The 576,716-nt window shown below is 37.7% G+C and overlaps 2 protein-coding genes, 1 long non-coding RNA gene, 1 other non-coding gene and 1 pseudogene across 17 annotated transcripts; 2 read left to right on the top strand and 3 right to left on the bottom strand.

Annotated features, from left to right (window-relative positions):
- Window positions 1-18,491: 18,491 nt before the first annotated feature.
- Window positions 18,492-88,611, bottom strand: AEBP2 (AE binding protein 2). 3 transcript variants are annotated; one of them, XM_055318604.1, is made up of 9 exons: window positions 87,824-88,611; window positions 63,621-63,828; window positions 55,322-55,429; window positions 39,437-39,623; window positions 35,136-35,260; window positions 30,248-30,315; window positions 27,747-27,860; window positions 25,393-25,419; window positions 18,492-19,507 (listed from the first exon to the last, which is right to left on the bottom strand). In XM_055318604.1, the coding sequence occupies exons 1-9, from the start codon at window positions 88,516-88,518 to the stop codon at window positions 19,462-19,464; spliced, it is 1,578 nt and encodes a 525-aa protein (XP_055174579.1). In that variant the 5' UTR covers window positions 88,519-88,611; the 3' UTR covers window positions 18,492-19,461. The 3 variants fall into 3 exon arrangements, with proteins under 3 accessions (XP_055174579.1, XP_055174576.1, XP_055174578.1); XM_055318601.1 differs by lacking the exon at window positions 18,492-19,507 and adding an exon at window positions 19,527-21,192; XM_055318603.1 differs by lacking the exon at window positions 18,492-19,507 and adding an exon at window positions 23,267-24,847 and having other exon boundaries at window positions 87,824-88,610.
- A 50,627-nt stretch (window positions 88,612-139,238) lies between these two features.
- On the bottom strand, window positions 139,239-139,427 carry LOC129505728 (U2 spliceosomal RNA). Its single transcript, XR_008663583.1, has one exon. It is a non-coding gene; the product is annotated as a U2 spliceosomal RNA (small nuclear RNA).
- Window positions 139,428-142,205: 2,778 nt separating this feature from the next.
- Window positions 142,206-383,233, bottom strand: PLEKHA5 (pleckstrin homology domain containing A5). 12 transcript variants are annotated; one of them, XM_055318819.1, is made up of 31 exons: window positions 382,934-383,233; window positions 382,705-382,784; window positions 380,391-380,448; window positions 245,704-245,787; window positions 244,865-244,985; window positions 241,208-241,312; window positions 238,843-238,915; window positions 232,146-232,246; window positions 228,028-228,143; window positions 223,966-224,433; window positions 217,886-218,351; window positions 214,432-214,515; window positions 211,757-211,876; window positions 210,876-210,929; window positions 194,731-194,811; window positions 189,867-189,902; window positions 189,301-189,363; window positions 188,026-188,106; window positions 187,742-187,891; window positions 178,056-178,157; window positions 174,474-174,585; window positions 173,139-173,185; window positions 172,198-172,386; window positions 171,280-171,397; window positions 159,404-159,522; window positions 155,400-155,609; window positions 154,123-154,263; window positions 153,571-153,695; window positions 148,664-148,809; window positions 145,277-145,382; window positions 142,206-143,006 (listed from the first exon to the last, which is right to left on the bottom strand). In XM_055318819.1, the coding sequence occupies exons 1-30, from the start codon at window positions 383,023-383,025 to the stop codon at window positions 145,288-145,290; spliced, it is 3,837 nt and encodes a 1,278-aa protein (XP_055174794.1). In that variant the 5' UTR covers window positions 383,026-383,233; the 3' UTR covers window positions 142,206-143,006; window positions 145,277-145,287. The 12 variants fall into 12 exon arrangements, with proteins under 12 accessions (XP_055174794.1, XP_055174782.1, XP_055174783.1 ...); XM_055318807.1 differs by lacking the exons at window positions 189,867-189,902; window positions 194,731-194,811; window positions 210,876-210,929; window positions 211,757-211,876; XM_055318808.1 differs by lacking the exons at window positions 145,277-145,382; window positions 189,867-189,902; window positions 194,731-194,811; window positions 210,876-210,929; window positions 211,757-211,876.
- LOC129505643 (uncharacterized) lies at window positions 382,235-397,442 on the top strand. The gene is made up of 3 exons (XR_008663574.1): window positions 382,235-382,311; window positions 392,949-393,191; window positions 396,274-397,442. It is a non-coding gene; the product is annotated as an uncharacterized LOC129505643 (long non-coding RNA).
- Window positions 397,443-472,807: 75,365 nt separating this feature from the next.
- Window positions 472,808-472,972, top strand: LOC129505718 (U4 spliceosomal RNA; annotated as a pseudogene).
- The last annotated feature ends 103,744 nt before the right edge of the window (window positions 472,973-576,716 follow it).

Genomic DNA, 576,716 nt, shown 5'->3' with positions numbered 1-576,716 from the left:
TCTTTAAAAATAAATAAACAAAAATAAAGAGCCATAACAAGTAAATGTACTGCTTGCTTCTTGGTTGGGTCCTTCTTTTATAATAGCTATAAATGTCCCTAGGACAACTGAGGGAAATTGAACAGGATTAGATAATATTGTTGCACTAATATTAAATTTCTTGAATGTAATTAATTTATCTTCTTAGGAGATACAGTCTGAAATATTTAGGGGTGATGCCTACAAATAGCACTCAAATAGCTCAGCAAAATTTATGTATATGAAACCAGGGTAGAACAGAGAAGCAAGTGGGACAAAATGAAAAAAAAAAAAAGTGAAGAAAAAAACAAAACTTCATTGTGAGAAACAAAAGAACATTTAAATAAATGAAAAAGATACAACATGTCCCTGGGTAGGAAAATTCACTATTGTCAAGATGTGAATCCTGCACAAATTAATATATTTATTTCAGTTCCAATTAAAATACTAATGGGGGATGCTTGGATGGCTCAGTGGGTAATCCTTCAGGATGTGATCCAGGGGTCCTGAGATCGAGTCACGCAACAGGCTCCCCACGGGGAGCCCACTTCTCCCTTTGCCTATGTCTCTGCCTCTCTCTCTGTGTCTCTCATGAATAAATAAATAAAATCTTTAATTAAAAAAACCAATGGATTTTTTCATAGTAAAAATACTGTATTTTTCTATTAATTTGAAATGTCACTTTTCTTATATAATACTTTCTATATGATAAAACTGGCACTTCAATGAAGAATTTAAGTTTATAATTTAAATAGTACTGGTTAACTGTCAAAAGCAGGGGACAAGAGATGGACCCCAGCTTCAAAATATATATTTAAAAATATCAATTGCATTACAGAGTGAAAAAAAATTTTTTAGAGTTTATTTATTTATTTATTTATTTATTTATTTATTTATTTATTTATTTATGTATTTTAGAGCACACCAGCAGGAGGAAAAGCAGATGGGGAGGAAGAGGGAGAGAGAATCTGAAGCAGAGTCCACACTGAGCACAGAACCCATCTCGAGGCTCAATGCCAAAACCAAGAATCAGACGCTTACCTGACTGAGCTACCAGGTGCCTCCAGAGTCAAAAAATTTTAAAGCCATTTCTTCAACAAAAAATAAGGGGAGGAAGGAAACAGAAGATATGGAGGGCAAATCTACAGATTAAAAGAAACTTTAATTTGTAACAAACAAAAGCAATGTATGGATCTTACTAGATTCCTAATTTCAAACTTTTGAAAATAATTATAATTAAATGACACTGAATGATGGATATTACGATTCTTTACCTAAATTCTTTACTTGTGATAATGGTCTTGTGGTTAGGTGTTAAAAAAATGAAACCCTTATGGGCAGCCCAGGTGGCTCAGAGGTTTAGCACCACCTTCAGCCCAGGGCCTGATCCTGGAGACCTGGGACTGAGTCCCACATCGGGCTCCCTGTGTGGAGCCTGCTTCTCCCTCTGCCTGTGTCTCTGCCTCTCTCTCTCTCTCTCTCTCTCTCTCTTTCTGGGTCTCTCCTGAATAAATAAAATCTTAAAAAAAAAAAAAAAGAAAGAAACCCTTATCTTTTAGAGATACATCCCTAAATATCAACAGATTAAATGATATTCAGATTCTGAAATTTGCTTCAAAATGTCCCAAGAGGGTCTGGAAGCAGACATATATAGAATAAAATTGGCCACATATTGATATATACTAAAGCTGAGTGATGGGTACCACAGATTCACTATGCTTCTCTCCGTACTCTTAAATATGCTTGAAATTTTACATAATTTTTTTTCAAAATGAAACCAAGAAATAACCTGTAGTAAACAACTCACTGATATCGGATGGGAAAGCACTTTCTACATATTAACAAGAAAAGACCCATGATGAAAAAAGATTGAGATTTGATTTAAAATCTGCATAAAAATAACAAAAGTTAGATAAACATTTCCTGCAGCATACAAGAGAAAAGGATGAATATTCTTACATAGATGAATAATAAAATAAGAATTACAACTGGTCAATAAGCACAATAATATACCCAAGCTTTATTGAAGTAAAATAAATATAAATTAAAGCAATGAGCTGCCCTTTATACTTATTTTTTTTTATTTTAATGATAATATTCAGGATGGGAAGGGTATTTAAAAAACAATGCTACATACCATTTCTAGAATGCAAATAACAAAAAACACCAAAACTAAAATATGTTATCTACTCTTTGAGAAAATAATTCCCATTATAAGAATTTAATTTAGGGAAGTAACCAAATACACACTCCAAGTTTTCAGTTCAAAGATGTTTCATGGAAGTAGTATTTATACTGGTGAGACACTGAAACTAAAATAACAACAGGGGACCTGGACACACTAACAGTGGATTATCACATCAATACTAAGAGCTCATTGATGTGAAGGTGCTCAACAGATCCGTGATCCTTTATTAACCTAATGTGGAAAAATAAAATCTGTGTAGATACATCTAAACATCCTCTTAAATTGATATCTAATATATTAACAAAACATGATTAGGGGGTGCCTGGGTGGCCCAGTCGGTTAAGCATCCGACTCTTGATTTCAGCTCAGGTCATGATCTCAGGGTCCTTAGATTGAGCCCCGTGTTGCACTCTATGTGGAGCATGGAGTTTGCTTAAGATTCTCTCCCTTAAAAAAATAAATAAATAATAAAATAAATAAATAAATAAATAAATAAATAAATAAATAAATAAATAAATAAAAAGATTCTCTCTCTGTCCCTCTTTTTTAAATTTAATTTTTAGCCATGATTAGATTATAAGTTTTTGCTTATTTTTGTCTGTATTTCCTAAATTCTCTACATTGAATATGTTACTTTCATATTTAGAAATTTTCAAGAAAATTACTTCATACTTTGGAAAATGTACTTGATTGGCTAGGAATTATTCTAGTTTTTTGTTCTTTTACCAAGGGGCTCAAATAAAAAGAAATATAGGGCAGCCCCAGTGGCTCCATGGTTTTGGCGCCACTTTCAGTCCAGGGTATGATCCTAGAGACCCGGGATCGAGTCCCACGTTGGGCTCCCTGCATGGAGCCTGCTTCTCCCTCTGCCTGTGTCTCTGCTTGTGTCTCTGCCTCTCTCTCTCTCTCTCTCTCTCTCTCTCATGAATGAATAAATAAAATTTAAAAAAGAAGAAATATAAATGAACACTACTGAAAATGAAGTCACCATTTTTCCTTGTTATTTTAAGTAAAAATTTAACTATTTGGAGTGTTACCATTTTTCTGAAATGTGGGCCTGTTTTCTCCCCTCAAAGTATAGCCTACACAACTTAATTTCAGATTTGATATTTATTTCCTCTTTATGAATTAGATAATCCTATAAACCAAGAAGGAAATCCTTCACACATGATATACTGTCTCCTATTGGGTCAATCAGCCTGGCTGGGTCATGTCCCTGAAACGATCATTGATTAAGGACCAAAACCTTCCTCTTCAATACTCTGTACATATGAGACTGCAAATAACTTAAGAGGTCTCCACCAAATTTCCAAATCTTATCCTAAGTTTTCTTCTTACTTTCCTCTGCCTTACCTGGGTGAAAAACACAAGCTATCCTAATTTCTCCCCCTAATCATGGCCAACAGAACATTTCTCAGCTAGTTGTACGGCACCTAGCAAAAATTAGTTTAGGTGTTTCTCATTAGATAAAAAAAGGAAATCTACAAACACAAAATCGAAGCAGTTTGCACAAACTGTGGCTATATAGGAAGTTGTTTAAGCCAAGGAGGCAAGTAAGATTTGTCAAAAATAATAGCCTTCCAAAGCCAGCTGTACTCTAGTGCTTTCTCACAGTTGAATTGTCTCCATTCTTGATCACTAACGCCCTTAACGGTTTCTTAGATTTGTAAATTTTAAAAGAACTCTAGAGATAAAGTCTAACATTATCACAGCACCATCATTCACTTAACAAATACTTCTGAGCATTTGCTATGGGCCACACACTATCAGGAGAAAGAGTACTTGTAGACAAAGGATTTTTTTTTCTTGCTGCCCCTTCTAAATATTCTATAAACTCAATATACCTCTGTATATACTCTAGGCCTTGACTTATTCTTGAATTGATTTTTTTATGGAAATAAATAGATACCACTACATTTTTAATGAAAAGTGAGCATCATGATTTAGAGGATACTCCTGGGGGATCCCTGGGTGGCTCAGCGGTTTAGCGCCTGCCTTTGGCCCAGGGCGCGATCCTGGAGTCCCAGGATCGGGTCCCGCGTCGGGCTCCCTGCAAGGAGCCTCCTTCTCTCTCTGCCTGTGTCTCTGCCTCTCTCTCCCCCTATGTCTATCATGAATAAATAAATAAATAGCCTTAAAAAAATAGAGGATACTCCTTTACACATTACCTTTTAGGAATTACTTAAAAAAAAAAAAACAAGAAATACCTATGTCAGACTATGAAATTCTTCAAAGAGGAAAGATCAAATTGCAAACCTTACCAGAAATGAATTCATTTTCCTGCCTCCTTCTGACCCAGCTGAGTTTTAAATAAGCCTGATAATATCTTACTTTAAATAGACTTCAGCTGGGGCACCTGGGTGGCTCAGTTAAGCATCCGAATTGATTTCAGCTCAGACCATGATCACAGGGTTATGAGATGGAGTCCTCCCTCAGGCTCAGTGCTGAGCATGGAGTCTGCTTAAGATTTTCTTTCCCTCTGCCCCTCCTGTCCTGCTCACACTCTCTCTCTTTCTCAAAAAAAAAATAAAAAGAAAAAGAAAAAAAAAGAAAAGAAAAAGAAAAAATATGTATATACTTTAGTTATAACACACATTAGTTGTTCAGTATTACAGATTACAAAATTATTTTTCTTAAAGATTTTATTTATTTATTCATGATTCATGATAGACACAGAGAGAGAGAGGCAGAGACACAGGCAGAGGGAGAAGCAGGCTCCATGCAGGGAGCCTGATGTGGGACTCGACCCCAGGGCCCCGGGATCACTCCTTGAGCTGAAGGCAGACACTTAACCAATGAGCCACTCAGGTGCCCCAGATTACAAAATTCTTATTAACAGAAAGAAAGACTCCCACCACATGCACACATGTGCTCTCTCTCTCTCTCTGAAATATATAAATCTTTTAAAAAATTAGTAATGCCTCATACTTTACGCAAAATATGCAGAATAACAACCACTATTTTCAATTTTCACCATGAATTTACATAAAGGGCAAAAAATTGCTTCTTAAAAAGTTGATTTGAGGAAGTTTTCTATGCTCCTTCAATAACAATTTATTAAACATCTTTTAAAATATAAAACATTATGCTAGAAACTGAAAAAGACTGATAAATATAACACAAGTCAGCAATAATAACATTAGCATATTAGCATATTTATGACTTTGGCCTTCTGACTTTGTTGACAATTTTATGACTGTGTCACTGAAGAATGTTCTGGATCAATGGATTCATTAAACTCCCACATGAAGAGGGCCACCTGGATGGCTCATTGGTTGAGCATCTGCCTTCTGCCCAGAGTGTAATCCTGGAAGTCCCAGGATCAAGTCCTGCATTGGGCTCCCTGCTTAGAGCCTGCTTCTCCCTCTGCTTATGTCTCTGCCTCTCTCTGTGTGTCTCTCATGAATAAATAAATAAAATCTTTTTTTTATTTTTTATTTTATTTATGACAGGCACACAGTGAGAGAGAGAGAGGCAGAGACACAGGCAGAGGGAGAAGCAGGCTCCATGCACTGGGAGCCCGATGTGGGATTCGATCCCGGGTCTCCAGGATCGCGCCCCGGGCCAAAGGCAGGCGCCAAACCGCTGTGCCACCCAGGGATCCCAAATAAATAAAATCTTATTAAAAAAAAAAAAAAGAACCTCAGGCATAAAGTGAGTAATGCTCAAAGACAATCACTGCACCAGAAGGAAACTTCCATTCTTTCCCTTCCTAGCCCCTTATGTACTATCGTGCTAGTCACTGACCCATCAGGACAAACAGAAGGAGACAGACACCAGAGGGGTTAACTGATGGCGCTAAGTCACAAAGCTGACAGGAATTAGCAGTTACAACTATCTTCTGGCTCACTCCCCATCATTCACATTGACTGAAGGGTCTGCACTTGCCTCAAAGCGTAGTCTTGATCTCCACTACTCTTCATGATCATTCTGATTCCAAAGTGCATGTAAGGGATTAGTGGCACACTCTAGCCTCTCAGTTACCCAACTTTCTCACATCCAGGGATCACATCTTCACTCTCACCTCAATCACCCACTCTCAGAGTGATTGGTTGGATATTTAATGTAGCAATTGATGGATCGGGAGCAAGGTCTTAATTTCAAGCATCCCTCTGACAAAACTCCTGCCTTTCCAGTTCGTTTCCACTAGAGGCAATGAGTCCAATAGTTCTTCAACCTCACCAAAACCTATGATCTCTGGATTTTTCACTCCCTACTCAAACTGGATTCCATAGACTACATATTTTCCTAGGAATCTCTTCCTCCATCCTACCTGCGTAATAAACTCCAAGTTCAAGTTAAAACCAACCCTCCACTATATATACCTGTACCCACATAGCTCTCCATGGCTGGAAAATGTACACAATAATGGGATCTGCTCTCACTTCAAAATTAGGATGACAAACCCCATGTTATTTCAGTGCTATCTAGCATTTCTATTACATTTCCTTATTTCATTCACTCTTCCAGATAATTTTCAGACCTTGACTTCTCTTCCTGGAAGAGAGAAGAATGGAAAACATCCAACTGCCTACTCACTACTGGCACTTAGATGTCTAACAAAGTTAACCAAACTCAATTTCTCCACCGAAACTCATTCTTGTTAAGTCTTCCCCAACTGTTTACTCAGTTGCTCAAATAGCCTTAGAGTCACCCCTACACACACACACACACACACTCTCTCTCTCTCTCTCATCTCATGCCCCTTCTTGCCAACCTCTGTTGAAGCCATCATTTCTTTCCTCAACTCATACAAAACCCCCAGTAGCTCTCCCTGCTTCCACTCTTGTGTGAATAATACACTTTGGGGACACCTGGGTGGCTCCGCGGTTTAGCACCTGCCTTCAGCCCAGGACGTGATCCTGGAGTCCTGGGATGGAGTCCCACATCGGGCTCCCTACATGGAGCCTGCTTCTCCCTCTGCCTATGTCTCTGCCTCTCTACCTCTCTCTATGTCTCTCATAAATAAATAAAAATCTTTAAACACACACACACACACACTTTGTTTCCCACGAAGCAACCAGTAATCCTTTTAAGCTTAAGTCCTATCACTTTATTCGCCTCCTCAACACCCTCCAGTGACTCTGGTCATATTGAGAATAAAACTCACAGCACTCTCTAATGGTTTATGAGGCCCTAAATTAACAGCAAACTAGGGTCAATGTGAAAAATCTGGCCGATGGCATGTTTTTGTTAAAAAAAAAAAAAGACTTTTCTGGAATACACCCAGGCCCATTTGTGTATGTAACACCTTTGGCTGCTTTTCTGCTACAAGGTCAAATATTAGCAGCTATGACAGAGACCTGAAAGCACCCAAATATCTTTAAGAAAGAAGTCTGATGTGCCTCTGGCCTCCCCTCACTCGCTATGTCCCTGCCACACTGGCCGGCTCTCCCCACACAGCTGGCCAAGCCCACTCTCACTACAGCCCTGGGTACATACAGCCTCTGCCCAGAACATGCTTCTCCCACATGTGCCATGTTAGGCCTCTCTGCTCAAACATCACTGCTGTAAAGAGAACTCCCCTGACAGTGCTAATGAAAACAGCGCCCTACCTTTCTAGCTCCTCCTTCAGCTTTACTTCTCTTCATGGCCCTCATCATTGGCCTCATATATGTTATAGTCTTATACCTTACTTCCCCAAAGAATATTAAGTTCCATGAGGGCAGATTTTCTCTTCTATTCATTCCGGTATCCCCAGAACACTGCACATAGTAGGAATTCAGTAAGTACTGAACAACTGGATTTTCTTGATCCTCATTTGATCCTTCCTTTTTGCTCATTTGATTCTCTATTCTTTGAGTTCCTCTACTTTGACTAGATTGTAGAAGAAAAAGAAAACTCATTAAAAAAATCATAAAATCATAAAAATGAGACTACTGTACTTTAATTTTGCCCAAGAATGCTTAATGTAAAAGGATATAATTTACATAACACACAAACTGAAAATATACCCCTGACCCTTCTATATACTTAACTCTCTTGTACGGTAATGATGCCAAAGCAATGGATAAATCGATAGCAGATTACTATTTATTTCTAACTATTTGAACTTCTGGTTTCTATTCTGGCATGTAAGGAGTTTGGAAGTCATCACTCTGTCCTAACAAATAAAAAAGCTGAATTGTAAATCAACAACTCTTCTTAGATCCATCAGAGAAGTGAGATCACAGAAGCCACTGCTCCCAAAAATGTAGAGACAGACCTGTAGACAGAGAGAATCACAACTTAGGTGGAGCAGAAACCTCCAAGGGAACCAGTACTGGGGTAGAAAAATCTAAACCATAATTGGCAAATTGCTAAGGCTCAGCGTGGACAAGTCTGAGAGATAAAAACTCCAAGGGGACCCAGTCTTAGGGAAGCCCCTCCCACAGTTTTCTAAGTTTTACCTCCAGGAGTTCTAACAGATTCTCAGAGTGAAAACAGAGAAAAGTCCTCTCCTGCTGTTGGCAGGAGGAGGGGGAAAGTAGGCATTTTGAAATATACCCAAAGCATTTTTCAATTCTTCTATTTATTTTTTTTAAGATTTTTATTTATTTATTCATGAGAGACACAGAGAGAGAGAGGCAGAGACACAGGCAGAGGAAGAAGCAGGTTCCATGCAGGGAGCCCGACGTGGGACTTGATCCATCTCCAGGATCAGGCTGTGGGCTGAAGGCAGCGCTAAACCACTGAACCACCTGGGCTGTCCTCAATTCTTCTTTTAAAAGAAAAATATTAAAAAAAAAAAGAAAAAATTTTTTTATTTGAGAAAGAGACAGCAGAGCAGTGGAGGGTTAGAGGGAGAAGCAGACCCCCTGTGGAGCAGGGAGCCCAAAATAGAGCACGATCCTAGGCCCTAAGATCGTAACCTGAGCCAAAGGCAGACACTTTACCGACTGAACCACTCAGGCACCCCAGCAGTGTTCAATTCTTAACAAGACCTGTCCTCAAGGGAAATTATTTTACCAGAACTGAAACCTACAAAGTTTTACAAGAACCTAACTGATCTGGGAGACGTCTTCCAGGTAGGATAAGGTCAATACCCAACTCCAGCCTCCTCCAGCCTTCCTGCCCCACCTGAGGAAGGAGAAACACGAAGTACTTGTGAAGGTCATAGACTAGGGCACATGTCACCTAAGCGTTTGGTCTATAACACACTTCCCTCTTCCCTGCATACCTCACTACCATGTTGCTGATGCCTATTCACCACAGTTCTTTGTACCAGGCACATCATGCCCAGCTTTCAACAATTAAATGGACACTAAAAGGCAAAAAGCACATCTTAAAGAGACAGAACAAGCATCAGAACCAGACTCATCAGATACAGAAAGCATGTTGGAATTATTTGATTGGGACATCTAAAAAAGTAATACATATTAATATGCTAATGAAAAAAGTAGACAACATTCAAGAAGACACGGGTAATGTAAGAGGAGATGGAAATTAACAGAATCAAAAAGAAATGCTAGAAATCAAAAACACTATAAAAGAAATGCTGAGAGACTTTGATGGGCTCATTAGCAGACTGGACACAGTTGAGGAAAGCATCTGTGAGCTTGGGGATATATCAATAGAAATTTCCAAAAGTGAAATGTAAAGGAAAAAAGAAAAGATAAAGGGAATAGAATTTCCAAGGACTGTGAGACAACTACAAAGGCATAGTATACATGTAATGGGAATACAAGAAGAGAGAGAAAAAAACAGAAGAAATATGTGAGGCAATGGAGACTGAGAATTTCCTAACATTAATGTCAGACAGCAAAGCGCAGATACAGGCAACTCAAAGGACAAGTAGGATAAATGCCCAAAAAATTTATAACCAGGCATATCATCATATTCAAACTGTGGAAAATCGAAGATAAAGGAATGTTCTGGAGAGAAGCCAGGTACAAAAGAATACCTTCACTATAGAGGAGCAAGGATAAGAGTAACATTAGACATTTCCTCAGAAGCCACACAATTAAGGAAAGTAGAATGAAATATTTAAAGTGTTGAGAGGAAAAAAAATAATATTAAAAGTATTGGGGGAAAAAAAAGCTAGAATTCTATATAATCTCAAATTATCCTTCAAAAGTGAAGGAGAAAAAAAAAAAACAAAAGTGAAGGAGACAAATACCATATGATTTCACTTGAGATGTGAAATCTAAAACACAAAATAAATGAACAAAATAAAAACAGACTCCTAGACACAGAGAACAATCTGGTTGCCAGAAGGGAAGGTGGGGTGGGATGGGCAAAATAGAGGGAAGGGATTAAGAAGTACAAACTTCGGGATCCCTGGGTGGCGCAGCGGTTTGGCGCCTGCCTTTGGCCCAGGGCGCGATCCTGGAGACCCGGGATCGAATCCCACGTCGGGCTCCCGGTGCATGGAGCCTGCTTCTCCCTCTGCCTGTGTCTCTGCCTCTCTCTCTCTCTCTCTCTCTCTGTGACTATCATAAGTAAAAAAAAAAAAGTACAAACTTCTAGTTATAAAGTAAGTGACAGGGGTGCAACATCCAGCAAAGAGAATGCAGTTTAACAATATGGTAAGAATTTTGTGTGGTGACATACAGTGGCTAGATTTATCATGGTGATCACTTCATAATGTATACATTTATGTTGAAGCACTGTGTCATATACCTGATACTAATATAATATAATATAATATGTCAACTACACTTCAATTTAAAAAAAAAAAAAAAAAAACAGGGGCCCTGAGTGGCTCAGGGGCTGAGCATCTTGCCTTTGGCTCAGGTCATGATCCTGGGGTCCTGGGATCAAGTCCTACATCAGGTTCCACACAGGAAGCCTGCTTCTCCCTCTGCCTGTGTCTCTGCCTCTCTCTGTGTGTCTCTCACAAATAAATGAAATCTTTTAAAAAAATAAAGTTGAAATGCCTTCTCAGGCAAACAAAACTTGAGTGAATTTGTGGGCAGTAATGTGCTTTGCAAGAAATATTAAAAGTTATTCAAGGGGCACCTGGCTGGCTCAGGTGACTGAGTGTGTGACTCTTGATCTTGGGGTTGTGAGTTTGAGCTGCACAGTGGGTGCAGAGCTTAACGTAAAAATAAATAACATATTAGGAAAAAAAAGTTCTTCAGAGAAAAAGAAATGATATAAATCAGAAACTCAGATCTGCATAAAGGAAAAACATTAGAGAAGAAATAAGTGAAGAAAAAATACTTCCACTGTTTTTTTTTAACCATTTTTAGCTTGTTATATATCATGAATTAAAAGTAACTTCCAAAAAATGTTTTTAAGTAATTTCAATCCTTAGGCGATCAGAGTTGCATTAGTAAGTGGAAATAGTTTAGAAGCAGACAAGAAGACGAGGAAAACTTGGTTAAGATTTCCTTGACACCAATTTTTTTTTTCTGAGATGCTTATTTAAGGCTTTTAATAGAGCTTTGACAAATACACTCAAATAATTAACCACTTATCAAAAAGGCATAGTAATGGGGCACCTGGGTGGCTCAGTCAGTTAAGTGCCCAACTCTTGATTTCAGCTCCGGTCATGATCTCAGGGTCATGAGACTGCATGTCAGGCTCCATGCTGAGCATGGAACCTGCTTAAGAGTCTCTCTCTCGAGACATCTGGGTGGCTCAATGGTTGAGCATCTGCCTTTGGCTCAGGGTGTGATCCCGGACTCCTGGGATCGAGGCCCACGTTGGGCTCCCTGCATGGAGCCTGCTTTTCCCTCTGCCTGTGTCTCTGCCTCTCTCTCTCTGTGTGTCTCATGAATAAATAAATACAATTTTTACAAAAAAAAAAAAAAAAAAAAGGATAGGGCAGCACCTGGGTGGCTCAGTCAGTTAGGCAGTTGACCCTTGACTCTTGATTTTGGCTCAGGTCATGATCTCTTGGTTTCAAAATGGAGCCCCAAGTCAGGCTCAGAGCTGGGCTTGGAGCCTGCATAAGATTCTCTCTCCCTCTCCTCCCACCCCGCCTCCCCCCACCCGCCACCTCCCCTGCCGCTCACACACAAGCTCACCAACTCTCTCTCTCTAAAAATAAATAAATAGATAGTAAGTAAAACATTAGGGGAACTAAAAGGGTAAAGAACAAATGATTAGTTTTCTATTTTCTCCAAGGGATGGATGAAATGATCCTAGAAGTGCATTTTATTTTATTTTTTTTAAAGATTTTATTTATTTATTCATGAGAATACACAGAGAGGAGAGAGAGAGAGAGAGAGTGAGAGAGAGAGGCAGAGAGAGAAGCAGGATCCATGCAGGGAGCCCGACATGGGCCGACGTGGGACTCAATCCCGTGGGACTCGATCCCGTGGGACTCGATCCCGTGGGACTCAATCCCTGGTCTCCAGGATCACGCCCTGGGCTGAAGGCAGCGCTAAACCGCTGAGCCACCGGGGCAGCCCCTAGAAGTGCATTTTAAAAGTACTTCAACCTCCAATCTTCATAATATGGCATCTAGGTTGACTCACTGGCCCATATTCCCAGTCACAGGAAATGCCTACTACACATATCTTTGTTGCTCACTATGATTCACTTCTGTATTTTCCTTTTCCCATTTTTTTTTCCTAGCAAAGATGATAAAATTTGAACTGATATTAACTAAATTTCCTTTGAATTTCTGACTCATGTTCAAATTTCCTTATAAACTATAAATATCAACTACCTTCTCTGTACTAAATATTGTCCTCTATTTTACGAAATATCCTCTATGTTGCTAAATTCCTAAGTGATTTGCACAATGTCAAAAATAAGTCATAATGCTGAAGGCAAGAAACAATTTTTGGCTCTGTCCCATGGTAATGAGGCTATATTTTTCCCTATTTGGAAATACAACTAGGTAGGACTTTTCTGCCTATGGACATACCATAAGGAAAAGACCACTTAAAAAAATGTAATTTGTTTTAGAGAGAGAGAGTATGCACAGGGATGGAGATGAGCACAGGAGAGAGAGAATCTCAAGCAGACTCCCCACTGAGCATGAAGCCCAATAAGGGGCTCAATCTCACAATCTGAGATCACAACTTGAGCCTAAGTCAAGAGTCGGACATTCAACCAACTGAGCCACTCTGCCTTCCCCAAGGCAAGGCCACTTTTAAGTGCTTTAAGGACATTTTTGATGTTTTACCTCTCACATGGATAAAATGAGCAATGTACTGTACTGTATTACTATATTATTTTTTACATCCCATTTTAAAATGATAAATGACCAGCTTTTCATGTGTCTGTCTGTTGGTCATGTGTGTGTGTGTGTGTGTGTGTGTGTGTGTGTGTGTGTCTTTGGAAAATTTTCAAATTTTTGAATTTGAAATGGAATGTTATAATCAGATTATCAACTTGAAATTCAAAAATTCAATTTGAAATTCAAAAATTTCAAATGTTTGAATTTGAAATGGAACGTTATAATCAGGTCATCACAGAGCTAAAAAGGATACTTGTTCTAGCCCCTTACCTCACTCCAAAACAAGTCTGAATTTACAACCTGATATTAACTTTCCCAGTAATGAATTCTATTATTTTCAAATGTTGGAAAATTAATTTTCAGTAAAATTTAAACATCTCTGAAAATTATTTACTCCTTTTCTCATTTTCCACTCTGGAAAAGAAGGCAGAGCAGCAGCCTTTGGACTAGTCTTCCCATCGCCACTCCACCAGGCCCAGCCTCTCACTGACTACTAAGCATGGTGGCCAAATCTTAGGTTGTCTTCCTACAACCTTAAATTGCTCCCATCAATCTTTCACATAAAGCCCAAACTGTGACACATGGAGATAAGGTCCTCACCAGGAGATCCTCCCTACCTCTGCAGACTTCCCACCCACCACCCCCGACTCTCGACACCAGGCTGTTCCTTGCTGTGGCACATGCAGATCCTCCGCTGTTACACCACTCCATCTCCCCCTCCATTCTCCGACAGTAAGTCAGTCATAATTTTTAAAAGGTAACTCTGAATGCTCCTCTGAGGGGAGCCAGCTCTGATGCTCCAGGACTGGCCAAATGCTCTCTGTGCTTCCACAACACTCCTGGCATAGCTCCAACACGGCACTTCATACCATACAGAAATTAGGTTACTGCCATCTTCCCACTCTCAAGTCTTCAAAATATAAATAGAAAATATTAACTTTTGTTCAAAGTAGTATGTGTTGGATACTATTTACACAATTATACTAAACTCTTTATCCCCTTTGAACATGTCATTTCCTCTGGCAAATTTCAAATTTTTCTAAGTTCAGTTTGAAAGTCATTTCCTCTGGGATAGAGTTCACAAATTTTTCAAGAAATTTCTCCAAATATTTACTATCTATGGGATCTTGGAAACCTCTTTTAACCTCTCTGCACCTGTTTCCTCCACCATAAAATGGAGTAATACCAACTTTACAGAGTTATTGTAAGGATTAAAGGAATTAGGGCAGCCTGGGTGGCTCAGCGGTTTAGCGCCGCCTTCAGCCCAGGGCCTGATCCTGGAGACCTGGGATCGAGTCCCACGTCAGGCTCCCTGCATGGAGCCTGCTTCTCCCTCTGCTTGTGTCTCTGCTGTGCTCTCATTAATAAAATTAAAAAAAAAAGGATTAAAGGAGTTAATGTATCTGAAGAACTCAGTACAGAGTCTGGGACTTGGTGTTTGAGAAATGTTCACTATTCCTATTACTCCAAGTGGTAGTGTTAATGCCTACTTAACCCATATTATTAAGTAAAAGATTTAAGATGATTCGCTAAACTGCAAATGATATAAGGGGTTAATATCCAAAATTTATAAAAATCTCATACAACTACAAAAATAATAATCCAATTTAAAAATGGCAGATGGGAGCACCTGGGTGGCTCAGTTGGTTAAGCATCTGCCTTCAGCTCAGGTCATTATCCTTGGTCCCTGGATTGAGCACTGCATTGGGCTCCCTGTTCAGTAGGGGGTCTACTTCTTCCTCTCCTTCTGCCCCTCTCCCTACTCGTGCTCTCACTTGCTCACTCTCTCAAATAGATATTAAATATATATATATATATATATATATATATATATATATATATATATATAAAATGAATGGCAGAGGACCTGAATAGAAGTTTTTCCAAAGACACACACACATGACCAACAGCCATATGAAAAGCTGCTCATTTATCACTAATCATCAGGGAAATGCACATCAAAACCATCATGCGGTATACCACCTCTCATCAGTTGCAATGCCTACTATCAAAAAGATAGTAACAAGTTTGGTGAAGATTTGGAGAAAAGGGAACTGTTGTGCATTGTTGGTGGGAATGCAAACTGGTGCAGCTACTGTGGAAAACGGTATGGAGGTTCCTCAAAAAATTAAAAATAGAAATACCATATGACCCAGTAATTCCATTGCTAGGTATTTAAATCAAGGAAAACAAAACCACTAACTCAAAAAGATATATGCATCTCTATGTTTATTGTTTATTTACAATAGCCAAGATATAGAAACAACTTAAGTGTCCATCAGTAGAAAAATGAAGCTGTGGTGTGTATGGGCACATATCTTTAGTATATATATATATACTTATACGTAAAAATATGGAATATTACTCAGCCATCCATGTTGTTGGACCAAGGGACTTTATTACACTAAGTGAAATAAGTTAGAGAAAGACAAAAGTCACAGGGATGAAAAAGTACAACATAGAGCATATAGCATTATATAATGTACAGAATTGCTGAACCATTATGTTGTGTACCTAAAACCAGTGTAACATTGTATGTCAACTAAAAATTGAAATTTTTTGAAAAATCTCTGGCTGAAATGCAAAATAAAAAATAAAACATCCCGGAGCACATCTGTGGCTCTATCAGTTGAGCGTCCAACTATTGACTTCAGTTCAGGTCGTGATTTTGGGGTGGTGGGATCAAGCCCCGAAGTCTAGCTCCACACTCAGTGGGGAGTCTGCTTCTCTCCCCCCTCTAAAATAAATAGATAAATCTTTAGAAAAATAAAAATAAAAATAAAATAGGGGCACCTGGGCAGCTCAGTGAGCTTAGTGTCTGCCTTCGGCTCAGGTTGTGATCCTGGAGTCCTGGAATCCAAGCCCTGATTCGGGCTCAGTGGGGCGTTTGCTTCTCCTTCTCCCTCTGCCTGTCCCCCCCCAACTTGTGTTCACTCTCTCTAAATAAATAAGTAAAATCATAAAAAAAATAAAGGAGCACCTGGGTGGCTCAGTGTTTGAGCCTCTGCCTTTGGCTCAGGTCATGATCCTGGAGTCCTGGGATTGAGTCCCACATCGGGCTCCCTGCAGAAGTCTGCTTCTCCCTCTGCCTGTGTCTCTGCCTCTCTCAGTGTCTCTCTCATGTATAAATAAATAAAACATTTAAAAATAAAATGAACCATTCCCATGTTGGTTTTTTTAAAAAGGACTCATTTGTTTGGTACATAGGATGTAAAAGATAAGCAAGCAGTTGTTTTACTATACCTAAATTTCTTTTTTTTTTTTAAGATTATTTATTTATTTATTCATGATAGTCACACAGAGAGAGACAGAGAGGCAGAGACACAGGCAGAGGGAGAAGCAGGCTCCATGCAGGGAGCCTGACGTGGGATTCGACCCCGGGTCTCCAGGATCGCGCCCCGGGCCAAAGGCAGGCGCCAAACCGCTGCGCCACCCAGGGATCCCTATACCTAAATTTCTTACCACAAGCAACTTGAGCCATTGATCATTCTTTTACCACCATCTGGCAGCTGAAAAGCATATCAAATAGTATGTTTCTACTAGGTCTTAGGTTGAATCACTGTAGCCTGATGCTTGCTCAAAAGTGTCCAGGGTCCTGCTCTTGCTCAAGCCCAGACTCTCAAGGAATTGATAAACTCTTTATTGGATGTGTGTTACTTCACCTAGATTTCAAAGAAAGTATGTAAATTGCATTCACTGGTCTTCTACCTTAAATCATTTCCACTATAAATTTCTCTAACTCGGGGCACCTGGGTGGCTCAGTTGGTAAAGCGTCCCACTCTTGGTTTCAGCTCAGGTCATGATCTCAGGGTCCTGAGATAGAGCCCTGTGTCAGGCTCATCACTCAGTATGGAGTCTGCTTGTCCTTCTCCCTCTACTCCAACCCCTGCATGCTCCCTCTCTCATAAATAAGATCTTTTTCAAAAAATAGCAAAATAATAAATTCCTCTAACTCCTAACACCTCTGCTTTGGATATCTAATAAGCACCCCAATATAAGCCATTCAAAGCTTAACTCAACTCTCCCCACACCCTGTTCATATTGCAGTCTTTCCCATGGCTACTGAGATTGGTAGTTCTATCTGACCAGTATTTCACACCAAAAAAAACTTGGGAGTCATTCTTAACTACATCTGAACTCTCGGGAAATCTACCTTCAGATGAATTTCCAAGTTCTGACTTCTTACTACCATGCATTCTGGCTGCAGATTGTATATATGGTCTTTATTTTAAATGCTCTTCCAGCCTCTGCCTTTGCTTTTAGTCAGTTCTTCGGTCATTAGAATGACCCTTCAAAAACAATTCAGAACATAACTTTTCTCTGCTTTCATCGCTCCAATGGCTTCCCATGTCCTCAAAGATAAAATTACTTTTACATGTTTTGTTAAATGCGGCAACACCAATACCTGGAATCATGCTAGGACAATGTAAGAAACTAACGTCTATGGAAATACGTGATCTTGACTCAAGGGTTTTCATACTTGCTGTTCTCTGCCAGGAATGCTCATCTCTCTGATACCTGTGTGACTTCCCACTCAGCTCCCTCCAGGCTTTGTCACCTATCGCTTCTCGATCTTATTAACTACTCTACTTAAATTGCATCACAAATTCTCTATCCCTCCCTCCATTTTATTTCCCTTCACAGAACTCAACCTCACCCTCTCTGTATTACTCATTTAAATATTGCCTGTAATCTCCCATTCATACACTTTTAAGTTCCATGAGATCAAGAATATTTTGTATATTGCTGAATCCCTAGGATCCAGGGCAGTGCCTTGCACTTTGCAGATGCTCTACGATTCTGCATTCCATTAATATTTTATTAAAATTGAAAGCTAACAGTTAACTTCAGGACATCCTAAGTACAACAAATTTCTTTGCTAGAAATACTTCCTCTAACATCTCCAGTATAATTACCTAAAAGACTTCCATCTTAAGTCACATAACTACCTTAAAAACTGACAATAAACTGATTAAAGATAACGGATTTTTAAAAACTGCCTTAAAAATATCTCTACACTGCCTAATCACATCCCAGAAGTCTTTTGTATTTAATAAATCTGAAGTAATGATCAGAAATAATCATCCGATGTCAGAAGAGTTCAGATAATTTTGTGCCCCCACTTACCTACTTACAATACAAATAGAAAAGAGAAAGAAATGTTATCAGTAGAGGCAGAAAATGTGTATATATTTATTGTTCCATTTCAAAACCATTATGCCGAGTGAAAGCCAAACACAGTAGAGTACATTCTGTATGATTCTATTTATTTAAATTTTAGAAAATGCAAACCGATCTACATTAAGAAATTATAGCTCAGTGGGTGCCTGGGCTGGGCTGTCGACAAGGACATTCTACAGACAAGAATGAGGAAGCTTATGGGCGGCAACGGAGGTGTTCTGTGTCTTAATTGCTGTTGATTTCATGGTGATGTGCATCTGTCAAAACTCACCTAATTGTACAATTAAAATTAGGGGCGCCTGGCTGGCTCAGTGGATTAAACGTCTGCCTTTGACTCAGGTCATGATCCTGGGTTCCTGGCAGGGAGTCTGCTTCTCCCTCTCCCTGCCTGCTCCCCCCCCTGCTTGTGCTCTCAAATATAAATGAATGAAGGAAGGAAGGAATGAATGAATGAATGAATGGGAAGATAAAATACTTAATATGATGAAAATGAAAATATTATTTTTGTGAATACACATACTGGAGAGCTCTTTATTCCCCAAGAATAATCAGAAAGACGAAAGAACGTACACGGAGATTTCTTTCAATGACAAGAAAAGATCCTATCTAGAGTGGCTTTAAAGGGATATGTAGATATATGGGTGTCTAGGTGGGTTAGTTGGTTAAGCCTCGGACTCTTATTTCAGCTCAAGGTCATGATCTCAGGGTCCTAGGATCTCAAGCCCCATGCCAGGCATCATGCTCAGCAGGGAGTCAATTTGTATCCCTCTCTCTTTGCCCCTCCTGCCACTCGTTTGCCCGCTCTAAAATAAAATCTTTATATAAAAAAAGTTTTATTTATTTATTCATGATACACACACAGAGAGGCAGAGACACAGGCAGAGGGAGAAGTAGGCTCCCTGCAGGGAGCCCAACGTAGGACTCATCCCAGATCCCGGGATCACGCCCTGAGCTGAAGTCAGACGCTCAACTGCTGGGCCATCCAGGTGTCCCTAAAACAAAATCTTTAAAAGGGGGGGGGGGGGGGGGATAAGAAGATACAAAGATTAAGACTACTTTCAAACCATGCTCATCAAAACAAGGACTATACAAATCCTATCAAGTAACAGCAGCATGCCATTTACAAACAAAAAAACAGGCACAAGTTCAACAGGTTCAATTTCCCCAAAACCACAAAATCAGTTTTCACTTGAAAGAAGAATCAAACCCAGGCAATTCTTTTAACTCACTTTTCCATCTTTGACTAAAATGTAAATGATAATATCTTGTATTGATATTATCTAAGTATTGATAATATCTAAATATTGGAATAAGTGCAGGGAAAAAAGCATTCACATCCAATTGATGGGAGTTTATGTTGGAAAACATTTTGCAATACCAAAACTTTAAAATAGACACAACTCACAAGGTCAGCTGACAGTCCCTCCCAGGAGACTACAGTATAGAAATCTTCCCAACTAGTTTTTTTTTTTTTAAAGATTTTATTTATTTATCCATGAGACACAGGCAGAGGGAGAAGCAGGCTCCATGCAGGGAGCCTGATGTGGGACTCAATCCTGGGTCTCCAGGATCACACCCTGGGCGGAAGGCAGAAACCAAACTGCTGAACCCTCCAGGGATCCTATTATGAGGTTTTTAAAAGTTATTCAAGTATTAAGATAATCAATTAGGCTCTAATTTATGAAATTCAACAAGATACAACCTAGGAATCTTCTGACCTACTCCTCCTCTGCAATGCTTGATGATGTTTATACTAAACTATCTACACTGGCCCAGCTATCAAGAGTAACTACTCATGTTTTACGATTATTTCCTTGCTTCATACTCTCCAAAAAATTTTTTTGTTTTTCTAAAAGGTAAAGGCCCAAAATGTAATAATCTTATGCAAGACCTATTAGGAATAAATGAATTCCTGAAATGGTTTTAATAGGAACATATAAATCCTTGGCAGTTTCTTAATAAATTCATAAGATTTGTAAACACATAGGTTTTCCTCTAGCAGAGGTATATAAATATTGAAAAGGAAAATAGGTCCTTTGGGGGACAATGCCCTGGGACCTTGACAAAATAGATAAGAAATCAAATACTGGGTAACTCCTTCAAAATAGTGTTACTATTTAAAAATGTTACTCATATCATAAATATGATTGAGGTCTCAAAAAAAAAAAAAAAGGTAGTCCTACCAAAAACTAAATTGAGCCTCTTTTTAATAAAATTCAATAAACCAGAAATGGTTACAACTGAATATGTAAAAATATAACATCAATAATCCATTACAATGAAAACATTTAGACAAACTACAGTTCCTTTTGTAGGTTCGTAAAATAAAGGTAAACATTATCACAGTGTGGTGTAAAGCAAAGTTGCTTCAACCCTACTAGTATTTTATGGACTTAACTCTCCAAAATATATTCCTGTAACAAGTACTCACCTATAATGGTCTTTCAACAAATAGACTATTTTGCAGACTATTTTGTGCCATATGTCATGCTAGGGATTTGGCTATAGCAGAAACGCTGAAAACAACTTTACAGTGGTATTACAATATACATTTATTTCCTCTCTCACATTGTTTGGTATGGTGAAAATAATACTGACCTAGAAAAAAATGTGGGTTGCAATTCCTGCTGTAGCCACTTACAACTCCTTTTTAATTTTCAGAGTAAGAGAACCATAATACCATGCAAATCTGATTAAGAAAACAAATTGGACTAATGTAAATATTTTAAATTTTTTAATTAAAAATACAGCATTTCTTTACATTTTTAAGGCTCTGAGGCTCATAAGCATTAGAAATTACAAAATACTCTAGCCTAAAAAGAACTCTGTAGACCCTTATTTTGTAAAGCTTTTGGGATGCCTGGTTGGCTCTGTCAGTTAAGTGTCCAACTCTTGGTTTCAGCTCAGGTCGTGATCAGAGTCATGAGATCAAGCCCCATAGAGCCTATTTCAGACTCTCTCTTCTGCCTCCTACCCCTACCCTCCTCAAATAAATAAGTAAATCTTAAAAATAATAATTAATGACAATACACCTGTAGTGCTGGAATTATAAAATCCTCCACCAGGTCACAAATTCTTTAAGAATTAAAAAAAGAAAAATATGTATGGAATTTTCTAACAGATTTTATACTTTTAAGAAATAGTCTTTACATTCTGTACAAGAGTATCTTTTTCATTTTCAAAACATACTGTTAGCTCTCCCAAAAAATTGAAAACATTCAGGATGCCTGGCTAGCTCAGTTAGTGGAGCATGAAACCCTCGATCACACGACTGTGAGTTCAAGCTCCACACTGGGTATAGAGATTACTTAAAAAATATGTTTTTCAAACTGAGAATCTGCTGTAACTAGGAATTTGTGTTTGCCTTTTAAAGAATAATGTGAAGGTATTAAATACTTAAAAAAAATTAAGTATATAGGAAGTCCCCACTATTTTACAGACTTCAACCACATTTACCCATTTTAAATTTTATCTGAATATCTATTTCTGTTACTCATATATTATTGAATCAAGAATTCACATAGCAAACAATAAAAAATGTTTTAAATAATTATGGCAAATTCTATCCTTTTAAAAGGACATGTATATTTAAAACATTTTATTAAGGTGTGAAAGGGAAAAAAGTTTCACAGGCAAAAATTTACTGACATGATTATCAATGCTTTTAATCAGAGTAAAACAAATCTTAAAATATGCTTTAAGAGTTACTGTTCCTCTTAATTTCTTTTCATCTGAAATTCAGAAGTAATGTGTGTTCACTTTAGGGAAGATTTAGATAGGAAAAAATTTATTAGAAAAATAAACACCTTTAAGTTTTACAGTATTTTCCACTTCCAAAATTCTTTTATATAGAGCAGATGTGCCTTATGGTTTAAACATAATCTTATTTACAAAATCCCATTTAGTCCTAAGGATACATAAACACAAATGGTGAAATGTTGGTAACTATTAAATAGTTCAATGTAAAAAATTTTTTCAAACCACCATTTGTTGCAGATACCTAATATGACAATATGTACTGAAAAGTATAAATGATTTTCACTGAAATTTACTGTACTGGCTTATTGTCAAAATTCAACACTATCAGATTAAAATGTACGTTAAAATTTGTGTAACCTAGGTTTATTTTTCCAAAACTTTTATCAACTATATTAGGAACTGGCAAATTTTCTTCCTTAAAAGGTCAGAGAGTAAATATTTTAAGTTTGCAGGCCTTAAGATCTTACTACACAACCATGCCACTACAGGGAGAAAGCAGTCCCAGACAACGCATACATGAATGGATACTCCTGTGGGCTGCAGTTTGCCTGCTGTTGAACTACACCATGGATGCTGAATAAGAGACTGATAAATTCAGGTGCCATATTACAAAAAAAGCCATATACAGAGGTTAGGAGGAACCGTATAAATGGTAAACATCACTATATGAACTATTTTTAGTTAGAATTTTCACACTTATTTCCCAATTTTAATTGCATGTGTATACATGTATATATACAAGTTATAAAACTATTTCATCTCAATTCCATATACTTTTTGGTGTGTTAATATAATATCAGACCAAAGTCAGATAAGCAGCAAAGTACCACAAGTGACGGAGCACTCAGAAGCTAGTTAATCAATAACCATGAAGTTTGGTTTTGACATCTAAATACTTCCAAACAATGAAAACACTAATTTATTTGCTGTGCCCTTAAAGAAAATATGAGATGTATATTTCAGAAGTCGTTTAAAATTTAATTGAATTGTTACAATTTTGAAGCTAAATGTGATTTGCTTTGTTTTATTAGAAAAAATACTCAGGCAAGGTCTACAATCATCGGTCAATTAAGAATGACTTACAAGAACATGAGGCAATAAAATAAAAAATACAGGTACAAACTATATATCTGAAACACTTCTATTTGGCAATTTTATAACAAATCAAAATTTTAAAAGAACAAAGGAGATCGCAGATTACTTCGTAGATACAGAATAAAGCAATTGATGAAGTGCTTAAGCAAAAGAAAACAAAAAAAAAGTAAAAACACACTGCTTTTCTTTTCTTTTTAAAAATAAAATCACATTTGCTACAGATCAAATGGATAATACCCTTATTAAACAACCATTCCAGAATGTCTTATAGTAGCAGTGCTTTTATTTGCACTTCATTTAATTTTATATGACTCATTTCATGTATATAGCTCTTTACCCCACTGTTAACGAATAAAGTCTCCCATAATTTTTATTATTTTAAAAATTTTTTAAAGTAAATGAGAAATGATTTATGTATCATGGAACCTTTCCCATTTTGGAACCAAAGGCTTAATTCTATATTTTTGTCTATTCTTTTCTTTAAAAAATTTAGTGTAAAAACTGCTGGTTTTTATATCACTGTAGTAAAGTGAAAACTCCTCAATCAGGAGTATTTTCTGCAGTTTGACTGCATATAACCACATATACTTTACAATATGTCCTTCCAACAGTAAGGAAATAATTGATTTCACGGTCACTGTCAGAAATGAGTGCCATAATTCTATTATGGGTATAGGTCCTCCCTCAAAGACTTTCTGGAAGGATGTTCAATGTGTTTTGTTCTTATAGATATTAACAGTAGTACATAGTCCCTTAAGTCTGCAAAGACATTTATTGTTAAAGAAGGTGCTTTATTAACAATTCCTCTGGCAGCACTAGTGAATTACAATATCCTTCAATATTATTTCTACCCATAATATATACATTTAACTTTCATGCCTCTAGAAAAACATCTACAGTACATTTCATAATATAAAAATATATTACAAATCTGCTGAATTATTTACAAGCAATGTTCTATTATCTCTATGCAACATTTGTTTAATACAATACTAACAAGTTACACATATTTCCATTTCTGTAAGTTAAAAAAAATCCATATGGCTTCTTGCTTACCAAGCAAGAAAGTGATTTATTTTCCTTTTCAAAACCAACTTTGGTGCATAAAGGATTCAGTTTGAAGATATTTAAAAAAAAAAAAAAGTACAATTTTTCTTACGTTAAGAAAAAACAACTCAGAAACCAAATGCTTTCCTCAGGAAAAAAAAAAATTAGAGGCTTATATAGGTTAAAATGAAAATATGAGGATTATTCAAATAATTTGAAATAGAGGTTTTTCAAAAACCGTTAACAGATTAGTTATATAGGTAAATATTAACATACTGTACTCCATGAGAAAACCCTAGTCCTGAAAAGGGAGCCACCAGACATACTGCAACACTCTTTAACAGAAATTTTCAGCCCTAATTCGATAGACGAATTTTTAGTTGATTGCAAATGTCGTTCACTGTTTGCTTAAATACAAATTGAACACTTTTCTTATCAGAGTTCTGCAAAAGAACACAAATGGCAACCAATCACATCTATTTATCATAATTGAAAGGTAAATTATCTCTTGATAATTTTCATTGTCTAAATATTTCCTAATATGACTTCAAATCAATAGACACTGTCAAGACAAATATCCTTACAGTGCTTTAGGTATTTTTAAGGGCACATGTTGTAATTGTTTTCTTTCCAATATAAACTACTATAATCACTAAAGGGGGGAAAAAAGCAGCTTAAAGCAGCAAGCATGCAAAGCCTTTAAGAAGCTGTTTCACTAAGTTGCCAGAAGAGTGTTTGCTCAGTCTCCCACAGTACCATTCCATGAAAATGTGGATATACAGTAATATATTAATATATTCCACAGAAGAGCCTACTTCATTCACAGAATGTTTACACTAAGCATAAATATTATTCTAAATACTGGATTTAAGAAAAAAAAAGGAAGGGGGTTGACTCTAATGTGCAACTTTTACTAAACCCATTGTCAGTGACTAAGACTGCAGGTGTCCCCGCTTGTTTGCTTTTTATGTATTTATTTATTTTTTACCTCTTCAACCTCTTCTGCGGCATTGTTCTAGAAAAAGAGAAAAAGGAATATTCTTTTATTCAAATGAATAAAAAACACATTATTTCAAGAGACATTAAAGCATTAATAAGATATAGGCAATGTAATAATCATTGATCACTAAAATTTATTTCCAAGGCATTCCTACTTTAATGGATACAAATTCAGTTACATAATGCAGGTTTTTAATAAATTCTTTTTATGTAGCCTAATGTGATTCTAAAAGAGAATCTCATGCCTAACACATGCATTACAACTAACTAGGACTTTAAAACTGATGTTTAAATCTTGAATAAATACATTCTAAATTTTAGTTTCATTTAATATATTTTTTGGAAGCTCTGTCATGCTTTCATCATTTTGATATGTATATAAGCCACAAAATGTTTCTCTAAAACAAGTTAGAATAATTGCTTTTATACTTAATTTCACAAGTTTTCCAAATCAAAACCCAGGCCTCGCTATCATGTTACACCACAGCAAATGTACCAGTTCTATTAATCTGTACCATTTAGGAAAGACTCAATTCTAATTTCCAGAGCAGTAGAAGCATCAAAGTTTAGACTCAAAATTACAGGTTAAGACCAAGGTGGGAGTGGGGGAGGTGAAATACAGTTAAAGAAAATTAATTCCACAGATGCATTTAATATGTCTTAAGAACAAACATGTTCATTACCCAAGACTGAAATCAGTAAGAACTGTAGACGTACACTATTGAAAACATGCAATGCAATTGCTCTTTTGGACAGTACTTCTGCACCTCAATGGTTTTTTTTTAAGTCACTTTTGCTATAAATTTGCTTCCTAAATACACAAGATTTACAAAAATAAGCTGGTGTGTGAAAAAGGAAGACTCTTAGGGGGAAACAGAACACAGGGCAGAAACAACAGAAGTTAGTCTGAATCTTATAATTAGGATTCATGCCCCTTTGTCAACTCTCTGCCTAAGGGATGTTTACAACCAGTTCTAATAGCAGGGTGACTTTCCCAAAATACCACTCTTTTAGAATGCTAATTTTAATTACTCCCTTCAAAGGGTAAGCAGAAATAAACCCTAAATTAAGTAACAGTAAATAAAGAATATTCATTTATTTTTCTTATAAAGAAAAAGGTAAACTGTGACTTTCTCATATTTTTGGTGGATTTCCCTAAATCTTCTCCTTTAAGGTAATTTCACTGTTTACTATGCTACTTAATTTCTTGATAACGTAGCTTATTCCACCACAAAAAAAACAAGTTTTTATGGTAATTATTAGCACTTTCACCAAAAGATATTTAAAATAAATTTGGGGGGAGGAGGGTCAACTCAAGAGTCTCGGTGTTTCCACGAGGCAAGTCCCATTATGTTTGAATTTCATTCTCAGAAGGTATCTTCAATTATAAGAAATCCTATTATACCGAATAACATTCCAAAAAGTTGAATCATAGAATGAACAGAACCTTCAAAGTGTTTAACTGCTTCAGAATTTGGCATAGGACACACTCTCTTGATGATAGCTAAAATTCACATTTGGTATTATTAATGATTATATGTTATCTTATTCAACCTATTCCTACGCAAAATACATATCAAATTAAAATTGATTTTAAAAACATAGAAAGTTTGCTGATGAAGAGTGCCTTTTAAGCATTTTCACCACTTTTTTAATCACCCTAATATATGTCATTTGGATGAGGCAGTACTGTCACATACTATCTGTGTAACCTTGGGCAAGCTATTTCAACTCTTGCTTCAGTTTTCCAATCTGTAAAAACAGAGATAGTAACACCTACTCCACATGCTGCTGTGAGGATGTAAAGCACCTAGCAAAGTGACTCAGCATATAGTCAGAAATGTTGGTATCTTCTCTTTCCCCCCCATACCTTCATAAGCACAGCACACTAAAACAAAGGTCAGATCAGAAAATTATTAGCATTGTGAACACTGAGCTACCTCTTAAACACAATATTTAAACTACTATTCTAAAAATGTTTGGGTAGATTATAAGTTCAAAAATTCAACCATTTTTGGGGGGCATTTTAGGGCATATGTGATATATTCCTAGACCCACAAAAGTCTGATATTATAAACATAAGGCACTTATTTTCCAAATACTATATACATTACAATTTAAGCTACATAAGATAAATCTGGAATTAAATTGGCATATAAACTTTACCAAAACATTATCTTTCTGGATCCTAAGAAACCTTTATGATGGAATCTCCACATACAAAGCTCCAGAAAGCAAGCTATGCTTGGTACTGAAATTCAATACTTAAAAAGAAGTCCTAACCTTATATCCAAAATTTAGGGAGATTTAAGATTACAATCATCAAATCAAGAATTAAATTACCTGTATATGTTTGGATCCAAAAGCAAGGCAGTATCTTTGGGTAGCTTTGATAAATGAACTACTTTAGTTTTTAATTGATGTCGTTCACTTTCATTCACCCACACGTCAGGCAGACTATGAGTTTAAAAAAAAAGTCATAAATGAAATAACATCTATCTTAAACTTATTCACATACTTCAAATTACACAGACTTTTCTGCTGGTGTGACTGAGCCACCTAGGTTAACAAGCTTTTCAGAAGCAAAGGAACAGCAATGGGATGCAGAGTCCCAGCCAAAAATGGCACTGAAATTTCAGGCATGAATTTGGGAATTAATTAGGAATTATTTTGGTGGCAAAGCCACTTAGAAACACACATTATACAAACACTCCCTGTCTTTTAGTTCATGGAGTAAAATTCATACTCGAGCCTGACTTGGAAATTTGACAATGAATTTATTTTTATTTTTTTATTGAAGTGTAATTGATTTCCAATGTTATATTTGTTTCAGGTGTACTACATAGTAATTCAACAATTCTAGACATTACTCTGTCACTCTATCATATTATTATAGTACGACTGACTATATTCCTTATGCTGACACCAAGTTTTTTTTCTTTTTTTTTTTGACACCAAGTTTTTTAATGAAGGAATAAGTAAACACCCCACTAGATAAAGCCCCACTTAAAAAAAAAATGCACGTGTCACCAACTCCTGAATTCAAAGAAATCTAATCCTACTGGGAATTTCAAATAAAAGCATTTTGATATCTGGACTGATCAATTTCCAAAACACTAAGAGTATACATATATTTCAACATCTTAAAGGAACTATGTTTAAAACCTCAATATATAAAAAGAGCTCTTACAGTATGAAACAGGTGAATGCTCACTGAAGAAAAAGGGATAGGAGAGACAAAGGACGCAAACCAACAGTTTACAGAGAGTGTAAACTCTCTCTGTGTCTCTCATGAATAAATAAAATCTTTTTTAAAAATTAAAATTAAAAAAACTAACATTCTGCAGTTTGTGTATTGATTTTAACAGCTATTAATAGTAGAGAAAAATGGCAACTTTAATGTTTCAGCAAAAAAGGAGCTCATTAAATTTTACACAGCCATTTCAAAATACTTCATAGCATTATAAATATATATGTATTTGCAGCAGCATTTCCACAAAACCTGGATGCGGAGGGGAAAGTGATGGAAAATATGTTCTATGTTAATGGCAATTTGATAGTCACAGGATTAAAAGATAGATTTCTTTACCAATATGCTAAGCATATATTGTAAACTCTCAATCTATTTAACAACTCTTAATTCATGGGGCACCTGTGACACCCAACAAGGAACCTGCTTAAGATTCTCTCTCTTCCCATCTCTTAAAAAAAAAAAAAAAAAGACTCTTACATTAACATCTCACAATGAGAAATAATATTACAGAAAAATATTTAATAACAAAGACAAATGTTAAGCACATACTATTAATTTATGAAAATTCAAGTATACCCAATGAGATTCCATCCACTTAAGTTTATTCTGTTCTTGGCATTTTTAAATTCTGTCTGAAATTTCTATGATCTTTATTACCTTTACTAACAAGAAGGAACATTTTAATTAAAAGATAAAAGGAAAATTAAACATGAAATGTTTAATTAAGGAGCATCTGGGTCAGAAAAACATAATGGTGCTAGAAAACCAGCCAACTCAAAAAAAAAAAAAAAAAAAAAAGAAAGAAAGAAAAAGAAAAAGAAAACCAGCCAACTGATTTTTTAATTTATTTATTCATGAGAGACACAGAGACAGGCAGAGACACAGGCAGAGGAAGAAGCAAGCTCCCCAAGGGGAGGTCCAATCCCAGGACCCCGGGATCATGACCTGAGCGAAAGGCAGATGCTCAACCACTGACTGAGCCACCCAGTGCCCCGCCAACTGATTTTTCTATAAAATATCATTGTGGCTAGAAAATGTTTAGAAATTTTTTAAATGATTCAAACAAAGGCACAACTAAGGTTGCTTGCGTATTACCTAAGGGTCTTTTAAAGTCCTAAAAATAATCACATCCTAAAAAAAATTAAAAATTGCTGTAACAAGTTTTATTAAAAATAAGCAAGTTTTAAAGCTTATACCTTGAGCCAGGTACTATACAAGCTTTCAGAGATTATCCTTTTAATCCTGACAAGTCAAAATGTTTTGCAGCCTAATTTTTGTAATTCTTTTCTAACATTCAAATCCAATTACTTAAGTAATTTTTGAGTATAAAATTTTTAGTAGGAATCCCTGGGTGGCGCAGCGGTTTGGCGCCTGCCTTTGGCCCAGGGCGCGATCCTGGAGACCCGGGATCGAATCCCACATCGGGCTCCCGGTGCATGGAGCCTGCTTCTCCCTCTGCCTGTGTCTCTGCCTCCCTCTCTCTCTCTCTCTCTCTGTGACTATCATAAATAAATAAAAATTTAAAAAAAAAATTAAAATTTTTAGTAAAAATAAGAGTCTATTAATTATACATATCATTCCAAATACTTACATGTCTTCAGGCATCCAATGAAGCAAAAGTTTTATCTTTCCAGAATCTTCTTTTCTCTTAGCTATTACCTAGTGATGAAATAAGAGATCATAAAAATGAATCACAGAACATTATTTTAATATATCAATAAAAAGCACTTTTGATCCTAATCCAGAATTTTTAAATGTTCATATCCCAGACATTACCACAGTATTTTGTTCTGACCAGCTTTGTAGCAGCTTTATCTTTGAGCATGTATTTTCACAAAAAAAAAAAGAAAGAAAGAAAAGAAAAGAAAAGAAAAACCACAACAGAAAAAAGAAGTTGAAGAAGTTTTGCAAAGCCAAATACTAATACGATACTAACTTTATTAAGGGCCTGAAAATGTTACTTATTTTACTACCAAAGTCTGAAAATTCACTAAATTGCCAACAAAAAATCCATATTGGTTGGAATATTTTTAAAGAATAAAACAGTAAGGAAAAGAAGTAACAGCCGAGATCTCTATTTTATGACTAAGATATTTATGTTTGCTTGGATGTTTTTGTTTGCTGGTTGGTTTCTGTTATTTTAAATGAAACATTAGCCAATGAGTGTTTAGGTTCAGTTATAAGGAGTCTACAGATCTAAGTTAAAAGGTGGATCAACCTGAATAAAAAGACCAACCTAAAATGTAAAAAAGGCAATATGCTTGTCATTCGTTACCAGATTCTGAAAACTAAGGAAATGCTTATATAACTGACCAAAATTGCATTTTGTATCTCTTACAACTTCCATATTAACAAAATTTGCACTTTAGTGTTCTCATAACCTAAATCTCAGTATTTTTACCTAGTTTAAGCTGCAAACAGCCACCTCAAAATATGTTAGAACTAAGTAAAAACAGCACTTTATATAAAAATAAAATATTTTCTATTCTCATTACATAAAAACCAGTAGTTCTTTAATTCTAGACTTGGCAAAATAAAATACATTCTATTCTCTTTATGTAAAAAAACCAATAGTTCTCTAATTCTAGACTTGGCAATGTGATTAATTTAAAAGCCCAAAGACAGATATGAAGGTGCTGAAACAAAATACCACTCCAAAAAAAGTAAGACATAAAAACAATGCAAACCAACCAAGCAGAGCTAACCAACTGACTGGTAACTAGGATTCTGCTGACCTCTTCTGGAGAAGGCTCGAAAGAAAATGTTTCAATTAAAGACAAATTAGGCCAACTGCATAGTATGTACATCACACATATATTTTTCTGCAAACTGTTTCGTTACCAGTATGGTTATTGACTGTAACTGCTTACTTGATTTCTAGGAAACCTAAATTTGCAGTTTGTATTGGATAGTCTGATTACTAAAAGAACTGATTCTCTTTAACACATACCACACCTCCATCCAAACCTAGTCATGGAACTTGGGAGGTCTACCTAACTCCTTTTTTTTCTATTGTGTCCAATGAAGTAAGTACCTTTTCTCATATTTGATGTCTCTTCCTTCCACTTTCCTCAGGAAAAAGCACTACTCAGATTACACTCTACCTCTGTGGCTCTTTCTCAGTCAAGGTACTCCTGCCCCTCTGATGTCACTTGGGGGTGCAAATCACTAATGACACTAAGGAGTCATTAGTTTCTTAGTGTACGGCAAACAAAGTATCATGTTCTTAAAACTTGTCAGATGTTTTCTACAGCTAAAAACTTATCTTATTTTCATCTTTATACATGATTTTAAGAGTGAATTAAAAAAAATTTTCCAGACTCCTAATATCACCACTATTTTTAGTTCCTTCATTTTTTGATCAGATCTATTCCTCCCATGGTGAACCTAAGCACTTCATCACAAGGAGCTGCTCTAATGAAAGCATGTGAACACTGGTGCTTCATTTTTTAAACTACAACCATATTTATCATCATCACCACTATTCCCTAAGATGTAGAGATACCTGCTCATTACTAAGCCATTACTTCATCAGGTTTTTTGCCCTGTAAATTCAGTGATTAGTCTCCAAACCTCACTCCTTATACTTCTCTATTTATGCTTATTTCCTAGGTATAAATCCAATCTGATTCCTTTAAATACCTTTAAGTATGCTGATAATATCTCTGTATCTATAGCCATACCTCTCCTCTAGGCTCAAACTCTTCCATCCAAGTAAATGAGGCAATACATTGTGTATTGAATATGTCAAAAATTACAGCTCTTGACACTCAACTCTCCCCCAATCTAATCTCCCCAAATCCTCTATTAAATGGTAACTCCATTCTTTTGCCCAGTTGCCCAGACCAAAAACACCAGAGTCATCCTTTACTTTCATTATCAAACCAGACATGTGATCCATCCATAATTCTGGTCAGTACTACTTTCAAAAGATATCCAGAATATAACACTTCTTAGCATCTCCACTGTAACTATTATAGCCTCTTCTCACCTCAGATACCAAAAAGACTGATCCTCTTTTCCCCATCCTGACCTACATTCTGTTCTCAACACAGAAACCTAAGTGAGCATATTAAAATCCACAAGAGAAAATAGATCAGTGAATTCTCTAGGACAGGGGATGCGGGCAGAGATGAACTACAAAATTACACTAGAAAACTTCTGAGTGATGGGAATATTATATATCTTATCTGTGGTGGCGGTGGTGGTTTCATAGGTGAATACAACTGTTAAAACTCATAAAATTGTATACTTTAAATGGATGCAGTTTATATTTATTATCTCAATAAAAATTATTATGAAAAGAAAATCACATTAGACCATGGCTACTCAAACTTCTTCAATGGCTTCCCATCAGACAAAGAATAAAAACCAAAGCCTTAAGTTCAACAAAGTTCTCCCTCATTACCTTTCTGAATTAACTCCTACTCTCTCTGCCTTCTTGCATACTTGGTATATTTTCAAACATATGTGGCATATTCCCACTTGGTCATTTTATATTTGATTTTCCCTCTAGCTATGATGTTCATCCCTCTAATATCTGAATGGCTCATAACCTCACTTCTTGTAAGTTTTTACAATTCTACTATTTCATCTTGTTTATCATGTCTCTTCCACTAGCCACAGTTTGTGGTTTTAATGGTTTTGTTCACTGTTGCATCATGCTCAGTATTTAAGCGAATGAACGAATGAGTACTAATGCCACACTCTGGGTCTAGTGACCACATCTCACTTATTGATCTTTGAAAAAAAGAACAATTATAGACCTACCAAATCATAAACCTATGTTATCAAATGTCAAAGAAGGACTTCAACCATCACTGCTGAACAAGACCCTAATCTTGCTGAATCCAAAAAGAATTCCCAGTACAGTCATTTTAACTTTGTCTTCACAAACTTTAATTTTCCTTTCAACTCTTTCATTCTTATTTAGATAACTATATTTCCAATGTTTTTTTTCTTAAATCCAATGTTCTTTAAAAGCAAATAAATTATGGTGCACCTTTCCTCAAACCCAAAGTTGCATCATGTGCTCCAATCTCAGAAAAGGTTTCCTTGCTTTCTGTCTAATCTTCTACCTTTCTTGCTTTCAATTCTGGCAATCACAAACAAAATTGGGAATTTTTCACCGGAAATGTACATAAAAGAAAAAGTAAAAATGCAATGCAATAAATAAAACCTCAATGTTATAGGAGATAGAAAAAATAGATATTCAAACCAGTAGAGAAACTGGTATCAATATTGATCTTTTGTATTTAATTCTCATGCATTCTGATGGACATAAAAAATAAAACCTAAATTTAGTATATTTTATATTTATATTTATATATATAGTATATATTTATATTTATATTTATAAACCTAAATTTAGTATATTTATATTTATATTTAGTATATTTATATTTATATTTATAGTATATTTTATATCTCTTTCTCTAGGGATTCAAATCACCAAGGTGTGGTCTAAAATTTACCTCTATTCATTTACCTATACCAAAATATACCAATTTAAGGATGACTGGATAATAAAATGGCAAGGAGCATGGGAACAAAGAATAACTCTGTTACCTCCTAACCAAAAATGAAATATTTATTGCTTCTTAAAATTTGATACTATAGTCACTCATCCAACAAATACACTGTCTATTATGTATCAGGCACAATTACAGAAATTTGGGATACTTCAGTAGAATAAACAAATAAAAACTCCCTCCTTCACAAATCTTTAATTTAATGGCCATTATCCTATTTAATCCTGTTTAATACCAACGTTAGATGTGTTTTGGGAGTGAGGGACGAGCATGTAAGCACTTAGTGGCAGGGAGTTAAAAAGAATTTAATATTCTCATTCTATTAAAGAGAAAACCAGAAAAGATACCTAGTTTAAGGTTACAGCTTGATCCTCAAATGCCTACAAGCCCAAACATCACCCCGAAATTCCTAAATAGCTCAAAATAAAAGCTGAAATATTCAATCATCAAAATGTTGAACTGTGAGAAATATAGTTGACTCTTGAACAATGTAGAGATTAGGGCTGCCAATCACCTACACTGTCACAAATCCACATTTAACTCCCCAAAAACTTTTCAATAGCCTACTGATGATCAGAAGCCTTACTGATAACATAAACAATTAACACTTATTTTATACTTTATATGTATTGTAAACCATATTCTTACAATAAAATAAACTAGAAGAAAATATTAAGAAAATTTTAAGGAAGAAAAATATATTTACAGTGATTTATCGAACAAATTAAGTGGACCTGTGCAGTTCAAGTTCATATTGAGTTAACTGTATTTGTTTTATAACCAACAATACATGTAATTTTAAAATACTGATAAAGCAGAACTTGTGATCTTGTTAAAATATATTTTCATAGACTTTGAACAGTTTAGAAATAGGATTGTGAAAGTCAAAATACACGTTCTTGTAAACCTACACAAGTCATTTGAAAAAAACCAATAACAAATACTTACAGTACTATGAAAAACAACACTGTGTCCCTTCCCTAAACTTTCTATATGAGCTGAGAGGTTAAAGCATATGGCTCGATGTCTTATCGCATCCAGTGTTTGTGCATCGAAGAAATCATGTGGTCGTGCTAAAAGTCAATATAAAAGAGGTAAAGAATATTTAGAAAAATGTAACAATCTGCCAAGTAGCCAGTCTATTTTCTACAAAAATACATAATAAGAAGGATCTTGAAACAATTAACATAAGTTTCTATCTGGTGTTTAAACAAAAAATTTTAGTTTGCTTTTAGAACATGGGGTTTAGCTGGCAAGGATACGCAAAAGCAGACTTCCAGCTAATGAGTGAATGAGGAGCCTAACTGTGCCTGTTGGTGTGTACGGTTCTAATCTTCAACCTCATGATTCCACACTGCAACTACTATCTTTTCCATATAATTTCCTATTTTACTCCAGCATCTCTCCTGAGCACGAGTCCTGTATTTTCAACAATCTGATGAGTATCTCCCCTATTGCTACGAGGAGATTTAATTCACCACACCCAAACATATAAACTATATGCCATGAATATTCTATATTAACATGGAATCAAAAATTTTCCAGATTTGGGGCATCTGACTGGCTCAACTGGAGGAGCATGTGACTCTTGATCTCAGGACAGTGATTTCAAGACCCATGTTGAGTATTTACTTAAATAAATTTTTAAAAAATTATTTTTCCAAATTTGACAAACCTGTAATATTATTTTAGAGTTTTAACAAGTATTTTCTTAATTATAAATAACTCTTCTAGGGCGCCTAGGTGGTGTCCAACTTGGTTTCAGCTCAGGTCCTGATCTCAGAGCCCTGAGACCTATTTCTGCATGAGCTCCACACTTAGCAGGGAGTCTGCTTGGGATTTGCTCTCCTCCTCTGCCCCTTCCCCTTCTGCTCTCTCTTTCAAATAAAATCTTTAAAGAAAAAAAAATAACTCTAACAACAATCTAAGAAAATTATAAATACACTTTTCCCTTTTTTTTTTTTTTAAAGATTTTATCTATTTATTCATGAGAGACACAGAGAGAGAAAGAGGCAGAGACACAGGCAGAGAGGGAGAAGCAGGCTCCATGCAGGGGGCCTGATGTGGGACTCAGTCCCAGGTCTCCAGAATCATGCCCTGGGCCAAAGGTGGCGCGCTAAACCTCTGAGTCACCCAGGGATCCCCTAAATACACTTTTCAGTGCCAATGAGTCTTTACTCCCAACTCCCCCAGTTATTAGCTGTGTTGACTTTAGGCAAACTCCTTAATCTACTTAGCCTGTTTCCTTATTTGTGAAATGGAAATACAATGGCTATTAAGTATAACAAATGTATATAAAAATGCCTTTAAGTCACAAAGCAGTCTGTATTATTAAGCTTACATTATTTTGAAATAAACTTACAAACCTGGAGTAAGTGATCTTTTAGTGTAATCACAACAAAACTATACACTGAAGATTTAATTTGATAAGAACATTTTTTAAAATTTCTATTTTCATCCCACTAGTATTATTATAAATTGTGCTGTTTTTTATTCCTAATTAGAATGTTACTCAAGGAAAATGAATTTCTTATTTTACAATTGTGGAGCTTACTAATACATGAAATTTTTCAGTATCATCTATAATTAAGAATTAAATTTTATTGACAATAAATCAAATGGCTTGATTTCCTGGTACAGCATATCCTGAATTACATGTATGCCGATTCACCACACAATTCATATCTTAATACTATGTGAAATGAATTTTCCTCTACTAATCATGGAGTCCTCAGAACATCTACACAAATCCACCAGAGCTTTTGTGGAGAAATGTTTTCACCAGTTGGCACAGACAATAAAACAACCTAAATAGCTATTTTTTTCATTGGACTTTTCTTCAAAGGAAAATAAATAAAACAACATCAAGTAATAAACTAACAGAACCCACAGGACTAGGAATGCAAAGGGAAATCAGAAAAAAATTTTTTGATGTTTACAGGAGAAAAAAGTAAAAAGGAAAAACAAATCCCATTCCCATTAGATTTGTGGCTATGGGGGAGGGGGGTTACTCTACTGTGTCCATGCTCTCCAAATATGCTTTCTCCTCAGCAGGATAAGCACTTAGAGAAAAGAGAAACTAGAATAATAATCTCTAAAGTAGGTCTGTGTCATGATCCATTAGGGTAAGGAAAGAAAATACTATCACTATTTTCATTTTTCATCAATGTTTTTCAATATATCTTTCTTGGTTAACAGTTTTATAATGTGCACCAGCACTGTGTGTATTATATAAGCACACATGTTGAGAATGGGTGCCCAAGCGTTTTTTTATTTAACTGATGAGCTACATAATCAAAAATCTTTGGAGACCACAAAAATTGAGACTCTACTTTCCTGTGGCTCAAAATTATACATATTATCTGATATCTTTTTGCCCTTTTAGTATGGTATTATGGGTATATCCCCAAGAATGGTATTATGGCCTTGTAAAATAATATCTTTATTCTTAGGAGATGCATTCTTAGAGTATATTGGAATCAGGACCAAAAGAGTATATACGTATGGAGATAAAGTAAATGTAGCATATTCTTTAAATGAAGGGCATACAAGTATTTATTATACTATTCTTTCCACTTTATTTTCAAAAATATCAAAATAGAAAAGCTTTAAAATAAATTTTAAAAATTCTAACAAAAAATGACTTAAGCTGCAGTTCTGCCATTTATTAATGTACTTTTCACCTAGTTAAGTGAAAACAACCTCTCTGAATTAAATGAGGAAGGTACTAGAGCAAAGAGATCATTTAGTGCACTGCTTTAAACATGTCTATTTTTAAGGAAAGAATGAACTACAATGGCAGCAGCTCTGCCATTCAAATCACGGCACTTAACAGTAGCTGCTCACAGTGAAAGAGCTTAGATTTTTTTAAAGTTCATATACTCAGGATTATCCTCATCCTCTTCCCTTCAAAGAGGAAAGAAAAAGATTTTTTTTTTCACCCACTACACAACCTCCCTCCCCACCACTCTCCCTACATACCCCATTTTACTATATACTGGAAAAAACATTCTCAAAAGAAGCCTTGACTTAATCAGACACCAGTCCCTCCATTTCTAAGCAAGGCCTGGATATTTAACTGAACCATTCTCTTTAAGAGAACAAGCACACTGTATAGACACTACACCAAGCAAATAATGTAAAAAAAAGTCAGAAGTTTAAATGATTACTATATATAAACTGAGAAGAAAATAATGAGGCTATTAAGTGGAATGGGTAGGAAAGTTATTCTCAGTTTTGAATACCAAAATATATATTTAGCAATTTTCTGTGTGTGATTGCAAGCTACCCAAGATCATCAGTCAAGTAAAAAAAAAAAACTGATGTCATTTCTGTTTTTATAAATGGAGTCAAAAGGAAAATGGATCCATAATCTAAATGCAATAGCCAACTTTGAAAAATGCATGTTTATTTCAACAATAAGAAGCCTAAGAGTTTAGAAAAGTTTGTCACCTATGATTTGTTCCTTTGTCTGTTGTAGCTTTGTGAAAACAAAAATTTTAACATTTTAGAGACAAGTTTTCCAATCTGGATTAGTGTTTGGAGTCTCTTCTGCACTCTAATCAAATCCCAAGGGAAAGGGTATAGTGATCTCCTTTTTTCTTTCTAGTTCAACCCGTGTATTGGACTCCGTTTCAATGACAGCTACAGTCAATCATATTTCTTCACTTGGGATATATTTAATTAGCCAGCTGACACCAAGACCAGGGCCAGTGCTAGGCTCTGGAGTTTCTAAGTCAAGTCCTGCTCCCCACATTTATAAACCTTATCGTCCGTGTTCTATCCTAAATATTGAGGATATACTTCAAAATCTGGTAATTTGGCATATATAACATGTATTTCAATAGAATTAAGGACTGAGACACTGTAAACAGTTTTACTATTCACATATACTACCACTTTGGTTACTTTTACTTCATTATTACCTTTAACATGTTCAAATTTTCTAAAATATCAACATTGCCACATTTTAAATCTTATTTTAGAACAGAATCAAAGGAGCCCTCAAAATGTTATTTCTATACAGATTTCATATTCTAGGGCCACATATACTTACCCTCCCTTAACTACTAATTAGGATAAAATATACATTAATGAACTCTTACACTGACACCCAAGAGATCCTATCTGTTTATTACTGTTAACAAAAATACACAGAGTTAAAGAACAGTAAAATCTGAATTTGCATGAAAACCCAAGATATAAACAAAAGCTATCTAATACATACAGATTTTTAGTGAAACACTTACGTAATGAACGTCGTCTTTTGTTCTTTAATTTTCTCCTTTTGTTCATCCCAGCTTTAGAAGGAGATTCTTCTTTGGCCTTTGGCTGGCTAGAAACTTTTGAGGAGTTCTGCTGACTGAAGTGTGTGGGTACATGGCGAGCTAGCCCTCCCTGAGAAGCAAAGCTGGCATTGCAGCCACCAACAACACACTAAATAAAAATAAAAAGGATGTCAGGGATGCCATGTAGGGCACAATAATATGAATGAGTGAATATTTTATATTTTTGGAAGTAAATCAGTAACACTATGGAACTATCCCAGATAGAAATTGTGAGACTACTACACCCCTTCTTGTTATAAATTGCCCAAAATATTACACATTAGGCAGTGGCAGAGATGAAAAATAAAACTCTATAGTTTCACAACTCTCCAGTTTACTGCTCTTCCCACTATATGCAAGGGAAAAATAGTGAGATCTTCTTCCCAGAAAACTTGGGTTTTGAATTTAACACCTTCTTAAGAAAAACAGTAACTTGTTTTTAAATCAAAGAATCAGATATCATCCTAGGGTGCCTGTGTGGCTCAGTTGGTTGAGTGTCATGACTGGCTCAGGTCATGATCTCATAGGTAGTGGCTCATGATCTTATGTCAGCTCAGATCATGATCTAATGGGTAGTGGGATCAAACCCCATGTCCGCTCAGCAAGGAATCTGCTTGGGATTCCCTCTCCCTCAGCTTCTGCCCTTCCTGCCAAACACGTGCTCTTTCTCTCTAAAATAAATAAAGCTTAAAGAAAAATTAAATATCCTTAACAATTACTTAGGACTCCTAGATTTTTTAAATTATTTTTATTGTAACAATATATACTGCTTCAAGACTATCAGTAGCCTCCCTACTTTCTATGCTGTTAGAACAAATAGAGAAGATATACAGTGATACTGACTTTTAATTATTAGATCCAGTTGCTTAGAGAAGACTTATGTTCAGGGTTGATCTTACACAACTCTATAAATTCCACTAAGTACTGCTTCTTTAGCCTTCTGGACTTGCCAGATTGAGAAAATGAAAGGTTAACTACCCAAGTGACCTGGAAGATCTGCTACTCCAACAGTGAACGCAGAATGTTTGGATATTACTAAAATTATAATACAAAAATTAGCTATAGTACAAGTGTGTGACTTTTTTAAAAAATTTATTCATGATAGACACGGAGACTGAGAGAGGCAGAGACACAGGTAGAGGGAGAAGGAGGCTCCATGCAGGGAGCCTGATATGGTCCTCAATCCTGGGTCTCCAGGATCACGCTGAAGGTGGTGCTAAACCGCTGAGCCACTGGGGTTGCCCAGGTGTGTGACTTCTAACAAATCAATGTTACTAATTGAAACAAACACCATTTTCAAAATGATCCCCAAACAGCAAAATCTACAGCTGAATTTCCAGTGGCTTCTCTAGTAGTAACTTATCCAATATACTTAGTTTCTGACTTGACAACCAAACTCCAAGCATAGAAATCTGTCATGTTGAATACCAAATAAATCATCACCTTAGTCCTAGGTGGTTCAACTTAGAGTTTATCTAGATAATACCACAAAAAAATTTAAATTTTCAGGCTCTTTCTTTTAATCCAGGGACCTTTATCATTTTAAACTTCTAAAAACACAATACAAGTCTGTTAGTAGAGATCGCAACTTGGTTTACAAAGTTCCTCTAAATATATGCAAATTTTTAAAAACTAATCTTCTGGGACACCTGGGTGGCTCAGCGGTTAAGTGTCTGCCTTTGTCTGCCTTTGGCTCAGGGTGTGATCCTGGGGTACCAGGATCGAGTCCCACAACGAGCTCCCTGCAGTAAGTCTGCTTCTCCTCCCTCTCTGCCTGTGTCTCTGCCTCTCTCTGTATCTCTCATGAATAAATAAAAATCTTAAAAAAACAAACTAATCCTCCAAACTAATTAATCTTCCTTTAAGGATATCCTGACACTTTCACTGCTTATTTAGATACTTATCCCAATTCATCCTTTCCCTATATATACTGAATAACATACTTTTATGAATATATACACACATACATGCATGCATGTATATATATCCAGAAGCACCTTACAAATCATAGCTATTTCTAAATATACCTGAAAACTAAACTACTTACAGATTCTAATAAAAGTGATGCTGGCTGAAACATTTTACAGCAATCTCCTTATACAGTGCCATTCATAATCTATTTGTTTTGATACAAAAGAGACTTTTTTATGGGCTCTAATGGTACTCAGCATTACTAATAAAAATCTTTGCCCATTTTAAGGTGTACATTAAGAGGCAGAGGAATGATCCAAGGTTTTAGTTCAAATATTTATATATTCAAAGTACTATGTAAGATGCTAAAAGCATAAGGATGAATGCTTATACTTAAGTATAATTTACACTTAATTATACTTAATTTCCCACCCTTAAAGAGCTTACATGTAGTCAGGAGACATATAAAATGACAACTTCAAAGTTGGCAGTAAGGGACAAAATGCTATGGGAACCCTGAAAAGGAGCAATCAGCCATATCCAGTGCTTTAAAATTAATATTTAATTATTAAAATGACCTTATCAATAGTGTGGTCCTCAGAGTGCCTGCATCAAATATTCAGCTATATATTATGACAATGACAGGTTTAGCATCTAATGGTTACTGAATTCTCAGAATTTAAAAATTTACTAGGTAGATTTTGAGTGCCAAGAAAAAAATAATGCTTTTTAGAAGTTTCCATCTCTTGGGGTGCCTGGGTGGTTCAAATGGTTGAGCATCTGTCTTTGGCTCAAGTCGCAGTCCCAGGGTCTTGGGGTTGAGCCTGGGGTGGGGGTAGAGGGGTGGTCCTTGCTCAGCAGGGGGTCTGCTTCTCCCTCTACCCCACATAACCCCACTCATGCTTTCTCTTTCTCAAATAAATTAAATCTTGAAAGAAATAATGAAAGTTTTATGTCCTATGGATTGCCAATAGAATACTATCCACTACAAAATCCATTATTAACAATTAAAGACTACTGTAACCAAGAAACAAACTTTAATTTTATTTAATTTTTATTAATTGAGGTGAAATTCATATAACATGCCATTTTATTTTATTTTATTTTTTTATGATAGTCAGAGAGAGAGAGAGAGAGAGAGAGAGAGAGGCAGAGACACAGGCAGAGGGAGAAGCAGGCTCCATGCACCGGGAGCCCGATGTGGGATTCGATCCCGGGTCTCCAGGATCGCGCCCTGGGCCAAAGGCAGGCGCCAAACCGCTTCGCCACCCAGGAATCCCATCATGCCATTTTAAAGTATACAATTCAGTGGTCTTTAGTGCATTCACAATGTTGTATAATCATTAGCTAGCTCCATATCCTTGCCAACATTTGTTATTTTCAGTTTATTTTATTAAAATCATCCTAGTATGAAGTAGTACCTCATTGTGGCTTTTATTAGTATTTCCTTAACTGCCATCTACATTTTTTTAAAAAAGGTAATGTCTTTTACTATAATACTATACTACTATAGTATAGTCATGTCTAATGTCTATAATGTCTAATACTATAATACTATAAAACTAGCCCTTCCATTTTAATTTTCAGTTAATTATCTGATACTTAATTTCACTACTAAAAAACTTTTAGTATCTAAAATAGCTTGGTAGGTGGAATCTACCTCTCCAATTGCTAATTTTGTGAAATCTAAATAAAGATCAAAGGTTTAGCATCTGAACTGAGAGTGCTTAAGTAGAATCACCCTAATGGATTAGTTTTACACTGTCCAATACATTTTAGGCATCAGACACATATAGTTACTGAGCACCTAAAATGTGACTATTCCAAACTGAAAAGACTTCTAAGTATAAAATACATACTGGGGGCGCCTAGGTGACTAAGTAGGTTAAGTGTTTGCTTTCGGCTCAAGTCATGATCCTGGGGTCCTGGGACTGAGCCTCAGGTCCATCAGGGTCCCTGCTCAGCTGAATTGGCTTCTCCTTCTCCTTCTTCCTCTGCCCCTCCCCCTCACTTGTGCGCTCTCTCTCAAAATAAAATATTTAAGAAAAGTAAATAAAATACATACTGAATTTTGAAGATTCAGTACCCAAAAAAGCAAAAAATTTCATTAATTTTGTATACCGCTAAGATGTTGAAATAATAATATACGTCAAAGATGTTTAAATTATTTTCATCTGTTTCAATTATTTTAATGAAGCACTGGAGAATTTAAAATGATCTATTTGGTTCATGTATATTTCTATTACACAGTACTGCCATGGAATAAAGCCATATGGTATTTATTTTCCTTACTTTTCAATTTTAGAAGATATTACTCCTATATTTCCTAATATCTACTTTAAAAACATACATTGTCTTTTGCAGCCCTTGTGTCAAGGACTTTAAGGAATACAATAAACTATTTGTCTTTGGGACACCTGGGTGTCTCAGTGGTTGAGCATCTGCTTTTGGCTAGGGTCATGATCCTGGGATCCAGGGATAAAGTCCCACACTGGGCTCCCTGCAAGGAGCCTGCTTCTCCCTCTGCCTGTGTCTCTGCCTCTCTCTGTGTGTCTCTCATGAATAAATAAAATATTTAAAAAAAAAAAAAAAAGATGTCTTTGCCTCGGAATTCCCGTTTTGTTTTTTTTAAGATTTTATTTATTTATTCATGAGACACAGAGACACAGGCAGAGGGAGAAGCAGGCTCCATGTAGGGAGCCTGATGTGGGACTCAATCCCAGGACTCCAGGATCACACCCTGGGCCAAAGGTGGCGCTAAACCACTGAGCCACCCAGGGATCTCCAGGAATTCCCAGTTTAATATAGGTTATTCAAACAAATTTGTTGAAAAACTCTGTATTTCAAATTTTAAAAAAGCTACTTGACTACAATTAAGGTAGAGATGACTTTAACAGTTCGGATCCAAGCCCTCGGGTTTAAATTCAGAAGGACTTTATGATAGAACTCCACCTAGGATTACCCTTAATTATAAGAATCCTAGTAGGCTAGCAGATTCATTTTGTCCTAGAACCCTTCAAGACTTCAACAAATAGGCCCTGACATCATCTAAAACTGAGTAAATTTCACAAGTGTATTTTAATGAGCAATGCTTCAATGTTCTGAACATAAATAATGAGAATTCTAATAGAAAACAGTTTTATCTTGGATTTTGATCATTTATCCACCAAGAATCATAAACAAATCTAAAAAAGAAAGCCCAAAAGTACAATGAGAATTTAGAATGAGAAATTACTTTAAAAAAAAGAAACAGGGCAGCCCGGGTGGCTCAGTGGTTTAGCACCGCCTTTGGTCTAGGGCGTGATCCTGGAGACCCAGGATCAAGCCCCATGTCAGGCTCCCAGCATGGTGAGGCGCGGGGAATGCCCAGGTGCTTCAGCTAAGCATTTCTGCCTTCAGCTCAGGTCATGATCACAGGGTTCTGGGATCGAGGCCTGCATCAGTCTCCCTGCTCAGCTTGGAGTCTTTTTCCTCTGCCTATTTCTCCTCTGCCTGCTTCTCCCTCTGCCTGCCGCTTCCCTTGCTTGTGCTCTCTTTCTCTGTCAAATGAATACATAACATCTTTAAAAAAAGAAAAAAAGATGATGATGATAAATCGAAGATAAAAGAGTAGAAAGAGAAGCAGTAGTCATATTCAAAATATACCGAGGGTCAGATTGAGAGGATTTGCTAAGGCATTTATGGAAGTACAGAAGGGGCAGCCCCGGTGGCACAGCGGTTTAGCGCCATCTGCAGCCTGGGGTGTGATCCTGGAGACCTGGGATGGAGTCCCACACCGGGCTTCCTGCATGGAGCCTGCTTCTCCCTCTGCCTGTGTCTCTGCCTCTCTCTTCGCTCTCTCTGAATGAATAAATAAATAAATCTTTAAAAATATATAATAATAATAATAATAATAATAATAAGGAAGTATAGGAGAAGTTAAGAGAGGAATCAAGAATGATGCAGGGTTCTTAAAGTGAGAGCCTTCGACAATCTTACTATTTACTGAGTCTAAAGTAGAACCACATTTGAAATAAAAAACCTTAAGATTTTCTACATATTAAGTTCAAAATACTCTAATTAGACATCAAAGCGAAATATTCCATTCTAGAATACAAGAGGGAATATTGGTAGGGCTAGAGATAAACAACTGAGAGTAATCGGAATATACAGTATTTTATCGTATTTAAAACCAAAGGACACCTAGGGTAAGACCTTCAAGAGAGCACTTTCCAACACCTAGAAGTCAGGTAGAGCAGAGGCCAGCAAAGGTGACTAGAGAGAGCAGCCAATGAGTTCGGAAATAGGAGTGGGAAGGATGAAGAACAGGCAAGTGTGGTATCAAGGAAGCCTAGAAAAGAAAGTTTATATCAACAAAAACAAGATCCAAAATGCAACAAGCACACAGTACACAGCATAGCTCTTTTTCTCCTCTTTTATTTTATCCTTTGCAAAGACCACTGAACTGATAGTCACATTTATCAAAGAAATGCTATTTAGTATAGGGTACCCCATAAGAGAAATACCTTGTAGAACAATGGTTCTTAAGCCTAGATGCACATCCAAGTCACCCAATTTTTTAAAATTATAGCAAAATGCCTGGCTGCATGCCCCAATTCTAATTTAATTGGTCATAGTTGCAACTCAAGCACCAGGATTTGGACACCCAGTGGCACAATTCATATCATAAAGGAAGAACTACTTGATTCTTACCAGTTTCCAAATAATAAGATCCCTATCATCCTCTTATGGTGACCAATTAGTTTTCTTTGGGGGAAGAAAGGGAATCATTTTTTGGTCTTTTAGTATCATGATGATCATTGTAGTTATTATCCTTATGTATAGTCAAACATTATGTGTTAGGTCAGCAGGAGCATCCTAAACACTGGCTGCCGAGGCTAAGGAACATGAGAGCTTTCAAATACACACAGACACACTAAATATCAAATTAAAGATAACAGAACAAGGTATTTAATGCTTTGTGTTACTACAGAGAACGTCTACTGAAAAGATACTTACAAAAAAAAAAGATGTATATATGAGGTGATTGATGGGTTCATTAACTAGATGGAGAAAATCCTTTCACAACTATATACACATACCAAATCATCATTACGTATAATTTAATTAAATATTTTAAATTTTTATTTTTCAATTATACCTCAAAAAGTTGGGGGTTGGGATGCCTGGCTGGCTGGGGGCAGGGACACCTGGGTGGCTCAGCAGCTGAATGTCTGTCTTTGGCTCAGGGCGTGATCCCAGATTCCTGGGATCAAGTCCCATCAGTCTCCTTGCATGGAGCCTGCTTCTCCTCCCTCTGCCTGTGTGTTTCTGCCTCTCTTTCTGTGTCTCTCATGAATAAATAAAATCTTAAAAAAAAAAAAAAAAAAGTTGGGGGGGACTGTGACTCAGCAGTTTGGGGCCTGCCTTTGGCCCAGGGCATGATCCTGGAGTCCTGGGACCAAGTCCCACATCAGGCTCCCTGCATGAAGCCTGCTTCTCCCCATGCCTGTGTCTCTGCCTCTCTATCTCTCATGAATAAATAAAATCTTTATTAAAAAAAAAAAAAAAGTTGGGGTTAAAAAGCAAATGATATAAAAATTATCAGCTGGCAGGGTGGGCCGGGGCTCAGGCAGTATGTATGTATGTATGAATGAATAAATAAATAAAATTATCAGCCTCAACTACCATTACAAAATAAGTCATAAAGGAGAAGAAAATTATTTCATCATCCATCACAGTGAATGATGCAATAATGGTATCATTCACTATGTAACAAATTACCAGAATTTGCCTGTATGTACAACTATAAGGATATCATAGCTTGGTTTGACAAAATTTCTTTTTTCTTTATCAACAATTTAGGATGGGGTCTTGATTCCAAAACACCTAAAAAGATAGGCTATTTTATGTACCAGCCCCAGAAGAAGTTTTGAGTTATTCAAACACTACTCTAATACAATGAGAAGTTATTCACGTATGTCAATATTGTGAATGGAGTCGATCATGCTGAGCTATAGGTGACTAGTTGCTGAAAAAAAGTTACAATAAATAAATTAACCCAAAACAAGTAAATGACTATACTATGCTTAAAGTAAACGAATACTGGAGTAGGAGAGAAATGTGTGTGCAAAGTAAAAGCACCTATTACTAATAAGCTTATCTGATAGGGACGCCTGGGTGGCTCAGTGGTTGAGCATCTGGCCATTGGCTCAGGTCATGATTGCAGAGTCCTGGAATCGAGTCCCATGGGGAGCCTGCTTCTCCCTCTGCCTGTGTCTCTACCTCTATGTCTCTCATGAAAAAATAAAATATTAAAAGAAAAATAAGCTTAGCCAATAAAAAGTACAACTACATAATTTTTAACACATACGTATCTATCAAGACAAACCACTGCCTCATCAGCAGTAAAGTAAGCAAATCTAAACAATCACCACTCTATATCTAACTACTTTTTCTTTTTTTCAGTTAAGTAATATATATATTTCTAAGCATGGTAGGATTAAGCCACTTAACTATCATAAAACATAAATCATAAATACCAGATAATTAACAAGAATCAAAATTAAAATTGAAAAGGAAAAATAAAACTAAAAGTAGTTTAAAATATTACCACATCCTACTACTGTAAACACATGTAATTTTTTTTCTTTTAAGTAATCTCTACACCCAATGTGGGACCTGAACTTACAACCTGAAGATCAAGAGTCCCACCCCCTCTACCAACTGAGCCAGGCAGGCATCCCCCAAAACATGGAATGTTTTACAAACCCTTGACAATGTTTCACTACATGTATTAGCAGAACAGCAGCAGCAACTCCACCTTCCCACAAATCTTCGATGTATAAGGCAGATATATATACATGACAAAGTGAAGAGTGGAGGCACAATGTTATCTAGTAATGATCTCTGCACTTTAATTATCAAAGATAAATATTATAAAAAAAAAAACCTTGGTGCCTCGGTGGTTAAGCATCTACCTCCAGCTTAGGTCATGACCCCATGGTCCTGGGATAGTGTCTCAAATTGGCTGCCCTGCTTAGCAAGGAGTCTGGTTCTCCCTCTCCCTCTGCCCCACTTCCCTGCTCATGCTCTCTCTCTAAAATGAAACAAAACAAAATAAAATAAAATAAATAATAAATTTTAATTAATTGATTAATTAATTAATTAATAAAACAGACCCTTGGCAAAGAAAATGTATTTACATTTTAGGGATATGCTGATTTTACAAAACTAAAATTTCATAATAAGCTAACATGATCAATTATTTTCATATGATACATATGAAGGCAAATTCCACCTTCATCAAGTGATCTAGGTAACATCATCTATGACAAACAAATTGTCATCAGGTATCCCTTAACATGATACAGTGAGAATTTTATTCTATTTTCTCCAAAAATGCATAAACCAAATCTGATCATCACAAAAACACCAAACAACCCCAAAATGGGGAATATACAAAATAAAAGATTTATACTCTTCAAAAATATCAGCGACATGAAAGATAAAAAAATGTTGAGGAAACGTTAAGATTAAAGGAGTCACAAAACTAAAAGCAATGCATGATCCCCAACTGGATTCTAAGTAAAGAAAAAAACTGCTATGAAGGACATTATTGGGACAATTAGTACAACTTCAATACTTAATAGTATCAATATTAAATTTCTGGGTCTTGATAATTATTCTAAAGTTATGAATACCCTTGTTCTTAGGAAATGCACACAGTGAAGTATCTAGGGATTCTGCTAGAATTTTCAAAAAATGTGTGTAGGTGGTAGGGAAGAAGAAAGAGGGAGAGATGGGAGTAGGAAAGACGACAGAGATAGATGATGGATGGACAGATGGATATAGAACAAATGTAGCACAAAGATAATTAGTGAATCCAGGTTAGGGAATTTATACATTCATGTGTGACAGAGAAAGGGTATAGGAATTTTCCATCTTCTCTATTAGTTGAAGTTATTCCAAAATTAAGTTTAAAAACTCTGCCTTTTGGGGAAAAAAGTAAAGAAAAACATAAAAATGGAGAAAATATTGAACTCCTATCACAGCAAGGAAATGATGTTTTTCCTACTTGATAAAGATGAGTAGATTAACAAAATTTCCATCCTCTAAATACAAAATTTGGGGCACCTCTGTGGCTAAGTCACTCAAGCATCTGACTCTTGATTTTGGCTCAGATGATGATCCTATGAGATAGAGCCCCACAGTGCGCTCCAAGCTCAGCATGGAGTCAGCTTGAAATTCTCTCTCTTTCTCCCTCTGCCCTTCCCCCTGGCTCACATTCTATAAATAAATAAATAAATAAATAAATAAATAAATAAATAAATAAATAAATAAATAAATCTTTTAAAGATAAATATACAAAAATATAGGAAAAGGGTAATGCCAATATATAAAAAATATATTTACATTGTGTTTACACTGCATATGTCTACATGTATATATGTAGAAATTATGGGAATATCAATACAGAGAAACTTCTTGATAGAACAAACAGAAGTTTATGGGGCAACCCGGGTGGCTCAGCGATTTAGTGCCGCCTTCAGGCCAGGGCCTGATCCTGGAGACCCGGGATCGAGTCCCACGTCAGGCTCCCTGCGTGGAGCCTGCTTCTCCCTCTGCCTGTGTCTCTGCCTGTGTCTCTGCCTCTCTCTCTTTCTCTCTCTCTCTCTCTCTGTCTCTGTGTCTCCCATGAATGAATAAAATCTTAAAAAAAAAAAACAAGTTTATGAGAAATGACAAAGTATCTGTTACATGCAGAAAATATGTACATTTAATTTAAAGTTATATAAATAAGAAAAAATTCAATAGAAGGGCAAAGTAACCAAATAATCAATTTAGAGGAAAAAATAACCAATAGCCAGAACATTAGAGATATTCAAATCTTGCTAGTAATAAAAAAAAAATGTGTTTGACAAAGATAAAACAATGCCAATTATTGTCAATTATTGCCAAGCTTCAAGGAGACTGGGAAAACAGCACTATATTATATATAGGTTGGACTATGAATTGTTACAGTTTTCCAGAGGGGGGTTTAATAATACCTATAAAAAGCAAACCTAAATATCTACTCTTTGAACTAGTAAAATAGCTTCTAGGAATTTATATTAGCTCCCAAAAGCAGTTTATAAAAATATGTTCATTGATTACATTGTTCTTTATGTTGGGGATAATCGGACCAAAAAAGATACATCAAGAAAGCACTAGTTAAGGGCACCTGAGTGGCTCAGTTAAGTCTCAGACTCTTAATTTCACCTCAGGTCATGATCTCAGGGCCATGAGATCAATGCCCACATTGGGCACCTTGGTCGGTGGGGAATCTGCTTCAGATTCTTTCTCTCTCCTTCTCCCATCTGCCCCTCCCCCCAACTTTCTGACAAATCTTAAAAAAAAAAGGACTGATTAAATAAGATAAACTATCACATAAGAATAATAAACAACCAGTAGTGCCTGGGTGGTTCAGTCAGTTAAGCATCTGCCTTCAAGCTCAGGTCATGATCCAAAGGTCCTGAGAGTGAGCCCCACATCAGGCTTCCTGCTCAGCAGGGAGTATGCTTCTCCCTTTGTTCCTCATCCTGCTCATGCTTGCTCTTGCTAGCTCATACTCTCTCTCAAATAAATTTTTTTTAAAAGGAAGAGTGGGGGGATCCTTGGGTGGCTCAGTGGTTTAGCGCCTGTCTTTGGCCCGGGACGTGATCCTGGAGTCCTGGGATTGAGTCCCTCGTCAGGCTCCCAGCATGGAGCCTGCTTCTCCCTCTGCCTTGTGCCTCTGCCCGCCCCCCTCTCTCAGTCTATCATGAATAAATAAGTAAAATCTTTTTTAAAAAAGTTTAAAATTTTAAAAAAAGGAATAGTGTAGAACCATTAAGAAGTAATAAACTTATTGACCTGAAACACTGCCCAATATAGAACTGAAAAAGCTACATTTAGGTGCAAAATGATTGAATTTATTTTGTACTTATGTTAAGAAATCCAATATGTACAGAAGAATAACGATTTTCTGAAGGTGTTATAGTTCCATTATCTTCTTGAAGCTTTTTAGTTTCAAATTCTTAAAATAGTAGCGGGTATTACATTTCTAACATACTTATTTCCATGTGACCAAGTGGAGGAAGATCAAGACCCTACTAGAATTTTTTTTTTAATTTTTAATTTTTTATTTATTTATGATAGTCACAGAGAGAGAGAGAGAGAGAGAGAGAGAGAGAGAGAGAGAGAGAGAGATAGAGGCAGAGACATAGGCAGAGGGAGAAGCAGGCTCCATGCACCGGGAGCCCGATGTGGGATTCGATCCCGGGTCTCCAGGATCGCGCCCTGGGCTAAAGGCAGGCGCCAAACCGCTGCGCCACCCAGGGATCCCCCTACTAGAAATTAAGAAAAAACTTTGTTGGCTGTGAAATTTCAAAGTCTGTCATAATTAGGCAACATTAGGTGCTATACTAAGCCCTTCCTTTCCCTCTTCTCAATCCCTCTTCTTTATTCATATTTCATCCTGAAGAATTAACTTCAAATATTTTCAGTAAAGACAGTGCACATTTTAGGAAATTCATCAAGATGATTTTATCAATTATCCACACAAAGACCAACAATAGAGCAGCCACGTTGATATTTTTTTAAGGTATGAATAAAACTGAACTCTTTATGAATGTTTGAAGAATATTATAAAAAAAAATGAAAAAGGCCAAAAAACACAATGCAAACTCCATAGCATAATCAAATTGCAGGCTAACATATAGTAAGAGATAATAACGGTAATCTAAACACAATATACAATATACATATTGCACAGGGGCTGTTCTACATTATAAATTATCAAGAGGCACCAGAGCACAAGTGGTTAAGGACAAAGACTGAATTTATACCACCTCTGAAGCCTTCCATCTGCCACTCACTGCCCATAACCTTAGAAAATATTTAATCTCTTCTTACCTCAGTCTCCTCATATCTAAACTGAGAGCAACAACAGTAATTACTTCAAAGAACTTTTTTAAGAATTAAATTAGTTGGGATCCCTGGGTGGCGCAGTGGTTTAGCACCTGCCTTTGGCCCAGGGCCCGATCCTGGAGACCCGGGATCGAATCCCACGTCAGGCTCCCTGCAAGGAGCCTGCTTCTCTCTCTGCCTCTCTGTGTCACTCATGAATAAATAAAATCTTTAATGATTAAATAAAACTTTCACAGTATGAATGAATGAATGAATGAATGAATGAATGAAGAGGGAGACCTAGCTGACTCAGTCAGTATAGCATGCAAATCTTGATCTCAGGGTTGTGAGTTCAAGGCTCACATTGGGCACAGAGCTGGCTTAATATAAATAAGTAATTTTTTAAAAATAAAAAATAGGGCAGCCCCAGTGGCGCAGCGGTTTAGTGCCACCTGCAGCCCAGGGTATGATCCTGGAGACCCGGGATCGAGTCCCACATCAGGCTCCTTGCATGGAGCCTGCTTCTCCCTCTGCCTGTGTCTCTGCCTCTCTCTCTCTCTCTCTCTCTCTCTCTCTCTCTCTCTCTCTCTCTCTGTCTCTCATGAATAAATAAATAAAATATTTTTTAAAAATAAAATAAAAATAAAAAATAGAATTTAAAACAAAGAAAAACCCGAATAGTTAAGCATATGAAAAGATGCAAAAAGAAAAGCAAACTAAAACACAGTAGGATACAACTCATCTATTAGATTAGCAAAAATTCAAAAGTTTGTTAACACCTTCTCAGCAAGGCTACTGAGAAGGCAGATGCTCTAACAATGATGATGAAGACACAACCCCTATGGAGGGCAATTTGGCAATATTTATCGAAATTACCAATACTTAGGCATCTGGATGGCCACTCAGTTAAGCGGCTACCTTCGGCTCAGGTCATGATCCCAGGGTCCTGGGATAGAGTCCCACATCAGGTCCCTTGCTCAGTGGGGAAAGTGCTTCTCCCTCTACCCTCCCCCTTTCCCCCACTCATGGTCTCTGTCACGCTTACACTCTCTCTCAAATAAAAATATTTTAAAAACAAAAAACAAAACACAAAATCACCAATACTTCTATTATATAGCCTTTGATCTACCCTCTCATATGATTTTTGGGAATTTTTCCTACAAATATAATTATGCATGTACAAAATGACATTTTGTTCAAAGATTTATCACTGCAGTACAATTTAAAATAGCCAAAGACTAGAAATAACCCAAGTATCTATACAAGCTTGGTTAAATAAACTAAAAGAATATTCTTATGGTCAAATATAGAAGATCTTTAGCATAAAGGGAGTTTAAAAAGCAAGGTACACAAACATGCAACAAAGATGTCAACAGGGGGAAAAATTTGGTATAGGGTGTAAGGGAACCCTCTATAATCTTTCTAATATTATTGTAAATCTAAAACTGCTCTAAAATAAAAAGCTCAGGGCACCTGGGTGGCGTCAGTTAGGCATCTGCCTTTGGCTTGTGACCCTGGGGTCCTGAGATCAAGCCCTGAGTCGGGTTCCCTGTTCAGCAGGGAGTCTGCTTCTCCTTCTCCCTCTGTCCCTCCCCAACACTCATGCTAATATAAGTAAATAAAATCTTAAAAAGCTCATTTAAAAAATAAGGCATTGAGAGTATATAGTTTACTGAATTATGTGTAAGAAAGGTGAATGAAACTACAGATCTACTTGCTTATACTTTCATAAATACTAGAAGAATTCACTAGAAACTATTAATAATAGTGGGACGCCTGGTTGGCTCAGCGGTTGAGCGTCTGCCTTTGGCTCAGGGGATGATCCCGGATTCCCAGGATTTGAGTCCCACATCGGGCTCCTTGCATGGAGCCTGCTTCTCCCTCTACCTGTGTCTTTGCCCCCCCTCTCTGTGTGTCTCTCATGAATAAATAAATAAAATCTTAAAAAAAAAAAGACACTAATAATAGTGATTACGTATTTGGAGAAGGAACAAGGAAAGAAAAAAAGGAGCAAGATATCTATATCTCAATGTAAAAATTTTTTTAACTTGTTAAAGATGGTCTTTTCAAAAAACTGGGTAATTTTTAAAAAGCAGCTCCACAAGAATTATCTCCTTCTCTAATGAAACCCAAGGGAAGTTTCTGGCACAGTATTTACATACCAGAAGATTATGGGTTTAACTACTATTAAACCTCCAAACACAAATTTTAACCTCTATGGTATGTGCTTTCCATAATTAAAAACCAAAATATTTTAATTTTTAATGAAGATAAATAGAAAAATAGCTTTTATAGACACTTGTTCTTTATACAATTTTTCAGAACACATTATTTGACATAATTTACCAAAGCTCAGTAATATGACCTCAAAACTGAGTGAAAACAATCAAACCCCTCAATATTGTACAATTTCACTTTTTTGTATAATAATCAGAGTTATTTGCTAATAAGAAGGCTGAAAACTATGGCAGTGAGAAAAAAAAAGCACAAGGTATTAAAAGCCACCAATTTTAAAGACATGTATGTATTCATATCAGTCTGTTCATTAGCTATTTTCAAGACCCTACACCTCAGTAGTTTTCTTTCTGTTCTCCAAATATTAAAAATTGGGTATTATTTTCATCTCCATCTATTTTTTTAAATTCCATGCATCCACCGGAATGCTAAAACAAGTTTTTTTTAAAAAAACTATTTTTAGAAGTGGGGGGGGCACCTGGGTGGTTGAGTCAGTTAAGCATCTGCCTTCAGCTGGGGTCATGATTCCAGGGTCCCGGGAAGAGCCCTGCATCTGGTTCCTTGCTCAGCAGGGAATCAGCTTCTCCCTCTTTCTCTCTCTCTCTCTGCTCCTCCCCCAACTCATGCTCCTGCTCTCTCTCTCACCTTCGAATAAATAAAATCTTAAAATAAAAAAAATTTTTAGAAGGGCAAAAGTATGCCCATTAAGAAATATACAACCAAAAGTCAAATAACGCACATATGCTTACTTACCTTGAAAGGTTTGTCTCCACTATGTGTCAGCATATGCCTCTGTAACCAACTCTGACTGGTTGACGGAGTGTTATATACTTTACAACCTTTCCATAAGCAAACAAATACCTGTTAAAAGAAGAGCCATAATAATTTTCATCACTTATTTCAACAGTTTTATTCCTTGTAAGTTCAAATGAACATGTTGCATTAGAACCATTAATGCATGAATCAATCAAAAAGGCTTAATAGTTAAACTTTCTGAACTTCCGGTATGAGAGATATGGTTTTAAACCCTTTCCCTGTAAGGCCACTGTCCAATTCCTTCAATGAGAACGACAAACCAATCCCAAGATGTCATTCAGAAGGAAATATACAAAATATTAACAACATATCCCTAAGAGCTATGACTATACACAATTATTTTTAGAACAAGCATTATTAATTAGAAATACCAGGAAAATATAAGGGTATAAAGAAACAATGAAAATAAATCAAAATAATCAAATATTAATTGAAGATGGAACTTCAAAAAATGAGTAAAGCTATTAAATTACCAAATTAAATTTTTCTGCTCTTGATTCCTTATTCTCACATGCATACTAATACTTATTTTTACATTGTTCTATTCATTAAAAATTATTTCCACTTATCTTCATTATAAAGCAAAATCTAATACAAAATGTTAAATTAAACAAATGCAAAAGCAAATGGGCATAAACTGCTCCATAATCATGAAAGACCGACATACTTGGATTCACATAATTGAGTATGATTGGGATTAGAAAGTACTAATCTAACAACTAACAATCTAATCTTTATCATCTTACTAATAAAATATCAATTTTCTAACATATTTCCATCAAACTGAACATTGAAAACTGTACCCCAACATCAGTAAAAGTATGAATCCATTGTAATCATAATCTTCAAAGAATCATTAATAGGCTCTGCTCTTTTCTAAGGAAGAGCCATTATAAATAGAGCCACACTTTGAAGACTACACATCTAATAGAATGAACTTGGAGACAGGACTGAAAAACAATCATTAAAGAGTTTAAAATACACTTTTTTTTTTTTTTTGGAGGGGGGAGAGGAGTGCCTGGGTAGTTCAGTGACTAAGCATCTGCCTTCAGCTCAGGGCATGATCCCAGGGTCCAGGGATTGAGTCCCGCATTGGGCTCCCCAGGGGGAGCCTGCTTCTCCCTCTGCCTGTGTCTCTGCCTGTTTCTCAAATAAATAAATAAAATCTTTAAAAAAAAAAAAAAAATATATATATATATATATATATATATATATATATTGGGGGGAAGGGCTGCCTGGGTGGCTTAGCGATTTAGCGCCGCCTTCAGCCCAGCGCAGGATCCTAGGGACCTGGGATTGAGTCCCTAGTCAGGCTCCCTGCATGGGGCCTGCTTCTCCCTCTGCCTGTGTCTCTGCCTCTCTCTCTCTCTCTCTGTCTCTCATGAATAAATAAATAAAATCTTTAAAAGAAAAAGAGAAAAAGAAAAAAAAATCTTTTAAAAATAAACTTTTTTTAAAAGTCTAGAAAAATCAGCTATCTTAAAAATAACTGAGTTTTTAGTGATAACTAAAACCATTTTATATCAGGTCTAACAAGGCAATACTGTTATTGCTGTTTGACACGACTATTTAGAGTTATCACATATCCTGATTTTTGTAAAGACTAGCTCATTTCTTTTAGTAAGCAGATACAGAAATCATAACCTTTCCTCCTTCACACTTCAAATCCCTGAGCCTAATGTATGTTTACAAAACAATTCCTCAAGTTACCAGAATTAAAAGCTATTTTTAAAATAAATGCAAAAAAAAAAGAAGAAAAAGAAAGAGAAAGAAAGAAAGAAAGAAAGAAAGAAAGAAAGAAAGAAAGAAAGAAAGAAAGAAAGAAAGAAAGGAAGAAAGTTCTTAAAACTACTCATGTTATGTTGTGGAAATTAGTTCAGTAATGTTTAAAAATCACATACAAATGATTAGTGCTATCTATTTCCTGACTCAAGACTACTTGGGATCCCCGGGTGGCTCAGCGGTTTAGCGCCTGCCTTTGGCCCAGGGCGCGATCCTGGAGTCCTGGCATGGAGCCTGCTTCTCCCTCCTCCTGTGTCTCTGCCTCTCTCTCTCTCTCTCTCTCTCTCTCTTTGTGTGTGTGTGTGTCTATCATGAATAAATAAATAAATCTTAAAAAAAAAAAAAGACTACTAGACTCTGAGTCTTAAATATTCAATTCTCGGGAATCAGAGGTTGATTTAAAATTTCCTCAACAAGCCATACCACATTAAAAAAAAAAAAGCCTTAAAAAGTAACTGGAAACAAAATTAACGTCATTCATGTAATAATTTCTATAACAGTGAAGAGTTCTGCTGTCTTAACTCTTAAATAACATCTGTGCTCAATTATTCTCAAAGAAACAATTAAGGTAAATACTCAAACACTGCCCCTACGTAACATTAGCCAACTATTGTATTTGAGAGAAAACAACAATCTCTGACTTTTAATTTTTTTCCGAGGAATAAATATGAATATGGAGATATGGCACACTGTAATTTCACTGGATAATAGCCTTCACTATGAGTAGGTACGGTCTAGACTCTAGCTGGAATAATGTCTAGTAACACTATTAGAGCAACACCTTCAGGTTCAAAGAAAAACCGTAACTTTCAACCTAATGAATTTTATAGGAAATGAAGTAAGTGTAAAGAGACTGAGGCTAACTATGTTCAGCTATAATGGAGTGAAATATTTGGAAAATAATTCCCAAGGGCAGGGGAAGAGGAAGCACTAACCTTGCACAAGGACAAAAGAGGCACCAGAACTCCACACCAAGGATCCACAAAAACCACAAAACTGTTTAAAAGCTGAATTTCTTTTCCTAATCTATGTTAAAAAGACACTTTGATAAAAAAAAGAGTTCAAACTCTGGCAAAAGGATCATCTTCAAACTTGAGAGTTTTTAGAGGCACAATATGTGAAAAATTGTTTTCATACCCAATTTTTAGAAACTGTCTCATTATAAAAATTAACCCTGAAAACTGACCAAACACCACTGGAATCCAATCCAAATGTGAAAGGAATTATTCAAGAATAAAATCTGTTGGGACGTCTGTGTAGCTCAGCAATTTAGCACTGCCTTTGGCCAGGGTGTGATCCCAGAGTTCTGAGCTCGAGTCCCACATCCAGCTCCCTGCAAGGAGCCTGCTTCTCCCTCTGCCTGTGTCTCTGCCTCTGTGTCACTCATGAAAAAATATTTTTTAAAAAATAAAATCTGTCATTCCTCTATATTATCTTAAAATGAATTAAGCTTTAGCAATACTAATCAGAATGCTGAGGCACAGAGGTTCATAGTGTACCCTGTCATGATAGATTTATATTAGGTTTGTAATTAGAGGTAACAAAATTAGGGGTGCCTGGGTGGCTTAGTCAGTTAAGTGTCTGTTCATGACCTCAGGGTGCTGAGATCGAGTCTGGGGGTCGGGCTCTGTGCAGAATCTATTTGAGAGATTCTCACTTTCCCTCTCCATCCTCCCTCCTCCTCCTGCTTATGTGCTCTCTCATAAATAAATAAAATCTTAAAAAAAAATGTATAGAAATAGCACGAAAGTAAATGATCTGAACTCTAACCCAGAGCTTTCACACTTTGCAGTGATGTAATCATGGAAGATACTTATCTAAGCCTTTATTTCCTTTTTCATCAAACACTGTGAGCACACATTTGCTAACTCCAAAATATGATGAAATGCAAGATGATATATTCTTTCAGTAGGACTATTTAACAGAAAAATTGGGTTTATGTTAATTGGAGGTCCCTTCTCAAAATTAACTGCCACCAAATTTTTCTGCCCGTCTGTCTTAAAGAAAAGAGAGAGGAGAGAAGATGTAGTTATTAAAAGAATCTTTAAATGTGTAACAATCTAACTTATAAAGATGTAGCGGTCTAAATTTCAATGTACAAGGAAGTTTGGGCTTTCAATCGAGAAGCCCTATAGAAAACCTTTCTCATTACTGTCAGAATAGGTCAATTTTACTTTAAGGGAAGTCCTTCAAAATGCCCCAAATGAAAAAGACTGATACAACCCTGGGAACCAAGGCCAGTGTAAGTCTCCCTATCTAGTTACTAACATCTCACTCTTGGAAGTATAAAAATGAATCCAACAAAATTTTAAGTAAATTGTAAAATCTACTGCAAACTTGACAAAATCTAAGTATGTATAAGGAAAATTCAGTTAGTAGTAAGGTAAATTAAAATCACCAAGTATATTCTAAGTAGAGCTGGTAGGCAACATAATTTACAAGTAGGCAAGAGGAGAGGGGCTGGTTTTACCAAAGAATTTTTGTATGAATTAAAATCATACAAAAGGATTTTATATAAAGCAAGAGATACACCATCTAAATTCAAGGTGTTGAATGATCCCTTAAGCTTTAATATTTCTTAGGAAAAAAAAAACCATCTCACTCTTTTACAAAATGTTTGAACAAAATATTTTAATATGTAATTATTTTGTCTCAAATCAGTTTGCTCTTCTAAGACCTAAAATGACAGTTATAATTCTGTATCCTACTATTCTGAGTCACATTGAGTATTTTCAATTTTCTGTTAAAGCATATTTACTAAGACAGAGAACAAAAATATTTAATAGAACACTCAAATTACATGAATTAAGCATTTCTCCTTTATTACAAAATATATGACCAATTTCATGTTGTGTTCAGGAGATACCAGATAGGCAATCAAAACTCAATGTAAGGGGCACCTGGGTGGCTCAGTGAGTTAAGTGTCTGCCTTTGGCTCAGGTCATAATCCTGGAGTCCTGGGACCAAGCCCTGTATCAGATTCCCTGCTCAGCTGGGAGTCTGCTTCTGCCTCTACTCCTCACCCCACTCATGCTAAGAGATTAATAAAATCTTAAAAACCAAAACAAAACAGCCTCAGTGTGACCTCCTAAGACTGATTTCACTTTCTAGTAACATTCCAATTTAACCCTGAGTGTCTACAAATGTCATTTTATATGGCATATAAAAGTAAGTGACTTCATTCAAGTCTTTGAATATCAGCCCTCTCCCCAAATCTTCCTTGGGCCCTCTGCCCTCAAACACCAAAGAATATATATAAAAATGAACTTAATAAAATGACATGTGCAAAATAATTCCTGCATCAAGAAACACATTTTTTTCTGACAACTGTTTTTAAAGTGAGAAATAGTTAAAACAGAAAGAACAGAACACTAATGGATTGTTACTGAACCACTGAAATCCTACAAGACGAAGTTTCCTGCCTACCAAGTCTTCAGTGTAAATTAAGAGGACACGGGGATTTGAGATTTGATTAGTAAAATAGCTCAGCCTAGGTTTTGAAATCCAGTCATGCATGCAAGTATGGACCCAAGAACACAATTCTACTATACCTAACAAAAAAGGTTAAAAAATTTGTTTTGCTTCTTTCTCCTTATATTTTTAAATAGTAGAAAACACTTTCAGGAGTCTTCTTTAAAAAGGTACATTCAGGGGTACCTAGGTGGCATAGTCGGTTAAAAGTGTCTGACTCCTGGTATTGGCTCAGGTCATGATCTCAGGGTGGTGAGATCAAGGCCCTCATCAGGCTCTGTGCTCAGCACGGAGTCAGCTTGAGACTCTCTTCCTCTTCCTGTGCCCCTTCCCCCCAAAATAAATCTTTAAAAAAGTAAAAGTTACATTCACAATTGGTATTTATATAGTTAGTTTAACTTTTGAAATAGAAGATTCTACCCATTTTAATACATAAAAAGGTCAGAAAAGGCTAACCTATCCAATTTCAGCCTCTAAATGTAATTATAGTCCATGTGACATGGCAACATAAAAAGCTTAAAGAGGGGGAAAGAAGTTTTCTAAGCTGTTACATGATGGTTTTGTTTTCCCACAGTGACTATCATAGTGGGATGAGAACAAGAACAGGAATTAATATAGTATTTAGATCTTACTAACTTACTGCTCCAATAAAACTGTCATCTTTTAATAATATGCTTTAAGAAGCATAAAATCCTCTAGAGGTACCAATATTTTCCTCATTTGTTTCTGTTCCATCAAGACAGTTTAACACTTGGGGTAGAAGTAATAAGAAGAATTTTTTTTTTTTAAGAAGAAATCTTAAGAAGAGATCAAAGAAATCTTAAAAAAATTGTCTTGAAATTAGCTGTTTTCCACATATATGAGATATCTACAGCAGTCAAAGTTACGAAAACAGAAAGTAGAATAGTGGTTACTAGGTGCTGGGGAGAATTAGGAAGTTATTGTTGAATGGGTAGATTTCAGTTTTGAGATATTGAAAAAATTCTAGAGATGGACACAGATGATAGCTGTACGACAATGTGAATGTATTTAATGCCACTGAACTGCACACTTAAAAACATTTACAATTTTTTTTAATTTTCTTTAAAGAGGCCATTAAAAAAAAATGTCCAAACAACACCCACTCTATTTTAAGCACAAAACCAGATCAAGATTTCCTGTTACATAGCTGTGTATAGTTTTCAGAGTTTCATTCATACTTTCGTTCTGAAAGCTTAGTCTATATACCAATGACTGGTATGTAAAAAAAATCTGAATGTATTTTCTCCATTCCTCTGATTCTTTAACATTTGTAGTTCAGCAACTAATGTCCTTCAAAGATCAGGCCTTCTTTCTGTGGTCAAAACAGCATTAATCTTAAAATTAGCTAGACAATCTTACTATTCATAATAAAATAATTTTATGAATAAGTATAAAGCAGGGGGACAGGTTCATTTCAGCAAGTTTACACTTATTGTAAAAATACCAAGACTTCATGCCTAGCTCTTTGATATCTATAAGGTAAACATAGCAGCAGTGATTACAGGATACATTCAGTCTGCACCTCCATTTTTTTCTACAGATCCTTAAAGGGCTGAAAACATTCTCATAAGGCTGTGTACTCAACACGTAGGATCCAACGCTTAGAAATATGAAGTTCTCTAATGCCTACCAGAGATGCCCAATAATCTATATAGTTCATGACCCTATATACAGCTAAATCAAGTGACTAAAAAAGCATCATGCCATGGCTCAAAAGGCTATCTTAGTGATACATACCAAGTGACATCAAGCACTGCCTCACAAAAGGCAACTCTGTGATAACTAGGAAACCGACTTGGTTAAGATAGTTCACACAAAATCTGATACATGTGGTAAGGGAAAAGACTATTACAAAAGTAACCTAACCATTGAGCAGGGCTGGGTTAGGAGGTAAAAATAACATATGATGGGCAAAGTTCATTAATGCACAATCTGTCATCAAAATCAAATCTAGTAAGTCAAATCTTACCAAATTTAAGTAATCAAAAGATTGCTGACACATTACAACATATTGTGACAATGGCAAAGTTTTCTTAAAAGAAATTTCAATGCGCAAGTAACACTAGTTAAAATATTAGAGGTGCTTATATGGCTGCGTGTTTTGTTTTTTTTTTTAAAGAAGATCAATAATGCAACCTAAATATCAACGCAACCTTGGAAATAGTTACCCACTCACTTAAACCATAATGATCTTAACCATTTTAGTATCAGTTTATCTCAATAGTGGTGGCAGGCTGATAGGAAATATGTGGCCTAAGAATTATGTGTACTTACAATGTGACATTAATTTCTGGAAAATGCACTAACGTGGTAACTATTCAAGACAAACCTAGTGAAGTCGAAAAAAATTATAACCTTATAATACTTTGATCCATTACACTGACTCACCTAATCTACTTAGCTCTTAATTCACTATCCAATAAAAATTATATAAACTGACACATTTAAATGTATTCCCAAAAGGATATAGGTCAATACTCACTAATCATAACTTTCTGTCTAAGCCAGCTCTGTTAAGACCTGGGAAAAGGTGATCAATTCACTTTCACAAATAATGAGTACAAGCTGTAATTTCACAGAACTGTATATATTAATCCTGGTACCAACAATCTCTCCAGTTAATTTCACCATCAGGGATAATTTAAGACCACTCTATCAAGAGAAATCCTAGCTGTCCTCAACTCAAAACATCACAAACTTGGAATAGGCTGTATTCATTTATTATATTCCCACTATATTTTAGGAAGTCTAATTTCTTCTAAAAGCAAATTAAACTCCAACACACAATATGTTCTATTTGATTCAATCAAGTATGTGGGAAATAAATACAAAAGCTTTTTAAAAAATAGAGCCTGTGTAAAAACAATCCCAAATTACTTTGAGAAAGAAAGCCTAACTAGCATGAATAAATTAATAAAACTAATGAAAACAGGGAGTGAAAAAAAGAAATGACAAAACCAACCCCTCCTCGCTGACCATCTACATGTATGGAACGGATGTGATCGGCCAGGTCTGGGCTAGAGTTGAAGCAAGCCTGGCACTGGTCCCAACAACAATTATAGGCAATATTTTTGCTTGAAGAAGTAGTGCTTCCTTGTCCATTCATCATTGCTGGAGTTGAACGCCCACTGGAAATTGTGCTGTCTACATCCATTATAGTACTGCTTATGCTACAAAAGAAGAAAAAAGGCTGTGTTATTCCTAGAAATTCACTAACATGAATATGATCTTATAAATACTCAATTAAGATTACTACTTGACATTATGCTCCATATAAAGCATACTGACCATATTTTCTATTAGAAAACAACATGGTTTTGAGATGATTGTTGGCAATAAAGTGCAAATCAAGGGAAAAGCCTCAAAACAGGGAAGAGATAATTTAAGCAACTTTGGCAGACACGAACTCCCCAATGCTACAATCTACAGAAAACAAACCAAACACAAACACACACACACAGCTCAACACATTTCATCCCTTCCATAGTTCTAAGCAGCACAATAAACCAACAGAGTAACAGTTTCCAGCTATAAATAATTCAGAATCAAGAGTACCTTTACAGTATAAATCACTTGTTAATCCAAATCTTTTCTTCTATTCACTAATCTGAGGCTACAACTTCTTGTCTTATCCTACCTCTTTCTACCTCAAGTAAGTTTGGGAAATTGTGTATTTTCCCTTCTAAATAAAAAAACAGAACAGACAAAACAGTACAATAAAGTTTTCCTGATTTTGCTAAGTCCAAATAAAATATCTTTTTCTGGCCCTCAACTTTTTTAAACTCACAATCCACAAAAGAGGTCTGAAAAGCCAATCAATCAATTCTTTTTATTTTTTTTTATTTACTAAAAGTATTACATATTAGTTATCCTTTTAATAAGAAAATTATATATTAGTAGAAATAGAAGTAATTCTGAATGCTCAAAATTTCAAATCTTAGTAAAATGTAACACACTTTTCCTTTTCAAAGTAATTCATTTAGGGGCACCTTGCTGGCTCAGTTAGTAGAGTATGTGACTTGACCTCCCGGTTGTAGGTTCCAGCCCCACACTGGGTGTAGAGATTACTTAAAAATAAAATCTTTAGAGGTGTCTGGTTGGCTCAATTGGTTAAGTGTCCAACTTAGCTCAGGTCATCCTAATTTTTTTTAATCAAAAACAATTCATTAAAAAAATTATTTTCAGTATCTTCCCAATACAGAAATTACAGGGAAGTAGCTTCAACCACGGAGGGGTCAACAGTCAACAACAAGAATGTTTGCAGGCTAAATGAATCAAAAGCAATGTACCTGTTTACAATTTAAGTAATTTTTGAAAACTGTATTAACTTTTAAGAAATATGCTTCCCTACTCCCAAGCTTTTATTACAGAAAGCTTAACAATTTACATTTTGTCCTATTTGTTTTAATTTGTTTTTCTCAATTATCTGCAAATTGCAAACATGATACTTCAACCACAATTATTTCAGCATATACCTTCTAAAAATAAGAACATTTACCTCTAACCACAACCTTATTTGCTCATACATAAAAGCCAAAATAAATTTTAACTTATTGGGGTGTCTGGGTGGCTCAGTCAGTTAAGCATTTGCTTTGGGCTCAGGTCATGATCCCAAGGTTCTGGGATCGAGCTCCACATTGGGTTTTCTGCTCCACGGGGAGTCTGCTTCTCCCTCTCCCTCTGCCACTCCTCCTGCTTGTGCTCTCATGCTCTCTAACAAATAAAATCTTTTAAAAAAATTTTTTAACTTACTGTTTTGTTTTTCCTTCCCCCACTTATTAAGTATGCTTAATAATGATGAGTTCTAACATCCAAAGCACATATTTTAAAAAACTAGCAAAAATGTTTTCATATGATATTTTAGACATAAAAAATGTCTAAGATTTTCCTTTAAAGAATATCCACATAAGTTTATCTGGCTACCAGTCAATATGTAAGTTCTAAATTTAAACTCTGTGGGGCAGCCCGGGTGACTCAGTGGGTTAGCACCGCCTTCAGCCCAGGGCATGATCCTGGAGACCCAGGATCGAGTCCCACGTCGGGCTCCCTGCATGAAGCCTGCTTCTCCCTCTGCCCGTGTCTCTGCCTCTCTGTGTCTCTCATGAATAAATAAATAAAATCTAAATAAATGAATGAATGAATGAATAAATAAATAAATAAATAAATAGATAGATAGATAAATAAATAAATAAATAAATGAATGAATGAATAAATTTAAACTCTAAAACTTAGGGCAGCCCAGGTGGCTCAGCAGTTTAGCACCTGCCTTCGCCCCAGGGCCTGATCCTGGAGACCCCGGATCGAGTCCCACGTCAGGCTCCCTGCATGGAGCCTGCTTCTCCCTCTGCCTGTGTCTCTGCCCCTCCTCCCCATGTCTCCCATGAATAAATAAAATCTTTAAAAAAAAATAACTCTAAAACTTTGGAGCAACTGGGTGACTCATTGGTTGAGCATCTGCTTTTGGCTCAGGTCATGATCCTGGGGTCCTGGGATTGAGTCCCATATCAGGCTCCCTTTGGGAAGCGTGCCTCTCTCCCTCTGCCTATGTCTCTGATGAATAAATAAATCTTTCAAAAGTAAAAAATAAAATAAACTAAAACTTTGTAAACTTGGGGCACCTGGTTGGCTCATTCAGTAGAGCATGAAATTCCTTTAAAAAAAAAAAGATTTATTTATTCAGAGAGAGAAAGAGAGACAGAAACACAGGCAGAGGCAGAAGCAGGCTTCATGCAGGAAGCCTGACGTGGGACTTGATCCCGGGTCTCCAGGATCACATCCTGGGCTGCAAGCGGCGCTAAACCACTGTGCCACCGGGACTGCCCAAATTCCTTTTTTTTTTTTTCTTAAAGATTTTATTTATTCATGAGAGACAGAGAGACACAAAGAGAGGCAGAGACACAGGCAAAGGGAGAAGCAGGCTCCATGCAGAGAGCCCGATGTGGGACTCCATCCCAGGTCTCGAGGATCACACCCCAGGCTGAAGGCAGCACTAAACCGCTGAGCCTGCCTGGGCATGAAATTCTTGATCTCAGGGTTGTTACTTCAAGCCCTACACTGGATGTAGACATTTTTTTTTCTTTTGTAATTTCCATTGAACTCTCAAATGCAAATCAGCTCTTGAATCGCTGAATATTTATTGATATTTATTTTGGCAGGAATAAATTGTGAGTATGGCAGTTTTTCTATACTGAAATGCATATTTTCATTTGAGCCTTAGAAATTCCAAGTTTCATGAGACCCTTAACCATGAAATGGTTGGTTATCTATTTTCCTTATCCCTTGTTTCATATATTTTAAAACATTTTAACAATAAATCTCATACTTTTGTAAACCATACCAATTAACTCTAAAGGCAAATAAAATTTTAAGTTTTAAGTGAACAACCAACCACATTCAAATTATAAACAATCTTAGGGGATGCCTGGGTGTCTCAGTGGTTGAGCATGTGCTTTCGGCTCGGGGCATGATTCCAGGGTCCCCAGATCTTAGGAAAAGAGAGAAATCTCAATGACCTATTGTGATACAATCTCTAAGGTACAGCAAAGTATTAAAAAAAAAAAACATATACACACACAAATGCAGGGTAGTAATGCTCCAATTTCCATACCTAGATCAGGGAGAGAGACAATATAGACACAACTATAGTCTAAAGAAAAAACTTCTTTTGAAAGATACACAAAACACTGTCCATGTTTTTTTGGATGGGGGAACAGAGGGTCAGTAGGAGAGAAACTTTCACTATATACATCTTTCATTTAATTTTTAATAGGATACCTGTATTGCTACAGGTAGTAAGTCCAAAATTAGTTGAAAATGAAACTAATTTTCTCCTTAGACAAAGTAAAGGTCAAGAGACTTCTACTTGTAATAGATCCAACTAGCAATATACACAACTGTATATAAACTAGCAATTGGGGATCCCTGGGTGGCACAGCGGTTTGGCGCCTGCCTTTGGCCCAGGGCGCGATCCTGGAGACCTGGGATCGAATCCCTCGTCTGGCTCCCGGTGCATGGAGCCTGCTTCTCCCTCTGCCTATGTCTCTGCCTCTCTCTCTCTCTCTTTCTGTGTGACTATCATAAATAAATAAAAATTTAAAAAAAAATTAAAAAATAAAAAATAAACTAGCAATTGGGGGCAGCCCAGGTGGCTCAGCGGTTTAGCATCGCCTTCAGCCCAGGGCCTGATCCTGGAGACCCGAGATCGAGTCCCACATCGGGCTCCCTGCATGGAGCCTGCCTCTCCCTCTCTGTCTCTCATGAATAAATAAATAAAATCTTTAAAAAAATAAAAAATAATCTAGCAATTGTTATACACAATGCTTAATGTACTTTTGCTTATTAATTTTACCACAGAAGGGGAACCTTGTAAGTCCAAATATCCATAAACACATTAATAAGCACACTTGAAACACAGTACTTCAGGTAAATACAGATCCTCATAAAAAGATAGCATAATGCTGATATTAAGAACATGAATTGTCGATCACTGGCAACTAAGCTGCAAATATGGTGAAAGAAGACTAAGGCACTGGTCCCATGACCTAGAAGACTCAAGAGACCTTTGCAGATGTGTGTATCCAAAGAGCCTCCCATTCCCTAGCAGGGCCAACTGGAGCCCTGTCACATATAGACCCTCTTAGGTTCCTCCAACTTCTAAAAAGTGCCCAAATCCTACATCCCCAGGCTCCCTCTGGCCCCAGACACATTTGTAATCCATGGTTCCTTCCATTCCTAAGACTGATAAAGACAAAAGACAACAGTTCTGATGCAGAAGAGCACAGGAGACAAGTTGTAGCTAATTTTTATTTTGACAGGACACTGAGCTAGCTATAGATCTCGGAAGAAAGCAGTGCCCTCCTCCTTCTTCCTATAACAGGAAGATAACAAGATGATCTGAACTAGAAAAGGACATTCCACTTGACCCTGTAATATTCCTAGGATCATACGTGTTAAAATTTTTCACTCAATTAGGTCTTCCCAGTGAACACCTATTGATTCTATAAAATGTGAACAAAAGCAGCCTAGTATTTGGACAAAAACAGAAGCCAGAAAAAGCACTCTTACTATTCAGATAACTACAATAATGTAAGCAGTACTTCTCAATGTTATATGAATCACCTGGAATCTTACTAAGTGCAGATACTGATTTGGGAGATTCGGGGTAGGGGGTAGGACCTGAGATACTTTATTTTTTAAAAAAAAACACCTACTTGTTGATACTACTGCTACAATGATGTTAGCAGCAAGACTCTAAAAAGATCTTTTATTACCCAAGTAAGACTGATTAGGCTATCTAAGAAGTATCTCATATCGCAAAATGATAAACTAAAAGCACACACACAAAACACATTCATAGACACACACGCACACTCCCAGTGACAACAGAAAATTCTTAAATTTATTATTTTTTTTGAAAATTCTTAAATTTAAAAAAAATACATGTTGTTAGAAATTCAAATGCAATATTTAGGAGAGTACAGGAGACATTTTCAACATTCCATTTTCCCTCTTTTCCATGGGTCATTTTCCTCTTAAGAAACTACCTGACACACCAGTCCCAACATCTAAATTACATAGATTTTATGAAAATGACTTCCTCTTAAGAATTCAAGGGCCAACTCACTCATACATATAAGAACAGAACCTTCTTTGAGAACTCAGATTACTGTCAAGCAAAACATCTGTGTGGTGGATGTGACAAGAGCCGACAGGGTTGCCAACACTGAAAAGTAAAGAGCAGCTTGCTAAATGACAAGATACAGGAAAAGAGGAAGCAATCCATGGATGCTGTATTATCATCATAGAGGACAAGACCATGATCTTCATGTAACAGAATAAGAAAAGTTCACTGATACGGTTTAGATTGCACATTGCAAACACTATTTAAAAAACTATTCTTTGTCAAGTTTGGGTATTATTATCAAATAGTTACACAATTAACCTAAAAAGGCTATTAAAATACTCCTTTTTCTGGGATGCCTGCGTGGCTCAGCAGTTGAGCATCTGCCTTCAGCTCAGGGAATGATCCTGGGGTCCCAGGATCGAGTCCCACATGGGGCTCCCTGCATGAAGCCTGCTTCTCCCTCTGCCTATGTCTCTGCCTTTCTCTCTCTCTCATGAATAAATAAATGAAAACTTAAAAAAAATAAAACACTCCTTTTTCCAACTAAGTATCTGTATGAGGCCAGATAGTCTTCACATGGTTCAACCAAACAATTCATTGCAACAGACTGCAGAAGTAGAAATGAAAAACTAGCTGTTAAGACAGGTATTAAAGACATTAGGGCAGCCCGGGTGGCTCAGCGGTTCAGCGCTGCCTTCGGCCCAGGGTGTGACCCTGAAGATCGGAGATCGAGTCCCACATCGGGCTCCCTGCATGGAGCCTGCTTCTCCCTCTGCCTGTGACTCTGCCTCTCTCTCTCTCTCTCTCATGAAAAAATAAATAAAATCTTTAAAAAAAAATCTTTAAAGACATTAAATATAAAACATCACTTTTCAATTTTTTTTAACTGGAAATGTTATTCTACATTAAGAAAAATCCTGTTTAGGGATCCCTGGGTGGCGCAGCGGTTTAGCGCCTGCCTTTGGCCCAGGGCGCGATCCTGGAGACCCGGGATCGAATCCCACGTCGGGCTCCCGGTGCATGGAGCCTGCTTCTCCCTCTGCCTGTGTCTCTGCCTCTCTCTCTCTCTCTCTCTCACTGTGCCTATCATAAATAAATAAATAGATAGATAGATAGATAGATAAATAAATAAATAAGAAAAATCCTGTTTAGAGGTGCCTGGCTGGCTCAGGTGTACCAAGCATGTGACCCTTAATCTCAGGGTCATGGGCACTGGAGCCTACTTAAAAAAAAAAAAAAAAAAAGACAGAAAATAGTGTTACATATAATTGGCTTATTTGTAAATTAATACTTCTAAAGTCTTGGTCTTAATTTCCATTCCTAGAATAGTGATAAATATAACTCACATAAACTTAACAGCTTTACTGAGATCTAAGTTATATTCAATATTTAAGAAAGCAAAGGAGTTTTTAAAAGCAAAATGTAGGATGCCTGGGTGGCTCGGTGGTTGAGCATCTGCCTTTGGCTCAGGTCGTGATCTCAGGCTCCCCACCCCACCCCACCCCGCAGCATGGAGCCTGCTTCTCCCTCTGCCTGTCTCTGCCTCTCATGAATAAATAAACAAAATACTTTAAAAATAAAAATAAAAAATAAAACAATTTAGAAAGAGTATGTTTCTGAGCTGGAACATTTTTTATTTTATTTGAAATGTATTGCTGAATTTGACATTGAATCTGAGGTCCAATGAACAGAAGCCTTATCAGGAATCTTCTTTTCAGTTACTTACAAGGAAATTCATTTGTACTGTGGATTTTCCTTGGTAGCTATGGATACTTTTCTTCTCCCTCCTAATTTCTAGGTTACTGAAATATCTAACTTTATTTTTTTTAAGATTTTATTTATTTATTCATGAGAGACACACAGAGAGGGAGGCAGAGACAGAGGCAGAGGGAGAAGCAGGCTCCATGCAGGGAGCACAATGTGGGACTCAGTCCCGGGACCACGGGATCACGCCCTGAGCTGAAGGCAGATGCTCAACTGCTGAGCCATCCAGGTGCCCAAAATGTCTAACTGTAAATGAGCACTGAGAATAGGGGCCTGAAGGTATATGTGTATATAATCTGAATTCAAGTTTAATTTATACTCTTGTCACTCACAAAATTTTATTTTTTTTAAGAAATTTTTTTTAATTTTATTTATTTATTCTTGAGAGACACAGAGAAAGAGGCAGAGACACAGGCAGAGGGGGAAGCAGGTCCCACACAGGGAGCCTGATGTGGGACTCCAGGATCACGCCCTGAGCCAAAAGCAGGCACTTAACCACCGAGCCACCCAGGCATCCCTAAAAAATTTTAAATATCAGAATTTCCTATGTCACTGATTAGCAAAGTTGCAGAATCTGATTTAGGCCTCCACGTGTCTATTTATATAAAATTAGATCTGCAAGGGATGCCTGAGTGGCTCGGCAGATGAGTGTCTGCCTTTGGCTCAGGGCATGATCCCACAGAGTCCCAGGATCGAGTCCCACATCGGGCTCCCTACATGGAGTCCGCTTGTCCCTCTGCCTGTGTTTCTGCCTCTCTCTCTCTCTCTCCATGTCTCTCATGAATAAATAAAATCTTTTAATTAATTAATTAATTAAAATTAGATCTGCAAAACACACCCTCCCTTATGCTTTACCCAATTAAACACCTTTCAAGACTTGCAGTTACTTGCTACATGCTCTCCTCTCCTAGGGCGCTGATAACAAATTATAGGGCTAACATAAAACAATACTAAGAGGGCACCTGGGTGGTTCAGTGGTTGAGCGTCTGCCTTTGGTTCAGGTCATGATCCCAGGGTCCAGGGATCAAGTTTCACATCAAGCTCCCTGCAGGGAGCCTACTTCTCCTTCTGCCTATTTTTCTCTGCTTCTCTGTGTCTCCTATGATTAAATAAATAAAACCTTTAAAAAAAAAAAGTTTTACTGCTTAAGTTTGAGGTTCTAGTGACAAATGCACACATTTGTGATATAAACACAATTAAGATCTTTAAGTATCATTGGTATTTTTCAAACAAATTTCCATACTAGTAATCCTCTTTCATAGCTCTCAATCAGGAGAACAAAATGTAGTCTATGAAGACTGAAAAACAAGGTGCCCATATCTGCAAGTCAAATTTTCAAGACTAAGCTGCCAAAATAGAACAAGGAAATTTTGTTTGAATACTAAAACTGACATAAACTGGGCGCCTGAGTGGCTCAGTCGGTTGAGCATCTGCCTTTGGCTCAGGTCATGATCGCAAGGTCCCAGGACTGAGTCTGGCATTGGGCTCCTTGCTCAGCAGGGAGTCTGCTTCACCCTCTCCCTATGCCCCATCCCCCCACTTGGGCTCTTCTCTTTCTCAAATAAATGAAATTTTTAGAGAAGGAAAAAAAAAAAAACTTGTTCACAAATCCTACTTCAAATTTATTCTTTTTTTAAAGATTTTGTTTATTTATTCATGAGAGACAGAGAGAGAGGGAGAGAAACAGGCAGAGGGAGAAGCAGGCTCCAGGCAAGAAGCCCAGCGTGGGACTTGATCCCAAGTCTCCAGGATCAGGCCCTGGGCTGAAGGCGGCGCTAAACTGCTGGGCCATCCAGGCTGCCCCCTACTTCAAATTTAAATTCACTTAAAAGTTTTACTGTTCTGATTCAATTTATAAATTAATGTAAAATTTTTGAACTTATAAAAAGTAAGTACTAATAAAATATCATTTTAATATGTCTTAGGGACTGGGGTTCTGCACAAAAATTCATTTGGGGAAAAAAATGAAAATTGTTTTTAGATTCTTTATTTTCTCAAAAACAGACCTCAAAATTATTAAACTACTAGCTGTGAAATGGAGAGTAGTTTTACATTAAAAAGTTAGAAACAAACCAAAAAAAAGTTAGAAAACATGGAGCTGTATTATGAAGTAAGTGACAGAAAGGATAAAAAGTGCCATAAACTTAAAGATGTAGTTGGGGGACGCATGGATGGCTCAGTAGTTGAGCATCTGCCTTCCGCCCAGCATGTGATCCTGGAGTCCCAGGATCAAGTCCTGCATCGGACTCCCTGCATGAAGCCTGCTTCTCTCTTCCTCTGTGTCTCTCGTGAATAAATAAAATCTTAAAAAAAAAAAAAAAACAATGTAGTTGGAAGGGGCGCCTGACTGGTTCAGTCCCTGGATCATGCAACTCTTGACCTGGAGATGCAAATTCAAGCTCCACCTTGAGTGCAGAGATTACTCAAAAATAAAATCTTAAAAATGAAAAGAATATAGTAGGAAAAAGAGGATGATCTAACCACTTCCTTCAGGATTTGGAAGTTACTGATTGAGGTTCCACAAAAGAACCTCCTTAATCTCTGAAGAATCCAAGATGTTTGATTTTTTTCCTTCAATGAAAACCATATCATCTTTATAAAGTCTTAGGTTCAGAAGCTTCTATCTGGCTTACTATAAAACAAATATTCTATAATTCTTATTTTTAAAGAATGGAACATGGTCCTCCACATGTACTGAAGAAAGTGGTATGAGACAAAAGCAAACAAAAATTCTACTCATTTGGGATCCCTGGGTGGCGCAGCGGTTTGGCGCCTGCCTTTGGCCCAGGGCGCGATCCTGGAGACCCAGGATCGAATCCCACATCGGGCTTCCGGTGCATGGAGCCTGCTTCTCCCTCTGCCTGTGTCTCTGCCTCTCTCTCTCTCTCTGTGACTATCATAAATAAATAAAAATTTTAAAAAAAAATTCCCTTTAAAAAAAAATTCTACTCATTTATGTTACATTTAACAGGGTCAGAGCAAGCATTATACACTTAGCTTATTAACTCTGTAACTGGTAATAGCTTTTCACAGAAATAAGTATACTGCACTTAGTTTCAAAGTATTTATCAAATTGTAGGTAAACAACATTATACCTGCACATCATCAGGGATTCCTAATCTAATCACAAAACAGGTAAGTTGTTATTTGGTTAACAGGTGATATTCTTATCCCTGAAATTGACACTACTAGAATGATTACTCTATGTCTCTCCCATACTTATAATCAAAATTATAATAAGGCTAAAACTCAAAAGAGTGCCAAGCATTTCAGACAAGCCTGTATTCTTGAAAAGTGTGAAGCTGTATATCTGATATTATATGGATAATATACGACTTTAAGAGTGAAACTCAAAAAAAAAAAAAAAAGAGTGAAACTCTACTGTTCCTAACCTCCATCTGCTGGACTGGACTATAATTTTGTGCCCTGCTCCTTATTTTAGACATTGACAATGGGACTGAAAGCCAAAACTAAACCAGTTAAAAGAAACAGGCACTTCAAGAAAATTATAAACTGCCTACCTGTTATATTTTATGGCTTTCTCTCAAGGAAAAAAATAAAAGTATCATGTAACTTAAAATTTGCATCACAAAAGTAAGGTACTCTAAACCTCAGCTCCTATTTTTTATCATAACAGCTAACACTTACTGAATGTATTTCCCAAAATAGCTACACCATATACACTGTCCCACATCTTTTTCTTACAAGAGGGCATCAAGGTGCTGTAGGGTCATTATTACTATCCCCTTGAATCTCAACAAGCCTGAAACTACTGCAAAAGTGATACTGCTAGATTTACAAGACGAGGTCATAAAAGGCAATAGCACAGCTTCAACCTAACTTTGGGACACACAGCTTGGGAGACCAGAACTACCAAGGAAAAACCAGATACCACAGCTTCAGAAACTTCCCTAGCTACCATGCAGAAAAGATCTTGTGAAAAGTACACAGAGCTAGAGAAAGATGCCAGGGAGTCTTAGCTGTAGCAGTTTTCATAGTCCAGGCACCACGCATGGGACAGACCTGTGAGTGGTTAAGGGAGTTTTCTGGTGATGAGAGTCCCTAACCTTTTCTAAACTGTTCACTTGTAGTTCTAAACTAACACTAAATGGAGCAAGAATGACCTACCCCTACCCAGCCCTGCTCAGATCTTAGATCTGTAAGCAAAATAATTGTTTAAAACCATTAATGTTGGAGTTGGTTGTCATGCAGCCATAGTAACTGAAAGCATGCTTGACATGTATTAACTCATTTAATGTTTACAACAACTACATGAGGTAGGTACTATCAGTACCCTCATCTTAACAGATAAAAGAGACTGAAATAATAGAAATTATATGACTTGCCCAAAGTCACACAAATACAAAACACAAATGCCAAACAACTCAGCAGTCACATTTATACAAAGGAAGTATTTGAGCAAATCAGATTTGAGAAATACTGAAATACAGCCTGTATCACAAGTAACTGACAGGTTCACTTGGTGTGCACATACAAAAAGTTGTTTCTTTGCTTTTGTACATCTATAACATTCATAACACAAAAGATATTTAACATTCAGATATAATTTGATTAATTTAGGCAGACAGAATCACTTCTCAGCCTTTTGGCTAAGATCAAGTGTTTTTAGGCAGATAGATAGTTTTGCTAACAAGTTTCCTGGGGTGCCTGGGTGGCTCTGTTAAGTGTCCCACTCTTGATTTCAGCTCAGGTTACAATCTAAGGCTTGTGAGATCAAGCTTGGCATCTGGTTCCATGCTGGATATGGAGCTTAAGATTCTCCCTCTCCCGTTCCCTCTGCCCCTCCTCTTTCTTTAAAAAAAAAAAAAAATTCCTACAAGCCAATTAGCTTTATAAAAAAATTAATTCAAGGTCACAGAAAGTAACACTATCCTCAAGTAGAACTTGTCCCAAATTTAGAACTTAAGCCACTAAAACAGATAGGAGCCTACAATGTCAACATAAAATCCAACTCCAAATATTCATTTGTCTAGGGATAAAGGGACAGAGACTTTGGCTTTTCTTTATCAAGAACAAATAGTAAATGATGAAACTGATTTTAAATGGGATTAAAGAATTTAGATCACATCAGATTTCAGTAAGGCCACCTGGTTTTGCCTTCCAAACTGCTATAGTATTGCAGGCTTTTAGGTCTTTAAACTCAGAAGCAATTAGAAAAAAACAAGTAAAAAAGAGAAAAAAAGTAAAAGTCCTTATTTTATTTTTTTTTAAGATTTTATTTATTTATTCATGAGAGACAGAGACAGAGAGAGAGAGAGAGAGGCAGAGACGCAGGCAGAGGGAGAAGCAGGCTCCATGCAGGGAGCCTGATGTGGGACTCGATCCCCGGTCTCCAGGATCACACCCCGGGCTGAAGGCGGCACTAAACTGCGGAGCCACCCAGGCTGCCCAAAGTGCTTGTTTGATTACATGCATTATATATCTCAAGTCACATATTCTTAAGGCCTTCCCTACTCATCTAAGGTAGAAAGAATTCTGCTTCCTTCTGATCTGATTGATTGTACTATGAATCACCTATAAGCCTCTCATTTAGAGTAAACTCCTAAACCTAAGCAGTATAGTGCCTTGCACACAGTAAATGCTCACAACTTTTAGTGACAAATTTAAGTAGCATTTTTAAGGCAAGTAAAATATATGGCTTTGTCATACTGAAATAATCATAAAAATTAATTGGAGGCACACTAAAAATCATTAGCCAAAACCAAGATATTATTATTACTATTGTTACTGTAATTACAAGCTATTATCACTGTAATTTAAAAAGCTAAAATGGGTTTTTCTAATCAAGAAAAAGACTACTTTCCATCCCTACAATTATTTCTCTGAATAAAAACAAAAGATTTTTTCCCCAAGACCCAGCAGCATTCACTAAATTGGTCAAAGGGGACTTTATGCAACAATGATGAAATATAGTCTATGGAAAACAAGTAGGCTGCATTCTTACATGCACATCATTTGAAATTTGCTTCTCATTTCTAGTCTATTGCTCTTTAAGATTACTCCACCCACATTTTTCTCGCAGTTTAAGACCAGCTCAGCAAGCAATTACGTTCAAAAAGACTGTAATACTAAAAACATTCTATTTCAATGTAATTACATTATATAAGGAGTTAGCTTTTACTTTTTTTTTAATCTTTTACCTTCAAAAAGATTTCCAGGAAAATGCCTATATGCCAAGACAGTATGTAAAAAAAAATATGCTATGAAGAATAACACTCATTTTATACAGAAGCAATCACATTTGTTTTTTTTAACTTGGTGTAAAAGCATAAAAATGATTTTATCAGATGATTTCATACACACATTTCTGGCAAAAATGCCTACAGGACTCCTCAACACCTCAAAAGACATGTTCAAATGACTGTCAACATAAATGTAAAGCACTAAAAAATCTACTGCTGACTCATCCATTCTTGGTACTTTGACAAATACTTATAAAAAGTAATGACAAAAATTTTATAATTTAGAAATAAAATAGTAGGGACGCCTGGGTGGCTCAGCGATGGAGTATCTGCCTTTGGCTCAGGGCGTGATCCTGGAGTCCTGGGATAGAGTCCCACAGCGGGCTCCCTGCATGGAGCCTGCTTCTCCCTCTGCCTATGTCTCTGCCTCTGTCTCTCTCATGAATAAAAAAATCTTTAAAGAAAAAAAAAAAAAAAGAAATTAAATGCTACTAAAGACTCTATTCCCCGGAATACTGAGTAACTACAACACTTAAAAATCAACTTTTATACTTCATAGCCTTCAAAGGAATCTAGGCTATATTATAATTACCAATGAAAATCAGGCCCAGAAATGTAAACGAATTCAAGCTCCTAAGTTATTCTTTGTAAGAGAGGCTGAAATTTAAACTAGCCACTGACTTAATACTATTTTAATTAAACTCCCCTAGTCAAGGCTGGTTACAAGAGTCATACAGGCAGCATAAGAGCTTAAAGCACATCCGCCAGGACTGCCTACATTCTCAAGGAGCTATGCAACTCTGGGTAAGTTCTAATGTCTGCTTTCCTCGCTTCATCAGTTGTTTGTGAGGATGCAATGAATTGAACTTCATAAAATCCTCCCAATAAGCTCATGAGTCTCAGATTCATAAGCAAAGCACACACAATAGTTTTCACCTAAAATAGTATGTAAATTTATTTCTTTGTTCGGAAACAAAATATTAGTTGGGGATGTCTGCTTTTTAAATTACTCAAAAACCACAACTTTTTTCAAATACTGTTTCTAACTATTCTGTTAAAAAGAATTGGGGGAAGGGGTACCCAGTGGCTCTGTTACAAGAACACAAGACTCTTGATCCTGGAGGTTGTGAGTCTGAGCCCCACACTGGGTATAGAGATTACTTAAATGAGTAAATACACGAAAAAAAAAAAAGAAGAAGAAGAATTGAGGGAATGTATGAGGCACAGAATGGTTCTCCTTGTTTCATACAGTCACGATAGTGAGAAAGAAGAAATATGTATCAGGTACATCCACATTCAGCTGAATTCAACAAATTATTGAATTCTGAACATAGGCAGTGCAATAGGTGCATACAGCTGGTAAGCAATGCAAGTATAAAAAATAAATGGAGGGCAGCCCAGGTGGCTCAGCAGTTTGGTGCCACCTTTGGCCCAGGGCGTGATCCTGGAGACCCGGGATCGAGTCCGGATCAGGCTCCCTGCATAGAGCCTGCTTCTCCCTCTGCCTGTGTCTCTACCTCTCTGCCTCTCATGAATAAATAAATAAAATATTTAAGTAAATAAATAAATAAAACCAGATTTTAATCCTTACAAATGTTATAGCCTAGAAAAAACAAACACAAACGGGTATTTTAATACAATACCATAAATTATGGTGATTTTTGAAAGCAGAAGAACCTATCTAAACTATGTTTGAGATCCTGGCTATAACAAAGCCATGCTTGCAATACTCTGGGTTTGTCGAAAGGATAAAATCGAAAGGATAAAATCGAAAGGATAAAATAGAAAGCATTTGCCAAGTCTACTTCAGAATCATCACATTTGAGCTCCAAATTATATCATTTAAATTCTCACTTTTAAGAAAAAAAAAACTAATCTGAAGTTCAGAGAAATAAAATGATTTGCAAGCCATCTCAAGTAAAGCCAGTACTACAATATCATTCATTCTCACCCAAGTTTTCTTTCCACATCTATATGCATGAGAATGGAAGCATAAATGACTCTATGAATTAAAGATAGCCCTGGGGGGAGCCTGGGAGGCTTAGCAGGTTAAGCGTCTGCCTTCAGCTCAGGTCATATCTCAAGGGTTCAGGATCAGCCCAACACTGGGCTCCCTGCTCAGCAGGAAGCCTGCTTCTCCCTCTCCCTCTGCCATTCCCCCAATTTGTGCTCTCTGACTCTATCTCTATCAAATAAATAAAAAAAATATTTTTAAATAAATAAATACAAACCTAGGCCCTTTACATATTCCATCTCATTTAATCACAAGACTAAAATATCCTTATTTTACAGGCAAGGAAGCAACTTTTGAGAAGTAAATTTTAACTCCTAAGTTAAGGTTCATGCTCCTTCACTACCCAACTTTTCCTTGAGTTATTTCAGTGATGGATGTGTCTGGAAAAATAAGCTATTGTTCCAATGAAATCCTCAAGAAAGAAAAACATTTTACTCAAAAATAATAACATAATATTTTTCTTATAAGCTACTCCGGAAATTAGTTTTTCTTTCCTTTGATTTAGTTTCCCAAGCATGACTTTTTCCCCAACTTCTACCCTAGCTCAAGTCTCTTCATTTCACACCTGTACTATTCCTACCACTTCCTAATTGGTCTCGCAGCTCCCATAATTTCCTCTCTACCTTTGCCATGTTTTCCTATAACACAGGAGATTCATCATTCATCCAAAATACATTTAAGAATACCTAAGGGGTGCCTGGTTGGCTCTGTAGGTAGAGAATGCAATCTTGATCTTGGGGTTGTAAATCTGAAACCCACACTGGGTGTAGAGATTACTGAAAAATAAAATGTTAAAAGAAAAAAGAATCCCTAAAATAAGTATCAAGCACTGTGCCAGGTGCTGTGGATAGAACAATGATCAAAAGAGACAGGATTCCTATTCTCAAGGAGCATATATTCTAGCAGGAAAGAGAAACAGTAAATACTCAAACTGTAACAAGGGCAACAAAAAACTTGGGAGTGCTAGCAATGTGCCTCAACAAAGAATCAGGAATAGTTAGCCCGAGAAAATGTTTGATAAAACCTGAACGTGATTAGGAGTTACAAAGACAGAAGTTGGGGAGCAGCAAAAGAATCTGATTCACAAATCCACACTGACAAAATGCCTACATTTGTGTTGGCATAAGAAATCCCACTTTAGCCATTCTTATTTCCCAGTTCCAATGTGAATCCTCTGACCTAGAAAGAAGTCTCCTGAATATGGTAGGCTCTTTCCTATGCTTCATTTAGACTTTTTAAAAATTTCTCATCACTCACCTAACTCTAAAATCCAGTACCCTCCCACCAAAATTTTAACCACTGACTACAATATTTGCCAGTTTTTATTTTAATGTAATGTACTGTTTCACAAACACTTTACAGAAAAACTAGAAAACAACGGAACCATCTTTTTTTTAGTCTTGTCATTAAAAACGAAGTATCTGAGGGCACGTGGCTGGCTCAGTCTGTAGAGCATGCAACTCTTCATCTCACGGTAGTGAGTTCAAGCCCCACATTGGGCATGGAGCCTACTTTAAAAAATAAAAACTGAGGAGGCATCATCACATTTCTTTCTTATCAGTAGAAAGAGCACCAAATTAAGCATCAGAGTAAATGCTCAAAATGTGATTTTTTTAAACATCCATACATCCCTCTGATCTCCTCTGATGCCCAAAATTGTCCATTTAGTTCCAAGACCAACATAACTGTGATTTGCACAAATGCATGCTAACAGTCTTAAAAATGAACTCGACATGTGAGTAGATCACTGCAAGTCCATTACCAGTACTAGAAAATAAACTCCGAAGAGTTTTACTAATAGGTCAGTAGCTCACTTACATATTAAAAACTATTACGTGACCTTTTAGGTCGACCACTGAATAGATTATATATGTTAAAGGAAAGCTGATTAAAATGTAGATTTTGCAATGAAATATTTGGCCTGGCATATCCTTTTGCAAGTCTCTGTGGCACTCATTTACAGATACTTGCCACACAATTACCAGTTGGTCTAGTACTTGTTGGCATTCAGATCTGATACTGCTCCATTACAACAAAAGATCATTACCGGCTACTTCTAGCTCATTTGTGCAATTTGTCTCCCCAACTCGTGAGGTCAGGGGGCTTTGTTTTACTCACTACTCTGTACCCTGTACCTAGAATACCACCTGGCACATAATGGAGGGATTCTATGTATACCCGAGGGCTAAATACCTATCACACAGTAAACATTTAAAATAGACTGTGTGCCAAATACTCTACATGTAATCCCCTTAACAATCTTACAGGATAGTTAACTATTATTGCCCCTTTTTTACAGATGAGAAACCTGAACAGTAAGATGGTAAATAAATAACTGTCCCATAGTCACCCAGTTTAAGTGAAAACCAGAATTCAAACCACACATTCTGACTCAAATCAGTCTTAAACCACTGTTCTCCCTATACCTTCTCCCTCAACTTCAAAATTTCCATTTAACTTTGATAAAATGTTATGCATTTTTATACAGTAAATGCTTCTTAACAATTATTTAGGGGGAAAAAAAAACCTCTGGTGACTATCCATTTCAGACTTTCCATACTCACACTCATTTAAAAAATGTTTTTTACAGACATTAACAATTTCGGAATTGTCCTATCATTTTTGTTGGTAGAATTGTCCACAATCAGTTAGTTAATAAACAATTATTATGTATCTCTGGATCTCCTCTAAATTGGTAGATTTTGTTTTATTCTAAGATTTTACTTATTCATTTATATGAGAGAGAAGAGGGCACACGTGCGCAAGCCACGGGAGGGACAGAGAAGGAGAGAGAGAATATCATGCAGACTCCATACTTAGTGCTGAGCCCCATACAGGGCTCAATGCCACAACCCTGAAATCATGACCTGAGGGGAAACCAAGTCAGACTTTTAACCAACTGAGCCAACCAGGTGCCCCTTGTTCTTTTTGTTTTTTAAGGTAAACTCTACTCCTAACATGAGGCTTGAACTCATGACCCTGAGATCAAAAATCATATACTCTACCAACTGACCAGCCAGGTGCCCCCAAACTAGTAGCTCTTAGACCAAATTCCTTTGAAAATCTGCTAGAAGTTGTCAACATCTTCTCAGAGAAATCACATAAAATTTTGCATAGGATCTCACTGGCTTTACTGGAGTACACTGACCCAAAGACTAAACTTAGCAATATCAAATACAATGATCCAACCAAAGGCACTAAATCCTGGCCTTCAGTTTATAGTTCCCTTTATTTATATAAATTATATTGTTATTTCAATTTAATGCTAATAATTAACTACTCACCATATCCAAGGTACTGTATTTAGACATTATAAAGATCTAAATGAGCTAAAACTGTTTCTGCTCTCACAAACACCACTGTACAACAAAAAGGATAAAGCAAGCATTCAAATAACATGGATTCTTCAGAAAGTTCACAGGACTCTACCAGAAATTCTTTTGCACTTTAGAACACCTTCATGGTAAAATCTAACCTTTTTACGTAGTTAAGGAACCAAGGCTCAAAGATATTACTTAAAATCATAATACAGGTAGCAAGACCAAGATCTAAATTGTGACCTTTGACTCAGATACACACTCTTTATACAAGCATTCTATTTTTTTTTTATACAAGCATTCTATATCCCACCACCTAGAATAGAGCCATAAGCAGGAAGGAAAAAAAAAAATACATCTATAGGAATTAAATGGAAAAAGAAATTAAAGCCAGAATTCGTTGTGGCATTTTGATGGGCCTTAAGTGAACAAAATCTGAAGTAATTATTGTGTAACAGGGAATAAATGAAAAAAAAAAATAGGAAAAACTTACCTGCTACATGAAAACATAGGAAGAATAAAAAATAAGTATATTTAGATCATAAAAAGACTTTGTGGCTTCTTCTGCCACTTGCTCTGAGGGGAAATAGCTACTATGTCATGAGGATACACAGATTCTGACTTGGTGAGTAACTGAAGCATCCTGCCAAGAGCTACAATAAGCAAGCCATCTTGGAAACACCTATCTAGCCCCAGTCAAATCTTCAGATGACTGCAGCGGCCAACCTTTTCACTACAATCTCATGAAACCCGAAGCCAGAACCACCCAGCTAAGCCTATCCACTTCTAACTCTCAGAAACCACTGTGTAATAACAAATGTCTGTTCCTTTAAAAGTTGCTAAATTTGAAAGAAATTTGCTACACAGCAATAAAAAATAGCTAATACAACTGGCAAGGTGTAAAATTTGACTCTGTTTATATAAGACTCAATAAAGTCTTGTGCTAGGAACTAGGGCAAAACATACACCTTGGAATTAAAAGTCTCACAGCAATACGCAAGATGGATGAAGCGGAAAGCATTTTTCTCTTCCCGTCTTCCACAATATTCAATAAAGAGTCCTGCACATAGTAAATACCTGTTTGGTTAGCAAATCAACTTACAGGATTCTCTGACTCAACATAGTAGCCTTAACTTTTCTTAAAAGTAAAATGACCCCCTAGAATCTCTCCATAAATTCAGTCCTGAAGTCTGTAGTTTTTTCGTGATTTGTTTCATGCACAGAACCATGCCTTAAACTGGGAGTTACAGGTTATCAAAGAAAACTGAGACCTACTAAAAGCTCTTTTCCCTAAACTTAATCAAAATAAAAGGTCATTTAAAAGAATGACTTTAGAGACTATGGACAGCTGCTTCAGAGTTGAAGAGGTAAATACTGAAAGGAGTTAATCATAAAGTATGAGCAAAAATTACATAAAAGTATTGTATTGCCTCAACCATACAGATCCTTAATAAATCTTGATGATAACTTCAGCAAGCAGCCTTCTGGTATGAACAGGACTTAAAAATTTAGACTCCAAATTGGAAGATCTTCCCAGTCATACCACTGAGAAATTGGGCAATATAAGCCCGTTTTCCCAGCATCAGAGCAGTATCAGTTACACCTCAAAGTTTGCAACCCCCTAAGATTGGGATTACAAATCTTGATCCACAAAATGATAAGGGCCTGTGGCCTTTCCTGATCACTAAGTTTCATACTTATATGCCTTTCCCTATTACCCCCATCCTTACACATGCACTTTTCACTTGGCATGGATTTACCCAGAAAGGCAGATAAAAGTGGCTGATAGTGGTCTTGGCTTTTCAAAACAAGTCATGGCTTCTATTCTATCTAGTTGGAGGGGGAAGGGGGAACACACATATACATATATGTGTGTGTGTGTGTGTGTGTGTGTATATAATACATTGTTATATGTCTGTATATATATGTATATATTATATATATAAATTATATATAATTTCTTTTGTAGTTGTTTCATTTCATACATATACATGTATGTTTACATGTATACATATATATATGAATGAAACTACAAAAGAAATCATCAATTCACTTACACAGAAAAGGTAAGAATACTTCCAGTGTATAATTTGATTCAATAGCTAGAATTTGTGAACTTAAAAAATTTCAGAAGTATTTTAAATTCTAAAATTCTATTTAAAAGTTAGTCTCTGAAATTAACTTAAAAGACGGTAATTATTTTTTTAAAGTGGTAATTTTTAAAAAATACTTAAGCTTAGGTTTGAAGTAAAAGAAAAAGTAGTTCACAGTGGTCTCAAACAGCTAAATATTCCCCTAAAGAAAATAAATTTGATATCAACATTAAGGTTTTCTAACTTTACCAAAATAAACACACTAATATGCTTATTCTGGTTTTGAATAACTTTCTCATGGGGAAAATAATCAATGTTTTTGTAGCAATTGTCATTTATTCATTTTATAAATCAGTCATTTTTCACCACACAACATTTCCACTAGATGTTTATAAACTGACACCTTGGATCTGAGCTTTAAATATCTAAGTCTTTATATCTAAATGTTTCTTAAAAAGAAGCACTTACAATTAAAAACACTTAAGATAGTTCAACAAATTCCAAGGTATGTTAAACTCAAAAGTATGATCTAATTTCAAAGTAAGAGAAAAACTGAACAGGTATTAGAAGAAACAGTAAATTTTAATAATAAAATTATTTTTATAGGAATGCCCAAATTTTTTAAAAGCACTAAAATCACGATATCCTTACATCAGTTACAAAAGTAATTACGGCCTCCTACCATGAAATCAATTTATAAAATCTACATAGATTAATGTAATCTGCAGAACAGTTACTAAGAACTGTGAATCCTTTCCAAATTTAAAAGGACCCTTAAGGGCAGCCCGGGTAGCTCGGCGGTTTAGCGCCGCCTTCGGCCCAGGGCATGATCCTGGAGACCGGGTATCGAGTCCCACATCGGGCTCCCAGCGTGGAGCCTGCTTCTCCCTCTGCCTGTGTCTCTGCCTCTCTGTGACTCTCATGAAAAAATAAGTAAAAATCTTTAAAAAAAAAAAAGGGACCCTTAAGGAAAAAAAAAACTTAAAGGCAACAAGGGGGCATTTAAGAATGAAGATTAAGACTACCATATCCAGTTTCACTAGCAAAACTTTTTCATACAAGTGATAATCTTTCACTCTGAAACAGTAAAAAGATTACAATATTTTGCACTCTCTAATGTTTAAGCATTAAGAAAAGCAAGTATGTTTGATTATCAAGCTTTAACCTTATTTGGACTAGTGGCACTAATATCTTAGTCCTTACTCTGAAATATGATGTAAAAATTAGATATTCCAGTGATTATCTTATAAATATGAAATGAAGCCAAAACTCCACTTCCTGAAATATTACTTGACCAATAATAGTTCATCTCCTAAATGGATGTAGCAAATAGTAACTTAAAAAAAAAAAAAAATCCTGGCACATACAGCTTGTTATTTGAGTTGAGTATTCTAACTCTTGTGAAGTGGAAGTAGGAGGCTTGAGAACCTTTGTTCGGATCCAGCTCTTCCACTCCATACTTAGTTTTTGAGTAAGACAATTTGCTTCACCTGTTAAATGGAAGTCAAAGTAATTCCTATCTTGCACCAGAGTTGTGAGAATGAATAGAGACATTTAAATTGTGCAGTGCTAAAGCTGGATAAATGGAAGAACTGTGCTAGATGTTAACTGTATAAACTGATGTCAACTTTCAAATATCTGCTGGTACCAATGGACGAGGATATAACAAAATGATAAATAACATATGCTTCATTGTGTGGGTCACATCAATTTTTAATCATCTTGAAGATTCTCCTTCCTGCCATACCTACATAGTTCAGCACAGTCTCTCTAGGGTTTGTACAGTCTACTTTACTCCATCCATCCAAGGTATTTTCTTCTCTAGATATCAAAGTAAATGTCGAACTGAATCTAGTGCTATATTTTCATGTTATTTAGAGTTTTGTATCCCTTGCAACATTAACTATAAACCAAAGTGTTCGTTTTATTAGTTACCAATCCGAATTCCTAAAACCTCAGAATACTTAAACTTTTAAAGACAAATCAAAACCGATGGTTAAAAATTCTACTGTTCACCAAAACATTAATAGGTGGTCAAAATAAAGGCCAGGAGCAGTATAATAGGCATGACATGGTTGTCTCTGTGTTCTAAAAAAAAAAAAAAAAAAAAAAAAAAAAAAAGTACATTAAAAACCAATTAGTTAAAATAGGAAGTTTTCCAAAGGGATGAGAAGTAGTAACTGAAACACACTAATGCAATAAATCTTAATGTCTCCAAAAAATGAAGCGCATTTTCGACTGTATCCATGTTATTTCTAACAAGCTTTAGAAAAAGGCTACTTATTTCTTCAGAGATCTCTCCGATCCAGGACTTTAATGTTACCGTCTAAAAAATCATGACATTCCTGTTAAAGACTACAAACCACATGCCAATATGGTGTGCCTTCCGGGCTGCACCTCATTACGATTCCCAATTCTTTGATCCCTTAAAGTCATCTTAAAGGACATCAATCCATTCATTATTCTCGTCCACAATTCCTACAAGTGTTTTTGAACTTTCTCCCCACGTTTAGTCACAAAGCAAAATACAAGTCAGCAAAATCACTTTGGAGGGCGTATTTAACGACTACACGCGAGAAATTTCAGAAGCCCTGACCAAATTACAAAAGGCCAGTCGTCGTTTTCCTTCTAAGCGGCGAAAAGTGATAGTCGGGGGGGGGGGGGGTCTCCTCCCTGAACAAGGAAGTTCTGTTAAATCCAGGCGAGACCAGCCATGTTGGAAAACACTTGTCAGTCACAGTTCTGACAAGGGTTCGCGAACACGGTCGGACCGGGCGAACCCTGTGTACCGGCGTGTGCACCTCAAGGCCCTCGGTAGCTCCGCCAGGGGATCGGGGCCTACTTTGAGGGCTGTTTCGGACTTGGAGCTGTCCGTAGGTCCGTCCGGAGCGCAGAGCCGCGGGGGGAAAGAGGGCGGGGAAAAGGGGACCTGGGGGGGGGGGGCTGGCCGCAGAGTTGCGGGCGGCCTTCCGCGGCGAGAGGGGCGCGGCGGGCAGGGGAGATTTCCGAGTTGGGAGCCGGGGGGAGGGGCCGCGGATTTGGGGCGCAGGGGATCTCAGTAAAAAAAAAAAAAAAGTCCCCTCGTGCCCCCCTCTGAGAGGCGCACGAGCGCAGAAAGGAGAAGGGAAGGGGACACCCTGCGGGCACTGACCTGTCCTCCGAGTCCATGCGGCTCAGGGGCTCCCCGTCCGACGACATCTCCAGGCTGCCTCGCCGGCCCCCGGAGGTCGCGCTGCTTCCGCCGCCCCCGGTCCCGTAACCCTCGTCGCCGCCGCTGGAGACGACGCTGCTGCTGCTGCTGCTGCTGCCGCCCCCGCCGCCGCCCTGGCTGCCCCGGGGTCCCTTGGGCTCCTCCAGGCCCTCCTTGCCGTCCCCATCCCCGCTGCTGCTGCTGGCGGCGCCGGGGCTCAGCGAGCGCGTCTCGTCGCTGCTGCTCCCGCCGCTGCTGCTGCCCACCAGGCTCTCGGCGCTACTCTCCTCCTCGCCCCCGCCGCTGCTGCTGCTCTCGTCCTCCTCCTCCTCGTCCTCCTCCTCGTCCTCGTCCTCGCCGGCCTGGCTGGCGCTCTCGGGGCTCGGCTCCGACATCGTCTCCGCCTCGCCGCCCCCCACTCCGCCGCCGCCGCCGCCGCCGCCGCCGCCGCCGCCGCCGCCGCCGTTCAGCAGCAGCGCTGCCACCGCCTCGGCCTCGGCCTCGGCCTCCGCCTCCTCCTCCTCCTCCTCCTCTTCCTCCTCCTCCTCGGGGGGCTCAGCCCGGCCCCGCGCCGCCGGGCCGGGGCTGCCGGGGGGCAGAGGGCTCAGGCGAGAGAGCTCCTCCAGGTCGGCCATGTCGGTGATAGCGGCGGCCATGGCGGCGCCTGCTCCTCCTCCTCCTCCTCCCCGCCGCCGCCTCCCTCTCCTGACTCTAGCTCCCTCGCTCGCCCCCTCCCAAACGCCCGAAACTCCGCCGCCGCCGCCGCCGCCGCCGCCGCCGCCGCCACCGCCGCCGCAGAGCAGGAGGAGGGCCCGCGAGCTGCGTCAGCCTGCACACGCGCTACGGAGCCCGCGCGGGGACAGGCGCGCCGCCGCGCGCACTCACGCGGAGACGGCTGCGCGCCTGCGCGGCGGCCCGAGGTGGCGCCTCCCCCGGCCGCGGCGCCCGCGCCCCCGCCCCGCCCCGCCCCGCCCCCGCCCGCGCCCCGCCCCCCCGCCGAGGGCTCAGACTTTCCTCGGGGTCTTCCCACGCCCGCTCCGGGCCTCGCGGCCGCCGGCGGAACACGCAGAACGAAAGCTTGAGCGCTGGCCGGGGATTTTAACAGCCTTGCGAGTTCTCACGATAAAGTCATTCATTCCGGGGATGTCTGGGGAGTCCCCCCGCCCGTGTGCAGGCGACGAGCCAGGAGTCAAACAAGTCCCCGCTCCTCCGAGAGCTTGCAGCCCACGAGGGGAGGTGCTGGCGACGGGTGAAGACAAGTAACACGACGCGAGCTGCTAAACCCACGCGCGCGGCCTGGAGCCACAGGTCTCGGGCCACCCATGGTTTCAACGCCCCCCAGGAACCGGTTCGATGAGCCGCCCTGCCAGCAGGTCTCCTGTTCGGATCTTCCAACTCTTCAGCTAACGAGTCCCCTGGATTCCGTACATCCTTACACAGTTTAAAAAGACGTCTGCACTTTTTTGCCCCCAACTGGTTGTGAATATTTTATCATTGTCACACTTTTAAATATAGCCAGCCAACTCCAAATATTGCAGTTCTGAGACCCACCAAATCCACTTTTTAAAATACGGTTTCTTTGATACTTGGGCAATTGCCATCTTTCCTTTATCTTCCGTGTTTACATTCCACATCCCTCCAGAATTTTCATCCTAATAATAGGTTTTTATGCCTCTTTTATTAATCATCTACTAGTCCCTTGTAATAAAATGAAATAAATTGAAATTGAGGATCGTTTTTGAGTTTCTTGTGACCACAAAATTTGAAGCTTTATTATTTCGAATGATCAAAGCACGTTTTTTGGATATTTATGTAAGAGGGGCGCTTGGGTGGCTGGCTATGTCCGTTAAGCCTTGACTTTTGGTTTCAGCTCAAGTCAGGATTTCAGTCCTCAGATTGAGGCCTAGGTAGGGCTCCTCACTCAGCTAGGAATCTCTCTTTCTTTCTCCCTCCCTTCTGCCCCTCAGCGCTCCTGCCCGTACTCTCTCTCTCTTTCTAAAATAATAAATAAATCTTTAAATACTTACATAAGTATTAAACACAGGAGTAAAATGTTGTTGGAAATGCATCTTACAGAGATAGAACTGCTGGTTCCCACTACTTTTTTGTTTGTTTTTCAAGTAGGCTCCACACTCAGCATGGAGACCAAGGTAGGACTTGAACTCAAGACCCTGAGATCAAGACGTGAGTTGAGATCAAGAGTTGGACCTTTAACCAACTGAGCCACCCAAATGCCCCCAACTAGTTTATTTTATTGATGGATGAGTATCACTAGAATGAGAACAAGTTCAACATCAATTCTATTTCAAGTTTTCGGTTCCATGGATGTACTCAATGAGGAAACTTGTTCGCATAAATAAGTAGATGAAAATGAATGGAGTTTTTAGTAACTTGATTCTTTGAACTCCTTCCAAATTATATGCCAAAAGAATCACAGAAAGATCTAACAAAAAATATATATATTTTTTTAATGATCCATCAGCTGACAACCCTGATTAGGTTCTCTTTCAATTGTTGAAAGCAAGTTGTTGAAAACCATCTGACTTCTAAGGTTGTGTTATCCATTCTCATTCACCAGTTGTTCCTTTTTTGACATCCTGGAGATTTTTGTTTCACCCCTGGGGTATTGCACTTTGGTAGGATTTGGGGTGGAGAAGAATTATGCTTTTCTTTTGTAAAGTAGGGAAGGGGCAACTGGGATAAGGAAGGGTGGAAAGAACTTTACACTCTGACACCAGAGGTGTATCTTCAGGCAGATCACTTTTAGGGACAGCCACCTAAGGGAAGTGCCCATCTGAGAACTGATTGCATTAAAACAGTCTCCTGTTAGGGGGCGCCTGGGTGGGTCAGTGGGTTAAACATCTGCCTTCAGCGCAGGTCATGATCCTAGGGGCCTGGGATAGAAGATCCTGGGATTGAGCCCTGTGTGGGACTCCCTGCTCCGTGGGGAGCTGCTTGTCCTCTCTCAGCTCATGCTCATGTACACTCACACCCTCTCTCTCTTTCTCTCTCTCAAATAGATAAATAAAATCTTTATAAAACAAAAACAGAGTCTCCTGCTTCATAGATTATGAGTACCCAAGTATTATGCCCACTACCTTAGGCCTTTGGACAGCTGTTATATGTCCCATATGTTCCTCAAGGGAAAGCAAAAATTGAAAAAATAATAGTATGGGGCATTTGGGATGCCTGGGTGGCTCAGTGGTTGAGCGTCTGCCTTTGACTCAGGGCCTGATCCTGGGGTCCTGCGACGGAGTTCCACATTGGGCTCCTCACAGAAGCCTATAGTCTTCTCCCTCTGCCTATGTCTCTGCCTCTCTGTGTCTCTCATAAATAAATAAATAAAAATCTTTTAAAAAAAATAGTATGGGGCATTATGGTTTACAGTTAACTTTCCACGCACATATAATGCAAAATATTCCCCTCACACATTTCAACCTCAAAGCCACTATTTGAGATAGACCAGAAGTGTGTTATCCTGTATTGTAAAGTAAGTGCTTTCAGAGAGTTTAACTGAAAAGTGTATGTGCCAAGCACTGTATTAAACCTTGAAAATTAGGGTTAACATTTAGCTGAGCTAATCAAGGAAAATTTCATGAAGAATGTAGGATTTGAACAAATTTATACAATAAAATATATAACTGTGTGAGTTTGACTTGAGCTGAATCTTGAAGAGTGAACAGAATTCTGCTTACGGGGGAATTCTAGGACTGAGAAGAAATAACATGGAAAGGCATAAAAATTTATTCATAAAAAAATAAATAAAATAAAAAATAAAAATTTATTCATGATAGTGTCAATCAGGTACGAGAAAGCAATCTGGAAAACTAAGAAAGAGTTAAAGATCAGATCGCATAAAATCTTGAATAAAAAATTTGATTTTGAAAGACAACTAGCGTGTACTGAGATATTTTCCAAAAGGTGTGATGAGGGGCACCTGGGCGGCTCAGTGGTTGAGCATCTGCCTTTGGCTTGGGTTATGATCCTGGGGTCTTTCATGGGGCTCACTGCAAGGAGCCTACTTCTCCCTCTGCCTATGTCTCTGCCTCTCTGTGTCTCTCATAAATAAATAAAAATCTTTAAAAAAAAAAAAGGTATGATGATACGATTAAAGTTATTTGTAATGGTATGTAATGTATAGGACCTAGAAGAAAAATGTGAAGAGAGTGAAAGTGAATGGGGATTAAACGTGTAGAAGTGGCAAATATCAAAACCCAGAAGTTCTCTCCCTCCTCTCCAACCCCTCCCTCTCCCCTGTCCCTTCCTCTCCCTCTCTTCTAACTCCACCTCTACCCACCCTCTCTCTGTCTGTCTGTCTCCGGGCCTGGATTCAAGCGCAGAGGTCATTACTCTGCATGTATCTCCTTAGAACAAGGCCACTCTCCTACGTAACCACTCACTGAAGTGTGTGACTAGAGGACAGACTTGTGGATGATGGAACTCCTTCAGATGGCCTCGGTGAGAGGTAGGATGAAAACATGAATCGCAAGAAGCAGTGCCTACCAACCAGTGCACATGCATGAACACCCCCATAAACTGTTACCTGCCTGTAGCTAGACAAGTACTGAAATTAGCTTATGGAAACTTTTATAACACATTGACAGAATAATTTTATGCCTACTGAATCTAAGAATAAACAATTGGGGCTCATATTTTGATGTCAGTTTTTTCTATTATTCTGGTAATTTACCTTTATAGTATTTTTTTTTTTTTAGATTTTATTTATTTATTCATGAGACACACAGAGAGAGGCAGAGATATAGGCAGAGGGAGAAGCAGGCTCCCTGCAGGGAGCACAATGCAGGCCTCAAAACCAGGACCCCAGAATCACAACCTGAGCAGAAGGCTGATGCTCAACCACTGAGCCACCCAGGCATCCCTACCTTTACTGTATTTAGCAAAAAGTATCAGTCCAGTGGAAGTTTTCTAAAAAGAAAATACTGGTCCTTTACAGATTAAAAATCACTGTTGCAGAGTTCCCTGCTTCCCTGCACTAGGAGAGTGCACGATTCTATGCTTCATATCACATCACTGCCTAAGAACTATTTGATTAGAAATAGTATTCAAACTCATCGACCACAGTACTAATGGGGTCAGATTAGCAATAATGACTTGAATTTCCCCTGTTTTTCTGCCTACCAGGCCTACTAAGGAAATGAGGACACCTCTAGCTTTCCGGGAGCCTCTGGGATGTGAGAGCTCTAGTACACTCACTCCTGGTTGCCCCCGTCCCCTGCCCTGCTCTCCTAGGTGCTGTAGGCTCCTTCCCAGAATCTGTGATACAAGCAAAACAGCCACAGCCATGGGGTAGCCTGCAGAAATGGAGATCACGGTGTTGACCTCCTTTAGGGGAACCCCGAGGCAGATTGCTTGTGCCCGCTATCATGGAAGGTTCAGTGAAACAGCTCTTTATGTTTTTACTCAGAGCTCTTTTTCTCTTAGAAACCCAGACATGCTTTCATGGGCCTAGCTAGATTGGCGACAAATTTGAGTAACAGCTACCCCAAGCTGTATTTATTACTCCCCATCCAATGACTAAGTCTTTCTTATAGAGCTTCTCTGTCTAATTCTCTTCCACTAAAATGAATTCTATTCTAGGAAGCAGTCTCAGCCCCCATGTCAGCAGGTTTCTTTCAGGCCTGCCTCACCAGTTTGTCAGACATGCCCAGACATGCTTGAACCCAGCAACAGACCCAGTTTAGAATCAAGCTGAGATTCCTGCTACACCATATGCAAGAGACTCCTGAACACAACGTCTCTAAAACCTGAAGCCATCGCACATTTTCCTCCTTTAGTGCAGGTTCCTCATTCTGCGCGTTGATACAGTCACAGTGAACAAGATCACTCAGCAGCACAGTGACCTCATTCTCTGGTGGACTTGGAGTCTAAAGAAGGTATCATACAGAAAGACAGAACATCATACAGAAAGATTGTAAAGCTGGAAAGAACTACAAATCTGATGAAGCTTCCCCCTACCTGTGGATTGTAATCCAACCAAAACACAACCAAATAATGATTATAGTTTGGGGTATAGTTTCATAGTTATATATACACATACAGATTACAGTTAAAATTTGTATTTGTCAGTGTATCCATTTTGAGACATAGCTGCTTTTGGCTGGCAACTTCCCACAATAAGGAGATCATATACGTGTCTGATAAATGTCTGGATAGTTCTTCATTTTGAATATAGTAAAAATGCTTCCCTATAAGCTATCAGTCAATGGGTAGGCAAAATGTGAAATAAACACCACATTTTTTTGTCCTTTCAGGTATTTTACATCTGACTTGCTAACCAAATAACTTTTGTCAATGTTCAAAATGCTCTCGATTATTACATTTGAGTTTGCTGGATTAGTTACTGTAGCATACAGGTTACAGTACCAGTTAGTACTTTATCCATCAAATTTCTACGAAGCCAGGGGAAAATCTAAACAAAATATGTAATGGGTGAAATATTTAAAGAAGCAAATCAGCAGTTTGGATAAATCACCTTGACTTCAAGCCAAAAACAGGCATATCCACACCCTTCTTTTCCTGAAGAACGTATGGCATCTATTTTGACCACTAACCTTACTCATTCACTTTTTTCCCCATTTCTTTCTTTCTCTCTTATTTTATTACTTGTTTTATATCTACTTTGTGGCTGTTTACACATCTTGGTAAATTATCTCAATTTTTTTTTTTTTAATTCAACTCCACCCTCAACGTGAGGCTTGAACTCAGGACTCCAAGATCAAGAGTTGCATATTCAGGGGATCCCTGGGTGGCGCAGCAGTTTGGGGCCTGCCTTTGGCCCAGGGCGTGATCCTGGAGACCCGGAATCAAATCCCACGTCGGTCTCCCGGTGCATGGAGCCTGCTTCTCTCTCTGCCTGTGTCTCTGCCTCTCTCTCTCTCTCTCTCTCTCTCTCTCTCTCTCTGTGACTATCATAAATAAATAAAAATTAAAAAAAAAAAGAGTTGCATATTCAGGTGGGGGGGGTGCTCAGCGGTTTGGCGCCTGTCTTCAGGCCAAGGTGTGATCCTGGAGACCCAGGATTGAGTCCTGGGTCGGGTTCCCTGCATGGAGCCCGCTTCTCCCTCTGCCCATGTCTCTGCCTCTCTTTCTCTCAGTGTCTCTTATGAATAAATAAATAAAATCTTAAAAAAAAAAAGTTGCATTTTCACTGACTGAGCCAGCCAGGCACCCCCCCCCCCAAATTAATTTTTAAAGCGAGGTTAGTCGGATTATTGTGTTTTTGTTTTTGCAGAACCTGCTAATCCTTCTCACCCTTCTTCCCACTGTGGGTATCTAGACCTCCCAGCATCACTTATAACCTGATCTGGCCATGTGACTAAGTTCTGACCAATGAGCATTGAGCAGAGGAATCACATCCTCCTAAGGAAAGCTGGTGGCCCTCCCTCCTCTCACTCTTCCTGTGTCTTGTTCTTGGGCTGGGGCAGAGACTTGAATGTGGGGGTGATTCATGGATACAACTATGCATACCAGAACCACACCCTAGGATAACAGAGCCACAGGGAGAAGAGACCTATGTCTCCAGATGAGGATGAAGGAATCAAGGTCTCATTTTACAAGGCCGCCCACTCCCTTGGACTAATAACTTGGATTTTTTGTACTGAGAAAGAAATCTTTTATGTAGTTTGTGTGTTCTAAACCAGCCAGATCAATATCCTAATTAATGCAGCTTAAATTAACAAATAGACAGTATTCTGAAGCATTTCCAGTTTCCAGTTTGGTGCTGCCTGACAAGAATCAATTTTGCTCAAATAAACTCTCAATTAAATTTTTGTTTGTTTTAGAGAGAGGGAAGGGTCAGAGGGAAAGAGAGAGAGAGAATCTTAAGCAGGCCCCATGCCCATTGTAGAGCCAAGGACTGTCCACGAGTCAGAGGCAGGCCAGAGTGGAGGTTGCCAATGACTATGGCCGGAGGCTATGATCCACAGACACGAAACTGAGTTCACAAACATCTCTACAAGGGAGAGATTCGAGCTGCTGCTTCTTTTTTTATTTTTTTTAAAATTTATTTATTTATTTTAGAGAGAGAGAGAATATGTGCAAGTGGTACGGAGAAGGGCAGAGGGAGAGAGAATCTCAAGCAGATTTTTCACTGAGCATGGAGCCTGACACGGGGCTCCATCTCACAACCCTGAGATCATGACCTTAGCTGAAACCAAGAGCCAGCCCAGCGGCTTACCTGACTGAGCCAGGCACCCCCATGATCAAGTTTTTCCATTCTTACAAACCAAGTATGTCTTTCTTTTTCATTCAAATTCTAAAAATACTAACTATACTTTCTTGTTCCACTTTCTTACCTTCCATATACTGCCTTTCCATTACAAAATGATATCCATCCCCACATTTTTTAAGATGACTTTCAGTAAAACCATTAACTAAATCTGGAGGGTACTCCTCAGTTCTGCATTTACAAACTTGCTATCACATTACAATGAAAATAAGTCTCCGGCCAAATTCTGCATTGTGCACTTTGCTGCATTTTCTCCTCTGCTCCATCCTCTTTTCCTCTCTTATTTCTACAACACCACACCTTCTAGATTGCTGATATCTTTCATGGTTTCTTCTTGATCTCTCTGTTTTTGAAATATTGGTTCCCAAGTCTACATCCTTGGCCCATTCCCTTTTTGTTCTACAAAGTCTGCCTGGCAAATAACACCTGTCCTGCTAATTCTGATCTCAGACGAGCGCCTTCTGGATTCATCCTCCATACAGTTGGACAGCATTTATTCTGTCATGAGGTAGAAAACCCTTGATTTCTACTGGCACCAATATACAAAATGGTATGTGCTTCTGTCTCAGTTTTCCCTGTGTATTGCAAATTGACTTCAGTCCATTTGGCCTTTCAGCAACTGTCAGTTTCTCTTAGTAAATGTCAACAGCATCCATTGTTTGGACTAGCTGCAACCTAGATGTGCCCTCCTCCCAACATTAATATCAGAGGGTAGATTACAAGGAAAGACTTCATCCTAATTCTTCCAATGTATAAACTTTTATTGGCAAGTGGGCAAAAAAGTCACATAACATGTTGATATAAGGATCATGGAATCCTCACTCTTTGTCCTCAGGCTTGCCCAGAAGCATCTTGTATGAGAGGTTCACCGTGAGGTAGTGGCAGCAATATCCAAACAGAGAATCAGCCAGCCTTCTATTCAGGGCTGTCAGAAGATAACTCCAAAAATTGAATAGAAGAAATAGAAGGGAGAGGTGGATAACACTGAATCAAATAAAACTTAGACCAAGAAGGTAATAGATTGCTAGGCTTCCTACCAACTTGTTCACCATGTGTTGAATATATTGAGTGTCTATTATGTGTCTGGCATTGTTCTCAGCATTGGGTGTGTAGCTACGAATAAAGCCAATAAAATCCCTGCTCCTGTGAAACTTATACTCTGGTCAGGTGTGTTCTTGGTTTATTTGTTTGTTTGTTTTGTTTTGTTTTGTTTTTTGGTCAGGCATCTTCTTATATCTCATTCACAGGAGTGACAGGGCTGAGAAATCTTTCTAGCCAGCCATATAGCTGGGCCATCATTTATTTCACCAATGAAAATATATTTCTAACATCCCTTTAGCTAATTAATGAAACTTCTGATATAAATTTCAATAAAGATCCTTGAAATGCTTAAGTAGCCACCTAGGGACTATGGATCCCTGATTAGGGCACTTCAGATTATAACTAACTTCCCCTAGAGTGTGAATTCCTAATAGGGTAACTCTAATGATAACTAACCTTCCCTAGAGTGTAGATGAAAGCTCATTTACACACTAGGACATTATACTGTTTATAAGAAAGTGTTTTAAAGTAAATTATAACAGAAATAATATAATAACATGGCAAGAAGCATGGTTGTACAGAGCTCTCAAGTGTCACACACAGGTTTTAAAATACTGAAAGACACCACCATCTCCTTTAGGACCTCTGGGTTTTCCTCATGATCCAGCAACTATAAGAACAACACATGGTATATCAGGGGCTTCCAGACAATTGTAGGGTAACGTGGTATACAGTCATGATTGTAAACTATCACTCTGAATGGCCACAGCCCATACCATTCTAACCATTGAGTATGTTCAATAACACTCTTGCTCAAATTGTTACGCATGAAGAAATGGACAAGACTCTGAATTTCAACTCCAAATACTTCAAGGAAGAAATCATAACTGCCTTAGTTTGGGTCTGAGATTCATGCCAAAATTGATTGGGATTGGTAAGGCTATAGGATCTTTACATTTTTCTTCAGTGGGATGATGGAGATGCTTGGAGAAATTCTTAGGAATTGATGACAAGCGTATTGTATTGTTCTAGTATCAGGGTTTTGCCAGGAAAATAGATTAAAGGGCAAGGAAACAAAAGAGTTAAAGATATAAGCAGGAGACTGAACAAGGAAATTTAAGTTGGGTAGAAAAAGAAGTAAAGGGGATCCCTGGGTGGCTTAGCAGTTTGGCACCTGCCTTCAGCCCAGGGCGTATTCCTGGAGACCCAGGATCGAGTCCTGCATCGGGCTCCCAGCGGAGAGCCTGCTTCTCCCACTGCCTGTGTCTCTGCATCTCTCTCTCTCTCTCTCTTTCTCTCTCTCTCTCATGAGTAAATAAATAAAATCTTTAAAAAAAAAAAAAAGAAAAGGAAGTAAAAACAGACTTTGTGATGGTGCCTGGTGGGCTCAATTGATAGTGTGTAACTCTTGATTTCAGGGTTGTGAATTCAAATCCCATGTAGGGTATAGAGATTATTTGAGGAAAAAAACAGGACTTTATTAAATAACTTGTAGTCGAGAATATTATTTATATCAAAAGAGGTATCAATGTATACTTGAAATGCTATGTGCTCTGGTCCAGATATATAGATATATATAGTTCCACAGATGATTGGTAATATTAATAACTGCTACTTTAAAGCAATGACATTTTCCATATCTTATTATGATATAATAAGAAATATATATTCTGGTGTTCATCCCTGACTCCTGGCCAAGAGGTCCGAAAACCTTTATAATTTCCTAAGAAATAGGGGCACCCGGGTGGCACGGTGGCTGAGCCTTTGGCTCAGGTCATGATCCTAGGGTCCTGGGATCGAGTCCCACATCAGGCTTCCTGTGGGGAGTCTGCTTCTCCCTCTGCCTATGTGTCTCTCCTTCTCTGTGTCTCTCATGAATAAATAAATAAACTCTTCAAAAAATTTTTTCCTAGGAAATAAAGGTGCTAAACCATCTTTTGTTCTAAAATTTGGTCTTTAACCCCAGTTCCTGAACCAGAGTTCCTAAATCACTTGGCATTTCCTGGGTGATACAAGCATATTTTTTCTAATGAAGCAATGCTTGGTGGGCTCCATAAATTCAGGATGGGGCTTGGTCACCAAAGACCAAGCCATGATTAGAAGCCTGGAGCCTCCGGCCTCTGTCCCATCCTCTGGGGAGAAAAGAGGAAGTAGATATTGAGTTAGTAATTTATCATGCCTAGGTGATGAAGTCTCCATAAAAATGCCTGAACTATGGGTTGGTAAATACATCCATGTGCCAGAAGGATGGTGTACCCCAACTCTGCAGGGACAGATGCTCCAGCATTTGGGACCCTTCTGGACTTTGCCTTAGATGCTTCTTCATCTGGATGTTCTTCAATATCTTTTTTTTTTTTTTTTTAAGATTTTATCTTTAAGGGTAGCCCGGGTGGCTCAGCAGTTTAGTGCCGCCTTGGGCCCAGGGCGTGATCCTGGAGACCTGGTATTGAGTCCCACGTCGGGCTCCTGCATGGAGCCTGCTTCTCCCTCTGCCTGTGTCTCTGCCTCTCTCTCTCTCTCTCTCTCTCTCTGTGGCTCTCATGAATAAATAAATATTTTTTAAAAAGATTTTATCTTTAAGTAATCTCTACATCCAATGTGGGTCTTGAACTCACAACTCCAAGATCAAGAGTTGCACACTCCACTGACTGAACCAGCCAGCCAGCTCTTATCAGCACCTTTTACCATATAATAAACTGGTAAATATAAGCTTATTTTCCTGAGCTGTTCTAGTTAATTACTGAACCTGATAGGGGGTTATGGGAACACCAGTTTGTAGTCAGTAGACCATAAGAACAGGTGACAGGCTGAAACTTGTGATTGACATCTGAGGTAGGGATAGTCTTATAGGACTGAGCCCTTAACTTATGGGATCTGAAGCTAACTTCAGGAAGATAGTGTCAGACCTGAATCAAATTGTAGGACACCCAGCTGATGTCAGAGAGCTGATTCACACATCTGGTGTCAAAAGTATGGTGAGTATGACAGTAAAGAAATCCAGAGTGTGATTTTCCTGGTCACTTATATGACAAGAGAAGTGAAACATGCATCCATCCTTGACATCAGCCTATGAGGAAAATAGGTGATCAAGGACATCATGGGTTCATTAGTGTTTTCATTATGTCCAAAACTTCTTTTCAAAGAAAGTAAAGTTGTATATGGGGTAAGTTTAGAAGATTTAGCTAATAGCTGAATAATCGTTTTAGCTGGAGTATATGAAGTGAAAAAGACTAGTGGGGTATTGTTTTGAAAATACAGCTAAGGATGGGATGCCTGGGTGGCTCAGTGGTTGGGCATCTGCCTCTGGCTCAGGGTGTGATCCCAGAGTCCCGGGATTGAGTCCTGCATCACGCTCCCGTCAGGGAGCCTACTTCTCCCTCTACCTATGTCTCTGTCTATCTCTCAAAAATAAATGAATAAAATCTTAAAAAAGAAATAAAAATAAAGAAAATATAGCTAAGGAGACAGCATGTTTCTCAGAATATTTAAAATAGTGAAAAGTAGGGGTACCTGATTAGCTCAGTTGGTAAAGCATGGGACTCTTAATCTTGGGGTTGTACGTGTAGAGATTATTTAAAAATAAAAACCAAATGAAAAAGATAGTCTTAAAAAAAAAAGTTCAAGGTGCCTGGCTGGTTCAGTTGGTGGAGCATGTGACTCTTGATCTTGGGGTCATGCGTTTGAGCCCTGCATTGGGCATAGAGTTTACTTAAAATAATTTTTTTAAAAAGAGTGAAATGTTCAAAATTAGGAAATGGAAGCAATGAGCAAATTTTGGAAACCCATTATGTGCAAGTCCTGTTCTTACAAATCAATCTGAGCCAATTAGGGTATGCACAACTTTCAGATTCTTTTTGGTAGAAACAAGTAGCCAAAAGGACTTCTCAAGTAAAAGCCAAGATTCCAGAGGGAAAATTGAGTCAGGTACCCAGAATCCTCCAACGTTTTGACCAGAGACCGACCCCTTGAAGGATTTAGCATAGGGTATCATTGCTAAGGATACAGACTACAAGCCTCCTGGGATTTGAACACCCTACTTATGCTAGGGCAGGGAGAGTCTCTGGAATATTTTTAGATAATCATGTATCTTGAATATCTTTTGTTTTCCCATAAAAACCCCTTCTTTTCCAGCATACATCATGTTGGTCAATAAGTCACTAGTTTTACCGGTAAAACCCATTTCTCACATTTCGTAGGCAAATTGTGAAGAATCCTTGTTTTATCGAGATTTAACAGAAGCATTTGTAAAAGCTAGCTCTGAATGCTAGAAAACTACCGTCCTGCACTGTGAATTCCTTTTTCTCCCCTTTTAGCTTTTCAGTATTAACATTTTTATACATATGAAAAGTAGAGAGAATAATATAATGAACACCCAAACACTCATCACCTGGATTTAATAATTCTTATAATTTCCTCATATTTGCTCAAGTATTATATGGTTAATTATAGACATCATGACATTTCACCCTTAATTACTTTAGTATGTACTTCTAACAACCTAAATACATTTCCCCATGATCACACTTAATAAAATTAACAGTAATCCCCTAATATCCTCTAATGTCAGTCTGTACTCAGATTTCCACATTTGTCCCCAAAGTGTCTTTTACAGTTGATTTTTAAATACCACATCCAACAAGAGTCTTGCCTTGCATTTGGTTGTTAATGATTGTACCTTCTGGATTAGAGTCCTAGCAGCCTCTGGGTTATGGTTTAAGCCAAAGGGCACACCCATAGCAACACAATTTATATGCTAAAATATTTTGAGAAAAAAAAAAAAGAAAAAAAAGAAAAGAAAATATTTTGAAGATAATGACAGATCTCACAATGACTTTACTAGGTATTTTCACCAACATTATCTTATCTATTTCTTCATATATACATATGAAGAAAGAATATATATATATATATATCTTAAATTTTTTTTTTTTTTTTTTTTTTTTTTTTTTTTTTTTTTTAGATAATGTCTATACCCAGCATGGAGCTCAAATTCATGAGCCCGGGATCAAGAGAATCAGGCTCTGCTGACTGAGCCAGCCAGGCACTCTCTTACCTTTTCTTCCCCTAAGAGGAAGGTGTCCGGAGAACTCAGCCAGACTAACATGTATTCTCTATAGAAAAGACTTTTCTAATCAGTTTGGGAATTCTGAAGTTAAAAGCACAGATGAGGTTGCTTGGGTGGTTCAGTCGGTTAACTGTCCGCCTTCAGCTCAGGCCCTGATATCAGGGTTCAGGGATGAAACCCCAAGTTGGGCTCCCTACTCAGCAGGGAGTCTGTTCTCCCTCCCCCTCTCCCCCTCCCCCATCTCGTGCTCCCTCTCTCTCAAATAAATAAAATCTTTAAAAAAGAATAAATAAAAGCACAGATGATTCCAACACCACACTTTAAGAAACTGACCCACGGTATAACATGCAAGCTCTCAGGAATGACTGTAAAAGCACTCTAGGATTTGGCCTCAAACCCCTTTTCTACTCTTTTGTACCCTCCTAGGTCCCTTGTGCTCTTCCGTGTTTACTGACAAGGCCAGGGTTAGAGTGAGGACAGGTGCCTAGGACTAGAGAATGGAAGGAGGCAGTACTTTCATGTGCTAAGCACCCCCTTACCTGACCCCAAGAGTAACATTTGAGATGATACTAGTAATAATATTTATTAAGTCTTTACCTCTCCCGGGTACTGTTCTAAGAACTTTACATGGAGTAACTCATTTAATGCTCCCAGCTCCATAAGGTCAGAATTTGCAAAATCCTGGGTTACAGATGCACAAGGGCCCTCACCAGAGCCCTGGGAATCCTTTGGCTTTGCAAGAGTGAAGAATTGCAAGCAGTTGAGGAATTTTTTTCTTAAAGCGGTCATCTTTTTTTTTTTTTTCCAGGTGTCTAAATCTTTTTTTTTTTTTTTTTAATTGGAGTTCAATTTCTTCTCTAGTCCAGGTGGCTCTCCAGGCAGGCTGACTCTCCTTGGTGTAGTGCATCAGTCAGGTCATACACACTGCCTGCCCACAGAGCTGCCGTGCTGAGATGGTGAGCTATGTCCTCTCCTTTGGCTGATCTCTAATACTATGAATTCTCAGGTAAGCTGGGTAGTTCTTATGAGGCTCAAGGTAACAATGAGCACCAGGTCGTAAGATGATTTCTTTTATCTTTATTTATTTATTTTTTTAAGATTTATTTATTTATTCATGAGAGACACAGGCAGAGGGAGAAGCAGACTACATGCAGGGAGCCAGAGACGGGACCTGATCCCGGGACTCCAGGATCACGCCCTGGCCAAAGGCATGCGCTAAACCGCTGAGGCACCCAGGGATCCCTCTATTTAAAAAAAAAAAAAAAAAAAAAATTAAGGATTTTATTTAATTATTCATGAAAGACACACAGAGAAAGGCAGAGACACAGGCAGAGGGAGAAGCAGGCTCCATGCAGGGAGCCCGTTGTGGACCTCGATCATGTACTTGCATTTGGTTCATGCCCCGAGCTGAAGGCAGACACTCAACTGCTGAGCCACCCAGGCATCCCTGATTTCCTTTATTTTACAAAATATGAGGATAGGTTGGTTTGTCTGTTTAGTGAACTTGAATACTTTCAGAATATCCAGTCCCAAACCTGAAAGACCAAGCTCCCACACCCAGACTTTTAATACTTTTGTTGACAGCTTTGCCAGTTCTTCAGTTTATCCGCCAGGTAAATGGGTGTGTTTCACACCTGACCTCCTAGAGAGCTTCCAGGGAACCTACTCCTCGCTGCTGCCACCGTCGACTTCTTCTCTGCCATTGATATGGGAGTTAACTCTAGTTTAAGTAACAAAAGGTAGTTTACCCAAAACAAACTGAATCTTAGCACTTGTAAACCAAGGTAAGCCTTCCCTCCACTGCCTGAAATGCAGCTATTCACCGATTTTAGCATATCACTGACAGTTCTCTTCAAGCTCCCAGCAATGAGGCACCTTTCAAATGCTTTCAGCCCCCGAATTCTTAGCTATCCAGATCCACCTGGGCAGAAACAGTCCTGATCTTTAGCAGCAGTCTGGCAAACAGGTCCCATATATGACAATAAGGTTATTTTTCTTTATTCAACAAATATGTCCTGAACACCTACTATGTGCCAGGATTTGTAAGGTCTCTGGCCAAGAACACGGAGCTCTTGTTTTGGTTGGCAAATGGGGTGGATAAAGCCTAGAGGCAGGAGAGCCCCAATGCTACAGGCACCAAGAGGCTTTGCAGAGAGCGAGGCATTCGCATTGGCTCTCTCGGCTGGAGAAAACGTCTGTAAAGGACCAGACACAAAGCAGGTTCTGTCTCAAATATTTGAATCTATTCCATCTACACCATTTGGCTGGCAGGAAGTCCCTGCTCTCTGTGGATTTACTAATGGGAGACACAAACCTCTGACATAATGAAGTGGCAGGAGGTGTGTTTTACGCCAGTTTCCCTTGAAGAGCAAGAATAGCGGCAAAGGTTTCTCCGGTTAATCCCAGGGCGCACATTTCCGTGTGGGTGCGCGGGCTGGTGTGCAATCGTCTGTTAAATACAACAGGCTTCAGCCCTCCAAGAGAGAGTAAACTAGTTCGTTTAGATTTTCGATCAATAAAAAAAAAAGGGGGGGGGGGTTTAGCAGTGAAGTTGGGACACTGGGCCCTTTTTTATTTTTACTCTATTTTGGGGGGTGAGGCCCTAGTTTAGAAGGAGACAGTCTGATCCCTTAGAAGGGGGGCTGCTTTCTTGCTTTCTGTTGTATTGCCCCGTGGGCCTTCGTTCTTGCCCCTATCTGACAAGGACAAAATCAAGCTACAGGCTGAAATCGGTTCCCTGGAGCATCCTGAGCCACCTATGAATCCAGGCGGTACTCTAGATTTTAGAAGGGTGACTCAGACAATGATTCAGAAAGTTTGCTTTTAAAGAGAGGGAATAGAACTATTGCTCAGAAGAAAATTTTAACGCACCCCAAAGATAATTAGCTGCAAAACCTGAATTAGATGCGGTACTTGCTAAATCGACTTTCTGTAACTGAGAAAAAAAGATTCCAAAGTAAAGCATACAATGTTATAATGAAAAAAGCCATGTACTAAGCCCACTCTGATTGACTTGGTCAAATGGTATATAAATTAAATCCATCTGAAGAATCTGATCTCCAAATGGGATTTTCATTTCCATAAGACTACAGTTTAAAAATGTACGTGAAGTAAGAAAGTAAGAGTAAAATCATTTCCCCCCACGGCTGGTGAACTTGGCAGCCCACGTGGAAAATGAGCCAGCTCTTCCCCTGCTGAACAAATCCATTCAAAATGATTTCATAGTTTTCCTTCCTCATCCTTCGGAATGTGGAAGCCATTTACCAAAGTTTTTTTTTTTTTTTTTTTAATTCTGCATTTAACCCTTTGAAAGAAGATATTTATTTTCTTTTTGGTTTTTGTTTATCCAAGGGTTATGGAGAATAATGTAATGGGAATTTTTTTTTTCCACAATGCTATAGGCAGGAAGTTGACTCCATCTTATTTAATTAGAACCCAAGGGAAATAGTTGTGCCTAATATAATGCAAAGTTCTGAAACTGAACTAATGTGATTTTGTAGCCACCTGCCAGGGAAATACCAATGCAGGTAGATTAAATGATACAGGAAAAAAAATTTTTGCTTTGGCATTGCAAAATTAAATAAGCTAGTTAAAAATCAGTAGTTGAAGACTGCTAGCTTTTGTAGTCAGGTTGGATTTGTTTTGGGGTGTCTTTCTTCCCTGGCCTAATTTCCTCATATCTTATGCCAAACTTGATTCCAGGCAAAAAAAAAGATATTCACATATTTGCTTATATATGCATAAAACTTATCTTTTAGAAGAGAAACACACAGAAAACTTTACTTTTTGCATTTTTTAATATTTTCTTCTTTTTTGTATTGATAAACTTAATTCACATATCGAGACCCACAAAATGGAGTCTGTGCCAGTGGTTCAGACCATGTCACAAATCTCAGACTAAGTCAGCCTGCACTTACAGGAAACACTTGTCAAGGAACCCTAACATACACCACTCTCAATCTTTAACTCTGCTTTATCTAGCTTACCTTACTCTAGAAAATAGGAAATCCCAGACCTCCTAGGCAATCGTACCCTGTTTCCGGGTTGCCTCATCTAATGCTTTATAAAATTCGTTCTTGCCCAAAATTCCTCAGGAAGAATGCTTGACTACTTGTGAGGCACTGTACTCTCCCAATCCATAGATTATCTTCCCTTGAATAAAGTATATCAGATTTGTTACTAAATTGGTTTTTTTTTTTAAGATTTTATTTATTTATTTGAGAGAGAGAGAGAGAGCGAGCACACAAACAGGGGCAGAGACAGAGAGGGAAGACTCCTCCCTGAACAGGGAGCCTGATGTGGGCTTGATCCCTTGATCATGACTTGAGTTGAAAGCAGACACTTAACCAATTGAGCCACCCAGGTGCCCCAATAAACTGTGTTTTTTCCTTTTTAAAGATTTACTTATTTGAGAGAGAGAGCACAAGCGCCTCAGTGTGGTGGCGGGGGCGGGGGGGGCACAGGGAAAGGGAGAAAGAATTTCCCTTCAGCGGACAAGAGTTGAAACTAAGAGTTGGATACTTAACTGACTATGCCACCCCAGCACCCCTACTAAACTTTTTGTTTAAGTTTTGTCATTTGGCAGTACATATTCATTCACATTAATCCAAATTGAGAATGGGTTTACAGTGTTGGGGAGCAAGAATATCCTGTCCCCTGCAAGATCCTTCTAACTGGACTAAGAATCAAATTGACATGAGACAGATGAAGAACAAAAGAAAATCAAATTCAATAGCATACACATGGAGAATCCACATAGACGTTGAAATCCAAAAACAGCCAGGCCAAATGAGTTATATATGCCATTCTGAACTAAGGAAAAGGGGGTAGGGGTCTGGGACTTCCAAGGGAAGGAACGTAATTCCCAGGGCAATAAGAAGACCTGATGTTTGGTAATTAGATGTTTGCCCTGCCAGGGAGATGGGTTACTCAGAAAAAATTTCTCTTTGGTAATAACCCTAATTCTGGGAAAGACTCCCAATTTAGATTCTTCTATGTAGTTAAGGGAGGGGGAAATTTTCTTTTGAGCCCACAGGGTCTTGATTGTCTTCAGCTAGAACAATCTTTATGCCAAAGTGCCCATCTTGGGGCAGCAACAGGAAAAGTCTATCCAACTCTACATCTTAGTTGCTCAATTTTCTTTTTTAAAACAACCAATGTTATAAGTTTGTTTTGGCTTTGTTTTTGTTACAGTGAGGAGTATAACTCTAAGACTTTTTTTTTTTTAAGATTTATTTATTTATTTATTTATTTATTTATTTATTTATTTATTTATGATAGACACAGAGAGAGAGACTGAGACAGAAAGAGAGAGAGAGGCAGAGACACAAGCAGAGGGAGAAGCAGGCTCCATGCCGGGAGCCCAATGGGAGACTCCATCCTGGGACTCTAGGATCATGCCCTGGGCCAAAGGCAGGTGCCAAACCGCTGAGCTGCCCAGGGATCCCCAACTCTAAGACATTTCATGGACATTTAAGTAACTACATATGTTTTTCCTAAACTCCAATCTTTATTTTCATACCAAGGCTAACATAGCAAACTTTTAACCTGCATCCTTTTTTTAACCCCCAAAATACATTCAACAAAGGAGCAAAATCTGAAACAACTGGATATCCACATCCCAAACACGAATTTGGGTGGCTCAGTGGTTGAGTGGCTACATTTGGCTCAGGTTGTGATCCCGGGGTCCTGGGATCAAGTTCCGCATCAGGCCCCCTGGAGGGAGTCTGCTTCTCCCTTTGCCTATGTCTCTACCTCTCTCTCTCTGTCTCTCATGAATAAATAAATAAAATCTAAAAAAAAAAAAAAAAGAATTTAGATACAGACCTTAGACCTTTCACAAAAATTAATTCAAAATGGATCATAGACCTAAATGTAAAATGCAAAAATATTACACTCTTAGAACAGAACAGAACATAGGAGAAAACCTAGATGATCTTGGATTTGATGATGACCTTTTGGATACAACACCAAAGGCCAATTCATGAAAGAAATAATTAATAAGCTAGATTTCATTAAAATTAAAAACTCTGTTCCATGAAATACACTGCCAAAAGGATAAAAAGACAAACCACTGACTGAAGAAAATATTTGCAAAAACATATCTGATAAAGGACTGTTATCCAAAATATACAAAGAACTCCTGAAACATGACAAGTGGGTATAACAACATACAACCTCTAAAATTCTTGGAATTTCCAAGAGTTTTAGTGACAAGAGTATCTTGTTATTCATAACTAGCCAATTTCCACCAGTTCTGAGTTTATGCTACTGGGGTGAGTCAGAGTAGGGGTGCTAAGAGAGCTATGACCCAGTGATTAGAGGGTTGGAACATTCAGCTCCACCCATAACCTGGAGGAGGAAAGGGAGGTTAGGGATTGAGCTCTATCACAAACCTCGACAAAGAGATTGGAAGAATTTCTGAGTTGGTAAACACATTAAAATGCTAAGAGGAAAAAAAAAAAAGCTAGGAGGGTGTGTGTCCAGAGTGGGTGTGAGAGTTCCACACCCGTCCCATCCCTATAGATTGCCCTAAGCATCTCTCCATTTGTCTGTTCCTGAGCTGTAACCTTTGTAAGAAATGAGTAAACACAATGGAAGTGTTTTCCTGGGTTCTGTGAGCTATTCTAGCAAATTACTAAATGCAAACGGGGTTCATGAGAACCCCTGAATTTGTAGTGGTTAGGCAAAAGTGTGGGTAGCCTGAGCAACTCATTTGCAGTTGGCATCTGAAGTAAGGGCAGACTTTTGAGTCTGAGCCTTTTTTATCTGTGGCATCTGATACTAACTGTAGGTAGATCATGCCAGAATTTAATCAAGTTGTTGGACACCCAGTTGGTCGTGGAGAACTAGAGAATTGGAGAATTGATTGCTGTTGGAAAAGACACCATATATCTGGTTTCAGGACAAAAAAAACAACCCTCACAATAAGAAAACAAACAACTTTCTCCCTGTGGAAGAAAGCAAGAAAGAAAGGAAGAAAGAAAGAAGAAAGAAAGAAAGAAAGAAAGAAAGAAAGAAAGAAAGAAAGAAAGAAAAGGATAAGAAAGAAAGAAAGAAAAAGAAGAAAGAAAGAAAGAAGAAAAAGAAAAAGAAAGAAGAAGAAGAAAGAAAGAAAGAAAGAAAGAAAGAAAGAAAGAAAGAAAAACAACCAATTTTAAAACACACAAAAGACTTGAATAGGCACCTCACCAGAAAAAAATATACAGAGGGCAGGCAAGCACATGCAAAGATGCTCAACATCATATGTCATTATGGAATTACAAATTAAAACAACAATGAGATACATTAAATACCTATTATAATGACTAAAATCCCAAACTGACAATACCAAATCCTGGCAAAGATGAGGAAGAGGGAAAACTCTCATTTACTGCTTATAGAAATAACAAAATGGTACAATTACTTTGGAAGACAGTTTGGCAGTTTCTTACAAAACTAAACCTATTCTTACCATATAACCCAGTAAACATGCTCCTGGAAATTTACCCAAATGTGGGGCCACCTGGGTGGCTCAGTGATTGAGTGTCTACCTTTGGCTCAGGTTGGGATCCTGGGGACCTGGGATTGAGTCTCTCATCAGGCTCCCCGTGGGGAGCCTGCTTCTCCCTCTGCCTCTGCCTTTTTCTCTGTGTCTCTCATGAATAAATGGGTAAAATCTTAAAAAGAAAATTTACTCAAATGTGTTGAAAATTTATGTTAACACAAAAAGCTGTAGCCACATGTTTATAGCAATTTATTCATAATTGCCCAAATTTGAAAACAACCAAGATATCCAGTAGGTGGATGGGTAGACTGTGGTACATCCAAAGCAATAGCATATTATTCATCCCTAAAAAGAAATGAGCTATTAAGCCATGAAAAGGCATGGAGGAAAATGAAGTGCATATTACTAGGTAAAAGACGCCAATCTGAAAAGGCTACGTAGGGATCCCTGGGTGGCGCAGCGGTTTAGCGCCTGCCTTTGGCCCAGGGCGTGATCCTGGAGACCCGGGATCGAATCCCACGTCGGGCTCCCAGTGCATGGAGCCTGCTTCTCCCTCTGCCTGTGTCTCTGCCTCTCTCTCTCTGTCTGTGACTATCATAAATAAATAAAAATTTAAAAAAAAATTAAAAAAAAAGAAAAGGGTACGTACTATATGGTTTCGACTATAAGACAGCCTGGAAAAGGCAAAACTAGAGATACTGTAAAAATATCAGTAGTTCCCAGGTGTTGAACCTGCAGAGCACAGAGGATTTTAGGGCAGTGAAACTATTCTGTATGTTATAAGGGTGGATACATCTTGCATATTCGTCCAAATCCACAGAATGTCCAACACCAAGAGTGAACCCCAATGTAAACTATGGACTTTGGGGAACCGTGTGTCAATATGGTTTTATCAATTATTAACAAATGTACCACCTTAGTGTCAGATAGTGGGGGAGGCTGTCTGTGTGTTAGAGTAGGGAGTATATGGGAATACATTTTCCTCTCAGTTTGGCTGTTGAAACTGAAACTGCTCTAGAAAGTGAAGTCTAGGGGCATCCGGGTGGCTCAGTTGGTTGGGCTTCTGACTCTTGGTTTTGGCTCAGGTAGTGATCTTAGGGTCCTGAGATCGAGCCCCATTGTTGGGCTCCACACTCAATGTAGAGTCTGCATGCCCCTTTCTCTCTCCTCCTCCTCCAGCCCTCTCTATCTCTCATAAATAAGTACAATCTTTTAAAAAAGAAAAAAAGAAAAAAACGAAGTCTAGTTTTTTTTTTTTTAATAATAACCAAGAAAGTAATAGATACATATCTTGGAGACATTTCTATATTGGTATTTTGAGTTTTTTCAGTTTATTTGACAGTTTTATGGTATGGGTGTACTAGAGTTTCCTACCAACGGCCTTTTCAGTGTTTTCTAAACTTTTGCAGTTTTTACAAACCACAGTGTTGTAGTATCTGTCATTTCACATGTGTACATTTGTATTTTTAGGATAAATAGGCATTTGTAATTTCTATAGGTGCCACCAAATCACCTCTATAGAGATTGTATCAATTTATATTCTCTCTTTTTTAAAGATTTTATTTTTAAGCAATCTCCACACCCAATATGGGGCTCAAACTTACAACATTGAGATCAAGACACAAGCTCTACCTACTGAGTCAGCCAGGCACCCCTCAATTTATATTCTTACCCACAAAATATGAATTTCTGTGTCTGTTTCTCACAACCTCACAACAGAATGTCTTAGCAAATATTTGGATCTTTGCCAATCTGACAGGCTTAAAAAATGTTATTCCAGGTCGTTTTTTAAAAAACTTTTTCTTTTTTTTTTTTAATTATTTATTTATGATAGTCACACACAGAGAGAGAGAGAGAGCGAGAGAGAGAGAGAGAGGCAAAGGGAGAAGCAGGCTCCATGCACCGGGAGCCCGATGTGGGATTCAATCCCGGGTCTCCAGGATCGCGCCCTGGGCCAAAGGCAGATGCCAAACCGCTGCGCCACCCAGGGATCCCCTTAAAAAACTTTTTCTTATGAGTAAGTTATATTTTCTGCTTTTTTAAATATAGATTTTAATTTTTAGAAGATTAATCCATCTGGAGCAGTGTGAGGAAGATTACTATTTTTCCTTCAATATGATACAATAGGGAGATACTGTCTAGTCTTTATTTATTTGAAAGGCTCCCTCTTTCTGGATGCTGTTCTTTTTTGTAGCTGTATTTTTTTATGCCCAATACCAATTTCTTTTTTTTTAATATTTATTTATTTATGATAGACATAGAGAGAGAGAGAGGCAGAGACACAGGAGGAGGGAGAAGGAGGCTCCATGCCGGGAGCCCAATGCAGGACTCAATCCCGGGACTCCAGGATTGCGCCCTGGGCCAAAGGCAGGCGCCAAACCGCTGAGCCACCCAGGGATCCCCCCAGTACCAATTTCTTAATGGTTTTAACAACTCTGGCACCAGACTATGCTTCAGTATCTAACAGGGCAAGACTTTACTTACTAATCTTCCTTTTCTAAAATTGTTTTTCTATTCCTTGTCATTTATTCTACCAAATGAATTAAAGAATCAGTCTGTCAATGTATATAATGAAATCTCTATAAGAAATGATGAGGATTTATACTGAATTTGTAGGGTGATTTCATGGGATGACTGTATTTCAATTTAGGAATGTGATTTGTCTTTCCACTTCAGCCTTCTTTTCCTTCCTTCACTAATGTTTTCTATTTCTTGTTAAGTTTATTCCTAAAGCACTCTAGCACCTCTTCTACATTTCTATGCCTCTCAATTTGCAAGCCCTAAGGCACTCTAGGGACTCTGTTGCTATCCTGACTCAGATCTTTTTTTTTTTTTTTAAATTAATCTCTATACCCAACTTGGTGCTAGAACTTACAACCCTAAGATCAAGAGTCACATGTTGTACTGACAGAGCCAGCCAGGTCCCCCTCAGATCTTTTTTTATTACATTTTTTCCGAACTTTTGCATGGTTATTCCTATTGTGTAGCATAACCCTTTTTTCTTTAAATTGTCTTTAATTTTATTTATTTTTTTAAAAAGATTATGTATTTATTTATTCATGACAGACACACAGAGAGAGGCAGAGACACAGGCAGAAGGAGAAGCAGGCTCCATGTAGGGAGCCCGATGTGGGACTTGACCCCGGGACCCCAGGATCGCGCCCTGGGCTCAAGGCAGGCACTAAACCGCTGAGCCACCCAGGGATCCCTGATTTCTATTTTTGTAATGAGATGTATTTTATATCTGGTGACTCTCAAAATGATTTGTATTATTTTTCCTAAATTGGCACAAGATTTTGAACAGGAATGAAACCTAAAAAAAAATTTTTTTTAAGATTATTTATTCATGAGAAACCCCCAGAGAGAGGCAGAGGCATAGGCAGAGGAAGAAGCAGGCTCCCTGCAGGGAGCCCAATGCGGACAGGATCTTGGATCCAGGATCACGACCTGAGCTGAAGGCAGGCGCCCAACCGCTGAGCAACCCAGGCATCCTGAAACCTAAAATTTATTATGCAAGAAGAAATACTGTTTGCTGAGTACCTACTACTACTAACAATAGCTAATACTCATTTAGCACAACTATAAGCCACTATTTCAAGTGTTTTACATACTTTAATTCCTTTTTTTAAAAGATTTTAGGGCAGCCTGGGTGGCTCAGCGGTTTAAGCGAGCCTTCAGCGCAGGGCCTGATCCTGGAGACCCAGGATCCAGTCCCACATCAGGCTCCCTGCATGGAGCCTGCTTCTCCCTCTGCCTCTCTCTCTCTCTCTCTCTGTCTCTCATAAATAAATAAATAAATAAATAAATAAATAAATAAATAAATCTTAAGTAAAATAAAATAAAAAAATAAAGATTTTATTTTTATTTATTCATGAGAGACACACAGAGAGAGGCAGAGACACAGGCAGAGGGAGAAGCAGGCTCCCTTTGGGGAGCCTGATGTGGGACATGATCCCAGGGGATCATGACCTGAGCCAAAGGCAGATGCTCAACTACTGAGCCACCCAGGTGCCCCCATGCTTTAATTCCTGACAACAGGGATCCCTGGGTGGCGCAGCGGTTTGGCGCCTGCCTTTGGCCCAGAGCACGATTCTGGAGACCCCGGATCGAATCCCACGTCGGGCTCCCAGTGCATGGGGCCTGCTTCTCCCTCTGCCTATGTCTCTGCCTCTTTCTCTCCCTCTCCCTTCTCTCTCTCTCTCTCTCTCTCTCTGTGACTATCATAAAATAGATGAAAAAAAAAATAAAAAATTCCTGACAACAGTCCTGTAAGGCAGTTTGTATTATTTTTATTTTATAGATGTATAAGCTAAGTCACAGAGAAGTAACCTGCTCGAAGTCACACAGCTAGAGAGTAGAAGAGCTAGGAGTGATAAACAATTTGGCTCCAGAGGCCTTCTTCTTAACCATTAGGCCATATTCACTACTAGTTGCCAAATCCTGAATTTTATTTATTTATTTTTTAAGATTTATTTATTTATTTGAAAAAGAGAGAGAGCATGAGGAAGGGGAGGAGCAGAGGCAGAGGGAAAAGCAGACTCCCTGCTGAACAGGGAGCCTAACACGGGGCTGGATCCCAGGACCCCAAGATCATGACCTGAGTAGAAATCATATGCTTAACCGACTGAGCCACCCAAGTGCCCCAAAATATTGAATTTTAAATGTATCATTTCATTTTTAAAAAGACTTTCTTTGAGAGAAAGAGTGCATGAGTGGAGGCGGGGAGAAGGGCAGAGGAGAGGGAGAAGCAGACTCCCTGCTGAGCGGGGAGCCTGAGGTGGGACTCCATTCCAGGACTCTGAGATCGATCACGACCTGAGCTGAAGGCAGACACTTCAGTGGCTGAGTGACCCAGGTCCCCATATTATTTAATTTTTAATCTTTTTTTTTCATTTTTAATCTATATAGCTCCATCAGATTAAAAACTATTAAACTCATTTTATATATGAGGAAATTTAGACTAAGAGAAATTAAGGAACACGCCCACAGTCACACTCCAGTCCGGGAGTTACTGGTATTCCGAAGTCAACCTGCTTTTCTTTGCTCTTTGGTACATCTCATTTTGTCTACAAAACTATCTTTTTATGTAGCCATTAATTTGTTCTTTAGTCAAAGGTTAATAAATCTTGCAATCACAGCTTCAGTGGAGGATGGGGTAATCAGAGATAACATACTGACACCTACCCTTTCAGTCAAAGCAAATGACCTGATATTTTATTTACTCCATGAGGCTCTTTAATAGGGAAATGTATTATTTTCCTTGTACTTCTAGAAAATGGCACAGAGGCCCTTTTTTTCATTTCAGCATCTGGAAGGGCAGAGCTCACACTCTCACATAAAATAACTAGCAGGCTTTTCTTTTCAGTATACTATTAAATGCTATTAATTTAATATTTCTCACTCATTTGTAATAGAACAGGCACTATGCTAAGAGCTGGGCTAGAATGGTGAACAGAACAGACATGGTCTCTACCCTTAGGGGAGCTTCTGTTCTAATGGGGAGGCATATATTAAGAAATAAATTATGAAGTGTGATCGTTGTTCTGATGAGAAATACAAAGTGATTTGAGAGTGTGTACCAGAGAACAGGTCCAGTCTTGGTGTGTGTTGAAGAGGGTATGAAAGACAAGTTCTTCAGGAAGCAAAATTTGAGCCAAGATATGCAGAAAAGGTGATCAAAGAGGTCTGCTCAAGGGACTGAGAGGACTCCAAAAAGCCCAAAGAATTGGTGAGAGAGGAGAACATCACATATGAACAGGAAGAAGCAAGTGTGACCCAGAGAGCATGCAGGGCTCTGTGGCCCTTCAAGGCATTTTGTTCTTTGGCCCCAAACTAATAGGAATCTTTTGAAGAGTTTCAGCAGTTTCTATTCATAACACTTTTGACAACAATGGAGTTTTTTTCATCCTGCCACCAAATACATGGTGTCTTCTAATACCATTTCTTCAACAATCTGACACCAACTGGATGTGCAACAATTCATTTCATCGCTGACATTGTCTACCTGGAATTAGCATCAGCTCCCACTAATTAAAGGACTTCGTCCCCAGAAGTCTGCTTCCACCACAGACAAGATTACAAGTCTGGGTCACTCTTCTGACTGACTGACCAGCTATGAATGGAAGGTTCCCACAACCTCCTCTTCAGGTTTGATAATTAGCTAGAATGACTCACAGAGCTCAGGAAAAGGGCTTTGCTTACTTATTGGCTTCTTATAAAAGTTAGAACTCAGGGGTCCCTGGCTGGCTCGGTTGGTGGAGCATGCAACCTTTGATCTTGGGGTTGTTGGACATTACTTTAACATTTAACCCTGGGTGGCTCAGCGGTTTAGTGCCTGCCTTGAGCCCAGGGCGCGATCCTGGAGACCGGGGATTGAATCCCACGTCGGGCTCCCGGTGCATGGAGCCTGCTTCTCCCTCTGCCTATGTCTCTGCCTCTCTCTCTCTGTGTGTGTGACTATCATAAATAAAGAAAAATTAAAAAAAAAAAAAAGGGTGCCTGGGTGGCTCAGTTGGTTAAGCATCTGACCTCACCTTAGGTCTTGATCTCTCATGAGTTCAAGCCTTGAGTTGGGCTTCAAAAAAAAAAAGCCCTTTTTTTATTACTAAAAAAATAAATAAATAAACTTTAGGGGTGCCTGGGTAGCTCAGTTGGAAAAGCACGTGACTCTCAACCTCAAGGTCATGAGTTCAAGCCCCTCTTTGGGTATAGAGATTACTAAAAAAAGTTAGAACTCAGAGCTAGCCAAATGGAAGAGATGCACAGGGCAAAGTGTAGGGGAGGACCTTGGCGGTTCCATGCCCTCGGTTGGAAATGCTCAACGACCCAGAGGTTCTCTTAGAGGTTTCACTGTGCAGGCATAATTGATGAAATCACCCAGCATGGGTGACTGAACTCACTCTCTGGCCCATCTCCCCTCCCTAGAGCTTGAGAGGGGAGCTGGAAGATCCAACTCTTTAACCACAGGTCTTTCTGGTAAGCAGCCACCATCCTGAGTATCTAGGACCTCCTGGCCTCCAGTCACCTCGACAGCATATGAAACACACTGTCATCACTCCAGAGATTGCAAGGGTTTTACGAGCTGTATACTAGGAACTGGAGACAAAGACTAAATATTTATTTTTCATAGCACCTTGGGTTTTCAGTGGAAAGATATGCTCAGGTTTTTGTTTTTGAAAATAGCCCTGGAAAATGGTATGGAAAATGGATTGGGGGGGGGGATAAATCAATGTGAGTGTTGATGGAAGCTCAATTCAGGGGATGGAGGAAGAGAGAGAGAAGAGCATACACAAGGGATATGAAAGTACAATAAATAGCAGGATGGGGGTGTGTCTTGGATGTGGAAGGTGAAGCAGGAAGAGGCATGTCAGGGATAGCTCCTTGGGGTCTGTCTGTGCAGCTGGAAGAATAGGGATGAACGAATCATGAGGTAAGAACTGGAGGAGGAGTAGGGCTAGAGTGAAAGTGTGTGAATTCAGCGTGCAGCACGTTCTATTAAAGGTGATTTTGAGACATTCAAGTGGAGATGTCAAATAAGCAGCTGGAGATATTCATTCACAGCAACGATATGCTTCCAGATAGCTCTGGCTACAGATATTCATAAGATCACCCAGGGACATAATACAAAGTGAGAAAAGCCAGACACTGAAGCACAGGCTGATTACCTAGTTCAGGAATTTGACCAAATTGTCCTCTCTTCCAGTCTTATCATTTGGTCCCTAATAGATACTGTATAAATGTTTTAAGAATAACATTTATTTTTATTTATTTATTTATTTTTTAAGAATAACATTTAAAAAATATTTTGGGGGCCCCTGGGTGATTCAGTCAGTTAAGCATCTGCCTTTGCCTCAGGTCATGATCCTGGGGTCCTGGGATTGAGCCCCATTTGGTCTCCCTGCTTGGGAGGGAGCCTGCTTCTCCTCACTGTCTCTTGCTTGTGTTCTCTCTATCTCTCTTAGATAAATAAATGAAATCTTAAAAAATAAATTAATTAAATAAAAATATTTGCAATGATTATTGGGACGTCATCCTGGGCTGTCATAAGAGCAAGTAAATTATCACTTGTATACCTATCTCTCTTATTCCCTCTCAGTTCTACCATTTTAGGGAGTAGAAAAGTGATAATGCCAGGAATTGTGGTGTTTTTTTGGTTTTCGGTTATAGCACAGTAGAAGAGAATCCTGACCAATATCAGACCACTAAGTTCCACTGCCATTTCCTCTGGGAAAACCTTTCCTTGGGGACGCTTGGGTGGCTCAGAGGTTGAGCATGTGCCTTCAGCTCAGGGCGTGATCCTGGGGTTCTGGGATCGAAGTCCCACATCGGGCTCCCTTGCATGGAGCCTGCTTCTCCCTCTGTCTATGTTTCTACCTCTCTCTCTGTGTCTCTCATGAATAAATAAATAAAATCTTAGAAAGAAAGAAAGAAAGAAAGAAAGAAAGAAAGAAAAGAAAGAAAGAAAGAAAGAAAGAAAGAAAGAAAGAAAGAAAGAAGGAAAACCTTTCTCTGTCCTTCCCAACTCTTTTATGATTTGTAGACTCGGTTTCAAATGTGCATATGTGTGTGTGTGCATGTGTGTGCGTGTGTGTGTGGCGCGCCCCACCACCCCCACCACCAAGCAGTTTTGGGACCGCACCAGGGTATCCAAGAATTCAGTTTAATTCTGACTCTATCTACCTAGAAGTTGCTTCAGTCTCTGCAGGTTAATGGTTTGCTCCTACAGGGAGCAGCTGGCTGGCTATTAGGTAGGCGTGTGACTCTTGATCTTGGGACTTTACGTTCTAAGCCCCACAATGGGTATAGAGATTACCTAAAAAGGAAATCTTAAAAAAAAAAAGCGTTCAGTCCTACCAGACTTCACCCCCACTTCAGACGCCAGTCCCAAACCCTAGGCTGTTACCTATGCTTCAGAGCAACCAGCTATAGATTGGAGGTTACAACTACCTCCTCCTTATGTTCCATTAATTTGCTAGAGCAGCTCATAGAACTCAGAGAAACACATACCTATATTTATCAGTTTATTAAAAGGAGATAATAGGGGCGCCTGAGTGCCTTAGTCGGTTAAGCATCTACCTTCAGCTCAGTGATCCTGGGATGGAGCCCCACATTGAGATCCCTGCTTAGCGGGGAGTTTGCTCCTCCCTGTCCCTGCGTGCTGCTCCCCCTGGTTGTGCTCTTCAAATAAGTAAAGAAAAAAAAAATCCAATTTCTTTCATATCTTTTCATGGCTTGATTGCTCACTTCTTTTTAGCATTAAATAATATTCCATTGTTTAGATGTACCACTGTTGACTTATCCACCCACCTACTGAAGAACATCTTGGTTACTTACGAGTTTTGGCAATCATGAATAAAGCCACCATAAATATCCATATGTGGCTTTTTTATATGGACATAAAATTTCAATTTATTTGGGTAAATGTCAAACAGTGTGAGTGTTGGATTGCATGGTAAGAGTATGTTTAGTTTTGTAAGAAACTGCCAAACTATTTTCCAAAGTGACGGTACCATTTTGCATTCCCACCAGGAAGGAATGAGAGCTCCTGTTGCTCCACATGCTTGCCAGCTCCACTACGTACTATTTGAGTGGCAAAAATACCTTAAATTTTTTTTCTACATAAATAGATTTATTGGTAAAGTGATGTAAAGCGGTTCAGAGGTAAATTATTTGGGAGTTTCCTTTGTAAGTGAGCTACAAACTTGAATTTCCAAAACTTTGTGAAAATTAGATTTATTTTTTTAAAGATTTTATTTATTCATGAGAGATACAGAGAGAGAGGCAGAGGGAGAAGCAGGCTCCATGCAGGGAGCCTGAGGCGGGACTCAATCCCAGGACCCCGGGATCACAACGTGAGCCAAAGGCAGACACTCAACCACTGAGCCACCAGGCGTCCCGAAAATTAGATTTAGAAATAAAATGTAGTTTAATTGATTTGGCTCCAACTAGTATGTGAAAATACTTTTTATTCTTATAACAAACATAATGTTGACAGATTAAGAAGGACCAGAAAGAACTAGGTTTTGAGTATACCTGTAGATGGAATAATGAAACATTTAAAGGAACATTTTGGGAAGTTTATTAGTCATTGTGGATTAAATGACAATGATTTGTTGCTCTACATCATTTGGGAAAAAATAGGACATTAGGTCGCTAATGTTTGTCTATTTGTAAGATGAGCCCAAGTCATAAGTTATGTCTACAATGCTGTCCTTACTCACTTGAAATGCCCTTTAATATCCTAGCAGGAAAGCTCCTATTCAATTACTTAAGAACACTTAAACTTCATAAATTATGAGCTGTTTGAACAGGTTGATTCAATTAAGCATATAAAAAAACCCCATATAGCTATTGTCATAAAATTCCTTAAGATTATGTAAAAGCCACATGATCTTCCTGAGGTAGGACTGAAACACAAGCAGAGCTGTTTTCTTTCTACTGTGTGTTATTAAGTTTAATTGCTTCATTCTCGTGATTGCTTTTGAAAGAGAAGGAATCAATCAAGCTTTCACCAAAAGCGGATGCCATTGCATTATGTATGAGGTTGGCAAGGGAAGAGAGACCTGTGACCTAGAAGGAAATCAGGATCTAAAGCACTTACAAATGAGAGGCTCTCATGTGTCCACGTCTCCTTTGTCAAGGGCCATGCTGCCTTTGAACATGAACTTCAACATTATTCACTTCATATAAGTTTCTTGAGTTTTTTCTCTAAGACAGGGCAGTCCCTTGAATGTGAAGATGATGCTACTGATACATGACAAAAATATAAAGACACACTTTCCCCAAGAGTGCTGAAAAGACCCTGTCTACACCGCCTCCTCATAGTCGCTTGGGAATTCACAGCATTCCTTTTTGAGATAGCAAAGCAGGATTAAGAGTTGATGATAGAAGAAACTTATCCTCTGTTTGAAACTCCTAACTCCTGGGGGCAGGCTCTTAGTCTCATTCGTACTGGCACCCAACAAGCTGAGTGAATTGGCCTAGATTCTTTTTTTTTTTTTTTTCAGCTTGTTTGTTTTTAAATATTCTCTACACCCAATGTGGGGCTCAAACTCACAGCTCCAAGATCAAGTGTTACATGCTCTACCGACTAAGCCAGCCAGGTGCCCCTGCCATTGATGGAGTTTTAAAACCATGTTATAACTCATCTTACCTCCAGCATAGTCCAGAGCTGTTTCTTACCTTGAAATCCATCCCATTCAACCTGCCAGCAAGACAGGATACATTAATGTGTCATTTGTCATCTTTGCAGGCACAGTTCAGCAGCCAGCAGAAACTTCAGCTGGGAAAGGCAGGATATCTTAGGTGGAGGTGAATCTCTGGAGGAAAAATAAAGAATTTGGTAGAAAAATCATCTTTTATTTTTTTAAAAGATTTATTTATTTAAGTGCGCACACGCACGCAAGAAGAGAGAAAGAGAGGAAGAGAATCTAAAGCAGACTCCCTGCTGAGCGCAGAGCTCCACACAGGGCTCAATGCCCTGACTCTGAGATCATGACGTGAGCAGAAACCAAGAGCAGAAATCAAAGTTGGAGGCCTCACCGACTGAGCCATCCAGGTATTCTGAGAAAGCATTTTTTAATGGAAATTTCTCTAGAGGAATCACATAGTCTACTGACTTGACCGAGATCTGACTCTAATCTTTACACTTCCATGGAAGCCACATGTCACTAACAAACAACTGAAAATGCATTTTTGTATAAAAGAGGCATCTTTGAAAAAAAAAAAAAGAGGCATCTTTGGCGGGGGGGGGGGGCGCGGGGGGAGGGGGCACGGGGGGAGGGGGCGGGCACCTGGGTGGCTCAGTGGTTGAGCATCTGCCTTTGGCAAGATCCCAGAGTCCTGGGATTGAGTCCCACATCGGGCTCCCCACAGGGAGTCTGCTTCTACCTCTGCCTTTGTCTCTGCCTTTCTCTATCTCTCATGAATAAATAAATAAAATCTTAAAAAAAAGGGATTTTTTTTCTTAAGTGTCTAGTTCCATACCCCCCCTTTTTTTAAATATTTATTTGAGAGAGAGAGAGAGAGTGCATGGAAGAGGCCGAGGGAGAAGTAGAGCAGGGAGCCTGATGTGGGACCTGATTGCAGAATCGACTGAACCACCCAGGTACACACCCCCCTCCATTAATATTTAAAGCATGTGTTTAATGTCAGCTGTCACCAGTGCTTTAACAGATTTTGGTCATCATTTGAGTCCACTTTTTTATGCCAGGTAAGCATGTTGCTAGAACAGAAGGATAGGAGCAAGTGCTGGGTGGGGAGCTCCTCCTGCAATTCCGCTGAAAAATCTATTATTAATATCACATTAACAGCTCAGCATTTGGTTAATCTCTTAATTAGAAGGCACTAGGCATTAAAGACAAGCTGACCCAAATAAGGTTGGCTGTCAGGTGCTGAATTATCTGCATCCACGTGCTACAGAATTTCCCAGTGGTTGCCTCTGCTGGCTCGCGGGGTCTCTGCCAGTAAAGCGAGAAAGGCTTGTATGCTTCTGGTGCCACTCAGAAGGCAAGGGCAAGTGGAAGAATCTGTGGAGTGTGAGAGACTTCAGCAGTGCTGCGGGAGGGCAGTAAGGTTCCAAACAGATACCCTGCCTCTGGGGTCAGATGTCTTACTTGTTTTCTGAAGTCAGTAGAAGCATCAAAACTTGGGAACATGCCCTTTCTCTCTGTCCCATTTTTAGGAAGATGTGGAGGAGGACCTTTGTTTTTTTATTTTTATTTTTTTTTAAGATTTTATTTATATATTCATTAGAGACAGAGAGGCAGAGACACAGGCAGAGGGAGAAGCAGTCTCCATGCAGGAAGCCTGATGTGGGACTCGATCCCGGGACCCCAGGATCACACCCAAGCCAAAGGCAGATGTGCAGCCACCCAGCCAGCCAGGCGCCCCTAGAGGAAGACGTTTAGAAAGGATTCATTCTCCTTCTCTCTCTCTTTTAAAAGATTTTATTTATTTATTTTAGGTGAGGGGAGGAGCAGAGGGAGAGGGACTAGCAGACTCTGTTGAATGCGGAGCCAGATGCAGGGCTCGACCTCACAACCCTGAGATCATGACCTGAGCCAAAACCGTGAAGAGAGTCGGATGCTCAAACAACTGAGCCACCCGGGGGCCCCGCAAGTGTTCTCTTTTGCATGATTTTATATTGAACTGAATAAGTAAACTGAGCAACCAAGTTCCCCACAAAAACTTGCATGCTACAGTTGGGAGTCTTGTGTTACCATCACTTGTAACGAATGATCATGGACCAAGTGGTTGCCAGGCATCCATTTGTCAGCCACAGTTCTCTAGGTCAGAAGTCCTGGGAGGCTTCAGGCCCAAATCAAGGGATCGGCCGGGCTGTGCTCTGATCTGGAGGCCCCAAGGAAGATTCTCTTTCCAGCTCTCTCAGATTGTTCGCAGAATTCAGGTCCTTGCAGTTGTGGGACAAAGGACCCCACTTCCTTGCTGGCTGTCAGCCAGGGGCTATACCAGTCTTGGAGGCCCTCTCTCCCTTCAAACCAGCAACCTGTGGCATCCATTCCTTGAGTTGTTGATCCCCCTGCCTTCTCCTGCTTCCTGATGGAGACATCTCTGTGATTTTAAAGGGCCCATTAGGGGGATTAGGTGCATCTGGATAATCCCCTGTTTCCATTTAATGTAATCTGATCACAGGAGGGATGGCTCATCCCAGTCAGAACTCCAACCCGTACTCAGAGGGGAGGGGGTGATCCCGGGGCGAGGTTCATGGCTGGTCCTAGAATTCTCCCTCCCCTAAGTGTCAAAATCTATTCTCTCTCAAAGGATGGTAAAGAGAAGAGACCAGTCAGGCACACCTTGCAGGGCATCAGTCCAGTACCTCCTTTTCAATCTTCTTGCTGTGAGGACTGGAAAAGGTGAGATGGATTATCTTGCTGCCCTAGGTGAAATACTCTACCTGGGGCTGAAGAGGCTGGTGGGTCTCATCTTCCCACTTGCTTGTGTTCCTCTCTCTCTCTCTCTCTCTCTCTCTCTTTTTTTTTTTTATTGTGTTCCTCTCTTAAAGCCAGGTCAGACTTTCAGAAAGTGAATGTATTTCCTGTTATTCTCTTTCCCCATCTGTGAGATACCGCATTCCCGCATGTCCCTTGGGGGACAGGGAGAGAATAAAAATTTTTTTAAAGATTTTATTTATTTATTCATTAGACAGAGAGAGAGAGAGAGAGAGAGAGAGAGAGGCAGAGACACAGGCAGAGGGAGAAGCAGGCTCCACGCAGGGAGCCCGACGCAGGACTCGATCCTGGGACTCCAGGATCACACCCTGGGCCGAAGGCAGGCGCTCAACTGCTGAGCCACCCAGGCATCCGAAGAATAAAATTTGATTATTAAAAACCAGCAAACATTTATTACATACTTACTCATTCAGGGAAGCTTTACTATGTGCGAAGCACTCTGAGAAGTGCTGGGGATCGAGTGGTGACACATGCAGCCACTGACCTCCCGAGAGTACTAAACACAGTGATAGGGAGAAGCTAAAGCTGTGAGGGACATAAAAGAGGAATGTGTCATCCCCAGAGGGATGATGCAATCACAATATTCTTCTAGAGGTAGTGAGGTCTAGGGTGATGCAAGGGTAAGTGGGAATTTCTTAGATGAAGGCAAGTGTGTGTGAGTGAGTGCTCGGGTGCCCACAGGGAGATTGTCGCCAGTAGAGGGAACAGCATGGCTTTGTGGTCAGCTTGGATCCCCATAGCCCATGAAGCATGAGCAAACCTAAGATTTGAGGTGACAAGCCGACCTGAGCCGTATCAAAAGGCAGCTGCTTAATTGACTGAGCCATTCAAGCATCACCTTCTGTCTTTTTGAAAAGTTGTGTTAAAATGCATGTGACAAAAAAATTACCATTTTAGTTATTTAGAAGTGTTCAATTCAGGACCCTGGGTGGCTCAGCAGTTTGGTGCTGCCTTCAGCCCAGGGCGTGATCCTGGAGTCCAGGGATCGAGTCCCAAATCAGGCTCCCTGCATGGAGCCTGCTTCTCCTTCTACCTGTGTCTACCTCTCTCTCTGTGTGTCTCTCATAAATAAATAAATAAAATCTTAAAAATAAAGGTGTTCAATTCAGTGGCATTAAATACATCTGCAACTACTTAGTGTGCAAACAACACCACCATTGTTACAAACTTTTTCATCACCCAGATGGAAATCCCTGACCAATTAAGTAGTCACTTCTTATCTCCCCCTCTCCCCAGCCTATGGCAACTGCTTATCTGCATTCTATTTCTGTGGATTTGCCTATTGTGGACATTTCTTATCAACGGAATCATACAGTACATGGCCTTTTGTGTCTGCCTTTTTTCACATCACTTAATTTTTTTAATGAATTAACTTTTTAAGTAATCTCTACATCCAGAGGGAGAGGGGGGCTCAAACTCACAACCCCGAGATCAAGAGTTGTACACTTCACTGACTGAGCCACCAGGTGCCCCACCTCACACAATTGTTTAAGGTTCATCTGTGATGTAGCACTATTCCATTCCATTTTATGGCTGAATAATATTCCATCGTATGATATATCACAAATTGTTTATCCATTCACCCACAGATGGGTGAATCCAATGATTGTTTCCATCTTTTGGCTTTGTGAATAGTGCTGCCGTAAACATTTGTGTACAGGTCCCCCCCCCCCCCCCCGGGACATCTGTTTTCAAATTTTTTTTTTTTTTAGGATTTTATTTATTTAATCCATGAGACACACACAGAGAGAGAGAGAGAGACAGAGAGACAGAGAGAGACAGAGACAGAAACACAGGCAGAGGCAGAGGGAGAAGAAGGCTCCATGCAGGAAGCCTGAGCCAAAGGCAGACGCTCAACTGCTAAGCCACCCAGGCGTCCCTGTTCTCAATTCTTTTGGGTATATACCTAGGAATAGAATTATTAGGGGCATGTTTCACTTCTTGACGAATCACCAAACTTTTGCCACAGCGACAGCACCGTTTTACATTCCCACCAATACCCGAGGGTTCCAATTGCTCCACAACCCTGTCTTTTTTTTTTTTTTTTAACCCTGTCTTTTTTGACCCTGGCTATACCACCCACAGTTATTAAACCTTGGCAAGTCCTCAACTTCTCTGTACCTCAGTTCTTTCATCTGTAAAAGGATGAAAACCATGGTGCGTCCTTTGCCAGGTTGTTATGAGGACTTTTTTAAAAAAAGATTTTATTTATTTATTTACTCGTGAGAGACACAGAGAAAGAGGCAGAGACATAGGGAGAGAGAGAAGCAGGTTCCCTGCAGGGAGCCCCATGCGGGACTCGATGCTAAGACCCCAGGATCACAACCTGAGCCAAAGGCAGATGCTCAACTACTGAGCCACCCAGGTGCTCCTGCTGTGAGGATTACACTTAGTCAATATGTATACATTTTGTTAATATATATAGAGGTCAGGGTTTGGCATGAATTGGTTGAACCATGTGAAATTGCCAATTGGCTGCTAATTGGTGTAGAGAAAAGGTAATTTTACATGACTTAAGCTAATAGCAAGTAGTGTATGGCAGTTTGTTTTAATTAAGTAAGGTCCGGGGAAACATAGTTCATCTTTTGCTTAAGACTAACAGGGCCCGGGATCCCTGGGTGGCGCAGCGGTTTGGCGCCTGCCTTTGGCCCGGGGCGTGATCCTGGAGACCCGGGATCGAATCCCACGTCGGGCTCCCGGTGCATGGGGCCTGCTTCTCCCTCTGCCTGTGTCTCTGCCTCTCTCTCTCTCTCTCTCTCTATCAAAAATGAATAAAAAAATTAAAAAAAAAGACTCACAGGGCCCTCATTAAAGGGTTTCAAATAGGGCAGTAGCATGATGACACACAGCAAATAGATTGAAAGGTTGGTGGGGGAAAATTGGGGGGAAAAAGGAAGTGAAGGTAACTGCATGCAGTCAGTGTGGAGATTGGTGCAGGAATCTGGGTGAGCTGTAACAGTGAAACTAAGTAGATATGATCAAGAGAGCTTTAGAAGGTAAAATGGACAGGAGGGTATACTGATCAGATGTGAGCGTATACTGACTGCCTCTGTGGACTTTATTTCTGAAATGCAAATACTCTTACTCAAACATCGTTAGTTCGCTCCATCTCCCTTATCATGTCAGCAGTCCAAAGTACCATCATCTCTCAAGCAGCCTGCTGTAATGATCTCCTAATCAATTTTCCATATCGATTATTATTTGCATTCCCAGGGTTCTCTCCATTTTTTCCCAATCCAATTTCCATCTTGCAAAGTGTTATTAAGAAAGTACCCAAGGGGGCACTGGGTGGCTCAGGCAGTTGAGCATCTGCCTTTGGCTCAGGTCGTGATCTCAGGGTCCTGGGATTGAGCCCCTGCATCGGTCTCCCTGCTCAGGAGGTTGTCTGCTTCTCCCTCTCCTTCTGTCACTCTTCTTACCTGTGTGCTCTCTCTCAAATAAATAAACAAAATATTAAAAAAGAAAAAAGAAAGTACATTGGGGTGCCTGAGCGGCTCAGTCGGTTGGGTGTCCTACTCTTGATTTTGGTGGGGCTCCCGATCTCAGGATGCTGGGATCAAGCCCTGCATTGGGTTCCATGCTCAGCATGAAGTCTGCTTGTCCCTCTCCCTCTGCTCCTCCCCCTACTCATGCTCTGTCTCACTCTCTAAAATAAATAATAACAATTTTAAAAAAGTACTTCAGATATACAGGAAAGAAAAAGAATGTTGTACATTCATGTATCTAGCTCATATATTAAAACTTAAAAATCCATATGTCTATGTCCCTCTTGTAACCCTCCCCAGACATAGTCTTTTCTCCCCATTCCATCTGTAATTAAATGTTACAGAGAGGTAACTACCACCCTGATTTTGGTATTTGTCATTTTCTCACACCTGAATGCTTTTACATTTACATGTGTCCATATGTGTTTGCATATATATTTTCTTGAATATTTTATTGCTTCAGGTAGAAGAAATCACATCGTGTGTATTCTTTTGTCACCGTCCCCCACCCCCACCCCACTTACACCCAAATCAGTGTGAAGTCTTCATGCTGAAACATGTTGTCCTACTGCATTGATTTTCAGCGCAGAGAAATCTTAATTGTATGAGTCTACAGAAATGACAGTTATCTCTTCAAAAGGCAAATCCAATCATGTCAATCTCCTGCTTAAAATACCTCAGCAATTTTCTACTGCTCTGAGGCTGAAGACTACAATCAGGCCTGGCTTGATTTCAAGCTCCTTCTAGAGCCAGTGCCTCATCTTAAGCCTCTTGTTTTCCCCTTCTATTTACTGACTCCACTCGTTCTTCACATCTCAGCTCAAATTTCCTTCCTTGAGAAAGTCTGCCCCACCACCTCCACCACACCTATAGGTCACTTCTCTTGTATGCTTTCATAACACAGCAATCTTTCTCAGGACGCCTGCATGGCTCAGTCAGTTGAGCGTCTGCTTCTTTTTTTTTTTTTTTAATTTTTATTTATTTATGATAGTCACACACAGAGAGACAGAGAGAGAGAGAGAGAGAGAGAGAGAGAGAGAGAGGCAGAGACATAGGCAGAGGGAGAAGAAGGCTCCATGCACCCGGAGCCCGACATGGGATTCGATCCCGGGTCTCCAGGATTGCGCCCTGGGCCAAAGGCAGGCGCCAAACCGCTGTGCCACCCAGGGATCCCCGAGCGTCTGCTTCTTGATTTAGGCTCAGGTCATGATCTCAGGGTCATGGGATGGAGCCCCATGTCAGGTTTCCTGCTCAGTGGGGAGTCTGCTTGAGACTCTCTCTCCCTCTCCATCTGTCCCTGCCTCTGCTCTCTCTGAATAAATAATTCTTTAAAAAAGAAAACAAAACACAGTAATCTTTTCTTTATAGAACCTACCAGAACAAATAATCATGATTTAATTAATATTAGTCTCTTCCACACCAAACTTCAAACTCATGGAAGCCATACCTATTTTTGCCCATAATTGCATCTCCAAGAGCCATGCAGAGTGCTTGGCACTTAGTAAGAGTTCAATAAAATTTGGCTAAATGAATGAAAAGAGAAATAGGTACTGGAAGTCTTTTCCTGCCTAGTAGGTATATTCTCCCATTTAATTCTACTGAATTAAAACTTATTAAATACTGCCAAAAGAAAAATTTCCATGATTTGCTAATCTAGTAGGTTTTCACTCAGTGATGCACGAATTTGGGCAGCATCCAATCTAGCAGATAGAAAGGAGCTCTGAAGAGCCATAGAAGGTGAGAGATTTTTATAGACCAAAGCAGAAAAGAACAGGAAATTATACTAGGCCCTTGCTGATTGGTTAAAGCAAGACTACTTTGGGGGTGCCCAGCTGGCTCAGTTGGTGTGGTGGCACATGTGACTCTTGATCTCAGAGTTGTTAGTTCAAGACTCACTTTAGGTGTAGAGATTACTTAAAATAAAACCTTCGGAAAAAAAGAAGCAGGATAATTTTCCTTACATGGAATAAAGGGAACTTTAGCACTGGGCTAGGTAACTGCTGAGCAGCTGAGTGCTCCTTGGTTGACCTGGGCCCTCTCCTCCTGCAGAGCTGAGCATAGAAACTTACTAAGTTTCGCTTTGTCGCTAGAGGGCTTAGCATGAGCAACTCCATCTTGGACCTACTTTGCATTATTTTAACTACACATATTCCAGAATTTAATTTTAGACCATGACGGGGTAGCTGGAACTAGACACACCCTCCCTCTGTGAACAACTAGAAAACTGGACAAATTATTTAAAACAACTCTTTCTGACATTGAACAAACACTGCAGGACGGATCCCTGAGGGCAGGAAAACAAATGAAGTGAGTCCTACTCTGCCCCAGGGGGTATTTTTCTGGCTGATGGTGCCAGGAGGGAGATCCTAAGGCAGAGATGGCCCTGGACTCAGAAGGAAAAAGAAAAAAGGTCCAAAGAACAGATAAGACAATAGTAAACAAACAGTAAGATGGTGGATTTAAACCATATTGATAATCACATTTAAATGCTGACCATCAGGGATGCCTGGGTGGCTCAGTGGTTGAGCATCTATCTGCCTTTGGCTCAGGGCATGATCCTGGGGTCCTCAGATCGAGTCCTGCATCAGGCTCCTCACAGGGAGCCTGATTCTCCTTCTGCCTATGTCTCTGCCTCTCTCTCTGTGTCTCTCATGAATAAATAAATAAAAGCATTAAAAAAAAGATTTTATTTATTTGATACAGAGAGAGAGAGAGAGAGAGAGAGAGCGCACAAGCAGAGGAGCAGCAGGAGAAGGAGAGGGAGAAGCAGGCTACCTGTCCAGCAGAGAGTCCGATGTGGGGCTCCAACCCAGGGCCCTGGGATTATGACCTGAGCAGAAGGCAGGTTTTTTTTTTTTCCTCTACAATAGAATTAAATTAGAAATTAATTACAAAAGTTATCCTGAAAACCCCTAAATATCTGATAATTAAACAACATTCTTTTTCTTTTTTTAAATAGGGTCCACACCCAATGTGGGGCTCAAACTCAGGACCCCAAGATCAAGAGTTGCAGGCTCTACCAACTGAGCCAGCCAGACGTTCCAACAGCACACTGTTTCATAAAAGTCAGAGAGGAAGTTGCAAAGGCAATGAGAGAATATTTAGAAATGAAACACAGTATATCAAACATAATCAACTAAATGGATAAACCTGTAATCAGACTGATTAAAAAAGAGGGACTATACAAATTACCAACATCAGGTATAAAAGAGGGTCATCTCTGAACATTCCTGGAGGGCTAATAAGGAAGTAGTATGAACAATTTTATGCCAATCAATGAAATGAGTAAATCTGTTGAGGACATAAGTTACCAAAATTATCTCAAAAAGAAACGGAAAATTTGAAGAGTCTTATATCTATTAATTGCTCATTTTTAAAATATTTTTTATTTATTCATTTGAGAGAGAGCATGAGCAAGAGCATGAGCAGGAGGGAGGGCCCAGAAGGGGTGGGAGAAGCTGCTCCCTATTGAGCAGGGAGCATGATGCAGGGCTCCATCCCAGGACCCCTGGGATCATGACCTGAGCTGAAGGCAGATGCTTAGCTGACTGAGCCACCCAGGTACCCCTTCTATCTATTAATTAAATGGAATTTATATGTACATATTTTTCCATAAAGTGAACTTCAGTCTTATATGGATTCACTGGTGAATCCCATCAAACATTTAAGGAAGAAATGATATACCAATTCTTTCAGAAAATAGAGGAAAGAACCCTTCCAACTCATTTTATGAAATCATTATCCACCAATAATGATAAAGTCATTATAGGAAAAGATTAATGTTGCTCATGAAGGATGGACACAAAAATCCTTAACATTAGCCAATCGAACCCTGAAACAGAAATGCAAAGGACACAGACTAGCCAAAACAAACTTGAAAATAAGGAACAAAGATGAGAGGTCTGCACTGATTTGAAGACAGTTATCCAGGCAACATGGGACTCGAGAATCTATATGAAAACAAAAACAAAACCCCCAAAATGATTCTGTTAATCAGCTAAGTTCAAGAAATACGGTTTAGGCAACATGGATAGTCAAGCACATTTTAAGGGTTTTCTTTATTTTTACAATATTTTTAGTAATCTCTATACCCAACATGGGCTTGAACTCACCATCCTGAGATCAAGAGGCTTGTGTTCTTCCAACTGAGCCAGCCAGGTGCCTGAGGCACATTTTAAAATTTGATTTTAACCAGTATATTCTTTGGGTTTCTCGGACATTTTACAAAGCTGCTAAGTGAACTCTGTCCTTGAGTGCCCTTGACCTTCATTATTATTTTAGCCTTCACACTGATCCACCTTCCGGTCCTTGCTCCCTTCTGCCTCCAATCCTCATATTTATATTCTTATTATTGTTTCCAGAGTTTTACCTTCTTTACTTCCCTTTTCTTTTGGATTTCTTCTACTTCTGTAAAAGGAGGTAAAGGGACCAGAGTTCCTACATTGTTTCCACAAAGTGTATGTGTTGATACTCCTTTTGGTTCACAGTAATCTTATGAGAATGGATTACTGTCACTTGGAAAGCAACCACAGACCTGTAAGTTTTCTGGAACGCTGGCCCAGATACTTAAGGTCGAAGCCTAGAGCCTCTTCAGACCTGAGGATTTGGGAGCAAGATAGATTCGTGCTATTATCTTTTAAAAATTTGGTTAGTGTTGATTTAAAAATAGAACTCTGCACAATGTCTATACTATGTCTTAAGAGGAGTCCCATCAGCAATCAAATAAACCAAATCACAGGAAACTCCAAGGAGGGGATCCCTGGGTGGCGCAGCAGTTTGGCGCCTGCCTTTGGCCCAGGGCGCGATCCTGGAGACCCGTGATCGAATCCCACGTCGGGCTCCCGGTGCATGGGGCCTGCTTCTCCCTCTGCCTCTCTCTCTCTTTCTCTCTCTGTGACTATCATAAATAAATAAAAATTTAAATAAAATTAAAAAAAAAAAAAAGAAACTCCCAGGAGAACTTACGCTGTATGTTGCTGTTCCTGAGATTTCCTTGGAGATGATACACTGACTGTCAAAACCCACTGGACCAATTTACAAATAACTTTCTACTTAGTGTCCTCAGGCATGACTTCTTTTTGGCACACTGATTAGCTTTCCTCTGAATCAGGTTCCTCACGATTTTGATCTGAGCCTGTCCCTGTAGTAATTACCACCTGGCTTCACTGACTAAGCTTTGGTCAGGCAACGGAGGGTGTGCTGGAGTTTGTCCTCTTAGAAGTAAAGTGAAACGTAACAGACCGCAAGTAACAGTATTTTCCAAAATGATTTATTTATGGTTCTTTATACTTGGCTTTGAGTCAATCTTGAGAACGTTTTATGGCTAAGACTTGGAGGTCACTTGGGGGCAGGAGGCCTCCTCAAGGTGCTCTTAATAGACTAGTTTATCTCCTGTTTCAGGTCCAATGAGAACTCAAAAATGGAAATTTATGTTCTGTTCTTTATTCTAAAACTAAGATGTGATTACCTGCCAAAGAAATTTCAGAGAATGTAGAATCCTTAAAGAATTTCCAGAATTAACATTACCATGCATATCGGGTTTTTCTGTGAGTATATAGGATCCTTATCTTTTTAGCAGAATGGGATCTTGTGAAACACATCATACTCTTTTTACTAAATATACAGTGAACAGGATTACCGCGCGATAAGTGGCTGCATAGGAGGGGTCTTCTCTATTTTATTTAATCAATTCCGTAACAATAACAAACAACAATAACAACAAATCAATTTCGTACAGGTGGACGTGTAGGTCGTGGAGTATTTTTTGCAACTTGGCTCATTTATTTAACATTCACTTCAACTCCCTTTCACTGACTGCCCTGCTCTATTTTAAAAACAGGAAAGATAAACACATGCTTTCCCAGACACCCTTACGGGTTGGGTGGCCATATCATTTGGTTCTGGCCAATGAGATAGAAATGGAAGAGGCTGATACCACCTTCTGGGCTTCCTGCTTTGGACGTGGCCCACTTGAGGTAGTCACTACTCATGGCAGGGCAGGAAGAGAGGAATTGGACTCCCTCACTGCCCTCCTGCCATGGGCTCCCTGCTGTCTGGTTGCTTATGGCATGAGATAAATTATTGAAAGCATTTATGAAACAAACGTTCAAGTGCCTCTGGATGCTCACTAGACTAGATTATTTCTCTAAAATATTCTCCCAGAAGTAGCACTGCTGGGTCAAAGAGTATGTGTCTTTAATGCTTCGTGTGAAAGCCTTTATCAACTGACACTCTCAACAACCCTATGTGAGTATATCATTTTCCCCCACCCTGCTAACTGTGGATATTATCACTTTTTAAAAAGAAGCACAGCTTCATTGAGGTATCACTGATATACAAAGAAGTGAGTGTATTTAATAGGCATAGTTTGATGAGTTTGGACATATGAACACCTGTGAAACCATCATCAATCAAAGTAATAAAGATACCTAATACCTCCCAGTGTCCTTGTGTCCTTGTTTTTTGTGTTTTGCTTTTTTTAGATTTTGTCTAGAGAGGGAGAGAGAGAGAGAGAGAGAGAGAGAGAGAGAGCAAGCGCACACACAGCGAGGGGAGCAGGAGAGGGAGAAGCATGCTCCTCACTAAGCAGGGAGCCCGACAAGGAGCTCGATCTCAGGACTCCAGGATCATGACCTGAGCCAAAGGTGGACATTTTACCAACTGAGTCATCCAGGCGCCCCACATCATGCTTTTTTTGTGTGTGCATGGTAGGAACACCTAACATGAGGTCTACCCTCAAACTTTTTTCCAGCTTTATAGAGATATAATTGACATAAAACACTGTAAGTTTATCTTCTAAATTTTGAAGTGAATAATATCATATTGCATTATCATTTTTTGGGACATGATTTCTGAACTATTGAGTAAAAAAGGATTTTTCATTGTTTTAATTTGTATGTCTTTTATTATCACTTTTAAGGAGCATCTGTCCATGTTTTTTTTTTTTTAATTTTTATTTATTTATGATAGTCACACACAGAGAGAGAGAGAGAGAGGCAGAGACACAGGCAGAGGGAGAAGCAGGCCCCATGCACCGGGAGCCCGACGTGGGATTCGATCCCGGGTCTCCAGGATTGCGCCCTGGGCCAAAGGCAGGAGCCAAACAGCTGCGCCACCCAGGGATCCCTCTGTGCATGTTTATTGGGTGCTTGTGTCTCTTTTATAAATTTCAAGACACATCAGGGCCTTCCTAGAAGACTTTGCTTCCCTTCTCCTTGTTCTTGGACAATTTCAGGGGATATGGCTAGGGGCCAATTTGTCTGAAATGCCAGCAACTCCCATTAAGTCCCTGTCACTTTCCAGTAGGGTTTTATAGGCACGAGCTCTGTCTCAGGCCTGCTCTTCCAGTTTGCAGATGCCTCTATAACCCCAACACAAGGATCTAGGTGAGATATATTACTTCTTTATTTTAAATTTAAAAAAATATTTATTTATTTATTTATTTGAGAGAGAGAGAGAGGGAGGGAGAGAGAAAGAGAGACAGCAAGGGCTAGGATGGACAGAGAATCTGAAGTAGACTCTCCACTGAGAACGGTGCCTAACACAGGGCTCAATCTCATGACCCTGAGATCAGGACCTGAGCTGAAATCAAGAGTGATGCTTTACTGACTGAGCCACCCAGATGCACTAATACATTGCTTCTTAAGAAAAAAGAACTCTGCAGATCTTTGAGCATCAGCTTAGGGCACATATCTAGCAAGTTTCTGGACAGCTTTAGTTGCTACTAAAAATACAAAGGAATGAAATCATTCATTTTCCTGTTAGGTAGAAGTGAACAGACTAAGAGGCAGATAGTAATAATTATAGCCTAATGGCAATTTCTTAAAAGTAATACAAATGTCTGTATATAAATCACACATTTTAAGTAATGTGGAAAATATCATGAATTTTTTCGTGGGTGCTCTTCACTGTGACATGGAATAACATGTCTTTGTTTACCCTTTTTAAAAAAAAAAGATTTTATTTTTAAGTAATCTCTATAGCCAATGTAGGGCTGTAAACCACAACCCTGAGATCAAGAGTCACATGCTCTACCATATGAGCCAGCCCAGTGACCCCAATATCCTTTTTATTTATTTAAAAAATTTTATTTTATTTATTCATGAGAGGCAGAGAGAGAGGGGGGGTGGGCAGAGACACAGGCAGAGGGAGAAGCAGGCTCCAAGCAGGGAGCCTGAAGCAGGGCTCAATCCCCGGTCTCCATGATCATGCCCTGGGCTGAAGGTGGCACTAAACTGGTGGGCCACTGGGGCTGCCCCAATATCCTTTTTTTTTTTTTTTTTTAAAGATTTTATTTATTTATTCATGAGAGACACACAGAGGAGAGAGAGAGGCAGAGATACAGAGGGAGAAGCAGGCCCCATGCAGGGAGCCTGATGTGGGACTTGATTCCGGGACTCCAGGATCACACCCTGGGCCAAAGGCAGGTGCTAAACTGCTGCCAATATCCTTTTTAAATAAAAAGCATTGCTTTCCAGTTTTGTAACTGTCCTCAATATCTGGATTAACAGAAGACAGCTGGATTTTCACATCTTCTTCTTCACTCAATCAGTTGAAATATCATAGGTCAGACAGCCTTTGGGAAACTCTACTGTTCACTAATGAGAGAATAAAAGTGAAAAAGGCAAATAACATCTTAATGTTATCAATACAGTTTTGAATTTAAGGATCCCCTGGAAAGGTCTTGAAAAACTCACCTGTATGCATTCCCAGCTACACCCAGAACAACTCTTGTGACCTCTGAATCTTCTGGGTTCAGCCAATGGGAGCCCAAGAGAGAACTGAGTGATAAGACAGTGAGTGCATTAGGACATTGACCTCTATAGGGTTTGCCTACATTGAGGCTGGCTTTGACTCTTGAAAAAGAGAGTAAGAGCTTCACGAAGTTAACTCTCTTCTGTGGATTCTAGTTACTTCTCCCCTCATCTCTTTGGGCCTTTGTGTGAAACATCTGAGTTACTGAGGGATCTTAGTTCTTCTGTTCACCTGTGTAAATAACTTCTTAATTTATCCTAATACTCTGTACCACATATAAATGAAACGAAAATTCAAAATAACACAGAGCCTCATTATATGTCAGGGGTTTCTAAGGGGGGGGGGTCCCTGGAACATCAGGATTTGCATGATCTGGGAACTTGTTAGAATTAGAATTCACATTTTTGGGCCACATTCAGGAGTGACTAAATTAGAAATTCTAGGGATGGGCCCCAGGAATCTGTTTTTTAACAAGCCTCTCAGGTGATTTTAATGTATGCTAAATTGAGACCCGATCTGAAAACACTGCTTAAATAAGGTAGTTAGTAGTGCTCTGGTAAATTTAGAAGCTGTAGTCAGATAAAGTTAGCCCTTAGTTAATAAAAGCTAATGGTAGCAAGCTTTATACGTGGTGCCAGGCAATGTTCTAAACATGTGACATATGTCTTTGTAAAGACATATTTAGTCTTTACAACAATTCTAGTGTAATAACTGTTAGACCAACTTTGGATTTGTGGAAAAAAGCTAGGCTTAGAGAGTGTAAAGTACTTTGGCAAAGGACATGTAGTAAGTGGCAGAGCAAGGTTCCAATCCAGACAATCTAGTGCCGGAGTGTGAGCTCCTAACTGCTACACAGTGAGGCCCCACAGTCATATCAAGGGGCTGGAGGGATTTGGGTTTCCTAGCAACAGAGTTGGTGGAAGGTCCCTTTAGCCATCCTGCTAACCTAGGATGATTGCTTGCACGTTTCCCAGCACTGGAGCAACGGAGATGAGCCCTTTCTAGGAAAGAGCTAGAATGAGCGAGTCTTCCCTCAAGTAGACTGGATAGGCTTTTCTGAATATAACTAACAGAGGATGTAAGGGACTTTCCAGCAACTTTGTGAGGCACTAAGCTTATGAGAAACAGGGCTCTGGGGTTCTATCCTGTACTTACATGTGTTCCCAGGCATGGATTACATGAAAATAGTTCTGCTGTATTCCCTCCCGCTTCTGACCCAGTCTTTCACCTTATGTTTTAGGTTGACGTTTCATTGTCATTTTATTTATTTTTTTAAAAGATTTTTATTTATTCAGGAGGGAGAGAGAGAGAGAGAGAGGCAGAGACATAGGCAGAGGGAGAAGCAGGCTCCCTGCAGGGAGCCCAATGTGGGACTCGATCCCCAGACCCGGGATCACGCCCTGAGCTGAAGGCAGACAACGGCTGAGCCACCCAGGCATCCCTCATTGTCATTTTAAAATAAAAAAAAATAATGTTAAAAGTTCCATTTCAAAATTTAAAGTTTCTGCTTTTATTTTTAAGATTTTATTTATTCATTGATGAGACACACAGAGAGAGGGGCAAAGACACAGGCAGAGGGAGAAGCAGGCTCCATGCAGGGAGCCCGATGTGGGACTCGATCCCGGGTCTCCAGGATCACGCCCTGGGCTGCAGGCGGCGCTAAACCGCTGAGCCACCTGGGCTGCCTTAAAGTTTCTGCTTTTATAATACAAACCAAACACTTCAGAGATTTATTTTTAACCTATGGATGACGGATGTAATCTGTTTTTCTGGAATAATTCTGGGAAAACTTTCCACATTACCATAATAAAAAAGTTGTTTCTGCGTTCAGTTTATTCTCATACATAGTTCGAAATTGTTCAATAGTGAGTTTCTCTGCCATGCACTAAATCTATATAGAACCTTTCCATTTTTTTTAAGATTTATTTATTCATGAGAGACAGAGAGAGAGAGAGAGAGAGAGAGAGAGAGAGAGAAGCAGGCTCCATGCAGGGAGCCCAACATGGGACTTGACCCCGGGTCTGCAGGATCATGCCCTGGGCTAAAGGCAGCGCTAAACCACTGGGCCACCGGGGCTGCCCTATATAAAACCTTTCTGTGGCTAAAGTGACTAGGTATAGAGATGCCTGGGTGGCTCAGCGGTTGAGCGTCTGCCTTAGGTTCAGGGTGTGATCCCAGGATCTGGGATCGAGTCCTGCATCAGGCTCTGTGCGAGGAGCCTGCTTCTCCCTCTGTCTGTGTGTCTCTGCCTCTCTGTGTCTTTCATGAATAAATAGATCTTAAAAAAAAAAGTGACTAGGTGTGTATAAATCAATACACTTATAAATATTTTAATGGCCAAATAGTCTAGGACAGCATTCTTCAAATTAATACACAGAAACATTTCAAGGGTATGTGGGCAAGGACGACTTCAGTGGACTTGGTATCCAGAACTTTACCTTCCACACAAATTCCTGCCTAAAACATATCATCTCCTTGCCTCCTGAGATCAAGGCTCTTTTTTCACATGAGCTCCTTTCTCCTTCATACATGAAAATCCCACTTCGCTGAATCTTACTCTTATACTCTGAGTGTAAAATCCTCCAGGGTGGTGAAAAAGTGAGTAACTACAATGGCTGAGTAACAAGATCTCACAGAAATGAATGGGATTAGAAATAATTAAAATAATTAAATTTTATGCATCATAATTTGTGATCAAGTATCATCAGGTAAGTAAAATGGAAATATAAGTTCAAGGAGAAAAAGGAATGATGTAAACTTTCCTATTTAAAAAAAAAAGCTTGAAAGGATCCCTGGGTGGCGCAGCGGTTTGGTGCCTGCCTTTGGTCCAGGGCGCGATCCTGGAGACCCGGGATCGAGTCCCATGTCAGGCTCCTGGTGCATGTAGCCTGCTTCTCCCTCTGCCTGTGTCTCTGCCTCTCTCTCTCTCTGTGTGACTATCATAAATAAATTAAAAAAAAAAAAAAAAAGCTTGTAGGGCACTAGGCTGGCTCTGTGGGTAGAGTATGAGACTTTTGATCTTGGGGTGATGAGTTTGAGCCACACATTGGACATTGAGATTACATATAAAGAAAAAATATTTATTTTATTATTTTTTAAAGGTTTTATTTATTTATGAGAGAGAGAGAGAGAGGCAGATACAAAGGCAAGGCAGAAGCAGGCTCCTCATGGGTGCCCCATGTGGGACTCAATCCCAGGACCCTGGGATACCACCTGAGCCGAAGGTAGATGCTCAATCACTGAGCCACCTAGGTGTCCCAGAAAAAAAATATTTAAAAAAAAGTTGTTTGCATCTTTTAGTTTTTTGAATCTTTGTTTTAGCCCTAGGGGGGTTGCACTGTTTCTGGAGGTACTGCAGTATCAGGAGGTCAATGCATCAAGTGGACAGAACAAGCTCCTGTTTCCATCTCCCTGTTTCCGAAATCCACTTTATATGTTGTCCTTGGGTAGAGGACATATCAGATATTCTGGTGATAACAGAAACTATACTTGATCTTAGCCAAAAGGCCAGGATCTACACTCAATGTGGGGCTTAAAGTCACAAGCTCTATAGACTAAGCCAGTGGGGTGCCCTGGTTTGCATTTAAAAAAAGAAAAGGATAATGAAACAATCAAAACGGTAGTTTCTGTTAGATACAGGAAAAAAAATGATTTAACAGTTTTATCTTACAAAGTCAAATTGACAGTATGCTAAAAATTGCATCATTTCAACTATCTCAATTTTTGAAAAGCTATAGATGTCAAATTTAAAATATGCAAAGGGAAACATAATTTTTAAAAATACTTTTGTGCATATGCAAAGATGTTTGCAGATTGCTTGTATATGATTAGATGTAATCTTTGACCACCAGGGGAATAGGACTGTCTACTTTCTGTAAGTTGGGGGCAGGTGCACATGGGGGACTTGCACATGGTGTCTGAGTAACCAGCCCAACAGGGTACACATTAAACTTTGGGGCTTGCTTCTGTGCTGGAGGGTGGCATCCATAACCCTTCACCCACACCTCCACTGCCTACTTGTTAGCCACCCTCCTTACTTCCTGCTCTCCACACACCTCTCCAGTAGGATAGCAGGAGCTGAGAAAGGTGAGCTTCAGGTGAGACTGAGAATAGTGATCTTGTTCTTATTTTCGTAGAATAGTCCCCTTTGCTACATCCTGTAACAAGTACCTGTGCTGATCTACTTTTTTTTAAGATTTTATTTATTCATGAGAGACACACACACACACACACACACAGAGAGAGAGAGAGAGAGAGAGAGAGAGAGAGAGAGAGAGAGAGAGGCAGAGACACAGGCAGAGGGAGAAGCAGGCTCCATGCAGGGAGCCTGACATGGGACTTGATCCCGGGTCTCCAGGATCATGCCCTGGGCTGAAGGCGGCGCTAAACCACTGGGCCACCTGGGCTGCCCTGACCTATTGTTCAGAGAGAGAACAATAGGCTCTCTGAAATGTTGACAAGAGTTATAACTACTCTACAGTGTTTCTCCCAAATCCCCAGGCTTTCAGGTATTCTAGTATGGGACATTTTTCCTTCTTGAAATAGTTCACAAAATGTTCAAACACATACCACAGACAAAAACCCTCATCAAAAAATCCCAAGGGGGAAAAAAAAATCCCAAGAAATAACCAAAGAATAACAGTAAATTTCCCTCCCACACACTGATGGAAGATCTGTGACAATAACTGTATGGTGATTAGAGGTAAATGATGATCTGTAGCCTATTTCCTTTGGAAGACTTCGCAGTGATATCTTTAGTATATGTGCTGCCGAAGCAAGCACCCGCAGTGGTATCTTTAAAGGCAGTATGTGTGGGGATCTCTGGGTGGCTCAGTGGTTTAGTGCCTGCCTTCGGCCCAGGGTGTGATCCTGGAGTTCCAGGATTGAGTCCCACATCAGGCTCCCTGCATGGAGCCTGCTTCTCCCTCTGCCTGTGTCTCTGCCTCTCTCTCTGTGTCTCTCATGAATAAATAAAATCTTAAAAAAAAAAAATAAAACAAAGGCAATATGTGTAAACATGTTTACATGGATACAGAGAGTTAAACACTCTGCTTCCATCTTAACTTCTCTTCTCCTTCCCCTCCTACAATATAGACTGTATCTATTTGCATTTCATTTTGTGTGTTTCTGCTTGGAGCAGACGAATTTTTATACATCTGCATTTTGAATTAAATTTAAATCCTCTTTACTATAGCATGGGAAAAGAAAAAAAAAAAGACTGACCAGTGCCAATTTAGTTTCAGCCATTTCATATAGGAATCCAAAAGCATCAAATTTCCTTGTACTCTGGGAACAATATATAGCACGAACAAAAGGTTATAGCGGGAAGAAATGTAATTGATTCTGAAGAGCGTGAACATCTGCAAAGAATGTATTGTAAGAGAAAATGATCTCTGAGGGTCCTACTTCTGATGATGAAACGGTTTCTAGTTCCCCATGTCAGAGAAATAACCCTCTGCTCCACACACCCCTCCTTCAAGCCCAATCCACTGAGCAGAGACAGCAGATGTTTGCAGCTAGTTTCCACAACACAGAAACAAATAGAAATAAGTGCAAGGAGACTTCACACAACTAAACCTGCCCGGTGGTGTTGAGTTTTTCCTCAGAGGAAAAGTGGAACAAACTATATTCCAGTCCAAATTTTGTCATTAAACATAATGGGATTGTGGCCCAGTCAATTTATCTTCCCAGGCCTCATGTTTCTTGAGCTCTCACATGGGAGAGTCGGGCTGGATGGCAGAAAAAGTCTTTTCATGGTGTTGTCTATAGTGGAAAGATTAACAGACTATTGTTTTGTTGAGAAATTCCTTATGTCTTAGACTTTCTATTTAATTTAATTAATGTATCTGAAGATTTATTTTTCTCAAGTAATCTCTACACCCAGTGTGGGGCTCGAACTCACAACTCACAACTCTGAGATCAAGAGTTATATGTTCTACCCACTGAGCCAGCCAGGTACCCCACAGACTTTCCATTTTATTTTATTTATTTATTTTTTAAACAATGTTTATTTATTTTTTATTTATTTATGATAGTCACACAGAATGAGAGAGAGGGGCAGAGACACAGGCAGAGGGAGAAGCAGGCTCCATGCACCGGGAGCCCGACGTGGGACTCGATCCCGGGTCTCCAGGATCGCGCCCTGGGCCAAAGGCAGGCGCTAAACCGCTGCGCCACCCAGGGATCCCAGACTTTCCATTTAGATGGGAAGAGCAAACATTGTAACACAAGTGATTTAAGAACATCAACATTTATTTAACATGATAAAAAAGAAATGAGATATGAACATTTGCATTTAAACAAGAGTAAGTAGCCTTTAATACTTACATGTGCTCATTGTATAATATATACACAATGAACATAATTACATTTGTACACAAACTAAGTACTGGATTTGAAAACCTGCTTATTGCTGTACACAACTATCCCAATTGAAGTATAAGCCCAGTACTTCAAAATACCTACATTTTAAGTTGTATTTTTAAGAAAAAGTAAGCGGTAACATTTGTGTTTAAGCTGACAAGAGTGTGGCAGTAACTGCTGACATTGCAATCTGACTGAGAAATAATTATAGCAGAAAACAGGACATACTTCACTTAGCAATAATAAAATGGCACATCTTAAATATATATATAAAATTTTTACAAATCAAGTGTGAAACAAAGCATTGCAGTAGCCAAAATGGGAAGAAAAAAAAAAGGAAAACAAGCTTCATTGGAAATAACTAAATTTATGTACTGAAAAAGCAAAAAGAAATATAAATCCACCTAAACTTTAGAAACATCAAAATCTAGAAATCAGCAACTAAGTAAGCTCTGGCTGTAGACCGCACATTAAAAAAGCACCTTTACTTATGTGCTCTGAAATCATAGCAGCAAGCTGGTGTCAGAACAACCTTGAGATTACGGAGTGTACATATGAGCCATTAAAGCTATTTGGAATAAACATTTTCCAGAAGTGATAAAATGATGCTCTGTGGCCAAAAGCATCAGAACTATGAATTTCATAGATTTAAAATATACTGTACAATATCTTCTCACATTGCTGAAGGTCCATGTCCTTAGCTTTGAATGGTTTCAACAGAAGTTAGTATAGCTGAAAAATAAAGACAGGGAAAATTACTTTTGACACCTGAAAAGTTAATGAGTAGCCATTTCCTAAAGTAACTGAGGGTGTCCTTCTATAACAACAGAACTGACAAGCATAGTCACGAAAATCCTAAGACATAATATAACGGAAGGATAATTTCTTGTCATTTCACAGGTTTAATTCACAAAGCAAAAAATGCAATTAAATAATTCAGAATTAAAAAAAGGTAGCCGAATTTGTGGCTTAATCCAAAAGATCAACAAAATGAGTGAAGATTTGCATAATTTTGCTAAAATATGTAATAATATACTAAGCCGCCTACACAGCAGCATCAGTTATGAATCTTTCCAAAGTTCTGCCAAAACTACTAAGTCATCAAGATAACATACACAGAGTGAGAAGACATAAAAATAATAACGGGTTGAGTGCCACTAGTTATTCATGGTGGCTGCATGCCAGGAGACTAAAAAATACCCGGTAATAACCGGACACCATTCTAGTATATAATGCCATTGACTCTGAGTGAAAGTAAAACGAAACAAAATCCAATAATAACAATTTAAGGAACCTTTAAATGTACTTGGGTTTTAACTGTAAATACTCTTTATTGTCAAACAACATTCTTTATTATCATTGGTCTGTGTACAAAGAATTGTAACCTGTTTTTGAGCCAAAAGATAATGAGACTAGATTTTAATATATACTGCTCCACTAAGATAGGAAGAGGCCATCTACCAATTCTTTGCACAAGAGGAATTAAATAAGTATGAATTAAATACTATGCTGGTATTATTCTGTCACTAGTGGCAACTGTCACTTCAAACCACAGTAAGTTAAAAGTTTAAATGCATGAGTGACAGAGGCAAGACATAGGTAGACTATAATAAACCGGTGGTTTATAACTTCAGAAAGGATGTCAATCCTGCATAAACACCAGCTGACAACAGAGCCTCTTCCAGGCTCTATGTAGACATGATATCTCTATCTTTTTAAAAGATTTTATTTATTTATTCATGAAAGACACAGAAAGAGAGGCAGAGACACAGGCAGAGGGAGGAGAAGCAGGCGCCATGCAAGGAGCCCAATGCAGGACTCAATCCTGGGAACTCCAGGATCATGCCCTGAGCCAAAGGCAGATGGTCAGCCACTGAGCCACTCAGGCGTCCCGTCCCGCTATGTAGACATAATCTCAAATAAAAGTTACAAATATGACAAGACAGACATAAATGCTTCAGGGCGAACAAAAGGACACAGGTTATAGTTGCTACAAAAAAGGTATGAATGGAAGAAGATTTAAGAATATAAGCATTACTGGATACTAAGTATTTGTACTATTTTGAGAATCTAAAAGTCAAAGAATATGTTAGCAATAATGTTTGTAGTATCTCTATGTGTTTTCACTGTTTATAATAGTTTAAAAGAAACTGGTGGTAACTCTAAAGTACACAATATTACTGTATCTGGTAGATGGTAAGAGAAACAATGCAGAAAAAGGCATAAATAGCTCTATCTCACAGTTAAAAAAAGAGTTTAAAAAAAGTATATATCTACAAGTAGAAAAAGGCAAATAAAACTTAGCAACTGTCTATAAAATTGTTAAAAGTAAGATTTTAGGAGATTATTCTCAGTTCTTAAACTTTGGTTGAAGGAACAGTGTTCAAGCAAGGTTTCCTCATTCCCCATTCCCCCACCCACAGCTTTTTTTAGTAGTGACCTCCTTTACTTAAAAAAAAATTTAGTTATTTAGAAATAATTCTGATAGATCTCAACAATTTAATATTCCATGTAGTTGGCTGTACCACAAACACTCCTTTGTCCTTTAAAATAATTAAACTCCCAATGCGGTAGATACGTTGCACGAACTGTAAAAGACATTACTTGATCAACATGTAATAGCTTCAACAGAATTCTCAGATCCGACTATGGAAAGGAATGCTAAGTGGGAGCACAGCTGCAAAACACCGTGAGGCTTGTCTTGGCAAAGGCCATACCCTCTTAGTTTTGTTGTTTTTACAGATGATGAAATAAGAGACATTTTCTCTAAAATAAGAGCATTTTCTCTAAAATGCTGTCACATAGCAAATCACTGCAAGGGCTAATGCTGGAGATCTGAGTTATTGCCCATGGCTCAAATACACAGCCTTCTTGCTCTGCCAACGATTCCTAATGTACAGTCGACAATTAATCTCAGTTTTTGTTCACCAAACCAACACATGAATAAAAATCAAGTCAAAAACTCTAAAGTTAAAGCACAAATGCAAAGGGAACTGACGTACTTTTTCTGAGACTACACACACATGAAATGGGATCCTTCTGTGAGCTGCGGCTGAGTGGCTGGAACTGGTGATGCCGAGGACTCAGGAGATGGGGACAGACTTTTCACTAAAACACACCAAGAGAATGTGAGAAGATAAAAATCTTTAGGACACATCTGGAGAAGGAAATCCTGATGCTGTGATCCCATAAAATAGGAACATATTTCAGGAAGGATTTAATAGTTTTTTTTTTCTTTTTTAAGGATTTAATAGTTGTATCTGGGTTCTGTTATTTTCTAAATTGACAACTGATTATTTAGCATGAAATGTCTCTTGAAGACTGTTAAAAAATTCTTCTTCGGATACCATGAGCTTAAACATTGCGTACGTTATATGTCAATTATACCTCAACACAATTGGAAAATTCTTCACCATTTTTTTTAAGATTTTATTTATTCATGTGAGACACAGAGACAGAGAGAGGCAGAGACAAAGGCAGAGGGAGAAGCAGGCTCCATGCAGGGAGCCTGACGTGGGACTCGATCCTGGGTCTCCAGGATCACACCTTGGGCCAAAGGCGGCGCTAAACCGCTGAGCCACCCAGGCTGCCCCACTATTTTTTATTTTTATTTTTTATTTTTGCCGTTGAGGTTAATTTTTAGGTGTCTATCTACAAATCACTCCCGTTGGATCTCATTTTTATTTACTTATTAAAAAAAAATTTTTTTTTAAAGTAAGCTCTGACCAACATGGGGCTTGAACTCACAACCCCAAGCGCAAGAATGCTCTACCGACTGAGCCAACAGGCACTCCTAGGTCTTACTTTTAAAAGCCTTTCTAGTTCCATGCAGCTAAATACCATCAACAGGGATCCCTGGGTGGCTTAGTGGTTGAGCATCTGCCTTTAGCTAGGTGATCCTGAGTTCAGGGGTTGAGTCCTGCACAGGGCTCCCTGTATGGAGCTTGCTTCTCCCTCTGTCTGTGTCTCTGTCTCTCTCATGAATAAATAAATAAAATCTTAAAATAAATAAATAAAATCAACAGTTTAAATGTTGTGATTTTATTATTATTTTATTTTTTTTACAGTATTTTTTTTAAATTTATTTATGATAGGCACACAGTGAGAGAGAGAGAGAGGCAGAGACACAGGCAGAGGAAGAAGCAGGCTCCATGCACCGGGAGCCCGACGTGGGATTCGATCCCGGGTCTCCAGGATCGCGCCCTGGGCCAAAGGCAGGCGCTAAACCGCTGCGCCACCCAGGGATCCCTATTATTATTATTTTAAAGATTTTATTTATTTATTCATGAGAGAGGCAGAGACATAGGCAGGCTCCATGCAGGGAGCCCAATGTGGGACTCAATTCTGGGTCTCCAGGATCACGCCCTGGGCTGAAGGTGGGTGCCCAACCGCCAAGCTGCCCAGGTGACCCTAAATGTTGTGATTTTAATATACCCACACACTTTATGCAGACATGCCAAAACAGAAACAGAAAGTGGTCAGTGACAATTAAAAAAAAGGTAAGAATTCCTGTGCATGATGCCTTATAAATGATAGAGGCAAAAGAAAAGACAGTGCTTAATATGTCACAAGGAAACATGACTAATCACATAGATTTGCATGCTAGGTGTGTATAAGATCTAGAAAATGCTCTGCTGGAATCCTGTGTTCTTCCTAAGAAAAACAGTCTCAGATAATTGAATTGCATTGTATTTGCCCTTCTATAAAATGATGGAGAGGAGGATGAAAGGAGGGAGGACTATTTTTGTAAAGATTTTATTTATTTGAGAGAAGGAGTGTGTGCACACACACGAGGAAGGGGAGGGTTAGAGGGAGAGAGAAACAGATCCCTCCTGAGCAGGGAGCTTGACCCCAGGACCTTGGATCATGATCTTGGTTGAAGGCAGACCCTTAACCCACTGAGTCACCCAGGTGCCCCAGGAGGGTGGATTATTAATGGTTTTTTGCTTATGGACTATGAAAACCAATGTTAATAATAAGTATTATTATTAACTAGTGGTATGACTAGTGGTATGATCCCCCTCATCCCCACCCCTTGCCAAATATCATAAAGAAAAAGAGAAAATTAAATCTGTGAAGATTCCAAAAACAAACAAATGAACAAAACAAAACAAACAGGAGGAGTGCCTGGATGGCTCAGTTGGTGAGGCATCTGCTTTCAGGTCATGAAAGCATCTGGCTTTCAGATCCCGGGGTCCTGGGATCAAGCCTTACAAAGGCCTCAGTGCTCAGTGGGGAGCCTGCTTCTCCCTCTCCATGCTGCTTCCCCTGCTTGTGGCTTCTCTCTCTCTCAAATAAATAAATAAAATATTTGAAAAACAAAAAAGAAAGTAGCATAGACATTTTTTAAAATTATTTTTTATTTTATTTTATTTTTTTTTATTTACGATAGTAACACACACAGAGAGAGAGGGAGGCAGAGACACAGGGAGAGGGAGAAGCAGGTTCCATGCACTGGGAGCCCGACGTGGGATTCGATCCTGAGTCTCCAGGATCGTGCCCTGAGCCAAAGGCAGGCGCCAAACCACTGCGCCACCCAGGGATCCCTAGCACAGACATTTTTAATATTATTTTTAATTAAAATTTTTTAGAGAGTGAGAGATGGGGGAGCAGAGAGAGGGGAAGAATCTTAAGCAGACTTCACGCTCAGCATAGAGCCCAACATGAGGCTCCATCTCACAACCCTAAGATCAATGACCTGAGTCAGACTCAAGAGTCAGATGCTTAACTGACCAAGCCACCCAGGAGCCCCTATCTTTTGACACACTATAGATCATGATCTTCTTTTTTTTTAAATTAATTTTTTTAAAAAAATATTTTATTTATTTATTCACAACCTAGAGAAAGAGGCAGAGACATAGGCAGAGTGGGGAGAAGCAGGCTCCATGCAGAGAGCCTGATGTGGGACTCCATCTTGGAACTCCAGGATCAAGCCCTGAGTTGAAGGCAAATGCTCAATCACTGAGCCACCCGATCATGCCCCGGATCATGATCTTCTATCAAAGAAAAACCCAGATGTGGATTATACCAGGGGCTACAGTAAACAAACCCATTCTACTTAGTTTAGGTATTAAATCTTCTATAGTTCCCAGGTGGTAGGTTTGTGAAGACTGAGAATCCAGCCTCAGGGAAACAGGTGCATTTTCCAAGTTCTGGAATATTTTATTAGAAAAAATTTATGGTATATGTGTTAAGGTTCAGACGAAAAAGAGAGAGAGAAAGAAGTCACCCCCGAGTCGGGAGAGATGTGGTGGATCAAGATAGATGCCCCCCCTTTCCAGATGGGGGCAGTGGCAATCTTCCTGAAGGTGCATGTGGGAAGGCAAACTATAAATGCAGAAGTTCAGAGGACACTCCACTGAGAAAAGTATGAAATGTGAAATATCTACCTGCCATTGTTTGACTTTCTCTAGAAGCTTCAGGAGTTTGTTCATAAGGAACAATCGTTTCTTCCTGCTCATGAATACTGTCCTTTATATTTTCTTCAGGGTGGCTTTCTGCTTTATGATTTATGATCTGTGTCTCATCCTGTGGGCTAATGAAAATAGATTGATGTTTTAAAACTTGTTATTACAGAATACAATAATTTTTTTCTTCCAATTTATCATTACGAAAATTTACCATACACAAAAATGCCACCATCTATATTTAGTAACTGCTAACATTTTGTTTTTAATTAATCTCTTTTCTTCTCCTCCCCCCAAAGAAGTTTTTAAACACAAAAAAATTAGAGCAAATCATACATGAAACCTGTACACTCAGGCGATCAACGTTGTAGCAATTTTGTTTCATTTAAACTCCCAGTCTCCTACTTTCCATTCTATTTTAAAGCAGATTTCAGACATAACATTCAATCTGTAAAAACTTCAGTTTGTACTTATAATATCTTAATGTCATCAAATATCCAGTCAGTGCTCAGATTTTCTTGATTGGCTCATTATATCATTTTAGAATTACAAGTTTCAAGAAGATCCAAAGTCGATGTATTATGTATTGTATTTGACTGACAAGTCTCTTAAAGTTAACTTTAATCCAAAATACCCTATCCCACACAACACATCCTTTTTATTTTTTATTCTTTTATTTTATAAATTTATTTTTAATTGGTGTTCAATTTGCCAACATATAGAATAACACCCAATGCTCATCCCATCAATTGCCCACTTCAGTGCCCGTCACCCAGTCATCCCCACCCCCCACCCACTTCCCCTTTATTTTTTAACACTATGTTTTACCCATCCTACATAGTTTACCACATTCTGTATTTTGATGATTATATTGCTCTTATTTTTAATAAAAATGATAGGACTTTGAGGCTTGATTGGATATAGGTTTTGTGGGGAAAGGGGCAGATAATATCAAGTGGGGTTCATGCACTACTGCATTAACAGGTTGTTTCTTTTCGTTATGTTAAAAAAGATCAGTGAGTTCAACGGTTTCTTTCTTTTTTTTTTTTTCTAAAGATTTTATTTATTTATTTATGAGAGATACAGAGAGAGAGAGGCAGAGACACAGGCAGAGGGAGAAGCAGGCTCCATGCAGGGAGCCCGATGCGGGACTCAATCCCGGGTTTTCAGGATCACGCCCTGGGCTGAAGGCGGTGCTAAACCACTGAGCCACTCGAGCTGCCTAGTTCAAGGGTTTCTTGAACCATTCAAAAAGTTCCCTGACAGATTTTCAGCTAACAGCTTTTCCAGCCATTGAGCAATATTATTCAATTCCATTAGCATTGTCCAAAATGGCCAACAAATTGTTTTTTGCAGTTGTTGGATCATTAAACTCATAGATTTTTAATATACTAGATGTGTTCTAATCTATGGCTGTTAACAAAACAGCAGGTTTTTTTTTTTCTTATCAGCTATTGCCAAAAGTTTTTCAAATTCAATCTTGCTATTCATTGACGAAATAAAGGCATTCTAAGTAACATAAAATCATAGCATTTCTCTTTTCCAGCTCTGGTGATTTTTCTAATGAAGCGTGAGATTGAGGATATACACATAAGAAGGCCAGTCAAGAAATACAGCTATAGGGCAGCCCCGGTGGCTCGGCAGTTTAGCGCTGCCTTCAGCTCAGGGCCTGATCCTGGAGATCCAGGATCGAGTCCCATGTCAGGCTCCCTGCATGGAGCCTGCTTCTCCCTCTGCCTGTGTCTCTGCCTCTCTTTCTCTCTCTATGTCTCTCAGGCATAAATAAATAAAATCTTAAAAAAAAAAAAAAGAAATACAGCTATAAAGAAGAAACAATACCTATTCTACTAAAGCTGTTCCAAAAGATAGAAAGGGATGGAATACTTCCAAACTTGTTCTATGAGGCCAGCATCACCCTAATTCCAAAAGCAGACACAGACCCCACCAAAAAGGAGAATTATAGACCAATATCCCTGATGAACAAGGATGCAAAAAATTCTCTACAAGATACTAGCCAATAGGATCCAACAGTACATTAAGAAGATGATTCACCATGACCAAGTAGGATTTATCCCCGGGACGCAAGGCTGGTTCAACACTCGTAAAACAATCAATGTGATTCATCTTATCAGCAAGAGAAAAACCAAGAACCATAGGATCCTCTCAATAGATGCAGAGAAAGCATTTGACAAAATACAGCATCCATTCCTGATCAAAACTCTTCAGAGCGTAGGGATAGAGGGAACATTCCTCAGCATCTTAAAAGCCATCTATTAAAAGCCCACAGCAAACATCATTCTCAATGGGGAAACACTGGGAGCCTTTCCCCTAAAATCAGGAACACGACAGGGATGTCCACTCTCACCACTGCTATTCAACATAGTACTAGAAGTCCTAGCCTCAGCAATCAGGCAACAAAAAGAAATAAAAGGCATTCAAATTGGCAAAGAAGAAGTCAAACTCTCCCTCTTTGCAGATGACATGATACTGTACATAGAAAACCCAAAGGACTCCACCCCAAGATTGCTAGAACTCACATAGCAATTCGGCAGTGTGGCAGGATACAAAATCAATGCCCAGAAGTCAGTGGCATTTCTATACACTAACAATGAGATTGAAGAAAGAGAAATTAAGGAGTTAATCCCATTTACAATTGCACCTAAAAGCATAAGATACCTAGGAATAAACCTAACCAAAGAGGTTAAAGATCTATACTCTAAAAACTACAGAACACTTCTGAAAGAAACTGAAGACACAAAGAGATGGAAAAATATTCCATGCTCATGGATTGCAAGAATTAATATTGTGAAAATGTCAATGCTACCAAGGGCAATTTACACATTTAATGCAATCCCTATCAAAATACCATGGACTTTCTTCAGAGAGTTGGAACAAATCATCTTAAGATTTGTGTGGAATCAGAGAAGACCCTGAATAGCCAGGGGAATATTGAAAAAGAAAACCAGAGCCGGGGGCATCACAATGCCAGATTTCAGGTTGTACTACAAAGCAGTGATCATCAAACAGTGTGGTACTGGCACAAAAACAGACACATAGATCAATGGAACAGAATAGAGACCCCAGAAATGGACCCTCAACTCTATGGTCAACTAATATTTGACAAAGCAGGAAAGACTATCCACTGCAAAAAGGACAGTCTCTTCAATAAGTGGCACTGGGAAAATTGGACATCCACATGCAGAAAAATGAAACTAGACCACTCTCTTGCACCATACACAAAGATAAACTCAAAATGGATGAAAGATCTAAATGTGAGACAAGAATCCATCAAAATCCTAGAGGAGAACACAGGCAACACCCTTTTTGAATTTGGCCACAGCAACTTCTTGCAAGATACATCTATGAAGGCAAGGGAAAACAAAAGCAAAAATGAACTACTGGGACTTCATCAAGATCAAAAGCTTCTGCACAGCAAAAGAAGCAGTTAACAAAACTCAAAGACAACCTACAGAATGGGAGAAGAGATTTGCAAATGACATATCAGATAAAGGGCTAGTATCCAAGATCTATAAAGAACTTATTAAACTCAACAATGAAGAAACAAACAATCCAATCATGAAATGGGCAAAAGACATGAACAAAAATCTCACAGAGGAAGACATAGACATGGCCAGCAAGCACATGAGAAAATGCTCCGCATCACTTGCCATCAGGGAAATACAAATCAAAACCACAATGAGATACCACCTCACACCAGTAAGAATGGGGAAAATTAACAAGGCAGGAAACCACAAATATTGGAGAGGATGTGGAGAAAGGGGAGCCCTATTGTACTGTTGGTGGGAATGTGAACTGGTACAGCCACTCTGGAAAACTGTGTGGAGGTTCCTCAGAGTTAAAAATAGATCTGCCCTATGACCTAGCGCCATTGCACTGTGGGGATTTACCCCAAAGATACAGATGCAGTGAAACGGCAGGACACCTGCACGCCAATGTTTATATCAGCAATGTCCACAATAGCCAAACTGTGGAAGGAGCCTCGGTGCCCATCGAAAGATGAATGGATAAAGAAGATGTGATCTAGGTATACAATGGAATATTACTCAGCCATTAGAAATGACAAATACCCACCATTTGCTTCGACGTGGATGGAACTGGAGGGTATTATGCTGAGTGAAGTAAGTCAATCGGAGAAGGACAAACATTATATGGTCTCATTCATTTGGGGAATACAAAAAACAGTGAAAGGGATTAAAGGGGAAAGGAGAGAAAATGAGTGGGAAATATCAGTGAGGGAGACAGAACATGAGAGACTCCTAACTCTGGGAAACGAACAAGGGGTAATGGAAGAGGAGGTGGGCAGGGGGATGGGGTGACTGGGTGATGGGCACTGAGTGGGGTACTTGATGGGATGAGCACTGGGTGTTATACTATATGTTGGCAAATTGAACTCCAATAAAAAATATATACAAAAAAAAAAAAGAAAAGAAATATAGCTTAAAAATAAATAGCAAATCATTATAACTTTTGGAACACATCAGATACCTTGGATTTCTGATCAGTGTCTATCATTACTGATCTATTATACTGGCAATGCTGAGACAATGTTACAGCTTATGTAACTTTTGCCACTCTTTTAAAGGTCTTTATTGAATTTCTAGGTGCTAGTAAGTGTTAAATGCAATACCTGTGCTTTCTTACTTAATCATTGCAACACATTTGTGAGACAGGTACTATTATCCCCATTTTTACAAGTAAGGAACCTGCAGTTTAGGGAGGTTATGTAAATTGCTCAAGATCCTAAATAACTCTTAAATAGCCAAGTTGGGACAGGAATCCAAGACTTTTTGAATCAGGAGTTCACCATAATTAAGTAGTTATATAGTTTTGGGAGTGATTCCTTTTTTGCTTTCCCTAATTATTATTACCTGCATGAAACATCTTCGGGCATTTTCTCTTGGTTTCCCTCTTTATCTATCATTTCTTCTGAACTTACTCCATTTGGTTCAGATTTGAAGAGTGCTTTGGAAAAAATGTCCTCAGTTTTTTTTAACTATAGAAGAAGAAGAAAAATGATTAAAAAATAAAAGTTCGTCATTAAATGATACCCTGTCAAATAGTAACTGAAATACATATTGAGATTCAAGTATATGAGAAATATTAACATTCTTCACAACTAGATATAAAGAATTATTTGCCTAGAGGGATAATGCATATTGCTAATAGCTAGCAGTTCTGGGATATGAGATTCTTTAATTGAGGTTAACAGTAATTTATTCTAACCTTGATTATGTTTTAACTGTTCAATTAACCCATTTTTCTGATGTGCTGAATACGTCTCTCAGGTTAAACAAAATTGATCATTTCACTTAGACTTATGGTCTCTCCAATGAAATGAAACATAATTATTTTCAGCCTTACCACTTGATCTAATATTCAAAAAACTACCCCTTTGGAATATCTGTTCTACGATAATCTACCTCTTTGCTGAAATCTGTATTTTGAGGTTCAGCTTCTTTTAGTCGAACAATTTCTGCTGCAGGAGTTTCGTGGTTCGGCTTTACATCATTTTCTCTAACGACGGTATCCAATTCCTTAATGTTATCATCCCTTCTTCGAGGCTGTCCAAAAAATACACAGCAGAGATTCATACTATAAAGCCATGTAAAGTTTTTTTTCTCAAAATATTTTATTTATTTATTTATAAGCGACAGAGAGAGAGAGGCAGAGGCATAGGCAGCAGGAGAAGCAGGCTCCATGCAGGGAGCCTGATGTGGGACTCGATACCGGAACTCCAGGATCATGCCCTGGGTTGAAGGCAGCCGCTCAACCACTGAGCCACCCAGGGATCCCAGCCATGTAAAGTTTTTAGATAGTACCCGTTAATTTTGAAAAAAGGCTGATCTTCACTTACAAGGTTTCCTTCTAAAACCAACAGAGGAAAAAAAACCTATCTATCATCTATCTATCTATCTATCTATCTATCTATCTATCTATCTATCTATCATCTCAGTATTCCACACTTTTTTTCTCATCTCTTTTATTTTTCCATTTTGTAATTTGTAGAATGTGCAATTATTCAATTGCTAATCTGCTAAATCTTTAGTAGCAATGCCTGCAAGCTCTTGATTAGATAGAAGAGGGATTTCTAGGAAGACAGAGCAACACTTTGATACATGTTTACTAATAGGGAAAAATCCAGGCAGAAGCTACTGAGCAAGGCTTGCTAGTCTGTTAACCTGTCTTCATAAATTGGGGTAACAAACAAATAATAAGAAATGGAATGGTTATCACTTCACAAGGCTGAGGTTGGAATGTGATGAATAGTAGGACTTAGAAGCTCTCTCCTGCTATAATTTAGGTCATAGTTAAATTAGGACAGAGTAATACACATTTTATTGGAGGGGGAATTGGGGACTATCTTGGTAACCTGTGTAGCATTTCCTATTTGCTGAAAGCACTTTTATCTTCTTAGTAACTCTGTGAAGTACATTGGATGGGCTGTATCATCATCTAACTTACAGTAGAGAAGATTAAGTCCACAACTGGTACAAGGACATCCAACAAATAATATAGCTCTGATTTTTTTAACTCAGGCTATTTCCACTCTACTACCTTATTATTATGGGAATTAAATAATATAAAATAACTATCCACACTGCAGACATTTGAAAACCCATCAATTTTGTAACTCCATGATCCTGATTCAAGCGATACTAGATTTACACAGAAGAATGATTAAATGCAATTGATGTACCTGGGTAGTCCTGAATGGATTATCCCTTAAACCTGAAGGGCTTTGTAAGGGTGACTGGTCTAAAGCACCAATAACATTTAACCCTTTTTTCTTTTCCCTCAAGCATGCTTGTTGATGTCTCCTTATTCTTTCCATTTGCTCTTCCACAGTCATCCTAGGCCGGGTACTTTCAGCCAAACAAAGCTGGTCCACTGCACTTCTTGGTCTTTCCTTTAAATTAAAAATAGACATATGAACACAAAGATGCAGAATAACTTCTGAAAAGTATGTTGGAAGAAAAAATGTTCTAAAGTGCATTTATTGGGGCGCTTGGGTAGCTCAGTCAGTTAAGCGTCTGCCTTCAGCTTAGGTCATAACCTCCGCGGGTCCTGGGATCGAGCCCTACATCTCTCCCTCCCTCCCCTTCACCCTGCTTTTGCTCTCTCTCTGTCAAACAAACAAACAAACAAACAAACAAACAAAAAATAAATTGTTAAAAAAAAAGTGCATTTATTTTTTTTCTCAAAGTCAAAAATGGAGGTCTGTTAACACCAGAAAGGCAAACTGTTTTATCCTTCACTAGTAATTGGTGATACATGGTCACTGAAACAGGAAATTGTATAAAACTCAAACTAAGGAAAAATGGGGGGCACAGCTTCTAAATATATGAGATTTATTTTTTATAATTCCCCCCCCCCCCAGATTTTATCTTTAAGTAATCTCTATACCCAACATGGGCCTTGAACTTATAACCCCGAGATCAAGAGTAGCATGATCTACTAACTGAGCCAGCCAGGCACCTCAGAGATTTATTTTAATGAAAATGTAATGTTTTAAGTCACACATTTACTGAGAGATGGCTTGTAGAGAAAAATCCTTCGTTTATGATCAATAAAAGAACTACAGAAATACTATGTTCCATAAATCAGATGGTTTTATTTGAAAACTATATATATACATGTGTTTATGGCTCATTTTTATGACTTACTGAAGGGTTTAAAAATATTTGTCACATAAATAACCAAATCTCACTTCTTTACTTATTAAAGATATAAAACAATATTGGTATAAAATGCAAAATAAGAACTTCAATAGTCATAAGTAAAATTTAGCTTATTTTATATACTAGAACATTTAAATATTAATCATATAGTAGAATCTATGGCATAGAGTCCATAGGTTTCTTCTTTATGTCTCTTGTCTGAGTTGGTGGGGACTGAGACATTGGTGAAGTTGCTTGCTTTCAAAAGAACCCAGGGCAGAGATAAGCATTTCTGTGACAAAGCAGTGTGTCAGGCAAACCCTCTAAGATCTTTTCTCTCTCTTGCAATCTGAAAAATGCCGGTAGGGCAGGAGCTATAGCTCTAGAGCCATATTCAATTGTATAGAATAATATCTTTAAAAGCTCAAGTAAAAACTAAAAGGAAGAGGAAAAATGAAAAGCCTTAATGTGCACAAGTGATGATGATTCTCCATTATATGTACAATAAAACACGTTCACTTTGGAAAACAAAATACCAAACAAACCGAAAAATCATAAAAAAAAAGTAAATTCTAGCTACAGATAGGTAACTAGCTCCTATAGCATCCCTTTCCTTTTATTTTTGTCTTGCATTTTATTAAGTTTCTTATTTAACCTTTTATTTTTAGCTACAAATGTAGTCTTCCCGGCTTTTCTACGTTTATACAAAATGTCACACTGCAACTTCTTCTAAGTTGTCATATTATTAAAGATCTATTGTTTTTAAATGCCAGATATTGTTAATTTTTAGATTTTTTTTCTCCAATGATAACTGGAAACGGTCTCTTTGCAGTTTTAGTTAGCATTTTAAAAATTATTATGGGGTTGAAAAATTATCATATATTTGTGAATTACTTACATATTTTCCATAAAGAAACTCTTAAAAATAACTGGTCTATATTCACTCCTCATCTCTTTTTTTTTTAATTTTTTAATTTATTTATGATAGAGAGAGAGAGAGAGAGAGAGAGAGAGAGAGAGAGAGAGAGGCAGAGACACAGGCAGAGGGAGAAGCAGGCTCCATGCACCGGGAGCCCGACATGGGTTTCGATCCCGGGTCTCCAGGATCACACCCTGGGCCAAAGGCAGGCGCTAAACCGCTGCGCCACCCAGGGATCCCCTCACTCCTCATCTCTTAAGGAACTTGTCTGTTATGCTCCAAGTATTTTATTCTGGTATTGAGTTTGGTTATAAATGCCTTCCCTGTACCGATATTTTAGAACTGTAGACTTCCATACTATTTCTTAAATAGAAGATATCTACTATTTAAGATAGTTATGTACTAAAAATAGTTATAGAATATAAATCTACTAAATATGTTTCTTTTTCATTTCAACACATATTTTAACTTTTTTTTAATGTAAGCTCTACTATACCCAATGTGGGGCTTGAACTCATGACTACAAGATCAAGAGTTGCATGTTCTACTGAATGAACCAGCCAGGCATCCCTCAACATGCATTTTTATCTTAAATTTTATTTTAAATTCTTAAAGATTTTATTTTCAAGTAATCTCTACAAGCAACATGGGGCTTGAACTCACAACCTTGAGACGAAGAGTCATATGCTCTTTCAGTGGAGCCAGCTGAGTACCCCTCAACACGCATTTTTAAAACCCTTTTCTGTTGATTTATTTTCATATTATAATTTCCAAAAAATTACTCTTTCAATCTTTTTTTTCTTTCAATCTTTAAAAGAAAAAGCCTAACTATGAAAAAAACATGCTATTATAAAACCATGACCACTAATGTTAATATGGATATATAGTTGTTCATTAATTTTTATTCCATAGTAATTATCTTCCTAGATCTTTACAATTTTGTACTAATTAAAAAATATTTCTTGTATATAAACTTGTCAGGTGTTTTTTTTTTTTGTTTTTTTTTTAATGATAGTCACACAGAGAGAGAGAGAGAGAGAGAGAGAGAGGCAGAGACACAGGCAGAGGGAGAAGCAGGCTCCAGGCACCAGGAGCCCGACGTGGGACTCGATCCTGGGTCCCCAGGATCGCGCCCTAGGCGAAAGGCAGGTGCCAAACCGCTGCGCCACCCAGGGATCCCCTTGTCAGGTGTTTTACACACATACTTTGTAGCTGTATTTTAATACCTTTCAAGAATAACCATAAATCTTATCATTTGTAGTATTTTTCATTCTTCTAGCTTAAAATTATCAAATTGCCTCATACCAAATAAGTAGAGAGTTTATAAAGATGAAAAGTAAAAATTCTTGGGTGCCTAGGTGGCTCAGTCTGTTAGGTATCTATCTTCGGCTCGGGTCATGATCCTGGGTCCTAGGATGAAGCTCTGCATCAGACTTCCTGCTCAGAGAGGAGTGTGCTCCTCCTCCTCTTTTTGCCCTCCCCCTCCCACCACTTGTGCTCTCTTGCTCTCTTAAAAAAAAAAAAAAATCTTAAAAAACCCACATTCTTTGCACCCAAATTTCTGAGACTACCTGGTGAAAGGAGTTAAGTATCCTGACAATGTTCCCAAAATAACCAAGCTTATACTGGTTTACAGCAGGCTGAATTAAATGGATCTCAGGTGAATATGTGAAATACAGAATTTATTTCCCAATCTCAGTTCACATTTTTCAGGGTCACCAGAGGACTGGCAAACTCCAAATCTACCATAGCTAAAAGCCCTCTAAACTCAGGTAAGCTTGGAAATCCATTACCTTAGTTGACCACAGGATATGTCTATCACTTTCATCAAAGAAATTCTTAGAGAGGTGTCAGGAGATGTAACATAGGGCAGCTATATGAGAATAGATTCTATAAATTGTGGACCCTCTGGATCAAAACAAACCTAGAGTAGGTATTGAGTAGGTCTGTCCCCTACGTGCTAATTTCCCGAATGTAATTTAAAAAAAATTAAGATTACTAAATTTTTCTTGAATATGTAAAAAATTTTTTGGTGAAACACTAAAAAAAAGGGGGGAATTATGTATGAGAAAGCAATATAGAGGCTTAAGAATCCTTCTAGAAATTAACTTCTAAGTTAAATACCGTTCTTGAATCCATCATCTTCTTAGTTTTCCTTAAGGTTACATAGGAGGCTATTGTTGAAGATTCAGGTGTTGGTGATTTTGTTCTGGGAGGGACTACTCCAACAGGAAAGTGGGAACCTAAAAATTAAAAGAGTAGTAAGTTCTACAAAACATCTTTCACACAACATTGCTTTCTTTTGACATACTCAATTTCTGAGGCTTTTATTTTATTTAATTTTATTTTTAAGTAGGCTCCATGCTGGGCATAAGCTCCCAACCCTGAGATCAAGATCCGAGCAGAGATCAAGAGTCTGATGCTTACCTGACTGAGCCATCCAGGTTCCCCTCTGAGTTTTTTTTTTTTTTTTTAAAGATTTTATTTATTTATTCATGAGAGACAGAGAGAGAGAGAGAGAGGCAGAGACATAGGCAGAGAGAGAAGCAGGCTCTATGTAGGGAGCCCGATGTGGGACTTGATTCCAGGACTCCAGGATCATGCTCTGGTCCAAAGGGAGACGCCTGAACCACTGAACCACCCAGGAGTCCCCCACTCTGACACTTTTAAAATCAAAAGGCAAATTTATTGGGAGTGCCTGAGTGGTTCAGTTGGTTAAGTGTCTGACTCCTGATTTCTGCTTGGGTCATGATCTCAGCATTGTGAACTCTGCACTACCTAAGATTCTTTCTCCCTCTTCCTCTGCACCCCCTTCCCTCATTAGCATGTACTCTCTCTCTCTCTCAAAAAAAAGGGGGGGGCAAGTTAATTTTTGTTTACTTTTTTAAAGATTCTCTTTTTAAGTAATCTCTATACCCAGTGGAGCTTCAATTTACGACCCCGAGATTAAGAGTCTGCATGCTCTACTGACAAGCCAGCAAGGCGCTCTAAAAGGCAGATTTATCTTTTGAAAAGAAACAGGGAAAATGTAGTAGTCTAATGTACTTGACCTAAAGTTCTACAGTAATAGACAACATCAAAAAAATTAATTATAAAATTAGTAATAACCAATGGATCTTATATATCCTCACAAGAATCTTAAGAAAAAAAGATGAATGAAGTGCAATATCTACCTGCATTAATTTACTTCCTCAAGTCCATATAGCTCAGCAACAGCATGGCTGGAGCTTCTACTTTAGCCTTCTTTCCATTCACAACATTTTCAGAGATTGAAAGTACTTTAATCCTCTCACATATCAAAGATCAGGAAAGGCATGACCCAAAGAGGTTAAGTAATTTACCTACATGTCTTTAATTTCCATTTGCTCTCTTTCCAGTCACACTGTACTATTATTTTAATAAAGAGCCCACTAACAACATTAACAAGTCACCCTATAGGGAATCACTATAACAAGTCACTTTCTGTGTTTTTAAAATTTATTTATTTATTATTTTTATTTATTTATGATAGTCAGAGAGAGAGAGAGAGAGAGAGAGAGAGAGAGAGAGAGAGAGAGAGGCAGAGACACAGGCAGAGGGAGAAGCAGGCTCCATGCACCGGGAGCCTGACGTGGGACTCGATCCCGGGACTCCAGGATCGCACCCCGGGCCAAAGGCAGGCGCTAAACCGCTGCGCCACCCAGGGATCCCCGTTTTTAAAAATTTCTAAATGAACATACACCATAGAACACAACATCATTAATACAATAACAATAAAAACTAAAAGTAAGTTAACATATAAAATGTATACATTTATATTGTGGTCATCTTGTGTACTATTATCCATGGAGGATACTGGTAAAAGAAAAAATTGTTAAAATTTCAATGGTTTTCTTAAAAAAAAAAAAGGAAAAAGAAAAACATCGTTCTCTTTGGGTTTACTTACAGTTACATCAACTAACGGAAAAAGTTAAAAGGAAGTCTAATTTCTTCCCCAAAGACAGATGGTAGGTCAATCATTTAGAACTCCTTTCAATTATACACCAATTGGTAGCTCAGGTTTTATTTTTTTATTTTTTTTATTTTTATAAATTAATTTTTATTGGTGTTCAATTTACCAACATACAGAATAACACCCAGTGCTCATCCCATCAAGTGTCCCCCTCAGTGCCCGTCACCCATTCACCCCCACCCCCCGCCCTCCTCCCCCTCCACCACCCCTAGTTCATTTCCCAGAGTTAGAAGTCTTTATGTTCTGTCTCCCTTTCTGATATTTCTCACACATTTCTTCTCCCTTCCCTTATATTCCCTTTCGCTATTATTCATATTCCCCAAATGAATGAGAACATACACTGTTTGTCCTTCTCCGGTTACTGTGGCCAAGTTCAAAAAGGGTGTTGCCTGAGTTCTTCTCTGGGATTTTGATGGAATCTTGTCTCACATTTAGATCTTTCATCTATTTTGAGTTTATCTTTGTGGTAGCTCAGGTTTTAATATTGTTTAAGAACTCTATTAGTAGGGATCCTTGGGTGGTGCAGCGGTTTGGCACCTGCCTTTGGCCCAGGGCGCGATCCTGGAGACCTGGGATCGAATCCCACGTCGGGCTTCCGGTGCATGGAGCCTGCATCTCCCTCTGCCTGTGTCTCTGCCTCTCTCTCTCTCTCTGTGTGACTATCATAAATAAATAAAAAATTAAAAAAAATCATATTAAAAAAACCCCTATTAGTATTATAAGGTTGTATATTTAAGAATGTGAAGAGTTGAGTTGATACACAACATAGGTAATTTTGCAGTTCAAACAAAGAGAAAGCTTCTATTATCCCAGCTAGTGATCCATTTTTAAAAGCCTCACTTTAGGTCACGTGGCACAAATTATGGCATAATTGATCTGCATACTTCAGACAATTTATTCAGAAGAGAGCTTATGACTGTAAGTCAAAAAACAAACAACTCCAACACCTATGGGTTCATAGTTGGCTTAGTTGGGAAAGTATGCAACTCTTAATCTCAGGGTTCTTGAGTATGAGCCCCATGTTGGGTGTAGAGATTACAAAAAAAAAAAAAAAAGAAAGAAAGAAAAAAGAAAAAGGGATGCCTGGGTGGCTCAGTGGTTGAGAGCCTCCCTTTGGCCCAGGGCGTGATCCTGGAGTCCTGGAATCGAGTCCCACATTGGGCTCCCTGCATGGAGACTGCTTCTCTCTCTGCCTATGTCTCTGCCTCTCTCTCTCTGTGTCTCTCATGAATAAATAAAATCTTAAAAAAAAATAAAGAAAAAAAGAAAAACACCTAAATTTTAAGAGGTAAACTTCGAGGAAGAATCCAAACCCTATAGAGAACATACATCAGTCAAGGTATATTTTAATAGTAAAGACATGCATTGATGGAACAAATTATCAACTTCTTTACTTTTTTCCAATTCAAAAAATTTCTACTGATGAGTTAAAGTCATTTATTAAATAGTTGCTAAATCTTATAAACTTGACTGGTCATATTTATCTAATACAGATCATGCGGCATTAGGACTATGTAGAAACCAGAAAAAAAGAAGGGAATAAAATATGCACAAATAGAATAGTGTAGTCCTTATTCTACTTATGTACTAAATGCTTTGCCCATAGGGATTAAAAATGTTACACAAGTGATACACAGCAACTTTCCTCCCCAAAACCTATCTGAAGGGGATAGAAACTACTCAGGTCCAGGAAAGCAAGTGCTATTGAAACAGGCATTCTCGCTAGGTTCACTGAGTTTTTTAGGTGGGGTTCAAATTTACAATCCTGAGATTGAGAGTTGTATGCTCTACCAACTGAGCCAGCCAAATGCCCCTAGCTCTATTGAGATTGATTGATTGATGGTTTTATTTATTTATTCATGAGAGACACAGAGACAGAGAGGCAGAGACACAGGCAGAGGGAGAAGCAGGCTCCATGCAGAGAGCCCGATGTGGGACTCAATCCCGGGACTGTGGGATCATACCCTGAGCCAAAGGCAGACGCTCAACTGCTGAGCACCCAGGTGTCCTGTCTATTGTCTATTGAGTTTTAAAGAAGAGCTACAAAGTCCCCATTTTTTAAAGTAGGCTCCATGCCCAGCATGAAGCCCAACGTGGAGCTCAATCTCACGACCCTGAGGTCAAGCCTTGAGCTGAGATCAAGAGTTAGGTGCTTAACTGATTGAGCCACATAGGTGCCCCTACAAAGTCCCAAGTTTTAAATGTTGGCAACCAACAGGGCATCCGGGTGGCTCAATCAGTTAAGCATCTGACTTCAGCTTGGGTCATGAGATCAAGCCCTGCATTAGGCTCTGCGCTCATCGGGGAGGTTGCTTCTTCCTCTCCCTCTGCCCCTTCCCCTGCTTGTGTGCTCTCTCTCTCAAATAAAGTTAATAAAATGTTAGCAACCAACACTTTTTTTTTTTGGCTAAGAATCCTGCCACCTATATTCATAGACACTACTACTTAAAACTATTAATGCAAAAATATGAAATAAATCATTATCAAATAGAATCTAGTAACACATTAAAGGAAAAATATACTATAAATGAGGTTTATATTAGGAATGCAAAAGGATGGTTTTTAACATTTTTAAATATCTACTTATTTATTTATTTAGGTAGGCTCCATGCCCAGTGTGGAGCCCAATGTGGGGTTTGAACTCAGAACCCTGAGATCAAGACCTGCATTGAAGAGTCAGACCCCCCCTTTTTTTGTTTTTTTTAAGATTTTATTTATTTATTCATGAGAGACAGAGGGGGAGAGAGAGAGAGAGACAGGCAGAGGGAGAAGCAGGCTCCATGCAGGGAGCCCGACATGGGACTTGATCCCGGGCCTCTAGGATCACGCTCTGGGCTGAAGGTGGCGCTAAACCGCTGAGCCACCCAGGCTGCCCAAGAGTCAGACCCTTAACTGACTGAGCCACCCAGGTGCCTTGCAAATGGATGGTTTAATTCAGAAAATTTAGTACCTGTGACTCAATATATTAATATATAAAGAGAAAAATATGATTGCTAGCAATGCATCTAATTAAACTCAATATCCTTTCATGAGAAAGGAAACCTTGGGGTACCTGGGTGGCTCAGTCAATAGAGCATCTATCTTTGGCTCAGGTCAAGATCTCAGGGTCCTGGGATCGAGCCCTGTGTTGGGCTCCCTGCAAGGAGTCTGCTTCTCCCTCTGCTTCTGCTTCCCTCCCCACCCTAGCCTGTGTTCTCTCTCTTTCAAGGGACTAAATAAAATCTTTAAAAGGAAAAAAAAAAAAACTTACTGAAACGAGAACAAATAGATACTTTCATAATATGATCAATGTACATATCCCACAACAAACCCAGTAGCACAATTAATGGGAAAAATTTTAAAGCATTTCCACTGAAGTCAACTATAGAGTTAGGATATCCACTAACTTCTCTATTAATATTATTGTGCAACTACTGGCTCCAGAGAAAGAATAGGTATAAAATTAGGAAAGGGAAAAAGGAAAACTATAATTATGATATCACTGTATATCTGGAAAGTCTCAACAAAACAACTGAACTACTACTAAAAACATTTAGATACTTTAAAAAGGTAATGCCAGTCTTAACCTTGGTCAATGTGGTAATGTGGCAATGTGGCCTGTAAGTGGAATCTCACTGTGGTCTTCAACTGCAGTTCTCTGTAACTAAAAACGCTGCACTTCTTTTCATACACTTTTTTGCTATGTAAATATACTCTATTGTAAAGTGTCAGCTCAGGTGTTGTATAAACCCTGATTTTTTAAAAAATATTTTATTTATTTATTCATGAGAGATACAGAGAGAGAGAGAGGCAGAGACATAGGCAGAGGGAGAGGCAGGCTCCATGCAGGGAGCCCGATGTGGGACTCGGTCCCGGGACCTGGGGTCACGCCCTGGGCCGAAGGCAGGCGCTTAACCGCTGAGCCACCCAGGGATCCCTACACGCTGATTTTTAAAAAATCTTGGCTGTGTATTGTGTATTCATCAAAAAGGAGAACAAAGATCTGGTTTGTAGGTGGTTGGTTGTGAACCTGTGCTTTAAAAGTTTCTCCAAATCGTGGCTATATGCCTGATATTTCATTAACTTATACACTACCTACATTTTTACTTAGCACTTACTACAAAATTATTGGTTGGATAAATGAAAGAGACTTCTCTTTATTGCTTTTATTAAACAGAGCAGATACAAAGGAAGAAGTATAAAATATGTGCAAGCATAAAGAATTATCTACCCATTTAGTCATCACACAGTTAAAGAAATATCATCATTACCTTTAATAGCCTTTTTTCAACATTCCCTAATCCCTTCTTCTTTCCTGTCTCTCCTAAGATGTAATTAACTGTTGGATTATGCATTTATTTTCCCATTTTTCTTTATAGTTCTCTAATATTTGAATTCCTAAAAAAAAAATCTACTTCAGTATTGCATATTTTTAACATACACATACGTGGAGCTATATGTTATGTAGCTTTCTACAACTTGATATTTTCACACAATAATATTAGGTTCAAGTTTCTTGTTGCCTTAAGTTTTAGATGTTTTTATAAACATGATACAGCTATACTTCAAATTTAAATCCAATTTGACAATACTCTTCTTTCAAGAGAAGCATTTAGTCTAATTATATTGTTATAATTACTCATATTTAGGCTTATTTCTGTCATCCTATTTTTTGCTTTACATTTCCCCTACTTCCTGTTTTTTCTTTTGGATTCTTGTTCAGTTTGTTTACAGTCTATTTCTTAACTTTATCTTACCCTTAAGCATGCACAATTAACTTTTGAAGTATAAAGTTAATCATGATCATTACCATCCTCTGAAACAATACAAGGACTTTAACACATATGAATACCAACAAATTTTCTCCTGTTTTATATGCTATTGCTATCAAATATTTTAGTTCTCTGCTTTAGACTTTCCATATGTGCCCACTTTCCTTCTCTCTGAAGTGTTGTGGAACTCTTTCAAACTACAGGAAGCGGTAAAGTCTCTGGTTGTTGTCTTTACTGTTCCTTCCTAGTTTTACTGAGGCAGAATGTGTAACTAAAATGCATAGATCTTAAATGCACAAATGGTGAGGTTTGATAAATGTATTCTTCTCCCTAGCTGCACCTGCATACACCTTTGTAATTATTTCAATCAAGATAAAGACCATCTTCATCACTGAACAAGATTCTCTTCCAGTCAATCCTACCCTACTGCCAAAGGCAACCACTTCTTTGTTGTCTATCACCAATAGGTTAGTTTGCCTATTCTCAAACTTAATACGAGGGAATCATACACTACCATGTCTCCATTATGTTTGACTTGTTTCACTTAATTTTTTTATATTTATACATGTTGCTAAGAGTAACACATGTACATCTATCAGTAGTGTTTTTTAATTGCTGAGGACTATCCCACTATATGAAGATATCACGATTTATCCGCACTCTTGTTTACAGACATGAGTTGCCCCCAATTTTTGATATTATGAATTAAAACTGCTGTGAAAATCCTTGTGTAAGTTTTTTTGAGGAATGATGTTTCCATTTTTCTTAGGCAAATATATATAATTCCTAGATATGATAATTGCATATTTAATTTTAATTTTGTAAGAAACTGTCAAACTGTTGTTCTATCCTTTACCACCACCAAAAATGTATGTGAGTTCCAACGGTCCCATGTCCTAACAAACACGTGGTAGTAAGTCTTAATTTTAGCTATTCCGGAAGGTGTGAAGTGTGATTTTATTTGCATCAAACCTGCATTTATGATCGATCAGTTGTAAACTTTTTCATATGCTCCTATACCTTATTTGTTAAGTTTTAAAGTCTTTTGCCTACCTTTATTGGGTTGTCTTTATATTGATTTGCAAGAGTTGTTTATACATTCTGAATACAAAGTCTTTGTCAGATACATATACACTGATATTTTCTCCCATTCTAATAAGGCAGAAGTTTTACATTTTGATGAAATCTAATTGGTTTTTACTGAGAGTATGGCCCTCACAGGTTCCAGGTTTACTTGAGGGGGTGTCCTATCAGACTCCTAATTTGTTCAGGTTCTGAGCTTTGTCCTGTCATGAGGCATTTTAGTGTTCCACTTTAACTTATTGGATCCCTCTTGTTATAAACTGAATTATGTCTTTCTAAAATTCTTTTTATTCCCCCCAGAATTTTAAACATACCTTTTAATTTGGTCCTGGGGCTATGAGGTAGGAAGGGTACTAAGACAGAGTCTGGGATTAGAAGAATTAGCAAAATGGGGCTAAGGCAAGCAGTTGGGTCAGGGGAGGCAGTCACCTGCTAGGGAGGGTCAGCCTCAAAATATCGATCCAACATGGCCTCCACCTGGCCCTCTTCATAGTCCAATGTCTGGAACCATCTGCTGCTCCCCGGATTATGGCTGAAAGCACTGGGCCAGACTTCCCTAGCCATGTTCTTCAGCATGGCAGCTTCCTGTTTCTGTCTTTCTAAAATTCATGCTGAGGTCCTAACCCCTGGTGTGACTTTATTTGGAGACAGAGTTTATAAGGAGGTTATAAGGTTATAATTAACCTTAAATGAGGTCATAAAGGTGGGACCCTGATCCGACAGGATTAGTAACCTTATAAAAAGAGACATCAGAGAGCTTACATATGCTTTCTCTTTCCTTGTACTCAGAAAAAGGCCATGTGAGGGTATAGCAAAAGGCAGACATCTGCCAGCCAGGAAGAGAATCCTCATCTGAAACTGAACCCTGCTAGACTTTTATCTTGGACTTCTAGCCTCTAGAACGTAAATATAAATTTGTTTTTTTTTTCTTAAATATTTAATTTATTTATTCAAGAGAGACACACAAAGAGAGGCAGAGACATAGGCAGAGAGAAAAACAGGCTCCTTGTGGGGAGCTCGATGAGGGACTTGATCCCTGTACCCCGACCGAGATCACGCTCTGAGCAGAAGGCAGACACTCAACTGCTTAGCCACCCGGGCGTCCCAAATTTCTGTTGTTTAAGCCACTCAGTCTATGAAATTTTGCTATGGCAGCCCAAGCAAACTAAGGCACGCCCTGCACATAAAGTGAGCATTCCTTTCTTTACTTTTCCTCAACTTGGTGAAGCTTCTCAATAAATTTAAAATGATATCAACCAGAAATTAGAATCACTTTCTGTAAGAGAAATGGCCAGGGTATAGTCAGTTATACTGCCAAAACATTTGTTTGCAATCTAATGTTTCCTGTGTTATTTATAATAATATGATATGGCTAAGACTATGAGACTGTTTAACATATCTGTGTATGAAAAGGTAAAACTAATAAAGACTTTCAGTAAGGAGAAGTAATGATTTTCATGAGAGTAAGAAAGGTGTATAAATATTGGCATATGTTTTCAACATGGCAAATTTTTTTTTAAGGAAAAAACAAGAATACCCTCAAAACCTGAAAATGGAAGACAAAAAAATATTATAATTATGGGAAAAGCTAAGTGTTACCACTTAGTGTTTTTCAAACTTTATATATATATATATGTATATTTTAAAGATTTTATTTATTTATTCATGAGAGACCCAGAGAGGGAGAGAGAGGGAGAGAGAGAGAGAGAGAGAGAGAGAGAGAAAGAGACAGAGGCAGAGACATAGGTAGGTTCCATGCAGGAAGCCCGATGCGGGACTTGATCCAGGACTCCAGGATCACACCCTGGGTTGAAAGCAGGCGCTAAATTAATGAGCCACCCAGGCGTCCCTCAAACATTTTTTTATTTTTTTTTTTTGGTCCCTAAAACTTCGTGATCCTTTAGCAGATTCTAAAAAAATCAGTCTGGTGGGTAATGATCAATAATTATTTTTCTAAAAAATTACATTTTGCCATATTCACTTTATCTCTTGTAAGTACAGTTGACCTTTAAACAACATAGGAGTTATTGACATTGACCTCTTCATGTAGTTGGAAATCTGCATGTAAGTTTTTTTTTTGTTAGGTAGACTATACACCCAACATGGGGCTTCAATTCATGACCCCAAGATCAAGAATCCACACGCTCTTCAAAGTGAACAAGCCAGGTGTCCTTGTATATAACTTTTGATCCATCAAAAAATTAACTACTAATACACTACTGTTGACCGGTAACTACTAACACATTATTTTGTATGTTATATACTGTATTCTTTTTTTTTTAATTTTTTATTTATTTATTTATTTATGATAGGCACACAGTGAGAGAGAGAGAGGCAGAGACACAGGCAGAGGGAGAAGCAGGCTCCATGCACTGGGAGCCCGATGTGGGATTCGATTCAGGGTCTCCAGGATCGCGCCCTGGGCCAAAGGCAGGCGCCAAACCGCTGCGCCACCCAGGGATCCCATATACTGTATTCTTATGCCGAAGTAAGCTAGACAAAAGAAAATCCTATTAAGAAAACCATATGGGGAAAAAAAAAAAGAAAGAAAACCATATGGGAAATACATTTTAGTGCTATACAGTATTTATTGAAAAAAATCTGCATTTAAGTGGACCCTCATATTTCAAAACTATGTTGTTCAAATCAACTGTATGTGAATACACACATACCCTCTTTTTGGTGAACCATTTACACATTCTCCTATATACTCACAATATTATTTACTGTTGATCTCTAGAACATATTTACATTTCCCTAACTGTCCCAAGAATATCTTTAGAAAAAATTGTACTCATTTAAAAAAAAAAAAAAACCTCAAAAAAAAAAAAATCTCTTCACTTAATGTAGGGCTTGAACTCATGACTCACAGATCAAGAGCCACATGCTCCATTAACTGAGCCAATCAGATGCTCCTAGAGATTTTTTAAAAACCAAAATCCAAACAAGGTTGAAGCACTGTACTATATCTGGTCTTTTCTAGCTTTCCAATCTTTTTTTTTTTTTTTTTAAGATTTTATTTATTTATTCATGAGAGACACAGAGAGAGAGGCAGAGACACAGGCAGAGACACATGCAAGGAGCCCAAAGGGGGACTCGATCCCAGGACTCCAGGATCATGCCCTGGGCCGAAGGCAGGCGCTAAACTGCTGAGCCACCTGGGCTGCCCCTATCTTTCCTAACTTGAATAGGGCCCCATCTGTTCTTTTTTCTTTACAACTCTGAAGAATGATCAGTATTTTAAAAAGTATCAGAGGTGCCTGCCTGGCTCATTCGGAAGAGTCAACAAGTCTTTTTTATTTTTTTTAAGGATTTATTTATTTATTCATGACAGAGAGATAATCAGAGATACAGGCAGAGGGAGAAGCAGGCTCCCTGCAGAGAGCCCAATGTTGGGACTGGATCCCAGTATCTGGGATCACGCCCTGAGCCAAGGCAGATGCTCAACCAATGAGCCACCCGTGCATCCTGAATCTGTAAGTCTTGATCTTGGGGTTGAACTCATCACCCCCACATTGGGTGTAGAGACCACAAAATAAATAAATAAATAAACTTAAGAAAAAAGAAATAAAAATAAGGAGTTTCTGTTAAAAAATAAAATAAAAAAAGTCAGAGTACACCCAGTAAGAGTATTATTTTCATGGGATCTGTTAATTTACTTATTTGGTTAAGCAAACTCTACACCCATTGTGGGACTCCAACTCATGACCTCAAGATCAAGAGTCATTTGCTCTCCGAATGAGCCAGCTGGGGAGTCTCTCAACTCTTAATCTTTCGTGTACAATTCTGAAACTGAAGAAAGCCTAAACCTCCCTACCCCAAAATTTCACGAAATGGAAAACTTTCCAAAGTTTGGCACACACTTATTTCTCAGTAAAACTTACCGTGGACTGATACGAAGCTTTTTAGTCTTTATCCCACTTAGGATGAATATTCCAGAAATACTAATTAATTTCAAAAGGGGAGGTGCACTCATGCCTAGTCAAGATGACATATAATGTGTGCTTTATGTTATTTTCCTAATACCTGAAACTTCTAAGTTTAGAAGCTCATTGGATTCCAAAGATTTCAGAACAGGAATTGTAGATCTGTATATGTACTGGGCCAACATGTAAACTGAGTTTATTGCTAATATGTCTGAAAAACATAGGAGATAAAACATTCCAAATGCTGACCTTTAACGGAAGTTTCTATTTCTGAAACAGGTTCTGATTTTTCTTCTCCATTAGATTCATCAACTTCTGCCACTGTTGTTAACTCTGGTTCACTCTTGTAGAGTCTATAATCTGGACCCTTGAAAGGAAGACGTGCATTTAAAAAAAAAAAATTGCTACAAGTTTCTTTTAAAATGTTTGCCTCTAAAGACTCAGATCAAAACCTGAAAATTAAAAGCCTCAGTCAGCTATCTTGCATATAGGTACAACTCTGAAATACTTTTAATCTGTAAAAGTTTTGGTTTTCAAATTAAGAATATTCCTCTTAGGGACAAAGTCATCAGAATATTTTTTATTACAGTAAAACTGAGGCCTGAAAATAATTATTTTAATTCAATTAGTTCTTTCCTTATCCCCTTATCTTTTAGTTTATCACATTTTACACTTATTTGTTTTAATCCCAAACCTCTTATTTCCAGCTTCCATGGGTAACGTCGATCCTTGGCCATGTTCATATTCTCTAATAGTTCCTAGAGGGAACTGCCCATATCCCAACCCTTTTATTATCCCTAGTAGCAATATTTTTCGTCCTCCCTTCTGTCTGATCCAAGGATATTTTGTCTCTAATATCCTGAAATGGTATATATAAACATATGACTTCTCAGGCCAATGCAAAGTAATCACTTTACAAAAACATTTATTAAAAATATGAAATTATGAAGTATTAAAACTGTAAAAAATATTAAAAAATGAGAATGGTAAAACCAAAACAAGAAAAAACACAAATGGTAACATTATATATAAACAAACAAACAGAAAAACATTGGCTAAAAAGTGGGGTTATGATAAATAAAAAGTTTGAGTGTAAAATAAATTAACTTTCAAAAATGAGGGAGCAGGTACAGGATTGATTATTCTGTGGCTACTGAAGCCACTTACACAGTGAGATCCATTTCTTGGGTATCCTTGAACTTGATGAATCTTCTTTTCTTCAGGCAGATGGACTGGGCCCCTGCTATAACAGAGCAAGGAGCTGCTATCACTGGGCAGAGGGGGGATAATGGGAGGCTGCTCTGTAAAGTCATAGGACCGAGGAAGTGGAGGACGAGGTGGGGCTACTTCCTCTTCCTAAAGATTGTAGAATAGTCACCTTATTTAGATAAGCATACTGAGTTAAGTATATAGAAATTCTTTGCAATGGTAAGTTAACTTAAATTCACTTTAATATAATTAAAGGGACACTGCCAAGCCAAAAGTTTCATATTGAAAAGTAAAATAAAAATGTTTATGATAGCCAGTAATTCGGTCTTGATACGGTTTTATCTAATTTTTAGGTTAGCTTTCATTTGAAGCTCAACATCAAAACACATGTATGAAACTACCATACTTCACTTTGAAAATGAAGAAAATCATTTAAATATCTTACTGCTTATTTTTTTTTGCAATTTTGAGAAAAAAATAAATATTTCTTTTTGATTGGTTTTAAAACAAAATTCAAGACCACAGATGCTTTCAATTAGGTTGACAGTATCTCTTTGTAGTTGTAATTTCTTTAATGGTATGCATGACACATGGCTAACTTATCTATCAATCATCCTACAAATTTTACCAAGAAAAAGAAACAATGATAAATATTCAAATTACTTATATCAGAAAAAGTATGACAATGTTAAAGTTCTAACATAGATGAAAAGTAGTGATTTAATTTTTTTTTTGCATTAAGGGAAGAAAAATCTGTTAGAAGTATCAAATTACTCAATCAGTGAAATTTCAAGATTAAAAAACAGTCTTAAATATATTTGTTATGAAAAGAAGACACTTAAATTCTAATTCATGTTTTACGCATTTAAAAAATTTAGAGATAAACAATCCAAACTTACCTCATTTTTGTACTTAACAGTTGAGAAAGGCATTGACCCTGCCATACCTATTAAAAAAATAAAAAAACATAACTATTTATACAAAACATATTCTTTAAATCTACATAAAAAAGGAACAATTTCATTTCACTTATTTTTAAAGAGTTTATTTTTCAAGTAATCTTTACACGCAAAGTGGGGCTTGAATTTACAACCTCAAGATTAAGAGTTGCATGCTCTACTGACTGTGCCAGACAGGCATCCCTATTTCATTTATTTTAAATGAGGCCTTCAGTTTCTAATCCCTTGTTTATTAATATTTGCAGAATTTGAAACCAATTACATTAAAAATACAAATTAAGATATCTAGTTTAAATAAGAGTATAGGGAAATGGGTTTTCTGAAGCAGTAATAATGTAAATGTAATTTTTTCTTTTTTTTTTTGTAAATGTAATTCAGTATAATTTTTTAGGAGGGTAATTTACCTGTGCCTATCAAAATGGAAGATGTACTCATTTCCTACTTCTTGTAATCCACAGGTACTAGCATGTGTGTTTAGTTATATGTACAATAACACACACACACACATACACACACACACAGAGTAATATATACAATTATATATAGCATGGATTATGACAGGAAAAAAACAAACAAACAAACCCCAAACCTGGAAACAACCTCCATGTCCAACAACACAGACAGAGATACATTACAGTTCACCTATACAATGGATTCTTACACAGTTATTATTGCATTGTACTGTTAAGGAGAAAAAAAACCAAATCGTTGAAAATAAGTATACATTGATTCCACTTTTTGTGGGGAAAAATTCATAAAAGCAAAACAATATATATGTGTATAATTATACACAAAAAACAGCAATTTATTTTTGTTGTGGGTGAGGCTGGCAGAACTTGTGCTTACTTTATAGAGTTACGTACTGATTCAATGTCACAAAAGTGCCTGTTTCTGATGTCAAAAATCCACTAATATAACAAAAGAAAGCCAATTTACAGGTCATTCAATTAATTAATTAATCAAAAAGTCTATTTATTTATTGCAAAGTAATCTCTACGCCCAATGTGGGGCTCAAATTCATGACCCCGAGATCAAGAGTTGCATCCTCTTCTGCCTGAGCCAGCCAGGCGCCCTGTGTCATTCCAGTTAGATGTAGTATTACGGTCAATTACCACAGAAAAGCTAATTTACCTGTTTCTTACTTCTCTACTTTTTTTAAAGATTTTATTTATTTGACAGAACAACTAGGTGGTACGGCAGGCAGAGGGAGAGGGAGAAGCAGGCTCCCTGCTAAGTAGAGAGCCCAACTGAGCCACCCAGGTGCTCCTAATTTACCTGTTTCTGTAGTGCCTCTTTGCTGTTTGTGTTTACTCAGTCCTTCCATGACATCTTGAATTCTCCAAAGCTCTTTCTGAATCTGTGCACGCTGTATTCCTGCTGATTCAGTCTATCAGTAAAAAGAGCCCACATACAGAAAAAACAATAAAGCTGTAAATTCCACTAATTATATATTTTAAAAAAATAAGAATTGCAGTGGATTAAGTTTTGAGAATATTTAATATGATCTATGTGACTCTCCTGTTTTTGCAACTTCTCTGGCCGATAAAGCAGAGAAAGAAAAAAATTCAATTTTCAGACTTAAGTGCACTATTTCTCATATCTTCAATAAATTTTGCCCTACATTAGTGCTGACCACAAGGGACTAAAAAATTGGAACACAAAACCAAAAAGAAAACAGAACAAAATAAACACTCACAAAACTAAAAAAGAAATTTTAAGGGAGTAGAAAAAAATGGGAGGTATACTAATTTCTTAAGTTCTGGAAAATAAGATCATATTGGTTTTCAGTAAGATTCTAATAGAACTTTATGACTCTTATTGATACTTTGGATAACAAGAAATACCATTTTTTAGAATGTAAATTTATTATTTTTTTAAAGGGCAATGAAGTACAAAATTGTCACAGTAACCAAAAAATTTTTTTCCACTGAGTATCAGTTTTAGATATTAAAAATAGTCAATGCAGCTAAAAAGCCCTCCAAGGGGTGAAAGTATTCTTTCGAAGTTTACAAACATAAAGACTATGTACTATGCTGCTTCAAAAAGGCACTACAGAACCTTAGTTATCTAGTTTTCCAAGCCACAGGGTTGGAAGTATCAACGTAAAAGAAAGTAGTATTCACACAAGACCCAAAAACAATGACAACCCATAGATGTGAATACTGATAGACTTCTAGGGAGTGAATTTCAATTATAGAAATCAGATATGTGTACATGTTCCATATAGACTATATACTATTTTTTTAATAATTAAAAAATATATAGTTTTACCTATCTGAAAGGTGTACAATGAATCTTATTTTTTTTTTACTTTGCATTTCTCTGATTACTGGAGACTTTGAACAATATTCAAACATTTATTAGTGATCTGAATTTACTTTCTATAGATTAACTAGTCACATTCTCTGTCCATTCTTCTAATGTATCACTTCTCCAAATCAGAAAAAAATTTCTTATAGCTCTAAATAGAAACTCTTGTTGAATTTTAGTGGTCTACAATACTCCTCCCCAGTATGAAGTCGTCGTCTTCTTTTTCTTTTTTCTTTTTTTTTTTTAAGATTTTATTTATTTGAGAGAAAGAGAACACACAGTGTGGGTGGGGAAAGTCAGAGGGACAAGGAGAAGCAGACTACCCACTGAACAGGGAACCTGACTTAGGGCTCGATCCCAGGACCCTGAGACATTGATCTGAGCCAAAGGCAGACGCTTAACCAACTGAGCCACCCAGGCACCCCCCCATGCTATCTTTTAAATTTATGTTGCCTTCATTGTTTGTTTATTATTATTTTTAAAGTAAGCTCTATGCTGAATGTGGGGCCTGAATTCACAATCTCAAGACCAAGAGTCACCTGCTTTACCAGCTGAGCCAGCCAGGTGCCCCATTTACTTATTTATTTAATAAATACTTATACAGTATGTTTTATATGCCTGATACTATTCTAAGTGCTTCAAAAAATCAACACAGTCATTATAATAATCAATATATACAGTCAATATATAAATAATAGAGGTAGGCACTATTATTTTTATTTTACTTCAGTTGTGAAAACTGGAGTGCAGAGCTGTTGTGTAACTGGTCTATGTGCAATGCTTTTTTTTTTTTTAAGATTTTATTTATTTATTCATGAGAAACACAGAGAGGAAAGAGAGAGAGAGAGAGAGAGAGAGAGAGAGAGAGAGAGAGAGGCAGAGACACAGGCAGAGGGAGATCCATGCAGGAAGCCCGATGTGGGACTCAATTCTGGGTCCCCAGGATCACAGCCTGGGCTGAAGGCGGCGCTAAGCCGCTGAGCCACCCAGGCTACCCATATGTGCAATGTCATATCTCTTAGTAGGTGCCTTCTAGTTCTTTAATTTTTCAAAATAGTAACTACTGTGGCCTCCATTATACCATTTTTTCTTTTCATAAATTTATTTTTTATTGGTGTTCAATTTGCCAACATATGGAATAACATCCAGTGCTCATCCTGTCAAGTGTCCATTATACCTTTAAGATATTAGAACCATTTTGTTAATTTTTTCAAAGACTTTTTTTTCAAAGAATTTTCATTGAAAGAATATTAAATCGGGCCATCCATGAACATGGTATACCATATCCATGTCTCTATTTATTCAAGTCTTATATCCTATAATACATAATGTTTTCACGATGAACATTTTTTGTTAAGTTAAATCAGGTAAAGTTTGGCTTGAAAGCTAAAAATGAATTTTCACATGTTTCAGGGATTATAAAAACACTAAAACTGCCCAAGGTTACATATATCTACAACACCTAAAACAGTCTAGGATCTGTTCTTTTACAGGAAAAGTCTGCTGAACACTGTGTTATTTCTTAGATATTTCAGTTTTTTTTCCCTACTATAGTTAGTATTAACTCCACTGTTCAAAATAAATGTTACAACCACATGTAGTTACTTAAATTCAGATAACTAAAATGAAATACAATTAAAAATTCAGTTTCTCAGTGACACTGGTAATATTGCAAGTGTCCAACAATGGCAGGTGGCTAGTGGCTACTATACTGGACAACACCAATAGAAGAGAGTTGGTTTTCTTCAGGTCAACCTTATTAACTTTTATTCTTTGTACTGACTTGTCTTTTGAGTCCACAGGGTTTCCAATGCAGATGACCAAAGTTATATAAGGAAGGTCACAAGCATGAAGTGACTTTTATTATCTCCCTTTGTCAGAGCAACACTTATTATTGTTTCTATTTTACAAACAAGAAAATTAACACTTGGAACTTGATTCCAGATCTGACTGTTTACAAAACTGGATTCTTTACCCAATAGGGGAAGATACAACTAAGCACTGCTGTATCTCTTCCCTTATTCAATAACAGCAAAAGTCAATAGGCTAAAATAGTTTGATATAAGAGGCATTTATATAGAATGGATTAGAATACATTTTTATTTTTTTATTTTTAAGTAATCTTTATACCCTAATGGGGCTTGAATTCACAACCCCAAGACCAAGAGCTGCACACTGTACTGACTACGGCAGCCAGGTGCTCTGGATCAGGATAAATTTTATAAAAAGATAAATTATCCTTTATTTGAATAATCCATTTAATTCAACACTTCAATACTAACTTCAGTATAGTTAGCTAGGAGCCCAAAACATGAAAGGTATCATACCATGTTCCCAATAGCATAAAGAACACTTTTAAACAATGAGAGATGGGCTACTTTGTGGGATAGTAGGATTCCTATCATTGGAAGTATTTAAACCCAGGTCTTAAGTGGCTAGTAATGTAAAAACTATTAAGGGTATGCACAAATCTAACAAGGTGGGTTGTACAGCATCAGTCAAAGCCAGTTGAGACAATGCAAAAAAAAAAAAAATTCATTTCTGTACCTGAACTTCACCAAGGCGGTCTAGCTGTTCTTGCATCTGGTTCCTGGTAACAGTTACATCATATTCTAACTTATCATATTCTCTCCATGCTCGTTCCAGTTCCTAAAATCAAAGAGTGTTAATTACTTTAATGGGGAAAATGTGCCTTTACATTGCTATTACTGTAATGACAAACTTTTTAGGTTTTAGAAAATTGTGTATTTTATATTGGGCAAAATAAAAACTTTTGTAATTCATTTTTCCTTTTCTTTACTGTATAAAGCATTTTCTTATCTGTCATGATTAAAATTTCTCCATAAATAAAAAAACACTAAATAGGTTGTGTTTTAGCATGTTGGATTTTCAGTAACACCAGAAGCCTGACATATCTCTACTTGGAATTTACAGTAATGTAATAAACCTAATTCAGCTACACAAGTCGGTGAAACCCTCCTCATAAAGACTCAACATAGATGCAATTTTTCTCCTTTGGAAAAAAATCACCCCCTCACCCTAAAATCACAGAGGAAATTTTCACATTGGTCTTTAACCACCTGCCATCTATTGAATATGGAATGATTCTATATATGGTCAAAAATACCATCTCACTGTTTCAGGATACTATCTACGGTAGTGTAGGTACTCTTCTATGGGTCGTAATTACTCTTCATACATTTCAGAGTTCTATGAAGTCAACAAATTGATAAAGTAAGGCACAGGCTCTGATTAGTTTTATCACTAGTATCTAGTGTGGTACTGCACAGGTAGCATAAACAACAAATACTGAACACTGTTGTAAAATGAATTAGTAACTCTTATCTAAGAACCTTCCATGACCAAAGATTTCATGCCCTGAACTGTGATGAATGAAGCCTGCCCTGGGAAATGTCAGTTTAAGAGCAACAGTCTTGGGATAAGGAAAGAGGGAACTGAGAATGGAGGAAAATTACTTTAAGTAATTAATATCACTTAAAATAATCTAAACATTTTTTAAAATTGAAGAATAGTTGATACAATGTTACATAATAATCTTAACAGTTTGGTCCTAAGGGTTGTCCTTTTATTTTTTTTTATTTTTAAAGATTTTATTTATTTATTCATGAGACACACACACACACAGAGAGAGAGAGAGAGAGAGAGAGAGAGAGAGAGAGAGAGAGAGAGAGAGAGGGCAGAGACACAGGCAGAGGGCAAAGCAGGCTCCTTGCAGGGAGCCCGAAGCGAGACTCGATCCCCGGTCTCCAAGATCACACCCTGGGCTGAAGTCAGCGCTAAACCGCTGAGCCACCCGGGCTGTCTTTTTTTTTTTTTTTTTTTTTTTTAAAGATCTACTTATTTATTTATTCATGAGAAAGAGAAAGAGAAGAGAGAGAGAGAGAGAGAGAGGCAGAGACAGACACAGGCAAAGGGAGAAGCAGGTTCCATGCAGGAAGCCGACGTGGGACTCGATCCTGGGACTCCAGGATCACACCCTGGGGCAAGGCAAGCACAAAACCGCTGAGCCACCCAGGGATCCCCCACCACTGGAGATTTTTTATCATCTCTATATTATATAGGTAATTGAGGGGGTCTACTTAACTGATTTCACAATGAATAACATTTTTAAAAGGTAAAAGTGAAAAAGGACTAAAGATTTTTATCTCATCAATATTGTGTAAATATTAGTCTTCTTACTTGGCTTCAGCAAACTATTTTTACCTGAATAAATAAGGTTGGTTGGTTGGTTGGCTGGTATTTATTTATTTATTTATTTATTTATTTATTTATTTATTTATTTATTTATTTTTCTCCAGACCCAATGGCAGCCCAGCAATTAAGTAGGATGGCATTGCCAGTCTAACACCTAGCCTCTTTTGTAGAAAAGCCAGGTTTAGGGTGGGTCTAAAGGGTATAGAGGCATCCAAATGTAAGAACATTTTAGGAAGGAAAGAATCCTTGTCTTTCTTATCCTAAAAGTATAGAAACATACTTTCCAGAGTCAGAGACCGAGGGCTAGAAATTATTTTAAAGGCGAAGAAACAATATACTTTTTTTTTTAAGATTTTATTTATTTATTCATGAGAGACAGAGAGAGAGAGAGAGGCAGGCAGAGGGAGAAGAAGGTTCCATGCAAGGAGCCCGATGTGGGACTTGATCCCAGGTCTCCAGGATCACACCCTGGGCTTCAGGTGGCACTAAACCGCTGCGGCACCGGGGCTGCCCCACAATATACTTTCAAGTTTTCTAGCCTGCAAAGTCCTGCCACTGCACGGTAACATTTGGCCTGAGTCCCATTATCCTACTGAGCTTACCTGTTTCTGCCTTTACTTCTGGGCTCCTCAAACATGATTATGGGTGGGCAGAACACAAATCAACAGAGGACACCAAGAAAAGGGGCAGCACTGGCATAACATCAGTTTCTCCCAATACCTGGCTGAGCATTTCTTTTTTTTTTAAATTTCTTATTTAAATTCAATTTGCCAACATATAGTATAACATCCAGTGCTTATCCCATCATGTGCTCTCCTCAGTGCCCATCACCCAGTTACCCCATCCCTCCAACCTCCTCCCCCTGGCTGAGCATTTCATTAAAGAATTCATGGATCACACAAGTACCGTGTTGAAAATCTTTAAATACAGCCTTACTGTTTCTTTTTGTCAAGAAGATAATATACAGGTACAATAAGGCAGTTAAAAGGGGTAATGACTTTTAAACATACAATTATTGTAAAGTCACAGGTATTAAGTCAGGAAATAGTGTTTTTGATAAAAAATGTGGAGAGTTTCATGTTATATACAGTTAGGAGAATAAATGAAATCTTGCAATCTACAACCACATGGATGACTCTCACAATGTTGAAAGAAGCCAGAGTATATACTACATGATTAACCTTTTATAAAGTTCAAAAATAAGCAAAAAGCTAACATATAGTTGAAAAATCAGGTAGTGGTGTTCTAGGGAAGCAGTCACCGGAAGGGGAGTTTCTGGCATGCTAGTAAAAATTCAGTGTCTTGATATGGATGTCAGCCACATCTGTGCACTTAAATTGTGCACTTTTCTGAGAATATGTTATACTTTAACAAAGGTTAAAAAAAAAGTATGTGCATGTTTAAGATTGTTATAGGGATGGCAGAAAACTTCAAAAATTTGACTTAGTCTAACTTTAGGATGTGGAACAAGTAAAATGAGGATTTTAATACCTAACAATGGAGACCAGAATGAACACAGATTATGATCTTTCTTAAGAAAGTATTAGGACTAATGATTCATCTCCAAGTTTTTTTTTTCCCATCTCCAAGTTTTTAATGTAATAAGACCTTTCCTTTCCTTCCCCCCTCCCTTTTTTTAAAAAGATTTTATTTTTATTTTTTTTAATTTTTTATTTATTTATGATAGAGAGAGAGAGAGAGAGAGAGAGAGAGGCAGAGACATAGGCAGAGGGAGAAGCAGGCTCCATGCACCGGGAGCCCGATGTGGGATTTGATCCCGGGTCTCCAGGATCACGCCCTGGGCCAAAGGCAGGCGCCAAACCGCTGGCGCCACCCAGGGATCCCAAAAAGATTTTATTTTTAAGTAATTTTTATACAGCCAACGGTGGGGCTCGGATTTACTATCCCGAGATCAAGAGCTGGACGCTCTAATGACTGAGCCAGCCAGGTACTCCTCCTTTTCTCATCCAATATCAATGGCAATTTACAACCAAATCCACCCATGGGGACAGCAACACAATGTGCTACATACTTATAAATGTGTAATCTTTATTTATAATCTTTAACTTGTATCTGTAGTTTCTAATATCTTTGAAATAAAACTATTTTCCATTTCAAACAAAGTGGTTATTGTTTATTATGCAAGTTTAAATAAATTTGTACAATTATAAATGTAGAAAAACTAGAATACAGGGAAAGAAAAAGAAAAGATACATATTATTGTAATACGCTTTTGTTAGCACTTTTGTGGATTTTCTTTTAATCTTTCTCAGGCATACACAATGGAAATTTCCAAATATACACAAAAGCCAAGACCCACTCCAAATTCAACAGTGCAGATATGTGGCCAGTCTGTTTTCATCTACAGTACTCATACTCTATCTTTGCGGGATTATTTTAAGGCAAACACAAAACATCATATCATTTCATTCATAAGTACTTCAGTATGTATTTCTTATTTATTTATTAAATTTCAAAATTTTTATTTATTTATTTGAGAGAGAGAGAGACTGAGAGAGAACATAAGCCAGGGGGAGAAGCAGAGGGATAGAGAAGCAGACTCCCCACTGAGCAGAGAGCCTGAGGTGGGGTTTGACCCCAGGACCCTGAGATCATGACCTGAACTGAAGGCAAGATGCTTAACAGACTAAGCCACCTAGGCACCCCTTTTATTTTATTTTTTAAAGATTTTATTTATTTACTTGGGAGAGAGAGAGAGTACCAGCAGGGGGTGAAGGGGAGAGGGGCAGAAGGGCAGAGAGAGAGAAAGAGAGAAAGAGAGAGAGAGGCAAGCAGACCCCTTCTTGAGCAGGAAGCCAAACATGAGGCTTGATCCCAGGATCCAGGATCATGGTAGAGGCTTAACCAAAGGAGCCACTCAGGCGCCCCTTAGAATGTATTTCTAAGGAAAAGAAACCAAAATGAAAAAATAACATGGAAATTCTTGCTTTAAAAATCCTTAACATATATCCCTTAAAAATAATTCTTTTTAAGGATTCTATTTGTTTATTTGAGAGAGTGTGTGAACGCACAAGCAGTGAGAGAGATAGAGGGAAAGAAACAAGTAGATTCCCCAGTGAGCTGGGAGCCCAATGTGGGTGGGGCTTAATCCCAGAACCTCAAGATCATGACCTGAGCCGAAGTCAGATACTTAACTGACTGAGCCATCCAGGTGCCCTCTCCTTAAGATTTTTTAAAAGAAAATTACAACAATTTCCCTGATCCTCTTCTTTATTCCCTTGCTACTCATAAGGGAATGAGATTGGGTCACTTGCTCTTCAGAATTTTTCCTGTTCTACATTTTGCTAGTTGAATTCCTGTGGTATTCCTTACATGCTCTTCTGTTTCCCTTTATTTCCTACAAATTCGCAGTTACATACTGCAGCTTGTTGAGATTCAGATTTGACTTTTTGGTAAAAATACCTCACAACTAAAAAACAAAAACAAAAAAACCTCACAACTACCATTGGGTGCTTTCTACTGCAGCACATCAGGAGGCATATCACATCTGACTATCTCTTTTTGGGGGGTGGGGATGTTGTATTGTAATTATAAAATAACCAGGTATTTAAAAATTATCTTGAGGGTGCCTGGGTTTAGATGGTTAGGTGTCTACCTTTAGCTCAGGTCTCAGGATCCTGGGATAGAGCTCTGTGTCAGGCTTCCTCCTCAGTGGGTGTTTGCTTCTCCCTCTCCCTCTGCTTCTCCCCTGCTGCCTATGCTGTCTCTCAAATAAATAAAAATCTTAAAAAAAAAAATTATCTTGGGGCACCTGGGTGGCCCAGTTGGTTGAGCGTCTGACTTTTGGTTTTAGCTCAGGTCATGATTTCATGGGTCATTAGATCTAGCCTTGTGCAGGCTCCGCACTCAGTGGGGAGTCTGGTTGAAGATTCTCTCCCACTATCCCTCCCTCCACTCATGCATGTGCTCATTCTAATAAAGAAATAAACCTTTAAAAAAATAAAAATCTTTCAAAACAGATTCCATGCCAATTCATGGATTTTGATGAACTACTATAAAAAATAACACTTTACTATAGCCATGTTTCTCAGAAACTCTTTATTACACTGAGAATGAATGAGTATATGAAACTATTTAATGTGCAAGCTTCTCCCCAAGGCAGTTAAGTTCTGCTTCTGTGTCCCTGTAAATTTATAATCCTAAACTCTAGTATAACCGCTGGAGTCTAAAAATCTGTTTACTTACGGTTCTCTTAGCCAGAATCCAACTAAGAACACAAACCAGTTTAATGGGGGGTCTATATACATCCTGCTTATTCACTGTAATCCTGGGTAATCTCTCTCAGTTTTCCATTTTTAACCACTGCAATAACAGTACCCATCCCAAGGCGTTATGAGGATTATTATGCACATAAAGTACTTAGAATCTAGCACCCAATAACTGCTCCAAGAAATATTCCTGATTACTCTTATTACTTCATATATTGGTATTATGTTACAGCGGATAAATGCAAAGCACTAGTACATGATTCAAGATGAATGGGAGGCCTTTACATCTGCTCTGTGATGTCTGAAATTCCAGTTTTGGATTTTTGAGTAAGATAATTTAAATTTGATTCCAAGTTCCAGAAAATACAGGTTATGTGACTACATAAATAGTGAAATGGAGTAGAAAGTAGAAAAGCCTTGGAATTAAAAAGTCCTTGGTTTTGGTGTTGATTCTGTTCCTTATTAATTATGATTCCTGGAATCGTCCCCAAATAAGCCATCTTAACCCAGTTCCTCATCTTGGGCTTTGCTTTCAGAAAAGACCCCAAACTAAGACAGTGACACACTGAAAAATTTTAAGCATAACTGATTATTATTACAACCTTTCTCACTAATCAGGCTTAGGTAAGAAGAAGTAGAAGCAAAGTGAGAACACAGAGGCATTATGTGCTTAAAGTATGTAAATTTGTTGGATGGGGCTAATAGAGGGAAGATAGAATACCAAAATAAAGAAAACATAATGGGGAGACTGTTTTACATGTCTGCTTTGTGTTAATCCCAGTTTTATGTACCTAAATGGACAACCAGGTGAGGAGAAGATATTCTCAGAATCAAAGCTTTGATCTATAGAACCATTAATGTTAAACCTCTTGTATACTTTATACTTTTTATACTTCATGACTTGGATTTGAACCAATGACCTCAATCAACTGTGAAAGAATCCAGAGGAATCCTCTGGGATTCTGCCAGAAGAAATGTAATTCAATTTTAAATCTAATCAACATCCACTGAGTATCAGCCATATGCTGTTAAGCATCATTTGTAGCCTTGAGCTACAAATATGAACAAGTTTACAATGGCAAAAGTTATATTCTATGTAGTAAGACATGTCTCAGAAAAATGAATTGAGGATTATAATGACCACTGAATAACACAGAAGCCAAAGAAAAAGAAAACTGGAAAGTGATCGTATGGGTAACAACCAGAAAATGGGACATTTAAACAATTAATTCCTACTAAAACATTTTTTAAAAAAGATTTTATTTATTTATTTGACATACAGAGAGTGAGCATGCATGCACAAGCAGGGGGAGCAGCAGAGGGAGAGGGAGAAGCAGGCTCCTCACTTAGGGAGCCTGATGTAGGGCTAGATCCCAGGACCCTGGGATCATGACCTGAGCCAAAGTCAGACACTTAACTGACAGAGCCACTCAGGCACCCCCTACTGAAACATTTTTAAACCTACTGATCAAATTTAAGTTACTAAACTCATTTGGTAAGGGAAAAAATAACAGTTCAATTGAACATTGTATATCCTCAGAATTTTCTAAAACAGATACCAAATCATAAAATGGCTCCCAACTACATTTTTTTAAAATAAAGATTTTATTATTTATTCATGAGAGACAGAGAGAGAGGGGCAGAGACACAGGCAGAGGGAGAAGCAGGCTCCATGTGCAGGGAGCCAGACATGGGACTCGATCCCCGGTCTCCAGGATCACACCCTGGGCTGAAGGCAGGCGCTAAACTGCTGAGCCATGAGCCACCCAGGGTGCCCCAACTACATTTTGATTTGACGCAGGCTGCCATAGGGATACTGAGTTTTTCATTACCTTGGCATTGACAGTTTAGCACCATTTCCCCTTTCTAATGTCATATTCCTAATCCTCTATTCCAGACAGTTACTTTTATTTCTTATTTCTCCAAACATATCTCCCACATTCTCATCTCTGTGTTGTGGTTCAAGGCATTTTGTCACTCTTTACTGCTCCTTTGTATCCAAATCCTACATCCCATTGGTTAACTAAGTGACTACTTCTTTGTAGACATTGCAGGTGCTTTTATTTCCTTTGTGACTCTATTATGAAAACCTATGTAGATTAAAATCTTCAGGATTAAGCTTGCAAGACCTGGGTTTGAATTCTAGGCATAGCATTCATTAGCTTTTAACACTGGGTAAGTCATTCGGTGCAGTCATCAACATTTTTTTAAAAAGCAGGCACCACACTGAGCATGGAGCCCAACACGGCTCTTAAACTCACGACCCTGAGATCAAGACCTGAACTGAGATCAAGAGTCAGATACTTAAAAGACTGAGTTACCCTAGTGCCCCTCAATCATCAAATTTTTAATGCACATCCCACTGGGGTACATTGAGCTGGAGCTAAAAGTACAAAGATGAACAAGACAGAGTTCTGATTTCAAGGAGATCACAACTAAAAGGATATTAAATTCTTTAAAAAAATCTATGAATACCACAGTACAATTAAGAGAATCAATGAAATGATGGAAATAACAGTATTTAAAAATAAGAATAGGTATTTTAAAAATAGGGTATTAAGAAGCACAAAACCATGTGCTGATTTATTTGCAAACATATATATATATTCCTTTTAAAAACTGCTCACATTTAGGAAATTGATTCAGTGTTTAGAACTGAAAGAAGCCATGTGGAGATTCTGCTAGCTTGGAAGACCTCTCTTAGTTATGCTGTAATTGTCTGTGGACCTTCTTAAAAGGTAGCTGCTGCCTACCTGAAGTTATAGACAAGGGTATATTAGCAGTTTTCCCTTTTTAACAGGTGGCTTTTGCTAGGATTTTTCTTTCAAAGGGCTGCTTGGGTAGGAGCTCTTACTAGGTTTAGAGATAACGGGGTCACAAGACCTAAAGCAGACTGTTTAAATAGTCAATTTATAAACTCTGACGAAGACTTTTAGATTTGGTAATCCCAAGTGATATAAAGCATCAGGAGTATAAGTTAAAAGATTCTAATTATGTTTCTTATTCAAACTTACCTAAACTGAGATCACACAGTAGCTATGAAATGATAATATCAATGGCTTCTTAAAAGCATTTCACAGGTGTCTTTTATTGAAATGGTTGATTAAATGAATTCAATTACCACTTTCCCAAAATTATTCTATCTCCCGAAAATCCATGAAATATTTTTTTTTTGTAAAAAAAAATATTTTATTTTCAAGTTATCTCTACATCCAATATGTGGCTCACACTCACAACCCTGATATCAAGAGTTGTATGCTTTACCAACTGAGCTAGCCAAGTGTCTCAAAATACTTACTCTCTTAATGTAATAAATGTCAACACATTTAAGAAGTGTTTATTTGGGGGTGCCTGGTTGGCTCAGTTGGTTAAGTGTCTGCTTTCGGCTCAGGTCATGATCCCAGGGTCCTGGGATCAAGCCCTCCATCAGGCTCCCTACTCAGCAGAAGGTCTGCTTCTCCCTCTCTCTCCGCCCCTGCTCATGCTTTCTGTCTCTCTCTCTCAAATAAATAAAGTTAAAAAAAAAAGTTTTCCTTTGAATAATCCGTAAGTGGAGTATTTATCTCCCTTGTAAAAGTACTTCACAAAGAAAAGAATGCTTATAAGAGAAATAATATTTATTTTACACCAGAAAAAAAATCACCCCTTAATTTTTATTATTAATAACAAATTAATTTCTTGCTATAGTGTAGAATAATCCTAAAGACAGTCACATTACATAGCAACAAATAGTAGGAAAGAACCACATAATATTTCAGGGACTCTTACTGAAAAAAATCTGCTACTTACGGCAGTGGCTCGAGAGAGTTCTCTACATGTACTAAGCAGTCCATTTTGTAAATCGTCCCTCTGTAACACCACGGTCTGAATGGCTGCTGGGTTATCTGCATTCATTTCTATCTCTTGGCTGGCTGATAGCAAAGCTTGCTCAAGCGTGTACTATTATAATAAAAATAATTACACTTAATGTTCTGCATCATTGAATTAATTCTTTTTACTTTAGTTTTATCAGTGTCTTGATAATAAGCATAAAAAGTAACATCAATTGTAGATAATAAACATAATTGTCCTACTTTCTCCTTGTGGAGTTGCTGAAGTTTCTCTTCCAGAGCATGTACCACTTTATCTTGTTCACATAACCGGCTTAACTTGGCCTAGGTTTTAAGAGAAGATCTGTTGTTAGCAATTTTTTATTTTTCATCTAATTGGAGGTAGATAGTCCTATAACTGAAGGTAAGTGTAACAAGAAAACACATTTAAAATAGCCAAAGAATACCTAATTAGGTCAATATTTATTTTAGTCAGTAAAATAAAAAATAGCTTTTAAAGATACAATGCTTAACATGCATATAAAGTGAAAAAGCATTTCAACTACACTATTTCACCTAAATAATTCGAGATATTCTTAGTAATGGAACAGTCTCATATAAGTTTAAGTCATTTCAATGTGGTTAATACTTTTTCCCCTACCAACTACTAGATAGGTTAAATGATATATACAGTACTTAATGAAAATATCAACTAGATTCTGTTTTTATATTTTAAAAATTATGCGCTTATGTTTAGAAATAATATAAACAAAAGATTGCTTCTAACTGCTACAGTACAAAAAATTTGCTAAATGGAGGAAAAATATCATTTTCAATAGTTTAAAGGTTTGAAATTCTTAGTAAACCCCAATTTTTAAATTATGAAAATATCAGAGGGTACTCCATGAAAATTTCAATGCTATAGTAAACTAGTTTTTCAGATGTTTGAAAATAAAAACCCTGGATAAGCTATAAATATGCCCCAACTTGACTGCATAATGACAAGTATGCAAGAAACTGGAGATTTCACTTTGTTTGCCATTCTTTGCCATTTATCTATTAAAGTATTTGTCAGACAAAAAAACTTAACCTATACCAAATGGAATATACTGAAAGGAGAAGGTATAACTCAATAGAATAAAACTAAGAGGAATGAGACACCATATAAAGAAGAATGCATGGTAAGGCAGCCAATCTAAAATACAATGAAAAAAGAAAAAAAGATTAAATTTTAAAAGGAAGTCAGAGGCTAACACTTTCTCTAGAAGACAGACAATTTTACTTTGTCTCCAGTCCTACATACTTTTTTTGATCAGCAGTGCTTTCTACTTTCCTTTAAGTGATTCTCAGTATGATCAACTGCTAATTACAGATGGGGAGTTGATGATTTAATTTAACCTAATTGTAAAAGAAGAAAAGGCTACTTTATTTGGTGTCATTTTGGAGAGCAAGGGAGGAAGAGGAAGCTTTTTGTTATGCTTAATGTTTTGGCAGAGAATATAACAGAATACTGACAATATATAGCATACTAACACTTACATCAATATCCACTTCTTCAGGTCTGTATTTGTATAATGTGCCTCTACATTCATCTTGTGACAACTATGGGAAAAAATGTTAGGTAGCAAGTTTAAAGATAATATTTAAAAAATATATTTAGCCTATAACTAACATTTTAGATTTAGATAACAATAACAAAATGGGATTTTAAGGATTCTTATACTTTAAGAAGTTTAATTCAAACACAGATTATTACAAAAGTAGAAAAAATTTAACAGTGATACAATATGCAAGATACATAAAAATGATGTTAACTTAAGCTTGTCAAATAAAATAATAAGTTGGTCAAACAAATTATACAGCACCTTACATTTTCCATTTGTAAGACACACATTATTTTACTGAAAAATTGACAAATACAATCATAGCAACTATACTGAATCAAATATTCGAACCAGGCATAAGTCAAAACCATCTTTCACGGTATACACATAATCACACAACTGTGTATGTGTACACTCAAATGTCAACACATCTTAGTACAACTTTATTAACAAAACCTGTAACATACTGCATACATATACATAATATATAAACACACATACACAATATAAACTTATCTTGTTCTTCTGTCTTAAGAACTAAAAGATAATGGGGGAAAAGGATGGGTTTAATTGAAAAGAGGAAACTCATTCAAAACCTCTTAAAACTGAAAGCCTATGTTGTAAACTATGGATAGTCAAATCACATAGAAAGTTTATATGGGCTCATTGACACCATTTGTCTTATGATACTATAAGAAATTACTGTTCCGTGCATTTAAACATCCTTTCTTCAGCTTCTTCCCAATACCTTTTGGTCAAACAAACCTTCATTTATGCTTGTGTTTATCAAGATTTCAAAAGCCATCCCCGTCAGTTATACCACAGATAACATCATAGCCTCTGCAGGCAATATTTGACGCTCTCTTATCTTTCGACTTTATATTGACTGCTAAGACAGTAACAGAAACATAGCAGGAAAAATTTACTTGGGCTCATTGCATTTTACTAAGCGGCACACTTTTTCTCAAAGTGGGGATGGGAATAATGTATTGCCACTACATTCTAGATTGTAAAATTAAACTTCATATAAACACATATAAATGCATAAAATTATGAAAATGTGTCAGTTATAACTATATATGCCCGCTCTGTAAAAAAAATTGCCAGTTACATTTTTAGAAGGAGGCAAAATTTAAACAGCAGATAACTTTGAGTGGATCTAGAAATGTGGGTATCAAGCTAAAAATGTAAGCATTACAAACATACAATAAAAAATCCTGGATTTACGTGTTTCATTTCAAGACATTACTTTCACGTCCTCATGCAAATGAATCTGTGACCAGTTAAGGGTATGCAGTGATTAAACAAAACTTTCGTAGAAATGAATTATCACATGAAAAATGAATTTAATGACAAAAGTCAGAATAAAGATTATTGAATATGTCCTAAGAAGCGTCAATTGGTCATTCTAAATTAAAGCACCTAGATCCAAGAAAATAATTTGTACTCTTATCTGAAAAAGTAATGAAAAGTTTTAAAAATGCTTAGATCCATGATAAAAAGATAATGCCAAAATTAAATTTTCTCATTTATAAGGTATCAGAGATGTAAATAAAGCCTTTAGCTACTAAATGCCCAAATACACTTTACTTAATAATATTTAAAGTTAAATGCAAAACAGCTTTACTAAACCAGAGACTGTAAGTCTGAATGTAGTTGTGGAAAGTGCTACATCTAGATTAAAATATGAATTGTATCCTATATCCTAGGGTCAAGAGAAAAAAGACTAGTATTTTATTTATTTTTTAAAAGATTTTATTTATTTATTTATTTATTTATTTATTTATTTATTTGAGAGAGAGAAAGAGAGAGACAGAGACACAGGCAGAGGAAGAAGCAGGCTCTATGCAGGGAGCCTGATGTGGGACTCGATCCCAGGACTCCAGTATCACACCCTGAGCCAAAGACAGGCACTAAACCACTGAGCCACCCAGGCATCCCAAGACTGGTATTTTAAAAGTAAAATTTAGCAATCTGTAATACAAATTTAGGGTACTGGAATACTGTTTTTATTTAGGGAATCCACCGTATATTCATTTTCACACAAGTTGGCTAGTTAATAAAGAATGTGTACTGTGTTGCTGTAATTTAAGATCCTTATAGCCATAAAATAAAATATATTGCACAGTAAGTTAGATTTATTTCATTGTTTCTTTATTTTTAATACTACTGAAAAATTTATTTAAACTCTGTATCATTATTCAATAAAAATATTTATTAGATGCCAACGAAATCTTAAAATAATCAGCCTTCCACTATATATTGCTTTTACTCATCAGAAGAAAAGAAGAAAACAAGATTATTCTTTAAATAATTAACTTTGAAGCATGACCTATTTTCCATTACTGATAATAACTACTGAGGCTTTTCATAAGAAAAGATGAATATAATCTATTTTTAAAACTTCCATCTAGAATTGAAGAAGTTTGCTACTTAGTCCTCATTGTGAAAATCCTACTAATAAGAAAAAAGTAATTTCATGAATATTCCCATTAACAAGTTCTGCATAAAATCATGTTTCCTGGCAATACTTTTTTTAAATCATTTTTCAAATTCATCTTTAGCAAAAGAAAAAAGTTCTGGGTTGAATACCTTCTTTTGAAGTGCCTCAGCAATACTAGAAAAGCAAATGAAAATGGTTTATGTAGAATTATGTAAGGTTGAGCAGTGCTCAAGTTTCAATTTGAGAAGTACATTATACAGACTTTACAGACATACATGCATACGTATAAGGATATGTGCTTTATTCAGAAATAACTTTTTCATAATAAAATATCTAAGAATATTTAAAACACTGGGTTGGCATTAAGTTAAAAAAATTACTTTTGTTAGTCAAAATTTACCTTTCTACAGTATTCTATCCATTTTAAATATGTGACTATATATATTTTTTAAAGTTTATAAATGTAAATAGACCCTAAAAAAGATTTTGGGGGAAATATTTTATAAAATTAGATATTTTATGAGGACTCAAAAATGCTCACAGACTTAGGTATTTGCTAATATTAGTCTGTACCTTTAAAAACAATTATTTGTCAAGTGATTAGTTTCACTGATATTTTGTAAAAATGTAATTGTGAAAGATGTTAGAATGATTAATAAATGTAGAGGGATTTTCAACACGATGTGCACTGATTTAGCATCGGTTTTGATTCAGTTTTAGGTCCTTTTTATATTACCAATTCTAAGAAAATTCCTCTATAGGTGATTTTTCAGGTGTGCTCTGTTTTCTAAGAATATGTAAACATAAAGGTTCTCATGCGAGAAAACCCAATGGCTATGATTCAGAATAATAGGTCATAAACATTATATTAATATTATATTATAATATTAAATATTATATTGCCACTATATTTTCAGTTGTATTTCAGGAACCTATTAACATGGGACTGTAATGCAATGTCAGAGAAGCAAACTGTAAGAGTGTACAATATAAACTTCCATGAAGATTTCCTTTGGATAATGCCATTGTAAGGGAAATCTGGAGGAAAAAAAATAAGATCTAATTTCAGTTTATGCAAGTTAATAAAATTTAGGAAGTGTGTCTGAAGGTCACTGTTATCCACCAGTGGTGCCCTCTAACAATTAAGTACTTTATTAATGGATGATTTTAAAAAAAGGACTGACTGATGACAACCTCACCTTGATGGGACCGAGAGTCAACACTGATTACCTGGTCATCAGTTGCTTATCTCATGCCCAGGAATGGCTGCTGATACTAGCCATTCAGATCTTCCTGTTTTGTACAATTTTAGTTTTTTTTCTTTCAAGTACTCATATATTTAATAAGAAAATATAATAATGAAGAAATATATTTCTATAAATAAACCTATTGCTCTGGTCAGTGATGCTACTATATAGGACCACTCTCAGATATCGCTACACATTTGGAAAACTCCAATCAGAACTTTTTGTGCAATGGAATAATTTCAATCAGCAATGACTTCTGCATCATCAACCCTGACTACTGATCAATCTAAAAAAGAAAATCCAAACCAAAGCAAATTGAAAACCCAGGCTATCACTCTTCCTGAAAATATGCAAAAATGAAAAGTGAAAGTACAACCTATTACAACAAAATGCCTTTGATCTCGTCAATTTATCATATAAAGTGATAAAGTGACAGCTTCAGACACTGAAAAAGGTATAATTCCAGAACAAGGGCCAAAGGTACTCAGCAGTGGCATTTTGGAATGGAATGTTAAGATTATATAATCTGGTTACTTTAAAAATACAGAGGTTTCATTTACTTTTGAAAAGTAAAGCTGTTTAACTTTAAATATTTAATACTTCGTTTCTTTATTGGAGAAAACTTTGCTCAAACACATTACATTGTTTTGAAAACTGTGCTCCTAAGAGTCACCTTACTTACCTTCCTACCTAGAGTTTTAATCTCCCAGATAGGAAGCCCATCCATGATGCTGATTCTGAGATGACTAAAGCAAACCAGTGGCTTGTAAAAGCCAGGGAGTTCAAGGTGCTCCTTTTCACTAGGTGCTTTTACATATTTTAATTCAAATACATTCATTTTTCATGTTAGTTATTTTTCTTCCTCTATATGAATTTTAAAGTATTATAACAGGTCAGAGGCCACAGTAATTTGAAGGTGTTGAAGTGGAAGAAGCTGATGTTGCAAAACACAGAGCTAAGAACATTTAGACCATGAAATATAAAAAAATTGGGATAGAAATGTATAAAATGACTTCTTTTGCAGATCTGCAGATTACCAAGGTCCTAAATTAAAGCCAACCAGCTCCATGGCACATGTTTTGAGTTAGGGAAAAGAATGAGGTAAGATGATGCATATGATGGCATAAGAATGATAAGAATACTGGGAGAAGATATTCCAGTATGTTACGAAATGGCTATCTTCAGGTCTTACTATATACCACAGTACAGAAACTAGATTTAAACAACTCCCATACAAATATTATCTATTCCTAAGACAGTGGAGTAGGGTAGAGTGTTATGGGGCTGCCCCTAAAAGGAAAAAAAGATTTTTTAAAAAAGTTTTCCCTAGAAATCAGTTCTAATGCTTTTAGAATTAATCAAAATTAATGGCAATCTAGTAAAAAAATTTGCAAATGTACTGCAGACCTCCAAGTACATATCAATCAAATACTCTGCACAAAAACTTCAGGAAAATGGCACACTTAATTCAACGGCAAAATGTTCAGCAAAGCCATGCTAAGAATACTGCAGCATTTTAAAAAGCATGGATGAATTGCATTTTTCCAAAGAGACATAAACAAAAAATGAAATAAGAAAACACTAATGTTATGAGTAACTCTGAGGATAAACCAAAACTGTCACTGAGGGATTTTGCAGATGATAAAGCAGTATCATTCACTGTCCAAGACCTTACTTGCTGGTACAGTTGGGGTCTTAGCGCCGAGTTCTCAATCATTGTGTGAACCATGGTGATAATAGGTTCATTTTCTTTCATCTATTTCAAATCAGGAGGAGCATACAGCAAACATCAGTTTACAGCATAGCTAGATTTGAAAGACGACACTGTAAATATAGCCTCTACTTTAATATCTTCCTAATAGTGCAGTTGTTTACATTTTACCCCAAGGTTGTACAGATTTTATAAACCATTCCAAGCAAATATTAAATGCTGTGAAATACTTCCCAGGTTATAAAAAAAAGTTTACTAATTGCAATATTGCTGCAACTGCGTTTTACTTTCTAAATATAATCAATATAGCCAATGAATATCCTCATATACACTAAAAGAGATGATAAATCATCATGACTTATTCAAAGAATAAACTACAGAGTAACAACCTACTTAAAAGGAGAAATTGGCATCATTTAATTATTTAGTAAAAAAAAGCTTAAAACAATATTCAGTTCTTTGTAGTATTGATCAGAAAAATACTAGTTCTTATATAATATTAAAAAATATTAAAATTGTATAATATAATACTCAGTATATCTTGTCATTTAGATAATCATATATTTCATTAAAGTTAATTTTGATAGACATCCATAAACATTCTATTTTGGATTTTCTCATAGTATAACACAACATGTAGAATTATTTCAAGACATGCAAACTGAAATTTATTTAGCAAAGACTTGATATATTTCCCTAGTTCCTAAAAAGGCTGAAACCATGTTTCACATTTCCAGCTATGTTGTACTTAATTACTGCCTCTAGAAAAATATTTGTTTTAGTAGGCTCTGGACTCAAGAGCTAAAGCATTCAAAAGAGAATCATCATGCTATATAGAGTAAAAGGCCAATGAAGTTGTACCATTTCTAAGCAGACAAGTCTGTTTTTAATGGCACTTTGTAACATACACTTTACATAATTTTCATCCTACATATTAGAGAAAATAAGCATTTTTAATATGGTTAGCAAATGCTATTTTACTGACTCCATTAAATCTACAATAAAAGTTTACTAATCTCTAGGTTAATAAATGCATAATGTAATCAAAAGATAAATCCTGAAAAATGCATTATCTAGACAATTTTATTTTCAGCCTAGTTACTAATGTTACATGTCAATAAAATGTTTTGATTGTCAAATTTAAACTGGTTCAAAATTTAAGTTTTATTCAAGCTAAATACTTTATTTTTAAAAAGTAATTTATTTTGAAATCTCAACACTTGCATATCAATCATACTCAAATGTCGTTTTCTTCCCTGCAATCCTGGCCAGTAAGCAATTAAGACATTTATCAGTGACATTTCATGTACACAGGAAAATAGATGTGTTGATATGCAGTTTAAGGCAAAATTTTTTTTTTTTACAGTGGTAGAAAGTAACGTATAAATAGACAACTAGAGATATAAATTTTTCTTTAGGAGAAAAAATTTTTATCATGGAAATTTAAGATCTCTTTATATTTTCAAGTGCCCTCTATGTTTTAAGGGAATGTTAGTTACCTTAACCAAATGTGGACCTTGGAACAGAGTGTAACTGTTTTTTGTTTTGGCTTATTCCTTTGACTGTATTGATGTAACAGAAGTAAGCTTAAGTCTCTATCCACTTTATTTTTTTTTTAATTTTTTTATTTATTTATGATAGTCACAGAGAGAGAGGCAGAGACATAGGCAGAGGGAGAAGCAGGTTCCATGCACCGGGAGCCCAACGTGGGATTCGATCCCGGGTCTCCAGGATCACGCCCCGGGCCAAAGGCAGGCGCTAAACCGCTGCGCCACCCAGGGATCCCTCTCTATCCACTTTAAATTTTAATTTTCAAAGCAATCTCATGATTACTATCTTTCAATAGTATACCATGGAAATTAGTCAAAAGAATACTGGGCTCAGATTTTTTTGTGTTGGGTGGAGGTCAGGCGCATGCATGCTTTAAAAAATGGAGATCAGAGAGTATCCAAATATAACAATACTCAAGATCAAAATGAAATAGCCCACTAAGTCTCAGAAATGTGGCACTACAAATGGGCCTATGTGTCAAATGGCTAGGTCAGTATGGCTCACACCTCTCAGTGGAACTTCAATATAGTACAGATTGAGGACAAATGTTCATTCTCTCAGCCGGGCAAATTTACTTGAAGGGACAATATGGTTTCTGTAGAAGAGTATCAAGCCTGACTTATTTGGTGGACTACTTTGAGAGGGCAAATATGCATGTGTATCAAGGAATGCCATATCTGTGATTGTAAAATGTCTTTATTTAATTTATGTGTCAAAGCTTATTAAATACTTGAGTCACCGAGAAAGGTTATTTTCAAGAAGAAACTAACTTAGGAATAGAAAAACTAAAAAGCGAAAATAGTATTTAAATTATACAAACTGCAGAGTGTTTCAGAGATCATTTCTGAAATTGACTATTTCTCTGTATGAGACATTTCATACATATCAAATCCCAGAGTATTAAAATTAGAAGTCATCTCTAGAAACTGACAATTTAGTACAACAAAGGAACAAAAATGTTAGCAGCAATTATTTTGAATTGTGGGACTGCAGATTATTTTTTCCTTTCTCTATACTTTTCTGCATTTCTCAAGTTCTCCCCAGAGTAGACAGTGCTTTTCTAATAAAAAAAAAAAAGGTATTAAAGAGTCAAGGATAAAAATATATAAACATGAAATAAAATTAACGGAACAACCATATCTTTTGGCAAATACTCTTTGGTGATGCAAAGAAGCCAAGACAAATTTGAGAACCATGTGTTCCTATCATGTTCAAGGCTAAGAATTAAGGTGGAAGAAACCTATCAGAATTGACTGGTGTAGTAAGGTCCTGATCTAGAAAACTGTTCTTATAAACTTTTATTCTGTTTTACAAATCTGTATCCACATTAGAAATTTATTAGGAAAACTGTTAACTATTAAAAAAAGAAACTAACCTACAGATTTGTAAATACATGTAACTATCTTACAATATCTTCCGCCCTTTTTAAAATTATTACTTCAGAAATCAATATTCAAGTTTAGACCAGGGGTCCTTAACCCACACCCACACCACTTGAGGAACCTGAAAAGACACCGTTATTCCCAGATCATTCTAATGAGCAACTTGAGAAATCTTCGATGTCATTAAAATACCAAGGTGACAGGTTGGTCTAAAGATTCCTTTGGCAGAAGTAACTATGATGTTCTCATAGTGTTAAAGTAAAATATAATTTGATAACAGTGCATACTCTTCAGCTCACACTCTTCTTGAGATTCCATTTTACTACTAATAATCCATAATTACTCAAGAGATGGAGTAATGGAAAGGCAGAAGCAGCAGGATCATTTCAGAATTCCCTAGGGCAACACACCTAGCTAACCAAGAGCTGTTAGCACGAATGAGTAGTGGGCTGTTAAGAATGATTCAAAAGTGTCCTGTATGTGGTGGCTCTCTCTTTAAGGCATGAGATATGCAACAGCTCAAGACACCTGCATGCAATTACCATGAGAGCTTGGTCCCTCTTAAGCGATTTCAATGATCTGACAGAACTTTCACTCTTTCCAGATTTATAGAATTAGAAAGACTAGATCTGCTTTATCTCCTAATATATTCTAGAAGTAGGCTAGCAGTTCCTTTCACTTAAAACACCTCTCAAATATTCTATATTTTAATACTTAGAAACTAACTTTGTTTCTGTAATTTAATGAAACATATTCTATCTGGCTTTGGCTATGTAAACTTTAAGATAGCTTTTCAGTTTAAGAAGTAAACAACTGGGATGCCTGGGTGGCTGAGCGGTTGAGCATTGCCATGATCCTGGAAACCCGGGATTGAGTCCCACGTCAGGCTCCCTGCATGGAGGCTGCTTCTTCCTCTGCCTGTGTCTCTGCCTCTCTCTCTCTCTCTCTCTCTTTCTGGGTCTCTCATAAATGAATAAATAAAATCTTAAAAAAAATAAAGTAGTAAACAATGACATAAAAAATACATAGTGCTTCAATGGAGCATTCCATTAGAATTTCATGCTCAAGTTCTTAAAAAAAAAAAAATCCAACAATTCTCTTCTGATTTGAAGAGAATCCTAAACACTATTATGATAGTGGTGTTAACAGCAAATGTATTTTGTTTTCGGGAATGAGAGCCAGAGAAAGACTATTAGTATGTGGAAGATGTTTAATGATTCACTTGGAAATGAGTTAAATGCTTTACTTCCAAATACTTTAATTCCATGTTTGACCTAACAGCTAATGTAAGTTTAGGTTTCAAGTTAACTGATAAATTATATAGCTATTAATAATAAGATTCACTATTTTATAATAATAAAATGAGAATGTATGATCCAGGCATTACACTATTTTTATAACTAACTTAAGCAATAAAAAAGAAAATATAAGTGGAAATAACTTGGAAATACACTTAGGTAATGTCAATGTATTTGTTTACCAGAAAAACACTTATTTTCACTTGAAACTTTAAGTCCAAATGTTTAGAAAAACTACCTAAGAAGTCTGATACTTAATTCCAGCCTCTTTCTCAGTTCTGAGGTATGCTGGGCTAATGTGAACAAACAGTTCTTTTTTTTTTTTTTAAAGATTTTATTTATTCATGAGAGACACAGAGACAGAAAGAGAGAGAGAGAGAGATAGAGAGAGAGAGAGAGAGAGAGAGGCAGAGACACAGGCAGAGAAGCAGGCTCCATGTAGGGAGCCCGACATGGGACTCAATCCCAGGTCTCCAGGATCATGCCCTGGGCCGAAGGCGGCGCTAAACGGCTGAACCACCTGGGCTGCCCCAAACAGTATCTTCTGATATTACTATCAGAAATATCTTGACTTAAAAACTCGTCACCAAAACAACTTTTCAACATAATCATATGTAACTATGTCACACTTAGTAGGATCTTGAGCAGAACTTCCCAACTGACACCTGTAGGCTGGGAATGGATTACAGGTGTGTGGAGATAGGGACCACCTCAGTCCTCAGTGGACCTACCATGTTGCTGATAGCACCTTCTTCAGTTCCCACCAAGGTACTGTACAAATATCGTTACTTTCTACATGTGCCACACATGAAAAGGTTAGAAAGCACTAAGATAGTGTTTATTTCAGAAAACTGGACTTTCCTGTCTTTGGTGTTTCTTGTGATAATTTATCTCAATAGTTCTCAAACATGACTAAAAAAAAAATATCACCTGGATATTTAAAAACATATACAGGCTGGGTTCTGGCAATTCTGCCAGGGACTAGGGGAAAGAGGGCCCTAAGTATTGTACTTTTTCTGAAAAATCCACTGATGGTTCTGACAGGAAATCAGGCTGACAACCATGGTCCCATCTTGGCACTAACTCAAATAATTGAGGACTAATTTCAAGTGTCCTCAATAAAGAATTTTTCAAGGTCCTGATGAGTTGGTACTAAAGGTTAATCAAGCTATCTGCACAAATATCAAGATGAAAAAATTCCTAATTGTCTAAATGCAAATATTCCATCTACATTAAAACATTATCTTTGTATGAGATAAAACATTAAGATATTAAATCCCCTTAAAAAGTCAGCTGAATTTCATTATTAATATTATTGGTGGACTTTGCAGAATCATAGGGGATCTGGGGTGCCAGGAATCTAACTGCCAGCTATTCCATTTGTCTAGCAACTACTAAATATCAGTTTCAAAGTCTCTATCTTAGAAATTAGGCCAGCTACTAATGCAGAAGGAACAGGATATTCCAACTCATGACAAAAATACTTCTGAATAATTTTGGGGTAAATGGTAGGAAAGAGAAAGATCAGCAGTAACCAGAGACAAGATGGCCATTCATATAATTTACCCTTGGAAAAGATTAGTTCCTGAATCTTCCTTTAAGAGGTGGTTAAGTAGGGATCCCTGGGTGGCTCAGTGGTTTAGCGCCTGCCTTTGGCTCAGGGCGCTATCCTGGAGTCCCAGGATCGAGTGCCGCATCGGGCTCTCTGCATGGAGCCTGCTTCTCCCTCTGCCTGTGTCTCTGCCTCTCTAATAAAATCTTAAAAAAAAAAAAAGTGGTTAAGTAGTGGCTTAATTGGTCTTTAGAAAGTTTATATAATAAATCATCTAGAATAGTGTTGGCCAATATAACCTTCTGTGATGATGAAAATGTCTATATGCTGTAGTCCAATACAGTGGCCATGTCGCTTCCTCTGCCCTTTAAATGTGACGAGTGTCACTGAGAAAAAGAATTTTACATTTATAAAAATGTAACTAACTAAAATGTAAATTTAAATAGTTACATATGGTTAGTGGCTATCATATTAGTAGGCTTAGATATTCTATACAAGTAAATTTAGTATAATTTTTTTCCCCTGATCTAGATCTTATTCCCAGAAGGGGAAAACATTTGTTCAAGCTCGGTCTTGTAATTGAGTTTGAGTTTGAATGCTGTGCTAATAGCTCCCTCCTTTTTTTGGAGCAAGCAGTCTGGATGACTCCTATCTATCTACCCCACAGAGCTTTTGTCCTGATAACCAATGAGAAGACCCATTTCTGTGCTGTCATTTTCTATTTAAATGGAAAATGGACTTTTCCTGAGTTCTTAATGACTTCTTAGGAAAAGAATATTTAAGTTGAGAATCTGTCTTAACAATAGCAAAAACCCCTGATGGCCTAATCACTGAAGAATTCATTTCTCAAGAATGTCCTCCTGCGTCTAGATCAATAAACTCTTAAGAAGTGTGGCAAGACTAAAACGCTAAAGAATTTGACATGCTTAGGGTGAAGCTCTGAGGAATGCGGGGGCCTTTATAAACAGGTCATTTAGATAATGACAATGTAAATGCCTTCCACTCTCACTCTAGGAACATCTGAAAGTCCAAGAACCTGAGATTGAAGGGTATGACTACCTATTCAAACTACTCATTGTTTAACAGGGAGCAGGAAAATTTGAAGTGACTTTTTAAATAGAGGAATGTAAATAAGTCTCTTTATAACCGGTGGGGCAAAGTACTGAGGTCTATTACTGTGAACATTTTAAAGCATTATGAATAAAATGTCCATGCTACAGATGTTTTCTAAAAGTAAAACTTTGGGAAAATATTACTATTGCTATATATTCAGGGGAATCAATGGTACCTTAAGAGATGCAGCTAGACAATATAAGATTTTCTCTTTCTCTCCAAGGGAAAAAGATGGATTAAAAAAAGGAACAACAAATTGGGATACTAATATAGGGGTCAAACATATCTGACATTCCCTTAAAAGAAAAAGCAGAAGCATTTCTAAACTGGCTGATGCAATAAGTACTGGCTTTAGGATCGCCAATTATAAGGCCCACTTATTGCGAAACATTATAAAAATACCCTGAAGCCAGTAGGAAAAATGGAGGGTAATCTCTATACTCAAAACCTCACTTAAATTGCTGAATTTCTAAAACCCCCATTTTGAGATATATACACCTTTGGTATATTTTGAAGAAAACTCTGATGGTCTCAGGTAATTTCTTTCTAAATTATTTACTTACATAATTTATTCACAGTGACTGTCACCTCTTTTTACCTAGGGTCTATTAAACTTTTTTTTTTTTTTAATTAAAATCCTTTTGGTTACAGGATACACTTTACAGATCTGATTTTTACTTCAGCGGCTTAAACTATTTTCCTTGTTTAATGACTCATTTTTTTTTTCATATTCAATGAACCAAGGTGATGTTTTAATGATGTATAAAAAAGCAAAGTTACATATCAAATATCCACTACAGTAAGAGGATTTAATGATTCATTCTTTTTTTTTAAAATTTTTATTTATTTATGATAGTCACACACACACACACACACAGAGAGAGGCAGAGACATAGGCAGAAGGAGAAGCAGGCTCCATGCACCGGGAGCCCGACGTGGGATTCGATCCGGGGTCTCCAGGATCACGCCCTGGGCCAAAGGCAGGCGCTAAACCGCTGCGCCACCCAGGGATCCCTTAATGATTCATTCTTGACCACTGTTCCTTTAGCTTCAAGGAATAAATTATTATCTGATGGTACCATTTTTTTTCAATCACAGGCAACTAGAAATATTAAAAGAACTCAAAATCTATTTTGCGAAAATGTTTTATTGTGGATATGATAATTGATATGGTTATAATTTTCCCTTCTTTGCATGTATTTTAATGATACCATTTTAAAGGGACAAACATTCCAAGAGTAAAAATCTGGTATCTCTGTTAGTAAAAAAAAAAAAATATGATTACCTCTGTTATTTGTTTTGGCTTTGGGTAAATCTGCTCTAAAATATACTTTAACTTTAAATCAAAGTTAGAATATCTTCTAGATACAAGGACCTGGGTTTTATTAACAGCAATTGTATTCTGAGTTACAATTGGCACTGAATAACAGACTTCCTATAATTAATTTAAAGATTTATCAATTTATGTTTTAACTACATAATCACACTCTTAAGACAATCTTAAAAATTTTGGCATTTATGCTCAACTTTATTTCCTTCCTGGGCTTTGAAAATTATTAAAGAATTCTACTTTGTAAGCAGTAACTTCCTGTCTTACACACTGAGCTCCATAAATCTTTGCTGAATGAATGTTGTGAAAAAAATTAATAAAGATAAGATAGAAGCAAAAGCTACAGTCCCTGGGCTACAAAAATATTTGCTTTTGTAAATACAAAATAAAACTGTATAATTATTATGCATTTAGGAGGGGTGGGGAAATTGTTTTCATTTTCCCATCTTATTAGATGGAAAATATAAGAATAACTCCAATACTTTTAAAGGAAGTCAAATAGATTTAGGAAAAAAGGAAAGAAAAATCATTAATACAATGTATTCATCTTAGCTTGTGATTTTGGGCAAGGCATTAACTTAGAGGCCTAACTTACAGGGACAAATCTAACTGACCCACATGCTACAGAGGGTATATATAGGAAGCCAAGTGGAATACTGTATGTGCTCTGGAAACTGTAAAGTGTTAAACTGTTAGAATGAACAGGTACTGGACAGATCCACAGTGTGGAGAATCAGATGCTTTTATTTTGTTTTCTTAAAGATTTCACTTATTTACCTGAGAGAGAGATCACAAGGGGTTGGGATAAAGGGAGAAGCAGACTCCCCAATGAGCAGGGAGCCCTACTTCACCTTCAACTTTGCCTTCCTGGAACTTGATAATGGGATTGCTTTTAAAGTAGCATTGGGAAACAGTGAGTTGCTGGCTGGAGAAAAGGGGTTTTGGGTAAGAAGTGTTTCACAGGTTGGGGTGGTGGTGGTAGAGGAGTGAGGGTCTGAGTGACAAACCAAAAAGAGACCTTATTTTGTAGCAAAAAGTTTGTGAAATTCCTGAAGTTAGCTGAAAGACATAATGTGGCAGGTGTTTTTAACATTGCCAAGATTTTGTGACTGAATGGTAATGAGGAGCTTAGCACCTATAAGATGTTATGATGGCCTCTCTTACCCTGACTCAACACCATGCAGATATTACGTATTCAGCTAAAATAATCTGTTCAGATAGTTTTACAGTATCTCATGATTTTCCCGTTTTCAGTAAAACTGTCCTTAAAGTACTTTAAATGCAGGCTTCAAGATATTTTAAACTTTAATATATGGTCATGTTGGGCAGATGAAATATTAGGAGAACATATTCTAACTCCAGGAAGCTGTCTGACCTCATTCTTCCATTTTTTAAAAAGATTTATTTATTTATTCATGAGAGACACAAAGAGAGAGGCAGAGACACAGGCAGAGGGAGAAGCAGGCTCCCTGCAGTGAGCCTGGTGTGGGACTTGATCCCTGGACTGGGATCATGTCCTGAGCAGAAGGCAGACACACAACCGCTGAGCCACCCAGGCATCCCTCATTCTTCCATTTTTATAAATTTGTGTAATTTCTACTCTTAGAGGGGCAGAACAACAGAACTGTCACAGCTTGGATCTTTCTAGGTAGGCTGCCATTGGTTTTTCTTTTCACCCACTAGGCAATCAGACTATCCAAGACTGGTGTCAGATTCTCCTAGCCATGGCTGGAGGAGGAGACTAGGTCTCACTTTTTTCTTTTCCTTTGAGGGCTTAAACCACTTTGAGTTTTGTCTAAGAAAATAGCTAAAATTAAGGTCTTGACCTTTCTCAAAGCCCAGTGAGCTCTCCTCCAAGGATGATGAGCTCAATAAATGTTACACCAATGATGTTAAAGGTGAACAATATTTTGAAACCATTTTTGCTTTTAGTTTTTTGGTAAGGGAACTGAGGGTAAGATGACAATCCAAATTTTGGACACACTGGGGTTGGAAGGTAGAACACCCAAGTGCAGATTTCTATAAGCAACTAGAAACACACAGCTGGAACTGCAGCGGGGGATATTTTAGATACCTTTGTGCCCTTCTCCACATCCTGCTAGCTCATCTTTTATTTCAGCTCTTGCTGAGCCAATAACCACTTTGTGCATGGGAACCCAGGGGTTCACATGTATGAATAACCTCAATATGCTGGAGAGTTAGTCTCAAGGGGCAACTCTTGGTCAAAGGAGGATGGGAGCCAGTATAAATGCTCCTCCTTCTGTTGTTCAGTGGGCAATTCTGCACTGCTTTTTTCGTCAATAAGTATCAGTCAGATGAAGCCCAAGTTGCCAAGGCAGTTGATAATATATTCTCTCCTTCCCTGCTCACTCTCCTTACTTCTGTACCTGGGTAGTAAATAAACTTCCTGAGAACAAGCCCACACCAAGGACACCCACATCACAGGCTCTGCTTCCTGGGAGAAACCCAGGGGCTAGATATGTGAAGAATAACTAAGAGACAACTAGTAAAATGATGTGCAGATGAATGCTCAGGTGTTCTCTCACCTGAAAGAACCCAGAGAACCCAGAATTTGTAAAACCCAGAGAACTTCTGGGGTGCCTCAGTGGCTCAGTTGGTTAAGCGTCTGACTCTTGATCTCAGCTCGGGTCTTGATCTCAGTTGTGAGCTCAAGTCCATGTTGGGCTTGCTTAAAAAACAAAAATAAAACCAGAGAACATCCCCAGTTTAAGGCTGAGATGAGTGAAAACAGTTAACAAAACAAAAAGGGATAGATTAATTACCATAAGAAATTAGGGAAACCATCCTAATACTGTGTAGGCAGTGGACAGGCCAAGAGATCAGAATTAACACAGAGAATTTTCAATTCTAATCTACCCACTGCCTGTTAATTTAATCTTAAGAGTTCTGCTCTGACAATGTCATACACTGCTTAAGAATTTTCTGGGTATTATCCTCCTCTCCCCACTACTTCTGTGATCAAATATGCAGAGGTGGGGAGAGACAAAGAAGAAAAAAGAAAAAGAATAAATGACGTGTAAGGGAGAGACAGAAAGAATTGCTCTTAATAGCAAAGCATAAGAAAATACAGATACTCTGTGCCATGTAACTAGTAGGGTTAATGTTAAATAACACACTTTCATTTTTCCCAGTTTCCTGTTTGCTTTTGCCAAATGCCTATTCTATATTGCCTAGAAACATTATCTCTCAATCATCCCTAAAAATAGAAGCTCGAAGATCCCTTGAAATATTAGAGAAAATGGGATCCTGCTTAATAGCTCAACAGAATGAGGTTGCTGAATTGACAGGAACAATGAAAGCCATCAAGAATCTTTTCAATCATCTTGTTAGCATTTCTTCCCTTACAGGGAAGCTGTCTTTCATGAACACAAAGAACAAAATGCAAAAAAGTACTCTTGGATTTTTACCTTGAATGGTTTCAGCACCAATTACATACATTCCATTAATTGTTCCTTTTTACATTTCTCTTGGCACAAGTATGTTTAAAAGTGGTCAGAGTTTATGTCTACATAGAGTTTTTTTCATTATACTTTCTTAACAGATTATCTCAATGCTACTACACAACTTTTGCAAATGAGAAAGTCTTGCTTACTCTTCAAGATGTTTTAATAGTATTAAATCAAAATGAATTTATCTTCCCCATAAGCAGTTGATACTTAAAAAAATGTACCGATAAAAAGAAAGATTTAGCTATTGATTTTTACAAATCCCAAAACATTTTTATACAACAGAGAACACCATAGGTAAGTGTGGGCTATATTTTTCTTTTATTGTACTATGGCAAACTGGTTTGTCAGCAGAAATTTCCAGTTTTTCTATGAGAATTTGAGGATAGTAAGATCCTTTGGCCATCTGATGTTAAAGAATATACTCTTTGATGCTATATTTAGAAATGACTTAAGTATGTTCTGGCAGTGGGGAGACAGCTCCAGTTGGGTAGAGGTAAACCAATTTTATTAATTACTGGAACAAAGGCATATTCTTTTCACAAAGAACTTTTGAGCGCACGGGGAAGAGGTGTTCCCCAACACAAGCATGGTTGATTGAGGTAGGTCTCTTCCTTTCCGGTTCTCAAGCAAATGTTTCTGGTGCATTTAACTATGATGACTCTTGAAGGGAGAGGGGTAAAGGCAGAATGTCGTAATTTTAAGGGCAATTTGTAAAAGCACATTCAACATTATGATACAATTTTATATTTAAAAGATGAAAAAAATACCTGCCGCAGTACCAGTGCAAGTAAAGCTCAGATCTGTAGAACTCAAACTCCATTTACTGTAGCAAGTATTCTTAAAGGAGAAGGTTGGCTACTGGAGTGCTACAATAAAATCAGAGTGGGGTGAGGGGTGATGGTGGTGGAGAAGGTTGGTACATGTTTAGTTTACCCACAAGGGGGCAGCATGCTGACAAAACACTTGTGAAGTCGGGCTCCAAGTTCGTTCTTTGATCCTTCTGCCCACTCCTACCACCCCATTTCCTGGTCTCAGTTCCTAGCATCTCATTTTTTGTTATCACTGCCTACATGGAAAACTAGCAGGAAGGTTTTAGGAAGAAGGGAAAGGGAACATCATCTAAATTTTCTCACGGCTCCTTTATGCACTAATAGGGAGAGTCAGAAAAAGCATGTGAGGAAGAAAGAAACAAACGCAGGGAGTAGCTAAAATCGGGGTAAGGAAAATGAAGAAAGGGGATGGAAACGTTTTCACTTCCCATTCCTATTTATCCTCCCTTCAAAACTGACCAAAAAAGTCATATACTCACTCATTTTCTAAATAGAATCTGGATGAGGTATGTGAAGTACATCCAGTTAGGATTATTGTATCTTAAAATTCACAAAAGTGATAAATAAACCTAGGCTGCTCTTGATAAATGTAGACTGTTGAAGAGCCTACTGACTGAGCTGTAAAAGCACAAGCAAATGAAAATAGTATACTTAGAAATGAAACAAACAGCAAAGGAAATTCTATGATTAGCACAGCTTTTCTTATCATCAAAAACATTTCTGTACAGGACTCATCTTCAGAATGGTGGTTAATTAGAAGCCAAATTATATTGTTCAAGCTATAGGGACGAGAGGTCAAGATTTCTGGATTGACTGTGTAACATGTAGATGTTCAGGATTTCGGATAAGGCATTTTTATTTTTTATTTGTGATAAGCATTCTGGAAATATCAGAAATGATTTTACCTCTGAAGCAACTCAGAAACTATACTTGGCTAAGAGAGTTTCAATCAATAACAAACCTTCTTTTGACCATTTCACAAGGGGCAAGAGAAAGCTGCATTTTGTGGCTGGCCTTAGGTTATTGCAATGATTTGAGCTACAAGAATTAAGTGTTGAAAAGTGAGTACTAACTAGTACATATTCATTTGGTATGATATATAGTATAAAATGTGACCAGAGCCTTTTCCTCTTTCAGATTTTAAAATCTACTTTCCAATTTGTAGTTATATAAAAACTGGTGAATCAGTTTACAAATTAGGCAATAATGCCAATAATGCCTAAAAAACCCAACAGATTTGGTCATCTAAAATCGGTTACTGGCAGTAACAAGATTAAAAGCTGGAAATGTTTTTTTTTTTTTTTTTTTAAAGAGCTGAATGAAAAATTATCGTAATTCAAAATTAAGAATTCTTTTATATAACTTTATAACCTCACTGTTGATAGAAAATGTAGAACAGTTCAAAAGTATTTCATTTACACTAAATGTAATTATCTAAAACCATAAAAAATGTTTTGGTTTATTTAAAGAGAGATTTTTCTGTAGGAAAACCTTATATATTTAGGCATATCTGAGTTTCTGGGCAAAGCCACCTTTTTTCTACATATTGTCTAATTATTGTCTAAAAATGGCTCATTTTTTCCCCATCACAAACTGTTTTGATTGTGCAAATAAGCATTCAAACTCTTGTGAAGTATATCCAGTTAGGATTATTGTATCTTAAAATTCTGTAACTCTTCTTATTATCCTAAAATTTTAAAATTGGACTAAAATAACTATTTCACAATCTAACATAAGAAAAAGGCGAATTACTGGAAAACTTCTGACATGTAGCAGGAGTGGAGAGGATCAATGAAAAGTTGAGATTTTTGGAGACCACCTATAGGATCACTAGTGTGGTCCTTTCCAGTAGCACAGGCTTAGTGGAGTGTCCTTAGAGAGGACAAGGGAAATAGAAACCTCAATCGGATCTGGGTCACTTGGGCAAAGGGAAGGAAACAGAGATCTGTCTGGGAAACGGAGTTGAGGAGAAGCATCTTAGCAAATGGTGGTATTTTTGATGTATTTAGCTGAACTTTCCTATGATTTTTTAAAAAAGTTTATTTAATTATTCAAGTAATCTCTGTGCCCAACTTGGGGCTCAAATTCGTGACTGGGTGAGATCAAGAGTCGCATGCACAGACCGGGCCAGCTAGGAGCCTCCGGTGATTTTCTAAAGAGCTGTGTTTGCAATTCCAGTTATGTTTTATTGGGCCAGTAATAAATTACAGTGACCTACTAGGTTTATTTCCAGAGATACTATATAACTTCAGATTCATATTTATATTCTTGTTTTTCAAACCTAATTTTTGTAGTATCCCATCATTTTTCAGAACTATCTCTATTTATAGGCAAAAGCTTTTATGAATGTTATTAACCATGCATCTTAGAGCCTTTCTGGCAGTGTGGCATTTTGAGGGAAGACTTATTTTACTATTTCATTGGCTAATGTGTCTTTATTAGATTGCTTCCAAAGTGTACAATGTACACCGTGGTTAAATTTCAACAGTACACTCACTCTTTGGAGTGGTTTGGAATTTGGAGTCACAAAATACTGACTTCTAAAGCATTCCCATAGGCAAAATCATGATGAAAAGGTGGGAAAATAAAAACTATACATTAAGAGAAGTGTATTTCATTTAAATTTTTTTTTAAAAAAACGACTGAACTTCTTTTAAAGGGTTATCCTAATGTAAAATCCCTCTTTAAATAGAACTAAAGCAGTACACTATTATTTTGCTTTAAGTAGGCAAATATAAATAAATATGTAAACAACTGTCTTATAACCTTTCTCACAGTAACTTCTTTCATTTGGTAAAATGTTCAAGTTTGAACATTTTAAAACAAACTAAAACAAGTTATAGCTTAATTTATATAGCTAAAAATGCATTTATTAGAAGAAATTTTATGTTTAAGAACATATCAAAAATTCTCATAAAATTAAAATTAAATATTAAAGATAATTTCATAAAAACTGAAATATGGAAGTGTCAGTCCCTGTTCATGAAATGCCATTCACCCTAATCATCCACATCCATTGCTACCACTAAGGTAATTCGAGGAACTGTAGGCTACTATAAAACTGTCTCTACATAGCAAAGACCAAACACCGGGAGGAGATGGCAAAAAGGACCAAAGTTATACGATTAAAAATGACCATCACACTTTCACCCATATGGAATACATAGCATGTCCCCTCCCCATGCCCTGGTCTTCCAACAAGGCATTCCCAGCTTGGTATCTATTTCTTTAATTAGGTCAGCTCCAAGCAGAGATAAGCTTCAATGAGTATATGAGTCTTTTTGGGATAAGAAAAGGGAAATCTGGAGAATTCAGTCACTCAATTTTCCAGTAACCAGCATCTGTATGGCCCCTAACATTCACACCTGTCCTTTCTACTTGGTTGTTTTTTTTTGTGTGTGTGTGTGTGTGTGTGTGTTTGTTTTTCTGGTATTTCTGAATTCACTGTTACGAATCTTATTCTGTCACTTGTAAAAGTCATGCTATCAGCTCTAAATGCCTGAAATATTTGAGTAGCCTGGAAAACTGTACATTTCAAGAGTTGTATTAGGTATCATAAGCAAAAAAATTCTACAAATCCCACCTGATGATCCAAATACATGGTGTTCCTTTGAAGATGATGTGAAAGAATTTCATTCTAGTAGGCATCAATCAAGAAACAAAGGGATAGAGAAAGAGGGTGTAGAGTTCATGAAAAGTCAATTTCGAGATAAGAAAAACAGGTAGTTTACCACAACCTACTATGTCACAGTATACAACTTTCACATACATGCTCCCCTGTAAACTGTACAGATGATACACTAAATTATTATAAAATTATACCTAGTTTCATAAGAGATTAAATAGACATGCATAGAAGCTAAAATATTAAGCAGAAAAATCCTTCAAATGGCTTTAGCAGACTCGATGTTACAAGTTTTACATGTTTATACTTTTCCATGACATAGGACTACTTCTTTGGATGTTTCTCCTATAACCAGAGGCTATTAAACCCTTTGAGAAAGGTTTACAAATGTGTTCATTCTTTTAATCAAGAACAAAAGTATCTTATACTTCATCTCTGACATTTAAAAGGTAGTATTACTATAATATATAATTGATTTTCAACTTATTACTTTCTAGGAAATCATAGGACTTTTCAATATCTGTTTTATCAGATGTGGAAGCTTCAGTATACAGCAAATGACAATACTGTTTTGAAGTCTGTATGCATTTCCTTCCTCACGGCCAAAAATTGGTGGGTGAATGGGTTGGAAGGCTAAGAAGAAATTCATCCTACCCATATATCCCTTTAATAAAGTATAAATAAGCGAATTCTCAAAGGGTCAATAGGAGATCATAATGTTGCTTCAATGACTGTATGGGCTCATGCTCGACACTAATGACACCAATCAAACTGATTAATGAGTGGCTCAAAATAAGTGGTAATGGCAGATGACACATACAAAACTCTTCATAGCTGACCTTTGGGCTGTGGGCCTCAAGTTTCAGCTGCATGAGCTGTGCTAACGTGTGCTCCCGGACACTACTCAGTTCGGCCTGCTGCCGTCTCAGCTTTATGAGCAGCAGCGTAAGCTCCTCTGGCTGAAGGAGTACAATTTAAGAATCCAAACAGTGGAAAACAGATTAATTGTTGTCTTAAGTGACAGATATTAAACCAAGATTTCTTGGCAAGTTTCCTCTTATGGTTGACATCAAACATAGTGCCTAGGCACTATGATGATAGGTCCTACATAAATGCATAGATATCTAGAGAAATAGAAGGAACAGTGTTACTTTAAAAGATACAGCAAAACAACAGTATATTAAGGCAGTTTCTCAGAACTCATGAGAGAATATTTAAATATTAGGTATAAAAAAGCACAATACCAGAAAACCATTATAAAGGTTTGAACATAAGAGCTATTAAAAATGATTATTAAAAGATATTTTAAAATGACCCCTAAGACTTTTACAGCAATACAACAATATCTATATATGCAACACTCTATTTTAGAGAACAGAAGGTAAATAAAAAGATTTAAAATTCATACAAAACTTGGAACAGTATCTTCATATCATTAAACTCAGTACCTGGGATCTATTAATTGCTTCCCAGTTATATTTTTAAATGTCACTGTTAGTGCGTTCACAAGATATTTTAAATGACCAAAAGATCAATTTTTATTTTTTAAGGGAAAAAAAAAGATAGTATTTAATACAAATGGAAAGGTTCCATGACTTCATAAACCTTCCTCCCACACTCTGGGGAAGGCAGAGAAACTTCTGGTTCCTGATTGGCTACTATGATCCGTAAAGGGAATAAATTTTCAAAGGTAGATAAAATTCCTTAACGGATCAAGCTGATATATTTTTCTTTGTTAGAAATGCAATAAAGTATGGTCATTGGCAGTCTTATAGGTCATAAAATATTTGGTGGTTTGTTATGATTAAAAACTGCAGATGGGCCAGAGGGGAGACTTTCATCCCGTCAGGGCTTCAGGGTGCTTTAAAAACTTCGAGGCCAAAAAGTGATCCTGAGATTGATTTGTCTTGCCTGCACTACAGTGTTAACACTAGTTATCTTCTGTTCTGTTCATTTGCTGTTGCTGTTTGTTTTCTATGCAACTTTTTTAAGGGACAGAAATAATTTTTAATTGTTACCTAAAATTACATTAATTTTAGATGAAAAAAAATGTCAGAAGTAAACCATAGTTACTATGGGATTCTTGAGATAAAGCCATCTACACAGATGAGACAACAGTCTTTTATATTAAAGAGTCAAAGAACTTGTATGTGTGTGACTTAAGAAATTTCATAACAAGGAAAGAATAGCTGCTTTTGCCCTGATGCCAACCACATCTGGTGACCTTGTGACTATGGGACAGTCTGTCTTATGACTACCATATCAAGCTCTTGTACCACCATTATCAAGGGTGGTAATAAGGGATTTAGTTATTCTAAAATTCAGGGTGATATTTGAAAGAAATATCAAAAGCAATCTTGAGAGACTCTGGTTTATTATTTCCTGAGTTAAAAAGAAAGAGATTTTCAAAAGGACAAAAGGTTCCAGTAAGTTTCCTATATACTTAACTTTTGAGGCAAAATAAAAACAGGCACATTTTGACCCACACAAAAGGAGGCGATAAGTGAATTTTATCCTAAATATCCACTAGAGGGAGCAAGGCAGAAGATTAAAAATTCATGACACTTAGCATTATTTTATGATATAGGTCTGTTTCTTTGAGATCAATAATATTTAAAAATTACAACACTTAAAAGTTTTTAGTTTTAATCAAGCAATATTTATAACCTTTAATAAATAAGCTTCCAGTAGTTTAAAGCCAGACTATCTTCTTCAGGTCTAAGCATGTAAAAGATAAAAGATGAAATAAAAAAATGTCTGCAAAATACATACGACATGAATTTGTTTTGATTCCTTCAGGAAGAGAATTTTAAATGAGGAACAACCATCTAGGTCCTCAAATTACATCTTCATAGGACCTGAGACTATCTACTAGTATTAACCACAGATAAAAGAATTCCATTAAAATAAAATGAAGTAATGAAAAGTCATCTTTTCTCTTTAATGTGAAGAGTAATAGTGTCCTGGTGATATAACTCCTTCCCAATTTGAACATCATACCGATGATGAAACGATGACGGTAGGTACTTGCTAACACCTAGTGTATTATTATAGTTTCTCTCTGCATAAATAATATAAATCAGATTTTTTCCCCCTTGAAGTAGTAATCTTTACAAAACTTCATGGGAGAAACTTAATGGGCCTGTAGTGTGAATACACATGGTTGATTGCTTGCTGGGTTTGTTCCACTAATCAACTTCTCCAACTTCTGTTTTAAGAAAGGGGAATTAACATCCAGTGAAGTAAAGAAACCCACCGAGGTTATACAGCAAACTTTGAAAATATAATCTTATATTTAGGAATTCAGACATTTAGGGAGACATATCCAGTTAGACAATGAAATGGTTACACGAACCCAAATTCTTCTGATGAGCATCTCTTCCACAAAAGCAGCATGGTTTTTCTTTGGGAGGAACCTCTCTCAAAAATTCAAACTCAAAAGCTCTGTCAGATATGTGCTATCATGTAGCACATATATAAAACATGATATGATAAATAAAAATACTGAACTCACCGTTTTGCCTTGGAGGCTCTGGGGACTAATAGACTGTAAAGTTAGGCCAGCTGGCATCGACCTCCTGTCAGGCACATAGACATGCTAGGAAAATAAAGGTACAATATAAATTCTGTGGTCCATGTCAACGATGAGAAATCTTAGGGCTTCATTATAAAATATCATTAAAATTTGTTATTATTGCTTATGACAGTAGATATTAAAAGTTGCTTGCGAAGTGGTATCTGAAACTGTATCAATGAACTTTTTATACTCTGTTACATTAACACCTATTGGTTTATAGACATCCCTGGGAGATATTGTGAGTTCAGTTTCTGACTACTACAATTAAGTGAATATTACAATAAAACAAGCCAAATGAAATTTCTGGTTTCCCAGTGCATGTTAAAGTTATTTATACTATGCTGCTGTCTATTAAGTATGAAATAGATTATGTCTAAAAAATGTGTATGCCTTAATTTAAAGATACTTTATTGCAAAAAATGCTAACCATCATCTGAGCTTTCCATGATTGTAATCACTGATCACATATCACCACAACAAATAGTAATAAAATGGTTTGAAATATTGTGAGAATTGCTAAAATGTGACACAAACATGAAGCGAGCAAATGCTGTGGGAAAAATGGTACTGATAGACCTGCTCAACCCAGGGTCGTACAAACCTTCAATTTGTAAACAAAACAAAACAAAACAACAACAACAAAAAACGGTATCTGCAAAGTGCAACAGAACAAGGTATGCTTGTGTTTATGCTTTAAATGGATTTTTTACTCATTTTTTTCTGTAATATCAAACCCTGGTCATGTGGAAAATACTGGTTCATTGAGATGTTGACACATATCAATATACAATATCAGTAACACACAATTGTTAATACCATCACTGATCTTGAAGCACTGGAAAGCTGTCAAGCTCACAGTGGCAGATACAAGATTTCCAAAATTCTAATTTTTACTTGAAAGCTCAAAGTTGTCATCAGTGACAAATACTGTTAGTTGTTTTCTTGGAAGTGACAGGATAACAGGTCACTTTGAGAAGTGTCTGCCAAATACCATGTCTGAACAACTGTAGTTTGTCTGTCATTCGTTCTTTCAAATAAAAATAGTGTTTCGTGAAAAAAGGAGCTAGTTCAGCTTGCAACTCAATCACACAAATCTTTTTTCTGTGAGTCAACCCTAATATTAGTTAGCAGTTTGGTATGTAAGAGAAATGCTTTAAGCATATTTCCCATTTCATCACATAGAATATTAAAAGGATATATAATGAAAGGTCAAGATTGAATAAAATTATCTTTTACTGCTTCATCAAAGGGATTTTTAAGTGAAACTGCTACTTTTATTTTTATTGCAAGTCTGTGGCACAGGAGCATACAATGACGGCCACCTTAGTTTGGAGCCACTCCCTTGATATATACTAAGGTGCCAATACCCACCATTGCTTTGGTGCTATTAGAAAATGGTAACACAGGGGATTGGATTCCTAGGTGACTCAGCAGTTTACTGCCTGCTTTCGGCCCAGGGCATGATCCTGGAGTCCCAGGATCGAGTCCCAGGATCGAGTCCTGCATCAGGCTCCCTGAATGGAGCCTGCTTCTCTTTCTGCCGGTGTCTCTGCCTCTCTCTCTCTCTCTGTCTCTCTCATGAATAAATAAATAAAATCTTAAAAAAAAAATGGTAACACAATGAACAATACCTTATTATTGCTATTATAAAAATAGTTTTGAGCTCATTTACAGACTTTCTGAAAGGGAATGGGAACCCTGAGGGATCCACGGACTTTGGAAATAACTAACCTCATCAAGGACAATGACAGGATAGTTTGAAAGAAAATTTTGGTAATGTTTAAGAAGTTTTTTGGGAAAAGAAGCAGCAGACAATTAGCTGACTGGGAACTAGAGTACACATTCGTTTTATATTTGTTGTTGAAACAGATGCTAAATTTTGGCCAAGAATATGAAAAATAGGAGAACACTTCAATTACACACTAATAAATTGTATTAGAGATTAGTCATGAATATTTTTACTATTTATTTTACTCTATGTATTTGAGAGAGAGAGAGAGAAAGGGAAGGAGGGAGAGAGTGCGAGTGCATGTGCACACACAGGGGGAGAGCCAAGCAGACTCCCTGCTGAGCATGGAGCCACACACAACACTCAATCTCCCCACCCTGGGATCGGTGACCTAAGCTGAAATCAAGATTCAGATGCTTAACCAACTGAGCTAGCCAGGCGCGCTAGTGTAATGATTTTTTAACGAACATGATTTAGCCTTTGGATGTACAAAGTGACAAAACACTGAACTTTGTTACCATGGAGTTCAAAGTGAGCCTTTTTTGGGCAAGCCAACCCAAAGCTTCCTTCAAAAAAAAAAGACAACCAACTCAATTGACTTATTCATTTCTAACTAATGCTTATTTATGGAAAGTCAAACACATATAGCTTTATGCAATGTTATAATTAAAGGATTCAGTCTGTCACAAGAATAAGAAAAGGTACATTTTAAAATGGTATAATGCAAAAAATTCTTTAGAATTAAAAAGAAAATGACAGAAAAATTCCTTTCATTTTAGGTTAGACATTAAAGAACTGGCTGCATATAGGGTGACTGATCAAAACAACTGCTTTAGTTTTATAAAAAGCTAACTAACACAAAGCACCTGAATTCACTCCAAATAATCTACTAAGCAATGCTTAAACCAATTGCATGTACGAATTAAAACATAATCTCTATGTATATCTTAATTTTTAAAAAGTATGTAGACCAGTAAACATTGTTATTCTAATATTAAACTGGGCATCTAAGGAGATATTTCAATAAGCCATATATGCAGCTGCTCAGAAGACGAGGTTAGCATTTTTATCTTAGCAAAGAGCAGGATGAGCCTGATACAAGAATACAGATATGCTGGAAGACAGCAGGTGTAGAATTTAAGTGTGTGAAGAGCCAATAAAAATGCAAGTGGTCTTAACCTACACAGAAAGCTGATCTATCCAGCATAGAAGGCATAAAGCATCTGCTCAAAATCACTATTTCTGTGCTCCTGAAGGACCATGCATTGCAAGGTGAGGTTTTTATATGTGAGATTCTGACACTGCAGATTATTCTTCCTTTTTATTTTACTTTATTTTTTAAAGATTTTATTTATTTATTCATGAGAGAGAGAGAGAGGCAGAGACACAGACAGAGGGAGAAGCAGGCTCCACGCAGGGAGCCCAGATGCCAGACTTGATCCCGGGACTCCAGGATCACGCCCTGCCCCAAAGGCAGGTGCTAAACCGCTGAACCACCTAGGGATCCCCTCTTCCTTAATTTTTAAAACAAAACAGCTGCCTTGCTTAACCTCCTCCCTATGTTCTTATCTTCTATATTTAAAGAAGGAATAGTACAGACAGAAATGAAACACAGCACCCATAGAGAGGTGGTTACCACAAGGTTGGCAGAACTTATCTTACCTTAGGGTGATGGGCCCTGTGCCTGCGGTCTATCGTCACATCTCCTCTCTGAATTGGTGAAGATACCTCTGATCTGTATGTCCGCTGAGGGGAATATCCCTGATAAGCAGCTATTGACCCGTGGGAAGGTGATGTGGGAATAGAGTGCATTGTCTGATCAGAAATATTAACCATTGTTTTAGGACTGGTCAAAGTACTGTGGCGAGGGAGGGTGCTCTGCTTATTATAAAACTGACGCTGCTGCCACTCGTAGAGCTGCCACATCGTGTCATCTCTCATTGATCTCCGTTTCTCTTCTGCTCCAGTTCCTAATGTTTTGTCATGAGTGGAAGGGGTTACACTGCAGATACTTTCAGGCCTGGTCTTGCTGTTTCTTGGGAGTGTTCTATAACCTTCTGGATAGCGAGCCATAACCTGGGCTCTGTGGCTTGGCATATTTCTCGGTAATGTTTGGTAAGAAATTACTCTAAAATAAAAAAAAATAATAATTGAAATGTAAAAATGAAGAAGTTGTTTTCCAGATTTTAAATAGAGTACATTCTGGTAAGTAAAATATATACTGGGACTTTTAAAAAGTTGATCAAAATATTACACAGGATATAAAATACTAATGATCAGATTTTAACCTTTTAATGAAATTCAGTTTGATGAATTTACTACATTAAGTAAAAAACATCTTTGTTATTTACATAAAAGACTATTAATTCCATGAAATGTACAGTTTGGTTAAAAAAAGGAAAATTACTTATTAGTAAGAATGTTCAAGATCTAATCTCAAGTCTCCATATCTTGCTTTGATATAAACAGACCCCTAGAATCTTTTCATACATCTCACCAGAGCAGCTAAGTGAGATTTCTGTGTAGGGATGGAATACTGAGGAGTCTGACTTGTGCATGAAGACAGTAAGTAAACTATTGCAGGTGTGCGTGACTCTCTATTGTGATGTTTCCTTCAGAAAGCATGACTATTTCTAGGAAGAAGCACATCAGTACACTTGTGGTTGGATGAGAAAATTCCCCTTGATAAGTTTTCTTTTTTTTTTTTTTGATAAGTTTTCTTAATTTGGAAAATAAATAAGACTTGAAGTTAAAGCTCAAAATTGAACCATTTAAAGACAAAATACTTAAACATGACAATATTTAGATGTACAACTGCAAATCTTGGGAATTTTACATGTTTCTAGCATAGAAATGAATATTCCACCTTCGTATAAACATTTGTGGGAGGCTTTTTAAAGCAATCTAAAAGTTCCTCATGTATATTAAGCATCTAAAATAAAGTTCCTTTAAAATGCTGTATTTTTGGATATGGATACATATGGCATATTACTAAGCACATATTATTTCAGTTTCCTAAAATGAAAGAATAAAATAGAATTTTAGTTTACATTTTTTTTTTAAAAAAGACACTGTGATAAAAACACTGCTTTAAATTTATCAAAATGATCCTTTAGATAACCTCATGCTTGGCCAGATACATTATATAAAAAGGATTTTCAAAAAAGTCAATTAAAAATTCTAAATAAAGTTAGAATTTGTGTAGCTTGTGTCCCCCATCTTCAGAAATTGGCAAAAGGTATAACTACAATTCAAATTATAAATGCAAACATAACCCTTTAAATAGTGATCACAATAAAATCGACTTTAAGAACTCATGATCCTGCGATCAAGAGTTGCAGGCTCTACTGACTGAGCCAGAAATTTCTCATATTCTCTTATTTTTTTTTTTAAGATTTTATTTATTTATTCATGCGAGACACACAGAGAGAGTCAGAGACACAGGCAGAGGGAGAAGCAGACTCTCCACAGGAAGCCTGATGCATGACTCGATCCCAGGACCTCAGGATCACGACCTGAGCCAAAGGCAGATGCTCAACCACTGAGCCACCAGGCATCCCTCCTCATATCATTTTAATATCTGGGTTAAAAGAAGGGTCAGTAAGTCTACTAGAAGTAGAATGAAGTCTTTCACTTCCTTAAGTAGCATTCTTTTCATTAGGTCAATGATTCCCAGACTTTTGCAATTAATGAAAAAGGAAAATAATCCTTCTATTCGAAAAAATTTCCCCCAAACCAAAACAATTATTAAAAAAAACCTTTTCATCTGTAATGATTTAATTAAAAATAAAATATATTCCCCAAATTAGGAAGGGAATAATCTTAAATGTGCTACTAGAGCCCTTCACATGCTACCCATATATGGCAAAGTGAAATTATTGGAGATTTGGGTTTTCTCATCTTTGATTTTTTTTTTTTTTGAGAGAGAGAGAGAGAGAGATTGAGAGAGAGAATGAGCACGGTGGGGAGGAGCAGAGGGAGAAGGAGAAGCAGGTTCCCCACTGAGCAGGGAGCCCGATGCTGGGCTAGATCCCAGGACCTTGGGATCATGACCTGAGCCAAAGGCAGAGAGGCTTTGCCACCCAGGTGCCCCTATGATTTGATCACAAAGCTATATTAAGGTTCTAAACCCCGTGTCTTATTTTGTATTTGAAATATTTCCAATTCCTTCAACCATTCCTGCTACACTAAATTTCCTTCATCGTGCTGGTTGTTATTCAGTTTTGCAAAATCTTCACCTATAACAGACTTGCTCAAAACTGAACACCATGCCATACTCCACCCCTACCTACAATCCCCATAAGAACTGCTGCAGCAAGGCTAACCAATGGATGCCTTTGGGCCTGGGGTGAAGGAGAAATTTACCTGGTACTCTGATATAATCAGTATAAAGGTTCACTCCTTTGCTGCTTTCTCACCACAAATATCACCCCCCCCCCCTTTTTCCCTCTGCTTGGTCTTCCTTCTTATCCCCACCTTCTCTACTAACACTAGAGCTAGAAACTGGAAAAAGTCCAGAGTTGGTAACCCCATGGCTATCTGCTTAGGAAGCACGTCAATCACAGAAATAGATTCCATCCTAGAAATTCTGTCCTATTTCTAACGTCATTTACCCCAATATACCTTGATTTGGTCATTCACAAATTCAAGAACTATTATAGAAAGCTTAATATGCAAAAGGCTCTGTACTAAGTACTGAACATCATCACAGAAGCATATATGCTGATATTAACTTTATATCCAGTTTGGAAATAAGAAAAAGATTATTTATAAACATATAAGCAAGGGAGCAAGGGACATACATTGTTAATCTAAAACACAATAAAAACTGCCTAATAACTAATGTTTAAATTCCATTTCAGAAAAATCTATAGCACCAAACACCTCCATCAGTGAGTGCCCTGAAGCATTCACAATATGTGAGCTGGGCCCTCTTGTAGAGACGTATATGGAACTTGAGCCGTTAACATATCATATGATCATTAACAGTAGGCTAATTAAGGATTACAAAGTTAAAAAGGCGCGTCTGCCATTTTGAAACCGCTTTTAAAGATTTTTAATAGAAAGTTAGGTTGTTATCAACTAAAGTTCTTTTTTAGCCCATATACTTTCTAGCATTTTGAAACCTGTTTTTCAAAAACTAGTTTCCTTCAGCGGTTTGCCCCAAAGAAATTCAAATTAAGCAACGTGTGATTTACTTTTAAGTGAGAGCTTAAGAAATGAACACTGTGAGCTCCTTCATCAGGTTTGGTGCTCCATTCACCAGCACCTGCCTGTCAAACACCATGAAAACCCTGTCCCTGTGATTCTGCCACACAGAACAATGGCTTAAGGCACCCTGCATCCTAACAGTGCCTGCCACTCACAAAGAAGCTTTAAAGCGCTGTTCACAGATGCAGATCTACTATTTGACTAAATATTAAATGTCCTTTCTTCTATCAGAACTTTAATAATAAAAGCAAGCCTTTCATAAAGTTTTACAAAATGAATTATACTATGAATAACCTTTCTGCTGCTTTCCACCAATAAAAATGATTTCATTATAAAACATCACAACTACTTTTTAAGTATGAAGTTCATATAATAGTGTAGATGATGTGTCTCCAATGATCCAAAGTAGACTCCGGCCAGTGAATCCAAAGTAGAAGGGGAGAAAAACACAGAGAGAATCTTAGCTCAAAATAACCTTCAGAAGCTATAGGTCTGCATTCAAAAGAAAAAACTCACACAGAAAGCCTTTATATATGTTAATTATACCCAGTAAAAGACCGGAAAGTTCTTGGAAACTAATACTTATGCTCAACAATTTAAAAAAACCTACATTCCAGACATCTGTTGAACCTCTAACTATACAGTTTCAACTGTAAGAAAGTATGAAATCATTGAGGAAAGTGATTTCACTAAGAAGTGAGATCTAATTTGCTGGGTAGAGATTCAGCACGTATTATGGCTGGAATTTTTATTACGGTTTCCCTGAAAAATGGTTACCTTAAGTACTATGGAACATCCGTTCGTTCACTCCCTACCCGTCCCCCTCCCAGAATGAACTCTGGCTTCTCTTCGGCCAGAAATAGCAAATCTGTCTCACAATTCTCCCTTTGGAAAATCAGAAAAGTGAGTGCTGAGGATGGAGAAGAAGAAAATGAAAGTGAGCAACACATTGCGGGTGTGTTTTTGCAGTGTTGGTTGAGATAACAAAAGATGAGGCCAGGGGATCCCTGGGTGGCGCAGCGGTTTGGCGCCTGCCTTTGGCCCAGGGCGCGATCCTGGAGACCCGGGATCAAATCCCACGTCGGGTTCCCGGTGCATAGAGCCTGCTTCTCCCTCTGCCTGCATTGCCTCTCTCTCTCTCTCCTCTCTGTGCATTCTCATGAATAAATAAATAAAATCTTAAAAACAAAACAAAACAAAAAAAACAAAAGATGAGGCCAAGTGCACCCCGGCCTTTGAGCTGCTCCTGAAAGGAGACTTTGGCTGACAGCTGCATATGTCAGCCACGCCAACTGAGCAAAGGAAGAATGTTCCTATACCTCAGAAGTTTCACTGTTAAGTTCATCTTCGTTTAACTGAAACACAGTAGTGTCATTGTTTTGTGGTTTACTACTACTGAGAGGTAAGAGTCACAAAATAACTCTTAAGGTAATTCTTCCATCTGCAAGTACATTAAAGTATTTTTAAAATTTGCAGCACCAAATTCCTGCCTAAGGACAGAACCCTGTTTCTTAACGGTGTGTGCCTGCTTTTTCTCCATCTCCTCCGGCCTTTATTTTTCATCTCCTTTGCAGGCCACCCCAACTCTGTTTTTCTCTTAAATGTAAACATCCTTTCAGGTTTACCTTTAAATTCTTTATTTTATCCAGCCTCCAGATGAATGAATTTGTCTACTCTTATGAATTTACTTTTGATATAATGATGGTGCCCCAAACCTTATTCAAAGTCCAGTCATTTATCATCTTCCCTTTTCCCAATCTTCTTTAAATGGTTAAAGGCACCAGACAACCTTTGATGACCAGGCCTAAAGGCAGTATGTCATTCTTGATTTTCCCCTCTCACTCAAACTAGACTGAGACTAGTTTGCAATCAAGCACATCCAAGCTCTCAACTAACCTTGTCAATCCTCCTTAAATACATCCCCTTCCTCTCCTCATTTTACTTTAACAGCTTTTGAACTTTCTCTAATTCATTCTCCAGAATCTGCAGCTGGAGTGACCTTTCTGAACCACCAATATGAACACATCTCTTCTGGCTTATCTCTTCAGCCTTGTTTCTCCTGCATTATTACAGCCAATGTACCTAAGCAATACTGGATTTCTCTGGATTCCTTTTCCTCTCCATATCAACTCTGCAGTTTTGCTTATCTAAACCAAGATAAGCATGCCACCCTTTATATTTCAGCTTGTATTTCACTTCCTGCAGAATGATTTTCCTGGGCCTATAGGTTGTGTTGGTTGTCCCTATTCTTGTTCGCATCATGTTCTTCCTTCATTTTGCACAGTATACTGCACTTATTTAACTTTCTCCTCTACTGGGTAAGGACATCTTTGAGAAATCTGGACAGAACAAAGGGAGACAGAGAAAAAACACTCAGGTCTGGTTACCATGAAGAAGAGAGAAAGGAAGCTACAATCTCTAAAAGCACAGTTTAATATTTTTCAATAGGTGTCTCAGAAACCAATCTCCACTGACATAGTGTGAAAGAAATCTGGGTCTGGGTTCAGAGCACAAAACAAAAAGACACTTACCCCCTGGTTTCTTCTTCGTGACCCCTCCCCTTCTGGATTTTAATCCACTGTTCCAACTGTTGCATTGAATTTGTCCTTTGAATGACTCGATCAGCCTCTGCATGTAAGGGCCCTGTATTTGGGTGATTTCCACCTCTAAGATCTGCCAGGCTAACATTGACTATTTTGTTCTCTGAACTATTCACATTGACTGGCCTATAGTGTCCAGCCTGAGCTGGGCATGTTGACCCACTCTCATATTCAGATGGCAGAGAATTCAACTTTACACTATTAATTTTTGTTAAAGGTCTATCTTGACCATCCTTCTGAAATCCATATTTTTCAGCTTCTAATGCCTTTTTTTCTTCAGTTTTGCTTATTTCCTTGTTTTTCTGGTTATTCTGGACCTCTGGTTTAATTAGCACTCTATGGTTGGGAAAGTTATTGATTTCTTTAGTTGGTGCATTTTCAGATGTAATCTTGTCCACTCTGGAATCAGAAAGGAAAATCATAGTAAAAAAGATGAAATAATGCACATACTATTACTTGGATTCAATCTAGGAAAAATGTAAAATTACCCTCGACTTTACAAATAAATTGAAAGAGTCACAGAGGACAAGCCTGTATAAATCCCTAATGTGGTGATAGGAAAATTCAAGCACAACATCAGAATGCATAAATAGGAGGGGGAGAAGGGGAGAAAACATAAAATATACGGGGTATAAAGCACTGGAAGATAAAAAGTAAGGAGTGTCCCCATTAGAAATCTGGAAATAAAGCAAATTAGGACTGCCCTTTAACAGTAAAAATCACAAAATCCACACTTAAAGGACCACCGCAACTAGTCATTTCAAATAAACAATGTGGCTTCCAGGCAGAAGGGTTAATTCATCTTGAGACAAGCATGAGTCTGGTGGTGGAAATAGCCATGTGATCACTGTCTAAGATCTGAACCATATGACTAACTAGCATGTTTGTATTCAAGAGGATCTGACTTGGGCTCTTGCAGCCAGACTTTCTGTGTTCAGCCTGCAGCTCTACGTCTTACCAGCTGTGTCTTTGGACAAGGTGTGGAAATTTATTGTGCCTCAATCTCCTCTTCGGTAGATGGGGATAAGTGTAGCACCAGGGTTATAGGATTGTGTGAGGATCAGAAGAGTATAACAATGGCTGCCCAAGACTTTATTACAATTATCATTCTATCGTATTAAGCAATTTTGGATTAGAATCTGGCATTTCGCACCCATCTCCCCGCTGGAAGAATGTGCTTCTTTACAGTACGTGTTTGGGCCACCAGACAGTTTTATTGCTCACCATTCCAGTTGTTATATCTAGGTCTTTTTGATGAGAATCAGCTTCTCTGAGACCAATCACTTCCAGACTCTGACAAGACCAAGCTGAGTAACTGAACCTGCATGAAATTGCCTCATGCCTTGTAGGGAGGCCTTTTAGGAACTAGCCAATCTTCCACATTTCAATATATAATGATGCTCCAACTGGATCCTCATATGGTACTGCTGCCAGTGTTAGTGATGAGCAAGAAATACATAACCCACACATATACAGCTATAGATAGACTTCTGTCCCCAATTTTTTTCTTTGCCCAAAATTTTTAAACTTAGTTACCTCTAGTTAATCTAGAGCTATTATTTTAAATTAGAACAGCATTGCTCTTTCATCTTCATTTTTCCAAAGACTTATTTAAGAAATGAAATAAAATTTAAAAAAAAAGACATATATACTGACTTTTCAAATGGGAATAAATGAATTTAGGAGAAACGAACTATCAAGTTAAAACCTATATGCTTTATCTTGTAGGTGATATGCCCTGATAAATATATGTAAGTATTCTGGCTATACAGGGAAGAGTATTTGCTTAAAACTAAGTTTTAAGAGTGTTTAAGAGTGTTTGCTTAAAACTAAGCAAATAAAACCTCCCTATATATAAAATATTATAATAATTAAGTTCCTTCAGTCTGAAATATTAAGTGAGGCCAAAAATGCCAACAGCAAGAAGTAGAAGAAAAGACAATTTCTACAGGATAATTGTGACTGACATCAAGCTGGGCACATGGGTGGTCTTCAATAATTTTTGGCTGAGTAATCATATCAACAAAACCTGCTAAAAATTGTTACAGGCACATACTCAACTAATAGGCTGTCAGAAATCCAACCAAAATACTATTATTTTTATCACTCGAAATGATGAGTAATTATCAGTTTTTAGAGTGAAAAATATAAGTAAAAATAAAACTTAAAATTCTCAGAATTTCAGTTAAGAACATACAATATGAGATTATCTCAAAATCAAATATTTAAATTATGATACTGATTTCTTTATTCTAAAGAGTTTCTTGAAAATTTTTCTCTAAGGTTAAAATTATCTTAAGATTTTTAATTAACTGTTTTCACCCACACATTTTCCCTACCTATAAGTGCTAATCGTTTTGTCTTTATGTCCATTTGGGTAATTTTTTTTAAAAAGTAAACTCTACACCCATACATGGGGCTCAAACTCATGACCCTGAGATCAAGATTCCAATGCTCTGCTGACTCAGCCAGCCAGGGAACCCCAACTTGGGTAATCTTCACACATGAAATTCCAAAAGCAAATAAGCTTTCAACTTGGAATATGCAAAGGGTTGAGGTCTGCCTGTCTTTCTCTCTTTCTTTCTTTCTTTCTTTCTTTCTTTCTTTCTTTCTTTCTTTCTTTCTTTTCTTTCTTTCTTTCTTCTTTTCTCTCTTTCTTTTTTAAATAGGTGTCCTAGTGTTTAATCTGGGTCTTTCTTTCTTTTCTCTCCTTGCTTTTTCCTAGCTGTAATGACTAGTGATGGGTTAAGTGGATTTGGATTTGATACTGAAAAAAATTAAACACAAATATATTTACATAGCATCAACTTCAGTCTTTTAACCAACAAATCAAGACTTAATAGGTACAGTAATCGACCAAAACTAAAGATTTATATTGTAACAGTCCCCTAATTCCCTGAGAGGAGAGAAAAAAACTACCAGACCTGCAAGCAAGCATCTTCCTTGTATAAAATGTATGCTCAACTGCTGCTGACTGGAAAAGAACTTAAGTGGGTCACAAATCTTTCTTCAAATTACAGGAATACAATTCTTTACTTTTTTTTTTTAAAGATTTTATTTATTTATTCACGAGAGACACAGAGAGACAGAGTGCGGCAGAGATACAGGCAGAGGGAGAAGCACAGGCTCCATGCAGAGAGCCTGATGTGGGACTCTTGCCCTGAGCCAGAGGCAGACGCTTAACTGCTGAGCCACCCACGCATGCCAGAATATAATCTTTTTAAAGCACATTATTCAGCTGCTATTTAAGTAGTTTTATAAACAGATTTCCTCTCACTAGTTCCTAATATAGTTGATTATTAAAATGATTCAGATGTTCAAGCCGAGAAAAAGAAATCACAGATCAATTTTAATATCACATTATCAAGGAATCGGAGTACTGAAGTTTCAGAAGAAAGAAAGTAGAATTCATCAAGTCATAGACATATTTAGAAATAATCTAAATGCCTGATGAGTTATTTTCTGGAGACATTCACTGTAAAACCATCAGAATTAACCAGGAGATGCTGAAGAAATGAAACCCATCAAATTTTTTTATTTCTATTTATTATACTCCAAAAACATACAACATAATATAAAAGCACAATAAAACTAACTTCATGAATATAAATTCTCTTCTAAGGTTTATGCCTTAAAACACGACCTTGTGTAGGTTTAAGAAACAATTAAAAATGTACTTACCGGAAATTAAAGGTAATTCTGTAAGAAGAAAGAATATTCAGTTTGAATGTTAGGATTCTGGATTCACCTCAGTACACTGATAGGTGAAAATGAATAAAGAGGAAATGTGGAATAAAAATGCAAGTGGTATCTCAAATTAACTAAAGGTGTATTAATTTATACAGAACACGAATTAATCCTTGCTTTCTGAGGAAGAAATGATTTCATATCATGACTAATAAAATGATATGTACTATGATAACGATATACACTTGCAGGCCATGGAATAAAATGTAAGTGGAAATCACCATTATTTTCCCTACAAGCCTTTACCTTTTCACAGGTTCTGTCTGTACTAGGGCAGCATCTAACATGGCTTTCATCCACAATTCCATCTCCTTTCCTGTATCAGTGCAGAAATAATAGGTCCTCATGTTTGGATGAGCTGCCTGATTGAAAACAACAGGATCATTGTAAACAGACACACACAGGATCTGTAAAAGAAAAAGAAAGACAGTTAAGTGGTTCCCTACATAGATCATTACTATCAACTTTCAGAAGAAAACTGACTTGTCTTATATACAGTTACAGAAGTGAGTGACTTAAAATATAATTCAATCTTGAAAAAATAGAAATATTAAAATGTCCTCCCAACATTGCCGTTTCCCTTTAAAAATTAAAAGGAGGAAGAAAAAACATATATAGGAAGGAAAGGAGGTAAGAAATGAAGTACCTTGTCATGCTTCCTCACCACACTTCCACGTACACATCCCTAGCAATTTCCATTTGCTACAATTCACACTTCTTTATTCAAGAATGATCCATAAAAACAGAACTATCACACAAGTCAGCAAATCATCCACTTCTTATTCAAAGAAGAAAACACCAATTCAAAGAGACATATGCATAGGTGGCTCAGTCAGTTAAGTATCGGACTATTGGTTTTGGCTTGGGTTGTGATCTCAGGGTCATGGGATCGAGCCTTGTGTTTAGCACCGTGCTGGGTATGGAGCCTGCTTGGGATTTTTTCTCTTCCTCTTCCCTATGCCCCTGCTTGTATATGTGTGCACACACACTCTCTCAAACAGATAAATAGTTAAAGACAAAACAAAGCAAAACAAAAAACAAAGAGATATATGCACCCCCATTGCAGCATTATTTATCATAGCCAAGATATGGAAGCAACCTAAGTGTCCACTGATAGATGAGTGGATGAAGCAGATATGTGGTAGACACACACATTGGAATATTACTCAGTCATAAATATATACAATCTTGCAATGACGGGGGAAGACCTGGAGGGTAGTATGCCAAGTGTTAGAAGTCTGACAGAGAAAGACAAATACTGTATGGCTATACTTTTATGTGGAACCTAAAAAACAAAACAAATGAACAAACTAAATAAAACAGGAATAAACTCAAAGATACAGGGAACAAACTTTTTATTATAAGGTGCGGAGGAATTGGAGGGTAGGCAAAAAAGGTAAAGAGGATTAAAAGGTACAAACTTTCAGTTATAACATAACTAAATCATAGTTACTAAATCATATTATACAGCATAGGGAATATAGTCAATAATATTGTAATAACTTTATAGTTATTACAGATAACTAGACTTATTGTGCAGATCATTTCATAATATATAAAGACATCAAATCACTATGATATACACTTGACACTAACTGTATGTCAACTATACTTCAATAAAAAAAAGAATGTTCCACAGCAACCAGTGACGAAATTAATAGAACTGTACATGTCAGACATTTTCCCTTTGTGTTAACAATTTCTTTAGTCTTCAAAAGGTGTTGCTGTTACAGCATTTTATTTAATCCTCATAGACATACACACAGAAATAAAAGATTAATAAATGGCCCAAAATGGTATTTTCCCTTAGCTTTTCTTTTTTTTTAAAAGATTTAATTTATTTATTCATAAGACACACACACACACACACACACACACACACACACACACGTACAGGCAGAGACAGAGACAGAGACACAGTCAGAGGGAGCAGGCTCCATGCAGGGAACCCGATGTGGGAATCGATCCCGGGACTCCAGGATCACACTCTGTGCCAAAGGCAGGCGCTAAACCGCTGAGCCACCCAGGGATCTCCTTCTCTTAGCTTTTCATCTTAAGTTTCAGAGTTAAAATGTAAATATTCTGGGTTTGAATAAGGCCTATGTGAGTGGTAAATGGGTTTTTATCCTTATAATAGTTCAATCTGCTTCTGTTCTTGAGGAAAGGAAGAAAAATGAAATAAAGGCGCCACTGAGGGACTGCTCTCCAATGTGTGAGCACCAAGAGCTCAGCTTAACGAGTGGGCTGACAGGGCAAAGGAGAACAGCAGTAGGAGCTACATCAAAGTAGAAAAAAAGGCCAAGGTAGAGAATTCTGTGGAGGATACATTAATTTCCACATAAAAATGCTGGTGACAGTTTCCTATCATGCACTAAAAGACAAGGAAAAACAAAGGCTATTTTGGCATACAATGAGGTAAAGGAAAGAGTAAATCTGCTAAATATAAAAAGAAGAGAGGAATAAATTTGGAGTCACACACTCTACTCTGAAATCTTGACTATCTGCTTTATTTACAATGTCAAATTAGCTTTTTCAAATTTTTTTTCAGAAAGAATCAAGACAGAAGTCAATTCAGTGAACACTGTGATCTAAATAACTACATAACCAGACCTTGCTAGAGATATAAAACTATCCATGGAAACACTTTAGAAGAAACGGCTCAAATGCTATATGTTGTTAAAATGATTAAAGCCACCAGAGTGTCCCTGGACTGCCTGAATCAGGTTTTGGAGAAATGAATGAAAAGACCACTGTCCATATTTGTGATTAAGGAAGGAACATGGGTCTAAGTCCTAAGAAGATCAAGGTACAGCCATGAGTCCTTTGCTAACAAGGCACAACCATGCTTGCTAGCTGTCAAATGGAAATACTAGATGATGATCAAGTCTGCTACCTAACTTTAGGTTTACAATCATCCATGAAGTTTCTACTCACCATTGTATAAGCAGTAGCCTCAAATGTCAAAAGCAGCTCATAAATTTGGAGGAAACATTGCAAAAGAGAAAATTTGAGAGAGAAATTACTATTCTTACTATACATAAAATAAAATTAGCATCAAGCCAAATAATTACAGAGAAAATATGCCCAACATGCATGATCACTGTTATTGTGACTTCAACACTCTAATATTTAAAAGTCTAAGAACCCAGCAAAATGTCCTATGAAGAGCACAAATTCAATAAACTTTTGCCAAATTAATGAGTAGACAGACAAAAAAATTGAAATCATGATCAAATAACAGTATCATATAGTTTTACATGTGAAAGTAATTTTTATCAAGTTATTGTTTTAAGTTATCAGTATTAAATTCTGTTATAGCATCTTAAAATGCTTAATTCTGTTTCTCTTGTTCACACTGTTAATAAAACCTGTTGAAATTCCATGCCATTCCCTTATCCACAGTGTCTGTTCAGACATCACCTTCTCATTGAGGCCATCCATCACTCCCACCACCACTATAACTGCTGCTTTCTTCTCCATAACTAATAATGCAACTTGTTAATTAGCAAAAGTTGTAAATCAGCTGCAGTCCTGAGTATTTTTTTAAAAAGTGGAAGGGAATTAAAAGCAGAGTCAATTTTATAGTGGTGTAAACATTTTCACTGTTAAATTACAGCATGTGTTACCCTTACTTTCCCTTCAAACAAAATTTTACACCAACCCCTTCGGAGTTCTTAATTTAAAACTAACTTAAAAAATAGGTAACCTCTGAAATTTATTTTAGCCACAGTCATAAAGCAAAGAATGCAGTAAGGTTTTTGAAAACAAAAATAACCAAGTTATCATCAAAGTAGCCTTTCACCAGTGTAACAGAAGCAGGTGGGTATTGTTAGTCGGGGGGGGGAGGGGGCCCTCAGGTCTGCTTGGATTTAATAACAGTTTTAACGTCTTAATGTCAATATTATCTCAAAAATACCTGATATTCATGATGTACTTAGACCCAAGAACATCTCTGCAAATATTCTCTACGATCGTTAAGTGTGCATGTTAAAAACCACAGTTGTTGTCTCTTACAGTACTCTTCCTTCAAATTTATTGTGAAAAAATTCAAACCTGCATAATAATCTTTAAAGAATTGTACAGTAATCACCAGAACACCCATGCTACATTTACCAGTTATTAGCATTTTCACATATTTGCTTTATTTGAAGTACAGACATAAAGACATTTGGCCTTTAGATGTTTCCTAATTAAATGGGATATTCTTCTATTCAATCTTAAGACTATTAACTAATATATATTAAATATAAATATGCCCACTGATAAATAAGTTTTTATAATAATCTATGTATGGGTCAATATCCATTTTTTACATTAATGCAAGATTCAAATACAGAATTAAAAAAATATGACTATTTCCTTACCTTAAAAGCATATTTGCGATTTATGTGATCTTCAGAGGTAAGCATAGCTATCTGAAAACTAGGTAATAGTATGCTTCCCAGGATACCCTCTTCTTTCTCATCTAAGAGATAATTGAACATCTGATTAGAATTCTAAATGTTGTCATGAAGCAGAATAAATTTTCTCAAAATGTATTTTGACCAAATCAAAAGTTTCTTCTCATATAAAGAACTGTACTCATGTGTTGTTTAGATAGTTCTTTACAAGGTTTTAATGGAAATACTAAATAGCACCAGCATATATATTTCTTCATTTTCAATAAGCTTCTCTATCCTTTGCAAATCAGATATGGTTCTCTCACACATCAGAAAAATGTCAATTAGACATAAAAACAGCTTATATTTGTTTGGCATACATACCACACTCTACAAAACCCTGACATGTGATTCACTGAAAATATATTAGCATATAAGTAACAACATAGAAACCTTACAAAATCAATCCACTCACATTTCTAGTAGGAGTTAAATGCCCAACCATTTCAGGCCAAGACAAATGCTTAGTTCACTTGCTCACGCCCTCTAGTCTGCTTCAAATGTCTCATTTTATAAAGCCTACCTTAACCTCTGTATTTTTAACTGCTTCCCATCCTAACCCATCACAGAGCCCTCATTTCTCTTCTTTTGGAACTTTACTGCCCCCTCAATACCTCTGACATATATGCTATAGTTTTATTATTTATCAACTCTCTCCCCTGCTAGACTGTCAATTCTATGAAGACATTTAGAATGAGAGTAGTAGATGCTAAAAAAACATTTGAATAAACATACGTTTTAAACTGCTCTGTAAAACTTATATGATTAAACATTTTTAATTTTTTTTAAAGATTTTGTTTAGTTATTCATGAGAGACACACATAAAGAGGCAGAGACAGACAGAGGGAGAAGCAGGCTCCCCGCAGTGAGCCTGAGGCAGGACTTGAACCCTGGGATCAAGACCTGAACCAGAGGCAGATGCTCAACCACTGAGCTACCAAGGTGCCCCAAATTATATGATTTTTAAAACACATAATCACAGTTACCTTTTACCAGTCATTCTGATACATAACAAAGTTATGGGAAAAAAAATTACAGGCCTACAAGGCAAGCAGATAAAATACACCCAGGAAAATGACAAAACATCCATCTTGGCACACTACAGATTCACATTATTAACTTGCTGCTTGGGGACAGATGTTTATGAAACTCGAAATACATAGTTCATTGTTAGAAACCCATAAGACAAGTTAATAAAGCTGTGCATTAGGCTGATGAACTCAGCAATGAGAAAAATCATAAATGAGAAATAATTCTTTTATTATGCTTGCTATTTTTAAAATTTTTTATCATAAACTTGTTAAATATATTTATTTTCCCCTCATTTCTAAAATATATAGTGAAACTATCAAAAGAAAGTAAGTTGCATTAGATAGAGGTTATTTCTAGAAGTTTTTCTCATTATGCAACAAAATTCTGCTCCTACTATATACTGTGCTCATAGTTCACTAATACAAGTTAGAATGAACACAAGTGCAGATTTTGTCTAAAAGATTAAAAAAAGTAGAAGTAGTCATCAGTTATAGAGTATATGACAATTTTTTTTTTAAGATTTTATTTATTTATTCATGAGAGACACAGAGAGAAAGGCAGAGACACAGGCAGAAGGTGAAGCAGGTTCCCCACAGGGAGCCCGATGTGGGACTCAATCCCCAGACTCGGGATCATGTCCTGAGCTGAAGGCAGATGCTCAACCGCTGAGCCATCCAGGTGTCCCAGAATATGACAATTTAAAAGGAGTCACATTCTAATTTTAAATCCAACTTTGTTTATATAAAGCATATAATCAGAAACAGCTCATGAAATCCTATTTATTAAAAAATCATTTTCATCAAATAATACATTCTCTTACATTGCATTATTGGAAATGGTGACTTTTCTTGAAGTTATTTTAGAAAATGCACAGGTACACGCTGGCATAGGGTGATTTCACTGGATCACCCTGAATGGTTTCCCAGACAGACACTAAGCAGCTATGAGACCTTGGCAAGTCATCGATCCTGAGTACCTGTTCCATCAACTATAAAACTGAGGAAAACAGGACTTACTGCAAAGGATTGTGATGAGGGTTAAAAGAGCTAACAGATATAAGGACCTCAATAATTCACTAAGCCCATTTGAAGCGTTCGATAAATACTGCTCTTATTATATAAAACTAAGGGGACTGCATATACAAAATTCTTCATCTTCTGTCAAATGAAGAGTTTGAGTTCTAAGAGTTCTTCACTAGATTCTTCAAATGTTTCTAATCACGACATTCTTCTGTTTAGTTTGTCAAGCCTTACCTAAGTAACTGTCTTTCACCCAAAGGGTTTTATACACTGACAAGCAAAAGGTGGGTACTGATTATGTGCAGAATGAATGAACTCTCCAGGGGGGTCAGCTGGGCCTTTTCTTAGACTGGACGGCAGTCCAACTCCATCTGTCCCAACCTAGCTCCTTCCTTTCCCTGCCACAGGCAACGGTCCCACAAACACTCCGCAATAAGCCTCTTGCTTATTAATTTCCATCACAGAGCTCCCATCCTGGGGAACACAATCTGGGACAAGAACCCTAAGAATCTCAGTATCGACTGGATTCAAGTAACACTTTAGACTCCCCATTTCTACTTCAGCTTTAAAGACGTTTGGGCAAAAGACATAAACACATATAATTCCAGCTGGGTACATAACTTACAGACTGGAATATTATCACTAATTATCATTACCCAGAATACTTCAATACTTTGTTAATTGGTCCCCTGGTTTCTAGTTCAAGAGTTAGGGTGATTTTTCTAAAATGTGCATTTGATCCTAACATTATTTTTACATTTAAGACAGAGGTAAAACTCATTAGGATGGAAACAAATGTCTTTTGTGCCTCAATCTACTTTTTATAGCCTTTACTCCTGATATGTCTGCAGACATAACCTTCATTCTAGGAACATAAGCCTCACGTGTAACTTTACAAATATGCCATGCTCACTCATGCTTTGAGCATACTAAGTCCATTGTCTAGATCATCCTTCTTTCCTAAATCTTTTCTTGTACACTTGGTCAACACTCATTCAACATAACTGAATACTAACTATGACATTCTTTCTTAGAGTCCTTTAGCTAATCTGTGAGTTCCATGAAGAGAAGAGTTTATATTGTTCATTACTGTATCCTACTCTACTACCTAATAATACATCCGGTGCATCAAAAGTGCTCACTGCTATCTACCACCTAGTCTGAGCCATCCTCATTTCTATCTAATAACTCCTAACTAGTCTCTGCTTCCTTCCTTCCCTCCTCATAATTCATTTTCCAAGAGCAGCAGGAGTGAGCTTTCCACAATGTAAATCAAAGCAAATCATTCTTATACTGGAAAACATCCAATTTTCACCTTACAGTATTTTCAGTAAAACCGAAATTCTATAGAGTCTGACATTGGTGCAATCTTCATTCCTGCCACCTCTGTCCCTACTGCTAGCCCTCCAGCAGAGTGCACTGGTTTCCTTCTGCTCTTCCAAATGTTCCACTTTCCTACCTTAGAGCCTTTGCACTATTGCTCCCCCTGCCTACAGTACTATACTCACTCTGACTCTTCATCATTTAGATCTTGCTATCTAAAACATCTGCTCAGAGAACTGATCCAAAGATGTCTTTTCTCTTATGTCTGTCTTTCATATGATGACCTTTTTTTTCCCCGTAAGAGCACTTATCATAGTATTGTTTATTTATTTGAATTTATTTACTGTCTGACTTCTCTAGAATGTAAGCTTCATGAGAGTTTTCTTTCACTGTTTTGACAGTACCTGGAATGAAGCAGGTCCTGCTCAATAAATATCTGTTGAATAAATTAAGTCCCATGATAAGTTTTGTCAGTAGACTAAGAAATAGAGCAATCTAAAGTGTTCTGTCATAATATGCCTACTCCTTTGCAAAGAACAGTGGGAACTTGAGCTTCCATCTGGTATTGGCTGCTAACCTATTGTAAAAAATAGCAAATCACTTATTTTCTGTCTTTCCATATCTGTGAATTGTGGACTGATTTTTCAAAAACTTCTGACAGTGCACTGTGTATGTCAGTATAATAGACACTTGGAAAGATACAGAAGAAATGAATGGTGCTCCCGTATTCAGCATATAGGAGAAGAGATCTGTATAAGGAGAAAGGCCTGTGGTTAAGAGAAGTGCCTAGGTATAAATAAATTCCTGGCTCTGACACTTGCTAGTTGTGAGACTTCACGCAAGCAATATGACCTCACTGTCTTGTATGAACAGATTTCCTACCTTGTCAAGTGGCTATAAGGAAGAGATGAAATAGATCTTCTATGTTACATGCTCATCGTATAGTAAATGCTCAAAAAATTGCCAAGTATTATGATTAACTCACTAAAATCTTGTAGTTTTTATTTCAAATCTGGCATTTCCTGCGGATAATATAGTGAAAGTGTATAGTATCATACACTCATTTCCAACCATTTGAAGTACAGAAGTGAGTTAAATTATATTTCTTTACTTTTTATATTTTCTTCTTTTTTTTTTACATTGCTCCTGTCTGGTAAACTATACTAAAATAAATAAAGATATGATGTGTAAAAAGGATACGGTTAATAATAAAATGGAACCTCATATTCAACATGGCTTCTGAACTCAATATTTACATTTTAAAAATTAGGTTAAAAGTTTTTCTATTTTAATAAAGGTGGTAAGCAGCACCTTTCCATGAGTGACAACAGAAAATTACAAGGAATTCAGTGTTCTTTTTATTGTAAATTAACATTAAGGAATTTTACATGAGAAGTAGTAATAAACATTTTCTTGTTCTCATTTAAAGCTCTAAATAGGGGCAGCCCAGGTGGCTCAGTGGTTTAGCGCCACCTTCAGCCCAGGGTGTGATCCTGGAGACCCGGGATCAAGTCCCACATCTGGCTCCCTGCATGGAGCCTGCTTCTCCCTCTGCCTGTGTCTCTGTCTCTCTCTCTCCTCTCTCTGTATTCTCATGAATAAATAAGTAAAATCTTTAAAAAGAAAAAAAAAAGAAGCTCTAAATAGGGGGGAATCCCTGGGCAGTTTAGTGTTTTAGCACCTGCCTTCGGCCCAGGGTGTGATCCTGGGGTCCCAGGATTGAGTCCTACATCGGGCTCCCTGAATGGAGCCTGCTTCTCCCTCTGCCTGTGTCTCTGCCTCTCTCTCTCTCTCTCTCTCTGTGTCTGTCATGAATAAATAAAATCTTTTTTTTTAAAAAAATAAAGCTCTAAACAGACTATAAATAGACTACAAAAGAGGGAAGTACAAACTATAAGCTTAGAAATAAATAATGCCTGAGTTATATATAACTCCTGACATTCTGAAAGAGTGGGAAAATCTTTAAGGAAAATTGTAGAGTATAGCTGGCACTTAAACTAAAGATAATACCACAATTGCTGCCTGGTCAATATTTCTATGACAAAATGAAATTTTATAGATTTGGTTAATTCTCACTCAGCAATGCTTGTCAACCACAGTTTGCAGTGAGGGAAAAATAGACGATTACAATTCTAGTAACTTCAAATTTGAAGGTTAATATGAATTATATTGCTTTGATAGATGACCACAGAACTTCATTATATATTTTTTTTGTATAATCACAAAGTAAATTTTAAAATTGTTAATCGGTTCTAAAATCCTGTTATATCTTGTGATATACTTATCTAGAAGAGTTATAAATTATTAAACATGCTTTGACAATCTAATTCTTTAGTGACTGTTTCCAACTGGACTTTAAAGTAGGAAAGAGCTACTGTCCAGATTCATGATTTTATATTACAGTCAATGCAGATTTCTATGGAGAGCACAGCCTATGAAGACTTTTCTTTGTTAGCTACCAACTGTGTAATAGCTAACAGCTCCATATAGCACAGAGGAGAGACTTCCCTGGACTTTGTTTTAAAATTGTATTAATCAAGAACTTACTAACAAGAAAACATATTTAAAAAAGGAGTTTATGGTATCTATATAGGAGAAATGAAGATTATTACTCCATACCTAAGATAGTACCTTTATTTCCTCTCTACCAACATTAACAGCCTGGTATACCTGCCTTCGATAACTTTCTCCATGTATCAGGGAGGTTGTCATTGTTTAAAAAAAAGGGAGGGGGTGGCCAGGGAAGGTGGGGAATCATATTAAGTACATTTCTTCAGACTTTTTGCCAATACATCAGAGTCGTCTCTGATACTCTCAAGACATTTGCTGTGTGTTCAATGAATCAATAGCTGGATTTATTAACAAAGCTGACACATAAAAAGAATCTCATCAAACTAGTGACTTTTATCTACTAGGCGCTATTTCAAGGATAACATTACAGAGTGAAGATTCATATGCTTTTTTATACAACAAATAAAATTTACACAACCAAACTATAAAAATTGGACCAAACTCAGACTAATCTGCTTGAAGCACCATTGTACTGTCTTCAGACATACCTCACTTGCTCAGTATTACATATCGATGCAAAGAAGGTTTTTTGATACTGTTTATTGATAATAAAATAGCCAAAAGAATTGTAATGTGTATTTGTTTAAAGAAAGTATCTACTAAAAAAAAAAGTATCTACTAACATATTCTGTTGCAATTATGAAATAACACATTAAGACAGTTTATGGTAAACTCACCTCTATAATAAAAGAGACAAAGGTCAGAAAGCACGAACCAGCGTTTCTTCCATAGCTTCATGCCAGTACTGTCCTACATTAAATCAACACATTAAAGGATTTTTTTTCATTTCAGAAAATTCAAATTAATTTCTGATGCATTTCTTTAAAATAAGCTTTTAAGACAAGATATATTTCATATATTCTATAGAGAATACCTAACTAAAAAGCCAAAATATGGAGGCAGTTTTCTAGAACTTATGTAACATTAACATTAAGATATTTCCAACTATACAGGTCTCTGAAGAATAATACTGTCATGTAAGAAACACTGTTGAAGCGATCTGATTCAGTTTCAAATTTGTAAGCAATTTGGAATTTACTCTTCTGAACACACGTCTGCTAACATGAGGATAACGTAACCATGCAGCAAGCATTGTGCGTATTCTGGTAAGCCAAATTTAAGAAATATGTTAACCTTCAACAAGAATAATATGTGATTTGAAATTATCCCATAGGTACTGTGATTCAAAATGACTGTAAATAAAGGAAACTGAGCATACAAATACATTTCACAAACATTTTTTTCTTCTTACATATACGGTTTGGGTTCTGCTCACCTTGAAAAAGAGTGCCTCTTTGGCAGCTTTTTCTAAGTAATTCAGTTAATAAAAACACCAAGCTCAATCAAAATTACAATTTTAATAAAAATTACCTTCCCACATGCAATAAAGCAAAATTGTAAGAGAAAAGGAAACACACAAAGGCAAAAAAGAGGCCAGTATGGATGTGCATTAATAGTTCTTATTTATTTCTAGTTGTAACCATCTAAATACGATTTTAGAACTTACATAGGTAAAAATCTTAAAAAGAGCTGTCCTTGAAGTTGACAATTACACCATGGATTGAAAAAGATCTTTTTATTGGCATATGGTATTTTCAGTTTCCCAATAATATTCTTTAATGTAGATAATTTAAAACTTTAGACTTTTAAGTGACTGCAAATAAACTCTGTGAAAATCACACAGGTGTTAGAATATAAACACTCATGGTAGAGAAACTGGTTATACTCTTCCAATACAAATTAATCAAGGGAATCAAGAAACAAGAACAAAAGTCATTTTAAGGAAGTCCCATATCCTCTATTAGGCTCAATATTACATTAAGCTATTTGAACATACATAATTGGACTTATCAGAAAGACTAGTTAAAAAAATATTTCAGCTTGGAGAAGTTTAAATGTCAGTCAAAATACAGATGATTTTAAAATAAAAATTAAAAGTTGTATTCAAGTTATATACTCAAATCAACTCAGTGCACGCTGGCCAAACTAATCTGCTTCAATGATTGGGAATTCTCTGGATTTTAAGAGGGCCCTCTTTCAATATGTGTTTAGTTGTCACCCCAACTTTCAGATGGAACAATGTTTAATTAATCTTTCATAACAATTTCATTATGAACTTTAAGGACTATAATTATTAGGTATCTGAAAGCAATTAACAATATTTGAACAATCAGCACCATCAGCGACCTAATATTTAACTCACTTTGTGTCATCTATATATGTGTAGAATCAGAGACAGAACTAAGATAGAGGTCTTGAATTCTGAGTATATCGTCTCAGTTATCTAGTGGTCATTAAACTTGGAAATCCAGGTGCAAACCAGAAAGTAAAAAAGAAACAGCGTCTGAGGAGGAAAAATGGATGTCAAAAAGTCCAATGAACACACATCCTTACTAATTCCCAATGTACTGGTAAGGCTCCAATAAGTTTAGTTGTCAGGTTTTCCAAACAATAGAACAATATACACCCCAACTTCTTATTGGGGTGTCTGAGATTGATCCGTACTTAAGCAAATAGCAGATGAGTTAAGAAAAAGAAACAGCACACTTAGGACAGTAGTCTTGAGAGCCTAAAAGTAAAAATCTGAAAAAAATCTAAAAAATTTCAACGATGATCAGATTTATCTGTACTTTAAACAAAGAAGTATATAATTGTATATTTAATGATTTTTATAGGAATACAAAAATGAAAAAAAAAGGAATACAAAAATGAACAAGACCTATGCATGATTTTTCCCCCCACTTAAAGAGTATTTCTGCCTGGATAATTTTAGCATATTATTGCTAACATTTTCACATAGCATATATTTAATTTCAAATCTAGAAATACCTAGATTTATACAAACATACACAATCTCCGTTCTAAGTAATCATTACCTTTTCTTTCTTTACTGTTCCCCTAACAGTCCTCAGTGGTAATAAAAAGAATAGATGACTATAACACCTTCCTCATTTTATATAATTGTCCTAGGTACATTCAGCTGAAAAGGTCTCTTTTTATTCCATCTTTCTTTCACATTGAATAGAAAATAAACAAAAATACCTGTTTATAAAGCCAACCTCGTCTGACCACAGGTGCATTAGGATTCCTTTTAATTGAATTAGATCTCTTTCCAAAATTGTGAACTTTTTTTGAAGCCCGTGAAGTCTAAATAGAAAAAAGCAAAACAGAAAATTTATTATTAATAGGTGTTTATATTTCATCTTCATAATTTTATCTCTTCAGATTTCTCTGAAACTTGTAAGACTTAATCTTTTCAGGTGAATTACACCAATTCTACTGCCTTTTAGTACTTAATTCTTTCAAGTGTAAGAATTCTGCACAAAGAATTTTTTCCCCCAGGATATTACAAAGAATCACAAATTTTACAATCTGTCCTTTAAAATTGGGACATATAATTTTTTTTTGAGAGAGAGAGCGAGCATGCACCAGCCTGTGCACATGAGTTCAGAGGAGCTAAGAGAGGCGGTGGGGGTGGGGGGAGGCAGGGAGAGGAAAGAGAGAAAAAGAGACACCATGCCCAGCACAGAGCCCAGCATGGCTCAATTCCTTGACCCTGAGAACCTAATATGAGCTGAAACCAAGAGCCAGTCATTTAGGTGTCTGACTTTTGATTTCAGCTCAGGTCATGTTCTCAGGGTCCTTGGATCGAGCCCTGCATCAGGCTCCCTGCTCAGTGAGGAGTCTGCTTGAGGATTCTCTCCCTCCCTCCCTCTGGCCCCACCCCTGTTCTCTCTCTCTCTAAATAAATAAATAAATAAATAATAAATAAATAAATAAACAAACAAACAAATAAATAAATAAATCTCTAAAAATAAAACAGCACAATGTGTGGCAGTACTTTGTCCTACCTGCTATATAAATTGAATAAACCTTGGGTAAAAATGAACAAATCTTTAAGAATAAATGAAATGTAGGATTTTTTTCCTTGGTATCTGCATTTAATAGTGTTGTTTTACTTAGGGAAAGTAAACAGTGTCAAGTCAGGTGTCAAGAAAAATACTCAGATATAAAATACAGAACATATCACATCAAGTCTACAGGACCAAAAGGATGTGTTTAATATTATGTAGCATTTTCTCCTTTATGGGACCTCTGAACTTAGATGATACCAGACGGATGGTGTTTACTGTATTCTTAAAAGTATACATAAGGATACATAATCTTTTGAAATACTATTATGTTTAGCATGAAATTTATTTTGGCAGGAGTGGTAGTGGTAACCAACAAAAACAAAGAAGCTGAATTTGAGTTCTCTATAAAGGTAAGTGATATCAAAATATTTCTAATTTTTGACTTATCTAGAATCCAGCATATTTCACTAGAATTCTGTTTTTTGAAGTTTGTATTAGTATATAATAGAATGTTAAGAACCAATATGAACCACATTTTCCCCTAAGCATGTTTTGTTGATAAATTTTAACTTACTTTTGAACAGATACATGCTTCAACAGGATATAAAACTCAAATGGTATACCAGGACCTGTCTATTTCTCACCCCTGGGCTCCAGCACCCAAACAATCTCGTGAGGCAACCAACATCAACTGTGTGTATGTGTATATCTATTCATCTAAAATAATATGTCACAGGTCATTTTCTTTGTCAATAACTACAAGTACATTCCACTACTTCTGTTCCACTATTTCTTGGAGCTTATTACTATTTACAGGGTAGTCAATATACTATGCAAGAAAACTTTTTAACTTTTCAAAATCAGATATGAGAAAAATGGTGTCCTTTTTAAATTTTAATTAGCATTTTTCATATTATGAATGAGTTTGAACATCGTTTTCATATATATTTTTTTTAATTTTTATTTTTTTTTTTCGTTTTCATATATTTAACAGTAAAATTTTATTTTCTTTTCTGGGAAGTGATTTTACATAATTTTCCCATTTAAAAACTACACTATAATAAGCCTTTTCCTTAATGATTCATAGAAGTTCTTTAATTATAAAGGTATTATTGTTTGTTATATGAAATGTGGATACCATGCATGCATGATAATTATGTATGATTCAATCTCTTATTATTTTCTACTTTGATTTGTGGGTTTTATGTCTTATTTAGAAAGCCCATCTGCATTCTAAGTTTGTTTTTAAAAAGTCTTCCATTGTTTTTTGTAGTGCTTTTATAGTTTTGCTTTTAACATTTAAACACCAGGAAAGCATGGGTGGCTCAGTCAGCTAAGCATCTACTGCCTTTGGCTCAGGTCATGATCCTGGGGTCCTGGGATTGAGCTCCGTGTCCACCTGGGCTCCCTGCTCAGCGGGGAGCCTGCTTCTCCCTCTTCCTCCGCTGCTCCCCAACTTGTGCTCTCTCATTCTCTAATAAATAAATGAAATCTTAAAAAAAAAAAATGCCAGAAGACATTTCAATACCTGATCCATTTGGAAAATTTTTAGTGTAAAGTCTGAGGCACAGATCCAACTTTCCTTCCAGACAATGACTTACTAGCCAGCCTCAACTTATCTTTCATTTCTCTAGGTTTTGATTAAAATATATTAGTGAAGCACTCTAATGCTCAGTTATCCTACTAGCATTTTATGTTATGTAAGAATTAGAAATTATTTACAGTATTTGGAAATTTACATTAACTTGTAATCTACAAAATTTCATTTTAAAAACATTAAAACAAAAATTAAAAAAATGTTAAAATGAGCATTTAAAATAGATAACTGTCTATTATTCATTTCTTTACGATAACCATAATTTACTGTAATTGTTCTATTGTATCATTTTTTATTAAATAGAGATTATTCTTTTATTATCCCTTGATTCTCTCGCTATCCATTAATTTAGGAACTGAGAAGCAACTTTAAGGCAACTGTTTATTCAGATTTAGTAATCTATTTTCCAAGAGTGATATAATTTTCATATTAAAATTCTAAATTTAAAATATTAACACTGTGGCTTAAAGTATAAGAAGGAATATCTATGGATTTTTATAGACACAAAAATCTAATCTAGGACACATATATTAAACAATTAATATTTTTCTTTCTGATTATAAAGGAAAACCACCCACCTTTATTTCCATATGACTATGGCACTTACATAATGGATTCTAAATATGTCAGAGTCATCAAGCACACTGGCATATGGTTTCCCTTTGGCAGTAAGGGATTTTACGTTTATTTTTTTAAAAGACTGTCTGCTCAGGGGTGTCTGGGTGATTCAATTAAGTCTGACTTTTGATTTTAGCTCTAGTCATGATCTTGTGGTTATCTGGCTCCAAGCTCGGTGCAGAGTCTGCTTGAGATCCTCTCTCTCTCTGCCCCTATCTACCCTCCCTCTCTCTAAAATAAATGAATCTTAAAAAAAAAAAAAAGTCTGTCTGTTCAACCTAGGCATATGTAACAGTCAAAAAGAGGGATTTTTATGTCATTATATTAAACTGCATTAAAACTTCAGTTGATACAATAAATTGCCATTTTCCCACACAAATAGCCATTATATTTGTAAAATTATTCAAAATCTGAACTCTACAATATTTTTAAAAAGTCATTAAATTACTAAAATATAATATTAGTTTATATTCTATGCCATTGTTTAAGCTAATTACCTCAAATGTAATTAGGTTCATGTAGTAAAAATGAAATGATTATTCTATAATTCTAAGTCCATTAAAAGTAACAGTAATAGCTACTATCAATTATGCCAGTTATCAATAATTAACAGTAAGCAAAACAACTTACTCTGCCTACAGGGCTCATTGGATGCACTGCATAATCTGAAGTCATGTTATAGTTAGAAGCTTCATTTATCATGCTTATAGGTCGTTCCTTCTTTTCTTCAGATGTCATAGTTGCCACAGTCCTGAAAATATGTCAATGTTAAAACTTGCCATATATGCTAACTGCTTTACAATGAAACTTCCCTAGAGTTAACAATGCTGGTGTCTCACTTTTTCATTTGGATAGTTGGAGCTTAATAAGCTCTAGAGTCAGAATTTAACATGTTTAACTACTTTAAATAAAATTAACATTCGTGTTTATTTTAATAAGCACTATTACAGATATTCTACTTGGTCATCAAACTGGAAAACTGAAACTTCAGTTGTAAGATTAGCTATTCTAATACTGAAAAAAATAATGATATCAAGAACCATTTTTTTGTGAACAGATTTATAGCACAGAAAATATTTTCACACATATTTTATTTGATAGTTACAACAATCCTGAGAAAGGATAATTACCACTATCTGATTTAAGGATGAGAAAACTGAGTTCAAATTAGTTTCCTAATTTGACCAAGTTTATAGTTTCTCTGACCTTACATTTCAGACTCTTGAGCTTACTATATCTGTGCTTTAACTGTTGTAAAAACAGCTTCTAAGATTACATTCTTCATGAAAGAAAGCTTTATGTTATGTTCCTATGCCACCCACACTAAATAGATGGCTTTCTCTTACACTGGACTACAAATATCCAGATAAGAAAACTGTTAAATCGTACTATATTAAAAATATGGATAAGAGCAATCTTAACGCTAACACCATTTAAAATGAAGGCATTCCATGAAATTCTTTACTTACTGTTCATTCACTACAAAAATACAATTGTCCTGTGATGGCTGTCCGGTGACTGGATGTTTACAGGTCACTTTCCTTTCATTATGGCTAAAAGAAAAGAGAAAAAGAGAAAATGTATGTACTTCCATATCACAAATGTTTTTCTAATAGTCTGGTAGCAAAACAGTGCTTTCTTTACTGCAACGTTTGTGAATAAAAGAGATGAAATTCAAATCTTCAGGTGTTGAAATATCCAAATATAATACCCTTTCTACTATCTACCATGTATACACGTGTGTGAATGCTACTACAGTATTATCATACAGTTAAAGGCACCTTCTACCGCCCAAGCCTGACTTCAGTTCTTTCTTCTCATATTTTATAAATAAAGGGAAGTTGATTTTGCCATATGATCATTCATTTTACATCTGCAATAGGTGGGTCACAAAGAATAAGTATTTATCTACCTCCACTATTTTGTATCCTAATCTAGGCACATTATAGAGAACTCATAGCAAATTCATATATGGAAAAAATTAACAGTATTGCTATATGGGTACTAATAAAAAATAGTACCACAGGAAGAGTGATATTTTATGGTGTTGTTTTATTGAAGAATCTTCTTTTATTTCAAAGATTTTATTTATTTATTCATGAGAGACACACAGAGAGAGGCAGAAACATAGGCAGAGGGAGAAGTCGGCTTCCCACAGGGAGCCCAATGTGGGACTTGATCCCAGAACTCAGGGATCATACCCTGAGCCAAAGGCAGATAGATGCTCAACCACTGAGCCAACCAGGTGCCCCTATTAAAGAATCTTTACATAACTGAATAAACATTTAAGAAGACTTGTTTATTTTATGATACAGTTATACATATGCAGTGGGAAAGGTTATATCTTTCATTTAAAAACATTATGGTCATAGCTTGTTTTATTGCACCTCTCCATATTGTGCTTCGCAGATAATATGTTTTTTACAAATTGAAGGTTTGTGGTAATCCTGCATTGAGTTAATCTATTGGCACTGTTTTTCCAACAGCAGTTGCCTACTTCATGTCTATCACATTTTGGGAATTCTCACAATACTTCAAACTTTTTCGTTATTATTACATTTGTTATGATGATCTGTGATTAGTGATTGTGACTCACTAAAAGTCCAGATGATGGTTAGCATTTTTTAGCAATAAAACATTTTAAATTAAGGTATGTACATTATTTTTTCAGACATAATGTTATTGCAAACTTAATAGTGTAAACATAACTTTTATATGCACCAGGAAACCAAAAAATTCATTTCTCATCTTATTGCAATATTCGCCTTATGGCAGTGACAAACCAAACCTGCAATATCTCTAAAATATGCCTGTAGAAGAGTTTCATATTAGTGTCCTTGTAGATTTTACATTAATTTTATGTCAATATAATAATATCAACAGATAAAAGAAGATATATTGGATACTTTGAAGAAATACATTGAAGAACATAAATATATTCATATTTCATATGGATTTTAGTCATTGGTCTTCTAAAATCGAACACTAAGAGTTATATATAGTTTTACTTTGAGACATTGTGTTCTGAAAAGTGCTTGGACAATAAAAACATCAATTTAACTGAAAATAGCATCCACTTTAGGAAAAAGAATGTGCTCTTTTTAAACCATTCATTATTAAATATCTCCATCCCTTTAAATCCTTATCTAATGGGTACCCGTATCTATGTAGTGGTCAGGATATCGGAGTGGTCTCCTAGCCAGGTAACCATTGTGGGGCCATATTACTATAATTTAGAGCTTCCAGATATTAGGATTAGCATCTACTGTGTTCCTCCTAGGCAGCATGACAGAGCATAGGGAAATAATGCAATATACACAGGTTTATTTACTTTCTTTTTGCAATACTGGTTTTTATTGAAAGAATTTGTATACTTCTGTTCTATCTATCCCGCAACCAACACTGACTTTTTAATACTCGCAAGGAGAAACTTTAAGGAAAAAAAGATGCTATCCTTCATTTTTTATCATTATGGTATCCTAATTCCTATGCCAGGCTACTTTACCCCCTTTTGCCCCTCCGAATGTTCACTTTGACATAAACTGACATATATTTTTCAAGGCAAAGTGTATCTGCAGTATTTTTGTGTTTCTTAACCATTTAACGGTAAAACTATGCAACCGCTTTTATTAGTTCCCTATCTTTATTTTTATTTTTTTTGAAAGTTTTTTTGTGTTTATTTTTTTTAAGATTTTATTTATTTATTCATAGAGACACACAGAGAGAGAGAGAGAAAGGCAGAGACACAGGCAGAGGAAGAAGGAGGCTCCATGTAGGGAGCCTGACGTGGGACTCGATCCCAGGTTTCCAGGATCACACTCCAGGCTGCAGGCGGTGCTAAACCGCTGTGCCACTGGGGCTGCCCATCTATCTTTATTTTTACATGCCACTAACAAAGTTTCTGAGTGATCTTCTAATAAAGTCATTATCTACAAAACCCCCCTGCTTTTCATTGCTGGATTTTGTACAGTGAGGTATTTTTAGGAACATACGTGTTGTGTCATAACAAAACTGACTGTACACGTTACAAACTATTTCTATGCTGCTAAAAGTACATTTGAAAAAAAAATAGAAGTACATTTGAAACTTTAATAGAAAAGGTGCCATTTAAAAAAATCCTTGCCAGAAATTTTATGCTTTTCATGAACAAGAAGGAAAAACTGGAAAGGTATGATGATACACAAATTTGTGTTTCTAGAGGAATCCTTATTTATAAGGATTATAAATTTTATCTCTTTAGAAGAGATAAAATTCAGGTCTAGATATAAAACATGCTTATAGTCATAGAACAACTAACTAATCCCCATCTTGTCTTTGAGCTCTCTGTGGATTTTTAAGTCCTAACCTAAAAAACACGACACCCAGTATTCACCTACTCTTACTTCCTGACTACTGTGATGTTTTAAGATCTTATTTTTAGGTGATCTCTACATCCAGTGGGGGACTAACCTACAACTCTGATATCAAGAGTCGCATGCTCCACCCACTGAGCCAGCCAGGCACCCCTATCTGTGATGTTTTAATGTTCTAAAGTCTAGACCAGTGGATTTCAACTGGGAGTGATTTTATTTCCCAGGGGACATTTGGAAATGTCTAGTAATATTTTTGAATGTCACAACTGGGACTGGTATCTGGTGGGTAGTGGCCAGGATGCCAATAATGTCTTAAAACGCACAGGAAAGCTTTCCACAGGAAGAAAGTATGAAGCCTAAAATGTCAATAGTGTGAGGTTAAGTTAAGCCTAACTTAGACCATCATAGCCTTCTAACAATGAACTCCGCTGAATGAGCCACATTTATTATTTCTTTGTGTTCCTGTCTTTCTCTAGGGACAACAGAGGCAGCAGGAAATAATGGCAGTTGAGAGCACAGGTTCTGTTATCAGACCACCCAATCCTGAATCCAAGCTCTGGCCTCTCACTGTTAGGTATCTAAATTACCTTTCTACACCTTAGTTTCCTCATTTTAGTACTAATAGCTGGGTCACAGGTTGTTAGTTTATTTTTTTCACAACTGCTCTAGCAGTGAACAGAACATAAAAATCTTTCCCTTCATGAAACTTACTTTATAGTGGAGATGTTTATGAGGATAAAAAGGGTGAGCAGTATAAATAACAGCCCGAGATAGAATAAGTCATTGATAAGTCATTGATAATTGTTACTTTAATTGTGAACTAAGGACTTTCAGCATGTCATTGTCATGAGATTACTGTTCCGTCAACTATTTACATTTAAACAGTTTAAATTAGTACTCACCCAGTAAGTCATCTTCATCCATCATTTTTTGCTTTCTACATTTTTATCCACAGGTCAACTGCAGTGATGATCCTTCTGACCTATCCCCCAGAAAGTCACTGGTAGCCTAATGCTCTGTCACAATACCGGTGTCATTCACCTCACTTCATCTTATCATATAGGCATCTAATGAACTTACATCATCAAAAGAACAAGGGTGAGTACAGTACAAAATATTTTGAGAGAGGCCATACTCACATAACTTCTGTTAGCGTAGATGGTTTTAACTGCTCTACTTTATTATTAGTTATTTTTGTTAATCTCTTACTGTGCCTAATTTATAAACTAAACTCTACCATAGGTATGTATGTACAGGAAAAAACATATAGTATGTATAGGGTTTGGTACTATCTGTGTTCTTAGGCATCCTCTAGGGGCCTTAGACTGTATTCCCTGCAGAGTATGAAGGGGCTACTAAACTCAGTATTTATCGTAAAAGAATAAAGTTGTAATCTCTTTTGGTTTTCATGCTTCTGGTAAATGTTTCTGCCCCTAATATGTCAAAAAGACAGATGAGAAAAGTAATTCTAATATAAAAGTTCCAAAGAAAGATTAGCTGTGTTTTTATGGTAGCAAACGCAGTATGTGAGAAGGTTCTTAAATTGTTACAAACAACACTTAAAAAAAGATGGACCCAAATATTCCAGAGAGTTCAGGGCCGAAGGAAATAGGTCATATTCATTAGCTCAATCTGAGGATCATGCACTATCAAAAGTTCTGATAAAAGGGTTGAATCAATGCCATTTTTAAAAAGATATCAAGAAATTGACAAATAGCAATACAAATTGCTTGTTCTTTGGCATTATGCCTTCTTCAATATTACCAGATATGTAATTTAGTAAACTAGAAGATCAAATGCACGACCTGCTTATTTAAAACCTCCATGGAACTACTTCACTCAATAATAATTTAGTTTTAAAAGATCTTAAGATGAATAAATTAGTATGTGAATAAAATGGTATAATAAAATTATATCAGATGATATAAATAAATTAAAAATGACATTGTCTGCTGGAGATAGAATATCCTACCTTATTCCTTTTCAAATCTTGTGTTAGTGAATCAAATAATACATCATGTAGGTAACTGTACTGGAAAATCTGGATGAGGCTGAGCCATTTTAAACAATACTGAAATTTCTAGCAGCCTACATAAAAAGGGAAAGCTGATAAACTACATTGCACCTATAGACGTGTTATGGGAACAGAGCAATTTACTGGTTTGAGTCAACTCTTAGTGGCAGGTGCTTTTATACGAAGAGTAAGTTAAACTCTATGGTAGCACCCTAAAGGTAGTTGGTATTTGTGTCCCTTTCCAGGGTCACTGGAGCAAGACATTTTTTTGTTCAGTCCACATTGCTAGTTTTCCTTCGGCAGGAGACTTCTAAGGGAAGATGCCAATGACATCACTAAGGCAATACTCCCTTCTGCACACTAAGTAGATGCATAAAATGCACAAAATGGCACATTTCATATAGAAACCTCAATAAAATTATGGGTTTAGAAAGAGGAAAAAAGATTTTTAAAATCGGATTGTGTGTGCTGCACTGAGTTGTAGGAGTTCTTCATATATTTTGGGGATTAACCTTATCAAATATATGATTTGCAAATATTTCCTCACTTGGTTGGTTGCCTTTTCATTTTGTTGTACAGAAACTTTTTAGTTTGTTAGTCCCACTACTTACGCTTCTGTAGCTTTTGCTTTTGGCATCAGAAAAAAAATTATTATTTTGGCCAACTAATAGCAATGTTCTGGATACTTCTTAATATTGTTAATTTTCTCCTCCAGGAATACTTTGTTTGCCTGTGTGTGTGTGTTTGTGTGTGTGTGTGTGTTAACACCTTTGTTTCATGGCTAATTTCAATAACTGCTTTAATACAAAATCCATTCTTTTTTTAAATTTAAGAAACATCAAAATTGCTATTAACATTGTCAATAACAACCAATATAATTCTTCCAACTAATGCATTTGACAAAGCACAGTTTAGCAGTGTTTTATATGTGTAGCTGTGGTGATAACATTGACATTTATCCACTGTGCACAACATTTATGTAGTTTTAGAAAACTGTCTCTTACTAAACTCAGATGCAAACCCATTTGTATGATTTTTTTTGTATGATTTTTTCTGAATCATATGTTTTCCTTATGGGGAAGAAAGGATTCAATTTAGTATAAGAATATAGGATATCGTAGTGGTTTGGCAGTTCTTCTGGCAACTCTGGCAATGAAGCTACTATCATGACTTATACTTTTACAAGGACTCAACCCATAAAAAGTGCCACACATTCACAATGCTGTTAGATGGGAGCAAAGAAGAAGAGATGTGGGAACTACGGATGCTATTTAATTCTTAAATTAGTCTGAAAACTATAGACCAAACAGCTCAAATGTGTACTTATAACTTTTATTTTTAGTATCCTTCTACTTAAAACAAAAAGGAATACTGTACATTCTCAATTTACCCTTGGCTTCAGTACACTTTCAGATAAAAACACTCTCCAGCTTGTTTTAAAATTGAAGAGCTTTTATCACTAGAACCCATATAGCCTTATCACTTTGAGACAGTTTCATATTAGGTTTTAAAAACATGTTTGTAGCAGTGAGTTAGTTATTAAATCAACTGGTTCTAAGGTAGTTCACAGTAATTTTTAAAATATTGTTAAATGTTAAGTTTGTTAATGTTTTATAGAGATAACTACTTTGTTTTTCTTTTAATAAAAAGGAGAAAATGTTATGTTGAAATCTGACTGCCACAATGACTATGTCTGCAATTTATTTTTAAACTGAAAATATGCTGGCATGGGAAACTGTGCCTACAGTTAAAGGCAATGTTTTAAGAACAAAAGAAAAACACTACAAGTGCCTTGCTTTTCTTGAGAGGCTCAGTTCTTAAACCTTAGTTATGTGAAGAAATAACCACTGAGTTAGCAATCTACAAGGCTGTAATTTTTTTTTTTTTGCAAAACATGAAAAGTATATATTTCCTTTTCTCGCATTTCGTTCTAAATACCATTTGCCTTTAACTTAGAACTAACTGCTTCCAGACATCCTGCCCAAACTTCAGTGATTCATTTACCCACCATCTCCTTAAGGTCTTAACTCTTTATCTTCTGCTCTCCTCTCTCCTCTCAGCATTTAGAAAAATGGGTCATCTCCAATTTGGGGAGGGGGTTAAAAAAGAAAGGATTTCTCAGCTGTGAGTACCTCGCTCATCCTCATTCCCAGCAGTTAGAATTAAAATCATTACCTTAACGATCGCTATATTTTAAGCATGACAGTGAGTGTGGCTCACACACTCAGTTGTCACACCTGTACTTATGATCCTCACAGAGACCCTTGGGAGGTATAACTATCTTCACTTTACCAACGAATAAACGGAGGCTCATAGCATTTATAAAATTGACAAAGTCACACTGCTCGCAACAAGGTCATAAGGAAGAAGCAGCCCTGAGGCCTGGACCTAAGCTGTGTCCTTTCAGATCCCCACCTTTCAAACCTGCCCCTGTCTTGACTCTTCTCTGGGCCAATGCGACTTTTCAGTTCTGCCCTACATCTTCTGTTTCTGCTCAATGGTACTAAAATGAAACACTATACCTTCCTTAGAGGTCCTTCCCCTCTTCTGCAGACCAGGGACACACCTTCTCCCTCACCGCTTCTCGTCTTGCCTCCTTCCACCTCACTGCCTAGCATCACCCCAAGACCAAGTCTATCTGAAGCACTGTAATCAAACTTTTCTCAATTCCATCTTAATTTTAGATTTCCCATTTCTCTTCTATCTTCCTATTCTCTAAGGCTATACAATCATTTCCCACTCTTAGATGCTCAGACAAAATTATCACAACATAAACATAAACGTGGTCACACACTTCTCAATTATAACAGGTACCAAAGAATTTAAGTACAGATAGCAGCAACTGTAAAGCCTGGGTTTTACAAAAGCATCCCAAAGGAACTGAAAATTTTGCTTTTCCCAGTGGGAAAATATGAATGTGATGTAATGCTGCAAGTACAGAGATGAAAGCATTATTACAGAGTAAGAACAATAAAGAATTAAAAATATAAGGGCTCACATACAAATTCAACTGTTTTAGTTTTGGGTTGCTTATAATTTCTAAATCACCTTTTAAACAAAACCTCAAATAAAACCAACATACTCATTTACAATCTATAAACACTTTTTAGTAGATTTTAAATAATTTTGGAAGTAATGCAAGAATAATTCAATCAACCCCATGCTAGCTATAAACAAAATTTACCTATCACAGTAATGACTACTACATATTCTGAATGTTATGGCAAGGTTACATTTTAGATCACTTGATAAATTACATTATAAGCAAAAAAAACTCTAAACAATTGAGATAATTCTTTCACTCCTAGGTCATTTGAGTGACTCTACGAAGCTTTTAAATGGGAAGGTTAAATGGCATTTAATGGTTAAAATAAATATGATTCTTAGAATAAACACACTAACCCACAAAAGTAATTTCTTGCCAAGTATTCAAGAAAGTCACAATTCTGGTTGCTACCCAGAAATCACCCTATGAGAATATACAACTAAAGACATCTATCTCTATCACTGTCCTAGTTCAGGCTCTTATGTCCCAAAGACTCTTTAACAGCTTTCAAATTCACATTTTAAGTAGGTTCTCTTCTATTTAGACCATCCTCCTCATTGAACCTTAATTTTTTTTTTTTTTTTTTTTGGTAAAATGGGAACCAAAAGCCAAACAACAATAACAAATCCTACCCCAAAGGACTTTTGCAAGAATCAAGTACTTGGTAGCACAAGGCTGTATTACCTGGACTTAACAAAGTACTCACTAAATATTAGCTAAATTTGAATGTGCTAGGAGAGATTTCTTGAAAAGTTAAAATGTTATTTCCTTGCTTTACAAAGTTGCTGGCTCTCTGCTCTGTCTTAAATGTGAAGTACACTGGTTGGCATAGGACTATAATTTAATGAATGAGAAACCTGATAATTTGATCTAAAGTTAAAGTCTACCAGTTAAATAATCTATGCAAAAATGCATTTGTAAAGCCACCTAAGGGAACAAAAATGATCACAGGGGATATTATAGTGGTTTAAAAGAATACTTATTTAAAAAGTTACAGTCACTTTTATAAAAAAGCTTTATTTGCAAAAGTCTAATGGAGTTTTTAAGTAAATCTAAGCGGAACTCCAACTCAGAAGCTTGTCAGTAGTTAGAATATTCATCTTAGCATTTAAAAGCAGTAACGTGGTATTCAAAAATATATAACCTGGAATTGCATTAATTCAGGCAATTCTTTTTTTTTTTTTTAAGATTTATTTATTCATTCAGAGAGAGCGAAGAAAGAGGCAGAGACACAGGCAGAGGGAGAAGCAGGCTCCCTGCAGGAAGCCCGATGTGGGACTCGATCCTGGGTCTCCAGGATCACACCCGGGCTGCAGGCGGCGCTAAACCGTTGCGCCACTGGGGCTGCCCAATTCAGGCAATTCTAGTACACCCTAATGAACCCCAATTGCTAATGCTTTATTATAACATGCATTAAATAGAAGTTTACTATATCACTGGTAAGGAAGCAAACAACAAACTAGAAAAGGTTGAATTTAAGCACTATCTCTTCTGTATGTGGTCATATAACACCTTTAAAAAGTTAACCAAATTCTAACCTACACATAAAGAACCACATAATTTCCAGATCCAGTTATTTTATTGTAAATGAAACATTCTTTCCAATCATCAAATTGACAGGATAGCTCAATTCAAACGGAAAAAAAAATCAGTAATCACTGAATTTTACATTTACATTTTATCATTGAATAGTATTTAGTCATTTTGATATTACATGAGTTTTATCTGAACAATCACTTCAAGAACAAAAAGGTTACTAATAAGTCAAACAATACCTGTATGAAACAAAGATTTTGTAAACAAACAATAAAAGGGTAGCTTTTCTTTCAAAATGGTTATATTTTTGTGTAACTTAAATACTTCATTCAATATGAGACAGGCACTGGTGACACAGCCTTAGTAACATTATAAACAAACAAACAGAGTCATAGAACCATAATCAAAATACAAGAAGGGGAAGCAATTAGGGACTGATCTTGCTTATTAGCAAGGGGAAGAGGAGGGAAGATGTCACAGAAGTGGCTGCCATTTGAATTGAGCCTCAAGATCAGGAGTGGCCAGTCAGATGTGGCTAGAATTTAGCACAGATTGAAAGGAGGGGGTATAGAAATGGGGCAGAAAATCTACGCTTTGAGTAACAACATACTTACATATAAGACATTTACTATTTAAGTTTTGTAGCAATGTATCTGCTTCATTCTTCAGAGCAAATATATTTTTTATAACTCTGAAAAGGTTCAATGCACTTATGTGATGCACATAGCACTTAATTAAGATTCTATTTAGTGAATAAATCACTATCCCTGAGTACTGAGAAATTTCTCACTTACAGATTGAGGCGGGAGTGGGACAGAAATCTGACCCAGAATGGCAGGGTAAAGCCCACTTCTTAGAGTAGAGCAACCAATGAAATCAGTGGTCACTGCTGGCCATGGTGATGGCAGTACTGTACTCTAGAGACACATTTTCTTCTAAAAGAGTACCATGCTATATTGGTTTGAGAACTAGTAGGTTTTCATAATCATAGTGAAAATGAAATCCCTCTAATACAAGGATCAAGGAACTCTCCTCATTCATTTAACTTGCTTAATCAATGCACAAAGTTTTGTACCACACACCACTGGAAACAAATATACGTTCAGAACCATTAGTAGCTTAAAGAATACAATTTCATCTGAGTTTTACTGAGCTAAATTTCAAAAAAGAAAAGCACAATTATACTTTTCCATCAGGCTTCAGTATTGATGGAAAGAGGTCCTTAAAGCATACCTTATTCATCAGAAAACAGACAAGTTCTTTATTCTCTGCTGCTTTAGACTTCAGTAAAACTTTTATGTCAATTTCAGGTTATTTTCCTGCTGCAGTTCTGCTCATCACCACCACCCCACCCCCCAGCTTTTTGGCCAGATTTAATTTCCTGTTCATACAAAGAAGTTTAAGTAATTTCCCGTCACTTGAACTTCAGTAGCATTTAAGCCAATGACCTCTGATGTCATAGTGCCTCAAAAACATCTTTGTTTAAAATGTATACTGAATATATTCCAATTCATCGTTACTATAGTAACTTTCTGATTAAGTTTAAAATACAGGCTATTTTAAAACCATGTTAAAATATTTTAAGATAAATTTTTAAAGGGAATACAAATATTCATGAGTTCTCCATATACTTAAATTTTCTGGCTTTGGGCAGAATTTTCAGCTTCCAGTTGAAAATTTTGCAACTCAAGGGAAAAACCGGGCATCTTAAATTAAGGCTGTCAAGTCAAATAAAGTGAACTTGAGACCCTACTTCTCTTATTTCTATGCTTCCAAATGCAGAAGTATAATGTGTACTAGGAATCATATATGAGGTAGTGATTGCAAATTCCTTAAATTTGATGTTTTGTACATTCACATAGAAAAAGAGGACTTAGATAATTTCCTTTCAATACTTAATCATGTAATTCACACAAAAAATATAGAAGGCATCTTATTCATTCAGAAAATTGATGTGAAAATATTTAAAATATTAAGAATTTCCATATTGCCCTTTCCTTAACTAGACTTAAAAAAGTAGAAAGTGCCTATTCTTTAAGAGAAAACTTTGAAAATTCTTCTAAAGAACCTTGAAATCACAAGGCTGGTACTGAATCCACATTAAAAGAATTACACCAGAAATGCCAAAATATAAAGGACTTTAAAGGCTTCAGTTTATACCATACAAAGAGTATGAAATTAAAATAATACCATTTATCTCCTCAAAATGGAGAAGAAAGTTAAAAGCAAAATAGCCACAAAAAATTTTCCCAACCTAACCACTCCTTAAATTAATGCCTTCAAAACAACTAAATCAATATACAGAGTGAAACTCAAAGAAACCTGAATATTATTAACAAATATAAATCTTTTAAGGCATACTGCCCAGCTTTTATAACCAATGGCAGTACTAACTTTATATAATAATCTCCTACCATTATATTGCTTTCAAATTTTAAGTTAATGAGGATTCCTATATTGAATCACATTACTGCAACAGTCCAAATAGTTAACTTAAATAAATAGCAGCTTCGACCAATTGTTAAACTAGTATTAATATACATTTTAGTAAAAACATTATGTAATGAAAACTGTTAACATCTCCACAGGAATATCTGAGAATTATCCATTTAGTTCTCTTTAAGGACAAAAAAAAAAAAAAAAAAAAGGCCCAAAGCACAAGCTTCTCTTTGAGTAAGCTAAAAAATAAACAGGATAAATGTAAAAAACTTTCATTAAAATCTTTAGGCTTTAAAGCAATATGCAGCTACTATGCATTTATGTAGCTTAAAGTTAAGGAAGAGACTAAAAAGAATAATACATTTTAAAATGCCCACATCATTTGAAAACCTAATGATGTACAGTATTTATATTTTTACAGAAATACAATAGTTCGGTTATAGAAACATTTATGTCAATTTTGTACACTAGGAACTATGCCTGGCACCAGGGCTACAAGGACTACCTCCCACAGGATCATTATCTGAGAAAAAAGTCCTAATGCTCATGTAGCCATGATTTATTTATTATTAATACATAAATATATAAAAGTAACAAGAATTACTCACCAGCCTTCATCAAAATAATTTTTGTGAACAGACATTCAACTATTGGCAAAAAAGACACCGGAATAAAAACCAGACTCAACTCCTTTGTCTCTGAGCTGCTCCCAAATGAGCACTGTGGGGACTAAGCACTAAGAAAATGCACTGTGGCTGTCAGGCCAGCCTGCCACTCTGCAAGTCTGACGCCGGGATGACATCACGCACCAACATGTCACTGCAGCCGCATATTCAGGCAGCTTCTCCAGGAAGAATTTGTTGTGATTATGCATGCCTTCCAGCCATAAGAGTGAAATATGCTTTCAATTCTCTCTAAAGTTGGCATATGGCAGAGGGTAAAATATCAGCATCTATGGTTGCAAACAACTCTTGAAGAAAACATCCCATTAGTAGTTTTAAAAAACCTTAGCTCAAAATAAATAGACATTTCCTATATCTAGCAGATCAATTTAAATGACTCCTCTAAAAATATTTTTGTTGTTATTATTTCCAAAGTTGATACATACTTATTTCAAAAATTCAACCAACAGGGATGCCTAGGTGGCTCAGTGGTTGAGTGTCTGCCTTCAGCTCAGGGCGTGATCCCGGGGTCCTGGGGTTGAGTCCCGCACATCAGGCTCCCTGCGTGGAAGCCTGCTTCACCTCCCTCTGCCTAGGTCTCTGCCTCTCTCTGTGTCTCTCATGAATAAATAAATAAAATCTTAAAAAAAAAATTCAACCAATAAAAGTATAAAGTTAAAATTGCCTGGTGTTCAACCACCCAGAAATGACAATGGCGGCTTAGATTTTTTTTTAAAGATTTATTTTTATTTATTTATGATAGACATAGAGAGAGAGAGAGGCAGAGACACAGGAGGAGGGAGAAGCAGGCTCCATGCCGGGAGCCTGACATGGGACTCGATCCCGGGACTCCAGGATCATGCCCTGGACCTAAGGCAGGTGCTAAACCGCTGAGCCACCCAGGGATCCCGCGGCTTAGATTTATTGATCACTTACTATGTCAATCACTTTACAAACTTACTGAGCCTCAAAACCCAATAACAGAAGTTCTTTATTTTACTGAAGAAACAAGACAGAGTAGGTATGGAACAACGCTAGTACATGACTGAGCAGGATTCAAACCCAGAGTGTCTCTACTATCTATATATTTGATCACTAAATTATACTATCTAGCAGTAAAGATACCAGTTGTTTACATTCTGGTAGACCAGAGTTTGCATATATAAACCTATTTGAATATAAGGAAATCAAACTATAAATGTTGTCTGCAACCTGCTCTTTTCATTTAACAATATGCCACGGACATTTTCCCATGTCAATAAATATAACTCTTCCTTTTTTGATGGCTACCCATCACAATTATTTAAACCGATTCCTACTAATCACTTTATTATTATTTTTTTATTATTAGACAATACTTAATGTATATGACTGTCCAGGTATCTTTGTGCTTTCCTGCTTAGCTGTGTTGGTAACACTTACATGCTTTATCCTCCAAAAAGAGGTAACAATTTGTATTTGTATCTCAATGCATTAGATTTTTTCTTTCCCTACAAACTGGGTATCAACAATTACTTTTTTTCTTTACAAATCTGATAGAAAACACACGCCATCACACAGTTCTAATTGCGTGTGTTTGTGTTTTAACCACAAGTGACGTTATGCCTTTCTTCATACGCCCATTCACAGAGGCTGTCCAGCTTCATGGTCACAAGCACCTGGCTCTGGAGTCAGAGATAGGAGTCAAGCTCTTTTTCTCAATAGTACTCTGGGCACAGGCAAGTTACTTTGCTTCTCCACACCTCTATTTCTTTATATAGAAAATAAAGATAACAATTTAATCCTCACAGGATTTTTGTGAGAATTGTACGCGAAAAATTACACAAGCAGGTTTAACAGTGCCTACCACTTAACAAGTGCTTAATTAAATGTTATCTCATATTTAATGACCAATCGTATTTCTTCTGTTATTTCATGCCCTTCGCCCAAAATGGTGATTCTTAAATGAGTACATGAACAAACCATTTTACAAAACATATTGTAAATATCTTGTAGGAATGCTAATGTCATAAAAACATTCAGTAACCTCAGTGTAAGTTGTCTTACAACTAAATCTAGCATGTAACATAAAACTGGCGCTAAAACACTCCTTTCATATGAAACTGCTATAGCAAAAATTAAAAATAGCATCTCAAGTTGAGAAAACAAAATTGTTTCATCATGTAGTTTGAAATACAGACAAGCAAGCCAACACAGTTTGTTATAACCAGAGGGTTTGCATATGTTTTAGAAAAGTAGTGATTCATGATCTTTTCCAGTTTTTCAAAGTGAAGGTTTTGCTATAGTCTCAATTATGTTCAATTTAAATTTCTTATACAAAGAAAGAAAACAAAACCCATTCTCGAAAACATCAAAGTCAACAATTTTCCCCACAGTTCTTAAAATCCCATAGCCCCCTTTATATGACACAAATCCTAACAACCTATAAACAGAATATATGGAGATTAAAATGTATTAAGTTTATCATAGCCTTACCCCCAAACCAAACCAACTTTCTATTATATAATAAAGTCTTCAACTGTTCTCATAATCAAGTTAGTTGTAACAAAACATCGCTAAAAATAGTAAGAAGGAAGTTTTATATTATTCTAGCAGATCTGGTTTAGGTGTATCCATTGTTGTATATGCTATAAAATTATCCTATGCAAAGGCAGACACTTCTGTAATATGTTTGTAGAATCACAGTGACATAGTGGTTCTGTATATGGCTGCCAGGAGAAAAACAATAATAATGAAGCAGTAGAAATCTGTCAAGATTCTGGAAGATTAACAGGAATACTGAGAACTAACAAGTTGACTAAATATTTGTCTTATGAAGTTACCAGCACCTTGCACTATTTCTCTAGAACCTGAGAGGCTCAGGCCCCCTCATCACTCACCTACAGCTTACAAGGACTTCCACAGGGAAAAAGAGGGAATGAGAGAAGGTCCTTCCTCTCAAGGCTAGAGTATCTTGGAACTGACAGTTTAATAGGGAAAAGAGAGCTGTAAACAGATCATTATAGCATAACCTAATTTGCAGAGCACTGAAGAGGAAGTAGCTAAATGCCTGGGGGAATCTGGAAAAGGCTTATTAACAAAGTAAATGACAGGTGGCCTAACTATTTCAAGAAGCGATTTCAGTTAGAGGTAGTAGTTGTAAAAGTACAAATTTAAGATGCAATCTAAATTTTACACCTATAAAAAGGTGCTCAATTAACTGAGAAAACTATTCATTTAAGGAGAAAAAATATATACCAAAAAGGCAATTCTCCCAAATGCCTTATAAGATTCTGTTCTGCTTTTCCTAAATGTCAGCAATAGCTAGGTTAGCTTTCTCAATTCTGCCCAAACCACATTTTAGAAAAGGAAGCTGAGGCAGATCTGTAGATGTATGCCCCACTACTGTATCAGAGCTAGTAAACTTCTTTAAATCAGTAGGAAATCTTAAATCTAAATTAATCTTGATTCCCTTTTCTGGTAGCTCTATGCTACAGGGGATGCTTCATTAAAAAGCCACAGAAGAAAAGCCCAATGAGGGATCCCTGGGTGGCGCAGCGGTTTGGCGCCTGCCTTTGGCCCGGGGCGCTATCCTGGAGACCCGGGATCGAATCCCACATCGGGCTCCCGGTGCATGGAGCCTGCTTCTCCCTCTGCCTGTGTCTCTGCCTCTCTCTCTCTCTCTCTCTGTGACTATCATAAAAAAAAAAAAAAAATTAAAAAAAAAAAAAAAAAGCCCAATGAGGGCCTCATGAAGGCCTCCAAAATATTTGCCACCAAAAAATGTGTTTCAGTGTATTCTTTGTGAATATTTGTGATAATGACTAAGAATTCAGTTCTGATGACTATCATTTTTCATTTCTTTTAGCTTCACTTCTCAGTGGCATTTTATTTTTTTAATTTTAATTTTAATTTTAATTTTTTTTCTCAGTGGCATTTTAAACTCTTGACTACTCACTTCTTAGAAATGCTACCCTTAAAAAAAAAAAAAAAAAAAAAAAAAAAAAAAGAAAGAAAGAAATGCTACCCTTGGGCAGCCCGGGTAGCTCAGTGGTTTAGCGCCATCTTCAGCCCAGGGCCTGATCCTGGGGACCCAAGATCAAGTCCCACGTCGGGCTCCCTGCCTGAAGCCTGCTTCTGCCTCTGCCTGTGTCTCTGCCTTTCTCTCTCTGTTTCTCTCATGAATAAATAAATAAAATCTTAAAAAAAAAAAAAAAAAGAAATGCTACCCTTGATCTTAACTTATGTAACCTGGTTACCAGCCTTCACTCTGCAAAACAAGCTTACGTACCAAACAACCTGATCAAGCACACAACTGTCTCCATAATTTGGTGCCAACTTACTCATCACTAACACTCAAAGGAGAAGTCCTCTTAATGGGTGAGAAACATCTACCAATCTCTTTTCCATATACTAACAGTGCTAGATAAGAGAAAGCACTCAAAGGTTCCATCAGTTGATTACTGATTTTATCTCCTAGGTCAATAATTCAAATCTTTCAAATCAGAAAAACACTAGTATAATGAGAAGACCACTAATGCATGTTTCTGATGCATATTTTTTGCAACACCACCAAGCATTTTACTCAATTCTGACACCATATACCTGGAGATGTGTCAGAACCCAGAGGTTAAGTAAGGGCTCTGTCCCACAGAGCCTCTACTTATTAGATAACAATCTTAAATCCAGGTTGTTACTGTGCTTCTGATCCACTGGGTATAAACTGGAGGTTCCCATGACCCCCTTCTCAGCTTTGATTAATTTGCTGGAGTGGTTCACAGAACTCACAGAAACATTTACTCATGTTTAAAATTTCTTATAGAAGATATTATAAAGGCTACAGTTGAACAGCCAGAAGAAGAGGTACAAAGAGGAGGGCTTAGAAGGGTCCTGAGCACAGGAGCTTCTGTCCCTATGGAACTGGGGTATACTACTCTCCCCAGTAAGTACATGTGCTGACCAACCTGGAAGCTCATCAAATCTTACTGTTCAAAATTTTCTATGGAGCTTAATCTGCAGTACAGAGTCCCCCAATTTCCCTCTCCCTGATGTCAGTAGGTGGGGCTGAAAGTTCTAATCATTTGGTCTTTCTGGTGACCAGACCCATCCTGAGGCTGTCTAGGGTCCCCACTCTTAATCACTTCATTAGTATAAACTCAAAAAGGGTTCCTTATGATGACAAAAGGAACTTTTATTACTCAGGAAATTCCATGGGTTTTGAGGAGCTTTGTGCCAGGAACCAGGAACAAAAACCAAATACATTTCTTACACATATCACAATACAATAGTGAAACACAAAGTCACACAAATGTAAAGTAAGAATACCAACAGCTTCCTTTTCCTTTTTCCCAAATTTTCAAATTAATTTATCTTGGCATCATACTCTATTTCATGACTTCAAGAGAAAACCAAAGTAGCACTAATTATAAAAGTACATTGAAAGTAATTACAAAACAGTGTGTGTGTGTGTCTCTCTCTCACATATCCTCCTTATCTTCTGTTAAAAGGTGGTAACCAGGGAGACCCACAAAAAAAAAAAACTCACACCCATTGGTAGCCTGAGAGGGATCCCCAATGTCCCACGAATTCACTGCATAGGTAAACACCCACCACACAGGTAAAAACAAATTCTGTACCACCAAGACAATCAATAGGCACACTGGGCCAACTTCTAAACACTAAGTTGGTTATCAACATTGGACACTGTGAAAATCAGTAATGGAATCCTCACTAAAATGGAGCTAGGAGGTCCTGGCACCAGAAACACTTATCCCCTACTGTTACTAAATAATCTATCACGGTCACTAACTCAGGAATTGAATGGGTAAGATCTGGTACACTGTGTGGCCAACTGCTCTGTTCCATGGAATCCTGAGGAAGCTGGACAAATTGAAAAGCATAGCTCCTGGCTAGGTTTGCCAAAACTGTTGCTGAACAAACTCGGACAAACCCATTGCAAGAGAAGCCAGTAACTCAAAAGACCAGTGTTTGGAAAAAGAGAAAATGGAGACATTTATTTCAGATGCTGGTACCCAGGGAAGGTGGCAGGCTCAAACCTTAACAATCAACCTCTGCTGGCAAGATGGGCCATAGCTCAAGACCCTGTGATCATAAAATGAGCTGAAACCAAGAGTCGGCTGCTTAGTGGACTGAGCCATCCAGGCGCCCTGGCACCTAGAGTTTTGTAAGGGGTGGAGGTATGTGGAAGAGAGCAAGCAGGGAGGCTGTGATCATGGGTGGGGTGGGGTGTGTTCAGCCCAAGGTTATGGGCAGGGAAGGGGACATGCTGGGTGAGTATGGTCTTCTAGGCATTCTGTTGCTATCAGAGCTTTTCTGATCTCTGGTAGCTCTAATGTTCTGGTCATTGCAAAACATCTTCATCAATTACTCAAGAAAGTGTGACAATAGGAACAGAACAATAAAGAAGTAAGAATGATGGGTTTCAGTTAGAGCATAAGTGGTCTTGTCTATTTCTGGTTTTTAACTGTGAGGATCTACAGTTTGAACAAGAGGGCTCACTGACGCTACCATTCCTGGTCCACTACAGACCCAACAGGAACTTAGACCTTGGACAGATGGACTTTATCTTGCAACCAGTTTGGGTGGGGAGGCTTTCTCCCCCTACCCCACCCAAACTAATAACCCCAACAGTTCAGCCAATGAGAAGCCACCATACTTCCAACTCCCAAGTTGCTCCAATGGGCTTTTAGTTTATAATATCCTTCCCAACAAAGCATATTCCTCCTTTGTTGCTGGTTTTCTCCACAGCTTGTTTTTGTCTTGGATTGCAATTTTCTTTTCCTCCCAAAAAACCTCATTTTTTGTTGGTAAAATAACTGGCAGATTTTATTTTTAAGGTTAACAACACTGACATTAACAGTTCAGACATTCTCAATTTACTACCCAAGAAATGTTCAAGGGCTGTTCTGTATTATCACCTCGGTTTTCTATTAGAACTAAAATTTCACAACACAGCAATCTCCTGGAAAAAAACTGGAAGAGTTGAATGATTTAAGAATCAAATTAATCCATAAACACCTGCTTTGGAAGGGACCAATTATAATGAAAGTCCTTCATGCCACTAGAATCTTCCTCCCCAGGAAGCAGTAGCTACTAAAATATACTTGCTTGCTAACAGAACTCAGAGCCTTCTTATTTGAAAATATCCAGTTCTCAGGTCATCAGTGAACAATTTTGGCTCTTGAAGGCCAGCTTAGCAAGATGATGATTTAGCCCTTTTATACTCCCTTTATTTTTTCTAATCCTTTCTATATTTTGTCCACTTTTTGTATGAGATTACTAGCCACAAATTCCTCCAGCTGAAGTGTCATAACCTGTGTATATCATCAATTTATAGGATTTAGGTCAAGCTCAGATGTTAAGTCATCAGAGAGATTTCCTTCAATCTCCCTGACTTTCATAGTTTCAGTACAAGAACAATTAGCATAACTGACAAAATATGCAGTCATGCCTACTTCCATCTCAAAGAATCTGCCAATAGAGACATATATAAACTAATTTGCACAATAAACAAGATACATACCCATGGAGACTGGACTAATTCTAGTAAATTCATTTATGTAAGTAAATACAAAGAAAGATACAATCTGTTGCCATTAAAACAGATCAATCTTTCTTCCCTTCTATTATCATATGACATGAGCTATAGGTGAGATGTCTGGTTATATTTATAGCTCCTTTGAATATTTGAACTCATCTCAGCATGCTTGAAGACAATTTCACTTGATAGGAATAAACTGGATTTTGAGTGGTGAATTTTTTAATGGGCTCTAGAATCTTTACATTTTTACCTTAACTATTACAATTCTAGAAAAATTCCAAGTCAAAGTATATGTGTGCAACCAATGTACAACACAAACTTTAAATTTACTAATTTTGTACTTAAATGTGTAATGGTAACTAATAGGAAACTGGATTTGGAAGTACTTGTGTTTATGAAAGATAATCTAAATTTCTGGCACAATAAAGAAATTCAGACTCAAGAACATGTTGATGAATATGATATAATAAATCAACAAACAAGTTATAGGACTGAGAAAACAAATACAAATTTAGCTAAGCTTTAGTTCCTTGCCTAGGTCCTAACTTCAACTCTGGATGAGTATACTTTTTTTTTTTTTAAGATTTTATTTATTTATTTATTCACGAGAGACACAGAAAGAGAGGCAGAGACACAGGCAGAGGGAGAAGTAGGCTCCATGCCGGGAGCCCGACGCGGGACTCGTTCCCGCGACTCCAGGATCACACCCTGGGCCGAAGGCAGGTGCCAAACCGCTGAGCCACCCAGGGATCCCAGGTATAGGTGTTTTTTGTTTTGTTTTGTTTTGTTTTTGTTGTTTTTCCAGGTATATGTTTTTCAATGATAGTTTGTGGCATATATTCTACCTGCTACCTATTGATTTTCACTCTGAAAGAAATAATAAAATCCAAGTGGTTTTCTCAGAGTCTGATTTACTAACAAAGCATATATTATCCAAGGACTAAGTCAATTCTACACTTGTACCATCTGCCTGGAAGATACATAGTCTGTTTTTGGTGCAGGAATAAAATCAAACATATATCAGTGTTACCAGTTTCATTATCATCAAAAAATGGCCTCAAAAAAACTATTACAATGGTTTTGTGAACATAAACAGAGGAAATCTCATTTAAAACGGAGTCAGGAAGCCCGGAAGGGGGTGTTCTCATGCACTACCACTCACATCCCAAATAGGAGGAAGCTTACTTTACATACCTCAGGCAGGAGGAAGAATTTCTTCTTGTCCAGCAACAGCCCAGCCAATGAGAAACTGCCACACTCAGCAGGTGAGAAGCTGTCACCACCCTGAACTCTGTATAACAGCTCCTCCCAGCAGTGTCCTTTCTTTAATGAAAGCAAGCCCTTCTCTTCTATTTTCCACACTTGCCTATGGCTTACCATAGTCTGCTGGTCCTGGTTTGCAATCCTCCGCTACTCCCAAACAAACTCATTTTGCTGGTAAAATAGCAGGCTCTTTTGTGTTTTTGTTTTTTAACAGTGAACAGCTGCTTTGTGTGTCGGCTTAAGTTACTCAATAAGAGAGTCTTGAAAGGAGACAAGAAAACATGCATTTTTCTAAAAATTTTTTAAAGATTATTTATTTATTCATGAGAGACACAGAGAGAGGGGCAGAGATATAGGCAGAGGGAGAAGCAGGCTCCCTGCAAGGAGCCCAATGGGAGTCACGCCCTGAGCTGAAGGCAGACTTTGCCACTGAGCCACCCTGGTGTCCAAAAAACATGCATTTTTAAAAAGATGTTATTTATTTGAGAGAGAGAAAGGAAGCGGGGATGGGGTGTACATGGGGGAGGGAAAAGAAGGGGGGAATCTCATGCAGGCTCTGTACTGAGCACAAGCCCTAGCCCTAGCAGCGCTCGATCTCATGACCCTGAGATCATGAACTGAGTCGAAACCCAGACTGAGATGCTTAACAGGCTGATCTACCCAGGCACCCTGAAAACATACATGTTTTTAAAAGTTTTACTACTAGGGAGCAGGACAGAATACGTTATAGAGACTCAAGCGTTGGGCCTAATAGATACTTTGATATCTACAACTGACTTGATGAAAGCCAATTGACTTCCCAAGTTGTTGCTTTCTCATCATGAGATTACACTGAAAAAGGACTTTACCTCCATTTTGACCTTAGTCTGTATTTTCTAACTGATTAAGTTCTTCCTTCTGGTGTATATTTTAACTCAGGCAAAAGACCTGATAGTCAAAGCATCCTGTGATGGGAACTGAAACAACCCCCTCAAGCAATAACAACTGCTCTGACAGCCAACAAGACCCCAAATGACTGACCCCCAGACAATGATGACCTGATCTTTACTGCCCAACTGTATATACCCACTAACCTTTGTCTCATATTTTCCTTACATAAGCCTAGAAGTATTTTCAGCATTCAGAAACAGTCTTTGAGACATTAGTCTGCTATCTTCCTGGTGTTGGCTCACTGAAATAAATTTGTTTCATCACATATCTCTTTGCTTTCGGATTTTGTCAGTGGCAAATGGCTGAACCTGTTGTATCTGGATCCCTAGGGCCAGGTGCTCTTCTTGCACCCTTGAGCCCCAGCTATAACAAACACATCAGGTGTTCTTATGGCAATAACTCCAATCAAGATCATTTGTTTCGCAAAGCCAAGTTTTATTAAGTATGAGCATCCTTCCTTAAAACCAAAAACAAAACTGGTTTTAACTTGCATTTCTGGCACAGGAGGGATAATTTCTTTGTTTCTTTTCTTTGTTCATCTTAAGAAAGGGAAGGGGAAGAGAATCCTAAGCAGGCTCCATGCCCAGCAAGAGCTGGACCGTGGGCTTGATCTCACAACCCTGAGATCATGATCCAAGCCAAAATCAAGACTGGGTCACTCAACTGACTGAGCACCCAGGTGCCCTATCTTTGTCTGTTTTTATATCTCATTTGTACAAATTCCTTGACCCCTAAGTTTTTTCTTTTAAATGAAAACACCATATTTTGGAAGTTTATTGGAAATGTTATTCATGCTACTATACAGTATTAAAAAGAAAAATCAAACAAACTTGAGTTGAGATTTAATTTTCTTGACTACTGTTAACAGATTTTTAAATTCTGTCAGTAAATATTTATTGAGGATATTGTTTCTTTTGTTGAAGAAACATCTGCTAGATCCTGCTAGAGAAATTAAAAGAAAAAGAAATGTTCAAACTAGTTGTGGGTAAATAAGTATATAAGTAAAATATAAGTAAGAATATGAGATGAAATAGCATAGATGGATTCTGGAACCAGAAAGTGTAAGTCAGAATCTTGGATTAGGCCTTAGGAAAATGACTATACCTCTCTGTGCCTCAGTTATCTCTAAAATGGGTATAATAATAGTATCTACTTCATATAATTTTTTAAGAAGATTAATTAATTTATTTATTCGTGAGACACACAGAGAGGCAGAGACATAGGCAGAGGGAGAAGCAGGCTCCATCCAGGGAGACCGATATGGGACTCAATCTGAGGACCCCAGGATCACAACCTGAGCCAAAGGGAGATGCTCAACCACTGAGCCACCCGGTGCCCCTTCCTCAAAGAATTTTTATAAGGATTAAATGAACACATACATTAAAGGCCTCACAACAGTATTTGACACATTAGATACATTAGAGCTCATTAAGGAACTATTATGGTTCTGAAACAAACAAAAAGCAGAGGTAAGTACAAATGGCCTATCAGCATGAACCATAAAGGATGGGCAGGATCTGGAGAGAATTAAGGAATGAAAAAATATTGTAGTAAGAATGAGATAATTAGTTTAGCTTGGTTATAATGCAATGTTTTATTTTTTTTATTTTTTTATTTTTTTTTAATGCAATGTTTTAGAGAAAGGTAGGTCTAGAGAAGGGCTGAAGGCTGAGAACATCACAGGGGCCTGAGTATCACCTGACAGGCCATGGAGAACTACTAAAAAGAGAAGAGTGTTTTGAGGGCTAGTGGGTTTTTACAGATGTCCTTGAGAAACTAGATTTTCCTATAAAGCAGTTTTGCTTACTAACATCATCATCTCTACAAATAAAAGCACTAAGCTGGAATCTAAGTGGGCCTCCGCTCTCTAGAGATAGATTATTGAGTTAACAAATGAATATGAAAGAAAGTGAGACTTGACACTAACTTGAAAACTGGTTTGACCCAGTTCATATTACTGTTTAGATTTTGAGTGAAAACTTGCCAGTGAACTCTCAATATGGCCAACCTTTGACCGCTGCTAATGTGAGATGACTGTCTCTGCCACCCACTGCTCACCACCCCCACTTTCTTGCTCGGTGCTTCACTAAGGGTAGCAACACACCCAACTAAAGTACTCTGTTTTCAGACTTCTCTTGCAACTAGGTAAGGCAATGTTAATGAGCTGTACTATATGAGATATAAATTAAGAGTGTCTTGTGGGACTCCTGGAAAGAAGCTGACTCAGCTAGGAAATAAATGCTTTTGCTCCTCTGATCTTATTCCTTTTGGACATAAGGATGGCTACGTTGTTCCATGAAGTCATCCTGACAAAGGAAGTTTCATGTTAGGATGGAGAAACAGGAAGATGGAAAGATCTAGGGCCCTGATTCCAATCCTAGAAGGACTATCTCTGAGACTGCTCTACTTGAGAAGATGAACTACTCTGTGTTTAAGCCACTCTCAGTCCAGTCACTCTTAGAGCCTAACAGATTTCCCAACTTACAGTGCTGGTTACTACCTGTTGTTAGTACAACGAAGTTAGTATAACCACAATGTCCCTAAATTCAGGAATGTATGTAGCTCAGCCATATCCATTAGACTATCAGAATTCTCAGATGTCCAGGTTCCTTGTATTTCCAGTACCGGTCACAGCGCCTGTTACAAAGCAGTCATTCAAGAGAGATCCCCCAGGGTGATGAAACTGTGGGGATGGGGTCTGTGACCTGCTAGCAGCCACTGTTGTATCTCTGGGGTGGAATCAGTTCTGAGATAATGAGGCCAATCAGCAGTGAGAAGCAGCAAACATCCTGCGAAGAGTCACCGCTTCTAAACCTTACTGCCACTCCCCAGCCCAGCTGCACCCATGCCGTCTATAGAGTTCGGGTATATAAGATGTTTAATTTCTCTTTTTGCCTATAAGTTTGAGTTTGGTTTCTGTAACAAGAATCCTGTGTAAGACAATATATTTAGGGAAAAGCAGATTAGGTACACAAAATAGAAAAAAAATCCTTTTCTCAAATTATAAAATATTTGCCCTAGCTACCTACATAAAGCTGCTAAATAAATAGTGCAGAGAAAACAAAGAACAAATTCCAAAACAGTACTTTCACATATATTGTGTATCCTTAACAGTCAATGTTTTAGTATTAATTTAGCTCCTGAAATGTGAAATTCAAATACTTTCTTATTGCCAGGAAAAAAAACGTAGCAGTATTTAGAGTTCCAAACCATTGAGAAATTTAGACATTTGCCCTATAGTCAGTGGTTCCTAAATTCAAAAACTAGTCGTCTCAGAATCATGGGAGAACTGGTTTGAAATACTCATCACTAAGCCAAACCTCAAGAGATTCTGATTCAGCAGGTTTGGTTTGGGCATTATATTCTAAGCCACTAAACTACTTTCAGGCAAAAACAGGCTTGAGTAGCTAGCTGATAGGTATAAGTGGACAAACTAGTGAATATTTCAATTTGTTTCTTCCTTCAGGTAAACCCCACCTTTATTTATAATTTATATGATAGACAAGGTAACTATAGTTATCTCAATTGTAAATGTAAAGAGTTTAAATTAAATGTCTTTCTTTTTCTTACCTATAAAATTCTTGAGTTTCACATGTGAGAATGGTAAAGTATATTATCAATTTTTTCCCATTTTAACAAAATACTAAATACTTCTCATCTTTCCTTTGGTATGAGTTAGGATGCTGTCAGTAACAGAATGCCCAATTAAAAAATGGTTCAAATGATGAAGAATTTAGTATCTCACATAGCAAGAGGAGGCAGTACAGTCTCTGGTCAAATTCAGAGGCTCAGTAATGCTTCTGTGATTCTTTTAATTTTCTCTTATTGTTTCCACAACTGCTACTGCAGCTCCAACTATCATGTTTTTCTAGTAAAGAAGGACAAATTTGTAATTGTAGGTACTTCTTTTTTTTTTTTTTTTAAGAAATGAAGAAAACTTTCATGGAAGTTCTTCAGCTTAAACCTATCACTGTCATAGAGGATAGGATTAACTGCCTAAGAATAATTATTATTAAGGGTTCCTGGATGGCTCAGTTGGTTAAGTGTCTGCCTTCAGCTCAGGTCATGATCCCAGGATCCCAGGATCCCAGGATGGAGAGCCCCAGGTTAAGCTCTCTGCTCAGCTGGGAGTCTGCTTCTCCGCTGCTCCTGCCCCTGCTCTTGCGCGCACAAATACATACACGCGTGCTCTCTAAATAAATAAATAAATAAATAAATAAATAAATAAATAAATCGATCTTTAAAAGAAAGAAGAGTAATTTTATTTATACCCAAAGTCTTGGGAGGCTAACCTTTCCAAAGCACATGGAAGAAAAAACCATTAGAACAAAATCTGGACTCTTTCCAATAGGAATAAAGTTGGAGGGAAGCATGGAGAGCAATAGCAGTTTGTGAGGCACTGACAGTGGTCCACCGCGCTCAGTAAAAACGAAGAAACCATATTTAAAACAATTTAAAAATGCAATTTAGCATGGAGAAACCAGTTCAGTGCATTAAATGACTGGAAAACATGATTAAGCTGCTAAAACTTTAAATCCTGCACCACCAGAAAAAGAAACAAAAGATGTACCCAACTGGAAACTTGGAAGGATATAACCCACATACTTATGCAGTAAAATTCCTGTCAGTCAAATAAAAAACATCTTGAAAATTACTACTCAGGAATGTTCTACTCTAAACAATCTATGTATCAATTACTCTCTGATTTCTAAGTCTGCTCAATATTTCAAAAGCATTACATATTAGATATAAAAGACGAAACAAGAAGAGAATAGGTATTTTAATTTAAATAACAGCAAGTTCAGTTTTAAAGCACTGTTCTTAAAAATTCTGTTCAGATGCCAGAGGATCAATGGCATAACAAATTATAGAAACTCAAACACAAACTTTAGACCATGGACCACTTTCATAGGTTTCCTTTGAAAATCTTCATGAAACAGTATACACTAGTATTACCCAAAAATAAAAAGTCCTGATTGTTGAGAATTTAATCTGGAAACCCCAGAGTCAGTTCAGGATCCCAGGATAAATATTTAGTGTTGGCAGTAATGTAAGATAGCACAGTCGCTATGGAAAACAGTTTAGAGATTCCTTAAAAAGTTAAACACAGAATTACCACATGACTTAGCAATTAAATTCTTAGGTATACAGCCCAAAGAAATGAAAATAGGTATTCGAACAAGTATTTGCAGGCAAATATTCCTAGTAGCACTATCTGCAATAGCCAAAGGTGGAAACAACCCAACAGTCCACCAATGAGTGAATGAGTAAACAAAATGTAGCACATACATACAATTAATTCAGCCACTAAAAAAAAAAAAAAAAAAGTAGATGCTATCAACATGCATGAACCTCAAAACCATTATGCTAAGTGGAAGAAGATAGACATAAAAAGTCACTATATGACTCCTTTTATAAGAAATACTTGGAACCGGTAAATCCACAGACAGAAAGTAGATTAATGGTTGCCAGGGGCTGAGGGGAAAGGGGAAATGGGGAGTGAGAGCTTAATGGGCACCAGGTTTACTTCCAGGGTGAAGGAACTATTTTGGATCTACATAAAGGTAATGATTGCCCACCACTGTGAACATACTAAATGCTACTTACTGTACATCTTAAAATGGCTAATTTTATGCTATATGAGCTTTATAGCAATTAAAAAATAACTGATGTAGCTATAATATGGATTATGTACAGATGTGCAGGAAGATGTGCATTGGAATTGAATCAATCCTGGTCAACAGTATTTCAACTTGCTTTAATATAGTATGATTTTACAATTCTTCTGACTTAATATAATCTGAGATTTTCTTAATTTCACCCAGCATTCTAAGATTTACAATGTGAGTCTACATACTGAAACACAGATTAGCTCCCACACTACAAATGGAAATGCCCACACAGCTAGTAGTTCAGGAGGATAAGTCAAAGAGCTTTCTGATCTAAATCATGAATGAAAGAGACCTTAGTTGTTTACTGTTATGAAGATCCTTGGGGAGGTTTCTTAGTACTTTATAGGTGAGGACCTTCTGATATCACCTTATGAGGCTGTTTTACTACTCATGAGAAGGATGGGGTAAACAAATTGTTGTTGCTTTAAAGCAAGGTTCTGCAAGATCAATCAGGGTGGTCCTTCCCAGAAGGCAGACCATAGAGCATAATGTAACAAGAGAAAAGAACAAGCAACACTTGTAATTTTTAAAACCCCACATATTCTATTATTAAAACTTCATCTTTACCTAGAAATTTTGCTTGCAAATATTACAGATGTGATAAGCAAGTTCTGCACTGGTCCAGAATTTCTGTCCTGCGCAAAGTAATGAGAAGAGTCACACACTCTTGTGGGAACTGACTGGGGCTTTGGGGAAGGCAGGAAGCACCCCCTCTATCATGTCTCCTCAAAGATGGAGCAAATACTTGTAGTTCTGCATTTCTCACCCTTATGGAAGCAAACTGGAATTGGTAGTAAACCCAATTGCCAGGTACTAGCGTGGCATTTCCCATCATGTGAAATAAAGGGATTTGCAAAAACTCTTTTCAATGGTTCCTTTACTGTCTTAAAACTGCTGTGCCATTGTGGCTGAAAGAGAAGAAACCGCAATTTTGACAGATCCTAATACATTTATAAAATAGAAAAGCATACATATTTCACAAGTTAATGACATAAATTTTACTCTTAGAAAGTATTATATATATATATATATTTTAGAGCTACATACTTCTGAAGGTTTATCATATTAACTCTAGTTTATTAGAATACTGATAATTATGAAAATGCTTTAAGTGGAGGGCAGCCTGGGTGGATCGGCCGTTTAGCGCCACCTTCAGCCCAGGGTGTGATCCTGGAGACCAGGGATAGAGTCCCACGTCGGGCTCCCTGCATGGAGCTTACTTCTCACTCTGCCTGTGTCTCTGCCTCTCTGTCTCTCTCATGAATAAATAAATAAAATCTTTAAAAAAAAGAAAAAGAAAAAGAAAATGCTTTAAGTGGAAATAGTCACTGAGGTAAACTGTCTACAATTCCATAAATTAGTCATATTTACTTAGGAATATTTTATAGGGCAGCCCCCGTGGTGCAGCGGTTTAGTGCCGCCTGCAGCCTGAGGTGTGATCCTGGAGACCCAGGATCGAGTCTCGCGTCGGGGTTCCCTGCATGGAGTCTGCTTCTCCCTCTGCCTATGTCTCTGCCTCTCTCTCTGTGTGTCTCTATGAATAAATAAATAAAATCTTAAAAAAAAAGGAATATTTTATAAAACTCTAAATCTGAAGAGCATTTAAGTTAAATTTTTGCAACAAATTCTTTTTTAAAGATTTCCTATGGACACTATTTCATTATAAAGATAGGTAGAGGGGATCCCCCCTGGGTGGCTCAGTGGTTTGGCGCCTGCCTTCGCCCAGGCATGATCCTGGAGTCCCGGGATCAAGTCCCACATCAGGCTCCCTGCATGGAGCCTGCTTCTCCCTCTGCCTATGTTTCTGCCTATCTCTCTCTCTCATGAATAAATAAGTAAAATCTTAAAAAAAAAAAGATAGGTAGAAGTAGGTATTTTCTTTGGGATGATATCTTACCAAGAAATTAGTCCAAATGTAGACGACTGGCTTATTTACCAAATAAGAGCATCATCATCCACTGACAATATGGGCAAGTAAGAAAAGGGAGTTATAATAAAATTTTGTCCAGAGACACTAGTAAACCAGAGTTCTGTCTACTTCTGCCCTATCAGAATATCACGTGTGCTATTAGCAGTATTTAGTTTACATTTAAAAAGCAACTTACGAAGCTTCATCCTAAGCAGTATCTGCAAAATTGCAAGTTTTATCCACTAGCCATATTTTCCAACATGCAACATATATCAAAATGCAAAACTTTCATTCACGTGTTACTTTGTTATTTTGTAATTAACTTTAAAACTCTTTAATACAGGGACGCCTGGGTGGCTCAGAGATTAAGCATCTGCCTTTGGCTCAGGGCATGATCCCGGAGTCCCAGGATAGAGTCCCACACCGGGCTTCCTGCACTGAGCCTGCTTCTCCCTCTATCTGTGTTTCTGCCTCTCTCTGTGCCTCTCATGAATAAATAAAATCTTAAAAAAAAAAAAGATAAAAAGCTTTTTAAAAAATAAAATAAAATTCTTTAATACAAAGGACGGAGGGAGACAGTATCTTAATACCTTATCAGGTATCCACATTCAAGGCAAACAAGGCCATCACACAAATACTTCAAATACCACTATCTAAACTGTATCAAATGGTTTATTAGCATAAGGGAAGTTGGAACTATTTTTTCATGGTGAATTACTCACTCATGGTGAAATGAGTGATATTCAAAGTATGTGGATGGCTAGAAGGTCCTTGCATAAATAGGAAACAAGAATTTGGCTAGCCCAGCAGCCAAACACTTTCGAGTAGTTCCCCATTATAAAGTTTCATTTGGCTCTTTGTTCCTCTCCGTGAAGGGTTCTGCTGGCTGAATTCATTAAGTTAGCTGATCCTTCTGACAGAATGTTGTCTTATTTGGAGTAAATCTTTCACATTAGGGTGTTTTTTGGGAATGCTTAAAAAGGGCACAGAGTAGGGACTTTACTGTTCTTATAGGAATAGGTTAAGTGACTGTTTCTGTACCTACTGGTTAATAGTGTGTGTGTGGCAGCATTCAGCCTAGGACTTGTATTCATGCAGTAACATGCCTGGGAGCAAGGCTGTGGGGAGGAAACATATATGGGTCACATCTACCTGCAGCTGTCAGAGTCTATAAGTACTTACCAAAAGAATTAACAAAAATGAATGCCCAGATTGGCTTATCTCACCTCCCAACATGCCTAAAAATTATTTTCTATACTACGAATGACATGGAACTAGACTTTGAGAAATATAAAGTTAAACCTTTTGTAAAAAAATGAGGAATTAAATCTAACAAAACCAACCGTCATGACTGTAGATTGAGAGTTTCAGATTTCCTAGATGATTTGCTAATGTTCAAAAGTATTAGCACACCATCTCACAGTAAGAACTATAATACAAGTATACTTGGAATACACCTACTTAAGAAGCACTTTAAAAAATCTTTTTAATAGTTTTGAAATTGGGAAACTTCTCACATCTCATGGCATTTCAGGATCACTGTCCACTAGGCAACAGTTGTGATAGTCTCATTACCTGTAAGCTCAAATGTCAGCAGAGTGTGTATCAACACCTTGGAATAAAATCCAAGAGACAAGTAGCAGAGCACACTGTTACCCTAGGACCCAGTAGTTGTGGGGTGGAGGCACTTCAGAACATTTTGGATCCAGGAATCAAAATTAGGCTTGGACTACCTAATTGCAAAGCTATCGGATGGCATCAGATTTGATATACTAATTGAAAGAAAAAATTTAAAAACTTCACTCTATCTATTGTTTTCCCAGTAAAACAAATATTTATCTAATGACATCTTTTGATATGAGCTGATCTACTGAACAAAACTTTAGGTCAAAGCAAACGGGCAGCTACCTCCCTGAAGCATGGTGTTTGATAAAGTAAATGGCATTGGTAGGTCAAGCAAAGGCTCCATCACTCTCTACTATATTACAGTTGACCCAACTGTTCATATTTATAGTATCTCATAGGCATTGAGCTTGTCATTCCTAGAATTAAAGAGTTACTAAAAGAAAACTTGATGTGCTTATATTTCAAAAATATTTACAAATACTTCTGGGTCTGAATCAAACATGTATTTTTTCTAGAACTTATTTTCCACCTCCTTTATTTCTATACTAGTAATTTATTGTCCTTTTGTTACAAGCTATTTCAAATCCTTCATGGGAAGAGGTTAGTTATGAATAAATGAAAATTTCTAGGACCGGAGCCAGTTCTTCCTTCATTTACTATTTTAATCAATAATTACTGAGTGTACCTAGCAAGCAATAGGGGTAGTACGTGTGTCACGTGCACTATATAATTACTACAGCCAAGAATAAAATCATTAAATCAGGTACCACTTTCATTTTCAAAAGATATTTCTATCAAGATTTTCACAAAGTATAAAAATATTTGGTGTATATAACAGACAAACTATAGCCACTAGTTAGGAAATGGACACAAACATGTCTAAACCCAGTTCATCTATAACTCTGAGGATAAAAAAATACAGCTTTGTTTGAGCATGTTTGCACATTATAATCTCAAGAGCTAGACAGTTAAAAAAAAAAACTTTTTACTAATTAAAGTCCACAGCTTATTGAGGTTCTTTAGCTTTTACCCAATGTCCTTTTTCTGTTTCAGGATCTCAACCAGGGTACCATGTTCTCTTTAGTCATCTTGTCCTTAGGCTCCTCTTGGCTGTGACAGTTTTTTTAGAGTTTCCCTATTTTTGATGACTTTACTAGAATAAAGTATTTATGCATAGTCCTTTGGCTTTAGTCTTACAGACTCCACTTATTTTCAAAGTTACTTAAGTCAGCATCTTTGTGCCCCATCCCCTCTTAGTAAGGTTGTGTCATACGTACGCATTCTTTTGTCACAGCCTGCATTCTATTACAGGTCCCTTGATCTCTTAAATTTGCATATAGTCTGGTGTCACTTGTGCTGTAAAGTTCAGTGGGTTCTGACAAATGTATGGTGTCACACAACCACAATTACAGTATCATACAGAATCGCTCCATCACCCTAAAAATCCCCCATGCCTCTTCTATTCAACTCTTCTTTTCCCCCAAGCCCCTCATCTTTATATTATCTCTGGTAGTTTTACCTTTTCCAGAAGGTTTATGGGAATCTTATGCTAGGTAGAATTTTTAGATTGCCTTCTTTCAGTTAGCAACAGGCACTTAAGATTCACCTATGTCTTTTTGTGGCTTGACCATTTCTTTTTACTCCTGAATAACAGTCCTATTATATGGATATACTACAGTTTGTTTAACATTCACCTATTGAAGGATATCATCTTAGCTTCTTTCAGTTTTGGCAATTATGAATAAAGGTGCTATACACATTCATGTGTCATTTATTGTGTGGACATAAGATTTCAACTTATTTGGGTAAATACCAAGAAGCATGACTACAGGATCATATGGTAACACTATGTTTAGCTAATTTATAATAGATGGCCAAATTATCTTCCAATTTTACATTCCTATAGGCAATGAATGAAAGTTCCTGTTGCTCCCTATCAGTGCCAGCAAATGGTATTGTCAGTTATTTGGATTTTAGTTATTCTAGTAAGTATGTCGTAGTATCTCACTGTTAATTTAATTTGCAATTCCCCAATGACAAATGTGTTGAGCATCTTTTCAAATGCTTATCAGCCATCTGCATATTTTCTTTGGCAAGGTGTCTGTTCAGATCTTTTGCTCTTATTTTAATTAGGTTGTTTTCTTGTTGGTAAAGACATTTTAAATGAAGGAATTATGTTTTTGTTCAGATTTACATAATTTACTAGAGAATAGGTTATAAATCAAATGCATCATTTCATCTAGGTCAGCAAAAGTGGAACCAATAGCAAACTACTTGAGTCTTTGATTTTCTTTTTAAAAGCAACACAATAATGAATAACCCCAAATGTCTCAATCTCAAACGGAAAAATTATTAAAGAAATTAAGGCACATTCACAGAAACGGTAAATAATGAAACTAAAAAGCTTCTAACATGATTATAAATTCTGACCACATTTCGGCTTTATAAAAGATTTAGAGTTGTACTGCTTAAAATATGAGCCATGTCAATGACACAGTGTGTCCACTATCAGGGCCTTGGCAAACATCTATGTTTCATTTTCATGCTTTAGTCAAGCTTAATGACACAGACTGCAAGTCAGTCAACTGGTAACTTTCCTCAAGTAGCATTGGGTGGGCATTTTATTTGAGATGTGATTAATAACAGCTTAACAGAAATTAATCTCTTATTTTCTGTAGAAATTGTAACTGTATTCAATGCATCAATGTGATGGAAACATTCAACTAAAAGTTAAAAAAAAAAAACACAAACTGGAGAGTTTCTTTGACTTTTTCTTTGTGTGAATTTAGTTTTTAAGGAAAAAAAAAAAAACCCACAAACTTTGGCAACCGTATGCATTAACCGCTATTTTAGTGTGTCTGACCCAAAGAAAAGCTTCTACTGTTCCTACATTTTTAATGCTCCCCCTTTCATACTCACCAAAACCAAATACATACAGTCTTGTACCAAACATCTTTCCTCCTGAAAAATCCATAGGAAAGTCTAAGAATAACTGTATTTTTAAAATAAAGGGATATGTAAAATGTTATAGTAGTAACCAGTAACAAATATTTAGCTTTTTAAATGATAGGTAACCATATCTAGATAGATAGATTAGATAGATAGATAGATAGATAGATAGATAGATAGATAGATAGATATAGTAAATTGGCTTTTCCAGCTAAATTATGATTACCAATTCATGGCAGAAAATTTTAAAAAAGAGAGAAACCAAAGTAATCTGGAACAGCACATATCCAAATGATTCACAAATCTTTTATAGTTGTTTCTAAAAACAAAACAAAGCAGAGAGCACACACCCCTTCACTCCCAATCAAACAACAAACAGAAGTAAAAATAAATGCAGCCCTAATAGATCAAAAACAAAAGTATAATCAACAGATTTGTTATTAAGAGAAGTGACTGGCTTAAGTTTGAAAATACGATTATAAAGTGTTCTGCCTTATATCTCACTATACATACACTAGTTTCTTTTAGAATGAGTATTTATCAGTGCTTTTTTTTTTTTTAAATACAGAGACATATCGAAGAAAATGGAATAAAATAGGTCAATGATCCCAGTGCTCAGGATAACTGACATACAAAAATAAGAAAATTTGATAGTTCAAAAGCTCATTTAGGAAGACTATGAAAAGTGAAATGCACTAAAAGCCCTATCTGCCCAGGGAGGCCTGTGTGCCTCAGTTGGTTAAGCATCTGCCTTTCAGCTCAGGTCATGATCCCAGGGTCCTGGCTTGGACGCATCAGGGAGCCTGCTTCTTCCTCTCCCCGCTGCAGGTGTGCATGCGTGCATGCACGTGTTCTCGCTCTCTCAAATAAATAAAATCTTAAAAAACAAAAAACAAACAAAAAACCCCAACCCTACTAGTCTCAAGTGTGTCAACAAGTCTCAGCAAATAGTCTTTCTCATATACTGAGAAAACTGAAGATAACCAGTTACCTGACATGTGTCCTTTCAATTACTACACTTACTCCCTGTGGTAGTGAGTCTCCCAAAATGGCACCCAGTGGTTCCAACCAGAACCATCCAGCTGACCTACAGAAAATTCCTATTCCACAAAAATGTTTGTTATTGCTTTTTTTTTGTTATTGCTTTAAGCACCACAGTTTGCTCTGATTTGTTATGCAGCAATAGGTTAAGTTAATATAATCCATTTAATTTTCCTATTAGCTGGCAAATATGAAGTTTCCGCAGACATCATTTAAGTTTTTCTCCAATGTAAAAGCACTTTTCCTTCAGTTCTTTCATCCTTCTCCTTCAGCCAAACTTTTCCAGAAAGTCCAACACCTCAATCATGCTACTAAAACTGCTTTCTCAAAGGTCAATCAATACTCTCATAATTGCTACATCAATGGTCGGTTTCTTTCTCATCCCTTTGGTGTCTGTGCAGTTTTGGACAATTAAAAATCTTTATATCTTTGGTTTCCACAACACTGAATTCGTAGTTCTGACCCAGGCTCTGTGCACTAATTTTCTGACTTTCTTCATGCACTGTATTTTTATTCATTTTTCTGACTTTCTTCATGTGCTAAATTTTTATTCATGCCCTTTAAACACAGGCATTTCTCCAAAATTCTGATTTCAGTGCCTATACCTTTGCTCAAAATAGATATAACAGTACCACCAGCAATAACCAGCACAACTAAAATTTACTGAACGTTAATGTGCTAGGCCCTATGATAACCTCTTTACGTATCTTATACATCATTCCATATATGTTTAGCCTTTCCATTATAACCGTGGTGCCTAAATATATTCTATAGTTTGGGTAATCTATCACATTAGTCAAGCATTCTTTCCTTTTCCAGGATTAAACTGCATTCCAAAAGGCTTATTCTCTAGTTTACCATCATCTCCCCAACGTTTAGAACAGTGTTTGATATTCTAGTAGTTGTTTATGGAGCACATGATATTTGTTGCATTAATGACTGGAAAACTCACACATATCCCACCTCTTTTTGAGGCAGGATGGGCTGCAACAGAAAATAAGACTACTGGCTTACAGCTATAATCACATGATAATAAGTAATTCATCACCTTGCTTGTTGCATTCCTAAAACATGTATCTCATTCAACGTGTATTATAAACTACCAACATTTCAAAAGTTTCCAAGACTTCCACATAGAACACTATAAAATACTACTGAATAAGTTTTAAAATTTCTTTAAAAATGGAGAAATAAACCAAGGCATATAATGAACACTCAATATTGTAAAGATGTCATTTATCTCCAGATCAATCTACAGATTTACTTCAACTCCAATCAAACTTCCAGCAAGACCTCTTGTGGAAACTAAAACTAAAACAACAGCTTATATGGTAAGGCAAAGAACCAAGAAAGAATGATAATCTTTAAAATGATGATCCAATACCGCTGCCCTGGAGGATACAGAACAATGAGAAATTTCTCACATGCTTTTAGAAATTGATACAATCACTCAGAAACCATGTCTGGCAGTTATCCTCTTTTTTTTTTTTTTCCTGGTAATATCTTCTGAAGTTGAACATACACCTATCTTGTGATTCAGCAATTCTATTCTTGAAAATAAATTCAAAGTAAGGTATAAGGATGAGGACTAAAAAACATGCAAGACTGTTAACAGCACATCATCTTAACAGTCTTAAACTGGAAGTAATCTGAGCATCCCTCTACAGGAGAATGGATAAAATAAACAGTGACATATTTATACAATGGAACATTACACAGCAATGAAAATGAAGAAACTCCTGCTACATGCAACACAGATCCATTTCAAAAGATGCTAATGAGTAAAACAAGCCAGATATAAGACAGCACTGTAACACATTTCATAATACTTTTTTTTTTTTTTCCAAAAACAGATACAACTAGGGCAGCCCGGGTGGCTCAGCGGTTTAGCGCCCTCTGTGGTTTAGCGCTGCCTTCAGCCCAGGGCATGATCCTGGAGACCCAGGATCAAGTCTCGCAGCCCAGGGCATGATCCTGGAGACCCGGGATCAAGTCTCGCAGCCCAGAGCATGATCCTGGAGACCCGGGATCAAGTCTCGTGTCAGGCTCCCGGCATGGAGCCTGCTTCTCCCTCTGCCTGTGTCTCTGCCTCTCTCTCTCTCTGTGTCTCTCATGGATAAATAAATAAAACCTTAAAAACAAAAAAACAGATACAACTATACCTTTGGCATTAGAAGTTAAAATAGTGGTACTTTTAAGGCAAAGGAGTGACAAGTATGGATTGGGTGTAGGCATCCAGTGGTCTTTTGGGATAAAAGCAATATTGCATTTCTTGAGTAGTGGTGCATAAGTATGTTCACTTTGTGATGCTTTATCAAGTTATACATTATACACTTAAGATATGTGCACTTTAATGTTTATTATATTTCAAAGCAATTGAAGCACTTGAAGGAAGCAATATTCAGGGAAGATGATGTAAACCTGTGGTCCTTGATCAGTTTTTAAAATAGCAATCATAATACTGAAGATGTAGGATTCTTGAGAGAAACCACACCTACTTTTTAATTCTCACAATCCTTCTCTCTATATATACTGACTATATTAAATTTAAAAATCATAATAACACTGCCATAATAACACTGCCATTTTTGTAGGTCAAAAGCAGGCAAAGATTGGCAACTGTTGTTAATTTAGTTAATATTGTTGTAAGATGCTTTCACTGTTTTTCTATAAAACACAATCAAAATAATCTCACTAGTAGGTACATATAATAATAGTATTGAGAAAAGAAGTCTTGGAGGACACTTTCTGTACTGGAAAGGGAAGAGGGACTATAAACATTGGTAAGACTCCAAGTTATAATGATTAATATTTTAAATGGTAATAGTTGCTGTAGACAACTGGTGGAGGATCTAGAAAATAGCAGTTCTAACTGCAGGCAAATCGGCTATGTCCCACTTTCATGCCCTCCCTGTTCTAGAAGGGGGCCTGGGACCATAGCCACCTAGTCAGTGAAACCTTTATGTAGTCTAGGCTCTGTCCTTCTAGTTTGTGCCCTCTAAGAATCCTCTCTATTTAAAGGTGTTTAGGGGTGCCTGGGTGGCTCAGGTGGTTAAGCCGCTGCTTTTGGCTCAGGTCACAGTCTCAGGGTTCTGGGATTGAGCCCCGCATTGGGCTCCCTGCTCTGCAGACAGTCTGCTTCTTCGACTCTGCTGCTCCCCCTGCTTGTACTCTGTCAAATAAATAAAATCTTAAAAAAAAAAAAATGAGTCCGATGTTACTACCTTAGCTTTTTTCAAAGGCAGCTGTAATGAAAAGCTATAGGATGCCTGCCTGTTCAACTACAAAAATTTTGTACAATGATTGCCTATTATACCACTAAATGTTCCTAAATAAAAACTCACAAGAGAAATCCTTTTCAAGGGAAAATATCTTCTGGATGAACTGATATGCATCTTCTTTCTGACAGTAAGGTAACATATTTCCCTTTTATACCAAGAAACAAAGTCCAACTGGAGCAATTCTACTGATTGATGAGCAAATTTGCATTTTATTATTTTCTTTGTTTTATCGATCTCATTGTCCCACCTTTTGTTGCATGTTTCCTAGAAAATAAACAATATAAATAAATCTAGTTCATGCCAAACTCAGTATTATACAACTTTTTCTAATATTCTTATTGATAAGTGGGAGCTAATTGTTGAATTAACATTTTACCTTTGAAGTGACAAATTTAATAAAAACAACAACAACAAAAAAACAACTCCCCCCCCCCAAACTCAGCACCTCCCTGAGCTACAGTGAACTCAGCTCTTTTTTTTTTTTTAAAGATTTATTTATTTATTCATTCAGAGAGAGCGAAGAGAGAGGCAGACACACAGGCAGAGGGAGGGAGAAGCAGGCTCCATGCAGGAAGCCCGATGTGGGACTCGATCCTGGGTCTCTGGGATCACATCCCGGGCTGCAGGCAGCGCTAAACCGCTGCGCCACCGGGGCTGCCCGTGAACTCAGCTCTTGAGCACCAACTGGTTAAAACGGATTTCTTTAGATTTGCTAAATAATGAGATTTCTTTAAAAGTCTAAGTAAGTTTTTAAAAGAGGTCTCAGGAACTAGTATTGAGTCCTTTATATGGTTTATTATGACATTTTTCAGAAAGATATGAATATATGGTTTCAAAAACAAAAATGCTTTTAAAAAGTTTTAAATATAACTTGCAGAGGGGTGTGTGTGTAGATATGGTTATCCAAACTACCTATCTGTACCCCCTTTTCCCTGGTGAAAATCTCAGCTATTAACATGTCAGGGTGCATATACCCCCGCCATCTCTGCATGCTAGAGAGCACTAAACACTCAATAAATCATTATTCAATGTCTGGATTCTGTTATCACTTCTGTATTATTTATAACATATTTCTGTATTTCACATTAAAAAAATGTTTGGCTAACCTAAACAAACTTAAACTGACAGGGGTTCTAAGTACTATAAAAGAAGGAATAGTTTTCAGCAAGCAAATAAATTCTGGAGGGAGAAAAAAGGAAAGAAATATGTTTGCTTTCAAATGAAAGCCAGCATTTACCCATATGGATTGATGTGATGAACAATTCCTGCTTGCCAGCTTCAGAGGAGTTCTTAATACTACCTGGCAGCAACTTTTTAATTTACTTCCATTCTCCCTTTAGCAGCTATCCTCAAATTTTTCTCTTTAAATCTAATCCCTCTCTGATGTCCCCCAAATAAACTTCACTTCTGTTACCTTACACCTCATATCTTAACTGTAGTTATGCCCATTCCTACTGCTTCCTTCAAGTCTTCAAAAGATGAGCTTACCACCCTCTGTTCTGTATCCCTGATCAGTTTTCTTCCCAGCTCCCCTAGGACCTTGTTCCAACACCTCGTTCTTCTCTTTCCTGCATCTTCAATCTCCTCTCTGCTGGCTGCTTACTTGCCAGCTGAAAAACATACTCTGATCATTCCCGTTCTTTGATGCATCCTGTCAGTGAACTCCCCATTTCTTTCCTGGACAAAAGACTAATTCACACTGGCTGTCAGCCCTCCCTCCTGCCCTGTCATTTTGCCTATATCCTGCCTCCTCCCTCGGTGAAGGTGGCTGATGTCTTCCTACTGGACCAAGGATGCTCCCTACTCCTTAGTTCATGGGACTAACGTGTAGCACTTGACACGGTTAACATTCCTCCTGTTTTTCCTCATTTCACTCTTCTGGTTCTCTCATGCTAACCATTTCTTCTAGGTCTCCTCTCCCCATCACCCAACCATTTGGTTTCCTTTAAGGTTCTATCATCAGTCCTCTTTCATTTATACCCTTCATCCTATAGCAATTTAATCCACTCTTCATTTAATGAGTGGGTGGCTCAGCGGTTTAGTGCCGCCTTCAGCTCAGGTCGTGATCCTGGGGTCCTGGGATCGAGTCCTGCATCAGGCTCCCTGCATGGAGCCTCCCTCTGACTGTGTCTCTGCCTCTCTCTGTCTCATGAATAAATAAATAAAACTTAAAAAAAAATGACTTCTGTTACTTCTCAACAACCATATTGGTGTTTTAATTAAACTTGTACATTCTAACCTACATCTATTGTCCTGTTTTCTTGCTCCGCAGGACCCTGTATCTAATTTCTGCTCTCTGAACAAAAGGGATATCCTACCCACATTTCAAACTCAAAATGTCCAAACCTTTTTATTCCCAGTTAAACTGATTTTTCTTCTAAATTTCTTATCTCAAGGTATAATCGAAATGCTGGTGTGGTCCTTCCCCTCTCATTTGCTAACCCCTATCCCAGCTTATCAAACTGAAGATTCTGCCTCTTAAATTCCATAGCATCTCTCGTCTCCCTGTGCTGCCATAGTTTAAAATCTTTGTCCCATTTTCAATCATATCACTTCAAACATTAAGGATTCCATGCACGATCTCCTCCACCTTTAATTTAACCTTCACATTGCTGTAGGTTTATCTTTCTAATACACAGATTTGCCTTATTCTGCTCCTCTTCTTAAACCCTTAAAATGGCCCACCAATGCCTACGGGATTGTCTATGCTCTTTGGCAAGCTCAGATACTACTCTGATCTACCTTCCTCTTTGCTTGAGCTTCCTGCCCCCAGGTATCTCACAACCAATAACTCTAATAGCACTGAGTAGGTATTTGTTCCTTGAAGAGATCTGTAAGATTTTGGTCTTGTTCTCTTTCAAGTGCTTCCCCTACTCCTCCACCTCCACTTTTCTGCTTAGTAAATTCTTAATCATCCTTCTTCAAAACCCAATACAGATGTAATCTGTTCTGGGAAACTACCCACACTCTCATACCATTGGGCAGGAGTAATCACTTCCTTCTCTGTGCCACCTCAAACTGTGCACATATCTCCTACCATCCTCAGCACTTGCCTCAGAGGGATCAGTCATCTGTCTTTGGAGATTTAGGTCACCTATGTCTAGAATGTGTAGATGTTCTTCTGTGTTTATTTATTTGACAGGAATTATCTCTTTTTAGGCCTTATTTCCCCTCTGCTAGATGGGTTAGGAGCTGTCTGAGGCTTACAAGAATCTAGCAGAGGAACTGGAATATCAAAAACACAGAGAATTCTTCAGTTTAGAGATAAAAACAAATTTTGGAATTATGTAAATCTGGGTTTAAGTCCTGGCTCTGCTACTGACAAGTTCTATGAATGTGAAACAGACATTCTCAACATGTCTTCCTATTTCTGAAACAGAGATAATAATACATTTCCCAAAGACAGTTGTGAGCATTATATCAGAAAATGGGCACTCAATAACTACGTTAACATAGTACATGTAATGTTTGGCGAACTTATGAATGCATTGGTGAGGTAACGTTTCCAGTGTCAGAAATATTTAAGATTAAAACTAGGCACGTGAGCACAGATTTTTTAAAACCTACTTCTCAATACATTTACTTAAACATAGTATTTTAACAGATATTTCACATTTTTATTAAAACCAAACTTGAATTTTTTCTTTTGACTTTGGTTGATGGCTGCTTCATGCTTACATCTTTATAATCCTTGTAATACAAAGAAGCATGAAATCACTAATTTAATCTCCTTCCTCAAACTCAAGATGACTGGGTTTCAATTACTTCTACCTCACTATTGAGTAACTCGGGTACTTCAAACTAAAATAAAAAGGTGACTGAAAGACACACTAAGTTAATGGACATTAGAAAAAAAGAGAAGAAAATGTCACTTGAAGTCAAGACACCTATTACTCAGTAGCATCAGGTTAAAGCTGAGAACATAACAATGAAGAGGCACAAACATCAGTATTGAAAGAGTAGGGTCATGAATAATTTTTTTGTCCCTTTTACCTACTCATGTTCTGTAAATCTACTCATGTTCTGTAATATTTTCTACAATAAGCATGTTTCACTTTTTACAGTAAAAATATTTCAGAAAATCTTTTTGAAAATGCTCAAAATAAACTGTCAGGTGAAAATGTAGAATTATAACACTGTATATTCCGTATGCTCTCAATTACAGAAGAAAACATATATGCATAGAATATACATACCGCGGGAGAAAAATGAGAAGGAAATAGGCAAAAAACATTTGGTTTTCTGGTGAAATTATCAGTAGTTTTTAAGGCCTTACTTATAAGTTTTCAGTATTTTCCTATTTCTTTATAATAACCTAGTATTTTTCTTAAAAATAACTGCTTTTTTGATTCACATACCATAAAACTCAGCTATTTAAAGTATGTAATTCAATTGTTTGTGGTATATTCAGGAGATTGTAAAACCATCCCCACAATCAATTTTTTTAAATGAATTTATTTATTTATTTGAGAGAGGGAGAAAGAGAGAGTGCACGCACAGAGGGAGAGGGAGAAGCAGACTCCTTGATCAGCAGGAAGCCCAATGAGGGCTGGATCCCAGGACCCCGAGATCATGACCTGAGCTGAAGGCAGATGCTGAACCGATTGAGCCACCTAGGCAGCCCCCCATAATTGACTTTAAAACGTTTTCATCACCCAAAAGTAAACCTATACCCAGCATCAGGCACTCCTCATTACCTCCCTTCCCTAGTCCCTAGCCACCTCCATTGTTATTTTCTGTCACTATGGATTTGCCTATTCTGAATATTTCATATAAGTGAAACCATATAATATGTGGTCCTTTGTGAATGGTTTCTTTGACTCAGCACAATGTTTTTAAGGTTCATTCACATTGTAGTACATATCAGCACTTTAGTTCTTTTTTGTCACCAAGCAGTATCCCATTGTATGGATAGAATGCATTTTACTTCTCCATTTGTGAGTTGTCTCTGAGTTGTCATTTGAGTTGTATCTGCTTTTTTGGCTATACTGAAAAATATGCTGCTATGAATGTTCACATACAAGTCTTACACGTACTTATGTCTGCAAATCTGTTGAGTAGATACACAGGAGTGGAACTGCCTGGTCATTTGATAACTCTATGTTTAACTTTAAGGAACCTGACAGACTGTTTTCCAAAGCAGCTGCATCATTTTACATTCCTAGCAGCAATGTAGGAGAGCTGCAATTTTTCCATATCATTGCCAACATGTGCTATTGCCCGTCTTTTTGATTACAGCTATCCTAGTGTGTTTGAAGTGATAGATCATTATGGATTTGATTTGTATTTCTCTGATGGCTAATGATGTTTAGCATCTTTCAAGTACTTCTTCTTTGGCAAAGTGTTTATTCAAATCTTTTGTCCACTTTTAAATTGGGTTATTTGTCTTTTTATTATTGATTTATAGGAGTTTTCAAAATATATTCTAGTCACAAGTCTCTTATCAGATATATGATTTGCAAAATGTTTTGTATTGCATTTATCAAGACAAAAAAAAGAACTCCAACTCTTCTGGGAATTCAATTAGCAAACACTGTGGTCAGGGGGTACAACATGGCAATGACAATTATAAAACAACTTAAAATGTGAGCAGCACTTAATACTTTTCTACTTAATACTCACACAGATGCATAATACTAGGCCTGGTTCTCAGATCAAGAATTTTTTTTTTAATTTTTATTTATTTATGATAGTCAGAGAGAGAGAGAGAGAGGCAGAGATACAGGCAGAGGGAGAAGCAGGCTCCATGCACCAGGAGCCCGACATGGGATTCGAACCCGGGTCTCCAGGATCACTCCCTGAGCCAAAGGCAGGCACCAAATCGCTGCGCCACCCAGGGATCCCTCAGATCAAGAATTGAAAGTCTGTAGAGGTAAGCTGATTTATTCGAAGTCTCTCCCGACTTCATTATTTTTCTATTACTATTTTTCTGTGATTCATCTTTCTTACTTGTTTTATTTAAATTAATTGTTCACCCTCTGTGTGGTTTTCAAATTTATAAGCAAACTGTCTTAAATGAGTTTTAGAACAAAGCAGGTCTGTTCCCAATACTCTGGGTATCTGGTACAGATCTTTCTCTGCTGAGATTATTCACACACTCTGAGTATGATAGGTCTGACCGAAGGAATTGTGAAGCCTGACAGAGACTCATGAGGACTGACACAACAAATGTAGAAGGTTGGTTGATCCCAATGAACCCAGCTCTGTGGGGTTCTATTAGTTTCCTATGACTACTGTAATAAATCACCACAGCCTCGGTTCTTAAAACAACAAAAATTTATTCTTCAACAGTTCCATGGGACCTCTGGGTGGCTCAGTGGTTAAGCGTCTGTCTTTGGCTCAAGTTGTGATCCTGGGGTCCTAGGATCGAGTCCTGTATTGGGCTCCCCACAGGGAGTCTGCTTCTCCCTCTGCCTATGTCTCTGCCTCTTTCTCTGTGTCTCTCATGAGTAAATAAATAAAATCTTTAAAACAAAAACAAAACCCCGTCAAGATGGTTCCAGAAGCCAGAGATTCAGGCTGTAATCACTTTAAACAGATCAAAATCAAGGTGTTGGTAGGGCTACAATTCCTCAAGAGGCTCTAGAGGAGAATCAGTTCCTTGCCTCTTCTAGCATCTGATGGCTGCTGGCATTTCTTGGCTTATGGTCCCATCATTCCATTTCTGCCTCTAGAGTCATAGTGCCTTTTCTTCTTGTGGCTGAAGTCTCCCCTTGCCACTGTTACCTACCATTAAGGACACTTGTAATTGTACTTAGTCCTCTCCCCACAAACCAGGACAATCTCCCTATCTCAAGGCCCTTAACTTAATGATATCTGTGAAGTCTTTGCCACATAAGGTAACCTTCCAGGTTCCAGGGAATACATAGGACATTATCAGTACACACTGGGGGTGTATGTGTGTTTGGGGGCGGGGGGGGGGGGGAGTCCTTACAAGATCCAAGAACAAAGAGCCAAGAGGCACTCTCACGATCTTATCTTTATATTCATAGTCTACTTGATTTAGGTACAAAAACTGCTCCCAACAGCTGTATCCTCTCCTAGCCCTGACACTCTCCCCAAATACTGCTAAAAGTTGATCTTGTAACTTGATCAAGATCATGTAGCTTCAATTACTCTTTTAACATTTTCATACAGAAGAAAACACAACCTAGGTTCAAATTTGTTTTAACAAAATAGTTGTAGGAGGAAAAGAGAGAAACTGCATTGCTCTCTCTTAAAATTATTTACAAATATATGCTATAAATCTAACATTAAAAAACTAAAAATAAATAATAAAAATTAAAAAAAATAAAAAATATAACATTAAGGAGGAATTAGATATTTAATATTATATCACTCCTCAGCTACCTGAATGTAATCAAAATGTGCAATACAGTAATAAATGGTTGACATACAAGTTTTGAAATGCATTGGCAATCTCTTTTTCTTATACTGGACAGTGAGTATATGGGCATTCTTAATATCCTTTTTACCTCTGTAATATTTTTACAATATTATTTTACAATTTTAAGTATTAAAAAAGAAAAAAAGGATACAATGTGGTCTCCCTGAGTCCTAGAAAGTATCCCATGTGCTAAGCTTCATGTTTCCGTCTAGAATTACATCAGTAACTCTATCAAATGCCATTGTCAAAATCTACAAACAGGTCAACTCTTTGGTTATGAAAAAAGTCTTGCTTCCTTATTAGCTCCTTAGGGAAGTAGAGAAGAGGTAGTGAAAATGAGAATGTCTCTAACCAGGAAACAGATATGCTGATAAGTTGCCCATCTCCACATGTTCTGCCCTATAATTTCTACTTGTTTATACAGAAAGATTTTTGTGCTATTTACTAAGAGTAAGTTACCGTCTCCCAGATGGATTTTGCCGGCTAGATGTTAACTGCTGCAATTCTCCTTTTCTTGCCACAAGCAACTTGTCCTCAAAGGAAAGATATGTTTCTGAAATACTTATAAAATTGCTTTTAGTAGACAAATCATACTTTCTCATTGACTTAAGCTGTAATTTCAGAGATTTATTCTTAAGGAAAAAATACAGCTCCAAGGAAAATTTATGCTTATATCCAAAACATTCTTTCTGACAGGAAAAAAAAATTCCATCATAGTTCATCTCAATTGGAAAGAAAAGAACAAAACCAAAGATTTGTCTGCTAGGCAGCAGACAAGCTATGTACCAGACATTAAGGAGACTAGAAGGCCCTGGTTCCTAATCCTAAACCTCTTCCATTGGAAACTGTCCATGCAAAATGATGGCTAAGGAAGAAGTTCCATCTGCATTAAATATGTCATAGATCCTGTTCTCTAGACTTGTGGTTTGAGGTTTTCTATCTTTACAAAGTAGATTTTAGACTTACACTTCAAAATTTAATAAAAATCACAGAATATTTGTAGGATTTTATTAACATGTATTTTTCATGAAAGACTCTCTATATTCAATGCATATTCAATGTCTAGTCCTTTACACTAAATATGGCTTACTAAACCATCAAAATACTGATTCTACATTAAAGCTTCATAAGAAACTTGGTCTATCTCTATTCTCAGAGACAAAACAAGACTGATACTGAATCTGCAAAGGATTCTGGGGGCAAGCAACCAGCCTATCTGAAGTTCTTAAGTAGCTTAGGGTAGGAGTCCTTGCTCCCATATCTGTTAATATGTGTACCCTCCCTTCTAAGAATAAATGAGGATCTGAGAACATGTGTACTCTTTAGGTTACAGCAAGAAAAACCACAAGTTAATCAGGTTTCATATTTAATAGAAGTGCCAGAAAAAGAGCCTCTAAGCTGATAACTAATCAAACTATTCATTTTTCAAAATAAAATCAAAACAAAAAAATCTTTAAAGTAAGTGGGTGGGCCAGGGGCACAGCCAACAGATATTTTACTTTCATATGGGTCTAACATGTTTCAGGGAAAAAGCAGAAGACTCGAGACTCCAGTAGGCTAAGGTAATGATGGCGATTCTTTAACCTTCTGGGCAGCATTCAGGATAATGCGGAAGAAATAACACACCCCGAGGGAAGAGAAAAAGTTACCTAATCCATTTCAGGGCCAGTGAGCTGAGGAGTTGCTGAGGAAAAATCATTCTGAAGTTATTATAGTAAACTGTAATTCAAACTGTTTTAAGGCTTAACCCCTGTAAAGGAATTTGCGACAATTTGGCAATAAGAGCCTGCCAACAGTTAGTCACTCAAAGGAAACAAAGGCATTCTAAGAACTGCAGCACCCAAGGGGGCTTGTTTGCATTCTAATATTGAGTTTAACAGGGGTGGGAGTAAATGATGTAAAGTTACTGTCACTGTTATTATTTTAACTTTTATTCTGACCTGTGATCCGTTTTATTATTCAGGCACAGGACACCTGCTGAAATCTAGGTTACAGGAAACTGAAAATGTTTCTTTTTTAAAAAGATTTTGAGAGAGAGAGAATACGCGTGCGCGCGCATGTGTGCACAAGCAGGGGGAGGGGCAAAGGGAGAAGGAGAAGTGGACTCCCTCTTGAGCAGGAGCCCCAACACAGGGCTTTCTTTATTCTAGGGCCCTGAGGTCAAGACCTGAGCCTCAGGCAGATGTTTAACTGACTGAGCCAACCAGATGCCCCCAAGAAACCGAAAATGTTTAGAATGAGTTGGGCAGGATTGAACCTGTGCATTTGTCTTACTGAAAGGACCTTTCTGGGATAGGTTCTGACAAAGATCTGGATGTGTGAGTCCAGGAATAATGTGGAGAAATAGCAAAACAAACTAAAGAACAGAAACTCCAAACCCTGATTCCTAGACTAAATGTTTGAGCTATAAATGCAAGAGAGGACTTGATAAAAGGTTGCTGAGAAGAATCTAGAGGAGAAAAGAGCCAGTAAGTCTGGAGTGACAACTAACAGATTGTGGAAGCAAGTTCAAGACAATCTGAAATCAAGTGGGAATCTGGGCACCATCAACAAAACACCGAGGAAATTACAGACAGAGGTTAAACTCACATAAACTTGCTTAGTGTTTGTTTAGTGGCCATCTATTAATGGCCTAAAGAGCTAAGTTATGTCAAGTTAAGGTAAGTAATGGTCATCGTATATATATACTTTTGCTATACCTATCTTAAATCATGGATAACCCTGAGATCTCATTAAAATAGTTTTATATCAAGCCATCTAGTTGACCTTGAATTTGTCAAAAAGCCATTGTTAGAAGAAATGCATTAGAGAGAATCTAATGTACGACTGCGATGGCCCCAATGACACACTATTAGAGGTATCTTTCCAACACCAAACTATGCAGTCAATCTCTAAACGCTGAACAATCTTGCTACATAAGGGCTACAATTCACCAGATAGGCCAGATTTCACCAAATTTTCAATGGATGAGCCAGAGTGCCAGAGTTCTGGGGTATAAGTAATTATAAAATTCTATCAAGGGGCACCTGGGTGGCTCAGTGGTTGAGCATCTGCCTTTGAGTCCCACAGGGAGCCTGCTTCTCCCTCTGCCTATGTCTCTGCCTCTCTCTGTGTCTCTCACGAAAAGATAAAATCTCTAATAAAAAAAAATTCTATCAGGATCAGCAAAGAATTATTTACAGTTTAAAAGAAGAAAAGTCCCTGTTGTAATTCATATTATCAGTTCATTTATGAAGATTATGGTATGGGGTCTAATAATCTTAATGTATTTCTTAAACAATAATAGTATGAAAGGGTTTTGTTTTTAAAAGAACAGCAACATCACAGAAACAGGACACAGAAACAGAAAATATAAGCTCTAAAATAGTGGAATTGATATGGGTTGAAAAACATGAAAAAATTTAATTCAATATACATTTAGGGAGTTCCAATTCTGTGTCAGGCACTGCTGGGTTTCCACTAATTTAAGAGTTTGTATTTCACTAAATGTGATTTTATTTATAATAACATGTTTTGTATAGTAATAAGAACAAATTTGAGGTATTTCTTTAGACTAAATATTCATCACTTTGTCTACCAGGCCAAACACAGCTGAAACAAATGGGTATTTAGCAATTACTCTTATAAAAGTGGGTTAAGCAAATAAGACTTTTTCAACATTTTATCATGTATACATTGTTTTTATTGATTGATTGGTTTAGAGCACAGAGTAGGGGGCAGCGGACAGAGAGAATCCTAAGCAGAGCTCCCCACACAGAGCTAGATCTCATGACCCCGAGATAATGAGCTGAGCTGAAACCAAGAGTCGGATGCTTAACCCACAGAGCCATCCAGGTGCCCCTACATTCTGGTTTTAAAAACAAGTTACAGAGGTGCCTGGGTGGCTTGGTGGGTTAAATGTCCAACTCTTGATCTCAGGGTTGTGAGCTGAAGCCCACATTGGCTCCACGCTAGGCATGGCGTCAACTAAAAAAAGAAGAAAAAAGTTATATAAAGAGATTCCAAGTATATTATAATTTATAAATATTATATTTATAAGGTATATTTCTGCGAGGTTAGTATTTAAAATAGGATAAGTAATATTTTGGAAAAATTTTAATACAGAAAAAACTTAATTGTTTCAAAGGGAAATTAAGGAGACAAACATTTATTGAACACTGTGAGTGACATAATGCTAGGTTCTTTTTTTTTTTTAATGCTAGGTTCTTTATGTAAAGTTAAATACTCAATCTAAAAGAAAAACATTGATGTTTCTGTTTACTATTGAAAACACAGAATGGAAAAAAGAAGGTACTTGCCTACAGTCACAAGTGGCAAAACTAGATTAGAACCCAGGCCACGGGATTACAAATACTACTTATTTCCCATTACGAACTATATTTTAAAAATTTAATTGGTCTCTCTATAGGAGTAACTTTAAGAAAATGGATGAAAACTTATGTAATTTTAGCTTATGTCTCTAGTACTATCCCCAAGTCTAATCATACCTCTTATATTCCATTTACACTGTATTTCTAAGATTGTCCTTCTAAATGTAAAATGAGAAAAGAACTGAGGTAATATTCTGGAAGACCTAAGGAAACCCATAATTCTTTCACTTATCCATGTATTTCAAAGATAATGGTTCATACTCAGAATTATTTAAATGTGTGCTAAATGTTCATATACTGTTTTTTCATATCATATATTGTTTTTTCTTTTCAAAATTTAACCATATTTCAGAGAAAATTAAGTTCTCTGAATAAAGTTCTGAACAAGAATTAAAGGCAAGAAGTTCTGCTATAAACAAGCACTCATGGTCCATCATTCCTCAAACTTAACTTGACCACAGAACTCATTTTCAGTTAAAACCACTTGGGATCTTTAAGCACTACTGAACTTCATAAATGTTAGGGAACTAAATTATCCTTAATTGGTAAATGTTAAGTTAAATGAGTAGACGAACTTAATGATTTAGAAATGAACAAAATATACAGGTATGTGCTTCATCTTCAAAACCTGGCAAAGAAATCCTTGTAGTCAAATCATTCCTTTCATATTTCCCTCCTTTCACTTTCCTAGTATTTCTCCATATTTTTCTTTCTTTTTTAAAAAAGATTTTTATTTATTTATTTGAGAGAGGTAGTGAGAGAATATGAGTAGGAAGGAAAGGGAGGAGCAGGCTTCATACTGAGAAGAGACTGATGTGGGGCTCGATCCCAGGACCCTGGGATCATGACCTGATCCAAAGGCAGACACTTAACCAACTGAATCACCCAGGCACCCTTCTCCATATTTTTCTTTAACAGACTTCAATTGATTATCGATTTATTATTTTTTTCGATTTATTTTTTATTGAAGATCTATGAAGGTCTATGATTAGAGGCAAATGGGACTAAATATGTAAGAGAAAATAGTATAAAGTATAATTCTACCATGAAAATTTCATGGTTATTCACAGACTAAATAGGTATTAGCAAATTAGTTTCAGAGACCACAGAGAACTTCTACATTTTTATTTTTATACACTCAAAATATTTTTTTTAAGATATTTATTATTTTGAAGTAGTCTTTACACCTAACATGGGGCTCGAACTTAAAAACCTGAGATCAAGAGCTGCATGCTCCACTGACTGATCCAGCCAGGCATCCCCGAGATATTTTTAATTAAAAAAGAAAACACTTGATAGGATTCTGTAAAAGCAACACTTGTTTGTTTTTTTTATCACAGTAACTATCTGTAAATGACTTACAGCCCTTATGCATCTTTGCAATAGTCCAGGAAATAATCTTATTACATTAGAAATCTTAAATGAAACTCCTATTATTACCACGGTTAAGTACTATACTAAAAATAAGTGGAAATAACTGTGTGCATGCTGCCCAAGGTCACACAAGTGAGTCAGTATGTATAAGTGGAACAGATTTCTTGAGTATTATCACTTAGTCCTCATCTCTAACTGCTAACCCTCCCTTTTCACGAATATACAACCTTAAGTATACACCCACCTCCTTCACATGTGCCAATCCTGGAAAATGGCATAGTGGGGGCAGTTCACAAAATAAAGCTATTTCAGGAAAGCATCACATAATTGCTTGGCATTTGAAGGCACTAAGCCTTTAGTATTCTCTTCCTATTCCTCCTACCCCACCACATTGTTTTTCTAGAACTCTTTAAAACACCTTCTATACCTCAAATTCCCTACTTCACTGACATTTACTAATAAATATGATCTTCCCCCAAGGAAATAAATTTGGTAATTTTATGCCTTTTCTTCAAATCTTTATGAACTACAATGATTTCTCTCATGTAGAGTATGCAATTTTAATTTCCAGAATACCCTGAAGGTTTGGCTGCCAAGTTTATCAACAATAAATATAAATCAAAATCATGTTCATTATGAAATAATAATTTATAGATTTCAAATATTATTTGATATTATAAGAACATAATATGGAAAAATGCACAAAACTTCCCTCTTTAATTTCATGGTAGAACATGAACATTTGGATAACAAAAACAACCACAGAACATTTCCTAGCAATCACCATAAAATGAGCTCAAGAGAAGTAAGAGCCTAAAACGGCTAAATTATTATTATACTACAAACACTTCCATAGCTACTTCAATAACTAAAAACAGAACGGATTCTAAATATGAATATTGAGTAACTGCAGCATATTTCACAAAGTGTTGTCAATTTCATTCTATTTTCGAGTACTGTAAATGACCAATTATAAAGTCAACTGATTTTTGAATCATCTATATAACAATATGTACATATAGTGTAACATATCCTCTCATTTTTTCAAGAATTCTTGCTTTTTTATGCTAAATGAGTCTTACCACTACTTTTTAAGATGAAGTGTAAAAATATGAAAGCAAAAATTATAATTTCATAAAAATACAAGAACAAAATGCTAAACTGTTCAAACAGACAAATCCTGAGCTCCCTTAGCACACAATTCTGCCAGCATTATTCAGCACCAGTAAGCGAATGAAATTTGTGGAGAACACGAAGGAGTATCATCATAGCAATTTATGAACTTGTCACCTCAGAAATGTACTGAAAATATTTCATAGGAGTGAGATTTGGATGGCAGAAACAAATTTCTCCTAATCTCAGCTAAGTTACTTGCTACATAAAGCTTCAGCTTACTACAAAATAAGCAGCAGCTAGAAGAAACAGCCTTGCTAGGAATTATAAAATAGAATAAAACAGCTACTTAACTCACCAAATAGTCTTTTGCTAAAAGCCTGCATTCTTCTTTTTGTCTCAGGTTCCTGGTTTCCAAAGACAAAATTACATGCCCTCTGACAGAATCATGACAAAGGGCACACAGTGGTGAGCTCTTTCCTGCTCTTCCCACTAGAAGAAAACTGAACCTCACTGCAGTCTCCAAGAGTAAGTACTTCATATGAGCATGCTCGGTATCTAATTTAAATGACTTGGTATTTCATCTCAGCATGTGATGGCCTACTTCCAAATAAACTCAGAGAGCTGCAAATTCAATAGAAGATCATTAACTGCAATAAACTAAACAGAACCACCAAATGATAATTGATTTTGTTTCTGACTTCATGATTTTTGTGGTTCATTTAACTTGATGTACCTGGAAATAATTATTTTTATACTTAAAAAAATTCTTAGGTTTCAATATTTCACTATGTCAACATAGGTATTTCCCCAAAATACTGGAAATATCAAGGCATGCAGGGATGACCCCCCCAAAAAAGTAAATGTGACCACTGATAAATTAGGCAAACATTTCACATTTTACTTTTTAACCTTTTATTCTGTATCTCTGCTACTCAACAAATAAAACAATCTACAAACTATTAGTATTTTAACTTTTCCTTTGGAAATATTAGTAAGCATCAATAAACTAAAATGTTCAGTATCTTTATTAAATATGTCTGCTTTCTTGAAAATATAGCAGTAAGGATTTTTCTCATCTATAGATTATACGTTATATAATAGATTATATGCTTATATAATAACAGACCTCAGCAAAATTTTGATAAAGATATAAAAAGGATTAATAATTGTTTCTGCATTTTCAAGAACTTTTACAAAATGCTACACACACACAATCAATAAAATGGTTTACATATGAATGCTTATGCAATCAAATAGCTAATTTGCCTGGTATGCTGAGTAAGCTGCTGCAAAGGCATATATAGTTTTGCATGATGGAAATATGGTCAAGAAGCTCCCGATGCCCATTTAAATCTTTCAGGGAAAAAAAAATCTAGCACAGCAGATACAGCCCCACCAAAAGCCAGCAGACAATTCTTATGAATCCACTTCCATTTTCACCTTGGGCAAAAATTGGAAGTGTTCATACAGTTAACACACCAAGCCTAGGATAGCAAACCACAGGCAGAGTGGGGCTACACCATCTTTAACTGGGTCCATATACTAATTTATGATTGTCCTTTCTTCACAACCATTCTTGGTTACTTCTACACTTCCCCATCATTAAATACCTAACTACCCCACACACAAATGTCTCATTTTATGAACAGTAGCCTTGCTTCCCCTTCCCTCTTGACCCCAAATTAATCTGGAAGACCTGGGAAAATAAGAAGGCATAAGAAACAGACAAATTCAATGGGAGTAGCTAACATAAGGCCCCTCATAGATGTAAGACAAGATCATTAAGAGGTTTAGAGAAGTCGTAAAAAATAAAATGTTAAAAAAGAACATGAGAACTGTTTATGGAACCACACCTACCTAATTCCAACACCTTTAAAAAAAAAGTGTAAAGTTCAAAGAAAGCTACCAATACATCATTTTCTTTAGCATTCTATCAAAGCAACTCATCTATTGCCAGTGAGCGTTAGGTAGGTTTAATTGCAAGGTCTGTGGGCAATGTATGGTACATAAGCACTCTCTCCCTAAAGAAAAAGCCCAGGAAAAGCAGCAGCACAGAATAAAAGCAAATACCAAGATTCATACAATATATCAAACAAAAAGTGTCAAAATGCATATGTTTTATGTACTGCTAAGTCTAATAAATTCTGTGTACAGTATGTGGCAGGGTAAGGATTCTGTTAAAAAGAGTTTCTAGAAAACTATGACCTCTGAAGGAGAAAGGAAAGTTCTTCACTGAAAACAAACAAATCTACTTCTGATCTGTAAATATTTATTGAGTACATGTTATATATGAGACATGGTGCAAGGCAATGCACAGAGGAAACAAAAACAAGGAGGGCTATCTCTGTTTTCAAAAGAGTTTATAGATGATAAGGCAAGAGGAGTACATGTCGCTAATCCAAGATGATCACAGCAAAAGAGAGATAGATGTTTTGCTGCGCTGGGGGGTTTAGAGGGATGAGAGAAAGCGTTCTGATGAGGAAAATTTAAAGAAGATTCTGGGAGAGGGTGACCTTTTTGAAATGCTGTAAATGAACACTGAGGATCGGGACCAGAAAGAAGAAACAGGGAAGAGGAAAACAGCAGAGAAATAGGGCATGAGAGGACTAAGAAGTGGCGTGGGGACTGGAGAACTTGTGGTAATGTGTGAATCACAGGAAGAAGTGTAGGCTGTCCAAACTGGGAAGAGAGAAAAGAGAAAACGCAAGATAATATTCAGGGAGCACAGAATCTGGAAGCAGACGGCAAGAAGTGCTTTACACCCTGGATAATGGAGGAGCCAGGGTCATGCGCTAAACAGCTGAATGAAGGAGATAACTTTGGAATGACAGGCAGATACAAAAATAGGTAAAAGAGACATTAATTCCAGCACACTGGCACAGCATGCCCAGTTTTTAACTCACGTTTTGAATGCTTCCATATCACTTAATAGGTCTTTAACGTGAATTTCCTCTCTCTTCTACATTCGACTTTAGCATTCTGATTTAAAATTGAGGTCATCTTGTAATTACATTTACCTTTGATCTTAATTAGAGGTCCTATTTTTTTTAAATCTTTATCTCCTGCCACTCATTCTTTAATTTACTTGCTTACCCTTTCTCTACCTACAACATTTGATAAAATGTTTCCCCCAAAGGCTACTCTGATAAGAATGAATGAATTTGTAAAAATTTGACAAAAGATAGAATCCATTTCTATTGACAAGTGAGTAACCTCTGAAGACTGTACACAGTTCTGGTGCATTGTACTGCACACAGACACAGGAGGATGGATGGATCTCGCCATGACTAAACATACTTGCCATTCACTGGATCCTGAACCACAAGAGAGGGAACGGGAGGAGGGAGAACGGAAGTGTACACGAGCCTTTGACTGCAATTTGCCGTCATTTTGGATTTTTACCAGAGTTCACAACAGAATCACCTGTGTGGCTGAGAAACAACTTAGGCACACACATTCAGAGTCCAGAAATCTTTCAATCTGACCAAGGTGGGGCCAGTCATTATGAAGAAGCTCTCTATTCGATTGTGCAGTTCCTCTGGGAAAGAGCCACTCATTGATACACAGAGAGAGACAGACACAGAATAATGAAGTACTGACACTATACAACTCGTTGGTAAAAGATTCCTATTTATAGTTTCCTGCTTTCTCAGAGATCTTGTTATGGTATTTAAAAAAGTGGAAACATTTTCCTTTTTAAAAATATTCCATCTTAATATAATGAAATTAGGAATTCTTTTCAAATATATATAGCAAGAAAATGAGTCCCAGGAAGTGTACAATGACAAAGAAAAAATAACTGAAAGAGTCCCTACAAAATCTGGAGCATATATTTGCAAGAATCTTGGGCAGCGACGCCTGGGTGGTCCAGTGGTTAAGCGTCTGCCTTCAGTGCAGGGTGTGACTCTGAAGCCCTGGGATCGGGTCTCAAATCGGGCTCCCTGTATGGAGCCTGCTTCTCTCTCTCGAATAAATAAATAAAATCTTAAAAAAGAAAAAAAAAGAATCTTGGGCAAAGGCATACATTTTCCATAATAATTTATCTTAAAAAAACCATAAATTTTAAAACATATTTCGTAAAATAAACTTAAATATCCTTGTGACTTTTACTGCAGTGATAAGCCCTTAGCACCTACTTTGCATGTGGCCAGATAATGTACAGACCTAATTATACATGATTTTGGCATTTAAATGGTCTCTTGCTATAGACAATGCTTAGACTATAAGACAATCTTTCGTGCTTTACTAGAAAAACAAAAGCAAACACAAAACAACTTTGCTTCTGAATAAAGACATAAGAGTATTTTTAAAATATCACACTGTGTACATGAAAAGAGAAAATGAGGGTGGGGCAGGACTATTTCCTGTTTTCTATTAAGAGATAAAGCAGCATTTCTTTTTTTTTTTTTTTTAAGATTCTTAGCTCCATGCAGGGAGCCCAACGTGGGACTCGATCCCAGGTCTCCAGGATCATGCCCTGGGCTGAAGGCGGTGCCAAACTGCTGAGCCACCAGGGCTGCCCCAGAGCAACATTTCTTAATGCTCCTTCCCCAACATCAGAATAGTCCTATTTTTCCCATTCTACTTGAGGATATTCTTAATCGGTTAGTTAAAATACAATCATAATTATAACAGAAATTTATAACATAAAAACAATTTGTTCCTTTTATTTACTCATTCAGCCCACAAATATTTATCAAGTATTAACTTTAACAGACATTGTGGTACATATTAATTAGGGATATGGGTGTACAAAGGTACAAGCCTCTCACAGAGCTTACATTCTCATGAGGGAGTAGATTTAGCGAACAATATGTAAGATGGTGGAAAACGGCTGAGTGACAGGGTGAATAGTCCAGTCAGGAGAAGTCCTGAAGATGCAGCATTGAAGCGCCAGCTTGAACAATGGCTGTTAGTCTAATAAGGGCTTTACTGGCAGCATATCTGAAGAAAAGGAAGGCTTCTGTGAGCACAGTGTGGTGCGGTGAGGGGAAAACAATTAAGAGATGAGGTCTGAGAGGCAGCAGGTCAACTAGTGTTCGATTTATAAACCAGAAAAGGGACTTTGGAAAATATTCTAAATGCTACAGAAAGCCACTGGAAGGCTGTGTGTATGATCTCTTTTGCAGCTTTACATTTTAAGAAGATGCCTCTGGCTACCATACCAATGGATTGAAATGGGTCACGTAGCTGCTGCTACTGTCTGGATGAGGGAGGACAGAGGCACAGATGCATTTGGGATACTTTTTGCAAAGAAGACGAGTCAACCGGGCCTACTAAGAGATTGGAGAGGAAGGAGGAAGGGTGAAGAGAGTAATTAAGGATGCCTGGAAGGTTTTTTGTTTTTCTGATTATGTCTATGCAGAGAGATCAGTGAGTACAGACTTGGAAAAAGGTCTAGGTGTGAGATGTAGATTTATGGAAGACTGGTATGTGGTGTGCAAAGAGCCTTGGAAGTCAGTGAGGTGACCTAGAAGATAACACAGGATAGATGCTATGCTTTCATCAATCAACCATGCCTACTATGTGTAGTAGGGCCTTATGCTAGGTGTTTGGTGGATCTGAGGGGGGAAAAAAAAGAAAAAAACATGGCAAACACAAAATCCAGATCCTTGCCCTCATGGAGCTTATACTCTATCAGAGATGATAAACATAATAAATGAGTAATCCATGTAGCATGACAAAAGGGGTAAATACTATGGAAAAAAAGAAAAAAGTCAGAGATGTGGCTATGATAATGTGGGTTACAGTAAGCCTCAATCAAAAGATGAGATGTGAGCAAAAAGCCAGGCAGAGGGAATGGTCAGTGTCAAGGCCCTGAGGCAGTAATAAGTAAGATCTTCCAAAGTAAATTTCACTGGCATATTTGAAGAATGGAAGAGAGACCAGAATGGCTACAGCAAAAGAAAAAGAGCTTGTAAAAGAGTAGCAGAAAAGCAGTAAGAAACCCAGAAGTACATGATGGCATAGAAGCCAAGTGGGAAAAGGTGTTAAGGAGTAACTATACTGAAATGTTGCCAAGAAGGTAAGATCGGAATGAAGAGGTTCTTAATGTTGAAAAGAGCAACAGTAGAGAAGAGGACCATCTCTGCAGAAGGGCAGGGAAGGAGGTACATTTGGCAAGGGGTATATTCATTTCTAAAGATAATAAGACAAGATGGCTCTCAGAACTTTACTAAATTCTTGATTGATTGCAGCCAACAAAAGAGGATTTAAAATTTTTCAGTCAATATCAAACAATTCTGGCATCCAAAAAGCCCATTCTGCTTATTTTCTCACTCCATTAATTATAAACCAACCCAAAATCACTACTCCATGATTTTCTAAAAATAAAGAAAAAAAAAGAAAAGAAAATCACAGACAGAACGGAAGCTAAAAACTCCTAAGCCAGAATAGCAGCTTCCGCAGAAACATGACACCAACCACCATTTGTTGAGAACCATTCCAGGTATTGTGATATTATACGACTGATCTTTTGTTTGCACAAGAACAGTCAGATAGGTTTTACTATACACAGTATATATAAGGACAGGTGAACACGACAGAAACTATCCAGGGTTGTGCTGCTTGGAAACTGAATGAAAGAATCCACATTCTTTCTACTCTGCTCTATCTACTCTGCCACACAGTGTCTCCCTTCTATTCATACTCATCTAAAACCAGAGGGCAAACAGGGGTAGGTTTTCTTCTTGCTTTGTTAAACACTCTTGCTAGCTAGATAAGGTAACGTTCATTCTTTACAGTTCTATAACCATTAACACTGCTGCACTAACAAATAGACAACTTCCTCAATTTTTTGTCTCCTTCCTCTCTCCTATCCATCTATCCATCCATCCCTTCCTTTATTTCATAAATACTACTATATACAAGTAGATACTCTGTACTAAGGCATTTTAAAAAAGTTAGTTTTCCAAAATAATAATGCCTTCCAAAATAAGCATCGCTGCTGTATGAAAAGCATAATTTGCCAATACATCAACAACGATCATAGAATTGTGTGCTTTATTCAAATAAGTTACAAAAATGACACCAGGAATTAGGTTAGATATCTTAATGTTCTTTTGGAAAAACTACTTTTTGATAATTCACGGTCCAAATTTTTTTACTACACATTTATAACCATATATAAGATTTACAGTCTAATGACCTATGAAGAATCAACTTAAGTCATTTATTATGTGGTAATTTAAAAATTTTGATTGAGGGGATCCCTGGGTGGTGCAGCGGTTTAGCGCCTGCCTTTGGCCCAGGGCGCGATCCTGGAGACCCGGGATCTAATCCCACGTCGGGCTCCCGGTGCATGAAGCCTGCTTCTCCCTCTGCCTATGTCTCTGCCTCTCTCTCTCTCTCTCTCTCACTGTGTGCCTATCATAAATAAATAAAATTTAAAAATAAAATAAAATAAAATAAAATAAAATAAAATAAAATAAAATAAAATAAAATAAAATAAAATAAAATAAAATAAAATAAAAATTTTGATTGAGATAGCTCATCCCTAAAATTTTTTAAATGATCACTGACATATAAATTATAATCTGCTGAAAACTAAGAAAAGAAAAAGAATTCTTAAATTGTTTAAGAAAGGGTCACAAGCTCTCATGATACAAACAAAATCCCATTCAAGAAACTAGCCTCAAAACATCATTAAAGTCGTGGGAAGAACATAACCACTGCTTTTAAAAAATTATCTAAATTGATAAACTTCAGTCATCTCAATTAGTGTATGCAAGGCAAACACCAGATGCTCATTAGGCCAAGTTATATAAACAGCAACAAAGAGAAAACAAGATGCCAAAAGTCAAGAGAATAATCAATAGGAATGGCTGCATAAATTAATTTCTGTACTGTGGAACATGTCGTGCAGCTGGTAAAAATAGTAAGGCATAAAGAACGGTGTGTCCTGTCATGGAAAATATCTATGATATATGCATATTATCTTGGGTAAAGGAAGCAGGTAGGAGAATAGTAAATGTTAACGGTATGGATAAAGGCTACTTTCATTTTTTTACTTTATACCATTTTGTGCAAAACTGTTTTAGTACTATGTATTAGTTATGTAATTAACAGTTAAAAAAAAAAGAAAGGAAATGGAAAAGGGAAGAAGGGGTGGGAAGGAGGGAAAAGAAAATGGGAGGAAAATAATAGGAGCTGAGAACAAGATGACAGATTTATGGGCTGGCAGTGTGATATGGAGACATCTGGAGTGAGATGTCCCCAGATTCAAGTCCTAGTCCTCCTGTTACTGAATTTGGGCAAGTTAAACTCTCCAACATTCAGTTTACTCATGTGGTGAGTGAGGATAAAACACTATTTTTTACCCTATGGACTTACTGAGAGCATTAAATGAGCCAATTTTTGAAATGCGCCTAGCACAAAGCCTGAAATAGTGTGAGTGTCCAATCAATGGTAGCTACCGCTATTTTCTAAAATTAAAATGCAAAAAAAAAAAAACTTCACTTCTAAATCTTTTCCTCTCGATACTGTATCTTATAATCTTTTTTTTTTTTTTAAAGATTTTACTTATTTATTCAGGAAAGACCCAAAGGGAGAAAGGAAGAGACGTAAGCAGATGGAGAACCAGGCTCCAGGCAGGAAGCCTTATCTGGGACTTGATCCTGAGACCAAGGATCATGCCCTGAGCCAGGGGCAGGTGCTCATCCGCTGAGCCACCCAGGCGTCCCGTCTTATATCTTAACCATAATATTATACTCTGGTATAAATTCTGCTCACTCATTTAGAAAAGTAGGTTTTAACAATGAGCACAAACTCAACCCGGTAGGACAACATATGCTGGTGGTACTATTAGAAACATATTTCACCTAGGATTTCCTTGTCAACCTGCACAGGAGTGCCTACTTCCTTGTTCTTCCTCATATAGCCCTGAGCCCTAAACCTTGTGCTAATTATTTGGAAATTTCACTTTTCAATTTGTCTGCAGCATATCATTAAGGCTGGCAAGTGCCTTTATCTCTTCAAGTCAATCCACAGTAGAAGGATAGGAAATGAAATTACTCATGGGCATTTTCTCAAGACTGTACTTCCATGTTAAAAAAAAAAAAAGGTGGGGGGCAAAACTCTAATCATAAACCATAACAGATTTCAAAGTAAATAAAAAAATCCCTAACTTCTAATTTGAAGTCAGAAATATATTAAAATGTTTAAATTGGTTTTTCACAATAACCTAATTCAGTCAACATAATGTTCACATTTGCTTTTCAAATGCTGGCTTCACCTGTTCTCACATGGGCCCTATTCAAAGCTCATGAATTTTCTTAATAAGCAAAGTCTTGCTTAATGAAGCATTATTCTTGTGAATTATAGAATAGTCTGTGCCTCCCTCTTCTAGTTAATAAGACTTTTCTTCTAAAAAAAATATTAAAAACACTGTTAACACTGCACCCTCTTTTATGTTTAAAAGTTCACTTACATGCTATTGTCCTTAGATTTATGCATCTGAATCAACACTCCAAAATCTAATCTTGTATTTAAGTTTAAAATTTAGAGCAGGGGTCAATAAACTTATCCTTCAGAGGACAGTAAGTATTTTAGGCTTTGAGCACAGTCTTTGTCACAAAACTATTGCTTCTGCTATCACAATAGAAAGCAGTCACAGAAATATGGAAACAGATGAATGTGGCTGTGTTCTAATAAAATTTCATTTATAAAACCAGACAGCATGATGGATTTGGTCCACAGGCCCCTGTTGCCAAATCCTAATCTAAAGTAAGTGGAATGTTATGACAATCTTCTATGTATCTACTCTTTAAAGGTGTAGTAACACATGTCTCTGCCCAATTGGGTCTAAAAGGTTATTTTACTTGTTAATGATTAGTATTCTCCAATTTTACTGAGAGCAAATTATTTTCTATTCTTAATAATTTCATCTAGGGTCTTCCCAGTATTTAACTAATTTTTCATAATTCTGTACTTCGCTAACTGAACAGAACTTGCTTAATCATTCAGTATTTCATCAAGAATCTCATTTTCTGAAATTTATCATTTTTATACCTTTAAATTCTCTCCAAAATTCCTGTGAGAAGTAGAAATGTCAATACTTCTCTACAAATGCTTTACAAAATTCAAAAATAAAACAAGGGCAGTCCCAGTGGTGCAGCGGTTTAGCGCCGCCTGCAGCCCAGGGCCTGATCCTGGAGACCCAGTATTGAGTCCCACGTCAGGTTCCCTGCATGGAGCCTGCTTCTCCTCTGCCTGTGTCTCTATCTTTCGCTCTCGCTCTGTGTCTCTGATGAATAAATAAAATAAAATCTTAAAAAATAAAAAAATAAAACAAGTATTTACATGTTTACTTTTTCCTTCGTTAAAAATTCAAGGCAATTATTAATAAAGATACCTGTTTATGTTATGGTAGCTAGTTTCTAAGATATCCCCCAAGGATCCTCATCTCCTGGTATTCAACACCCTCGCAGTACCCTTCACTGCTGCTTCTGTCTTGGTTTCCGGGACAAAGCCAGGTGCCAGGTCATGAGGGCACGGAACCCTGTGGAGAGGCCCACATGGAGAGAAACCAATAGGCAGCCCCATCTTGCCGGCCATGTGATCTTCCAGCTGAACCTTTCAAACTTTCAGAGACTGAACTCCAGCCAATTTGGAACTAAAACCATATAAGACACCCTAAGCCAGAACTGCCCAACCAAGCAGCTCCAGAATTCTTGTGCCACAGCAAACATGAATAATAAGAAATGATTACTGTAGTATGTTTGGGAAGATTTGAGGACACAGTGGATCCTTACTGGATTAGATTACAGTTTAGCTTATTTTGTATCACTTAATGAATATTATGGTTCATGGCAGCTGCAGTTGATAAACAAATATGTCCTGTCTTGCAATAAGATGAGTTCAGGGGACAAGACTGATATTACCAAGAAGCAATTAGGCTGCATAGCAGTGATGACTGCTTGCTGTTTGTTCAAAAGCATTCAGTGTTAGCTCAATGCTTGCTGTGTGGAAAGCTTTGTGCCAGGATATAAAGATAGTTTAATTTCTCCATAGATGCACATGACTCATAATAACAGTTATAAGCAAAAAAACAATCCTGACTTCACCACATCAGTGCCCATGTAAATCTCACTATTGCACAGGGCAATATTTGTAAACTCTGGTCTAATCCATTAGAGGCTAATGACATGCAGTTAATGGGATGCTTTCTACCAGCACTTCAAATCATGAAACAGAAGAGGAGATAGAAGTAGTATGGGGAAAGTATTTTTTCATTTCAATTTTATATAAAAAAAGTATTTGTATGTGAACAATACATCATGAAATAATAGGTATTTCTTACTGTGGATCATGGTCAAAAAAGTTGAAAATCAGTGACATTAAAGCAATGGTAACATCCTTAGCAATTACGGATGAGTCACCACGTTCCCAGTTCTTACCCATCCCTTTCTTCTGACTTCTCTTCTGCCTGCCTGCTAAACACCTGGGCTTCGCAGCTCATTTTGTTTTCACAATGAGATTTTTAAATCTCTGTGGAAATAGGCTCTGACCTAGTTGGTTTTTTTCCTAATCTCAGTCCTGCCCATTTTGAAAATAGGAAAGTCTCTTCTCCTTGGGGATACCTCTTTTAAAACACAGTTAGTGGTTGACTCAAGAGTGAGGCAAGTAATAAAAGGAAGATCATATGGAGAACTTGAAATAACACTCAGATTACTGAAATTTCTTTTTTTTTTTAATTTTTTTTTTAAATTTATTTACGATAGTCACACACACACACACACACACACACACAGAGAGAGAGAGAGGCAGAGACACAGGCAGAGGGAGAAGCAGGCTCCATGCACCGGGAGCCCGACGTGGGATTCGATCCCAGGTCTCCAGGATCGCACCCTGAGCCAAAGGCAGGCGCCAAACCGCTGCGCCACCCAGGGATCCCCGATTACTGAAATTTCTAACTAAAAATCATATTCACTTCTCCAACATGTTGGAAATAATTAGATACACTGGGCTTATAGGGTTGGTACTCTATAATGCTCAGAAACAATATATTTTCCACTAGGTGGACTCTCAGATTGTTGTGATTTATACGCAGTAAAGTTCAATGGTTTTATGACAAAGCCTGTAGAAACAGGAAGTATCCTGAGTCCAACAATTACCTCCCAGTTCTCGCTTTTGTAGTGTCTAGCACAGGCTTTACATTAAACTGATAAATGTAAAAATATATTTTTTAAAGATCTTATTTATTTATGTAAGAGAAAGAGAGAGCAAGCAGGGGGAGGGGCAGAGGGAGAGGGACAAGCAGACTCCCTGCCAAGCAAGGAGGCCAATGACTCAGGGCTTGATCCCAGGACCCCGAGGTCATGACCTGAGCCACTCAGGTGCCCGATGAACAAATATTTTTAAAAAGATTTTGGAAAATTAAACAAAAATTATCCAATCAAGTGATAATTAATTTACTTATTTATAATGCTTTAAGAGAAAGGCATTGTTAACTGTAAGGAAGTTTTCCTAGCTTTAAACCAGTATTTCTACCACTGAAAATATAATACTAATAAATAGAGCTAAACATTTCTTTGAACTGTCTAAATAAGATGTCGGGATTACTCCAAAATGAGTCAGGATAAGCAAAAATGGTCAGGGTAATGATTCTATTGTGCACTGACAGTCTTCTTTCTACCAAAAAGGCACAATGAAGCTTAAGAGAAGCTATGGGAAAAATGATACTAAGACTCAGCTGATTAATAACTTCTAAAAAACAAGCTACAAAGAGGAAAATGGGGAATCAACATGCTGTAACCAGACCTCAACATTTAATAAGGAAATGGATTGATGTCTTTTGAGAAGCAGAGAAAAGCAAGTAATCAAATTCCTCTAGAATGAGATCAAGCAAAGGAGAAGGGTATTAAATCACAAAAAGTCTAATGAAAAAAAGTTCTGGCATTTTCCAAAGTTCTTCCAAGCAACATTCCGATTTTAATTATTCAAAAAGCAGTTGTTTTTAGGTCAATAAAATTTTAGCACAGTTATGTCATCCTCATCCTATCATTGGTCTAAACAAGACCTAAGAACTTGCACTCCAGTCTGTTCATTGGCCTAAATTGCAGAAAATGTTGGCATTTGCCAAATTTATTTTTCTAGCCCACTCTGAGTTCCAGACTAGTATACTCAACTGGGTGCCTGAAATCTCTCTACTTGGATTTTCCCACAACCATTTCAAACTTCCCCTACTAAGAAACGAATCTCTTGACCTTTCCATCCTTCAATCCACAACTCTTCCTCACTCCCCCCACCTTACCCCACCCTCCAAAAAGAATAAACCATTTTTCTCATTTCAAAATATGGAACTTCCAAACCAGCTGCCAAAGTCACAAAGCTGGAAATTATTCTTCCCCTATAATCCAACAAATCCTGTATGTGTGGATCTCCAAAATCTCTCTCCAATTAGTCTACTTTCCTGTATCTCTGCTGACAATTCCTGTAATTCATGCAACACCTTTTCTCATTTGGATAAATGCAATAGCTATTTAACTATTCTCCTTTTTCTATTCTAAGTCTTGCATCATTTAATTCTCCACTCAGCAGAGTAATATACAAAATGTCACTCTCCTATTTAAAACTTTCAGTTTCTGAAATAAAGTGCTAAGACCTTAATCGGGCTGTAAGTCCTTGCAGTGTGGTCCCTGGACCTGTCTCCAGATGCAGATGGGGAGGCTCCCAATGTCCCTTACTCCTCTAGGGAATCCAGCTGCCTTCAGATCCTGTGAATCTTTATTGACTTTTTTAAAAAAAGATTTTATTTATTTATTAATGAGAGAGAGAGAGAGAGAGAGGCAGAGACACAGGCAGAAAGAGAGAAGCAGGCTCCATGCAGGGAGCCCGACATGGGACTCGATCCCGGGTCTTCAGGATCACGCCCTGGGCCAAAGGCAGGCGCCAAACTGCTGAGCCACCCAGGGATCCCAGATCCTGTGAATCTTTATAACTTATAAGGTTTCCTCCCAGCAAACTAACTCCCACTACTTATCTGTCAGGTCTCAGCTTAAGTACTTAAAAATATTATTTACCTCTGTGGTTATTAGTCTATTGTCCATCTCTCTCTCTTCTGTGCTTACAGCTTCAAAAATTCAGTGACAGCGACTATTTCGTGCAACACTAACCCCAGAAGCCACAAGAAGCTTTGGTATATAATAGAAGCCCAATAAATATTTGTTCAGGGAAAGGACTTTCTTTTAAATTTATCTCACCACTAATATTACATCATGCCTTGATATATAAATTATAAATGTAAACAAATAATCACAAGATAAAATATGAAATGAATAAACTTACAAGAAAATATAATCAATGAAATATGTTCTAAAGAAAATAATCTCAACATATATCATAAACCTATCCATTTGCCTTTCGGGATTACAAACTTATAAATATATTAATTTTGTAAGTCAAATTAGCAAAATAAGACCCTGAAGATAAACAAGCATTACAGGCTATTAGATAGTTATTCCATTGAAACATTTACTCTAGGTTGGCTATTACCGGAAGCATCAATGAAACTGCAGAGCCAGGAACATCATTTCTAATATGGTTTGTCCCTAAAATAGTACTGAAATGATTAGATGAAAAACAGATGTACAATTTTAATATTTTAAATTGTTTATATTCTTCTTATACATTCACAATACTGAAAGTATCATTATTATATTTTTAAGTGAACATACTAACCCAAAAACAGATGTTATTTATGAAAAAATGTATTAAGACAGAAAAAAGAACAGGAAAATAACTTGGGGGGAAGGCAGCAGGGACGAGTAACAACTTTAATTTTCCGGACTAATTTTACTTCAAAGTCCTTATGTTCTTAATACTAAAATTCTGGTTTAAACAGTTCTCAAGTTCTGTTCATTTCTGATCTTAATGACCTAGCAATGATTAAGCCTGCATATCATGAAGTGGCCACATTCTCATCACCCAATTGACTGTATTATTCTCATTTTTCATCATGACATTGATGAGACTAGCAGAGTTCTGACAGGCTGTAGACCCAGAATGGTGTGCTGCTGCTCAAATTAAAATATGCGAGTAATTTGGCAAAGAAATCTTTGAAAAACAAGCATTAGTTTCTATGAAACTTGGTCAGCCATCACTAAGCATTCTCTTTGCAGAAATACTTCTCACTACTGAATGGCACAGAAATATAAATTGAAATAGATCACATTAAAAAAAAATTGAAATGTTCCAGTCTCACGTTGATATAAGTATGTTCTCATAAAACTCATTTGTTACCACTCTTTCCCTGTATTCCTAAGTGCTCCATTTAAAAGTATCAGCATGGGAACACTGAGAACTTAGCAACATTCTCCCAGGAGAATGAAGTATGAAAATTGAAGTGACAATGAGCTGGTCTGATTTTTCAACCCCATATTTCACTCTAAAATACTTCCATTTGAAGATTTACTTGTATCTTCTCCATGCAGGCCTCAAGTCATTGACTACAGGGCTACAAGATGTGGTGGCCCCAGGTGATTCTCACCTCTTGGTACTCCGGCCCTTACATAGAAAGAAATACACCTGATTGTTATATACAACAGGATATTGCAGAAATGACAAAAGCTTGACTTCTAAGGATAGGCCACCGAAAACACTGAGGCTTCCCTCTTGCTCTCTTCAATCAAATCACTGGGTAAAGCCAACCAGGTCCTTCAGATCCTCCAGCCCCAGTGAAACCTTCAGATGACTAAAACCCTGACCAACATCCTGACTGAAATCTCTTAAAAGACTCTGAGCCCACCCAGCTAAATTACTTCCGTAATTCCTGACTCACTGAAACTCTGATATTAAATGTTTGTTGTAAGCTGCTAGGTTTTGAGGTAAACTGTTAGGGAGCAAGAGAACTAAAACACAACACTTCATCATTTCTAATCCACCCCATGTACAACCAATCTGAGGCTCAGTAGGCCTAGAAATGTTACATGTAGATAAGAAAACACTTCATAATCTAAGCACAAAAACCCAAAAGTCAGATTTAGACATACTGAAAGCATGCTTTTTGGAATTCCATTTGTAAGACCTCAACTATGTTAACTATTGCTACCACAGGCCACGATGTTACCACACCAAGACCTGATGAAGCCTGTCATAAAGAAGATGCCCATTACCTGCTTGATAAATCAGTAAACCAATATATGATGTGGAAATAAAAGAAACAAATGTTACCAGGGCTGGTAAGATTCATAGCACACAGCTTTATCACTTGCGTGCAATGTTTCTTTCAACCACCAGAGGGCAGGAATGGCACACTGTTCTTTGGCCTACTAGTACTTAACGATGCCTAAGCATTTAGTAGGAATAAAATAAAAATTCTGCACAAATGGAGGAAGAGAGAAAGGGATGATGCTTGTCAATAGTAGGAAGAGATTAAGTGTAAACTGAGTTAGCATACAGGACTTCATAGGCTAATGTCAATTAGAACTAATTCTTGTATTTCATGATTCAATGCTGATTCATTAATGGTATTCTGGAAAGGGAATAAAGCAAAAAGTCACAGAGGCTAAGAACATCAGGCCAATTTCGAAGAACACATGACTAGAACATGGGGAATATGGACTGGGACTCAAGTGCAAGCAATTTTTTCACTCTTGCCTGTTTGTTCTACCTACCTCATCAGAAATTAGTTGGTATTTCTCTTTTCTGAAATGTCTGTTTCTATAGGAAACAGTAAATTTAGTATATTAAATTCAGGCACATTCTCACACTATCCACAGGTGATTAAAACTCAACTTTCTTGTTCTGTATAAGCAAAACAAGCATCATTATGTACCTAGGAGGAGCTATATCCAACGCAGGTGCAGTGCCCAGAAAGAAATAATCACCTTCTCTGTGGCCAGACTCATTAACTCATACCTATTAAGTCACCACAGATGTCACAATGCTTCCTGAAATCTTATTATCATAGCAAGTATTTTCCAACTGCCCCATTATTTTTAATGTTGCCTTGCAGCAAATAGTTTTTACTGAATATATTTTTAAATATCCATCATTTTCTATTGACTCAGAAGCTTACTCCTAATAACAAAATTAACAGAATCATTTTCCCTTTTCTTCAAATTGCTTAAGTTAGCTAGAGTCAGGGATGACTTCATATTTGTGAAGGCCTTTATGAGGCCTTTGGCAAATTATGTTGCTTTTATGGTTTATGGTCTGATTCCTAGATCTAAGAATTATGGTTGGCAAAAATATTTATTAGAAGACAGAGACATAATGAATAAAATGGAATCCCAACATTTCACAAAGGATAACCCTGGTGAAAGAAGCTAAAGGAGATAAATGGGTTAACTCTTGATTAATCTAAAAGGTGTTAATAAAAAATACCCTATCCCCTCAACTACAATAAATGGCAAGATGTTATATGTATGTTTATAATAAAGATCAAATTATCCCAAGGACACCCACTAATTAGTTAATGATAACAATACTGGATTTGGATTTATGGGGAAAATCTTGTTGACAGTAATGTTGGAAGAATAAAGCAGGAGCATTTAATTTGGCTCAGATGGCTTCTGTAGATCTGTAAACCCCAGATCCTTTGCATACTTTAAAATACAGAGGCACATAAGGCATTCTTTACCTAAATGAGACTCTTTCACCCTCAAATGACAGAAAATCAAATTCAAAATAGCTTAAGCTGGGCAGCCTGGGTGGCTCAGCAGTTTAGCGCCACCTTCAGCCCAGGGCATGATCCTGGAGACCCAAAAGGAATCCTACATCAGGCTCCCTGCTTGGGGCCTGCTTCTCTCTCTGCCTCTCTCTCTGTGTCTCTCATTAATAAATAAATAAAATCTTTAAAAAAAAAAATAGCTTAAGCTAAAGAAGGGAATTCACTGGCTCAAATAATTGAAAAATGCAGAAGTAGATCCAGTGACTCAATTCATATGGTAAAGGTGTGTCTCTGTCTCAGCTCCTTTCCTCCCTCCCTCCTTCCCTCTCCGTCCCCACCCTCCCTCTCTCACCTTTCAGGTCTCATAGATGCAAATCTCAGGAGGGCAGCTAGAGGCTTACACCTTTCCTGCTTCAATCCAACAGAAGAGATTCTCTTTCTCCAGAGCTTAAGGAAAGTCCCAGGATCACGTCTCACCGGCCCAGTTACATCTTTGTGTGAGACCCCTGAGGTCAGGTCTGTAACAAAAACCCCTAAGACCAGGCAGGCCTGACAGTGAGGAAGGAGTTACTATTCAAGGAAAATATGGATTAGATTCTCAGAAGAAAGAAAGAATAATGGGCAGGGTACAAAATAAATTTAAGTCATCTATGAATATCCAGTTTCACAGGGATCCGGGAATCCCCTTCTTCATAGTTAAGAACCAGCATAAAAGGGGTTTCAAGAAGAATAGGTGCATTGCTAACATGTTACCTTAAACCTAACACTGTACCACATTGCTCATAGTTAAGTAACTAATATCCTAATCAAATCCAATGCCTAACTTGGCTTCTTCAATTTAGAAGCACATCATGTCCCTCCCCTGACTTTGTAATTAACTCTTCTTGAAGTTTTTCTTCCTAAATTTTATTTATTTATTTATTTATTCGAGAGAGAGAGAGAGAGAGAGAGAGAGAGAGAGAGAGAGAGAGAGAGAGAGAGAAGCAGAGACACAGGCAGAGGGAGAAGCAGGCTCCATGCAGGGAGCCCGACCTGGGACTTGATCCGGCGTCTCTAGGATCACGCCCTGGGCTGAAGGCAGCGCTAGACTGCAGAGCCACCTGAGCTGCCCTCTTCCTCTTTTTCTATCTCATTCTATCACTTTCTATCTTATCTGCCACTTTACTTCAAATGACACTCAAGTATTCATCTCCAGACAAAAAATCCTTTAAAACAATTCTATTTCCACATTTCTAAAAACCAAATATATTACCTCAAAGCCTAGGTGCCACACCCTAAATATTCAAAACAAACCTCTTCTCTTTAACAAAACCAGCCCTTTATCCCTTTCAGTTATCTGAGAAATAATCCTATCACTTCAGGATTCAACTCAGATACGGTATCTTCCACGAAGCCTTCCTTCTTCTCTCCTCCCCAGCCTGAGCTATGTGCTCTCACAGCACCCTGCCCAATGCCCACTGTCGCAGCATTTATGCCACTTCAGGTAACAAACGGTTCACTTCCTGAGTTCTTACACTAGACTATATACTCAATAGCAAGACACAGCCAAGTCTTACTTCTATATCCAATGTGCCAAGCAGAGTGGCTGGCACATAAGAAGCTCCCAATGAATGTTTCGTGGAAAAAGGGAAAAAAACCTAATTCTTATTAAAGATCTGTAAGTTTAATTTACTACTTGCTAAAAAGGACTGTCAGGAAAAAGATTTGTTTAATTTACCATTTATTATTATTTTTTAAAGATTTAATTTATTTATTTGAGAGAGAACACAAGAAGGGAAGAAGGGTAGAGGGAAGAGCAGTCTCCTTACTAAGCAGGGAGCCCCATGCAATGCGGGGCTCAATCCCAGGACCCCAGAGGTCATGACCTGAGCCAAAGGAAGATGCTTAACCAATTGAGCCACCCAGGCGCTCCTTGAACCACCATTTGAACAGATATTGGTAAGGTCTAAGCAACAAGACTGCTACCAAAATGTGTAAAATAAAAACCAGAATTAAAGTGAAAAATCGCCACTTTCCTCTTTCCTTTTTCTTGGTAAGCCCCTGGGTTTAAAAAAAAAAAAAATGGTAGACATGGAACGCTAAGAAGCTTCTCTTTCTCTCCAAGGGACTAATAACAACTCTCCATCAACAGACACCAGATGTCCTCGTCATTGAGGCCTTAAACCTTTCCTTACAGGGATCGAGCACCCCAGATGCTATCCCTTGACACAAGAGATGGCTTTTTGAGACAGAGCTGCCTGGGAATGAGTCAATTCTTCATGATACTCTTCTTTGTGATATTCCTCACTTTAAAGTGTCTTTAATCCTTATGACCTTAATTTTGGCCTGAGAATTCATGATTTACCCGTTTCTATGACACTGACCACATTACTTACTGTCTCCATTAAGAGATTAGTGATCTAACTAATCTGAATGTCTTGATTTCCACATCTTTAAAATGGGAATAATAGCAGCCGCCCCAAGGGTTGTTAACAAAAGTCAAGCAGCAGAAAAAGCCTCTGAAGCACAGGTGGGGCTCATAAAGGAGGTAACGATGACAGTGTTAACAGCTACTCCCTGGTATTCATAAGGGACATTCAGGTTTGCTGGCTTCCCTAACATGGCACGTCTGCCAGAGTCACTTGAGAGCAGCTTTCTTTAACCTACTCCAGGGTGGCATTATTCATACTCATCTTGTGGTACATATATTTTAAAAATAATTCATTCCTTCTCATGACTCCCAAAATTTAGTGTAAAATTTTACACATACTATGAACTCTTTCTGCCCTTTGAATTTCCTTTAAGCCAATCAAGTAGTGATAACATTTTCATTAGTGTTTGTTTAGACTTTAATAAGCAAAAATTGGTTCTCTTTTTCATTGCTATGCACAAACTCAACTTATAAACCTCAACATTAATTGTTTTTGGTTTTCTCTTTAGATTATTCACATTGACACCAAGCAGCTGTGCTCTGTACTGTTTTTAGTACCATGACACATAACATTGGAAACTGTCCTCCTCAACCTAGTCCTTCACCAGCAATCACTACAAATAAAAAATTAAACATACCATATTTCTGATATTTTATTTATAAGTATTGAATTGTAGCCCATTTTTTAATATTTATGGAGGGAGGAGTTAGCTTGAAGACAAAAATATTTCTGGTATTTCCTTTCCATACTTCTGAATGATTTTAGTGGAGACGCAGTGACACTGATTCGATATCAAGGAGGCATTAGAAATTTGATGAGGAGTCTAGTCTGTGTCACCTCATCTTGCTTATGAACAGATGGAGAGTACTAAAATTAGATTAAAAGTAAATTTCAAAAAAAAAGTAAACTTCAACTTCTATTATTATAAGCAAAACCACAAAAGACATGTACATTTGTTTTCTTAAAAATACCTAGTTCCACACAAATTTTGTCATTTAAGTTTCCATATATAAAAGCTTTGCAAGAAACTGAGGCTTTTCCTTTTGGGGAAAGATCAATCTATAAGAATAAACACAATCAAAACATTAAAAATGTCAAAACTATTTCTCTCACTGGCAATAACAACAGAAAGCAAGTAACAGCTTGGATGAGGAAAAACAAATCTGCTTCACAGTTCAAACTCCAGAAATGTAAAGAAAAAGTGCCCTCATCTGGCCAAACAAAAAACTTAACATCCTAGTCGCACATACTAACTTGCTCAAGTATAATTTTCAGGGTTTTAATTGATATAGAAATAAATCTGAAGGTTTAAAAAAATAAGTAGCAAATCCAGCAGTATAAACTTTTTTGCTGTTTTTTACATATATAACTATTTGGTGTTAAAAAACAACTATCTAACCATAAAATAAAAAGCAAATTATACAATACAGTCTCTCCCCAACCAGATATATTAGAAACATAGTAGGAAGAAAATACATTGTTACCAATCCTCTAACTTGAAAGTCATTAATTATAAAAAGGCATAAATATAAAATAACTTTATATCCTAATGACAAAGCTGATTTATGACCATCTTATGCTATTATCTGATTTTCAGCAGTACTGACACTAATGTTACAACTGAAGTGCTATAGATGAGTAATCCTACCATTAACAGTAATGATGATGAGACAATACTAATATAGAAATCGCTCAAATGTTAGCTAGTTGCCAGGCCCTGTAGGAGGTAGGCAGAATGCCAGCCCCACCCCCAAGTCCGTGGCCTAAACCCCAGAACCTGTGATTAGGTTACCTTACTACCTCATGTGGCAAAAAGGCCCTGCAGATGTGGTTAAAATTGAGGGAGAAAAGATGGAGACTTGTCTGCATTATCTGGGTGGCCCAATGCAATCACAAGGGCCCTTCAAAGTAGAAGGGGGAGGCAGGAGAGTCAGAGGGAGGTATGACTATGGAAGAAGGGTTGGTGATGCAACACTGCTGGCTTTGAAGATGGAGAACAGAGATGATGAATCAAGGATATGAGCAGCCTCTAGAAGCTGCAAAAGCAAGCAAATGGATTCTACCAACACCTTGACTTGAGCCCAGTGAGTCCTGGGTCAGGCACCTGACCTACAGAACTGCAAGGTAATGAATCTGTGTTGTTTTAAGCCACAGACTTTGTGGCAACTTAACAACAGCAACAGAAAACTAATACACTGTGCTAAGCCCCATTACTCCTCATACTAGTGAGATAGGTACTATTATTAATCCTACTTTATTTTTTTTAAATTTATTTACTGGAAAGAGGGAGAGGGAATCTGAAGCAGACTCCATGCTAAGTGTGGAGCCCAATATGGTGCTCAATCCCAGCAACCCTGAGATCATGACCTGAGGTGAAACCAAGATTCACATGTCTAATCAACTGCATCACCCAGGCTCCCCATTAATCCTACTTTAGAAAAAGGAAGGTGATCCTTAAAAAAAGAGAGGGGTGCCTGCGTGGCTCAGTCAGTTAAGTGTCCAACTCTTGATCTTAGCTCAAGTTTTGATCTCAGGGTTGTGAGTTCAGGCCCTACGTTGAGCTTCACATTGAGTGTGGAATCTACTTAAAGGGGGGGAAAAAGGGTTGGGGGAGAGATTAGGTTGACTTGCCTGAGGTTGCACAGCTAAATAAACTTTGACTTGGACATGTCCATCTGCTATCAGTGTCATGTAAGGATGGTGCCCACCTTCTAGATCACTCACTGCCTTCAACCTGTAAACATGACACCACTGAGCTCTGGTGCTGAAAGTGTTCCACTAACTTCTCCTACCCTCACACCCAATGAGATCTTCCAGTTACTGCTATTTGAAACTATTCACATTACATCTCTCCTTGTTCAACCAACCTTTGGATCATTAGATCTTCTATGTATTTTTACTTTCCACATCCGCTGGCCCATGCTAAAGTAGAGCAGATCACTTGTATAAAAATACTATTCAAACTCACTCCCTATTACCAGTTCCAGTCATGTAAGGTCTCCTTCTAAAGCTTTCGATAGCTCTTCAGTATACAATCAAGTAAAACCTGAGTTCTTTTAGGAATCTGACTTCAGGAATCTTTGAGGGATCTCAAAAGGATCTAATCTTTCCATCTTCCATTACTGCTTCGCACATACTATGAGATACAATCAAATGTAGTCCTCAGGCCCATATTCTGGCAATGTCTCACTTCGACATCCTTTGTTGTGCTATACTTACCTAGAATGTGTTCTTTCAAAAACCATACCTGGCCCTTAAAAAGAGCACACCAGCCACAAAGACCTACAGAATTTTGCTTATACCACTCAGCCCCATTTGGCTTCAGACGCTAAGGAACCAGTTAGGCTAAAGGAGATGGTATACCATTGTCATCTTTAGGTTGGACATCCTGGGTCCAAATCCAAGCTCTACCACTTTCTAGCTCTGTGATCTAGGACAATTATTTCACTTCACTGGTTTAGGTTCCCTTATCTGAAAAGTGGGGAAAATAATAGTACCTTTCTCGTATGGTTTTTTCAAGAATTAAATGGATTACCACACGTAGCTGACAGGGATTCTTGATTTTTACTACAATTCCCCCTAAAGAAGTACCTTCTCCCTTCAATCTCAGTCTACTTTGCTGATACACAAATGATGTACTAACTCATGACCCCAAGATCAAGAGTCACCTGCCTTCCCAACTGAGCCAGCCAGGCACTCCACAAATGATATATCTAATCATTACCTTCCCTATTCCCAAAAAATTTGATCTTGTGATCCATCCCACACTGTCAAGCTATGCCTCTACTTTGACCACATGGATTCCAATTCCAAATCCCTCATATTATAATATGGAAATCACCATGATTTAGTACCTCCATTCACCTTTTCCCTCCTGACCAATCCCTCACTCCCAGATCAGACACTTAATACATTTTCTTAATCACAGATTTACTAATCAGCTTAGATACCGTGACTTTAATAACTGCCACAATCATGATGAGCTCTGCAGATGAGTTAGTCCCTACAGGACTGGCTTCTCCAGCAAACCCCTTTTCCTAATATTGCATCAATGGAAAAGGTCAACATACTGTTATTGTTGTTATTGGCATATGTCTTATTCACCTACACAATTATAGGTTTCTTGAGAGCAAGGATCATGGAATAATCATCTTTGAATTTACCAGATCTAAACACATTTTTATTTTTGATTCAGCTGACAGATGAAATGAGTCACATGTGACTCACAGTTGAGTACCAATCAGCAAAAATAGCTTTTTGTTTATCATCCCTTCCCCAACTACTGGTAATAAAATACACACACACACACAAATTTATCCTTGCTTATAATTATAATAAGCTTTAAAATGAATGACACCACTATAGTTTCCTCAGGTTTTCAGTGACCTATCTTGACATTACTTTAATTATCTTAGATTGATATATTAAAACCTGTTTCACACAAAGCTTTTAAAAATTATTTTGAAATATCATAATAATAATCAATATAGTCACATTAATGTTTTCACTATCACCTTTCATTATACTAAGTTAGTGTACCTTAAGTTTTCAGAGTCTATACTTCAATACTACGAAGTTATTGTGCTGCATTCAACAAGGGACTTCAAATATCTTCAAAAACAACAGAGTACTGGGGTGCCTGGGTGGCTCAGTCTGTTGAGTGACAGACTCTTGATTTCAGCTTGGGTCATGATCTCCGGGGTCATGGTATCGAGCCCAGTGTATGGCTCCATAGGCAATGGGGAGTCTGCTTGGGATTCTCTCTTCTTGCTCTCCCTCTTGCCCCTCCCAAGCTTTCTCATGTGTACTCTCCCTCTAAAATAAATGGACAAATCTTAAGAAAAGGAGGGGGGGGGGACAAAGTATTACAGTTCTGCTTCATTTACTCATATGCTTCTCTTTTAACCTTAGCTTAGTGCTAAACTTGACTTGCTTTAAGTCAAATTCAAGTCTAACTCATGCCAATATTGGTCTGCAGCTATCAAATATTCTATTACCTTCTTCTATTTTATTATGTTCAGTTCAGGCCATCTCAAGTAAACAACAAAATTTTCTTAGAGAGGGAAGTGTTCATTTTAATCCAACATTATCTACAAGATTAAAGAAGTAAAACTGGGGCAGCTGGGTGGCTCAGTTGGTCAAGCCTCCAACTTCTGGTTTCAATTCAGATCCTTATCTGCTTCAGATTATCTCTCCCTCTCCTGCCCCTCCTGCTCATGTGCATGCTCTCTCTCTCAAATAAATAAATCTTTAAAAAAGGAACTAATAAAACTCATTTGTTTCTTTTTACAATTACTCCACCATAACTACAAGATTTCTTTCAACTACCTTTCCATGTGAAACATACAAAACTTTGGAACAATAGCTCAGAACTCTGTACACATTATAATCATCTATGTAAATCTTTAAAACTAGATCCCCAGGCCCTATGATAGAGGGGTCTGATTTGGTTGGTCTCTGGTCAGTCCAAGTTTAAAATGTTGTTGCTGATGACTATATAGGAGCCACAGTGAATAAGAAGCACAGCCTGAGGAATCTTTCCTTTCTTTGAAAGAAAATATTGTATGTCAAAGATCTATATAAGACATATGTAGATATATATTTAAAATATGTGTCATCTCTAATCAGTCATCTAATTGAAAATAACTTATGGAACAAACATACTTTAAATCATCATTGTACCACGTCTTTGAAAATATAATTGCAATAATCGCTGTCAAATTTTCCCCCCAAATGCTCCGTCTTCACACTGATGACTTTCTAAAATAAACTTCCAGGTATAAATTTTTTGCACATCAAAAGTAATAACACAACATATATTCTAAATACCTTTAATCCTCAGTATCTGGCCAAATCGCTCCCTATCCGCTTGTTGCCAATTTAAAATTCACTTTCTGGATTAGTCTACAAAACAAATCCCCCTGTGTTTTATTATTTTTTTGCATGTGGAGCACCCCAGATTTAGTATACCTTAGCCCTGAGAATGACTCCCAGACTCCACCTTGGGCTGATGGAGGAGTTTTCTGCTGGGCCTGCAAAATAGTCTTGAGAATGAAAATGCCCTTGATGACTGTCAAATGAGCTAGTCTTTCAGAGTAAAATTTAAATCCCAATGGTGATTTAAAGTCTATATTCAGCTGTTAAGCCCTTTTGGACTCAAATAGCAGACACACACAATAAATCTCAAAGCTGACAGTTTGAGATTTGCTTACTACCTCTGGCACTTCTAAGCTAGAAAAAAATCATTCTGATACAAAGCATAAAACCAGTATAACACCAACTATGGGGATGGGGGGAAGCTCTGAAAGGTCTTTGCTTAAATAAATGCCACACTTTCATATATATTTGTCAAGATCCATTCTACATTTGATTTTTTTTCTACATTTGATTTTTTTTCATCTCTCTCTCTCTCACACACACACACACACACACCACTATTCTGTTACAAGAGGCTGAATTTCATCTCCCCTGAAATTAGCTTGCCTGTTAACTACTTTAACAATTCCATCTCTCTCCCATAATGCCAGGGAAAAACCTGTATCCTAAAATTCTATATTTAACTAACACTTTGTTTGCAGTTCCAATTGGTTTTCAGGTTTCCTTCCAGTCGTTAGCATTATGCATGAATTTACAAAATTGTGATCACAGTTGTGTATCCATAATCATTTCTTCTGTTTCAATATAAATATTGTTAAGCAGAGGCTCTTAACAATAATGCATAAGATATTTTTTAAAAAGGAAAAGCATTCAAGAATAGCTATATAAAAAAGTAAATTTCACATTTACAAAAAATTTTATCAAAAAACTGGTTTCCCAGTGCCAAGGAATTAAATGTCTTCCTTTAAAATGTAATGTAATCATCAGAGTCATAAGGGTTTCTGAAGCAGGCAATATGTGTCTGTAATTAAAATTTTTTCCTTTCTATCCCAATCAAAATAAACTGAGTAAGATATGCATGGCATACATAAACTTCTGGATTTCAACTAGATTAACATATACCACCAATCACTATAAATAATTTTACTTCTCCTTTAAAAAAAAAAAAAGCAATTAACGGACATCGCCACATTTTAAATCCTCCCTCCACAAAGATGAAGAAACTGACACCCAGTAGGGCAGATGCTAGTGGTGCTGCAGTACAAGGCAGGAAAGCAGAGTCCTACCACTTTCTGCCCAGGACAGATCTACATCAACCTGAAAATCCCAGTAACTATCTCCCCCCCAAAAGTGAACAGCCTCTAAAAGCTAACAATTATTATCATATTACCTTCGTACATCATCACAATGTATTTCATTACATGGATTTTGTAACTTCAATCATGAAAACTAAGAATAAAATTAACAACCTACTTGGAAAATGTGCTCAAGCATTCTACCGCATGTCCCACTTCATGTAAACCACACCGAGGCAATCTGTCTTTCCAGATCTTGATTTCCTTGTTTTTCCATAAGTTGAGAATGCTGGCCTAGCTTTTAATCATCCCCATGTACGCTACTGTCTTCAATTAAGGATGGGATCAGTTTGACGTTTTAGCTCTTTCTGCTGCGCTGACTTGGAATAATGACTTCTGAACAAAATACAATTTTCAAGTAAAAAAGTCAAACCAATCTCTGATAAACTTTTATAAATATCTGTTTGCTGGCAGTGTGTCTGCAATTCTCATGTCACAGGCACACAAAGTAAATGATGGTTCTTGGGCAGGACACTAGTGACTGCCAGAGATGGGTGGGTGGGGGTGCTCAATGGCTCCTGAAACCTGATGGTGGCACACCAGCTGTGGACACTGTGCCCAGTATGAGATGATGACGACACTATCACAGACTCAACACACCCATCATGAATGACTTGTTCATCTTCAAAGCCAGAACCTGTATTTCTAGAGTTAACTCACAAAGCTATACAATCAGTCACACACACACTCATCACCAGCACTGGCTAAATCACCAAAAATTAACAACCGCAACAAAATACTCCTACTACCAAAAAGAGAAATCAAGCATTTTTGGGTAGGGGAAACTATTATTAATTATTCTTAGAATCACAAATATGCCTATAAATTATAGACATGCGTGAATGTGATAGCACAGGTCTGATTATTCTAAATCACAAACTGGAAATGAGATATGGAAGGAATCACTACTTGGGCATCCCAGAGTTCAAACAGACTCTAGGTTCAACTCCTGGTATGCTTTAAAATCATTACTGTGGATTATATAAATTACTGCCAAAAGATGAGGCAGCAGTTCTTCCTGAGAAACAGCACAGAGCTATGAGCGTGGGCAGCCTGGGTGGCTCAGCGGTTTAGTGCAGCCTTTGGCCCTGGGCATGATCCTGGAGACCCAGGATCCAGGTCCACGTCGGGCTCCCTGCTTGGAGCCTGCTTCTCCCTCTGCCTGTGTCTCTGCCTCTCTCTGTCTCTTTGTGTCTCTCATGAATAAATAAATAAAATCTTTTTTTTTTTAAAGAGCTGTGAGCATACAGATGGGCTGGAGTGGGAGATGAAGGCCTTTGACACTGGGATTTCAAAACAAAGCTCATCTTTGTAGACATGACAATTGTCTAACTCCTCTCACCCTCAGTTTCCTTTTCTATCAAATAGAGTCAACATCAGCTTTCCTAACGGGTTTCTCTGAGGATTAGAGATAATATAGGAAACCTGGTTTCTACCAAGTATATCTGGTACTCAAAAAGCATTATTGTAGCCACTGGTAGTATTTTGTGTGCATTACTGTGTGTGTGTGTGTATATATATATGCATATATATATACACACACACACACATATTTTTATATATACATACACACACACACATATATTTTTTAAGATTTATCTTAGAGGAAAGAGAGAAAGCATTAAACAGGAGGGGCAGAGAAAGAAAGAATCTCAAGCGGACTCTGCACCCAGAGCAGAGCCCAATGCGGAGCTTGGTCTCACAATCCTGAGATCATGACCTGAGTTGAAACCAAGAGTCGGAGGCTTAACATACTGAGCTGTGTAAGCGCCTATGTGTTCAATACTTTTAAAGACCACATAATACTCTATCTTGTTATCTCATGGTTTAGTCAACAAGAGTCAATTGCTGGACATTTGTATTATACTTATTTTCTACTATTATGAAAACATTTTATTTCCTTAGCATCTAGACCCAGAAATGGAACTACAGAGTCAAAGAATATGATTACCTCTATGACCTGGTAAACGTATTTCTTAGATATCTATCTTCCTAAATGAAGACTGAGGTGTATGGTTCAAGTTGGGTAGAATATTTTGCTAGTTGAATTTCAATCACTTTAATTGAATCCTAGAAATAAACAAGATCTTTTTAAAAATATGTATTCATTTGAGAAAGAGACAGTGCACATGCACATGTGTGCAAGCAGGAGGAAGGGCAGGCAGGACAGAATCTTCAAGCAGACTCTCTGGTGAGCCAAGCCTAGAGTCTGATATGGGGCTTGATCCCAACCCACAAGATCATGACCGGAGCTGAAACCAAGAGTCAGATGCTCAACCGACAGAGTCACGCAGACGCCCCTCAACATGCTTTTTTTTTTTTTTAAATTTATTTTATTTTATTTTATTTATTTATTTATGATAGTCACAGAGAGAGAGAGAGAGAGAGAGAGAGAGAGAGAGAGAGAGAGAGAGGCAGAGACACAGGCAGAGGGAGAAGCCGGCTCCATGCACCGGGAGCCCGATATGGGATTCGATCCCGGGTCTCCAGGATCGCGCCCTGAGCCAAAGGCAGGCGCCAAATCGCTGCACCACCCAGGGATCCCAACATGCTTTTTTTTAATAGAGAAATTTAATTATAAAGAAATCGAGAACGTTTTTCAAAAATATTTCGAAATAAGGAATGACTTCCTCAATCACAGTTGCAAAGCAAAATCATTTTCATAATGTACATAACTTAAGATTTATTTGAGACAGAGCACAAGTCAGGTGAAGGGACAGAGGCAGGGAGGGAGAAGCAGACTCCTCACTGAGCTGGGAGCCTGAAGCCAGGCTCAATCCCAGCAGCCTGGGATCATGACCCTAAACCAAGGCAGGGGCTCAACTGACACAGCCATGGAAGGCACCCTGATTTAAAATGTTTAAACAAAAGCAACATATGTGCACAGAATGTGTGTGTGTGTGTGCATATATACACATTCTTTTTCACAAAATACAGAAGGATTTAAAGTGAAAAGGAAAGTGCCCTCTGCTCTTGATATATCTCATCAAAACTCAATAAAACCCAAAAGTTGTTAACATTTTCATTTGTATCCTACTTGAATCCTTAAATAGAAAAAGCAGAAATATATATATTTTTATTAGTATACAAAATGCTCTGATACTTGATTTTTTTTTCCTCTTCATAAATCTTGGATTTTGGCACATTCAGATCTATTGCTACATGTATTCTATTCTTTTCCACTGTTCTAATTTATACACTAGTTCATTATTAAATGATACTTCAGCAATTACCATTTTTACTGTTTTTGTGTGCGTATAAAAACAAAATTCAGCAACTATATTGTACATTATAAAATAGATGAAAACTCAATCTCATATTAATATTATGATATTTGTAGGACAAAGTTGCAGTTATAGAATTGATTAATCAAAGTGTATGAGCACTTTATATTTCACTATTTTCACCAGTTTACATTCCTACTCATAGTAAAGAGACTATTTCCCTCTGCCTTCACTAATGCGAGGTATTACCACTTAAAACTGCCAATCAGGTAAGTGAATAAGATATCTCTTTCTAACTGGCTTTTCTTTTAGAGTGTCTTTCTACATTTTCGTTAATGTGAGAGAATTTTCCTTGCTCCCATCTTTTATCCATTTTCTACTAGCTTACTAGTATTTCCTTACTGGGAATCAAATGTTTTTTACTTAATTTATTTATTTAAAAATTTTTGAATTTCATTAATAGTTGATCCAGCTTAACTTACATAACTTTAAAAGCAGTTGGGAATTTTTACATTAGCCCCAATATATTCTGTGTCTATGATCCTGGCACATCTTTTCAATTATTCTCCCCCACACACACACATTCTTTGCGTTTTTTAATTTTTTTTTTAAGATTTTTAAAATTTATTCATGAGAGACATGAGAGAGAGAGGCAGAGACACAGGCTGAGGGAGAAGCAGGCTCCATGCAGAGAGCCCGATATGGGACTGGATTCCGGGACTCCAGGATCACGCCCTGAGCAAAGGCAGATGCTCAACTGCTGAGCCACCCAGGCGTCCCTTTCCCTAAATTTTTTAAGATTTGAACTTCAGGTGTATAACATAATGATTCAACATTTCTGTACATTACGTTATCCTTACCACAAGTGTAACTACCATCTGTCAACATTTAACACTATTACAATATCATTAATTATAGGGAATCAAATATTTTTAAATGCTTCATATTCAACATCATGTAATAAAATTTCTCTCATTGCAGAAATAAATCTGAAAATTGGCTATAGTTTCCTTGTGTTATTTGTTTTTTTTTCCCCTTGTGTTATTTGAATTAAGGATTCATTCACTCCCTCTTGTCCAACAGAGATGACTGCATGTAGATTTGTTTTCATATGCATAAATCTATTGTAAAGATCAACAGATGCGGAAAGGGCAAACAAGGATACAGCATCATGGATGGTCAAGAGGCCAGCATCCATCTAATTTTGGTCTCTGCCACAATAACTTGAATAATCCATAGGTGTCACTTCAGCCTCAAAATATTAACTCCTCAACCAATAAAATGAAAAGTTGGGCAGAATGATTCCTAAGATTGCTTCCAGGTATAAATCCTGTGACTCTTAGGAGGTTTCAACATTTTTCTTAGGACCATGAAACACCTGCAGTAGAACATAGTAACTTAATTATTATAATATAAAAAGTAAATAATCAAAAAGAATATTTTTAAAAAATAAAACTAAATGGTAATATAACAAGATTATCAACATAGTAATATCCAAGTTTCTTAAGACATTTGATTTTTCTTTTTTAAAGATTTCATTTATTTATGGGGGGGGGGGGCAGAGACACAGGCAGAGGGAAAAGCAGGCTCTATGCAGGGACCCTGATGTGGGACTCCCGGGACTCTGGGATCACGCCCTGAGCCGAAGGCAGACGCTCAACCGCTGAGCCACCCAGGCATCCCCAAAACATTTGATTTATCTAAGTCCTCAATATATTAGTAACTTGGGAATATATAATGCATGTACTGAAAGCATTAACCTATCACCTTCACTATGATTTTCTGGTAATCATTTTATGAGTAGCTCAGCAGGAATAAAATATAAACCTACTTAAGAGTCCACTGCTGTTAAAAGCTTCTTGTTGCTGGAATAATACCATGCCACTTACTGGCATTTATGCTATTTTAATTTTTCAACTCTTGCTTTAAATGAGATATATTTATAAATCAAATGGGACTTGTATTTGAGTTTACACCGAAGAGTTCCCACCTATGAAATCAACTGAGAGAATTGTGATCAAGACTTCATGTTTACATTGATGAAATTATTAAAAACAAATCCCCTTTCTCCCATTTGAAGAACTATTTCAGGGCCATGATGCCTACGCTTATTCATTTTATACTTTTAAAAACCATGTTTAAGAAAAAATTGTCTCAGACACAAATTTTATGTAGGCGAAAAATCATTGCTATAGCAACAGTAGCTTTAGTTTATGAGACTGAAAAGTGAAAAATTCATATTTCCAACACTTGAAATTTAACTGTTTGATTTTTTTTTTTTTAACTGTTTGATTTTTGATGGCTGAGGGGATACGGTGGTAGCTCCTGACCTTTTGTCATTACTATCATCAACTGGATCCCAATGAGACTTGGCGAAACCCCAGGCCTTAAAAGATAAAAACAAAACATATAATGCTTTCTTCAATGATAAGGTTAATTATTTATAAATCAAACGTAACACTCTAGGCCATCCCCCACAGGCTGCTTTGCTCCTTTGCCTCATGTTCCAAGAAGCCAAAGGAGTTAGTGAGATAGTGACAGCCTTGAATGGTTGAGTGATGTGTATATCTCTTGCTCAAACAAAAGCAAAAACAAAAAAACAAAACACCAGCACGATGCCATTGCTTTGTTTGGAGAAAACAAAGCACTGTTCCCAGCTAGCACTGACATCCCTGCCCTTAACTGTGACTGGCTCCAAGAAGCAATATATCTTTTTTCTGAGGATCATTTCCTTACTATTCTGATGGGCAGAAGTTAAAAGTTAGCAACAAAAGGAAATTAAAACATTTTTTCATAAACAGATGGAAAAATGTGAAGGTATGAGGAAATCAGGAGCAACTGTAAAATATTTTCCCCCATTTTAATGTCTACTGTAAAACATATACTCTTGGCACAAGGGGAATGATCATTACTACTAACTTAACCCAAAGCACATGATTCACCAAATATGGTAGAGTAATACAGTGTTCATGTAATTCTGTAATAATATTTTCCTGGTTCTGCCCTTTACTAGCTGTGTGACTATGGACAATTTATCTAAGCCTCAGATCTGTTATCTGAAAATATAGATAATGATAGTGCTCACAGTTTGTTACAAAGATCAAATGGATTAATATACGTAAAGCATGGAGAACTGTTAGTAGCACCTGGTAAACAAACACTTAATGAAAGGAATACATACCTTCATTGCTCTGTTTTGAGTCATTCTAATAGGGATGCAGTGGACCTAATTATGGTTTTAATTTGCATTTCCCTAAAGTCTATTGATGTTAAGCATCTTTTCATGTATTTATTTGTAATCTGCCTTTCTTGGTGAAGTGACTTTTCAAACCCTTTGCCTACTGGATGGTTTGTCTTCTTAATGTTAAGTTTCTACAGTTCTTTATATTATTTGGATACAATTTATTTGTCAGATACATGATTTCCAAATATTTTCTCCCATTCAGTTGCTTGTGTTTTCTTTCCATTAATAGTTTTTCACAAAGGAAAAAGTTTTTTAACTTTGACAAAGTTCAATTTATCAATTTTGTTTCTCTTTGTGGCTTATACTTTTGGTGTCATTTCTAAGACATCTCTAACTCAAGATCACAGAGAGCACTTCTATGTTTTCTTCTAGAAGACTTATAGTTTGAAAATTTAGGTCTATGATCCATTTTTAGAGCTTTTGGAGTTTTCTTCTTAAGTAAGCTCTTTGCCCAATGTGGGGTCTGAACTCACAATCCCAAGATCAAGAGTTGCACGTTCTACTGACTGAGCCAGCCAGGTGCCCCTTTAGTAGATCTTTTTTTTTTTTTTTTTGAGTTTTGTATAAAGTATAAAATGGGTCAAAGTTCTCTTTTTTTTTGCATAGAAATGTCCAACTGTCCAGAAGTACTTGTTAAAAAGGCTAAGTTCCCTCCATTTCAGTATATTTTCACCTATGCATTAAAAACAAACAATTGACCATGTATGGGCCTATTTCCAGATTCTATTTGTTATACTGTTTTTGTGGTTTTTTTTCTGTCTATCCTTTCTCTAATGCCACACTGTCTTTGATTACTGTCGTTTTGTAATGATTCTTGAAATCTGGCAGTATGAGTCTTCCTACTTTGTTCTTTTTAAAAATAGCCTGGCTATATAAATATAAAATTCACATAAATTTTAGGAATAGCTAATCAAGCTTTCTTAAGCAGGGTAAATTTATACTACAAGTAGCTATGGAATTCAGAGTTAAACAGAGTGTCTCTTCATCCCTATATTAGAAGAAACACTAAAATCTTCCCAGAGGTAGATGAAGGAACTGATAATCTTCACATTTCCCAAATTTTTAATCAAAGTCTTATGACTTTAAATGCTCATTTAAATTCTTATTCCCGGGTGGCTCAGGGGTTGAGCTTCTGCCTTTGGCTCATAGTGTGATCCTGGGATCCAGGTTCGAGTCCCATATCGGGCTCCTTGCGGGCTCCTTGCCTGCTTCTCCTTCTGCCTGTGTCTCTGTCTCTGTGTGTGTGTGTCATAAATAAATAAAAATCCCTTAAAAAAAATTCTTATTCCCTAAGTCGATTTCTTCTTAACAATCTCAATCCTTTCAGGAATAATGTGACATCACAGTCCTCAGCTGTCAATGAAACTATTTTTCTCTACCATGTTCCCCTTTAAGTCAAGCCAGGCTGTTTGGGGTTTCTCCCTGGGGTGGGTTAAAGGGAAAGGCTGGGAAAAATATCTCTGTTCTAGTTACTATTCTCATTTTACATGTCAAACTGCAAAAAAATTTTCACTTAAGATTTTATGAACTTCTTGCAACTGTCTTGTTAGACAAACACCAAAGACATCAGAAATCAGCAAAGCGTAACAGACTCTCACTATAAATGAGGGTTTTACAGCTGTGGTTTTGCATAGTGTATGGGCTGCGGTACAGTCATCCACCCAAGTAATTCAACTACCTTCCCAGTGAGCTAGGGTGCTCACTTTAAACTCAAGTATGTAAGGAAAAACAACCAAGTTCCAAACAATTATGTAGACAGAAAGAACTGATGATAAATTATTTATAAAATCGTTACAGGGAGATTTCAATTGTATTTCATGCATAAAGTTACCCATCTGCTTTCACTGGATTTAAAGGCAATATCCCCCTTTACAGTTTGTTTACGGCAGGAAAAGGTTCTCTACAACCATACAACTGAAAAATCAAAACCTAAAACACAAAAGAAAGCCATTAAATTACTCATCAAAATCTTTAAGGCCAAGCTTAGATTAACCCCTTATAAATACAAATCATGTCACCTATGACAGGTCAGACAGGTTAGCCATCTTCCCATATTCCACTTCAGAGGTTAAGAACAAACCTTAACAATGATTATTCATATTTCTGACCTGATTTTCCCACAATTTAATTAAGCTAAAGCCAATGACAAAGAGAAAAATGTCACTAGAATATTCTGATTTGCTACCTCACAAGTCTCTTTCATACAATTAAAAAGTTTTTATTTCACTCATTCCTAGGCTTTCAACGCTTATTATTTAGAAATAAAATACTTGCAGAAACTTCAATACCCAAGTATGGGTATGGTACAGGGTTTGTTTTTTAATTTAAGGAGGAAAAAAGAAACATTCCAGATTAGCCAGTCACAAGGAAATTTTTTGGTCATATAGGGAAGATCACACACTTGAATTTTACCAATAAATTAAACGGGGCAAGAGAGGGAGTTTACAACACTGGGATCAGGGTTTCCACTTGATCTTATTTCGTAGTACTTTAATGCAGGGTCAATACATCAGCCACCTTCTAAAATGGTTGGTTCACTGAGGGCTAGAGGTTGCTGGAGAGTTCCATAACAGAACACACACAATTATAAATGCAGAGTAAATAATGACAAAGTATTACTTCTACATATTGCCTTTCTTTACATCCAGTGCTGAACATTCATTTCTGACCTCATACCACTGAGTAAGGAATGAGAAGATTGTAAGAAAGTTTACAAAAAGAACCGACTTTATTGGGGGATGTTGAAAATGGGAGATGCTATGCATGAGTAGGGGCAAAGGGTATATGGAAAACTTCTGTATCTTTCTCTTAATTTTGCTGTGAACCTAAAATTAAGAAAATAAAGTCTTAAAGAGAGAGAGAGAGAGAGAGAGAGAGAGAGAGAGAGAGAGAGGAGAAAGAGTTATACAACAAAAGAAAAAGAAGTACAAGTTATCAGTAATGGCCCAGAAAGATAGATGCTCAGTCCAAGCTCTGTCTAAGAGACTGTGCCCTAATTAAATCTTGACCTGATTTTTACCCAGGCACTTTCTCAGGAGCCACTGAGGGCTCTGTAGGAATCAGAAGACAAGAGGTAGGAAGACCTTAAATTTATCAACACATATAAGGTCACCAAAAACTCACTAATGAGTTCTTCAATTTATGTCTTTCCTGAATTTATACATTTTAACATTTTAATGTTTGTGAAACTGGATTCATCTTAGATTCAATGTGTGCATTTTATGTAGTAGTTTGCTTTTACCCTACAAAAGTCTGTAGTTAAAACCACTGGCAGATCTTTCAATCAAAGTATCTCAGAAGGCAATGTGAAACTCCAGTCTACCACTGGTAGTCAGAGGCGGCCAATTTAGCACTCTCAGCTGGATGGGTAAAGGTCAGACAGAAGATGCTAGAGGCCCTCCCAGGACTGGACAGAGAAGGGAGGCTCCAATTCCCTTCAATGTAGTATCAGCGGAAACTAAGTAGTGAAACAACACTAACTTCATTCATCTGTGGTAGCTTTAGTTTACAATCACCCCCCTTTTCTTTTCTTTTTACACTAGATAATCTTTAAATAGACCTTTACTTAGGTCCAAAGATAAAACTGAAAACTAGTTTAAGTCAGCCTCCTGGGTCTAAAGTAGCTGTACGACATCAGCAAAGTCGCCACACCAAACCCATTATTGGTAACTCAATTTTCTTTAAGGGTAAAAACAAGAGAAAGAGAATACATGCTTTCCAGGACAACTACCAGAATAAAATAAATGAAGCAATTTGTTTTATCTTTGATAAACTAATTCAAAATAATGATTGCACCTTATTATTCACATATCTACTATGTGCCAGTAACTCAAAGTATATTACATTAATCCTGTATACTTTACAGAAAAAGAAACAGAAACTCAAAGAAGTTACATGGCTAGAATAAGGTGTTGGATTCAAAGCCAAGTCGGGATGATTCCAAAGTCTAGCTCTTTCCGGCTCCCCAAGTTGTCTCCAGGATGCTTACTTACTATTTTACAATCATTTACCTTTAACTGAGTTTCTGTTTAGAACACATTCTTACAAGAAATCTCAAAATTCGATCTGATCCACTACTAATATACTCTTTCCCTCATTTGAGAAGCTCCTTCTTACTGTTGTTGTTATATGTAATACAGCATGAAAATCAGAATGTGTGTATATACATGGGCTTGCAGGTATGTGTAGGGGGGAAAGGGAACACATGGGGAGATGAAGAATTTTAAGTAAATTTAATATTAAAATAACAAAAAGTGATATCAAATTTTTATATCTCTCACCCAAAAGAAATTGTTTAACAGTTATTTCTTTGTAAATCAATGAAACGAACTGCCTTCAATTCAGAGTTTTGGGGTTTCCACAAATATACTTGCCACAGATGATTTGTTTCATCTATGGCATAAATAAGGTATAGCTCACTTTGGTTGTACAAACTCTGAAGTTTATTTTGTATGAGAATATCCCATTTACACATATAAAGAGAATTTTTTTTTTTCTAACAACAGGATCCAAATACATGATTTCAGTGAAAAGTTAAGTCTCAAAAAACATTACATCAGCCAGAATACTGAAGCAAAATGATGGCCAGGAGATGGTTCTTTCTGTTTATCTACAACAGCTTATATGCTGAAACCAACCTGAAGGTTATCTCCATTCAAAACACACAACTCTAATGGACTGACACTATGGTTCAAAGTAATCAAGAACTTCAATGGTTGGGTGGGGTAGAGACAATTAATAGAAACTTTCAACTAGAAAGAACTAGTATGAAGCAGTGGTCTCCCCACTAGTTAACTGTGCCATACTTTTAGACCAGAAGAGTATACAGTGAAATGTGGAATTATTAATGACCACACATAGAACCCATACTACCACAGATGCCTTACAGAAAAATAATGACTAGGAAAATCTCCAGCTACCCAATGAAAGGGAAGGGCCATCTCAAGAGTTGTGTCATTTTCCCCAACAGTATTTAGCTTCCCTGTATAGGGAAGCTGATCTAGGGTTGGAGTTTTCCTGGGGGTTTGTATATGAAGAAATCAAGATCTATGGAGTGGAGAAGATCAAAGGTACATGTAGTAGACATTAGTTGGGAAGGCTCACCATCTTACGATTCTCCTGACACTTAGAAGAGCCGCTCAAAACCTGTCTGTGCTATTAAGTTGAAAGAGAAACTGCATTTTCTGAGATAAAAACAGTCCAACTAGCAAATTAATATGATTCAATCTACTACAGATGGCTCTATCTTTCCATCCATCAAACAAATCAGATTCTCTCTTGGGAATTTGACAATTGTGTGACAATATGGTCACAGCTGTGTCACCCTGATGAAAGCACTCAAGGGAGGGGTCAGAAGCTCCCAATGCTTAAGGTCCTAGATTCTTGCTCTGTGCAAAATTTAGCTGAGCAGCAATTCCTTCAAGACTGCAAACTCCACAAGAGTCCTTTCAGTTTGAGTTAGCTTCTGTTTTTGCAACCAAAGGAAACTTAACAAACATGGTGAGCCTGGGAGGTTAGATGGGTGGTTCCACTAGGAACTTGAGTTATCCGTCCAACACCTAACTTTTTTCTTTCGTTGTTCACAAAGTCTGAGCATGATTGCTAACTAAGCAAAATACATCAAGTAAGGAAGAAAGGTTTCTTTTTTCAGAAGACTTAAAATTGTTGCACACATACAGACTTGTTCAAGGCCACATTATGTAAACCAAGAGAGAAAATTATGTTAATACAATGTCTATCAGGATTCAAGGACTTTGGTTATTTTCAATAACTTTAATAATCACACATGTTAAATAAATTAAACTGACATAACGTTTTCACTGAAAAAAAAAAACAAAACAAAAACCATAACAACCAGTACTCAAACTTATCATGATCTCAATTCTCACTAAAAAGAATCACTTTTAGGTTCAACCAGCGTTTAGCTGGGCAGGTATACTGACTTCCCCCGGAAGCAATATGAGAGAGCACAAAAAGCACAGGAAATAAGAGTCAAATGCAGCCCCATGTAAATCAGATGGTAAACCTATAACTGGGGGCCAGCTAGGACAACGGAGAGGATTTTTCAAATGTAAAAGCATATCTATCACATTTTCTGAGCCAACAGAAGGGACTTACTTCACCTTTTCCATGATATGTTTAATGCTTAGTGATGCCACCTTTTGTCTGAAGCAATGTGGCTCTCACTGCTTCAAATGGCTCAGAGAACTGACACTTTCCACCTTACTCCAACCTAATCACTATTAAAGATATATTAAAACACGTGGTAAGACTTTCATATATATTCACACAATTCTATATATTGGACAACATCAGAACAACAAATAATGCTATTGGGACAATTAGCCAACAATTTGACAAATAGTAAGACAGGTTCTATGTAAAAACTATTACTCGAGTGCCTGGGCGGCTCAGCAGTTGAGCGTCTGCCTTTGGCTCAGGTCATGATCCCAGAGTCCTGGGATCGAGTTCCACATCAAGCTCCCTGCAGGGAGCCTACTTCTCCCTCTACCTATGTATTTGCCTCTTTCTCTGTGCATCTCTTATGAAAAAATAAAGCATTGCTTGGTGGATTAGAAATATAAATTCCAAGAATAAAAATATAAACCTACAGAAGGCAATATAGCTATTTTTATAATCTAAGAGTAACTCCAAATAGGACACCAAATGCAGAAATCAAAAAAGAAACAGACTGATCGATTTTACAATAAAACAAAAATGTCTTTGGAAATAAACAAAAATGACTGTCAAAATACAAATGAAAATCTTACTTAAAAACAATAAAAATGATGAATACACCAAATAAGAATGAACACTGACGGCAATTAATCTGTAGACCAATATGTATATCAAAACCTTAAAAATGGGGTTACTTTTTGAGCCATCAAATTCTATTGTTAATAATACTACCCTACAAAAACCAATCTTCTTATCAAGTATATTCACTTTACCATGGTTAGTAATAGTCAAAAACCTGAAAGAAACAAACCACCAATATTAGCATGTTAAATTATAATTCACCCCATCCATTCAAAGAGGTGATTTACTGCCATTAAAAAACAGAAAGAGGGACAGCCCCGGTGGCGCAGCGGTTTAGCGCCGCCTGCAGCCCGGGGTGTGATCCTGGAGACCCAGGATCGAGTCCCACATCGGGCTTCCTGCAGGGAGCCTGCTTCTCCCTCTGCCTGTGTCTCTGCCTCTCTCTTTGCTCTCTCTAAATGAATAAATAAATAAATATTTAAAAAAAATAAAAAATAATAAAAAACAGAAAGAGATCCACATTCACGGACATGAAAAGAGAGTTACCATGTACTAGTATGCTGGGAGGAGGGAAAAAAAATCACAAAACAGCAGAAATAATATGCACAACAATGTATACTGACTATCAAAGTATGTTCTTCCTGGGCACAAAAGCAGACAATATTTCCATCTCTTATCCTTACTCCTAACACTCACTCTTTGGTGTGCCTTGTGATGATGGTCTCTGCAACAGAATATAGGCAGAGGTACAACACTGGTGCTACATGTTGAAGATGTCAGACACAACCCTGGCTCAAGTTCCTGAAAGAATGCAAGGAGTGGTAAGAGGCCCGCACCCAAATCCCAACCTGAACATCGACCCTGGACTATTGTGTGTGAATGAAAAATAAACTCTATTGTGTTTGTGCCATTATATTTGGGGCCTGTATTCACAGTAGCTTGGCCTATTATAGAGGAGAAAACCAGCAGTTTCCCTTCTGAAATGAATCTATATGCACACATATTTTTAAAGGTCTGGAAAGACATACATCCAAACTTATCTTTATGATATTCAACTGATATTTAATCCTACTGTTGCATGCAGCTGTCAATTATTCTTGTTTGCTATACAGTATTTCATTAGATGAGCATGTCACAACTTATCTACCTACTACCGATGGGCACTTGGGTAGTTACTAGTTTTTTGCTATTATTTATTATACACACATCCCATGAATGGTCTTGTATACGTCTTTTGGTGAATATATATTCAAATTCCTGTTGAGTACTTAAGAGAGGAACTGAGTCATAGGATATGCACGTGTTCAGTCTTAGTAAATACTAACAAACAGAATTACAAAGTGATGGCACTAATTTGCACTCCTACCAGCAGTACAGGAGAGTTCTAGCTGCTGTATATACTCATCAACACTTTGTATCTTTTCATTGTCCTCATTATGGTGGTAGTCTCATACACTTTTAATTATTCTCAACATAAAACACCTTATTACCTAAAATTAAAGAAGTTTAAATACAGTATACATCTATGGAACAATGCAATTTCAAGACTATAAGTAAAATGTGTTCTTAATGATTTATGATGTCTAGAAAACACTAGAAGAAAATGGGTTGCCACTCTGTAAAAATAGTTACAGACATTTGAAATTTGACCTTCCTCGACTTTTTTTTTTTAAAGATTTTATTTATTTATTCATGAGATACACAGAGAGAGGGAGGTAGAGGCAGAGACACAGGCAGAGGGAGAAGCAGGCTCCATGCAGGGAGCCCGACACGGGACTCGATCCCGGGTCTCCAGGATCACACCCTGGACCAAAGGCGGCGCTAAACCGCTGAGCCACCCGGGCCACCCGACCTTCCTCGACTTAAAGAAAACTATTCTCCTGATGGCTGTAATTCCCCTGGAAACATTGCAGGGGCTCTGAAGTCAGAGTGCTTGGGCTGGGGTCCTGCTTCCCTGACATATTATGCAGTCTGACCTTTGAGAGGGCTCTAACCTCTCTAACCTGCCACGTATGACCTTTGACTTAGAGGAATGGTTTTAAGAGCTTGGATACTGAAAGTAAACTATCTGAGTTCATACCCTGCTCTACAATTTCATAAATCTCTCTGGGCTTTATCCTCATCTCTAAGAAGAGAACACAGAAGTTCCAACAGCTCATGAGACTGAATGAGAAATAAATGGATGGATACATGCAGAACACCCAGAACAGTGCCTGATACGTATGTATTTGCTACTATCACTGTTGCTGCTGCTACGGTCACCACCACCACGACCGCAAGTTTCATATCTAATAGACAAAAAATAAGAAACCAATCAAATTATGATAAGTCTGACCTCAATTCATCCCAGCTTATTCTCTGAGACTAACAGTTGATTATCTGAGACAAAACAGCCACAGAGCTAGAGTAGCAAGTAACCTTCACTTTCACTTACTTCCAGGTAGACTCAGGGGCCTTTGCAAGGCAAACAGAGAGACAAGCTTCCACCATGAAAATTCCAAATACAAAGCACAAAGATGGTGAAACACAGGTACCATTTTATAACTTAGAATTCATTAAAATGACATAAGCAATAGCTTAATGGGTTTTTCTACACTCATGCAAGCCTCTCTAATCTCTTCTCACAGGATGAGCTTTTTGAGACAGAAATGGGATCTTAGAACCCTTCTGCTCTGAGGATAAACAAAAAGGTCTTGAACATGGCCTTCATGGTACTCCTTGGAATGATCCTGTAACCTACTTTTCCCACCTCTGCTTTAGACTTCTGTCTATACACTCCAGATACACAGGCTTTCCTTAAGTTCTACAAACCCACCATGCTTCTTCCTCTCTCCATGTGGCTTTTTCGCAACTATTTCCTATGTCTGCAATGACCTACCTGCCTTTCCCTCTCTGCCTGGGTAATTTCCATTTACCCTGTAGATCTCGATTCAGTCAACTCCCCACAGACAACTCTTATGACACTGCATCTCTCTTCACTAAGCTTATCACTAAGCTTTACAGTGATTTGTGGGACAACTGATTTAAGTACTGTCTCCCTCATTAAAATGAAGACTCCATGAGGACATCTGTGTTTGCTCAACCACAGCAACCTCAATGAAGGACACACTACCTAGTGCAAAGTACAAGCCGAATAAACATCTCTTGGTTGACGGAATGAATAAAATGAATGGAAGAAATGAAATAAAAAAAACTGTGGAATAACACAGGTCAAACCAATAGATAGGATTTCAAAACCTGAAAAGTGTCAGCAAACTAAGAACCACAAAAAAATTATCTCAGCATCAAGACTCAATGTGTCCAGTAGACATGTTTCCAAAGCAAAATAGGCCTTGCTGAATCTTATGTAAGCATGAAGCCAACACCAAAATCAAAACTACTTTCTGCAGTTTCCTAAATCAAATAAGGTATTGCATCTGTTACCACTTTTATCCATTTCATAAGTGAGCTATATTCAGTTCATCCCTTTTGAAAGACACATTCTTTTTTAGCTCTCCTTGGTTCCCAGAAGAATCTGAGATCAAATTATTGTTTCAGGGTTACCCTGAAGAATGCTTTCATCACTGATCTATATGCAAAGTATGGACTGCAAAATGGGAAACAATCCTAAACAGATATAACAATTGGGTGACCAATGAGGTGGGAAAGGTAGTGTTGGTGTGTGAATAGTACCATCTTATTAATGAATACAAAGTAGGTATTATTTGCCTGTATGAATATATGCTAGCAACTTCTTTTACTTTTTATTTTTTGGTAATGGAAAGATAATATACAGAAGAGAAATTTTAAATCCAATGGCTTATTTGATAAATGTTAATTTCATTTAAACACAGTATAAGGTGGACCATATATTAACAGACAAGAATCACAAAAGGTGACAAATCAAAGGGCAATGGCCCACAAAATTAGAGAAAACTAAAATTATGTTGTTGTGGTCACTACTACTCTCAAAAAGAAGCAAAGAAAGAAAAGTGAAATACATAGGTGCTTTTTTTTACACAGGTGCTTTTTAAAAAAACATTTAGTTTATCATTATTTATATTCATAATAGCTATCAACATGGAAGCCTGATACTATTAAAATCGCAGAGGCTACAGAAATCATGATCTGGAACTTCTCCTGGACAGCTGACAGCCTGTGTATAGGCAAAGAGTGTCAAGCTCCTGGATCACAGCCACTACTCAGCTGAGGTATAAAAGGACAAATGTGGGAGGTGGCAAACCATTTTAGGGGTGATAATTAATAATGCATGAAAGTAGAGTACAAACACAAGGATCCTACCCAGGAAAAGATAGCCAAGACACTGAAATGAAAAAGAGGCAAAAGCAGAGACAATGACATAACACTGATCTTTTGCCATTTGGGAATAAAACGTTAGGTACAAGACATTTAGTACTATGATGTGTTTGTGTAACTGCAATAGGTTTCAGTGAGGTCAATAACACAAGGAGTAAGCTAGATAAAATTAAGTTCGTTGTTAAATTTAGGTTAAACTTTCTTCAACCCTGCTCTAATTTGGGAATTTTTTTCCTTTTATGTTTTAGCATTAGAAAAGAACTGTTACTAAAAAAAAAAAAGAAAAGAAAAGAAAAAGAACTGTTACTATTTTTTTTGAGCCCACACATACTTTACTTTAGAAAAAAGAACATTAGGAGAGATTGTATAGTGTTGCATTGAGAATAAGGACTTTGGAACCAGACCTCAACTCTATCACATTTGTGTGACCTTCAGGCAAATCACTGATCTCTTTGTGTCTCAGTTTCCTTCTATAAATTGTCAAAAACAATCGTATCTACTTCATAATTACAAGGATTAAGTGAATTAATATAATTTATAAAAGTGTAAAGACCTAAAGCATGTTATGCCTTTCATACGTATGTTAAGTAACTATTGTAATTAGGTTAAGTAGTCTTCTAAAATCCTGTGTCTTAAAATACAGGAAAGAGTTTGTTTTATCCCCATTTGACAGTTGAGGAAACAGATTCAGAGGTTCAATGACTTGCCCAAAGACATAGCTAATCACGTTAAAGCTGCAACTGAAATCCAAGTCTTTCTGATCCCAAAATTTGCCTTTAAAAAATAAAATTTTTATTAAAAAATTCAATTATTAACATATAATATATTGGTTTCAGAGGTAGAAGTCAGTGATTCATCAATCTTATACAATAATACCCAGTGCTGATTACATCACACACTCTCCTTAAGGACATTAAGGATATCACTCAGTTACTCTGTCCCCCCAACCCATTCCCCTCCAGTGACCCTCTGTTTGCTATGATTAAGAGGGTCTTATGGTTTGTCACCCTCTCCAAAGTCTGTCTTCTTAATCACAAAGTATCTTGTTTCTAAAAATAGCCTTCTTATCTACTGAGTTCAGTGGTCCTTAAATACTCAGCTTAGACATACGAAGACTTTAAAAAGCTAGATCATCTTAATAAAAACTAGGTTTCCAGACGCCTGGGTGGCTCAGCAATTGAGCATCTGCCTTGGGCTCAGGGTGTGATCCTGGAGTCCAGGGATAGAGTCCCATGCTGGACTCCTTGCATGGAGCCTGCTTCTCCTGTCTCTGCCTCTCTCTCTCTCTCTCTCTCTCTCTCTCTCTCTCTCTCTCTCTCTCTCTCTCCCCTCTCTGCCTCTCTCTGTGTCTCTCATGAATAAGTAAGTAAAATCTTTAAAAACAAAAAACAAAAAACTAGGTTTCTAAATAGTAGGTATCATAGAGCTTCTGATGTGCACATAGTAGTTTCATATCCCATAAGTACTTCCAAAATCAAATTCACCAACTGAAAAAACAAAAAAAAAATCACTGCACTAACAAATATCATAACACTAAGTTGGAAATGCTGGGTACCAAAATTTCAGAATACTATTTCTGAAAAGGGTAGAAAGGAATTCTTTTATTTACTTACTTTTTAATTTTACTGGGGGAAGGAGAGATGCTGAGACTTGGGACATAAGACATGTGTCCATATGTGATAAATTTCAAATCCCCAGATGCCTGTGGAACCTCTAGGCTCACTTCTCCTTACGAAAAGCCAGAGCTGTTGCACCCTCATTTGCTTCAAGATCATGCAAAAGCCTCACCTTGCACAACAGAAAGATAAGCAGGGCCCCCTAACTGGTTTCCTCTAAGTAATTGAGGAGGAGCCCTTTTGTCCTGGCCAGATACTTATTTAGCTGGTGTCAATATAAAGCAACAAGTTGAGAGTTAAAAATTAATAATATTTGAATCACATTTTTATGTTCAAACGGACCACTTGTGAAAGTGAAATGTGCAAGTAATTAAAATGGGGACATTAATTCCCAATACTCCATTCCTTTTTAAAGTAAGTAAGGAAGAGACAGGAAGAGCAATGCAAAAGACAGTAAGTCTCTGGTATCCAGAGCATGAAAAATCTCTGGTATTTTGGTGAACAATGGGGCAGCCAGGGTTGGATTTACACTAGATCATCCTGGTTACCCACTTGTTCAGGATGAAATCAAGTTTCTTAGTTACATCTAATTTTCTAGTCTGTAAAATCACCTAACACACGCATGTACCAAAGTTGTATTTTTCCTAGGATTCTCTCAGAGTGCCTCCAAAAAGCTAACCTTCAACAAATCTTTGCTACTGAAAAGTTACTTAATCTTCCACACTTCTAAATATTTTACAAATTGAAACCACAGTTAAATAATGGTACTTGGGACAATACTAATTAGTTTGCCTTTTGTGAACCCTTTTTATTTATTTTTTATTTTTTTTATTTATTTTTTTAAAATTTTTTTATTATTTATGATAGTCACAGAGAGAGAGAGAGAGAGAGAGAGAGAGAGAGAGAGAGAGGCAGAGACACAGGCATAGGAAGAAGCAGGCTTCATGCACCGGAAGCCCGACGTGGGACTCGATCCCGGGTCTCCAGGATCACGCCCTGGGCCAAAGGCAGGCACCAAACCGCTGCGCCACCCAGGGATCCCTATGAACCCTTTTTAAAATGGCTCACAGTGTAACTCGATATAACTTCACTTCCTAAAGTGGTTCGAATAGTAAAGTGTCTGAAGAAGAGTTAGACCAAAACACAAAAGTTTTAGAAAATAAAAGACATTACAAGCCACTAGGTGTAGAACTTCCCCAAAGAGGATCCTGCAGAGAATCTGCCCAGTCTTGGTTATAACACAGGCTAAACAGGTATTACAGGTTTCTGGTTTGAACTCTTTTCTATACTCTATACGTCAGACCTCATCTCTGAATATCAAAGATTCTATCGCAAGCAATTTAACACTGATTAAGGATGTGGGTGAATTAAAACACTGTTCAAAGATCTAGAAAAATGATGTCTAGGTTGCTAACAATAAAAGATTCTTATCCAGAATAAATTTTTCTGATCCAAGATTTACTCTAGATATTGAAAGGAAACTAGAGTTTTATAAAAAAAGAAATGGAGCGGGGATCCCTGGGTGGCTCAGTGGTCTGGTGCCTGCATTTGGCCTAGGGCGCAATCCTGGAGTCCTGGGATCGAGTCCCGTGTCAGGCTCCCAGGATCGAGTCCCACAACGGGCTCCCGGCATGGAGCCTGCTTCTTCTCCCTCTGCCTGTGTTTCTGCCTCTCTCTCTCTCTGGCTATCATGAATAAATAAATAAAATCTTAAAAAAAAAAAAAAGAAAGAAAGAAGTGGAGCACTCATATGCTCAGTTTCTAATTAAAACCACCAATGTTTCCAGAGCATCAGGCATGGGCCATAATGCATGCATGTAACTTTGACTTAAATGTAGGTCAGATGCAGTGTAAGTTTCTTATAAAGCAACTAACATGATACTAAATAAGAAAACCAAACTTTACATGATACTTCTTAGAAGATCTGCAACCCATCCATCTGTGGGAACATTATCTTCACCCCGTCAAGAGAAGAATTTTCAGCAATTCCAAAATTGTCTTCAGGAAGCACAGAACAAGGTGATATGAGTTGCAGTTTGTTTTTTTTTTTTTTGGGGGGGGGTGTTTGTATGGGGGATGGTTGGTTGTTATTTTTGAGGAGAAAAATAAAGGGGAAAATTGGGAGAAGGGGTCACAGTAGAGTGACAGGAGAACGTGTTTATTTGGGAATACTTCAATTTATGTCACCCACAGGTAAAAACAGAAAAATGGGTTTAAATGGTGGAGAGAAAGATGGCTGGAGATAAAAACTTAGTTATCACTAGTGGCTAAAGATTAACATGAAAAAACAAGATCACTCAGGGAAAGTGACTGTATCAAGAAGACATATGAAGGATGTGAGCAACAGAGGCTACCAGTATTTATGCTTGAAAATGTACCTTCTCAGCAGACTGAGAAGTTGTACTTGAGAATCCTAGGGATGGTAATAAAACCTACTGAGCTAGGTAAATCAGGGGATTTTAGATAGTGGGAAGTGGCATCAAGGAAGAAAGACAGCATAATAGCCACAATGCAAAGGCACCAATGAATCTGGCTACTGAAAATAATGAGAGAAGAAAAGGAAGAAATATCAAGAATAGGACGAAGATAAGTGATGCCTTTTCAGAAAGGTGGAGGCTTGAAAAAAAAGTTTTCTCATGTGAAGAAATGAAACAAAAGGTAAAAAGAGTGATCTTTAAGCAACATCTTAAAGCAACTTTGAGGTGGTTGGGGGATCAACAGCAGAGGTGTAAGAAGAGTTCCTTTCAGATGAAAATAACAGTCACTCCTTTAAAACAGGGAGAATGGAAGTAAAGTCAGGATAAACTTTTATCTTAGGGGGCACCTAGGTGGCTCAGTAATTGAGCATCTGCCTTCCACTCAGGTCGTAATGCTGGGGTCCTGGGATAGAGTCCAGCATCGGGCTCCCCATAGGAAGCCTGCTTCTCCCTCTGCCTATGTCTCTGCCCCTCTCTCTCTCTGTCTCTCATGAATAAATAAATAAAATCTTTAAAAACTCAAAACTGTATCTTGCTTTGGGTGATGGAAGAAAAAAGTTGGAAAAAGAAAGTTCTTAACAGGGAGCCTCACTTTATTCTCTCGAGAATGGGAACAGGATTGGTTGGCTAACCTCTGCAGAGGTGATTAGTGACCTTAAGGGTCACTGGGTATACTAAGAACTCAGATGAGACTTGAAAAACTGGAAATCTGTAAAGGCCCCAAATGGCAGAGTTATTTTATTTTTCCCAAGAGGGCAGAATAGAACAGTTAAGTGGGTAGCCCATAATGAATACATTTAGAATAGAAAACATAAACAAAAAGTCAACCACAGTTTTCCAGGACACTGAAACTCAACTAGCAAAAACCAGCAGAGATAACATTTATAGCACAGAGCCTCTATCTACCTCAGACAGTAGAGTAGAAAGATCAAATTCAAATTCTGGGTCCTGGTTAACTAGCTATGATATTGGTCATGCTACTTTTTTATGTCTTCATTTTCTCACCTGTTCACAAAGGGGGTGGGGGTGGTGTGAAGTGTTAATACCTAGCTTTATAAAGTTATTCTGAGTACTAAAGAAGGTAATATATGAAAAGATCCAGCACCGTTTCTGACACATCACAAGCACTAAATAAATATTAGAGTTTTTTCTTTTCCTGCACAAAATGAAGACATTAGACCAGATTAGAGTCCCACCCCACTGTACAACTATATCTTAGATTTAGTTGTGTTGGTAACACTACACTCTGAATTTTGTGAGTTACTTTTCATCACTAACACCAAAACCAATAACAATACCATCTTATATTAGTAAGGTGCTCGGCAGTTTAAGAGTGTTTACTTTCAATTATCTCATTCATTTCTCCTGACAACAACTCTCTGAGGTACACAGAATAGTTAACTGGCATCGATTTGTGTAGAGGAAAGTTGAGAGACAGGGAGATGAAATGATCTGTCCCTAGGTCAGTCTAATGTTCATTTAGTTATCTTTGTTTTGTAAAGTTGCTGACATTCATTAAAAACAAAAACAACCTGTTCCTGTATAGAAAATAAGCTTCCTTTTTTATTTTTATAAAACTCACTCACTGCTGATTTCATTTACATCTTATTTTGCATTGTGCTTTAATTTGCCAATCATTTCACATGTCTTTCTAAAAAGGCACAAGTTAAATGCCACCCATAAGTAAGAGAAATATCTAAAATCAAATATAGTATGTAAAAGTACTAGATCAGTGTCTGCTATGGCCTGCATGTCTAAGATTTCCCTACATTCTATTTGTACAGGTATAATTTATTTCATTACAGAGGGACTATAATTTTTAAATGAAGACAGTCTCTAATCTGCTTTGTTCTTGCTAAACAAATAGTATCCCAAGGAATAGGAGGGAATACAGGGACCTGGGGATGGAACTCAGAAAATGCATTAAGTTAGATGGGAGAGATACTACTCTCTATCTTCAATGACCTCTCACGGAAACTTAGCCTTTTCTTCAATTATAAATGCAGACAAGTCACACATCAGGAACACTTCGCATTTTTATCATCAGTAGAATTCAGATATTTTTTGTCATAGTATAGTCACTGAAGATATCCTGAAATATCATTTATACATCAACACTTCAAAAAACTTAGACTCACTTCTAGACTTTATATGATAATAAAGAAGCAGATATTAAAGTATCAAAAAATTTGTTTTAAAATGATCATCTATTTCAATTTAATTGGTTGCTTTGCAATCACAAACATGTATGTGTGTTTATATATAACATAAATAAAAAAGGTTAAGAACTGCTTCAAAGGACGTTTAAGACTGCAAAAATTCCCTCCTGGTGCTCTCCTTCAAAGAGATTTCCTCCTTATTTCCTCTTCCCCAGTTCAACCTTCCTTATCCACCTCTTCCACCCTGCCTGGCTTCAAGTACAAGGAACCTAGAAAGAGAGAGAGGTTTGCAAAGAGTACAACAGCTAAATGTATGGCTAATTCTGTATCCCTTTTCTCCTCCTCCTCAAATACAGGCACAATAATGTTTATATTTATAGCCCCTAAATTCATTTTCTTTCCCAAACTCTGAAATGCCCTTTGTTGGCTCTTTGCTCCCTAAATCCTAACACCCAACATTGGTGCTAAGATGTCTAGGATAGTCAGTGCCCCTATGAAATAGCTTTTGAATATTCAAAAATGTATAACCTTTATGGCTATAAAACTGATGGAACATGATCTATCAAAAAAAGAGAAAACAGCCTGGATAGGGTGGGGGGGGGTGACTGCAGAAGGGAAGTGACTATAGAAAGAGCTTTCATTTCTCATCTTCCTAGCAATTGGAAAGAAAGAAGGAATGAATAAGGAAAACACGTACACATACATTCACACCCGTAGAATCCACCACATGGGCTGTGAAATTGCTTTTGGGAAAGCAGAAGAAAGAAGTGAGACCGTGTCCCTACTGGAAGTGGGCCAGGAAGAAAAGATGCACTGGCTAAGTTGAGAGAACAGTGAAAAGAAGGAGACATGTTGGTTAGTTCTTAGTAGTAGAAGAGTCAGCCAAGTCCTGAGGTCAAGACTAAGAGGTATCCATAGAAGCAGCTCAGATTTGTTCACATTTATATATAAGGTCTTCTCCCCAGCTTCCACATACACAGAACAAAACTTCCACTAGAGGTGCCACAGCAAGCCACAGGAGGTATCTACAGAAGTTAAGAAGAGAGGTCTCCATCACATTTGCTTAAGAAGTAAAAGGGAAAGCAAACAAGAATCTTTACAAGATTATAATAGAGGGATGTATCTGTCCAAAGTATTGCAAATAAATTACAGTTTTCTAATACTATCGGTACAATACATCATGAGTTGGCTAGTTTGAGGAAAGATTTACTTCCACGATATTGTTTCTATGGGAAAACGTACTACAAGTTCTAAACAACTGATTTATATAAAGTCTGAGTGCAACTCATGACTAAGAACTAGTGTTATTAATTATCCTCCAAAGTACCAGATAAATGACAAATATAACAGAAAATGAAAAAGTAAAAGTTTAAGAAATGATGAAAACATTGAGACAGTGGTAAATATCTTTAAAAAAATACTTTATATTCGACACAAATTTTAGTTATTTCAATTAATTAAATGTTTAATTTATTTAAATTATTTAAAATTTTAAATTATTAAACCTAGGATACACACAGCCTAAGTCAAGCTTGAATTCAGTGTATTAACAAATTTTTTAAAACACACAAATGAGTTATTTTTATATTCTATTTCCTTATAAAACATTTTTCAACGAAATGCTCTTTTCCTTTTTCATAAACAAAGCACATTCTCACTGAATCAGAAGATCAATACAATAATATCTACATGACATAATAAAATGTTATTCTTTTAAAAGACAAAGCAAAAATTGTATAGTTATAAGACATAGAAAAATAAAGCTAGAATTTTCTTGTCTCTGATTGATTAGTAAAATCAGCTTAGAAAAAACACTTTTATTCTAGCAATTAATGTTCAAATAAGAATATTTAAAGCTCAAGTTAATGTAGTAATATCCTAATGCTCCTTTAAATACTAGGATGAAATGACACATCAAGACTATAAACACTTGAAGAAAATGAAAAAGGGCTATTGCATTTTTCCAAGGTAATTGTGAATGCTGACCCTTCTATACTTACTAAATTGAAACTCGTCTAATTACACTAATTTTTACTTCCCCTATAATTTCAAGTATTATTTCATCATAACCTTGCTAATGTAATACCTGGAATGAATTTCTCTCTCAATTTGTTCATAAGGTCCACATTCTTACAAGATGATATATTCAAGTGCTTTGCTCTTTAGCTAAAGTCACAAAGCAATCTGACAAGGAAGATATTAATATCCTAAAACTGAATGGCTGGACTAGAAAGTGGAGAAAGACTTCCTTTTAATTTTGGTTCCTTTAAATATTAAAACATTACAGAAAAAAAAAGTGTCTTCAAGGAAATAAGTTCAAGGGATGAATTATATCCTGCAATTTCAGGATTAAGAAAAATCAATTTTACCCATAAATAACCTGTTTTCTTTGCCCACTTGCCTCAACAGAAACATTTCCCCTACAAATGTTCAGTATAATACTCTTATATGGAAGAAGGGTTAAAATTAAGTATAAACCCATTTCCTATGAAAGAATAATGCAGGGGCACCTGGGTGGCTCAGTGGTTCAGAGTCTGCCTTCTGCTCAAGTTGTGACTCCAGAGTCCTGGGATCGAGTCTTACATCAGGTTCCCCTGGAGGGACCCTGCTTCTCCCTCTGCTATGTCTCTGCTTTTCTCTGTGTCTCTCATGAATAAATAAATAAAAATCTTTTTTAAAAATGCAGTAAACTAGGGTAACCATTTTATTTTTTTTAAGATTTTACTTATTTATTCATGAAAGACACACAGAGAGAGAGACAGGCAGAGACACAGGCAGAGGGAGAAGCAGGCTCCATGCAAGGAGCCTGATGTGGGACTTGATCCTGGATCTCCAGGATCACACCCCGGGCTGCAGGCGGCGCTAAACCACTGCGCCACCGGGGCTGCCCTAGGGTAACCATTTTAAAATCACCTAACAAAATGCCAACAGAAAGAAATATCAGAGCTTGCCTAACACATAGTGGGAACTTGGTAATTTGTTGAGTAAAGGAATTTAATGTTGAGAACTTTCCAGTAGGAATAAAATGAAAGCTAGAATTGCAACTCTAAGTTCTGTAGTAAGGAAAAATATTAAACTAAGGCAAATGTATAATAATTCCATTTTATATTAAAATAAACTTGTATTTCAACATAAATACAAAGCAATTGCTAAAGCAATAAACCTAATTGTGAACTTCCTTCATTTCCCCCAAAACGATTGCATCACAGTACAATTGCTTTTCAGAAGTTAAATGATTTCTGATTCACATTAGATGACTAATAATTTTTTTTTGGCCATTCACTTAAATGAGTGTGTGCAAATCTATATTATGGGAACAAAGTAAGACTACTTTATGGCTCCAGAAAAATCTACTCATTCTGTTTTGAAAACGGGTATCTAATTTGAATAATTGAGATTATACTTCTTTCCTTTGCCCTGAAGGAAAGAACATTCTCAGTTCCATTTTGAAGCTGGCACCCACATACTCAATCTTGGTTAATTTCCAAAAGCACATATGTTATAGTAAATCCTCTTATTTCAATGCCAAAAAGTTTTTGCTCCTAGAAATTGTTTTACGGGCATATTCTCAGCATATCACTATCTCAATACCTGCTAATCCTGGAGAAGCAAAAGTAGTCAGCACACTTTAGAAAGTAAAGGCTCCATTTTAAATCTATAGAAGGCTGAACTGCTACTTTGAGCCAAGATCCTATCTGCAAAATCTGAGAGTTTAAAATAGTAGTAGTTCTCAATCTTTGGTGCACATGAGTGAGACGGGGTACTGACAATATGTTTTAATAGGTAGCTAACTATTAAACCTATTAGCTTTCAATACATAAAAGATTTCCTTACAAATGAAGTAACACTTTGGTCTTCAGAAAGACACAAAAACATATTTTAGTCAAATCAGATGCAAGTTTTCTGACATTCGCTTAAGCGTTTTTTCCAGTAGAAACAAAACAAAAACAAAAAACAGTAATTGATTCAAAATGAGTTGTGAGAGAATCTGCTTCTCCTTGAAAAATACAGGGATACAGCTCAAGAGTAAAGGAAAATATTGCATAAAAATACTTTCAGTTATCCTACTCTTTTTTGTTAGGGAATGTTCTGAACATTTCTAATATAAAACATTAACATATTCATGCTAAGAAAGGACATGAACTTCTAAAAACTTAAATAGTTGTTTTTTTTTTTTTTTGAAGAGTATTTATTCACAAGAGACACAGAGAGAGGCATAGGCAGAGGGAGCAGCAGACTCCCTCTGGGGAGCCTGATAAAGACTTGATCCCAGAGCCCTGGGATCACGATCTGAGCTAAAGGCAGAGGATCAACCACTGAGTTACCCAGGTGTTCCTAAAAACTTAAATAGTTAAAAAAAGAACCCAAAAGTCCTGACTGCCAGACTTTTCATAAGGCTATGGTTTCTGCAATAAATCCTTTGATTTAAAAGAAAACAAAAGCCTTACTGCTTTCTTCCATAAGGTGATGAGCTATTATTAATACTATTACTATCAGTTTTAATATTTTAGTATTTGAGCAGAAAAAAATTACTTCTTAGAATATTGAGATTATAAAGCTTTGATGTCCCCTGTCCCCCATCACGTTAAAGTTCAATTTAAGACACTTTACTATTATAAAGTATCAAGTTTAAAATTCACACTCCTTGACCCAGCAATGCTACAACTATGAACTTAAAAAAAATCTTTTAAAGAATTTATGTTCAAGGATGTTTTCTATAGAATTAAATTATTTTAATAAAAAGGATTAGAAAAATCAACCACTGAAAATAGGGAACTAATGGAATATATTATGATATAACTACACAATACTGTGTAGTCATTATAATAAACGGTCACTAGAAGTTGGAGGAAAAAGGTGGTGAAGAGGTAAGGAAGAGAGACAAGTAACTTTCCAATCCTCTTACAGCATTTATATTTTTTTAAAGGGCAGGTAGATTATGGCCACAACTATATGAAACTGCAGGTAAATCTATTTCAAAAAATATTTTAATGTTATGGATATACCATTGTTTCAACTGAAAAAGATAAGGCAATTTTTCTCAGCCTAAATGCCCAGTTTGCTTCTTTTGAAATCCAGATTTTAAGTAAAGGAATAAAGAATAAAACTGAATACACAGCTGTTTGCTTCTAGGAATACACACAGGCGGAAATAAACAGAGGGAGGCTAATGTCTGTGAGATTGGGCTAACTACTTCATTCCCAGCTGTGTTTTAATTTGTATTACTGAACAGTAACAAACCCTTTTTATGATCTTCAGAGGCTGAGCATTTCCATTTGTGCCCAGCAAAAGTTAAAGGCACACTAGAAAAAACTTGGAATGTTAGATTTAGTAATTTACTGTCTGGTTTGTGTTCTAAGTTGTACAACATCAGTTGAATTATTCAGTTGTTAATTCTAATTTAATGCCATTTAAAATCAGAGATGTCTATCTACTTACAAGTGGCTTAAAATATAGGAAAGATGGACAAGTTAAAAACCATACCTGATTTTGCTGTGGCAAGATAATCAGGTCTATTAAGCAAGCTGGTATAGACTACAGTCAGTTTATGCCAATGGGTCATAACTGCAAACAGTCCTGTTCCTTACCCTTCAAAAACCACACAAGATCTCTACCACACCCGTAGGAACCAAGGAGGCAGGGCTACGTTCAGATGGAGGTGAGGCAATACTTTGGCCAGTGAATGTCTTATTATAGCTACTTTACATTCGAGTTTGGGATTTTTTTTTTCTCTTCTAAATAGGGAGCTGTAAAGTCAATGGAAGCCCAGAACCTATAAGAAGGGGGTTGGCATTCGAAAACGTACTAAAAAGAGATATTCCTCAAACTATCAATTTTTAAAGCCATCAGCATGACTACCTTTACACAACAGAACACTGGCTGTAATAAAATACATGAATTTCCAGACTAATTTCATGGAATTACTTTTTTAAAATGTCATTATCAACTTGATGGTAGGTTTATGGCAATAGCTGTATTAGTTGAAATGGGTGGAAGTGTTGTTTTGTTTTCTTTTAAAGCTGGTCATAACAAATACAAAATATTGGTTACATATAAGGATTAATTCCATAGTTGAGTACCACTCCAATCTTCTATTGCCTCTTTTCTGAATCGGTGAATTTTAAATAATCTGATCCTCTATTTGTACCATAGATGAAAAGTTTACCAGAAAGTTAAACTGCTACAAGATCTTTTTGGGTAGGATACACACCCACAACTGCAACCTACCCCAAGTTTGAATCCCAGCTCTGCCAGTTCTCTAAGGCTTAAGTTCCTCATTTGTAAAGAGATGAAATGCTTACATAGTGACAGGTACATAAAATGCTCAACAACTGGTGGGAGGGTCCATATGGTGTATGCAATAAATGACATAACGCATATAAAATACTGAGCAGAGTGCCTGGAACATGCTTCAGTGTTCCACAAACAGCAGATATTGCATAAAACAGGCAAAAACTTGATATACTTAAAATAACAGGTACAAATGCAAGCAGTTTCTAATTCAAATAACTGTTTTCTCAAAATCTTAAGAAAATAAAAAACAAAAGCCCTACTAATTATTAGCATGCAGTTTGTCATCCTAGGATCTAGCATTGTATCTTAGCAAACAGTAGGTATTAGGATAAATATTATCACATTATTCGTGACTATCAAAATCAATTATGAAGTTCCGAGAATAACCAGTTTGTAGACCTTGCCTTTTTCATATTTGCATCCCACCACCTGACAGATTATGTAACATAAAAAATTCAGGGATCCCTGGGTGGCGCAGCGGTTTGGCGCCTGCCTTTGGCCCAGGGCGCGATCCTGGAGACCCGGGATCGAATCCCACGTCAGGCTCCCGGTGCATGGAGCCTGCTTCTCCCTCTGCCTGTGTCTCTACCTCTCTCTCTCTCTCTGTATGACTATCGTAAATAAACAAAAAAAAAAATTTTTTTTTAAAAATTCAGTTAATTCCATCTTTTCTCATTCAATTAAAAATTATGCAAAATTTTCAAACTTTTGATTTGTAATTTTAAACTCAATGCAAAGGGTTTTGTGTTTGAACTATAACATATGCGAGGGTAAGGGTCAGATCTGTCTGGTTCACTACTATATTCCCAATAGTCAACATATATCAGGGGCTCAAATGTTTAATAAATGCATGAATTTTTTCATGTCCTATAGAAACAGGGAAACAAAACCATAATTGCTAAGCAGAGTTCATACCAAATGTATGAGAAGACTATAATGAAAAAAAAATACTGTTGGGAAGTACTTTAATAAAAAGTCTTGGCATGGTATATATCAATTATATCTCAATAAAGCAAGAAAAAAGAAAAAGACAAGTCCTGGAAATGACAAGTAGAATAAGCTGTTCATTACACTAAGGGACCAACAGCAAGAGTGTTATCATTCTGGATGCCAGAAACATTTACTCTAAATGGAATATCGAATTTTTCTGTGCTTTCTTACTGAAACTAAAACATAAAAATTCAGTGTCATATATAGTCACTACTAAACCTGAGAAACTCTCCACAACCAACTTTCTAAAGGAAAAGGCCAACTTTCTACACTGCTCTACAAAAAATCTCCAATTACGTCCTCTTCTGTTTCACAGAAGTTGTAATGACTGGCTTGATTCTATTCCTTAAAGGAAAAAAAAAATAGCAAGGAAATGCATCCATTTAACCTTTCTGATTCCTCTGCCAATTAAAGATTGCATTGCAAGGGAGGGCCGCTGCAGTTCTGTACTCACTTTGTGAGATAATAACTGATACAGGAAACTTCAAAAAGCAAGGCAGTAAATTGGAAACTAATTTCTAATACAAATAATTGTCTCAAAAAACAAACAAAAATAACATGGACACTGAAAAAATTACCTTGTCTGTACACATGGGTCTACCTGCATAACCTAACAGAGAAAAGGACCAATCATTCCACGCACACTTCTCAGGAGTGTCTCTGAAGATAAAAAAGATCTTCAACCAGAGAGGAGTTATTTTCAGAGAGCCATGCAAGTTGTTTCCGGGGTTATTAGGACTTTTGGGTCAGTAAGGTGTTATTATGCTCAGTTCCACAGAAGCCAGAAATCGTTGCTCACTATTCTTCCCCACATCTTTGATTCATTGTGAAGATTATGAAAAAGTAATTCTATGTCTCATAGAGTCTTGTCACCTATGTGAAAGCCTTTGCGACCTTGAGTGCAGAGTAAAACAAATTCTAGATAAAGATTAATAATATTATTTGCTCAAGATTATGATTCACATCTTTAAATTGTTACTTTCTGGGAATCCCTGGGTGGCTCAGCGGTATGGCACCTGCCTTTGGCCCAGGGCATGATCCTGGGATCCCGGGATCAAGTCCCACATCGGGCTCCCTGCATGGAGCCTGCTTCTCTCTCTGCCTGTGTCTCTACCTCTCTCTCCCCCTCTCTCTCTCTCTCTCTCTGTGTCTCTCATAAATAAATAAATAAAATCTTTAAAAAAATAAATAAATTGTTTCTTTTGCAGAAGAAAACATACTCCATTCAATTCTAGGTAAGTCACATTTAAAGTCCTGATACAGGTGATTCCAAAGCTTTTTAAAAAAATCGACAAGTCCTCAAACTACTCCAGATTAGGAAAGCTATCACAGCAATACACAAGCAGGACCTGAAGAAAAATCAAGATGTAGGGACTTAACAGGAAAGACTTGCTTTCTTCCATTGCTGGCACCGGCTCTCTTATTAGATAGAGTTGCAGTGGGTGGTTGGGGAGAGCGAGGAGGACAGAGGGAAAGGGAGAGAGAGAAAATCTTAAGCAGGTTCCGCACCCAGTGTGGAGCCCCACACGGGAGTCAATCTCAAGACTCTGAGATGGTGACCTGAGGCAAAATCAAGAGTTGGATGCTGAACTGCCTGAGCCACCCAGGCACCCCCAAAGTGTTTTCGATTAATCTCATAATCTCATAAAGTTTGGGATTGTCTGGATTTCCTTTTTGCCAGGTGAAACAGCTACTGTTATTAAGACACACCTCAGAGCTTGTGAGGTCTTCCCAGTATGTGACAATGAGCTTTCAGGTAAGGACTAGGAGCTCATACATGTATCCTTGAATAATCTGTTTAAAGACAGGCAACCGAAGGAAATGGTCACTGCCACTCTATTCTACTTGCCCACCCCCAGGAGAATTCCTTCTCTTCCCACTCTTCCTTCCTATTTCTTACCCCCTTGTTTCATTTTCCTCCCTAGGCCTCATCCATCCCTTTATAACCCAGAGGTATAACCCAAAAGTGACACAGCTAGAAAGAGGTTTCTTAGCCTCATCTGGTATTAACGTACCATCAGGAGATAATGCTGGGGCATACGAACTCCTCAGGGCAAAGCCTATGCTCTCTCTCTACTCACAAGGTACAGACCTTAATACAGTTGGGATTCAGTGTTAGCTGAAGTCGTGATTATTTTAAGTCACCAGAAAGCCAATATAAATAGCAGACTACTAATAAGAGATTTTAGTTTTTAAGGTTAACATTCTGCTTCCATTGGTGAATACAAAGAAAAAAAAAAAAAACAAAAAGCCTTCAGCCAGCATATTTAACCATGCCAACCACACAAAAGAACAGTCAGTAATCTTCCCTAGAATTACTTCTTCCAAAATTACGAAGACCTTTTTTCAGGCATTTCTTCTAATAACTTCTTACTGAATGTGTGGGACATACTGGAATCTATGTCTCTTGTAAGTCAAATTCTAAGGTGAAAATTTATTACCCACTGCTATCTAAATATTTGAGGTCTATACAATGTAAAAAATTATGTAAATTATCTTCTTAAAAACCAAAAAGAGCAAAAGAAGAATATATTGAAAGAGGAAGGTATAATTTTAAATGTACCAATGGTCACAAGAAATATAAGTAAACTAAATCTCTAGATTAGAAAAATTTTTTCAAACTAGGTAAAAATTTACTATCTACTAATTAAAAGAGATATGTGGAAGATAGATGGATATACAAAGGTGTTTTTTCTAACAAAGGGTAGAAAAAGTTATATTAGGCAAGTACTAAATAAAAGAAGGCTGGGATGATACGTTAAAATCAGACAAAATAGGCAAGGTCCTGAGTATAAATGAAGGTCAAGGTCCTCTTCTAATTAATTTCAAAAATTAAAAAAAATGACAGAACTTCCACAGACACATAAAAAAATTGTACCAAAGAAAATTATAATAACACCTTTCTCAATAATTGATTCCAATCTCTTGTAAAAGCTCTCAATGTAAAAAAAAAAAAAAAGGAATACACTCCAATTCACTTTCTGGGGATAGAATAACTTTGATATCAAAGGTAGACAATGACAGTACAAGGGAAGGAAATTATAGGGCAATTTTACTTATTGTCATAAATGGCAATGTCCTAAACAAAATACCAACAAATCCAACAAAGCAATGTACAAAATAGAAAGTATACTGTGACCAGGAGCCAAACCACAAGAGACTCTTAACTCTGGGAAACAAAGTTTGCAGAAGGGGAGGGGGTTGGAGGGAACATGGTAATTGGAGGACAGGCACTAAGGAGGGCACATGATGAGATGAGCACTGGGTGTTATATGTTGACAAACTGAATTTAAATAAAATAAAGTTAAATTAAAGCCAAGTTGGGTTTATTCCAAGAATGAAAGATTGTTTTACCGTAAACAAGTGTATTAACACAATCCATAGTAATTCACTGAGTTAGCAAGTTAAAAGTCATTTCAACAGATGCAAAAAAAAAAAAAAAAACAAAAACAAACAAACAAAAATCAATAAAATTCATCACTCACTCAATAATAAAAGTTCTTACCAAACTAGGGATAGCAGAGAATTTTCTTAATCTGAAAGGGATATCTTCCAAAAAACTTCATTAAATATTCTTTTTTCTTAAAGGCTTGTGTGAGAGAGGAAAGTGAGCACACGAGTCGGGGAGTGGCATGGGGAGAGAATCTCAAGCAGACTCCCCTGCTGAGCATAGAGCCCACGGCAGGACTTGATCTCACAACCCTTAGATCATGACCTGAGCTAAAATGACAAGTCAGATGCTTAGTGGACTGAGCCACCCAGGTGCCCCTAACTATCATTCTTAATGGTAAAGTTAGAAGCAGTTATTTTTAAGTCAGACCTGTAGTTGCTTCTGTTTATCACTATACTGGAAGTATCAGCCAGCAATACAAAAAAATATAAGAACTAAAATGTAAAGAGATAAAAAAGACTGGATACAGGGGAAAAAAATCCCTATCATAACCTACATAAGACAGATAAATAATCACACTAAAATTAAGAATTAAGTTCATCAAAAAAGTTCTTAAATAAAGTGAAGGCAAGTTACAAATTTGGAGAGTAGATCTGTAAGAGATCACTGTCATTAATAAACAAACTTAAAAATTCTAAAAAATCATAAGGAAAGTAGACAATATACAGGCATGTCATAGAGGAAGAAATACAAATACACAATGGACATAATAAAAAATGCTAAACTTTATTAATCTGGGAAATTCAAAGAGCCACAATAAGAAAATATCTGACAACCACCAGAGTGTCAATAATGTAAAAGTTGGACAATATCAAGTGCTGACAAAGATACGAAGCAACAAGAACTCACACACTGCTAGAGGGAGCTTAAAAGTACAAGTACTTCAGAAAATACATTTATTCAATAAAGCATATATTTAAACCTCAGTTATAGTTATATATGTTCTAGAGAAACTCTTGCAAATATACACAAGGAGACATAGAGTAATATTCACATAATAGCCATAAAATAGGAAACAAATGTCCACTAATCACAAATGGTTAAATTATAATCATACAGTGAAATAGTACACAGTCCTAAAAATAAACATCAACCCTGGATAAATCTCATCAAAAAAAGTGTTTAACAAAATTGAATCACACAAAGAATAATTCTGTGACTGTACAGTATTTTAAAACGTAGCAGGAGAAATTAAACCGTATATTATATATGGATTCAGATATAAGTGATGAAAAAGGATAAGAGGGGGCTTCTAAGGTCCAAGACATGCTCTATAGCTAAAGGTATCACAGGAGTATTGTCTGACAAATATTAATTTGATATGTATTAAATTTTTGTAATGAAATAAAACACATATTCAAAAAAGGCTTAAAAATTCTTAGCACCAGATAGAAGTAGCAATAAAACAAATATTAATTGACCCACAGAGTTCATTTTTAAAGATTTTATTTATTTGGGATCCCTGGGTGGTGCAGCGGTTGGCGCCTGCCTTTGGCCCAGGGCGCGATCCTGGAGACCCGGGATCGAATCCCACGTCGGGCTCCCGGTGCATGGAGCCTGCTTCTCCCTCTGCCTATGTCTCTTGCCCCTCTCTCTCAATCTGTGACTATCATAAATAAAATTAAAAAAAAAAAAAACTGAAACTTAAAAAAAAAAAAAGATTTTATTTATTTATTCATGAGAGAAAGAGAGGCAGAGACATAGGCAGAGGGGGAAGCAGGCTCCCTGTGGGGAGCCCAGTGCAGGACTCAATCTCAGGACCTTGGGATCATGCTCTGAGCCAAAGGCAGATGCTCAACTGCTGAGCCACTTAGGCATCCTGACCCACAGAGATTAGAGTATTGCTAATCGCACAAAACAAGCTAAAAGCACAGTTAAATTACATAGACTTTAGCCTGCCTTGTTCCTTTCAATGGAACAAGTCTGACGAAAGGGTTAAAGGCAAGAAAGTAATTACTATCAATTATTCTTCGTGTTACACAGTCCTTATTTGAGCTTATAATCAACTGCCTTTCCTAAAATTATTTCCAGGTGGTTCCAGGAATTCGTAAAATCTTCCACTGCTGTTATTCCTACTCTGTTGTCTATTAGGTAACTTTGTGGTTTAAAGATTATGAAATTTTGTTCTGGTTCACCACACAATTTAAACTCTCAAAGTAACTAGCAACAAAAAGAAGAGATTAAATATTTACATTTAAAACATCTACTTCTGCCAATACCAGTGCAAAAAACTTTATGACCAAAAAAACAAACAATACTAATTTGAAAATCTCATCTTTGAATTTTAGTACATGATAAACAGTACTACATAAATTAATTCATTGTCCACTAATGATTTAATTAGTATATTTAGTTGGCATATTATTGCATATATCATTAATATTTCACATTTAAAAATAGTTTACATTTGAAAAACATTTCTCATTTAAAAAGATACTTAAGATATTCTGAAAAACCTAAAAGACTGAAGTTGTTAAATGAGTATGTCTGTTCAGTATGTAAGCTCCTAAGAGTTCAAAATACATCTACCTTTCACACATGCAGAGGCCAGAAATTCCTGGGCTGACCATCAGCCTTGGCCAAATGAATCATGGCCTTTTTGTCCATTAGTCCCAAGGTCTCTTTTGTCTAAGGCTCTACTGAAACTAAATCCATCAAGCCCCTTAATGCCTAGGTTCATACCATCTCCGTTCCCTTCTCAATCGATCCCCTGACCCAGCATTATCCTTACAAGGCTTTGTTCTTTCTATCGCTGACCTAGCCTCCACTCTACTTATTTTGTAAACTAAACTACCTATGGAAGTGGTGCTCCCTAATAAGCAAGCTTTCCTATATCTTCAACCTTTTCTCAAAGTGTTCCCAATATCCCGGCTGTTAAGGACTTTCTCCTGAGGATATAAGCTGTACTGCTGCACACTCTCAAAGAGTTAGTTTCTACTAACAAGGTCCTTCAATCACCTGATTCATTCATTCGTGCCCATTCGGGCCCATAATATGGCACATCTGAAATCACTACTTCACTGATCACACTGCATCAACATAACCCCTAATCTCCCAGCATGCGTGTTTAACTACTTTCCCTCTGAATTCTCTGGTCTTAAGAGAATCTCTATTCCAATCCATGAGATTATTCCACCTCCTTCCTTCCCAGCCTAAAAGTCCAATGGTACAAACATTTCAGCAAATTTATCATACCCTAAACTCTCCTGCTCATCTGCCTTTCATTGCATTCATGAAAAAACCCATTGTGGCTCCAACTATTCATTTTCTCCAAGCTCCCACTGCCCATGAGCCTCCCTTAAGACTGCATAAATACTTAATGAGTGTCTACAATGTATGAGAGAGCATTCAACACTCTTATCACAAAAATTTTATTAAAACTGTTCAACAAATATTTACTGAGCATCTCCTGAGAAGATGAAGGCACTATTTTAAGGTCTGAGAATTCAGTAGCAAACAGGTCAGAGGAGGTCCTTGCTCTTATGAAGGTTACACCCTAGTCAAGGATGACAAACCACCAAAAAAGTAAATGAACAAGAACTTGAGCCAGTGTTATGCTCCATGAGGAAAATAAAACATGGTAATAGGACATCAAGTGCCTGGTCAATGGGTTTTATGTGTGGGCAGGATAGGGGAGGTCTTCTATTTCAAAGACTTCTCAGAGACATACTGAAACCTATGTATCTTCTCCACCCCCAGCCTCCACAACAGGAGCACCAGGGCTCATTCTGAACCTTAGACACAGTCCCAATGAGACTATCAAACGAACTAAATATATCATCAAAAGAAAAAATAAATTACAGGAGTTAGGAACTAACAAATTTAATAAAGAGAGTATCACATCCATTTGATTTTCTATATACTCAGGAGTACATGATCAGCAGTGTGACCATGATCAAGTCTAATCCCATATTTAAGACTGAGGAATGTAAATTTCAGTTGGGTTCAGTAATTTTTTTGGCATGTGTGCTGAATGAATTACAAAAACACTCCAATTCTCCATCCCCCATCCCCACCCCACCCGCCCCCATATCCACAACTCTTGCAATTAGAGTTTCCAATTTTTCCCTCAAAAGATGAAGTCCAGGGGCACCTAAGTGGCTCAGTCCATTAAGCGTCTGACTCTTGGTTTCCACTAAGGTCATGATCTCAGGGTCCTGGGGATCAAGCCCCTGGCCAGGTTCTGTGCTCAGCATGGAGTAAGCTTCAGTTTCTCTCTCCCCCTCCCTCCTGCTTTCTCTCTCTCAAAAAAAGAAGATCTTTAAAAATATATATATATGGAAATCTGTTTCTCCACTCCTTGAATTTGAGCTGGACTTGTACTTCCTTTGGCCAACAAAAAGCAGTGGAAGTGACACTGTCCCAGTTCTGTGCCCAGGCCTCAAGAAACCTGGAACTCTCTGCTCGCTCACCTGGAACTTGCTTCACCACAAAGGCAAGCCTGGGCCAGCCTACTGGAGGATGAGAGATCATGTGAAAGACAGCCCAGGCATCCCCACCATCCCGGATTAAGGTGATCCTAGACCAGTCAAAATGAGCAAAATTTCCTACCTGACCCACAGCTAATCTTAGACAAGAGTAAACCCAACAGGGATCCCTGGGTGGCGCGGCGGTTTGGCGCCTGCCTTTGGCCCAGGGCACGATCCTGGAGACCCGGGATCGAATCCCACGTCAGGTTCCTGGTGCATGGAGCCTGCTTCTCCCTCTGCCTGTGTCTCTGCCTCTCTTTCTCTCTCTGTGTGACTATCATAAATAAATAATTTAAAATAAAAAAAAAAATTAAAAAAAAAAAAGAGTAAACCCAACAGAAGCTAGTAAATTGCCAAGCCAACAAATGGATGTGTGCAAAATATGTAGTTACTGTTTTAAGTCACTGAATTCTTAGATTGTTATATAGCAGTAACTGATACAAAAGATTAATTAAATATTAACTATTTTCAACTCAGATAATCTGTTTTATCTCTCTTTTCATGTTTTTGAGGAACTGAAGCCAAAAACTATGAAAGATTTTAATTTCAGGGTCTTCTGCAATGAGGTTTTAAAAGTAGACCAGGCAGGAACTGTTATATACAAAAAGGATTTAGAACCCCATCAAAGGATTTTGCTTCCCCTACCATTAATACTGCTTATTTTCCATTTAGACTTTCTTTTGCAGCTCCACTGAGAAAGGAATAGCAGCTGAACTGAAAATCATTCATATTAGAATAGCAGGGCTGACTTGATGTTGTAAAAATCTGATTAGGTTAATGTTCAAAATGACCTGGGAGTCCTCTCTAAAACAAAATAATAGTTGATTTCCTTGTCCATTTATCATTCTTTTCTGAAATACAGAAATTTCTCACTGTGAATAGTTTCTGAGAAACATATCTATTTTTCCAAGTTCAGTAGGATTTCAATTCTTGTGTGTCTATTGTCTCTTACCCCCCCCCCCCCAGAGTTTAATAAGTAACTCAGTTTTGGAAAATAGATATAGTAAGTATACATTCTATCCACCCCTCCCCCCCATTCATCTGGGTAAGCATAAGTTTAGGGATTTGAACTGGACTAGGCCTGTCCTGCTTTCTACTCTGTGGGGTGTTCTGAGAATCAAGTAAGAGAGAGGGAAAGGAAAGTGTTCAAAAGGAATGTGACCTCGCTTGGCTCACCGCCTACAGTTCCTAGTCCCAGCCTACTCCAGCCTCTCCTGGTCATGGGCTTGGCCTGTGCCAGCCAGCAGTGTGCGTCTGAGAGCGGCTGCCTATTTTCCAGCAGTACCTTTGCAGAGCCTGAGTATTAATACATTTTAAATACTTCAAACCTATACATTTACACAGGTTGCAGTCCCCATTTTTAAAATTCCTTTTTATTAATGACAAGTGTTTCAATTCTTTTATTTCTCCATACTTCATCTGCCCTTTTCTACAGATAATTTATTCTACAGCTAAATTCATTTTTAAAAATTCATAAAATATCTTTTTTAAAATAGCAACATCTACATTCAAAATTGCCTTCTCATAGTCACTCCTGGGCATACTATATCATACACTGCGTTTAGCATTCTCTCCTTTTAATTCAGTTCCACTCACCTATGTGAGAGTCCCTAATGTTATGGTGTCTTAAATTTTTCATTCCCCTGGAGAATATATTCAAACTAGGTCCTGCCTTTTTTATCTGTGGCCCTAGATAGTAGCCACTTTACTCTTTAAAGAAAATCTTTCTTAGTGCCACCAGGCATTTCACAAATAAACTGATTTCTAGTTCCTAAATCAGAGGGCTTTCTTACGTAGAAAACAACACTTTAAAAACCAAATATGTATATTATCAAATGTATACTACACCATCACTAACACTTACTATTACACATAATAGTAAGTATCAGTGAAGTTCCTACCATCGAGATGTTTAAAATCTACACAGGATGAAGACTAAAAATGATGTTTCTGAACCATTATTAGTAGGTCATGCATCTTAAGTTGTTTCCCAGCATAAATAACACTGAAATGTAATCTTTTTTTACCCAATGTTATGAACTTGCAAAACAAATACCCATGTGAATTAAAATTTTTAAAATACCCATGTATTTCATACCTGTTTTAAAGTTTTTCATAGTTTCTTCACACAAATTAATTGATGATATCATAAGCCTAAATAACAAGGCAAGACAAGAAGAAATTGGTACATAACAGGATTAAGAAATTTTCTCAAATAGGGGTGCCTGGGTGGCTCAGTCGGTTAAGTGTCTGCCTTTGTCTCAGGTCATGATCCTGGGGTCCTGCAATGGAGCCCATGTTAGGCTCCCTGCTCCATTCTCCCTTTTTGTCTGCAGTCCCCCTGCTTGTTCTCTGTCAAATGAATACATAAAATCTTACCCCCCCCCAAAAAAAGACATTTCTCAAATATGGCTGATAGAAGTAATAGAGCCAAGGTGTGATGCATAGCTACTTTCTGCTTCACTAGAATACTCAGTGCCCATAGAGTTACAAATTACATATACACTGTGGTCACAGAAAGAAGCACATTTCTCTTGGCAAATCTAACTGGCTGATAGAGGGCCTAAATCATATTGTGCTCTGAACTTGTGATTTTCTAGACTAGACTTCTAGTCTAGACACTAGACTTCTATTGGGTTGTGGGAAATATTCAGCACACTTATGTACATTAATTTTTAAATCATGATAAAAAATAAGCTTTACTAATATGTAAGACATGAACTGACAGCAATACATGCATAATTTGTAAAGACACATATAATGGGGGTGTATAACCAAAAACTTTTTACCTGTAGGAGTACACAACCAAAATAGTTTGGAGATCTCTACTAGGCTAACTGGCTCAGACAACAAAAACACAAATATATAACAGAACAGAAAAAGAGAAAAAAAATATATGGAAGAGGCAATTTACAGAAGACAATCAAACTGGTAACAAATAGAGAAAAAGATGCCAAGCACAGCCAAAACCAAGAACATGCAAATTCAAACAAGATACCATTTTTGTCCATTAGATTAGCCAAAACATTAAATCTGTTAATACTAAATCCTGGCAAGAGTACACGAGAGGATAATCCCATACACTGCCTGGTGTGCGTGTAAAATGGTAAAGATTTTTTGGAAGACAGCTGGACTAACTGTAAACCATAAACAGTAAAACATTCATTTGGAAGCATAGGTGGCCCAATTCCAATTCCCAAAGGCATTCAGGAATGGAATGCACTGGTACCTGGGCCTTTCTGATTCAATATGCAGTCAGCTTTGCACAATGTGTCAGTTTTTATCACGTTTCTATTTTTTGTGTGAATCCACGGACTTACCGAAAAATAGTTTTTTAATGAAAATTAAAATCTTAAATATGCATTTTAATAATATGAAATTTTTTTAGAGCCCATTTATGGTATAAAGAAGGATTTTACTATTTATCAAAAAGCTAAAGTAGTACATATATGGTCTAACCCAGCCATTCCACATCTAACAAACATTTTCTAAAAATATTTGCGACTGACTACAAACTTTATGTAGGAGTATGTTCACTACGGACTTCTAGAAATTGAGAAAAAAATTTAAAAACCTAATTGTCCAACAAAAGGAGTATGGCCAAATAATCAAAAGCATATTTTGTAGTTACTGAAAGAACGGTGTTGACTTATACCTATTAAAGTGAAAGGAGTAAGATATTAAATAAAAAGTACATATAGTATAACCTCATTTTAAAAATTCAATCTCAATTTTGTGTATATACACACACATATGAATGAAAAGAAAAGGAAGTGCAGTATGGGATGGGAGGGAAAAGTATAAAAGGAGACTTTGCAGTGTTGTATCAGAGCAGTAACATTCATTTTCCTTTAAGTCCCCATTGGAATGCTATAATGCCTACTTGGAAATACTGCCCCTCATAATCACTGCTTGAATAAAGAGAGTTGATACAGAGGTCAAACTGACAACTCAGGCACTTAAAATCTCCCCCCACACAAACACAAATGCATAAATAGGTGAGACATCTATTTAGCTAGCTAGCTAGCTATCATTAATATCTTATACCACGCCAACCATATTAATTGTCAAGATGAAACCACGATGAACAAAAGCTTAAGACTCAATATACTCAAGTACCCAAATGTTTTCAAAGGATTTGGGCTTACACGCAAGCTCATGAAATGCTTTCTTTTATTTTTTCAATTTATAGCTTTATAATATAAATTTACAGGTATTAAAGGATGGGTAAATACACCACTACACCAACCTCCTCATCTAACCCCTTACAAACATCACTAGCTTATCACAATTTGCTTTTCTACTGATCCAGGAGTTGGTCTCTAAATTCTTCTGAATACAGTGCTCCAAAGTGCTATTGCTACTCAATTAGAGTTGCAATGTTAGTTGTAAATTTTTTACATCTCTGGTAGTCTATTACATCAATGGTCTGCAATGACCACACTTACTGGTATTCACAGGCTTGTGTAGTCCTCTCCCACTTTTGATTTTGGTCTTGATTTGTGACTTGCTTTGACCAACAGGACATGAGCATGACGTAAGCAAAGGTTTTTTTTAAATACTTGTGCACTAGGGCTTGGGTCCTCTCTTGGAATGTTCCCCCTTAGAAGCCAGCTGCCATGTTATAAAGAAACTCTAGATAACCACTATGTGATGAGAGGCCATGAGGAGAGAGACACTGGATATTCTAGGATATTCTAGGCATAGCCAAATTCCAGCTCAATGGAGTAACCTCAGTTATACCACCAAGATCAGAAGACTGGCATAGCTAAACCCAGTCAATCCAAAGAAAGGAGAGAAAACTCTAAAATCTTTATTGTTTGAAGCCACTAAGATTTTGGGATAGTTGGTTATGTAGTGAAAATAAATGGAAGACTAATCCCTGTTCTAAATCACCCGCATAACTAACAACAGTCATGTAGATTTTCTATCAGTTACCTTCAAATTTCATCTGTCCAATTTTCTCCATTACCTACAGTAACGTTCATACACTCTCATATACTGCAGGAGAGAACATAAATATGTACAAATCTTCTAGAGAACTACTTGGCAAAATGTTAAGGTACTGAACCTTTTAAAAAGGTCACACCCTTTCGCAATAATTCCGAATCTAAGAAATTGACAGGAATAGAAGAATGTTACACAGGATTTTTCTCACAGCAAAAAGAAACAGCATAGCCATCTAAAGATAGAGAAGTGATTAAACAATTATACATTCACATAAAACATCAAAGTCACTAAAGAATCTTCTAATGAATACATAAAATGGAGACACACAATATAACTAATGAATAGTATTCAGCACAGTATTAGCAATAAGACCCCTCCAATATGTACATACAATTAAGAATATATACTGAAACATTAATAGAAATTCTCTAGGCACAACAGGACTGAGTGATTTTTCCTCAATCTCCTTTGCTCACAATAGCCAGTACACTTGGTTTTTGTTTCTTCTTCAGAATTCAACACGTCCACTCCATTCTCTTAGGTCTAGGCCTGACCCATCCTGCTTACCTTCTCCACTACTCCCTCTGCAAGGTACGCAGAAAGCTTCTTTGATGATGATACTATCATTTCTTGGAATTCTGCAGATGCTCAGGCCCACCATCTTTCCCAGCTCTGAGCACTTTGCACTATATTAAAGGGAGGAGCAGCAGCCCTCTGATCTTGTAGTCTTTCACACTCTGGTTTCCTATGGTGAATTGGACTTTCGCTCTATCACATGGTTTCTGGAAGGCTTGCCAACAGTAATTTTGGCTGCAGCCAAGGACAGAAAATTACTGAAGACCGGAGGGCCAGTCTTTACTTGAGCAAATGGGCATGTGATCCAAGGTGGTCAAAGTTCTGTCCAAGATTTTTTTTTATTTGGGAATAAAGAAGAAACCTTACTTTTTGGGTTAAATAACTACAAGAGTGTAATTTGGGGCTGAGGCATAATTTTTCTAATTAAGTGGAAAGAAGCCTTCTATAGTGACAAAAGGTAAGAGCCTTAAAGAATTCATTTGTATCAGTCCTGGAATTAAAGTGGAAAACAGACTGCTTTTGCTTATACTACTGGTTTTGGGTCACTGACATTTGTAACAATAAGAATCTTGACTGGATGACAAGTGAGAAGCAGAAAAATGTCCTGGGATGTTTAGATTTGGGTAAAGAGTTGCTTTTTTTACAATCTATAATAGCTCTTCATTTCAAACAATTAATTGTCTATTATATGCCGTATGCAGGCAACAAGGATTATTACAACTTCGAAGAGTTGGGTGCTTCTGAAATTACTGGCCACTTCAGAGAATAATTTCCAAATAGCTCAGAGGCTACTCCTAAAGTGGCCAAGGAGTTCCCCAACTGACTCCTAAACTTCTATCATCTGTACCTCACGAGGACTACTTTCTATGTGTCTCAGGTTTCTATAGGATCCACTGATGTCAGTATATTAAAGATTTGGTCTACATTTACTTTACTCATGCAAGTCACAACTGCATAGACTTCAAGATCTCCCTTCCTCTTTATTTATTTATTTTTTGTTTTGTTTTTATTTATTTATGATAGGCACACAGTGAGAGGAGAGAGGCAGAGACACAGGCAGAGGGAGAAGCAGGCTCCATACACCGGGTGCCCGACGTGGGATTCGATCCCGGGTCCCCAGGATCGCGCCCTGGGCCAAAGGCAGGCGCTAAACCACTGCGCCACCCAGGGATCCCTCCCTTCCTCTTCAGAAGCCACATGAGCCTGGCCTGAAGTGTGAAAGTTTTTAAATGGAAAAGCTACGGTTAATGGCAAGATCTAGATTTCAGCTGCCTTCAAAGAGGCCTCTTAAGTCCCTACATTATCTTGGCTTCATCACGGATTAGGTCAACAAGCAGGCCTCAAAATAGATCCTTTCTGTCTCACAAAAAATCACATAAGCCAAACTCAAGAAACAGATGATTTATTAATTCATGTTGGGATAGATAAATGTCATATGGAGAGAATTCTAAATTTCACAAGGAGGCATATTATAAGATTTCTGAAGAGCATGGAATCAAGTTGACTGTCATCATCAAAGTTTATTCAATCAACAAATATTTATTGAGGAACTACTATGAGAAAGGCTTAGGCCAAGGGACTAAAAATACAGCAATGAACAAGAGTGCTTACCTACCACACAGAGTGTGAACAAACAGGTATTAAACAAGTGTTGCCTTGATTCTAACACATACTTTTTTTTTTTCTAACACATACTTTTTAAATATAGTGTTTCTGGTAAGAATGGAGGTTTATTTAATATGGTTATGGCGCTCTCTTTTCCCTCCTGAAAAACTGCTATTAAATCAATGGTAACTGATAATCACTGGCAGCTTAAAAAAAAAAAAACATGGTAATTATACAATTCAATAGTTAATCATAATCTTGTTAAATACCAAGAAGGAAAAATATAAGGAGAGAATCTAACGGGGACCAGAACTTACTCTGGAAGGGCTCTGTTAGCTCTCCAAAATCTCCTCATAACACAGCAGTTACTGACTCATTCAAAGGGTGAAGCTGGATCATGTGAATAGATCTCTATTCAGATCTGCAGTGGCACCCTATTTCCCTAAGTAACAGCCAATTAAACCAACCAATGAGACCCCAAACAGTCCAACTTGTTAACTTCTCTGATTTCAACTCCCTTCTTCCCATACTCATTCCTCATCATTCTTCTCCCAATACAACATGCCCTGCTCTATTTTTTCTTACAGCATTTGCATATTATCACATACTATAAAATCTATTTATTACTAAGGCTTATTTAGATATTGTCCCCCACCCCCATTCCACTCCCCAGAAGGATAGTTTTCTGGTCTATTTTGTTTAGTGACAGATCTTAGTCACTAAGGTACATTTAGGAATTCAAAATGTGTTGAAGAGAATCAGAAGGAAGAATATACCCACGAACAAGTGATTGGAAGACCTTGCCACTGGGACTAAAATAATGATCAAAACCAGGTGGTGAAACCTTGCCCTCTATTATGGAGGGTAACTTCCTCCTGCAGTTTTTCTTCTTTCACTCAATTTCCATATCATACCAATCCCACCCCAAGTTTTTAGATATGGCAAAACTTTCACTCAGGCTATGGTCCAGTCACAAGCCCAAGATGCTATTTATTCTTCATTTTTCAGATGATTTTGTGCTGCTTTGCTCTGATCCACTCTGGGAATTTCACCACTGAACTTTTGCAGGCAGCCTTATTTCTCATGTTTATGAGAAAGTCCTCTTCCAGGAACCCCCATATTGGTCCAAGTCCACTCAATATATCTAGTCAAAGAATGATGCATACTTTACAAAGTTTATCACAGTCTACGACTATGTACATGTGATTATTTTATTATGGTCTCTTTTACAAAAACAGTATGCTCCTTATGTGCAAGGCCCATGTCTGTCCTTTACAAAGCCAACAGCACCTGGCATACAGTAAATACCCAATAAGTATTTGCTGAATGAGTAACTGGATGAATGAATACAGTATTTCCAGCTCAGATGTATATACATGTATAGTCTAGTCAACTAGGTAGTTGAGATTAGATTTTTCAGGGAGAACAGGTTATGTTTCTTGTTTGTGAGGAAGAAACAGAAGATGATGTTGTCTTTCCTTTGGAAAGACCAATTTTATTATTTATTTATTTGTTTGTTTGTTTATTTATTTAAAAGATTTTATTTATTTACTCATGAGGTAGAGAGAGAGAGAGAGAGAGAGAGAGAGAGAGAGAGGCAGAGACACAGGCAGAGGGGAGAAGTAGGCTCCATGCAGGTAGCCTGACATGGGACTCAATCCCCAGTCTCCAGGATCATGCCCTGGGCTGAAGGCGGCGCTAAACCGCTGAGCCGCCGGGGCTAGCCCGGAAAGACCAATTTTAGCTACCTAAAATGCTATGTCCTCTCAACCACCTCAAAGACCAACTCATGATTAACGCTTCCATCTAGAGCTTCCCCACACCACCAACTCCCTTATGCTGGTCAAGGATACCAGTCATTGTTATAGCCACTCAGACACAAAGGCTTTGAAAAGCTTTTGACCTCTTTCTCTGTCAACCTCCTAGCTCAGCAAGACTCCTAAAGCTTCTCAACCTCTCTTTAATATCTTTGATCAATGACCTCCTTCCTTTCCATTCCTGCTACTACCAACTTGGTACAAGCAACTAACTCTCAGATTATTATAGCAAAAGACCCAGAACTAGTCTCCTTGATTCCAGGTTTCCCCCTTTCTAACCCATCCTGCCTTATTTAAAATCTCTCTCTTAAAACTTTCACTTTGCACTATTACTGCTATACCAAAATGTATCTGCCATGGCAAACTAGAAAATAAAAATCTCAGCCTGACATTCGAAAGCCAGGCACAATGCAGCTCCAAACAGTATCCTAGCATTTTCTGTGTTAACATTACTCACCAGCATGGTAGTTCTCACTAGTCATCACACATATTATACACATTCCCACCTCCATGAATTTATCCAACCAGTCATTTATATCAATACCCATCAGAATTCCAACTACATTCTCAAGTCTAGCCCAATTCCCACATCTTCCTTCAAGCCTTGCAGGACCACCCAGCTTAATTTGCCTCTTCCTCATTGGCTTTTTCAGAATACCATCTGACAAAGTATCAAAGTATCGTATCATATCATTTCTTATTTATTTGAGAGAAAGAGAGAGAATGAGCAGGGAAAAGATTGGAGGGGGAGGGAGAAGCAGACACCCTACTGAGCTGGGAGTCTAATGTGGGGCTTGAGCCAAAGGCAGGTCTTTAATCAACTAAGCCACCCAAGTAAGTGCCCCTTAACTCCAATATACACATACACATATATACATGCTAACTTTTCACATTTAACCCCAACTTACACTTATTATAGAAAATTAAATTAAAAAGGTCACAGGAGAGGTGCATGCATTAACAAATGCTAAATCTTTTATTTTTCATATAAAGATAAAGGTGCTTCTACAAGGATGTTTACATCTGGCCAGTCTCCAGGACCTCCAACTCTCATTCTTTTTTTTTTTTTTATATTTTATATTCTATATTTTATATTTTTAGTATTTTTCTACTCCTCACTTTTGCTCCTTCCTAAATACAAACAAGAGCTTTGAGAATAAGAAAAACTAAAGGTCTACCACCTTAAGGGGGAAAAAAATTGAGAAATGCAAAAAGTTCTCAAAATGCAACAACCTGAGTTGCGTGAAAGCCTCTTACACTCTGTCCCAATTAACTCCTTCAAAGACTAGAAGCCAACATCATTGTCATTGACACCACTTATTTAGAGACTGACTGGATGCTACACATTAAGCCACATAAAGAAACCACAAAGAGACACTAAACAGGCCTGGTCCTGGCTGAAAAGAAAGACAATGGGATTCCACGATAAAATTCACTAAAACTGAAGTCCCAGCTTCCCAATCTTGAAACTAAATGCAATTCTTCATCGAAACTTTCTTAATCTGTCACAGAACACTCTATTTTTCCTTTAAGAAGATACTATTTTTAAATTACATGCTTTTGTGTAAACATCTGTTTCTATTACTAGAGTACAGACTCCAGGAAGGCAGTCTCCCCATTGTACTGCAAAGCACCTGAACGGTACCCATCATTTACTAAGTACTCCTGAATGGCTGTAAATGAATGACCAAATAGTAAGACCCTGTTAATATAATACTAGTCACAAGATTTTTAGGGGGTTAAACAAGTTTTTATTTGTAGGCTGGCCCACCAACCTAACCTGTTCCTATGAAATGATACCTGTAGTCCCAGGCAACCCACTTTCATTAATGCTATGCTAAAGGACCTAGTACTAAGTAAGTCCATGTTTCCCCTACCATCTCCCTCTTTTAACACACTGCCAGTTTTCTCGTGTTACAGACTCCTTAAAGGTTGAAACCATAATTCATAGTTGTGTTGTACCTAATGAATTAGTATAAACTGCTTCACACACCTAAAAATCACATATTATAGTCTGAAACTCTTATGAATATAAAAAAGAAATATAAGGTCCATGAATTGTTCTGAAGCCTTATATTGCTATATCCAATTAGAATACAGTATTAACGTACCCAAAAATTTTAAATATCAAATACGTCGTAATATATTCTAAGATGCTTGATGGCAGTTATGTTACATTCCCTGTCTTTGCTCATGGTTCAAATTGTGATAATCTAGAAGAAATATTTTTTTTCCTCACTTGCAACTTTAAATGGCTATGTCAAACCAGAATTCCCTTCACTGCAGGTTAGTTTGAAATTCTAAGCACACATTAGATCCAGCTATTGCAGATACTGAAATGAAACTTCATTAATCAAAAATCAAACACTGCTCTATTTGCATATCTAAGAAAAAGTTCAATTTTTAGAACTTAAAATTTTAAGTCAAGAAAAAAAGCAATATGAAAATATAACCTCACAAAATTTACATTCTACATTTATTACCTTGTGAAGACTTTTTTTGATTCCCAATACTGCTGCATAAGACAATGACCTTTAAATAATCAGAACAAAGTTTCTCACTGTTCAGAGAGCATTGTTTTAAGATTTACATGGCATTTTAAGTTAACCATCTTAAAGCTTTGAAGCACAAAGGAATAGTCAATGACACATCCATTTTAAGCTACCATGACCCATCATTAGAGTCATTAAGCAGTATTTTCAAAGAGTAAGCAGAAAGCTTTATAACTTTCAAATATATTAAGATGATCTTCTGTACTTCATAAACTAAGTTATTTGGATATTTAAAGCTACATTTCATAAATTATAAAATTCACTGATAATTTCTGCATTCTTCCTAAAGATAAATAACATGAATTAACTGTTAAAAAGTAATATGGAAATTCAATAATCAAATTCAAACACTTTATATATGTATTTTTATACATACAGGTGATGATTTTGAAGCTGGCTAGCTTAAGGTATATAGAAATAATATGCTCAGAAAAAATTTATTATTATGATCATTTTAAAATATTAATTTTTTGAACAAATGTATTTAAAGTAAAATACATTCTCTGTATTACATATTCCTTTACCTAACTGTAAACTTTTACTAAAAATTATATAAAGTAAACTGATTATCCAATTCGAATCTATACAACTCCCAAAAAAAGAAAAAACACAAATCTATACAACTCTTAACTCTGATCAGATCCTTTGTTGACATTAGCACTATTAACCGTTTCCAAGCAGCTCCCCAAGGAAGGTATGTATACAACACACAAAACACCGCAATAAAAAGAAGGCACACACAACTCTGGCATTATACATTTCACACTCATCTGTGGTTAACTATGCAAAGTTTTAAAATAGTTGGCATGATAGGAAAGCTAAGTAGCTTTCCATATTTCCCACATCATGTCTTCTTGGCCCCAGAGTTCATCATTTTGTAGACTATTACAAATTTCCCAAAATATTATAAAATCCAAAGAAATTTTAAAAGGGAATTCAGAAGTTGCCATTTCCAGCCAGCCTAATTTAAAGGCATGAAGACTGAGTTCCACAGTCTTAAGAAGGTTAAGAAACAGCCCAACTCTTCTGACATCCCCACTCCAATCCTCTTTCTTTTCCCTTACCCCCAGAGACGCAATAGTCAACACCAACGTACTATCCAAAAATAAATTCTTTCTGGCAATGTGCCATTTTGAACAACCACCATTTGTTCAGAAAAGAAATAATCTGAGAATTAAATGTACCTTATGAAAAGTATAAACAACTCAAGTTCTTCAGGTCTTTCTTCTTGCTAAGGGAGACTCCAAGGAACACCAGATTAGGAACAGCAGGAGGGCTAACATGTCTTTTATTGACCTATCTTCCCTGTTCCCATGAGAACAAAACCCACCCTGTTCACTATATTACATCCTTTCTTATAATCTGATCAATAACCTCCTTTCTTCATCTAAGAAAGAACCAACAATGAGAAATACATCCACCAACATTAATCACTTTCCTACTTCACACTCCTATCCTTTCTTCTCTGGACACTCTAAATATAGTTTATGTTCCTGCTGTTTCTCATATTACTGTCTTTGCAGCCTATAAGTTCCAAAGGCATGTTCCTGTTGTTTTATTATGTGGTATGACAATGGAAATAATAATTCTTCTGACTACTTCCATGAAAATGAGATTCAGACATGACAGTGTACGTGAAAGCACTTGGTAAAACGCAAAGTTTAAGATAAAAGTAGTGCCCTTGTCATATGAGAATCACAAAGCATCCCTAATTGCTCATATACAATAAGCAAAAAACTTCTAGGAAATTATGGACTTTGTTAGTGATTTAACTAATCTTAAAAGAAATTAGTCTGAAACATCCAGAAAGGAAAAGTAGTAGCACCTAACATTTAGCACGTCACATATTTGACAATGATCATTTTACTTCAAAGAAGTTTAATGAGTGACATTTCTATAACATGCTCAATTTTAGAACAAATAATTTTCATAATATAAATTATGACTACTTTCAGGCAATTATTGGTTGTCTAGTAAAACCACATGATTAAAACCAGTAGTTAAAATGTCTCCAGAATTAAAATAAAATTATTACAGCCTTCTTAACACTGCCTTCGTTTTCCTGAGAAACTTACTTGGGCATGACACTCAAAGAAGAATCTAATTTGTTTAAGTCAACATAAAAGAAAATCTCATCAAAATGGCTAGTGGAACAAAAGAAAATTCAGCCTAACAGCTCAGTTCTGAAATAAAACATTTTCAGCCCACACAGAATAACATTTTGTACTATCATATAAACGCTCATCTAAGAATGTACACATTCACAGGAATTAAAATATTACTGAGAATTACAGTGTTACTCCTATTTTGTAAGATTAGCTAAGTTTCATGTACAGTAAAACTATAGCAGATAAAAATAAATGAACCCTATTGAAAAAAACTTCTTTCAGAGATATCAATACCAAGTCCAAAAAAATGAAGCATCCCTTTACATGGCAATACAAATTCACGTTAATACAGAAATGAAAATAGCCACCAGGAAAAGACTTGGTGACTCCGCACTTTACTTATGCCTTTATTTTTTAGGTCATCTAATAATGTACAGCAAAAAATCTAAATAAAAGATGTAACTGAAAGATACCCAGAGAAGAGCTACATCATAAAATACTCCATTCCTGGATCTTACTTCTGCCTTCTCTATTTCTACATCCAAATGGAAGCATTCCTAATACCTATAAATATCCCCTGACATTTTACATAAATATCATTCTGAAAAATTTTAAAACCATCCAAGTAATTATAATTTAACGGAATTATGGTGTGATCTTAAAAATAACACTTAGTAAAATACCTTACAGGGCCCGATGAAATAAAGGTGACTTTAGCTAGGTATGTTATCAATTAATAAATTATTGACATCTAAACCAAATCTTGTATTTAAGTGTTCTCTTCCCAGCCTCAGTTCCTTAAAATTAATCAGAAAATTTCAAAACAACAACAACAAAAAGCTCTTAAGTAAGTAGTTTCTAATTTAAAACAAAGATGAAAGCCACCTTTATTTTCCCCTTGAGGGGTAAAACAAGTTTCCTACATACTGTTGACAACAAGTATTGTATTTGTCTCCAAGTACTACCAAATGAACGTTGAGGACAGCCCCGGTGGCTCAGCGGTTTAGCGCCGCCTTCAACCCAGGGCCTGATCCTGGAGACCAGGGATCGAGTCCCACGTCAGGCTCCCTGCATGGAGCCTGCTTCTCCCTCCGCCTGTGTCTCTGCCTGTCTCTCTCTCTGTCTCTCTCTCTCTCTGTCTCTCATGAATAAATAAAAACAATCTTAAAAAAATAAAAATGAACACTGAATAGAAATTAGTTCAATGTTTTATAGAATTAAAAATCAAGACTGGTCATCTCTTTTTTGTAAGCTCTAGTGAAAGGCTTTTATTCAATCACAAACAACCACAAAATATTTGTATTTTAAAGACCTAGATATATTTAAATAAACTAAGCAAATTACAATGCTCCAAAGACATTTGTGAAATAATTAGCAGTTCTTTGTTTTTACTTTCAGCTCTGTCATTGTTCATCCAACCGTCACCTAGCTTCACGTCACTTTTGCTTCTTCTGGTCAAAATACACATGAACAGAATTCGAACAGAATTCACTTTAAAAGAAAAAAAAATGTGGTAGCATGCTAAAGACAAAATACTATAATGCTCGATCACCCATGAATATATAGAGAGAAGCACCAAAAGTATAATTGTGGGCATAAATGATCTAATTTCCAAATGAATGAGCGTCCAGGCAAATAAAATTATGAGTGTTGCCTTTCCTCTCAGAATTACAACACTACATAAAGAATAAAGTCAATATTATAGACCTTAAAAAATCATGATCATATCTAGAGATACAACTATTCAACTGATGATTAATTACAACATTCAAATTACCAAGGAAAAAAATCACAAGTAAAAAACTCACTTTATATAGTATCTTGCACCTTCAAAAGTATATGCTTCTTCCCAGCCAGTAGGCAAATCTAAAAAACATACATTTCACAGTTAGCAGTATCTCAATAGGATAGCAAAATAGGTTTCAATCCATTTTAATTACTCATTTTCATGATCGGCTATTTTCATTTATTACGTAAGTTTCTAAAAAAAAAAAAGTTGAACTAGTAACAAAACTCATAGTCAAACAAAATATCATTTTTGGGAAAATGGCTATTAAATTCAAAGCCACCAGAAAAGTATGAACAATATCAGAGACTACCTTACATAATCATATACTTTAACAATCAGAGTGAAAAGAACTACCCACTGGCATCCAGAAACAAACAAAAACTGCATAAAAGGCAACACCTGCTTCTTTTTAGGTATACTGTCTATTAAGACCATACCTTTCAGCTGCATAAACGAATCTATTCAGGAAGTGTGTCACTGATGAGAAAGGACATCCTATAAGTACTTAATTAGGGAGAAAAAACTGACATTACATACTCAATACCTGTGTATTTCTATAGACTTGACTTTTACAGACATGAAGTTTCAAGTAATAAATCTGGGAACAATTCAGGTGAATGATGGCCATTTTATGTGTTACACATTACAGGTGGCAAGTGGCCTGAATTTAACCATAACATCTCTCTGAAATGCAAACCAATGATGTGTGTACAAAACCACAAAGTCAAAGCTAAGTGAACCAAATCAAAAAAAAAAAAAAAAAATCATGATCAGGTCTTGGAAATTAATGTGAAATCATATTAAAAGAATAAAATTTCCCTATAGTATGAATGTCATCCAATCTGTGGAGGCAAACAGGATACAAATTCATATTACATATAACCAAAGTAAGTGTGAAATAATTCCACAAGACGATTAGGCTAAGTAATTTCAATACCTTACTGTCTTTTGTGAAATAAATCTGTTATCTATAAGGCAAGAGGCCATGAGAGTCGAAATGTATATGCAAAAACCACTGAAGTAGGTATACTGAAGTCGAAGACTGCGGTGGGGAGTTAAGAAACATGACAGTGTATTAGTCAGAAACGCCTTAAAAATGTAACCTCATCATGCTTGCTTACACCAGCTTTTCCCTTTCCTCCTCCACCTTTTTGGAAATTCGGATATTAGTCACTTCACTGAACTCCAGAATCTAATAGGGAAGGCAGGCTTGTTCGAGACCCTGGCAACTCTACGAAGACACTCAGAATCTCAGAGTTGGAGAGAAAGTATCCCAGGGGGCACCTCTAAGGGACGGCTGAAGCCAGCCTCCCCTTCGACCCAAACAGTTCTCCAGCCTTTCCAACCACCAGAAACAGAGAGGCAGGCCAGTGAGAGAACACATGTTCCATTTCAAAGGCAAACAAGTTCCACGAATGTAAACAAAGAACGACAAAAGAAAGCCAGACCGGCACTGAGGCTACACGCAACCCTTTTTCTGCAGCTCCACTCCTAGTCGGTATTCGAAACAGGCCAGCGAAGGCCCCGGGGAGAGGTCCGCTTCCCCGCCGACCCTCTGCGACCAGGGCACAAACGGCCCCACGCGCGACACCCCCCAGCACGCCCACCGCCTGCTGGCGGTTCTGTGCAACCTCCGGGCTGCTGCCGGGGACTCTGAATCTCGCCGGCCACCAGCTGCAGCTGCCAGGGCCTCCTCCGGCTCCGGCTGCTGCTCGGGCGGCCGCAGGAAGAGCGCCAGGCGTTGCCCGAACCAGTCAGTGTCACACAGAGGATCGCAGCGCAGCACCCCCCCCCACCCCCCCAAGTCCTCTTCCCCTCCTCCTCCATCAGTCACCCACCCACAAGTCCCACCTAGGAGGAGGAGGAGGCAGCCGCACAACTGGAGGCAGCTGTCCGGGGAGCAGGGAAGAGGATGTGGAGACCATTATCCCGGCCGACGGGTGGGTGCCAGGGTCCCGGGCTGCAAGGGCGGGAGGGGGAAAGGGCTTCCCAAAGGCCGAAAGGGGGCGAGATCAGGGGGCGAGATCAGGGGGCGGTGTGTGCCGGGGGGCGGGGGGGGGCTCGGGAGCGCGGACCTCCTGGGAGAGGGGAGGCGGTCTCGCTGGGGGCGCCGTCTGCAAGGGGCGACCGAAGGCCGGCGGGCGGGGAGGCGTTGGGACTCGGGAGAAGTCCGGCGGCCCCTACCTGCGGCTGCGGCCGCCCCCGCCCCCGCCCCCGCCCCGCCGGCCTCGCCCCAGGGCTGCGCGCCGGGGCAGGTCGCCGGGGGGCGGCCGGGGCTCTGCCGCCTCCTGCCCGCGCAGCCCGACTCCGCCCGGGCCCGAGCTCCGCGTTACCTGCGCTCTGCCGCCGGTGTCCGGTCACCACGGCCTCGCCGGTGACGGGGTGCAGCCAGGTGGTGCTCTTGGCCTCCTCGCTGCGGGGAGGAGAGAACGGGCAGAGGCGGCGCGTGAGCGGGGGCGCCGGGGGAGCCGGCCGGGCTGAGCGGCTCGCACCGGCTCCCTCGGCCCCTCCCGCCGGCCGCCCGCGCCCCCCGGGCCCCTCGCGCCGTCCCCGGCTCTTTACTTGATGAAGAAGACGCGGCCGCCCCGGGTGATCCCGTACGTCCAGGAGCGGGGCAGGGAGCAGATCCACTCCAGGTTCAGGTCCGCCGCCATGTCTGCTCCCCGGCCGAGGCCGCCGCCGCCGCCGCCGCCGCCGCCGCCTTCTTCTCGGGCCTGCCGCCGCGGCTGCCGAGGGAGGAGGGAGCGAGCGAGCGAGCGAGCGAGCGAGACGGCGAGAGCGAGAGAGCGGGAGCGAGAGAGCGGGCGCAGGCGGCGCGGAGCGAGCGCGGCCGGAGCGCGCCTCCCCGGCCCGGCGCGCCCCCGCGCGCGCCCTACCCCCTCGGGCGGCGCCCGCCCCGCCGCCCCGGCTGGGTCGCGCCCGCGCCGCCGCCCCTCCGCATCCTCCGCGGCCGCCGGCCGGACGCCCCGCCGCGCGCTCGGGGGATGGGCGAGTGGCGCCGCGCCCCGCGGCCAGGCCCCGCCCCCCGCGCCCCGCCCCCCGCGCCCCGCGCCCCGCGCCCCGCGCCCCGCCCGCGCTCCCCCCGCCCCGCGCCCCGCCCGCACGCACCGAGGTTCCGGGATCGATTAAAAAAAAAAAAAAAAAAAAAAACAAAAAAAAAAAACCACCTCGTCCTGCCCCCGGGGCTTTGCCCCCCGAAGGCTTCCCCGCCCGGAGCGGGAGTCGAAGGGAGCCTAATCCCCGCGCCGCAGATTGCCCTCCCCTCCCTTTGCAACCAACGGGAGCTCAGCAGCCGAGCTTTGTTATTTTAGAGCTATTGGGTCTCAGAGGTCTTTCAAAAATACGCATATATACACATATATCGCTTTAAAATAGAAAACTGTTCTGCTGAAGCACACGGAAGGCTTCCCCTGTTTGTGCCTTGCGAGCCAGATACCAGAGGTTTCACTAGTTACCGTGGGCCCGTGAAGTAGTAGAATTCAGACTTGACAAAAACAAGTTTGCCTCTTCGCAGGCCCCTTAAATCCTAATATTTTATAGAATAAAACCTTGACTTTTCTCTCTCTCTCCCTCTCTCTCTCTCTCTCTTTCTTTTTAAAGAGATTCGGTTGTTTCCAGTCTGGATTTCTACTTTCCTCTACCTCCCATGAACTACAATGGTAGCCAACTTTTCGGAGTCCTCGCCACGATGCAGATTTGTAAATCCCCACAGCCGTAGAGATGCTATGATAATTAATCCCCTTTCTACAGATGCAAAAAAATTAAGGTTAGAGAAACCATAATTTGCCCAAGGTCACAGTTATAAGGGACAAAGCAGGGATTCAGACTGGCTCTAGAATTTAAAAAGTCTATTTCTATGACCACATTGCTGTACTTATTTTTAAAGTCTTGTTTCCTCTGCACCCCACCCTTTTTGCTCTTTAAACAGGCAAAGGGCAGATTTCAATGCGACTGAGATCTCCTATAACACAACCCAGGAGAACTCGCCTCTTCTCTTTGTCTCTGGTCCCCTGCCGCACTTGAAATTGCTTATGCATCTTTGCAGCAAGATGACTCACTCCAACAGGATACACAGTTCAATAATAATAGTACTACTTGATATTCCTATAACACCTTTTTTGACCACTCTTGGATGCCTCCTGAAGCTTTATCTCATTCATCTTTCCAGTACCTCAAAAAAGCAAACCATCTCTTTCAACATTTAAGGAAACTAAGGCACAGAAAGAGTAAATGACCTTGGCCAAAGCCATATCCAGCAAGTCAGGTGGGGCCTGGATGAGAATGCAGTTTCATTGGACATTTTCTCTCCTACTCTAATTCCCCAAGGCCAGTCTGTCTTTGGTGAAAAGAAGTCTGCAATTACTGCTATAATTTTCCTGTCCATCTGCATACACAGGGAAAAAAAAAAAACCCCATCACTTTAATGTTTTCTCTTTTTGGTGCCTTTGCATTCTCCTCTTTCATTTTGCTACTTATTACTTCTTGACATCTTATCTCCTGCCCAGTCTCTGGAAAAAGTGCCTTTTTTTTTTTTTTAAGTCAATGAATAACTAGCAGGAAATGTTCCACATGACCATCACTGGTCACATAGCAAGAAAATCAAGAGCTATTGGCTTTATATTGTGCTATCATTAGAAATTTTAAAATCTAAAGTGAATCTTTCTAATGCCATAATAACTTTAGAAATCTACTGTTAGTCTAGCTATAGTATTTGACTTTTTGACTGTGTACTATTAAGAAGTCTTTAGGTTGGCCATATATTGTATGGGGATTCCTTTTATCGGAAAATCTTTGATTTTATAAGATTCATTAGTGCCAGGCATATTTCAAAAGGTGATAGAGAGTCACTTAATAAAAATGTGTATCTTGGGGTGCTTCAGGAGGTTGAGCATCAGACTCTTGATTTCAGCTCAGGTCATGATCTTCAGGTGGTTGGGCTCTGTGCTCAGAGGGGATTCTGCTTGAGATTCTCTCTCTCTCTCCCTCTGCCCCTCTCCCTACCAAAATAAATAAATCTTTAAAATAAAATGTGTATCTTAAGAAATCACATTCACAGTGCTTAAATGCTAACCTAAAATCTTAAGTACAGGGATGCCTGGATGGCTCAGCAGTTAAGCTCTGTTTTCGACTCAGGGTGTGATACTAGAGTTCAGGGATGAAGTCCCACATTGGGCTCCCTCAGGGGAGCCTGCTTCTGCTCTGTCTGTATCCCTGTCTCTCTCTCTGTGTGTGTGTCTCTCATGAATAAATAAATAAAATCTTTTTTAAAAATAAAAATCTTAAATACAATTCTATATGTCCCCAAATTTAGGAAAGCCGTAAGTAAAAAACTAAGATGTATGTACAAAATGAGGTATGCTTCTACTTTGGTGGAAAGACTGGCCCTCATGCCTTCTGGGAGCCCTTAAAAGCAGCTTCATACTTTAGAATGTTGAGTTCTCTGGATAATTTTCACCCTTAATGAGTAAAATAGTATATTTCTAAAAATCTTCCTAGAATGTCCTTTGTCTGAAACTTAATTGCCTTATCCTGGTCTGTTTTGCCTTTTAGTTGTACAGGTGTGTCTCCTTTACTGCAGGATGCTGGGAGTCATGTCTTCCCCATAACTGAATCCTTCCCACCCTTGAGTCAGTACTCAAAATGGTTATTGAATTTCATTTTCTTCTCAATGCCTCCACCTCCCAAAGGAGCTATTTCCCAATAACATATCCTCTTTGTACCACCCCGTACCTCTTCAGTAACCGACTCAGAACTAAACTCATATCTAACCTCTGTGTTTTCTTACTTTTTAAAAAATATTTCTACCCTATGGGACTATTTAATTTCTCATGTCATGATCTACCTTTTTGGAGGAGTATTATCCTATGACTATTGCAGCTTCTCTGAAAAAAAAAAAAGAGGTTTTGAAAGTACTGAACACTAAAAATAAACATCACTCCATTGATAGAGGACAATCCTTATCCTAAAGAGCTTCCAGTTAAAATATAACAGAATAATACACATGGTGATAAGAATAACCTAAATGAAAGTTTCTCAAAATATGTGAAAGGAAGAAGAACAAGATGACATCTTGGTAAACAAATCAATCCCACCTCCCCCTTTTAATAAAAGGCAATGAAGAAAACATGAACTCTGGAAAGTAGAGAGATTCTTGAGAGAGAGAGAAAAAAATTCTTTTACTCTCAAGAAACATTTGTTCATACATATTAATGTTTATTAAAATCTACCAACAAAGTTTTGTGACTTTGATTAGATTATATCTCCGAATATATTTTCATTACCTTATGTATTTTGTTATACATTAGTTCATGAAATTAAAAATATTATAAATAGTTCCTTTATTAAATCATCTCCAGAGCATTCTGGATCATGAAAAGTTATGAGGAAGGGCAAAATACAGGATCCAATTAGCTTAGTGGAAATCTAGGCAGAAAAGATGGCAAATGAGTGTCTAAGAGGGAAGAAAAATAATATTTGGAAGTTGATTTATTAGAGATTTTTTCTCTTCAAAGGTTTTAATTTTATTTTTTATTTGTTATTTTATTATTTTTTTTTTTTTAGAGAGAGAGCAGGGGAGGAGCAAAGAGAGAAGGAGAGAAAGAATCATAAACAAGCTCCATGGCCAGTGTAGAGTCAGATGCAGGGCTCAATCCCACAATCCAGAGATCATGATCCAAAATCAAGAGTGGGACACTTGGCATGCCTGGGTGGCTCGGTGGTTAAGCATCCACCTGTGGCTCAAGTCATGATCCTGGGGTCCTGGGGTCAAGTTCTGTATCAGGCTCCCTAAGGGGAGCCTGCTTCTCCCTCTGCCTATGTCTCTGCCTCTCTCTCTCTCTCTCTCTCTCTCTCTGTGTGTGTGTGTGTCTCATGAGTAAATAAATAAAATCTTTAGAAAGAAAAAAAGAAAAAGATGGGGCACTTAACTGACCGAGCCACCCAGGCATCCCAAGGATTTTTTTTTTTCTATTAAGGAGTAAGTTGATAACAGAATTATGGATAAAATTATTTCACTCATTCATTCAACAACCATATATAGGCTCCCTACTATGTATGGTGTGCCTGCCATTCTGCTGGGTCATGGGGATTAAAAGACTTGGCCTGCTTTGGGCAGCTTAGAAAGGGAGATGGAAATATAAATATTTAAGTACATTGTGGAAGCAGCATCTTTATCCTTGTCATAGAAATAAACCTTCTATAACAGTTGTTTTCCAGAGGGTGTCCTGTGAATCACTCGAGACCTATTGCAAAGTACAGTCCTTTAATGTTGATGTTTAGGAGAGCTCTTCAGTTATTTACAGGGATACCTGAAGGAAATATGTAGCAGCACTAGTTACCCTGCTGCTGGCCAATCTCTCTACTACATCTGGGGTTCTAGACTCAGTTGGCATCTGCCTGGAGACTTGGAAAGAAGCTTGAGAGGAAGTTCAAAAATGTCTTCAAGGAGCTTACATCTGAACCCCCGGACTTGCTCAGATTAAACACCTCTTCTTTACCCTAATAAGCAAAGCTTCAATCACCTACTTCTCTCTGCTGTAAAAGAGAAAGACCAAAATTCAAATGGAGAATTAAGAAAGGAAGTATGTTATAATGCAGGGGCAGGGGGCAGGATAGAGTGAGTCAGCAGTCTGGCTGAATTTTATGCTTGGCTTTGCCATTAATTAGCTGTATGACTTTGAACAAGTCATTTAAACACTACTCCTCTCAGACCTCTGAATCCTCGTCTGTAAAAAGCGAGCATTGGTCTATTTAAGATATTACATACGATTATTTTTCCCTCTAAAGTCTTCTGCTTTGATGGGGTGCGCACTCCAATAGCTGAAGTTGGGGATGTTTTGTCATAGTGCACAGACACAAGTAGGACACCCGCTCTATAGAAATGCTTAGGATTTTCTGCCACACAGTTAGTTTGTTAATAGAGAAGTTTGAAAGAGAAATTTACAAAGTTCTTTCACATGTACTCTTGTATTTAACTTGTACAAATGGCTCTGTAACATCAATGTAATTAACATTATCAACAAAAAAAAAAGTGGATCCCATGAAGATACTTATAATACAGTCATTAAGTGGCAGACTTAGGGTTTGAACCAGGTCTTTGAGATATTAGATTTCACATTTTGTCCACAAGGTATTCCTGTTTAGCCAAGCTTCATTTGTTGTGTCCTCCTCCTTACCCTCACTCTCTCCCACCTACTGCAGTTGATGTCAGCTCTCACCACCTCACTGCACCTGCTGTTCCGCGTCACCAGTGTCCCCTGCCAAGTCTAGTGGATGCTTTCAGTTTCAAGCCTTCTTGGCTTCCCTGCTGTATTCACATGTCAGTCACCACCTCTACTCCTTTGAGACTTTCTACTTTAGAGTTTCATGACACCACTGCCTTGAAGTTCTCCTGCTCTTCCTATAGATTATCTATAGCATGGTCACCAGGGAAGCTTATGTAATTATGGGTTCCTGAGCCTCTCTCCTGACCCATTCAACCAAAATCTCTGAGGATTAGACTGATCTGCATTTAATAAGCACTTTGGTGATTTGTATACATGGTAACTTCTGAGAACAATGCCCAGTATGATAATAATTCCTAAATCTGTATTTCCAGCTTAGTTCTCTCTCCTGAGTTCTAGATCATATACCAAATTTCTTTGTAGACATGCTCCTCCTAGAATATTCTTTCTGGATGTTCCTCACATATGTCAAACTCAACATTCCAAAACAAGTCACTTTTCTTCCAAATATGCACCTTTCCAATATAGTTCCCTCCAAGTGAATGTTACCATCATCCAAACAAATACCACACCAGAAACTTCCGAATCATCCTTCTACATCCAGTTGGTTAATACATTCTATTAATTGTGCACTAAAGGTATCACAAAGTAACCTCTCTTCCTCATTTCCCGTATCCTAATATAAGCATTCACCACTGCTACCAGAATGATCTTTTTAAAAATGCAAATCTGATTATATTCCTTTCTTGCGTAAAATCCTCTCATGGCTCAAAAAACTTAGAGGATGAAATGCAAAGCCTGTTGCCTGGCATTGAAGGTCCTTCTTGATCTGTGCCCTGCCCACCTGCATGTTAGCCATATGGAATGGCCTACTGTTCTCCGAACAAACCAGACTCTTTCAAGTCTCTGTATATTCTACTCTTCCTCCCTAGAATGCTCTCTTCTCTGTTTACCTAACAAACTCCTACTTATGTTTAAATGCTTAGCTCAAAAGTTATTTCCATTAAGAAACCATCCCTTATTCCTTTGGGGCAATCTAGCTACTCCATCCACCATACAAGCTCCCATATCTTTTCTACTGCATTGTTATTATAATCTTCATCTCTTTCTTCTTCCAAAACATTTTGTTTATCTTTATCACCTCACTTTCAATAAATGTTATTTACATGAATGAATAATAGTACTGACATTTACATAGTGCCCTATACTTCACTCCATATTTGATATTTATTTCTGTTTGTATTGCAGCAACTTGCCAGTGAGTCATGTTTCCATCCTTTCTTAGATTTAACATTCTCTTCAGCTTTTTATAGACTATCCCATATAGAAGAGGAAAAAATGGCATGGACCCAACATCAGCATAGCAGTATGTGAAAATAGCTGCTTTCTATAGAGCTGTCTACCTGCCTTTAAAAATACTGAAATCTGTAGTTATACCAAGTGAAATAATGAAGGACAGGAAGGATTCAGCATTATTTTACTTTGGTAAAGAGATCTATGGAAGCATCTTTTGAATGAATTCTTCCTAGAAAAATATTGATAAGAATAATATTCAGTATTTATAAAATCAATACTTTAGTTAGGTGAATGGGGAAAAAATACATAGGCTTATACCAAATCACAATTATGTGTATGGCTATAAATAATAAAGGTTATCATATCTCATGCCCTAAGTCTGAGGAATAAATGAAAGGATGAAGGAGAATCATTTCCTCCCTCACTGTTGGTATTTTAGACAGTGTACCAGTACTCTCTGAACAGACACATTTTCTTTAATGTTTTAAGTCACTATTTGCTTAAAGCAAAAATATTTTTCTCACCTGTTGATTCATATCTTTGTATGGAAAATCATGTACACACACGTGTGTATGTCTATTTTCTCAACCACTTTTTCTTGGTTTTGAATTCCTCAGTTTCCAGTTGTTTATTTCAGTTACATGTAGAGTAGTATATATATATAAACAGTAATCTAAATTGGAGTATCTGTAATTAATTGTAACATATCATATAGCTCAATTTAAAGAATTATATAATGTGGGGCAGTCTGCGTGGCTCAGCGGTTTAGTGCCGCCTTCAGCCCGGGGCGTGATCCTGGAGACCCGGGAGTGAGCCCTACATCAGGCTCCCTGCATGGAGCCTGCTTCTCCCTCTGCCTGTGTCTCTGCCTCTCTGTGTGTCTCTCTCTCTCTCTGTCTCTCATGAATAAATAAATAAAATCTTTAAAAATAATAATAATAAAAAACAAAGAAAATGTAATGTGAATGCAAATTATTTGTAGTATCAGGCACTGCCTTGTATATAGTTAGTATTCAACAAATGCTTAGTAATTGAACGGATCATAAAATAACAGTGTATAATGCTAGGGGGAAAACTGGAGCCTTTTTAAAAAAGCTTTTCTGTTTTTTGTTTGTTTGTTTGTTTGGTTTTTTTTTTAAGATTTTATTTATTTTTTCATGAGAGACACAGAGAAAGAGAGAGGCAGAGACACAAGCAGAGGGAGAAGCAGGCTTCATGCAGGGAGCCTGATGTGGGACTCGATCCCGGGACTCGATCCCAGGACTCCAGGATTATACCCTGGGCTGAAGGCAGGCGCTAAACTGCTGAGCCACCCAGGGATCCCCACTTTTAAGTTTTGGATATATTTTTCTTAAAAGCAAGGAGTTATAAATTCAGAAGTGTCTCATCAGTTGGATTTCTGATCTGAAGAATATGCATGTTTGACCTATGAAAATTTTAAAAGGTTATGAATAATTACAATGGAATTTAATAGATTTACAAGGAAAAGGGCTAAAAAATAAATCATAGCTGCTTAAATTTCTCTTTTTCATGTGGTTGTGTCTGGATAATAGACGGAAGAAGAGAGACTGAGCTGGAACACATTATGATGAAAACCTTAGTCCACTGGTAGTGGACTACCCTGCTACAACCGTGTGAGGATCTGAACCTAGGAAACAACATTGGTTAGAGTCATTTGTGTTACTCTATTTCCAATTGCATCATTCTGAGCCCAACTCTGCCATTTCTATAGAAGAAATAGAATTAGCTACTTATGTTTTTTCCTAGACCATTTCTAAGGGGTTTCTTAGGCAATCTTGATAAAAGGGTAATTTTCAGATTTTTTGTAATTGTCATAACATTCATCATTGGCAAAGTGCAATTAATTCTGTTTGTCAGCAATATTAAACTTGCTCAGAAAATCAAATGCTATTCTAAATATTGATGAAAATAAAAGAATCACTCATGTTCATAAGCAAAAAATTTGGTGCTAAATATTTTGATAGCTGGAGGAATTTTTCTTTTTATACTGTTGCGTACTCTATGGTAACTAATCTTTATTACCTTTCATTAGAGATCCTTTATGCACAGTTTATTTATTCATCCAGTTTAAATACTAGACATTTTTTATGAATCTAGTATGTATCATAAACTAGGCTAGGAAGAGTCGGGACACAAAGAAATACAAATTCAGATTTTGGCCTTTGAAGCATTACAATCAAGTTGGGGTAGAAAGGTATGGGGAGAAGATAAACACACAAATGTTATACTGGTAATAAATGGTATGATAAATACTGCACAAGATGGAAGGTCAAAGCTTATAAAAAGGGCATCCATCCTGCAGCCACAAGGAGAGGTGTCCAGGAGGCCTTCCAGGAGAAAGTGGTACCTGAATAGCTGTTGTTAATTAACATGATCTCTACAAGGATTTCTTGAAATTGAATTATGTCTTAAACTGATTCTGCCTTTCTTCCTCCCTCCTCCAGCTCTGTTAAGGTCTTAGGTACAAGAAGTCCAGGGCCATGTATGGCAGAAATGAATTATTTACCCCAACATTTCTTCTTCTCTATTAAATTCCACCCCCTTCTTCACCCCACTCATTTTTTGCTGGATGTTTGGATGCTTGAAATAAAAATGTATTTCTCAGGCACCCTTTAACCTAGATGTGAGCCCTTAGATTGGGCTCTGGTGAGTGGGATATAAACAGAGAAATGTATGACAGATTAAGGGAAATATCCTTAAAAAATGGTTTGCAAATACTTGGTTCTGTGCCTCTCTCACCCCCCCCCACCCCCCCTGAACTTACTAGTGAAGGAGAAATCAAATTCTGTCTTAAGCTAATGCTGTTTTGGGGCGGGGGAAGTCTTCTGCTACTCTCAGATGAACCTAATCTTATCAAATATATCATGTTTATCTTATTTACCAGCACTTAGTACATTTTGGGTGTTCAATAATTTTTTAAATAAATGAATGAATATATGAATCTCCAAACACATCAAAATTTCATACATAAAATTTGCCTCAGTAACTCCTGATTTTTCTTTCTTTCTTCTTCTTCTTTTTTTTTTAATCTACGATAGTCACACAGAGAGACAGAGAGAGAGAGGCAGAGGGAGAAGCAGGCTCCATGCACCGGGAGCCCGACGTGGGATTCGATTCCGGGTCTCCAAGATCGCGCCCTGGGCCAAAGGCAGGTGCCAAACTGCTGCTCCACCCAGGGATCCCTGATTTTTCTTTTAGATGAGCCAGATTTTCTCATTACTTACCTTATTATTTATTGAGAATAAGGCAGACCCTTAAAAAAGCTGCTTTAACTCATTCTGGTAAGTAGATTATTATTTCCTTGATATCTTAATTTGCAATACAATAGTGAAAATATAGTTAACCTTTCAAATATCCATACTACTTTCCTCTCTTTATAGACTATACATTGCCAGGATGGTATATTGCAAACAAAAAAGCAAGATTGACAGAAAACTTGAACCAAAATAGGTACCTTTGCCAACTGTGCACTGATGGACATATGTTATGTTGTATTTACATTCTGTTTACCTAGCTCTCAGGGAGAGGCTCAGAATACTAACCATGCCAGTTTTATCAAAATTCTCTCAAAAACCTAATCTGCAAAAAAGGTCTACTTATTAGGGGCAAGACAAAGTTGTCAAGAAAATTTATATCATATAGGTTGTCCTACATATAATGAAGTCTGAAGAGTAAACACTTTGAAAACATTAAAAAAAAAAAAGAACTTTCAAATTGTTCCAGTCCATTACTTGGTACTGCATTTTTATTGAACATTTTGAGATGGAGCAAAGAGCACTGACTCAGAGATCTAAGCTTTGTGCAACTTCGGTGCAGGTTATTTTCACTTTCCATCTCTCTGTAAAATGGCGGAACATTTACCCACTACATTTTGTAATGTGTTGAAACAGATAGCATCTTGAAATAGCTTGAACTGCACGGATATAAATGTTTTAAAATAAAAATGGCATCTTCCTAGAGTAGAGAAGAAAGAAAGGTAATTTAAATTAGTAGTAATTTACATGCTGTTCCTGTCTCTGGGCAGCTTGCTGTGATTTTTTCCTCTATAGTCCATCATTTATTTTCAAAATGATTATTCAAAAATAAAACTGGAGCAGCAGTTGTTCCCTTCTGAAATAATTGTATATGGGAATTGTCATCTATGAAGTTAGACTTAATTTGGAGATGGAGATCAGGTGCTTTTAAAAACAGTTGAAGGAAGGAAGGAAGAAAGAAAGAGAAAGGAACCACACCATCCAAGATTCTGATTATCTATGAGCTATTTAGAAGCTTGAATTGACTTTTTGAAGTCTTTTTTTTTTCTTGCTCAATACCATCGTTACAGAAAATTGTATTAGATAATTATTTCTTTTGCTCCAGAAGAATTTATCATCAGAAGTAACTTTATTGGGGTGCCTGGCTGGCTCAGTCTGTAGAGCATGTTACTCTTTAAAAAAAAAAAAAGATTTATTTATTTATTTATTCATGATGGACATAGAGAGAGAGGCAGAGACACAGGAGGAGGAGAAGCAGGCTCCATGCCGGGAGCCCGACATGGGACTCGATCCCGGGACTCCAGGATCACATCCTGGGCCAAAGGCAGGCGCTAAACCGCTGAGCACCCAGGGATCCCCTCTTTTTTTTTTTTTTTTTTTTAAGGAGAGCATGTTACTCTTGATCTCAGGGTCACAAAATCGGGCCCCATATAGAGGGAACAAGAAAGAAAAGAAATAAAAGAAAGGAAGGAAGGAAGGAAGGAAGGAAAAGAAAGAAAGAAGAAAGAAAGAAAGAAAGAAAGAAAGAAAGAAAGAAAGAAAGAAAGAAAGAAAGAAGAAAGAAAGAGAAAGAGAGAGAGAGGGAGGGAGAAAGAAGGAAAAACTTTCTTTTTCTATCCCTTCATACTTAAAGGTTAATGGTTGCAATGCCACAGGAGTAAATATAATCCAGTGCAATGTAGAATCAGAAGGACGAGGACAAAGGAGGCCTCTGATGGAGATGAGTTAGAAAAAAAAGTCTGAATGATTCACAGAAGGAAGGATCTTCATCCAGCAATAAGAATGGATCTCAGAATTGTTCCCAAATACTTATGTATCTAAATAGTAGCCTCCTGTGTTGTATTCAGGAAAAACTCATTGAACCAGAATTGCTGACTTGAACAGGCCTCATTTTTGATCTTGTTTTACAGATGTAGGAAGGAGAGGTGGGACCAGCTACATCATTTGTGGGGCCCATGGAAAATAAAAATGTTGGGCTTCTTGTTCAAAAATCATTAGGCATTTCAAGATGGTGGCAATAAGCCAATCATAGGATACCTCTGAGGGCACACACAGGCCTTTGCGACTACACAGGTTGCATGCCCATGAAATCAGTCCTGAGAAGTTGCCCAGATTAAATTATTGTTGAAAGGGATGAAACTGGTTAGGAGGGGCACTAACCTCCTGATTCCTTGTTTAGTTTTTCTTGTTTTCCTCTGCATTTTATTATTTTTCCATATTCACTTCATATTTAGCTTAGAATAATATATATTTCTTCATTTGTTCTTCAATTTATTAAGTATTTCTTGAACACAAACTGTGTGACAGGCACTATATTAAACACTGAAGAAACAATTATTAGACAATTCCTTTCCTTAAGTACTACTTAACACTGGGTGCAGAAAAATGACATCAGGAAAAACATCCATTTCTACAGAGGTTGTGGGGAAAGGTGGAACTCTCATACATTACTAGTGAGAGTTAAATAGGCATTAATTTTTTGGAGAATAACTTGGCCACACAAGAAAAATGTCTTAAATTGAGTATATCTTTTGGCCTAGAAATAACACTTTCTGGAATTTATCCTAAGGCAAAATAAGAAAAGTGAGCAAAATTATATGCACAGTTGTTTATCTCAGTGATTTTTTTCCCATAAATGCTTAAGAATTTGGGTTTTGGTAGGCACATGTTAGTATACCTATGCTGTTAATACATGACCTTAAAAATGTGGTTTTAGTGGCGCCTGGGTGACTCAGTGGTTGAGTGTCTGCCTTTAGCTCAGGTTGTGACCCGGGGTCCCGGGATCAAGTTCCACATGGTGCTCCCTGTAGGGAGCATGCTTCTTCCTCTGCCCGTGTCTCTGACTCTCTCTCTTGCATCTCTCATGAATAAATAAATAAAATCTTTTAAAAAATTATAGAAACCAGAATACACACAAATAATTGTCTTGTGCCATTTTTAAATCCTAATTTTGTAAGAAAAAATATGTGGAGAAAAATGTGTAGAGGATTATAAGAAAATGTAACTTGCAATTATCTCTGGGGAAAAGCTTGACAAAATTTTAGAATAACAAAATTCTTTCTTTCTTTCTTTCTTTCTTTCTTTCTTTCTTTCTTTCTTTCTTTCTAAGATTTCATCTATTCATGAGAGACACAGAGAAGAAGGGAGAGACATAGACAGAGGGAGAAGAAGGCTCTACGCGGGGAACTCAATCCCAGGACTCTGGAATCATGACCCAAGACAAAGGCAGATGCTCAACCACTGAGCCACCTAGATGCCCCAACAAAATGATTTCTAAGAGGACAGTTCCTTTAGAGCAATACTGAATGCAACACACTATTAGAAAGAAATTGGACACATCATAAGAGTGTGCTGTCTGAAAGATGCTACTGCATCAAGTGTGATGCACATCACATGTGTGATGTGCTGCAGCAAGCCTGGCCATTCCTTTACTGTCAAATCCCATTTTATTTTGTTTTTGGTTTTGTTTATTTCTTGCCTGTAAATACCACCTAAATACAGTAATGGATCTCAACATTTCTTTCTAATTTTAAAACATGTCATTGATCATTGTTATCAGTTGTTAACTTTAATGTCCACTTTAACTGGGATATGTATACATGCACATGGATATATACTTTGATTCCTAGTAGCTGTCCTCATCCTACACCCTAGATTTCTAAGACAAATAATTACTGTTCTATATCTTTTAGCATTTGACACATAAAGTTGGTTCAGTACATTATGTAATGACACGGATGGTGGTAAAATTAATTTTCCTTAAAAATGACAGCTACCAAAACAACCACAAAAGCCTATGTTTTATAACTTGGAATATACTTTCTTTTCTAGAAAATATTACAAAAATATTTGTTTACTGCTGGCCTTCTGTGAATTCTTTGAAACCCACAACAATTCCTATAGCATTCCTTATAACCATCAACTTGACCAGCTTCGTTACAATGCAGTCAGGTCAAATTTATGAGTTAAGGATCATATCTACATTAGTTACCCCTCTCTTTAGTTTTCCGGACACCTGCCAAAACACAAAGCAAACAACTACTAGAAGTCCTTTCTTGTCATCATGATGTCTTTCTTCTCCTCTCTCCTCTTCCTAGCCATTAGACCTCACAATCCTTTCTGGTCTCTGTGTAGTTCTACTTCTTTTCCTACCCACCTCTTTCCTAGCACCCCTTCAGCACCAGTCTAATCCAAAGAGCTAACGGGGATTTTGCCACATTCGTCTTTTTAAAATAAGGATATAGAGAATAGAGAAGAAAAATTTGCTTTAGAGTGAGATGTTTGTTTACTTTACAGAGGTTGCAGATCATAGCATTCCCATTAAAAATAATGTTACTTTCCAACTTAAAAGAATTAACCTAAGGAGAAACTTTTCAAGGACAAATAATGCTCATAGAGTGGGGCAAAGGTGGTTAAGTAGAAAAAGGGCCTATTGAGTGGTGAAATTTATCCAGTCATCAGAAACCCTTCACAACCTTGTGTTTCTGTCACATATCATTATTTGTAGAATTGATTTGTAGAATTGAATGATTTTTGTATGTATGATTTGTAGAATTGAGTGATTTTTGTATGACTTTTAACAAATAAATAGCCTACATGATAATGTTAACTAATAAAATAAGTGCAGGCTGTAACAATAATTAAAAAGTAAGAAAATGAGGGCAGCCCAGTGGCTCAGCAGTTTAGCACCACCTTCAGCCCAGGGCCTGATCCTGGGGACCCAGGATCGAGTCCCATGTCAGGCTCCCCTCAGGGAGCCTGCTTCTCCCTCTGCCTGTGTCTCTGCCTCTCTCTTTTTATGTCTCTCATGAATAAACAAATAAAATCTTTAAAAAAAATAGTAAGAAAATGAAACATTGAAGATATAAATGTTCAACGAAATGATACATTTTGCCTTATTCTTGGTTAGGTAACAATAAAAAAATAGTCATCCAAAGGGGAAAAGGGGAAGAGGCATTGAGGACATTTGGTGACATGCCACCTTGAGAAAATGAGACTGGAGAAAGATTCTTTTTTTTGGGGGGAGGGGAGATTCTTGCATTGATCCATGGTTGATGCTGGGAGGAAGGGGAGTGAGAGGGACAGACATACTTTTACTGTCTTTGTAAATTTTCGGATGTAATGCTATGTGATTATAGCAATCTTCTCCTATCACATCCCAAGGGATATTCTTTAGTACTAAGTATTGTGGAGAAATTGTTTTTCTTATAAAATGATGATGATTAACTAAAATTCCTGCTAAATTTTACATATTCTTAGTATGAGTTATAGCATAGAATATCAAAATTCGGACTTTATTAACTTAGCGATTAAGAAAAATATTCAGGCACGTAAAAAATAAAAACACGGATTCCTCAAAAAGTTAAACATAGATTTATCATATGATCTAGCCATTCCACTTGGTATATAACCAAAAGAATTGAAAGCAGGGACTTAAACATATACTTGTATACCAATGTTCTTGGTAGCATTATTCACAACTGCCCAAAGGTGGAAATAACCCAAATCCATCCAACAGATGAATAGACTTCAAAAAGTGTGCTATATACATACAATGGCATATTGTTCAGTCTAAAAAAGAATGAAATTCTGATTCATGCTACAACACAGGTAAACCTTGACAACAATGCAAGTGAAATAAGCCAGACACAAGAGAACAAATATATGATTCCATTTATGTAATGTACCTCAAATAGGCAAATTTACAGAGACAGTAAGTATATTAGAGGTTACCAGAGCCTGGAGGAAGAAGGGAATGCAGAGTTACTCTTTAATAATTACAGAGTTTTGGGGCACCTGGGTGGCTCAGTGATTGAGCATCTGCCTTTGGCTCAGGTTGTGTTCCTGGGGTCCTGGATTCCAGTCCTGAATCAGGCTCCCTGTATGGAGCCTGCTTCTCCCTCTGCCTGTGTCTTGACTCTCTCTCTGTGTCTCTTATGGATAAATAAATAAATCTGAAAAAAAAATGAGTACAGAGTTTCTGTTTGGGATGATGAAAAAATTCTGGAAACATATAGTACTGATGGCTGCACAGCCTGGAACATGTACTCAATGCCACTGAACTGCATACTTAAAAATGGTTGAAATAGTAAAGTTTATGCCCTGTATAGTCTACCAGAATAAAGAATATATTGAAAAGTAAAAATAAAAACACTTACCATATTTACCGTGACAGAAATCTTGAGAAAATGTCACAACCTTATACCAGAAATGACTCTTGTTTTCGAATGGGCATTAGATTTAATCTTTCAGAGATGCTTGGATGGCTCAGTGGTTGAGTGTCTGCCTTCGGCTCAGGGCATGATCCCGAGATCCAGGATCGAGTCCCACATCAGGCTCCTGGCAGGGAGCCTGCTTCTCCCTCTGCCTATGTCTCTGCCTCTCTTTCTCTCCCTTTCTGTGCCTCTCATGAATAAATAAATAAAATCATAAAATAAAAGATTTAATTTTTCAAAGCATATACGTCAATTTTAGCTTTAAGTATTTTTCAAACTTTCAGATTATTTTGTTCTTCAAATTTCTCAGCAATCAGGGCCAGACTACTGAACACTCTGCAGGGGGAAAATGTGCCATGCTATTAACTAAACAAAGCTAAAGAGAGTCCTCAATAAGCTAATGTTCAGTAAAACAAAACAAAACAAAAACCCCCAAAGCAAAAAACTCCACTGTACAGTGTGCTGCCTTTTTCAAATGTCAATGATTATATACCTTTTAGCTTCTCCCCGACCCAGTGTTCCCTGAGACACAGTTTAGGGAATGCTGCCAACCTGTCGCCTATATGGTGTAATTTCTTATTTATTTATTTATTTATTTATTTATTTATTTATTTATTTGAGAGAGAGAGAGAGAGAGAGGCAGAGACACAGGAGGAGGGAGAAGCAGGCTCCATGCTGGAGCCGGATGCGGGACTCGATCCTAGGACTCCAGGATTGTGCCCCGGGCCAAAGGCAGTTGCTAAACTGCTGAGCCACCCAGGGATCCCCTACATGATGTAATTTCTGAATTGGCCTCCACAATTGATTGATTCACTTATTGCTCTGTCATGCTTTCATCATTTTATTCTTTCTTTTACTTATGGATCAATGTAACACATTTACTGGGTACCAATATTGTGACACTCAGCATGCTAAGTGCCATTCAGTATCCTTGGTGAACTTCTCAAATCTAGGTACGAATAATCTGAAATACCCTCTATTTAGCACTCACAAGTATCCCTGATCTCTATCCAATTAAAGAGTTGCCCAGTTTCACATAGATCCAACTCACTTTATTATATGAAAGAGATGGAAGAAGAGGAGCTTCTCAACTGGGATTGGTCAAGGTCTAGGATGTGGAATGAGTATCTTCACCTACGTCCCAAGGACCTTTTACCCCTTTGCTCTCAAGTGGTGAGCTTGCTTTCTCCTTCAGCCTAACAGGTTCACACCATAGGATCATCTCTACTTTCACATCTCTACTTTTCATTTAAGTGGATCTGGGGCTTCCAGGTTAGAAACCTGGAATGTACTGTTCTTTGGGACTCCCTCTCCCTTTGCAATTCTGTTTTCTCAAGGGAAGAATCTCCTTTGGAACCATGTGCCAGAGATTTATTCCTTTACTCACCAAAATACACACTGTATCCTCTAGTACCTGTATTTTGCTAGGTTCTATGGATAACAAAGGGGAAAAAAAAAAAAACGTGTTCCTTGACCAAAAACTAGATATATGCAAATCTAACAACTATGGAATGGGATAAGCGATGTACTATTAACAACTGCTGAGTTGGGATCCCTGGGTGGCGCATCGGTTTGGCGCCTGCCTTTGGCCCAGGGCGCGATCCTGGAGGCCCGGGATCGAATCCCACGTCGGGCTCCCTTTGCATGGAGCCTGCTTCTCCCTCTGCCTGTGTCTCTGCCTCTCTCTCTCTCTCTGTCTCTCTCTCTCTCTCTGTGTGTGTGTGTGTGTGTGTGACTATCATAAATAAATAAAAATTAAAAAAAAGATTTAAAAAAAAACAACTGCTGAGTTATAGCGATTCCAATTATCTATGGAATATTCATTATGCATCTAACATTGTCCTAAGCGCTTTATGTGCATTAACTTGCAATATATCCAACAACAAGCTTATGAGGTAGTTACTCATGTTACTCTCATTTGATAGATAAAAGAATAGGTCCACAGTTACACAACTAATAAATGACAGATCTGAGATTTGAGCGCAAGCAATCTGACTTCAGAGTGGTACTATTAATCACTATTCTATGATACTTCTTTCTTGTTAATATAAAGCGGTAGAGAAGAGCAGCCTGGGTAGCTCAGTAGTTTAGCGCCACCTTCAGCCCGGGGCGTGATCCTGGGGTCCCGGGATTGAGTCCCAGGTCAGGCTTCCTGCATGGAGCTTCTCCCTATGCCTGTGTCTCTGCCTCCTTCTCTCTATCTGTGTTTCTCATGAATGAATAAATAAAATCTAAAAAAAAAAAAAGTGGTAGTGGAGAGGCTTCTGCTGTGAAAATCACACTGGAAGTACTCCTTGAGCTGAATCTTGTTAGATAACTCACGTTTCATCCAGCAGCAGGTAGATGTATGTATGTGTTGAGGTGAGCAGAGAGGGCAGAGGACAAGGAATTGTCGCACATACAGTTGTGTAAATCCTACACAGGAATGCCCAGCTAAGCAAATAGGGGGAGGGCCTGGAATCTATACCCACTCTGCTCACTAAGCTGTGCACCTGAAGAGGATACAGTTTGCATGAAGGTGTTGTATATTGTTCTTTCCATTCAGTTTATAGTAGTTTTATGGGACAGATCAACTACAGATTAAAATTTAAACTAAGAAGCTTGATTGTAAGGACTCTGTGCTTGTTTTTTGATTCTCGTCTCTTAATTCCAGCCTTTGGATACTAAGTGTCATGAGCTCTGCCTTCTTGTCCCAACCGGTCCTGTCGGCCCTTCAAAGTAATTCATCCTTCTCTCTAGCCATAAGAACATTTCCACATTTTAAAATACATCTAGGACTGATTCATTCTTTCATAGCTCACATTAAGGTATTAAAGACTGATAATTTGCCCTAAAACTCTAAAAAGAGATCGGTTACTAATAAAGCATGCAATTAGTACAGTTTCAGGTAGGAGAGGAGCAGATATTTTTGAATAGAGGGAACAATTTGATAACTTGTGGGTAAAATTAAGAGGTCCCTATCCACCTGTGTTGTGTATAGGTTCAAGAATTTTATAGGGGGATCCCTGGGTGGCCCAGTGGTTTAGCGCCTGCCTTCAGCCCAGGGAGTGATCCTGGGGTTCCGGGATCGAGTCCCATGTCGGGCTCCCTCCATGGAGCCTGCTTCTTCCTCTGCCTGTGTCTCTGCCTCTCTCTGTCTGTCATGAATAAATAAATAAAATCTTTAAAAAAAAAGAATTTTACAATAAGAGTATTCACTCTTGCTTGGCTGCTCCATGCCACAGACCCTAGAAATACGCTACCAAGTGGATATTTTAGATTATTTCTTGTCTTTGCTTTATGTCCATGGTCAACTCTGTTTCTTTGTTGTTGTTGTTTTTAAGATTTTATTTATGTATTCATGAGAGACACAGAGAGAGGCAGAGACATAGACAGGTGGGGAACCTGATGCGGGGCTCCATCCCAGGACCCAGGGATCAGGACCTGAGCAAAGGCAGGTGGTTAAACACTGAATTACCTAGGTGGCCCTGTTTCTTTGTTCTTTGAGGAGTTGGGCTGTTGCTCAGTTGACAACTGTCCCTTGCACCCAGATCTACCTCAGGAAAAGTCATCTCCAGCCATAGCCCCAGTCCCAGCTTGGACAGACTGAACCAGACCACAGTGATTTTTTTGAACATTCAGCATGATGATCTGTCCTCCATCCAGTAACTGATATTGTTTAATATAAACTCCACATTACATAGGGTTGTTGCTCACAGGGAGCTAGAAATGTCCTGTTGGCTTCCCTCTCTTAAGGTCTTTTTAAGAAATGCAAATAATCCAAATTTAAATAGCATGTCTGACTAATTTACACTCAAGTGTAGGTGTCTTTTTTTTTTATGGCCTTTTTTCCTCTGGAGGGATTTAAGGAGGTTAGAGAAAGGAGGAGGGAGGTTATGGAAAGAGAAAGGGAAGAGGGGGAATAAGCATAATCAAAGAATTTTGCCATTTCATAGTTTTTACTTTGGGGACAACATTTGAGAGTAATATCTGGAAGAAGTACATTAAATAAGTTTATGCTTCAACTGCTATGTATATGGAAACCAAGGAGATCTATTCTGAATACCAAGTTTCCAAATATAGAATTTTTAAATAAGTATTGATATTCATGGTATTTATTACAGAAAGGAAAACTTTCCTACTCTTGATAGTAAGAAGCAAGTTTTCCTACTCTTGTAAATAAGAAATGAGTTTTCCTATCTCATGGATTCTGAATTCTTTAAAGTTTGTGAAATAATAACTTTCCCTCAAAATATGACAATATTATACATGCCTTAGGATACTGGATATTAAGAGACAGATGTCTTCTAAGCAATCTGAAGAAAAGAAGAATCTCTTATAAAAAGGCAAGGTATGTTATAGAACCCAAGGACAGGAAATACAGGCAAATCTCCCATGGGACAGAACTGAGGACTGAAAAGTTGTATATTTTTCCCTTTTACTCAATCTCATCCCCTCTCCCATGGAGAGGATTTTCCTTATCTCTACGTTTCTACTCTCTTTTTACAGAGCAGCATTCCTCACTTATACATGGCACATTGTGTGGGGTTGCCAAATTTAGCAAATAAAATTATAGGATGTCTATACTTTACTTGGCAACTGTGCCATCATGCCTCGCCAATCCATTGCCCTCATTTCCTGGGTCTCCCTAATCCATAACCAGAGCTGATTTATGGGAGTTTCTGTATCTTCATTCAAAATTCAGTAGGAAGAATCTAATTAGTTCAGCTTGGGCCAGTGGCCAGCTGTCATGGGTAAGGCAGTCAGAGGGCCATCTCTGTAGGTGGGAGGCGTTGTCAGGTAAGTGATGATGAGTTGGCCCAAAATGTTATCTACTAAATGTAAATTTAGGCTATAAGTAAATCTTGTTTTACACATAGAGTTGCACTTGCAAATTTCTTGATTTCATAGACCAAGTTCTATTGGTTTTTGTATTCCCTGGTGTCTGGCATCTAGTACTTCATACATGTTGGTGAATTGAGTTAAATGAGAAAAATTTCAAAAAATTATCCTGTTTCTCTGTTTATTTGAATATTTCTAAATATAGGTAAGGACAGAGCAACTTTCCAGAACTGATGTTTTTGGTTACTAATGTGTTGCTTTAAGGTGATAGTATGTATAAAAGGGGATCAAATGGAGAATGATGTTAACCTAGTGGAAGAGTCACTGGAAAGCTCCAGAGCACCAAAAAGTTACTAAAAATCTTTTAAAAGTACATGAGTCACCCAGAAAGGTTTGTATATTAGCCAATCACTAAGAGGAAATTAATTTATGAAAATTTCACATTGAGGGTGAAATAAACCAGGTGGCTCAGTGGTTTAGCGCCGCCTTCAGCCCAGGGTGTGATCCTGGAGACCCGGGATAGAGTCCCACATCGGGCTCCCTGCACGGAGTCGGCTTCTTTTTTTTTTTTTTTAAACCCTAATCCTTTTTTTTTTTTTAAATTTTTATTTATTTATTTATTTATGATAGTCTGATAGTCACACAGAGAGAGAGAGAGAGAGAGAGGCAGAGACACAGGCAGAGGGAGAAGCAGGCTCCATGCACTGGGAGCCCGATGTGGGATTCGATCCCGGGCCTCCAGGATCGCGCCCTGGGCCAAAGGCAGGCGCTAAACCACTGCGCCACCCAGGGATCCCCATGGAGCCTGCTTCTCCCTCTGCCTGTGTCTCTGCCTCTCTCTCTCTGTTTCTCTCATGAATAAATAAAATCTTAAAAAATAAATAAAATTTCAGATTGAATGATCTTTCTCTTAATAAACAATTAAAAAAAACCCTCTTATAATGGACCTGCTCATTTATTTTCTTGTTTCTCTTTTGGCCACTAATACTCTTTCCATGATGATTTACTCTAATTTTTTAGGATGCTTTATGCAAATGGTAGCTAGCGACTTTTACTCTATTACCTACCACTTATATGATGCTAACCACATATGGAATAAGTCATCTATATTATCAACATCTACAGCACTGATGGTTAAAAGTCATGGTACCATCAACCCACTTGGAGGCACAGGGTTATAGGAAGCAGAACATGGAGAAAGAGAAACTGAACGTGGGTCACATGACCTGGGTTTGCAGACACCAGGCCTACATTTAACTACGAGTTCTCCTTACTATTTCCTTTGATGCCTTGGGCCAGTTTTATAACCTCTTTTTGTCTCAATTTTTTAAAGCAGGGATAAATATGCCTGCCCTGGCCACCTGCCAGGGTTGTTAATCAAACAAGATAATGTATGTGAAAGTGTTTGTAAACTATAAAATACTTCACAGGTATAAGATTCTTGTTGTTGTTGTCTGATAAAAGATGTTTATAAATCATGTTAATATCAAAGCAAAGATGTCATTACTATATTGATGGTTACTATGAACTAGAGGTATAAGCTCTAAAAAGATAGAATTTGCAAAGGAAAACCATCCTCCTGAATGGACTATTATTACTTTACATGCTATTTTATTTATTTATTTATTTATATGATTTTATTTCTTTATTCATGAGAGACACACAGAGAGAGACCGGCAGAGACACAGGCAGAGGGAGAAGCAGGATCCATGCAGGAAGCCAGATGTGGGACTTGATCCCGTGACTCCAGGATTATGCCCCAGGCCAAAGGCAGGCGCTAGACTGCTGAGCCACCCAGGGATCCCCTACATGCCATTTTAAAGGACAAAACTATTCTTACTGCTTATTATTGTTTTTTTCCTTTTTATTGTTTTTAATGCATAATTTAAGATGAACAAAAAAATGCATTAGGCTGGGGGGAAATAGCCATAACCAAGAATATCTGAGTTAAAAAAGCTCTTGTCATTGCCACATTGTTAAAGGCATTGTTTGAGGCTTCCCTGTTGGATTCCCATTCTGTACCAGTGTTTCATCCCTTATCCTTTTAAAAAAAAGGTTTATTTATTCATTTGAGAGACAGAGAGAGAGAGAGAAAGTACAAGTGGCAGAGGGAGTAGAGGGGGAGATAGAAGCAGATTCCCTGCCTAGCAGGGAGCTCGACATGGGGCTCCATCCCAGTACTTCAGGATTATGGCCTGAGCTGAAGGCAGATGCTTAACTGACTGAGCGCCATCCAAGTACTCCTCATCCCTTATCATTATCCTTCTGGAATCCCCACAGAGAAGGAAGACCATAGCTATTAGTGCATCCCTTGTCTTACATAGAAACTTTAGTATCAGCATCTATTCTCTTCTCATTTCACTTTCCTCCATGGTGTTAAGCCCCATCATTTGGTGAAAAAAGAAATAGCATCTCCTTGCAAAATGGTGGGAACCTTGTGGGAAATTATAGATTTCTGTGCTGTAGAAGTCTTGTTTCTTTTTGCAATGAGTTCAAAACTTATGTATCTTATCTATGGTGATTTTCAGCTCCTAACTGGAGCCTGGATACATAGGTGTCCAATAAACGACTAAATAAATGAATATATGGATGGATGTTGTTTGGTTGAATTATTATATTCTCAAGAAGAGAGATAAATATCTTATTAATTAATCCATTTATTATATAAAATGATATCACAAATACCTCTACCTTGAAATTGTCTACGAACGCAACTCCCTAACATAAAATAGCTGTGGAACCAAATACTATTAAATCAAACATTTGTGACTTGTCTTATTTGGGAACACTTGTAAGTATCCTTTTTAAAAAATATTTTATTTATTTATTCATGAGAGACACAGAGAGAGAGGCAGATACATATGCAGAGAGAAAAGCAGGCTCTCCATTGGGAGCCCGATGCGGGACTCCATTGCTGCACCAAGGATATGCCCTGAGCTGAAGGCAAATACTCAACGGCTGAGCTACCCAGGGGTCCCGTCGTAAGTATCCATTTTGAATATTGATAAAGCAGTGTCCATATATCCTCTTTTGTATGAATGATTTTATTATTTTTTATTATTTAACATTTTTTAAGTCAGTTGAATTCATGTCTAACCAAACTGAACTGAATTTCAAGTCTATGCTGTTAACTTGAAAATGATCAACATTAACAAAGGAAAAGCAAGCAGGCTATTCCAGGCAAGTTTATGTTTACAAGTTGTAGAAAGATTGCTTATTTTAACCAGTGAGATTGATCTGGGGTGATGAACTTTTAAAAAAAGATAGACTATAGCCAGTTTGACCTAGAGACAGAAATGAGCTATGAAAATAAAACATAGGATGGAGTTGCATTGAGGAGCAGTATTTAATATGAAATTTAAGCCCTGGTTATTATTCTATTTCTTTTGTTAGTTTCATAGGTTCTGTAGTTGAAACATTTCAACTAGTTGTATATCAGGTTTGCTAATATACTTATTGCAGAGTCGGTTAATTGCATGTCATAACATGATGTTTTATTTGTTGCATGCTGTTGTTCACCATTCCAGGCTTATAGAATTCTGCCCCTTATTTATAGTGTTAGTTTTCCACACTTATGCCTGAAAAAAATTATCTCCACTTTGTTGTTTTCTTTTGTGACTTGTCTCTTGCTTAGGTCCCAAGTTTCTGCCTAACTGGTTGGAGGAATACTTCTGGGCTTGCCACTGTAATTTGTTTAATCAGGTCCAGGTCATGGGAACAGAGCAATGATTCTGAGAATGATTTGCCCTCAGCTGAGGTCTGGCCACCCCAGAGAATAGACTCAACATTATGGGAGCCACAGCATCCTGTCTCAAACAAAGCAGGGGACATGTAGCCCTGCAAAATCATTCTGGGAAAAAAATCTGGAAATTAACCTGAAAATAGGAGACTGTAGTGGATAGACTGGATAAAATATCTGCCATGCTTGAAGGCAAATGCAGTGGTCATATACGTTGGCTTAATTGTCTTGTCTTAGTTAAAATGAATGTAATATATTATTTGCTTCTTTGTAAGCTATTACATTTACTTACCAGTTAAGCCTTTGCTTTTTGATGCCACCAAAACTTTTTCTATACAATTTTACTAAAGTGAGTTTTGGATTATAAATTCATTTATCAAAAGAATATTTCTAGTGTAGAAATAGATAACAATCTTTAACACATTTTAAGGAAGATTTTCTTTATTTGAGAGAGAAAGAGAGAGAGAGAGAGAGAACATCAGTGGGGGAGGGTCAGAGGGACAAAGCAGACTCCCTGCTGAGCAGCTCAATCCCAGGACCCTGAGATCATGACCTGAGCCAAAGGCAGATGCTTAACTGACTGAACCACTCAGGCACCCCTAGGAATAGATACAATCTTTAAAGGAAACAACAACCAATCTTAGATTATAATAAAGAAAATATTTTGACATTCTCCAAAGTAGACTCTGGGTATTAAAAATACAGACAAAACATTAGAATAATGGTACAGTGACATAATAGCTCTATCTTCATGTTTGCCCACATATACAATAGACTTAGTAATTGCATAAATGTCTTTTGCCTCCCATACTTCAGTATGCCACTGAGGTTATATAAAATTACATCTAAGAACAACTTCTGTCCCATTTGAAGCAGAAAAAAATGTCCCATAGAGGGTAATTAAAGATTCCCTCTTTTGCCACAAACTGTTTTGTTAAAGAATGACTTGCTCACCCCAAAAGGATTTGGGGGACAATAAAGCTTAATTACTTAAAATTACTGCAGAGCATGCAAATAAAACCAAACTGTTAAAGTATGATTCTTTGGATATTGCAATTTTAAATATGCTTGCTTATATTCAGTTCAAAATACTAGTAAGATAAACCTTGCCTTATGCACTGGATTCCTAATGACTGGTTTTATGATTGTTGCAAATCCAACGAGAACATAATATTTGGAAAATCTGGCCTTTATTGGGAAATACTAGTCAAGGGTGGGGGTCGATGTTGTAAGAAATGAGGTTCTCATTACATTCTCATGAAAGTTCAGTGGCCAGAGGGGAAAAAAAATGTTTCATGTTCTTATCATGTTTGTGCAACACTTTAAAAAGTTACTGCTCTAAAAATTGTGCAATAGAAAGTAATCACCGTCAGAGCTTTATAAGATTACAATACATGGGACACAGATGTCATTTAATTATGTATGATTTACCTGTTCTGACATGTCTTTGCTGTCCATGGGTATTCATCAGAAGTTCAGGTATAATTACAATTAAGATTTTAAGTACTTGGAACTGTACATAGAAAGCATTTGTAAAATTACTTCTTTTTGCTGAAAATAGGACAATTGGTTTGTTTTGGAGTTAGAGACGTAAGTACAAAACAAATGGCATTTCTTAAGATTATGCTTCAAGTGTTTAATTTTTAGTTGAAAAAAGGAAACTAACTTTGTCAGTAAAATTCAATTTTTTTCTCACTCCTGCTGAAATTTAAAATATATCAGGTGATCAAGTTTTATCAGAAATGTTAAGTATCCACTGTCAGTTGATTTAGGGGTTGCACATAAACTGTTTGGCAGAATTTAAAATACGATAAGCTTGAGATAGTATCCAAACCTTTTTGCCCTCATTATTGTCCTTCCACTTTTACTGAAAGTCAAGTTTCCTAATATTGGTGTACTTACAGTACACAAAGAAAGTAAATAATATAATTGATACTACTTCTATAATGCAGAAACAACCAGAATTCAAAATTAGGGTAGAGAAACTTCTGGGAGCTTTCTTTCTGACTAAACTTACCACACCCATCAGAAGAGGACAAAGTTCAATCTGTGAATAAGACTCAGGTTTTTTTTCAAAGTGGCTCTCTTGCCAACAATATGCTACATACTCCATTTCCTTCTTCTCTGTATAAGTGCTTTTCTGAAGTTTACCTCTTACATGGTTCATTACCCATCCCCTTACTAGCTGAATACCTCTCAAAGCTACCAACAGTTTAGTGTTCCAAGGATACAAATATGAGAGATCTCAGGCATTGTCCAATAAGTTTCATGTTGATAGGATAGTCTTTAAGTGTAAGAACGAGGGAAATACACATCTTAAAGCTGCAAATAAAAGGAAAGCCATTGTATAGAAATAGCTATGCTTAAGAAAAAGAGTTTCTGATACTGGAAGGTGATGTTGGACCATAGATCCTAAAAGTTGTAAATTGTTGATGGTTGGAAGAGGAAATAGTATTCCAAACCAACAAGCATTACCTGCAGTTCCCTCACAGATGGGAGGTGAATTTGTTTTAGGGTATTGGTCTCTTTTGTTTCTGAAGGACTCCTCTTTCATGAGTTAGATATTTGCAAATTAAGTAAATACTATTTCTTTTAGTTGATTATTTGTAAATGAAGTATCTACCTTTATCAAGGGGGAAGTTACTCAAAAGTAGATCCCTAAATCCACTGAATTCTTTGGGGGGGGGTGAGGGAGAGTGGGTGACATGCCTCTTTGAAGATACTTTGATGATGTGACCTGGTTCCTCTAGCTGAGTCTGAGACGGGGGTTGTGGGGAGACTTGTGGGGGGAAGTGGTACCTGGGAAAGGAAGGAGATGAAAAAGGGAAATTTTGGCTAGAGGAAGATTAAGTGGATTCTGTAAACACATAAGCTGCCTGGGGACCCAAAAAGGGTTCTCTAGGTAATTCCCTGTAAAAAAGCATGTCAATAAACTCTAGCTTCTAGGATGAACAATTCACATCAATGTTCATATTTTTCTTTTCTTTCTTTCTTTCTTTCTTTCTTTCTTTCTTTCTTTCTTTTTTTTTTTTTAAGATTTAATTTATTTATTCATGAGAGCCACAGAGAGAGAGGCAGAGACATAGGCAGAGGGAGAAGCAACCTCCCTGCCGGGAGCCCGATACAAGACTTGATCCCAGGACCTGGGTCATGATCTAAGCCAAAGGCAGGTGCTCAACTACTGAGCCACACAGGTGCCCCCCATATTTTTCTCTTCTTTATTATAATCCCTTATAGCTACTTCAAGCCTTAGTAAAGTATCCTAAAGTGTCTTAGCTATGTTTACTGAATTCCAAGTGGCAGTGGATAGAAACACCCATTTCTATACTTTGAGGGTAGTCTGTGTCTATACTTTGGAAAGTTAAGGAGCCCACAGAGCTCCAGCCAGGGGTGATCAGTGAACACTGAAGTGGCAGCCTGGGAGATGTGGACCCAAACACCCAGGATGGATTTATGAAACATGGGAGCACTCACTGTGTATATTTATAAAGTCTGGGGGAGGGATCAGACTCTCTGCATTCCCTTGGATGGAGGCTCTTATCCTTCTTATTTGGATATTAAAGAGAAGAGGGACATTGAAAGGCCAAAGATGTTGTGTTATATAATTCATGTCATAAGAATGTGAGAAATGAAATCCAGTGTCACAGTGACATGCTGACATCTGGCAGTAAAGTAATAAGATCCTATCAGCTGATTCCAGAACAATTTGGAAGGTAAAGATAGGAAGTTTTAATATAAAAGTTTAGTACTTCTCCCACTAAATGTGACACCTTTACTATTGTATAAGGGCATATACAAAAAAAAATACATAAATGCACAGAGAAGGGCAGCCCGGGTGGCTCAGTGGTTTAGTGCTGCTTTCGGCCCAGGGTGTGATCCTGGAGACCCAGGATTGAGTTCCACGTTGGGCTTCCTGCATGGAGCCTGCTTTTCCTTCTGCCTGAGTCTCTGCCTCCCTCTCTCTCTGTTTCTCACATGAACAAATAAATAAAATCTTAAAAAAAATAAAAACACAGTCTGAAATAAATGTCAGAGAAAAATTTTAGATCCACGGGAATAAAAAATTATAAAAGGCCTACTGTTCACTCATCATGGTAGAGAATGAAAAAAAGAAAAGAAAAGAAAACCTACCCCTGCCCTTGAGAAGTTTACCATTATGCAGTCTCATTTGCATACAAACAGAGGGACACATGAAATAAATCAAAGGATGTTTGTGCAGAAATCTATACCTTTCTTCCCAGGTAAGGACACATGGCAGTGACCACAAGCCTTGGAAGGTGGTGACTACCCTCGGACCAGATTTGGGGCCAGGAAGCAGAGAGACCAGTGGCAGTTCTACAGAAGAAATGTCTAGTTATCAGTGGGATGCAGCTGGATCCACTGCTGTTTGCCAGAATTGCAGCAGAGGGGGTGGAGCAGGGCACTGAGACAGGGGCTGTGTGCTCCCGAAGTCCAGAGCAGGAGCTCTAGAGCCATCTTCCCTGGCTTCTAATGAAGGCTCCTTACTTCACCAGTCCACTCCTTTTTCTCAAGAAGTTACCTTATTTTCAATTACAATAATCATTTTTGATGAATCCGTAAAGGGGTGATGCTTGAAGGCTTGATCTGAGTATTTCCACCTAGGCTTAGATGAGGTCTTGCATGGTGATTCTGGATGGTGGTTGGTTTCTGCCTATTCTGGATTCATTTGGGAAGTAAAATATTAATCTTGGCTAAAAGCAATGGGAATTATGTCAAGGTGGATTCCTTCCCCTACAATTGAGGTTGGTTCTGTGACATTCTAGATTTAGGACGCCTATGGGCTCAGGGGCATCTCCAGTATGAGTAGCTGCAAATATATTAGTTATAGGCTAGCAGTGTCATTAGAAGCATTTCTGTAGTCACCATGGTTTTCCTGTGACAGCCTATCACCTGGTGACTTGGCAGTCTCACAGAGTAAAGGAAACAGTGATTGAGGAAGAGCAGAGATAACAGGTGTTTCTTTGCTGACCAGTCTAATACATAAACTGTGTTGTCTTGTTCATTGAGAAGCTCTCTAGATAAATAATGGTGTAAGAATACCCCCAACTGCAGTATTTTGTAAAAACTAAATGAATTTCCCTGAGATCTAAATGGCCTTTAAAAAAAAAAAGTGATATTCCATTAAGAGTATTTACATTGCATTTAATTTCCTTCTTTTAAAAAGAAAACATGCTATGATGGTAAAATCATCCTGTGCTACATTTACTTTGTCTGACAATGTTTTTTTCTGTATGCACAGTGCTTCTCTGAGCTGACATTAAAAAATGACCTGAAGTCCAGGAAAGGAAAGCTAGGAGAAAGAGGGACAATAATACAATCAGGAACAAACAAGCAAATAATTCTATATAGGAAGGAGCTACTTATGGAAAGGGCATGTATAAATGGTACCCTGCAAATGCTTTTCTAAAAGCATCGTTTTCACCCTTATACTTGGAATATCTCAGGTTACAGTTTTAGGTACTATACAAATATTCAACCTGCCATTGTTCACATTTTCTTGAAGATAACACTAACTATCCTTAGTTTTATAGATGGATGATATAAACCAAGAATTAAGAAAAATAAATCATTACAAGAAGGAAAACTAGAGCTCCCGACTCTTGATTCCTGCTAATCCCTGTTAGTAAGACAATCTCTCTCACCTGAAAAAGTTCCAACTGTCTGAAACCTTCTCTCTAGAATCTTGTTACACCCCTTAATGTCTTAAAGGCCTGTGGGCTGAGGCCCTTTCTCCTTGGTTGGAGATTTTCTTGGCCTGTATAAGGAAAGCCCTGTCTAGGTAGCAAATGGTAGCAGTCTGCATCCTGTGACTGTCCATATATCCTTGCTTAAACACAGGTATTTGGCACATTTGTTCACAAGCCTAACATTGGTGAGCCCTGTATTCCTTTGTAGGGCTCATCGGTACTTGCACTTTTGCTCTGTGCTCCACATGGTCCAAGAGCTAGAAGCTGCACTTAAGTAGAGCCCTCACCCCCACCCCACCCTGCCCCGCCCCAACCCCTGACACTTATTGAAATAGTTGCTTATTCTGGGCAAAGCTGCCGTAAATTGCTGTCACCATTTCATATGAGTAAAACCTCAAAACTTCACATTAGGGCTGTAAGCAGGCAAAAGCATCTGCCCATCTCTTAAATCAGGTTGGCTAATAGAAGCTCTACAAACCACTGAGGTCAAAATGTCCTACCCATATGCTAAAGTCTAAAGCCCTAAGCCACCTGTCCAGACCTCATCAAAAAGTACTCCTGTATATAGATTTTCTCCCCTCTAATGTCCCTTCTTTTGTTTTATTTCTTAATGTTAGCAACCAACTCATCAAATTTAGGGGATTTTGTGGGGGTCCACCAAATAGAGCCTTTCTTTCCTGTCTGGATTCTGACAAATCAAGAAGTAAAAAAATAAGACAGATGGAATGTCCAAACTTCACCATTATTACCATAAAGCCTTAATTCAAGAATCCAATGGACTTCATCATACTAAATCTCACTGTGAAAGTCAAAGCAATGCTGGGCCCCACATGGAGTGCTTTAATTTGCTATATTTAATGGAAATGAAGAGAAGGCAGGGGTACTAGCTCACCTCTGAAGTATCAGATTAGCTCTATCATGTTGCACTATTTTGTAATTCAAACACATCTCATTTTGTCCAGTAATCTGGAATTCAGCAGGAATTCCACAGTAGCCCTGTCTAGAATAAGAAATAAATCAATGGGGTCTGTCCTTCACCTTTCTTATGAAGTTTAGGGTGTAACAACTGCCTTCTGCTAATTACAGAAGCTCTGTTTCATTTCTCCAGAAACACTGGTTTGGTCTGTTCTAAATCAACAGCCAATCAACTTAGCTTCTTTTAGTAAACACCCGGCTATGTGCTGCTCCAGGCCTGCTTAGACTTCTGGAAGGAGTTGAGTGGCATTTGCCTGGAAGATCTGGTTTTTATTGTTGCTGCTTCTGTTGTAGTTGTTGTTGGTGGTGGTGGTATGTGTATATATGTAGGTAGGACAGTGAGGAGGGAAGAATTTTATGGGAAATACACTTAAAAAAAAAAAACTAAAACAGGTTACTGTCATAGAAATGTGCCTTTGGCTAGCAAACGTGAGATAAAATTAAATGTACTGTCTGAAGGTTTGCTGGGAAAACAAGGAAGGAATAAAATATTGGAGGAAAATAATACTCTGAAATAGAAGAATGGCTATGGAGAAACAAATGTCTAACACCGAAAATTTGTAATTTGCTAAGAAAATGTAACCTAATCTTTTCTAAATAGAAGGAAAAGCAGCTAAGAAAGAGCAGAGATTTAGAAGTATGGTATCATATTTAAGAAAAAAGTCTGCAAACAATAGGGCAATAAAAGCAGTGTTCATCTTACATGAATGCTGAATTAGATTTTCTTCCACAGTAAATGGCCTAAGGGATTTTGCACAACTGTGTAATTTAAAAAGACAGCTTTTTTTTTTTTTTGGCTTGCAAAAAAATTATGGTAGAAGTTCTAAAGTTCATTATTATTTATTTTGATTTATTTGATTTGAATGAAGACTTTTCTATCCAGATGTAAGCCTTAAGCTTAAGAGAAGTCACAGTAATTCACAATCAATAATTATATCTAATAATAGAAAAACATATGGTTAAAATACATGCAGTTAATTTAGAATATATTCTTCTAAAAGGCTATCCTTTGAAGTTGATTTTAGAATTAAAATAGGACTGTAAAGGAATGGCAAGGAAGAAATAAATTTTCCAAGTTGAAACTCATCAAAAATTTTCATCTCCGTTGATAATGCTTTTACAAAGAACTACTTTTAGAAAATTACTGGCAATTTAAATTAATGATTGAGTGTGGGAATTCGTTCATTACACAATTTAACATTTTGACTTTTCAAAAAACATGGTCATTACAAAATCTGAATTATCTCTGGGAAATAAATGATAGGTAGTTGAAATCCTTATAGATTACCAAAATGAACATTTTTAGTCTTCTTCTTTGATATCTTAAAAAACTACTAATTAGAAAAAAAAACTTGTAATTATAACACCTTATTTCTCCCTCTATAGGGCTGTAATAAAATTAAAAGAGATAATATAACATTGACATAAGTGTTTTCCTAAGACTGATAATGTTTTTTAAATTGTGGTTAAATAAATTAGGAAATTCTAGATTAGGTAAAATTAAAGGTCAGTCCCTTTAAAATATTGCTTAGAGTTTTACTATGCTAAAATACATATCCAAGAATACCCAAGAGGTATACATATTTCCCAATGGGTTTTATTTGATTATAGAATATTTATTCTCAGAATCTCTCTCAAGGCTAGCACCATGCACATAGTATGTAGCTATTATTTTTATTTAGATGTCTGTGAACAAGAAAAAAGGGACCCGGATAACATGCAAGCAAGATAACTAATGTCAAGCTTAGTAGTCTTTGGTGCTACTTATCAATATCTAGTTCTCCTCTCCTTCCTGGCATATTGAATACCGAACTTTCTAGGGAGTGAATTTTGTGGAAGTGCTGCGAGTCACTTCCAGGCTGGAGCATTTATATATCAAAACAAACTCCTTAGGCTGTCTTTCCCTTGATCACAACTCTTGGCTATATTGAAGGGTAGTTACTTGTCAGCCTGGGTCCCAGAATCAGGAAAGCAGAAGTAGGACAGAGGACTGAGAAGCACATCCCTCAGGTGACTCTTAATGGACACAAAACAAAAGCAAGAAAGAAAAAAAAAGTCTTGGTTGTTTCAAACTGCTGAAATTTGGATTTATTATCATAGCATAATTTATACTGACAGCTCTGCTGATTGATCAAGGGTAAGTTGTATTCTTAAACCTAAGAAAAAAAAAAAAACTTCACTGTTTAATAGAAAAAAAATTAGGTCAGAGCTTAGTCAGTGGTTAGACAGGCCAAAGCAGAGAAAGCAAGTATCCAGAAAAGGGCCAGATCCACTAAGTTGGCACAGATCATCAGGGGAGGTAGCTATAGAATGAGCCCCAGGAAAGTAATGAAACAGAGTCTTAGTCAGGGAGACTTAAGGGCTGCCAAGAAGGTTCAACTGAGCTGGAGTTTAGGGGCAGAACCAAAACTAGGTAGGGTTGGTCATAAAGAAAAAAGGGAGAGCCTATTTATTAGAACAATGCATGACCATTGTTCAAGATGGTTAGATGGTTATTATCAAATATTGTCTGACTAAGGATATCTTTAATTTTGGAACTTGGAGTGGGGCTGAAACTACACATGAAAAATAAATGGCTCACAATAGTAAAATAGCAGAAAGGAGCCAAGTGAGTTACTAAAATGAAAGATTTTGTGAATGGCTCTAGGAAATGGAAGAATAGGGTTTTTTAAAAATTTTATTTATGTATTCAAGAGAGACAGAGGGAGAGAGAGAGAGAGGCAGAGGGAGAAGCAGCTCCATGCAGGGAGCCTGATGTGGGACTCAATCCCAGGACTCCAGGATCACACCCTGAGCCGAAGGCAGGCGTTAAACCACTGAGCCACCCAGGGATCCTGGAAGAATAGGTTTTTTTGAAACAGATAATAGAAAAAATGAGTTCTTACTGATTTGTAAAGCAAATCTCAGATCAAGCATTACCATCTCCAATGCCTTCCGTGATATTCCTGGGGAAAGTTAGGTATCTAATTCCTCTTTACTCCCATATAACTTTGTACATACCTATGGTAAGCATTAGATACTCAAAAAATGTTTGAATAAGTATGTGAATTAATTAAATGAATGATTTATAAGGCAAATCCTATAGTAATTTTTATTCTGAAAATTTTAGGGAATTTTTAAAATTTCTGTTTACACAGCTGAATTAAATGAGTCACACTTTAGAATCTAGTCTTCTCATACCTGTGTTACTTTTAAAAATGTATTTTTAAAATTGAGATATAATTGACATATCTCATATCACCTTTAACTCTGAAGAACTTCCATAAGTTCAAAGAATGTAATTCACAAACGATGTAGCTCACTATACAATTTGCAACTTTTTATCAAGGTGAAAAACAAAACAAGACTGTAGGGCCTTCAGATCTTCTTTCAAATAGACTGGCATTAATAAAGTGACTAAAAGAATACTGTACCATTATTAGTATAACTATTCAGAAATACCATTGGCACCACTTGACTTAAGGGCTAATCAGAAATCAGAAAACTTCATCTCTAAAACAAGGCCTTGGACCATACCACTCCTTAATAATTTAGGCCATGGTGGCCAGGCATCAACCCTTTGGGTAGGGCATATGAAAAATGGTAGATGACAATCAAGTTGGCACAGTGGATTAGGACAGTAAGTGGAGCAATTCAAGGATGTGCTGAAAGCAATTTGAAAAGCTCCATGGCATCATCTTTAGGGACAAAGGGGGAACTATTGTTGCTAGCACATCCTGAGTTTGGATTGAATGAAAAAGTAAAGTATCTATCCTATAGGAAAATGCTGACAGGCAAGTCCAAGAACGGCCAAGCCTCCCACCCTCCATCTAGCACCCAGTCTCAGATAATCACTTCTCATGCACCCTTCTTCAAAAAGTCCTCTCCATTTGCTGTCCCCATCTTCAATTCCTTTTCACTTCCTGTTAGTCCATTTTAATCTGGCTGCCGTCATCACAATGCATGTGAAGCTATTTTTCTTCTTTTTATTTATTTTTATTTTTTAAGATTTTATTTATTTATTCATGAGAGACATAGAGAGAAGGCAGAGACATAGGCAGATAGAGACATCAGATAGATAGGATCACACCCTGAGCCAAAGGCAGACACTCAACCACTGAGCCACCCAGGTATTCCCTTTTTATTTTTTTAAAAGATTTATTTACCTGCATGAGTAGGGTGAGGGGCAGAGGGAGAGAATCCCTAGCAGATTCCCCTCAATTATAATTTTTACACAGGTGAAATCAGATCAAATGTTTATATATTAGAAAACCAACAGAGGAGAGAAAGACCTCAAGGACCTCTCAAGGCATATAGTTATGATGGGTTGAAGGACAAATGCACGTCTTTGCTCTAGGAGACTGAGAACTGGAGTAAATGGGTCTTTAAAATGTGAGAAGCAAAAATTAATTAATTAATTAATTGTGAGAAGCAAAAATTAATTAATTAATTAATTAATTAATTAATTAATTAATTGTGAGAAGCATGGGGCACCTGGGTGGCTCAGTAGTTGAGTGCTTTCGGGTCAGGTCGTGATCCCATAGTCCTGGGATTGAGTCCCACATCAGGCTCCCTGCAAGGAGTCTGATTCTGCCTCTGCCTATGTCTCTGCCTATGTCTCTGCCTCTCTTTCTGTGTCTCTAATAAATAGATAAATAAAATCTTTTAAAAAATGTGTATAAGCTTTCAGTGTCTTTTGCATCTAATGACAGGGCCACCTCTTTCTTCCCATCAAATTATATCCTGTTTAAGTGCCTCATGGGAGCATTGTGAGTGGATGTTTAGGTGCTGTCAGGGACTAGTCTATTTTTAAGAAGAGTTAAATTCTGCTTTCTTGGTTTAGAATAAAGTGGTGCCTGGCTGCTTCTGTTAGTTGAGTATCAGACTCTTGGTTTTTGCTCACATCATGATCTTGGGGTCACGAAATCAATCCTTGCCTTGGGCTCTGTGTTCAGTGAAGAGTCTGCTTGGGATTCTCTCTCCCTCTCCCTCTGCCCCTCTCCCCACTTGCACGGTCTCTTTATTTCTCTGCAAAATCAGTCAATCATTCTTTATTTTAAAAAAGTCTTGAATAAAGATCTTAATATTCAATATGTACTGTAGATATTTGTTTATTGATTTATTTCCTGGTTCATTCTACAAAGGCTCTAAGGGTAATTATAATAAGAATACATATGATAAAAGAGTGGTAACATATAAACAGAAATAGAAAGACTAAAGAAAATAATACAAATAAACAAATAATAAGGGCCACCATAGTTGTTTCACTCATTCATTTAATTATTCATTCTCTTTCATCTGCAAGATATTTAGTGGACACCTACTATTACTAATTGTACACTGGCTCTAAATTTGGTTTTAAGTTTCTTGGGAAGCCCAGTCAACAGGGAAGTATGATTAATTCCATAATTCCTGTTATTAGATAGGAGGAGATATATAGTTTCCTCTAGGAATGTAAAACTTTGTCTAGTACCAAATTTTGTTTTAAGGTTTTATTTATTAATTCATGAAAGACAGAGAGAGAGAGAGAGAGAGAGAGAGAGAGAGAGAGAGAGGCAGAGTCAGGCAGAGGGAGAAGCAGGCTCCCTGTGGGGAGCCTGATGCAGGACTTGATCCCAAGACCCCAAGATCAGGGCCTGAGCCAAAGGCAGGTGCTCAACCACTGAACCACCTGGGTGCTCCTCTAGTAATAAATTCTAAAAAAAACAAGAGCTTATATGGTATTAGACATAGTAGACAAAGAGTCAAAAGAGAGTGTTTTCAACAACTTCTAGTAGTAAATTTATATGTTCTCATAGGTGAACCAGATAGAGGGGATTCTTTGAGCAGGTTCTAAATAGATCAGATACTGATATGCATATAACATATATATATATATATATATATACCTGACTAAGACATTCAGTAGTAGTTTAGAGGAAAGAATAGCAGACTTGCAATAAAGTGATCTAGAATCTGGGCCCAGCTCACTAGTAATTGAATAAATTACTTACGCCTTTTGTGTTTTAAACCATATACTGATCATCACTATTATAGTATCCTACCTCCTGCAGTATTACGAGAATTAAACAGGGGTCTATGTGCAAAATGCTTTGTAAATTGTAAATTGCAATACAAATGTCATTTCTTTGAAATTATGAGCCCTTTGACGTAAAAACTTCATCTTGTTTATTTTCCAGCTCCAACATCCCATTTTTTAACCATGGTAGTAGGCAAACAACATATGTTAGTAAAATAGAAAAAAAAAGACTGGAGAAGGCAGAACAAAATCCCGCCTCATACCCCTGGAGATTATTTGACTATTCTAGTTTCATCAAATGATTAAGATTCCAGGTTTCTGAGTATCAAAACTACTCGTCTGTTTATAGATTCTGTCTATAGGTAATAAAACATATAAAAGAACTGCAACCTGTTTTGCACTAAGGTTGGAAGGTCTCTCTGGGGTGGTAGAGAGCAGTCCCATTCAACAAGAGACTTACTCAGCCTGAGGTCTGCTTTCCCCTCATGTAAAAAATAGAAAGGAGGAAACCCAGTGTTCAGTTTGAGGAACAACCTGTTATAAAGGGTTTGAAAATAGTGGTTTTTTTCTACATATAAGTAAAAACTACTTATTGCAGGAAGTTGGGACTATATATTAAAGACAAAAATTAAAATCACCCAGAATTTAAATATTTGAAGGTAGTAATTTTTAGCATTTTAATGATTATCTTCCTGTTGTGTTTTTTTAATGCAAGAATGAATGAATGCACAAATTTGACATCCTAATATGTATACTACTTTGTAACCCTATGCCTCAGTATGCTTAAAGATTCTTTTAGAAAATGATGTTTAATGGCTCCCAAACACTTCAATTAAAGCAACAATATCTGTTGCTAAGATCTATCGAGCACTTGCCGAGTAGTAGAGCTAGATATACTTTAGGTACTCATTTAATCCTCACAGTAACTCAGCAAGCTGTTTAATATGAGGAACCTGAAGCTTAAAAACTTCAAAAAACTTTCTCATTGTCACACAGATAGTATGTGACTTGAACTCAGATTTGTATCAATTCCACTGCTAGGATCCTAGTCGCTATTGACTATTGGCTCATATGGGATATAATCTAGTTTATTTAACCAGTTTTGTATTCTTGGACATTTAGGTAATTGCTAATTAGATAATAATGGAAAAACATACCATACTGCGATTAACATATTTATAGGGAGATTTATATACACAGGGAGATTACTTCACTAAGTTAGATTTCTTGAAGTAAAATAGCTCAAAGGAATTGGACGATTTTAAATACTTTAAAAAATACATATTGCTTAATTGCCCTCTAGAAATATTAAACAAATTTACGGTACCTGGATTCCTAAAATCTCCTGAACACTAGATATTTCTTTTCTTCAGTTTTTGGCATAAGGTTTTGAGGTGTGCTCAAGAAGGTCATAATTCTATGTTTTTGAAGGAATAGAAGATTGTCCTTTTTGAAAATTTGGCAGAGTAGATCTTTGTTACATCCACTTGGATTGTACCTGAGGAATTAAATCAATAAATGGTTTGGTGAGAATTGGAACCCTAAAATCAGAATAGACTTTGAAAATTTATATCAGCAAGTGCTCTTCACCCTGATTCATTTAATTTAAGAACTTAAAGCAAATGGAAACCAGAAGGAGGATTTACTATATCTTGGCCTGAGGGGAATATTAATGGTAATGAATCTTCTTTGTGATATGTTACATTATATACATCTACACAACTTGATAGGAAGAGTAATTTTTCAATGTCGTTTTTAGTTCTGGGAGATGTGAATTATGGTGCTGTGTTTGATCTTAACAAAACTTCTCTTTCTAAACTTCTTTAGATATTTGAGGTCAAAGGACAGGAGAACTAATGTTAGATAAAAATAAGAGCTAAAGGACAGCAAAGTCTAGGAAGATGGTGACCTGGGCATTTCATGACTTGGAGTATTGGCCCAGCTCCTTCATCCTTGGGCAACATTCTTAGCTTCTTTTGTTATCTTGTCTACTTAAACATTTTGGCCAAAGTAGTGATTTTCATACTGCTACATACATTCTAAGAACATTTGATTTAAATCTCAAAAGGTAATCTTTGACTATTAAAAATTCAAAAAAAAATAAATAAATATAAAAAAATAAAAATAAAATTTAATTGGCAAGGCAGCCGGGTGGCTCAGCGGTTTAGTGCCACCTTCAGCCCAGGCTGTGATCCTGGAGACTGGGGATGGAGTCCCGCATTGGGTTCCCTGCGTGGAGCCTGCTCCTCCCTCTGCCTGTGTCTCTGCCTCTCTCTCACTCTCTGTGTCCCTGATGAATAAATAAATAAAATCTTTAAAAAAAAATTCAATTGGCACAAACTCAGAGTGTTAAATCCTCAATTTTAACATATTTGAGACCATCCATACACTGTCACATCAGCTTCTTTTTGTGTTAACCCTGGAATAAGACTTCCTGTGCTTATATTTGAATGCCTAATGGACGCGTCATTGACCAAGAAGAATATAGTTCTTGAAAATTCTGCAAATTTCCTGGTATTCCCACGTGCCTGGCCTGTTTGCACTCACCATGATGTCACCAGTGGTAGCGTCCAGAGTGACTACTTTCTCCATCACTCCTCAATAATGCACTTGGCAGTATGTGTAAATGCTTACTTTTTCACTTTGAATGCTTGTTACTTGATCTTTTTGATAAAATTGTTACATGTTTGGGGAGCTTTGTGTTTAACTTTTATGCACATACACATTTTAGATGAGGTGGAATAATTCATCCTGCCACTAGAAATGGGTTGCTGATTAAAAGCAGGATATTTAAAAAGCAAATGTGCAGATGGAAATGATAATATTGATCAGGCCCACATTTTAGGACAGACGTGCTGTATTGATTAGACTCAGAGAAAAACGAGTCATACTATAAAGTACTAAATGTATCTTCAGATTTTATCGACCAAACTGACAGCAGTACACAAAATGAAAGCAATAGGCAGAAAATCCTCTTCAAAGTCACTATGATACAAGTTTATATTCATTTGGCAGTTCAGGGTGCTACTAAGTTTTAGCTACAGGTTAAAGTACCCATAAAGAAATAAAAATTTGGGGTACCTGAGTGGCTCAGTGGTTGAGCATCTGCCTTTGGCTCAGGTCATGATCCTGGGGTCCTGGGGTTGAGTTCCACATCAGGCTCCCTATAGTGAGTCTGCTTCCCCCTCTGCCTATGTCTCTGCCTCTTTCCCTGTGTCTCTCATGAATAAATAAATAAAATCTTAAAAAAACAACAACAAAAAACAAAACTTAAAAGCACTATTTTTTTTACCATTATTTATCATTGAGACTTAACCTTTGTGGTAATAAAAATGCTTAAATCTTCAATGTGATATATGTAATGAGATTTTTTTTGCAAGATACTTCTCTGTTCCATGACAAGTTACAACACCATTTGTAAATAAAATTTTGTGAATGTAGACAGAAGGATTCCAGATTCTTTCAATATTGGATTCTTTCAGTATTGGATCCATCAAGAGGTGGAACCTATTTTCCCATCCATTGAATCTAAACTTGCCTTGTGACTTAGTTATACTAATACAATGTTGCTGAAGTTACATTGTGCAAAGGCTAGACCCCCAAAGCTGAGAATTTCTTGCCTTTCCCTCTTGAAATGCTCTGGCCATCATGAAAAGTAGCGTAGCTAGCTACTGAATGATAAGAAACTACACAAAAAGAACACCTTAGCTAACAGCTAGAACCAAAATCTAAGACATAAGTAAGACCATCTTAGACCTTCTGGCCCAGGGAAAGTCACCTGATCATTGCAACTACAGCAGTGAACCAGGCAAAACTAGCAGAAGCATGGACCATTTAATTCACAGAATTATAAAAAAAAATTTTTTAATTGTGTTTTTAAGCCTCTAATCTTTGGGGTGATTTGTTATACAGCAACAAATAACATATAACACAGTAACAAATATGGGAGCAGACCAGTAACATTATCTGAAACACAATCTAGAGAGGATTTAAGAATACATCCACTGACCTTGATACATTAGCAAGGAAACTGAAATCATATGAATTCTTTACAGTTCAACTGATGATATTGCAAATACTGTGGATCTCAGTTTTGCTTAATTTATGGTTTGCTCTGACATGCATATGTGAGGAAGATGTAATGCTCTATCAAACATATGGTTCTTAGGAACCAGAAAAAAATGGTAAGAGTTAAAATCAGTTTTCAAATACTTCTAATGTAGGCATGTCTTCAATGACTGTGTAAGAGCAGTGGTAGGGGCAAAAGAGCACCAAAGAATTGGAGATTCACAGAAACGTTGTTGCCAAAGCATACTTAGTCATCATATGTTGTATAAGACAGGCACTAGCTTTTAAGAAGATTCTATCATCTTTGCGCACAGTGTTAGTGGTATACAAATCTCAATTTTATTAAAGCTTACATTTTCAATTGCTGGTTTTTCAGGATTATTTGTAATGATGTGGGCAGCAAGTTACAGGACACAAGTAAACTCATGCTAGTTTGGCAATTCAAGATCCCAATGAATTATAGCTAGAGATTAAAGTGTCCATAAAGAAATGGAAACAAAATTCAGACTCGATATATAAAATAACATAAATCTAATTATTCTGAGAATTTAAAGAAATATTGAGCGACGCTGTTCCTCAAGTCCATGGTTTTAAAAAAGCACCATTGAAATGTCATAATTTAACACTATATGTTTGAAAATCATTTTTCCATGAAGCAATGACAGCCTGAGAAAACCTGTTCATTGATTCTCTCCACATTGAACATTTACCAATTAAGAAATGTTTCTTTTCTTTTTTTTATTTTCTAAGAAATGTTTCTAGATATTATTACTTGTTAATCATTGAAACTTCACTTTTCTTTCAAATGTCTCAACTGGTTTTCCTGAATGTGGTAGCTATTTCTAGAGGGTCCACCATCAATCCTTCCAGCACTTTCTATGGACATGCCATTTTCCCACTGAGAGGTAGAGCCCATTCCTCCCTCCCCTTGAACTTGGGCAGGCCGTAGTGACTTATTTGATCAACAGAATGTGTTGGAGAGGACATTCTGAAATTCTGAAGCCAGGTCACAAGAAGACTTGCAGCTTCTTCCCAGGCTTCTTGGAATGCTCACTCTTGGATTTCTGAGCTACCATGCAAGAAACTCGACTGCCCTGCTGGAGTAACCGCAGGGAGAGACCACAAGTCTGCATGGAGAGGGGGAAGGGCCCAACTAAGCCTACCTACCAGCTGTGCCTACCAAAGAATCAGACATGAGAGTGAAGTAATTTTGGTCACTCCAGACAAGGTCATCTCTCAGCTGAGTACCACTGAAGGATGGCTCCAGTTAATGCCAAATGGAGCAGAATCAGCCATCTGTGTTTGGCCTGATTTCTAGACTTATAGAAATTATTCTGATTTTTTTTTTTAGAGGGGCAGAGGGAGAAGGACAAAGAGAATTTTTTTAAAAACGATTTTATTTATTTATTCATGAGACAGAGAGAGAGTGAGAGAGACAGAGAGAGAGAGAGAGGCAGAGACACAGGCAGAGGGACAAGCTGGCTCCCGCAGGGAGCCCTATGTGGGACTTGATCCCAGAACCCCACGATCATGCCCTGGGCTGAAGGCAGATGCTCAACTGCTGAGGCACCCAGGCATCCCAGACACAGAGAATCTTTTTTCTTTTTTCTTTTTTTTTAAAGATTTTATCTATTTATTCATGAGAGACACAGAGAGAGAGAGAGCAAGGCAGAGACACAGGCAGAGGGAGAAGCAGGCCCCACGCAGGGAGCCCGATGCGGGACTCCATCCTGGGACTCCAGGATCATGCCCTGGGCCGAAGGCAGATGCCAAACCGCTGAGACACCCGGGCTGCCCAACACAGAGAATCTTTTTTTTTTTTTTAAAGATTTATTATTTATTTATTTATTTATTTATTTATTTATTTATTTATTTATTATAGACATAGAGAGAGAGAGAGAGAGAGGCAGAGACACAGGAGGAGGGAGAAGCAGGCTCCATGCAGGGAGCCCGACAAGGGACTCGATCCCGGGACTCCAGGACCACGCCCTGGGCCAAAGGCAGGCACCAAACCGCTGAGCCACCCAGGGATCCCCAACACAGAGAATCTTAAGCAGGCTCCACATACAGTGGGGAGTCCAATGCAGAGCCTAATCTATCGACCCTGAGATCATGACCTAAGCCAAAATCAAGAGTCAGATGCTTAACTAACTTAACCATCCTGGTGCCCCAGGAATTGTAATTTTTTTTTGAGCCACTAAGTTTTAAGATAGTGTGCTGTATTGCAATAGATACTTAGAACATTAAATAATAATCTGAGATGATGAGATAAGCTATTAGAAAATTGTTACCACTACAATTATTTATCTTGTGAAATCAAGAATGGAAATGGAGAATACAAAATACAGAAATAAATTGAGCATCATATCTGATTTAAGATCATGTGTCTGATATGACGATGATTAAAAGCAATAACCTTCAATGTTTAATATCTTTACATTTACAAAACAGCTTTACTGTTTTCATTGGTTGTTTTTTAAATAAATATTATAAATTTGAGTTTAGTTTGCTAGTATAATAACCCCACTTTTATCTCTTGGAGTGTCTAATAATATTCTACTAGGAATATTTGATCAGAAATAGTTTCTGAATTTAAAATGTTTGAAAACCACTAGCCAAAAAGTCTTAGTGTTTCTTTTTAGTTCTAATATTTATAAAATATGTCACAGTAGGCATGATAGATTTTGAGTGGATTTTGATTTGAGCCACAATCTCTCTTCATCAGAGATATCAAAAAAATTCTCCTCGGTATTTGGACAGGAAGTTTTTCTTCAAAAAAGATAGAGTCTCGGGGATCCCTGTGTGGCTCAGCAGTTTAGCGCCTGCTTTTGGCCCAGGGTGCGATCCTGGAGACCCAGGATCGAGTCCCACATCGGGCTCCCAGCATGGAGCCTGCTTCTCCCTCCTCCTGTGTCTCTGCCTCTATCTCTCTCTCTATGTCTATCATGAATAAATAAATAAATAAATCTTTTAAAAAAAATAGAGTCTCTTAAAAACAACACCTTCCTGAATAGTGGTGAAATGATTTCCATTTTATATGCTTATTATAGGTATAATGAATCTCAGTCCATAGATCAAAGTATGTAAGAAAAGGATCTTTATTTTTGTTTTTTTGATTTTATTTATTTATTTATGAGAGGCACACAGAGAGAGGCCAAGACATAAACAGAGGCAGAGGCAGGCTCCTCGCAGAAAGCCCAATGCAGGACTCAATCCCTGGACCAGGATCACACCCTGAACTAAAGGCAGACACTCAACCGCTGAGCCACCCAGGTGTCCCTGGATCTTTATTTTTTAATAACCCAATTTTATTTCTGCTTGCACACCCATTCTGCAGCATGGTAGAACTTAATTGTGGTTAGGGTTTGGTTTCCCTCTATCTCTACTTCCATTCTCCTTGGGTTGCATTTAAGTCCTGGAGGACTTACTTGGGTCTAAGCCCTCAAAGCTGAATTGGACATTTGATTACACATGCATCTTCAAGGCACCCATTGCCCTATCCTCTCCATATAGCCCATCTTATATGCATTCTTCATTTTTGCCTGAATGAATGCCTTTCGGTCTGGCAGGACTTTCAGCTACATCCACTCTGTTCTAGGGCTCTTGACAATCATACTGCTGCTCCCTTGTCATGGAATTTATAAGGCTCTGTGAGGCTAAGACCTTCTCTTGCCAATTCTTAGGGGCCTATTCATAGAGTTGGGATCCAATCTCCTTTACTCCAAGATCCCAAAGACTTATCTGGGAGTTTTGCTGTCTCAAAGGAGATTGGTTCTAAGAAAAAAGTTGTGTGTTCTGATTACCCCATCCTCCCATGAGATAGTCAGAGACCTTAAGGAGGGGAAAGACTTGCTCTTACTCTATGTTTTTTTTTTTTTTTAGTTTGTTCTTTTTTTAAAAAAGATTTTATTTATTTATTTATTTATTTGAGATAGAGAAAGAGAGAGAGAGAGAGAGAGAGAGAGAGAGAGAGAGAGAGAGAAAGCACAAGCAGTAGGGAGGAAGAAGTATGCTCTCCACTGAGTAGGGAGCCTGATGCAGGGCTCCATCCCAGGACCCTGGGATCATGACCTGAGCTGAAGGTAGATGCTGAACTACCTGAACCACCCACCATGTCCCTCTACATTGTTTTTATATCATGGGTCCTTACTGGTCTGCAGAGGTTCTTTACCTTCCTAGGTTCCTGGTGTCCTTAGTGTGTCAGTTTTTCCATGGCATCTTTAGGCCTAAATAAACAAATAACAAACAAACAAGTAAAACACTAAAAGCCTAACAGTTCCATTTATTTAAATAATTTGGTTCAAAAAGGAAGATAACAATAGCAGCTCAAAAATTTAAATATGCCACAATGGTCCTGTAAATTCATTGTGGCACTTAACAAACTGTGGGCATGGGCTACTGAAGCACAAAATCCAAAAAGACTCCCACTTTGGTGTTAGAGGAGTCCTGAAAGGCCTTCCTATTTGATTGGCAGTAGTGAACAGTGGGCTTGTGTTCAGGTGAACAGGATAGGGTGGGGGGAAAATGCCATACAAACAAGTAAGTACACTCAGGAAATCACAGCCGTTATAAGTAGTATTAGAACAAGAGACTTATTACAGGAAAGGGAAGAAGCTTGGTGAAGTGAAGTTTTGGAAGGAGGAAATGAGTAGAGTGTATAGAGTCACTAGCCAATCTGTTGTGTGGGTGATGAGAAGCCAAACACATAGGTCACACAATGTGCGAGCTCACGGAGGGGCTGCTGGAAAACTGTTAGCCCTGTGGGTCCATGGCCACGTGTCTGGAGTCCACTGTTGGTAACTCAGGACTCGAGGAAAAATACGTTCACATATGTGCAGTGATGATAGAGGGGAGAACTAGGAGAGCTGAACAAATAAAGAAGAACTTTATTTAGGAAGATCAGGAGAGGCCGTATATAGCTAAGTAAATAGCCTCCGAAGAGAAGAGAGACCACATCAGATTCCGGGGGCTGGAAAGTTTTATAGACAGAACATAAAACTAAAGAAGCTCTCTTGAGAAGGATTACCTATCTTGCAATAATTTGCACCTCTTTTATTGCCATAACCTGTGCTAAAGTAGCTACTAATGTTCTCAACAAGAATGATCGTCATGTCAGTTGCTAAGAATGAGGGAAATCAGGAATAAATGGTGTGAGGAGACAGAGTCCTATTTCCCAGTTCATAAATACAAGAGGTAATCTTCAAAAGCTCTGATGGTCACAGGAAAGGCAGTGGGTTACTTTATCGTCACATTTCCAGACAAACCGGGTCTGTGAGTTCTATTAGAAGCCATCACAGTTGTAAAAGCCAATAGACATAGATAGGATTGCCCTGCCACATAAGTCAATTCTGACCTTAATTTCATGGGTATATTATAACAAAAATATGAATTAAGTGTTTGTATCTTTAAGTCACTTTACTTGTACTAAAAGGATTCTGGGGTGGCTAAAAACCACAGACTGCAGTTACTGATGCATAAAATCTTGACAAATTTCAACAGAGTCTGCAGAAGATGGCATTAGTCAACGAATGCCTGATGACAATCACCAACCCTAGTGGCATAAAACAACAAGCATTTATTTCTTGTTCACACATTTGTGTGTCAGCTGGAGTTCAGGGGCTCAAAGCTCTGGGTGAGGGCTAGGCTTAGGTCCCTTCCATAAGTATTCATTTTAGATCCTGAGTCAAAGGGGTAATGGTTACACACTGGAAGTTCTTCTCATGGCAACTGGAAGGAGTCCAAGAGGATTAGCCCAACCCCACAGGCACACATCAAGCCTTTGTGTGTGTCATGTATGCTGACATCTCATTGGTCACAGCAAGTCACATGGCCAAATCCAACATCAATGGGGATAGAAGTATGTATTCCTCCCATGGAAAAGAGAGGGGTGAATATTTCCTTAGCAGCAATATGATCTAAGATGCTTTACATATTATTTCTTATTATTCCTCAAATTTTAAGTTACATAAGTATACTAGCAAAGAGAGATGAAAATGTATACTCTATCCTTGGAAGTCTCCAGTTGGCCCTGTTTCCTGTGCAAAAATAATGGGTTTTAAGGTGTCAATATACTGAAGAACAGCTGTTGGTGTAAACGACTGATAGTCTTTGCTGCACAATTCCAAAGAAAGTGCCTGCATTTCCAGAACGACCACATGAGAGATTTAATGTCTTACAATAAAAATGTTACCAGATAAAGATGCCATTGATATCAGTCCTTAAGTTAAATTTCTGAATTATTTTTAGTTATAGCTGGCAAGCTGCTCCAAAGAAAAAGATAGAAGGATTGAAGTTTTTAACATATATGTCTATTCTCAATAGCCTTCCAAGTTGTTTCTAAAAATGAATTCCAGGGAAAATCATACTTCTTATTTTCCACTGTAGTTTGTTAATGCTGGTGCGTGAGTTTTTGAGAGATTTCAGAGAGGAGAACATTTCCTGTCATGAATAAATGGTTGAGATTTGAATTAACCCATGGACATTGATGGATCACTGCTTTTTGTCATAATCATTAGCCTGTAATCCAGGTTATCCAGGATCTGTTCCCAATATACCTTCCTAGGTCTATCTCACATGACTCCTTTTCATGTATCTTTATAAAATTTATGACATGTTGCAAAATGTCAAGTATTATATATGACTTTCTCAAACAAACTAGATCAATTGTGCCACCCAAATATATCCTGTATTGTGCTTTTTTCCTTTGCCTAGGCTTGAGCCATCTTAGAAGAGTGACCCCCATCATATGCACTATAACCTTATCCATTCATTTAAGACTTAAAACAAAAATGTACCTCCTTAAAAAAGTCTCCTAGAATCCCACAATCAGAAGTGACTTCTTTCTAAATCCCACGTCATTCCTTGATCAATTTACAGTTAACATATCCTGAATGCTTACTTGTGTCACTGTGCTAGGTTTCGTTCATTGCATTTATAGTCTAGTGAGAGGTGTTAATCAAATAATATTTTCTTATGTATATACCACAACCTTTCTCATCTTATACTTCTATTGTTCATCTTGCTTACCCTCATAAGCACTGAAAAAATAATTGAAAAACAGTGTCTTAACATCTGTATACCCTTTGACACCTAGTACCGTGCCTTGCACTGTTACTCAAATATTCAGCAAAAATGTTTGATGAGTGAGTATTCTTGGTGCGTTTCATTTACTGCCTTCCCTCTTCCCCCAAGGGAGGCAATTCAAAGGAGGTATGTTACTATTAAATTAACTACTGTAGAAAAATTCAACCAAAATTGAAGCACACGTTTTAAAATGTATACATGTATCTTCATTACTGCAGTGGTGAGGATGGAGAAAAATCTACAAGATGAAAATCCAGCATTTGCCTTATTAGAAATGCAAAGTGTCCCAGGGTAAGATTACATGAATTTCAAGAGACTAAGTATCAGGTGTCCAGTGTCCAGACTTGCAAATCTCACATGGATAACAGTAATCTCTGCCTAACCTTTATACACCTTCTGTGATTAAAAAAAAGAGCAAACCACAAAGAAGTGATATTCAGGCATTTCTGGAAATAGTTGCATTCTGCTACAGTCACTGTATAATAGTACGCTTTCTGGGTCAGCAGCCTTTTCCTTGTTTCCTATTTATTCAGGCTTCAGATCTGTGCCATGGATCATAATTAGGAATGTGGTCATTCTTTCCCCAACTCAGATTCAACTAGCCATATGTTACAGGCAAGAAACACAGTGGCTGTCAAACTTTAGCAATTACCAAGGGGGAAAAAAAAAGGTAGTGAGGTCAAAACTGTGGACTTATAAAGGCTCTTCAAGTAGAGGTGACTCCTAATTATGAAGCTTTAATCAGAATTTTGTCTGGTCGTTCATCAGTCATCTCCATGGACCAGCTCTGGAAATATCAGCCTCTCATTCACATGGGACAGAAGCACGGAGCTCTTGGAGCAAAGGTATCAGAAAACGGACTGAGTAAATATGCAATTCTGTTTACATTCTTCATCTCAACAATGAAGAAAAATCAATAGGCTTACAGAATATGGCAATTGTACTTTTAAATGAAGGCTCTCTAGAAGGTAGGTGGTTGGCTTTTTGTTTTTTGTTTTTTCTCCCTCAACTCATAAGGGCTGATTCCAAACAAGTGATTTTTTATGCTTAACTAGGGCTGTGCTGGGTCAGCCCTGCAGTGGGAAAGCCTTGGCGTGGAGGGTCACCACGAAATTCACTTTCCTTGAAAAAGGTGGAATTGAATCTAAGTATTTGGAATTGAAACTGTGAAAATTAAAAAAAAAAAAAGGGGGGGGGATCCCTGGGTGGCGCAGCGGTTTAGCGCCTGCCTTTGGCCCAGGGCGCGATCCTGGAGACCCGGGATCGAATCCCACGTCGGGCTCCCGGTGCATGGAGCCTGCTTCTCCCTCTGCCTGTGTCTCTGTCTCTCTCTCTCTCTCTCTCTGTGACTATCATAAAGAAATAAAAATTAAAAAAAAAAAAGAAACTGTGTTAGTTCCCAACTTTTCTTCTCTGTTACATGCTGATTTATTAGAGAAAGAAGTTGGAAATCCTGGGAGTAGAGAACATTTTAAAAAGTAGTTAAAAGAAAATGAGTGTTGAAGCATGTGGTTCTTGAGGAGAAACTCACAAAATGAGGTAGGCTTTGTGAAGATATCTACCACTTTTAAAAAAAAGAAAATCTTTTTAATTTTTGGCTAACCTACCCATTCATGCTCTTCTCTGAAGAAGAAGGGACTGACTTACAATACAGCCGCACTCCAATTTAAAATAACATTTATTCAACAGCAGGTCTGCCTCCTGGGCTTACTTCCGCATAGAGAAGACCTATTGTAAATCTCACTAATTTTCCCAAGAGTTCTACAAAAAGTGTTTCTTCATGGTGGGTTTGAGTATTTTATCCACTATATTTTAAATGTCTCAAACGATGTCACTTCAAATCATTTCCCCTCGGAGGTTGCTCTAGTCTGCAAAATCTCTTCATTAAGAGATTTCTCTAGCATTTAACTTGGAACTTTTTTGTTCTGTTTTATCTATCAGAAATATTTCCTTTTCGCCAAGCCTTGACCACTGAACTTTATTCAAGGAGCTGGTATGCTCTAGCATGAGAAAGGTGGTTATCTTTTCTTATAACATTAAGTGACTTTTTAAAGAGATTTGTTTATTTATTTTTAAGATTTTATTTATTTGAAAGACAGAGAGACTGCAAACGGGGGAAGGCGCAGAGGGAGGGGGAGAAGCAGACGCCCTGCTGAGCAGGGATCATGATGGGAGGCTTGATTCCAGGACCCCAAGATTATGACCTGAGCTGAAGGGAGATGCTTAATGGCCTGTCCACCCAGGCACCCCAGATAATTGACTTTTAACTCAATGGTACTGACTACATGAAAATTCCCATTTGATTTCTTCTGTTCCAGGTATGTCTACAGAGACTAGTTTTGAGATTTTTGTCAAGGATAGGTTGAGGTTTGGTTGGGGGAGGGTGAAGGCCACTTGCAAGGTTTTTTATTTTTATTATTTTTTAAAGATTTTATTTATTTATTAATGAGAGACAAACAGAGGAACAAAGACATAGCAGAGGGAGAAGCAGGCTCCTTGCAGTGAGCCCGATGTGGGACTCCATCCCAGGACTCCAGGATCATGACCTGAGCCAAAGTCAGACACTCAACCGCTGAGCCACCCAGGTGCCCCTGCTTTTCACATTTAAATGTGTAACCTATCCAAAGTTGGTTTTTCTGAATGATGTGTGATTGGGTTTAAGGCCCATCCACACTTACTCCTCTCCCAGTGGGAATATCCATATTCTCAGCAATATTTATTTATTTATTTATTTATTTATTTATTTATTTATTTTTTATAATAAATTTTTTTTGGTGTTCAATTTGCCAACAGAATAATACCCTGTGCTCATCCTGTCAAGTGCCCCCCTCAGTGCCCATCACCCATTCACCCCCACCCCCTGCCCTCCTCCCCTTCCACCACCCCTAGTTCATTTCCCAGAGTTAGGAGTCTTCATGTTCTGTCTCCCTTTCTGATATTTCCTACCCATTTCTTCTCCCTTCCCTTCTATTCACTTTCACTATTATTTATATTCCCCAAATGAATGAGAACATATGTTTGTCCTTCTCCGATTCAGCAACATTTATTTAAAGTTATGCTTTCCCTACTGTTTTGAACTGCAATCTTAGACCTCCAGGAATTGATATATACACAAGCCCATTTCTGAATCTTGTTTTTATCCCATTATTTTGTCTGTCCTTTCATCACCACCATCTTGTCTTAATTACTGTCACATTAAGGGAAGTATAAATGTCCTGTGGAGTAAGGCCTCTTACCGTGAACTCTGTCAATGGTACTCCACTATTCGTAGTCCATTGCATTTCCATATATTTCCATTTTGGAATCAGGCTGGTCCATTGCATTTTCATATATTTTCTAGAATCAAGTTTTCAAATTTCATAAAAACATAAACCAAAACACATATGCACCAACATAAACATACACATGATATACATAAACTAACTTTAAAAAATTGATTGGAGGCAGCCTGGGTAGCTCAACGGTTTGGCGCCACCTCCAGCCCAGGGCGTGATCCTGGAGACCCGGGATCCAGTCCCATGGCGGGCTCCCTGCATGGAGTCTGTTTCTCCCTCTGCCTATGCCTCTGCCTCTCTCTCTCTGTCTCTCATGAATAAATAAACAAAATCTTTAAAAAAATAAAAATAAAAAATAAAAATTGGGATTTTAGCTCAGATTGCATTGAATTTATAAAACAATGCAGAGAAGATTTACATTTTAATATTACATAAATTCATTAACAAGGTGCAGTCTGTCTATTTAATTTGGTCTTCTATAATGTCTATCAGTAATGTTTTACAGTTTTCTGCATGGAGGTCCTGTATGTCTTTTGTTAGATTTTATGTTTGAGGTGCCTGGGTGGCTCAGTCAGTTGAGCTCTGCCTTCAGCTCAGGTCATGATCCCAGGGTCCTGGGTTCAAGCCCTGCATCAAGCTCTCAAGCTCCCTTGCTCCGTGGGGAGCCTACTTCTCTCTCTCCTGCTCCCCTTGCTTGTGCTCACTCTCTCTCTGTCAAATAAATAAATAAAATTTTAAAAAAGATTTGATGCTTGATAATTTGATAATTTCAGTTTTGTTTAAATAGTATTTAAAAATCTTGTCTTATGGCTGTTAATTTCTGATATCAAGAAATGTCTTTGAGTGCATCTGGAACTTTTAGAAGATAAAAGAATATTCTTCATGAACTAGGGTAGGAAATGAAATGCTTTTGTGTATTTTACATAGCAACCTTGTTGAACTTTCATTAATGTTAATTATCTGTAGTTCTTTTGGAATTTCTTTTTTCCCCCAGCTTTACTGAGATGTAACTGACATATAACATTGTGTAAATTTAAGGTGTACAAAATGATGATTTGGTATATTTATATATTGCAAAATGATTAGCACAATAAGGTTAGTTACCACATCCATCACTTTACATGGTTATAATTTTTGGGTGTGTGTTGAGAACTTTTAACATCTACTGTTCTCAGATATACAATACAGTATCCTTAATGTACTCACCATACTATACATTACAACCCCAGAATTCACTCATAACTGGAAGTTTGTACCCTTTGACCACCTTTACTCCCTGCCTCTGGCAACCATCAATCTATTCTCTTCCTATGAATTTGATTTTTTAGATATATAAGTGAAAGTGATATGTAAGTCATATATAAGTGAAATCATACAGTATTTGTCTTTCTCTGTCTGATTTACTTCTTTTAGCATAAAGCCTTTAGGTTCATATACATTGTTACAAATGGCAGGATTTCCTGTCTTTTTATGACTGAATAATATTACAAATGGCAGGATTTCCTGTCTTTTTATGACTGAATAATATTTTATATATATATATACATATACATATATATCACAATATACATAGACATCACATTTACTTTATTCATTTATCCTTTGATGGATACTTAGGTTCCACCTATGTCTTGGCTATTATAAATAATGCTGCAATGAATATAGAAGTGTAGATAGCTCCTTGAGACAGTGATTTCATTTCCTTCAGATATATATCCAGAAGTGGAATTTGCTGGATCATATGATAGTTCTATTTTTAATTTTTTGAGAAACTCACATACTGTTTTCCATAGGGACTATACTGATTTACATTCCTTTTTTTGGAATTCTACAAACACATACATGTATCATCTGTGAATATTGAAAGCTTATTTCTTCCTTTTCCCCTTTCCTCAATCTTTTCCTTTTCTCTCTCTCTCTCTCCCCCCACCTTTGTTGTTCTTTCTGTGTTAGCCATGTTGCCTTTTTGTACTCGCTGGGACCTTCCATTCAATGTTGAATGTGAGTGGTGATTGTGGACATACTTGCCTTGTTTCAGGTCTCAGTAGGAGAGCTTTCCCCATTTCACCTCTAAGCTTAATGCTTGCCGTATGTTTCCTGTTGACACTTTTTTGGAAATAAATTTCCTTTTTTCCTAGTTTGCTGAAAATTTTTATTACGAATAGATGGTTAATTTTATCACAATATTTGTTCTGTTTATTAAGATGTTCATATGATTTTTCTCTTTTGTTCTATTAATGTAATAAATTACACTGATTGACTTTGAATGTTCAATCAATCTTGCATTCTTGGAATAAACTCAAGTTTTTATATTTTGGTAAAATATTTGGTAATGTTTTATTTAGGATTTTTCAATCTGTGTTCTAGGTGATATTGCCTTGAAACTTTTCTTTTTCATAATGTTTTTGTTATGTTTTGATGTCAAGGCTAAGAAGCTCCTTCAAAAATGATGGAAAATAAATAATCCCTTGTTTACTGCTCTCCTCAAAAGTCTGTTTAAATGTTTGGTAGAGTCACCAGGAAAGCCATCTGTGCCTGTAGTTTTTCTCTGTGGGAAAGAATTAAATTAAGAATCCAGTTACTTTAATAGTTATAAAACAATCTAGATTTTCTATTCTTGTGTTAGTTTGGTAACTTGGGTTTTTATCTATGTCATTTAAAATTTTAATTTTATTGGTATAAAGTTTTTCATAATTTCCCCTTATGATCATTTTAATGTCTGTATGATCTAAGGCAGTAGTCAACAAACCACAGCTCTCAGGTCAAATCTGGCTCATGGACTGTTTTTGTTTGGGTCAGTGATCTAAGAATGATTTTTATATTTTTTAAAGGATTGTTAAAAGCAAAACAAAATAATAACATACATACAAAAATATATGACAGATACCTGAATTCCTGCTCTTATCTTAATATTTCCTCTATTTTAAGTGTTTTGATTTTTTTATTCTCAACTATCTTCTTGAGATGCCAATCTTTGCAGATATCCTGTGTGTATTGAAAAAGTCAGATTTGCTATCATGTTATTCAAATCTTCTCTATCCTTACAGATTTCATATCTCCTTATTCTATCGCTAATGAGAATTGTGTTAAAATCTTTTACTTTTATTGTGGATTTGAATATTTATCCTTATAGTTCTGGTAAAGTTTTGCTCTACATATTTTGAAACAATGTTATTAGGTATATTTAAATTTAGAATTGTTACACTTTCTTAGTGAGTTGAATCTTTTATTATTATTAAATGGGATGGAGGATAAATACATTCTAAGCAATGGGAACAAATAATAAAAGATCGATAGGAGAAAATGTGAAACGCATTTTGGGAGATGAAGTTATATCATTTAGTTATATTGTGAAGTCCATTTAGAGAAATAGAGGAAAAGGAGGCTGTAAAAATATAAGGACCATCAATCAACAGGATTAATTGACATCTATAGGCTACTTCAGCCAACAAGAGCAGAATACACATTCTTCTCAAGCTCACATATAATATTCTCCAAGATAGACCACAATCTGAGCTACAAAACACACCTCAACAAATTTTATGGAATAGAAATCACACAATGCTGATCTCAGGTCACAATAAAATTAAGCTAAAAACCAATAACAAAAATTTGGAAAATCCCAAAACATGTGAGTAAGGAACACTCCTCTTCTTATTCTTATTCTTGTTTTTCTGCTTCTTCTTTTCCTTCTCTTTCTCCTACTTCTTCTCCTTCTTCTTTTAGGAGGTGGCAGAGGGAGTAGGAGAGAGAGTCTTAATCAGGCTCCACAGTCAGAGCAGAGCCTGAGGTGTGTTTCCATCTCATAACTCTGAGATAATAACTTGAGCGGAAACCAAGATTAGAACGCTTAAATGACTGAGACACCCACGTGCCTCTAGACACAGATCTTATAGTTTTCACAAAATTAACTCAAAATGGATCATAAACTTAAATGTAGAACACAGAACTATAAAACTCCTAGAAAATAACATAGGAGAAACCTGGCTGATCTTGGATGGGTGATGACATTTTAGATGCAACACCAGAGGCATGATCCATTAAAGAAATAATTGATAAGCTAGATTTTATTAAAATAAAAAACTTCTGCCCTATATAAGATACTGTTTAGAAAAAAATAAAATAAACTACACACTGGAAGAAAATACTTGGCAAAAAATACATCTGATAAAGGACTGTTATCCAAAATATAGAAAGAACTCTTGAAACTCAACAATAAAGAAACAACCAGATTAAAAAATGGGCAAACTGTGTGAAAAAAATACCTCTCAAAGAAGATATACAAATGGCAAATGAGCATATGAAAAAATGCTGTACATTAAGGAAATGCATAATCAAATCAATGAGATACCACAACACACCTCTCAGAATGACCAAAATAAACACACAACACCAAATACTTGAGAGGCTATGGAACTAAGGAACTCCCATTCATTGCTGGTAGGAATGAAAAATGATACAGATGCTTTGGTGATTTCTTACAAAACTAAACATGCTCTTACTACGATCTAGCAGTCATGTTCCTTAGTATTGTCCAAAGAAGTGAGAAACATTTGTTCCCACGAAAACCTGCACATGGATGTATATAGCAGTTTTATTCAGAATTGGCAAAACTTGGAAGCAACTAGGATGTCTTTCAATAGGTAAATGGGTAAATAAACTGTATTACATCCAGACAGGGAGTATTATTTGGTGCTAAAAAGGAAATAGCTAACAAGTCATGAAAAGACATGGAAGAATGTTAAATACATGTTGCTAAATGAAAGAAGCCCATCTGAAAAGCCTACATAGTGTATGATTCCCACGATATGGCATTCTGGAAAAGGCAAAGCTATGGGAAAGTGAAAAGATCAATGGCTGCTGAGGTTGAGTGAGTGGGGCTGAATGAATATGCTGGGTACAGAGTATATTTCTTTTCTTTTAATTGTATCTATACAAGATGATTGATATTAACTAAACTTACAGCAGTAATTATTTCACAATAGATGTAAATCAAACCATCACTCTTATGTACCTTAAATTTATACAGCGATATATGCCAATTTCTCAATGAACCTGGAAAAGAAATAGATGGAGACTTTATTTTTGCTTTAAGTGACAGAGCAAAGAGATTGTATCTAAGCCATTCACAGATTTTTTTTAAAAATATTTTTTTCTTTATTTATTTATGATAGTCACAGAGAGAGAGAGAGAGAGAGAGAGGCAGAGACACAGGCAGAGGGAGAAGCAGGCTCCATCCACCGGGAGCCTGACGTGGGATTCGATCCCGGGTCTCCAGGATCGCGCCCTGGGCCAAAGGCAGGCGCCAAACCGCTGCGCCACCCAGGGATCCCCCATTCACAGATTTTTAAATGCAGTTTTTCTTACCTAAATTCAAGCTGGTCACAATCCCAAGCAATTAAAGAAGACTCTGATTCGAGGCTTTACAACATCTTTCAATACCTTTACAATGAATAAATTATCTTGACCATCTAATCTTAAACATTCCATTTTAATAATTTTTCTCCCATCTTATTTCATTTTTCTCAAGAAATAAAGGAAGTCAATTTTTATAAACAAAAATAATGAACAAGTGATTGTTTATTATCCCTACGTGAAAATATTCGTGCTAGGTTTTCCTGTTTTCTTCTGAACAGTGACCTCTGAAATGAAAACAACTGACGGAAAAACAAAAGTAAAAGTCTTGCCTCAGACCTGGCTCTGGGCCAGAGGTATGTATGTTCTAATTTTTACCTTTAAGAGTGGCTGTGGCGTGATTCTGGTTTGGTGGGTGGAGATGTTAAAGTTAAGATTCAGCCGTGCTAGACTTTCGAAGGGATTTGTTTAACAACACTTGGGATGAAGCCAGCTAAAGAAGGGTTGGTGGGACAAACCAAGAAGCATTCTTTTAACTATAAAGAACAAACTGTTGTACCAGACAGGAGGTGGGGGGAGAGTGGGTAAATTAGGTGATGGGAATTAAAAAGCACGCTTATCATGATGAGCACTGAATAATGTATGGAATTGTTGAGTCACTATATTGTACCTGAAACTAAAGAACACTGTATGTTAACTATAGTAGAATTTTAAAAAATAATTTTAAAAATTTTAAAAAGGGAAGGGTTTGGTGGGAAGGTCAGCAAAGGAGGGGCCCTGCAGGTTCTATATGATACACAAATGCTCATCTAATGGACAGAAAGCTGCTCTGAACTTTAGCCTCAACAAACAGTGCCTTACCTAACAGCAACCAAATCCATAGCAATTGTATCTGCAGTGATGTGTTGGAGACTGAACTATTTATTTTTATTTCCCTGAATAGGATCCCATCTTCCCATCTTTTCATCAAGTTGGTAGTAAGGGTTCAGAAAAAGACAGTTTCCAGCTGGGATGGGACACTGGTGTCCTTATCTGACAGGAGAGGTATCTATTACATGACTGGTTCTATTCCCTGCTCAACTACTTACGTGTAGTGAGGCCATAGATAAATTACTTTATCTGCCTCTGCTTTTTTTTTTTCTTCTGTATCTGTAATCTGAAGATAATAGAATTATACTGCCTCCTTATACACTTTAGTGACACACTTGTGAAGATAAATTGAGTCTGAATTGTAATGTGTCTGCAAAGTCCCAAGAGCTCTGGGAATAAAGGCTATGTATAAATAAAAATGTATTACAAATGCTTGAATATTAATAAAGGCTTTTATATTTTACCCTTATGGCACTCTAGAAAATCATAAATGTTAAATATCAAATGGATCTTACTCCCACCCCAAATGATACTTCCCAAAGTCTCTAAGTTAGTCCCTAGGAAATAACCATAAAAGAGATAAAATCTGTCTGTGCCCTCGGGTTCGACATCTCAGGATGATGCATTTATGCTACCACTGCAAATGGATTTAGGGTTTTCATGGGCTTTCTGCCTCCATTAAAAGACGCTCTCAGCCAAGGGTTTCATAAATGTGTCCACTGAGGTAGAAGTGACTGACAGCCCGAATGTGTTATCTTTCAGTATTTTTAAATTTCCAAAATAGTACACAGTCTTTGGCCAGATGGATTAATCTGAAGTGGGATTTTAAGATTTCAATTTGAGTATCAGTGGGGAGGCTCTACCTTGTTTGTTTTCTGATAGTGGTAGGGGTCAAGGAAGGGAGGAAATAGCAAGCTGGAGCTTCTAAACTCTTCCTACATTGGTATAGGTATTTTAAAAAATAACTCCAGTTTTCTTTTTTAATATTTTACTTATTTACTAATGAGACACACACACACACACACACACACACAGAGGCAGAGACACAGGAGAAGCAGGCTCCATGCAGGGAGCCCGACGCAGGACTCGATCCCAGGACTCTGGGATCATGCCCTGGGCCAAAGGCAGGTGCTCAACCACTGAGCCACCCAGGCTCAATAACTCCAGTTTTAAACACTTCATCAGCCATAAAGAGACACTATCAAGTGCACCTTTTACAGGTGGGAGTACTGAAGCTGTCTGCAGTCACACACCTAAGAAAAAGCTGAACTGAGCTCAGATTTGAACCCAAGCTTCTTTGACTCCGAAGCGCTTTTCTTGCCATGTACAATAATGAAACAAATCACAATTATACAGAACTACTCCTAGGATTAACTGTGGACTCAGTTCTTTTTGTTTCACCGATGCTGGTCAAGCACACACCTTTTGATGGTAACAAGTCTCCATGTCCCTGGCTCTGTAATTCTTGCCACGAAAATTGACATGTGTATATTCAGCATGTTCTCTGGAAATAATTATGTTGTGGTGAAATGTCATCAATAGATCTTTGGTATCTTCCAAATGCTTTTCAGAATTTCATCAAATTGAATGATGAATGTCTTTTAATTAAAAATCAGGGAAAATTTAGCAATGTAATAATATGTTTATGTATGACTCAATTTGTAAGCCTCTCCTCTCTCAGCAATTTCCTTGACATGTGTGCAGCCTTTTCCTGAATCTCTCTTTACTGCAATTATAATGTATTCTTTTAGTTCTCTTGCTCCTTCTTCAGTAAAGAAGGATATTTTATATTTTTATATTTTGCTGGCTCTTCTTTCTCTTTAACATGTATGTCTCCCAGAGCTCTTATAAAAATTCTGTTATGTTTTTCTTTCCCAATACTCCTTAAGTGTTTGCAATCTTTATGTTGGCTTTCATTTCTTTCCAGCATGAAGCTTGGTTCAGGCAATTCAGGTTTGAATTTCCATCCATTCCTCCTACCTCCTTGCTTTTCTTTATACTTATGCTTGTCTCTCTCACAAATACATCACACATGTATCCCATTCAGTCTTAGCTCTGTGTTGCCCATAGTATGGTAAATTATCATATCCCAGAATTCACAATCTTTGAGAGTTTTTTTTCTATAATATTAAAAAAATTTAAAGTGAGAAACATATATCAAAGGTAAATTCCACCCCCCCAAATTGGTAATACATAGGGAAGTGTGTTAGTAATATTAATAACTGATAGTAATCAAGTAGGGTCATTATCCAACTTTGTCTATGAGAATGTCATTTTGATTTCTTATGTGTCTTCTCTCATCCATGAGCTTCTCTCTATTCATTCAGTTCTTTGCTCACTGCCATGCCATGACTCAGCTGCTTGTCAACAAAAGTATTAATTGGGACCGGTGATGACATGTTCTCTTGTCTCATCCACTTACTTCACTGTCATTACTATGATCATTTGGTCTTTTATTCAGAACTCTCTCTAACCTAGCAAAACTATTTTTTAAAGATTTATTTATTTATTTGAGTGAGAGAGAGCTAGAGAGCAAGAGAGCACATGTGTGTGCATCTGCATGTGTGGGGGCCCGGGGGGCGGGGAGGAGGAGGGGCAGAAGGAGAGGGAGAGCGAAAATCTCAAGCAGACTCCTCGCTGAGAGCAGAGTCCGAGGTGGGGCTCAATCTCATGACCCTGAGAGCATAACCTAAGCCAAAACCAAGAGTCAGATGTTTAACTGACTGAGCCACCTAGGTGCCCCTAACCTTGCAATTTTTTTTAGTGTTTCAGGTTTCATAATATGTCAAGTTTAAAAGCCCTGGTTTAATCTATTAATATCCCTCCTAAAGTAGAGGGACAGACTCTTACATCAACAACTGCACCTTTTTCTTTTCTTTCTTTCTTTATTTTAAAGATTTACTTATTTATTTATGAGAGACACAGAGAGGCAGAGACATAGGCAGAGGGAGAAGCAGGCTCCCTGAGAGGAGCATGACATGGAACTCAATCTCAGGACCCTGGGATCATGACCTGAGCCAAAGGCATATACTCAACCACTGAGCCACCCAGGTACCCCGCATCTTTTTCTTTAAAAATCTGGCTACCATTTTCCCAAAACATGCTGAAAATATTTAAAAGGGAAAAATCTAAAAATGTTTCTTTATAGTTTGTGAGGTCTGTTTCTTCATATAGTATAGAAACACCCTATCAATTTCCCTCTCACATGTATTTCCATTGAAATCAGAAAGAGTTTACAAATTATCTTTTGAATATTCACGTCTATCTCTTGGGTATTCTATCGATTTCCTTACTTGTGGTCCACAGAGACTGACTGCTATTTTCTTAAACTAAAGATAATTGAAGACTACGGTGGCAGGGATGAGGATGGATATGGTGCTTGTGTATGTAGGGATAACAGGCTATGAGGCTGTAAGGTCAGGCTTGGGAACAGAGAGGAGCAAAGGGGGCTTGAGAGGACAGAAAGTAGGAAGGATAGCAACCACTGCATGGGGAAAGATGCCTGGTCAGCACACTTCTTCTCTTTTGAAGCTACTAAAAAGAAATCATCTCTACAATATTTTCTTCATTCTTGCATCACTCACTCAGGATTCATAGTTTCAGGTGAGATAACTTGGTTGGCTGAGGTTGTCATACATCTGACCTTCAGGTCTATCAGAAAAAAGACCTGGGTCTCTTAGCCTCCAAAGATAGGCAATTGCCCTTCTACCATGGGGATGAAGTACTTTTCTAAAAGAAAACCAGGGGGAAACCTCGTTGGCTCAGTTGGTAGAGCATGTGACACTTGAACTCAGGATCTTGAGTTCAAACTCCATGTTGGATATAGAGTTTACTTAAAATAAATTAATAAAATCTTAAGAAAATGAAAAGAAAATGAAAAAAAGCAAAGCAAAGCAGAGGAGGATTAGGCAGCCATTGAAGACCAATGTCCATCAAGGAACTAGTATTTTGGATTGAGTTGCTCCTCTTTTGAAATGTCATAAGAACATGTCAAATAATACCCATTTCATAGTTGTTTGTCGTAGGAAATAATTCTAGATAACACATTCCAAATACATCTACCTAATAAGAAGGTATAATAGTAAACACAAACAAGTGATTCCCTAGCGGGCATAAGAGATGGTCTCTTCTTTTTACATTAGATGTAGAGCTGTATTGAAATGTTGTAGAAAAGAAGAAGAGAAGAGAAGGAATAAATTTGAATGCGAATAAAGACAAGAGAGCTCTGTGGACAACAGATATACGTGGGTATACATTGTACATGTCATCTGCAGGTCTAGTTCTTTATGGAAATTTGGAATTGATTTTCAAACCCTTAAGGGAAGCCCTTTCCTTCTTTTCTATTCAACTTTCCTTCTATACTTTAACAAGTAGACTTTTCTGCATATTGGATCAAGCATTTGAATAGGTGAAAAGCCACATATTTTACTATCCACTTTTCAGCAATTTCTCTCCCTGTTTTATGCATGCTGCTCATGGGTTTCAGTACTAATAAAGATTCATTTTGCAAGAGGAAGCATCAAAATTAAGAGACTTGTAAAACCATTCAGCATCCATCATTCTTCTTATAATTAGGCTGAGGGCAAGATAAAGTGTATGTATTTCTGACATACTTTTTGGTTTCCATTTTTTTGCAGATGACAAGGGATATTGGGCTCTTCATTGTCTAATTTGACAAGCTGAGTATTGTCAGGCAGATGTCTTCATTAACTCTGTGAAGAAAGAGGAAATAGCATCAAAGGGGAAAAAGTAGAGAGTGCCTAAAGTTTCCTTTAGGTGCTCTGGAAAGGGGTCATACATCCTGCAGGATGATCTATGAATACAAGAGTAGATTATAGTGTTTTTGGTAAAATGGTAAATTTGTTCAGTATGAAAAATACCTTTGGCAAACATTTGTTAGGTCCTGACACCCCATTTGGTCATCTTGTGATATGCAGTGTTATGACCCACTTCAGGAAGCAGTAACAATTGAAACAGATTTTAATTTTAAGTATTTATGTCATGAAACATAGCAGAGGGGTCTACTGCAACTCAGTGAAGTTAATCAAAGATAGGGAAGACTGAAAATGAATTGTATTTAACTTCAATCTCGTCCATTTCAAGTTAACGAGCCTAAACTATCCAACTATGAATGCTTTGCCATCTACTAGTTTTCATTTCCCTTCCTCCATTCCCAGTTGGCAGATTAAAATTGTCTTCCCTCTATAATTTTTTAGGTTTGCTTCCTTTGTGTTCTTAAGATCTTGTCAAATACCCACCTCTCAGGATTTACTCTTATTTTTGATTCTTTGGTTCTTTTTGAGTGATTGCATCTTCACATTGGTCATATTATAATTTTTTTTAAAGCAGCAAAGAATCTCTACAACTTCTGAAGTAACTTTCTTTCTATAAAACAAGTTTATCTCAGCAGGATTGTGTGAGAAAATGGCATCACAGAAAGAAACTCATATTATGCTATTAAATACCAGAGTGACCAGTAGTATACAATCAGGGGCTGGAGACTGAACAATACTGGTAGCTATTTTGGACAAATTCCTGCTCTGTTAATTCAGTTATATATTGTGATAATGACTATGCGTCCTTAACAATGAACTGCAGGTAATCAAATTATGCCTCTCAGTCATCACAATAATGGAGAAGGACATTATGAGAGCAGCAGCTATAAAATGCCATGTACTAAAAAAAAAAAATGCCATGTACTCTCTGAGTAACTCAAAAACAGGGTTTGAAAAAAATGCTTCCAGGAAGACCCATTTTTCTTTTCTTTCCTCCTATCCTCTACCTTTTAAAATTACTGTTTCCTTCCCAAATCACTAGGAAAATGCCTACTGTATATTTTAGCACCAGATCTGATCCATCTTCCCCTTCTTAGATTGTATAAATCTTGAGATATGAAGTAGAGAAAATAGCATGACACTCTGGACATTATGATCAGGGAGTCTTGTCTTTATATAATCTGGATGCAAATCCTTTTTCAACTACATGATTTGTAAATACTTTCTCGCAGTGTGTCGCGTGTCGCTTGTCCTTTTATTCTCTTAAAAATATCTTTTGAGGAGCTGAAGTTCCTAATTTTAGGAGAAAAAGTTTTAGAAAAAGAAAAAACAATTTCAGTCTATTATTCAATCTGAGAGCTCACGTGGCCCTTAGTTTTCATGCCTCTTCAGTCTCATTTAATTTGGAAAAGACCTTCAGTCTGCTTTTGTTTTTCATATCCTTGACATATTTGAAGAATACAGACCAGTTATTTTGAAAGAAGTTCCTTAATTTGTGTCTGTTTGATGTTTCCTTATGATTAGTTTGACATTTTTTAGCAAGAATACTACAAAAGTGATGTTGTGTACTACTCAGGACTGTATCATGTGGCACATGATAGTAATTTGTCTTAATTCCAATGATATTAACTTTGATCACCTAGTAAAGTTTGTTTTTCCATTTTCAATTAAAAAATATTTTATTGGGAGATAATATTTTTTAAGAGTATGTAGATCTTTGATTCATCATCAAACTTTCACCTACTAGTTTAAGTATCCATTGATGATTTTTGCCCCAATTATAATATTTGTCATACAAGTTTTTTTCTGGGTCACCTGGGTGGCTTAGTTACATAAGTGTCTGACTCTTGATTTCAGCTCAGGTCATGATCTTAGGGTTGTGAGATTGAGCCTAGTGAGGGGCATCCTTAAGATTCTCTTTCTTCTTCTCTCTCCCGCCCTTTCTCTGCCTTCCCCATTGTTTGTGCACATGCATGTGTGCACATTCTCTCTGAATAACAAAATAACAGAATAACTAACTAACTAACTAACTAAATAAATAAATAAATAAAAGCTTTTTATATCTCTCATTCCTTCATCCACTCACTCTTTCACTTATTTATTCCTAGGCTTTCTTTCTATATTGGTATGAACTCATGGATTCTTATTTTTTTAATGGGTTTTAATCTATTAACATAATTATTTTCCTGTTGAAATTGCCCCAGATTTGGCTAGGTAAGGACCTTTTAAAATATATTCCAGTGTTTTTTTTTGCATCCCTGCTGTTTTTGAACCGCTTTCTTATGGCAGTGTGACAAGATGTTTGAGGTTCCTCTTATATTTTCTTTGCTTCAGGCTGGTATCAGCCATTTTTCCAAGAAGCCTTGATCTCTTTTAGTAGAAAATATGTTTAGAAGCCAAAATTTGGGAAATAATTGTTCTTATTGCTATTGGGGACTGATTACTTCTAGGCTTTCTCAACAGATAGTGCTAACAAATACACACATACACACATTCTTACTATATTAAAAGTCATATGTTCTTATAGTTCTTTCCTTTTAGAAGGAAGTTATAAGTGTTGAAATGCCATGCTCAAAAGTGACTTGAATAGCCCATCCTTTTTTTTATATAAATTAATTTTTATTGGTGTTCAATTTACCAACATACAGAATAACACCCAGTGCTCATTCCGTCAAGTGTCCCCCTTAGCGCCCGTCACCCATTCACCCCCACCCCCCGCCCTCCTCCCCTTCCACCACCCCTAGTTCATTTCCCAGAGTTAGGAGTCTTTATGTTCTGTCTACCTTTCTGATATTTCCTACCCATTTCTCCTCCCTTCCTTTCTATTCCCTTTCACTATTATTCATATTCCCCAAATGAATGAGAACATACACTGTTTGTCCTTCTCCGAATGACTTACTTCACTCAGCATAATACCCTCCAGTTCCATCCACGTTGAAGCAAATGGTGGGTATTTGTCGTTTCTAATGGCTGAGGAATATTCCATTGTATACATAGACCACATCTTCTTTATCCATTCATCTTTCGATGGACACCGAGGCTCCTTCCACAGTTTGGCTATTGTGGACATGGCTGCTAGAAACATCGGGGTGCAGGTGTCCCGGCGTTTCATTGCATCTGAATCTTTGGGGTAAATCCCTAACAGTGCAATTGCTGGGTCGTAGGGCAGGTCTATTTTTAACTCTTTGAGGAACCTCCACACAGTTTTCCAGAGTGGCTGCACCAGTTCACATTCGCACCAACAGTGTAAGAGGGTTCCCGCATCCTCTCCAACATTTGTTGCTTCCTGCCTTGTTAATTTTCCCCATTCTCACTGGTGTGAGGTGGTATCTCATTGTGGTTTTGATTTGTATTTCCCTGATGGCAAGAGATGCAGAGCATTTTCTCATGTGCATGTTGGCCATGTCTATGTCTTCCTCTGTGAGATTTCTCTTCATGTCTTTTGCCCATTTCATGATTGGATTGTTTGTTTCTTTGCTGTTGAGTTTAATAAGTTCTTTAGAGATTTTGGAAACTAGCCCTTTATCTGATATGTTATTTGCAAATATCTTCTCCCATTCTGTAGGTTGTCTTTGAGTTTTGTTGACTGTATCCTTTGCTGTGCAAAAGCTTCTTATCTTGATGAAGTCCCAATAGTTCATTTTTGCTTTTGTTTCTTTTGCCTTCGTGGATGTATCTTGCAAGAAGTTACTGTGGCCAAGTTCAAAAAGGGTGTTGCCTGTGTTCTCCTCTAGGATTTTGATGGAATCTTGTCTCACATTTAGATCTTTCATCCATTTTGAGTTTATCTTTGTGTATGGTGCAAGAGAGTGGTCTAGTTTCATTCTTCTGCATGTGGATGTCCAATTTTCCCAGCACCATTTATTGAAGAGACTGTCTTTCTTCCAGTGGATCGTCTTTCCTCCTTGATCGAATATTAGTTGACCACAAAGTTCAGGGTCCACTTCTGGGTTCTCTATTCTGTTCCATTGATCTATGTGTCTGTTTTTGTGCCAGTACCACACTGTCTTGATGACCACAGCTTTGTAATACAACCTGAAATCTGGCATTGTGATGCCCCCAGATATGGTTTTCTTTTTTAAAATTCCCCTGGCTGTTCGGGGTCTTTTCTGATTCCACACAAATCTTAAAATAATTTGTTCTAAGTCTCTAAAGAAAGTCCATGGTATTTTGATAGGGATTGCATTATACGTGTAAATTGCCCTGGGTAACATTGACATTTTCACAATATTAATTCTGCCAATCCATGAGCATGGAATATTTTTCCATCTCTTTGTGTCTTCCTCAATTTCTTTCAGAAGTGTTCTATAGTTTTTAGGGTATAGATCCTTTACCTCTTTGGTTAGGTTTATTCCTAGGTATCTTATGCTTTTGGGTGCAATTGTAAATGGGATTGACTCCTTAATTTCTCTTTCTTCAGTCTCATTGTTAGTGTATAGGAATGCCACTGATTTCTGGGCATTGATTTTGTATCCTGCCACGCTACCAAATTGCTGTATGAGTTCTAGCAATCTTGGGGTGGAGGCTTTTGGGTTTTCTATGTAGCGTATCATGTCATCGGTGAAGAGGGAGAGTTTGACTTCTTCTTTGCCAATTTGAATGCCTTTAATGTCTTTTTGCTGTCTGATTGCTGAGGCTAGGACTTCCAGTACTATGTTGAATAGCAGTGGTGAGAGTGGACATCCCTGTCTGGTTCCTGATCTTAGGGGAAAGGCTCCCAGTGATTCCCCATGGAGAATGATACTTGCTGTGGGCTTTTCGTAGATGGCTTTTAAGATGTCGAGGAAAGTTCCCTCTATCCCTACACTCTGAAGAGTTTTGATCAGGAATGGATGCTGTATTTTGTCAAATGCTTTCTCTGCATCTAATGAGAGGATCATATGGTTCTTTGTTTATCTCTTGCTGATATGATGAATCACATTGATTGTTTTACGAGTGTTGAACCAGCCTTGGGTCCCGGGGATAAATCCTACTTGGTCATGGTGAATAATTTTCTTAATGTGTTGTTGGATCCTATTGGCTAGTATCTTGTTGAGAATTTTTGCATCCATGTTCATCAGGGATATTGGTCTGTAATTCTCCTTTTTGGTGGGGTCTTTGTCTGGTTTTGGAATTAAGGTGATGCTGGCCTCATAGAATGAATTTGGAAGTACTCCATCTCTTTCTATCTTTCCAAACAGCTTTAGTAGAATAGGTATGGTTTCTTCTTTAAACGTTTGATAGAATTCCCCTGGGAAGCCATCTGGCCCTGGACTCTTGTGTCTTGGGAGGTTTTTGATGACTTCTTCAATTTCCTCCCTGGTTATTGGCCTGTTCAGGTTTTCTATTTCTTCCTGCTCCAGTTTTGGTAGTTTGTGGCTTTCCAGGAATTGAACAGCCCATCCTGACTCTCTACCCCACTCTCCCACCTCAAGTGTGGATATGTTATTCTTTTGGAATATAATAAGGTTCATCTGCTTTATTTTATTTTATTTTTTAAAAATATTTTATTTATTGATTCATGAGAGACAGAGAGAGAGAGAGAGAGAGAGAGGCAGAGACACAGGCAGAGGGAGATGCAGGCTCCATGCAGGGAGCCCAACGTGGGACTCCATCCTGGGACTTGGGGATCACTCCCTGGGCTGAAGGCGGCGCTAAACCACTGAGCCACCCTGGCCACCCGGTTCATCTGCTTTAGTTTGTATTCCTTTTTAGGAATAAAATATATTCAGTATTTCTTTGAATATTGAGAAGTAACATGGTTCAAAAGTCAAAGAGATAAAAATTATATACTTAGATGTATCACTCCAGTCCCTTAAGTGACAGGGCTCCTAACTTTCTTTTTTTCTTTAAAGATTTATTTATTTATTTATTTGAGAAAGAGAGAGAGAGCGAGCACGCAAGCAGGGGTAAGGAGAGGGAGCTAGACAAGCAGACTCTACACTCAGCTCAGAGCCCAGAGCCTGGTGGGCATGGGCTTGACCCCATGGCCCTGAGATCATGACCTGAGAGGAAACCAAGAGTCAGTTGCTTAGCCAACTGAGCCATCCAGGTGCCCCAATGCTCCTAGCTTTCTTGTGACCTTCTCACAAACTATGTCCTCTACCTGTTCATTTCTGCCTTTTAACCTTTTTTATAATTCTTCGAACTCCAGGTTCAAGTCAAATGCCATTTGCTCAGGGAAACCTTCTCCCCTTAACTATCCCCAAACGTCCCACTCCCCAAGAAAGAACTGGGTCAGATCTTGCTGTTACTAAATCCTGCAGACATTTTCTTCATGGCACTGGTCACAGTTTGCTGCTGTGATAAATATTTGTTTATTTGAATCATGACTATCTGGCCCACCAAACTTCAAGTTCCATGTTATAGCAAATATTTGTTGAATTAATGAATGTACAACAGAAAAAAAGATAAAGTTCAAGTTACTGTGTAGTATCAAGATTATAATTAAATAGCTAGCTAGTTTAGCTAATTCAGTTATTTTAGTTTTGTTCACAAATTTTTGTTTTTTAGTCCAACTGTAGAAATTTAATGTAAATATCAGTTTGGCTTTGGTAATTGAAAGTAATTGTATTGGGAAATAATAAAATTACAGGGCAGCCCCGGTGGCGTAGTGGTTTAGCGCTGCCTGCAGCCTAGGGTGTGATCCTGGAGACCCTGGATCAAGTCCCATGTCAGTCTCTCTTCATGGAGCCTGCTCTCCCTCTGCCTCCCCCTCTGCCTGTGTCTCTGTCTCTCTCTCTCTCTCTCTGTGTGTCTCTATGAATAAATAAATAAAAAATCTTTAAAAAAAATAAAATTACAGAAAAGGAAGATTTTTAAAGAAAGCTAGTTGGATAAATAAAATAATTGCTGTATTTCTTGTTGCTAAGTGGAGGAAGCAGATGGAATGAAGTAGGAGATAAAAAGAGTCATTATTTGACAAAACAAAAGATAGCTGTGTTAGCATATGACTGAAAACCCTTTTCACTATTTTTGTCATATTTTCCAGTGTTATTGCAAATATGCTTAAGGCTCTACTTAATGCAGAGCAAACAGCTTTAATTTCTATGCCAAATAAGTATAATTTTATCTATAATAATTCCAAGCAACCACTCTTTTAAAAAAAAAAACTAATTTATTTTACATATTGAGATGCCTGGGTGGCTCAGCGGTTGAGTGTCTGCCTTTGGCTCAGGTCATGATCCTGGGATTCTGGGGTTCCAGGGTTCCGAGGAGTCCCACATCAGGCTCCCCGGAGAGCCTGCTTCCTTCCTCTGCTTGTGTCTCTGCCTCTCTCTCTGTCTCTCATGAATAAATAAATAAAATCTTTAAAAATATTTATTTTATATATTTATTTTAAATAGACTTTGTATTTTAAAGAAGTTTTAGGTTAATGTCAAAATTGAAAGGAAGGTATAGTGATTCCCCTTATATCCCTTGCCTTGCACATGTATTGACTCCCTTATTATCAACATCCTCTACCAGAGAGGGTTTTTGGTTACAATTGGTGAACTACACCGATATATCATTATCATTGGAAGTTTATTAATTATAATAGGGCTGGCTCTTGGTGGTGTACATTCTACAGGTTTGAACAATTTCATAATGACATGTTATACACCATTATAGTATAGTATAGTATAGAGTAGTTGCATTGCCCTAACAATCGTCTGTGCCCTGCCTACTTATTGCTTTCTACTTCCAAGCCCCTGGAAACCACCAATCTTTATATTGTCCCACAGTTTTACCTTTTCCAGAATATCATATAGTTGGAGTCATAGTATAAAGCCTTTTCAGATTGGCTTCTTACACTTAAGTCTTTTTTTTTTTTTTTTTTTAAGATTTTGTTTATGGGGCACCTGGGTCAGTGATTGAGTGTCTGCCTTTGGCTCAGGTCGTGATTCTGGGGTCTCGGGATCGAGTCCCACATCCGGCTCCCCACAGGGAGCCTGCTTCTCCTTTTGCCTATGTCTCTGCCTCTCTCTGTATGTCTTTTATGAATAAGTAAATAAAATCTTGAAAAAAATAAAGATTTTATTTATTTATTTGGCAGAAAGAGAGAGGGAGAGAGAGCACAAACAGGGGGAGTGGTAGGCAGAGGGAGAAGCAGACTCCCCACTTAGCAGAGATCCGACAGTGGGCTCCATCCCAGGACCCCGGGATCATGACCTGAGTCAAAGGTAGCTGCCCAACTGATGGAGTTACTCAGACACCCCTACATTTAAGTCTGTCTTTTCATGGCCTGGGAGCTTCTTGGTTTTTAGTACCATCATCTGGACGTACCATAGTATATTTATCCATTCATTACTGAAGGGCGTCTTGGTTTCTTCCAAGTTTTGCCAATTTTGAATAAAGCTGCTATAAATATACACATGCAGGTTTTGTGTGTACATAAGTTTTCAACTTTTTTTGGAAAATACCAAAAAGTACAATTGCTAGTTTGTATGGTAAGAGTATGTTTAATTTTGTAAGAAACCACAAAACTGTTTCCCGAAGTAGCTGTACCATTCTGCATTCCCACCAGCAATGAATAAGGATTCCTATTGCTCCTTGTTCTCACCAGCATTTGCTGTTGTCAGTGTTTTGGATTTTGGTCATTCTAATAGGTATATAGTGGTATTTCACTGTTGTTTTATTTTGTAATTCCTTAATTACATATGATGTGGAGCATCTTTTCATATACTTATTTGCCATCTATATATCTTTTTGGTGAGGTCTCTGTTCAGTCCTTTTGCCCATTTTAAAAATCTGGTTGTTTTCTTACTGGTGAGTTTTAAGTGTTCTTGTATATTTTGGATTATGATCCTTTATCAGCTGTGTCTTTTACAAATATTTTCTCTCAGTCTATGGTTTTCCTTCTTATCCTCTTGACAGTGTCTTTCATAGAGCAGAGTTTCTAATTTTGATGAAGTTCTGCTTATAAATTATTTCTCTCGTGGATAATCCTTTTGGAGCTGTATCTAAAAAGCCATCACCAAATTCTAGGTTATGTTGTCTATAGGATTTGTGCTGATATCCCCTCTTTCATTTCTCATTAGAGAAATTTGAGTCCTCCTCCCTTTTTTAGCCTTGTTAGAGGCTTATTGATTTTATAGAATTTTTTTTAAAACAGCTTTTGGTTTCTCATTGATTTTTTGTATTGAATTCTTGTTTTCAGTTTCAGCTCTGATTCTTATTTTTTTTTTCTGTTTACTGTGGATTTGATTTGCTCTTCTTTTTCTAGTTTCCTGATGAAACTTTGACAATTGATTTTAGATCCTTTTTCTTTAATAATAAATGCATTCAATGCTATAAATTTCTTTTTGCACTTTTATTGCATCGACAAGTTTTAATGTTTTCTTTTCATATCCTTTTATTACTTTTTAAAGATTTATTTATTTATTTATTTGAGAGAGAGAGAGAGAGGGCACCAGCAGGGGGAGGGGCAAAGAAGGAGGGGGAGGGAGAGAGAGAGGATCTCTTAAGCATACTTGGTGGTGAGCATGGAGCCTAATGTGGAGCTTGTTCTCACTACTCTGAGATCATGACCTGAGCCAAAACCAAGCATTGGGTGCTCAACCAACTGAGCCACTGAAGTGTCCCCATTTTCATTTTCATTTAGTGCAAAATTTGTCTTAATTTTTCTTGAGATATCTACTTTGACCCACGTGTATTTAGAATTATGGTGTTTAATCCTCTTGTATTTTGAGATTTTTCCCAGCTATCTTTATGTTTTTGCTTCTGCATCTAAGTCCACTGTGGTCTGAGACCAAACATTTGTGATATATGAATATATATTAATTTTGAGATTTTATTTATTTATTTGAGAGAGAGAGACAGAGAGCACAAGCATGAGCATGGTTTGGAGCAGTGGGAGAGGGACAAGCAGACTCCATCACGGGGCTTGATCTCATGATACTGAGATCATGACCTAAGCTGAAATATAGAGTCCAATGCTTAACCAACTGAGCAACCCAGGCACTTTATGATATATATAAGTATGTGTATATATATATATATATATATATATATATATATATATATATTAAAGATTTTATTTATTTATTCATGAGAGACACAGAGAGAGAGGCTGAGATACAGGCAGAGGGAGAAGCAGGCTCCCTGCAGGAAGCCCATTGTAGGACTCAATTCCAGAACTCTGGGATCACTCCCCGAGCAGAAGGCAGATGCTCAACCACTGAGCCACCCATGCATCCCTGTGATTTATATTTTTAAAAATATATTAAGATATATTAGTGTTTATATATTAGTTAATATATTAGTGTTTTATGATTCAGAAGCTGTCCATCTTGGTGAGTGTGGCAGACATTAATTTAGGAAAATTCACACTCATTATTGCTTAAAATTACTTCTGTTCCTTTCTTTCTTTTTTTCCCTATAATTCCCATTATACATACATTATATCTTTTGTAACTGTCCCATAGTTCTTGGATATTTTGTTCTCCCCCCTCCCCAGTCTTTTCCTCTTTGCATTTCAGTTTTGGAAACTTCTACTGTCATATCTTCAAGCTCAGAGATTCTTTCTTCAATTGTGTCCAGTCTACCAAATCATTCTTCATATCTGTTATAGCGTTTTTGACCTAAAGCATTTTTTTATTGTGTTTTAGAATTTCCATCTGTTATCCATCTGTTATGTTGTCTATTTTTTTGTGTGTGAAAGCACTTACACATTAATCTTAGTTATTATAATTCTTGGTCTGATAATTCTAACATTCCTGCCATATCTGATTCTGGTTCTGATATTGTTCAGGCTCTTCAAACTGTGTTTTTGCTTTTTAGTATGCCCTGAAAGTTTTTGTTGAAAAAGTGGACATGATGTATTTAGTAAAAGGAATTGTGGTAATTAGACCTTTAGTAATGTAGTGATAAAGTGTGGGGAGAGAGGAAGTTCTGATTGGTCTTATGATTACCTCTCAGTCTTTTGGTGAGCTTGTGTTTCTGGGCAGTGAACCTCACCACTACTCAATAGTGGGACAGGATGGCTAGAGAGGGCTAGGGTTGTATATTTCCCTTCCCTCAGGTCAGGTAGGCTCTGATAAAATCCCAGCAGGTTAGGCTCTGATAAAATAGTTTCTCTTGGGGGAAGACTTCGTTAAGAACAGAATGCCCTGGTAGATTTCAAATGGTTCCTTTTCCCTTTAGCCCTGCAGGAAGCATGATGGGACTTTTCTCTAATATTCACTTTGAGAACCTAGTAGAGCTCCTAGAGATAAAACTCACAAATGTGTGCCCCCATCCCCTTAATGGGTTTCTCAGAGATTTTAACTCTCAGACTTATTCACATGGAGACTCCAGGAATTTGTCAATTACAATTCAAGTTTTCTTCTTGTTCCTGTGAAGGTTTTTTTTTTTTTTTTTTTTCTGTGAAGGTTTATGCTTACAAGTTTCTCCTCTGTTGGGATGTGATTCTTTGTATCTGCCTATTTGTTTTTCCAGGGGGATAGTGGTTTGCTTTGTGATCTCATCTCTCTGATGAATGGAAGAAGAGTTGTTGATTTTTTCAGCTTGTTTAGCTTTTTACTTATTATTAGGATGGAGGGGCAACTTCTAAGCTGCATTGTGCTAGAAACAGGAAGTCCGACTACTCAATGAGGTTAGAGGCTGAAGCAACGTAACTGTGAAGCTAATGGAGGGTCTTCCTTGCATGCCCCATTCAAGGCCCTGGGAATGACCCAAGCAATGTGTTCACATGGTCAGATGACTTGTAAAATTTGCAAACTTTTATCTGTAATTGGCTAAGTCTCCTGTCTCCGTGCAAACTTTCCCTCACATTTCCTCTGGTGTCAGGCATTTTGGGAATACAGTTATGATAGTCACTTCCCTGTGTAATTAGTGACCCCTTTGAAAAAATTGCTTCTGGAAAACTTCTACTGCCCACCTGGCATTATGACTTGAAGATGAAACATCAGAAGTTATATTGTGATACAAGTGTGTCCGATAGTGCCAGGCACTGAAGTATGTGGACAGTGGAAGAGAAAAGCTTTTAAAAATAGGAAGCCAGAAGCTAATCTGTGGCAAATACTTCTAAACATCAACAAGTGTAGAATTGTAAGAGCATCTACTTCACATTATTACCTAATAAAAATGGTTGCTCCCTTTTGTCAGGAAGATATTTATTAATGTCAGGAATATATTTATTAATGTACAATTATGAACGCATCATATGTTTCCTTTTCTGGATGAGAATCACACGAAATAAAATTTGCCCAAGAATTCCTGGGTTTATCAGTCATAGACTTTAGAAATATTGCAGAGAAATGAACCTCTTGTCACACTGCTTACTGCGTTCCAATATGTCAGATCACTTCTTAGAGTATCTGACATATCTTGTCCTTAGAATGTTGTTGCAGTTCTAGATGAAATTGTACACAAAATTGCCAGCAATGCAGAAATACATACTGAAAAAATAAGTGCTTGGATGGCAAAATACCTACGCATATTCATCAACTTAGTCAATGTAGTATAAGAGTAATTTGACTATATTTTATAATCTGTATGCTATGTATGCTAGCTCTGTACAAGGTAGCAACAACTTAAAACTGTATTTTAATACCTCTTGTGTTGCAATTAATTTTGTGTATTTTTTCAGAATAGAAGCAAAAAAGGAAAAAGTTTATTAGAGATTTATCAATTAATATAATAATGTTATTTTTCTATATTGTGTATTTTTGGTATTTGTGGAATGTGTACTTTCTGTATTTTGTACTTTTCCCCAATTACATTCCTTTTGGTTTCTAATTTTATATTTTTTATATTTGTGATTTTGTGTTCTTTTCCTTAAAGTGTGTCCCTTTAGGCCAGAAACCATTTGGCTGCACAAAAACTTAATCTTCATTTGTTTCAGTGAACTAAAAATGTTTCTGTCCTATGAAAGTCAGGCGTTTTTCTATTAATCATAAAGATAATTAAGCACACAAGTACATATTGCCCTTCATTCAACTATGTTCTCCAATATTTATGAGACAATTGTTCACCTTTCATTTATACGTGTATGTTCAGATTATGAATTTGCAGAAATTGGGCCAATGGAGAACTTTTTTAAAAAAGATTTTATTTATTTATTTGAGAGAGAGAGAGACAGAAAGAGCATGAGCAGGGGATGGGGCAGAGGGGCAGGGAGAGGGACAAGCGGACTCCCCACTGAGCGCAGAGCTGGATGCAGGACTGAGATCATGACTTGAGCTGAAGTCACTCAACTGACTGAGCCACCCAGGCACCCCCACAATGGAGAACTTTTAAATACCCTCCTCCCCCTTTCAGAGATGGGTCTTCTTTTTCCCTTGGTAAAGGTAGGCAGCATGCAGTGGAAGATGAGTCAGAGAATTGAGCTGGCTCAGAATAACAGAGGGTGATAGAGCTGGAGAACTAAATTTTAAAAAAAGAAAAAAAAGAGAATGTAGCCAGATCCTACTCTTGGTATTGGTATTAAAATGTAGCCAGGAGGGATCCCTGGGTGGCTCAGCAGTTTGGCACCTGCCTTTGGCCCAGGGCGCGATCCTGGAGACCCGGGATCGAATCCCACGTCGGGCTCCCGGTGCATGGAGCCTGCTTCTCCCTCTGCCTGTGTCTCTGCCTCTCTCTCTCTGTGTGTGTGACTATCATAAATAAAATAAAATAAAATAAAATAAAATAAAATAAAATAAAATAAAATAAAATAAAATAAAATAAAATAAAATAAATAAAATAAAATGTAGCCAGGAGATATCAGATGCCTGCAAATTACCTACCGAATACAAAGAAACCAAAAAAGTCACTGAGTTGAAGTTCGAGAAATGATGAGACCCAGAAGCTATTATCTATGTAAAAAAAAGAAAAAAAAAAAAAGAAACAAACAAACAGAAAAGCTCCAAAGGAAATAAAAGGAATAGAAGACAAAAGATCAACTGAATGAAGGGCATACTGTTAAGTAGGAAGCTTTCTTGGAAATAATTTGAAAAGAACAATTGGTTCCCTTTTGAATAATTTCCATATGGGAAGTCAAAGCCTCTGCTATGCATTTTTTTGCCCAGCCTCAAATTTTGGTCTTCCTTCTGGGCTCACGTATCTAGTGAGCAGAATTAACATTGTTCTTCCGTAATTCCCACAGAGGCTTTGCCATTGGATCTCTATGAGTCCCCTGCTCACCTTTTCTTTTGGGACTTATTTATTTCTGTTTAAGTGGAGCTGGGAGTTGCAATTTGCAACCGGCAGCTCAAGTGTCTGAAGCTCTTTGATGTTTTCATCATTGGAGAAAAAGCAAACTAATCTACAGATTATGAAATACACGTTCTAAGAGTACATGGGAGAAGGGATAAAGAAAATCCCATATCTGAGGACAGGGTATGAAGTGCCAAAGCCCACAGTTAACACTTCCAAAACAGTGTGAAAGGCTTTTTGGTCAAAATACTCCCGAAACTCACCAATTCATTCAGGTGTCTCGTTTTATTATCCCCTCCAGCTTAAAAGGTAGTAAGATTCTTTAGAATTTTGGGGAGCAATCAGGTTAACAGAATAAAATATGAAACAAGTTTATCAAAGAATTATGAATTCTGAGCTGTGTTAAGAAATAAAGGGTCAGGATTTTAGCAAAACATCCCAAAGTCTCTGCACTGCAAATTACCTCCTCTGGAGAGCTGTACTGATACGACCCTGCTGGGTGTCACCAGATGCTTGTTTTGAAAATATTTTGCATTTCTTAGATGAAGGGCACGCGTTAACACTCCAGATTACAATAACATGGGCTATGTTTCAGCTACTTTAATTCACATCAATCTCACAACTTGGCAGAAACGTTTTTCACCCAGTCTGTGTTTGTTCTGGTCACACTGAGAATTTTATTTTTAGAAAAAGGTGTTTAAATAAGGAACCACAAACACAGATTTTTAAAAATGTTATCTTGAAACTTATGAATGTGTTTCAGATTTCAGTCTTAGGAAATGAGATGCTAGTTAATTTCCATGAAACAGCTTATCCTGCCCTGATTGGAAAAAGAGAAAAGAAAACAAAAGAAAAAGAAATGTATCCTAGCAAACTCAAGAGAAAAACTTTTCTCTTTCCTTTCAGGGGTATAGAGAGTATAAGGGTGGAGAATTATTAGTTGTCTTCTGCTAGGATTATGTCTCATATTTTCATTTAAATTTTGTTCATGTGCTTCGAGGCCTTGTCATAAACAAACAAAAAAAATCTGAATACCCAGAAATGCTTATTAAATCTAACAACACACCTGCTACAGATTAAATGCCAGTAGCTCCTTGACTCATAACATTACTTTTCACATCCCAATATCTTTTTTCACTGAGGTGTATCATTTTTTACTGCAGGAATCCAGAGAAACATGGGAGTCAGACCTGCAGGCCAGTTAAAAGCAAACAAACCTTAACACTTAAACATTTTTGAGAAAACATTTGAGCTTGCAAAACTTATGATATTCATTGCCATAAAACACGATCCTGATCCTTTTGATAACCACATGTCTCTGCAGTACCAGCACGGTACTTTGAGTGGAATTGTTAAAAAAAAATAAAAATAAAAATCTTACCTTCCTATGTCATACGAATAAGAACTAAGAAAGCTCCCTTGTGCCAAGGGGGAGATCTTCTTGATAGATACCTCACCACTGTAAGCTACTTATGGTAGTTTATTTTTAGAGTCCGGGCAGCCTCCACCAGAGAGGCACTTTTTGGAGAAGGGAGGGACTGGGAGAGGACCTCAACCCAGGGCACAGCTGAAAGCAGTGAGGGAATTTACAGCTGAGCTGGAAGCAGCTGGGAGAAAAGGGCCCTATTTGGGAAGACCGAGCTATCCTAGGAGGCCAGTCCCATGTGTGATACACAACTACAGATTTCAGGGAATGGTGATGCTCAGCAGAGGTCAGAGGCAGGTTTTAGGAAGAGGCTTCAGGCTTGGGCAGCAAATGAGGAGAAAGGAAACCCCTGAAACAGCTGGCACGTGGTCCAGACCAACACAGCTGTGGTCAGGGAGGCCATGGCCTCGTGGCAGGAGACAGTGCTGGGCTCCGGTCATCATACCCAGCAGCACCATATGTTTCAGACCTTGCTAGTGTGTCTGAGCCTCGATGGGGGTCTGTACGTGATCTGCCTGGTTACAGTTATCACCAGAGCGCACATTGTTGGTGTTAGGGTCTATAACTCAGAAACTTCCCGAAGTTTCTGACAAGAGCTACTTAACACAGGTTCCCTCAATCCATGGAATCTGTCCCATTTCAATCTGTTTTTAACTGAGAAGTTGGAGGAGTCCTTAAAAATGGATCTGATAATTTCACCTTCTGCTTAAATTCCACTGAAGGCGCTCTTTTGGCCTTTAGGCTCAAACCAAATCTCAACATGGCCTACAAATCTGTACATCTAACCATCCTGCCCTCCAGCCCCAGTGGCTTTCCCCAGCTGTTCCACACACATGCTCCTGCTTTACCCTGTCTACTCTGCCTGAATTTCTCTTCCCTGTTTATCTGTAGAAGGAGCCTCTCGTTCTTTGGCTTGCAAGCCAAAAGTCACTTCCTCCAGCAGGCAGGGACTATACGAGGTCCCCTGTCCTTGATTCTCTTGTAGCTCTTCTTTTATATTCAAAGCAATTACCAAAAATAGTGATCAAATAATTAAGCCTGTAATTAATTGTTTAATGTTTGTCTTCCTGGCTGGCCGAAAGCTCTACTGGACTAAGATCCCATCCATGTTGCCCTCCACATAAGACCTGCAAGGTAGGTGTTTAGTGAATAGATACTGAATGCTTGAATGCGAAGGATTGAGCATCTTGCCATTGTGTCTCAAATCACCATAAAGTCGGTTGTCTGTTCTGCCTGTCTTCAAGGCCAGCCCACTGCAAGGATTAGTCTTCATAAAGCATCATTATCACAGAATGTGACATCAACTAGGGTAGCATAAGAACAGTAATAAAATGAACCATATTTATGGGTTGCTTTGCATACTATTAAATCCATTTTTCCAAATTTATTTTTTAGAGTTGGGAAAAATATTACTTATAGAAAATGAAAAAAAAAAGAGAAAATGAATTACCACATCAGGTTTTTGGAATTGATAAATGAATGAATACTCTGTATTGGTGACTTTTTCCATGATCCATAAGCCACTAAATCTTTTTTTTTTTTTTGTAAGATTTTATTTATTTGAGAGCATGAGGATGGGGGATGGGGCAGCTGGAGAAGCAAAATCCCTCAAAGCAGGACTTGATCCCAAGACCCTGGGATCATGAGCCAAAGGCAAACACTTAACCGACTGAGCCACCCAGGCATCCCCATAAGCCACTAAATCAAATGCAGTTTTCCACAAAGTCACATCAATCAACAAACCATAATACCCTCAACAGCTTAGAAGCTTTGGAATGTGGCAAGAGGCTCTTATCTCTCCTTCCTTTGGTAATACCTTGGAGCTGAAGTACAGCAACTGATATTATATCAATTCACCAATGGAGGGAGGGTAGAGTGTACAGTTTCCTGCCTTTTATGCCCAAACACTGTCAAAAACCATTACGTGTGTAATAGGAGTAGTAAATGGCTGCTCATCCAGTTTCTAACATATCTCTAGAATCTGTTCCCTCTTCCTACTTCCTATTCCTGCTATCACTAGCTTGGTTTGGACTCTGTCATCCCCGCTATAGGCTATTTAGCAGTCTAACCAATTGCTTTCCTGCTTTTCATGTCTTCTCTCTCTAATCTTTCCATACTGTCCTGTAGCCAGAATCAGTGTTCTGAAATGTAAATATGGTCATTTAACTTCCTTAACCAAAGATCTTTTATGACTTATAGTTGCTTATATGAACAATTTTAAAACTTGAAAATAACAACCAAATCCTACTTTCAAGTAAAAAATATAGAAGAAATATATAAAAGATACAAAGTAGAGTGGAGTAGGGTGGGAGGGGCCAGAGCTTTGGCCTTTTGGCCTACTCTGTGCTTCCATTAGGGTATCTCTTTGGAAACTGTAGGCCTGTTGGATGCCCTGGTTGGCCTCAAAAAGGCTAATCTCTTCAGAAAAGCATTTGTGAGATTTCATCACCTGACCACATTTTTATTCTTCTAGCAGAACACCTCGCTAGTCCACTCATGTACTTTCTAGCTCCTGAACTAGTTATCATTCTCTAACACTCCATGTTTTTTCATTCATTTTTGCCTTGGTGTACGCTGTTAATGCTAACTGCAAAGGCCACTTTACTGGTGAAATTTACGATCCAGTTTGAATGTCATCTCTTCTGAAAGCTTTTCAGACTCCTCCAATCAGAACTGGGATCTCTCCATCCCCAGCACTGGCTCTGTACTTAGCCCCATCACAGCCCTTAGCACATACATTATAGTGTCTGTGTCCTTATTTGATGTCAGAAGATATTTAATTAATCTTGGTGAGACTAGTGCTTCCCTAACATAATGTTAGGTGTTTGCTGAATGTAAGACAATTCTATCTGCTTCTCTTAGGAAGTAAAATTCCTAGGGGGTAAATTCAATGTAAGTTTTTCCTCACCACCACTTCTCTTCCTCCGCAGTAGATACTGCTCTAGATTGAATGTTTAGGTCCCTCCAAATTCATATGTTGAAGTCCTAATCCCCAGTGTGATGGTATTTAGAGGTGGAAGGCAATTAGTCATAAGAGTTGAGCCCTTCCCAAGTGGAATTAGTGAGGGAGATGATCTCTATCATGTACAGGAGAAGGTTGCTGTCTTGAGGCCAGGAAGCAGGATCTTAACAGATACCAAATCTGCTGGCACCTGGATCTTAGACTTCCCAGTCTCCTTTGGGGAATAAATGTTGTTTACCCATCTAGTCTGTGGTATGTGTTATAGAAGCCTAAGCTTTCTCTCCTCTCTGACTTCCATAAACATTTCAACAAGATATGAATATCCCTCTCTTGGACTTTAAACCAGATATTGGATCACTAAAGAAGAGTCTAGGGACACGATGGACTCACTCCTAAGTGTACTGGAGGAGAAAATGTAGCAGAGATGTCAAAGCTTAAAATAAAAAATCTGGGACAGAAAAATTGAGAGATTCAATTGTTTTTTCTCATGTGGCATAGAGTGAATTTCTCAAAATCCAAAACTCAGATGTGCAAGAAAGAAAAATATTTAGATTTTTCCCCCCTATATTCCAATTTTTCATTTAGAGTATCTCTTCTTCTTAATGGCAGTAACCACAACTTTAGTCAATTCCTGGCAAACTCAGTCACTGCAAGTTTTAACTCAGATAATTCTCTGATTGCATTTAAGTAGACTCATGGCTCTGGGGGATAAAATAGTATCTGGGTCTTAGTTACTAGTTGTCTATGCTGTTATTTGCTGTAATCATCATGTATGGTTTCCAGATGCAGTCACCAATTGATGGTGGCTTCTGTCGAGATTTCATGTTCCTATTAATCCCCAGCTGTATGATTCTCATGCCACACTGTTCCTTTGTCAAGAATATGAATGCTCTCAGATGTCTTCACTCTCTGTCAACCAGTCATGTACCTTTTGCAGGGGTTGTAAATCTAAGCCAGTTTGGGCTTGGACAGCTTTAGATTACTTTAGTAAATAATAGTTACCACTGCAAAATTGAGTCACTCTTCATAAATTATGCCACAAATAAAGGCCTTATTAAAAGAACATTTATTAGCAAGCAGGCTTGAAAACATGTGTACGAAGTGTAAGATTGATGAAGTTCCAGCTCTCTTTGTTCTTTTGGAATGTTCCAACTACCTCTTTTTTTTTTTTTTCCCCAACTACCTCTTTACATGAAATGTTTACTTGAAGCAGATGGAACAGTATCCAGAGGCAGAATCCTGTGCTCTTAGAGAGAGCATTGGGCAATCAGAAGTCCTCTGGCTCAATGATCGCACACAGGTTCATTGGTGGGTCGAGCCTCAGACAATCTCCATAAGGGTCCAGGTAATAGGCCTGGAAGATTTTCATATTGTGTTAGTTATACAGTGTATCTCGAGTTCCACTCCTTTCCCCAGTGAGACCCTATTTCTAACATTCCTTGTGCTAATTACAAAAGCTTCTGGGAGTGCCTATGTGGCTCTGTCGGTTGAGCATCCAACTCTTGATTCTGGATCAGGTCATGATCTCAGGCTCGAGTTGGATCTGGCTCCACACTCAGCAGGGAGTCTGCTTGAGATTCTCTCCCTCTGCCTCTCCCCCTGCTCACATACTTTCTTTCTCTCTCTCTCCCAAATAAATAAATAAATCTAAAAAAAAAAAAAAAAAAAAAGAAAAGAAAAGAAAAGAAAAGCTTTTGGTATTTATGCAGATATAGGGATAGTAGAAGGCATATATTCATATTGGTTGTCTCTGGAGTATGGGCTTCTTGATTTGCATGCTGATTGCTCCTGGGATTTTAATTCCTGATTTGGGTAATCTCTTAGTCAGTTTGGGCTGCTATAACAAATATACCATGGGATGCAGTTCATTGAGCACTAAATTCTTGGTTTTAGCTCAGGTTGTGATTTTAGGGTTGTATGACTGAGCCCTGGGTTGGGCTCCACCAATGATATGGAGTTGACTTGGGATTCTCTGTCCTTCCCCCTCCACTTCTCATGCTCATTCTCTCTCTTTCTGAAATAAATAAATAAATCTTTAAACAACAACAACAGCAACAACAAACCAGACTAAGTGTCTTAAATGACAAATACATATCTCACACAGTTCTGGGGGCTAGGAAGTAAGAGATCAAGGCACCGGCAGATTTGGTGTCTGGTGAGAGATCGCTTCCTGGTTTATAGATAGATGTCCTCTTATTGCTTCCTCCCATATGGAGAGCAGAGAGAAAGGGCTAGAGCTCTTTGTTTTCCTATATGGACACTAACTGTATCATGGAAGTTCTACCCTCATCGTCTAATTACCTCCCAGAGCCCCCACCTCCAAATATTACATTAGGGCTTCAACATATGAGTTTTGAGAAGACAAACATTCAGTGTATACCTGGAAACTAACTGAACCTTGAGTTGTAACTTGAACTAATCAGTCTATAATATTCATTGGTTAGGTTAAAGGATTTTAAATTTGTTCCCTTTGTACTCTGCCATAATCACTATCCTTTTGGGCAATGGTGGACCTATGTTAAATTGCCTGGGTTTGAGTGGAGGGTGGAGTGGGATGGAGTGAGGATCTGTGTATCAGTACTTCAAATTACTGTTTTACTTTGTAAGCGTACTTTCCTCTCTTGTGAGGAAACGAAATCAGTTTTCCCACAAACTATCAGCAGGAGGTACATAACTCTCTTAGATAAATGTTAACATTTTTCTTTGTGACAAGGAAAGCCTACTGACAAGTTGGGTAAGAGAAAAATTTAAACTGACCTGATTTAATTTAGAAAATAAATCTTGGAGCTTTTCTTTTCTTAACATAAAGTAGTTTATCCTCATTTTAATTAATCGTTACACCACAGAAGGTTGCCTTTTCTAATTAACACATAAAAAGGCAGTGATTATAAAGAACTTTGAAACATCTTAATTCCTAAGTATGGAAACCGTGCAAAGAGCAAAAATAATTTTAAGAAACTCAATAGTATCTGGCACACAGTAGGACTTCTCTGTATATTTGTTTTTGAATGCATGATTGAATAAGTGAAAGTTTGATACTAAAAGACCTCATGTCTGTGGACATTAAAGCATACAAAAGAAAGGCATGACAACCTTTGTACACTAGAAACTTGTAGATGATTGAGAGAATTTGTTTCTGTGGAAATTATTATAGAGAAAACAACACTCTGCCAAAATCTGATGGAACAATTAGGATAAAGCATCTCCAGTGACTCTTTCCCATCTGTTCCTTTGAACTTGAAGCCCAGTCTCAGGGCCTGAGACATTCTGCTGGAGACAGAGAACTGCTATGGAGACAAGAGGGGAAGCCCCAAGAAGGCTTTTGCCCTACATTGAGTGCCAGAACACAGAGTAAGGCAGAAATTATCTGCCAGAAGAAATTAAGAAACATTTACTAACTCAGGGGAGTAATTTATTTTATTTTATTTTATTTTTTTAAATCAAACTAATGCCAGAATAATTTAAAAGGTCAAATGCTTTTATAAGGCTTATAACAAAAGTCCCTTCTTTACCTCTCTCCCTTTTCCAAAGGGGCAACCTTTTTTTTTTTTTTAAGATTTTTATTTTTAAGTAATCTCTACATGTAGCATAGGGCTTGAATTTATGGAGGATACAAATTTGGCTTTCTGACCCTTCTATTTCTCTCTCATTTTGTCTTTGTAGGGAAGGAAACATAATTTTCTCTCTACCCTTGTGAGTTTTTGGGTGACATCCCTGGGTAACATAAATAGGGAGAATAAAGGGACTTTTAGGAAAGATGAATGGGCCCTTAGAAGAATAGATAATAGGTATGATATTGTTTAACAAAGTTTGTCTGGGTGGGGATGGTGGCCACCTTTTATCTCCTCTCTTGTTGTTGCAGTATTTCTTTTCTGTTAGTGCTCCCCGGTTCTTAGTTACGCTGCTTCCAAGAATGAAGCGGTAGACCAGATGAAGAGTGGTGAGCAGCAAAGCAAGGTTTATTGAGTGATAATAAAGCAAAGTTTATTGAGCGACAGTACAAAGCTCCCGAAGAGGGAGGGGACCAGAAAGGGTTGCCCATTTGGGGTTTAAATCTAGGAGTTTTTATGGGCTCTTTTACTCTGAGATTAACCCTCCAGGTGCCTGTCACCCAATCAGGTTTTTGTCCACATGCTCATCTACCTATCAGGTAGTTGTTCATGTGGGAAAGGTGGAGGGCTCCTTCCAGGGTGGTGTTTCATACCCTTGGGGATCAAGAGGGCAGGCAGCTGCCACTGCCCCAAGGCAAGCCAGCCAGCCACAGGCCATCAGATCAAGCTCTTTGTTTAAACAACCAACTGGCTGTTCAACTGGCCCCCAGGGCCAGGGTTAAGACTCCCAAAGCCATTCCCTTCCCTTCTGTCATGTTCACATTGTAAGTCCTCCTGGTAGAACGAGTAAAAGTCTAGAATGACAAGATGGGGTCTTTTTCCTTTTAAGACTAGTTTTCTTTTGGGGGCAGGGGTCTCTTGTCTCTGCTTGCCTTTCTTCCAACTATCCTCCATCACTGTGATGAGAGTCAATCTTCCCTGGTTGAAGACACTCCCTGGGGAAAGGATTTCTGACAACTGAGTCCCCCTTGCTTTTTTTTTTTTTTTTTAAGATTTTATCTATTTATTTGAGAGAGAAAGAGAGAGAGCATGCACATGAGCTGGGGAGGAGGGGTGAGGGTAGAAGCAGACTCCCCACTGAGCATGAAACCAAATTCAGGGCTTGGTCCCAGGACCCTGGATCATGACCTGAGCCAAAAGCAGGTGCTTAACCAACTAAGCCACTCAGGTGCCCTGACAATTGAGTTTCTTTGAAAGAATCTGTCTTTCTGGTTAGCTCAATTGGTTGAGTGTCTGATGCTTGATTTCTGCTCAGGTTGGGATCTCAGGATCCTGGGATCCAGCTCCATATTGATCCCTGAGCCCCGTGTTGGACTCCCCACTCAGCAGAGAGTCTGTCTCTCTCTCCCTCTGCTTCATCCTCTGCTCTCCCCCAACCCCCGTCTCTTAAATAAATAAATAAATCTCAAAAAAACAAAAACAAAAACCCAAACAACTCTTCTAGCAAATGAGAGCCCAGATACAACCTCTCCCTGCGTTAGCTTTTTTTTTCAAGGGCCCACAGCTCAAAATAGTTAATATATAAAAATGCCATATTTTGGAGTAGCATATTCTGCTTGTATTCATCTTGCTAGCCATCTTCCTAATATAATGATATAATTTTTTGTTAAATCATTATTTAGTATTTATTCTCATAGGACTATGTAAATATTAGCTCCATCATGTAGCTTTCTTTCTTTCTTTCTTTCTTTCTTTCTTTCTTTCTTTCTTTCTTTCTTTCTTTCTTTCTTTCTTCTTTCTTTCTTTTTCTTTCTTTTTTTTTTAAGATTTTATTTATTTATTCATGAGAGACACAGAGAGAAAGAGGCAGAGACACAGGCAGAGGGAGAAGCAGGCTCCTTGCAGGGAGCCCGGTGTGGGACTGGATCTGGGTCTCCAGGGTCATGCCCTGGGCGGAAGGCGGTGCTAAACCGTTGTGCCACGGGGGCTGCCCTGTAGCATGCTTTCTGATTCAACTTTTTCTTTTTTTTCTTCCATGGAATATTTGCCTTAGTTTTGCTTGTTTGGTTGTTTGGTTTTCTATGTATTCATGCCCTATCTTCCGCAGAGGTACAAATCTCTCTATATATTTAAACACATCAGGCATTTATTTGGTTTCATTTTTTCTTGGTGCATTCAGGGTATGTTGTAAATAAGAGAATATAGGTCCTGGGTGTAGACTGCTTGGTTTTGAATCTTGGCTGCACTACTCACTAGCTGAGATCTTGCCTCGGTTTCCTCATCTGTAAAAATGGAGAAATAATGAGGCTTATCTCATAAAATTGTTAAAATGATGATTTAAGCAGGGTGCCTGGCTGGTTCAGTCAGTGGAGCATGCATGCAGCTCCTGATCTTGGGGTTGTGAGTTCAAGCCCCACACTGGGTGTGGAGATTACTTAAAAATAAAAGTCTTTAAAAAAAAGGCACTGATTTAAGCATTAATAAATAGAAAGCATTCGGCAGGATCATTTGAAATATCCCTCCTCTAGGCTTGTCTTGTTGTGAACTATTTTGTGCTGTGTGTCTTGGAGCACATGTCTCCTCTTTCTTGCTTCATTTCTCATTCTGGGGAAGTGTATCCACTGGTAAAGTATTTCTCAAACTTTCGCTTGTACCCAAAGGGCTTGTGATGGTAGGGCCCCACACTTAGAGTTTCTGCTTCAGTAGGTTCAGGGTGAGGTCCTATAATTTGCATTTCTAAACAAGTGTCCCAGTGATGCTCTGGCAGGTTTAGCAGCTTCCTGAGAATGAACATTTAAGAGAGAAAACTTCTGAGATCTTGCTTATCTTAAAAAATCTTTGTTCTGTTGTCACACTTGGTCAATAATTTGAATGGGTTAAAATTCTAAGCTGCAAATCATTTTCTTTTGAAATTTTGACTACATTGTAGCTTTCAGAGCTGTTCATCAACCAATATCATTTTCATTCCTGATCACTTTGTGTGTGATCTGCTTTTTCTCTCCAGAAGCTTTCAGGATTTTCCAATTAACACACACACATACACACACCAAGGCATGTTATAAAAAAACTTCAGGATATCTGGAATAAAAGTGGATGATCACTGGGCCCCTGAGCTCCTAAAATCTGAAAAGTTACCTACTTCAGTTCTGGGAATTTTCTTGATGTGTTCTCTTTGATAGTTTCCTCCTACCCATTTTCTTTGTTCTCTAATTCTCGAACTTTTGTCACTTGAATGTTGAACTTTCTTGCTGATTTTCTTTTTTCAATGTCTTCTTATATTTTTTATTTGTTGGTGGTTTTATTTCCTTTTGGACAACTTCAACTTTATCTTTTCAACACTTTTACTCACATTTTTATTTCCACCATATTTTAATTCTGGGAGTGCTTCTTTTCTGAGGATTACTTTTAAGAAAGCGTCTTGTTTTTATTTCATGGGCCTGTAATAGTTTCTCCTCTCTAACTGAGGATACTAGAGTTTTGTTTATGATATTACTTTTTACTTCTTGTGCTCTATGTCATTCGCTTTTCCTTCTTCCTATTTTGGCCTCCTCTTTCATATTAAAAGCCTTCATCATGCCCAATGATCCTTGACTGTCTTTTTATATCTAACAGTAAAGTATTAGAAAGATGATTGAGGGATCCCTGGGTTGCACAGCGGTTTGGCACCTGTCTTTGGCCCAGGACACGATCCTGGAGACCCAGGATCGAATCCCACGTTGGGCTCCCTGCATGGAGCCTGCTTCTTTCTCCCTCTGCCTGTGTCTCTGCCTCTCTCTCTCTCTGTGTGTGACTATCATAAATAAATAAAAAATTAAAAAAAATAAAAAAAAAAGAAAGATGATTGAAAGCCCTGTGTGTAACGATGGAGCTTATTAAGTGCTGGCTTCATTGTTGGATGATTAGGACCAAACCTGGCTCGCTCTTTAGGGAATCTGTGGCTGTCAGCTTCTGTGGGGCTCTTCTTTCTTGGGTTAGTCATTTTCTCTGGAGAGTGATTTTCTCATCTCTTGTTTCAGGTTTATAGTTCAGGCTGTCAGATTCTTGGAACAGATGGGAAAAACTTATTGAAGATTTTGCCATTCAGACTGGAGATTTTTCACTTAATCCTGATTTTCATCATGGCACACATCTCTTGTGCCCAGTCCTGCCTGTTGTCGAGTTCACATTCCCTTTGATTCAGTTTCCCCAAAGAGAAAACCTCTAGTCTTCTGCTGGAATTGGTGACAGGTAGACTCCTAGTTGCATTGATGTAGAGATTTGAGTGATTTTTATACCCAACTTTCAAAAACTAGTAGGACTTGCACTACTCTTGAACACCAACCCCTCTTCTTTCAGAAGTGCTTTGTTTCTCTAATTGTGGAGCCCTTCTGGGGTTTTGTGGGGAAATTTATTTCCTTGATTTTCTGTTTTCCTTTGATTTATCATCATTCAACTACCTGCTTTTAGTTCTCAAAATTTTGTCACTCTTTCTCTCTGTTGTCATTTCTTATGTATTCTTATTCTTCTGTCTTTATACATTTTGTTAGATAGGAATGGAGGCAAAGAAGTATATTCGAGATAAAAGATTTCACCGGAAGTTAAGTGCATTTTTTCAAAATAGATCGAGAAATATATGAACCCTTACACATGAAATCTGATTAGTGAAATACCTTTTGTAACTGTAATGGTTCTTTTGAATAACCAATTTGGGCTTACTATGGAGAAAAAAAGAAATAAAAAAAAATAAGCTTTGCGCAGTGGCAGTATTGTAGCCAATGAAGTTTATCCGAGATTCAATTATTGCTAATTAAAAGAAAAATATATCCTTGGGAGTTACTGGTCATCTAATTGGTTGTTTATTTTCTATGCCACCGGGTTGTTCAAACTAAAAATTTTGACTTTATCCTTAAAATACCCTCTTTTAAAAACAAAACAAAACAAGCAAACCCTTTTTTTCTTCCTCATATTCAATTTTTCCCTAAGTTTGATTTATTTTTCTCTGTCTTCATTGCTCTGAGCTTAGTTCAGACCTTTTGCCATCTCTACCATGTACTAGAGAGCCCTTATATAGTAATAGCTTCTGTGATGGTTAATTTTATGTGTTTTCTTGGCTGGGCCACAGGATGCCCAAATATTTGGTCAAACATTATCTAGATGTTTCTGGGAGGTATTAGGTAAGATTAACATTTAAATGAGTGGATTTTGAGTAAAGCTGATTGTCCCCCATGATGTGGGTGGACCTAATCCAATTAGTTGAAGGTCTGAATAGAGCAAAAAGCTGGCCACCCCTTAGTCAAGAGAGAACTTTCCACAAACTGCCTTTGGACTTCAATGGCAATATTGAATGACTTTGCGGTGCTATAGCAGACAGCCTTTGAACTAGAAACAAGGCATCAGCTCTCCTGAGTCTCTAGCTTATCAGCCCAACCTGCAGATTTTAGACTTGTTATCCTCCATACCAATTCCTTAAATCTCTTTCTATAATGTATACACCTCCCATTGGTTCTGATTCTCTGAAGAACCCTAATACAGGCTCCTTCCTGACTTTAATTTCACCCTTATTATTATCCATTTTCCAAACCACAACACCCAAATATATTTAAAACTCAAATAGGCTACTTTCACTTAGCTGTTTAAAAGATCTTCAGTATCTTCTCTACAAGACAACCTTTTTCAAAGTTTCAAGTTATCTTTCCAACTTTATGCCCAGCCCCTCACTGGTGAAACACACTATGGTCTTTTCTCCTGTCTTTTTGCATGGGTGGTTTCTTTTGAAAATGTCCTCCCTCTTTTACATCTGGAAGACTGGTTTTCTTTTGAGTCCCACTCATGTGTCACTCATATGAAGTGTCACTAAGGCTTTTCCTCTCCCAACCAAGCTGAGGGGTTCTTTTTCTAGCGCCACAGAACTTCTACCATGGTATACATGGAAAGAAATACAACCAAAATTGGTCATATTGCATTGGGGTTATTTGTTTACGTTTCTCTTTCTCATTAGATTCTAAGACTTTGAGGAGACTAGCACATAGAAAGTATGCCATGCCACCTGGGTGGCTCAGAGGTTGAACATCTGCCTTTGGCTCAGGGCATGATCCTAGATTCCTGGGATAGAGTTCGGCATCTGGCTCCCTGCGTGGAGCTTGCTTTTCCCTCTGCCTGTGTCTCTTTCTCTCTCTGTGTGTCTCTCATGAATAAATAAATAAAATCTTAAAAAAAAAAGTATGCCATGAGCATTTATTTAATTAATATTACTAGAATTGTATTTGAGATTCCTTCAGCATTTTTTTATTGCAACTGGAAGGTGAATAAAAAAAAGTAATTTCACTGCAAATGTACTGAAATTTTAATTCTGTATATCACAGCTGACATAATAAATAAAAATGAATACTGTTCTATGTTTTCTGGTACAATTATTCTCCCTCCCTGCCCCCAGGTGGAGGGCTGCCCTCATTGGTTGCCACCTTTTTGTTTTTACTCCTAACTTAAATATTCTAATTGTTTTAGTGTTTTATTGTTTCTGTTCTATGGCTGCCTCAACCTTTTTTGGAAATTGAGAGTTCATGAATAATTAATAGCCTAAGCCAGCCTATTGTGTATGTTCCCAGGAGACTTGATTAGTTGTTTTTTTCTTTTGTGAGACTTTAAATACTGTTAAGAAAATGACGCACCAGAAAAATATTGAACATGAAGGAGGTATAAATGAACTGTTACTTCCTTCTCTCTTTCCCAGAGTCTACCTCTTCTCAAGAGGGAGCCTCATCCTTAGGGCTCCGGAAGTTAGAAGAAATAATATCAGGCTGGCTCTTGATATTATCCCGCACTTGGCCCCACTTTCCGGAGTTGATCTCCAGCTTCAGTGCTCTGAAGAAGTGGAAGCCTTTCCCATCACACCGTGTCGGGTGGTGGATGCTTCCAGGCTGTGGGACCATGGCTCTGAGGCTGTCCAGGATGCGGTTTTATCCCACTCTAGTTTCCCTCCAGCTCATGGCATTTCCCTTTTAGGAGAATCTTCTTCCTGACCTCACAAAGTTTCTTGCTTCTTTGTTGACTTCCCTGATATTTGTGATGTTTTATGTCAGTTGACTTTTTTTTTTCCAATTCAAGTTAAAGTTTCAGCCTTTTGTTATTGGGCTCCTAGGGCAACAGCTGTGCAAACGTGGCCTTTTCTTTGTTGCTAGTAGCTGAGCCTGGAAAAGGAGGGGAGAAGCTGTCAACTTCTCTATTAAGGCAGATCCTCCTTTGTTTATTTTAGGGAACTACTCCATCTCTTTTAATGCTTGAGTTTTTTTTTTTTTTCTTTTAAAGTTCTTGTGGGGTTATTGGATTCAGTGAACTTCAATTCCTTTTTAATCCCACCATATTCCTCCTTAATCTTTTCAAAATTTTGTTATGGAGTGACAGTCACCTGAGGAACCAGGGACCAACGTAAATCTACAGCAGGACACCTCCACAAAAGAAATCTTTTGTGTAGGGATTCTAAGACTTTTTTTTTCTACTAATAAGTATGCAGAATAAAGCTTTTCTCTTAAGACACGGCTGGTGGAAGCAAACACGAGCCACCTAACACAGCAACATAGCAGCACCAATAAAGATTTCCTTTTCTGGTTTCCAGGAAAACAAAGTCTGAGCTCTGGAAAGAATGCTGGAGTCTTGTTCGTTACACCTGTGGTTGTCAGGGTTGACAGCAGCTCGCCTCTCTCTCTAACCTGAGTTGTACAGTCTCTGTTTACCCAGTATCATCCCGAGAAAACAATGAGAAGCAGCTCATGGTTGGGAGAATAACCATCCAAGGAAACCCAACCCAGAGTATGTTTTTGATTAATTATTCCTCTAAAATGAGACGTGCGGTAAAAGTTTGGGTTCAGGTTTGGTATGCTTCCCCTTCCCGCCTCTGACATTCCCAGTCTGCCCGGTTTCGTTTGTCGAGCTGCTCCTCCTCTTATCAGTTTTTAACTGTGAGCTGAAATTGAAGTCCTTATTTAGAGAAAGAGAAGCAATCAACTTAATGCAACACCCTGTAAATGGTAATTTTTTTGGAGTTAAGCGAAACTGGTAAATAGTTTCGGGCCCCTTTTATTGTACTGGACTCTAGCTGCGAAGATACAAACTGTGTTGGTCAGAACTTTGTAAATCTTTTCTTTCTTCTCCTCAAAGGGAGACTCCATAGGTGGGCAAACAAAAGCCCGGCAGGTGGCCCCATGCGGAGATCAGCTCCCAGAAGTAGCACAACGGAGCTGCAGAGGTGGCGATGAGGAGGGAGGGAGTGTTTCGGAAGATCAGGCTTCAGGATGCAGCTGTTTTCTGGCTCGGTATTGGCCACTCTCCAAAAACAGAAGAGAAGGAAAAGCTTATACAAACGACAGAAAGTTCATGAATATTATAAAAATGTGCTGCTTTCCTGCAGAATCATACCAGTGTCACCAGATCGAATAAACGAGGCCTTCCACTCATGTAAAATATAATTATTACCATCTAAGAGGTATTTACTATGTGCCTGGTATAATGGGAGGCCCAATGTGTGTGCATTATCTGATTTGATCTTGACCGTCAATATTAGTTTCTTTTTACAAGGGAGAGAATGAGCTCAGTGAGATTAGGAAACTTGTCCAATGGGATGCAGCTAATTTAAAAGTGTATGCATCGCTTTGACATATTCTGTAGATTGGAACACTCCTTTATATGAACTCAGTAATTTAGCAATAAGTCTTGTGCTCAATTTATCTGAGAACCAGTTGTTTGAGAGCAGACCTTTTAAACTGAAGGGCACATGAAATCCTTGTTGCAGGCCAACTATTCTTTCAATGTAATAATTGTATATTGAGTGTCTACTATGGCTGCTCTGTAAAAACAGGTGCTGGTTATATAGCAGTTGATGAAAGCTGATCAATTGTAAATAGAGCTACATAATTATCGCACTACTCACACTACATTGACCTTTGACTTTGTAAACTCATTTTTGGAACAACACCACATACAAGGGAGTTTCAAATTGTCTTCTGCCCAATTGCATTTCATATTACATGCCACATCCAGAATTTATGATGATCATAACATCTAAGGTAAGCCTTGGACTATGTCTAACTCAATTAAGTACACATTTCCACAAGATTTCTTCTTGTGGAGTTTAGTATTGGCTCATGAAGTAAGAATATGGGAAAGTGGTTTCTTTTAAAAATGGAAATCATGCATATTAATGACCTTGATAGGAACTGCTTTTATTAATCTCTGTAGAGAAGAATTTTCTTTCTTTCTTTTTTTTTAAGATTTTATTTTTTTATTTGAGACACACAGAGAGGTGGAGACATAGGCAGAACGAAAAGCAGGCTCCCACAGGGAGTCCAAAGATGGACTGAATCTCAGGACCCCAGGATCATGACCTGAACTGAAGGCAGATGCTCAACCACTGAGCCACCCAGGTGCCCCAGAAGAATTTTCAAAAGCAGGTAGTACATATTTAGTAGCAAATTCAATCTAACAATAGGTAAATTTTTGTGTTGTTTTGTTGTGATATGCAAGAGTTTAAGCTTGAATGGAAAGGGAAAAGTTTTGATGAATTTTTTAGTTTTGCTATGCCTTTTTCCTTTGTTGGTACCACTATACAAAAAAAAATGACCTTTTCTAAGTGATGGTTTGCATTAGCAAGAGACAAAAAATCTTTTGGGAGTGAGATTGTTTTTAATAGGCAAAGGATTTTTGAATAACTGCAGAGTGCAAGGACTAGAGCAGAAAGAAGCTCTTAATTGATAATGTACCCAGTAGGGAGCTTATCCATTTAGGTGTAACATTTCAGAAGCCACTGGGAGAAGGGAGTGGGGGTTGGGAGAAGAAAGAATGCTTTTGAAACTGAGTACTTAGGTGAAAAATGATGCCATATATTTGGTTGTTTGTCTCTTCTTTGAACCTGTTTTTAAAAGGGAACAATATACAATAGAAGGTTTGGAATAATTTCACAACATATTAAAACCACACATAAAATGCCAAGAAGATGCAGGAAATTAAAACCCTAAAGGCTCATTTTTTTTTTTGCTAGGATGGATAACTTCTCCAAAATGTATTTGCAAATCATCAAGAACTCAACTGAGACAGTGAATTCAATGATCCAGTGTAATCAAAGAGGCTGCAGTGATTACTTTTAACTAATTCTTTGTTTAGATTAAATTGAACAAATGGCCTTTCCAGGCAGTTTTGATATTGGACTATTTTTTCACTCGAGGAACATAAACTAATCGATAACTCTTATTTAAGTTATTAGAATGGCTTGAGAAATTTAAATAATTAAGGAAAAACCTTCAGGATTTGAAGGCTGAGCCACTAACAAGAGGCATGCATGTAATTGTTTGTTTAGCAAAGTACACCACATGGGTGAATTGCAGTGTTGGACATAAAGCAATACATATTTGGTGGTGATTAGTTCTCTTAAACACTACTGGCTAAACTTCTCTATCTTCCTATGTCCACATTTCCAATAAAGAAGGCTATTACTGACTTAAAGGCCGTTCGAATCAAATGGTGGAACATTTTGCCATTTTAGGAACTTTTTAAGAGCCCCAGTAATACCACAAACGAATACATGTGCTAATGTACATTATATAATCAGAAATAAGTGCATTTTCCTTTTTTAATGTTTCAATGCTAGGAGAATACAAGTTTTTAAATTCATTTCAGGAACTGAAACAGAATTCTGATGTGACACAGAAAAAATAACAGAGCAAAATTGAGCTTTCGATGCTTCAGGCATTCATAGATGAATGAGAATGTGAATACTTGCCACTATAAGGGAGCTCTGCATTTAATATTATCGCTCCTATTTGACGATGATGCTCACAGGTTGACTGCAATGCCAAAAACACACACAAAAAACCTTTGTTTTCAGGACTATTTGTACCCATTAGGGCATTAGCAAAGTGACTGTAACTTGGAGACTTGACAATAAAATGGTACAACCTAGAAAATAATGTATTTCTCTCTTTGTTAATAATAGTCCAGAGGCAGGTGAGCTGAGCAGAGCAAGTAGACAGCTGCGTTTCACAAAGTTGTGCAGGGATCTGGGTTCTTCCCAGCTTCAGATTATAGCCTCTTGTATGGTGGCCCATCACCACCATCACCACTACCGCCACCACCACCACTACCACCACTCTGTGTTCCAACCACTAGGAGGCAAAAAGAAGTACAGGACACCCTGGTTCCTCTTAAGGTTATGACAGTGTTGAACTTCATCTGAGCTCTGTGATCCTGGAAAACAGCAGTGGTTCAAGGAATCCTCCTTCCCCCCACTCTGCATTCTGGGAAACAGCTTACTGCAGTGAACCACCCTGACCCAGGACTTAGATGAGACACAGACCCTTCAAATTCCCATTCTTTGCTTCCTAAGTGGTTAGCTGAACTGTTTTGTCTCCACTGATCAATGTTAACAAAATGCTTATTAGCCAAGCTTTGGTTAAGCTTTTCTCTGTCCCTGGGGCTCCTGAACTTTGGCCTGCCCTCAGCCTGAGCCAGCATGCAGCCCCTCCTTAAGGGTGTCTGTCAGAAAATCTGCTGGACGCAGGGCAAAACATTCTTTGACCTATTGTTGACCTTAACACCTTTTCATCCCATTTCCCCACACCCAGTCCTTCCTAACTTTTACTCCTCTCTGGAAGGAGCCCATTTCACTTAACACTTGCAGATGTGGCCAGAGCATTCTCCCTACTGCGATAATCCCTCCCCAACCCTTTGCAATAATCCTTTCGAATAAAGTCCAGTTTTGTTTTTAATCTGACATACATGAATCAAAGGTTCCATTACTTGGAACCTAGATGCAAAGGGGGTAGGGATGTGTAGTGTCTAGATGAACAGCTAAAAATAGCTAAGACTCAGAGGTTCTGTTATTTTTTTTAAGGTTTTATTTATTTATTCATGAGAGAGAGAGGAGAGAGAGAGAGAGAGAGAGAGAGAGAGAGAGAGAGAAAGAGAAGCAGAGACAGGCATAGGGAGAAGCAGGCTCCATGCAGGGAGCCCGATGTGGGACTCAATCCCGGGTCTCCAGGATCACACCCTGGGCCGAAGGTGGTGCTAAACCGCTGAGCCACCCAGGCTGCCCCTGAGGTTCTGTTATTGAAAGGAAGAAGGGAGTAATAGGTATTAGAGGACGATTATTAGTATCTCTACTAATAGAGATACTCTCTTGAAAGAGTAAGCCACAGTTTGTTGTTCTACAATCTTTTCTCTCAGACTGTCTGGTACTTTTGCTCAAAATAGGTGACCCAGAATCTAGCTGTCATGTGCCACCTTGGTTTTTCCTCAGAGTTTCACTAAAATCCTTGGCCGTATTTTTGAAAACGTGTTAAGTTGGTCTTCCTTCCAGGCAAAATGCTTGGGGCAAAAATGCTTCTCCAGTTCACCTTGGACTTAACTTAATCCAACTTCGGAAAAGGTATTTTTGTGGAAAGAGGTAAGCTTTAGCAGGACCATCTACAGCCTATCAGGCAAGGCAGTCCGGTCTTTAGAGATGGATGATACAAAATCCAGGCTCTGCCAGTTACTAGCTGAGGACCAATAAGCGTGGTATATAACCTCAAGAAGATTTGTTTCCTTATCAATAAAATGAGAATATTTAAGATCTACCTTAGAGAATTGTCATAATAATTTGAGATAAAATTGGTAAAGTATCTAGTATAGTGCCTGGCCTTTGGCATATGCTTTGTAAATGGTGGATGCCATTTTAATTATTTGATAAAACTTTGCTCCCATCACATCTCCTTTCCTTTTTTCTTTTCTTTTCTTTTCTTTTCTTTTCTTTTCTTTTCTTTTCTTTTTCCTTTTCTTCCTTCCTTCCTTCCTTCCTTCCTTCCTTCCTTCCTTTTTTCCTTTCTTTTTTTTTAAGATTTTATTTAGGGATGCCTGGTTGGCTCAGTGGTGGAGCATCTGCCTTTGGCTCAGGGCGTGATCCCAGGGTTCTGGGATTGAATCCCACATCTGGCTCCCTGCATGGAGCCTGCTTCTCTCTCTGCCTATGTCTTTGCCTCTCATGAATAAATAAATAAAATCAAAAAGGTTTTATTTATTTATTCATGAGAGGCACAGAGACAGACAGTCTGTTAGGAGCCTGATGCAGGACTTGATCCCAGGATCCTGGGATCATGACCTGAGCCGAAGGCCGACTCTCAAGCACTGAGCCATCCAAGTACCCCACATCTCCCTTTCCAGATGCTTCCTCATTCTGCTCCTCTCGCTGGTCTGGTTCCACACCCACATCTCCTCTTGCCAGGCAACATAGAGTGCTGTCTTTAGGATTTTTGCTCTTGATTTTTTAACAGAATTGCCTGATCTGTGTTTAATTACTTGAAGGCTTAATTTTCTGATTTTAGACATAAAATTTCTTAAAAAAAAAAAAAGTAATTCTGGGACTACAATAGGATGAGTTGGATCTTTGGTTGTTTTAAACTGAATCATGCTGAGCTATTGGGCATTAAAATTACCCTGTGATATGTTCTGAAGTATTCTCCTGTTATCTATTTTCTGCACAGAGGAGGAGCAGTGAAATTGCATAGCTCCCACTTGTTGAGAAAAATCCCACAAGGATGTTTAAAAAGCCAGAATAAATTACATACCTTGGAAGCCTGCATTTTGATGGACTATGCATCAAGTGGTGATTGAGATTTGTTACAGAATCTATTCCTTGACAGGGAGAAACATAGAGTCACTCATGCTCTTTCATGGTTGAGGGTGTTTGTGGATGAATGCACTCGAGTTCTTATTTCAGGTATATATGTTTTTAAATTCAGATTTTCAAGTCATACTGTGTGCGTCCTGGGATTTTTTTTTTTTTTTTTTTGGTATAAATCTTTAGAAGCTTTAAAGTCCTGGCAGTGGATTCCTTGTTTTTCTGAGAATAATCTTTAATCTTTGAGTTCTTACCAAATTTGCCCTTAATTATTATGCAACCAAGTATTCCATACCATCTGTTGGTGTTATTTACAAGGGAATGGAAGTAAGCACATAAGAATTTGAAACCAAAGAAAATCACCTTGAAAAAAACTTATTATAAGTTATGTAGGGAATCCTTGAAGCATCCAGGTAAGTCAAAAAACAGATTTCATATAGGGGATGATCAGTCATTTTTGCTGCATTGAAATGAGACTTCACGTATTACCAGCATTTTTTTTTTAAAGATTTTATTTATTTATTCATGGGAGACACACAGAGAGAGAGAGAGGCAGAGACACAGGCAGAGGGAGAAGCAGGCTCCATGCAGGAAGCCCGACATGGGACTAGATCCCTGGTCTCCCAGGATCAGGCCCTGGGCTGAAGGTGGCACTAAACCGCTGAGCCACCGGGGCTGCCCTATTACCAGCATTTCAGCTTGTGCTAGAGAGTGAAATTTTCCTGTTGTTGAAGCATTTTTTCTTTTCCATGAGTCTTCCTGCAGGACTTGAGGAAGAGTGATGTTAATGGGGAAGTGTGTTGTAAGTTTCTGAGAAGGTTGCTGGAGAATAACTAAACTATTATAAAGACAGTATTTAATGATAATATGTAAAATTATTCTGCTACAATCTCTTTTGGGGAGTCTACAGGCTGATTGGTGATCGTTACCGGTGTAAATATCACCAGGAAGAAATTCATGTCAACCACATCTCCCTCCACCAGGCAATACCATGGTGAGAGTTGATTTTACTATTTCTATGATATATTTTAAATTCTTCTTTCTCTCTTGCACCCCTGCCATTAAGTCCAAATTACCATCACCTTTTTCCTGGTTTATTGCAATAGCATCCGAAGTTCTCTGTCCACTTCTTCTGCATTTTTCCAAATTATTACATGGTAGCCCAAATAATTTCCTACAAATAGAAGCTGTCTCATGCCACTGTCTTTCTTAAAACTCCTCAATAGTTTCCTCTTGCATTTAGAGTAAAATCCAAATTTCTCCCCATACCCTATAAGATTCTACATCTTCTGGCTTCTGAAGATTTTTCTGCCTTATCACTGCTACTTACCCAGCATCCTCCAGACCCATGGCCTTCTTCATTGCAATGAATTTGCTACAAGGCTTTCTGCTCAGTCTTTGTTCCCTGTCTTCCACTTGTCATCAGGCATTTTCCTCATCTTTTAGGTTGCACTTTAAAGACAGCCTCTTCTGGGAATTCTTCCCTGATTACCCCCATCTAAAGTAGGTCCCACTTTCTCTGGTGTTCTTTATCACAGCACCTTGTCATTATTTGTAGTTGTATGCGGATTTATTTATTTATTTTAAAGGTTTTATCTTTAAATAATCTCTACACTGAACGTGAGCACGAACTCACAACCCTGAGATCGAGAGTCACGTACTCTACCGACTGAGCCAGCCAGGTGCCCCTCTACTGATTTGTTTATCCTCCCACCGGAGTGTGAGCTCCATAATTACAAAGAGCATGTTTGTCTTATTTGCCACTCATTGCTCAACTTTTGCAACATGCCAGGAACATAGTAAGTGCTCAGAGAGCAGTTGGATGAGTGGGATGAATAGTGATTACAACAACAGACTTCTCTTAGGCCCTTATTATGTGTTAGGCACTCAGTCTCGCACTATCCTCACCTTTTTTTTTTTTTAAGGACTTTATTTATTTATTTATGAGAGAGAGAGAGGCAGAGACACAGGCAGAGGGAGAAGAATTCTCCATGCAGGGAGCCCAACACGGGACTCGATTCCAGGTCTCCAGGATCACGTCCTGGGCTGAAGGCAGCGCTAAACCTCTGAGCCACCGGGGCTGCCCCGATCCTAACATTTCATTCTTACAAGAAACCTCCAAGGTAGGCATGAAAATCTCTGGTTTATAGTCGAAGAACCTAAGGTTTAGAGAGTTTAAATAACTCGTCCAAAGTTTCACAGCTAATAGGTGACAAGGCAAAGACTCAAACTTCATTCAGACTTAGAGTCCATGCTGTTAACCACTATGCTATCCTGATGCCTATCCATTTATCCTGAAAATGTTTACTAAGAATACAAAGTGAATGAAGTTACTGGGAAGTAAGGAGCCATAGTAGTAATAGTACTTTATTTCAAATTTATAAACTATTTGCATTTAAGATACTTATGGATGAAATTACCAGATAATATTTGTAAAGCCCACTGGAATCCAGCATGTCCTGCGGTGTACCATTCGGAGGGCCCAAGAGTAAGGAGACAACTGAGAGTATGTGCACAGGGGTTGATGGGAGCAGAGCAGGCTCAGCCAGAGGACGTGACGGATGTGACCTGGAGAAGCCTCTGACAGGGTTTGCTCTGCTACTGGAGAGGAGACAATGGCTATCCTTACAGATGACAAGGCTGCTTTCAGTGTGACAGGGGCAGAGCTAAAATCAGTTTTCAATCTACTTTTGAGGAAAGTAATGGTAATGTTTACTTTCCAAATGTTTGTAGCCTCTGTGGAGAAAATGTCCTTTCAAGCCATTTGAAACTCTTCCATAGATCTATGTTGTTATGGTGATGCAATGGAGCAGCTGTAGAATAGATTTGTGAAAGGAAAACAAAATCCAAGTTCTAATGCTTACAGCCTGTCTTATCAGTCTAATTTATTGCTCTTTGAAAACATGGAGGAGGTCTTGGGGAGTTAGAAAATGTGAAACCATTGGGAGGTTGCTCCGGCCTTCAGAGAGCCATCCGGTCGAATATTCTAATACACAATCAAATGAAAGCATGAAGATCTCTTCTCACTTTATCTGTATTAAAGCAGCAACTTCAGAGGTTTTCTTTAAAAAGAATCACAAACTAATTAAACAACAAAAAGTTTTGTTCGAGCAAAAGGTTAGGTTGCTTAAATCCTACTTTTCCATGTATCTCTAAAAATCTCAGAAAAAAATATTATCATTTTGGTCAGTCATTCCATTATTTGCTTTTAACTTTATTCGTTACATTAGGCCTGAGAATATTTTGTACAAAAGCACATTTCAATTAAATTTATTTTAACACCTCCAGTTAGGTGTTTATTTGCAGACTGAAATAGGATATTTCAGACACTGATTGGCCTGATTAATGGCGCTCATCAGGAAGAACCAAGGGATCATAATTAAATACCAAAACTACATGGTCTGTTGGTTTTATGTTGTATAAATTATGCATGAGTTTGGCATTTATATTTCATGGAAAAATTACGGTGCTGTTTCCTCAATGCATTTTCTACATAAAGAATACAATATGTGTGTGAATGTGAATATGAATTTACAGCCTCTGATATACTATCTTTTTTTTTTTTTAATAAGCAAAAATTTCAAACAAAGACTCAATAGTCTCAGTTTGAGAACACACGAGCCTCTACTTGCTCTCTCTATACTACTGGCCCTTACAAAATAGCCAATTATTTAACAGAAGAATCAATCTAGACATTGTTACTTTTTGAGTCAATTGTGGATGTCACAGACTACAAAAAGGCATCCTCAAATACGGTGAAAAATAGCTTTGGTGGGGTGCAATAGAGTTAATAGCTTTTGATTTTTCTAGGTAAAGGTAGTCAAAATAAAACTATCATCCCTATCATTTTGAGACAAATTAGTAAGGATATAATGATAAAATTCAAAATCAAATGAATTTCTCTTTATTAAGAACTCTCACATTGTCCTTGTTTTTCTCACCTCACTTCCAAGCACTAACATTTATTACTCACAGTGTGGTACCAACCTGTGAAGCAGCTTCTGGAAACGACTGCTTCATGGGTTAGGAACCTTTACTTCCTACGTAGTATTTGCACACCGTTGGCAATTGGTAACGTAGGGCCATAACACTAGCCTCTAAGGATATGCGTTCTAGGCTAGCTATTAAGAAAAACATGAGGTTTATCTCTTAGTCTCTATAATACAACTCTCCTTGCTGACCAGACTTGAGCCACATAAACCTTCTTTTAGCTTGTAGAATTTTCAAGTTCTCTCCTGCATCAGAATCTTGTACTACTGCTCCCGTTCACACCCATCTCTCCAACATTCTCACCTGCTTAATACCATCTTATTCCTTAGGATTCAGCTTAAATATTTATCAAAAAAACCAAAGGCAGCCTGGGTGGCTCAGATGTTTAGCGCTGCCTTTAGCCCAGGGCCTGATCCTGGAGACCCAGGTTCGAGTCCAATGTCAGGCTCCCTGCATGGAGCAAGCTTCTCCCTCTGCCTCTGTCTCTGCCTCTCTCTTTCTGTGTCTCTCATGAATAAATAAATAAAATCTTTTAAAAACAACAACAACAACAAAAAACCCCAAGCCAGACCACACATCTCAATTAGGTTTCCATCTTAGGCAGTCTCACAAAACCTGTGGCTTTCCTCTGATGCACTTAGTACAATTAACAGACTGGAAAACCCCTGAGAGTATAGTGCAGCTACAAGCTCATCTTTGTTTTCTCAGCACCCAGCATAGGCTTGTCATATAGCTGACACTCCATACACATTTGATGGTTAATGAATAGTGATAGCAAAATGATAACAACAGTTACTTTTACCATTCTCTGAGTGCAGACTTTGTTTCTGGTACTTTACATGTAATCATTGTCTCTCATCTTTATAATAAGCCCAGAAAGTAGTTCTTTTTGTACTTAGCATGTGAATGAAGAAACTGAGGCTCACAAGCTCAGTCTTTTGTCCATGATTGCCCGGCGTGTAAATGACAGAGCCAGAGTTTCAACCCAAATATGTACTGTTTTGAAGCTTATGAGGTTGGATCTATAATGCTGAGGCAGCCTTTTATTGAAGAACAAGGAATTTTTTTTTTATGGTGAAAAAATTTATATTAAGATTTATAAAAAAAAAAAAAAAAAAAAAAAAGAAAATAGATTTATAGCCGGCTGGACTCAGTTTAGATGATCCCAATCTGATCAAGGTGTTGACCTTGGCCACGTGTCATAGAGCTTCTTCACAGCCTGTTTGATCTGGTGCTTACGGCCTTGACGTCCACAATGAACACAAGTGTGTTGTCTTCTATTTTCTTCATGGCTGACTCGGTAGTCAGGGGGAACTTGATGATGGCATAGTGATCAAGCTTGTTTCTCCTGGGTGCGTTCCTTCGAGGATATTTGGGCTGCCTTCGGAGATGCAGGGTTTTGGTCGTCGCAATGTAGGTGACATTCGGATCTTCTTTTTCTGTGACTTTGCACGCCTTTCAGCACCACTTTCTTAGCTTTCAAAGCCTTTGCTTTGGCTTCGGCTTTGGGAGGGGCAGGGGCTTCCTTCTTCGCCTTCAGCACCATCTTCGTGAAAGGAGGAATTATTTTTAAAAAAGATTTATTTGAGAGAGAGAAAGAGAAAGAGAAAGTCGGAGGGAGGGGCAGAGAGGAGAGAATCCTGAAGCAGATTCCCTGCTGAGTTCAGAGCCTGATGCAGGGCAGGATCTCACCTGAGATTATGACCTGAGCTGAAACCAAACCAAGAGCTGGCCACTTAACTGACTGAGCCACCCCGGTGCTCCAAAGAACAAGGAATTTTTTTTTCATAATTCACAAATGATATACATATTTTTTGACTTCAGGTTTAAACTTGGAAAAAAAAGCCCTGCAGACACAAGTGATGGTCCCTTTCCCATTCATCTTTTTAGCTCATAGCAAGTTGCTTCCATCTTCGTCACTGCCAAGGCCACCAGTGCCCTCTCTTTTGCCAAACCCAGTGGAGACTTCTCTGTCCTCATTTTATCTGGCAGTGGAATTCCAGACCTGACCACTGCCTCCTTCCTGTATTGCTCTCTTCCTTTGGCTTACCCAGTTTCATGCCTCCTAGTTTCCTTCTTGCTCACTGGTCTCTCCTCGGTCTCTTTGGCTCCTCCTCTTCCTCTTCCGAATAGAACAAGGAATTATTAATGCATAAAGTAGGTTCATTTTAAGTTTTCCAACAGATTATTATACAAAAGCATTTATCAGTTGCTTTGGTTATCTGTTTCTTCATTTAAAAAAAACTCCAAAATCCTTGATGTCTTAAAACAGTAACAATCATCTATTAGCTTATACTTCTGCAGTTGGAATAGGGTTTGATGGGATAGTTTTTTTCTGTTCCGTATCCCATCAGTTCTTATAGCTTAATTGTGGCTGACAGATCCAATACCAAGAAAGCTTACTCCTAGGGTGGCAAGTTGATATCTTGCTAGGAACTCAGAGCTGTGAGCCAATCTCTATATGGTCCTCCCTTTGGCCTCTCTATGTGACTAGGTTGGGTTTCTCAGAAGATGGTCACTACATTCTGAGAGGGAGTGTCCTAAAAGCAAGAATTCCAAGAGGTCAAGCTCCATGTGCAGGTCTTTATTTTATTTTATTTTGTTTTTTACATCATGCCTATGAGTGTACTATTGGCTAAAGCCAGTCAAATAGCCAATCCCGAAGTCAAGGTCAGAGGGGATGGGGCAAGGAGACATAGTCCACTGTGGGCCACTAAAGAAACACTCTACTACACTGCTATTTAATGCAGAATGTAGGAACAAAGATCTTTTGGTCTCATCTGTTTTTAGTCTTTGTTTGTAAAAATGTGAAGTGATGGCTATTCACAGATAGTCATTTTCCTAATGACTACTCTTCTGAGTAAAAGCACAGTCATCTCTGTATTAGTCAGGATGGGCTAGGTATCTAGCAGGAGTAACAGCCTCCAATAATTAACTCCATGCAACACAAGCTTATTTTTTGCTCTTGCTGCATTCTCAGTGCAAGCTAGAAAGAAGGCTCTGCTCATTATAGTTCAGTGCCATGAGCTGATGAAAAATTGATCTTGACAAGTACCTTCACAATCACCTGAGCAGAGGGGAGAGAATGTGGTGAATCATGCACTGGCCTTTAAAGCTTTAGCTGGAAGTGGCACATGTCACTTTCTTTCACAGTTTATTGGTCAAGGCAAGTCATATGGCCACACAATTTCAGAAAGAGTGAGGAAGTACAATCCTCTATGTACTCAAAAGGGGGATAGCTAGATATATTTGGTGAACAGCCCTGTTATGGGTTGAATTATGTACCTCCTCCCAAAATTCACATGTTGAAATCTTAACACCCAATATCTCAGAATGTGACCTTATTTGGAAATAGGGTCATTGCAGAGATAATTACTTAAGATGATGTTATACTTGGAGTGGGAAAGGTCTCTAACCCATTGTGATTACTTTGTTTTGTTTTCGATGGAGAGAGAGAGAGAGAGCATATGAGTGTGCTTGAATAGTTGGGGGCAAGGGAGGTAGAGGGAGAGAGAATTGTAAGTAGGCTCCACTCCCAGTGCAGAACCTGATGCAGGGCTTGATCTCACGACCCTGAGATCATGACCTGAGTTGAAATCAAGAGTTGGACACTTAACTGACTGAGCCACCCAGGTGCCCCATTGTGGCTGGTTTTCTATAAAAAGGGGAAATTTGCACATGGATGAACACATAGGGAGAAAACTATATGAAGATGAAGGCAGAGATCAAGGTGATGCAATGGGAGCCAAGGAACACCAGATTGTGACAAACTACCAGAAGCTGAAAGGCATGGAACACATTGTCCCTCACAGCCACAGGAGGAAACCAATCCTGTAGTTTCCTTGATCTACTTGTAACCTCCAGAATTGTTAGACAACATATTTCTGTTGTTCTAAGCCTCTCAGTTTTTGATACTTTGGTGCAGCAGCCCTAGGAAACTAATACAAGCACTGATGATGAACATAACCTCTGACATCTTTTCTATTTTCCTTTTATAATACTAATTCACTCTCCTGAGTTTTTCTTTCTATTCTCCTCCTGTGCATACTGTGCATTTGTGTGTGAACAACCTATTTTTCCAATTCAAGACTTTGAAGTGAAGTCCTTGGCAACTCCTGTTTCTCTTTTGCTTCTAATTAGAGCAAATTTCTGAAAATATTCCTCCACAATATTGCTTGCTTGCTTATTTTTCTTTCTTTTCTGGTCTAAGCCTGCTGTGTCTTGCATAGCAGAATGATGAGTTTCTGATTCATTTCTTTGTCTCAAGTCTTGCCCTGCTTCTATTTACATCATATATTGTTTTCAGGATAGCCTACTCTGAACACCAATTTCTGTATTTCACTTCTCTGCTTGGTTTAGCATATCCTATTATTTCCTACTCTAGCTTTTGCATCTCTGGACATATTACCTCTCTCTCTCTCTCTTCCTCTATAATTTCTTTCCCAATTTTCATTATGATTAGCTGTAACCTGTCTAACCTAGCAGAATACACTTGATGGTTGCCCATTACTATACTCGTCTTGGTAATTTTACCTCAGTGCTTTTGTCTGACATTTTCCCCAATAATTCATGTCTTTCCTCTCTGATTATCTCAGAAATCACCTCCCCCAGAAAACTTAATGGATAGTTAAAACTCAACCATTCCTACTACTCTTAACCTTCTCAGCAGTTATTTCATTTACATTACTATTATTCTTACTTTGATCAAGGCATAGTACTAGTCTATATGAACATAGTATAATTCTCTTGCCTCTATAGTAGATATTAATATTTTTTAGATAAAGTTTCAGTGAGGTTAAAGCCCACTGAATTTTTTATAACAAGTGAGAATGATCATGATTTTTTTTAAAGATTTTATTTATTTATTTATTCATGAGAGACACACAGAGAGAGAGGCAGAGACACACAGGCAGAGGGAGAAGCAAGCTCCATGAAGGGAGCCTGACATGGGACTCGATCCTGGGTCTCCAGGATCAAGCCCTGGGCTGAAGGCGGCACTAAACCGCTGAGCCACCCGGGCTGCCCTGATCATAATTTCAAAAATTAACTTTAGGTATAATTTACATAAACAAATGCACCAATTTTAACAGTACAATTTAATGAGCTTTGAGGTATGTGCATGTGTGTTTATATTTCCTATAATCATCACAATAAACAAGATAGAGAATATCCATAACCCCCAAGCCTTTCTTATAAGGCTTTGCAGTCAGTTCTTTATCCGTAGGCGCATAATCTGATTTATGTCACTAATTCCTAACAGATTAGTTTTGCTTGTTCTAGAACTTCACAGAGATGGAACCAAACAGTATATTCACTTTGGGTTTTGCTCAGCATTATGGCTTTGAGATTCATTCATGTTGTATATGTATATTAGTAGTTCTTTCCTTTGAATGCTGAGTAATATTCCATTTGAATGAATATGCCATAATTTCTTTACCATTCACCTGTTGATATTTTTGGTTTCCATTTTTTCACTATTTCAAACATAGCTGCTATGAAATTTTTTATAGAGGTTTTTGTGTTTACATTTATTTCTTTAATGTGAAAACACTTAGGAGTAGAGATGCTGGGTCATATGATAAGTATACATTTAAATTGATAAAAAACTACCCAACTACTTTTCAAGGTGGCTATACCATTTCACCACATTCCCACCAATAGTATATCAAAGTTCCAGTTGTTTCCCATCCTTGTCAACACCTGGTATTGTTAGTCTTTTTAATTTCAGCCCTCCTGTAGTGAGTATGTAGTGATATCTCATTATAGTTTTATTTTTCATTTCCCTGATAGCTAATGATGTAGGGGATATTTTCATGTTCTTTTGGACCATTTCTATATCTTTTGAGAAGTTTCTGTTTAAATATCCAGCTCATTAAAAAAGAGTAAAATATTTTAATTTTGTTGAAGTCTAATTTATTATTTTATTGTCCTCTTATAAGTAGTGTTTTTTGTGCCTTGCCTAAGAAAACATTGCCTTTCTCAATGTCATAAAGAGATCTATCAAGTTGTATCTTTCAAGAAATGTGATTTCATTCATTTCTTAATTTATTGGTATAAGTTTGCTTAAAACATCTTTATATTGTCAAGAACTGAGAGTAACTAAGATTTTACTCTACTTGCAAGTTAATGAGTTTGCCTATTCCAGTTTCATGGATGCTGGCGGAAGACACAAGACTCTTGCATCAGAGATAAAGGATAGGTTGTTACTCACAGCAATAGCAGTAATTAGAATATTAGCATTTCTTTTTCTTCTCCAAACTCTACTTCTCATAGGGTGATATGAAGGAGGCCAAATGACGCCTGCATATGCAGTGAATTGTACTACAGGAACAAATGCTAATTTTAGGGAAGCCAAAATTTTTTCATGAGTGGTAATCATACCTGCCCTCTGTTCCTGAGGGAGTCAATGTATCTTCTAAGGCTGTAAGCAAACCTGATAACACTATCAGAATCTTTATTAAAGAATTCATTAATTAGCATAAGGAACGCCAATTTAATATATAGCATTTATTTATCAGACACTAATCTTAGCACTTTGTAAATGTCAACTCATTTAATTATCATAACGACCCTACAAGTTAGGCATAATTAGCATCCCTATTTTACTGATGAGGAAAAAGAGGCAAAGAGTTTTAACAATTTGCTCAAGGTTATGTGGCTAGTAAGTGGGACAGCCAGATTTCAACCCAGATAATCTGATTCCAAAGCATTCATTCTTTATCATTATACTATGCTTTTTCTGCTAGAAATAATTTTTGTTGGTGAAATAAGTGGTATTTAAGGTATGTTTATTAACTAGAAATAATATGCAGATACATCTATAAATGTTGTGTAACAATATTGCATTGTAATGTATATTAAAAAAAAATTGGGAGTCCATCAGCCTAAAACTCTGAAAAACATTCAGGCCAAGTATTCCATTTGGTTCAGCATTTTATTACTTAATGGAAGATTCTGTTGTCTGATCCAAGGTGAAGATTAGCTGATTCTGCTGCTAAAATATTTTCACAACTACCATGGCTGCAAGATACATTATTTGAGTATCTAAGGGACCGTAACAAGCTCAGATCGTATGGCATTTTTTGTGACTGCCTACTAATTGAAATTTGTATGTGTCACAATATTTGGTCTGAGATTTGCTTCATCATAACATCATACATGATAATAGAACTGCAGATAAAATTCTTGTCAACTATTAATGGCCAGAGATTACAGACATCTACCAAAAAGAACCAGAGAATTTTGGAAGTCTTAATTGGCTTAGGTCAGTTAGTGATGCCAGGTTTGTCTGACTCCAAAGACCTCTGCTTTTATTCTGCTTATAACTAGGTTATAATTGTTCATTCTGATCTTCCTTTAGAAAAAGACAACTCATTTATTTATTTATTTTTAGAGATTTATTTATTTATTCATGAGAGATACACAGAGAGAGGCAGAGACACAGGCAGAGGGAGAAGTAGGCTCCTTGCAGGGAGCGTGATATGGGACTCAATCCTGGATCCTGGGATCTTGCCATGAGCCCAAGGCAGATGCTCAACGCTCAACCGCTGAACCACCCAGGCATCCCATTTATTTTGGTTTTGAAAAGGTGATACAAGAGATGCCTGGGTGACTCAGCAGGTTAAGCATCTGGCTTCATCTCAGGTCAAGATCTCAGGGTCCTGGGATTGAGTCCCATTTTGGGCTCCCTGCTCAACAGGGAGTCTGCTTCTCCCTCTCACTCTACTTGCAGCTCCCCCTGCTTGTGCTCTTTTTCTCTTTTTAAATAAATAAGAAAGAAAGAAAGAAAGAAAGAAAGAAAGAAAGAAAGAAAAAAGAAAAAAGAAGGAAAGAAAGAAGGAAAGAAGGAAAGAAAGAAAAGGTGATACAAACACACGGCAAAAATGTTCAAATTGTGCAAAAGGCAAATAGTATAAAGAAGATGTCCCACCCACTCCTGTCTTACAGTCTTCCTCTGCAGAGGAAACAATTGTCATTATGTACTCTTCCAGAATCGACTAGCTAACAAAAGAAATATATAAGCTAACATGACCTCTTAATTGGGAAATCTTATACTAAATAATTCTTAATTATCCTTTATGTATCATTTCATATTCCCAAATAAATTTTGGGTTCATTAATGGAAGGCATTCCTTTCTTCTTTTTAAAAATTTTCCACATAACTCAATGTAGTTTCTCAATAAGAAAATTTTCAATGGGGGATCCCTGGGTGGCGCAGCAGTTTGGCGCCTGCCTTTGGCCCAGGGCGCGATCCTGGAGACCCGGGATCGAATCCCACATCGGGCTTCCGGTGCATGGAGCCTGCTTCTCCCTCTGCCTGTGTCTCTGCCTCTCTCTCTCTCTGTGACTATCATAACTAAATAAAAAAAAAATTAAAAAAAAAGGAAAATTTTCAATGAACACATATTGCTGTTTTCTATTTTGATAGGATGAATAATCAAGGGAGGAGAGAGCTGGATCAAGTGAAGGGTGATATTCTGGTGTCCAAATATCTGAAAAATTTAAGTGAAATCACACACGTACACACACACTTACATAGTTAACTTTGATTAAAAAGGACGCTGATTTACCTATTTATGACTATCTGCCAAATATCCCCAAATTTTAGAGGCTATGTTAGTTTACCAATTTATTTTCTTAGTTTGGTGGTTTCCTACCTGTGCAACCCCTAAAACTCCCCAGTCATTCCTGTGATTCACATGTGTTCATAACATCCCTCTCATGCTATTCCATTTAAGTGTCCTTGTTGAGAGCTGCTGGTTGCAAGCTGCTTTCTAGCAGCCTCTGTGGGAAGGCTGCTTCTCTATTCAGCATACTTTCTCACAATGCTCCCAAAGCTGCATAATCTCTAAACTGCCAAATACTACGGGATTTCTCTCCATTTTTTACTACCACATTGGAGCCATGCTGTGTTATTTGCAGAAATGATAAAATGCCTTTTTCCTATCTCTGCTTTGGACATTGTTAACCTGGCACCAATCTCTTGAAATTTCTTTTGGCAAATAGCCATTGCAGGTTTTCTCTGCAGTCCTTTCCCCTGATACTTCAGACTAGTCCTTAGGTCAAGCTGTTGAATGGACTAGAAACTGTCCTTTGCATTGTTCCTCTCTGGATCCATGAATCCACATAGAAAACTGTTCTCTTCTGTCTTCATTTTCCATCTGGCTCCTACAAATGGATCCTGAAGCTGGGTGCTATAGGGATGGGTATTGCCAGCCAAACACACTAATCTCAGCTGTGTAACATTTATTCTAATTATTTAGTGGAGATACAGAACATGGTTTACCAAAGTGTCTGGCATAATATAAGGCTTCACATCCTATTTGATGACATTTAGAACTCCGTATTTTGGGGTATCAGCATCTTTCTTAATCTTTTCAAGTGGAGAATCTTTGAGCACTGGATTATAAATAACTGTGTTTTGGTAGTTCACATATTAAGTATTATGCTGAAATCAATGGAGACATAGTCTGAATACTGATTTGATAGAAATGCTTCATTGATTTTACTAGAGCTGAGCCAAATTCATTAGCAGCCCAGATTCATTAGGAGGCACTATTAATTCAAGGAAAATAAAAAAAAAGATTAAATCCTTTTATTGTGTTTTATAAAGCATTACACATTAATCCGAATTTAGTATATTCGGTTTTAAGACTTCTGCCATTTCATCTATGAATCTTTAGAGAGAACACATTTATTAGTTTGCTTACCAAATATTTATTTGTGCTAGTCACTACGTTGAATTTTGTGGGACTGTGTGAATCTCAGGATGGTTTTTTTTTTTTTTGTTTTTTTTGTTTTTTTGTTTTTCAGGATGGGTTTTTAAAATCCCCACCCTTTCAAGGGTTAAGTGCTTACCCTCTTCTCCTGGGGGGCTCTGGCTTATTCCAATCTAGAACAATAAAGAATGGGAAAAGAGACAGAAATTCTTTAGAACAATGCATCAGAGCTCTGCAATCAGATAAAGATGCTTCTTCTGGTTCAGGTCGGAGAGAGGCATTTCCCATTTGTTGCTTTTTTCTGCACACAAAACACCGGCTGAGGAGTGGAATTAGAGAGGGGAGGTAAATGAGTGAGGAATCATGGGAGGGAAAGGGAGGAGACCGGAAAGAGACTTCTTGATATTCCTCTGAATTGGGACTCAACAGGGAGTGGCTGTGACTCCAGGGAAATGGAAAGGGTCCTTTTCACCATCTCTGGAAGCTGGTTTTATCCCTACCTTTCCCTCAATAACATTTATTTCGGGGCAATGTGCTTATCAGCTGAGGTACTGCTAAGGGATCTTGGGGTCATCAGAATCCTAAAGCCACTTAAATAGCCTAAGTGAAAACAGTGTGCTAACCATGCAAATGCTACTTCGAACAGTCTCTCATGTTTCCTTCGTCCCACAGTCAGATTTCTAAATCTTTCCTTCTTTCTTTATTTTTATTTAAAAAATATTTATTTATTTATTTGAGAGAGAGAGAGAGAGAAGCAGAGGTAGCAGGACAAGCAGATACTGTGTTGAGCATAGAGCCTGGCACTGGGCTCAGTGTGGGGCTTGATCCCATGACCTTGAGATCATGATCTGAGCTGAAATCAAGAGTTGGATGCTCAACCAACTGAGCCACCAAGGTGTCCCACTAAAGTTTTCTTTGTAGAAATTTTGGAACCTATTGCTTCCTGCCCTTCCAGCATTTAAGGGCACTGCTAAAAGATTACACCATGTGAATAAAACTCAGTCCCTTGTTTTTTGGAGCACACAATTTCGAAAAAGAAAACAATGTTAGGGGTGCCTGGCTGGCTCAGTCAGGAAAGCATGTGACTCTTGATCTCAAGGTCATGAGTTTGAACCCCACATTGGGTGTGGAGCCTACTTAAAAAAAAAAAAAAAAAAAGTAAACAGGGCAGCCCCGGTGGCTCAGTGGTTTAGCACCACCTTCAGCCCAGAGTGTGATCCTGGAGACTTGGGATCGAGTCCCACATCGGGCTTCCTGCATGGAGCCTGCTTCTCCCTCTGCCTGTGTCTCTGCCTCTCTCTCTCTCTCTCTCTGTGACTATCATAAATAAAAAAAATAAAAAATGAAAATTGTATTAAAAAATAAAATAAAATATTAAAAAAAAAGAAGAGTGGGATGGGAAAATGGTGTTGGATTAAGGAGTGATAAATAGAACACAAGATCAGTGAGTACAGATTTCAAAAGGATTGTGGCAAGAACAAATACCTTGCTTGAATGAAAATATTTATGAGATTTTTATTATTTACATTTCAAGACTCACCAGTGGTGAGCAAGATGAGCAATTAAAAGGTTTTCAGATGCTATGAAACCATAAATATTCAAAGGTTTTCGGATGCACTGAAACAATAATTTGTCTATCAGAAAGCAGTTGATGTTAGAATTTATTTTTGTGGAGAGAAAGGTTAAATAATCTCTATAAAGTCAAGTCATGATCAATATATGCAGAACATTTTTAAAAAATGAGGAAATGGTGCCTTTATCCTATATGTGCCTTACCTAAATTGTTCTGAGATCTCAAAGGTATGTGTTACACCTTTAGGGAAAAGTAATTTTATATTATTTTATAACAGGGATAAAAAGGTGGTTTTGATTTCTAGTTCCTTAATTCAAAATCAGTTAACTTACTACCTGTTTTCCACTATTATATTTTAGAGAGTAGGTTTTCAAGGTCTTAATACTTATTAAGAAATAGACCTTGGTATAAATGAGGTTTTTTTCCAAATAACTTTCATTTCTGGAAACAATTACAAGACTAATGTAAAAGGAACTTAATTAAAAAAGAAGGAACAAGTTCTAAACGTTTAGCTGCTCTTCTGTGTCTTCAAGTTGAATTGCAAATATAACTTGATGGGAAGAATCTAATTTGTCATAATTAGTTAGAAGACACTGAACATAGCTCTAGGAAAAATATAAACTAATTTAAAACATAGGAGTACATATCAGCCTGTGCATAGGGAATCCTGATTTTAGTGAACTAGTTTTGGTGTCTTTAAAATTCTTGTCTTGAGTCTCTAATACTGCAATCACGAGCATGTCAAGAATTGCAGAGAGCAAGACTATTTTTCGAGGCAGGCATCACATAAAGAGAAAACCTAGCTGGAAACATCTGAGAATTCTTTAAGAAAAATTTTAAAGCAAAAAATAGTCTCATGCTTGAACTTTATAGCATGTAAGAAAGCTTTAGTACTCATCTTAATCTCCTTTTTTCTCTGAGGAATAGTACTGAATAGATATGAAAAGTGTCATTCCCCATGAATACATAATATATAATCTATAGGATTTCGAGTGTAAACTAAGAGACATTTGTGCATAGATGACAGCTATCTTAAAATATCAGTCACTTAATTATATTTTTACAGAGAGGCAAGGATTGGCTTTCTTTTCCATTATGGTACAGTGGGGCAGGAAAGAGCCAGTAAGGGCATCAGATAGTTGAATTTTGTCCCAACTTCTCCCTTTACTACTGTATCACCCAGCAAGATTCTTTTCTGATCATTAGTTTCTGCATTTAAAAAAATGAGGACAAGATTTTTTTTATCTCACAGGATTGTTGTGAAGATTAAATGAGACAATGGATATGTGACTCGTGACTAAAAGATGACCTCCATACTTTTTCCCTCACATGCAAAAGAGACTTACCAACCTAGTAGATTGAACCACATGAAATTGCCGATATTCAACATATTTGACGCATTGGAATGACAATTTCTTATGATCCAATCTAATAATCCCATTCAAACTGTAAAATCCAACTCAGATTCCAATGTCCAATGTAAGATTTGAGGTGGATAGTCCCCAGGACACAGTCATCTTTTCCTGCCACATTTCCTGTACGTTCTATCTGTACCATCTATTTGGACACATCTTTTGTACTTTTTTGAATGGTTGGCAATATTCTTTTTTTTTAAAGATTTTATTTATTAATTCATGAGAGACACAGAGAGACACAGGGAGACACAGAGAGACACAGGGAGAGACATACACAGAGGGAGAAGCAGGCTCCTCGAGGGACTCTTTCCTGGGATGGGACATATATGGGACTCTTTCCTGGGATTCCAGGACCACGCCCTGAGCTGAAGGCAGACCCTCAACCACTGAGCCAGCCAGGCGTCCCAGTTGGCAATATTCTTATGTGAATGTGTCTTGCCTTCTCAACTATTTTGTATATTCCTTGAGGGTGTTCATTGTCTATTCTCCATTGTGGTACTTGGCATTTTGCGATCCGTGTAATATTTGCTGAGTAAATTTTTCCATGATGCTAATAATAATAAATAATTCATAATTATTGACCTGACTGCTCTGAGGATAAAAAATTTATACTATGCTTTCTTCTAACATTTAACCTTTTCATCCATGTGTCTAATATCAAGGAAGGAATCTCCTTGGGTTTTGTGGGATCTTCTAATGATAATATATGCAATGATAACGTTATCCTTGGTACACAAAAATGATTGCCACTGATGAGTAATTCAGCATAAGTCTTAGACTGTTGTCCCACTAATGGTCCTAGTGTTCCACTAATGATTATAGGTTCTCTCTTTATGTTCCGCTTGGTTAGAGAACTAGGGAAATGAGGATGTTAGCCAAGGTGAGGTGGAGCAAAATTAAATTAATTAGTCTGTATGGGGATTGATTACTTGTTCTTGGTATGATTTATATTATACTTTAATCAACAAACAAACACAGGTACCACATAAAGCTTATTTTAGGAATGAAAATGGTATTTTTCTTTGTGATTCAAATCTCATATTTTCAGCAAGAAATAGGGAGGAGGAATCAGAGTTGTATATCCCAGAAGGCCAGAGCAGGCAGAAAGAATCTTATACAGAGTTGGTTTGATACAACTGAGAAAGTATGCACAAATCAAGAGCTGAGTTTCTAAGTTAAAGGAAAGGATCCAAGTGAGTCATCAAAATGAGGAACGGGGCGAAAACTAGGGCACTATTGAAGTTTGAGGGGGTCAATAAATCATACATCTTTCTACTCTGGGTTCAGTTTTATTAGTAAATATTAATTTGAAATGTACCCTGTGCCCAAAGCCAAAGTAGCTTCCTGCTCTTTCTCTCAGTGAGTCAGAATGATTTGGCCCAGGGCAGGCAGAGCTGCTTGGCACCTACATGGCACCCCCCCATACGTCAGGGGAGGAGAGACCTGCAGCCGAAGAACAGGTTTATTATAAGAGAACAAGAAGCACAGAGGGGGATAAACACCTACTTAGAACAACTCTTCTTCCAGTTTGAGCTTCTAGTCATCTCACTTCTCTTCCTATGTGGAGAGGCCAGTCAGAACAGAAGGAAAGAAGTTTCTTCTTAAAATTCAGTCAAGATAACAAAAACTAGGGTTTTAAGGCTGGCAAAACTTCACAACTAGGAAGAGAACACTCCTCCCCCACCCCCCCCAACAAGAATGAGCTTGAAGGATTGAGGAGAGGTTAAATGTCAAACTGGTAAGCAGACTGGACAAAAGCCAGAGAGAGGGGCTTGGCTAAAACCAGCACTTATGGACTTCCAGAAGAATGCATGTGGATAGTTGGCCTCATAATAAGGGTCTGAGACAAAGCAGATGTCAGAAGTCTATTGAATTTTCACTTTATTTTTTCAGCATTCTCTTATCGTTAATGTATTCAGTCTTCTGCTTCTGATTATGACGGAGGCTAGTCTCATGCCATAAACAACCACGAAACCAGACAAGATATATGAGGCAATGCTCTTTAGGTTTTAGATAACAGGCAATGCAAGACTCTGATCCCTGAAAAAAGGAGCTCTCATCCCTGATTGACCTAGATGTCTGCCTGGGAAACATTTCTGAATCATAGCACAGGATGCTGGAATTCATAGTGCTTATGCTTTGCTGAAGAGAGAGTGATTAGAGTTCAAGACAGCAGAAGCAGTTGGAATATGTGGGTACTGGAGAGAAAAGAGGGGGAACCTTGGAAGTCTGTAGGGAGGTTTCCTACCAGTCTTGCCTGAGGACTTGGATGCTTATCTGCCCTGTGAGACTACCTGAGGCTTACCACACAGCCGAGGCTTGTAGCCATGGAGTTGAGAGTGGAATAGAGAGATACTATAGCTTGAACAAGTATTGTTCATTGTGGACATTGCGGACATTGGAATTCCAGCTCAGCCATTCAGAAAAGATATCTAGTTAACATTTGGTAATATTTGTTAAGATCTAGCTAAGACACCAGAAAGGCCTCTAAGGACCATGTCCTAGAATAAAGCTTATGGTACACCTGATATAACGTCAAACACCACACTCTGACAAGATCCACAGCAGAGACAGAGGTAGGAAGTCAAATTCTTCCAAGTAAGGGGTGCTTAGAAAACCCCTTGTTCTTCCCACAGACCTTCTTTAGAAAGCATAAAACCAAAGAAACTAGATTTTCATACAAGGTTCAAAGTAATCATCAAGTAATTCAGCTGCCTACAAAAACAAGTCACCTCTTCAAAGGAAGATAATGGAATTCAGAATCTTTACGATGATTTATCCACAATATCCAGTGTTAAATAATTTATTATAAACTTGAAAAAAACTAGGAAAATGTGGCCTATAATCAAGAAAAAAGTTTAATAAAAGCCAACTCCAAGGTGACCCATGTGCTAAATTTAACCAACAAAGACTATAAATTGGCTATTATGAATGTGTTCAAAGAATGAAAGGAAAATATGTTAAGATATCTCAGTAGAGAATTTTATTTTATTTTTAAAAATATTTTTATTTTATTTATTCGAGAATAGTGACAGAGATAGTGACGAGAGAGACTGGGAGCTGGGAAGAGAAGGGAGAAGCAGGCTTCCACTGAGCAGGGAGCCCCACTGGGGCCTTGATCCCAGGACCCTGAGATCATGATCTGGGCCTCAGGACCCTGAGATCATGATCTGAGCTGAAGGCAGATGCTTAACCAAATGAGCCACCCAGAAGCCACTCAATTGGGAATTTTGTTTTTATTTATTTATTTATTTATTTATTTATTTATTTATTTATCTATCTATTTATTTATTTTTTAAAGATTTATTTATTTATGATAGAGAGAGAGAGAGAGAGAGAGAGAGAGAGAGAGAGAGGGAGAGACACTGGAGGAGGGAGAAGCAGGCTCCATGCCAGGAGCCCGACGTGGGACTCGATCCCGGGTCTCCAGGATCGCGCCCTGGACCAAAGGCAGGTGCCAAACCACTGAGCCACCCAGGGATCCCCTCAATAGGGAATTTTAAACTATAAAAAAGAACCAAATAGAAATTCTAGAGCTGAAAACTAGTTTTTCAATGGAAAATTTGCTGGAAAGTCTTAACAATGGATTGGAAACGACAGAAGAAAGTTTAGTCTTCAAAATGAAAATTCACCCAAATCAGTTTTGATTTAAATGTCCTCAACAACTTATGCTGAAAATTTTGGAATCACTTTGGAGGGAGCTTACTCATTTATTAATTATACTGAAGCAGTCACCAGGACCTATCGATCTTTTCCTCAAAATATTTTTCATATGGGCGCTTTTCATCATTTCTATTTCTACTGCTACTTCCCTTGTTCAAGGTATCATTCTCCTGTGCCTAGGTTACTGGTACAGATGGATTTCCAACCATCTAATCTTACTCACTGCTGTAATCATTCCTTCATTCAGCAAACATTTATAAACTACCTACTCTCTTTCCAATAACATCTCTGTTCTGTCCTGAATTCTTTAATAGTTCTTATTTTCCATCAATAGGTAGCCAAATTCTTCTTTTTGGATTTCAGGTCCTCTATATTCATTTCCTCTGTTTTGCATTAGGTATTGCAGTCATATTTCTATTTGTCATAGACACCATAATAGCCTTTTGGCTACCCAGGAATGGAACTCTCTTCTTATTTATGGGGAATCCCCTGCCTTATGAAGCAGAGCTGCGTCTTTGATGTAGAAACTGCAGATGCTAGATAATTACTTTTCCTGGCTTCTTTGCAGTGCTATCATATGTTATGGCACATGATTAGGCTCTCTCCTTTGGACCTACTTCGCCTAGACTTTGGGTCATAGGGTAGAGATACAGGTGGATGTTGCCCTCGCAGAATGCATAGTGATGTGTGGCAGCAGTGTCAACATCTCTCTGGTTCCCAGAGGCATCGGTGATTGTCTGGGGTCAACAATGCAAACTGAGGTATCTCTGTCCATTGATGGCTGCAGAAAAATCTTCTAGAACAGTCTTGCATTACAGTTATGCCTAGATAAGTCTTGCATTACAATTTTGGTCATTGACCTTGGCTGCTTAGCCTCTACACCTGGCTCTATGTTTCTTTCTTTCTTTCTTTCTTTCTTTCTTTCTTTCTTTCTTTTTCTTTTTTTAAAGATTTGATTCATTTATTCATGAGAAACACAGAGAAGAGGCAGAGACACAGGCAGAGGGAGAAGGAGGCTCCATGCAGGGAACCTAATGTGGGGCATGATCCCAGAACTCCAGGATCATGCCTTGAGTCAAAGGCAGACGCTCAACCGCTGAGCCACCCAGGGATCCCTCTATGTTTCTTTTGAAGATTTTGTGAGCTATCTGCATCCTTCTATCAGCCAGAGTTGTTTTCTAAAGCATACAGCTAGGAATTCTGACTGAACACATATACACATACTCTACCATAGACAGGTTGATCTTCCCATTCCAAGAGCATGCTCATCCTGGATTGCCAGCTTCACCAGGCCCGTTCTAATCACTAGGAATTCCTCCATTTTCCACGTCTTTATTCTGTATATCTTCAAGTTCCACTGCTTAAAAGAGATTTTTTCCTGATTTTTCTAGACCTTAGTAATCATCCCCTTCTCTATACTTTACACCTTAACACCAGGTTATATACAGTTTGCTGTTGTTCTCTAATTTTAAATATATATTAACTTTCTTCCCAGAGCCAGAGTGTAAGTTTACTAAAGTGATTACAGTGCATGCCCTAGATGCCTGACTCTTGCACATTGCTTAGCACTGTGTTCAGAACATTGAACTTATTTATTATATGCTAAAAGAGCATGGATTTCATGAAAGACTTTGCTTTTATTTAGTGTTTCATGAGCAGTGATAAAGTCTTGGATAGCATTGAAACATGATAGCCTTTGTATGGGAAGAGAACACTATTGACTGGTTGAAACCATATGACATGAGCTCTTACAGTTTCTTCCCTTCCCATCTTAACATTTTCTTATGGCTAATCTCTCTGCTCATTATTCTTGCCTCAGAGAAGGGAATGTGACTCTTTCTACCTTGACCCTCTTCCAGCTTTTTTGAAATTTTATTCTATTAATCTTTTCCCCTCTCATATTCTTTCTGTCTTGGGAGTGATTCCCCACACTAAAATAACAACAAAAGCTCTCAAAATCTATTTCTCTCTTTTATCACTTTCAAAGTTGCTGGATTCTGTCTTTTTCATGACCAGATTTACCAATACAGTGATCTTGCTGAATACTTCACTTTTTGCCATCCTATCACTTCTCAGCATCCTGAAAGACAGATTTTTTCCCCCTCATCATTGTAGTGAAGCTGCTTTCTGTATTTCTTTTTTTTAAATTTTTATTTATTTATTCGAGAGAGAGAGAGAGAGAGAGAGAGAGAGAGAGAGAGATATTGGCAGAGACACAGGCAGAGGGAGAAGCAGGCTCCATGCAGGGAGCCCGACATGGGACTCGATTCCGGGTCTCCAAGATCAGGCCCTGGGCTGAAGGCGGCGCTAAGCTACTGAGCCAGCCCAGCTGCCCTGTGAAGCTGCTTTCTTGATGGTTACCCCAATTCCTGCTCTATTACTATGGGCTCAATCTTAGCCAAAATCTCAGCCACTGCAAAGGTTTGCTTCTCACTCATGCTATACAGGTAAGATGATCATTGCAATATTGTGGGTGGACTGGGGCAGCTGCTCCATGTCTTCTTCACTCTTGAGATCAAGACTAAAGAAACAGCTCATACCTTGAACATTGCAGGTTGCCTTGGCAAAATAAAAGAGAATTCTACAAAGTTTTGCTCTAGCAAATTATATTTTCTGGCCGGGAAATGTGACATGTCACTTTTGCTCAAACTCATTGGACAGATCTACTAGTCATATGGCCCTATCTAACTAGAGGGTTCAATTGAGAAAGTATAAACTCACATGTGCCCAGAATGGAAATATAGTCTGTTGAACTACTAGCTCTCCTTATTATCAAATCAAACAGGTTTTTCTCTCCATTCTCCTTTATTCTTCCACAGATTTTGATATTATTGATTTATCCCTTCTTAAAACTAATGGACTGCTGTATGAATTCAGATAAGTTATCTGCCAGTTTTTCAAATTCCTTACAGTTGATTCCTGAACATAGGTTTGAACTGTATGGGTCCACTTGTATATGGATTTTTTTTGATAAACACAAGATAGCACCGTAAATGTATTTTCTCTTTCTTACAATTTTCTGAGTAATATTTTCTTTTCTCTAGTTTATTGTAAGAATATAATATATTAATACACATAACACACAAAATGTATGTTAATCTACTGTTTATGATGTCAGTATCAGGCTGATACTGATAGGCTGATACTGATACTGAAGGCTTCTGTTCAACAGTGGCGTATTAGCAGTTAAGTTTTGGGGGAGTTGAGTTTTTTTTTTTAAAGTATTTATTTATTCATCAGAGACATACAGAGAGAGGCAGAGACATAGGCAGAGGGAGAAGGCTCCTTGAGGGGACCCTGATGGAAGACTTGATCCCAGGACCTCAAGATCACAACCTGAGGCAGACACTCAACCACTGAGCCACCTAGGTGCCCCAGGAATCAAGTTTTATATCTCAAATTTTTACTGTGTGGGGTCCCTAACCCCTGTGTTTGAGGGTCAACTATGTATACAAACACAAATTCACTGTCATCATTTGCTTTCCTGACTCCTACTGGCTAATTCCAATTCTTTCATTTCTATTCTTTATTTCCACTTATCAAATTGCCATTCTTCCTACTTTTGGACTTTGAATCATATATTTTAAATTTCCCTTCTTTCAATAATTTATCCCATTTAATCCACTGCCAAATCCTGACTATTTCCATTTTCTTAGCATTTCTTCAATTTGTTTCCATTCTCATTGAGTTCTTGATATAAGCTATCAAGAAAGGCTCAATTTGGCTGCTTTTATCCCAATCCTTTATCTCCAGTGTGTCATGTGCCATTACCAGTTTAGTTCCTTAGAATTCTAATCTAGTTGTTGCTGTATTCTAAAAAAATATTCTATGGTGGCTCAGTGGTTGAGTGTTTGCCTTAGGCTCAGATCATGATCTGAGAGTCCCAGGATCAATTCCTGCATTGGGCTGCCTCATGGGGGGCCTGCTTCTCCCTCTGCCTGTGTCTCTGCATCTCTCTCTCTCTCTCTCTCTCTCTCTCTCTCTCTCTCTCTCTCTCAGTCTCTCTCTCTGTCTCTCATGAATAAATAAATAAAATCTTTTTAAAAAATTCTAAAAATTCCATGTTTCTTAGAAAATAAAGTTAGTTTAGTAATCAAGGCCCTCTATCATCTGGTTTTGATGATTTCTAGGATTTTCTCTCAAATTTCCTATAAACTCCACACCAGATTTCATTCTTTCTTTTTTTTTTTTTTAGATTTTTATTTATTTATTCATTAGGGACAGGATCCATACAGGAGCCCGATGTAGGACTCGATTCCGGGACTCCAGGATCATAGCCTGGGCTGAAAGCAGGTGCTAAACCACTGAGCCACTCAGGGATCCCCTTCATTTTTCCTGTAGTCACTTTTGATCACACTAGTTGAACATGAACTATCTGTCCTTTGTAAGACCCTGAAGATTTTCAAATTTAATGATACTTATCACATATCTTATTATGTTTACTAACTCTTCCTGTTTATATTATAGTCTGCTCTGTATGTCTCAGCCTTATTAATAGACTTTATTTCTTTGTTGGTCAGGATGTTTCCTGAGATTGGATGTCAGATTGTAAGCTGATCTCCTCACCTTAATTTTCTTCCTGTCTACCACTTACCTGACACATTACATTGTACACTGCAGATAGGGTATATTTTTTGCTGAATGAATGACCCACCAATTTTCCTCTTTTTTGATGAGCAAGTCAATAGTGACTTGCCTTGAGCTACCCACATTCTTTCTTTTTCTTTCTTTCTTTCTTTCTTTCTTTCTTTCTTTCTTTCTTTCTTTCTCACTGGTATTATTTTTACATGACTGGCTGGGCTTAGGAATTTAACCTGTATCTGTGGAATGGTGATTTGTCTAAGTTAATTGGCTCATGCAAAGATTGAATCCACACCCTTGGTCTCATTAGCATCTTGCTCCAATCAGTTGAGCTCTGTTTCTCGGTGCTATAAAATATCCACAAAAGACAGAAATATAGATATGTTTAAACCAAACTCATGCTTTTCCCTGTTTGCTATGGCAGAGGTGAAAATTAATTGCCCTTTGGGCTTGGACGGCTGGTTTAAATGGAATAGTGGAATTAATAAATGAAATTTTGAATGAAGGAATACATTTGATTGAGTCAGAGTAGGCTAATTAAAAGCAATGGAATACATAAGAAATACAGTTTTATGTGATGTCTCATGTCTTGTCCACTCCTGAAAAGTGCCAGATAACTACTCAGTGGGGCTTTCAAAATTTTGAAGAAACATGCCTAAATGTCAAGAAGTGGTCCAGCACAGCAAGAAGCTTCTTCAAAGCCCTAACTTGCCAGCTCTTTGTTAGAGCAAGAAAGCAGCTGCAACTTGGTCATGTTGGGTTGTGGCCAATCTTGAGCCACAACTGTGGACAGTATCTTTGATGGGATTCTTTGTGATACTAATGTGGTGGCACTTTAAAGTTAATACTCTGGGCTAGGAAAGGTATCTGATGAGGGGGACATAGCTGACTAGTCATAACCTATATCCTTGTCCATTCATGGCAGATTGTCCAGGGCAGTCAACAGGTCAGATCACAACTTACCTCTAAAATCAGAGGGTAGGAGTCCATGTAACGGACCAGGCACCTGGGGTCTGAGTTCAATGGATTAAAAACCCTACTACTATTTGCCTGTTGCCTATTTCAAACTGTATTTACATCATAGTCCTAAAACAGCTCATTAGCTAATGTCCTAAGTTGAAATTTTAAATATTTAGCATGGATACACTAGTTTGTTTATTTATGTGTTACCTCGTTACAGATTTAGGGTGGAATTGGGAATACATGTCTAAATTTGATACAGCATTAATTTGCTTTAAGACATTAATTACCAATTTCCCCCTCATGTACTTGAAAGATTGAGAATTGACGCATTTGAAGTAATTTGCTTCTGAAGATGGAGCTCCAAGGGCAGCATCACTGTCTCTGAAGTATAAGCTTGTGTATTGGAGGGCCCTTTTGAGGGCCCTCAAACAGGTTTGAGAGATTTGTGATAGGGAAATGTTCATTAAACCCAGGCCTTGGGGGAAAAGGTCAGTCTAAGTTACTCAGAAAAAAACATTTAAAAGGGATCATGCAATCCTAATGAAATAAAAATAATTGGCAGAAAGTATTTTTAAAGAGAAGGTTGAAGTTTTGGTGAAAAATATGAAATATAGAGAGAAAAATGGAGGTCTTTCCTTATGTCATACGATGAGCAGTTTAAATAACTAAGAACAGTTTGAGAATCACACTGCCTCAAATGCAATTCTTTTTTATTAGTTTATTTTTCCTTATTGTAAAAGCAGTCAATGTACTTTGTAGAAAAATGAGAAGTTCCTAACATAATTTCAATGAACATGCTGAAATAAGCTTACTAGGAAAATGAAACCCAACAACAGTAATAGATTTTAATACTGTCTCCTTTATAATAAGTCTTTCAAAAGAGTATTAGGAAAGAAAACTTGACTGCAATGGACTGCCCTTCCTAAAATCCCTACTGGCTAGTATTGATTTAGTTTGGAAGTGGGGAATAACCACAGGTAGTTGGGCAGGAGAACTAATTTATGGCCATCAACTTTCTGTCTTCATGTGATTCTGACAAGAAACTCTTCTTTCTTTTTTCCACTGCTCTGGACTGCTCCTTCCAGGCAGAAGGCAAGCAGAAGTCTGTCTTCAAACACCAGCGTCCCCTGTTAAGGCACTGCAGAATCACCCACTATGTGGGCACTTCAGTGTTCTCTTTCAAAAGAATCAAGCAGTCATTGCTTTCACAGTTGGCCCTGTCACTCTATAACCACGAAACAGTAAGCTTTTCTTCAGAGCTGCACTATTTGATAGACCAATTTTATTTTTAAATCTACCCAGTGGACTAATGCTGTAAAGAAGCAGCAGAGCATTTTCTATCCAATAAACACATGTTAGAAACTAATAATCTACCTACAACACGATATAATGAACAAAATTTATTTTCATTGAACTCTAATAAGAGGAAGTCTTATAAAAGACTAGGAATCAAGCTGAGGATTTTTTGAATACTACATATTAGGACTCATGGGTATTTTGTTGAAGTCTCTCTGACGCTTAATTTAATTAGGAGTTAATTGAGACTAAATGATTTTCAGTCTAAAAGGGCTTAGAAGAAAAGGCTTTGCGCAAGCAGTATTTTTCATGGAAAATAGTGAGGTCTTTGTCTTTTCCTTGTTTTAGATCTCACTTCTAAATTGCAGTGTAATGCTGCTAGCATACCTGTATTTGCAGTGAGATGTTATAGCTCAGTGTCAGAAGAGTAAGATAAAACAAGAATAATAGTTCTGTGGGTAACGAGTGCAAATGAACAAGTTTATTGCCTAATGAATGTTGTTTAAGGGAATGTCAAGAGTGAATTGTTTCTGTGACTTTAATGGTAATTCATCTTTGAGGTGCTTTCAAAAAGTGAAACTATGACTTCTTTGTTTTGTGATCAAAATAAAACCAAAATATGCAGGTACTATATAGTATGTAGTTAGACTCTGCTTTATCTTGTAAATGAAAGGAGCTTCAGAATATTTTCCCTATTCCTTGAGGTAGCTTTTGTATTCGGAAGTTTAGAATAAAGCCTTGTTGGATGAAGTAGGAATGATTTACATGATGAAAATGTTGATTTGGGAGTGATTCTATTAACAAGACTTTTACATAAAAAATCAGAAACTCTTTAACTAGCACTTAGGCTCTGCTACGGTTTAAAGGCATTAAACCGATCCTAGAATACACTTTATAGGGCTGAGCCAGATGTAGTTGATGATTTACCCTCTTCTAAATAATCGTTGAGCAAATACCATCATTGACCTGGGAACCAAGGTTGTTCAGATTCCCAGCGTATATCCAGGTTGTAATCAATTTCTGGCCTTTGTATTAAGAAAGTAAATGTGGTGTTTTGTTTACATAAGTGACTGGTTTTCTGTTTATGGAAGGCCAATTTTTAAAGCTGCAGTTAGTATCGCTAAAATTTATTTGGATGAGAAACAATGGGTATATATAATGAATAATGTGTTATGGCACAAACAAGATAATTTGTGTCTGATGATTAGCTCCCAAATTGGTTTTTGTAAGTGTAGTAATAAGAGTAACTTTAGAATGCTAAACATAAACAGTCACAGGAAATAACAGAGAAGAAACAATTAAGCATCTATAAAACAGAGAGCAAGCAGGTCTGAGGGTAGTAAGCCACAGAGCAATGGCTTACACCATAATTGTCTGATATTCATATTTTCCAAGTTTCGAGTGAGAAATATCTCACTTTAGAATAGCTTAAAAGTCTGGCTGAAATGTACAGGAATTACAGAAAAGGTGATACTATACAATTTGCAATTAGCACGTTGTCTACTCTGGTGACAAATTTTTCAGTGGTCTTGCAAGGTTTACTCGTGTAAAATCAAATCCAAACTACCTTGCATAGCCCAAAAGGCTCCGCATGGTTTCTCTTCTGCCTTAGGATTCTGACCTCTTCTCTCCCAAGGGGCTTCCCTCAAATTTGCGCCTTTGTCTGGCTAAATCTTACATTATGTTGGACTCATAAGATGCTTCATTATCCCTTCCAGAGTGTGCAGTCAGCTAGAGAGTTAAGGTTTCAACTTCATGCACACAGTTTTCTGCTACTTCATTCTCAGGATGAAGACATTAGAGAAAGAATAAGGGAATATAACAGTTCTGGACCATGCTTGTTAGATAGGTGGCCCAAAGAAGGAGATTTGGGGTAGGATACGGCAAAGTCACCATCATTTTAAAATTTCTTTTAGAGTAGTATAGGAACTCATTGATCCAGTTCTTTTCCTTAGTAATCTCACCAGCACTTGACTAGAGGGGTGAAAGATTGCTAGATTATGGGTTTTTCCTGAGTACTGAGTATTTAGCCCTGTGATCTCATTTTTCCCTTCGATTCCTTTTGGGAACACAGAGGCCTATTTCCATAGATTTTCTTCTCAACTTCAGTGTTAAATCATTTTTCCAATATTACAGAACTTTTCTTTTTCTTCTTCTTTTTTTAAAAAATTCATTTATTTATTTGAGAGAGAGAGAGAGATTGAGAGAGAGAGAGAGAGATGGATCCAGAACATGTATACATGTGAGCTGGGGGAAATGCAGAGAGAGATGGAGAGAAAGAATCTCAAGCAGACTCCCAGCTGTGCATGGAGCTCAACTTGAGAATCGATCTCCCAACCCTAAGATCATGACCTGAGCCTAAATCAAGAGTTGGAGCTTAACTGATGGAGATACTTAGGAACCTGTATCACAGAATTCTTAAATCTTGAGGAGGGCCTGGGCTTACAGTTCCTATTGTAACAATGAAACTCATGTAAGAGAGGTATCTGGGTTACTGCTTTAACATTTATTCAATAGTTCAGGAGGCAAATACATCTCCATTATCAGTCTCATCTGCTTTTAGCTATTTAGCTATAGCCTTTAACAGCACTAAAAAACAAAACATTGATTTTTCTCTGCCTTGTTTTTGGGAAGGGTTGGTAGATGTATGAATGAGGAAGTAAGTGGACCTTTGAAGCAAGTTCAATCAGTGAAGACTTTCAGGGAGCAAGGCTTCCCTACATGCTTTAATGCCTGCTCATATAATATTCTAATACTCCCCCTAAGAGGGAGAAGAAGAGATGATTTGAAACTCTTAAAATTGCATGGAAAAAGCTGGTGGAAAGGGCCAGAAAGAAAAAACACAGACTTCTTTTCTTTTTGGCCTTTAACTCTGTGAAAAAATGACAGTAATATCATTTACTATATTGACAGGGCCAGTTCTTTCAAAGCAATTTGCCTGATATTATTTCATATGATCTTCACAGGAAGGTTAGGACAATTCATATGATGTATTTCATTACATAAAGTAAGAATTTAATGATTGTCTTTCTCAAACACGAAAATAAAATTCTAAGGTTCTCTCTAGTGCAAAGGTGCATAAATCTATAAAAATACTATTGAAGTGAGGTTCATTTTGAGTTATCTCCAAAATCAATCTTTTTAGTTTTTAAAAAATATTTTATTTATTTATTCATGAGAGACACAAAGAGAGAGAGAGAAAGACACAGGCAGAGGTAGAAGCCGGCTCCGTGCAGGGAGCCCGACGTGGGACTCGATCCCAGGTCTCCAGGATCACACTCCAGGCTGCAGGCAGCGCTAAACCACTGTGCCACTGGGGCTGCCCTAGTTTTTTTTTTTTTTTTTTAAAGTAATCTCTATACTCCATGTGAGACCTGAACTCATGACCTTGAGATTATTTAATTTTTTAAAAAGATTTTATTTATTTATTTATTTGAGACAGAAAGAGAGAGAATGAGCAGGGGGAGTGGCAGTGGGGTAGGGAGAGGAACAAGCAAATTCTGTGTGGAGCCCAATGTGGGGCTCAATCTCAAGACCCCTAGGTCATGACCTGAGCCAAACTTAAGTCAGTTGCTCAACTGACTGAGCCACTCAGGCATACCTGGCCACCTGTTTTAATTTCCCTTTTCACTTAGGAGTGGAATTCCTGGTTTATATGGTAGATCTATTTTTAATTTTTTGAGGAATAAACAGATTGTATTCCAAATTATCTATACTTTTTATATTCCCACCAATAGTGTATGAGATTCCATTTTCTTCACATTTTCACCAACACTTGATATCATCTATCCAATCAGTTTTATGTGATGTATAGTGTAGAAGTTTCTTACTGTGACTTTGATTTGTTCATTCTCATTGCTCATTTCCTTAATGGATAATGATGTTGAGCATCTTTTCTTGTGCTAATTGGCCATTTGCATATTTTCTTCCAAGCATAACTGCCTATTTTTAAATTGAGTTGTCTTTTTGTTATTGAGTTATGTTTTTTATATATTCCCAATCCAAGTCCCTTATCAGATATATAATTTATAAATAATTTCTTCCACTTTGTAGGTTGTCTTTTCGCTTTCTTCATGGTATCCTTTGAAGCCCAAAAGTTTTTAATTTTGTTGAGGTCCAATTTATCCATATCTTCTTTTGTCACTTGTACTTTTAGTGTCATATCTAAGAAACCTAATTACCGAATTCAAGGGTCATAGATTTACTCCTATGCTTTCTTCTAAGAGTTTATAGTTGTAATTCTTATATTTGGTCTTTGATCCATTTTGAATTAATTTTTGAATGGTGTGAGGTAGGACTCCAATTTATTCTTTTGCATGTGACTATCCAATTATCTCAGTACTGGTTGTTAAAAAAATGACTCTTTTGTCTTGGCAGCCTTGTTGATATTGAATGACCATAAGTGTGAAGGTTTATTTCTAGACTCTTAATATTTTATTCCATTAATCTATGTGTCTATCCTTATACCAGTAAACAGTTTATAACTTGCTATCTTAAAGATTTCTTTATCATTTTAGTTCAATATCTATTTTGTTACTTTCTGTGAGAAGCATTTTTTTAGAACTCTATATTAAGGAACTGGATCATGAAAGAAAGTTATTTACACAATAGCTTGTTGTTATTTTCATATGTCAATTGCTTTAACAAAATGATCAAAATACAGGGGAATGTTGTTAGGGAAGGAGTATCAAATCTAAAAGTAAATCTCTCAAACTGTTTATTTTTTAAGAATTTAAAAACTATCATATAGTTTATAATTATTAAAAATGTGTTTTATGTCACTTGTCTGAGAGTATACATTTCTAGAAATAAGAAATATCCCCTAGACAGGGGAATTTTTTTTTTTTGTATCTTCAAAGAACTTAAAATTCTAACGAACAATAACTTATATTCAAAGACTGTATTACACCCATCTGCTGAAGCAGATGCCTTGTAGGGAAATTTCTAGAAAATCTAGAAAACTATGATCCCCATAATAGGGACTAGAAATATTGTTTCTAGTTCTATTGTTTATATTCTTAAGTTATACACTAGGAACTTAGTGCTTCTTAAGCCCTGTGCCACCAAGACTTGAGACCCAGTTTTTCCTTGCAGTGTTAGGTACTAGAATGGAGAGACTGGTATCTGTGATGGTTTATCTTGAAATACTTCCCTATAGGTATCTGCCTTGTATTATAAGGAAACATTGTGAAAAACTCTAAAATGGGTAAAAATTTGTGTTAAAAATTTGCTGTAATCATAGAAGTCTATGTAGAATCTGACATTTGCTCCTTAGAACTTCAGAATTTTCCATCCATCCATCTATCCATCCCTCCATCATCATCCATCTATCCAATTAACATATCTATTCAGTGTTTTTCATATATTAAGCACTGTTCTTAGTACTGATGATGCAAGGAATGAATAAAATAGAAAAAAAAAAAAAGCCCCGTTTCTATGGAGCTCACATAGTTCCTTTATGTGTTTAGAATATATCCATATTGTTGAATATTTATTTATTCAACAAACTCTTATTGAACTCTCAATATGTGCCAGGTACTATTTTATGTGTTTAGAATATATCCATGAACATAGTCCTTATCTGGTGGATAAGGGCTTAAAACAAAACAAAATAGGATATGCATATGAAAAAAAATATGCATATGAAATATATAAAATGTTAGGCAGTGATGTGTGTGAGGGAGAAAAAACCCACAGAGGATGAGGGATGAGATTTGGAGGTGTCTGGGGGGTGAATATATAGGTGTGTGTGTGGATAGAGTGGGTTTGAGGTGTTTTAATAAGTGGCTATAGAAGGCCTCACCTAGAGGGTGACCTTCAATTATCTTCAGGCCTAGATCCTTTATGGCTCTCCTTCTTCTATTTGTCATTTCTGCATGTGGCATGCATCACTTTGGAGACAGTTGTTCTGTGGGTACCATTTTAGCAAATAAGGTGCTTAGACTTCTGCAGAAAATGGCTTTAAAATCCTTAAGAAAGATTTTGCTATTTCTGAATTCTTTTTTGCATTTTGAAACATTGCTTTGACACTTTAGAAAAGGTATTCCTCATCTTTTAATAAAATTGGGTGACTGGGGATCTCTGGGTGGCTCAGCGGTTTAGCACCTGCCTTCAGCCCAGGGCCTGATCCTGGAGTCCCGGGATCGAGTCCCACGTTGGGCTCCCTGCATGGAGCCTGCTTCTTCCTCTGCCTGTGTCTCTGCCTCTCTCTCTCAGTCTGTGTCTGTCATGAATAAATAAATAAAATCTTAAAAAAAAAATTGGGTGACTGTAGACTGGACCTCAACTTTTTTTTTTTTTTTCCTTAAACTAAAAAACCTGCCAATCTAAAAGCCTCAGAGCCCTTTGGGGGCATTTGAGTTCAGTTTTGAGGGTAAACCATTCCTTTGTTTTGGGAAAATCTCTTGACTAAGGCTTTTAGATATGCAAATAAAAGGCTTCTTTTAAAAGTTGTTCTTTTTCCTTTTCTATTATAGTTGGGGAAGGCCTAAAGGTGGTGCAGTAACTGCAAGCAGATGTTTCAGATCAAAATGGCGGGAGTTCTGTAGTCAGGGAAATTGAGAACATCCTTTATGTTTTCTTTAGATAATTTTTTCCCTCACTAAATGTAGACCCCATGGTCTCTGAAAATTATCATTTGTTATTGTGGGAATTATGTGTATACTCTCACTTATGCTGTTGTCCAGTATTTGCCAAAGTTTAAAGGGGAGACACTCCTGGGGTAGAAGGGATGCAATTGGAGAACTCAAACTGGGAAAGGGAATCCTAAAAATGACTGAACTGAGCTGGCTAGAGGTTATTATTCTAGATCGTTCTGTTGAGGCCCCAAAAAGTGTGTTATTAAAAATAAAATAACCTAGATCTTAGAAAATGTGCAATTATTGAATTACAGTAGATTGTTCTGCTACAACTCCAATGGGTTGGAGATGGTATATCTCTTATAAATTATTGTGGGAAGAGACCAATTATAGGGCAGAGAAATAAAAGTCTCCAGAAGCAAATTTCAGATTTCTACTCTCTCTTAGTGAAGCAACAGTTTTGTTTAGACTATGGGGTACAGAAAGAGTTCCTGAACCACCCCTGTGGTGGAGGAATGAGCAGGTCTCTGTTACCTGGAGGAATTATGGGAGCAGACAAGGGATTCTGAAGTTGAATTTGTGTTTTTAGGTTCTAAGAAAAGCAGTCACTTCTAGTAGAACTTTAAACTCCTCTTTGTTTGTTTGATCTCTTAGTTATCGTAAGTCTCTTTTAGAAACGTGGATCTGGTTTTGTGCCGTGGAACATTGGGGATGGGACTCTTCTGTGCTATTATGGAGGAATGGAAGCATCATGGCAGTCACAGTGGGGGACAGGTGTACCTAGCAGAGGAGACTTCTCATGAAGAAATTGGGACTTACAGTTAACAAGATGTGGCAAGGATTTAATATTTGAAACTGAGACTGGTAGGAATCTGAGCTATTTTTATTTGACCTTAAAGAAACATGACCTTCTTTTGGTATTCTAGGTTTGTTGGGTCTATGACATATTTACTTATTCAACAAACATTTATTGAACTCTCAATATGTGCCAGGTACTATTTTATGTGTTTAGAGTATATTCATGAACAAAACAGATAAAGATGACTAACTTCATGGAACATACATTGTAGTGTGGGAAGATAGACAAGAAATGAGTAAGTGATGTAGTATGTTGGAAGGTGGTAAGTGCTATGAGGAAAAGTTACAGCAGGTAAGGTAGGGAAGTGGAGAAGGGAATCAGGAATGTAGGGGTGAGGAATTGTCGATTGTTGCCATTCTAAATAGGTAGCCAGGGTTGGCCTTGTTGAGGTGATGCCTGAGAGAAAAGTTGAAGGGCGTGAGTAAATCAGCCATGTGGGTTTCTAGAAGAATGCTTCCTACAGAGAGAATAGCTAGTGTCCTGAGGTGGGTGGGGTATGCTGAATAATGGCCCCACCAAGTATACTCATATCCTAATGCCCAGAACTTATAAATGCTACCTTATATGCAAAGAGGACCTTGCCAGTGTGATTGAATTAAGGATCTTGAGATGGGGAGATTATCTGTATTATTCAAATGGACACAATATATTCATAGCTCTCCTTCATGGAACACAAGAGCAATCAAGAGTCAGAGAAGATGAGGGGTGCCGAAGAGGCTCAGTTGGTTGGGCATCTGACTTTTGATGTTGGCTCAGGTCACGATCTCAGGGTCATAGGATGGGGTCTGCTTCCAGCTTTGTGCTCAGTGCACATAGTCTCCTTGAAATTCTCTCTCTCCTTCTCCATCTGCCCCTCCTCCTGCTTGCATGCATTTCATCTCTAAAATAAGTAAATCTTTTTAAAAAAGAGTCAGAGAAGATGTGATGTTGGAGCAGAGATTGGAACAATACAATTTGAAGATGGAGGAAGGGGTCATGAGTGAAGAAACACACGTGGCCATTAGAAGCTGAAAAAAGCAGGAAATAGATCATTCTGCTCAGAGCTTCCAGAAGGAACAAGCCCAGCTGACACCTTGGCTTTAGCCCAATGAAATTGATTTAGGGCTTCTGATCTCTAGACTGTAAGAGAATAAATTTGTGTTGTTTTAAGCCACTAAGTTTGCAGTAATTTGTTACAGTGGCAGTAGGAGATTAATGCAGTGTGAGTGTGCTCAAGTTTGTTCAAGCAACAGAAAGTCCTGTGTGACTAGAGGGAGAGATGGTAGTAGAAAAGGTCAGAAGGATAAAAGGGTTGAGAGGCTCTCAGGAATCTGAGGCTTTTATGCAGAGCAGTGAGTGATCTGAGTTTTATAATGGACTGTGTGTATGTGTGTGTGTTGGGAGGAGGTTGGGGGAGCCTAGGGTGGTAGAAGGGACATCGGTTGAGGAGCATATTTCAATAATCAAGGAGAGAGATCCGATGAAGAAGGTAGCAGTTGAGGTGGTAAGGTCTACTTTAAAGATAAAGCCAACGGTATGTCTTGAGAGGTTGGATGTGGGAAAGGAGAGAAAGAGGAGTCTAGGATGGCTCCAAGATGTTTGGCTTGAACAACCAGAAGGATAGAATCACCAGTCTACTACACTGAGGAAGGCCATAGGTAGAACGTGGATCTAGAGTTTGAGTATGTATTAGATATCCAAGCAGAAATGTTGAGTAGACAGTCAGCTATGTGGATTTGGAGTTCAAAAGATGGTCTGGGATGTGATACAAACTTGAGAATTGTTGACAATATAAATGTGATTTAAGCTATGAGATTGGGTAAAAATCATTGATGGGTGATTGCAGGCAGAGAAGACTCAGGCCTGGATACTTCAGAGGTCTGGGAGAAGAAGAGGCAAAGAAGACAGAGAAGAACAACCAGTGAGACAAGAAGAAAAAGGAAACATATTTGTTTTTGTTTAAGTGACAACAAATTCCTGTATTTTAAAAGGACAATCAATACACACCACTCCACAGCCCTGAGAGAGGTCACTACTAGGAGACAGTTCTTCCTGGGTCTCTTGTTTCTGCACATTTTGTGAACAAAGGCACTGACCATTTTTATTCCAGACCATCTTTGTAAGAGTATTTGTACAACAAACAGCCTTGGACGATAGAGATAGTGTCTCTGTCTGGAGCAGAGAACAGGTTTGTTTGCTGTCCTGTATTATAAGGACAATGCGTCCTTCCAGAACAAAGTTCAGTACAGTTAGCTTACTCTCATTATAAAAGATGGGGGAATTGCTATCTTTGGGTCTCCTTAGCTGTGGCATAAACACACCTGGGCCTCTCTGGACAGCCCTTGAGGGATGAGAGGTGGAAGGGAAACTGGCACAAATAAGCAGCTCCTGCTCCTTGCTGTGCTGTAACATGGGCCTTTGTCTCTGACCTGGGAGTCTCCAGGCTTCTGCCAGCATGACACTGCGGCAGACTCACTTATCGGCTTGCCACAAGGGTAAACCTTGGGCCCTTCAGGGTTCTTGCTGGTCACAGTTCTACAATTATCCTGCTGCACATGAAAAGAATAGAATACCAATGTCCTTGCATATTAACAATTCTAAATGGTAACCTTTCTAAAATTGATTACATATGCTCTCATTTTCTTTCTTCCTTTTTAAAATAGATTTTTATTTATTTATTCATGAGAGACACAGAGAGGCAGAGACACAGGCAGAGGGAGGCCCAGGTTCCCTTCAGGAAGCCAGCTGCAGGACTCAATCCTGGGACCCCAGCATTACAACCTGAGCTGAAGGCAGATGCTCAACCACTGAGCCCCCCAGGTTTCCCTATTCGCTCATTTTCTAAGAGAAGGCTCTGATATAATCTTTGCGGTATGATCAGGCCCTGAAGGCCTACTGAGTAACGTAGAGTTGTCGGGGTCTACACTTATGATTCTCAAACCGTCCTTTATGAATCAACCACTTAATGTGTTTGTGAATATCGTACACACCCCAAAGATTCTGACATGGGACTTAGGACCTTACCTTTCTAACAAATTCCCAGGTAATTCTAACATAAGTACTCAGGACCACTTAGAGAAACTCTGCTCTACATGAAATGGTGCTGAGTTAGCAAGGGTTAAGCCTCTTATGACTGCATTTAATAGTTGTTTACCCTCTTCCTTCACTGTACATTGCAAATTATTTTTTTAACAGTTTGACCACTTCAAACTGTTTCTTACTCCACTTTGGAGTTTTTTATTCCACTTTGCCCTAAGGAACACAATAACCAATCTTGCTAGAGTCATGTCTAAACAGAGTTAAAAGAAACTTTAAGTGAAGGACAGAATCATTTTGCTGGTGTTAACATGTGTGATCTTCAGTGCAAAGCTTTTGTAACTAGATTGGAACTGTTTAGAGTCTTTTTATTTTACCTTTTTGATGATCAACTCTGTTTCAGGGAGTCAAAGTTGCCCTAAGTGCTCTCTGATAATTGAATTTTTTTTAAAGATTTTATTTATTTATTCATGACAGAGAGAGAGAGAGAGAGAGAGAGAGAGAGAGAGAGAGAGAGAGAAAGAGGCAGACATAGGAGCAGGCCCCATGCAGGGAGCCTGATGTGGGACTTGATCCCAGGACTCCAGGATCACGCCCTGGGCTAAAGGCAGGTGCTAAACCGCTGAGCCACCCAGGGATCCCCTGATAATTGAATTTACTGATTCCAGTTATTTCCCCCAAAAGAATTTGAAGTAGCTTTTGTCATATTTACTGATAACCAATAGAATATTGGTTATATGTATTAGATATTATATTATATTATATTATATTATATTATATTATATTATATTATATATTAGTAATCTTTTCCTGAAAAGAATTTGAAGTAGGTTTTACAATGTTAATCAGAACATAATAAAATAATAATAAATAGAAATAGAACTATGGAAAAATGGTCAATGTAAAATGGTGCCATATAGGTTACTTATTGCCACATTGACCTTCATACTTGTGAGATTCCTGGCAGTCAAAGCAAAGGGGGAAATATAACAACTTACATTGTTTCTTCTTGTTTAAAAGCAAGAAACACAGAAAAGATAAAGAAACTTAGAAAAGATAAAGTTTTTCCTGGTAGCATTTTCTGGAATAAATTTTGCCCAAGGGGATTTTCTTTATAGGAGACATTGAGTGATAGGTTCTGTAATCTACCCAACTATTTTTTTTTAAAAAAGGAAATGAAAAGTCCAATTTCTTTTGACTTTTATAGCAACATTGCATGGAAGCAAAAGGCATCATTAAAGCATAAGTCAGTCAAAGGAATGTTGTGAGGTGCTGAACTAATGTGAGCCAGGTATATATTATTTTTGTAATTTAATAAAGTGAGGTATAAAAATGTTTAATTTTGCAGAAAATAAATGTTTACAGAAAAAATGTTCACATTTATCTTCTGGGATAAGTGGCTGATGTAATATTTCTCAATGAGGCCATTTAACCATGACACAGAATCTACTTACTGCTCTGACCTACTCATTTAGTTCACACATCCCACACTGTGTTGACTTTCTTCTCCTTCTTCTTCTTCTTCTTCTTCTTCTTCTTCTTCTTCTTCTTCTTCTTCTTCTTCTTTTTTAAGATTTTATTTAGATTGAGAGAGAGAGAGAGAGAGAGAGAGAGAGAGAGAGAGAGAGAACACAGGCACATGAATCAGGGAAAGGGCAGAGGGAGAAGGAGAGAATCCCAAGCAGACTCTATGCTGAGCACAGAACCTGACTCGGGGCTCCTTTTCACTACCCTGAGATCATGACCTTAGCTGAAATCAAGACTTGGATACTTAACCAACTGCGCCACCCAGGTGTCCCCATGTTGCCTTTCTTATATAAAGATCTGCAAATACTATGTATTGGTCTTGCTGGTTGTGGTTTTGTTTTCTAGATTATTATCTGCTCACCACATTGATTAAAAGCTGCCTACTTCTTAAACTCAAGCCCTAAAACTTGAGGGTATTCTTGCCCTGTTATCATTATGCTTGGGCTGTATGTTTTGAACATGTCATTCATCACACAATCCTTTGAGGCACTGCATAAAAATTACCACCTTGACTATAAGACATTATGTTAGCCAACTGTGACTAAAAATAGTGTTTAGATACTAGCTGTCAGCATGGTTTGAAAATCCCACCTAAAGATGGAAATTGCAACAACAGCAAAAAATCTAACATGCCTCTAAACAACAGTGCTAAAGAAACAATGGCTGCCAATATCAATCCAAACAGAACAATTGTCAAAAGCGAAGGACTAGTGAATAGAAATTTGCTGTAAGTGAAAAAAAGTAGGCATTTATCTTTGTAAGTATCTAGCTTAAGTTAGAAACAGACAACAGGTTACATAGTGTCCTATGACATACTACAGAAAGATAAAAATTTCTTTTAGTTTCAGGTTTTTACTTCTGTGGATAGAGATAAACTCTTCTGTACATGGTAAACATCTTTGTTGTTGAGGGCATTTTTTCTTATACTTGCCTGTAGTTCTTTCAATGCACACCGATCAACTTCCTTCTTAGGGCTTAGAGGCCCTTTCTCAACTAGAATAACATTTGTGTTTTTAATTGGAAGGCTAGCATAAAATATCTCTCATTTCTATTTGAGCAAGTTTTTCTGTGTTATCTTGAGATGCTTTTTACCATTCACCAGCAAGAAGCATAGCAACCAAGATAATTATACAAACACTCTATGTAAAAATATTCTATTTAAATCTGTAATTACATAATAGCGTAACATAGTAAGCTACATTTTCAGATCACCTCTCAAAGAGAGATTGTAAAACTCTTATACAGATGTGCTCTGGGACATATAGGAATCTGAAGACGAGAAGAAATTTTAAATTTGAAAGCGAGGCTAAAATAGTCTGTTTTCCAGATTTCTCATTTGGTGCCTTGAATATTAAGATGTTATAGCAATGAAAACAAATATTTGCCACCTCTCAAGAAAATTTTATTTTTGATTAAAAAATGATAATGAGGGCAGCCCGGGTGGCTCAGCGGTTTAGTGCTGCCTTCAGCCCAGGGCATAATCCTGGAGACCTGGGATCGAGTCCGATGTCAGGCTCCCTGCATGGAGCTTGCTTTGCCCTCTGCGTGTGTCTCTGCCTCTCCCTCTCTCTCTCTCTCTCTCTCTCTCTGTGTCTCTCATGAATAAATAAATAAAATCTTAAAAAAATGATAATGATAATCTGAATCAAATGGTTAAACATTCTTGTCATAAATTCCTTCCCTCTGAATGAGCAGTTTAGATATTTTCCAGAATGCTTAACTGGGGATTGGAGAACCTTTTGGGGCTATCATGGTGGGTAAAATGGGAAATTTAACATTAGTGCTAATCATGGCTTCTGCAGCTAAACACACCCTCCCATAGGAGTCTTTGCTAATTCTTGCAAGCCAGGACAACTGGGAAACAGCCTCTGTGGGGCAGAGAAAATAAAGAATCAAGGTAATTAATATGATAAACAAAATGGTTTGGTCGGTGAGGATGATTAAATGATAGATAAAAGCCAATATAACAAGTAGAAAATCAACCTGCTTTTCTCTGTTTAGTTTTTCGGATTTATTGATTCTGTCATTAGTTTGTGGTTCATGAGTTAAAAAAGAAAAAGGTGAGGGATGCCTGGGCAGCTCAGTGGTTGAGTGTCTGCCTTTGGCTCGGGTTGTGATCCTGCAATGGCGGGATTGGATCCCGCATCAGGCTCCCTGCATGGAGCCTGCTTCTCCCTCTGCCTTTGTCTCTGCCTCTCTGTGTGTCTGTCATGAATAAATAAATAAATAAATAAATAAATAAATAAATAAATAAATAAATAAATAAATAAAATCTTTAAAAAGAAAGAAAGAAAAAAGTGAATTAAAAAAAAAAAGAAGAAACAAAAACAAATGAAAAGCCCTATCTGTTTAAATAGGTGACTCAGGAGGAGTAATGAATGATGATTCAGCTTGATTTGGCTTCTTTTGACAGCATGATATTAACTTAATTTTTCCTGTTGGCTTTGTACAAAAGTAAATAAGAGCTCTTCAAAATCAAATTATATTTCAAAATAAGTAAAGCTATTATGTATTGAGCATTAGTATGTCTTTTTAATGGTGGAAACATCTCAAATTGTCTTAAAATTCTATTTGGGCAAAGTTTTCTATTGTTGCCTTGTCACAGTTCACAAAAACTAAGGAAAATATTGTAAAATCTACTATGTAAAAATAAGGCAGTAGATGACCTATTCAATAAAGGCTTAGTATCCAAAATATATAAAGAACGTAGAAAACACCCCAAAAACAAATAATCCAATTAAAAAATGGACAGAAAACATGAACAGACATTTCTCCAAAGACATACAGATGGCCAACAGACACATGAAAAGATGCTCAACAGAATGCATCATCAGGGAAGTACAAATCGAAACCACAATGGATATCACCTCACACCTGTGAGAATAGCTAAAATAAAAAACTCAAGAAACAAGGATTAGTGAGGATGTGGGAAAAAAGGAACCATTTGTGCTGTTGGTGGGAATGCAAACTGGCATAGTTACTGTGGAAAGCACTGTGGAGTTTCCTCAAAAAAATAAAAATAGAACTACCCTATGATCTAGTAATCATATTACTGGGTATTTACCCAAAGAATACAAAAACACTAATTTGAAAGGATTTATGTACTCTTGATGTTTATGGCAGCATTATTTATAATAACCAAACTACAGAAGCAGCCCAAGTGTCTATTGATAGGTGAATGGATAAAGAAGAGATGGTGTATATATTAGAATATTATTCAGTCATAAAAAGAATGAAATTTTGCTATTTGCAACAACAGGGTTAGGTCTAGAGAGTATAATGCTAAGTGAAATAAACCAATCTGAGAAAGACAAATACCACATGATTTCACTAACATGTGGGGTTTAAGAAACAAAACAAACAAAGGGGGAAAAAAGAGAGAAACCCAAAAAACAGACTCTTAACTATAGAGAACAGTACCAGAGGGGAGGTGGGTGGGATAATGGGTGAAATAGGTGAAAGGAATTAAGAGTATAGTTATCTGGATGAGTTATAAATGGAACTATTGAATCCCTATATTGTACACCTAAAACTAATGTAACACTATATGTTAACTATATAGGAATTAAAAAAAAAAGCCTTAAAAAAAAGTGTTCATTCTATTAGCACTGTGGGGTGGGCATTCTAACCTATGCTGTCCTCCACTTTTACAGATTAATAAAATTGAGAGTAAGTGAGTTTAAGGAATTAATTTAAGGTCATGTGGTTATTAAACATATTGTGGGGATTCATATCCAGATTTGTGTAAAAGGGAAATTTAAATCCAGGTTTACTTAGTTTCAAGGCTGGAGATCTTTCCATGACTTTCTTAAATAATGAACTCACACGGCTTTAGTTAGATTGATTATATTGGAATCAGCTAAGCAGAATGACTTTCACCACAGAGTGCTTATAAAAAGAAAAGAAGTCAAAGAGACCTGCTTCATTGGAGACGTTCAGAAGAGAACAGATTTACTCCAGAGAAAAGTTCAAAGGGTTCAAAAGTTCAAAGATCTATAGGAAGGAAGGTTTTCTTCAGAAGAAAGGATTTTAGGACAAATGTTGCTGTCAGACAATGTTTCCTAAATTCACTTTACTATAAGGCTCATTTCTGATGCTTGTTAAAAAATACAGAAGGTTAGCCATCTTCCTTAGAGAATCTAATTCAATAGGTTGCATGTGGCCCACCCCTAAATCTCTATTTTAACCAGGATTCTTCCCCCCAGGTTGTTTTTTGATCAGGCAAGTTTAGGAAACATTTCTTGAAATGGATGGATCAATATTCCGAACTTCCAAAATTCAACACAGATATGTATTTTAAATATTAGAAAGAATAGGGATCCCTGGGTGGCGCAGCGGTTTGGCGCCTGCCTTTGGCCCAGGGCGCGATCCTGGAGACCCGGGATCGAATCCCACATCGGGCTCCCGGTACATGGAGCCTGCTTCTCCCTCTGCCTATGTCTCTGCCTCTCTTTCTCTCTCTCTGTGACTATCATAAATAAATAAAAATTAAAAAAAAATATTAGAAAGAATATAACAAAAAAGTCATTCAGGAGATTTTGTTTGACAGTGTCTGTGGACAACAGGCTGTGTAAAAAAAAAATAAGCATAAATGGGGTTCAAGTAAAATAAAAGATAGCACACGTGTCATTCAGAACCTTTCTGGATGTGTGTAACTGAAGACCAGCTCACACTAATTTAAGCAAAAGGGAGGGGGTGGGGATAAAGGGCATCAGGGGGCTTACTAGCTCACAAATACTGCAAAGACCCAAAGGCTTAAATAATGTGCAGATTCCCTTCTCAGATTGCGGCTTCATTCTCAGGGAAGGCTGTGATTGGCCATTTCGAGTCATCTGCTCACCGCTGTGGTGGGCTCTGGCCCGTGATTGACAGCCATTTGCCTGGCAGGGAGAGGCAGGAATTCTTCAAAGCAGAGCAGGGCGTTACAACAGAAGGGCATAAGGAAGGAGATCTAGGGCTGGGAGATTAAAAAAAAAGCATACAGTGATATGAGTACCCTCGCACACTATCATTATTTTCCCTTTGTTTTGTGCCATAGTCAAGAATTTGTGTAAACTGTGATAGTAACTGTTTGAAGTATTGTAAATAAAATTAAGTATCGTAATTGAAAATGTATATAAAACCCCCAGGTGGATCCAAGCTCAAATTAACCCTGCCACTCGCTTTTCCATTGTGATTGAATGGAGAAAGAACATGTCTTATAGGCCAACCAACAAGCTTCTTCAGAGCTTGCCCAACTCTCAGATAATGAGTACATTTTATTTCATTTCCTTTTACACCCAACTCTTCCCTAAAGTACCTGTTGGAAGTGATTAAGTTATCTTTGGAAATTTATTTCTTTCCAAAATAACAAGCATAAATTTTGTAGTTCTGTGATGTTTCCAATAAAAATTCTGAGACTTTACTTCTTTGCCCATGTCTTAGCCTCCTTCATTTCATTTTCAATAGTTGCAATGATAGAACAATATCATGATATTTAAACACATTTTACTGAAAAGTTGAAAAGGTTTAAAAATATTTTTAGAGACAATAAAAGAGAAACCATTCATTCAATAAATCTTAAATTAAAAAACCTACTACGTGGTCCATTACAATAAGTACTTCGGGAGGCTTTGTATTATTTGTTATCTACAGTAAAATAACTGTCTCTGGAATTTTAGTCCTTTAAGTCTCTCAGCAATCTGATGCATTGAACCTTTTTTGCTCGGTAAAATTTGGAGATTCATGGGGTTGTTGCCATTACCAGAAACATGAGTAAACAAAGTTGATCACTGGCACTCCTGCCTTGCCTCCTATTCCTATTCCCTCTGGTGGAGTCCCTGCATACCCCATGTCCTGAGGGCTGTCCCCCTGGTGTTTCCAAGGACCTCACTATGGGCTCCCTGCCCAGCTCTGCCCCCTCAGAGTGTCTGTCTTCCAGAATCACACATTTTTACCAGTTACAATGAGTTTGGGTTGGTGTTAAGATGGAATTATGTTTAGCAACACACTAATATTTGAATCCTGCCAGGCTTTCAGGCAGCCATTTTCTTCAAGCTCGCAAGGAATATGCAAACTGCAAAATAAAGCAAGGAAATGCTTTGCTCACTGTGCTAGAAGAGAACCTGGGGAGTGAGTGAGACTGGACTTGGTGGCTAAGGCTAAAGGATCAAGGAACTTTCCCCTCCTTCAACCTAAATTAGAACCTTGAATCTTATTGCTATATGTTAAAAGGCACGTTGAACATACTCCCCAGTTCTAAGAAGACAGAGACATAGAGAGACAGATGGATAGCAAGAGAGATGGCAAGTGTCTCTGGTCTCCAGGAGGCTCTGGCCTGGCTGTCTTGTGGGATACAAATCCTTAACTGTGTCTTCAAGATTTGCCTCCCTTCCAAGGGCACTTTAGAGATGGTTATCAATAGTAAGCTCTTCTAAAAACCCTGAACTGCTCTGTACTAGCTTTTCCTTTATACTCTGCAAAAACTGATATTAATAGATTGGACTTCATTTCTGAAATGCTGATCAGAGGCATTTATGTGGCACTCTTAAATATGGCATTGGGGCGTAGTGAAGAGAAGATGTAGCTGCAAGGCAGGCAATGTATTCCAGTTGCCCTTGTGCTCTTTAGTGCCACTCAACGTTAAGCAATTGAGTAGCACCTGGGTGGTTCAGTTGGTTAAATGTTTTTTTTTTTTTTTCTGCTCGGGTCATGATACGAGGGTCCTGATTTTTCACCCTGCTTTGGGCTCCTTGCTCAATGGGGAGAGCCTGTTTCTCCCTTCACCCTCTGCCTGTGCTCCCCCTGCTTGTGTGCTCTGTCTCGGTCAAAATAAATAAATAAAATCTTAAAAAAAAAAAAACACAACAACCCACACACAAAACTTTAAGTGATTCACTCAAGTTCTCTGAACCTCAGTTACCCATTCTGTAATCTAAGGATATTACTACCTTAGGTATTTTCTGAAGGCAAGATACATTCTTGACATATCTGCCTTTACCCAAATCCTAAATTTCTTATTTAGGCTTTTGAGGACCCCAAAGTGCGAGAGTGTATTTTCCCCCCATTTTTTACTTAAAAAAGAGTGAAAATAAAGCCCCATGTGCTGCTGCTTCTTCTTTAAGATTTTATTTATTTATTTATTTATTTATTTATTTATTTATTTATTTAAGATATAGAGATAGAGAGAGAGAGAGAGCAGGGAGGGGAGCAGGCTCTCTGCTAAGCACAGAGCCTGATGTAGGGTTCAATCTTACGACCCTGAGATCATGACCTGAGCCAAAATCAAGAGACAGATGCTTAACTGACTGAGCCACCAAGCACCCAGGCCTCATGAGTTTCTAAGATTTCGAAACACATCACCCCAAGAAGCTGGCTTGCATTGAAATCTGCAGGTCTCCTGGGAGAAGAGTTGCAAAGAGCTTGCCCTTGGACCAGCAGGATGGAGATGTTCTAACAAGCAGGAAAGGACTGTGGCCCCAGTGTCTGACAGCCGGGCCTCTGGTGCCTCTAGTGCCTCTGGCACGAAAGGGCCAAGGGGCTTGGTGTCTGCCTCCAGGAGGAGAATTTTTTTTTTTTTTTTTTACAGTGATGAAGGGTTGCTCAGGAGATAAAAGAGAAATGAAGTAAAGTAGGATAAATTCTTTCCCAATCTAAAGTTCACTTGACACAAAACTCTGGAATATGTAAATACATTTTTGAATACATTCTTGGTAACCGTGAGAATTTGTTGGTGTCATGGAGAGAGTTCCTGCTCATAAAATTGCTTAATATTTAGAGACAGGAAAGTTGCAGAAGAAACAAAATTGTCTCAAAGAATGAACTCTTGCATAGAAAGATCCTGATTAGTTTCTAATAAGCAAGGGGTTGATAATAGAGCTGAGAAGGATAGCCCTGCCCTCACGCATACACTGCAACCCATGCTCCCTGGGCCTTCTCTGTCTGCATACACACGGGATCATACTGTGGTCACACCCATGTCTCTGGCTTTTCCTTCCACCTGGTCACATACAGTGCTTTGGTGCTGCTCCACTGCTCATGAAGTTGTTCCTGTTGTTCCTGGCTATATCCAGACCTGTGTCTGATTTCTGCTTAAAAGCAATTTTCTTGGCAATAGATAATGCCAAATCTGCCATGTTCTTTTTTTCTTTGGTCCTCTTGGTCTTTGTGACCATGGGGTGGGGGTGGGGGGAGGGGGCAATGCAGCCTGGCTGCTGTGGCTAGGATCAGCAGTCCTCCAAGTATGGTCAGTGAAATTCTCTGAGTTCTCCCAAAGGGCCATTTCTGAAGTCTCCAAGCAGCGAGGCTAGAAGTCTGAAGGAGGCTTCTGTCCTCCACTCTGGGTCACATTGTTACTCAGTATTACTCATTAGCTGGATGCCAAATGCCATGCAGGGCCTCTGCCCTGTAATTTTCAGAATCTCTCATTCAGCTTGGCCTACAGTCTGTCTCCATAAAATAGCTCAGCATGAGTCCCTGGTGCTGGACCTGGGAATCCAATAGGTGACAGACTACAGATGGCATGCTCTTCTTTCCTTTCCCTTCCACCTTCTCTGTGTTTTCCCCCCATGTAAATTAATTCTTGCAAATGGAGGCTTGTTGGCCACCTGCTCCCTTTTCTCATATATATACTTTGACCAGTAAAATCCTTGAGTTCAAGACCCCTGCTATGCTAACTTAATATGTTTCATTACTATATTCTTTCATGTACTTTTTAGAGTTGCCAGGTAAAATACAGGATGTCCAGTTAAATTTGAATTTTGGATAAACAGTGAATAATGTTTAAAGTATAACCATGTCTTGACTGTTGCATGGGACATACTTACGTGAAAAAATTATTTGTCGTTTGTCTGAGATTCAAATTGAACTAAGTATTGCATATTTTTATTTGCTAAATCTGGCAACTGTAGCCTTTATAACTTTGTTTTTGTGATTATAAAATATTTAAGAAGTTTTTTTTATGATCATTCTGGATGTATGTCCTTAAGATCCTCTTTTTTTTTTTTTTTTTTTTTACTGTAAGGTTTCCTTCAACCAAAATTTCTTCTACAGAGACTTTCAGAAATCTAAGGTCAAAAGTTGGAGTGTTGGCTGTCATAATCACATTCTTTCCCAAACTTGAGAGTTCTGCCTTGGAAAGTAGGGACAGCCATCAGAAAGGCAGAGAGGGAGGAAGACATTCAAGCATGCTGAGAAGAGAGGATCTGACTTCCTACAGGGAAAGGAGGCCATCTGGGCAGCACGGAGGTCTTGTACATTTTCCAGAAGATATTTGCGAATCAGAGGCACCTTGGGACTATTATTCATGCCCTTGGTAATTGCTCAAAGCAGGTGGAGCCCATATAAGAAAGAGCTACCCAGTTAGACCTTAAGAGAGCAAATCACAGGAAACCCACGAGAAGAGTGTCCTAGCCCTTCTGATGTTAATACTTCTCTCTCCTAAGTTTTTAGTACTCTGTGTTAAAAAATTCTGAGCTGAGACTGTCAATTTATACAAAATGACAGAAAATACTTTTCTCTTAGAGAGATATAAAAATAGAATCAGTGCCTTCAAAACTTTAGCCTTAGAAATATAGTCTCTATTGATCTGAATTGCTAATGCAAAAATATTATGTTTTTATTTTTAAATCTATATGTCTCTGACTTAAAATTTTCATAAATATTGTAGCAGAATATTAACTTTCATTATTTATGAATCTGTTGAACTTTGCAAGGATTTGCTGACAGTTAAAAGATTACAATTTTAAGGATACTTCATTTTACATCATAAATAACCTAAAAGGTCACTTAGTATCCTACAATAACATCTAAAGACAGTAGATATTGAGAGTAAGTATTAGAAGGTAGAAGAGTTGACAATTACTTTTAAAAAGGTCCATTGGTTTTTATAAAAAGTTGGAAATAAAAAAGAGAAATTCAATCAAGGCTAAAATGTATTGCAAAGTGGTTGTTTTAGTTCATACCTTTTCTGAAATTCTTATTCTGGTAGTATTTTTCTTTTTCAAGCGTGTTGGTTTTTGATTTGTGGTAATGTATTAGGGTACAGGCAAGGCAGCTCTAACAAAAAGACTCAAAATTAAGGTGACTTAAACAAAATGGAAGCTCTCTCTTTCTCATACACATACACAGACACACATGTACCCCTAAATGTCCTGGAATAGCAGGTAGCCTTCCTTTTCTCAACCTCTAGCCTCCAATGTGTGGATCTAGCTAGGATGGCTGTTTCTCCCAGCCACTGGGAAGGACTAAAGGAATCAAGAGACTCAAGTTCAGATGTGTAGAGAGTAAGACCTAGAAGTGACACACATTATTTTTGCTGACATTCCACTAAAGAACTTAACTGGACGGTGGCAACTAGCCACAGAGAACACAGGGAAATATCTGGGACCATCTCACAGTGCTATTTTCTGGTTTATTTAATTAACAGGTGTTGACCAAATAAGCAATGGATTCCTTAAGCAGAAACCATTTTTTAATGTCTTTTAGTTTTTAATAAAATAATTTTATTTTGATTAGCTTTAAGGTAATAAAATTAATTTCTTTATTGTGTAACATGATCAGTAGTGTCTGTTCATCAGGATATTTTCATTAATTATTATGAGCTCCATGTAGAATGTGTCTAATTATGTATAATTGTCACTGTATATGGAAAATAAGTTACTATCTGGGTTTCATCCTAGATGGGGGTTTTAACACACTTATGTTTCTATTGGATTTGCAATTTAATGCAAAACTTCTTTTTTTCAGAAGACTGGTGTACTGAAAGTGATTTTCAAATATTATGCCAACTAACGCATTTGTTTTGACTTTCTGTTCCAAAAATGCTTTGAAAGACCTAATGGAAACAATTTCTCTAATGAACCACTATTTCTTTCTATGCTGTTTAATTGTCTAATTTGGTTCATTTCATAAATGTTTGGTTGTTTAATGACATGGAGGCTACATTGCTGACTGTGGTGGCAAATATGAAGGGTTCTTGATACATCTGGAAGCTTCATGACAAGGTTCTATCCAGGCCAGTGAAGAGGTTGTGCTACCGATTTGTTAGAGCCCAGAAGGCTCAAAGAGAATTAGACTCCTGTTCTGTTTCCTTTGCTTCTACGAAAATAAGAATCACCCAGGGCTTTAACTTTCCAGGCTCTTCCCCCAGAGATTCTGATTCAGTGGATATAGGTAAGGCTTGGGAATTTGTGTGTCTAGTGAGTACCCCAGGTAATTCTTATCATCAGAGAAGTTTGGAAAAGTCTGCACAGTGATGGACTTTATCCTCTGTGCTGAAGAGCAAAGACAGCATCCTGCATTGGGATCAGCTGCTCCAAGTAATAGGGTGGGCTGCCAATCATTGCTCAGTGGCTTGTTAGGTTCTTCCTTTGCCTTGGAGGAGATGACATGGCTGGAGCAATTGTCCAGTGTATGCACTTTGAAGAGCACACCTATGTTCTTTGACCATGTATTAAAAGATGACATATAAATCTTTTCTCTTTGGTCCCAGACTCAGTATCTAATGACAGCTACTTTCACCTGGGATGAAATAATTTCATGACCTTGGATGCTGCCCTAACTGCCTTTTCTTCTATTCCAGTTCTGATGCAGAATTGACATAGTTAGCAATGATGACTACCAAAAAATCATGGATAACCCAGTTACCAGTGATGGCTATTGTATTTTTTATAATCCTTTAATCTCTAGATTCTTGGTAACCAGAATATTTTCCCCCTTTTTATTTTTTACTAATAGAAGCAGGAAAAGTAATGATCTATGTATAAGCACCCCTGCTTTTCAAAAGTTTGCTTTGTTCCACTTTGCTTTGACAACACATCTACGTCAATACCTGTTTTTGTCAACCAAGAGAAATCCAAAGAGGACTTTCACTTTTACAAAAAACAAAACAAAACAAAACCAGAAAATGAAAATAGCATTCAGTGTTTGTTTTGCATCATTACATTGAACAGTGAGAGGGCCCCGCCAAACACCTTCCCCAGGAGCCATACTCAGCATCTCAGCAGAAAACCACCATAGCCTTGACCTGCATCTTTGCTTTTTCTCCATTTATTTTGTGCATCTGTTAGCAAGATGTGTCCAAAGATATCGGAAAAGCCTAAAAGGAGGTTTTTTTTTTGGGTCTGGGAACACTAAACACATTTTCCATGAAAATCAATTGATAATTGCTTTTTTGCTTTATACCACTTCTTCTACTCACAAAAAACCTCACAGGAACACTACTTTTGGAAAGCAGGGGAAACCTGTATTCAAACTCTTAGCCTTTCTCTGGGTTTCATATGTTCAAGCTTAAGTCAAAGCTCATATATAACAGGATAAAAATAGGGCCTCTGATAAGCAGACATGTGAAGACTATTTTTATTAAACATCTGAAGTGAAAAACTCTTCTAAGATTCTGTATCCTTGATCACCAAAATGAGGCACTATATAGACTCAGATTATACACAGGGGTTATCACATAGGATTTCCACCCTTTTTCTTCAAGTTCCAATCCATCTATGTTCCACTTAGCTTTGGGTATAGTTCCACAGATTGGGATAGCGTTAGGTTTTCTAGTTAATTCTAAGTGGAATTGTGTAACTGTACCACGATTAAGAGGCTTGAATCAATAGTGAGAAATTTTTAAGAAGTAGCAGGCTTTAGTAATGATCTCTGATTGCCTTGAAAAATTAGGAGGCAAGATAATTCTTTTTCAATATGGAATCACAAGTGACTCTAAAAATACACCTCTATTCTTGGAGTATATGCTTGAGGCAACCTAACTGGGGCAGTTTCTGTTTAGTGTGGGGTAAGTACCAAGTTGGCATGGTGTGATAGCTCACGAAATGTCAGGAGGTACTAAAAGAAACATCGAAACCCCTTTGTAATCTTAAGTAGCCTTCATATATAGTAAAATACTAGTAACAGCAAGTATGTTTTTACAAACTGCAAAATGAACAACTCTAAGTTTATGGATGCAGGGGCTGTGTCTACCTTGCTAATCGTTGTATCCCTAATTCCTGATACATAACTGATGCTTAATAAATATATCTTGCACAAATCAAGAAATGAATGAATTTGTATTCTTGTTATGCCAGAAGGTTATTTGTAAAGACTGTCCTTAAAGAAGTGCTGGAAGAATCCCATTATAACCCATCTTGACCCACTTTCTGTAGCACTGAACATTAGCATCATTCATAGTAATGATTATGACCTCTTCCCTGGAGAAATAGTGGCAATTCAGTAAGCACAGAGCAGAAGTCTTTCCTCTGTCTTTCTTTCCTCTCTGCCATTCCTAAAATGTGACTTTTTCCCCCATTTATTTCTATTGTAAATTGAACAGAAAGGAATAATAGAATCATAGGATCTCATAGGTTGAAAAGAATCCTGATGGTTTTCTAGTAGCCTGACCATCTCTTTAACGCTGGGGACACTTTTTCATTTTGCGAAGCTACCTGGCTGACGTTTAACTGTTGCAGGGACTGGAAGCAGCTTCCCATCTCTTGAAGCAAATCATTCTTATCTTATATGGCTCAGATCTTTCAATAGACTTCCTCCAGACTGAGCTGAAAATTGTTTCTAAATTCTACCTAGCAGGACCATTCAGAACACAGCTTTCTCCTTTCCATATGGCCACCCCTTACATATTTGCCCACAACATTCATCAGCTCCCATGATTCATTTAATAGTAATAATGATAACTACCATTTGCAGTGAGCCAGGCCTGTGGCAAGCACTTTTCAGGCATCATTTCATTTTTTAAAAAAGATTTTATTTACTAATTCATGAGAGACAGAGAGAGGCAGAGACATAGGCAGAGGGAGAAGCAGGCTCCCTGCAGGGAGCCTGCTGTGAGACTTGATCCCAGGACCCCAGGATCATGACTTGAGCCAAATGAAGATGTTCAACCACTGAGCCACCCAGGTGTCCCAGGCATCATCTCATTTAACCCCTGCAATACTCCTGAGTGTCAGGTAACACTATGATCTTCACATCACAGGTAAAACCCTGAGGCTTGGAGAGATTATGTAATGGCTGACAGTCACTGAGTTAGGAAGTGGCAGGACTGAGCATGTCTATACTGGGGACTGATTTCAGGTTGACCTTACTGTGAATTTCCCATTGTTTGTTGGAGAAGTTCAAACTGCTCTCTGCTCCTGGTGGCAAAAATTGGTGTAATAAATATACTGACGATTCTGCTTTTTTTTTTTTTTTCTTTTGCAGCTCCCAGCTTCCTTTTGCATTTGGAAAAAAGGCCAATTTTTTTGTTTCTTGTCTCCAATCTCACAGCATTTTTCCTTTTCCCCTAGATTCTTAAAGGTCACTGACCATGGTTTGAACTACTGACAGGAATGCACCGTGTCTACAGAGCAGAACAAGTAAATTCCTACTCTGCCAGGCAGTGTTTCAGATGTAGCACACAACCACTGCTCTACCTCTCCCCTCTTTCACTAAATACAAAACAGTTATGTTACCTACAGGGGAAGGGAGGTGGGGTGGCGAGATGAGAGAAGGAATACATTTCATTTTAGTTTTATCCTCTCATATAAATACATTTCTTTGTGGTTAGAAAACTAAGACTTAAGAGTCTATTTTCTCAGCAAATTTTGGTCTGTATATGGCCATTGTTTGAGTATTTTATTATTCTGGGTTGACTCAACATAGACAAATCATCCCCATCCCAGTCTTATATCAGAGAAAGCATAATACCTCATTTGACTACTGTTGCCTGAGTGAAGACAGATGATCCAAGAGCATGGGAAATAAAAATGAGCCGAGAGGTGGGGGAAGAGGAAACATATTTAGCCAAAAAGTCAAACATATGCATATACACTACAGTCATATTTTTTAAAAAGTGTGTAATTCCAAACATCTGTAATTCCCCTTTCTCCAGGTTCTTCCAGTCTGATCAGAAAGGTGGCCATAAGGCTATTTTAAAAGTAGTTAATATTTCCCTGGTTCTTATCCATTCAGATCCAGTCTTGGTGTATCTCATGCAAACTCAGATTCAGGTCAGGTCCCTTCTGCTTTCACGGCATGTCCAATTCATTTCCTCATTTCCTACATTGGTTGCTCTCAGTGAGGCCTAATGCTGAGGTGCTGGCCCCCACCAAGCCAAATGAGGTGCACTGACCATTGCTACTAGCTGCCATTGCCTGACATTCAGAGAACTCATGTGGCTCTCGGTTACCAAAGTTAATCATTCAGTCACCTCCTTCCTGCACCTCATTCAGGTCCAAATGTATGTGCCCTAGAACAAAACAAAACAAAACAGTTTAGACTCAAGATAGACAACCCCTCACCACTATAGAACATTATTAAAAAAGAAAAAAAAGTCTATTGAGATTTAGCTCTCATTACTGCAGTGGAGACCAGGCTTGTTTGTATATTGATTATGATTCTCCTGTTGTTGTCATTTCATAATTTATCTGCTTATTATCATTATCGCTTTCACCAAAGAGATAGCATGGTCAGGAGAAGAAATCAGAAATCTAATCAATTTTATTAGCAAATTTTGTTTGGCAAAGAAGAATCCTGAAAATGCAGTACTAGATACAAAGATATTTTAAGATTTTTCATTGGCTTTGCTTATCTATGCCCTTCCAATCATGCGCTACTCCAGATATTTGGAAATGAGCCACCTATGCATAACCATGTCAGTACATAGCATGATGACACGGTGTGAAATGACAGATTTGGGTGATGATGCTAGCTTTGTCTAAAACAGTGTGATAAAAATCAAAGAGCTAAAAACAAATCTAGAAACACAAAGATTAAAGTTACCAAACAAAACAGAATGCAAATTCACTTTGGAAATATAACAGAAAGAAATCCACGTGTTTAATATTCAATGTACACACCCATAAAAAGTCAATTAAAGGCTTAAAATTTCAGTGCTGATCCATATGTCACTGCATGTTTCCTTTAGCCCTGGTGCAGAAATGAATATTTCTAATAATAATCCTTTACTTATGAGGTCCCTTAGGCTTACCATGCTCATGAGTGAGAGTCTGTCAGTCTAGTGAAAAGAAGTTTAGATATATTATTACACTTTTCTGGATCTGAGGGATGCAAGATAAAAATGTCTAAGAGCTGGGGAAATTCATACAATTATTTTCAGCTTCAAACCATTATGGACTTTTTTCTACCATGGTTGTTTGCAGCCTCCTGGGATCATCACCTGTATTTTTATTTATTAGGTTTTTTTTTTTTACCCTTCCCAAATGGGTTGGGGGGAAAGAAGTGAAATGCTAAGGAACTGATCTGAGAAAAGATGGCAAGAAGGTAAGAGAGTTCTAAATTCAGAAAGTCTCTGCAGGAAACAGTGCTTCTTTGGGAAGGTGCATGCAAAATGACTTCAACTCTAATTTTTGATTCTGTCTAGAAAAATGAAAGAATTTGCTTCTATTATCTCCTCCCTTCTCCTTGAGGGCAGATAGAGAGCTGCTGACTATTTAACACAGTTGATGGAGGCTAGGCAAAGAGAGCAGAGCTGGAAGGCTCTGGCTTCTTCCTAGGGTTGTGGCACAGTGGGCTGGGACAGTTCCGAGAATTAACTTCCTTGAAAACTCACTTTTGCAGTTCCCTTCTCTGCCCATTGTGGCCGTGTGCTAGGGCAGAAAAGGGGGCAGAAATGAGTGTGCTAATAATAACTGACTTCTCAAAATTCAAGTGTGACTGACCCATGGTTTCCAAGACCCACAAATCCCTGTGCTTACCTTAGTTCTTTGCCCCACCAGCCTTCTAGGAGAAAGGAGAGGGACAGCAGTACCGCTTGACGTCATCCCGTGATACTGGGATGCAAAGAAGACTGGGGCCAGCTTCTGAGCAGCACTGTGGAATCATCATTCAGTAAATGGTAGGAGTAATTATTTTAAAGAGAAGAGGGTATCGGGGCTTAGAAACAGACCAATATGGAATTGTGATGGATGGAGGAGCCAGGTGAGATTGGCTCAGGAGATTATAAAATGATGGATTGGAAAGACATGAGGGAGGCATCTTTTCTGAACTTTTTTTTGCAGATGAAAGAACTGAGATGCATGGAGGCTATGATTTTTCCAAGGTTTTAGAAAAATAAGATTGAATACTCATGGATAGATTTAGATGTTGTGATAGCAGGTGCCAGCACTTCTATCTATAGTCTGGGCTACAAAAGGAATGAGCTCTGGCCAGTGAGGAGGATGTTGGGTGTGTCAGCATTCCTCATGGCCAAGAGTCTTTTAAAAGCCTTGATAGACTTTTATCATGGCTCCAATCAGGGTACTATCCTGAGGCTAGATCTTATCCAAACAATAAGCTCTCTACTATGCAGAGGTTTAATTTCAGAACAGAATAGAAGGAAGCCTTCCAAGCTTCAATTCCAATTTGCATTAGCACACTCCCATAGATGCCTGTGGCAGGCACATCATGAAGAGCAGAAAATGCCATCTCCCAAGCTCTGGGATAACTGCCTTTCTGCATTCTCTTCCCCCCAGTTCCCCAGGCGAGACTGAGAGTGAGGTGGTGGTAAAAGCAGTAAGCATCTATTTTTTTTCAAAATGCCTATTTTCTCTTAGTCCCATGATTCTTTGTATAATTGGAAGAGTTCCTAGAGCAAACTAAAGCCCTGCTAGTAACTCAATCATCCCTGAATTATATTAGACCATTACAGTTCTGTCTGTCATGCTGAGATTACAAACCTCCAGGGCATGGACTAGGTCGTCTCTTCTGTTTTATATAATATCAAACCCAAAACTAACGCTTAAGAAATCAGAAATACAAACAAAATGAATATGATTTAATATAAATGCCATCTCAACTACTATATAAAAAAAGGGGAAGATCCTAGTTATATCTGTAAAAGAATTTGAGATTGGAACAGAATAATAAAACATCTTTTATTTTAAACTTGTGTGACATTCCAGCACAATACTGCTTAGCTCAGTATAATATATGGTAATAGTTTCTAGAATTTGACCAATACCTATCATTTGACACCTGAGTCTAATTAGTTTTAAAAACCTGTAGCTTCCTGCATACTATTGCTGGTATCTACTCCTTCCTATTTAAGAAATAATGAATCACAGTCACCTAGCTCTTGAATTTTAGTATCTGGTAGATGCAGAAATTCATAAACATTTAAAATTTCACAATAATTAACATGTGTTAATATATTATATTAGAATTTACATCCATTTATTCATTTCTATATGAAACTGGTTTTCTCTCTACATTTATATTATAACATAAATTCTTTCCAAGGGCATGATACTTCACAAAACAGTAGTGGTAGTTTATTCCCTTCTGCTTGCTTTTCAAATTGTGTCTGAAGCTCTGAAGAGTTTCTCATGTCTTTAGGGTGATTGGTTGGGCTCCAAAGCAAGCTAGATGGCAATACTTGTCCCCATCACCCTTTATTCCTCACATTTGATTGTCTCCGTGTTGTCAGTTTTCCCAAAAGACAGTTAACCAGTCCCCTCCTACTTCTGATTCTTCTGGGTTACTTTTTCTATTTCTTTTGCTTGACCTTTTTTATTTCCTTAAAGTCTACCCCAACGTAGGACTCCAACTCATGACTCTGAGATCAAGAGTCACATGCTCTAGTAACTGGGCCAGTCAGGAGACGCCTTGCTTGACCCTTTATCATCCAAAGCCCAACTGGAGCCATTCGTGAACTCTTTTGTAAATGCTTCATAAATGACCATGCTTGGGAGCGAATCTTTCTTAGTCACATCAATTTCCCATCATGATGCTAAATTCTCTCTGGCCTTGGCCAGTATGTGAGTCTTTACCCATTTCTTGATGAACTTGAAACTCCATTCACCTTTGAAGACCTTGAGCAGTTAATTCCAATGCATGCCTCTAGGTCAGGCAAAGCCACGTGTCAGAGTGAATATTTGTGTAGTTCTGAGGGCAGCACTTGGTGTGCAGTAAATGCTATGCAATTGCTAAATGCATAAATAATTAAATTCTGCCCTATATGTACTTGATGTTCTAGACCAGGGTTTGGTTTGCTTATGTTCGTTTTCCCCTTTGTTAAGGCCTCTGTTATGGATCATAGTCAGTGGTGTGCTGGAGCTGGCTTGTATTGTATTACATTTACTTGTTAAAATTTTAAGAGTTTTGTGAGTTGGTTGTTAAACATCATCATAATTAAAAATTAAAGTATTTGAACTTATAATTAAATAACTTATTTTTTAAAAACAGAGTAACATACTCAAAACTCATCACTTCTTAGTGACTTTCTTACATTTTAATATTATCTCTGTGTTGAGGTTATTTATGACCATTGTATCTATACCATAGGTTGCTCATGGCCGCAGGCAGCATGTGGCAGTGGGTCCTTCCATGGTTGCCTCTGTTCAGTGGAGAGAAGAGGAAGCCTCATGTTGCTTTATATATTGCCTTACATCAGAAATGGTCTTCCAACTAATTCTACTAAAATATTTTCCTTTTAGAAATATTATTTAATATAATATAAATACGAAAAGTGCATAAACATAAGTATATCATTCAATAATTATTTTTTGGTAAAGACCCATGAAACCACTACCCATGTTAAGAAATAAAATATGATCAGCACTGAGAAACCCCTAGGTGCTTCTCCCCAGAGAAAGGAAACCCCTCCCCTGACTTAATCTTTTACTTGCCTTTCTTTATAGTTTTGCCACTTCTTCCCATGTAACTTCATGCTGTAGTTTCTTTTTGATTTAGAATTATACATCATTGAAATCATGTAGTATGTATATGTGTGGCTTTTTTCCCTTTTTTTTTTAAAGGTTTTATTTATTTATTCATGAGAGACAGAGAGAGGCAGAGTCATAGGCAGAGGGAGAAGCAGGCTCCCTGCAGCGAGCCTGATGTGGGGCTTGATCCCAGGACCCCGGGATCATGACCTGAGCTGAAGGCAGATGCTCAACCACTGAGCCACCCAGGCATCTCCTTTAAAAATTCATTAATTGAACTTTTGTAATAAGCATTGGTCAATTTTAACCAACTTATCCCACTAAATGAAGTGAAATTTAACTGAGATGGAAGGGAGACCTGTATGCATTCTAGATGTTTCCAGGCCCTAATTGGCTTCAGGCTCTTTCCATTTTCTCCTGCAGCCAGGCCACCAGAACTAAAGCATTTGCCAATTTGTGCAATGGCCTCAATACCTACATATTTGCTTTCTTTTCCTCTCTCCAGTCCTCTTAGAATCAAAACTCTACAGAGGTATAGACTGCACAGCAATCATCTAAGGGAAACACTAGGCCAGTGGCATTTAGTCATAGCTTGGGGAGCCCAAGTAGGCACTTTGGCATCTAATCGAAGGGTGCCAGTACTGTGGACAGGGATGCTTCCCTCCCACTCTGTGTTGGGGGTCCAGGCCTGCTCCGATTGGGGCATGTGTAGGGTTGGGAGTGGTATGTCAGAACCATGGCGGCTGGCTAGCAAGCTGGCCAGTGCCAGAGTGGCTTCCTTGTGGAGTCAATTCTGAACTCCTTACAGCTGGCCAGAGGGCAGGATGAGGCAAAAGCCAGCCTTCTGAAGTCTTTGAAAGGAATCTGTGTGCAGGAAGGGGAAATCTGGGGAGCTGATGTGCACAGAAACTTAGTAACTAAAAAAGAAGTTCTCCTTTATTACTAACTAGAGCAGAGTTCTGGAGTCTCTCTGGTATTTCAGGAATCACCCTTTAGCTTCCGCATTGAGGAAAGCTTACGGTATTCCCAAGGCAGTTACTGGGGCAGCTTCAGGAACGCTGGGGTCTTGCATAGCCCTCAAAGGAGTTGTGGCAGTGACCTTTGCTGATGATTGAGGAAGTAGCTGGGTATTTTAACATTGCTGCAACTGTGCTGGTCTGCAGTGGCCAAATACTAGCCATATGTATATTGAAGAACAGAGTTCCTGTTCTCTAAGGACTCTCAATTCTTCCTGCTTGTTTTGAAAAATGCACAGATCTCTCTTATTGTGGAGCAAAAAAGTCAAAACAAAGCATACTCTCTTGAGTGTTACAACCTTTAACTACCAATTCATTCTTCTACCATAGTTCACAGCAAAACTTCTCAGACGAAAGATCTATATCAATGGCCTTAAGTTCTTACCCTTAGTGCCCTTTTAAATGCCCTTTAATCTGGTTATTTTCCCAGAGTCAAGAAGACACTGAAACTAAGAATGGACTATCTCAGGAAAGAAGCTGCTAGATAAAAAGGAGGAGTTGCTGGTAATCACACGTATGATTGCAAAGTAGAGAAAAATAAAAAAATGCAGAACCCATCTACGAGCTCCAACCAACACCCAACAGGAGTTTCCAAAATGGAGAATTGGGAAAGCAGAATAGATGAAAAACAAATAAATGAACAAAATAATTGTTTTTTTTTCTCAGAATAGTCAGAATACCTGAATGATCACATTGAAAGGGCCTGTGAAATGCCATAATAATAGTTTCAGAGCAGTAATTTCTAACATCTTACACCAAATATATCCCTGATAAATTTCAGAAGATGATAAACAAAAAGAAGACTGTAATATTTATGCATAGGAGAAATGCTTACCTACAAAAGAAGAGGAATTGCATTGGTTTCAAGCTTTCCATCAATTGCCCCAGATGCAAAAAGATAATGGTTCAATAACTTTTTTAAGTTCTGAAAGGAAATGGTTTATTCTAGAATTCTGTATCTAGTCAAAAAGACATTTCCAGAAAAAGAAGTCCAAAAACTAATTCTTCTCATTTACTTTTGCTGAAAAATTTATTTAAGGATGTGTCAAGAAAAGTGAAAACAAATCCAAGAGAAAAGAGGATAGGTAATCCAAGAAGCATTCAAACCAATCTAGTAGCATGATAAAAATCCTAGGATAACTCAAAATGCAGCATGAATATTCCAGAAAGAATGTCTTTAAGAAGAAAGTGAATGATACTACAACATTTCATTATCAAGAAGATATGTTATCTTATTGATAAAATTATGATTTGTCTTACCAGTTACAGGAAAGAAGGATAGTTAGCTCTGGAAAAAGAAAAAAATCATAATCCAAATGTTGAGCAAACTATAATGTGATGCATTTTTGAGGGGCACTTGGGTGGCTCAGCCAGTTGAGCGTCTGCCTTTGACTCAGGTCATGATCTCAGGGTCCTGGGATAGAGCCCTGTGTTGAGCTTCCTGCTCTGCTGGAGTCTGCTTCTCCCTCTCCCTCTGTAATATCTCTCTCACTCTCTCTCAAATAAGTAAAGATAAAATCTTCAAAAAACAAAAAACCCCAAAATAAAACGTGATGTATTTCCTGAGAAATAAATGGATTTAAGAGAAGTGAATTTGTTTGATCTTGATGTTTGCAACATTTTCCTTCCACACAGGATTGGCTGACATTAGGGGTTTGTTGAGCAGTTTAAACATGGTAACACCAGAAGGAAGAGGTAACTAACGTTAGTCCCTCTTGCACTATCCCTGCCCCAATTCCTAACACTTCTAACTAATTTTTGGTAAAGTTTGTGTTTTAAATAAGCATATAAAACTCCACAGGTACATAAATGAGTTTTCAATCATTTAAAATAATTGTTAAATTTCCCTTGGGGAACTAATAAAAGGAGCTTGGCCAGATATGTAATCAAATGATTACATTGAGGAGTCTACAAAGTTCTAAAGCATAAATAATATTTAGAGAGAAAGAAAATTTTCTTTGGTGGAGATTTTTAATGCTCTGAATACCTTAAAAGAATAATGTAGTAACTGGAAATACAATATTAGAACACAAGTACCTGTTCTCTCTAAAGGAAAAGCAGTATATCACAACAGACCAAAGTGATACATTTATGATTGCTTTACTCTTTTTTTTTCTTTTTTTACAGCAAAGCATATATTCCCACTGCTCTGTTGCTGTAGACATTTCAAGGAGATTGGTGTGTTTCAATAGGTCTCCTGTTCTTCCTTAAAAAGAAGCAGAGTGTATGAAAAATCCTAGGCAGGTCATTAAAATTGTAATAATACCCCAATGTGGAAGATGAAAGAGGAAAACTCTGCCTCATGCTGGATTTATTTTTAGTACTCAGTGATGTGTTTTTTGTATGGCCCTTGGATCAGGTCATCCCAGAAGGAAAGGATCACATTAACATTGGTGTTTGCGGTGAGATAAAATATTATTTAGTGGGACCATAGCCTTTGAAACATAGATGAAAATGAATGGAGATGATCCTGCATCAAATCCCATTTATTGAAACCAGCTATTTTGGCCAGTGATGTGCCTGACAATTCAATGTAAACTCATCTCTTTTTAAACAATTTATTGCCCAATTTCAGATAGCAATCTACTGCTTGATGCATGCCAGACCACATGCAAAGTATCCATCAGACTCGCCTGAGAGTCTTAGAGTCATAATTTATTTGTTTCCACATAATAGAGCCCTAATCTCCCCTCAGAGTTTTCTAAAAATGCAAAGTCAATAGGGATAGATATCCTATCTGCTAATAAGAGGTAGCTCAGTTATTGATGGCTTTGTTATTCGAGTGAATCTTAAAGCTGCTGCCCCTCCTTTTTGCTTCTGCTGGACTTTTCCAATTCTTCCATTTTGTTTGAGCCTCATCAGAGTGGGATTGGAGGAATACATAGGCAGCAGAATGAAGGCAAGCTAATTTTACTATTGGGAGCCTTGGGAAAAGTTTGAGGAGGAAGTTGTAGAAATGATCTAGAAACTAGAAATTTTCATTTCATTTCATCCACCGTTGGCATGATTAGCTTTGACTGTTGATTTAAGAACAACATTTTCAAAATGACCATAAAAAAACAAATTGAAAATCATAAAAAACTCAAAATATTAATAGATAGTGCTCTTTTTGCTAACTTTGTGATTTTGGGCAAGATACCTAACTCAGTTGGCTTTATTCTCCTCATTTACGAAAATAGTATCTACTTCCTTGAGTGGTGGGGAAGATGAATTGAGGTAAGTTATCAAATATCTTCATAATGGTAACTGTGCAAATGAAATATAAATACAAAATTATATAATACGTGATTTAAGTATTTACAAGATTAGAGTAACAAATGCATGACCTTTTAAAAAACAAAAAGATGTTGAATCTGTTGTTAGATTTTGATTTAAAGATTTTTTAAAAAAGATTTTATTTATTTATTTGACACAGAGAGAGAGATCACAAGGAGGGGGAGAAACAGAGGGAGAAGCAGACTCCCTACTGAGCAGGGAGCCTGATGCAGGGCTCAATCCCAGGACCCTGAGATCATAACCTGAGCAGAAGGCAGATGCCTAACCTGCTGAGCCACCCAGTTGCCCCAATTTAAAGATTTCTTAAATGTTCCAAGTTTCATGCCTAAAGCAATTTAGTATCTTAATAGAAGACAAGTTTCACCAGATTTCTTTCTAGAACTGCAGCATAAAGTAAAGCTGCTTTAATTTTATTTACACTTCCCTTGGTCTTTTCTGTCCATTTCAAAAAACAATCCTTGCTCTTCCTTCCCTATTGATAGATGTCCCTTGAAGGTCTTGACTCTGAAAACTTCAAGTCAGTCACAAATTCTTGCAACTGATTTTTGCTTTCAGGGATGCCAATTTTATTTTATTGAAAAGTACTAGAATTCTATTAAATAGTTTTTTTAAAAAATAGTTTTATTTATTTATTTGAGAGAGAGAGTGTGTGTATGTGGGGGGGATTGGTTCAGGGCAGAGGAAGAGGGAGACAGGAAGCAGACTCCCTGAGGAGCATGAAGCTCCAGGCAGGGCTTGATCCTGTGATCCTGAGATCATGACTGGAAATCAAGAGTCAGATGCCCAACTGACTGAGCCACCCAGGCACCCCTTAAATAGTTTTTTTTATTAAGTTTTTATTTTAATTCCAGTAGTTAGCATACAGTGTTACAATATAGTGTTACAATATAGTGATCCAACACTACCATACCTTATCCAGGGCTTGTCCTAAGTGTCAATTTTATTTAACTTTTAAAAGAACCAGCTTTTGGTTTCATTCATTTTTCTCTGTTGTTTGTCCATTTCTATTTCACTGATTTATACTCTGTTGTTGTTTTTTTTTTCTTGCTTCCACTTATTTTGGGCTTAATTGAATTCTATTAAATGATTTTTGTAATCAGTGTTGCAAGTCATAGAAAACGATGTCTGAAAAAAATGTGAAACATTCCTCAGCTGAAGTATTGCATGTTTAAAACTTTAATACACATAGCTCTGTATCTATAATAACACATTTTTCCAAAGACTTTTAGTTTTAGAATCAGTTTCACCAGATTATTTTCTTGCTCAGACACAATATTTTTTATTTGTTCTCTGTTCTCCTGTAATTTTAATGAGAATTATGTTAGTTTTTAATATTCTGCTTTCCATTTGTCTGAATATCTCCATACTTTTTGCTTCTCTCTGTCCTCTCTGCTTCATTCTAGGTGATTTATGTGTGTTCGTGTCTATGTGTGTACTAGTCATTAATTCTCTCTTCAGCTGTGTTTTGTTTTCAGTCTAGCCCATTGAGCTTTCGATCTCAATGTTATCTGTTTCCTTTCTATAACTTTTATTGCAACCATATCTGCCATTCTTAGCAATTTCTTTTTGATAGATAACCTCTGACTTTCTCTATTTCCTTAATCACTTTGTATGTAATTCTGTATTTTTATAGCCATATTTTTGCAATCTCTATGACCCCTGGATCTGTTGTTTCCTCTCTTTTAGTCATTGGTGGCTTGCTTTCAAGCCTGTTTGGCATTAAATGTTGTGAGTTTCTTGTTTAATCCTTTGTGCCTAAGGTGAAAATTTGAGAAACTGGTAGAAGATTTCCATTTTTTTTTTCCTGTGGGTGGTACCCCCCATCCCCCAAACTGGGACTACCTAGTCTCCATATGTGAGATCCTGGTCCTTGTTTCAAGACTCTTATTGGCCCAAGGCTAGCTTCAGGCTGAGTTTCCAGGCAGTGCTGAAACTATATAGAACTGCCCTCCAGGAACTATGCTCCTCCTGGATGTCTGCTACCAATCCTAGCCCACATGACTTCTTTTTAAAAAAAGATATTATTGGAGATCCCTGGGTGGCTCACTGGTTTAGCACCTGCCTTCGGCCCAGGATGTGATTCTGAAGTCCTGGGATCAAGTCCCACATTGGGATCCCTGCATGGAGCCTGCTTCTCCCTCTGCCTGTGTCTCTGCCTCTCTCTCTCTCATGAATAAATAAATAAAGTATTAAAAAAAAGGTTTTATTTATTTATTTGAGATGGAGAGAGAGCATGCACAGGGGGCAGAAGGGGAGGGAGAAGCAGACTCCCTGCTGAGCAGGGAGCCCAATGTGGAGCTTGATTCCAAGACCCTGGGATCATGACCTGAGCCAAAGGCAGGTGCTTAACTGACTGAGCCAACTAGGTGCCTAACCATGTGACTTTTTTTTTTTACCATGTGACTTTTAGAAAGAGTATGTTGTTGGAAGCAGAAATCTGTTAAATCTAATATATGCATCTCACAAGCAACCTGAGAATACTTTGTCTTATCATTCATGAGTGTTTAGGTGTTTGGGTGAGTACCTGTTAGAAAAATATCTATCATCTATCTATCATCTATCTATCTATCATCTATCATCTATCTATCTATCTATCTATCTATCTATCTATCTATCTATCATCTATCTATCTATCTATCTATCTATCTATCTATCTATCATCTGTCACTGTTCCATGAACATTTTGAATGATAATATTATGTGTTAATCTGGGACAAAGTCAGATTTTAAAAGTAAACAAATATTCAATATTTGTTTTATTACTTTGCTTCATACTTATATATGAAAACATAATCTTTTGTTTTTCCAGATATTTCATTTATCTAAAAAATGGATACAAAGGATCAAAAGTAGATGGAACCGGAGGGTATTATGCTAAGCAAAATAAGTCAATCAGGGAAAGACAATCATCATATGGTTTCACTCATGTGAAATTTAAGAAAGAAAACAGGATCATAGGGGAAGGGAGGGAAAAATAAAATAAGATGAAATCAGAGAGAGAGAGACAACCATAAGAAACTCTTAACTATAGGAAACAAACAGGGTTGCTGGAGAGGAAGGGGTGGGGGAATGTGGTAACTAGGTGATGGGCATTAAGGAAGCCACGTGATGTAGTGAACACTGGGCATTATAGGCAATTGATGAATAACTGAACTCTATCTGAAAGTAATGATACACTATATGTTAATTAAATTTAAACAAAGCAAGATTAAAAAAAGTAGATATAAAAAAACCTGCTGTCAGTTGCCTTACAGATAGGCCTATCATGCTCTACCTGTTTATGAATATTTAGTAGTGGCTAGGGTGAGTACTTACTGGATAAAATGATGTCATAGATAACAAAACGGAGGAAAAAGAACATCTGAAAATAGAAAGATAAGGAAGATTATTGGATGAGACTGAGGATCATACAGAGGCTTGAACTACAACTATAAATAAGGAAATAAAAACAGGTATATTTCTAAGCCAGCATCAAGCCACCCAAGAAACTGAGCAATCTAAAACCAAATTCAGGGAGGAGTAGTCTCCTCATATGTGGTCCAGCTCTTATGCGGTTGAATAAATACACAGTAGACCTCTTTCCAGGAATCAAGCCAACTCATCTCAAATGGCAGATTGAAAACTTCAGTAAAACTGCTAAACTATTTTAATTTAAAAATTTATAGTATCATCAGTTCCTATAAAACAATCATCTCCATAAGCCTTTAAAATAAGAATCTTCTTTCTATTGAAATTAACTTTCCTATTATACTTAATAACTACTGTGCCATGCTGCAGGGTGGCACAGACTCACATTCTCAGAAGCCTGCTTTTTATTTTTAAGTATGTAAAAATCCCAATGAAATCCAAAATGAAATTCCAATAAAAAGAGAAGACTCATAATCTAGGAGTCTAAATTTTACAGTTTTTCTTTCACCCAAAACAAGTTCTCAAAATATATGGAGGTTTTAGTTATGAGAATTATGGCACGACTTGCAGGAAGTAGTCTTTCCAAAGTGCTAATTTTGAATCTGTAACTGGTTTTTAAATTTTAATGTATCAAATTTTTATTTGATAATAACAGTCATATAACCACTGTGTGCTAGGTCTCAAAGAATCCAAAGCAAATAAGACACAGGTTCTCAGCTTTTCATTTGCTTACAGTCATAATCATAAAGAAGCAATTCAGCTGCAAATTTTACAACATGTGAGGAGCAAAGAAGGGACTATGTAATTTGCATTTATCTATTTGGCCAAGACAAGCCCCAGTCAATAAACATATATGTAGATATATATTTATGAAGCATATATTTTAATGAGATTTGAAAGAATATATCAAAACTATTCACTGAAGGATTATTTCAGACTGGTGGGATTACATGTAAATTTTACTTTCTCTTTCATCTCTTTAGAACATTCGTTCTGTAATAAACACAAATTACGTTAATAATGATTAAAATTGTATTGTTTATTCAGCAAGAAACGATGATGACACTTTTATGTAGATATTAAAGCACTCTTTTAAATGTGGCCCTGATGGAGAACTCATGCTTCTTGCTATGGGTACAATGGTGAATAAGTTATTATAGTTCTACCTTCATGGAACCTATTTGCCCAATGGACAAGGTGATTATTATTATTATTATTATTATTATTATTTTGGATAAGGCAATTAAATGAACAATTACAAGTGGGGGGATTACTGGACTGTAATAGGAAATGTACAGATTTTACTGGAGTTAATAACCATAACAACAGCTGTTTTAAAAAAAGGAATCCTCACAATGACTCTATTAAGAATATGTAACTATGACTTCCCTCCCATTTTATATGGATGAGGAAACCAAAATGTGGAAAGGTTGAAGTAACTTGTTCAGGATTACATAGTTCATGTTCCCAAGTGTCATGAGGTAAGCAGCCTATTTTCAGATGGTTTGGCCAAAGGGCAGCGTCAGTGTGTGTTTGTGCATATCTGTACCTCTATCTTTCTATATTATCAGGATGGCAAACTATTAACTGTGCTTATTGCATTTTTCTTTCAAATTTAATAAGGACTAAACATTTCCACAATTGAAAGAAAGGGTGCATGACAGGTAAGAGTTGGAATTCAAATCTAAACCTAATACCAAAACTCAAATACCTAACCACTTGGCTACAACCATCTTGTTCTAGATGGTCTCCACATTGTCCAGGCAGAGGGATCATTTTATATGGGGAAACAGGAACAGCATATATGGAAGAATATTATGTAAACCTACTGAAAAGTTCTTATTCTCTTCTAGCATCAACAGACTATTTTTAAAGATTATACTCCATTTGGACCTTTGAAGCAGCTGACTTGTAAACCTATTTTGTATCTCCCATCTGATATGTGCTCAATTTGACTAATTGATTTGTCATTCAACAGGTATTTATTAATTACCAAATGTATATTCGGTAATTAATAAATGTAATACCACCTGCCTGTGGTAGGTACAGCTAATACAGAAAAGTTCAAGTTCAAAGCATCTCCCTACCTTTTAAAGAGTGTAGAGTCTGGGTAAATAAATACACATGCTAATACATGTAAAATGAGAAAGACCAACACTGACTCAAATATATATGTAGAATTTTGATACAGACTCTAAGTGGCATAAGAAATATATGACAGAAATCAATGCTGTTGGGAATAATCAGGAGATGTTTCATGAAGAAGGCAGCCTCAGAATTTCTTTGAAAGATAACTAAGATTTGAAAGTTTAGAAAAAACTTTCCCATCCCTTCAAATGGGAACAAAAGAAGCAATGACACAGGAGTATTTTGTGTTCATGGGACAATGATGCAGCCTGATAGAAAGAATATATACAGAGAGGATATATAATAGTGGGGTGAGTTGAATTGGAAGATATTCATTCTAAGATGAGTAGCTCCTTTCTTGTCATCCCAGGAAAAAATGAACTATTGAAGCTTATGTTTATCAGAGGTGTGCATAATAAAGCTTTCTTTTTGAAAATCTGCATTCTCTGCTTTTATTGTTGAGACCTCTGTCAGAACTGCATTCAAAAATCCAACTGAGTTGGACTTTTGTGTTACAATCACAGCGTTCAATAAGAAACTCTTAGTAAACTCAATACTGCAATCACTGCTAGGATGTCGACAAATGCCTCTGCCATACCTCTAAGGGAACCTTTTGTGGGGGACCAGAACTTTTCTCCTCTGTTCCTGATTTCATGTGGAGGAAGCTCCTCACATCTCTTTGCACCTCACTTGCTGCTCCCTTGGGGAGGAATGAATAAATCAGCTTGGTGATTTGGGAGGGAAGGACTGGGCTAGGGTAGCTCATTCTCCTCCTCTCCATTTTGGACACGAGTCTTTCCACAAAATGTGCCCTCAACTGCCCTCTGCTATTCTAGAGGATGAGTAGTAGAGGAGCAGGCCCTGCCTCCACTAGAGGCCACTGGGCAAGGACCTGCTGAGAGTCTACCCAGTCCTGGGTTCAGTGTTTAAGCTCACTTGTCTGCGGATGTAAGTCGCACTGCCAAGCATCAGCTCCAATCAGTGATAAGGTTGTTATTTTAGCTTCCTTGGCTTAACCGTTGCTCTTTTCTTCTTATTTCTCAATTGCTACAAAACCTGGGTGGAAAGAAGGTTGTTATTTATTGAGCCTCTCCAATATCCCATTCCTTACAAAAGCAATGTTCATATTTTTGATATTAACAGCTCTGGAATGTTGTCTCCCATTTCATTTCTTCATCAGATTGTTCAAAACCAAATTTTTACTAATGTGGAACAATTGTATATGCATTTACAGTCTACCCACTTGTGTTTTATTCTTCCCTGATTTTGCATTTGTATTTTAGTTTTTTATTTTCTTTTTCTTAAAAAAGATTTTATTTATTTATTCATGACAGACATGGAGAGAGAGAGGCAGGGACATAGGCAGAGAGAGAAGCAGGCTGCCTGCGGGGAGCCTGATGTTGGACTCGATTTCAGGACCCCTGAGCCAAAGGAAGATGCTCAATCACTGAGCCATCCAGGCACCCCTAATTTATATTTTCTGTAGCTCTGATTTTTTTTTAAAAAAACAATAAACCATTTTGTTACATGTGCTCTATATAAACCACCTCAAATATTTCTGTGGGATTAGGCCACACTGAAATCACATGATATTTCCATGATGTATTGACAGGCCTGAGAGATTGGCTGGGTAGAGAAAAGAAAGGGGAGAAGTTAATCAGAAATGTTTAAAAAATTTCATGTAACTGGCTATAAGAAGATATCATCGCTGAGACATCACCATCTCACAGATGGCAAGTGATAGTTTTCAGATGAACAAGGTATATCTGAATGGAATGACCAGAAGAGGGGGTAAAGCTCAGGAGGTGCTCAGGCAAATGGGGAAACGAGAACAAATTACTAAAGGATGGACCAGTAGGATGGACACACACACGCACACACACACACTCACAACACACACACACACACACACAGAGTGGGCATGCACATTTACATTTATTCTTTGGAGGAATCTCCACAGTTGATAAAGAGGAAAGAGGAAGCAGGACTGGAAAATAAAATGAGAAAGAATCAGACAAAGAAGAAGGAGAAAGTAAGGTTGCCAAAACTATGGGAAGGAACAGGTCGTAAACAGGTAAACACTGCATGTTTTGCCAACTGGAAAGGAAAGTTTTAGGAGAGTGATGATTATAAGCCCATTACCAGGCAACAGTTTTTTGCAATGTTTATTTTATCTTGTGTTGTTAATTGGTTTGCCCAGTCCTGAAATATTTATACAGTGTCTGGAATAATACTATATAGCTTGTTCTTTGTGCATGATGAGCACCAAATGAAAAATTTGGTGGATGAATGTAGGTTGGTGGTATGTTACCTAGGGTGACCCTCCCCACAAGGATCTCCCCTAACTTGGAAGGCTGACTGTGAGTGTACAGTTTGTGGGTGGGTGTGTAGCCAGAGAGTGTGAGCAGGAAGTATGTAGCCGAACTGGCCCCTTTCCTGGGCTGATTAAATAAGAAGCAACTAATTCTGTGGTATCCACATTCACACTTGGAACCCTGTCCTTTCCAGAGGTATTGTTCAATTTGTTTAGAGAACAATTCTTTGATTTTAGTCTGGGCGGAAAATGCTCTGGCTGCCAGTTGCTTTGTACAGGCAAGAGTGGATGCAAGTGGAGTGGGGGTTGGGGTGGGAGTGGACCAGGGCAGCTGCTCTGTAGATCGTACATTGATTGATCAGCTGCTTTCTGCCCCCTTCCCACTCTGATTCTGAGCTTCTCGGAGCTGGACTGGAAAGAATAGCTTCCACTTCCACTGCAGTCTTCTCCTCCAAACATTCTTGACTGCAGCCTGCCTCCTCCCCTCCCCTTATTCCATCTGCAAAATGCCACCTGCTTTCTATTTTCTAGAAATCATTCAAATCCTTGCTCTGGTAATGTCACTCCTTCCTTTTGAGGCTGCTATAAATGTATTCTCTTCTTTTTTTTGCAGTAATTATTGTCATTTCAAATGGATCTTTGCAGGAGTGGGTTGTAAATGTATGTGTTCAATCTCCCATCTTGAGCTGGAAGTCAATTCTCAACTTAAAAATAAATTGCTAAGACCTCCACCTTGCTATTGTTTTCCTTGTGAACATTTGGAATGTCTTTATTTCCCAAACTGCATTTATGATAAATTAATTATGATGATAAAAACTATTTCCCCTAAAAATGTATTGTTTCTAAGGGCTAAAGCTTTTGATCAGCAAAAGTAAACTATGGCATTAAACTGAACTGATGCAATTCCATGAAAGGATAAGAAATTTGATATTTTAATTTTCTAACACAGCTATTGTGTAAGAAAATACATTATTGATGTCGAGAGCTGATATAGATACTTCAAATATTTATCAAACAGTAGTTATGTCTAGGCACTCTCCTAGATTCTGGATGTATCGGTGAACAAAATAGATGCTGATAGATGCCTGCCCTCAATGCATTTATAAACCAGAGAGTGAGAAAATTCATTAAATTCACACAAGTATAAAGAAAACTGTGATATGTCTTTCAAAGGAAAAGTATAGGTTACTATGAGGAAGAATAATATGAGAAGCCTAATTTAGTTTGGAGGAGCAGGAAAATTTCTCTTTAGGGAAGTAACATTTAAGCAGAAGCCTGAGATATTATCTAGTAGCAGGGTGAGTAATGGAGGTGATAGAACAGCCTGTCAGGTGCCCATTGTGAGGGGAGTGGGCTAAGAATGGAGAAAAGTGACTCAAGATGAGGCTGGAGAGAGAGATAGAGACCAAGTCAAAATCCTGCAGAGTCTTAGATTATATCTGAGAGCTGTCAAAAAATTTTACCCTTGGCATTAACTTGATTGGGTTTGTATTTATAGAAGTTTGCTCTTTTTAGCTCTTCCCAGAACAGAACAAATTGCAAAGGTGGTACTCTTGTAGTAGTGCAGACGAGGGTTAACGGTGGCATGGCTAGAAAATGGCAATGTACACTAGAAGAGACAGATGTGATACTGGGAGATTGAATCGAGCTCTATATACATTGTGTCGGATTGATAGAACTTAGTGATGGTTGTGGTGGGTCTCAGGAGAGTTGTCATGGATGATTCTAAATTTCTGACCTGGGCAAATGGTGAGATCCAAGTACCACTTACTTAGATGAAGAATAGAGAATAAGGATGAATTTTGGGGAGAAAAATTAAGAGTTCAGCTTCTAAGTTTTACTTGGAAGAGACAGAGCTCCAAGTAGAAATATCAAGAAGGGACTTGGGATAATGTGGATCTGGATCTCAGAAAGGAGATCATGGCTAGAGACATAAATTTAGGAATTGCCATCACATTAGATGTTATGCAACAGAAGCAGAGGATATCAGGGAGAAAGAAAATAAAAGAGAAAGGCTGAAGGCCCAAGACTAAGTGCTAAGGACCTCAACATTCAGAGGTTGAAAAGAGGGAGAAGCTGCTCTGAGAATTTGAAAAGAGGCAGAGGGGCAGCCCAGGTGGCTCAGCGGTTTAGCGTGGCGCTAAAAGGTGGCCTTCAGCCCAGGGCGTGATCCTGGAAACTTGGGATGGAGTCCCACGTTGGGCTCCCTGCATGGAGCCTGCTTCTCCTTCTGCCTTTGTCGCTCATGAATAAATAAATAAATAAAATCTTAAAAAAAAATGAAAAGAGGCAGAGAAGTAGGAAAAAAAAAAAAACCCTCCAAAAACGGGTGAGTTGATGTCAAGGTTTCCAAGAGAAGAAGAGAAGAAAGTATTTTAAGAATGGGGAAATAAATGGTAACCCCCTTAAAATATTCCTAAGAGACCTTCTAAGTTCAAGGATCCATATGACCTTTTCCTTGTAATAGTTTTTAAGAGAAGGTGAAACCACATTCTAACACCAGGCAAGAGAGATTCTGCGGTTGGAGCTGGGCTAGTGGGCAGGTGGGCTTGGGTGGTGCATGTCACTGACTGTTGGGAGAGCAACTAAAGAAATGTGTCTCAAGGATCTGGCTTATCTAGTACCTTTTCCACCCTCTACCCTCAAACATCTTTGCATTATAATCTCAACAACAATTATGCTAATGCATATTCAGAAAATTGTGGCAAAGGCTGCCCCATTGGATAATTTCTCAAAAAGAGTGATCTCCCCTTGTATTCCTGTTCAACCATGATGGTCTGGACCAGGTCAACAAATAAAGTCATTTATATACGTGGTTTTGGGGAAAAGAAAGTTCATTTTTACCTCAAGTTTTCAGACTGATTATCAATGTTGTGTGAATCACTCAGATAAGAATGAGGAATTGAACATTACTTGAAAATGGAATATCAACTTCTGTTGAGTCTTTCTTCCTTCTGCCCGCTTAATATACTTATGAAGATGAGATTCTAAAGTATTCTGACGGTTTTTTGCATATGGTTTTTTAGATCAGCGTTTGTGACCAAAGATTGCATTTCCGAGTGTTTTGTAGTTCCATAAGTGTGAGAGAAAATGTTAGGTTGAATCATATGACATTGTCATTTGTTTGGTAAAAAAAGGTCAAATGTTGGCAGTTTCACACTGTTCAACCTAATACTTGATATGTAACTTGCTGTTTACTTGAGAGACAGCTGCTTGTTGTTCAAGCAGTCTCAGTTATTGCGAACTATGAAATGTTAACTTGCACTAAATTTAATTTTACTTCATGGTACTGAACATGAGATTGTGAATTTGAATTTTTATCTCCTTTTGTACTTTTTTAATTAAATGGTTTCAGACACCTCTAGGGAAGGAACTTAGTCCAGAATATAGTGAACAGTTTTCAAGTTTTGCATATCCTCTTCTAGGGCTTTTCTTGTACCTACTATATAAATGTAGTGGATTTCATAGAAGCTCATTCTGTTTTTCAAAGTTATTTTCCAGTATTTTCTTAGAGAATGAAAGAAGCAGCTCAGAAAGATTTCCATGACTGTCTTGAAGTATATTAGCTATCCTTTTATTACTCTTCTCAGGCCAGATGATCTTTAGCTACTTTATGAGAAATTTCATACGGGAGCAAATTTCTAGTGTTTAATGGTGGTCTGCTTACAAGGTCTTCATTCTTAAGCACAATCAGTTGTTATGTAGTTTATTTATCTTTAAACTTAACTGAGGCTGGAATCGATTTTTGGCTGCCAGATTGGTAATTTTTGAAAATTGCGAATAGATTCAATGCTCATTAAGATTAGATATTTTATATAGGTATGTATATGTGTGAAAAGAAGAATAAGGTTTTGTTATTCTATAAATAAGTGATATTCTAAGTCACAAAGTTTGAGTCATTTTTACTTGTATGCACATGTTTTAAATTTGAAAACTCTTATTGAGCAATAAATTGAAATTGAAGTTAGCAAGGACCTATGGGTTCATTGCTTCTAATACAGATAACACATTTGGAGAAACATAGCTTTAGCGTTCACAATCCAGGGACTCTGAAATGATACGCACAGTTGCATTTTCTTGAGATTGTGCATGTAGTCTCTTTCAGAAGATTGGAAAGAAAGAGAAAAGAATAAAGAAAATCAAAACTCCTTGTACTTATGCCACCAAGAAATAAACCCTATTAATGTTATGGTGTGTTTTTTCTCCACATATGCGACAGAATGTGATGACTTAGACTGCCTTTCCTTATTTAGCTTTGTCTTTGCTTTGCTGCAGATGAAAAATAGTATACAACTATTTCTTCTTATCTTCTGGAAGGGGTTGAAAATGAAGCTTTCCCCACATCTGAGAAAAGGGAAATGTGTTTGTAATTGTTATAGATATGGATTGTGGGTTTAATGGAGCTTCTGGATCATTATAAAAGCTAAGAGGAGCGTAAGTTTTGAGGAGGAATGGCGTGCCACTGAAGAAAGGCTGAAGGGAACAAATAAGCTGGAGGAACACATGGCATGGGGTGGTGGAGAAGTGAGGAAGACTAGAAAGATGTATGTATTAAGATGGGAAATTTTCTCCAAGATATGAGAGGACCCAATTTCTGGGAAGTGTCAGTTGAGTAGACCTGACAAAATGATGCTGTGATAGGCATTACTGAACTTATCAGGACATACATTGGACCTGAATGGCCCCGGATAACAGCCTCTCCTAGCCTCTCAGAGCCCACAGCAAGAGCTGGAGCCTTTCTCTCCTTCCAGCAGGGCCAGAGAAGGGTTCGTTCTGTTTGTATGTAGCATATCACTCATTGACGACACAGTGACCTTGTCCATGCCACAAGATTTTGCTCTGTCCCTGTTTGGGTGTCTCATGTGTGGACATCTCTCCAACAATGGTCTGGGAATCTTTCTTAGTGCAAATTCCTCTAGACGTAAATTCTGATATGAATATCAGAGTAAAAGACATTTATTTGAGGATGATTTTAGGAAATCTGGTAAGAAGGGTGGGCGGTGGTCTGCACCTGGGTAGCTCAGTTGGTTAAGTGTCTGACTCTTGATTTCTGCTCAGATCATGATCCCAGGATTCTGGGACTGAGCCCTGCATCTGGCTCTGTGCTCAGTGGAGAGTCTGCCTGAGGATTCTTTCTCTCCCTCTGCTCCTCCTCCCACTCTCTCTCTCTCTCAAATAAATAAACAAAAAAAACAGAAGGTGGGAGGTGATATGGGGGGGAAATACAGCCAATAAAGGGAAAAAAATTAAAAAATGAAGCAAGTTACCCTGGATAAATGGAAGTCACTGAGGAACTCTAAGAACCTGTGCAGAACACACACTTCAGAGTTCTTACCTCCAATGTGAAAGGAGCTGTGGTATTTGTATCCCAATTCCCTTTAGTCACTGGTTGTTGATTCTGGGGGTTAGTGTTAATTCTCCGACACTTCTGATTTGTCTTGTGTGTGGACAGAAAGGTTCTGGCCATAAAGGAGAGCCATTTGACTGTCACTTTTAGGTACTACAGTGGTGAAGTTTGAGGGTCTATGGGTAAAGCACCAGCAGCATCCACTCCATTCTGCCCCTTGCACCACTTAGACCACTCATGTGCCCTGATTAGTTCATTCCATCCTGTCAATGAGTCTTCAAGGTGGTGGCTAGTCACGAATTCTAAAAGAAATTTCAACAGATGCCTTGCAAATCCCTTGATCTCCAAACATAACCTTGTCCCTATTATGCAGAAGAAATTCTGGGTCCCCATGAGAGTTATTATTCTTGCCAGGATACCGACTCATTTTGCCTGTTCGTTTCTCAGCATGAACAATAAAAATGGCTGGAAGGCAGTCATAGTTATAGGATTAGTGGTCTCTTTATCCTTTACTGTGTTTTCCCTCATATACAAACCAAGATTTCTAGTCCACCTAACCTTAAAGTTTTAGGAGAAGATAGTACAAACTCTTTAAATAATTTACTGAGATTAGTAGTAAGGAGAGTCATTCTTACTCTCATTCTTTGGTACCCTAGCTATTGAAATGGAGCAACAGGTAGTGTCATTGGTTGAAAGCATATCCCAACCTCAAGCATACCATGCCTTAGCTGGCACCTCAGCTGTGCCTTTTCCATGCTGTTGAAACCCCTACAAGGTCTACAACTTTTAGCATGCAGTATATGGTAGGACCAGTGCATCTCATGGCCATGTACTCAGGGACACCATCTCTTTCACCATAAAGTTCTTAGGCAGTGCTATCTAGGATCTCCTTACAACAAGCTAAACACTTTGTGGGCTCCTAGATTGTGGCATTGGTTGAGGCACTGCAAGAAGGAAAAGCAAATCTATCCCTGGAGTATGTATCAGTTTTAGTAAAGTCCTCAATTGGAGAAAGACAATTATGCAGTTTCACTCATATGTGGAATATAAGAAATAGTGAAAGAGACCAAAGGGAAAGGAGGGAAACTGAGTGGGGAAAATTTAGAGAGGAAGACAAACCATGGGAGACTCCTAACTCTCAGAAACAAACAAAGAGTTGAAGAATGGGAGGTGGGTTGGGGATGGGGTAAATGAGTGATGAGCATTAAGGAGAGTACATGATGAGATGAGCCCTGCGTGTTATACTATATGTTGGCAAATTGAATTTAAATAAATTAAATTTAAAAAAGAAATATAAAAAAAATTAGTAGAGACCAATTTCTGGCCCCTGCAAAATAGAGTTTCAATGGTCACCAAGCAATTGATTGTTTTCCTCAAAAGATGATACTATATAGAAGTCTACACATCCATTTCTGCTGTGAGCAAGGTGGAACATTCAGGAATGATAGTAACTAGATCAGCTTTTGTATATGGAACCATAATGGTTCCATGTAGTCTCTATCCTTACCACACAGCTACTCCATTCACCGGGCCATTGTATAAGCACTGAGGTGGTTGTTTTTGATTGTTTGACTTTGATTGTCATTGGATAAGTTATTCTATGTACCTGGAGGTTTAGAGCCACTTTTAGTGGTGAATACTTTCTCATGGGCATTTTTTTCCCTGCATATCAGATCTGCACATTTATGTCCCATTCCTGTAGGTCTGTCCTTATCCTCATTCCTCAAATCTCTAAGTCTCCAATCTTCTAATTAAAAAAAATACAATGATTCAACAATTTTATACATTACTCAGTGCTTATCATGACAAGCGTAGCCACCACTGTCACCCAACAATGAATGCTATTACAATCATATTGACTATATTCTCTATGCTATACTTTTCATCTCTTATTTATTTTATGACTGGAAGTTTGTACCTCTTAACCCTTCTTCCAGTCTTTCAATTTTGATCCTCCCTGGCCTTTGAGTAATGAGCTAAAGTATCTGCCAGTGCCCCAAGAGTCCAACTATATCCTACCTCAGACTCCTCTCTTTATCCACACCTAGCTAATAACTAGGTATATTGATTGAACTTTTGCTCCTGTGAAGATTCTCCCACAGTATTATCTTTTAGGATTACCCTGATTTGGGCCATAGTGTAATAGCTGCCCATTTTCTGCCTAAACCAACAAATGAAGCTGATCTGTTCATGAACAAAGCCCAGAATTTTTCTTCCTTCATCAACTGATCATAGGAAACCCTCTAGGAAGCCAGAGGTACAATAATGATTGATAATAGGGGGTCTTTTCATATAACTTACTGTGATTTATGGATCTGCTAGACCCCAATCCTGAATATATTGTTTTCTTCATGTAATAGACTGTCACCATGCCCACTTGAACTTATGATTTGGAGACTTAGATAATGCCCAGCTCAAGATAGGCAGTCTGGGTTGCATATTCACTTTATACACCATGGCTAGGAAGCCAGTATCTATGAAAGTCCAAACGTTGTGGAGAGTGGATAGTTCTCTGCTGTGAAATTATTTTGTTTTGCTTCAGGATTCAAGAGGTTAGCACTGTGAATCTTTATAAGGCTTGCCAGAGATGCTACCATAGCCCCATGGCGTCAGCCAGGAGAGCAGCCCCATACAAAAAATTTTTTCTTTACCCAGTATTGTATTCCATTGCCTTTGCTTCAGTACCATAAAGATCCATTCCTAGGTGTGTCTTTTTAGTTCTTGCCAATACACAGTAGCAGATCCTACAGATCTTTTGATAGATAGCCCCTTTCTCCCAGTAGCAGAGATCCAAGTCTGATAATGCTCCTAGTTATTGGCCTGGAAGCAATCAGGGGAGGTGTGGACAAATCTTGAGGAGGTAAATATTACCTTTTGAGACATCTGCCATAGGTGAGGATTTTGCATGATCTGAAGGCAAGAGAAGGCTGCTTCTTAGCAGGGGGATTGGGCAATCTCTGCCAGCCCAAAAGGTTTGGTGGAACCTGATATTCAAGTTTCTCAAGTGCATCTAACCAGATGCTCCTGTCCTGGCTTTTGAACCCCATTCCTTCTATATCCATGGTCTTCTGTAGACCCTGGGCTTCTGAATTCATTTCATTGTAATGGTTTATCTCATGTTCAGGTTCTGTGCCTGATATTCATCAGTTGCCTTTCCTGCGGCAAGAGTTAAGTGTCTCTAAAGTCTATCATGTTTTCAAAGAGTGCTCTGATTGTCTGACCTGAGCCTAGCAATATCTTTCCCTTAGTGTATAGACATTTAACACCAATTAAATAACCAACAAACCTCACAGTCTTTCTAATATCTCTCAAATTCTATGCATGTTACGTCAACAAGTGCATTCTCTTTTACCTTAATCTCAACCCAATTCACCACAGTTGAGAGTATTAATAATTATGATGCCACAGCTAACTGTAAGTTATCACTTCCTGCAACTGACCACCATCCAACTCCAGAACCCATCATAAGGATATGCTTCCTAGAATCATTTCTGTTATCAACTGTCCCACTATGGGTTTCCATAGAAGGATATCCTGAGATGAAGATTTGGGGGTGATCTTAGAAAATCTCAGCAATGGTTGAGTTATTAACCTGGTCAGCTTTATGGGTAACTAGAATATAATCCTGCTGGGAGAACACAAGGAGTTAAGAGAGAACATGTGTCTCAGAGTTATCTCACTGGAGGAGTGAGAGAACTGGGTTATTTGTACAAGTACTCTGAATGGTCATTGGTTGAATTCTGGTAGGGATAGAAGGTGCTATTGAGCACATCCAGTTTATTCTAGCCAGAGAAAGCCCCCAGGCATGTGGAAGTCAAGCAATGTACTCTGCACTTGCTAAGATCTGAGGAGATGTGGTGGGGGTATAGACAATTCTTCCCTCAGGGCCCAGTAACTCAGCAGAAGATGCAGGACGCTTGGTGAGCTTATGGGTCACATAGGTACTCTACAGGTATCTGAACTCAACATGTTTGAGATCCCCAAACTGAAACATGGCTAGATGTTTTACCTATACATGCTGCATGTACAGTTTTGCACTCTTCCCCCCACTTAATATTATATAGGGAATATGTTCATAATTCATGTTTATATGTTCATATTACATATTATATAAAAATGTGTTTTTTTAGGTGTCATCAGAGTTTCGTCTTCAAATTAGGAGGCAAGTTATATTCCTTTATTGACAATTTTTGGAAATTAAAAAGCATTACAAAATGGTGATGAACATTTTTGTGGCTGTATGTGGGTAGTTTTGAATCTGTAGACTTATAGTTTACCCCATATTTAAAAGGAATGCAAAATGCAAACTGAATTCCAGATCTAATATGCATGTATGTACTTCATTATTGAAGAGTGTTCACTTTACCACCCTGCTCCTGTTCCCTCCCGGCTTGCTGCCTTCCTGCTGCGGAAGCACCATCTGTATGAGTGCTCTGGGTAGACAAATTACTTCCCATCCTGGGCCTTGATCACTTGTATGGAGTAGTGCTTAAGAAATAATTGCTTTGGGGATCTCAAAGTACTCAGACCTGATGAATTCTTCTGGCATCTTCTGAAGTAGTCACAGGACTTGTGACTGAGATACCAAAAGATTGATTTAAAACTTTGTAGGCAGTAAAAATGTACGACAAGGGCAGAACAAGGGGCAAAAGGAGTTCTATGGCACCCAACCCAATCAGCCTATTTATAGACTCATTCAGTGTGCTTAATTGGATGTTCCTAGTGTCTTGTGGGTGGAGGTGGGGTGGGGTAGGCTTCCCACATAGCTGTGGACAAGGTGAGGGAGCATCGGAAGGTAAATAGCACCTGGCCTCTGTGACACGGCAGACCTTTAGAAACTTAATTCCCCAAAAGAATAGGCCAAGCAAAGGGCATTTCATAATGTACATAAAGCAGCCTTTCAGGCACATAAGTTACACACTGAATGAGCTCAGATGGGCTCAAAAACATAAAGAAACTTTGTTTAATACAGGCTCTGTGACTCTTCCCTCGCACTGGTTCTTGCATGACATTTCAAGCAGGTTTCACAGTTTTTAAGTTATTTTTTCAATAATCCTCTTGTTTTAGCACTAAAATCCAAGTTTCATCTAGTAAGCACACAATTTCCGTCTAGTCTATTGTACAAAAACAAAGCATCAACCCAATGTACTTCAAATTCATTTCCCTAGATGAAGCCCACTTCCAGCTTATAAGCCTGCTGTGGCAGAGGTGGCTGTGGTCCACTTTTCACTCTTGTTGACCTACATCCTTCCCCCTATGAAGGTACTTCCTCTGACCCCTCTGGAGCTGGCCCAGTCAGAAAGCAGCTCAGGAGAGGGGCTGTATTAAGCATCTTGCGCAAGTGCAGTCTGGGCATGAGTCTCTCAGGATTTTGTGCATGTGTGGTTGCTGGATCTTTCTCTCCTCCAGCTGTAGCTCTCTTCCCTGTGGCTTCCAGGATGTGGGCAGGCCTCTCTTCTAGCCTACCCTGGGGCTTTGGGTGTGTTGCATTAGGCAGACCCTCGCTACTTGAGGCCTCTGCCCTTCCAAGTAGTCCGAGGTCAACTTTCTTTAAAAATTACCATGAATCTGCTTCCTATAGCAGAATCTACATCTAATCTCCAGAGAGACCCACATCTTTCCTTCATTGGTAGCAGAGCAGCACACTGCCAGTACAGCCCCCTCTCTTCACACTGTCACCTTTTCACTCTCTCTCTCAAATAAATAAATAAAAATCTTAAAAAAAAAGGGGGGGGGAATGCTTTTGTGACTTGGTTAAGTGTCTGCCTTCAGCTCAGGTCATGATTCCAGGGTCCTGGGATCGAGCCCCATGTTGGGCATCCCTGCTCAGTGGGGAGCCAGCTTCTCCCTCTCCCTCTGCTGTTCCCCCTGCTTGTGCCCTCTCTCTCCTTCTCTCTTAAATAAATAAATAAATCTTAAAGAAACAGATAATAAATTTTAAAAAGACAAACTGTTATCTTTTCCTTCAGTTATACCTGGTGGAATGAGTTTTTGTTTTTCAATGTCTAGGGCACACATGTCAAACTTTTCTAGAAGTTCTTTACATTTGCCTTGACAATATGAAGACTCATACCCCTCCTCACTGTCAAGGAAAGGAGAGAAGAGATGCCATGGTAGCCCAACACTGCTCCAAAGGAAACATTTTCTCTGGTGTCTTGACTCTATAAACCCTTTGAGGGTGACAGGCCAGCACTGACAGAACTGGTTTTCAAATTCTTAACATGCCCTACATTTACTGCTGCTCTAGATCCTCACATGAGGATTTGGGCCCTACTCGGCACGCATATTGTTCTTGGTCGTTGGGAACTCAGCTGCAGCCAAGGTAAGTCTAATTTGCAGTACCACTCATCTGAGGTAAGTCTACCACCCCACTTCCTGTGCTTTGGAGTAAGAAGGGCACAGGTTTGCCCTCTCCTGCGTGCAACTGAGCAACCTTGAGCATGTAACTTAATCTCTGTAGGCTTCAGTTCTGACTTCTGTACAAAGGGGAAAACAATACTTCTCAGTTATGGGCTTGTCATGAGGAATGCACAGTGCATGAACTCACTATGGGGGGAGGGCTCACAGTTGGTGAAAGTGATGATGATGATGGCTTGATTCTCTCAGATTCCTAAGTACCTTCCCACCTCCCCCTGCTAACAACACAAAGCTGCAGTCATTGCTTAGACTTCCTACCTACAATTATCCCCCCAGCTCTCCACCTTTGGAGTGGTGGAAAGGCCAGGATAATGGCAGGATGGCATTCCTGAGCATCTTCATACCTCAGTGGAATCTTGGGAAGAGATGAAAACAAGTAGGAGATGGTCATAGTCTCTTATTCTTTTCTCTAGTTATTCTTGTCATATGTCTATTGGAACTGAAGTGTTGGAGGAGTTGGCTTTACTGTCTCCTCTCGCTGGTCATCCATTCTCTCTCCAGCCTCCCTTACCCATCAGGAAGGGTGTTCAAGGAAACCCTGGCTGGTGGCAGGGTGCCAGGAAGTCTCTGCTTGCAGGGAAATTTGATGTGGCAGCTGTAAGTTATTGTCCTTGCAGTTACCCTGCATATGCCAGAGAAAAGAGCTTTGTAAATAAGTGTGAGGAGCTGATAGCAAAAATTTCAGAGTGCACTGCAGTGCTTCTAACGCCATTATAGGGCACTGATTTAGTATTGGCTCACAGAAATGAAGGCTACCTTGAGTACTGAATTACCATGTCCCCAGGGCAATCTTTGGCATTCTACCCAGGCTGCTAACCAAGTCCTCCATGCTTCATTTATGGGATCTGACACTATCACAGACTCCAGCAATATAGCTGCAGGCTCTAGTAAACTCCTAAATTAAAAGTCAACCCAGTCAAGGATATTTTGATGTCCAGGGATTTGTATGCAGTTCCCATTAGGATTTGTGCCCAACTAACTTCTGACTTGTTGAAATGAATGCAGATCCTTCTATCTTAGCTTTATGTTTTTGCACAGAAATTTTTGAAAGCTGAGATGAGATTTTCATGTAGGTCAATCACTCTAAGAAAGCTTCATTTTTGTGCAAGAGGCATATTACATATGTAAGGCACTCGTCTGCAGAAAGCATAAAAATACTCTACTGAAAATAAACTATTCTTTTTGGTTTTGTGCATTACATTCTACATTCTAACCGAGTCCATCTGACATACAGCCATTGAGGAAAAAGGAGAGGACAAAATCTGTTAATGAAGCAGTCATGGGTAAAATTGAGGTTGCCAGAGAGGGCTTTACTTGATGGATCTAGGTGGTTTATAGATGAGGTGGTTGATGAGAAGCTACCAAACATCTAATTGCAGTAGTATTTTGGTAACAAAAATTGGTAGTATGCCAACCTGTTGGGAAGATTTTTTAAAATAATGTGCTTTTCAGAGCAATGCAACCAACTACAGTTTTTATTGGTTCATTTTTTCACTCTCTTCCATGACATGCAATTTAGATTGGAGTATTGTCCCAGTTACTCAGCGGTGATGTGTAATCAATGTGCTCAGCAGCTACTCAGTCATGTGTGAGAAAACTGCATTTAGAGTCTTTGGTCTTACAACATTTGGTCAGCTAGCAATTTACAGAAATGGTAAAAAGAAAAAAAAAAAGCAAAAACAGAAATAGAAGCAGACCCTTCTGGAGCTTTTGTTTTCTGTTGGTGCTTTACATATGCCAGATTCTTCTCTTATACTGTGTTGTATTTAAAAAAGATAGATGGTTTAGAACACATAGCTTAGCAAGAGTTATTATGTTGTTCAAATTTTTGATCCATAGGGGAAACAAGTAATTTTTATTCATTCATTTTTTAAAATTAATTAATTAATTAATTAATTAATTAATTAATTAAAAGAGAGAGGGGAAGCAAGCAGAGGAAAGGACAGAGGCAGAAGGGGAAAGAGAATCTCAAGCACACTCTGTGCTGAGCACAGAGCCCAATTTGGGGCTAGATTTCGACACCCTGAGATCATGACCTGAGCTGAAATCAAGAGTGGGGCCTCAAGCAACTGAGCCACCCAGGTTCCCCAACAATGCATTTTTTTCAAGAGATTTTATTTATTTATTCATGAGACACACACACACACACAGAGGCAGAGACACAGGCAGAGGGAGAAGCAGGCTTTATGCAGGAAGCCTGATGTGGGACTCGATCCCGGGACTCTAGGACCACTCCCTAAGTCGAAGACAGATGCTCAACCACTGAGCCACCCAGAGGTCCCATCCCAACAATTCATTTTTTAAAAACTTGCCCCCTGCTGCAAAGTATGGCATAGGATTAAAAAATTACAGTTGTTTATAACAGACAATCATAAACTGTTAAGACTGCTAATTAAGAATCTTGGCATCAGGCTAGACATTGAACTAAAAACATTTGTATTGGAAGCTATCTCCAAGAACATCTAGGTGGAATTTCTTCTTCTTAGTTTTGTCCCCATTCTGTCAAAGAGAAAATGGAGACCCTAAGGAGATGCTGTTGTTGGCCTAGTTCACAATGCGAGACTAAAGGCCATTATCTCATGCTACGGCTTTCTGATTCATTTTATCCAGTGGTAGAATTTTAGGACTGTGAGAAGCCAGTATAGAAATATTCTGGAGGGCAAAACAAGATGAAGAGAGGCACACTGTTTCTAAGCTACTTGTGCAGCACTAAGCAAAACAGCCAAGGAAACCTTCTTATATTAGAACAATGGGGAGGGTGGAGGAAGATGGGGAAGAATTGACCTTACTAGATGTTAGGCTACATTACAAAACTTTACTAATTAAAACATGCAGTACTGATTCATAGACATATAAACCAGTGGAACATACTAGATCCAAATATATATATATATATATATATATATAGAAATTTGGCATTTGACAAAGGCATGTCAAATTAGTAGGGAAAAAGTAGCCTATTTAGTAAGTGATATTGGCATGACTGTCTAGTCACCTGAAAATTAATAAAAAATTGAATGTGAAAAAAAGAAACCCTAAGCATTCTACAAGATACAAAAAATAGTGAATGCCTTCAGAACCTTGGTGTGGATAAGGCCTTTCTAAGTATGACATAAAATCTAAAGGCCATTGAAAGAAAAGGTTGATAAATCAAAATACATAAAAATAAAGAAATTCCTTATGAAAGGACCATCATGGGGGGGGGAGACAAAAGAAAAATTGGTTGAAAATATTAGCATCTCATATCACATATACAAGAGTAATATCTCTAATATATGAGAACTCCTGGATGATATAAAACACCAATTCACTGGAAAAAGTCAAGAGATATGAACAGAGAGTATACAGTGAAAGAAATAAAACATATTAAAAAGATATTCTATGTCACTCATGTTAAGTGAAATGTAAATTATACATCCACTGAAACATACTTTTGTAATTTGTTGAGTTGGCAAAAATTCCAAAGTTCAACGAAACACTTGTGTTGGTGAAGTTGTGGGAAAAGAAGCATTTTCTAAACAAATACTTTCTTCAGGTTACAGCGGGAAACCTAGGACAATTTAGAAAGACCTCAAAAATAGCAATGCTTGTACCTCTGTCCCATTATGTAATTCCACTTGTGCATTCTACATATAACGCGTCATTATATATAGTTGTGTCTACCTATCACCTATCTATCTACCTATCTATCTATTTCAGTATTTCTAGAGATATTCCCTTGTAAATAATAGTGAAAGTATTGAGATAAACTGAATCTCCACCCAATAGGTGATGGATTAAAGAGATCATGGTACAGACATGAAATAGAAAATAATACAGCTGTGAAAAAACTATGAAGTAGCTCTTTGTATACTAAAGTAGAAGAACCTTTAAGAAATACTGTGAAAAAAAAAGAGAAAAAAAAAAGAAATACTGTGAAGTGTAGAAAGTAGAGTTCAAAATACTGTATAGAATGGGTTATCCCTTTTTCTTTTTTGGTAAATTGGCATAAGGTGGGGGAAATATATCTGTATTTATTTGTTTACGCATAAAAAACTTCAGAATTACTGATAAGAAAGTAATTATAGTGGTTTCATGTGACAGGTGGCAGAAGATGAACAACTGGGAGGATGGGGAAGGGAGTAGGATGAAATGTTTTCACTGTATTCTTTATGTAAATATAAGAAACAGGGAAATGTGTTACCTTTTCAAATAATTAAAGGTCAAAAAGAAAAAAATATTATTATTATTTTTAAACACTTTATTTCTTCATGAGAGACACAGAGAGAGAGACAGAGAGAGAGGCAGAGACATAGGCAGAGGGAGAAGCAGGCTCCATGCAGGGAGCCCGATGTGGGACTCTATCTTGGGACTCCAGGATCACACCGTGGGCTGAAGGCAGGCACTTAACTGCTAAGTCACCCAGGGGTCCCAGAAAAAAAAATATTAGAAGGGAAAAAAATACTACTGATCTTCTGCATCAGTCAGGGTCCGGGTTCCAACAGACAAACAGAACTGTGGAATACACAGTTTTGTTGCAAGAAATTGGCTTATGTGGCTCTGGGAGCTGGTTAGACAAGTCTGAAATCTGTGTATCAGGTTGTCAGGAAGGGCTGGCTAGAAGCTCTCGGCCAGAGGCTGATGCTGCAGGATCTCTTCTCCCTTAGGGAAACCTCAATTCTGCTCTCCTAACTTCTCAACTGATTACATCAAGACAACCCAGAGATGGAGGATCATCTTCTTTATTTAAAGTCAACTGATTGTAGATGCTAATCATGTCAACAAAATACCTTTACAGCAATACCTAAATTAATAGGTTGATTGAATAACAGGGGACTAGAACTTAGGCAAGTTGACACATAAAACTAACCATCACCCTCTGCCTCTGCAATCCAGTTTGGGATCAAAGGTTTTTTTAATTAATTAATTAATTAATTAATATATTTAAAAAAGATTTTATTTATTTATTCGAGAGAGAGAGAGAGAGAGAGAGAGAAAGAGAGAGAGAGAGAGAGGCAGAGATACAGGCAGAAGGAGAAGCAGGTTCCATGCAGGGAGCCAGATGAGGGACTTGATCCCGGGTCTCCAGGACCACACCCTGGGCTGAAGGCGGCGCTAAACTGCTGAGCCACCCGAGCTGCCCCAAAGGTTTGAATATAAGAATTCAACATGACAAAAACCATATTACTTATCTTGGATTTTCTGGGATAACCCTGGGGTGAGATATATTTTATCAAATCTAAGATGCTATTGATTGTAAGATAGACTATTATTTTTTGTGCCACCAGTAAAGGAAAAAAGCCCCACCAGTTAAACTGACATGCTGTTGGTTGATTGCACAACACACCCTTATTTCAGTGATGTTAAAATAATAAAACTGTATATTAGAATTCACGAAAATATACTCTACTCTCTACTCTGTGTTCTTGTTAGACCATATGCAGCTAGATCAAGGTGTCTGATTAGTATATTTTAATTTTGATTCAGAAAATATGATCATAATTACACATAAAACATGTTATACACAACATATACTACACATAGTACTGTCTGGCTCAAGATCTAAAAATTAGCCCTGGGGGTGCCTGGATGGCTCAGTGGGTTGAACATCTGGATTTTTGGTTTTGGCTCAAGTAATGAGCTCAGCATTCTGAATGAGGAATCTGTTTGAGACTCTCTCTCCTTCTCCCTCTGCTCTCCCCATGTGCACCTGTGCATGCATGCTCTCTCTCTTTCTCTAATCAATCAACTAATCGATCAATAAGCCTTGTCTAGAATCTACAGAAGTGTCTCCAAAGGTGAGTTGGGGTTGGGAGGCTTTTCAGCTGGAGAGTGGAGAGTGGGAAGATTCTTCCTGCCCTCCTCCTCTCTATCTTCCACTGCCCTTCCATCAAGCAGGCAGGATGACTACAGCAGTCTGTGGCATTGTCTCTCATGCTGAGAATAATTCTAGATGATCACTAGTATATTGGCTTTTCCCACTTCCTTTTCTTCCTTTTTGGCACTGAGATACTGTAGGAGGAGAGGCCAATCAGTGGTATTTCACATGCTATGCCTAAGTATTAAAAGATTGCTTTTATATCATGATAACTATAGGAATGTCCACTTTTAATTCAACAATTTTTGAGGAATGCTAGCTCCTACTTTAGTTTAACTTCAGGATATAAGAGTGACAAACCTCCTTGTCGTCTATTTTAAAGAAAAAAAATTGAGTGCCATTGTCCTAGCTAGTAAGAACAGAAATGACATCTGGAACCCACAAATTGTCATAATCAGTTGTAGTGACCTACAAGTCTTGAGGAAGTGGATGGTCTGTTCCTCTAATTTGCCAATGCCAAATTTTCAACTGTCATTACAAACTGAAGCTCTTTCATGTAGCAAATGTTTGAACATCATCTCATTGAATGAAGCCTACTCTTTGTGGAAACCTTGTTCTGATTCCTATCTTTAAAGTAATCATGCTTTGTTTATCATAACTCACTAAACTTGCTGTACTTGTTTTATTATATTTCATGGAACCCATAAAAAATCTTGTTTTTGGGCTCAACAGTGGGCTTGACAAAGCAAAAACAGTGCTGATGGTCTTTAACACTTGATTAATGTGAATACAGAGCTCTGAAAAGGTCAACCCAATTTTATTCAAACAGGCAGTGAAAATATAAAAAAAGAATAAAAATGCAAAAACAACAGAATCAATAACCAACTCTTATTTCTAAAGCTCTAGGTAATGATTTAGGATATACTTATGCTGTTTTAAAAGGTGGTATCATAAGTTATTTGTGCTTTGAAATTTGCCTCTGTCTTTAATTTCTTTTCCCGAAGAACAAACATAAGCTATTTTAATGCTAAGATTCCTCCCTAATTTGTCAACCACTGGAAGTATTATTGTAGATACAATGTCAAAAGAAGAAAACAAAATTTTGTAAAGAAGCAATAATAAATACACCTCAAACACTGAGTGCTTCTAAGAACAGCTGCTAATATCTATTGTGCTGAAAACCCACTGAAAATGCACAGGTATAGACAATAGCCTCAAAGCAGCTCAAGGAGCCCTTTTGTGTCTAACGTACAAGTCATCTGAATGCATATAGAATTGTGCCTTAAAATATATTTTATATGAAAGGTATTTGGGAAAAAAAAGGAAAAAGTGATAGCTAAGGGTCTAAGTATTTCCAATAAAAAAAGAGGAAAAAAATCATTTAGAAGAGATCCTAGGGGCTAATGAACTTTGGCATCTTTTCATTATTTTTGACAAAATCCTGTGATGCATCTGATGCTCTTGTGAAATCATATTTTAACTCCTGTCCTCAAAAATAGGGTTCTGGAATGTGCATAACATTGGTGATAAAATCCTGAGTGGGCTCTTTAAAGTGTGCTGTGACTTGAAAAGGCAGAGCACTAATTTGATGGAAACATTTAGTGAGCATCTTCTATGTATCAGACATTGGCTTTGGACTGTGCATGATGCAAAAATGAACAAGGCACAGTCCCTGCCCTTGTAAAGTCTACAAAAGAGAAAAAAGAGAAAACTGTAAAAATAATTACTTGATGTGCTGAAAATAAGTCACCCAAATGAAAGCAGTGGGTGTAAATACTTCCTTATGAATTCAGCTCCTTCCTCTTTTCAGACTTGAAAGCTGGTCACAAACCTAATCTCACTTTCCCCTCTCATACTGTGAGTGTAATGTTCTTTGTTTCAGAGCTTTCCATTTGTAGAATCTGAATTCCAAGTAATACTTGCTTATTTCTCTCAGTTTCCAGCAGTGCTTTGAGAACAAATGGGTGGGCTTCTAATTAAATGAATGTGTGAGAAAGGATCTTTTTCATATCTTCCAACTTAAGCGATTCTTTTCAATAAAAGCCATCAGTATTATCTTCTATGCTAAGAATTGAAGCCAAAATCTTGCATCAGTTACAATTTGACTATTTTCTACAATTGTAGAGACCACATTAGGTTTTGAATCTAGGGGTCCTTTGAAAAAATATAAAACCCAGAGAAGAGATGGGCAAGTGGTTCCCCGAAATTAATTGATTAGAAATAGTTCAGCTAGTTTTATGGTATCTCTTAATGGAATCAGACTTAGGATGGCTGTGTTGATCTGAAGACGGCAGGAATGTTGTTGCAGTAAAAGCAGGGGAGGGAGGAGAGCCGGCAGTCAGTGGGCAGCACTTACAGGAAGCATGGCAGCTTGGCTGGCGGGGAGGACAGATTCTGGGGGCAGATAGACCGAACCTGAAGCTTACAGAGTTGGCTTTGCACCTTGAACACTTAAGTTCTTTAGGCTTCAGTTTCTTAATCCATGTAAAATTGGTTTAATACTTACAGTTGTTATGGTTAAATGACACAACACAAGATTTAGCATGGGTTACTTATGTGTTTCGTGGTTTCTGGTGTCTAATGAGTATTCAATAAATGCCAACTCCTCTCCTAGGCCAGAGGGAGAGTGCTGGAAAGAAAGAGGGTGAAGAAAATGCTCAGGGAAAAAAGAAAGTTGGGAAGATTGAAAGATGAAATCCATTGTGTGATGGGAAGGCACTGATTTTGAATATTTATTAATGACAGAAATGCAATATTGTGTAGGGGGATAATTTTTCTTTTCCCAGGCTTGTATGTAGGTGAATGGAAAGACCACTGGATTGGAGTTTAGGAGGCTTGGGTTCTAGGATCAGCTCCCTTTAGGCAAATCCCTGAACTTCACTGGGACTCCATTCTACTATTTGTTAAATGAAGATTCTATCATCATCTATCTATCTATCTATCTATCTATCTATCTATCTATCTATCATCTATCTGTCTATCGTCTATCCTATCTATCATCTATTTTTTAAAAATATTTTATTTATTTATTCATGAGAAACACACACAGAGAGAGGCAGAGACATAGGCAGAGAGAGAAGCAGGCTCCTAGCAGGGAACCTGATGTGGGACTCCATCCTGGGACTCCAGGATCATGCCCTGGGCCAGAGGGAGGTGCCCAACCGCTGAGCCATCCAGGCATCTCTATCTATTTATTTTAAAGATTTTATTTATTTATTAGAGACAAAAAGCATGAAGAGGGGGAGGGGCAAAAGGAGAGGGAGAAGTAGACTCCCTGCTGGGTAGAGAGAGCTTAATTCAGGGCTCAATCCCAGGACCCTGAAATCATGACCTTAGCTAAAGGCAGATGCTTAACTGACTGAGCCACCCAGGTACTCCTGAAGATTTTCTTTAGTGATCTCTTCTGGGCTTAAGATTCTTGATGAAATGTTTAAGGTAAAACCAGTTTAATGTATTTCATCTGAATCTAATCTTTTAAAGTTCAAGAATAAGTTTGAGGAAATTTTAATTACAAAGAGACTATTTGCAATGGTGCAGTGTTAATATTATAAAAACGGTGAGGCAGTTACCACCCCTAGACCTGAAGGGGGCTAGTGGGGGATATAGAAAAGTCTTATAGAGACTTCTTTGAGAAGAATATGACCTTGGGTCAAGGACACAGCAGCTGAGACTTCCAATTCCTACTCTAAATTCCAACTGGAAGCCTTAGGACAGAAGAATTTACCACTGTAGCCCTTACCAGTTAGATCTTGGGGCAGGGAGCAGAGTCATAGGGTGGAGAGCAGATATAGAGGGGAAATGGAAGACACCTGGCATAGATCCAGATTTGGACTAAGTGAGCCTTTGTTTTTTAACAACAGAAGAGCCTCAAGACACTGCTGATATAATGAGCCTATGCTTCTGTAGAACTTGTAAATGTGAAGACAGTCATCATACGGCAAAGGCCTTACATGTGTCAGTCTCTCACTTCTCTCTGCTCTGAACACATTCTATCCTGGTTTAGCTTTAGCAAGAGCCCTGAAATGTTCAGAGTATCACAGAGGTCTGAAATATATAATAATTAGTCTGATCCAGGAGCCAACAATATATAAAATATATCTAGCTGTGACATGAGGGATATGAGGCTACCATTGCACTGAGAGTCCCACTCAAACTGCTGGAAACTAAAGAGGGAAGATACTTTGGCTCCAGCAAAGTAAGTTTTATTCTGATGCTCTGTATCCTCAAGGCCCTTTTGGTTGTCTTTGGGGAAAATAAATAATTACCAATGTTTGTTTTATGTACCAAACATTGTTCATACTTCACCGGTGAGGTAAGATTAAAAGTGATGCCAGTTCTTTCTAAATTGTAGTTGTGGGACCAGTAAGATTCCTTGGGTAAATTTTTTCTTATGAAGTGAAACATTCAGAAATATAAGATGTGTTCACTGTCCCTTGGATTGAGAAAGAGAGTAAAAGAAAAATTTACATAGAGAGCCCAGTGGACTTTCTAAAAGGTATGAGAACTATTCTTTTGGATATTTGAAATTAGGAAAACTGGTCTTCAAGTTTTGTTATCAAGGAAAGGTGGGCTGAGTAGTGTTCCCCCAAATCCCTATCCTCTGGAACCTCAAAATGTATGATCTTATTTGGAAGTAGAGCCTTTGCAGGCGTAGTTAGTTGTGATGAGGTCATGCTCATCTCTTAGGTGGGCTGTAAGACCAATGACTGGTGTCCTTTTTAAGATTTTATTTATTTATTTATTTATTTATTTATTTATTTATTTAGCAGGAGGGAGGGGCAGAGGGAGAGAGAGAATCTCAAGCAGACTTCCTGCTGAGCACAGAGCTTGATGCATGGCTCCATCTCATGACCCTGAGATAATGACCTAAGCCGAAGTCATGAGTAGGATGCTTAACCAACTGAGCCACCCAGGCACCCACAATAACTGATGTTCTTATAAGAAGAGAACTCCAAGGGTACATAGAATGAGGGAAACATGTGAGGATATGGTAGAAATGGAGTTATGTAGCTACAAGCCAAGGAACACCCAAGTTTTCTGGACCACCAAAAGCTAGGAGGTGCTAGATTATTTGTCCCTCACAGATTTCCAGGGAGAAACAACCCTGCTAAGATATGGCCTCCTGAACGCTGAGAGAATAAATTTATGTTGTTTTAAGCTACGTAGTTTTTAGTAATTTGTTATGGCAACCCTAGGAAACTAATATAAATCCGAAGACCTTGAAAAGGAGCTTGGGGATGGATGAGTATGTAGTAGATGGGTTAGTGCCCAGGACCCAGTGCAAGAGTCTGAGGAAGCATTAGCTATAACAGAGTAACCTGAGAGCCCAAGATTGAGACATCTTTTGTTCTGCGTAGAAAATGGAGCCAGCAAAGCCATTACTGGGACTGTGGCCAAGCATCCATCAGAGAGCACAGGAATTGTCTTTGTTGACACACTGTGCAGCCAAAACTGGGTACAGGGATTGACTGGCAGCTCCAATTTTCTCCCTCTGACTAACCTAGATTGAACCTTTCGAACTGAGTAAGGCCTTAGCAGTCTTGAACTATTTAGCGTTGGGGGTGGCTTAATGGTCAAGAAGGAGATATTGAACATACTGTTAATAAGCACCCTTGGATGCTTGAGTTATTAACTCTAAATGAAAAAAACACCTAGTCATATGTTTATCATGAGTAGGCAAAGCTGGATATGCTCCTTATACCTTTATAACTAATGGGGTAGGTTAGAAGTATTTGTTATCTTTAAATAGGTTTAGAAACTGAACATTGGAGAAATTAGGTAATTTGCTTACTATCACACAGTCTAGATCTAAATTCAAGTCTGAATTGAAAGCCTGTACTTTTAATGGCTATAGATCCCTTTTCTTAGATCCACTGGGAAGCTACTGGATCTCCATTATCTCACATGGAAAATGGGTCCAGTAGACCAGTGTTGGAACTGGCAAGGAGGGGGTGGTATATACCCAGAGCCAGAGGCAGGGATCTGAATGTGGGCACGAGCAACATGGAAAGTAGGAAGGGTTGAATGGAGTTGGAAACCAGATGTGGGGTGCACCAGACTGAAACAGGGGCCTCAGCCATCATGACAAGTTGAAACCATAGATGGGGTTGCATGGGTGAATCCAGATGTAGCAGCCAGCTAGCAAGCAGGGCTTAAACAGGACTGGGTTGTCATGGAAACAGAGACAGATCCAAAGGCCAGAACCTAGAATCCAAACCAGGTCAGAATGAGGCAGTGACTGAGGTTGCTGCTGGACCACCAGGGGTGCACACACAGGGCCCCGGCACACAGATTTCCTGCGGATGCCTGCCTGCTGTGATGACTGGCTTGCGTTCCTGCTCACCGCAGGGCCAGAGCTCTCTGGCCCTGGAGGGCCTTAAAAGCACACTCATTCTTCTGACAAGTAAAAGCCCTCCTATCACCTCTCTGGAGCTGCCTCATTAGCCCTTGTTTAGGTACATTCAGTGACAAATTTCCAAGGCAATGATTCTATCTATAAACAGTTTAACT

The sequence above is a fragment of the Nyctereutes procyonoides genome, unplaced genomic scaffold, assembly GCF_905146905.1.
Source record: "Nyctereutes procyonoides isolate TBG_1078 unplaced genomic scaffold, NYPRO_anot_genome, whole genome shotgun sequence".
In the NCBI taxonomy this organism is placed as follows: domain Eukaryota; kingdom Metazoa; phylum Chordata; class Mammalia; order Carnivora; family Canidae; genus Nyctereutes; species Nyctereutes procyonoides.
The sequence above is the reverse complement of the archived record's forward strand: the minus strand, read 5'-3'. Positions and strand labels throughout refer to the sequence as shown.

What these genes read in the sequence shown, in the direction of transcription:
- AEBP2 (XM_055318601.1), bottom strand. Translation starts at nt 88,518, where the DNA reads ATGGCCGCCGCTATCACCGACATGGCCGACCTGGAGGAGCTCTCTCGC. An exon ending in GTGTTGTTTTTCATAGTACT is followed by an intron (nt 30,316 to 35,135) that starts GTAAGTATTTGT and finishes TTTCATCACTAG; the next exon opens with GTAATAGCTAAGAGAAAAGA. An exon ending in TTGGATCCAAACATATACAG is followed by an intron (nt 25,420 to 27,746) that starts GTAATTTAATTC and finishes CTCTTTTTCTAG; the next exon opens with AACAATGCCGCAGAAGAGGT.
- PLEKHA5 (XM_055318819.1), bottom strand. Translation starts at nt 383,025, where the DNA reads ATGGCGGCGGACCTGAACCTGGAGTGGATCTGCTCCCTGCCCCGCTCC. An exon ending in ACAAGATAAGTTTATATTGT is followed by an intron (nt 189,364 to 189,866) that starts GTATGTGTGTTT and finishes TTTTTCCCATAG; the next exon opens with TTGTCACAAGATGAATGTAG. An exon ending in AGAAAGTCAAACAATGGCAG is followed by an intron (nt 145,383 to 148,663) that starts GTAGATATTTCA and finishes GGTGTGTTTTAG; the next exon opens with TGAAAAGTCTGTCCCCATCT.